Source organism: Oryctolagus cuniculus, chromosome 2 (genome assembly GCF_051225735.1).
Source record: "Oryctolagus cuniculus isolate XC-2025 breed Fujian yellow rabbit chromosome 2, ASM5122573v1, whole genome shotgun sequence".
NCBI lineage: Eukaryota > Metazoa > Chordata > Mammalia > Lagomorpha > Leporidae > Oryctolagus > Oryctolagus cuniculus.
The window spans coordinates 170,900,581-171,389,103 of NC_142868.1; the positions used below are offsets into that span (position 1 = coordinate 170,900,581).

The 488,523-nt window shown below is 41.8% G+C and overlaps 4 protein-coding genes and 2 pseudogenes across 19 annotated transcripts; 4 read left to right on the top strand and 2 right to left on the bottom strand.

Moving 5' to 3' along the window:
- Positions 1–343: 343 nt before the first annotated feature.
- On the bottom strand, positions 344–17,610 carry GPATCH11 (G-patch domain containing 11). Of its 3 annotated transcripts, XM_089327754.1 has the most exons (10): positions 17,467–17,608; positions 14,703–14,819; positions 13,202–13,273; positions 10,745–10,971; positions 8,063–8,104; positions 5,686–5,806; positions 5,477–5,567; positions 2,796–2,912; positions 1,868–1,949; positions 344–443 (listed from the first exon to the last, which is right to left on the bottom strand). In XM_089327754.1, exons 3-10 carry the CDS (start codon positions 13,258–13,260, stop codon positions 388–390), a joined length of 795 nt encoding a protein of 264 aa, XP_089183880.1. In that variant the 5' UTR covers positions 13,261–13,273; positions 14,703–14,819; positions 17,467–17,608; the 3' UTR covers positions 344–387. The 3 variants fall into 3 exon arrangements, with proteins under 3 accessions (XP_089183880.1, XP_002709967.3, XP_089183881.1); XM_002709921.6 differs by lacking the exon at positions 14,703–14,819 and having other exon boundaries at positions 17,467–17,610; XM_089327755.1 differs by lacking the exons at positions 10,745–10,971; positions 14,703–14,819 and having other exon boundaries at positions 17,467–17,543.
- On the top strand, positions 17,517–137,019 carry HEATR5B (HEAT repeat containing 5B). 9 transcript variants are annotated; one of them, XR_016230478.1, is made up of 36 exons: positions 17,517–17,812; positions 18,523–18,670; positions 31,912–32,123; positions 34,131–34,239; positions 35,696–35,845; positions 40,489–40,660; positions 44,713–44,870; positions 46,473–46,722; positions 50,978–51,133; positions 51,703–51,953; positions 53,630–53,741; positions 54,901–55,053; positions 56,096–56,195; positions 56,552–56,661; positions 57,430–57,593; positions 58,332–58,507; positions 60,463–60,568; positions 62,081–62,271; positions 67,362–67,521; positions 68,487–68,676; positions 70,543–70,712; positions 79,837–79,981; positions 81,910–82,149; positions 83,604–83,855; positions 90,947–91,128; positions 95,471–95,539; positions 100,468–100,647; positions 110,547–110,784; positions 113,363–113,617; positions 115,263–115,359; positions 120,141–120,285; positions 121,640–121,906; positions 124,138–124,362; positions 129,808–129,959; positions 131,166–131,379; positions 136,118–137,019. XR_016230478.1 is itself a non-coding variant. In XM_051842984.3 (36 exons), exons 1-36 carry the CDS (start codon positions 17,517–17,519, stop codon positions 136,420–136,422), a joined length of 6,531 nt encoding a protein of 2,176 aa, XP_051698944.3. In that variant the 3' UTR covers positions 136,423–137,019. The 9 variants fall into 9 exon arrangements, 6 of the variants coding, with proteins under 6 accessions (XP_051698944.3, XP_089183876.1, XP_002709968.3 ...); XM_051842984.3 differs by having other exon boundaries at positions 115,232–115,359; XM_089327750.1 differs by having other exon boundaries at positions 17,610–17,747; positions 18,486–18,670; positions 115,232–115,359.
- Positions 137,020–152,677: 15,658 nt separating this feature from the next.
- STRN (striatin) lies at positions 152,678–286,028 on the top strand. 3 transcript variants are annotated; one of them, XM_070069253.2, is made up of 19 exons: positions 152,777–153,010; positions 206,974–207,077; positions 216,831–216,904; positions 225,367–225,445; positions 232,809–232,976; positions 236,243–236,378; positions 242,307–242,442; positions 253,716–253,826; positions 255,892–255,978; positions 256,434–256,577; positions 258,561–258,697; positions 263,133–263,308; positions 265,793–265,840; positions 266,567–266,688; positions 272,555–272,722; positions 275,649–275,789; positions 281,283–281,390; positions 282,512–282,598; positions 282,689–286,028. In XM_070069253.2, the coding sequence occupies exons 1-19, from the start codon at positions 152,777–152,779 to the stop codon at positions 282,856–282,858; spliced, it is 2,430 nt and encodes an 809-aa protein (XP_069925354.1). In that variant the 3' UTR covers positions 282,859–286,028. The 3 variants fall into 3 exon arrangements, with proteins under 3 accessions (XP_051698951.1, XP_089183882.1, XP_069925354.1); XM_051842991.3 differs by lacking the exon at positions 255,892–255,978 and having other exon boundaries at positions 152,678–153,010; XM_089327756.1 differs by lacking the exons at positions 255,892–255,978; positions 275,649–275,789; positions 281,283–281,390; positions 282,512–282,598; positions 282,689–286,028 and adding an exon at positions 273,874–273,953 and having other exon boundaries at positions 152,702–153,010.
- On the top strand, positions 276,029–276,552 carry LOC108176393 (SNRPN upstream reading frame protein pseudogene; annotated as a pseudogene).
- Positions 286,029–309,297: 23,269 nt separating the features above from the next.
- VIT (vitrin) lies at positions 309,298–428,287 on the bottom strand. 4 transcript variants are annotated; one of them, XM_008254543.5, is made up of 16 exons: positions 428,010–428,287; positions 410,471–410,540; positions 396,131–396,196; positions 379,553–379,709; positions 375,036–375,169; positions 368,714–368,791; positions 359,895–360,047; positions 354,655–354,711; positions 353,470–353,535; positions 349,308–349,352; positions 347,794–347,856; positions 343,617–343,764; positions 326,936–327,039; positions 323,339–323,565; positions 320,153–320,666; positions 309,298–309,911 (listed from the first exon to the last, which is right to left on the bottom strand). In XM_008254543.5, the coding sequence occupies exons 2-16, from the start codon at positions 410,520–410,522 to the stop codon at positions 309,733–309,735; spliced, it is 2,043 nt and encodes a 680-aa protein (XP_008252765.3). In that variant the 5' UTR covers positions 410,523–410,540; positions 428,010–428,287; the 3' UTR covers positions 309,298–309,732. The 4 variants fall into 4 exon arrangements, with proteins under 4 accessions (XP_008252765.3, XP_008252764.3, XP_008252766.3 ...); XM_008254542.5 differs by having other exon boundaries at positions 359,895–360,086; positions 428,010–428,280; XM_008254544.5 differs by lacking the exon at positions 368,714–368,791 and having other exon boundaries at positions 359,895–360,086.
- LOC108176371 (uncharacterized) lies at positions 328,690–342,981 on the top strand (annotated as a pseudogene).
- Positions 428,288–488,523: the final 60,236 nt, after the last annotated feature.

Sequence of the window (488,523 nt, forward strand, 5' to 3'; positions counted from 1 at the left end):
GACTCTGCCCCAGAAGGCAGAGGTCTGCACTTCTCTCCCATCACAGAGAAATATTAGGGAATATGACTGGAGGAAAAACGTCAACTTTGTTCTGTAGTTTAGCTTTTTCACTGACTGAGCTGATACTCTGACCTCTTTCTGACTCCCATGTCTTCCCAGTGGACAGGGGAATAAGACAGTTACCTGTTGGGATCCTTTAACCCCCACAAATATCACAATAATAGCATACACTGTAATTGTCCATGTCTGTGATATAGTACTGCATTATTTTTTTCAAGTTAATAAAACCATTCTATTCCAAGCACAAAGTACAAAAAGAACAAAGCATTATATAAAGATCCTCTTTCATTACCAATATAAAAAATTTCCACTTTATTGAGAATAATCTTAGTCATGATCTGCAGAAGTTGGTCCCGGGCAATTTGAAGACAGGTCTTCTTTGTCTGTAATTTATGTGAGGGAAATAAAAGATCAATGCAACTTTTATAGCAAAAAAGTCTGGAAAACTGTTTTAGTATAACATTTATTTGTGACTGGATGTATTTCCTATTTATTCTGCTAAACAAATCAGTTAAAGATAAAAGCAGCAATAAAGAAAAATTCCACACTGTCAAGTACAAAATCCTTAAATACAAGATAGTAAAGGCAGGTTGTGCAAATGTGTTAGAAGGAGATGCATATGGCTCAATGAGACATTGGCAAGTTTTAAGTAATTTCTTTCTTCATAAAGAAAAAAAAATTGGAGTGGATTTCAATGTATCTGTCTTTAATGGTTCAGGAACAATATTCTATATGTAAGTACATAAAAACTAGTTATATGGGGGCTGGTGCTGTGGCACAGTGGGTAAAGCTGCCACCTGCAGTGCTGGCATCACATACGGGTGCCGGTTCGAGTCCTAGCTGTTCCACTTCTGATTTAACTCTTTGCTATAGCCTGAGAAAGCAGTAGAACATGGCCCAAGTGTTTGGGCCCCTGCACCCATGTGGGAGACCTGGAAGAATCTCCTGGCTCCTGGCTTCGGATTGGCTCAGCTCCAGCCATTGCAGCCATTTGGTGAGTGAACTATCAGATGGAAGATCTCTCTTTCTCTCTTTTTCTCTCTCTCTCTCTCTCTCACTGCCTTTGCCTCTCTGTAACTCTGCCTTTCAAATAAATAAATAAATCTTTTTTAAAAAAGTTCTAAAACTTAATATAAGTATCTTTCAAATATCTGTAGCATAACAAAGAATCCTTAAAAAAGGCATGAGAAAATTCATGTTTTCTCAAGTTCTTGAGAATGAACTCATTCATTTTTCTTTCATTTTCAAGTTATTCTAAAATTATTTCTTTTGAAACAAAAACCAAAAATTTCCTTCTACACAGTCGTTTCTAAAAGGTTAAAAAGAATTTTAGTAAGGCCTCAATTATTTCTATGTCCACTACTGCTTTTCTTTATTTCTTTATTTATTGACCTGAAAGGCAGAGTGACAGAGAGAGACCCAGAAAGAGATCTACCTGCTGGTTCACCTGCCAAATGCCTCTAACCATTGGGGCTGGCCAGGCTGAAGCCTGGTTTCCATTATGGTCTTCCACATGGGTGGCACAGACACAAAACTTGCGCCATCATTTGCTGTGTCCCAGGCACATTAGCTGAAGCTGGATTGGAAGCAAAGGCGGGACTTGCTCCCAGACACTTTGTTATAGGATATAGCCAGCTACTATGCTATAAATCCCACCCCATCCACTGTTTCTTTAAAACATTCGTCACACATTGCCACCTGAGTAAAAAAGAAATTTCCATGTGTATTTGTGTGTGTGTGTGTGTGAAATCTGACTTCTGAAAAATCAAAGAGCATTCGTATTCAGTATTTATTAAAAACATCTTACCTTCATAGGCTGTTCCACACCAAATACAATACAGATGTTGTTCTCTTAAGTAACTAGTCAGTATCTGTAATTTTTCTAGTACCTAAATATAAAACACAAGTATATTAGTAGTTTACATTGAATAGAACCTTGATTTGCTGGCCCTTAGGTTATGCTAAATTAGCCCAATGCCTTAAATCTTCTGCTAAAGTCTCCAACAGTAAGGTCAGAACATGTCTCAGTTTACGAGCCACCCTGAGGTTTTCACGGGTCTAATAGATACAACAAGCACTATTTGTTAACACTGAGAAAAGTTTTGGGCTGGCTCTGTTATAATTAGTACTCTTAAAAGACCCTTCTACTTTCAAGGTCTGCCTCCCTTAGATGAAATGAAGGTTAACACTGCCTCCTTCTGGCATAAAAGTTCTCATCAGTGGGTTCCTAGGTTAAGTGGAACACAGGCGTTTGAAACTGTGAATGTTTTCTGCAAATTTCTTATACACAAATAACCACAGGAGTGTTATCTTCTTTTCTTGAATAATCTCCATTCCCTTTTGATCGACTTTTTTGGTGAAAGAAGTACATGTTAGAACCTCTTCCAGAAGTTTAAAAGGAAACAAGGTCTTAATGAAAATAATTTACATTTGCAGCCAATCCATCATCAAAGCTACAGCTGAGGTGAGAGAGTAATCTGAAACTAGAAGGGAAAATGACACGAAGATTTGGTTTGGGGCAAATACAATAATCCTGCAGTGCAGCAATTCTCAATCAGTTATTTTTCCCTCAGGGGAAATTTAGGACTAAATGGGATCTGGTAGGTTGAGGCCTAGGATGCCACTAAACAAGTCTAACACACAAAACACCCTCCACAACAGAGTTCTCCAGCTCTAAGTGTTAGTAGTGCTAAGCCTGAGACACCTGCTACAAAGGAAATGGTGCCACAACATACACTTAAATCTTCACTCTTGTATTCATCTTCATCCTCTTCTTTTTCATCCTCTTCCTCTTCTTCAGTCTCCTCTTCTGGCCTCAACCAGTACCATGCCTCCCTGGGAACTTGAATATTCTGAAAATGCAGAATTGTTCTCATTAAACATAGCTAAGCATGAGCCCTCCCCCAAGTACATTCATGTTAACATGTATTTACTGAGAGCTGCTGTAACAGGGACGCTCATAACACGAGCTATGGGGATACAAAGTCCAATTAGAATATTGTCTCCAAGCTGCTGCTGACGGTCTAGCAGGAAAGACACATGATGGGTATAAAACAATACATGTGGCTGGCGCCGCGGCTCACTAGGCTAATCCTCCGCCTTGTGGCGTTGTCATACCGGGTTCTAGTCCTGGTCGGGGCGCCGGATTCTGTCCCGGTTGCCCCTCTTCCAGGCCAGCTCTCTGCTGTGGCAAGGGAGTGCAGTGGAGGATGGCCCAAGTGCTTGGGCCCTGCACCCCATGGGAGACCAGGATAAGCACCTGGCTCCTGCCTTCAGATCAGCGCGGTGTGCCGGCTGTGTCGGCCATTGGAGGGTGAACCAACGGCAAAAGGAAGACCTTTCTCTCTGTCTCTCTCTCTCTCACTCTGCCTGTCAAAACAAAACAAAACAAAACAAAACAAAAAAACAATACATGTAAGCTATCAAATCAAAGTGCTGCAAAAACACGTTCAAAATAAAGAACTATGGAAATACAGAAAAGTGAGATTGCTTCCAGCAGTCTATACGTGAGGGAAATTTCACATTTTTTTTTTTTTAATTTTTTTTTTTTTGACAGGCAGAGTGGACAGTGAGAGAGAGAGACAGAGAGAAAGGTCTTCCTTTGCCGTTGGTTCACCCTCCAATGGCCGCCGCGGCCGGCGCGCTGCGGCCGGCGCACCGCGCTGATCCGATGGCAGGAGCCAGGAGCCAGGTGCTTTTCCTGGTCTCCCATGGGGTGCAGGGCCCAAGCACCTGGGCCATCCTCCACTGCACTCCCGGGCCACAGCAGAGGGCTGGCCTGGAAGAGGGGCAACCGGGACAGAATCCGGCGCCCCGACCGGGACTAGAACCCGGTGTGCCGGCGCCGCTAGGCGGAGGATTAGCCCAGTGAGCCGCGGCGCCGGCCGGAAATTTCACATTTTTAAGACTTTAAATGAAGTTATTTTATTTTGATGGTATTTTGACCCCAAGATAAATTTTTACCCCAAGATAATAAAAGCAAAGATACATTATTAAAATCCAAATATGAATAATGCAACTGTTTTCCTTGATTTTACCAGTTAGAAACATACAAATTCTGAATATGGACTGAAAACAGGCTATTCTGGTTAGTTAAATATTCTGAAGAACAGAATTTTCACACATTCCAGTTTTATTTATTTATTTTCAACTACTTGAAAGGCAGAGAGAGAGAGAGAGAGGCAGACAGAGATCTTCCATTCTCCCATTTGCTGGTTCACTCCCCAAATGCCCCGAAGAGCCAGGACCGGGCCAGGCCAAAGGTAGGAGCCAGGACTCCATCTGAGTATCCCATATGAGTGACAGGAGCACAGGCACTTGAGCCAGAATCCACCGCTTCGAGAATACATTAGCTGGAAGCTAGATCAGACTCAAACCAGTACTCCATTGTGGGATGTGGGCTAAGAGGTGGCTTAACCCTCTGTGCTACAATGCCCACCCCTACTTTCTTTTTATTTTATTTTATTTTATTTTATTTTATTTTATTTGACAGGTAGAGTTAGACAGTGAGAGAGAGACAGAGAGAAAGGTCTTCCTTCCATTGGTTCACCCCTCAAATGGCCGCTACGGCTGGAGCTACACCGGTCCAAAGCCAGGAGCCGGGTTTTTAGTCCTGGTCTCCCATGCGGGTGCAGGGCCCAAGCACTTGGGCCATCCTCCACTGCACTCCCGGGCCACAGCAGAGAGCTGGACTGGAAGAGGAGCAGCCGGGACTAGAACCTGGCGCCCATATGGGATGCCTGTGCTGCAGGCAGAGGATTAGCCAAGTGAGCCACTGCGCTGGACCCTCTTTTTTTTTTTTTTTTTTTTTAAGATTTATTTATTTGTACAAAAGGCAGAAGGACACACAGAAAAGGAGGCAGAGAGATCTTTTACCTGTTGGTTCACCCCACCAAATGCCTGCAACAGTCATGCCAGGCAGAAGTCATGAGCCAGGAACTCCATCCAGGTCTCCCATGTGAGTGGCAGGAGCCCAAGTACTTGGGTCACCAGCTGTTGTATCCCAACTGCATTAGCTGGAAGTTGGATTGGAAGCATGGAGTAGCTGGGACTTGAACCAGGTACTCTGACATAGGACTGAGTTGTTCCAAGCAGCAGCTTAATCTGCTGTACCACAGTGCCCACTCTGGCATTTCAGTTCTGAGTAATCGATAGCCAAGTAAGCAGACGGCAACTAATGAAAAATACCATTTAACCCTTACTGGATAATGCAGACAACTCAGGTTCCTGCAGTATATAAATCATTATTGCATCCATTATTACAGGTTAACAGTATGCAACAAATGAAAGCTGTAGTAGGTAAAAGGTTAGATAAACCATACTTAGAGTTCTTTCTGTTTTGTTTTTCTTTTTTAAATAAAATATGTGGCAGATCACATTGGGTACCAAAACATGCACCAGGAAGTAAAAGGCTTACCTTCTGGGAATCCAATTGTTGGCAGGCTCGCTGGCTTCTTCTCAGATCTCCTTCTAGCTTCATCTCATCTTGCTTATTTTTAAGTCGCATTCTAATTGGAAGACAACATTTTATATTGACTATTTAACCATTTTGCATGTCCAAGTACCAGAAAACATCCCACTGTAAAGAGGAGATGAAAAGCAAACCAGCTCAATACAAAGTGTTACCGGAACTGTTCTGCAGCTTTCTCTTCAGCTTGGTTCTTCACGTGGACCTTTCTTCTGTAGCTTTCTAGTTTTTCCTCTGCTTTCCGTTTTAATAGTGCCTCGTGACCAAGGCCACCTTTCCCTGTTGACACAAAAAATTCTAATGAACATACTGACTTTGTACTTTAAAACATAACATTTTTTTTTTTTTTTTTGACAGGCAGAGTGGACAGTGAGAGAGAGAGACAGAGAGAAAGGTCTTCCTTTTGCCATTGGTTCACCCTCCAATGACCGACACAGCCGGCGCACCGCGCTGATCCTATGGCAGGAGCCAGGAGCCAGGTGCTTTTCCTGGTCTCCCATGGGGTGCAGGGCCCAAGCACCTGGGCCATCCTCCACTGCACTCCCTGGCCACAGCAGAGGCCTGCCTGGAAGAGGGGCAACCGGGACAGAATCCGGCGCCCCGACCAGGACTAGAACCCGGTGTGCTGGCGCCGCTAGGCGGAGGATTAGCCTAGTGAGCCGTGGCGCCGGCCAAAACATAACATTTTAAATATTTACAATTGCCAGGAGGAAAAAACTAGATTTTTTTAAAAGCCCAAACACACAATGTGATTTTTATAAAGACAGTTAGTTTTATCTTGTAAGACAGTAATATTATACATAATATTCTATTAAAGTAGGAAAACTATCAACTGTCATACTTCCATGAATACCTAATGAATAAAATAAACCTTTTCTCTTGAATTGATCCAAAGTATTATGCAAAACATTTAATGGATAGATCTGCCTCAGAGCACTTTTAGGACATTTCAATGTACAAAAATAGCATTGTGGGGCTGGCATTGTGGCACTGCAGGTAAAGCTACCACCTGTGAGACCAGCATCCCATATGGGCACCGGTTCATGTCCTAGCAGCTTGACTTCTATTCTGGCTTCCTGATAATAGCCTGGGAAATGCAGCAGAAGATGGCCCAAATGTCTGGGCCCCTACCACCCATGTGAGAGCCTTGGATGAAGCTTCTGGCTTTGGCGTGGCCCAGCTTTGGCCATTGTGCACATCTCATGGAATAAACCAGGAGATGGAAGATCTCTCTCTCTCTCTCTCATTCTCTCTCTCTCTCTCTCTCTCTTTGTAACTCTCACTTTTAAATACGTAAATAAATATTTTTTAAAAAATAGCATTGTGCTTTCACGGTTACACCAATTTTCACCCATATTTTTATAAGTTAGAAGTTTAAAAAACATTTCAGTGAGGGTTTCCTGTGATTAGAACTTTTAAGTTATGCAAGTAATAAGTGATTAACATACAAGATCTATAAAGAGCTCAAGAAACTCAACAACAAAACAAACAATATAGTTAAGAAATGGGCAAAAGGCCATGAACAGGCAGTTTTCAGAGGATGACATTCAAATGCCCAACAGACACATGAAAGAATACTCAGGATCACTAGCCATCAGGGAAATGCAAATAAAAATCACAATGAGGTTTCACCTCACCCCAGTTAGAATGGGTGTCATCCAAAAATCAAAAAACAATAAATGCTGGTCAGGATGTGGGGAAAAGATACCCTAATACACTGTTAGTGGGAATGTAAACTAATACTTCCATGATGGAAGACACTATGGAGATTCCTCAGAAATCTGAAAATAAATCTACCATATGACCTAGCCATCCCATTCCTGGGAATTTATCAAATGAAATGAAATCATCCTATGAAAGAGTTATCTGTTCCCCTATGTTCACTGCAGCTGAATTCACAATAGCTAAGGTAAAGAATCAACCCAGAATGTTCATCAACTGATGACTAGATACAGAAAATATGATATATATACATTATGGAATACTACTCAGCCATAAAAGAGAATGAAATCCTGTCTTTTGCAACAAAAGTAATGCAACTGGAAACCATTATGCTAGTGAAATAAGCCAGTCTTGAAAAGATGAATATAAAAATTTTCTCTGATGTGTAGTAGTTAATATAAAATATAAAAAAATGTATAGGAATGAAATGGACATCTGATGATTTGATTGTTTATTTTAGCCCTTGTTTATCATCCCGTGGAACATGGTCTTTCTACTTTTTAACTTGTTGAATATTACGGTTAGTGGTGAAGTAAGCCTGTGATTATAAGGTGGTTAAAATCACATCTTTACAAAAATTAATGACAAGAAGGAAGGGAAGGAAGGGGATTAAGGAAGGGAGAGGTGGAGGGAGGGAAGTACAGTTATCTTAGAACCATACCTATGAGATACATGAAATCTGTTCTTTTTATATTAATAAAAATAAAAAGAACTTTAACAGTGCCTTCATAAAAGCATTTGTTAAGCAAATAGTCATAGTAGATCTAAGTAAGTTATTATTACTGATAAAAATGCACAAAAATAATTACATACCTGTTTTGACATTGAGAGGAATAGGTTCAACAATACCATCTCCTAAAACAGAGAACAAAATACAGACTACTTTAGAAATTCTTCCCTACATTACAGGTCAGTATAGCATAGAATTTTCCAATGTGTTTTTGTTTTTGTTTTATTGTTTTTTTGTTTTTGTTTTTGTTTGACAGGCAGAGTTAGACAGTGAGAGAGAGAGACAGAGAGAAAGGTCTTCCTTCTGCTGGTTCACCCCCAAAATGGCCGCTATAGCCAGCCACTGCGCTGATTTGAAGCCAGGAGCCAGGTGCTTCCTCCTGGTCTCCCATGCAAATGCAGGGCCCAAGCACTTGGGCCATCCTCCACTGCCTTCCGGGGCCACAGCAGAGAGCTGGACTGGAAGAGGAGCAACCAGGACAGAACTGGCACCCCAACCGGGACTAGAACCCGGAGTACCGGTGCCGCAGGCGGAGGATTAGCCTTGTGAGCCTGCGGCGCCAGCCCTTTCCAATGTTTTTATCAGAGGGCTTCAAATAGTTCATGGAAGGGCAGGAGTTTGGTAGTATGGTTAAGATGCTGCATGGGTTGCTTGCATCCCATATTGGAGTGACTAGTTTGGGTCCTGACTTACTAAGCTGCCCATCCAGTTTCCTGCTAAAGTGCACTCTGGGAGGTAGCAGGTACTCAAGTACTTGGGGCCCTGACACTCACAGGGGAGATCAGAATGAGTTCTATGCTCCAGAGTTTGTCCCAACGCAGCCCTAGCTATTACAAGCATTTGGGGAATGAACCAGCTGATGGGAGATCTTTATGTCTTTTCTCTTTTACCTTTCAAATATATAAAAATAAATATACTTTTTAAAAATTGTGGAAAAATATGCATGAACTTTTTGAAGCCCTCGACTCTTCTGTACATAGCTCCCCTCAGAATGATATTCAAAACTGCAATCTATTAAGAGGAATTCAAAAAATTCATGGAAGACATAGATTATGAAAAAGCTATGCATAGATTTGAATTGTTTTGCATCAAACTAAATATCTTTTTTTTTTTAAAGATTTTATTTATTTATTTGAGAGTCAGAGTTACAGAGAGGGAGAGACAGAGAGAAAGGTCTTCTATCCTCTGGTTCATTCACCAAATGGCTGGAGCTAGGCCAATCTGAAGCTAGAAGCTAGGAGTCTCCTTCAGGTCTCCCATGTGGGTGCAGGGGTCCAAGCACTTGGGCATCTTCCACTGCTTTCCCAGGCCATAAGCAGAGAGCTCGATCAGAAGAGAAGCAGCCAGGACAGGAACCCACATGGAATGCCGGCGCTGCAGGCGGGGGCTTAGCCTACTATGCCACAGCACCGGCCCATAAATTTATCTTTTAATTCTACTTTCCACGAAATTTTTTTAAAGAATCATATTTTTTTTATTTGAAAGAGTTACAGAGAGAGGTAGAGCCAGAGAGAGGTGTCTTCCATTCTTCTGGTTCACTCCCCTAATGACCACAATGGCCAGAGCTGAGCCAATCTGAAGCCAGGAGCCAGGAGCCTCCTCCAAGTCCCCCATGTGGGTGCAGGGGCTGGGTCATCTTCTACTGATTTTCCTGGGCCACAGCAGAGAGCTGGATCGGAAGAGGAGCAGCTGGGACTTGAACCAGCGCCCATATGGGATGCCGGTGCTGCAGCCCGGGGTTATAACCCACTGCACCACAGCACCAGCCCCTCCATGAACTTTTAAAATTATCCTTGTATATATATAAAACAGATTACCTGTCCTAATTTTGAATTCCTCATCCATCAATAAGGCTAACTCACAGCTTCCTATGTTACCCTAAAAAATGGCAACAGCAGGAGTGGGCATTTAGCCTAGAAGATCAGAGGCCTATCTCCCACATCTGAGTGCCTGGGTTTGATTCCTGGTTCTAGCTCCTGACTTTAGCTTCCTACCAATGCAGACCCTCTGAGGCAGCAGGTAATGGCTGAGGAACTGGATTCCAGGTACCCACACAGGAAAGCTGGATTGTATTAATGACTCCTGGCTCAGGTCCTGGTCCAGCCCCAGCCATTTTGGGTATTTGGGGAAGCAAACCAGTGGTTAAGCACTTTCTGTCTGCCTCTGCCTCTAATATAGAAAAACAAGAAAAAAATGTTAAGAAGAGACGACACTAGTGGTGTAAGTCCAAGAGAATGAAAGTCCCAAAAGAAGGCAAAGTCTTGCTATGTGAAGACCAAACTAATTAGAAAAAAGGAGAGAAGAAAACAGTTTGCAGAAGCTACTAAACATCTGCAGCCCCTGCATTTGTTAGGCAGTTTCACTTCCTAAAAAGGGAGGTGGGACTGAGCTTCTCTAACTGCATGGTCACTCAGACAGTGACCCGCCGTCGCCCTCAACATTGTTCTGCTGTCCTCTGACCTCTGCTCTTCTCAACCCATCACTTGGCACCATTCTGTATGGCTTCCACTGTAAGCCACATCCACTCCCCTTAGAGCCTTGAAAGCCAGGCTGGACTGTAAGTAGCTCTTGAAGGCACCTGTAGTTTTTAAAATAGATACGGGAAGATGAAAATTCTCTGTAAGCCTTGTTAGTACATGAGAGATTAAGAAGCTTAAGTTTTCATTTGTACAGATGGAGAAAGACTCCAAGTATCTGCTCTGGCGTTCATCAGTAGCTGACAATTGAGCGGTTAGGAAACCTCTCTATTTCTGAACATGACTTACCACTTTTGCCAAGAGCCTGACCACTTTTATACCCCATCTTTTGGAGCAAGGCAAACCCTTTGTTTTCACAGCCTAGTGCATTCTTCAACCCAGTGTCACGTCTTTCTTGTTCTTCTTGTTTTATACTCTTCTGCCTATTTTTCAAATTAGCTTCCTGTTGTTTTTCTTCTTTTCGACGAGCTTCTCGGATTTGTCTTAGCATTGGCAATCCTGGTCTGATATCTTCTCTGAACAAGAAGGGAGGGGGGAGTTTATTTTAGACAAGTATATCACATTTTCTCATAACATTGCTACATATTCACTTGACAGGAGTTAATACCTCAGTATTTCAGCACTACTCTTTTTTTTTTAACTTTTATTTAATAAATATAAATTTCCAAAGTACAACTTTTGGATTATAGCAGCTTTTTCCCCCCATAACCTCACTCCCACACGCAACCATCCCATCTCCCACTCCCTCTCCCATTGCATTTGCATTAAGATTCATTTTCAATTATCTTTATATACAGAAGATCAATTTAGTATAAATTAAGTAAAGATTTCAACAGTTTGCACCCACACAGAACACAAAGTATAAAGTACTATTTGAGTACTAGTTATACTGTTAATTCACATAGCACAACACATTAAGGACAGAGATCTTACGTGAGGAGTAAGTGCACAGTGACTCCTTTTATTGATTTAACAATTGACACTCTATTGATTTAACAATTGACACTCTTATTTATGGCATCAGTAATCACCCGAGGCTGTTGTCATGAGCTGCCAAGGCTATGGAAGCATTTGGAGTTCGCTGACTCTGATCTTATTTAGACAAGGTCATAGTCAAAGTGGAAGTTCTCTCCTCCCTTCAGAGAAAGGTACCTCCTTCCCTCCTTCTTTGATGGCTCCGTTCTTTCCACTGGGATCTCACTCACAGAGATCTTTCATTTAGGTTTTTTTTTTTTGGCAGAGTGTCTTGGCTTCCCATGCCTGAAATACTCTTATGGGCTCTTCAGCCAGATCCAAATGCCTTAAGGCCTGATTCTGAGGCCAGAGTGCTGTTTAGGACATCTGCTATTCTATGAGTCTGCTGTGTATCCTGCTTCCCATGTTGGATTGTTCTCTCTTTTATAATTCTATCAGTTAGTATTGGCAGACACTAGTCTTGTTTATGTGATCCCTTTGACTCTTTTTTTTTTTTGGACAGGCAGAGTTAGACAGTGAGAGAGAGAGGCAGAGAGAAAGGTCTTCCTTCCATTGGTTCACCCTCCAATGACCGCTACTGCTGGTGCGCTGTGCTAATCCGAAGCCAGGAGCTAGGCGCTTCCTCCTGGTCTCCCATGTGGGTGCAGGGCCCAAGCACTTGGGCCATCCTCCATTGCCTTCCCAGGCCACAGCAGAGAGCTGGAATGGAAGAGGAGCAATTGGGACAGAATCCAGCGCCCCAACCGGGACTAGAACCTGGAGTGCTGGCGCCGCAGGTGGAGGATTAACCAACTGAGCCACAGCGCTGGCCAGATCCCTTTGACTCTTAATTCTATCATTATGACCAATTATGAACTGAAACAGATCACTTTGACTAGTGAGATGGCATTGGTACATGCCACCTTGATGGGATTGAATTGGAATCCCCTGGCACATTTCTAACCCTACTATTAGGGGTAAGTCTGATTGAGCATGCAGTACTACTCTTAATGACCATCTTTGTTATCATGGATAACATCATCAGTGGTCTCTGAGAATGGTTATTTTATTAGAAACAATGAAATCTGGTGCCAGATTGTAGGAAACTAAAGCAAGTATACAGTTAAAAAAATTAGAAGTAGCATGTTTAGACTAATTTTGGCATGAGGGTGGCAATAATAAAGAACAAAGCTCAACAGTAGCTAGATGAGAAAATATGATTAAATAGAGAAAAAAGGAGTACGTTTTCTTGGAAGAGAGCAGTAAGAAAGAACCAAAAGCTGAAGGAAAATGGATATCATTAAAAGGAGAAAGGTGCTCCTAGTATCTTTTCATGGATACATAATCCTTCCACAGAGCAGCAAGAACAATATTTAAAATCAATGTCATTGCTTATGGAGAAAGTGTTTGGTCCAGCAGTTGTGTCACTGCTTGGGATACCCACATCTCATATCATAGTGCCTGACTGGAGTTCCAGCTCCACTGATTTTCATTCAGCTTCCTGCTAATATGTACCCTGGGAGGCAGCAGGGGATAGCTCGAGTACTTGGGTCCCTGCCAGCCACCCGAGGGGGCCAGGTGGAGTTTGGCTTCTGGCTTCAGCCTGGCCCAGCCTTGGCTGTTATGGGCATTTAGGGAGTGGAACAGCAGATGGAAGATCTCTGTCTGTTTCATTCTCTTTCTCTGTCTGCCTTTCAAATACATAAATAAAAATTATTAAAATCAATGTCATTGCTTAATATTCTACCTGGCTAGAATATATCATCACATTCAATGTATACATTTACTTACTGGACATTAATGAAGGAATCTGACATATAGTCCTCTTCTTCTGCCATGTTCAACTTCATATGACAACAGTATCTACAAATCAAATAGAGTAAGTAACAATCAGTATTTTTTTTTTAGTTTACCAAAATGCATCACTTTATGCATCTCTAGCCATGAGCTTTATCCAGAGCTCAGTTATGTATTCAAGTACTTCGGACATCTCTCTCTTGGAGTTCTCATATTCAATAATCCAAACTGCTCCTTATCTTCCTCTCAGAATTTTCTTTTATCCCCTGTATTTCCATATTAATGTTACCTCTATCTCCCCCTTCCACACCTCTTACAAATTTTATCAATTCTTCCTCCATAATTTTCCTCCCAGACTTTTTTTCCCTATAGTTGTGATCACTGCTTTAATTTAGGTACTTTTTTCCCCCCTCACCTGAAATATTACAACAGCCACCTAAATGGTCTCACTACCTTTAGCCTCTCCTTTTCTGATCCATACTTTATATCCCCTCTAGTGTTTTTGTTTTTAAAATACAAGTCAGGACAGGCTGCTTCCCTGTATCAAAAATTTTCAATAAACTTGACCATGTAGGCAGGGAAGGAGTAGTCAATGCAATGCATGAGGTGTCATCTTTCACAGTCTGACTTGGACTCTCCCTTATGACTCATTATTCAAGCTACATGAGATTTTCATCGCCCACTGAACATACTGCAGACATTTCTTCCCTCTTAGGCCAAAGTTACCCTCATTCATAAACACTGCCCTGACCACTCGAGGCTCTCTCTACAGCACTTCATGTTCAAAATGTTCATCTGTAACTTGATATACTTTGTACTTCACTTACTTACATGAAAATATTTTGGGTGATGGTTTCTACCTAATGTAGTTAAAATCACGTAACTATGAGCCCACTAAGGGTTAAAATACTTAACTAGAAGTTATTCCCAAACTTTAATATGTATACAAATTGTCCTGGGATATTTTAAAACGCAGAATCTGGTTTTGGTACCAGTACCAGAGGGTCTGCATTCTAACTGGTTTCCAGGCAATGTTAATGCTGCCAGTCTAGTTGCCAGATATGAAATGTAGTCATTTACTGCAGTGAACATAGGTGCTTTTTCCTGCCCACCATTCTCCTCTTGGAAACCTAGTCCTTTTTGCCTTCCACATGGTACTGTGGATGGTGGCAATGTCAGTAATCCATAGTGCCTTGGGCACAAACATGGCCAGTTATAGTTTCCTATGTCTCAGCAACTGGGGAGAGGACTCAAAGCCAATTAATATCTCTTCTTACATGATATGAACGAATGGGTGGTGAAGGAAATAAGCTCTTTTCACTGGGGTTTCTGAACAGGGAATGTGTGAAACTGGGCTGTAGAAAGCCATCTTTTTTGCCACATGAAGATAATCTGTCTGTACAATGAAGCTAGACAGAGAAAATGGACAAAAGTAGATTTAAAAGCAAAGAGTCACTAATCCTAGTTCCATTATTTCTTTGATGTTGTAGCCTACCATTCTTCCTAGCTCCTGGCTTTGGATCAGCGTAGCTCCGGCCGTAGCGGCCATTTGGGAGGTGAACCAACAGAAGGAAGACCTTTCTCTCTGTCTCTCTCTCTCTCACTGCTAACTCTGTCAAATTAAAAAAATAGATAAATATTTAAAAACTTTTATTGACATAATTATAACTACTTAGGGAGCATACCATCAATTCATAATAAATGTTTAGCTATGATGAGGACAAGAAAGGTCTTTAACAGCTGTGATTTTGTAATAATAAAAGAATGCTTTTTCCTATATAAATGTCTTATTTCTTCAATTTATTTTCATTATTTGAAAGGTAGAGAAAGAGAGAGGAGAGACAGAGAGAGGTCTTCTATATACTGGTTCTCTCCAAATGGCTACAACAGCCAGGGCTGAGCCGGGTTGAAGCCAGGAGCCAGGAACTGCATCCAGGTCTCCCACATGGGTGGCAGGGAACCAAACATTTGGGCCATCTACCGCTGTCCTCCCAGACACATTAGTAGGGGGCTGGATCAGAAGTGAAGCAGCTGGGATGTGAACTGGCGCCCATATGGGATAGTGACATCGTAGGTGGCAGCTTATCCCATCACACCACTATGGCCCCAAGACAAACACTCTTATACCCTCTAAAATGGCTTCTAGGTTTTTAACATCCTTGTATATAGTCTCCTCTCCCACTAAACAGGATTGACCTGTATAACCAATAAGATGTGGAAATGAAGGGCTATGCCTTTTTGGTCATAATAGCTCTTAGTTAGATCACTCTGACGCTGAAAGTAGTTAGATGACTCACTTGAAGTAATTCACTATCATGGTCTGCGGATGTCTAGGAAGCTAATGGAGAAGTCTGCGTGGGAGGAACTGAGCCTTCCTGTCAACTACCAGCACAAACTTGGGAGCCCCAGGAGTGGGCGACTTTGGAGTTGGATCCTCTAGCCCCTGGGAAGCCTTCAGATGACTCAGCCTGGCCTGCTATCTTCACTACAACTTTTTTTTTTTTAAAGATTTATTTTTATTTATTCGAAAGATTTATAGAGAGAGGTCGAGACAGAGAGAGAGGTCTTCCCCAGATAGCTGCAATGGCCAGAACTGCGCAGATCTGAAGCCAGGAGCCAGGAGCCTCCTCCGGGTCTCCCACGTGGGTGCCGGGGCCCAAGCACTTGGGCCATCCTCCACTGCTTTCTCAGGCCACAGCAGAGAGCGGGATCGGAAGAGGAGCAACCAGGACTCGAACTGGTGCCTACATGGGATGCCGGCGCTTCAGGCCAGGGCGTTAACCCGCTGCACCACAGCGCCAGCCCCCACTACAACTTCTTAAGAGAGTCCAAGCTAAGCTAAGCTGCTAACAAATTCCTGACTCACAAAAACTGTGAGAATACATGATTATAGTTAACTGAGATGTCTAAATTTTGGGATAATTTGTCATAAGGCAAAATAAACTGTCATTCTCATGAGGTGACAGCAACTTGTCAGCTACCTGGGGCTTTCTGTTCCCTACCCAGTCATACCCCTCCTGCCATTCTAGGAGTAGACATTATTCTGTCTTTTATGGCAGTAACTTCTGGCCTTTTTAGTTTTGTTTTTCATGTCTGCATCCTTAAACCTTAATTTGTCTATCTTATTACAAATTAAAAATGTGTCCAATTGCATCATTTGTGGTAATTTACCCACTATCTCTAAACCTGATTCTTTATAACAGTGTTTTTTTACAATAATAGCTTAGCATTTAACTAGGATAGCACACATCTTCGCAAAATCATCCCTGACAACACATTAAGACAGGAACAGTTAGTCCCAATTTCCAGTTGGAGAAATTAAGGCTGATATAGCTATATGACTTGCTCAAGAGTACAAAGGATCCAGGTTTCAGTGGTCTTGTCACTGCAAATAGGATTAGATTATAAGGGTCTCCAAAGTGCTAGGCAGATCTGAATGGGGGCTATGGTTCTTTGTAAAGCTCCCTTTCTGTTGGTAATGATGCACGGTAGCATCATCCATTCCCATGAAACATAGAAGCTTCACAAGGCCATGGTCGGCTTGGCCAGAGTGACTACAGTGGAAGTGGTCAGGCTCTGGGTACATATTTTTGTAAAGATTTATTTATTTGAAAGGCAGAGTGGCAGAGAGAAAGGGAGGCATAAAGAGAGGTCTTCCAGCCGCTGGTCTTCCACCCAAGCTGCAACGGCTTGGGCCCTCTTCAGCGGCTTTGCCAGCCTCATTAGCAGGGAGCCGGATCAGAAGTGGAGCAGCCGGGAGGGGAACGCGCTCCGGGGGCACGCCGGTGTGGCAACCCCTCAGGGTATATCTGAAGGTAGGTTTGGATTGGAGGTGGTGTGTGAAATAATGACGGCAAGATTATGCCAGGCTTCCGGCTTGAATACCTGGAAGAATGGAGTTAACATGTTTTGAGTGGGAAAGCTCCAGGAGGTTTGTTTCTGTTTTTTGTTAATTTTTCGGCAGAGAGAGAGGAAGGAGATGGCCACAAAACTGCGTTTTCGTACAGATGAGGAGTCCCACTGCCCATCCCAGGGGAGCCACGAACTGAGTAGTTGGATGTATAGTAGGGAGGGAACAAGAAACGCATCAGGTCCCAACTCTTCCCTCGGAACCTGCCGATCCGGCCCTCCTCCGTTCCCCCGGACTACGAGCGTCCCCCAGACACCACCACCTAAGGGTGAGAATGTGGCTGACAGTGCAGTCGCAGCTGGCGCACAATGCCCCTTATCATTCTAACCCGCAGCCCCAAACCCCTTACCTGGTGCGCTCTTCCTGTCTTTGACCGGCGCCGGAGAGCGCGCCCCGCGCATGCGCCCACCAACCTGCGCAAGCTGGCCGAACCTGCGCTCTAGGCCGATTGGAAACTTGCCGGCGGGGCTAGGAGGACGTGGCGACTGCGCTTGCGCAAGCCCAGCTTTCCGCGCACGCGCTGTCCCCTTGTTTCCTGCTGGCAGGCGTGCGGGAGGCGGGGCATCCGGGTCCCTTGGCGGCTGCCTCTGCCTTCGGAGCTCAGCTGATCGGCTTCTGCCGCACAAGGAGGTGAGGTCGTCCCCATCCACAGCTAAAGCATGCACATTAAGTTGCACACCCCGCGTTGGCCCCTGGTACGCTTTCAGAGGGGGTGAGGCGGAAACTCGAGTTCCTAATGAACCTTTCCCCTTTCCCGGCCCGGCGCGCTATTCCGAGCCTCCGCCTCCTGGGGTTGACAGCTCCAGGAACCCTGCGACGAGGGGTTGGCCGCCCGAGGAGGACTGCGGCGGCGCCGTGCATTTCCCGGAGTCCCGCAGAGTAGCCCGGTGACCCCAGACCCCGTGCGCGAGGCCTCTGCCTGCTGCAGGGAGCGGCCGCCGGCTGTTGTCATTGACGCCGCTGCCGCGCGAACCCGCGGGGAGAGACGTGGGGAGCTTCGTGCTGGGGCGTCTAGGCGCCCTCCTGGTCCGGGTGGCAGCACCCCGAGCTGTGGGCAGGGGAGCGCAGAGGACGCGTGGTGGGGCCGCCGCGGGGGCCGACCCTGGTGCTTCCGTTTTCCAAGTGGGCTAATGGCATATGTTTTGCGAGGACAGTGCCTTTTCTGCAATATTTATTGTGATTTTCCCCTTGCCCCGTAATTCATTCTTCCTCACCAAGCCCAGTTATCTTGTGTTTTTTTTTGTCTCGTACCATTATCCCTTCCAAACCTCAGATTTTGCCTCGAAGAAGTTAGGCTTTTTCCCCTCAAATGAAATGGGAAGCAAAACGATGCTTTTCACCTCTTAAGCGTGACTTTTCACATTACAGGGCCCTTACAGTGTGTTTTCCAATCTGTTAATTTAAGGTGTGAATTAACAGCGTCACTAATGGAGTTAGCACACAGTTTATTGCTAAATGAAGAAGCCTTGGCTCAAATCACCGAAGCCAAGAGACCAGTTTTTATCTTTGAGTGGTTGCGGTTCCTTGATAAAGTCCTGGTTGCTGCCAATAAGGTATGGTATTGCTTTCTTTCCAGTTGAATCAACATACAGAAATCATGTGTTCATGATTTAAAAAACAAATGTTTTGGAAAGGTTGTGGGTACCTTGTGCAACTGGAGAATATTACACGAATGGAATCTCTAATCTAACCTTTTTCTGTTCTGTGGCAAAACCCAGAGATCACTTAGATTCAGCTCATTATCTACTTCTTGTCTTTTCCTGGCCTCTGAGTGTGACCAGTGTCACTTTAAATTCATCATCGTCCACTTCAAGTGATTTGCTTTGTAGCAATCTATATTTTCACTTAACTCTGAGGAGTTAATAGTATGCTTTATTTGTTTTCTTGCTGTATAATCTCTTCTATTCAGGTTGGTCTTTTATTGTCTATATGTTTTCTTTTGCACTTAAAACTAGATAACTTTTCTCAGATGTCGGATGACCTTTGACTGCATGAAACTGGTGATTAAAATTTATTCAGGAGACAGAGAGCAAGCTAACTCTCATGTGCTGGCTCACTCCCCCAAATGCCTCTAACAGTTGGGACGGTGCCAGGCTGAAGCCGGGAGCCGGGAACTCAATCCAGGTCTCCCACGTGGGTGGCAGGGAACCAACTACTTGAACTGCCTCTTGCCTCCTTCCAGGACCTGCATTGGCAGCCAAGCTGGGTGTCGAATCCAGAGACTCCAGTGTGGAATCTGGGCATCTTTACCTTTGTCTGCTCAAATTCAAGGGTGGATAGTGAAAAACTTCCTGGGCAGGTGAACTTTGTTAACTGAATATCATTGTAGGCTAGTCCAGTTCCTGACTTTACTCTGAAGTTCCTCTAGGCTGGCCATTTCCCCAAAGAGACTTTTCTGATGTAGTATCTGAAGGGTGTATGGCTAGCTGCCTAGGCCCTAGGAATTGAGGGAAAAGACTAAGAATGTCATCACTCAGTATGTGAATTTTCATTTAATCCTTCTGTTTCCAGTGCAGTTTTCCCAGCCCACAGCTGTGCTTCGGTTCCCCCAGTGTAGAAATACAATATTTTATTCTTTCCAGAGAATGAACCTCCAGTTTTCCAGAATGTAGGATAGAAGAGTCATGGGGTGGGGAGGGGTGTTTCACACAGTGTTTAGGATGTTGCTTGTGATACCTGCATTCTGAATTGGAGTACCTGGGTTCAAGTTCCTGCTCTGCTCATTTCTAACTTCCTGCTGATGAGTACCTTGGGAGACAGCAAGTAATGGTTTAACTAATTGGATCCTGGTTGGTTATGTGGAAGACCTAACTTCAATTCCCAGCTCCCAGCTTCAGTCTGGCCCAGCCCTGGCTACAGCAGCCTTTTGGGGGAGTGAATTAGCAGTTGGGATATCTCTGCTCTTTGCCCTTCAAATAAATATTTTTAAAAAGTATTACAGTTTCAGGGCCTGCATTATAGTGTAGCGGGTAAAGCTGCCACCTGCAGTGCCAGCATCTCATATGGGCGCCAGTTTGAGTCCCGGCTGCTCCACTTCCAATCCAGCTCTCTGCTATGGCCTAGGAAAGCAGTAGAGGATGGCCCAAGTCCTTGGGCCCCTGCATCCATGTAGGAGACCTGGAAGAAGCTCCTGGTTCCTGGCTTCAGATAAGCCCAGCTCTGGCCATTGCAACCATTTGGGGAATGAATCAGCAGATGGAAGACCTCTCTCTCTTTCTCTCTGCCTTTCAAATAAATAAATCTGTAAAAAAAAAAAAAAGTATTACAGTTTATTTTTTTAATTAATTATTTGAAAGGCAGAATTAGAGAGAGGCAGAAGCAGAGAGGTATATACTCAGTAGTGGGATAACTGGATCATATGGTAGTTCTATCTTTAGGTTTTTGAGGAACCTCCATATGATTTTCCACAGTATCTGTCCTAATTTACATTTTCACCAACTGTGTGTAAGAGTAGCCTTTTCTCCGCGCCTTCACCTACATTTGTTATCGTTAGTCTTTCCAATAATAGGTGATTTCTCATTGTTATTTTGATTTGCATTTCCCTCAATATCAGTGATGTTGACTTTTTTTTTTTTCTTATATATGTTGACCATTTGTATGTCTTCCTCTGAGAAATGTCTTTTAAGATATTTTTAGAGGGGAGTGTAATTTCACTTTTAGGCATGTAGATATCCAATTTCCCCAACACTGTTTATTGAAAAGACTCCTTTTTTTCCAGTGTAAGTTCCTTGCACCTTTGTGGAAAATCAGTTGACTATAGATGTATAGATTTACTTTTAGGGTCTCTATTCTGTTCCATTGGTCCAGGCATCTGTTTTTATGATATTACCATGCTGTTTTAACTACTATGGCTTTGTAATATATTTTAAAGTCAGGTCATATAACATCTCCTGCTTCGTTTCTTTTTGTTCAAGATTGCTTTCACTATTCAGGGTTTTTTTGTGATTCCAGGCAAATTTAATAGCTTCTTTTTCTAGTTTTGTGAAAAATATCAGTGATATTTAATAGGGATTGAGATGGATCTGTAAGCAGCTCTGGGTAGTAGAGACTTTTTAAAGATACTGATTCTTCCAATCCATCAGTATGAGGTGTCTTTTCATTTCTTTGTGTCCTCTTCAATTTCTTTCATAAATGATGTATAGTTTTCATTGTAGAGATGTTCCACTTCTTTGATTAAATTTATTCCTAATTTTTTTTTTTGGCTGTCGGATATAGGATTACTTTGTTGATTTATTTTTCAGATAATTCACTATTAGTTTATAACATTGCTACAGATTTTGTACATTGATTTTGTATCCTGCAACTTTGCTGAATTTGTTCTTTAGTATTAATAGTTTTTTGGTGGAGCCTTTGGGGCTTTCAATATATGAGATAGTGGCATCTTTAGACAGTGACATTTCTGTTTTTTTCCTTTCCCTTTCGGATGCTATTTATTTCTTTCTCTTGCCTAATTGCTCTGGCTAGGACTTCCAGTACTGTGTGAAATAAAAGTAGTGAAAGTGAGCATTCTGGGGCCAGCACTGTGGCGTAGTAGATAAAGCCTCTGTCTATAACACTGACATCCCATAGGGGCACCAGTTTGAGTCCCAGCTGCTACACTTCCAGTCCAGCTCCTTGCTAATGGCCAGGGAAGACCAGTGAAAGATGGCCCAAGTGTTTGGTCCCTGCCACTCACTTGAGAGACTTGGATGAAGCTCCTGGCTCTGGCTTCCTGGCTTTGGACTGGCCCAGCACTGGCTGTTTTGACCATCTGGGAAGTGAACCAGCAGATGGAAGATCTCTCTGTCTCTCCCTCTCTGTCTCTAATTCTGATTTTCAAAATAAATAATTTTTTTTCTTTTTAAAGTGAACATCCTTGTCTTGTTCCAAGACAAAGAGAAAAGCCTTCAGCTTTTCCCCCATTCAATATGATGTTAGTTGTTGGCTTGTTATAAATGGCTTTTAATATTCTGAGCTATATTCTTCTGCACTTCTTTTTTTTTTTAGATTTTTATCATGAAGGATGTTGAGTTTTATCAAATGCTTTTTCTGCATTTATTGAGATGATCATATGCGTTTTGTTCTTCATTCTGTTGATGTGGTGTATTGTATTTGCATATATTAAACCATCCTTGCACCCCTGGGATGAATTCCAGTCAATCCTGGTAAATAATTTTTTAAATACGCTGTTGGATTTGGTTTGCTAGTGTTTTGTGGAAGATTTTAGCATCTGTACTCATCAAGAATATTGACCTGTAAGCTTTGTATTTTTGTTATGTCTGTTTCTGGTTTTGGTAGTTTTGAAAAATTCCTTCCTCTTCTATTTTTTGAAAAGTTTGAGGAGGATTGATGTTAATTCTTTATATGTTTGGTGGAATTCAGTAGTGAAACCATCTTGTCCTGGTTTTTCTTTTTATTACTGATTGAGTCTCAGTACTAGGGAATCATTATTGATCTGTTTAGGTACTCCCATTCTTCATGTCCTGGGAAGATACACGTGTCCAAGAACTTGTCCATTTCTTCTAGATTGTCAAGTTTGTTACCATATAATTATTCATAGAAATCTTTAACAGTCTTTCACATGTCTGTGTTGTTAATCATAATGCTTCTCTTTTGGCTGGCGCCATGGCTCACTTGGCTAATCCTCCGCCTGCGGCGCCAGCACTCCGGGGTTCTAGTCCTGGTTGCTCCTCTTCCAGTCCAGCTCTCTGCTGTGGCCCGGGAGTATAGTGGAGGATGGCCCAAGTGCTTGGGTCCCTGCACCCGCATGGGAGACTGGAAGGAAGCACCTGGCTCCTGGCAGCGCCAGCCATAGCTGCCATTAGGGGAGTGAACCACTGGAAGGAAGACCTTTTTCTCTGTCTCTCACTGTCTATAACTCTCTCTCTCTGTCTCTCTCTCTCACTGTCTAACTCTGCCTGTCAAAAAAAAAATCATAATGCTTCTCTTTTAATCCTTAATTTTATGGATTTGAACCTTCTCTTTTTTTCTTAGTAATCTAGCTAAAGGTTTGTCAATTTCGTTTAACTTTTCAAAGAACCAGCTCTTTATTTCATTGACTTCTTTTTTTTTTTTCAGTTTCTATATCATTTATTTGTGCTCTGATTTTTGTAGTTTCTTTTCTTTTACTAATTTTGATTTTGATTTATTCTTGTTTTCCTGGTTCCTTGAAGTATGCTGGTAAGTTGTTTGAGGTCTTTTTGCTTTGTTGAGGTAGATGTGGTTGCTATAAACTTCTGTCTTAGTACTGTTTTTGCTGTATTTCATAGGTTTTGGTATGTTGTTTTATTTTCATTCATTTCAAGAATTTTTTAAAAGGTTTATTTATTTATTTGAAAGGCAGAGCTACAGAGAGAAAGAGCACGATCTTCCATCTGCTCGTTCTCTCCCCAAATGGCTGCAACTGCCTGAGCTGGGTCAGTCTGAGTCAGGAGCTTCTTTTAGGTCTCCCATGTGGGTGCAGGGACCCAAGTACTTGGGCCATCCTTGGTTGCTTTTCCAGGTCTATTTAGGAGGGAGCTGGATTGGAAATGGAGCAGCTGGGACTCGAACTGGTGCCCTTATGGGATGCTGGTATTGCAGGTGGTGGCTTTACCCACTACACCACAACGCAGACCCCCATTTCAAAAATTTTTTAAGTTGTCTCCTTAGTTTCTTCCTTGATTCATTGGTTGTTCAGAAGTAAGTTTTCTCATTTCTATGTATTTATGTAGTTTCCATAGTTTTTCTTGTTAATGCTTTCTAGTTTTATTTCATTATTGGTCATAAAAGACGCTCAATATGATTTTTTTTGGTGACTTGTTTTGTGACCTAGCATGTGATCTTTCCTGGAGAATGCTCTGTGTGCTATTGAGAAAAATGTGTATTCTGCAGCTGCTAGACGGACTTTTCTCTCGATGTATGTTAAGTCCAGTTGATCTAAGGTACAGCTTAACTGTGTTGTTTTCTTGTTGATTTTCTGTCTGGATGATCTGTCCATTTCTGAAGGTGGGGTGTTAAAGTCTTCTACTCTTATTGTATGGTTATCTGTCTCTCCTTTAGGTCTGTTTATATTTGCTTTATGTATTTGGGTACTCCAATATTTACAGTTATTTCCTCTTCCTGGGTTGAATACTTCATCATTATATGATGAGCTCCTTCTCTTTTTACTGCTTTTGATTTAAAATAGATTTTGTGTGATAGGAGCATGACTACTCTTGCCTTCTTTTGGGTTCCATTTGCATGGAATATCTTTTTCCATCCTTTCACTTTCAGTCTATGCAAGTCCTAAGAGGTAAAATAAGTCTCTTTGTTTTAACCATTTAGTCACTGTGTGTTTTTAATTGGAAAGTTTAATCCATTTACATTTAAGTTATTTTTTGATAGGTAAGGTCTTACTATTGCTGTTTTGGTACTTGTTTTCTGTTTTATCAGAGTTCTTTTTTCTTCCTCCCTTATAAACGGCCTTTGTGATTAAATGATTTTGTTTAGTAATGCTTTGATTCCTTGCTTGTTATTTTTTGTAAGTCTATCATAGATTTTTGCTTTGTAATTTCCAGGAGACTTACAGAGAACCTCTTGTAGTTATAATAAGCTATTTTGAAATTATAGCAAGTTAGCTTAAAAATACAAAAAACAGAAATTTTCTGAGATAGAGATAAGAAGTACTAAAACTACTCTATATGTGTACTTTTCCCCACATTTGAATTTTTATGTCCATTTTATCTCTTTCTGTGTTGCCTGCATATTAACATTTTAATGTAGTTATTATCATTTTTACTTGTTTTTCACTCTTCACACTAAATATATGAATGGTTTACCTACATATTAAAATATTAGAATGTTCTGAATTTATACAGTTAATCAGTGAGTTTTCTCTCTTCTGATATTTTTTTCTTACTCATGAACTTCTCTTTCTTTGAAGAACTTGTGTTAGCATTTCTTGTAAGACAGGTTTGGTGATGATAAATTCTCTCAGATTTTGTTTGTCTGGGAGTGACTTTTCCCTTATATCTGAAGGGTGGTTTCGCTGGGTGTGAATTTTGGGCTGGGATTTTTTTTTTCTCCATCAGTACTTTATTTATTTTTTTTTTTTTTGACAGGCAGAGTGGACAGTGAGAGAGAGAGACAGAGAGAAAGGTCTTCCTTTGCCGTTGGTTCACCCTCCAATGGCTGCCGCGGCCGGCGCGCTGCGGCCGGCACACCGCGCTGATCCGATGGCAGGAGCCAGGAGCCAGGTGCTTTTCCTGGTCTCCCATGGGGTGCAGGGCCCAAGCACCTGGGCCATCCTCCACTGCACTCCCTGGCCACAGCAGAGGGCTGGCCTGGAAGAGGGGCAACCGGGACAGAATCCAGCGCCCCAACCGGGACTAGAACCCGGTGTGCCGGCGCCGCTAGGCAGAGGATTAGCCTAGTGAGCCGCGGCGCCGGCCTCCATCAGTACTTTAAAAGTCTTATTCCATTCCCTCCCGACCTGTAAGGTTCCTGTTGAAAAGTCTGCAGTCAGATGAACCGGGACCTTTTTGTGTGTTCTTTGCTTCTTTTCTTTTGCAGCTTTGAGAATTCTTTGGATTATGTCTTGGTGTAGACTTGGTTGTATCAAATCTGACTAATTATCTTTTACTAGATAGTTTTAACTTTCTGTAGATTTGGGATGTTTTCTGGTATCAACTTTTTGGATATGCTTTCTACCCCTTTTGAAATTCTCATGTCCCTCTTAGGTCCCAATAACTTGGATATTTACTGTTTTTATTCCATCCACAGATTTTTTTTTTAAAAGACTTATTTATTTATTTGAAAGAGTTACACAGAGAGAGAGGGAGAGGGGGAGAGAGAGAGATCGATCTTCCATCCGCTGGTTCGCTCCCCAGTTGGCTGCAACGCTGGGGCTGTGCTGATCCGAAGCCAGTAGCTTCTTCCAGGTCTCCCAGGCAGGTGCAGGGGCCCAAGGATTTGGGCCATCTTCTGCTGCTTTCCCCGGCCATAGCAAAGGGCTGGATTGGAAGTGGAGCAGCTGGGACTTGAACCAGCATACATATGGGATGCTGGCACTGGAGGCGGCAGCTTTATTTGCTATGCCACAATGCCAGCCCCCATCCACAGATTCTTACAAGCTTCATTCTCCTTGATTCTTGTTTTTCTTCCACCTGTATATTTATGACCTGTCTTTGAGTTCATTGATTCATTTTGATCTGTACTGCCTTTTTTGCCTTCCACTGCTTTTAATTTCACTTCGTATACTTTTCAGTTTTTTTAATTACTTCCATTTCTCGTCAAGTTAAAGTATTAAATCTTTTCTTTGTGTTCTTTTGAAGTTTGTTGAGTTTCCTTGAAATAGTTTTTTAATTTTCATACCAACCTTTGCAAGTGTCTATTCCTAGATGATTGGTTTCTGCCATCTATTTCTGTTTGTTGGGTGAAATCATGGTTCACTTGAATTTTTTTTTTAAGATTTATTTTATTTTTATTTGATTGCTAGAGTGACAGAGAGAGAGAGAGCCAGAGAGAGATCTTCCATCTGCTGGTCATTCTCCAGATGCCCACAATGGCCGGGACTGAGCCAGGCTGAAGCTAGGAACCAGGAACTTCTTCCCGGTCTCCCTCACGTGTGCAGTGGCCTCAGCACTTGGATCATCCTGTGCTGCTTTCCCAGGCACAGTAGCAGGGAGCTAGATCAGAAGTGGAGCAGCTGGGACTTGAATTGGCACCAATATGGGATACTAGGATGCAGGTGGTGGCTTCACCTGCTGTGCCACAATGCCGGCCCCTCCCTCAAAGTTCTTGATACTTGGTGGTGTACAGCATTGAGCACAGAAGGATTACTTAGAGTAATTTGGCTTCATTTGTGGCTGTGCTTCTGGAAATTCTAAGTAGCCTTTTAGTTTTTTCTGAGCATTTGGACACATGCTATGTCAGCAGTAGGTGACATCTTAAGTCAAGGTTTTCCACATATCTGCTGTTGGTATGCTTTCATTGTTTCAGTCCTGTATTACTTCCCAAGTTCAGATTTGTCTGAAACTGTAGTTTGTGTGTTATTCAGAATGAACTGGGAGATGTCTATAAACTTCTTCCTGGGGCTTGAGTAGGCCTAGATGACTGGTCCCTGTGGCCTCAAATACCAGGTTACTGGGTCAAACCTGGAGCCTACAGCCTGCTGAGATCAGTGAAGCCCAAGGGTAGGACTGAAGCCCACCCTAGTGTGGTCTGTCTGCTGTTGAGTTAGACTAGCTGCCTGATGATGCTCCTATCAAATACTGGAGATGTCTGAAGGGATGTAAGAGTGATCAGCTGATGCCACAGAACTCCACTGTGCACTGAAGCAAGTCAAAGGCTCTATCTGCAAACACTGGCCTAGGGACAGAGACCATTCAGATCTGCTCAATTTTTTTTTTTTTAACCTTTCTCACACTGAGCCCCAGTATAGTCCCAAAGTTTCATGGTGTCTGTCAAAGGCAGGTGGAGAAGTGCTAGAAGCAGCCCCTCAGCTAGCCAGGCAGGCACTGTTTGAGTCACATGTGGGTCTTGTGGGCATGAGGTGCTATGCAATCTTGGGGGATACATGCCAGGGCCATATGAGGCTGGTGGTGGTACACACCAAAATATATCTTTCCCACCAAGTTTCAGGTCTCTGTCTGATGCTGGGGCAAGTCAAGAGACTTTCCACAGGCACTGACCTAGGGACAAAGACCATTAGGATCTGTTCAGTGTTGAATTTTACTGCCGTGGCACTGAGTCCCAATATAGTCCTTTGGTCCTTGCTGTCCATCTAAGCTGCAGGAAGGGTGATAAAGGCAGCCCCTTAGCCACCTATCCTGGCACTATCCTGATCACAGGCATTGGAGCCTACAAAGTCCCTGGGAGTACAAACTAGGCCCATCTGAGCCTGGCAGTGACACAGGCCAAAACAGGTCTGTCCCACCAGAGTACACGTGTCTGCCTGATGCCTGGGAAAGTCTAGACATTCTGTCTGCAAGCATTGGCCTGAAGGTAGAGGTCACCGGGCTTTATCCGGTACTAGGACTCAGGATAGCAGGTCTGTTCTGAGCTCCAAGGCAAAGTCTTAAGCCCTATCTCCTACCCTATTCTACACAGCTAGAGTCTTACTCCACTTTTTGCTGGAGGTTGGGTAGGAGTGATAGAGACAGTCCCCTGGCCATCCAGCTATGGAACATCCAAATACTCAATCTGCAGGAGTGAGCCTGGGGGCAAGGGACATGGAACCCTGTCTCATGCTGAATCTTATTGCTGTGGGCCTGGTGATGGGATTGGAGTCTAAGGACTGAACTTGATTCCCCCTTCTTTTCCCATCTCACTCCGAGATGAGTATCTCTCTTCAGGCTGTTTTCCCTGGAACTTGGAGAGAGGTGACATAGATAGCTCTTTCATTCCTGCTTTCTTCAATGGAAACTTTTTTTTTTTTAAACAGGCACTGCAGCCTCTCACTTGGCTTCTGTGGCTCTGGTGTTGGTGACCTCATGAATGAATATGTAGCCACGTTGATGTCTCTTTGGGGAGGTGGGCATGGGCTGCTGTCTTGCTTTACCACTTTTACTTTATTTCACAACACTTTTACTTTGTTGTGAAATTGATAAATACAAGAGTATATAAAACATATCTAAATTAGAAGTATAGTAATGTGAATGTCTACCCTCCCAAATTTAGAAAGTTTGCACATTTTCTGTGACGTTCCACCTATTTGTGGCTTCCCAAGAGACCATTTGCTCGTAGTTATCCTCCTACTTCACCAGCTACTCCTTCTCATTCTTTTTTGTCGGCTCTTTCTCAGCCCTGGGCGTGTTTTTAATCTGTACTTAGCCCTTCAGTGATACACTTGATCTTAGGAATTTTACCTCCACTACAATCTAACAATGACTCCCAGGTCTCCATCTGCTTACTCTACCTCTTTCTTTTCTAAACAGCATCTCAAAGTTAACATCTTCAGACCAAATTCTTGATTTCCTCTCCCAGACATTCCTTTTCCCCAGTGTTCTCCATCACAGGAAATAACCTTTTTTTTTTCCTTTTGTAAAGATTTATTTGTTTGCAAGTCAGAGTTATATGGAGAAAGGAAGAGACGGGGCGGTGAAGGGGAGAGAGCGACAGCGTACTAGAGATAGGTATTTTCCATCTACTGATTCACTCCCCAAAGTGCCACAGTGGCTGGGGCTGGGCCAGGCTGAAGCCAGGAGTCAGAAGCTTCTGGATCCCACGTGTGTGCAGGGGCCCAAGCACTTGGCCATCCTCCAGTGGTATCCCACACACAATAGCAGGGACCTGGATTGGAAGTGGAGCAGCTGGGTCTCCACATATGGGATGGTAGCACTGACATATGGCAGATTTACTTGTTAGGCCACAGTGCCAGCCCCCAGAAAATAATCTTTTCATCCTTCTCATTGCTCAGGCCAAAAACCTTCCAGTCATTCTTGACCTTTTTTTTTTCCCTCAAACCTCTCATCGTAATTATGGTTTTTCACATGAATTTATCTAGATTTCATTTCCTTCTTATCATCTGCATTGTTAACACCATTCAATCCCATCTGCATTCTTGCGGCAGCTTCCTGATTGCTCACCATGCTTCCGTCCATGCACTGTATAGCAGTATTAGCTCAGCGCTTAGAGCGGGCATGTTACAAAAGTTAGATCACGGCTTTCCTCTCCTTCAAATTCCTATTTAGAATAAAATACAAAATTCTTACAGTGGCATATATGAGGCTGCATGATTAGTCCCTTCTACTGTTATAACTTCAGCTTCTACTGCTTTCTTACTGCACTCTTGTCTAATTGGCCTTCTTTCTGTCCTCAAGTATGCTAAGCATATTTCAACTTCAAGGTCTTTGTTCTCTGCCTGGAATGTTTTTCCATATTTCACTCCTTCATAAGTTAACTCTTCACTTTTTTTTTTAAGATTTATTAATTTATTTGAAAGGCAGGGTTACAAAGTGGCAGGGGCAGAGAGAGAGGTCTTCCATCTACTGATTCACTCCCCAGATGTCTGCAATGGCTGGAGCCAGGAGCCTCCTCTGGATCTCCCACGCGGGTGCAGGAGCCAAGGACTTGGGCCATCTTCTAGATTTTCCAGGCCATAGCAGGGAGCTGGATTGGAAGTGGAGCAGCGTAGACTCCACCTGGCACCCATGTGGGATGCCAGCACTGCAGGCGGTGGCTTTACCTGCTAAACCACAGCACCAGCCAGACTCTTCACTTTTTTCAAAGGGTGTTTTCAAATTTAAATTTGTTTAAAATTGTTTGAGAGAGGAGAAGGAAGGAAGGAAAGGCTTCCCTTCTGCTAGTTCATCCCCCTAAATGCCTGCCATGGTACAGGACTGAGCTGGGTTGAAGACAGCAGCAGAGAATACAATCTAGTCTCCTATGTAGGTGGCAGGAACCCAGTTACTGAGCCATCACCACTGCCCTCCATGGTCCACATTAGCAAGCAGGTGGAATCAGCAGCCAGAGGCAGGTTTCAGACCCGGGCCTTCCGATATGGGATGCAGGTGTCCTAATGGGCAGCCTAACTGCTATGCCAAATGCCTACTCCTAGAGAATCGTTTTCCAACTAATGCATGTAAAACAATAAGCACTCATGTTATTCATTTATTTATGTGATAAACTCTGTCTTCCTCCTTAGAATGTAGTCTTCATGAGGGCAGTGACTTTGCTTATTTTGATCGCTATTGGCAGTGTGTTGCCTAGAATAGTGTATAGCATCCAATAAGTGCACAATGGGTATTTGTGGAAGGAATGAATAAATTATAGGTATTGATTATGGGTAGGTCTGGATTTTGTTAAATGTTAGCTGGGATTCTTCACTGTTTCTGTTGGTTTCTTTTACTGACCTGTAACTTTACAGAGTATTTACCTGCTTTAAACAGGGGAAACATATCTCTTTTTTTTTAATTTAAGATTTATTTTTATTTATTTGAAAGGCAGAGTTATGGGGGGGGGTAGATTTTCCATTCGTTGGTTCATTCCCCAGGTGGCAAAACAACCAAGGCTCTGCCAGGCAGAAGCCAGGAGCCTGGAGATTCTTCTAGGTCTCCCACGTGGGTTCAGGGCCCCAAGCACTTAGGCCGTCTTCACTACTTTCCTAGGCACATTAGCAGGGAGCTGGACTGGAAGTGGAGCAGCCGGGTGTCAAACCAGCACCAATATGGAATGCTGGACTCACATGTGGTGGATTAACCTGCTGTGCCACAATGCCAACCCCAGTCTGGGTTTTTTAATGGATAAATTGTCCATATACCCAATATTTTGTATCTTTTGAATATTGATTTATTTTCTAGTAAATCAGCCTGGAGATGTTTTGGATCAGAGTACTTCACTTTTAAAAACTTTTTATTTATTTATTTGAAAGGCAGAGAGAGAGAGAGAGAAAGCTTCTATCTGCTAGTTCACTCTCCAAGTGAACTGCAGTAGCCAGATGTGGGCCAGCATCCGAGTAACTTGGGCCATTTTTTTTGCTGCCTTTCCAGGCACATTAGCAGGGAGCTGCATCTAGAGTAGCTAGAACTCAAACCAGCACCCTAATATGAGGGGCTGGTGTTGGCAAGCAGCTGCTTAACCTGCTGTGCCACCACTCCAGCTCCTGGAGTAGTCACTTACCTCGGAGGCTAACTTTTTTAGCATTGGAGAAGCATAAAGGAGAATTTAGGAAAGATTGGTTCATTTCTTACTGAGTTTTGCCTTATCTTAAAAATTCTCATTTATAGTTTATACTTAGTGTAATACAGATTTAAATAATTATAGAGTGACTGTATTGTTAAGTATTTTTAATATTGATTAAAAGGCAACGAAAGTATATTTAAGAAAAAACCAATGATTTTTTTTTTTTTAACAGACTGATGTAAAGGAAAAACAGAAAAAACTCGTTGAACAGTTAACTGGATTAATAAGTAGTTCACCTGGACCACCGACACGAAAATTGTTAGCTAAAAATCTTGCAGCCTTGTATAGCATTGGGGATACTTTTACAGTTTTTCAAACACTTGATAAATGTAATGATATTATCAGAAATAAAGATGACACTGCAGCCTACCTACCAACAAAATTGTAAGTACTTACTCTGACAGGGACCCTTGAAGTTGTTTTGTACCTCCAAAGTAATCTAGTAAGGGACTGCTGACCACAAAGACTTCCAGGTGGATGGAACCTGTGTAATGTTACTGCTAATAAAAACTCTGAGTATACCTGCAGAAGGGGCTCTCCTTCTCATCTCCTTTGCCAGTGATGCTTTGAACATCCTACAGGGAATTGATATGGTTTCAGTAATGTGCACATGGGTCTTTGGGTAAATTTGGAGGGAGATAATATTCTAGTCTGGGACAGAAAAAGTGTTTCTAGGTAATGGAATTTAGGCAGCATAGGCAAAAATTATGGCCCACAGGCCAAATCTAGCATGCTGCCTGTTTTGTAAATAAAGTTTTATTAGAATACAGCATGCCTATTCATTTCGGTACTAGTTGCTTTCAGGACATAGTTGATTTCACACTATAATGATAGAGTTGAGCAGCTGAGATGCAGCCCATATTGCCTGCAAATTTCTTGACCCTTACATTAAGGGTTTCACCCAACTCTTTCAGTTGTATTTGTGATTTGGGTCAAAGAGATGTTTTTGGCATAAGTGCTGAGAGTAACAGCTATTGGACTGTCCTATGTATGAGTCAATAGGAAAATCACTAGTTATAGCACATAAGAGTGCTATGGGAGGGAAAATAACACCTGAATAAATTTAGTTTTGATGTGGGGTTAGAGCAGTGTCAGAGAAAGCTTCTCAAAGAAGCATTAGCCAAAAAAAAAAAAAAAAAAAAAAATCAACTATCAAAGATACTTGGAAATTAGTTAGTTAGTAAGGGGTTAAGATAGAAGGAAAAAAGGTAGATATGATAGGCTGGGGATCAGTAAACTTTCTGGAAAGGGCCAGCTGGTATTTTCATCTTCGTAGCAACTACTCACCTCTGCCATAGACAGTATGTAAATTAGTAAGTTTGGTTGTGTTCCAGTAAAATTTTATTTCCAAAGACAGGTGGCAGGCTAGATGGTGGGCCATATTTGGTCACTGGCTGTAGTTTGCCAGGAAATTTTCTAGGTAAAGAAAACTTCTTCATATTTTTGAAAAAATATTTATTTATTTGAGAGAGAGGTACAAACCTTGCAAGAGAAAGACAGAGATCTTCCATCTGCTAGTTCACTCCCCAAATGGCAGCAACAGCTGAGCTGATCCAAAGCCAGGAGCCAGGAGCTTCTTCCGGGTCTTCCACATGGGTGTAGGGGTCCAAGAACTTGGGCCATCTTCTGCTTTCCCAGGCCATAGCAGAGAGCTGGATCTAAAGAGGAGCAGCTGGGACTGGCATGCATATAGAATGCTGGTGCTGCAAATGGCAGCTTTATATGCAAAGCCACAGCGCCAGCTATGGATTTTGTGTTTGACATAGATGTGCATCTCAGAAGTTTTAGAGGACAGTGGAGGGTACTCATGCTTTCTAGTTTATTTTTGAGTTTGAAGCTGTGTTAGTACTTTGATGATATAGTTCTCCATTGCTTGGCAAATGCACATATAATTTTGTAGTTCTGTATAAATATTTGTTTCATATTACTGATTGTTCATGCGTATTTCCAGTGGATTCATGGTTCTGTTTAGGAATTTTCTGATACATTCTGGAATGTAGCCTCAGTCATTTTTAACTTTGTTATCAACGTGTAGAACATTTTAGAAAGCATGGAATTTAGAGTCAGAGGGACTTAGACGGCCTGATTTTGCTACTTATTACATGTTTGATTCTGAGCCACATTTACTTCACCTCTCTCAGTCAAGAAATAACTTGTCAGATCACATTGCTACTAGGTGGCAGATTTTAGTTTTAGTTTTTTAGGCACAGGTGTGCCAGCATCTAAAACATATAGTCATAACCAAAGTGTCTAGCTCCACTTGCCTCCAAGATAAACCCACAGCTATTCACTCACGGTTGACATGAGTGATGGTGGGGTGCTTATTTGCCCCTGAAAATGAGAATACAGTGAAATTGTATTACTAACCTGAACAATAACCATTTCCTACAGGGCTGCAGTGGCTTGTGTTGGAGCATTTTATGAAAAAATGGGGAGAATGTTAGGCAGTGCATTTCCAGAAACAGTTAATAATCTTCTGAAATCTTTGAAAAGTGCAGAGGTAAGTTTTATAACATATATTATTTGAATGTTTTGCTTGTGGCTAGAGTTAGACCAGTTAAAAATATGTTTGTTTGTTTTTTTTCCTGTTACTGTAGTACTCACATTGTTTAGGAAGGTAGACTTTTCAAATTATTACCTATCCCTTCTTTTAATACATGTTGCCTTCTGTTTCGGGGAAAGGGAAAAGAATTTATTTCCCTGATAAGGAATAGGTTTACTTACTAGTTTTTATTTAACTGTATGGATAATTTTGGATTGGCATTTTTCTTTTTGTGCCATAGCTAATATGTTTCCTCTGACCGCTATAATAAATTACTGTTGACTGGGTGGTTTTAAATAACAGGCACTCACTGGCTTGTAGTTTATGAATATCAATCAAGTGTCAGCAGGGCCATGCTACCTCTGAAGGCTCTAGAGAAGAATCTTTCCTTCCTAGCTTCCAGCAGTTGCTGGGAACCCTCAGCCTTGCTTGGCTTGTAGATGCATCTCTCCAATATCGGCCCCTTTTGCCACATGTCCTTCTCCTTGTGTATTTATGTGCTGTCTGGATTCTTCTGTTATGAGGATCCCAGTCACTGGGTTAAGGTCCATCATTATTTTACTTCATCCGTAAAGACCCTATTTCCTAATAAAGTTACACAGTTTACAACTTGGACTTATCCTTTTGGGGGACATAACTCAATCCATAACAGCTATACTAAAGTAAAAATAGCTGTTTTGTCATGTTAGTTCAGTGTAACCTTCATAAATTCCTGGTCACTTGGGATTAACAAAACATAAATAAATCCTAGATTCTCACGGTCTAATTCCTGTGTCCAGGAAAGCTAAATATTTATTGGATAATATTTCTGGGAACTATTTATTCATTCATTAAATAAGAATTGATTATATATTGCTTATCAGGGATTAGGCATACAAAGATGCATGAGACATAATTTGTGACCTTGAAAAGCTACAATTTAGCTATGCATGAATACTATCAGAAATAAGGGTAAGAAACATATATATAGGAACAAAGTATAGAAATAAGAGTTTGAGTCACTTAGATGAGGGTTGCTTTATCTCTATGATGAGTATTTTAAATGGTTTGGTTTGTTCCTGTTTTGGATGTCTTATTTCTTAATCACTTCTTACTTAATCTTTTGTGTTCGAAGAGTTTGGACCCCAGAGAATGACATTGAAGCTTTTGAATCTTTCTGTTCTTATTGTATTCATATGTTATGGAACACTGGAATATGTTTACTTAATTTCAGAAATTTACTGTTTAATTGGAGTTAATTATCTTTACCTTTCAGGGATTTTCTAGAATAATTAATTTTAACTTTATTGTACTGTTTACAATTTGGAGGTAACATCAATAGGCCCAGAATTTTTCTGTCTTGGTACATTCTTGTTCATATGTGGAATTTGTTTTTTAATGTAATTTTAAAGTTTTGCTTTATGTACACATCTAGTCTCAAGGAAGAAGTGAAATCTTAATGAGTCTGCAAAAAGTTCTAAATGGACTTGGTGGCGCCGCAGCTTCCTCTCATCGTGATATTTACAAAAATGCCAGGTCCCTCTTGACTGATAGGTCAATGGCTGTTCGATGTGCAGTGGCTAAGGTTAGTACTCACCCAGTTTACAGTGCTGCTCCTTATCCTTCCTGCTCATAAATAGTCAATGTATTTTTTCTTTGACAGTTTTAGATTATGGTTGCATGTTTTTGTTACCATGGGTTAGCTTTGTTTTCTGTAATTGTATATAAGTGGAATCATGTGATATGAATGTGTGTTCTGGCTTCTGTTTCTCATTGAGATTCATCTGTACTATGATATGTCAGTAGTTCATTCCTTTTATTAGTGAATGGTATTTCATTGTGTGGATAAACCACATTTATTTGTTCCCTTACTGAACATTTGTGTTGTACCCAGTTTTGCCTATCACACACACAAAAAAAGCTGCTTTGAACATCAATGTCCAAAGTTTTGCATTTAAATATGCTTCATTTCACTTGGGTAAATACCTAGATATGGAATGACTGGATTATGGGGTAGATTTATATCTTTACCAACAATTTTTACTTAGATCTTTGTATTTTAGTTATTATAGTAGATACATACAGTTATCTTATTCTGACTTTAATTTCCATTTCTCTAATGTCTAGCAATTATACTATATACTAGTAATATTTTTGCACAATGATGTTATATCCACCAGCCTTGCTAAATTGACTTTTTAATTCTAGCTACTTTCCTAGAAGCATTAGCAGGGAGCTGGATCAAAAGTGGAGCAGCTGACATTTAGAACTAACCTTCTGATGTGGGATGCTGATATGGATTGTGAGTGGTAGCTTAATCTGATGCACAACAACATTGGCCCCAGAAGCTTGTCTGATCTTTAGAAAAAGTTCTACCAATTTCTTTTGGCAGCTTCCATTTTATATTCTATGTAGACAATCATTTTGCCTATATAAAAAGACAATTTTACTTTCCCAATCTTGGTGCATTTTATTTCTTCTTCTTTTTTTGCTTAACTTAATTGTACTAGCTAGTCCTCAGTACAGTGTTGCATAGAAAACTTGAGAGCAAACATCTTTGTCTTGTTCTATATTCCAAGAGGGAAAATGTCCATTCCCTCATCATTAAATATGATGTTAACTGTAGGTGTTTTGTAGATTCCCTTTATCATCAGGTTGAGCCTGCTAAGAGTTTTTGTTGGAAATGTGTTCAATTTTATCACATGCCTTTTGTTTCAAATGTGATTTCTTGTGTTGTTGCTGTTTTCTACTTAAACTTTTTATTTTAAGACAATTGGAGGTTCACAAACAATTGTAAGAAATGGTATGTAAATCTATAAGTTCTTATCATTTCCTCCAGTGATAATACCTTGTAAAAGGATAGTAGAGAGTAGTAGACAGGATATTGATATTGACATAATCTGCAGATCTTGTTCCAATTTCCCCAGTTTTACATGTAAATCTGTTAAATCTTTCTCAGCATCTTTTGAGCTGATCATATGATTTTTCCTTTTTAGTTTGCTAATGTGATGAATTATATTTTTATGTTATATATATTTTTTAATATTCACCAATCCTGCATTACCCTACTAGGTCATGATGTATTATTCTTTTTATATTATATATATTATTATAATAGAACTGCCAATTTTTGTGTCTGTGTTCATGAAGAATATCAGTATATAGTTTTATTCTCTGTATCTTTGTTAGGTTTATTTTTTTTCTAAAGATTTATTTATTCATTTGAAAGAGTTACACACAGAGAGAGGGAGAGGCAGAGAGAGAGAGATCTTCCATCTGCTGGTTCACTTCCCAGATGACCGCAACGGCCAGAGCTGCGCCAGTCCGGAGCCAGGAGCTTCTTCCAGGTCTCCCACATGGATGCAAAGGCCCAAGAACTTGGGCCATCTTTTACTGCTTTCCCAGGCCACAGCAGAGAGCTGGATTGGAAGAGGAGCAGCCGAGACTCAAACCAGTGCTCATATGAGATGCCAGCATTGCAGGTGGCGGCTTTACCTGCTACACCACAGCACCAGCCCCCGTTTGTTAGGTTTCATTATCAGTATGACACTAACCTAGTAGGATGAATTGGAAAGCTCTTCAAGTTTTTGGATTTTTTTTTTTTTGAGAGCATTGGTATTATTCCTTACTTAAATATTTGGTTGAATTCACCAGTGCAACCATCTGGACCTAAAGTTTTCTTTGAGGGAAGATTTTTGAACTATAAAATTGATTTGTGTTTTTATTTAGTATTTTTTTAAAAAGATTTATTTGCTTATTTGAAAGTCGGAGTTATGCAGAAAGAGAAGAAGAGGCAGAGAGAGAGAAAGAGAGAGAGAGAGAGAGAGGTTTTCCATCGCTGGTTCACTCTGCAGATGGCCACAACAGCTGGAGCTGGGATGATCCGAAGCCAAGAGCCAGAAGTTTCTGCCAAGTCTCCCACGTGGATACAGGGGCCCAAAAACTTGGGCCATCTTCTACTGCTTTCCCAGGCCATAGCAGAGAGCTGGATTGGGAGTGGGGCAGCTAGGACTCGAACTGGTGCCCATGTGGGATGGTGGAACTGCAGGCGGCAGCTTTACCTGCTATGCTACAGTGCTGGCTCCATATTTAGTGTTTTTAAACATGCTTTTTTACTTCGTGAAAGGCAGAGAGAGGGGCTGGCGCTGTGGTGTAGTGGGTAAAGCTGCTGCCTACAATGCCAGCATCCCATATGGGCACCAGTTTGAGTCCTGGCTGCTCCACTTCTGATTCATCTCTCTGCTGTGACCTGGGAAAGCAGTAGAAGATGGCCCAAGTCCTTGGCTCCGGCACCCATGTGGGAGTCCCGGAGGAAACTCCTGGCTCCTGGCTTTGGATTGGGGCAGCTCCTGCTGTTGCGGCCATCTGGAGAGTGAACTAGCATATGGAAGACCTCTCTATCTCTCTGCCTCTGCCTCTCTGTAACCTGCCTTTCAAATAAATAAATGTCTTTATATATATATATATAAAAAAAGGCAAAGAGATAGCTTCTATCTGATGATTCATTTCCCAAATACCTGCAACCTCTAAGAATAGGCCAATCTGAAGCGGAAGCCTAAAACTCAGTCTGTGTTTCCTATGAGGGTGGCAGTGACCCAACTACTGGACCCATCCCTCTTCCCTCCCATGGTATGCATTAGCAGGAAGTTGGAATCAGAAGCAGAGTTGAGACATGATTGCTGGCATTCTGATATGGGATGTATGTATTCTAACTGGCATCCTAACCACTATGTTAAATGTCTGCCCCCCAAATAAAAAATATTTTAGAGGCTGGCGCTGCGGCTCAGTAGGCTAATCCTCTGCCTTGCGGCGCCGGCACACCGGGTTCTAGTCCCGGTCAGGGCGCCGGATTCTGTCCCAGTTGCCCCTCTTCCAGGCCAGCTCTCTGCTGTGGCCAGGGAGTACAGTGGAGGATGGCCCAAGTGCTTGGGCCCTGCAACCCGTGGGAGACCAGGATAAGTACCTGGCTCCTGCCATCGGATCAGCGCGGTGCGCCGGCCGCAGTGCGCGGGCTGCGGCGGCCATTGGAGGGTGAACCAACGGCAAAGGAAGACCTTTCTCTCTGTCTCTCTCACTGTCCACTCTGCCTGTCAAAAAAAATTTTTTTTAGAAAGATTTATTTATTTATTTGAAAGGCAGAGTTAGAGGGAGAGACAGAGAGAGATCTTCCATCTACTGGTTTACTCCCCAAATGGCCACAATGACTAGGGCTGGACTAGTCTGAAGCAAGGAGCCAGAAGGCTCATTCAGGTCTCCCACATGGGTGCAGGGGCCCGAGTACTTGAGCCATCCTCTGCTGCTTTCACTGGAGCATTAGCAGGGACTTGGATCAGAAGTAGAGCAGTCATGATAAAAACTGGCACCCAGATGGAATGCCAGTGTCATGGGTGGGGCCTTAATTCACTACAAAACAATTCTGGCACCCAAAATCAAATTTTCAAATGCAAGAGGTCTTCAGAAGATTCATGGATATTGTGTATTATGAAAAGCTATGCGTTAATTTTAATTTTTTACACCAAAATAATTAAATATAATTCCAGTTTTAGAACTTTTGGGGAGTATCTTTGTAGATTTTGGGCTATTCAGTTTTTCTGTTTCTTCTTGAGCAAGTAGTTTATTTCATCTAAATTCATATTTATTAGCATAAGTTGCTTATATATTCTTTTTATTCTTTTAATATTCATTGAATATATTATGATTTGAATGCCCTTATTCTTGATTTTGATAGTATTGCCTCTATTTTTCCTGATCAGTTTGACTGGAGAGTTATCAAATTTATTGGGCTTCTCAAAGAAGCAGCTTTTGGTTTCATTTCTAGTCATTGCTCTGGTTCATTGATTTCCTTTATCTTTATTCTTTCTTGTTCCTGTTTTGTGTGTAGTTTGCCCCCTTTCCTCTAGTTTCTTCAAGTGGAGGCTAAGGTTATTGATTTGAGACCGTCATCTTCTCTGATACAGGATTTAGTGTTTCACAGTTTCCTTAAGTACTGGAAGTCCCCTCAGTGCAATAAACTGAGGCAGTCGTGGGCTTCAGCTTGTTTTTTTTTCCCATTTCTTAAAGATATAACCATCCTTCATTGCCTGATGTCACTTGTCTTGAAAACTGTTTTTCATACATTTTGTCCCGAATTTTGCCTATTTCAGGAAAGAAGGCAAATCTTGTTCTTAATCTATCTCTGGAAGAAGTTTTAGGTGTAATTTACTTTTTGGTTTTCATTTTTAATTCCAGTGTCTGCTGGAACTACAGAATGAAGCTGTATTCATGTGGACTGCTGAACTGGAAAACATAGCCACTCTTTGCTTCAAGGCTTTGGAAAACTCAAATTATGGAGTACGAGTGGCAGTGTCAAAACTCTTAGGAACAGTCATGGCTACAGCATTGATGCCAAAACAGGCCACAGGTACTGTTGTTTGCCAACCCCTGTTTTAGATTATCACAGATATTTGAAGATTTATGGAATGCTACTTTCTAAATTAGTTACTACATATAGGCAAGTTACTTTAAAGGATTTAAATTGTTAGGTATCTTTGTCTATTTTTTAAATAAAATGAAAGAATTCAAATGAAATTTTCCTTGATAGATTCAAGACTTTTTTTTGTGAAAATAAAGGTATAAAATAATATCTAGCAATTATGCTGGGTATGTAAGCAAGCAAGATTTATAAGATGGTTTTTGTAATATTCAAAACATTGGAATCTGGCACCTCATGTGCACATTTCTTACTTTCAGTCTCTGATGAGAATGTTCCCATTTCAGTATTAATTTTAGATTTTTCTTGACCATTACTGTAAGCATAATCAAAGGCAGAATTGATCTATCTTTCTTTTGCCTGCCTGCCTGCCTTCCTTTGTCTCTCTCTCTCTCTCTCTCATTTATTTTATTTATTTGAAAGGCAGAGTTACAGAGAGAGAAAAAGAGACAGAGCAAGGTCTTCCAACCACTGGTTCAATGTCCAAATGGCCTTAACAGTCCGAGCTGCGCCAGTCCGAAACCAGGAACCAGGATCTTCTCTCAGGTCTCCCCTGTGGGTATAGGGGCCCAAGGACTTGGGCTGTCCTTTGCTGCTTTCCAAAACATATTAGCAGGGAACTGGATCAGAAGTGAAGCAGCCAAGACTTGAACCCATGCCCATATGGGATGCTGGCACTGCAGGCGGCAGCTTAATGCACTTTGCCACAACGTGCCCCCAGCATTAGTTTTTCAAGTGACTTCTGCTTTGCTTAAGAGTTTTATAGAGATGTCTCAGGGATGGTTGTGAGTAGATGCTGAATAAACCCAGCTTCTCTTTAGTTTACAGGTCTATCCCACCTTTATATAGTAGAAAGACAATCAGTTGTATTAGTGAGTTTTGTGTTACCACAACGAAATACCTGAGGCAGAATATTTAACAAATACTATGAGCTATTTAGATAAAGAGTTTTGGAAGCTGGAGTATGAATGACAGGGCACTGGCCTCAGCTCATCTCTGATGAGGGCCCCCTCAACTATGTTACTTAATGGCTGATGGCAGTGGTGGCTATGTGTGAGGAAACAAGGGATCATATCTAATACAGGAAGCCAGAGAGACTCAGAGGTCAGGCTGAGGCTTTTGTAGCAACTCATTCTTGCGAGAACTCACTCTAGGAGACCTGCATTCCCCTCCAAGGGCAGTACCCGCTATAACCCAAGGATCTCCTATTAGGCCCCACTGTTGTATTTTTGTTGTTGTTGTTTTGTTTCGTTTTTGTTTTAATATTTATTTATTTGAAAGCATTACAAAGAGACAGGGTGAGAGATCCTCCATCTGCTGGTTCACCCTCCAGATGGTTGCATTAGCCAGGGCTGGGCCAGGCTGAAGCCAGGATCCAGGAGCTTCATCTGGGTCTCCTATGTGAGTGGCAGGGCCCAGGCAATTGGGCCATCTTCCACTGCTTTTCCCAGGCCTTCAGACAGGGAACTGGATCAAAAGTGGAGCACCCCAGACACGAACTGGCATCTACATAGGATGCCAGCATCATAGGTGGCAGCTTTACCTGCAACGCCACAACACCGGCCCTGAGGCCCCACTTAGTAAAGGTTCCACACCATCTTCCACTGCCACACTGGGGAACAAGTTCCCAAAAAACCACATCCAAACAGTAGTAGATGTTATAGGGTCAGTTTCTTTTAATGATAAATAAAACTTTTATGACCATTATTTAATTAGATAGATTTTTAAAAAAAGATTTATTTATTTATTTGAAAAGCAGAGTGACAGAGAGAGACTGAGAGACAGAGAGACTGATCTTCCCACAACAGTGAGGGCTGGGCAAGGTCGAAACCAGGAGCCTGGAACAACATCCAGGTCTCCTCTGTGGGTGGTGGAGGCATCTTCCCCTGCTTTTCCAGGCCCATTAGCAGGGAGTTGTATGGGAAACGGAGCAGCTGGGACTTTATCTGGTGCTCTGCTATAGGATACTGGCATTTCAGGCAGCAGCTTAACCTGCTGTGCCACAACATCAGCCCCAGATAGTTGATCTTTAATAATAACTATTTAATTGACGATGATGATATAATGTTTTCTGAGTACTGTGTTCCAATCATCAAATTAAGCATGTTAAATAATCTTCACAAAAGCCTTCTGAGGGCCGGCGCCGCGGCTCACTAGGCTAATCCTCCGCCTAGCGGCACCGGCACACCGGGTTCTAGTCCCGGTTGGGGCGCCGGATTCTGTCCCGGTTGCCCCTCTTCCAGGCCAGCTCTCTGCTGTGGCCAGGGAGTGCAGTGGAGGATGGCCCAGGTGCTTGGGCCCTGCACCCCATGGGAGACCAGGAAAAGCACCTGGATCCTGGCTCCTGCCATCGGATCAGCGCGGTGCACCGGCCGCAGCGCGCCGGCCGCGGCGGCCATTGGAGGGTGAACCAACGGCAAAGGAAGACCTTTCTCTCTCTCTCTCTCTCTCTCTCACTGTCCACTCTGCCTGTCAAAAAAAAAAAAAAAAAAAGCCTTATGAATTACAAGTATTGTTTTTTCCATTTTATAGATGAGGAAGTCGAAGCTTAGAAAGATTGTGTAATTTGTGTTTTAAAAGGTGTTCTAGGGATGGACATTTGGCCAAGCAGTTAAGACGTGTGTCCCAAATTGGAGTGCCTGGGTTTTTTTTTTTGAAGCCCAGCCTTGACTTCTGACTCCAGATACTGCTAATGCAGACCCCAGGAGGCAGCTGTGATGCCTCAGCTGATTGGGGTCCTACCACCCGTGTGGGAGACCTAGATTGAGTTCCCATCGCCTGGCTCTGGCCCCAGCTGGGAACTGTTGTGGGCTTTTGGGAGTGAACCAGGAGATGGAAACTTTTCTGTCTCAAAGAGAAAAAGGTTTAAAGAAAAGTGTTCTGTTGAGTGTCAGAACTGAAATTCAAACATAGAATTCCCATAGAATTCTTGGGACTATGGTGGGTAATCTCTTATCTGAAATGCTTGGAACCAGAAGTGTTTCATAGGGGTCAGCCATGTGGCCTGGCCAGTAAAGCCCTGTGACGCCAGCGTTCCATATGGAGTCCAGGTGGTAGCATCCTGGCTTGCTCCATGGTAGAAGATAGTGCAAGTGTTTGGACTCCTGCCACCCATGTGGGAGACCACAGTGGCCTGACTCAGCCAACCTTTCTATGTGCAAGGATTTTATAAAATGCAAAGTTCTGTATCAGGGATGGTGAATTAATCCATCTGTAATTGCTAATAGAAAGCACTGTGTTGAGGGCTGGCATTGTGGAGCAGTGGGTTAAGTAAGCCACTGTGTGTAACTCCTAGCATCCTGTATCGGAGCACCAGTTTGAGTCCCAGTTGCTCTCCTTCCAATTCAGCTCCCTGCTAATGTGCCTTGGAGGGCAGTGGAAGATGGCTCAAGTGCTTGAGGCACTGCCACTCTGTGAGAGACCCGGATGAAGTTCCAGGCTTCTGGCTTTGGCCTGGCTCAGCCCTGGCCATTTGCAGCCGTTTGGAGAGTGAACCAGCAGATGGAAAACCTTTCTGTCTTTCCCTCTTTTTGTCACTCTGCCTTTCAAATACATGAAATCTTTTTCAAAAAGGAAGAAAGCACTATATTAAGAAAATTTCTTTGCATCCACCTCAGCTGGGAATGAGAGCTGTGATCAATTAGCAGTAACTGCTATGTGTGTACTTTATCCTTGTTGTGTTACGCTTAGTATATGTATCCTCATTAGACATTTGGGTATAGATTTATTGAATTGCTTTGATTTTCTAGCTCATTCCATTTTTCTTAGCATTTTTTTTTGTCTAAAGAGTAAATTCAGGTTTTAACAAGTACATTGTAAATTTTAGGATTATAAGAAAACTAAATGATGATATCCCCATTGTAGTAAATTTTTTCCCTAAAAATAATTGCTTGAATTTTAGAGACATCAGAAATTTGATTTAAGTAGTAAAAAAACTAATTCAGAAATATATTTGCTTATAAATTTACTTTTCTTCTTGAAAGTGATGCGTCAAAATGTGAAGCGAGCGACATTTGATGAAGTCTTAGAGCTCATGGCCACAGGATTTCTCCGTGGAGGATCAGGTTTCTTAAAGAGTGGTGGAGAAATGTTAAAAGTTGGAGGATCTGTTAATCGTGAAGTGAGAGTTGGAGTTACACAGGTTTGTGTTATTGATGTATAATACAATTGTTTTCATATCTCCTTGTGAAAGTTTACAGAAGACTAAGTAACAGTACATACAGATTTTTCATGTTGTCTGGCTTCTTTTAAAACTCTTCTTTTACCAAGTAGATAAATAACATCCAGATTCCAAATGATATGCTTATTGTAACTACATGGTGGATACTTTATGATATGTAAATAAACATATATCTACTCTATTTATATAAACATTAAACTTTTTTTTGCCCAAATTCTCCTAGGATGAAAATAATTTGGTTTTAAAATAGAACTGTACTCAGGTAGCTTGAAACGTTTAACCTCTTGTTTTTTTTAAGATTTATTTATTTGAAAGGTGGAGTTAGAAGAAGAAACAGAGAGAGAGAGAGAGATCTTCCATCTGCTGGTTCACTCCCCTAATGACCACAATGGCCGAGGCTAGGCCAGGCTGAAGCCAGGAGCACAGAAATTCCTGTAGGTCTCCTCCATGGGTGCAGGGGCCCAAGCACTTAGGCCATCCTCTCCTGCTTTCCCAGGTGTATTAGCAGGGAGCTAGATAGGATACAGAGCAACCAGGACTCGAACCAGCACCCATATAGGATGCGGTTACTATAGGCAGCAGCTCAACCTGCTATGCACAACACCAGCCCCAAGGTAGTTGATCTTTTTTTTTTTTTTTTTTAAGATTTATTTATTTTATTTGAGAGGTAAGAGTTACAGAGAGAGGGAGAAATGGACAGAAAGGTCTTCCACCTACTGATTCACTCCCCAAATGGCTACAAAGGCTGGAGCTGGGCTAATCTGAAGCCAGGAGCTGCTTCTGGGTCTCCCACATGGGTGTAGGAGCCCAAGCATTTGGGCCATTATTCACTGCTTTCTCAGGCCATAGCAGATAGCTAGGTCAGAAGAAGAGCAGCTGGGACCCGAATCAGTTCCCATGTGGGATACTTGGCCTACTATACCACAGCATTGTTCTCCAGTGACCCTATAGCTAAACATATTGGTTATTGCCCTGACTGGATTTACTATAATAATTAGTTCCCAATGAATTAAGCAATTAATTGTGACTTAGAATTATGATTTCAAAGTAATAATTAGCACCAAATATTTATGGTTAATGATCTAATAATAATTAACTCCTAATAAGATGTTGTAGTTCTTCCTGATCATAGTGAAAATCACAACTGTACCTCCTCCCTGAAACACATTCAGTGTGGAAGTAAACCACTTCTACCATGCAGAGGAAGTCATAGGAAAGTGTTTTGTAGCTGTAGTCAGTGTTTGTTTTGTTTGTTAAGGTTTTCTTATTTCTGTAATGTGTTACATTGATCACTGGGTGAATTCAGCTTGCCTTCCCTCCCTTCCCATTCTCTGTGTTCTTCATGAAGCCATTATCCTAAGACCTCTTTTTAGTCGAAGATACTTTACCAGTAATTCCTGTGCTAGTAGTATTTAAAAAAAAAAAAAAACAAAACAGAAAACAAAACTCAAGTTTTCTCTATTTTAATTTCAAACATAATTTATTTTTTTTATAGTTGCTTTATCTGTAATTTCTGTTCGTGTACATAAATTTATCTGAAATTGTATGCTAATCTGTTTCTAGGCATATGTTGTTTTTGTAACAACACTGGGTGGTCAGTGGTTGGAGCGTAGCTTTGCTACATTTTTGTCCCACGTTCTCGATCTGGTTTCCCATCCTCGAGCAACACAAACACATGTTGAGGCTGTGTACTCTAGACGATGTGTCTCCTTTATCCTAAGAGCTACTGTGGGAAGTTTGCTGGGTGAGAAAGCCCAGATTGCAGCTGCCAAGGAAATATGCCAAGCTATAGGAAAACAAATGAAAGCAGTGGGTAAGAAATGATGTCATAAAAGTGTGTTGCTAATGACCTCAGTTATCCATTTCTCTATTTACTCAGATCTGGCTAGTTTATATCTTCCTGGACTGCATTTCCATGGTCATTTTTGTTGAATACTTTTATTTACTATTAAAACAATGTACAATGACAATGAGATAGGTCAAGATTTGGTTAGCACATTTCTAAGATTACATTTTCTGTTTATTCTTAGTCCCCATACTGATTTTACAACCCTTTTGCTATGCAGCAGTGTACCTTCCTGTCTTCAAGGAATAGTCAGTTGTCATTTTTTCTGCTTTGTGTATATTGTTTTATAAACATATTGCTGTTGTTTTTTTCTCCCCTAATAAGCTTAATATGAATATTTATGAGGAATAATTGCAGGTGGCTATTAGCCACCTGTAGGATATATTTTGAAGCCTCAGTAATTCATAATTACAAGACATCCTTTTTTTTTCCCACTTGGAAACTTCTGTTTTCTTTATTAATGCCTAGAAAAGTCACAACTAATTTATTACCTTAACATGTCCTAATAAAGTAAACACAAGTATAAACAAAACCAAATAAAGCAAACAAATTGAAGGCCATATATCATTATATAATGATTATTGTAACATGATCATTGTCAATTTCAATACTCATATGGAATTATCATACAAAATATTGCTTATTTTGTCATGCAATTGAACAGTGATCTTGAAAATATATAATATAGGCATCTTACAATTTTCTCACATAAAATAAAAAGCAAAATTGAATTTTCAAATCAAGTTAAGTCTTTAAAACCATAAACATATATACACAAAGTGTATGAATTATTTTGTATGAAAATCTACTGGATATATGCCCCTCTCTTATTCCATTTACAAATCAATTCAATATAAAGACATCCTTTTTTAAAAAGATTTATTTATTTTATTCGAAAGAGTGACAGAGCCCGAGATTATATCTGCTGGTTCACTTTCCAAAGGCTAGGGCTGATCCATGCTGAAGCTAGGAGCCAGAAATTCCATCCTGGTCTCCCAAATGGGTGGGCATCATCCACTGCTTTCCCAGGCAATTAACAGGGAGCTAGATCAGAAATGAAGCAACTGGGACTCAAACCAGTGCTCCTATATGGGATACAGGCATCTCAGGTAAAGTTTATCTTTTTTTTTTTTTTTTTTTTCCAAATTTATTTGAGAGGTGGAGTTACAGACAGAGGGAGAGACAGAGCAGTCTTCCATCCGCTGGTTTACTCTCCAAATGGCTGCAATGGCTGGAGCTGGGCTGATCTGAAGCCAGGAGTCAGGCACTTCTTCTGGGTGCAGGGACTTAAGCACTTGGGCTCTGTTGCCTCCTAAGTACATTTGCAGACAGCTGAATTGGTAGTGGAGCAGCTAGGACTCAACCACATCCATATGGGATGCTGGCGCTGCAGACAATGGCTTAACCTGCTGCACCACAGCACCTGCCCCAGAAAATCATTTTTAAATGCATAAGGCTAATGGAAAATTGTGAACTAAAGAATGTTTAAGTTAATGAGATATATCTATTTGGTAATGCTAAAATATTAATCTCTTCCAGATTCATAGCTTGAAAAAGATTTATACATGGATTTGTTGAAAAATTGTTGGAATGCCAGGAACACTGTGCCAAATAGTGGGAGTGAAATAGTAAGCCAGATCCAGGTAACCTGTGTTGAGAGAGTTTAGACTTTAATAGTGAAAAGGGGCCAGCTTTGTGGCATCATGGATTAAGGGGTGCCAGCATCCAGTGTGAGTTATGGCTCATGTCCCGGCTATTCTTCCTGCTCAGCTCTCTGCTAATGTGCCTGGGTAAGCAGTAGATGATGACCCCAGTGTTTGAGCCCCTGCACCCATGTGGGAGACCTGAAGAAGCTCCTGGCTTCAGCTTAGGCCAGCTCCAATCCAGCTATGCAGCCATTTGGGGAGTGAAGCAGCAAATGGAAGATCTCTGTCTCTGTCTCTCCCTCTTTCTCTGTAACTCTGCCTTTTAAACAAATAAATCATTTTTTTTAAAGATTTATTTATTTATTTGAAAGAGTTAATAGTGAGACAGGGAGAGACAGAGAGAGAGGAGAGATCTTCCATCCACTGGTTCACTCCCCAAATGGCTGCAATGATCAGGTCTAGGCCAAGCCAAAACCCGGTGCTAGGAGCTTCTTCCAGGTCTCCCAAGTAGGTGCAGGGGCTCGAGCATTGGCCCATGTTCCGCTGCTTTCCCAGGCTTATTCGCAGGGAGCTGGATTGAAAGTGGACCAACTGGGACTTGAACCGGTGCCCATATGGGATGCTGGCACTGCAGACTATGGCTTAACCTATTGTGTCCCAGGGCTAGCCCCCCTGCATTATGTATTTCTATAGTTTATTCAAAATGAACGCAAAAAGTAAGAAAGTTTTACTGTCATTTAAAGGTTAATAATGTTATGGTCATGGATTAGCTGCTTGATTTTATAAAATCGTAACAGCAGAATTAAATGCAGTGATATATTTTGAGACTTTATGGACCAGAGTATCTTTCCAGGTAGTTATTTGACGAGAGATCTCTAGTTTGTTCATATTAAATATATTTTAATTCTAACAGTTCAGACGTCTGTATCCTACATTGGAAGGCTTGGATTCTATTCCTGGCTCCAGACTACAGCATCCTACCAGTGCAGGTCTTGGAAGACAGCAGGGATGACTCATCTTAGTAATTAGGTTCTTGCCATGCACATGGAAGACCTGGATTGAGTTCCTGGCTCCCAGCTTCAGCCACGGTCCAACCCCCAACCTTTGAGGTCATGTGGGGAATGAACCAGTGAATAGGAGCTCACTCCCTTGCTCATTCTCTCTGTCTCTTTCACTCAAGAAAAAAAAAGGGGGATGGGAAAGATCAATGCTAATAATTTGAGGGACATTCCAGTAAGAAGTTCTAAAGCCAGTTTCCTATTGATTCACTTTTTGGTCAGTAATTTGACAATGATGCCTCTAGTATATTGGAGTGCTTGAGATAGTAATAGTAGAGCCAACCCCGCTGCTCACTAGGCTAATCCTTCGCCTAGCGGCACCGGCACACCGGGTTCTAGTCCCGGTTGGGGCGCTGGATTCTGTCCCGGTTGCCCCTCTTCCAGGCCAGCTCTCTGCTGTGGCCAGGGAGTGCAGTGGAGGATGGCCCAGGTGCTTGGGCCCTGCACCCCATGGGAGACCAGGAAAAGCACCTGGCTCCTGGCTCCTGCCATCGGATCAGCGCGGTGCGCCGGCCGCAGCGCGCCGGCCGCGGCGGCCATTGGAGGGTGAACCAACGGCAAAGGAAGACCTTTCTCTCTCTCTCTCTCTCTCTCACTGTCCACTCTGCCTGTCAAAAAAAAAAAAAAAAAAAAAAAAAAAAGAGATAGTAATAGTAGTAAAGCACAGTAGGGGCCAGCGCTGTGGCATAGTGGGCTAAGCCTCTGCCTGCAGCACCAGCATCCCATGTGGGTACTGGTTTGTGTCATGTCCCGGCTACTGCTCTTCCGATCCAGCTCTCTGCTATGGCCTGGGAAAGCCATGGAAGATGGCCCAAGTGCTTGATTAGGCCCGTGTACTCTCATGGCTCCTAGCTCCTGGCTCCTAGCTTTGGGTCAGCCAGCTCTGCCGAGTGAACCAGCGGATGGAAGACCTCTCTCTCTGTCTCTGACTCTATCTTTAACTTTACCTCTCAAATAAATAAGCAAAATCTTTTTTAAAAAATAAAGCAACAGTAGTATTTGCTAAAATTTATTGGATGTGTACTGGGGGCAGCATTGTGTTAGATTCTTTATGTATGCACTGCTTTCTTAATCAGTTATAGTACCCCTTGAGAAAGGCATGTGTAAGCCCTTTAACTGATGAGAAAGTTAAGATAGAAAAGTTGAATGTTTTGCCTAGTCTTACATAGCTAATATGACATGTGGAATTGGGATTTGAACCCAAGTCTTCTTTGTCCAGAATCTGTGCTTTCATAAGATAGCATGGATTGCTGCTGCTTATTAAAATTCAGTTGTATTCCTAGAAGCAGTCAAATATATATCATTGTGTATATTTTTTTATATTGCCATTAGGTCATTAAACAGTATTTGTAAGTCAATCCAGTGTTTACTTATACAAGGTTCTTGCTGAGAAATAACTGCTTAGGATTTTTAGCATTCAAGGATCAACTGGTATGACTGAAAAGAAATTGTATAGACTAAGAAAATTGTATTACAACTCAGTTCACCCATATCAAATATGTGATTTTGTGTTTACAGAAGCAGTAGTGAATGATACTAGTGGTGAAAACAAATCTGGTGCTGCAGACATTGCAGCAAGCCAGCATGTGATGGTCTGTGCCCTCCAGGAGCTCGGGAGCCTAGTGCAGAGCCTCAATGCCACTGCCTCCCCTCTTATTCAGGAAGCCTCTATAGGTATGGCATTCAGTTACTTGCTGGAATGTTTTTTCATTGTTTTTCAGAGTGATAAGTGTGATTGGTATTTAACTCTGGATTAAGTTTCTTATTATTTTAGTTAGCAATTTAGATCATTGGGTTGTATTTAATTTTCACTAGGGAATATTGAGCTAAATAGTGAAATAAAGTTGGGAGAGAAATCAAAAACAGTCATGATAGTTGTTTATAATTATTGACAAAATTTGTTGAAGACCTTAATTTTACATCAGCATTTTTGCTTTGTTGGATATAATTGTACTGTATTTTAGAAGCTGTTCTTTTAAAGCACTCTACTATTAATGACTAATGCAAGAATTTCAAAAATTCATGCAAACTAAGTATGATGAAAAAAACTATTCATGGATTTCAAAACTTTTTGCACCAGAATAAACTATTAATATCTTTGTCCATGTGTTCTTGGCAAAGGTATGAAACTACCTGTGTGAAATTGTGGTCATCATGATTTTAATTGTTTTATACACAACCCTTGGGTTTCTGAAGCTGTTTGACTTTTTTTCAGAGTCAATTTTTGAGTATTTCTTTTCTAGGACTTTTGGAGATCGTAACTTCAGTGCTTCTTCATCCAAGTATGGCTGCTCGACTTGCCGCTGCATGGTGTTTGCGCTGTGTGGCTGTGGCATTACCTTTCCAGTTGACACCATTTCTAGACAGATGTGCAGAGCGACTCAACAACTTGAAGACTTCGCCAGAAGCTGTTAGTGGATACAGCTTTGCAATGGCTGCTCTATTAGGTGGTGTTCACCAGTGTCCTTTGGGCATTCCTCATGCTAAAGGAAAGGTATGAGGGAGATCCAAGATTTGTGAATGTTATCCTGTGGACTTTGGTCATTATTGGAACACTGCTGTGTTTAATATTGAAATGAATGATTAAATCACAATAGTTTTTCTTTGGTAATATTAAGTATAGTTTTCTGTGAGCATTTTTAATTAAGTTTGATATTTAATTCTGATACAGGAATAATACTTCTTGTCTGGGTGTGGTATCATTTTATAATTTGTTTTAGCTGAAAAAACCTCATTATAATTACAGTTGTATACTGCATAATGACCTTTGGCCATCATTGCACTGCATGTATGACAGTATATACCAGATAGTCTTAGTTTGTAGTAAACTCTACTATTTAGGTTTGTGAAGTCATACTCTGTGATATTTGCAAAATAACAGAATCCTCTAAGAAGGCATTTCTCTGTATAAACCATCATTAAGCAATGCATGACTGATCTTAAAAAATTCGTTTTTCTTTCAACTTTTAGAAATAAAAAATCACATGGTTGTATTGAGAATATGCTATTGCCATATTTAGCATTTTGGTAATAAAATAGGCTTTCTGTTATGTGCTATACTTACGGTTTCTTCTTGGGAATCTTAAGTGTTTATGTAAATATTATTTGAAACTTTATATAGGCAGATTTGGGATAGCTTTTTAAATTCTTATTTTTTTCTGGAATGTTAGACCTGGGTCCATTCATTCTTCTGAGTCCCAAAGCTATGACACTAGTCCAGGTTTCCATTTTCCTTTGTCTTGATTGCTTTCTCATAAATTACCTTTCTTAAAGTCTTTTTCTCCTGTCTCTCTCGTTTGTATTTCACAGTTGTTCAGAGAACTTTAGGGGATGTCTAGTACTCAGAGAATAAAATATAATCTCCTCTGTTTGGTATACTGGTCTCATAATTTGCTTTTACTCTTTCTCCTTATTCTCAGGTTCTACTCAAATTCATCATCTTGCTTTCTTCTTGTGCCTTGTTTTCAGTCTATAGCAATACTAACCATTTGGCACTACAATTTTTATCTCCCTCTTTTATTCACTTGTACCAAACTTCAGGTTTTAAGGGTTTTTTTGGTTTTGTTTTTAGAGGCCCAATTTCAAAGTCTGTTTCTTTTGTGAAGTTTTTTGAAAACCACTCAGTGTATAAAAGCCTTTCCTTTTGCTGATAACTACTACATCTGTGCTGCTATTTTATCATTTAATCATGTGCTGTTTTCTACTTCTCATTTTCTTATGTCTCTTCTCTCTGGACTGTAAGCTTTGTATGATTAGTTGAACAGTAGGTACATATGGGAGTTTACTAAATCTTTGAACATAGGATAGTAGTCCCATAATAATAGTGTTTATTAAATGGTTACATACATGAGCTAGCATTGTTCTGAGTACTGCATTAACCCTTGACAGAGTGGAAATTGGTGATCCTGTTTTATCATTGAGGGCTTTAAGGCAGGGTGGTTAAGTTGTCCCCAGTTAGAAAGTTAGCAAATGGAAGAGTTGGTATGTGAATACAGGCAGATTCTTGAGCTGGGGTCTTGTCAGAGTCATCAGGGAAATCAAGGCTGAATAGATCTTAAGGTTACCTCTCTGCAAACTTGTTAAAAGGAACACCTACAAAGGACAACTTTTAAAATAAAGTATACTAGTTGGCTGTTCAAATTAAAATCTAATTTGAAACTTCTCTTGCAGATGGTTGTTAGCATTGCTGAAGATCTTCTGAGAACTGCTGCCCAAAATAGCAGGCTGTCTTTGCAACGCACCCAAGCTGGATGGCTTTTACTTGGAGCACTTATGACTTTAGGTATAATTATATTTGAATGGGATTTTTGTCTTATTCTGTAACTGTCAGTAGATTCTCAAGCAAATTTAATTTACAGTATTAAATTTTACATTTTAGACTTTAAATGAAGTTGTAAAATGATTAAGCTGTTTTTCTTCACCATTTGGTGGTAAATTTCTCTTTTTGGTAATTTGCTTAAGTACATTTAATGAGAATGTTGTTAAAATTTTTGCCATTACCATCAGAATAACTATTGTCTATCTGATTAGCTTAGTGTTACTCTGAACAGATGAGAATGTGGGAAGTCAAATTCCATCCTCAAAGTGAAGACAGCTGTGTGATTTTAGTAGCATGATAAAATCATGCTCAAACAATATCGCTGGTACTGCATTTGTGGGGACCACCCTTAATTTGCTTTACTTTCATAAGTGATATGACAAATCTGAGATACAGGCAAAGGTTAGTGTAGTGCAGAAACACATAGTATCGTTATGATGAGGTGTGTCCGCTTTTTAGTTTCTGTGTTTAGATGCTACTATGAGAAGTGTGTGTGTGCGTGTGTGTATGTGTGTATGTACCACAAAACTACTCACCATATTAAGCTTCTGTCTATTGAATGGGTGACTTGGTTTTCTTTTCTAAAGGAAATGAAAAATGATAACTCTTTTCTAGAAATTTATGTTAAGTATGTTGTTAAATGAATTCCTTGGCAATGTAAATATAGGTTCCTAGTTTTGAATATAGTGCTGTTACATAACATGGAATTAATCATATAAATTGTCCCTCAAATGGTGGTGTATACATACATGTATGTGAATGGGAGTGGGTGTATATGTTTATGAACATGTATATTTATAGTAAGGACTTCATGTGATTTGTCCCGGATATTTTCACTATTGAGAGTATGTATGATCTGCCATTCTGAATATAGTGAAGATTTTTTTAATTGCCTTTTATGTTTGGATGCTAAAAATATTAATGCCTTTATAATACCTTTTGTGCTTTAATAGAATACAAATTTTATTCACTGGATAAAAACATTTTGAAAATAATGTTAACTTTGGAGGAGTGAAGTGACAATGTCAAAGCTTGTTTGGGACCCATTTACCTTCATTTGTAATGTATAATATAATTACATCTGTATATATACATTGTTCTGTATTCTCATTTTCTTGGTTAGGACCATCAGTTGTTCGTTACCATCTGCCCAAGATGCTGTTATTGTGGCGAAATGTTTTCCCTCGTTCTTTAAAGGAATTGGAGGCTGAGAAGGCCCGAGGAGATTCCTTTACCTGGCAGGTAACTTTGGAAGGTCGTGCTGGAGCTTTATGTGGTAAGAACCAAAAGGGTTGTACTTACAAAATATTATTGTATTTTCAGAATGTTTGTAAAGTAAAAAAAAAATCAGTTTCATTGTGTTTTACTCATTTAATTAATAAATTTGTAGACTTTGAGATTTAGAAACGTTATATAACTGTAGTGTGCTGATTTTTGTAATAGAAATGAAGCTGGGACTCTGAGAAAGAGTTGGTGATAAAACAGTAGCTAGAACTGCGGGCCTCTTGTTCTCAGTTGTTACAGTTTACACCTTTCAAAGAAGCACTGAGCCACCACATTAAAAAACTGTGCATATTTATAGGAAAAAGAAGCTCAGGATTGTCAAGGTTATGGAGTTTACCATTAGTCTGTCCTTAATGGACAAAACAACTATTTTTTTATACATCATTATCAAGGCTGCAAGCATTGACACATTTTTCAGACATCAGTGTTAACAAAAATGATGGATACAGTTGTTTTTGTCTGGGAGTCAGCAGCTTACAAGAAAGACTTAAGTATTGTTTAATTTAGGAAAGTGGAATCACATTGGGTGTCCCTGTTCTTGTTTTATGTCAGAGTAATAATGCTGCTTTTTTCAAGAGGGAAAGAGATGTATGTTTAACCCTAACAGTGGCAGGGCAAGGGGTCAGTTTTGTTTCTGTACGTTAAGAGGTGTTTTAGTCTTCGCTCTCTTGCTAAAATAATGAGTGAAGGTGCTGCTTCTCACTGGACCACTTTGTTCACTTCTTAGTCTTAAAACTGCTTTCTTTGTGGTCATCTGAGTTCCTGTGGAGTTACAGTCTTCTCAGTTCCCACTCAGAGAAACCTCCTTAACAAATATCTTCTTTTCCTTCTTTTTCTGCTGTCCACCTCCCTCCTGGTCTTTTCTGGGCATTTTTCTCTGTAGTTCTTGCTGGGTTAGTTTTTGATACGACGTGGTTTCAGAACCTTGTATTTTATAGTAATTGAGAACTACAAATGCCTTTATGTAATTTTATAACTTTATTCCTTGCTCACAAAAGCTGCTCTAAATCTGTCCTTCAAACATTTTTGTCCAGCTATGAGAAGTTTTGTTGCACATTGTCCTGAACTCCTAACTGAAGATGTGATTAGAAAATTAATGACCCCAATTGAATGTGCCATGACTATGATGTCACAGTAAGTGAACAATTAAGACAAGTTAACATCCTATTTTTTGTATAGAAATAAATATTTATTTATATATTTCTCGGCTATATTTTGTACTTCGTTCTGGAATTGTGGGGGAAACATAAAACTTTATTTTTGTAAGATGACCTTAAAAATTGCAGTAGTAATATGGGTGAAATGCAACTGTATTTTGAAGTGTTCTGCTTCTAACTGTAATAATCCCTTAACAAACTAAAACAAAGGTGTAATATTTATCAATGTTCTTTGGCAGAACATTAATACATTGCTGAAAAATACATTGCTAAAAGTTTGTAAGTCATACTTATTCTAGTAAGCTGATACCAACTATGCTTTTGATATTTTAGCATTCCATCTGTAATTAAAGCTCATGGTGCTCATCTGAAAGCCAGTGCTGCAATGGTCCGTTTAAGACTTTATGACATCTTGGCTTTGTTACCTCCAAAAACTTACGAAGGTAAATAAAAATTTCAGTGTCTAACAAAAGTTCCTCGTGATGCTTTGTCATAGAGTTCTGATCAAGACGTTCCCACTGACTAGCACAGGAAGGTGACCATTCATAGAAGGAAGTTGACACTACTTCTGTGTTTTAGCCCTCTACATATGTTAGCTGCTGTGACTCTAACCCAACTTAAGAGGGTACTTACTGTTTTTGTAGATGAAGAGCCATGGGCAGAGAGGTAAAGCAACTTGCTGGTCTTAGAGCTAGTAAATAGCAGAGCTTAAGTTCAAACCCAGTGGGTTTATCTTAAAAATCTGTGCTTTAAAAGTGCTTCATAGATATTGTAATGCAGCCAATAATTTAGGTAAATAAAGGGTTAATAATAATGTACTTTGCAGATATCAAACATTATATAAAGTATTAATGTTAAACCAACTGTTGATTTGTTTCCAATACAGCCATGTTCAAGAATTTTGGTATGTTCCGGTATAGTATTTGCACATTATTGGGCGATGATTAATAAATAATCATGTCATTATAATGCACCTTTCCTCTGTTAGAGTTTTTTGGTTACTTTAAATAATTTGCGACAAAAGAACTACCATAATAATGAAAAAGAAAGTACCATTACTGTATATTAAAAATATTTTAATATAGATTTTTAAAAAGGAACATGGATTTAATTATTTTATTATTATTAAACATGTTGCCACTCTTTGTGGAAAGTTATTATAATTTTTGTAAAAATTATTTTGTAATCTGATTTAGACTTCTGTTTCATAGGATCTTTCAATGCACTTCTTAGAGAACTGGTAGCAGAATTCACTTTGACTGACAACTCCGCCAACACAACCACTTCCCTTCTCAGATCCCTCTGCCATTATGATGATAGTGTTCTTCTTGGCTCCTGGCTTCAAGAAACTGATCATAAGTCAATTGAAGACCAGGTAATACACCATGCAGGGAAATGAAATACCAGCTTAATCTGAAATAGTGGTCCTATTACATATTGTTACTTAAAAAGAAAATAGTATAGACTGAGGTTTAATATAGACTGAGATTTAATTTTCTTCTAGCTGTCTTGGACACTGAAAGATAGCATCTTGGTGGTGGATAAAGAGTCAAAAAGGAAAAAAAAGCAATAGTTAGAATTTAGCCAGTTGTCTTTACTCAATAGTCTTTAAATTTACATGCTCCAGGGTGACTGGCAAAAATCAGTTCTAAATGGCTTGGAGGTTACTGATGTTCTTTTTACTGTGTTGTAACAGTTGTGACAGGTGGGAGAGGAATAAGAGTTAGTAGGAAGAAGATTTAGAACCTCTTGCCAACTGAATACATTATTTCTAACTTTTAAAAAAGAATGAATGAAGCTCTCTTAAAAAATTTTTGTGGCTTTAGTGATTGCAAATATTATTTTGCTCAAAGTTTTGTGGATTTAGTGATTGCGAATATTGTCTTGCTCACACATTAAAGGGCATAGCATAATGATGTTTTAAAATGCATGAGACTTCACATTTCGTAAGGAGTTACTGGTGACTTTTTAAATAGCCAAATTATATTTTTGTGTGTTTTGCAATTTTCAGATCCAATCATTCTTTTTTTGTTCCCCTGCTGTATTCTTTATATACAGTTATTATTAAGTGAATTTCTAATGGTAGAGTAATTTTTATGTCACTGTCTTGTAGCTGCAACCAAACAGTGCCTCTGGAAGCGGGGCTCTGGAGCACGATCCCTCCTCCATTTACTTACGAATTCCTGCTGGGGAAGCTGTGCCTGGTCCTCTGCCTCTGGGAGTCTCAGTCATTGATGCCTCAGTGGCTCTTTTTGGTGTCGTGTTTCCTCATGTCTCTTATAAACACCGGTTAGTATAAAGTCAATCAGGTAATTTTAGTTAATTACGTTCAAACAATAGATTTTTTTTCCATCCCAGTTAACTCCATAATATAATTACTACTTTAACCATATTCACAGCGTCAGCCCTATTTATTTATTTTTAAAGATTTATTTAATCAAAGAGTTACAGAAAGAAAGAGCAAGAGAGAGAAATATACTGGTTCACTCCCCAAATGGCCACAACAGCTGAAATTAGGCTAATCTGAAGCCAGGAGCCAGGAGCTTCTTCTGGGTCTCCCACGTGAGTGCAAGGGCCCAAGTACTTGGGCCATCCTCCCCTGCTTTCCCAGGTGTATTAGCAGGAAGCTGGATCAGAAATGGAGCAGCTGGGACATGAACCAGCACCCATATGGGATGTCAGTACGATAGGCAGCGGCTTTACTTTCTATGCCACATCACCAGCCCCTATTTATTTTTCTTTTAAGATTTACTTATTTATTTGAAGTGGGGAGAGAGTGCTGAGAAAGCCAGGAGCTGGGAACCCCATCCTAGTCTCCCACATGGGTGGCAGGGGCCCAAGTATTCAGGCCATCTTCCGCTGCCTTCCCAGGCACATTAGCAGGGAGCGGGTCAGAAGCAGAGTAGCCAGGACTCAAACTCTGATATGAAATGCAGGTGTCTCTGGTGCTGCTGTGCCATATTGCCCATCCATGTGCTTGTTTTAGCAATGTAAATAAGGCCCTGCTTCCTCAAGCATAGAAGATGTGAATCTATGATGAACGAAAGCAAGTTAGAAGCCGTCAGCTTTTAGCTGCAAGTACTCTGGCTGAAATTCACGCTGATGGCTAGATTGTTTTTTCCTTTGAGATTTTGAAAAATAATTTGACCTGAGACTGATGGCCCTTTATAAATTGGACTTAAATCCTTTTCAGTGACCTCAAAGAGATTTTGATTTCCTCCTTTAGATCATAATTATGCTGGTATGGTTCTACATCCAACTTTCAAGGATTCCTTTGCTCCATCACACTTTTTTTTTTTTAGATTTTATTTTATCTATTTGAGAAGTAGAGTTACAGACAGTGAGAGGGAGAGACAGAGAGAAAGGTCTTCCATCCATTGGTTCACTCCCCAAATGGCCGCAATGGCCAGAGCTGCGCTGATGCGAAGCCAGAAGCCAAGTGCTTCTTCCTGGTCTCCCATGCAGGTGCAAGGGCCCAAGGACTTGGGCCATCTTCTACTGCTTTCCCAGGCCACAGAAGAGAGCTGGATTGGAACAGGAGCAGCCGGGACTAGAACCAGCACCCACATGGGATGCCGGTGCCACAGGCGGAGGATTAACTTATTGCACCACGGCACCAGCCCCTCCATCACACTCCTTTTTGGAAGAATGATGTCACTCTCTTTTATCAGAAATCTCAAATGGCCTTTTTTTTTTTTGTAAACCGTCTCATTTAAATTTTGAAATAATATAAAAAAATTCACTGTGGTTTTTTACATTTAAGAAGACCAAAACTAAACCCTTTTTAAAACATCTTGAGGCCTTCCAAACACAGGTTATGAAGTACTGTTTTGTAAGATCAAGGATAAAAAATTATGTCACATTTTAAAATTTCTAACCGAAAGCCTTCCACAGATAAACATAATTAATGATTGTTATTCGTTTTAAGAAACCAGCAGGACTTCTATGCCAAGCACTGTGTTGGATGCTGATGCTAATGTTGAAGAAGATCACTTCAGTTATAACCTTATTTCATGAATTGAGACTTAATAGTTAGTGTTTTGTTCCATTTAATAACATGTGTCCATATATATTAATTTAGGAGAAGGAGATCTGGTTGGAACAAGCTATAGGAATGAAATAGAAAAAAGACAGCATGGGGCATTACTTTCCAAACACTTCATTTGCACTCTTCTTATCTGTGTTTATTGACCCATATTTGAATAAGGAGTATCATTTATGTGATCTTTGTTCTAATACAATAGATTACAAATGTTGGATCACTTTGCTGAATGTGTGAAACAAGCCAAAGGTGTCCGCCAGCAGGCCGTACAGCTTAATATATTTACTGCTGTTCTGAGTGCACTGAAGGTATTTACTTTTAAAACATAATAACCATTCTGTAATAAAATGTTGATGCATTTAATAAACCATTCATATTGAGATTATTATGAAGTTTATATATATATGACTTGATAACTATGTGTTTTATATTAGGTTAATAAAATTGCTAGAAACTTTGTATTAGACTCATCATAATTTACTGAGTGTTTTATATACTAGCAATGTTACACTTCATGTTTCACTTTCAACCTCAGATTTTATAAGTGCCAGTAAGTATGTTAAGGATTTTTAAAGATGTCTGAATGATGAAATCTGATACTCTGCAGAAAGTTAAAAATAAAATTTAAGTTCGATTTTATGGTTTAAACCATAAATCCTGAGAGGCTGCATTACAAAGTTGAAAGAATGTTCCATTCACAGATTGTGTTCTGGTTTAGCTACTTGCTGGCTGTGTGTTTAGGTAGTGTAACTCCTTCTACCTGTTTTGAAGTACGGTTTCCATCTGGCATGAAGTGGAATAGCAGATATTTTGCTGTCTCACAGAGTTCATGCATCCTACTATGCAGCCTCTCGTAATGTGCTTTAGAACTTTTATGTTCCTCAGCACTGAGCTCTGTGAGGTGTTTTTAAAACAAGGTGGTAGCAGATGCAAGTGGTTGAATGAGCATGTCTTGAAATCATGGTTTGGGAACCTCAGGAAAAAGGAATATAGGCATTGTTTACAGAAATACAGGTTTGTACTGTTTATATAATCATTAGTGTATGCCCCATTTAGAGGTCATCAAGCAGGACTAACATCTGAGTTTCTAAAGGAAGAGTGAGGCGGTCACGGTCTCCCTCAGTGGCTGGGAGAAGAGTGAGCCATCTGTAACTTTGCTGCACAGACTGCACTTTTCTTCATGGATATGCTGTTTCTTCTGTTGTAGTGCACATTTTTTATAAAGCACCATGACTTGGATTTTTGGTGTCAAGTAAAAAAATTAAGTTCCAGGACAGTAAGTATAGCTAGAACAGAGATGTTAACATTTAGTGTGATGAACAAACTATATCCACATTCACTTGCTGATTATTTTTACTTCATTTTGTCTTTAAATATATATTGATTATATCTTCTTGGGAATTTTTTATAAATGATTCAAAATTTCATGCTCATGAGGCCTTTTTTACCCTCAAAGTTAGACTGATAAAATCCAACTGGTAGAGTGGTTGATTTAATAGCACAATATCCCTTATATGTAAAAGCAGCCTGTAAGTATTTGTCTTTGTATAGAAATGCTCCCAGGCCTTGTTGATTTTAGAGCTAATCAGACTTTGACTATATTAGATATCATGTTCTGAAATCATATTTAAGATTAAAGTGATTACTATCATTTTAATAGATGCTGGTTTTAGATATGATATATGCATGTGGAAATTGACTAAAGAAACAAATGTGTGAATATATATGTATGCTTACAATATTACAGAATATTTTTTCTTTTATTTAACATGGATTATGAGTTATCATAATCAGCATTATTTGTTTTTTAATAAATGTAGGGTTTAGCAGAAAATAAAAGTACTCTGGGACCTGAGGAAGTTCGTAAATCTGCCCTGACACTGGTTATGGGTGCTCTCGACAACCCCAACCCCATCTTACGATGCGCTGCAGGGGAAGCTCTTGGAAGAATGGCTCAGGTGGTTGGAGAAGCAACATTTATTGCTAGAATGGCCCAGTATAGCTTTGACAAGTAAGTGTGCCTCCTTACTAACCAGTAAGTTTCTTTTAAGTTAATAATTACTAACTGTTTTGATTGGCTCAGCTCTGGCCATTGTGGCCATTTCGGGTGTGAACCAGCAGATGGAAGACCTCTCTTTCTGTCTCTACCTCTCTCTGCAACTCTGTCAAATAAATAAAGATAAATCTTTAAAAAAATTAACTGTTGGCCAACGCCGTGGCTCACTAGGCTAGTCCTCCGCCTGCAGTGCTGGCACCCTGGGTTCTAGTCCCAGTCAGGGCACCAGTCCTGTCCCGGTTGCTCCTCTTCCAATCCAGCTCTCTGCTGTGGCCCGGGAGTGCAATGGAGGATGGCCCAAGTGCTTGGGCCCTGCACCCCATGCATGGGAGACCAGGAGAAGCACCTGGCTCTTGGCTTTGGATCGGCGCAGCGCGCTGGCCATGGTAGCCATTTCGGGGGTGAACCAACGGAAGGAAGACCTTTCTCTCTCACTGTCTAACTCTGCATGTCCAAAAAAAAAAATTTTACTGTTTTCCACATGGTATAGCATGTGAAATGTTGTGGGGTATTTTTTGTAATGATCTCAATTTTTAGTTTGATAATTGATTAGACTGTAATCAAGAAAAGTTGTAAAATGCCAAACAGTTTCAACCTGGGAGGGTTTCTAATCCAGCTCTTGAATGTTATATGGAATCAGCAAGAATGTTAATAAGTACCTCTCAGTTTTGTGTATCCATGTAAGAGATGCTCTGGTCATTTTCTCTTCTCCCTGCCTTCTCCTATCCCCAGGTATTATTTCCGTTGTTTATCTAGGTTTTGGAACAAGCCATTATAAATTCTCATAATTATTTGGCAGCATTTGTTTTTCCTTTTTTAAAAAAGATTTTATTTATTCATTTAAAAGAGTTACAGAGAGGAGGAGAGAGAGTTTTCATCTGTTGATTCATTCCCCAAATGGCCACAGTGGCCAGGGCAATGTTGGGCCAAAGCCAGGAGCTTCATTTGGGTCTCCCACGTGGGTGGCAGGAACCCAAGTATTTGGGCCATCTTCCACTGCTTTCCCAGGTGCCTTAGCAGGGAGCTGGATCAGAAGTGGAATCAGCCAGGATTTGAACTGGAGCCCATATGGGATGCCAGTGTTGCAGGCGATGGCTTAACCAACTATGCCACAACTGCAGCCCTGTCATAGCTTTTTTTTTTTTTTTTTTAAGTACCAATATGATGTAACAGTATTAAAGAAAAAGATTGGGGCCCGCATTACGGCACAGTGGGTTAAGCTGCCTCGTGTGACACTGGTGTCCCATATGGTGCCAGTTCAAGTCTCGGCTGCTTTACTTCCAATCTAGCTCCCTTCTGGAAAAGCAGCAGAAGATGGCCCATGTGCTGGGTCCCTGCCACTCACATAGGAGACCTGGGAGAAGCTCCTGGCTCTTGGCTTTAGCCTGGGCCAGCTTTGGTCATTGAGGCTTTCTGGGGAGTGAAGCAGCAGACAGCAAATCTCTCTCTCTCCCTCTCTTTCTGTAACTCTGACTTTCAAATACATAAATAATCTTTAATAAAAAGTACAGTCTTAAAAAAAAAACCTTACATCAATGTAGCATTATGGGGGCCAGTGCTGTGGCGCAGCAGGTTAATGCCCTGGCCTGAAGCACCGGCATCCCATGTGGGCGCCAGTTCAGTGGGCATCGGTTTAAGACCTGGCTGCTCCAATTCCGATCCAGCTCTCTGCTATGGCCTCAGAAAGCAGTGAAAGATGGCCCAAGTCTTTGGACCCCTGCACCCATGTGGGAGACCCGGAAGAAGCTCCTGGCTCCTGGCTTCCGATCGGCGCAGCTCCAGCTGTTGCAACCACTTGGGGAGTGAACCATCAGATAGAAGATGTTTCTCTCTGCCTGTCCTCTCTCTGTGTAACTCTGACTTTCAAATAAATAAATAAATCTTTAAAAAATGTAGCATTAAGACAAATTAAGATAAGAATCATTCTTTTTTTATGTGTAGTCATATTTAACTTATTTTTAAATTTTTAATTAAATTGTAGTATAAATACAGAATATGTTAGAAACTCATATTCCAATTGCAATGAGTTATCACAGAGTGAACAAAAGAATCATTCTTATAAATCATTCTAAATTAATAAAGAATAGCTTCAATTGCTTAAGACCCAGTTCTGATAAAAATAAAAATCTATGCTGGTTGAATTTATTTCCATTCAAGTTGAAAATCACTTTGAGATCTCTGGGAAATATATTTTTTATATTCTAAATTATTTACTTTATTGAATATGTGATTTATCACTGAGAAAACTGACCATGCTTTTTTGATCAGTAAACTGTCACTTTTTGAGAAATAATGTGAAGGTGTCTTCCTAATCTGTATCATGCTTTAGAATTCACAGATTGCATTCATTCTTCTTTCTTTCTTTTTAAGATTTACTTATTTATTTGAAAGAGTTACTGAGAGAGAGGGAGAGAGACAGAGATATTCCACCTCTGGTTCACACCTCCAAATGACTGCAATGGCTTGGGCTGGGCCAGTCCAAAACCAGGAGCCTGGAACTCCACATGGGTTGCGAGGGCCAGGTACCTGGGTCATCTTCCACTGCTTTCCCAGGCACTTACTTTCCTCCAGGAAGGAGGGAGCTGGATCAGAAGTAGAATAGCCGAGATTAACCAGTAATCATAAGGGATGCCAGCATTGCACGCAGCAGCTTAACCGATTTGTGCCACAATATTTGCTCCTTAACCAGATTTTTAACACTCTGAAAAAGTCTATACATGTATTTATCCAAATTAACCTAGATACTGGGACCGGCACTGTGGCTCACTTGGTTAATCCTCTGCCTGCAGCACCGGCATCCCATATGGGCGCCGGGTTCTAGTACCGGTTGCTCCTCTTCTAGTCCAGCTCTCTGCTGTGGCCCAGGAGGGCAGTGGAAGATGGCCCAAGTGCTTGGGCCCTGTACCCGATGGGAGACCAGGAGGAAGCACCTGGCTCCTTGCTTTGGATCAGTGCAGTGCCAGCTGTAGTGGCCATTTGTGGGTTGAACCAATGGAAGGAAAACCTTTCTCTCTTTCTGTCTTTCTCTCTCTCTCTCACTGTCTATAACCCTACCTGTAAAAAAAAAATACTAGATACTTAAAATTTTCATGTTTAAGTCTACTTAGTCTTGCCTTCTAGAAATGGCCTTTGAATATAATGGCATGTGTTAATGCCTGACACAAATGACATGATTTAATAAAAAAAGATTTATTTTATTTATTTGGAACACAGAGTTACAGGGGGAGAGAAAGAGAGAGATCTTCCATCTGCTGGTGCACTCCCTAGATGGCCATAACAACCAGGGTGAGTCCAGGCCGAAGCCAGGAGTCTGGAACTCTGGTCTCCCTTGTGGGTGGCAGGGGCCCAAGTAGTTGGGCCATCTTCTGTTTTTCCAGCTCATTAGCAGAAAGATGGATTGGAAGTGGAGCAGCTAGGACTTGAATTGGTGCTCTTATCGGATGCCAGCACCATAGACAGAAGTTCAACCTGCTGTGTCACAACATAGGCCCCATCATGTGATTTTTTTTTTTTAACCTATGCTTCAGTTTGTCTACCTATATAATGGACATTTTCATTAGTCCCACATAGCAATAGTTTTGAGAAACGAGAGAAGAATGATATGGCCAACATTGTGGTGCCTGCCATTCATGGTGGAATAATAAGAAATAGATAACACTGTCTATCTAAACATCTGGAAAACTAGATATATAGATGAAGCAATGGTTTTAAGGCATTAGACATCAGCCAGTTCAGGACTGTGATCCCTGAGAAATGGGGAACATGCAAGGGAAGCCATACTGTTGTTCTGTATTATTGCTTGGAGGATGATTCCAGTCCAAAGTGAAAGAATAGTAAACCCAGCTCAACCTAACATTGAGCAAGAATTTGGAATCTCAAAAGACCAAGGTAGCTAAAATGTGTAAAGAGGAAAACCAGAGAGGAACTGTACAGGGAGAAAGCTATGAGCAGAGGGGTCATGTAAAGTATTTGAATCCGCACAGGAGTAGATGAAAACTGCCCAGGACCAGGGGAAGAACCATCAGAAAGGAGTGGGTGAAACAATCCCCAGGGTTCACACAGAGTCGAGAATGGGTATGTCCATATTCAGAATGGGGAGACCTGAGCAGGAATCCTCAGAAGGATGTGGCCTTATTAGTGGGAGCTACCCTCCAAAAGCGTAAAAGCAAGTCTTAAAAGAATCAAACCCTTTCTCTCTCTGTAATGTCGCAGGTAAAATATTTAAAATTATGTTTGTAATTTAATGTTATATTCCTATTGGACATCTCTGTTCTATGTATATGTGATAGTTACATAATCTATACAGTTACCAAAATATCAAATTATATACTTTAATGGACACTTAAAATTGAATTATACATAAAATTTATTCATTTTACATATAAATACATCTCAATTGAGCTTATTTTTAAAAGTAGTATGAGAATACTTAATAAAGTTAATAGAAAATGGAATTAAGTTTATTTGGTGCAAAAAATTCTGAAATATAGGCATTTTTTTCATAATACACATTTTCAATGAACCTTTTGATGTGCTCTGATATGTAACATTTCCTTTTATATGTTTCTAAATTCTTTAAAAACATATTTCATGAAGAAAAAGAATTGGCTCATTTTAAAGAGTTTCAAAACAATTATAGTGAATTCTTAAGTGAAAAAGTATTTTATGAAATTCTGTGTATGCAGATAGTTTTAAAGTATATTTTCTAAACCAATTAAAATGCTATTATTTTATTTTAAAAACAATTATGAAAGTTTCAAATGGCTCTTGGCTTTTCAATGAGTAATATTAAAAATGGGCAAGTTGTCATTTTTCTCTCAAAGTAGCTTTTATTTAATGACTAGATACTTTAAATTTCTTTTATCTAATGACTAATTACTTTAAATTCTAGCTCTAACTTTTGCTAGGGAGTGAAGAAAGATGTAATCACGATTCTAATCTTCCCTGGTTTCCAGAATAAATCCCTTCTATTTTGTGACATATAAGCTTGTAATCACCATAGGAAAATAGAGAAATCAGTCCCTTAAGCATAATGATCTTTTCAGGTTGAAATCAGCTCGAGATGTTGTATCTAGGACTGGCCATTCATTGGCTCTTGGATGTCTGCATCGTTATGTTGGGGGCATAGGCTCGGGACAGCATCTGAAGACCAGTGTCAGCATTTTACTGGCTCTAGCACAAGATGGAACATCCCCTGAAGTCCAGGTATGCTATTACTGATCTCTAAAGTGATGAGAGTTTAAAATGATATTTTTAGGGAAACCATTTGTTCTATAAAATAAAATGAGAACTCTCATAAATTGTTAGGAAAAATATATGAAGGTCTTTGTCATTTTGTTTGATGAACCTTATTTTTAATAATATATAACAAGATTTTGTTATCCAACCTGTTCTTATAGTCTATCTTAGTCTGGGAATTTAACCCATTCACATACATTACTTCAAATATATTTTCTTTTTATTATTTATTTTCATTGAACCTGTTTTCCCGTTTTGTTTTGTTTTGTTTTGTTTTGTTTTGTATTACATCTGCCTTTCTCCCTCTAAAACCCTAACTGAGGTCCTGGGACATTGGCTGAATCTTTAGTTTTTGAAATTTTGTTTTTGCTACTTCTTCTTAAATGTTTTATACATAAATAAATATAACCGGCTGGCGCCGTGGCTCAATAGGCTAATCCTCCACCTGCGGTGCCGGCACACCGGGTTCTAGTCCCAGTCGGGGTGCCGGATTCTGTCCCGGTTGCCCTTCTTCCAGGCCAGCTCTGCTATGGCCCGGGAGTGCAGTGGAGGATGGCCCAAGTGCTTGGGCCCTGCACCCGCATGGGAGACCAGGAGAAGCACCTGGCTCCTGGCTTTGGTACGCCGGCCGTGGTGGCCATTGAGGGATGAACCAATGGCAAAGGAAGACCTTTCTCTGTCTCTCTCTCTCTCACTGTCCACTCTGCCTGTCAAAAAAAGATAAATAAATAAATAAATAAATAAATAAATAAATAAATATAATCACAGTAAGGGACAAAGGTGTATGAAAATATCCTATTTTCTTGATTTACAAACTCACACTGATTTGCAAAAAAATTGTCAAGGCTATATGCCTGGAACAATTCAGTATACCCAATTCAGTACACTGTGATCATTTCTTTCAACTAAAATTCAGTTATATTTTATTCTAGACTTGGTCTCTTCACTCACTTGCTTTGATAGTGGATTCTAGTGGCCCAATGTATCGTGGATATGTGGAACCAACGTTATCTCTAGTGCTTACCTTGCTGTTAACAGTTCCTCCTTCACATACAGAAGTTCATCAGTGTTTGGGTAGATGCTTGGGTGCTATCATAACTACTGTTGGCCCTGAACTACAAGGTAAGTAAATTTTATCTTAAATAATCTAGGCAAATAATTACTATCTTCTAGTTTCTAGTGTCACCATTATACTGCTTAAAGAAATTTTGTAGTAATAATAATAGTTACTGTGAATTGAACACTTGTGATTTACTGAAGACCTGGAACTCAGCATTTCACATGTGCTATCTTAATCCCTACACAAACTATGACCTGTATTTTTCCAAGTCTTGAACAAAGAAATAATTTCTCAATAAAATTTTACTTGAAAACAAGTATGATGGAGTTCCTTTGGCCTGGAGTGCATCCACTATTACTCATAGACTTTTGCTTCACTTTTTAACTCTAAGAATTAGGAACATAGGATGAAAACCACTTGCATTAGGTAACTAATATAGAAGATAGTAACTTGCTGAACTTGCTCACTCTGTGGACACAGTTATGATCCTAAAGCCTATGTTCTTAACACTCGATTCTGTTGAACTATTTCTACTAATGGTTACAATAAACATTTAAGTCAGCAGATTATTGTGAATGTTCCTGAAGATACAAACCACTTTCAGTTCTCTAGTTCTCCCTCTATCATATGTTAAATGCTTTCAATGGATCAAGCTTTTATATTCTTTACCTCATTTAATTCTGACAGCAATTCATAGGTAGATGTTATGTCCATTTTATAGATGAAACACTGGGCATAGGAGAGGTTTAAGACTGTTCCCAAGGTTATATATGTTTGTTTGCTGTTAGTGAGTGGTTGGAGTCAAAAGGTGAAGCCCAGTTCTGTTACTATGCCTGCATTCTTAACCCCTCTGCTTTGTGCCTCCATTTGGAAATTGTATCATAACAAAAAAGTTAAAAAAGAAAAGATCTTAAGAATGCCAGTAATTGAAAAATACGTGATTTAAGTGGGTTTCTTCCTTGAACCCAGTTTGCACTTTGGGAAAGACATAGGAAAATATGGCTTTGATTAAGCAGACTTGTTTACCAACTGTTTTCTGAAGTGATGATGATAAAGCAATGCATATAGAAGTAGAACATAATGCTTTTCAATTGGCCACCGCTGCGGCTCACTAGGCTAATCCTCCACCTGCAGCGCCGGCACACCAGGTTCTAGTCCCGGTCGGGGCACCGGATTCTGTCCTGGTTGCTCCTCTTCCAGGCCAGCTCTCTGCTGTGGCCAGGGAGTGCAGTGGAGGATGGCCCAAGTGCTTGGGCCTTATACCCGCATGGGAGACCAGGGGAAGCACCTGGCTCCTGGCTTCTGATCAGCGTGGTGCGCTGGCCGCAGCGCGCCAGCCGTGGTGGCCATTGGAGGGTGAACCAACGGCAAAGGAAGACCTTTCTCTCTGTCTCTCTCTCTCACTGTCCACTCTGCCTGTCAAAAAAAAAAAAAAAACATAATGATTATGTGACAGGGATTTCCTTATTTGTTCATTATTTATATATTTTATAGTAACAAAGTATTTTAAGTGACATGTTTGACAAATTATTATTGACAGTATGTAATATTGTAATCTATTTTCCTTACTTGTCTCTAAAAAAATTGTCATTAATCTTATTAGGAAAAAAGGATTTGAAGTTACTGTATAATAGAAGTGATAATATTGGTTGAAAGAAAGAACAGAAATCTTCTGCTGTTTTAAATAAAACAATGATGGTTTTGAAAGACAGTATTATTCATGAGGAAATACAGAATAAGTATCTAAATAAGTTGCATTATTGTCATCCAAATGCAGTCATGTTGGGAATCATTTCCATGGATTTTGCAAATTGTGTTTTTCAAACAGTAATAACTAGAAGGAAGGGTGATTTAGAAGATATTTATTGTCTAGGAATCTTTTTAATGATCTAAGATACCTTATTTTGCATCTTTTATTTGTGTACAAGGGAATGGAGCAACGATTTCTACAATTCGTTCCTCTTGTTTGGTGGGATGTGCAATAACCCAGGACCACTCAGATTCTCTGGTGCAGGCAGCTGCCATTTCTTGCCTGCAGCAGCTTCACATGTTTGCACCACGACACGTCAACCTATCTAGTCTCGTTCCTAGCCTTTGTGTAAGTATAGAGCTGTTTGATGCATTGATTTTTTTTGTGAATCTCCCAAATTTCTTTCCTGAAAGACCAAACTGGACCAAAACAAATAAATTACCTGGATTGTGAATTAGGATTTCAGCTTTAGTAGTCAGTTTATGACTATTCACTTTATTCACTCTTTTTCACTTTTATCTTTTATAAAAAAAGTTTTAGTGTCTTTATTTTTATGTACTTTTATATTTTTAAATGACATGTAATTGAACATATTTATGAAGTACCATGTGATGTTTTGATACAGGTTTACATTTTAATGTTCAAATCATGATAAGAATATCTGTTTCCTCTATCGTTTATCATTTCTTTGTGATAGGAACATTCAAAAATTCTTTCTTCTAGCTCTTTAAAATAATGAATTATTTTGAAAAGCACACTATACAGAGAGAGAAAGGGAACTCCCATCGGCTGGTTCACTCCTCGAGAAAGAGACAGAGACAGAGACTGACAGACGAGAGAGCTCCCATCTGCTGGTTCACTCCCCAGATCCCTGCAGTGGCTGCCAGTCAGGAAGTTAATCCAGGTGTCCCGTGTGGATGGCCTGGATCCAACTGCTTGAGCCATAACTGCTGCCTCCTAGGATCTGCATTAGCAGGAACCTAAATTCAGGAGCAGAGCTGAGTATCAAATCTAGACAACTCAATATAGCAGATTGGCATTTTAACCACTAGACCAAATGCTCACCCACTTTTCTAGTTTTTTTGAAATAAGCTGTACATTACTGTTATCTGTAGGCACTCTACTGTTTAATAGAACACCAGAACTTATTTTTCTCTCAGTAACAGTACCCATTGGCAACCAACTTTACCCCCAACCCTAGCTAAAAAATATTTTGATGAACTGTTGTCTTTCCCACTCAAGAGTTTTATTTCCTAAAACTTCTAAAGATCTGTTGTCATTACAGTCTTTAATTGTTGTCATTAATTTATTCATTTATCAGACACTGATAGCCAGTTATACATCAGGTATCATTCATTGTAATAGATATATTAGATGAACCAACATTAAGCTTCCATCATATTAAAGTTTGCAGTTTATAAGAAAAGTAGTCAATAATATTTCTTTACAAAGAAATCTTCTTACTAGAAAATACTGCAGGGAGCTGGCACTGTGGAGTAGTGGCTAAAGGTGCCACCTGCTGTGCCGGCATCTCATATGGGTGCTAGTTTGAGTCCCGGCCGTTCCACTTCCAGTCCAGCTCTCTGCTATAGCCTGGGAAAGCAGTAGAAGGTGGCCCAAGTTCTTGGGCTCCTGTACCCACGTGGGAGACTCAGACAAATCTCCTGGCTCTGAATGGGCTCAGCTCCAGCTGTTGTGGCCATCTGGGAGATGAACCAGTGGATGGAAGGCCTGCCCTTCCCTCCCTCCCTCTTCTCCCTTTCTTCCTTTCTCCCTCCTTCCCTCTCTCTCTCCCCCTTTCTCTCTGTCTCTCTCTCTCTCTCTCTCTGCCTCTGGCTCTGCTTCTGCTTCCGCCTCTGCCTCTCTGTACCTCTGCCTTTCAAATAAATAAATAAATCTTTTTTAAAAATAGTATAGGAGAGCGTAAGATATAAGGGAGCCTATCATAATCCAGGCATTCAGAAAAGATTTTCCTTAAAAAGTATTTAAGGTATGATTTGCAGGATAAATGGCAGTTAGTTTGCAGAAGGGCATAATATTACAGCAGATACATTTATTTTTAATCAGAGGGAGAAACAAGTGAAAGGCCCCCAAATGGGAAGGAATGTGATACACTTAAAAATCAACTAATTGTGTTTTTAAAATATTTTTTAAGATTTATTTTAGGTCGGCGCCGCGGCTCACTAGGCTAATCCTCCGCCTTGCGGCGCCGGCACACTGGGTTCTAGTCCCGGTCAGGGCGCCGGATTCTGTCCCGGTTGTCCCTCTTCCAGGCCAGCTCTCTGCTGTGGCCAGGGAGTACAGTGGAGGATGGCCCAAGTCCTTGGGCCCTGCACCCCATGGGAGACCAGGAGAAGCACCTGGCTCCTGCCATTGGATCAGCGCGGTGCGCCGGCCGCAGCGCGCTGGCTGCGGCAGCCATTGGAGGGTGAATCAACGGCAAAGGAAGACCTTTCTCTCTGTCTCTCTCGCTGTCCACTCTGCCTGTCAAAAAATTAAAATTAAAAAAAAAAAGATTTATTTTATTTATTTGAAAGAGTTAGAGAGAGAGAGATCTTCCATCCTCTGGTTCATTTCCCCAATGGTTGCAATGGGCGTAGCTGTGCTGATTCGAAGCCAGGAGCTAGGAGCTTCCTCTGGGTCTCCCACGCAGGTGCAGGGACCCAAGGACTTGGGCCGTCTTCTACTGCTTTCCCAGGCCATAGCAGAGAGCTGGATCAGAAGTGGAGCAGCCGAGACTCGAACTGGCACCCATATGGGATGCTGGCGCTTCAGGCCAGGGCTTTAACCCTCTGCTCCACAGCACCAGCCCCTAATTTGAGTGTTTAAGGCAAGAGAAAAGAGAGCAGTAATGGAAGAGAGGAGTACAAGATAAGGCTGGACAGATAACCAGGTGAAAGATCATGCAAAATTTTTAGATTTATTCAAACTTTGAACTTAATTCTACAGGCAGTGGGATAGCCAATAGAAGGTATTCCACAGCAGAGTAACGTGATGAAATTTGTTTTTCATTCTTGGTGTGTGATGGAGAATGAACTATACAGGGTAAGAATTATGATGTTCTAGGAGGAATATAATGATTTGCTCTGAGTTGGTTGCTGTGGGAATTGGGGGAAATAAGTGAATTTGACTGATATTTAGGAGGAAAGATTAATTGTTGATTAATTCACTCTTGGGGAAAGAGGAGACAGAGTGACCCTAGATTTCTGACTTAAGTGATCATTTCCTGATACTGGAAATATAGATGGAGGAGAAGGTTGGGAAAACTGGATATCATTACCTCTGTTTTAGGCATGTGGATATTTAATTACATGGGCCTGGAGTTCAGAAAAGATAGAACTGTTTAGAGTTAAATTTGTGAGGCATAAACAAACATTTAGACAGTAAATGAAGACTTTGGAGTAGATGAGATCAACAGGAAGAGAATGCTGAACCCATCATAAGAAATTTAGAAAAGAAAAAAACATGAAGAAGCAGTCAGGGACGTAAAAGGAAGAATAAGAGATGTCATTGTTCACAGAAGCCAAATAGAATAGAGGAGTGATGATCAGTTGATTCAAATATTGTCAAGATCAAGTGAGATGGGAGGTATGTGACCCTTGACCTTTGTCATGTGATATCCTCAGCAAGAGTTCATCAGATAGAGTTGTGCAAGTGGAACCCCAAGGATATTGTGTCAATGATGAAATATGAACAGAAACTCCTTTCCAGAAGTTTGACTGTAAAGGACAGCACAGGGGACAGTAGTGCAAGGGGTGACAGATTAGCACAGCCTTTTTCCTCTGAGAGAATGAGACATGAGCAGGTTTAAATATTAAGGGGATGGAGCCAGGAGAGCAGATATGTTAAAGATGTGGAGCAGAGAGGGAGTAATTAAGAATTTAGGGTTTCTAGCGGGATAGAATTCCCAGGACATAAGAAAGGAGAAATTGCTTCCAGTGCAATATGAAGAGAGGAGAGGATCAGTGTAGATATGGGTGGATTTAGAGATTTGGTGGCTGGACGTTAAGGGAATTGTTAGTTATTGGGTAATTTGTTCTTAAAAGGGAAAGTCAAGTTCTGTGATCTGAATTTGAGGACAGTGGGATATGGAGATTGAGCTGCCTGCAGAAATACCATCGTCTGTGGTAGTACAAGAGGTACAGGAGAGGTTGTTGATCCTCTTGGGCACCGTTGTGTGATTTATGATGGGATTAGTTTGCCTGGTTTTGAGTTTTCTACAACACCCATTGGCAGTCAGTAAAGAGACTTTGATACATTCAGAGTTGGACTTAGGCCAAGCAGATTCAGTGACAACAGAATGACAGAACTAAGGTTGTTAATAAGACAAGGCTGAAATGATAGACTGTGGAATTTTGGGTAGTGGTGAAGAAATTGATACTTAGGGAGAAGACCCCCTGGAGGTAACCATGGGAAGATATTATTGAACTGAAGGTAGATTATCCAGGATGAAGTAAAGGAACTGAATTAATTAGATATTATATCTGCTGCAGTACGTTTTGCTTTATGCAACAAGATTTACAAATATTTTACCACAGACTTAAGAGAACTAAATCCCAGACCATCAAGGAATTTTAGTGAGCTATAGAGCAAAATCCAAATGTATAAGAAATGTTTACAAATGGTTGTCTTGTTGCCACATTGCCAAAGCCTCTCAGGCCTTCTGCTTACCAGATCTTTGGACACCCTGAAAAACAGTCTATACATGGGTTCATCCAAATTAGTAAAATAAATTCAGATATATTAAGTGTTAATACCTAACACAAATGACATTTTTTTTCAGTAGATTATTGAGAGGTAAGTTTTACCATGGTAATCTTTTTAAATGATACAAAACATTAAAATTTGTGTGACAATAGATAGAACTGTTCAAAATGTATTTTTTTAAAAATATCCACTACTTTGAATTTATGAAATTTGTGTCCTGGCAGGCAGTTGCTTTTCCTGTCATGTCACCACAGTTACTCTTCTGTCCTGACAGAAGTACTTCTGCACATAGGCATTTATATCATCTGGGATAATTTTAGGAGTTGGCAGTAAGACATACTGACAGTAAATGTTATCTTTGTGATTAAAAAAAAATGCTTCTCTCTTTTCCTGCCAAAATTTTTTTGGTACCACGCCATTCCAAATAAATACAAGGTTGCACAGAACGCTACTATATATGGCCAGGGAACATACAGTTGTCAATGCTACTGGTTTCCCATTGACATAAATGACAGCAAATAGACTTTATCATTATAATTACAAACTTTTTTATTATTTCATTCATAGCTTAGGCTAAAAATGTAATATATGTGTGTGTTTACATATATACATGTGTACACACAAGTATATATATATATGAAATATGTACATATAAAGTTATATATTGTTTATTTTTGTTTTTATTGGCCAACATAATTAAACAAAAAGCCCTAGACAGAAAAGCATCACAAAGCATTTGCCTTTGAAATCCTCCTGAACGAGAGGCAGGATTGTCTAACATTTTTGTCCTAAAAATACAGTAGTTGCAGTGAACTTTTTGACAGAGATTCCATAATTGAGCCTGTGTCAACACTTGCATTTGTGTCGTTACAAATTCCTGTCTTAAAGCATCCTACAAAATTGTTGCCAAAAAATTCTACCCCCAATCATTTATACGTTGGTGAAACCATGTGCCATAAGGAAATGGTGGAGTTGATTTGTGAAGGAAGGAAGAACACTGAAGAGTACCTCTGCAGATGAACTGAAGTTGTGGACATTTCTGTTAGCAATCTGGAATCACTCTTGGAGGAAGTAGTGGCGATGTTATTTTCCTTCAGCGCACGGCTTGATAAAACAGATTGTCTTCAGTTTCATCATGTATTCAATCTAATACCATCAAAGAATTCCTGATTACAAGCGTAGTACCTAGATTCCTAATCCCTTTTCCTTCTAGAAGGCAGACTTTGCCAAAGATGACTTCATTCACTTAAAGAGAAGGAAATAAAATACCTTGGCAAAGCAAGCCCTGGGTGTTCTGATGCCATTTGCTGCTAAGTATCTGTATGAATTAGTCATCTTTAGCTCTTACTGGCATCAAATGAAAAGACAACTTGAACTGGATTTCAAGATATTTATACACTGACATCAGAATATTCTGTTCTTTCAAACTTGTTAAAGTAAAAAAATGATTTATGTATGTATTTATTTATTTGAGAGGCCGAGTTAGAGACAAAGGGAAAGACAGAGGGAGATCTTCCCTCTACTGATTAACTCCCCAAATGGCTGCAATGGCTGGAGCTGGGACAATCTGAAGCCAGGAGCCAGAGCTTCTTCCAGGTGTCCCACACCAGTGCAGGGGCCCAAGGGCTTGAGCCATTTTCAGGCTGTAGCAGAGAGCTGGAATGGAAGTGGAGAATCTAGGACTTGAACTGGCATCCATATGGGATGCTGGCACTGCAGGTGGCAGCTTTACCTGCTACACCACAGTGCTGGCCCCAGAAGAGATTCTTTTTTGTTTGTTTGTTTTTTAAATTTTTTTAGATTTATTTATTTATTTGAAGGTCAGAGTTACACAGAGAGAGAAGGAAAGGCAGAGAGAGAGAGGTCTTCCATCCGCTGGTTCACTCCCCAGATGGCCACAATGACGAGCTGCGCTGATCGAAAATCAGGAACCAGGAGCCGGGAGCTTCTTTTGGGTCTCCCACATGGGTGCAGGGGCCCAAAGACTTGGGCCATCTTCTGCTGCTTTCTCAGGCCATAGCAGAGAGCGGGATCGGAAGTGGAGCAACCGGGTCTTGAACTGGTGCCCATATGGGATGCCAGTGCTTCAGGCCAGGGCATTAACCTGCTGTGCCACAACGCCAGCCCCAAGATTATATTTATAATGAGCTAAAGGTCACAAGTATGGATTCACCAAACTATTAAAAATGAAAAAATTTTAAATATCATTAACATTAGTACCAAAAATAATCAAGTATCTATCCAACCAAAGATTTCTAGCAATTTGTTCTAAAAACTATGAAATATTGCTCAAACATTTGATCCCTTTGACTCTTAGACCTATCATTATGATCTATTGTGACCTGAAATTGATCACTTGGACTAGTGAGATGGCATTGGTACATGCCACCTTGATGGGATTGTATTGGAATCCCCTGGCACATTTCTAACTCAACCACTTGGGGCAAGTCAGCTTGAGCATGTCCCAAATTGTACATCTCCTCCCTCTCTTATTCCCACTCTTATATTTAACAGGGATCACTTTTCAGTTAACTTTAAACACCTAAGAATAATTGTGTGTTAATTACAGAGTTCAACCAATAGTATTAAGTAGAACAAAAAAATACTAAAAGGGATACAGTATTAAATTGTACATCAACAGTGATGACAAGGACTGATCAAGTCACTGTTTCTCATAGTGTCCATTTCACTTCACCAGGCTTCCTTTTTGATGCTTGGTTAGTTGTCACAGATCAGGGAGAACATGATATTTGTCCCTCTGGGACTGGCTTATTTCACTCAACATGTTTTCCAGATTCCTCCATCTTGTTGTAAATGACCGGATTTCATTGTTTTTTTTTTACTGCTGTATAGTATTCTATAGAATATATGTCCCATAATTTCCTTATCCAGTCTACTGTTGATGGGCATTTGGGTTGATTCCAGGTCTTAGCTATTGTGAATTGAACTGCAGTAAACATTAAGGTGCAGACAGCTTTTTTGTTGGCCAATTTAATTTCCTTTGGGTAAATTCCAGCTGCTCTCTCCTAATCCAGCTCTCTGCTGTGTCCTGGGAAAGCAGTAGGAAATGGCCCAAGTGCTTAGTCTCACCCATGTGGGAGACCGGGAAGAAGCACCTGGCTCCTGGCTTCAGATGGGCCAGCTCTGGCCGTTGTGGCCATTTGGGGAGTGAACCAACGGAAGGAAGACCTTTATGTCTGTCTCTCCCTCTATCTGTAACTCTGCCTCTCAAATAAATAAATAAAATCTTTTAAAAATTAAAACAAGAAAGGAAAGAGGCGGAGAGTGGGAATGTGGGTGGAAGAGAGGGGCAGGTGCGAAGTATCACTGTGCTCCTAAATAATTTTATATGAAATACACGAAATTTGTACACCTTATACCATTAAAACTCACATGTAAAAAAGGAAAGAAAAGTGTACCACAGATTCACTGAAATTAAGCTTTTGAAAACAATTTAGAAACTTTCATTTCTTTCACTTTGGCTCAGCCAGTCAGCGTTTGTTCAATGTGTTTTCTTAGTTACACTTCTCTGTATTTGTTACTAAATAAAATGTCCATGTGTTCTGCTTCACTTATATTTTATCATTTCATTCTTACAGTTGTGTAAGGCAGAGTGGACACTGTATAGATAAAAAGAAACTCCAAGAGACTCAGTGACTTGTTCTTCCCATTTGATGTGACCTGCTTAAACTTTTTAATTATATGGTATTTTAAAGTACCAAATGTCTTCACTTTCAGGAAGAGAAGTCAGTAACACATTTTGTTGATAAAAATACCAGATTTTTCTCCCCTTATTTATTTATATACTTAATGTAAATTTCATGGGCTGATAGGAAATGTGGGAATCCCAAATGACAGCTTAACCCCTGCACCACAATGCCGACCCCAGTATATTGATTCTTTTAGGAACTATTGAGATGAAAAAAAAAAATACTATACCCCAAAGCCTCATTTTGCAATTATTTTCTGTTTATGTTGCTTGATTTTATTTTTTCTTTTTAATAAATACTTCCCTTAGGCCAGCGCCGCGGCTCAATAGGCTAATCCTCTGCCTGTGGTGCCAGCACACCGGGTTCTAGTCCCGGTTGGGGCACTGGATTCTGTCCCGGTTGCCCCTCTTCCAGGCCAGCTCTCTGCTGTGGCCAGGGAGTGCAGTGGAGGATGGCCCAAGTGCTTGAGCCCTGCACCCCATGGGAGACCAGGAGAAGTACCTGGCTCCTGGCTTCGGATCAGTGCGGTGCGCCAGCCGCAGCGCACCAGCTGCGACGGCCATTGGAGGGGAACCAACAGCAAAGGAAGACCTTTCTCTCTCTGTGTCTCTCTCTTTCTCTCACTATCCACTCTGCCTGTCAAAAAATAAAAAATAAATAAATACTTCCCTTTGCTTTCTATTTGTGTGCTCTGCTCTCTAATTTTTCATACATTACATTTGATTTCTATGTTCTGGAAAGATTTCAATGGCAAAGTTTATAGCACCATGTGTAAAATAGAATATTCAAAAGATCTTTTTGTATTTCCATCTGAGTATACTGTATAAGTTTTGATTTATAGCTGAGACAGTAATTTTGGCTACTAACACTTTTTTTGTATACTTACTGGCAAGCATGTTTTCCCAAAAGGTCATTATTTGACTATATCTTAAACAAGTAAAGTTGTTAAATGAAGAGTCTCTTCAGGAGTAAGATGTAAATATATATTCATTAGGCAAGTAAAAGTAAAGGATTACAACTTTTTAAAACATGCTTAAAATTGTTACGCTTTACAGGTTCACTTATGTAGTTCCCATTTGTTACTTCGACGAGCAGCTGTGGCGTGTCTCCGGCAACTTGCGCAGAGAGAAGCAGCTGAAGTATGTGAATATGCCATGAGCCTCGCAAAAAATGCCGGGGATAAAGAGAGCAGTGGTGCTAGTAAGTACCCTTATTGGTCAATACTTTTTGTTTTAATACTTTCATGTTTTGAATGAATATTATTTAATAAATAGCATTTTATGTGTGTTGAAGTGTGGCCACATTTCGTATTCTTTAAATAAAACCATTATCATTTTTAAAATTCCAGTGTAACTTTCTTGGTTATTTTACATTTTTACTATTTTAAAAGTTTCAGAGTTTAAAATGAATAGCATTAAGTACCAGAATACTTCTGTCAACCATGGAGGATTTCTAGGGTGAATTATTTTGGGAAAACTGAAAGCTTCGAGGCTTGCTTTTTAATTTTATTTATTTATTTGAAAGGCAGCGAGAGACAGAAACAAAGATTTTCCATCGTTGGTTCACTTCTCAAATGCCTGCAACATCTGGGCCTGGACCAAGCTAAAGCCAAGATCCCAAAACTGGGGGCTGACGCTGTGGCGTAGCAGGTTAAAGCCCTGGCCTGCAGCACTAGCATCCTATATGGGCACTGGTTCTAGTCCTGGCTGCTCCACTTCCAATCCAGCTCCCTGCTATTGCCTGAAAAGCAGTGCAAAATGGCCCAGGTCCTTGGGCCCTTGCACCCACGTGGGAGACCTGGAGGAGGCTCCTGGCTCCGGGCTTCAGATCGGCCCAGTTTCGGCTTTTGCAGCCTATTGGGGGAATGAACCAGCGGATGGAAGACCTCTCTCTCTGTCTCTACCTCTCTCTGTAACTCTGTCTTTCAAATAAATAAAATAAATCTTTAACAAAAAAAAAAGATCCCAAAACTCAATCTGGGTTTCCTACATGAGTAGTACTTGAGCCATCACTTGCTTCCTTCCAGGATATGCATTAGCAGCAAGCTGGAATCAGAAATGGAAAGGACTCAAACCTAGTCACTCTAATGTGGAATGTCATTGTCCCAAGCGGTATCTTTTTTTTTTTTTTTTAAGATTTTATTTATTTATTTGAGAGGTAGAGTTATAGACAGTGAGAGGGAGAAACAGAGAGAAAGGTCTTCCAACCATTGGTTCACCCCCCAAATGGCCGCATGTCTGGAGCTGCACCAATCCGAAGGCAGGAGCCAGGTGCTTCTCCTGGTCTCCCATGGGGTGCAGGGCCCAAGCACTTGGGCCATCCTCCACTGCACTCCCTGGCCACAGCAGAGAGCTGGCCTGGAAGAGGGGCAACCGGGACAGAATCCGGCGCCCCGACCAGGACTAGAACCCGGTGTGCCAGCGCCGCAAGGCGGAGGATTAGTCTAGTGAGCCACAGCGCCGGCCAAATACAGCAATTTTTAAAGTCCATTAAATATATTTAGAAGTACGTCTCTTTCTCATCTTTTTTTTTTTTTTTTTGTGAAGATTTATTTTTTATTTTCTTGAAAGAGTTAAAGAGAGAGGAGGAGAGACAGAGAGTGAGATCTCCATCTGCTGGTCACTCCCCAAATGGCTGCAATGGCCAGGCCTGAGCCAGACCACAGCCAGGAGCCTGGAGCTTCCTGCAGGTCTCCCACATGGATACAAGGACCCAAGGACTTGGGCCATCCTCTGCTGCTCTCCCAAGTGCATTAGCAGGGAGCTGAATCATAAGTGTAGCAGCCAGTCCTCAAACTGGTGCTGATATGGGATGCTGGCATCGCAGGCAGAGGCTTAATCTGCTACCCAACAGTGTTGGCACCTTCCATACTTTTTCTTATTAGAAATATTGTGCATCTCCTGGAGATTTGTTTGCAATATCTCAGAAAAATTAGTATTAAAAAATGAAAGTTGTACACTTGTAAATTAAATTCTAATCCTAAAGATAATAGTTAAATAGTATATGTAGTTAGTTGATTTTGTTGTTACTGTGAATTTGCATGTAATACTTGGTCTTTAATAAAATTGTTACATAAAACATAACAGCAAAATCCCATTCAAGTTTATTTTACAAAAATTACTTTTCAGATGTCAATCCTTTTTCACCTGGGGTTAGTTCTCGGAGTGATATCCATTGCCGGCACCAAGGTGTGAATATAACAGAAACTGGTCTTGAGGGACTGCTTTTTGGAATGCTAGACCGGGAGACAGATCGAAAATTATGTTCTGATATTCATGACACTTTGGGACATATGCTTTCATCACTAGCAGTCGAAAAACTTTCTCATTGGCTAATGCTTTGTAAGGATGTCCTGGCAGCTTCTAGTGGTATGTATTTAATGTATGTTTTTAAAATCATGAAAATTGTTTTCCTCTGATACGGATACAGATGTACAATCAGACGTCACTTAACAGCAAGAATATTTTCTAAGAAATGTGTCATTGGGAATTTTTGACATTATGCAAACCTATAATGTACTCAGACAAAGCTAGGTCGTGTAACGAACTACACACCAAAGCTAAAGGATGTATGTGTGTGTGTGTTTACAGTGTAGCCCATTTTTCGTAGAGTCATGATGAACAAAACAACACAAAATCAAATAAAGCACAAGAGAAAATGGTGTGATGAAAAGCACTGAGCGTGAGATGTTTGCAGTTCTTTTTCTTTTTTTTTTTTTTTTTTTTGATAGGCAGAGTGGACAGTGAGAGAGAGAGACAGAGAGAAAGGTCTTCCTTTGCCGTTGGTTCACCCTCCAATGGCCGCCGCGGCTGGCACACCGTGCCTATCTGAAGGCAGGAGCCAGGTGCTTCTCCTGGTCTCCCATGGGGTGCAGGGCCCAAGCACTTGGGCCATCCTCCACTGTACTCCCTGGCCATAGCAGAGAGCTGGCCTGGAAGAGGGGCAACCGGGACAGAATCTGGTGCCCTGACCGGGACTAGAACCCGGTGTGCCGGCGCCGCAAGGCGGAGGATTAGCCTACTGAGCCGCAGCGCCAGCCGTTTGCAGTTCTTGCCAGCATAAATGGCAGACTGTTTTATAGTAAACTTTTTTTGTAAGTAGTATTACACACTAAAATAATGACAAATACACAGCATAGTAACTATATAAACTAGTAATATAGTTTTTATCATTATCAAATAGCATGTATTTTATGTAATTGTATTTGCTATACTTTTATATGTCTGACAGCATAGTAGGTTTGATTACACCAGCATCACTGCAAAGACAAAAGTAACGCATTGTGCTAGGACATTTTTATGGCTATCACCTCACTAGGCAGCAGGAATTTTTTAGCTCCATTGTAATCTAATGGCATCACAGTTGTACATGTGGCCCATAGTTGACTGAAATGTCAATGCAGCCTAACTATGGACAAATATACATCCATATAAATGTGAGTGTACATATAAACTACTAATTTTTTATAAATGTTGATGGTTAAATCATATTATAAACAGTAACTCATCTGTATTATTTAGAATATGTATTGTAAACTTTTTTGGAAAATAAAACAGAATTTTCATATGTAAAAATCCTAAGTAATTCCATAGTACACCATAGCATGTAAAACTATCATAATATGTGAGTGCATTTTACATAAATAGTAATTTATATTACCCTTCCTGGTTTTTGATTGTTAAAATAAAAGCTTGTCAGTTCTACTGTTTTCCAGAGAATAAGAATTTAGTGCTTTTGAAAAATTTGAAATCTTATAACTTTTTTTCTAAAGCATCATTTTTGCCTTATGTGAGGTTATAATATTTGTTATTTTTTTTAATAGATATGAGTACCGCAACTCCATTAAGTAGTGGAAAAGATGAAGAATCTGAAAAAAAAGATGAGATGGACGATGATACCATGTTTACCACCCTAGGTGAAGAAGATAAATCAAAGCCCTTTGTGGCACCGCGCTGGGCCACTCGGGTGTTTGCTGCTGATTGCCTGTGTCGAATCATCAATTTGTGTGAGAATGCAGACCAGGCTCACTTTGATCTAGCCATGGCGCGTTCTGCTAAACTACGAAACCCTACAAGTAAATTTAAATCAGTACTTCTTTTCCCCAAGTATTTTTATAGACTTGAGATATTCTACTATTAAGTAGCCTGCTTTAGTCTGTGCCTTTCATTTATTGTAAGTTTCCTTGCCTTCTGCCTTAGTTTTCCATCCCCTCTCCCTACTGTCTTCTAGTCCTTATTTGGAACATAAGTTGAAGAAAGTAGTCCAAAGCCATGGGTATATAACTTCCCCTAAGCGTGACAGTGGCAGTAACTTCTCAGCGCGTTGTCCTAGTTTTGGAACTTCAGTATAAGAGATCATAAATTTTCAAGGTGCATAAATAAAATGAGCTTTGTGGTCCCCAGCCATGGAGAATGTCAGATTTCATGAGTGCCATGGTAGATTTTCAAACTCTCAGATTTTAGAAATGCCACTGGGTATTTTTGAAAAGCTAGAAATTATTTGTTATTTGTTCTTTATCTTTCGTAAGTTTTTTCTAGCACGTATTTCCCTGGTTCAGATATCATAGGGAATTTGCAAAGAGACCATCAAGCCCAATGTCATCTTAGTAGGGTTGAGGAGGCCCTGAGGAGCTAAGAGAGGTAGACAAGTGCATTGGCTCCCCATCCTGTACTTTGTTGTCTTTCCCTTGCCTTGCCATCTGTTAAATATCTGAAGGCAAGTGTGTGAATGAACATTACTGAAGTCTATCAACTAAACATGCCTGTTAAGTTATGTTACTGTGTCTGGAAGCAGCAGAGCTCACAACTAGATTTAAAAACAAAATTAAAACAGGAGTATACCATGTATAAAATGTGACTCTAAATATAGAATTCAGCAAAGCACACCAGTTCTTTTTACATGTCATTTTTACATGTCTTTTTACATGTCATTACTATTATTTTTAAAGGATTTATTTATTTTGCTTGAGAGTCAGAGTTACACAGAGAGATGGAGAGGCAGAGAGAGAGGTCTTCATCTGCTGGTTTACTCCCCAGTTGGCCGCAGGAGCAGGAGCTTCTTCCAGGTCTCTCACACGAGTGCAGGGGCCCAAGGACTTGGGCCATCTCTTACTGCTTTCTCAGGCTACAGCAGAGAGCTGGATGGGAAGTGGAGCAGCCGGATTTCAAACTGGTGCCCATATGAGATGCTGGCAAGGCAGGCAGAGGCTTTACCTGCTATGCCACTGCTCTGGCCCAACATGTCATTATTTAACAAATATTTACAGAATCCTATTTTGGAAATACAAAGAAGGTAAAAACCATGGTTCTAGCCTGGAAGGATGTTGCGTCTAGAAGACAGAAAAAAGACTTATTTGTCCAATAATTATGATTTGCCTCAGTAGTAGTATAATAGAACACTTTGGGAATATTTTGAAGATAGTATTCATTTCCTGAAGAGACAGGAAAGACTTCCCAGAAGATATTATTTTGAAGCTGGGTTTTTTTTGTTTGCTTGCTTTTTGTTAAAGATTCAGTTTTTCATTTGAAAGGCAGGGTTACAGAGAGGGAGAGACAGAGAGATCTTCCATCTGCTGGTTCACTCCAGAAGTGGCCGCAACAGCCAGGGCTGGGCCAGGCCGAAGCCAGGAGCCTCATCTTGGTCTTTGACTTGGGTGCAGGGTCCTAAGCACTTGGGCCATCCTCCTCTGCTTTCCCAGGTGCATTAGCAGGGAGCTGGGGCTGGCCCCGCGGCTCACTAGGCTAATCCTCCGCCTGCGGTGCTGGCATACCGGGCTCTAGTCCTGGTTGGGGTGCCGGATTCTGTCCCGGTTGCTCCTCTTCCAGTCCAGCTCTCTGCTGTGGCCTGGGAGTGCAGTGGAGGATGGCCCAGGTCCTTGGGCCCTGCACCCGCAAAGGAGGCCAGGAGGGGGCAGCTGGCTCCTGGCTCCTGGCTTTGGATCAGCGCAGTGCACCGGCTGCAACACACCGGCTGTAGCGGCCACTTGGGGGGTGAACCAATGGAAAAAGGAAGACCTTTCTCTCTGCCAGTGTAAAAACAAACAAACAAACAGAAAACAGGAAGTTGGATTGGAAGTAGAGCAGCTGGGACTCAAACCTGCACAGACATGTTAGTTTTCTGTTGCTGTTGTAACAAATGACTGCAAAATTTGGTTCAAAACAATACAGTTAAAATGGATAAAACTGGAGGACATTATGTTGAATAAAATAAGCCAAACACAGGAAGACAAATACCGCATATTTTCCCTTAGACATGGGAGCTAATATTTTAAAAAAGGAAGAAATAAATGCCTGTGTATATCAGTATTGCTGCAAATATAGTTTTGTAAAACTTTGTTCTATACTTTTTTCAAACCAGTGGTTAAGAATGTTATCTGTGATTACTTTAAAATTTAATGTATATGGGTAAATGATCATTTTTCCATTCAGTTATTGTTAGGATCTTTTTGCTTTTTAAAACAAAATATTTATTTATTTGAAAGAGTTACACAGAGAGAGAGGAGAGGCAGAGAGAGAGGTCTTCTATCTGATGGTTCACTCCCCAATTGGCCCCAACGGCCGGAGCTGTGCTGATCCGGAGCCAGGAGCCAGAGCTTCTTCTGGGTCTCCCGTGTGGGTGCAGGGGCCCAAGGACTTGGGCCATCTTCTACTGCTTTCCCAGGCCATAGCAGAGAGCTGGATCGGAAGTGGAGCAGAAGGGACTAGAAATGGCGCCCACATGGGATGCCGGTGCTTCAGGCCAGGGCATTAACCCACTGCGCCACAGTGCCGGCCCCTCGAGTTTATTATCTTAGAACTCCGTAGGTCTAAAGTCCAACATGAGTGTCAGTGGGCTAAAAGCAAGGCCCAACAGGTCTGTCTTCCTTTCCAGACACTGTGGGGAAATCTGTTTCCTTTTGTTTCCCAGCTTTAGCCCATTGTCTACATTCTTGTACTCATGGCTTTGTCTGTTTTCAAAGCCAGCAGTATTGAATCACTCTGTGATGTCTGTTTAGACTTAAAACCTCTCTTCTTGACTACAGCCTGGAATGGTGCTCTGATTTTTTAGCAATTATTTGTTTGTCAATATGTAATACTTGCACATTTTTATGGGGTACAGTGCAGTATTTCAACACTTACACACAGTGTAAACTGATCAAACCAGGCAATTAAAATTTCCAATTCCTTATCTTTAAGTTAAGCTCCTCTCCTCTGTCCAGTTCAGTATACTATATACAGGGAGAGAATCTAATACATGATTGTGAACAATAGCTGTTCCACTGAGCTATGGAACACTAGAACTTGTTACTTTTATCTGATTCTGTTTGATAGCCATTATCTAATCTCCCTCTATACCCCTTCACACTACCCTGCCCATACTTTAGTAATCTCATTTTTTTTTTTAAGATTTATTTGCTTTTTGAAAGGCAGAGTTTACAGAGAGGAGTTGAGGGGAGTCAGAGAGAGGTCTTCCATCCTCTGGTTCACTCCCCAAATGGCTACAATGGCAGGAACTGGGCCAGGCTGAAGCCAGGAGCCAGGAGTTTCTTCTAGGTCTTCCACGTGGGTACTAGGGGCTCAAGCATTTGGGCCACCTTCCACCGCTTTCCCAGGCCCATTAGCACAGAGCTAGATTGGAAGTGGAGCAATGTGTCTCAGGCAGCGGTGTTACCCACTACACTACAACGCCAACCCCCTAGTAATCACTATTCTCAGTTCTTGAAAAATTGCTCAGTGTCACTAGTCATCAGGGAAATGTAAATCAGAATCATATTGGGATAACATCTCATTAAAGTTTTAATGACCATTATCAAAAAGACAAAGTAACAAATACTGGCAAGGATGTAGAGAAAAGGGAATCCTTACATACTTGTTGGATGGGAATGCAAATTAGTTATAACCACTATGGAAATTCTTCAAAAAAATTAAAAATAGAGCTACTGTATGACAGTTATCCTACTTCTGGGTAAATTTGTAAAGGAAATCTGCACATGAAAGTGGTCCCTTGGGGTCGGTGCTGTGGCCCCATGAAGCCTCTGCCTGCAGTGCTGGCATCCCATATGAGCGCTGGTTCGAGTCCCAGCTGCTCCACTTCTGATCCAGCTTGCTGCTATGGCCTGGGAAAGCCGTGGAAGATGGCCCAAGTGATTGGGCCCCTGCACCAGGGCGGGAGACATGGAAGAAGCTCCTGGTTCCTGGCTTCGGCCTGGCCCAGCTCTGGCCATTGCAGCTATTTGGGGAGTGAACCATCAGATGGAAGACCTTTCTCTCTCTCTCTCTCTCTTCCTCTCTCTCTCTACCTCTTTCTCTGCCTCCGCCTCTCTGTAAATCTGCCTTTCAAATAAATCAATCTAAAAAAAAAAAGAAAGTGATACCTCCACTCCCATGTTTATTGAAGCAATATTCACAATAGCCCCATCAATAGATGAATGGATAAAGAGAATGTCTTACACTGTATAATATTATTCAGCCAATAAAAAAGAACAAGAGTCCTGACATGTGCAGCACAATAGATAGAACAAAGGGTCAGTCTGTTAGGTGAAATGGCCAGACAAGAAAGACAAATACCACGTGCTCTTTCCCCTGTGTGGATGCTGAAAAAAATTAGTTGATCTGAACAGGACACAAGTTATTAGATTGGGCTCATCTAGGTAATTCAGAATGATCTCATTTCATAACTCATAACTTGTATTACCTTAATACAAAAACTAAAATAAAGGATATTCAGAGGTTAGCTGTATTTTGAATCTTGAGAATCTTTTTTCCTGGTTGTGTTTTTTCATAGCTTTATTTGTAAATCCTTGAAAAAGAAGAATGTTCTGTGTATTTGGAATTTGCTAACAGTGTGCTGTGTGAGTGAGGGTTTGCCCATGTTCTCTATCTTTGCTTCCTGAGCACTTTATATCTCTTGGTGGATGGTACCCTGCTATAATAGTTCCTCACCCAGAGGCCAGGGTTTGGCATGTTCTAGTCTTTGTAACTGAAACAGGATCCTTTCCAGTGTCACTGCCTACTGTTCTGATTCTAAACAGTCGTGGAAAAGTATACAAAAATTTTATTTCAACCTAATCTCCCTACCTCCCTAGCTAATGTGCTTTAGTCGTAGGGAATGACTACTTCCAGAATAAATAATTTTTGTACTAGTTCCTTCAACCTCCTTTTGGGAGTTTCTATGCAGTCTCTCTTCTCACTCTCAACTCTGGAAGTTCATCTCCTTGGATTTTAAGAGGAAGACTGTTGAAAGTAGAGATATGAAGAGAAGGAATTCAGATTGTTGGGGAAAGCAGCATTCCAAGGACAGTTGCTTAGGTTTGGGCTTGGTAGGTTGATGTAGTCTTAGACTTTGTGAATTAGGTAACTGAAAATCCAAGAGGAGTAATAGGTCTTTTAATTTATTTTTAGGTTGGTATAATATGACTAGACTCATTTTAACCCAACTTCTAAGCCTTGGAAATTTCTCCCCAAATCCTGGTCTATATTGTACCTTGATTTTTCTTATGGGTTGTATTTTTTTTAAAAAGATTTATTTATTTATTTGAAAGAGTTACACAGAGAGAGGAGAGGCAGGGGAGGGGGTGGGATCTTCCATCCACTGGTTCACTCCCCAATTGGCCTCAGTGGCTAGAGCTGTGCTTATCCAAAGCCAGGAGCCAGGAGCTTCTTCCAGGTCTCCCACACGGGTGGAGGGGCCCAAGGACTTGGGCCATCTTCTACTGCTTTCCCAGGCCACAGCAGAGAGCTGGATTGGAAGTAGAGCAGCTGGGGCTTGAACTGGCGTCCATATGGGATGCCAGCACTGCAGGCAGTGGCTTTATCCACTACACCACAATGCCGGCCCCCTTATGTGTGGTTTTGCCTCCCTTAGATGAGAAAGCTCTAGCCAAACGCTTTCCCCTCTCAGGCTGAAGATTTGAAAGTGGTATTTTAGGTAGGAACATGAGCAAATGTGAAGATACTCATATTATAACCTTGAGGACAACAGTGACAACAATAGAAACCTATTTAAGTTGAAGCTGATTGGAGATCAGATGGAGCCACAGAATTGCTACTGTATCAAAAGACTTTGAGAATCCTGCAGCTTCCTGAAGAACTTTAGAGTACTTGAAGTTGATAAATTCTTTTGATAATTTCTGTTGGTGTCTTTTTAAGTTCACTACTGTTTAGTGTCTAATCTATTTAATATAGTATGTTTTTCATTTCAGACATTTTATCTCTCTAAACACCCCTTTTGTGTTTTTCCCTCCCTTCATTTCATTTCTGTCTTGATCATGCTCTTGCATTTCTTTCCCTTGTTAAGTATAGAAAACATATTTATAGTAGCTTTTTAAAGTCCTTATCTGCTAATATGCTTTCATTTCTGGACCTTTTTCTATTTATTGATTTTCCTTCTCTCTCTCACTCTCTCTTTCAACATATTCCCCTACTTTGCATCCTTTATAACTTTTTATTAAATGACAGATACTGCTACTTTTGTGGTGTTAATGCTGGATTTTGCTATGTTCCCTTAAATAGTGTTGGATTTTGTTCTGGGATTTAGGTGAATTACTTGGTATCCTTTGAATTCTTTCAAGGTTTGCTTTCACATTTTGTTAGAAAAGATCTAGAGCAACCCACATGGCTTTCCCACATTTTGTTCTTATTAAAATCTTTTTCATCTTATTTTATGGATTTAAGTTTCCTGACTACAAATCTGAGTTTTTTAAAGTTAGGGATTGGCAGACTGCAGCCTGCAGTCCAAATCCAACCCACAGCCTGTTTTTGTAAATAAGGTTTTATTTGAGCACAACACACACATATTGTATACATATTGTATGTGGTTGATTTTGTAGTGTAACAGCAGAATTTAGTAGTTGCACTAGAGACCACATAGCTTACAAAGCCAAAAATGTTTACTGTCTGGTCCTTTGCAGAAAAAGTCTGCCAATGTTTTTAAAAGTTTTAAAAGAAGTACATACTTGTTTGGGGAAAGTTCTGTTTCAGGGGTCTTTTTGCATCCTTGAATCATCAATATTAATGTTTATTTCTGTTTTTTAAAGAGTGATATAAAAATTCTCTTGAAAGAATATTATTATTTTTAAAATATTGTTATTTTAAAACATCATAAGTGCTTTTTCAGAAATTATTTCATATATTTATGTTATTTATTTTTGGAGAAGTTTTCCTTTATACACTCTATTTTTATTTTTAGATGACCTTTTGGTACTTCATCTCTCTGACCTGATTCGCATGGCATTTATGGCTGCAACTGATCATAGTAACCAACTACGAATGGCTGGGCTCCAGGCACTTGAAGACATTATCAAGAAATTTGCATCTGTCCCTGAGCCAGAATTTCCAGGTCATGTGATTCTGGAGCAGTATCAAGCTAATGTGAGATTTTTTTCTATTTATTTAGAAACTTACATCAATCTTTTGAGTAACCTGTGAAGGAGTGAAGACTCCCTGGAGAAATGTATTGGGAGTGCAGTTAGTTTTTGCATGTAGAATGCATACTTTTGCTTCCATTGTCTCTAACATGGTTTCAGTCAACCCACAATGAAAGAAAAAATATGTTAAAACTGTTGTCACTCTTTTCAAGTTGTGATAGCATATTAGTGATAAAACTAGAATAGAAACTCCTGACTTCCCAGTCTTGCATTGAATATTTAGCCATGCCATGTACAAGATAAAAGGAACATTTTTCAAAGGATGTTGTGGATTTGCTGCCATTATTTATATGTCAAGCCTTGATAAGCATTTTTAGAAATAAAAAAAAAGCAATTGCTCTTTCTATACTGAAGGATAAATTAACCCTTTTTAAAAATATTTATTTGTTTGTTTATTTGAAAGAGTTAAAGAAAAGGAGAGGCAGAGGCAGAGAGAGAGATCTTCCATCCACTGGTTCACTCCCCAGTTGGCCACATTGGTCAGGACTGGGCCAGGCCAAAGCCAGGAGCTAGGAGCTTCTTCCAGATCACCCATGTGGGTACAGGGCCCAAGCACTTGGGCCATCTTCCACTACTTTCCCAGGCCATAGCAGTGAGCTGGATCAAAAATGGAGCTGCTGCAGGTGACGACTTTACCAGCTAAGCCACAACACTGGCCCCAGGATAAATTAACTCTTAATGACAGCAGTTTTGGGCCAACATTTTGCCGTAGTTGATTAAGCCATGGCTTGTGATGCCGGCATCCCATATGAGTGCTAGGTTCAAATACTGGCTGCTCCACTTCTGATCCAGCTTTCTGTTAATGTGCCTGGAAAAGCAGTAGAAGATGGCTCAAGTACTTGGGCTCCTGTACCCACATGGGAGGACCTGTACAGAGATCCAGCCTCTTGGCTTCTGCCTGTCCCAATTCATACTGTTGTAGACACTTGGGCAATGAACCAGCAGGTGAAAGATCTCTCTCTCTCTCTCTCTCTCTCTCTGCCTTTCAAATAAACAGATAAATATTTTTAAAAATAGCTGTTAAAACTAATACTGAAGGAATTAGAAACTTTTAATAGAATTTTTATTGCATTCCAAACAGACATACTTGTTTTTCTTCAGATTTATACCCTTAATTATGTCCTTCAAATGAAACACAATAAACTAATCCTAGCAACAGGGGCTATGTTTGGGTAAAAAATTATATTAGCAAGGAAAAAATAAATGGTTTTTATTGTAATTATGCCAAAATCTTTTTTTTTTTTTTTTTTTTTTTTTTTGACAGGCAGAGTGGACAGTGAGAGAGAGAGACAGAGAGAAAGGTCTTCCTTTGCCGTTGGTTCACCCTCCAATGGCCGCCGCGGCCGGCGCGCTGCGGCCGGCGCACCGCGCTGATCCGATGGCAGGAGCCAGGAGCCAGGTGCTTTTCCTGGTCTCCCATGGGGTGCAGGGCCCAAGCACCTGGGCCATCCTCCACTGCACTCCCTGGCCACAGCAGAGGGCTGGCCTGGAAGAGGGGCAACCGGGACAGAATCCGGCGCCCCGACCGGGACTAGAACCCGGTGTGCCGGCGCCGCTAGGCGGAGGATTAGCCTATTGAGCCGCGGCGCCGGCCTATGCCAAAATCTTGACTCCAGGTCACCATACATCATCTAAAAATTGTTCTTAAATGTACACAAAATTTAAAACATGAAAAATGTATAATTCTTTTTTCTTCATAAGTACAGATGAGGAAGTTACAGCTTCTAGTCCAACTGGCTCTAGAAAACCTGGAAGTAGTTATTTACTCCCACATACCAAGTCTATTAGAATAAGAATCTTTTTTTTTAAGATTTTATTTATTTATTTGAGAGGTAGAGTTACAGACAGTGAGAGGGAGAGACAGAGATAAAGATCTTACACCCATTGGTTCATTCCCCAAATGGCTGCAATGGCCAGAGCTGAGCCGATCCGAAGCCAGGAGCCAGGTGCTTCTTCCAGGTCTCCCATGTGGGTGCAGGGGCCCAAGGACTTGGGCAAGCTTCTACTGCTTTCCCAGGCCACAGCAGAGAGCTGGATTGGGAAAGGAGCAGCTGGGTCTTGAACAGGCGCCCATATGGGATGCTGGTGCCACAGGTGGAGGAGTAACCCACTGCACCACAGCACCAGCTCCAGAATAAGGATCTTTTAAAAAACTTTTATTTAGAAATAACTTCAGATTTACAGAGAAGTAGAAAGAATAGCACAAAAAGTCTTTCTCTTTATTAATATTTTTAAAGGATTTATTTATTTATTTTATTTGAAAGATAGAGTGAGAGAGGTCTTCCATCCACTAGTTCACCTCCCAGATGGCCGCAATGGCCAGAGCTGAGCTGATCCAAAGCCAGGAGCCAGGAGCTTCTTCCAGGTCTCCCACGCATGTGGGAGATGGACTTCTACTGCTTTCCCAGGCCATAACAGAGAACTGGATTGGAAGAAGAGCAGCTGGGACATGAACAGGCACACATTTGGGATGCCAGTACTGCAGGTGGCGGCTTTATCTGCTATGCCACAGTGCCAGCCCCCCCTTTATTGATATTTGACAGTTACTAATTTTGCCTCATTTGCTTTAACTATGATATTCTCCCTCCCAACCCTATCTCTTTCCCTCTTCCCTCCCCCCCTCTCAGCACACATAAACATTTTTCCTAAGCCATTTAAAAGTAAATTATTTAAAGCGTATACTTTTATCCTTGAACATTTCATTCTACAAACCTTGTCTTACATGGTCAGAGAACATTTCCTGACTTTAGGAAATTCAACATTGAGATTACTATTTTATATAATTTATCATATTCCACTTGTGTCAGTTGACCCTATAGCTTCTTCTATGGTATTTTTTGTCCTCCAAGACAGGATTCTATACCAGTTTACATATTACAGTTAGTTATTGTGTATCTTTATCACAGAGATCCATTTGCCAGCTACTGTTGTTATGCCTTTTATTCAGCTCATACATATTAAATCTACTAATCTGAGATTCTGTGACTGATTGCTTTATTTAAAATCAAAGCTCATATTCCTTTGCCTCCTTATTGATACATCATCAAACCCTATATTAATAATTTTGAGTAGTCTTATTTATTTATTATTTTTTATTTTTTATTTCTTTGAACATCAGAGTTACAGAGAGAGAGAGAGAGGTCTTCCTTCTGCTTATTCACTCCCCATCTCCCCAGTTCACCACAATGGCCAGAGCTGAGCCAATCCGAAGCCAGGAGTCAGGAGCTTCCTCTGGGTCTCCCACGTGGGTGCAGGGGCCCAAGGACTTGGGCCAACTTCTGCTTTCCCAGGCCACAGTAGGGAGCTGGATCAGAAGTGGAGCAACTGGGACTTGAACTGGTGCCCATATGGGATACCAAGGACTGCAGGCAGCACCTTTACCTGCAACATCATAGGCTGGCCTAAATATAAATATTGAGTACTGTTTTAAAGCATCTCTTGTTGAGTCCAAATCATCTTGAAGGTCTTTAAGTGACAATGTGAATTTTTAGTACTATTCAGTTTTTTAAAGAAATTGATCCAGTTATTTGAGATTTACCCATGACAAAAGTATAGTTAGAAATATGTTTAGAAAAATGCAAACAAAAAAATACAGAATAGCAGTTTTTTTCTTTTCTCTGATAATGTGTGACTTTGTCACAGAATCCTGCTTATTATTAATTTAAAAAACAAAGGAATAATTGACAAGATTGTCTATTTGAGGCTGGCGCCGCGGCTCACTAGGCTAATCCTCCACCTTGCAGCGCCGGCACACCGGGTTCTAGTCCCGGTCGGGCCACCAGATTCTGTCCCGGTTGCCCCTCTTCCAGGCCAGCTCTCTGCTATGGCCCAGGAGTGCAGTGGAGGATGGCCCAAGTGCTTGGGCCCTGCACCCCATGGGAGACCAGGATAAGTACCTGGCTCCTGGCTTCGGATCAGCGCGGTGTGCCGGCCGTAGCGCGCCAGCCGTGGCGGCCATTGGAGGGTGAACCAACGGCAAAGGAAGACCTTTCTCTCTGTCTCTCTCTCTCTCACTATCCACTCTGCCTGTCAAAAAAAAAAAAAAAATTTTGTCTATTTGATATAGCACTCATAGAGATTTGATAATGATAACCTGCCAGAAAGCAAAGGAAAGGTTGTTTGGGTTTAGTTTATTCTAACTGTAGAGAGATAAGGGAGATAAAAAGGAAAGGAATGAAGATGTGTTTGGTGCTTTTTCATCTCTAAAGTTACAAGAAGCTTCTTTTTTTTTTTTTTTTTTTTTACTACTTATCTCTAAAAATAAAATGCTTTATTCATTTTTCTAGGTGGGAGCTGCCCTGAGACCAGCCTTTTCACAAGATACACCATCTGATATAATAGCAAAAGCTTGCCAGGTAAGAGGACAAACAGGGCTCACTATAATTATCTTCTATAAATTTGTAGATATCTTTGAATTTCTGTACCAGGAAAAAACAGAAAGCAATATTTAATTTTATCTTGGAAATACAACAGTGTGAGTTTCCTAATTTATTTTATGGGAGATGTTTTTTAAAGATCTATTTATTTATTTGAAAGGTGGATTTACAGAGAAGCAGAGGTGCAGACAGAGAAGTCTTCCATCCACTGGTTAACTCCCCAAATGGCTGCAATGGCCAGAGCTGTGCCCATCCGAAGCCAGGAGCCAGGAACTCCTTCCAGGTCTCCCATGCAGGAGCAGGGGCCCAAGGACTTGAGCCATCTTCTACTGTTTTCCCAGACTATGGCAGAGAGCTGGATTGGAAGTGGAGCATCTGGGACTTGAACCAGCACCCAAATGGGATGCCGGCACTGCATGTGACGGCTTTACCCACTATGCCATGGTGCTGGCCCCCAGAGGCTATTCTTACATTATTGTATCTTTAGTGAGTCACAAAACCGCCACAAACACATGTGTTCCTATACTTTTCATTTAAATTCCTCTTTTTTGTATACCTCATCCTGAAAACGGATTCATGCATTAAGCTCTGCCCTCTCCAAAAATCAGATTCTTTTTTTTTTTTAAGTTTTATTTTATTTATTTGAAAGAGTTACAGAGAGAGGTAGAGACAGACAGAGAGATCTTCTATCCGCTGGTTCACTCCCCAGATGGCCGCAATGGCCAGAGCTGAGCTGATCTGAAGTCAGGAGCCAGGAGCCTCTTCTAGGTCTCCCATGTGGTTGCAGGGGACCAAGGACTTGGGCCATCTTCTGCTGCTTCCCCAGGCCATAGCCGAGAGCTGGATCAGAAGAGGAGCAGCCTGGACTAGAACCAGCTTCCATATGGGATGCCAGCTCTTCAGGCTAGAGCTTTAATCCGCTGTGCCACAGCACTGGCCCCAAAAATCAGATTCTTTATCTGCTTACCTAATAATAGAGGAGAAGCAGCTGTTTCCCACTTTCTGCAGTACAAGGCTGTGGCCCATCATTTTGCGGAGAAAATTCTGCTGTCTTCAGTGATAGGTTTGAAATTCTGCTTTCTTTGTGGATGTATAGTTTTGCTTCCTCTTTCCGTTATTATTTTTTTTAATTTATTTATTTATTTATTTTGACAGGCAGAGTGGACAGTGAGAGAGAGAGAGAGAAAGGTCTTCCTTTGCCGTTGGTTCACCCTCCAATGGCCGCCATGGCCGGCACACCGCGCTGATCCGATGGCAGGAGCCAGGTGCTTCTCCTGGTCTCCCATGGGGTGCAAGGCCCAAGCACTTGGGCCATCCTCCACTGCACTCCCTGGCCACAGCAGAGAGCTGGCCTGGAAGAGGGGCAACCGGGACAGAATCTGGTGCCCCGACCGGGACTAGAACCTGGTGTGCCGGCGCCGCAAGGCGGAGGATTAGCCTAGTGAGCCGCGGCGCCGGCTCCTCTTTCCATTTTTAAGATGTTTCTATGAAGCCTTCTGCCTTAATTAACAGTGGCCTTCAGAGAAAATTAACTCTTTCTACTGAGAGAGAAGAGGAAATATTATTTATTTATAAGAGATAGATCTCTGGACCACATAACAAAGCTTGGGATTAAAGTAGGTTATTTGGTTTGGGAAACTGACATACAAACATCAGAAATCACAGTTATGTTTATTTTATTTTTTTAAAGATTTATTTATTTGAAAGTCAGAGTTACCCAGAGAGAGAAGGAGAGGCAGAGAGAGAGAGAGAGAGAGAGTCTTCCATCCACTGGTTCACTCCCCAACTGACCTTAATGGCCAGAGCTGCACTGATCCAAAGGCAGCAGCCAGGAGCTTCCTCTGCATGGGCCTCCCATGCAGGTGCAGCGGCCCAAGGACTGAAACCATCTTCTGCTGCTTTCCCAGGCCATGGCAGAGGGCTGGATCAGAGGTGGGACAGCCGGGATTCAAACCCGCACCCATATGGGATGCTGCATCGCAGGCAGCAGCTTTACCTGCTAAGCCACAGTGCTGGCCACAACCATTTTTATTTTGATCTCAATACATCCTTAATTGATAACAATACTTTTTAAAATTCCCTTATTAATTTTTTAAAATTTAGTTTTGACTTCTTTGAGAATAGATTTTGGGAGAATAAAATCATTTACATAAATGTTTGTTCTCCACTTTTAAAAAGTATTAAATACGTGAACACATGTTCTGTCTCCGTGATTCAAAAGCCAAATGCTCTTAAAACTAAAAAACTGTCTTCATGATTTATTTGGTAGCAGAACCTGAACTGACTTGTGTTCATTTGGCTCTGACATGAAGCTGAGGGAGGCTATCCATATTGATTAATGTCTCTTAGCATGATTCATAATCTGTTCCACTCCAGAAATACCTGTAGTAATTATGAGGTGCTGTCACACATATTGCCAGGTATATTCTTTAATGAGATTCAGGTACCTTATTATCTGTTAGCCAAAGTTTGTGTGTTGTGACACATATCTAAGCCCAGGGATTTCAGATAAGAGTGTGGAAACTTGTAACTGTTGTTGAGAAAGGTGACTGTATCAGACCCTCCTTCCTTCCTGAAATTCTTCCCTTGGCTCCATTACCACTATACTTGCTTGCTCTCTTGTTTTTTGGGGGTGTTCCTTTCAATTGCTTTCTTTTTTTATACTTGTTTCACTGGCCCCTTAAGTATAAATATTTTCCCTGTGGTATGGCTTTAAGGCTGTTTGGGGGAAAATTGTCCTGGAACAAAGTTTACTTAGTAATGTGACTTTAGTATCACCTTTGTGCAGAAATTTCCAGGTTTATTTGGACACCCTTGACTTTGTTCCTGAAATCCAGACTCAAGTTTACTGAGGGCTGCTGAATATCTTTCCACAAGTCCCTTAAGTGGCACTTGGACTTCAGCATGTAAAAATGTTTGGAATCAAAATCATACTAACTTCTCTACTAAGCTTCCCTATTTTTCTATATTATCTCTCTTTAGCAGTGGCAGCACTTTCATTCATCCAAGTTCAGATACTTTGACAATACAGATTGGGCAATCTTTGGTTCCTCACTTGTTTTCTTTTTTTCTTTTTTTTTTTTTTTTTTTAAAGATTTGTTTGTTTATTTGAAAGGCAGAGTTTTATAGAGAGGGAGAAAGAGAGAGATCTTCCATCTGCTGATTCACTCTCCATACAGCCACAATGGCTAGAGCTGGGCGGATCTGAAGCCAGGAGTCAGGAGCTTCTTCTGGTCTCCCACATGGGTGCAGAGTCCCAAGGACTTGGGCCATCTTCCACTACCTTCCCAGATGATAGCAGGGAGCTGGATCAGAAGTGGAGCAGCTAGGATTCGAACTGGCCCCCATAGTGGGTGCCAGCATAGCAGGTGGCAGCTTTACCCTTTATGCCACAATGCTGGCCCTTCCTTACTTGTTTTGCATCTCTCTGGCTCAGCCCCCTAAAAGTGTCTAATTGATTTCCAAATCTTTTTAACTTCTACCTCCAGACTCATTCCTCTTCTTTTTCATTACATTTCGTTTGATTCAAATCACTGCTATACATTCCAAGTATTGTAATAGGACTTAGTGAATGTACTGCTTACTACCTATACACACTACTTCCTCTGCATAAGCACTGGCACAGTCTTCCTGAAGTACAGTTCTAATAATATCATCTCCCAGCTCAGAAGCCGTAGGAACTCATGACTACCTATAGAATGAAATCTGAATTCAGTTCACATGGAATTTACCTATTACCATAATCTGATCCCAATTAGCGTTCCTAATTACATCTCTTCCTCATGTAGCTCCTCTATGTCTATACACACACGCCTTCTTGATACCTAAACACCCCCATTTCTCCTGCTAGAATTAATCTCTTCCTTCTCTGTTTTTAAGTGAAATATCACAGTCATAAAATGTCCCATATGTTCACTCAATCTGTGTTTTCTTACTTCAAAGTAGAGAATAAGTTTTCCCCTTTTACATATTTTTTAAAAATCTTCCATAGCAGCCAGGATAACCTTTTGCCTACAATAAGCAGAAATTTTATTGAAGAATTATTCAAGATTGTACTACTTCGGGTGGAAAATGATTGCTGTTAAATTTTAATTAAATTAGACAATGGCAACCTGATAAGTAAATACTCTCTGATTTATAAGAATTCTATAAAATCTATTCTTGCTGTTATTTTTTTTTTTTTTTTTTTTTTGGCCAGGCAGTGTTAGACAGTGAGAGAGAGACAGAGAGAGAGTTATAGACAGTAAGAGAGAGACAGAGAGAAAAGTCTTCCTTCTGTTGGTTCACTCCCCTAATGGCCGCTACAGCCAGCGCTGCACTGATCCAAAGCCCAGAGCGGGTACTTCCTCCTGCTCTCCCATGAGGGTGCAGGGACCCAAGCACTTGAGCCATCCTCCACTGCACTCCTGGGCCACAGCAGAGAGCTGGACTGGAAGAGGAGCAACCGGGACTAGTACCTGGCGCCCCAACCGGGACTAAAATCTGGGGTGCCGGTGCCGCGGGTGGAGGATTAACCAAGTGAGCCATGACGCAGTCTTGCCTTAATTTATTATAAAAAATAATTTTAAAGCATGGTGTTGTAGTTTCTGTTTTGTTGAACTGAAGAATTATTCAAGATTGTACTACTTTGGATGTAAAATAAGTGCTATAAAATTTTAATTAAATTAGACAATGGCAACCTGATAAGTAAATACTTACTGTTTTATTTGTAAGAGTACTATAAAATCTATTCTTGCTGTTAATTTGTTATAAATAATAATTTTAAAACATAGTATTGTGTAGTTTCTGTTTTTTCTTTTGTTTTGTGTTTTTCCTCCAAGAAAGAAAAATCATAATTATTCCATTTTCTTAGATACAGTATTAAGCTTTTTTTGTGTCCACAAAAGTTTTTATATTTTTTTGGTTAGGTGTGTAGTGCATGGATTGGAAGTGGAGTGGTCAGTGACCTCAATGATCTCCGTCGAGTACACAATCTTCTTGTTTCTTCTCTGGACAAAGTTCAGGCTGGAAAAGGATCTTCAAGCCAACTATACCGGGAGAGTGCCACAACCATGGAAAAACTTGCTGTTCTCAAAGCATGGGCAGAGGTAACCATGGTCTGTTGTTTTGAACCATTTCTCCATTGCAATAAAAGGATTCCCAACTCCCATTGGTTGAAAAAACCAACTCTTGTCATGGAATGCTTTTTGAATATCTGTTAATTAGTTTTTTTGAAAATTCATAGTGAGAAAGGGCTTTCCTTACTTAATGTGGGCAAGGTAGACAAGGAAAACCCAAAAATATTCTTACCTGATTAAATTTCAGAAGACTTACCTACTTGGTATCAAAACTGCAGGAGTTTTGTTTTTGTAATCATTGGCTTTATTTTTTTGACTCCCACAACCCCCTTTTAAAAAATATGTAACTATATTGTTTTAAATTCACTTTTCTAAATTCCTCCTCCGTTTGCTTTAGAATTCTTATCATCTGCCCTCCCATATTTCACGTAACTCATTCCTTCCTGCACCAGCCCTGCCCAGTCTCACTTCCCTTTTTCCATGGCATCAGCATCCTATGACCACCAGATAGGCAGTTGCTGGAGGGATGTGTTGGGGTTCTTTTCTTTCACATAAGAAAAAAATGGAAAAATGTAGATCTCAGTAAGATAGCAGAGGAATTAGTTTTCTCTCTGGTTTTTAGATTATAGGTTAAGCTGTAGAGTATCCCTATAGTTCCCTTTATTTTATTCTACTGCCATTTTGGGCTTGGACAAGTAAAATAGCATTTTCTCTTGCATTCATACAGTATTTTTACTGATTAAATTTTAGATGGAAAATATTACACGACTATTTTGTTATTTCACTTTGAAGTTAATACAAATTCTTTGTTAATCTTTAAGTATCTAAATTTTTAACTGGAATTTTCTCCTACTTTCCGTGTCTGAGGAAATTACATTGTGTCTGATTTAGTGCTTTTATAAAAAAAAAAAAAAAAAAAACCCTCAAGATTGTCCTTAATTCTCCAACACATTTATTCGTTTCTCCAAATATAAAGATTATCATATACTTTATAAATCATTAGATCATTTGTCTGTTGGCTCTTTGCTCACTTATATAATGTGTTTGATTCATTTACTAGAAAATTTGGCACAGTTAAGTATATGAAACATTAAATGTTGAATCAGAGGCCCTAGAACAAGTTCTGTTTCTACAGTTCACCATCTGTGTGCTTAGTCAAGTGATCTGATCTCTGTGAACCCCAGTTTTCTTATTACTGGATGGAAATAATTTCTACTTCTAAGACTACATACACATGTACATACATACACACATACACAGAAGGGTCAGGCATTGTGTCTGTCACTAAATGGAAGATCATTGCTTTTAAAATTTAGATCACAACTAAATCCATGTGTATGTTTTTATTTGGAATCCTTTTCTTATTTGGGGGGTAATTATGTACTATTTAGTGACTGCACCTCAAGCGTAGCTTTTAATGTTGCTTAGGAATTCTTCTCCCTGCTTAGCTTCCTTTCTCCCAACATTCTCAAATGCCCAGCACATCCTACTTTTATTTACTCAAGATCTATCGATGCTTCTACTTTGTCACTTAGAAAATTGAGGCTATAAGTTTTCCAGCTCCTCAGATGGTTACCTTTAAATCCTTCAATTTGTATGAATCAGTAACTGTCCTTTTACCTATCTGGTATTGGATGAATTATTTAACTGCCTGTTAAAAGCCTCTTTTCTCTAAAAGTAAGGATGACTGGATTTTATTGTGAATTAAATGAGATAGATCAATGTAAAGGACTTTGTACAGTACCTATCACATTTTACATGCACAGTGAATGTCACTTGCTGTTATTCATGTTGTTATTTCAAAAATCTCAACTATGAGTCTTCTCATTCCATTTTGTGATCCACTCAACAAAATGTTATTAAGCATCAGCTCTGTGCTAGGTTGGCAGTTGAGAACTCAGTGGTGAACAAGATAGATGTACTATTTTCTGAGCAAGACGAACTAGTCAACAAGTAGATGTAACAAAATGTAAGGAGTGGTATCATAGGAGAAATGGAGTGTTATGAAGCCCAGGACAGAGGCACTTGAAATAGAAGACTCAGGGTAGGCTTCCTGGGGAAAGTGACAATTAAACCAAAACTTGGAGGATGAGGAAGAGACTGGTTAAAGTTAAGTGCTGTTGGTTTCCCCCATCCTGGCTCTTCAGTGTCTTCTCTGTGCCCATATTCTCCTGTCTCAGCATCCTTTCTCTTCACATCTGTATTTATTGAAGTTGTTCCATTATCTTCATTACCTCAACTATTGAATCATTCATGTTTCAGTTGCCTACAGTCGGTTACTCTCACCACTCCATTGAGATTACTTTGATTAAAGTTACTAATTACATAATTATTCAAATCAATGGAGACTTTCTAATCCCTGTCTTACTTGGCTTCTCTACAGCATTGGCTATTGTGTCCTATAGAAACTCTTTGCTTTTTGTGACTTCTATGATACTAATCTCTTTCGGTTTTCCTCTTTCCTTTTCATTCTTTTTTTTTTTTTTTTTTTTTTTTAGGATTTATTTATTTACTTGAAAGAGTTACACAGAAAGAGGAGAGGCAGAGAGAGAGAGGCCTTCCATCCGATGTTTCACTCCCCAGTTGGCCGCAATTGCCCAAGCTGCACCGATCCGAAGTCAGGAGCCAGGAGCTTCTTCTGGGTCTCCCACATGGATGCAGGGGTCCAAGGACTTGGGCCATCTTCTACTGCTTTCCCAGGCCATAGCAGAGAGCTGGATTGGAAGAGGAGCAGCCGGGACTCAAACCGGTGCCCATATGGGATGCTGGTGCTTAAGGCCAGGGCATTAACCCACTGAGCCACAGCGGAGGCCCCTTTTTTCATTTTTCATTCTCAGTGTCATTTGCTAGCTTCTGTTTAAATGGCCTCCTCTTTAAATGTTGGTATTTTTCTTGTCTCTCCCCCCTTTTTTTTTTAGTTCTCATACTTTATGGAGAGCCTCGTCCACACCCATAGCTTATAGCTTTTACTTGTACATTGAAAGATTTAAAATCTATTTGCACCTGTATCTCTGTCCCAAACTTAAATCCCATAGTTTTTGTCGCTTCCCTGCCCGCAAAGGAATGACGTTGCTCGCAGCTTATCGGTCTTCAGTAGACTTTATTTAAACAGGATAGAAAAAGAAACCCTTGAGCAAGGGGAGCTCCGAAAGAAAGGGGAAGCTCCCGTTACTATTTCACGAACGGCTTATATAGTATATCATCGCAGAAGCATGTAATGCAAGCTTAGTCCATGCTACAGTCCATGCGGCGGCGCTCCAGTTGGGTGCCTGATCACGCACAGTCCATGCACTCCTTGTCCAACCATAAAGGTGATCACGTGTCTTCATCCAATCAAGCTCCTGGTCACGTAGCAGGCGGCTCGGACGCCAGCAGAAAGCTTATCGTTGCTCCACCTGGTGTTTTCTCAACTCGTGGTCAGTGGGAAAAGAAGTATGGGAAGCCCCAAGGCCATAGTTGTTGACTCAGCCCTGGGGTTATGGAAAGGTCCCGATATCGCAGCTCAACAGAAACCATAAACATCCACACAGCAGTAACTATTGCAAACGGTCAGCAAGCTAAGCCTTGGCATGTGGGCCCATGGCCGGCTCATGGGTCCCCACAGTTTTAGTTGTTAGAATATCCATTTAGGGGGACTATGCTGTGGCTTAGCATGTAAAGCTGCCGCCTGCAGTACCAGCATCCCATATGGGCACCAGTTCAAGTCCTAGCTGCTCTGCTTCCAATCCAGCTCTCTGCTATGACCTGGGAAAGCAGTAGAAGTTTGCCCCAGTCATTGCTCTCCTGTACCCATGAGGGAGACCCAGAAGAAGCTCCTGGTTTCAGATCGGCACAGCTCCGGCCGTTGTGGCCATCTGGGGAGTGAACCAGTGGATGGAAGACCTCTCTCTCTCTCTCTCCCTCTGCCTCTGCCTCTACCTCTCTGTAACCTTCCTTTCAAATAAGTAAATAAATGTTTAAAAAAAAAAAAAGAAGAATTTCCATTTGGATGAACTGTAGATTCAGCATATCTAAATAAGTCTGTTTTCTCTTTCCTCCGACAAATGGTTTTACCCCATCTTTAGATCAAAACCAGAATTTGAGTCCGGACTCCTTTGTTTAACCTCATCACCTTATATATGATAAGTAATTACTGTTTCTTTTACTTAATGATTATCTTCAAAGATAACTTTTTATCTGATGATAGAAATATCTGTCCCTTTCTTTTTTTTAAGATTTATTTATTTATTTATTTGAAAGAGAGAGAGAGAGAATCTTCCATCTGCTGGTTCATTCCCCAGAATGGCCGCAACAGCCAGAGCTGGGCCAATCTGAAGCCAGGAGTCAGAAGCTTCTTCCAGGTCTCTCATGTGGGTGCAGGGGCCTAGGAACTTAGATCATCTTCTGCTGCTTTTCCAGGCACATTAGCAGGGAGCTGAATTGGAAGTGGAGCAGCTGGCACTCCAACTAACCCCCATACAGAATGCTGGCACCACGGGTGGCAGCTTTATGCTCTGTGCCATAGTGCCAGCCCCAATGTCTGTGCTTTCTATACAAGTTCAGAATATAGAGAAAAGGTATAAAAATGAAAATTAAGCTCATCTGTAGTATTATCACCTAAAGATAGTCACTGGTAAAATTTTCATATATATCACTGTGCTCTGTATATGTCTATATACTGTACATATGTGTGTGTGTGTGTGTGTACACCTATGTATCTATAGTTTCAAAATAAGAATGGAGTTCTATTCGACATGGCAACTTCTTTTTAAGCTAGGTAATAGCTCCTGTATACCTTTTCCATCTCTATAAATACTTTCTCTCTCTCCTCACTGCCTTAGTTTGAGTCGTCATTACCTCTTATCTAGACTATGCAGTTTCATCCTCCAGCCAACAGTTTCTCAGAATAGTCCTTCTAAAATGCAGACTTTTGGCAAACAGTATGAATTGACAATTCACAAAATGAAAACCAACCTACAAATAAACAGTTGGGAGAAAGAGAAATATAAAAATAGTCCCCAGCTAAATTAACCTAATTTTTAAAACGACGGTGTTAGTAAAACCTTTTCAATGGTAGTATGTCTTTAAACACTTTTTAAAACTTTACACATTGGGCCGGCGCCGTGGCTCAATAGACTAATCCTCCGCCTTTCAGCGCCAGCACACCAGTTCTAGTCCCGGTCGGGGCGCCGGATTCTCTCCCAGTTGCCCCTCTTCCAGGCCAGCTCTCTGCTATGGCCCGGGAAGGCAGTGGAGGATGGCCCAAGTGCTTGGGCCCTACACCCCATGGGAGACCAGGAGAAGCACCTGGCTCCTGCCTTCGGATCTGTGCGGACCAACGGCAAAGGAAGACCTTTCTCTCTGTCTCTCTCTTTCTCTCTCACTGTCCACTCTGCCTGTCCAAAAAAAAAAAAAAACAAAAACAAAAACTTTACACATTGGTTGACCGTTTTATCCTAAGGAATATTAAAGGATGTGCAGCAAGATTCTGCCACAAGGATGTTTATTGAGGTATTGTTTATATTTTTCTAAAGAAGTAGAGATAGCCTAAATATAGTTCTTGATCATGAAAGATGGTGGTATTAAGGGAATAGAAAATTTCATTATAAGTGAAACATACATATGCAATATTTAAAAGTCTGCATATGCATATAGAAAATATCTAGAATCTTCACAGTGGTTTGTCTGAGTAGTAGGATTGGGTGCAGTTTTTCTGTTCTTTGTTTTGCTTATGCTTCTGGTTTTTCTTATATCCAATAAGGAAACTAAGCCTAAAAATTTTGTATAAAAACTAGTCTAAAAATATGTTCCATTTATTGCAGGTAATGATACAAAATATAGAAACCTTTTATAAAACATCTGGCAGTGGCTAGTCAGAGCCATACAAATATTTATAATAACTGACCCTGTAATTCTATTTCTGGGCCATTATTGTAGGAGAAAATGTCTAAAACAGGGAAAAGATAAGCTTACGAAAATTTTTTTTGCTACATTAATATGTGAATAAGTGAATACCTTTTGTTTTTGAAAAATGTATCTTATCTAAGATTTCCCAAGTTAAATAAAGAAGTAAATGTAAGATTTTAACTGTAGGGAAATTATTAGATAAATTGTGGGTCATTCACTGCAGCCATTAGAATAATGGTTATGAAATATATTTACATGGGAAAACTTCATGATATTTCAGTCAATAAAACCAATACAAAATTCTCTGTACAGCATCAAAGACAGAATTTGAAAACCTAGAAACTGCAATTATTAGTCATTTTTAAGCTTTTATTTTCAGAAATTTATATAGCACAGTTATTCAGATAAAAGAGGTGGAGAAAATGTATATGTGTGACCTTAAAATCTTGTAGTTGGGGCAGACATTTAGCCTACTGATTAAGTTGCCTGCTTCCCACATTAGACTATTTATGTTTAATTCCCAGCTCTGGCTCCTGATTCTAGCCTCCTACAAAGCGTACCCTAGGAAACAGCTGTGATGGCTCAACTAATTGAGTTCCTGCTACTCTCATGGGAGACCGCGATTATACTCCTGTCCCCCAGGTTAGGCCCAGCACTGCCATGTGCCCTGACCATCAATGGCATTTGGGGAATGAACTAGCAGATGAGAGTTTGCTGTCTTTCTGTTTGGCTTTGTCTTTGTCTTTGTATCTCTCTCTCTCTCTCTCTCTCTCTCTCTCTTTTCTTTCTCTTTCTCTTTCTCTTTCTCTTTCTCTTTCTCTTTCTCTTTCTCTTTCTTTCTCACTCAAATAAATAAATAAAAATTTTAAAGAGGAAATCCTGCAGTGATACTTCCCCTTTCCCCCATTGTCTGCAGAATAAAAGTATCAGCTACTTCCAGCTTATATCCTATGTTTGAGCTATCCCCAAAACTTGCCGTTTGTTCAATGTGCCAGTTCCTGTTTTTATGATCTTGCTCTTGCTGTCCCCTCTGATAACATTCCTCCTTTCCATCTTTGACTGTGAGCAAGTGAATTCTTTTTTTTTTTTTTTAAGATTTATTTTATTTACTTGAAAAGCCCAGTTAACAGAGAGAGGCAGAGAGAGAGAGAGAGCTTCCTTTCATTGGTTAAATATTCAAATGGCTACAATAGCTAATGTGGGCCAGACCTAAGCCAGGAGCCAGGAGCCACCTCCTGGTCTTCCATGTGGGTGCACGAGCCCAAGTATACTTATACTATCTTCCACTCCTTTCCCAGGCTCATTAGCAGGGAGCTGGATCATAAGTGGAACAGCTGGCTCAAACTGGCACTGGATTCCAGTGCTGCAGGCGATGGTTTTATCTGCTATGCCACAGCACCAGCCCCAAGCAGGCTAACTCCGTCTTACCTATTTCTAGCTCTCAAGGTTGAGACCTGTCTGTCCTTGGTGTTCCCTTTGATTCATTCCTTTTTTGTTGTTTTTTTTTTGTTGTTGTTTTTATTTTTGTTTTGGACAGGCAGAGTGGACAGTGAGAGAGGGAGACAGAGAGAAAGGTCTTCCTTTTGCCGTTGGTTCACTCCCCAATGGCCACCACTGCCGGCGCACCGCGCTGATCCGAAGGCAGGAGCCAGGAACTTATCCTGGTCTCCCATGCGGGTGCAGGGCCCAAGCACTTGGGCCATCCTCCACTGCACTCTTGGGCCACAGCAGAGAGCTGGCCTGGAAGAGAGGCAACCGGGACAGAATCCGGCGCCCCGACAGGGACTAGAACCTGGTGTGCCGGCGCCGCAGGTGGAGGACTAGCCTATTGAGCCGCGGCACCGGCCTTGATTCATTCCTTCACTATACAAACTTTGGGGTGCTTGTTAGGTGCCTGACACTACATTGGCATTAATGAAGTGGAGTAAGGAAGATAAATTATTAGAAATAATTTTTTAAAATTCCGTTTCTTAGCACTTCCCTGCTCCACTGTATTTACATTAGTCTGTGAGTTTCATGGAAAGAAAAAATCATGTATTATTTGTGTTTTTGGCTCCAGAGCTTTGCTTAATAACAGAAGTAAGGCAAAAAGTGCCTAGTAAGGAGCTGAGGAGTGAATGGCTTAATATAGTGCTTATTGAGGCATTTTCTTAAAATATCAGTGTAATAACAAGTTTAGAAGGAAAGACAGCTTATTTTGTTTTTAAGAGTTATTTATTTGAGAGGTAGAGTTAGAGAGAGAGGGAGAGACAGAGAGAAAGATCTAATATCTGCTGGTTCACTCCCCAAATGGCCTCAGTGCCGGAGCTGGGCTGATCTGAAGCCAGGAGCCAGGAGCTTCTTCCCGATCTCGCATGCAGTGACTAGATTAGACTAGAGACTTGGGTCATTGTCTGCTTTCCCAAGCCATAGTAGAGAGCTGGATCAGAACAGGAGCAGCTGGGACTTGAACCAGTACCCAAATGGAATACTGATGCTTTACACACTATGCCACAGCGCTGGTCCAATACAAGCTTATTACCACTAGAAAATATGTATGTGGCATATTTATAACTTCAGAACCATAGTCCCTACTTTAGAATATAGTCACTTACAGTATACTTTCTCTGTGCTGTGTGCTCAGTGTAGGGGTAGAGGGAAGACGGGGTCGCTCCCGTCAGGAAGTCTACAGTGTACCTGTACAGATGCGTAGCTTCCTCTGAAGATGCAATGGGAACAACACTGTGCAGGGAAAGCAGTTTCTCAAGATTTTTATCTTTGTTGATTTTCTTTCTTTTCTTTTCTTTTCTTTTCTTTTCTTTTCTTTTCTTTTCTTTTCTTTTCTTTCTTTTTCTTTCTTTCTTTCTTTCTTTTCTTTCTTTCTTTTCTTTTCTTTTCTTTTCTTTTCTTTTCTTTTCTTTTTTCTTTTCTTTTCTTTTCTTTTCTTTTCTTTTCTTTTCTTTTCTTTTCTTTTCTTTTCTTTTCTTTTCTTTTCTTTTCTTTCTTATTATTTTATTTATTTGAAAGAGAGTTACAGAGAGAGGTAGCACCAGAGAGAGAGGGGTCTTCTATTCTGTTGGTTCACTCCCCAAATGACCGCAATGGCCAGAGCTGAGCTGATCCAAAGCCAGGAGCCAGGAGCTTCTTCTGGGTCTCCTCCGCGGGTGCAGGGGCCCAAGGACTTGGGCCATCTTCTACTGCTTTCCCAGGCCATAGCAGAGAGCTGGATTGGAAGAGGAGCAGCCGGGACTCAAACTGGTGCCCATATGGGATGCCAGCGCTGCAGGCTGGGGCTTTAACCCGGCCACAGTGCCGGCCCCAATTTTATTTCTTTTTTTATTTAGTTTTTACATTAGTATGTATTTCAACTTTGTACATGCAAGTTGCCAAAGCCTAAATGTGTATACAAAAACAGAGGAAAACGAACAAATATAACTCAGTAAAGAAGAATGTTTAAAATCGTGTTTTAGGAAAGTCTTTTTGGTTCACAAACTAGAGAGGAAAAGATAGAGATCATGTGTGTGACTCAAAAATTGTATTCTTGGCTCATCTCTCTGTTGTAAACACTAGATTGCCAAATATCATTTAAGGGCTTTGTAAGAAGGGGTTTGGAATGATATTTATAGAAATCCTTTCTCTGGCCACCTCCCTCCTCTCATCTCAACCTTTTTTTTTTCTTTGAATGCTGTCTGATTGTGTCTAGTAAGTCCAGAAAAGTGAGGGCAGTAAACAGGAAGTTATACCCTGTGGCAAAAATAAAAATCAAAAGAGGGGCTTTGTGAAGCAGAATGAGGGAAGCCAGCAAAGTCTCCGATAAGTTTTACTCAAGGAATATGCTGTGAGAGGAATAGTCACAAGTCAGATTGATTAAAAAAGAGTGTAGCCTCCAAAGCAAGTGAAAATACTCTCTTGTAGTTATCAGCAAATCATTAAATTGTATGTTTTCTAACATCTCCACTCAGTTACCTTTGATGATTCAGTTGTTTGATTATAAAGAATTAAAATGTCTAATTTTCTATCTAATGTAATGTCTTGTTATTTTCACTTCCCAAATATCTCATTAGGTATATGTGGTTGCTATGAATATTAAAAAGGAAGCCGAGTCCAAACCAAAAAGAACAATTAAAAATACTGATGATGATGAGGATGACTATGGGACGATAGATGAACTCCCACCAGATAGTTTAATAACACTGGTACAACCTGAACTGCCAACACTGAGCCGCCTGTGGTTGGCAGCATTGAAAGACTATGCACTTTTAACTTTGCCAGCTGAATTTGCTAGTCAGCTCCCCCCAGATGGTAAGTAGTATACTCAGAGTTTTACTTTTTTACTTATTTATTTAAAGATTTATTTATTTATTTGAAAGGTAGAATGAGAGAGCTCTTTCATCCTCTGGGGCACTCCCCCAAAAGGCCACAATGACCGGGACTGGGCCTGCTCCGAAGCCAAAAGCTAAGAGCTTTGCCCACATGGATGGCAGAGGCCTGGGTACTTGGCTTATCTTCTGTTGCTTTCCCAGGCACATTAGCAGGGAACTGGATCAGAAATGGAGTAGCAGGGACTTGAACGGGCACTCATAGGTGCTGGCATCACAGGCGCTGGCTTAATTCACTACACCACAACGCTGGTTTTGTTTTATGGAGTCCAAAGTGGCAATTAAACAAAATGGACTTAGTGGAGACTAACAGCAGTAGTAATAATATAACATCTTATGGAGTCAACTCATAGAAGGTTAAGCTTCCGTTTAGAGTGTCAGAATCCCATATGGGCACCAGTTCAAGTCCCAGCTGCTCCACTTCTGATCCAACTCCCTGCTAATGAGCCTGGGAAAGCAGTGGAAAATTGCTCAAGTGGTTGGGCCCCTGCACCCATGTGGGAGACCCAGAAGAAGCTCCTGGCTGCTGATTTTGGGCTGGCCCAGTCCCGGCTGTTGTGGCCATTTGGGGAGTGAACCAGCAGAGAAAAGATCTCTCTCTCCTCCTCGCTGTATCTCTGCCTTTCAAATAAATAAATATTAAATACATATATATATATATATATAATATCCTAAATTTCTGTGGACTTCAACATGAGATTAGAGCATGTTTTCCATGTTGGATTTTGGATTCATGATCATATAGCATAAAACTTTTTTGTTAGCTAAAGCAAAAATGTTTACACTGTTATAGTAATAGCTGTATAACCTAGGATGCTTAAAATGACAGGATAACAAGTCATTATTCATAAGCATTGTCTTGGTCTGTTTTGTGTTGCTATAACAAAATACCTGAGGCTGGGTATTAAATGAAAGAGGTGTAGGCCGGCGCCGCGGCTCACTAGGCTAATCCTCCGCCTAGCGGCGCCGGCACACCGGGTTCTAGTCCCGGTCGGGGCGCCGGATTCTGTCCCGGTTGCCCCTCTTCCAGACCAGCTCTCTGCTGCGGCCAGGGAGTGCAGTGGAGGATGGCCCAAGTACTTGGGCCCTGCACCCGCATGGGAGACCAGGACAAGCACCTGGCTCCTGCCTTCGGATCAGCGCGGTGCGCCGGCCGCAGCGGCCATTGGAGTGTGAACCAACGGCAAAAGGAAGACCTTTCTCTCTGTCTCTCTCTCTCACTGTCCACTCTGCCTGTCAAAAAAAAAAAAGAAAGAGGTGTATTTTGTCACGTAGTTTTGGAGGCCCAGGAGCATGGAACTAGCACTGACTTCTAGTGAAGACCTCGTGGCTGATAGTATCACATGGCACAATCTTGTGTAATAGAGATTATCAGAGATGAGATAGGATGCAAGAGAGCGAGCCAAGAAAGTCTAATTCACTTCGTAACAACCAGTTCTCAGGAGAACTAACTCAGTTCCATGAAACTTGGTCCACTCCTAAGAGATAGCATTAATTCATTTATCGGGTTGGAATCCTCATGACCTAGTTTTTCTTTTTGTTTTTTTAAGATTTTTATTTATTTATTTAACAGGTAGAGTTTCAGACAGTGAAAGGGAGAGACAGAGAGAGAAGTCTGCCATTCACTGGTTCACTCCCCAAATGGCCACAATGGCCAGAGCTGGGCTGATCCAAAGCCAGGAGCCAGGAGCTTCTTCCAGGTCTCCCATGTGGGTGCAGGGGCCCAAGCACTTGGCTGCGCCACTGTGTCGGCCCCTCATGACCTAATTCTTTCCACTAAGCCCCACCTTTTAAAGGTTCTACCATGTTGACAGTGCCACACTGAGAACCAGACTTCTACTGCATGAACCTTTGGGAGACACTTCCAAACCATAACAACCATGATGAAGTTTACAGCTGTTGTAGTCATTGTATGCATGTCCCTAGTCTGCCCATGAATTGTGTTCCTAAAGTCTTATGCAAATTGTTTATACTCTAGTTAGTTTTCCTATTAAAATCAATGTAGGAATCATTAATGTTTTTCATATTTAGTAAAGGTATTATCACATCCTACTCAAAAAATCCACTCGTCTTCCCATATATTAATGATAATGATAATAGAGTGCCCCATTTTTTTCCCCTTCTTTCAACCATCATGACAGCAAGAAGAGATATGAAAGTCCTGTATATTGGTCAAACGGGAGGGGGAGGAGATGCAGAAGAGAAAAAAGAAAATGTAGAAAGAGAAGGAGATGATAGGGGCTTTAGGAGTCACTGGTGACAAAGGGTAGGAAAGGGTAAGGAAATCTCGCAGCAGCAGCAGAAGGCTGGAAACATAGCATTAGTAAGGACGAGAAAGGCTGCTGCCGGGAAGTGGTTAGTGTTAGTGGCCTTGTAAAGAGGAGCAGCTTTATGGCCAGATTGTTCATTTTGTATGTAACAGACGTTTTTGTTAATTCTTCTTAAGTGAGTGAATATTTATAATGAAAACTAATGTTTTTAATTGATTGGTCATTTCATAGGTGGAGCATTTTACACTCCTGAGACTATTGATACAGCCAGACTTCACTATAGGAATTCCTGGGCCCCAATTCTCCATGCGGTAGCACTTTGGTTAAATAGCACAGGGTTTACATGTTCAGAGTCCACAGAAGCAGCAACAATATCTGGATTGCAAAAACGTTCTACATCTGCCAGTTTAAACCAGGCATCAGGAACAACGGCTTGTGCTAAATCTTTGCCAGAAATCAACAAGGACAGAATGCATCTGATTTTAGGTGGGTGTGTCATGTTCGTGTGTTTCAAGATGTCTCACTTCTGAAAATTCATCTTTCATTTTAATGTTATAGCAAAGTCTGGTTTAGCATAACTCAGAGAAGAAATAGTAAAATGACAGTTCATTTTATAAACTATTAACAATATTATCTAAATTAAATTATTAAGAAATTACTCTGAAAATTTTAGCTGTTTATTTACTAACAGAGCAATACTGAATGATATTCAAGGAAAAATTTTAATATATTTTTTATTTAACAGCAGGTTTTCTTTTTACTTGGCACTTAATAGATTGTGCCACAAAGAAATCTAAATGCATCCTAGTTTATAATTGCTTTTGTATTAGTCTTGTCTTTTGTTACTATGTACCTGAGGCTGGGTACTTATAAAGAAATGAGGTTTATTTAACTCACAGTTTTGGAGACTGAGAGGCAAAACAGCATGGTGCTGGTTCTGCTGAGGACCCCTGGGCCACAGCACCTCATGGTGGATAGCTCTACCAAGGCAGGAGCACGTGTGAAAGGGAGAGATCATCTGGTGAGACAGGGAGCCAGAGCCAGGGGAAGGGATCAGTGTTGCAGACTTCCACTAAGCTGCAACCCCGATGGTCTCACCACCTCCCGTCTGCCACACTGAGAACCAAGCCTCCCACACACAAACTCTTGTGGAACAAACCATATGTAAGCCTTCGTACATTAACAGATGTTCTTTTAGGGGCTGGCACTGTGGTGCAGTAGGTTAAGCCTCCGCCTGTGGCACCAGCATATAGGTGCTGGTTCGTGTCCTGGCTGCTCCTCTTTCTATCCAGCTCTCTGCTTATGGCTTGGGAAGGCAGTACAAGAAGGCTCAAGTACTTGGGCCCCTTCATCCCCATATGGTAGACCTGGAAAAAGGTCCTAGCTCCTGGCTTTGGATTGGCTCAGCTCCAGTGGTTTCAGCCATTTGGCATGTGAACCAGCAGATGGAAGACCTTTCTGTCTCTATCCACCTCTTTCTGTAACTCTATCTCAAATAAATAATTAAAATATTTTTTTAAAAAGTAGGTGTTCATTTAACATCTAAGGATTTGTCCATTCTAATGAAGCTATAGAGATTTTGTGTTTTCTGAGGGTTAGAAGGAATACACATGATAAGTCATAATTATAGAATTCATCTGTAGATCTTATAAAGTATGAAAATTTTCAGAGCAATGATGCTACCCTTGTTAAAATTAAGAGCTGTTTCTCCCTTCATACCCATTTTGGCTCTATACCTTGCTGTGTAGAAAACTGTGTATACAAACTTGTTTTGTAACCATTTAATGAATTTTTGTAGTGTTCATCAATTTATTCTTAATATATTATTTTTAAAGTCCTAGAAATAAAATACTGAATATCTTCATATCAGCCTGATAGCGTGAGAATGCCTTCCTTCTCACAACCTAATTTGAATGTTAATCCAATTGCACAGCTACAACTTTATGCTGAGTTTGGCTGCTTAGGTGGGAAAACATTTTGAACTCTAGTGCATTAATAAATCTATGTTAAAGTAATCTGTAAAAAAATCAGAGAAGTGAGTCAAAGCAGCATAGAATATTTTGTATTGAAAACCCCATGTTTTTATTTTGTACATTTTAGGTGTGAGTATACAGTTTCTTTGTTCCCCTAGACCTGAAGAGCCTGTTGAGCATGTTACAGCATGTCTACAAGCCTTGCATACTTTGCTAGATTCTCCTTATGCCCGAATCCATATTGCGGAAGATCAGGTACAGTATATTTCTGTAGTAGATAACTAATTGTATGTTTTGTTTTAATCATATTTACCTTAATATCAGTTCCTATGTGAAATAATTTTATTATTTTATATTTTTTTATCATAAAGATTTATTAATGTATTTTGAAAGGCATAGTTACAGAGAGGCAGAGAGAGAGGTCTTCCATCTGCTGATTCACTCCCCAAATGACTTCAATGGCCAAAGCTGGGCCAAACCGAAGCTAGGAGCTTCTTCCGGGTCTCCCATGTGGGTGCAGGAGCCCAAGGACTGGAGCCATCTGCTGCTGCTTTCGCAGGCCACCAGCAGAGAGCTGGATTGAAGTGGAGCAGCTGGGACTTGAACCAGTGGGATGCCAGCACTACAGGCGGTGCCAGTTCCTATATGTATATTATTTTATACATGATATGCTGTAATATTTTAATTTATTAATGACAGTATACTCTATAATTATTCAAGATTGTGGTTCTGCTGAACCTTGGAAGATCAGACACAACTAGAGAATGTCATTATACCTTTGATTTTGTTCGTTGACAGTCATGTAAAACTTAGGGGGTATCTTTAGTTCCAGTTAGTGATCTACTGATAAAAGCTAAAGTAGCTTACAAGGCCATTAAATAAATTATGCCAATTTTAAATGTTTGATAAAGTTTTAAAAAGATATTTATTTATTTGAAAGAGCAACAAACAGGAAGAGAGACAGAGAGAGTAGAGCAAAAGAGAGAGAAAAATCTTCCATTCATTGGTTCCTTCCTCAAATGGCCGCAATAGCCAGGTCTGGGCCGGGCCGAAGTCAGGAGCCAGGAACTAAATCCTGGTCTCCCGCATGAATGGTAGGGACCCAAGTACTTGGGTCATCATTAACCTGCTTTCCCAGTTGCTGGCCAGAAGCAGAGCAGCTGTGACTCAAACTGGTGCTCTGATACAGAATGCTGGCATCACAAAGGCTGCTTAACCTGCTGCAACAATGTGGGCCCAAATGATTTGACAGCATTTTTGTTTTAATTATTTATTTTATTTGAAAGAGTTACATAGAGAATGAGAGATAGCAAGAGAGAAAGAGAGATCTTCTATCTGCTGATTCACTGCCATAATGGCCACAGTGGCAGAGGCTTGGAGCCTGGAGTCTGGAACTCCATCTTGGTCTCCCACGCGGGTGCAGGAGCCCAAACACTTGGCCATCTTCTACTGCTTTTCCAGGCACATTAGTAGACAGCTGGATCAGAAGTGGAGCAGCCAGTGCTCAAACCAACATTTACATGAGATGCTGGCATCACTTAACGCTCTGTGCCGCAATGCCAGCCCAAAGTTTGGTAAAATTTCATCTCACATTTAATGAATGTTTTTTTACATTGTCTCAAACACTCAAGTAAGGTTTTATGAATTACTTTTTCTAATTTCATTATGGAATATTTAGTTGATTTTATTTGTATTACAGAACAAAGCTACTTCTACATTTGTTATTTTTTAATTAGGAATTTTTAAATTTTCAAAGTAAGAACCATCTCTCTCTCTTTTTTTTTTTTTTTAAAGATTTAGCTTTTTATTTATTTGAAGGCAAAGTTAGAGAGAAAGAAAGAGAGAAGGAATCTTCAATCCACTGATTCACTCCATAAATAACCATAACTGCCAGGGCGTGCCAGGCCAAAGCCAGGAGGCTGGAACTCCATCCAGGTTTTCCATATGGGTAGCAAGGTCCCAGATTCTTGGGCCATCTTCCACCGCTTTCCTGGCACATTAGTGGGGAACTGATTTGGAAGTGGAATAGCCGGGTTTTGAACCAGCACCCATATGGGATGCCAGCATCACAGGCAGCTGTTTAACCCACTGTGCCACAGTGCTGGCCCCAGAACCATCTCTTTATTTTATTTTATTTTTTTAAAGATTGATTTAAAGCAGAGTTACAGAGAGGCAGAGGCATAGCGAGAGGTCTTCCCTCTGCTTGATTCACTCCCCAGATGGCTGCAATGGCCAGAGCAGCACCGATCCGAAGCCAGGAGCCAGGAGCTTCTTCCGGGTCTCCCATGTGAGTGCAGGGGCCAAGGACTTGGGCCATCTTCTACTGCTTTCCCAGGCTATAGCAGAGACCTGGATGGGAAGTAGAGCAGCCGGGACTTGAACCATATGGGATGCCGGCACTGCAGGCGGCAGCTTTACCTGATTCGCCGCAGTGCTGACCCCAGCCATCTCTTTAGATGTGGCTGCTATCGCATGGTATCAGTTGGGGTAATTTTCCGTAAATTTTCCATAAATAAAACACAAGCAGATAAAATGCAAAGTTAATATCATTTTAGTGCATCAAAATTAGTTTTGCACCTTATGTTAACCAAAACCAACACAGGAACAGGTGTTTGTTGTAGTAGTTAGATGCCACCCGGTACACCCACATTTCATTTCAGAGTACCTGAGTTGGATTCCTGACTCTGCTATTGCACACTCTGAGAGGCAACAGGGATGACTCAAGTACTTGCCATCATGTGAGAGACCTGGATTTAATTCCAGCCCTTCTTGTCCCTGGCCTGGCACAGAGCTGGCTGTTTTGGGTATTTGGGGAGTGAATCAATTGGATGGAAGATATCCCTCTCTCTCTTTCTCGGCCTCTCAATAAAATGAAAATAAAAAAAGAAATAATTTTTAAAAATATCAAGTTTTTTTATAAACAAAAATGTATTCTTAATATAAGAATCACTCACTGGTTAACTCTTTTTGTACTGCAGCCTTGTAGCCTGAAGCTTATATTTTAGCTAGAAACTCATATTTTACTTCAAGAATCTTCCAGATTGTTTTCAAATAAATAAGCCTTTATTAAGCTGTGAAAGAAAATGGCCTAGTATATTTAAAATCAGTTATTTTGGTTTTGATCCATATGGCTAGCTGCTTTTTTGATTTAGTAATATTTATTCAAATATTGCTTTAAAATAGAAAAAAATAGATTTTTTTGAATGCCCTGATTTTGGCATTGTCAGAGTGCACTGACTGGTATTGTATTCATTCATTCACCCAACTGCATTTGCTGTGTGTCTGTCTGCCTGTGACACAATCTGAAACTATAGAAGCCAGAAACAGTGTTACAGTACCTGGATTAGGAGATAAGTAAAGAATGAGAAGTGCTGTGTGGTCAGAACACAATGAGATTGGAGAGTAGGGACACCAACGTTATGATGGGGACATAAAGGATGGCTTCTCGGAAGAATCAAATCTTGCAGAGGCAGTGTTGAAGCAGAACAGAAGGCCCACATTTACCTCCCAGAAGGAGCACTCAATACCAAGACTAGCTTGGAGGATGAGAGAACATGATAAGTTCAAGGGAGCTGCAGTCATTTACCATGGCTGATGTGAATGGAGCATCTAGAGATGAAGTGGGGCTGAGGGTAAAGATTTCTTCATGCCACGTAAAGAAATTCGAAGTCTGTTCTTTAAATGATGGAGATCATTAAAATGTTTAAATAGAGGAATGGCCTAATTAGCTCTGTATTTCAACGGGTCATTCTGTTAACCTTGTAGAAAGATTGGTTTGAATGAGATGAGAAGGGAGGCTATTTATAAGGCTCTTTTCATAGTTCCTTAAGAATTACAAATGAACTAGCCTCGGAGAACCAAACAAAGGAAAAAGAGAGTCAAGAATGGAACCTTAGAGATTAATAGCAGTTACGGGTTGAAGTAGGACAATAATATCAAAAGAAGCAAGGCAGAAAATAAGGAAAGCGTCCAGCAGATACTGTAAGTTACCTCCTGCAGAGGATTTTCCTAGGTAGGTGGGAGCCGCATTTTAGGAAATAAAGCTAGGATGAGAGAGTGGAGGAAGTAAGAGCATCTTAGGAAGGATAGCGGCGAGCAAGACTGGTGGAAGAGGGCATGACGATTCAGAGAGCTTGGCAGGGTGTGTGGACATTAAATAAGAAAGTCTGACTTTTTCTCCTTATACTAAGGAGAGTAGCCTAATAGACGTGATAAGATAAGATTCAGGATCTTGAAGAATCCCTGGAAAGCCAAATAGGATGGGATAGGGAGTACCTGCAGAAAGATTAATCAGCCTTAGCTGAGGCTGGACACTTACTTAAGGTAAGAGGTAAAGCTGGCTTTGACTGCAGTTAAGTTTTTTCCCCTCTTTGAAATCTGAGGCAGATTCATTGGGTGGATTTTAATGTGGAAGATTGTGACTTAGAGGTTTGAAGTCTGTGGTAAGAGTTTGTGATAGGTACTAAGGTGAATGGTAGAGGGACTTAACAGAAATTCTTCATTTGGAAATTATAAATTTTAGTGGCACAAAATTCTAACAGTACTGTTTAGCCCAAGTGTTTCCTTCCAATAGGAGAATGATCATATTTGAATATAAAACTTATTTAAATAAGTAATAGTTGGTTTTGCTTGAAAATCTCTTGGAATAAAATATGATCATTTCTCAAGATTGTCATAATATTCTTGTTAGATAGTCCCATGTATTAGTTTTTACCACCAAATTTCTGTTTTTTTTTTCTTTTTTAAAGATTTATTTATTTATTTGAAAGTCAGAATTACACAGGAGAAGAAGAGACAGAAAGACAATTTTTCCATCCACTGGTTCACTCCCCAAATGGCCACAGTGGCCGGAGCTGGATCTCAAGTGGAGCAGCTGGTACTTGAACCAGTGCCCATATGGGATGCCTGCATCTCAGGCAGCAGCAGCTTTACCTGCTGTGCCACGATGAGGGCCCCACCACCATATTTCTTTATTTTTACATGTGTGTTTATCCTTTGAACTGAAAATTAATTATATTTGTGTTACTGTATGATAGCTGATTGGTGTGGAGTTGCTGAGTGTTCTGCACCGCCTCCTGTTGACCTGGAATCCATCATCTGTTCAGCTCTTGGTTACTGGAGTTGTACAACAAATAGTAAGAGCTGCCCAGGATTATTTGCAAGAAAAAAGAAACACTCTAAGTAAGCATTGGAAATTACACTAACTTAAAATAAATCTTATTTGCACTCTAATTTTTTCTTTTTTTTGTTTTTTTGGATGAACAAATGTGATTTATTTGCACAATGAAATGGTTTTCAGCCATGTAAAGAATTTTTTTTTTTAGTAAATGTTGGCTTCTAAATGGGTTTGTCAGCTTATCTTTTTTTTTTAACTTTTATTTAATAAATATAAATTTCCAAAGTACAACTTTTGGATTACAGTGGCCTTTCCCCCCCATAACTTCCCTCCTACCTGCAACCCTCCCATCTCCTGCTCCCTCTCCCATTCCATTCACATCAAGATTCATTTTCAATTCTCTTTATATACAGAAGAAGATCAATTTAGTATATATTAAGTAAAGATTTCAACAGTTTGCACCCACACTGAAACACAAAGTGTAAAGTACTGTTTGAGTACTAGTTATAGCATTAATTCACATTGAACAACACACTAAGGACAGAGATCCTACATGGGGAGTAAGTGCGCAGTGACTCCCGTTGTTGATTTGACAATTGACACTCTTGTTTAGGGAGTCAGGATTCACCCTAGGCTCTTGTCATGAGTTGCCAAGGCTATGGAAGCATTTTGAGTTCGCCAACTCTGATCTTATTTAGACAAGGTCATAGTCAAAGTGGAGGTTCTCTCCTCCCTTCAGAGAAAGGTACCCCCTTCTTTGATGGCCCGTTCTTTCCACTGAGATCTTGCTCGCAGAGATCTTTCATTTAGGCCTTTTTTTTTTTTTTTTTTTGCCAGAGTGTCTTGGCTACACTCTACTTTTTTCAATAGTAATGACATTAAGTTTTTAATAATGAAAAATAAAATCATATGAGGAGACTTCAAAACATTTATGGACAAATGGAATTAAATGATGTTTATTTTGGTACTAAGATGTTTTGAAATATATACATGGTTGTTTCATAATAGGCATTTTCCATGAACTTTTGAAGTTATTTCCTACACTGAGATGATTGGAAATTGATTTTGCTTTTGTTAGAATGTACCAAATGAAATTGCCAGAGTACCAAATCAACTGTTTTCCATCTTCAAACATGCCAATTTCATATGATTCAACCTAGCATATATGTTTTTCCTATTATTAAATGTTTACCTAATGATGATTTTCCAAATAAAAAATAAATTATTTTTAAGGAGTAGTCAGTACAAAATTCTAGTAAGACAGATAATTATACTAATAAAAATATGTGGCATCAGTTAGACATTTACTTGTAAATAATTTTGAAATAATTTATTAAATATACTTTATTGTGTTGTTTTACATAGTGTGTGCTATTTATTTTTTTGCTGGGAATTTCACCAAATTCTCTCTTATCTAAGATGAAGATGATATGGAAAAAGAGTCCTGTGCTATATTAGGAGAAGGAGGTGACAGCGGTGGTCTTGTTCCTGGAAAATCTCTTGTGTTTGCAACTATGGAGCTGTTGATGTTCATTTTAGTACGTCATATGCCACACCTCAGTACCAAGATGTCGGACTCTCCCAGTCACGTAGCCGTTAAAACGCGACTCTCGGAAGAAAGCGCTCGTTTGGTTGCAGCCACAGTTACCATACTCTCTGATTTACCATCCCTTTGTTCACCTGCTGGTACAGTATTTAGAAATATTACAGTAGACAAAGATAAGCTTGCCTGTGATTTTAAGCATGGTTGTGATTTATTTTTCTCTTCAATCTCAAGTGTGAAATGAGAAGTTGGTCTTCCTTAAGGGTTTGTTTACCTTTAGGAGCCTATAAAGAGTAAAGATTCAGAAAAATCAGGAATCTGAAGTCCTCTTTTCAGATAAGTTTCAAACAAAAGAGAACTGCAGATTGGAGAAAGACATTGACTGTCAGCAGGTGGCTGTAAAGTGGAATTACCAACCTCTTTATTCCTAATCTTGTGCCACTCTTGAGCATCACTGAAAAACTGAATGTCAAAGCAGAGTGACAGCCGATTCTTATGAGTAACTAAGAAAATTATGTGTAATTCTTAAAGATAATAGCTCTCTGCAGGGGCTGAAAAGTTATTGTAAGGAAAAATACTCTTTTCTCATATCTTACCTGGAAGGTAAAATCAGCATCAATTATTATATAGGCAAATTTCAGCTCAACACAATGAATACCCTTCTAACTCTTAGAGGTACCCTATGTATGGGAAAATTATAAATTTTTCATTATTAAAGTTTTGCAGGCAGAGGCTACAATGACTGCATCTGAGATTAGGGAAGGGATTCTCTCATTGATTTTGATAACCTAAAAGGTGGGTTTTTAGATTTATTTGTTTGACAGAATTACACAGAGAAAAGGAGAGATACATAATGCTGACCCGTAAAAGTTTTTTCAGCTACGAATTTTAGGGTCCTTTCATTTCTTCTTTGGCTACCCCAAAAGTCTTTTTTTCTAAAGATTTATTTTATTTATTTGAAAGGCCTAGTACAGAGAGAAAGGGAGGGAGAGAAAGAAATCTTCCATCCTGGGGCCAGTGCTGTGGCGTAGCAGATAAAGCCACCACCTGCAGGGCTGGCATCCCATATGGGCGCTGATTCGAGTCCTGGCTGCTCCACTTCCGATCCAGCTCTCTGCTATGGCCTGGGAAAGCAGTGAAAGATGGCCCAAGTCCTTGGGCCCCTGCACCCGTGTGGGAGACCCGGAAGAAGCACCTGGCTCCTGGCTTCAGATCGGCACAGCTCCAGTTATTGTGGCCAATTGGGGAGTGAACCAGCGGATGGAAGACCTCTCTCTCTCTGCCAAAAATTTCTCTCACTGTGTAACTCTGAATTTTAAATAAATAAATAAATCTTAAAAAAAAAAAAGAAAAAGAAATCTATCCTCTGGTTCAATTCCGAAATGGCTGCCATGGCTGGGGCTGGGCCAGGCTGAAACCAGGAGCTACATCTGGATCTCCCACATGAGTACAGAGGACCAAGGACTTAACCCATCCTCTACTGCTTTCCCAGGCATATTAACTGGGAGCTGAATTAGAAGTGGAGCAGCTGGGACATGAACTGGCACCCACATGGAATGACAATATTGCCGCTGGGGGCCTTTTATTCCCCCCCCCCCCAGTAGTCTTTTCATTTACCTGGCTTACTAGTCTGACTTTAGTCACTGAGGGTTGATTGCATGTTTTAGAATTGCTGTAAAAGCCCTCAAGTTAATCAGATGATTCTTAAAGTATATTGCAGTGGCTGCTTCTATTTTTCTATCTTCCTTTCTGATTTTCTTTATTAAGGGCATGCAGTATTAAATAAATGAAATAATGGAGGTAATACAAACAAGGCTGGTGTAAAAAGAAAATATTAACTGTGTCTTCTTTAAAATAGTATGACTCTTTCTTTCTTGTTTGTTTTTAAAGATTTTATCTATCTATTTTAGAGGTAGAGTTACAGAGAGAGAGAGAGCTCTTCTGTCTGCTGGTTCACTCCCTTAATGACTGCAGTGGCCAGAGCTGAGCTGATCTGAAGTCAGGAGCCAGAAGCTTCTTCTGGGTCCACCATACAGGTGCAGGGACCCAGGCACTTAGGCCATCCTCCACTGCTTTCCCAGGCCACAGACAGAGAGCTGAATGGGAAAAGGAGCAACTGGGACACAAACTGGCACCCACATGGGTTGCCAGCGCCACAGGTGGAGGCCCAGCCTACTGTGCCACAGCACTGGCAATATAACATGAATCTTTCATATTTTCCTTTTCAAACACTGAATTATAGTAGTAGTAATGCAGTAAATTTTATATGAAAACAAGGAAAAGTAATACTAAGCCACAAAATATAAACAATGGAAAAAATTACAATATTGGAACTGCAATAGTTACGAGGTAATCTGATTTGTTTTTGTTTCAGGATGTATGACAATCCTGCCCACAGTTCTGTTTTTAATTGCAAGAATATTGAAAGACACAGCGATAAAGTCTGCAGATAATCAGGTTCCTCCACCAGTCAGTGCAGCTCTTCAGGGAATTAAAAGTATTGTGACACTTTCATTGGCCAAGACTGAGGAAACCCAAAAACAATGGACAGCTCTGATTCGTAGCACTCTTGCATGCATCCTGGAATATTCTCAACCAGGTAATCTAATGGAGTTGTAAAATTTAATCTTTTAGGATATCTATTGGCTAATTATTTGAATAAGCTTGTCAGAAAATAGCTATGTTACACTGAATCATCTTAAATGTTTTAGTCACGTCTCTCAGATATGAACTTTAATATCCCTTTCTACATTGTTAACTAAACGCACTTTTCTTAGAATTTAGGTACAAATAAAAAGACCCAGAATTGACAAGCTCTGATATATTTATGTTTACTTCAAGTTGTTTCAATAAAAGATAAAGAAAAGAGAGTAAAGTGAAGTACTTGTCCCTAGCCTCACGTTTCACCAACTGGAACCACAATCTGGGTATTGATATATTTCTTTCTAGGAATATCTAAATATCTAGACACTATTAATAGTTATCACCTATGTTAATAAGTACACATATATTTTAATATGTTTATGCATTATATAGAGAGTGTAATAAGTAACTAGGAGCAATATATAGTATTTAGATTTATTAATATGGACATATATAAGGCTTTCTTTTAACTCATATAGTTTTCTAGCACATGTATTGTCAACAATTATTCATTGTCCTATTAATGGATATTTTTGCTATTTATCATTTATCCAATTAGAAACATTGCTTCAGAGAGCATTCTTTTTTTTTTAAGGTGTATTTATTTATTTGAAAGACAGAGGTAGAGAGAGATTCCATTCCTTCCTCTGGTTCACTCCCCAAATGGCCACAATGGCTGGGCCAGACTGAAGCTAGGAGCCAGGAGCTTCATCTGGATCTCCCACATATGTGGCAGAGACCCAACTACTTGGGCCATCTTCTGCTGCTTTCTCAGACACATTATCAGGAAGCTGGATTGGAAGTAGAACAGCAAGGACTTGAACTGGCACACTTATGGAATGCTGGCGTTGCAAGTGATGGCTTAACCCACTACACCACAGTGCCAGCTGCAGAGAGCTGTTTTGTAAATTCATCATGTACACTTGCTATGAGACATTTTCTAGGACATACACCTAGAAGTGAATATGAAGGTGTTTTCAATTTTTATTTTATCAAACATTGCCAAATGGCTTTCCAACATAGCTATGTGAATTTATACTCCATCGACAGCATATGATAATCTCTATTTCCACACATCCTCAGTAATACCTGATATTGTCAGACTTTTAAATTTTGCTATCATACTATTTTTTTAAAAAATTAAGCTCTTTTTAAAAGATTTATTTTATTTATTTGAAGGACAAAGTTATAGAGAGAGGTAGACAGAAGTCTTCCATCCACTGATTCACTCCCCAGATAGCTGCAATGGCTGGAACAGAATCAATCCGAAGCCAGGAATTAGGAGCTTCTTCTGGGTCTCCCACGTGGATGCAGGAGCCCAAGGAGTTGGGCCATTTTTCGCTGCTTTCCCAAGTGCATTATCAGGGAGCTGGATCAGAAATGGAGCAGCCGGAATTCAAATTGGTGCCCATATGGGATGCCGGTGCTACAGTCCAAGGCTTTAACCCGCTGTGCCACGGCGCTGGCCCCATGATACTATAATTTGCAGTGCTCATTTTCCTGGTGAATTTAAGCATTTTTCATGTTTATTATTAGGGGAAATACTTAACACATGTTTCTTCGGTGTTTGGCTTTTTCTCCTGTTTGCTGTCTGTTGTAAAAAAAAAAATAGAAAAGAACTAAAAACAGACAACAATAATCTGGCTCTCATTATTGCTAATCTTATCATTATTAATTTTCCTGATCTCTTTGAGAATATATTGAAGTCTTCATGACTCTTTACTCTTTTTTTTTTTTTTGACAGGCAGAGTGGACAGTGAGAGAGAGAGAAACAGAGAGAAAGGTCTTCCTTTGCCGTTGGTTCACCCTCCAATGGCCGCCACGGCCGGCGCGCTGCAGCCGGCGCACCGCGCTGATCCGATGGCAGGAGCCAGGAGCCAGGTGCTTTTCCTGGTCTCCCATGGGGTGCAGGGCCCAAGCACCTGGGCCATCCTCCACTGCACTCCCTGGCCACAGCAGAGAGCTGGCCTGGAAGAGGGGCAACCGGGACAGAATCCGGCGCCCAAACCGGGACTAGAACCCGGTGTGCCGGCGCCGCTAGGCGGAGGATTAGCCTAGTGAGCCGCGGCGCCGACCGACTCTTTACTCTTAAATACTTCATGGATATCCTAAGAACATGACATTCTTTTACATAACCACAGAATTATCAAATTTATGCAATTTAGCTTGGATACAGTGCTTTTATTGTTCATATGCAAGTTTCTCCAGTTGTCCTAATGAACTTCATAGAACATTTTTTTCTTTAGTCATTTTGTTGCTTTAGTGTCCTTTTTTGACAATGAAGATTATTTATTTAAAATTCTTTTTTAAATTTTTTTAAAGAATTATTTTATTTATTTGAAAGACGGAGAGAAGTAGAGCCAGAGAGAGAGAGAGGTCTTCCATTCCGCTGGTTCACTCCCCAAATGACTGCAACAGCCAGAGCTGAGCTGATCCAAAGCCAGGAGCCAGGAGCTTATTCTAGGTCTCCCATGTGGGTGCAGGGGCCCAAGGACTTGGGCCATCTTCCACTGCATTCCCAAACCATAGCAGAGAGCTAAATCAGAAGAAGAGCAGCTGGGATTCGAACCAGCACCCATATGGGATGCCGGCGCTGCAGGCTGGGGCTTACCTGCTGTGCCACAGTGCTGGGCCCTTCAAATTCTTAATTTATTTGAGCAGAAGAGAGAGAAAGAGCATGGCTATCTGCTGGTCCACACCCTAAATGCTCACAACAGCTGAGATTGGGCTGACTAGAATCTGGGAGCCAGGAACCCAATCCATTTTTTCCATATGGGTGGCAGGAACCCAATTGCTTAAGCCCTCACAACTGTCTCCCAAGATTTGCTTTAGCAGAAAGTTTAACTTAGGAGCCAGAGCCAGACATTGAATGAAGGCGCTCTGATAGGAGACATCAGCCTCTTAACTAGTAGGATAAATGCCAACCCATTTGGTCTCCTTTAATCTGGGACAGTTTCTCAGCCTTTATCTTTCATGACATCGGTGTTTTTTTTTTTTTAAGAGTACAGGCCATATATTTTATAGAATGTTCTTCACCTTAGATTAGATTCAGCTTATGCATTTTTGACCAGAACACTGTAAAAGTTACATTCTTTCCCAGTGCATTATGTAAGGAGACATATAATGTTGCTTTGTCCAATTAATGGGAACCTTAATTTTAATTACTTTTTTAAGATGGTTTTTACCATGTTTTTCCATATAAAGTTGCCATTTCTTCCTTTTATGATTAATAAGTTATGTGTGGGGAGATAATCTGAGAGTATCTCAGCTGTCTATTCCCCAGCCAACTTTTACATAGTATTTCTAGCATCCATTTTGCCTGAATTATGTATTACTATGATAGCTTCAAATTATTAATTTTCTAATCTGTAATTTATTCCTTTTAAACTTATTAGCTAGCATTCTACTAAAAGGAGAAGCCTTCTTTTCACTTTCCCTTTACTGTTGTAATATTTACTATCAGCAGTAGAGACTGATGATGGTTTTTTTACTTAAGTTGGTCCATTACTATTATTTCAATATGTCCTCATTAATAGCAAACATCTTGTGTTTTCTCTGTTTTTATTCTAGAATTATTATTTTTTTTTTTTTATTTTTTGACAGGCAGAGTGGATAGTGAGAGAGAGAGAGACAGAGAGAAAGGTCTTCCTTTGTCGTTGGTTCACCCTCCAACGGCCGCCACGGCCAGTGCGCTGTGGCCGGCACACTGCGCTGATCTGATGGCAGGAGCCAGGTACTTATCCTGGTCTCCCATGGGGTGCAGGGCCCAAGCACTTGGGCCATCCTCCACTGCACTCCCGGGCCACAGCAGAGAGCTGGCCTGGAAGAGGGGCAACCGGGACAGAATCCGGCGCCCCGACCGGGACTAGAACCTGGTGTGCCGGCGCCGCAAGGCGGAGGATTAGCCTATTGAGCCGCGGCACTGGCCTTATTCTAGAATTAGTTACTTCTCCAAAAACTCTTAGTTCCTTGTAGTAGCGAATCATATTTAGGTGCTTCATCTTAAAATCACAATTTTAAAATGATATGATAATTTTCTGACTGAAGATTGCTTGAGATATCACAAACTCGGAATAAGAGATTGTTCTCGTTCTACCTAGAGTAGTATTTCCACTATGTAGTTGTCAGATGTTTTGCATTTATGACTCAGGTTATTATAAATTACTTAAATCCGTCAGATTTTACATCTCTTTATTTCCTTAACTTTTTTTCTTTATGTTAATGGACTTCTAGACTGTTTCTTAGAACTTTTTATTTTAGGAAAACTTAATATATCAACCATGTTCATAATCCTAATAAAGTATTGATTATTATTGGGTGTCTAGAGTTGTCAGATTAACCCAAACTATTACATAAAATGCTGATAAGTTTAATTGTTGAAGCAATGAGAATCACAAAATACTTTGGGGCTCTTATATGTTTGATAGTATTGTTCTTTAGAATAAATGTCCATATTTCCTGTATTCCTAATTACATACTGTATTTCTTTTAAGTTAATGCTGTATCCATTCTTGAATAAATTATTGTAATAGCAATGTTATTTTTCCTGTTTGTTTTAGAGATTTATTTATTTATTTAAAAAGTAGAGTTTAGTTTTTGCTTTTTTAAAAATTTTTTTATTTGAAGGCAAAGTTAGAGAGAAGCATAGAGAGAGAGAGATCTTCCATTTGCTGGTTTTCTCCCTAAATCACTGCAATAGGCAGGACTGAGCCAGGAGCCTGGAATTCTATCCAGGTCTTCCATATGGATGGCAGGAGCCCAAGTGCTTGGGCCATCTTCCACTGTTTTCCAGGCACATTAGCAAGGAGCTAGATGAGAAGTAGAGCAGACCCGGGCTTGAACCCATGCTCATATGCGATGCTGGTGTTGCTGGCCCCAATAAATTCTTTAAAATTGTTAGAACACTGTCTTCAAGATATTGTACAAAATTTTTTTCTTTAATGATTGTGTGAGATTTATAGTTTTTCATATTTATTAAATGGAAAGATATCACTAAGAAAGTCTACCTTGGATTTTTAAGTTACTTAGAATATCTTATAATAATTTACCTTTGTTGCAAGGAGAATGAAAATTTTTGATCCACCTGCACTCCACAGAAGTTAAATGACTTTTATTGTAATGTTATGTTTCCATGTGATCTTTTATATTTTAATTTTTTTCCATATTATTGTTCTTATTAGGATTTTTTCCTGGAATTTTTTTTCCAGTAATATTGTATCTTTTAGAATACTAAGGAGGACTTCTGGTAAAACATTCCCTGTTTCTCTTCATACAGTTATTTGTGAACTGTATTAGATTGTACACACATTGCTATAAACGTTGAAGAGAGAGAGTTGTTTTTCAAGATTAAAATTCCAAAATGCTTTAGAAACAACACACTGCTTTCATTTTTCCTTTTCAGAAGATTCAATGCCTCCACCTGATGAAGTAAGCATGCTAACAGCCATTGCACTCTTCCTGTGGTCTGCTAGTAGTGAAATAATAGGAGTCCAGTCATTACAGAATGGCTGTATGAACAGATTTAAAAATGCATTAAATTCATGTGACCCATGGGTAAGTTATACTTAACACAGATATTCTATTTTATTAAGAAAATTTCAGATTAATTCATTAAAATACGTGATGTAATGAAAGCTCAAGTATTTGTGGTATGGCTTTTAAATGGAAAAGCTGGAAAAGGTCCATGAGGTTAAACACTAGGAGAGACAGTATGTTTATTCACATATGCAGAAATTCTCCAGCACTCGAGTATTTAATTAGCCTGAGGTCACATTGCTAAAGACTTTACATGAGTCTGTGATTATGTTTTCCAGTGTTTATTTAAGTGACATCAAGGGCATTAATAGATATATTAGTTTGTGTTTTAATGTACCTCTTGGAAACTAGTTTGTCTAGAAAATAAGTTTTGTTGCTTCACAGTGTCAGTGTCTAAACTGATGATTCTTAGACCTTCTGTACAAGAGTAAGAAAAGCAGTTTATAAATATTTCTGAACTCTACCACTATTTTCCTGAATCAGTCTCCAGATTTGTGCCTCAAGGATGTCTATTTCTATACTATTTCCTGGATATATCTGATGTCCAGCAAGGTTTGGCAACTTGTATTCTACCAAAGCACTGAAGCAATTTTTAATCTGTCATTTGTTCCATATATTGATGGACCTTCCTTCCTTTAAAAAAATTGTTATGAAGTCTTTCTCTAATAACCAGATATACTTTTCTTTCTAGACTAAGTTGGTACAAGCAGTCATTTCCAGGAAATCAAATCAAATGGGTTCAAAGTATCTAAGCAGTGTACTTTTGTAGTTTTATTTCAGATCATTCAAATAATTAGCCTTCCTTCCTAAATACAAGGGGGACTCGGAAAGTTCGGGAGACATGTACATTCTCTTTTTATTCTATTTTTTTCACTAACTTTTTGAAGCCTAATTTTGGGAGGGACAATTATACATTAAAAGAAAAATTTAAAACAGAAATTGAAATTCCTGGTTCCTGTTTTCTTCCACATTGTAGAAATATATAAATTATGTAAGTGTGGTGATTTGGTAATTTACCCAAAGTGTTTTTCTTATTAGTTTCTTTACAATTTTATTTACTTAGCTTATTGAAAGTTCTATTTTTCTACATTTCTTTAAGGCAAAAATGGCATTCTATTTTCATCCTGCTGTATCACTTCTTTTCAATGTCTATTAAGATGCAATGTGATTTAGAGTAAGTAAGAACTATCACATGTTAATTGATAAAATGATCTTCTTATACAGGTTCAAGCCAAATGTTACCAGCTGCTCCTCTCCGTCTTCCAACATTCCAATCGTGCCCTTTCTACTCCCTATATCCATTCATTAGCTCCAATAGTGGTGGAAAAGCTGAAAGCTGTTGAAAGAAACAGACCAGCCAGTAACACAGAACTTTTAGCTGTTCAAGAAGGAATAAAAGTTCTTGAAACATTGGTTGCTCTTGGTGAAGAACAGAACAGTAAGTATTTTCTTATAAAAGGCCACTAAGTCCAAAAATGAAGATCTGTATTACATATCTTTTTGATATTAGACACAGGCTTTTATAACATAAACATTACTAAAGAGCACTTAATATCTGAAAACATAATGTACTTGCTTATGTTACTAACATAATGTATGAGTTGATTTATATTTATTTTTTTATGAGCACGAAGTAAGTGAATTACTGATGGCATTTCAACACTGTGTCCTTTTAAGAACTAGGAAACATATGGATATTTAATAAAGGTTAAAAATCATGTTCTAGTATTTATAATAGAGGTACAAAAGCTTTATAACAAATATAGCCAGAGTAGTATTAATATCAAACATTATTAAAATACCTCATTTAATACTTTAAATTATTAATTTTTATAACATGAAAAACTATACATATCCATCTACTAACCAGACTTATGTAGCTTCATATGTACTTTATTTCCTTAATGCTTAAGTCTTGATTTCATCATAATTAAATATTTGCCTTTACATATATTATTATAATTATAGTAAGACTATACTTTTTTCCACTTCTTTTTTTAAATATTTTAAGCATTCTTTTTTTTTTTTTTTGAGAAACTTGATTAACTTTAAAGAAGAACCCAAGAATGATACATCTTTTGCGAGCACTTAGACATAGTATAACTTATGAGACATAAGAATATCCTTCACTTAATACACTAAAACGAAGTAAATCTTTGAGAACAAGTTTTACTATTAACTCTCATAATAAAACTCTGAGTACAGAGGTTCTACATGGGAAGTTAGTGCACAGTGACTCCTGTTGTTAATTTAACATTTAACACTCTTTGTATGACTTCAGTGATCACCTGAAGCCCCTGACAATGAGCTGCCAAGGCTATGGAAGCCTTTTGAGTCCACAAATTCTGTCAGTAGTTAGACAAGGCCATAAGCAAAGTGAAAGTTCTCTACTCCCTTCAGAGAAAAGTACATCCTTCTTTGATGACTACTTCTTTCCACTGGGGTCTTTTCACATAGTAAGACTATACTTTTTACACTAGTATTTTATGATTGTTACATTTTTTCAAGTTTTAAGGATCTTAAATAAATGAGATGAACATACTGGTACATACTATCTGTGCATTCATTTTTAAAAATTTCTTTCAGATAAATTTCTAAAAGTGAAATTTTAGAATGAAGGAAATGTACATTTTTAGGACCTTTACTGTGTGTTGCCAAATTGCCTTCCAGATAAAAATTGTATCAATTTTTTATATGCTCTTTCTTCTTCTCTTGAAAAAATTAGGATAAGTAAAAGAGGCATTTGAAAAGCTATTATAATGGCTCTCCTAAAATTATAATGCAGAACTATGATAATGGAAGAATGCAGGGATGAATGTGACAGAAAATTTATTTAATGATTAACTGTTTAAAGAGAAGAAAAAAAGGTCAATATTACTTTGTTACATGGAAGTGATATCAAAACTGGGAAAATCATGAAGAAATGACTGTTATTAGAAGTTAATGAAATTGGGCCGGCGCCGCGGCTCAGTAGGCTAATCCTCCGCCTTGCAGCGCCGGCACTCCGGGTTCTAGTCCCGGTCGGGGCACCGGATTCTGTCCCGGTTGCCCCTCTTCCAGGCCAGCTCTCTGCTGTGGCCCGGGAGTGCAGTGGAGGATGGCCCAAGTCCTTGGGCCCTGCACCCCACGGGAGACCAGGAGAAGCACCTGGCTCCTGTCATCAGATCAGTGCAGTGCGCCAGCTGCAGCGCGCCGGCCATGGCGGCCATTGGAGGGTGAACCAACAGCAAAAGGAAGACCTTTCTCTCTCTCTCTCTCTCTCACTGTCCACTCTGCCTTAAAAAAAAAAAAGTTAATGAAATTACTAATATTAATGAAAACTAAAATTACTAATAATATACGGATTATTTGAGTCTAAATTTTATGTCATTGGCTGTATTTGACAACTCAACATAATTTTACTTTACTTTTTTTTTTTTTTTTTTTTTTTTTTTGACAGGCAGAGTTAGACAATGAGAGAGAGAGAGGCAGAGAGAAAGGTCTTCCTTCCGTTGGTTCACCCCCACAAATGGCTGCTACGGCCAGCGCGCTGCGCCGATCCGAAGCCAGAAGCCAGGTGCTTCCTCCTGGTTTCCCATGCAGGTGCAGGGCCCAAGAATTTGAGTCATCCTCCACTGCCTTCCCAGGCCACAGCAGAGAGCTGGACTAGAAGAGGAGCAACCAGGACAGAATCCGGCGCCCCAACCGGGACTAGAACCCGGGGTGCCCGTGCTGCAGGCAGAGGATTAGCCAAGTGAGCCGCGGCACCGGCCTTATTTTACTATTTTATTAAAATATATTACATATTTTATTTATAATTTTATTTTAGTAAGATGAAACTAAGTCTTTCTCATTTTATAAGTCTAGCACTGAGCTTATTACCATTTAGTATTTTTTTATAGAAAGCTTTTATTTAATAAATATAAATTTCTTTTATATATATATATATTTTGACAGACAGAATGGACAGTGAGAGAGAGAGAGAGAGAGAAAGGTCTTCCTTTGCCTTTGGTTCACTCTCCAATGGCCGCTGCGGCCGGCGTGCTGAGGCTGACGCACTGCGCTGATCTGAAGCCAGGAGCCAGGTGCTTCTGGTCTCCCATGGGGTGCAGGGCCCAAGCACTTGGGCCATCCTCCACTGCCTTCCCTGGCCACAGCAGAGAGCTGGCCTGGAAGAGGGGCATTTCCATTTCAGGCATGGAAAGCCAAGACACTGTGGCAAAAACTGACCTAAATGAAAGATCTCTGCGAGCAAGATCCCAGTGGAAAGAACGGACCATCAAAGGAGGAGGTACCTTTCTCTGAAGGGAGGAGAGAACTTCCACTTTGATTATGGCCTTGTCTATATAATGTCAGAGTTTGTGGACTCAAAAGGCTTCCATAGCCTTGGCAGCTCATGACAAGAGCCTTGGGTGATCACTGCCATCATAAAAAAGAGTCAGTTGTTAAATCAATAACAAGAGTCACTGCACACTTGCTCCCCATGTAGGACCTCTGTCCTTAATGTGTTGTACTATGAGAATTACCGGTAAAACTAGTCTTCAAACAGTACTTTATACTTTGTGTGTATGTGTGGGTGCAAACTGTTGAAATCTTTACTTACTTTAGAGTTGATCTTCTGTACATAAAGATAATTAAAAATGAATCTTAAGAATGGGATGGGAGAGGTAGTAGGAGATAAGATGGTTTGGGGATATAAGGACGGGTGCGGGGTAAGAACCACTATAACAGTTGTACTTTTTTTTTTTTTTTGACAGGCAGAGTGGACAGTGAGAGAGAGAGAGAGAGAGAAAGGTCTTCCTTTTGCTGTTGGTTCACCCTCCAGTGGCTGGCGCACCGTGCTGATCCAAAGCCAGGAGCCAGGTGCTTCTTCTGGTCTCCCGTGGGGTGCAGGGCCCAAGCACCTGGGCCATCCTCCACTGCACTCCCGGGCCACAGCAGAGAGCTGGCCTGGAAGAGGGGCAACTGGGACAGAATCCGGCGCCCCAACCAGGACTAGAACCCGGTGTGCCGGCGCCACTAGGTGGAGGATTAGCCTATTAAGCCACGGTGCCTGCCAAAAGTTGTACTTTTGAAATTTATATTTATTAAATTGGCCGGTGCCGCAACTCAATATGCTAATCCTCCACCTTGCGGCGCCGGCACACCGGGTTCTAGTCCTGGTCGGGGCACCAGATTCTGTCCCGGTTGCCCTCTTCCAGGCCAGCTCTCTGCTGTGGCCCGGGAGTGCAGTGGAGGATGGCCCAAGTGCCTGGGCCCTGCACCCCATGGGAGACCAGGAGAAGCATGTGGCTCCTGCCATCGGATCAGCGCGGTGCGCCGGCCTTGGCGGCCATTGGAGGGTGAACCAATGGCAAAAGGAAGACCTTTCTCTCTCTCTCTCTCTCTCTCTCACTGTCCACTCTGCCTGTAAAAAAAAAAAAAAAAAAAAAAGGAAGATGTCTGTCTGTCTGTCTGTCTCTCTCTCTCTGTAACTGCCTTTTAAGTAAATAAATAAATCTTGGAAAAAAAAAATAAAGAGCAATATCACCTTTAATTAAAATATAAAAATGTATATACCAGAGTGGAGTTGTTGATTTAGAAAGAAAAAGAGATTAGCAAAGTAGATTAAGCCTCCAAATAAATTCATTTGAAAGGGCTTAGAATTTGTGTCATCAGACATGAGTTCTTGTTGCTTAACCCTAAGGTTTATATATTTCCATATATCTGAGGAATTTCCCCTCACTTACTTGGAGTTTGGGAGGCGATCAAATAGTATAACATCTGTATTACATTTCCACCTAAGAAAGAAAGCAACAAGTAATTTCAAATATTGGCAAACAAATGGTTTTCTGCTTCCTGTCCCCTCTTCCAACATCTTGATTCTAACCTTAAACACTTGATAATCTTACTCAAAATACATTGGACCAAATGGTAATTTTAAAACATTTTCTTCCTTTTTAACTTTCTAGCCAGCAATGTTTTATAAAGCAAATGAAAAGTAAAGTTCAGAAACTTAACCTGCCTGCTCTCCAACCCTACCATGTGGCTTGGGCATTAAGTAAATATTTAACATTAATTATGAGTTATCATTGAGGTCTGAAATAGGTTGCATGTTATTTACTTTTAATTTACTCTGCAGTAGTAATTGCCTAGGTTTTAGATTAAAGTTTATCGGAATCCTCAGACTCATCATCCTTTCTCTCTGTGTTTTACAGGAGTCCAGTTACTTGCTCTCTTAGTTCCCACTTTAATCTCTTACCTGCTGGATGAAAATTCTTTCGCCTCAGCAAATGCAGCTTCCAAAGATCTTCATGAGTTTGCACTCCAGAATTTAATGCATATCGGACCTCTGTATCCTCATGCTTTCAAGACAGTAATGGGGGCTGCTCCGGAATTGAAAGTACGTCTAGAAACTGCTGTTCGAGCAAGCCAGGCTAGCAAAGCCAAAGCAGCTGCCAGGCAGCCGGCCCCTGCCATACATTCTGCACCGACTATTAAGCTGAAAACGAGCTTTTTTTAAACTTGCTCTTCCATTCATGTTTATTTATATTGTGAGCTAGCACCTAAGTAGTGTTAGCCACTGTATCATTTCAGGCTGTGGGTTCTGTTTTATTTGTATATTGGTGTTATAGTGCTTCCGAATAGGTTAAGTGAAATAATGCTCACCCCACATACTGATTTTTAAGGAATGAATTTTTATCATGTAGTGAATATGTTTTCATTTTTATTCTAATAATGTTTCTCTTTTATTAATTTATTTTTTAAACCCTGAGCCATGGTCTTTTAAATTCTAAAAACATAATTCTATCATGTTGTTGGGCAGCCTGTAGATATTGTTAGGGAATATAAGTCAAGCTTCAGCATCTGTCACGAAAAAAATTCAGCTGAAAAACAAGTAGGTTTTAAATTTTGAAATAAATTGCAAGATATGGGAAGTATCTGTTTTGTGGTGTATATACTATGAATAAAATCACATTTTGTAAGCATTTCCCCAACTGTCCTTATCTTTCTGATGGATGTTTTTACTTTCATATTAAATTACTAAATTATGCTTGTGTATATTTTAGTTGTTAACAAAATTCTCATTTATAGGTCCATTAAAATGTTTCAAATGTTATATAATGTTCGGCGTTTTTTTTTTTTTAATAGCCTCAGTTATATTTTGTAATTACACAGCCTCAAGTCTGACTATGATGGTTAATTTTGTTCATCAAATATTTATTGAATGCCTACCGTGTATAAAGCATCAAGCTCAATGCTGCAGGGGATACAAAAATGAATTAGTCATAATTGTAGTTATCCCATTCTCTCATGTAATGCTTATATACCACAGCAAATAGGTAATAGAAAAAGGAATGTTTACCACAGCATTTAGCAAATTTTAAACACCAAATTTTACCAGACTGTAACATAGACTGTATCATTAACAACAGATTATTTTTCTGATCATTCAAACTTGTGTAACTGTCACCTGCAACCTGTTTATTTACTCAACATACCTGTGCCAATTAGTAGCTAAAATATTGTGTTTATTCCTTAGTGTTTTAGATACCTCAAATAGAGGCTTTCTCTTACCTATTTTCTCAATAACATTTATTTCTACAGGATCTTTCATTTGCGACTTGGGTTTCTAGAGTTACTGGGGTTTTTGTTTTCATTTTATTTTATTTTTTTATTTTTTATTGTTTTAAGATCTATTTGTTTATTTGAAAGGCAAAGTTACAGAAAGAGAGAGCGAGATCTTCAATCTGCTGGTTTACTCCCCAAATGGCCACAGCAGCTGAAGCTGGGCCTGTTTGAAGCCAGGATCCAGGAGCTTCTTCTGGGCATCCCACATGGGTTTAGGATGGCCCAAGTTCTTGGTCCATCTTCCACTGCTTGCCCAGGAGCATTAGCAGGGAGTTGGATCAGAAGTGGAGCAGCTGGGACTCAAAACTGGCACCCATGGGGATGCTGGCACTGCAGGTGGTTTTACCCATCATGCCTCAGTGTCAGCCCCTGTTTTCATTTTCAGTAATGACTTTGTTAAGATCCAATTCACATACTATGCAGGTCACCCATTTATAGTGTACAATTCAATAATATATTCACAGAGAAGTGAACTATGAGCGTCTCAATCTTGCACGTGTTCATTATCCCAAAAAGAAACTCCATTCCCTTCAGCTATCATTATACAATCTGTATTTCCACCTCCCACCCTTTGTGTAGGCTGCTGCTAATCTTTTTATCTCTGTAGCTTTTCTTATCACTGCCATTTTGTATAAATGAGATCATATAATATGTAGCCCTTTGTAACTAGCTATTATTATTACTTTTTTTTAACTTTTATTTAATAAATATAAATTTCCAAAGTACAGCTTATGGATTACAGCGGCTTTCCTCCCCGATAACTTCCCTCCCACCCACAACCTTCCCATCTCCCGCTCCCTCTCCCATTCCATTCACATCAAGATTCATTTTCAATTCCCTTTATATACAGAAGATCAATTTAGCATATATTAAGTAAAGATTTCAACAGTTTGCACCCACACAGAAACACAAAGTGCTGTTCTTGGTACCTCCAAGGCTTTCCCCATCATTTCCCTCTTCACTGAATATTGTATCAGACGTTAGCAAAGGTTCTCCTTTCCTCCTCTCCCTCTCTCTTCCCCTCTCAGTACGTCCTTAATACTTTCTTTGAATCCTTCTAATCTATCGACAACTTCTAGTTTCTGAGTGTATCCAAAAAGGAAGTGTCGCTCCCCCTCTTCGTGGAGGAACGACACTAAACCCTGCCTAGGCTTCATATCCGAGTCACGGCACCATTATGTCGCTCCCCCTCTTCGTGGAGGAACGACACAGGACCCTGCGCTGTTCTTTCGTCTGCTCGGCCCTCCCCGGGTTTGCTGCTGGTTCTTCCTGGGTTGGCTACTATCCCTTCCACCTCCGTGGAAGGGCAGTTCCCCCTGGCCACATTCCCCACTTCCGCAGGGGAGCGGCACACCGCCGGCCGGCTCTCTGGGGGCTGCACAGGTGTTCCCCTTAGATGTTCCCCTTAGATGTTCCTGGTGCATGCCGTCTCTCTCCTCCTTTATAGTCCTCCTCCGCCAATCCCAACTTGGCTGCCCACACGCCGAGTACGCTGTTCTCCTCCAATCAGGAGCAGGTCCTGCTGTTTATTGGTTGAACTGGAGGCAGCTGGGTAGAAGCTGTTTTCTTCTCTCCCAGCGCCATATTGTGGGAGAGCAGATGCAGAGAATAAGTCTTAATTCCAGTAACTCAGTCTAGTCCGGTTGCTCCCCACAGGAAGATGTTTGAAATTTTGTATATGTTTGTTTAACTTCCCAACCCATGAGATTTTCTCAAACTAATCATATTTACTTGGTTATAAACATTCAATATCATGAAGGTAAAAGGAAAAGCACCATTATAGCCAGTAGATTATTTTTTGAAGCATTATCTAAGTAGTTTTAATACTATAAAAAATAAAAGTATCTTCTGTTTGCTTTCCAAGTGCTCTTTAAATAATCAATATGATACATTTGAGCTAACAATTTAGTCAGAGAAAAGTCAACTCTGAACTCAGGTGTCCTTGCTCTAAATAGGTTCTACAAACAACAGATAGTACTTAAGACGGCCTCACTCTTTGGAACTTTATTTCCTCATCTATAAAATGAGAAAAATTTAGGAGATATTCTCTCTCTAGTTGTTCACACATCTATAAAGTACATACATCTATAGTTATCCTGCTTATTTTTATCATGTGTGAATCTTTGGTCCTTTAATATTGGCATATAATATTACTTAGCCTAATAAGTTGTTTGTAAATGTATGTAGAATTGCTATCAGAGTGGCAGTATAAAATACAGACCACAGAAGATAAAATACTGTAAATTGTTGAATAAGAGCTGACATTCTCTTGTGTGCCAGGAACTGTGCTAGACACTTTATAACCATTATTTCTTTTTATTCAAACAACACCAAATGATAGATATAATTAGCCCAATTGTCAATTTTTTGTATGCAGTACAGTGCCTCACATTTGCTTCATTCTTAATTGGAATTTTTAGGTTGATGTCAGAAAAGAAAGATTGTTTTTTGAAAGGCAGAGTTACAGAGAAGCAGAGGCAGAGAGAGAGAGGTCTTCCATCTACTGGTTTACTCCCCAAATGGCCACAATAGCCGGAGCTGTGCCAATCCAAAGCCAGGAGCCAGGAGCTTCTTCCAGGTCTCACATGCGGGTGCAGGGGCCCAAGGACTTGGGCCATCTTCTGCTGCTTTCCCAGGCCACACTGCAGAGCTGGATTGGAAGTGCAGCAGCCAGCACTTGTACCGGCACCCATGTGGGATGCCAGCCCTTCAGGCAACTGCTTTACCCACTATGCCACAGCACCAGCGGCCCATGGATGCCTTATTTTCAATAATTATGAATTCTAGTTATATTTAGATGTTTACAAAATTATTACTTGTGAACTTAACAGACTTAAGCAAGAATTTCACATTATGATTATAATTTAGAAAAGTTATCCTCAACTAAGTGTTTGGTGCTATCACTAAACAAATATGTGAAAATCAAGAATGTACGAATAAGCAACTCAAACTTTTCCTTTAAGGGATTTTTTTCACAGCCTTTGTCCCAGGTCCGCAATTCTTTTTGTCTTTGGAACTCATGTGAGTTTCTATTTCAGGCGTTGCTTTTCATTTATACATATGCTTCTCTATTCCCTTTTTCTCCTATACTTTCAATTCTAATCAAATAATCTTTGGAAATTTAAGTGGAATCCATGGACTTGTAAAAGTTAATAATTGATCCTACTTTAAATATCTTTATTTTTTAAAGATTATTTATTTATTTGAAAGGCAGAGTTAACAGTGAGGCAGAGGAAGAGAGAGAAATAGAGGTCTTTCATCTGCTGGTTCGCTCCACAAATGGTGGCAATAGCTACCACTGGGCCAATTCAAAGCCAGGAGCTTCTTCTGGGTCTCTCTTGGGTGCACCAGAGTAAACACTTGAGCCATCTTCTACAGCTTTCCCAGTAGTAGTGGAGCAGCCTGGACTCAAACCAGTGCCCATAAGGGATGCAGGCACTGTAGGCGGTGGCTTTACCTGCTACGCCACCGTGCCGGCCCCTTTAAATCTCTTCTTTGCAATTTATTTCCAACAAGAGGAAAATACTTCTTTTTATTTGTCAAGCAATAGAAAAAAAGCTTTTAATCTCTGAGTGTACAAGTAGAGTCAGAGGGAAAAGGAAAGTCATTTTTGTACCTTGTCATGAGTTAATGGATTTTAATAATAAAATCTGCATTCATTAATATGTTGGGAAAATTATAATTCAACACTCAGACTAAATTAATGTGGATATTTTAGTCCCTTTTCCCATAGTTGTGATCATTCTACACAGAGGATGTTGTATCCTGCTTTCCTCCATTTATTTTGTAAACATTTTCCCATTCTGTTACTCAAATCGGGATGTGAGATACCTTTAGTAATGGTCATTTTCTTTCTTTCTTTCTTTTTTATATATTTATGTAATTTGAAAGAGTTACAGAGAGAAGGAAAGACAGAACTCTTCCCTCTGCTGCTTCACTACCCAAATGGCTACAAAAGCCAGCACTGGGACAGGCCTAATCCAGGAGACAAGAGCTTTTTCCCATTCTCCCACATGGATAGCAGGGACCCAAACACTTGGGTCATCCATCCTCCACTGCTCTTCATAGGCCATTAGCAAGGAGCTCTATTAGAAGTGGAACAACTGGGACTCGAACTTGTACCCATATGGGATGGCAACACTGTAGGTAGTGGTTTTTCCTGCTATGCCACAATGCTGTCCCCTAATAACTACCATTTTTAAAATATCCACTTAATAGTGATTGTATGATTATTAACTTGGCTATTACCCTATACTTGAGTACTATTTCCAATTTTTACATTTTGATAAATAACATTGCATTTGAATTTTTAAAATGAAACTTCGGGGGCCAGCGCTGTGGTAGTGGGTTAAGCTGCTGACTGTGTCACCAGCATCCTACATGGGTGCAGGTTTGAGTCCCAGCTGCTCCATTTCCAGTTCAGCTCCCTGCTAATGTGCCTGGGAAAGCAACACAAGATGGTCCAAGTGCTTGGGCCCCTGCACGACGTGGGAGACCCAGAAGAGGCTCCTGGCTCCTAGCTTCAGATTGACCCAGCTCAGGCTGTTGCAGCTGCTTGGGGAGTGAACCAGCAGATGGAGGATCTCTCTCTCTCTCTCTCTCTCTCTCTCTCTCTCTCTCTCTCTAACTCTGCCTTTCAAATAAATAAATAAATCTTACAAAAAATGAAACTGTAGATTATTACCTTGAAATAGTTTTCCTAAAGAGGTTTTAAAAAATACAACAGGTCTGAGTTTTGTTACAGTTTGCTGAATCTTAGCAAGTGATTCTTTTTGGAGTGAACAGAATCAAAAATGAAACCAGCTCATTGTTTCCCAAATTCCAAGAAAATGGCTAGGAGAGCTCTTAAAATTCCACAGTTTGATATACCTAAACATATTTTTAAGTGTCATTGAGTTGATTATAAAGTCCATTAAGAAGCTAGCTTCTTATTGCTCAATATAAATGCTTAATGCAATGTAGACTTTTTAAAGGGAAAGTACACTCTTTAAAACAGGAAAATTATGGTCCTGCTATATACACTGTGACCCCAATGTGTGTACATGTCGAAGAGGGATCGGAGGCTCAGATTTGGGTACATCATATCAAGGGCAAGGACAACTGATAGGCATCCAAGCCCAGTGAGCCAGAGGATCAGCATTCTTTAGGTGGGAAGAGCAGACAGGACACCTGCACCAACAGGTCAACATTTAAAGTAAGTGGTTGGCAAATGAACATGAAAGGAAGCCTTATAAGAAAGTTGTTGAAATAAATAAAAGAGCAGCCTTGTGATTCCGCATTCCTTGACACTGGACATGTAGAAGGAGAACTTGAATTCCTGCTTGTCAAAAATTTTTGTAATATGATTCTCTAATGCTGTATATTTTTTAAAATATTTATTTTCTTCTACTTGAAAGAGTGACAGAGAGAGGTCGGCGCCGTGGCTCACTAGGCTAATCCTCTGCTTGTGGCGCTGGCACACCGGGTTCTAGTCCAGGTTGGGGCACCAGATTCTGTCCCGGTTGCCCCTCTTCCAGTCCAGCTCCCTGCTGTGTCCCGGGAGTGCAGTGGAGGATGACCCAAGTGCTTGGGCCCTGCACCTGCATGGGAGACCAGGAGGAAGCACCTGGCTCCTGGCTTCAGATCGGCACAGTGCGCTAGCCGTAGCGGCCATTTTGGGGGTGAACCAAAGGAAGGAAGACCTTTCTCTCTGTCTCTCTCTCTCTCACTGTCTAATTCTGCCTGTCAAAAAAAAAAAAAAAAGTAAAGAAAAAATACATTAAAGGTTTATGGAAAATTAAATAAAAATCAAGTCAATTTTGTTGCACAAAATGTTGAAATCCATGCATAGTTTTTTTATATAATGTACATTGTTCATGGCATTTTAAAGACCTCTCATTATATGTCAGGCATTGACAATATAATAGTGAACAGTCAAGCAAAGAATCTGCCATGTTAGGCTTACATTCTACTTAGAGACAGACATAATAAGGTGATCACAGATTGTGACAACTAGGAAGGAATGGTATGATGTATGATGTGACTGAGAATAGGAGGAGCTGTCTGGAGCCTTTGCTTCTCTGATCTTCTGATTTGCTTATGTAACTACCTACTCATTGAGTATGTCAGTCCTCAGACTCAATTAATTTAAAATAAACTCTTCACCTTCTTATCTAAACATGCTTTTTAACCCATAATCTCCCCCATCAGCATGCCAATTATTTTATCCTCTTCCTTAAGCCATTAACATTGGTTGGTATCATCCCTGACAATTCTCACTTTCTCTCTCACTGTATTTAGTTCATCACCAAGTCTGCTCAATATCTTATCACATTCTTCCATGTGTCTTTTTTGCAATTGTTACTACCTCAGCCCAAGTCATCATGTTCATTTGCAGGAGAGATGGTCCTTGATGTCCAATGGTTCAACTTAGAAATCTTGGGACTTTCCAAGGGTGCAAAAGCAATAAGCATTTAGTAAAAACTACTCCAAATTTTGGATTTTGATCTTTTCCTCAGACTGACAATACGTGGTCCAATCCTTCTCTGCGGTGCTGAGCAGTGGCTATGGCTGCTAGTCATACCCAGAAATCAGGAGGGGAGACAGCTGACAGCCTACTGTGTACTGTGTTGCCATGTGGGGTGTTTGGTAGGTTAGGTGTATTAAATGCACTTTGAAATCACAGCATTTCCAGTTTAATATGCGTATTGGAATGTAGCTCCATTGTCAACAGAGGAGCATGTGCCTAGCAAAGTGGTTAAGAGTGTAAGATTGGCCGGCGCCGCGGCTCAATAGGCTAATCCTCCGCCTAGCGGCGCCGGCATACCGGGTTCTAGTCCCGGTCGGGGCGCCGGATTCTGTCCCGGTTGCCCCTCTTCCAGGCCAGCCCTCTGCTGTGGCCAGGGAGTGCAGTGGAGGATGGCCCAGGTGCTTGGGCCCTGCACCCCATGGGAGACCAGGAAAAGCACCTGGCTCCTGGCTCCTGCCATCGGATCAGCGCGGTGCGCCGGCCGCAGCGCGCCGGCCGCGGCAGCCATTGGAGGGTGAACCAACGGCAAAGGAAGACCTTTCTCTCTGTCTCTCTCTCTCACTGTCCACTCTGCCTGTCAGAAAAAAAAAAAAAAAAAAAAAAGAGTGTAAGACGATAGGGTCAGACTGCCTAGGTTAAAATTTGGTTCTGTCATTTACAACCTGTGTAACCTTGGGCAAGTCACTTTTCCTCTTTTACGTCAGTTTCTGCATCTGCAAGATGAGGCTAACAATATCTATCTCATAGAGTAGCTCTGGATGAAATGAGCAAATGCTGGCAAAGGGCCCTGAAATAATGCCTGGCCCTTAGAAAAGATTTTAGAAATGTTTGCTAAAAATATATATTTGCCTTCAGGAAATGAAAGGAGCCCCTGTTGAAAACTTCTCAGATGGTTGCCTTAACATCAGAGCGATTTCTTGATGTGATTCCGAAAGCCCTGCATAATCCGACCCTGCCTCCCTCACCCCCTCACTATTTCATGCCAGTGCCTATAGTATTGTCCTTGTCTGTCAAATGAAGATAAGGTTAGTCTGTATAACATAGGGGCATTACAACAATTTAATTAATACATGCAAAATGCACTACTTTCTTGATTAAAGGCTCAAGAATTATCAGTTATAAAATAATAATTATTACTTTAGTTTTGCTCTTTATGTGCCACCCATGTTGGACTTCTTTCAACAAATCAAATACACTCTTTTTTTTTTTTTAAGTTTTATTTATTTTAAGGAGATAGAGAGTTCTGGTTTGGTCCCCAAACGGCTTTTACAGTCATGGCTCATCCAGGCTGAAGCCACTAGCCCAGGGCCTCATCTGAGTCTCTCATATGGGTGACAGAGGCCCAAGTATGTTGGCCATCCTCCACACCCTTCCCAGGCACATTGGCAGAGAGCTGTATCAGAAGCAGAGCAGCCGGGACTCGCACTGACACTCTGATGTGGGACACTGATGTTGCAAGGAGCAGCTTAACCTGCTGTGCCACAACACCCCTGTTGCTCTTTATGTTTTAATCTGATTACCTTCTAATAAAAATATTGTGGCGTTAGTTCAGTTATTGCCCTATGTCATATCATACCATATCATTTCGCCCTTCCCTTTTTGCTATAATGAATTTGTGTGTATGAGCTGTGTAAACTTGAATGCAATCAGCTTATTGTTAGATAATATGAATTCATGTGAATGTGTATGTGAGCCTCATTCGAACCAGTCCTGCCCTCCTACCCTTGTTGCTTCATGTCCTGCCACTGAGGGGAAATCTGGGAAAGGAGATAACATAGATAATGGTAGAATTTTCCATCCCAGAGAACAACTGCATGGACTATAATTAACACACAGTGAACATGAGTAGCATATTGAGGGCTTGCAGAGTAGAGGGAGAGAAATGTAGTACATGCAAAACAGGTTCAATCCTGTTGTAAGGAATAGGAGAAAAAGCATATATTTTCAAAGATTAAAAATGTACTGAACATCTTTAACTTCATTCATTTTTTTCCTGGCACAATGCCTAGATTTTTCCACTCTTAAGTCTGTGAAAAACAAAAAATATATATACCTCTCTGTAATTCTTTTGAGGGCCAACTAAATTGATGGCTTAAGAATACCAGGTGGGAATTTGGGGAGGAGGTGCTGTTCTGAGCAACTCAAACCTAAATGAAGATTGGGTATCTAATGCTGGGAAAGTGACTACACCTAGAAACAAATGTGTCTCAGTTGCACAGTTGGCAGGAATAGCTAGCTTATAAAAATGTTCTTACAGGGGCTGGCACTGTGGCTCAGTGGGTTAACGCCCATGCCTGAAGCGCCAGCATCCCATGGGCTCTGGTTCTAGTCCCGGCTGCTCCTCTTCCCATCCAGCTCTCTGCTACGGCCTGGGAAGGCAACAGAAGATGGTCCAAGTCCTTGGGCCCCTGCTCCCAGGTAGAAGACCCAGAGGAAGTTCCTGGCTCCTGGCTTTGGATCAACACAGCTCCGGCCGTTGCGGCCATCTGGGGAGTGAGCCATCGGATGGAAGACCTCTCTCTCTCTGCCTGTCCTCTCTCTGTGTAACTCTGACTTTCAAATAAATAAATAAATCTTTAAGAAAAATGTTCTTACATACACACGGTTATTTTTATACTCTGAAGATTACATTAATTATTTGAATTTCAGTTCCTAGCTTAGAAAATGGGGACATCTTAGTTGTGAAAAGGAAACAACAATTTGGTGAGTAGAGCTTTCATTCATTAGAGATTTCAAAACAGAAAAAGAGTAGAGGCAGCGGGTGTCGTGGTGCAGGGGATTAAGCTGCCAACTGGGATACCCTCATCCCATATAGGAGCGCCTGTTTGAATCCCGGCTACTCAGCTTCTGTTTCAGTTTCCTGTTCATACACCTGGAAGGATGATGACCTAAGTCCTTGGGTCCCTGCCACCCATGTGGAAGACCCAAGACCTAGGTTGTGTTCTGGGCTTCTGGGTTTGGCTTGGTCCAGTACCAGCTGTTGCAGGCATTTGGGGAGTAAACCAGCAGATGGAATATCTCTTTCTCTCTCTCTGTCTCTTTCTCTCTATCTACATTCCCAATAAATACATAAATAAATATTTAATTAAAAAGATGACACATTAAAAAATAGAAAAATGGTAAAAAGTGAAGGATGAAAAAACAGATACAGTGAAAGGAAAAGAACATGTTCAAAAAGCAGTTTAGCAAGGCAGGGCATTGGGTGTAGCAAGTAAAAAGCTGGGTGGATACTAATACCCCCTATTCCCAGGAGCGCCTAGGTTTGAGTCCTGGCTCTGCTTGCTATCCAGCTGCTGCCCTGGGGAGGCAGGTGCTTCCTCCTGGTCTCCCATGTGAGTGCAGCGGCCCAAGCACTTGGGCCATCCTCCACCACCTTCCCAGGCCATTGCAGAGAGCTGGGCTGGAAAAGGAGCAGCTGGGACTAGAACTGGTGCCCAAGTGGGATGCTGCTTCAGGCCAGAGTGTTAACCCGCCACAGCGCCGGCCACCACTATTGAGATTTCTTAAAGGAATCATAGTTTTAGATTTGCAGTATTTATTTTCCTAATGGTCAATCACTACAAAATTAATTTTAAAATTAAATTTTATATAAATTTATTAAATTTAAATACATAAAAAAGTAAAATTTAAGAGCTTTTTAAGATATATTTTCTTTTTTTAATAAAAATTTTTAAAAAGATTTATTTATTTATTTGAAAATCAGAATTACACAGAGAGAGGAGAGGCGGGGGAGGGGGGTGTCTTCCATCCAATGGTTCACTCCCCAGTTGGCAGCAAAGGCCAGAGCTGTGCTGATCTGAAGCCAGGAGTCAGGAGCTTCTTCCAGGTCTCCCATGTGGGAGCAGGGGCCCAAGGACTTGGGCCATCTTCTATTGTTTTCCATAGCAGAGAGCTGGATTGGAAATGGAACAGCTGGGATTCGAACCGGTGCCCATATGGGATGCCAGCACTAAAGGCAGTGCTTTACCTGCTGTGCCACAGCACTGGCTCCTTTAATAAAATTTTTTTTGAGGGGCTGGTGTTATGATGTAGTGGTTTAGGTTGCCATTTGCAATGCTGGAATCCCTATGGGTGCCAGTTTGAGTCCTAGCTGCTCCATTTCTGAACCAGCTCCCTGTTAATGTGCCTAGGCAGTAAGGTAGGCTGGAGCTGAAGGAAGGTACACACAGCCACTGGCTGGGTGTAGCAGGGCTGACATGGAGGAGAGGTGAGGAAGCCAAGGGAGCGGGCAGGTGGCATGCGAGGTGGACAGTTACTGCAAAATCTTCTCTCCATCCTTGGGCAGGCCTCTCTCCAGACAAGTAGTCCTTTCTTCATTTTCTGGCCAGAATTCTGAAAGAGCCATCCAGTTCAATTTGAAGCCTTTTCTTCGATCAGTTAAAGAGTTGGAGATGCAAAAACCAGTCATTTTGGAAAAGTAACCACTGCTCTTAAGGAAAAATACAAAGAGTGAACAGATGAAAAAAAATTTTTTTGACAGGCAGAGTGGACAGTGAGAGAGAGAGACAGAGAGAAAGGTCTTCCTTTGCCATTGGTTCACCCTCCAATGGCTGCCGCGGCCGGTGTGCTGCGGCCTGCGCACCGCGCTGATCCTATGGCAGGAGCCAGGTACTTCTCCTGGTCTCCCATGGGGTGCAGGGCCCAAGCACCTGGGCCATCCTCCACTGCACTCCCTGGCCACAGCAGAGAGCTGGCCTGGAAGGACAGAATCCGGCGCCCCGACCGGGACTAGAACCCGGTGTGCTGGAGCCGCGAGGCGGAGGATTAGCCTAATGAGCTTCAGTGCTGGCTTTTTTTTTGAATTCTTTTTATTATAGAGCTATAATCCTCACCCTACAAAGCACACGTGTATGAATTACAAAATAACAAATGCTCCTATTTCCTAAATAACCTTTGAACATTTCACAATTTACACCTTAGCACTTGCTGTCCTGATACATAAATCAATATTTCAACAGTGGCTTTATGTTCTTAGAAAGGAAACCCTATTTTATGTCACGTAAGTCGTCTTAATTATGAAATTAAAAGGCCAGGAAATCAGTGACAACTTGAGGTCTGAGACTTAATGGTTAGGCTTTGGGGTTTTTGTTTGCTTGTTTGTTTTTTTTAAAATTATACTATACTATACTATTTAAAAATTCTTATTAGGGGATGAGAAATGAAAAAAATATTGTAGTGTATTTATTTGTTAATCTTATGAACTCTATTGTAATAACAGGTATCATTATTTAGTATACATTATATCCTGAGCACTACGCTAAGGGGTTTTACTTTCTTCTCGCATATAATCTCACAATAATTACATAAGGTAAATATTCTTCCCATATTAAATATGAAGGAATTGGGGCCAGCACTGTGGCCTCGTAGGTTAAGCCTCCGCCTGCAGCACTGGCATCTGATATGGGTACCGATTCGTGTCCCGGCTGCTCCTGTGTCCATCCAGCTCTCTGCTGATGGCCTGGGAAAGCAGTGGAGGTTGGCTCAAGTACTTGTGCCCCTGCCCCCAAAGAAGTCTTTGGCTCCTGGCTTCGGATGGGCCAAGTTCCAGCCGTGGTGGCATTTTGGGGATGAACCAGCAGATGCAAGACCTTTTTCTCTCTCTCTGTATCTTCTTCTCTCTCTGTAACTCTGCCTTTCAAATAAATAAATAAAATCCTTTTAAAAAATGTAGCAATTGAGATTTAAGAAATCATATTTTTCCAAGATTTCCATATATGGGAAATTATACTATGTGGAATAAAATTTAGGTTTGACTTGTCCCTTCCAATTATTTTTTCAGAAACTTTTTTTTTTTTTAATTTTCAGAAGACATTTGCTATAGAGATTAAAGTACATTGAGAGGAGACTTCTGGGGTGCCTGCCACATTCTGTTTCATGATTCAAGTGAGGGTTACATGAAGTGTTGGCTTTGTAAAAGTTCACTGAAGTGTTATTCACCATTTGTGAGCTTTTCTGAATATAAAGTGTTTAAAGTAATTCATGCTGAATACAGAAAGAGGAGAAAACAGACAAGCACAACTTGAAAAAAATCATCAGTAAGCTTGCAACTCAAAAACAAATTCTGAAGCTGATTCAACACAGGAGGAAATTATGGGCTTCATGGTTCTTATTCTCTTTAGCAATTTAAGGCAAAAGAATGGCAAAGGAAAGTTAGAAGTAATATTTTTTGTTAAATTACAAAAGAAATTTTATTACACATGAACACTTTTGGAAAAGGTGAAAAGTATATGCATTGCTTCATACTTCTTTCTTACCATAACCCATCTTAATATTTTGGTGTACAGAATGGCTTCATGGCACATATCCTCAACACTATTTTGAGTGTAAATAAGTCTTTGAACAGCAAAAAGGTATTGCGGGTTATAATAATGACCTATGGGCCGGCGCTGCGGCTCACTAGACTAATCCTCTGCCTTGTGGCGCCGGCACACCGGGTTCTAGTCCCAGTCGGGGCGCTGGATTCTGTCCCGGTTGCCCCTCTTCCAGGCCAGCTCTCTGCTTGGCCAGGGAGTGCAGTGGAGGATGGCCCAAGTGCTTGGGCCTTGCACCCCATGGGAGACCAGGAGAAGTACCTGGTTCCCAGCTTCGGATCAGCGCGGTGCGCCAGCCACAGCGCGCCCGCTGTGGCGGCCATTGGAGGGTGAACCAAGGGCAAAAGGAAGACCTTTCTCTCTGTCTCTCTCTCTCTTTCACTGTCCACTCTGCCTGTCAAAAAAAAAAAAATGACCTATGAATTTAAGAGGTGCTTTTGTATATGTGTGATTGAGTTCATATTATCTATCAATTTGTTTTATAGTCTGCTAATGAATTAAAGGAATTGTCAGACAAGTGTTCTATCAGAAAAAATACTGCTGTTAACATTCAGACTTCTAAGATTACATAAATCCCTCAGATGAAAAAAGATGTCATTGGGGCATTATTATCTTGTTGGTACTCTGGTGGGTTTAGAACTAAGAAATCAACCTGCTCATGAAGATTTCACTGAACTAACTGCCAGGAAATCTGAGTGCCAGTTTTGGCTCGTCCTCTCACTCAAGGACTCATTGTGAAGTTTAAATTTCTTTGGACTTTAGTTTTTGAACCATAAATGAGATGATTGGACTATAATCTCAAAGGATACTTGCAGCCAAAATAATTTATGACAGGGAATTTAGCCATGTCTGCATCAACCTTTATGATAATAAAGAATGAATTCAGAGAGCGGAAACGGTCAGTAGCTAGAAGTGAGCTTGCCATCTTTATTTGCAACCAGAGCAGATACAATGTGTTTCCTGTCCTTTCTAGGAGTGGCCATGGAAGGGGGGAGGGGAGAGAGGACAAGGACAGGATGTCCTTCCCTAACATGTCACTCAGCAATCTACATCTTTACATTTTTTTCACGGCCACGAGGCCTGATATAGCCTGTAAGTTTATTCCACACAACAGAAGGATTACAAATAACTTGTTCGGGTAACAATATTAAGTGTCTCGTTTCCTTTTCCCTTGTTATGGATTGTTTCCAAGCGCCTTCCTTTCTTCCATGTTATAATGTGAGTTTAAAGTGACATAAAATCAGGGACATCAGAGAAGGAAAACATTTACAGATGTCACTCCAAAGGGAAGGACATGGGTGTGCCTTTGGTAGGATGATCCTGTTGCCAGTTAGCAGGTGAAACGTAGTAAAAAAAAAAAAAAACAAAACCCACCCTGACAACCGGATAAGTGAACATGAAGAGGTGCGTGGGTAAGACAGCTCTGGAGAGAGGGAGGGAAAAAAACCAAAAAACTTGTTCTTTTAGGTAGTGTAGCTTTAAGGCTCGGTGAGACTTGATTAAATATATGCCAGTCTCTCTTAGATGACAGGAACTGTGTCATCTATCTTTATATCCCCAGTGCGGGAGAGAACCGACAATCGAAATCCCTCTTCCATCGAACTGAGTTAAAAACTTATCCTTACTGGGGATAAGATAGGAAGTCACTGGCAACAACTTTTTACAGGATTGACGGCGGCGGAGCAGCTTCTCAGAGGTGGAAAACGCAGCCGAGAGCTGCCGCGCGCAGAGCCCAGGGAGCGGGGAAGGGGATCAGAGCTCGTCACTTGGGAAAACTCAGGCAACAGGTCTGCAGCCCTCGAGTGAAAAAGCCAGGGGCGGCGGCGACGCGCACCCCCCAGGTCTGGCGGGTCCGAAACCGCCAAGTCCGAGTCCAGGGCACCGGACCCGCGGCCGGCCGGCTTCTTCAAAGACGGCCAGGAAGCCCTCAAGATGTACGGCCCGGGTCTGTCTCCTGGCGTGATAACAACTTCCGCGTGTGTGTGTGTGTGTGTGTGTGCGCGCGCGCGCGCCGCGGGGAGCGCCGCTCGAAGACGAGGACGACTTCCGCGTGCCAGCACGAACGGAGCGTCGCCGGCCCGCGCCAGGTCGCCAGCGCCAGAGGAAACCCGCGCTTCCGCGGGCCGGGGGCGGGGCCGCCGCCACGCCCGAGCCGAGGCGAAGCCCCACAGGCCGCCGGGACCGCGCGCGCGCCCGCGCCCCGCCCCGGGACTACATTTCCCAGCAAGCCCCGGGCCGCCCGCGCGCCGCAGTTGACCCATTTCCCGGCCCGTCACGGGCTCGGCCGGCCCCCGCGCCCAGGCGGCTGCTCCCTGCTGACTGGGGTGTGGGCGGGGAGCGGCGGAGGGAGGAGGAGGCACTGCTGGCCGCCGCCGTTGCCTCCGCTGCTGGGCGCCTGGGCAGCTCCCCGGGTTTCTGCGGCCGCCATGGACGAGCAGGCGGGTCCCGGCGTCTTTTTCGGCAACAACCACCCGGGCGCCGGCGGTGCCAAGGGGCTCGGGCCTCTGGCAGAGGCTGCCGCGGCCGGCGACGGGGCGGCTGCGGCGGGGGCGGCTCGAGCCCAGTACAGCCTCCCGGGGATCCTGCACTTCCTGCAGCACGAGTGGGCCCGCTTCGAGGTGGAGAGAGCCCAGTGGGAGGTGGAGCGGGCGGAGCTGCAGGTAAAGACCCTCCCGGCCTGGCCCTCTTCATCCCGCCTCTTCGCTCCCTTCCGCCCCGCCCCGGACCGTCGCCCCCTCCCCCAGTCCTCTCCCGTCCCTTCCCCCTTTGCTCCCGCCCATCCCACCCGGAGCCTCGTCCCCTCGCTCCCTTCACCTTTGCCTGTCGCTGTCCCCACTTCTTTCCCCGCGGTTCTCCCGCTCCTGATGTGTTGTTTACCCTCCCCGCTCCTTCTCGTCGGCTGCTTCCCACTCTTAACTCCCAGTCTCGTTTCAACTCTCTTGCCGCCCCGCACCTGAGGGCTTCCCGTGCAGTGTCCTGAAGGAGCTGACAGTAGTTTTGGGAGACGCTGAGCAAGTCATCGTCTGGGCTAGTGTGTCCCATCCGAGGTCTCTGCAAAAGGGACTGGCCGTTGGCGCCTCTCTCTGCAAGGAAGGCGACAGAAGTTGTGTCAGTGAGGCCTTGACTTTGGGCTAGAAGCTGACTTTGGGCAAAAGTGTTGTTAGAAATATCAGCCGCCTTGTCTACACGTGTATGTTTCTTCTCCCCCTGCCCCCCGCCCCCCGGCCCCGTATTGCAGATTCCTGGATTTTGAATGAGGGACTGAGATGATCAGCGAGCTGATGGTCCAGAGATGGTTCTTGTTGGAAAGCTGCAACTTCTCGAGGGTTTATTTCATGTTTAGTATTTTGTGAGATTGGGTTGTAGTTTGGAAGGAACTGAAGGGGCTTCACTGATAGGAACATTGCCTTGCATAATCTGCGAGATAAAGTAGGAGTCTATCCAGGGAGGAGCTATTGTGGGCTCTCGGGAGAATGAAAGCGAGGCTGATACTTTACAGGGCATGCTGAGTTGTAAGTAGGTTTTCAGTGGCTGTTCTTAAAACTTGCAAGGCAGCCGCCAGTTTCAGGAGGAATTGGGAAGACCATGAGGGGTTGTGTCTGTCTCTTACAAGATGATCCTGTACCCTTAGGAGATTTGAGTATGGTCTTGGTTTTTGAAACACTTGAAGGTAGAATGCTGTCCATTGTGTCACTTTTTTTTTTTTTTTTTTGGTAACATGTATTTCTTTGGTCCTGAAAAAGAAAAAGGAGGGGAGAAATCTGTCCAACACCATCGTGTGCTGGGATAGGCTACTTCGCTGGAGTGGCACTGGCTGTGCAAAGAGCCAACAGGGTTCCATTGGGTTGGGTTCTAGTGAGGGCTGTGTTTGCTGCCAGTTCTGTGACCTTGGGGAAATCTTTTAACCTCTCTGGGCTTCAGTTTCACCCCTTGTTTATTCAACACGTGTTAATTGAGAACCAGCTATATGTCTGGAGGCTCTGAGATGAACGAAACTCAGGAAGCTTCTGCCCTCACGGAGTTTCTGTTTAGTTGGAAGGCAACTGATCAGCAAATGAAACCATATAATATAATGGCCTATTGTGGGAACTGCTGAGAGGAGAAATCCATCAGGGTACAAGAATAGAGTGGTGGAGAATGCTGCTTTAGGTCGGCGCTTTAGGTGAGGCCTCTGGGAGGTGAGAGATGAGTGGTTGAATGAAGTCAGGAATGACACATAGTTTCTGTAATTCCTTGTCAGTCTATATGTCTATGGTTATGTGTTTATATGTTTTGGCTGTGTTTTCATCCCTACTGGCATGTTGCTTTAAAAGCTGGTCTGTTGGTATTTGTAAGTTTTCTCATGGTTATGGCCATGTCTCTGTGGTACCCAACACATTCGAATGTTTATGCATTTACCTTTTTCGCTGTGTATTCTATAAATGAGCTTGTGGATTTCAGGCTTCAAAGAAGTATTAAAGACTAGGTGTGACTTTCTTTAAAACAAACATTTTTCATTTTTTTTTTTTTGAGAGACACAGAGACAAATCTTCCATCTGCTGGTTCACTCTCCAAGTGCCTACAATAGCCAGGGCTGGACCAGACTGAAGCCAGTATCCCAGAACTCAATCCCAGTCTTCAGCATGAGTGGCAGGCACCCAAGTACTTGAGCCAAGTACTCACAAGGTGTGTATTAGCAGGAAGTTGAATTTGAAGCAGGGGAAATGGTGTCCCAAGTAGTGACTTAACTGCATTGTGCTGCACGCCCACCCCAAAGTTAAGATTTATCTATTTATTTGAAAGTCAGAGTTACAGAGAGAAGGGGAAAGACAGAAAAAGTGATCTTCCATCCGTTGGTTCACTCCTCAGATACCTGCTGCACCCAGGGCTGGGCCAGGCCAAAGCCAAGAGCTTCATCTGGGTCTCCCATGTGGGTGGCAGGGGCCCAAACATTTGGGCCATCTTTTGCTACTTCTCCCAGTCTATTTGCAAGGAGCTGGATTGGAAGTGGAGCAACCGGGACAAGAATCAGCGCCCATATGGGATGCTGATGTCATAGGTGGTGTCTTTACCTGTCACGCCATAAAGGTGACCCCTAAAGTTTGACTTTTAATGTTACCCAGTTGTAGGAAATTATTTTTGTATGTAGATCCTTAGATTTCAGTTCCTTTTCCAATGTAGGGAATGTAAGTTACACTAATTTGAACAAAAACAAAGGAGAGAACAATGCTAACCTTCCTCTCTGTAGAAGTTTGGGGTCTTCTAACCCACCTTGTCTTCTGCTCACTCACTCCATTCATATTTAAGCTTTTCACTTTATCTGTAACTGTAGTCAGTCTTCAGTTTTTTGCCCACACATGTTACATTTAATGTAAGTTTCTCATTGGTGCACTACTTTATTTGCTTATTTATTTGAGCTAGAGATTCCTCACCACCTGGCTCATTTCTCAGATGCCTGAGGGCTGGGTGAGGGCTGAAACCTGGAATCAGGAACTCCTGTGTGGGTGTTAGGAACCCAGTACTTGAGTCTTTACTATTGCCTTCTAGGGTCTGCATGAGCAGGAAGCTGAGACCAAGAGCTGGAGCCAGGAATTGAACCCAGGCCCTCTGATGTGAGACATGTTTATCTTAACTGGCATTTTAACTGCTAGGCTAAATGCCATCCCTTGAACACTACCTTTTTTTTTTTTTTTTTTTTTTTTTTTTTACAGGCAGAGTGGACAGTGAGAGAGAGACAGAGAGAAAGGTCTTCCTTTGCTGTTGGTTCACCCTCCAATGGCGCACCGCGCTGATCCGTAGCCAGGAGCCAGGTACTTCTCCTGGTCTCCCATGGGGTGCAGGGCCCAAGTACTTGGGCCATCCTCCACTGCACTCCCTGGCCACAGCAGAGAGCTGGCCTGGAAGAGGGGCAACCAGGACAGAATCCGGCGCCCCGACCGGGACTAGAACCTGGTGTGCCGGCGCCGCAAGGTGGAGGATTAGCCTATTGAGCCGCGGCGCCGGCCCCCTGAACACTACTTTTTTAAAATAGTATCTTTCGATTTGTTCTCAAATTAGGCTTACCCAGAGAAGTTTAAAAAATGAGTTGTATATTATCTGAATAGAGTAAGTGTTATGTATTTTGGGGAAACAGGTTTTATGATAATCTGTGATCTTTGTCCCCCTTAGTGTAATTGAAAAAAATTATTCATTTCTTTAACATTGGATTGTTAAATTTGAACGTTTCTCTTCATGTCCTTGAAAACAGTAGGAAGTAAGAGTTGAGTAAATTGTGGTGAAATATGGATCAGTTGATGCTCTTTTTAATTTTTATATCTCTACTCAAGTCATTAAAACCAAAGTCAACAAAATGCCTTCAAGATTAAGTCTAACTCGTCCCTTCAGGAACCTGTCAATCCTGCTCCTTCCTAGTTGCCAGTCAGAGTTGTGAAAGGCAGTTCCAGCTCTCACAGTAGTCTGCCTTGGCCACTTTCCTCCTCCTTCAGATCTTGGGGCAAGGAAACAGCCACATTGTACCAAAAACTTCCTTGTCATTTACTATGGTACTTGAAAAAGTTTGTTGAAAATAGAATGAAATTAATTTTATTTTGTGCAAAATAATTTTGAAACGATATATATAAGGGATTTTAGAAAATGCACACTATGAAAAAATGCATGGATTTAAAAAAATTTTTGCACCAAAATAAGCTTTTTTAAAATCCCATTTCCCTTTCACTTTCTGAAGTACTCTTGTGATTTTTGGATACCCATCTAATTAATGGACTCTCTTTGTACTTTTGATAATGCTTGCCTGTCTACCCCTGTCCCCCACCTCAGATCCAGATGAGAATAGGCAATTCATAGGAAAGAAAAAGTAAGATTAGGATTATTATCGTGTTTTACATTTGTGAAAGGGATTGAAAATATTTTCTGGATGTGAGACATGTTCTAGATGACCTAAAAGAAACATGCAGTCTAGTTAGTATGATAGAACGTCCTCATGTGGAAGAATCAGAATATTTGCCATGGGAAAGAGTTAATTTTCTTAGAAAAGCATGAGAGAGAAGAGCTAGGAGTGAATGTGGAGGACAGCAGGAACTTTGTGAGGTCATGAGAACTGAAGGCTTAATGTTTGAAAATGAGTGACTTAGGGAATAGTATGTAAGTAAAAAATTGAAAGCGATCGGTCCTAGATTTTGGTGGTGTATTTGTGGAGTGAAGAAGGGTCTGATACTTACCTGGAAATGCTAGAGTTGTGTGAATAAGGGCGATAAGATCGAGTAGCTCAGGGCATGTGGTGAGGAGGCCATATACTGGCGTGTTCAGGAATTTGGGTTTTGGCATTAGTAGTTTGTGTTTTCATTCAGCAAATATTTTTCAAGTACACACCTCATGCCAGGTTTTGTTCTAGGCACTGGGGATAAAACAGTGGGGGAGAAACAGATTTTAACCTTGTGAGGTTTAAATTGGGGGGGCAGATAGACAAAGATAACTGAATAGGTAAAGTGTTGGAAGATAGTAAATGCTCTGATAGAGTAAGGGGGAATGACATGCTGGAGAGAGTGGAATGGGGAAGAAAGGCTTCACTTATAGGTGCCCTTTGAGCTCAGACCTGAAAAGGTGATATTTGAGGAAGGGAAAGAGCATTCTTGACAGGGAGCGGCTGGAGGAAGGAAGCTTACTTCCACAGTTTGAGGAAGAGCAGGGGTCAAATGTTACTGGAGTGGAGGAAGAGAGTGGAAGAAATGATGTCAGAGAAATACTGAGTCTTGTCCATTGTGAGGACTTTGGATTTTAGCCAGCAAGGCAGGTAGTCATTGGAATATTTTGACAGAGGAGTCATATCATTTTGATCTTTTTAAGATTTTTATTTACTTGAAAGGCAGAGTGATAGAGAAGGGAAAAGAGAGAAGAGAGATTTTCCATCAAATGGTTTACTTCCCAGATGCCCACGAAAACTAGGACAGGGCAAGGTTGAAGCCAGAAGCCAGTAATTCCATCTGGGTCTCCCATGCAGGATCCCAAGTGCTTGGGCCATCATCTGCTGCCTCCCAGATGCATTGGTAGGAAGCAGAATAACCAGGACAAGAATTGGCACTCCAGTATGGGATCCTGAGTGTCCCACGTGTTGGCTTAACCTGCTGTGGCACAGTGTCCTCCCTGGTATCATTTTGAAAGGGAGCCTTTAAAAGGATTCATAGTGGACTTGGAGGGAAGACAAGGGTTGAAAAAGAAGAGTAGTTAGGAGACTGTTTTAATTAATTCAGAATGGGGATGAACTAGAGAGGTAGCCATGAGATATGTGAACATATATTTTAATATTCAAAATGTAATGAATTCTGAATCCAGTTTTGAGGTATAATCAGCAAAGTGTGTTAAGAGTTAGTGAGATTTCATAAGATGGCTTATGAATATTTATTTGAAAAGCAGAGCAACAGGGAGAAGGAAAGGGAGAGAGAGAGAGAGAGAGAAAGAAAGAAAGGAAGGTATCTTCCATCTGTAGGTTTACTCCCCAAGTGGCCACAACAGCCAAATCTGGGCCAGACCAAAGGCAGGAGTCCAAAACTCCGTCCTGGTCTTTTATGTGCGTGTCAGGTACCCAAGTACTTGGGCCATAATCTGCTGCCTCTCAGGGCACTGGAATGAAGCTGATTCGGAAGTGGAGGCAGGACTCAATCCCAGGCACTCAGATACAGCATGTGGGCATCCCAAGCTACAACTTAACCTGCTGCTTCGCAATGCCCTCCTTAACTGCAGCCTTTAAATTTGCAGCAGGTGAATCCCATTGTGGTATGATTTTGTGAGCAGGTTCATGTTTTCATTGTGTGCATATCCTTGATACTTTCATAATGTTTAATTATATTTTGGAAAGTTTATATCCTATTATTTGTCATTAATTCTGTGTTTTTCAGTGTTAGCTGTTGTATTAGAATAATCTGAGAGAACCTTTAAAAATGCCCATTCTCTAGCTTTTTCCAAATAATTTAAATCAGAATCTTGGGTATTAGGATCCCTAACATTAGTGTTTTTTGAGCTTTCCAGTAGTTCTAATATGCAACAAGGTTTGCGAACCAGTGTTATAATTGATATATGTATTATGTGTATATGTGTGTGTATTTATACATAAATACATGTACACAGTTATATGTAGACATATACACAGTGTATATAAACAAAGCTTGATGATTTCAACACTTGTGGTATTCCATATATGGATAGCATTTGGAATATAATTTGTGTTATGCTTCCATTGTTCTTTCTAATGGTTGCTAGCATTTTATTTTTAGATAGTAGACTATTAATGATTTGCGTCACCTTCTGAGAGATATAATAATAATCTTTGCACTGGAATGAACTTTGGAAATAATCAGCTTCAACCTTCTTTTATAGGTAAAGTGGTTAAATGATCAAGAATGAAACAGATTCTGTACAAACTCCTTAAGTCTTCAGATATCATTACACCTTTCTTTATCATTACACCTTTCTTTTAAAGCCTTTCCAGATATATTATCTCGTTTGATCCTTGCAATTTCCTAAGTTAATCAGACTTACTTTTAATAAAAAGAAAAATGTTAGCCATACTGATACTTACCATTTTTCTTAAAGAGTTGAGAAGGCATAGCAAGTGAGTGAGAGACTGATTTATTCTCCAAGTGGCCACAACAGCCAGTTCTGGGCCAAGTCAATTTCAGGATCCTTGAACTCCATCCGGATCTCTTATGTGGGTAGCAGCACCCTAAGTACTTGGGCCATGTCCTGGTGCCTTCCGAAGCATATTAGCGAAGAGCTGGATGGGAAGGAGAGCAGTGAGGACTTGAACCACGACTCTGATAAGGGATGCTGACATCAAGGCAGGGTTGCAAGCAGCAGCTGAACTCCGGCCCCTCGTTTTTCTTTTTTTAAAATGATAGTTACAGGCATTTTACAGTGTTTTGCTGTTTCCTAGCTTGCTTAAGATTCATACTCGGCCGGCGCCGCGGCTCACTAGGCTAGTCCTCCGCCTTGTGTTGTCGGCACACCGGGTTCTAGTCCCGGTCGGGGCGCCAGATTCTGTCCCGGTTGCCCCTCTTCCAGGCCAGCTCTCTGCTGTGGCCCGGGAGTGCAGTGGAGGATGGCCCAAGTGCTTGGGAGACCAGGAGAAGCACCTGGCTCCTGCCATCGGATCAGCGCGGTGCGCCGGCTGCAGCACGCTGCCTGCGGTGGCCATTGGAGAGTGAACCAACGGCAAAAGGAAGACCTTTCTCTCTGTCTCTCCCTCTCACTGTCCACTCTGCCTGTCAAAAAAAAAAAAAAAAAAAAAGGAAAAAAAAAGGATTCATACTTAAAATCTTCTCTGTCTTTAGTATTTTGTCGTTTCACTATGATGTGTCAGTATAGGTTTGTTTTGTTTAGAACTTTGTTAGGTTCCTTGAATCTGTGGATTGGCATCTCGTTTGTTCTGCAAAATTCTCAGTTATTACCTCTTTAAATTTATTTTCTGTTACATTTTTGGGGTCTCTGTTACACGTATCTTAGGCCCTTTTTCATTTTTTGCTCTACATTTTCTTTTCTTTCTTTCTTTTTTTATTTTTTTAAGATTTATTTGTTTGAAAGGTAGAGTTAACAGACAGAGGTAGAGAGAGTGAGAGAGAGGTCTTCTGTCTGCTGATTCACTCACCAAATGGCCCAAACAACCAGAGCTGGGCGAGGCTGAAGCCAGGAGCCAGGAGCCAGGAGCTTCTTCTGGGTCTTCCACATGGGTTCAGGGGCCCAAGGACTTGGACCATCTTCTGCTTTCCAGACTCATTAGTAGAGAGCTGGATTGGAAGTGGAGCAGCTGGGACTTGAACTGTTGCCCATATGGGATGCTGGTGCTGCAGGCTGGGGATTTAACCCACTGCCCCACAGTGCTGCCCCCCACCCCTTTAAGATTTATTTATTTGAGGGGCCAGCGCTGTGGAGCAGCAGGTAAAGCCGCCACCTGCAGTGCTGGCTGTTCCACTTCCGATGCAGATCTCTGCTCTGTCCTGAGAATGCAGTAGAAGATGGCCCAAGTCCTTGGGTCCCTGCACACACATGGGAGACTTAGAAGCTCCTGGCTTTAGATTGGCCCAGTTCCAGCTGTTATGGCCATTTGGGGAGTGAACCAATGGATAGAAGACCTCTCTCTGCCTCTGCCACTCTGTAACTCTGCTTTTCAAAAAAAAAAAAATAAATCTTTAAAAAAATATTTATTTGTTTGAGAGGCAGCGTTATAGAAAGGGAGAGACAGAGAGATCTTTCACCTGCTTGTTCACTCCCCAAATGGCTGTGGTGGACCAGGATGGACCAGGTTAAAACCAGGAACCAGTAGCTTTATACAGGTCTCCCACATGGATGTCAGGGGCTCATGTACTTGGACCCTCTTCTGCTGCTTTCCCAGGCACATTAGCAGGAAGCTGGCTTGGAGGTAGATTGGCTGTGGCTTGAACTGTGCTCAAATGGATGTCAGGAGTTGTGGGCAGTGGCTTAACCTGCTGTATTACAACTCAGGCCCCTTTTGCTCTATATTTTCTGTCTGTACCTTATTCTGAATAATTTATTCTGGTTTAACTTCCAGTACATTAGTTTTCTTTTCTTTTCTTTTTTTTTTTTTTAAAGATTTATTTTACTTATTTGAAAGGCACAGTATGAGAGACACACACACAGAGATAACTTCTTTTGCTGGTTGACTCCCCAAATGGCTGCAATGGTTAGGGCTGGGCCACACTGAATCCAGGAGCCAGGAGCTTCTTCTGGGTCTCCCACATGGGTTCCGGGGCCCAAGGACTTGGGCCATCTTCCACTGCTTTCCCAGGCACATTAGTAGGGAGCTGGATCAGAAGTGGAGTAGCTGGGACATGAATAGGATGCCAGTGTTGCAGGTGATAGCTTTATCCTCTGTGCTGCTATGTGGCCTCAAGTAAATTTAATTTTCTTCTCTTCAGTTGAATATATCTGTTAAAGACATCCAGTGAATTTTTAGTTTTGCTTATTGTTGAAGTTCATGTTGGTTCTTTTTCAAATTTACTGGTCTTTTTTTTTTTTTTTTGACAGGCAGAGTGGACAGTGAGAGAGAGAGACAGAGAGAAAGGTCTTCCTTTGCTGTTGGTTCACCCTCCAATGGTCGCCGCGGCTGGTGCGCTGCGGCCTGCGCACCGTGCTGATCCGATGGCAGGAGCCAGGTACTTCTCCTGGTCTCCCATGGGGTGCAGGGCCCAAGCACTTGGGCCATCCTCCACTGCACTCCCGGGCCACAGCAGAGAGCTGGCCTGGAAGAGGGGCAACCGGGACAGAATCCGGCGCCCCGACCGGGACTAGAACCCGGTGTGCCGGCGCCGCAAGGCGGAGGATTAGCCTAGTGAGCTGCGGCGCCGGCCTTTTTTTTTTTTTTTTAACATAAGTATTGTCCTGTTCTCCATAGATGTTTTTCAGAGTCATCTGTTTTTTTCGTTTGTTTTAACTTTGATTTTATTTAAGATTGAATTTATTTAATTATTTATTATTTATTTTTTTTGACAGGCAGAGTGGACAGTGAGAGAGAGAGACAGGGAGAAGGGTCTTCCTTTACTGTTGGTTCACCCTCCAATGGCTGCTTCGGCTGGTGCACTGCGCTAATCTGAAGCCAGGAGCCAGGTGCCTTTCCTGGTCTCCCATGCACGTGCAGGGCTCAAGCACTTGGGCCATCCTCCACTGCACTCCCAGGCCACAGCAGAGAGCTGGACTAGAAGAGGGGCAACCGGGACAGAATCCAGCACCCCGACTGGGACTAGAACCTGGTGTGCTGGCGCCGCAGGCGGAGGATTAGCCTATTGAGCCGCAGCACCAGCCAAGATTGAATTTATTTAAGATTGATTTTATTTATCTGAAAGATGGAGTTACAGATAGAATTGGAACCAGCCATCTGCTGGTTCACTCCCCAAATGGCCGCAACGGCACGAGCTGTACTGATCTGAATCCAGGAGCTTCTTCCGGGTCTCCCACATGGGTGTAGGGGCCCAAGCACTTAGGCCATCTTCTGTTGCTTTCCCAGGCCATAGCAGAGAGCTGGAACTCAAATCGGTGCCCATGTGGGATGCTGGCACTGCAGGCCAGGGCTTTAACCCACTGTACCACAGCGCCATCCCTCCCCCCCTTTTTTTTTCAAAAATGTATTATAACTAGTTTCCAATTATCTTCATTTAAAGAAAGCATCTTTTTAAAATATGTATTTATTTTAAAGAGTTAGAAGGAGAGAGAGAGAAATCTTCCATCTGTTGGTTCGCTCTACAAATGTCTGCAATGGTCAAGACCGGGTTGTCCCTAGCCATGAGTCAGGAGCTCCATCCAGGTCTCCCATGTGGGTGCAGGAGCTCAGGTACTTGGACCATGTTCCAACGCTTTCCTAGGTGCATTAGCAGGGAGCTGGATCAGAAGTGGAGCTGCTGGAACTCGAACCAGTGTCCATATGGGATGCTTGTGTCAGAGGACACAGCTTAACCTTCTGCTACACTGCAGCACTGGCTCCAAAGGTCATCTTCTGTTAATTAAAACTAGTACGTAGGGGCCGGCGCTGTGGTGTAATGGGCTAAGCATCCACCTGTGGCACCAGCATCCCATGTAGGTGGCGGTTCAAGTCGTGGCTGCTCCACTTCCAATCTAGCTCTCTGCTCTGGCCTAGGTAAGCAGAAGATGGTCCAAGTCCTTGGGCCCCTGTACCTGCGTGGGAGACCTGGAAGAGGCTCCTGGCTTCTGGCTTGGGATCAGGGCAGCTCTGGCCATTGTGGCCATTTGGGGAGTGAACCAGTGGATGGAAGACTTTTCTCTCTACCTCTCCTTCTCTCTGTCCGTAACTCTACCTCTCAAATAAATGAAAAAAAAAAAAAAACTTAAGAAAAAATTCTAAAAAAATAAAAAAACCTAGTAAGTAGTTATAGTTGGTGTCTTTGTATTTCATGTATGTGAGGTCTTAGCTGTGTCTTAGATTCACTCATCCATTGGCTACAACAGCCAAGGCTGGGCCAGGTGGAAACTAGGAGCCCAGAACTCCATCTTGGTCTCCCACATTGGTGGCAGGGGCCCAGGTACTTGGGCCATATTCTGCTACTTTCCCTTGTGCCTTAGCAGGGAGCTGGATTGGAAGCAGAGAGGCTGAGGCTGGTACCATTGCTCCCAGATGGGATGCCAGTGTTGCAGGTGGCAGCTTAGCTCATTACACTCAGTGCCTATTTATTTTAAATCCACTTTTCTTTGAATTACAACAGTAGAGTGAGAACTAGAATTTTTCTTCAAAATCTTGGTAACCTCAGAAGAATGTAGGGGCTGGCGCTATGGTGTAGTGGGTAAAGCCGCTGCCTGCAGTGCTGGCTTCCCATGTGGGTACCAGCTGGAGTCTTGGCTGTTCCTCTTCTTATTTGGCTCTCTGCTATGGCCTCGGAAAGCAATGGAAATCCTTGGGCCCCTGCACCCACATGGAAGACCTGGTGGAAGCTCCAGGCTCCTGGCTTCTGTTGGCCTAGCTCTGGCTGTTGTGGCCATCTGGGGAGTGAACCAGGGGATGGGAGACCTCTCTCTCTCTCTCTCTCTCTCTGCCTCTGTGTGATTCTGCCTTTCAAATAAATAAACAAATCTTAAAAAAAAAAAATGTAAACCAAAGAGAACTGATTACTATTGAGTCTTTGAGAAGTATTTGCAAGCCCAAATAATTTGGACAGATTTCCCTTGACAGATTTCCTGTTATCTGCATGATTTCAGGTGTACTTTTTGCTTTGTGAATGTTGTTAGTGGTATTCTGATTTCAGTCTCTTCTGAGATGCTCACGTGGTCTATCATGTGTAGGGGTTAAAAAAAAAAATGCCTTTGGGGCCGGCGCTGTGGCTCACTTGGCTAATCCTCCGCCTGCAGCGCCGGCATCCCATATGGGCGCTGGGTTCTAGTCCTGGTTGCTCCTCTTCCAGTCCAGCTCACTGCTGTGGCCTGGGAGGGCAGAGGAGGATGGCCCAAGTCCTTGGGTGCCTGCACCCACGTGGGAGACCAGGAAGAAGCACCTGGTTCCGTATCGGTGCAGCGCCAGCTGTAGCGGCCATTTGGGGGGTGAACCAATGGAAGGAAGACCTTTCTCTCTCTCTCTCTCTCTCTCTGACTCTCTCTCACTGTCTGTCAAAAAAAAAAAAAAAAAAAAAAGAAATGCCTTTGGAGTCTTTGGAGTTTCTTGCATGGTTCAATTTGACAAGCAATCAGTCTGTTGACTGTCTTAATCTGGCAGTGGAATGTGTTGGCCTTAGACTCAGATAGCTATGTAACTTCTGATTTATGATATTTCTGTGTCTAATTTTGATTTGTAAAATATTTGCTATATTATACCTACCAAATAGTGTGGTGTAAAGTTTGACAAAGGTAATTATGTAGAATGCAAGATGCATAATACATCCCTAGCTATTAAGTGGTTGCTCTTGTTGAGATTTCTGTGTAGTGGCTATTTGGGGGGGGGGGGTGAACCAACAGAAGGAAGACCTTTCTCTCTTTCTCTCTCTCTCTCTCTCTCTCTCTCTCTCTCTCTAACTCTGCCTGTCAAAAAAAGAAAAAAAAAAGGCAGAATAACAGAGAGGGGGAAATTTGTAGACAGAGACAGATAAATCTTCCATCTGTGGGTTTACTCCCTAAATGGCTGCAGTGGCCAGGGTGAGGAGCCTGGAACTTCATCTGGGCCTCACAACAAGGTGGCAGGGGCCCAAGCAGTTGGGCCATCCTTCACTGCTTTCCCATGCATATTAGCAAGAAGCTGTATTAGAAGTGGAGCAACTGGAACTCACTGGTGCTCACGTGTGATGCCACTGTCACAGTCCCACTACACCACAATGCCAGCCCCCAATATACACAATGCTTTAGATTGCATTATATCTTTAAATTGCATTTCAGGAGCCAAAATTGATTGAATTAGAGGACAGGCTAGAAATGGCAGTAGTAGATAATGATAGTTTGCAACCATCAATAACTTGAGGGGTGTGTGTGTGTGTGTGTGTGTGTGTGTATGTAAATAAAATCCAGGAAACAAACTTGAGGCAACAGAGAAGTTGGAGAAGAGGGTCGGAAAGGGGATGAGACAGAAGAGAGAAACAGAGGTATAAGGAGAAGCAGAGGCAGATGGGGCAGAAGCTATACACATTAACTTATTCTTTTTTTTAATTTATTTTTTAAGAATAAAATTTTATAAGTACAACTTTAGGAATATAGTTATTCTTCCCACCATACCTGCCCTCCTACTCCCACTCCCACTCACACTCTCTTTGCTCTTCTCTTCCCTCAACAATTCCAAGTCCCATTCTTCATCAAGATTAAGTAAAGATTTCAACAATTTGCACACACACACACACACACACAAACCTGTTTGAACATTTACTTATTCTTAACTCCTAAAGGATATAGACAATACTTCAGAAAGGTCATCGAAAATGGAATTAAATGATCAGTTTATTTGGAAGGAAAAAATTTTGTTAAACACTTTGAAGAGTTTCTTGAATCCTTAACAGTATCATTGTTTCACTGACTTACTCTACTTGAAGAAAATTAGAAATAAATGATAAGAAGAATTTAAATTGTGACAGCTATTCAGAGCATACTTTATCATCTAAGAATTACAATTCACTAAGCTCTTTTGGGTCAGAAACAGCTACTTAGAGTAAGGGACCAATAACAGGATAGCATATGGTATAGAGAACCATGCCCTGGCCTTGGTTCCAGAACTTCTAGACCCTATACAAAGTCTTCACCAACTCAAAGTAACCAAAGACACATCATTTCATCTCTCTGGCACTCTCAGATTGAAACAAGGATGAGATTACTTAAATTCTAAGGTCCTTCGAAAGGTAAAATACCCTTAGTCTGATGAAGTAGATGGAAAATTGAGAACAGACACAGTGGAGCATTAGTAACTTTATTTTTGTATAGGGAATTATGAAATGGAATTTTTATCTTTTTTAACAAATTGTAAATTTGAAGCTTTTTCACTTGCTCTAGGAGTAGCTTTATTAAGTTCAGTATATATATTTTAAGTTTATTTCTCATATATCAAGTTTTATGTAGTGCTTTGGTTATTAGGTTGTTCTTAGCATGTTTTATGAATAATATATCCACTGTATATTTCTTATGTGGAGAGTTACTTGAGGAAATGAAATAATTTTCTTTGGCAGACATAATGCTGTTTAACCTTTGTTATGAATGTGCCTATCTGAACAAGATTATGGACTGTTAGAAAATATTGATATGTAAGAAGGAAAATTTATTGTAGATTGCTGGAAGCATTATAGCAGAAGTCAAAAGGAATAGGTGTTTTATTTTGAGAATTGAGTGGGAGGAGAAATAAGGGAGTGTGGGAGCCATGGTATTAAGGTGAACTTTGGGAATTACTGAATAAGGTTAGGATGAACAGGTATTTTGGGTGTGGTAAATGGTTCCTGAACTGCACTAAGAGATCCAAGGAAAGGACCAGCGGGAATGTTTCAGTACTGAACATAGTGTCTCCATTAGCACTCATTTACATGTGACAGAAATTGGATCCAATACTGGAGTATCTGCTTAGGAGAAATAAACAAGATATGGAATTCCACAAGGGTGATACCAATTTCACCTGATGGAAAATTACATCGCAGTCTGGCACTTGCTCTCAACATTTTTTGTTTATACTTCCTACATGAGAAGGTTAAGCAGTGAGCAAAGGAACTTAAATTATGGGCATAACCAAAACCTGCTCCTAAGGAATGTGGTTTCCAATAAAGCTGAAAGGAGGGATGGGTGGGGCCTAGGGAACTGGGTCAGCGTGTTACTGAGCTTGAAAGAGTAGAGCTGGTTGGGGAAGGAAGACATTCATGGTGCCAGTAATCTAACCCAACACTTTATCTGCTGTTTCCTCTTTCCTCTCTTCTTTACCTTCCCAAAATAGTAATAGTTCCATTTATTGAGCACTTAACCATGTGTGCTGTACATGTATAATATAATCTTTGTAAAAACTCAGTATGGTAGGTACTAATCCCTAATTCATGGGTGAGGCATTTGAGGAGAAAGGACAAACAATTTGTTAAAGGAAAAGTTTGAGTGATAAGTCTGAGCATGGTGAATAGTAGGAAAATATTGACATTTTTAATTTTCTCTTGTACTTCCGGGTCAGTGCACAGGGATAGACTGCTTTCCACCGCCTTGTCTGCCTGATCCATTTGTAATCAGCTTTCAAGATTCAGTTTACTTTTTCTGGGAAACCTGACTGACCTGCAGACCCAAAGAAGCTTCATGGTCCGGTACAGCTTGTGTATAGAAGACAGAAGTGGTGCTGTCTGGCACCATTCAGACTGGTAGTTGCTCAGTTAACTAGAAAGCATGGTTTAAATGATACCTTGAGTAATGTATTTAAGTTAAAAATACGGAAATACAGTCATTTGTCAGTGTAAGACCAAGCCTACCCATCCTTCACTTTTTTTTTATTATTTTTATTTTTGACAGGCAGAGTGGACAGTGAGAGGGAGAGACAGAGAGAAAGGTCTTCCTTTTGCCGTTGGTTCACCCTCCAATGGCTGCCGCGGTCAGTGCGCTGCGGCCGGCGCATTGCACTGATCCGAAGGCAGGAGCCAGGTGCTTCTCCTGGTCTCCCATGGGGTGCAGGGCCCAAGCACTTGGGCCATCCTCCACTGCACTCCCGGGCCATAGCAGAGAGCTGGCCTGGAAGAGGGGCAACCGGGACAGAATCCGGCGCCCCGACCGGGACTAGAACCCGGTGTGCCGGCGCCGCAAGGCAGAGGATTAGCCTAGTGAGCCGCGGCGCTGGCCCATCCTTCACTTTTTTTTTTAAGGATGCTTATTAGAATTCTGAATTGCAGTTCTTAATTAAGTTGCAATTATAATGTATTGTTTATGATTTCTGGTTTTGGTTTTTCTTGAGTAAAGCAAACTAAATCCAGAATCTTAGATTTTATGACCTTTCCCCCAGTCTTTTACAGTTTCACCCACATATAATTTGACAGAAATATTTTTAGTTTTATTGTCTTTCAAAAGCATTCTTTGTTTTGTATGTATATTTTATTGGCTTATGTAATATTCAGTTGAGTTATCTAATTAAAGTAACACATGCAACTGGCACAAACAGGTTTGGGATGAAACCTAGTTGACTCCTGGTGAGCTTACACAACTCTACTGTGGAAACTGAAATGTATAGATTCACAGCCTACTAGCTGTGCATATTTACCATGCAGTGGGCTTTGGACAGAATTTTACAAAGGGACTAGAGACTCTGAGTTAATCCATAGGGTTGGTTAAAATGGGATTAGTAGTGAAAACTTACGTATCTTTCTCAAGCTACCTATGCCATACTTTGTGTATTTGTACCCTCACTATACTGAGTCACTTCAGGGTGTTTTAATTTCTCTAAGGTCCAGTAGAGTTACTAGAATTTAGTAATTGCTTAATAAAGGGTTATTCAATGAATGAATCATATATTAGTTTACATTGTTACTGTGTATGTATTGAAAAATATGTGTCTGTATATGTATATTCTGTCTCCAAGCAAGATTATGTCCTTAAGGACAAGTTCTGTTTCTCACACATCTTTGACATTTATGTTTGTCATAAATGTAATGAATGTATAATATATGTTGGTGTTAGTAGAGCAGTGTGTCATTTGCTGCTAGCTGGTTCCACCAAATGTCTTCCACTGGAAGAGCCTTTTGGAGCAACTAGTGTCTGCATTCTATTGTGCAGAGCATTGCCTGGACCCTGCCAAGACGTATGTATTTATTTGAGAGACGAGAGAGAAAGAGATAGTGTGTGATCAAGTGCTCATGAGTGCTCTTGGCCACTGGTTCACTCCCCCAAATGCTTGCATCAGCCAAAGCTTGGCTGGGATGGAAGCCAGGAGCCACAAACTCAAACTCAATCCAGGTCTCCCCCAGGGGTGGCAGGAACTCAATAACTGGAGCCATCACCCCTGTCTGCCAGGGTCTGTATTAGCAGGGAGCTGGAATCAGGAGCTGGAGGTGGGGATTGAACTCAGGTAGTCCCATACGAGATGCAGGCATCTTAACCACTAGGTCAAATGCCTACTCTTTGCCAGATCCTTTTGGCAGAGCTTATTTCAGGGATGCCACTGACTTCACAATTGCTACTTGATGCTAGCTGCAACGAATGGCTCTTGGGTGTTGGTAGTTCTGAATATAAGGTTGTTTCCCCGACCCTTCTTGTGTGTTAAACATTGACTGCCAGAAAATGTCTTTGGTATTATGTCCTAAAATGTCTTTATCATCAGTAGAATCTTGTAACCTTTCCTTCTTTTCTAATACCTGTGCCTTCCAGTTTTATGCACGTTTCTTATCCTTCCTAAAGATACCTGATTTAGTATTTTTTTTCCTTGAAGATAAATCCTTTTTTTAAAAAAATTAATTTATTTGAAAGGCAGAGCTACAGAAAGGAGGGGGGGGGGAGAGAGAGAGAGAGAGAGAGATCAAGATCTTCTGTCTGCTGGTTCATTTCCCAAATGGCTGCAAAGACTGGGGCTGGGCCAGGCTGAAGCCAGGAGCCAACAGCTTCTTGCTGGTCTCCTGCATGGGTGCAGGGGCCCAAGCACTTGGGCCATCCTCAGCCGCTTTCCCAGGCGTTTAGCAGAGAGTTGGATTGGAAGTACAGCGGCTGGGACTTGAACTGGTGCCCATATTGGATGCTGTTACTGCAGGTGGCAGCTTAGCCTTAACCTTCTGTACCACAGCACCAGACCCAAAGATAAATTTTGGTTTAAATAAAATTTGTAGTTAAATTTACTACATTCTACTTTTCAATTTTGTTTATATTTCGTCACCAACATGTCATGAAATTAAAGGTTTTTTGAATTCTACTTTAAATACAGAAATAATGTAGTTATCTAAAACTTAGAATAAAAAACTCTGATGTTCTTATCTGTGAGCCTGTATCTTTTTGTTAAAAAATTGAGGTTTAGCTTTCTAGATCCTTATAACTAGCAAGTAAGTGAATAAGTACAATCAGGTTAAAATATGGAAATACCAAAGTTACCAAAGCTTCATAGAAAATATGTCATCATGGAATTTAAAAATTTATATGCTTTTACTCAAGACTTCTGGTTGGGGTTTTAGACACTTAATGAATATCTATATCTAGTATTCTCTAAGGCATTGGGAATACAGTGAAGTGGTAGATACAGTCCTGGGTCACATGGAGTTTATAATCAAGCAGTAATTCATAACTTTGGACAGACCCAAATCTATTATGGTGATAGTAATAGTCACTTTTGCCATGTCATTTTAGAGTCCCCTTTTTAATAAACCAGCCAAGGGGCAGGCACCGTGGCGCAGTGGGTTAATCCTCTGCCTGTGGTGCCAGCATCCCATATGGGTGCCAGTTCGAGTCCCGGCCACTCCACTTCCAATCCAGCTCTCTGCTATGGCTTGGGAAAACAGTTGAAGATGGCCCAAATCCTTGGGCCCCTGCACCCCACGTGGGAGACCGGGAGCAAGCTCCTGGCTCCTGGCTTCAGATTGGTGCAGCTCCAGCTGTTTCAGCCATTTGGGGAGTGAACTAACAGAAGGAAGACCCCTCTCTCTGTCTCTCCCTCTCACTGTAACTCTACCTCTCAAATAAATCTTAAAAAAAACAAAAACAAAAACAAAAATAAAAACAAAAAAACCCAAAAACAGCCAAGCCAGGAGTGGGTGTTTAAGCCTACTGGCTGAGACTCCTGAATCCCACATTGGAGTACCTGGGTTCAAGTCTCAGCTTCTGATTCTAGCTTCCTGCCATTACAGACCCTAGGAGGCAGCTGTGACGGTTCCAGTAATTGGGTTCCTGTCTCCCATGTGAGAAACCTGGATTGCATTGTAGGCGTCAGCCCCAGTCCAGTCCTGCCTGTTGCAGTCCTGATGGTTGGGGAGTGAACCAGCAGATGGTTCACTCTGTATTAGCAGGGAGCTAATAAAGCTCTCCCAACCTTTCTATCTGCCTGGCTGTCCTCTGTTTCTGTGCTTCTCAAATAAATAAAAAAATTAAAAACAAGCCAGTAACAGGAAACCTTTTTCTCAGCTCTCTTATCCTTTACTGCTGTCATCCTATCCCTCATTCTCCTTCATTTCACTCTGAATTTCTTAGAACAGACTATATTTACTACCTTCAGTTGTATTTTACTAGTCTCATGTTTCTCTTTGTTTCTTTGTTCTCTTTTCTCTCTTGGGTTGCACATTTTTCCATCTCTTATGATTTTGTTACCACTTCGTACTTCTTTTAGTTGTTACCCTTTGACTTAAGTCTTGCCACTCTTACTAATTCCTTTTCTTTAGATAATTTGTAAAATGACGTCTCTGTTTATTCCTGGTACTTTTCTTCATTTAGAATTCTTCATGTCCAGTTCTTGCTAATGTCTTCACCTGCATTGCTTGCTATCACTAGAAACTTAATCATCCTACCTAAAATTCTTCTCCCAAACCACATTGATCTTCTTCCTCCTACCTAGTCGTAACTGGGTGACTAAAATAGGAACCATCCTAACTCTTTACTTTTGGTTTCTCCCATGGCCAGAGTAGTCTACAGTATTGACTTCCATGCTTCTAAAAATAATGATTTGTATTTATTTATCTTTTTGCCTATTATAGGTTTCAAAATCTCTCCTTGGTCAGACTTTTTATAAATCAAAATCAGTACTATTTATAAAACAAAATAGTATAATTTTGCTTTGTACATAAATAATACCTACTTTTTTGGTCATTGCTCAAAAATTTCATCATTTTGTGACTTTCATTTATCTCTTTGTAGTTTGCATTACTCTTTGAAGTTCAAATATTATTTATTCAAATTTTGCTCGTATCATTTTCAGCGTTAAAAGACTTTTGGCTACTCAGCTTTTAGTGATCGTTCCTTTTTTAGTATTTGTTTTTAATTTGGTATTTAGATTATACTGCCTTGTTTGTTATTTGCTTGTTTGTTATTTGCTTCTTATATATATGTTCAGTTAATTTAACAAGTATGTATTGAGCATCTGCTACATCCAAGTGACTGTTCTAGTCATTGGGGATATAGCAGTCAACAACATATATAATTTTTGACCTCTTGGAGTTCTGTTGGCTTCATCTGTACCTCTTCTCTTTTTTTAATGTTTATCATTTTCAACTAATTGATAGAGTGACAGAGAGAAATAGAACTTCCATTTGCTGGTTCATTCCCAAATGTGCACACCAGCTAGGGCTGGCCAAGGCAGAAGCTAGGATCTAGGAGCTCCATCTGGGTCTTCCACATGGATTACAGGAGCCAAACACTTGAACCATTATCTGCTGCTTCCCAGAATGCACTAGTAGGAAGGTAGATGGAAAACAGAGTAGCTATAACACAAACCAGTACTCTGATATAGGTTGTGAACGTCCCAAGCAGTGGCTTAACCTACTATGCCTTAATGCCTGTGCCCCTCTATAACTTTGTAAAACCCAGTTATTTATAGCACCTATCCTAGTTATAAATAATGATAATGTTAAAATTGAGTACAAATTGCAAGAAGGATGCCCTGGCTAATAATATAGGCAAAAAACAGAAAACAAAAAGACAACACTTTGCTCTTTCCCAAAATACACTAGAGATTTTATTTATTTACTTGAAAGTCAGAGTTACACAGAGATAAAGAAAGGAAAAGAGAGAGAGAGAGAGGTCTGCCATCCACTGGTTTATGCTCCAGATGGCTGCAATGGGTAGAGCTGTGCTGATCCAAAGCCAGGAGCCAGGAGCTTCTTCTGGGTCTCCCACATTGGTGCAGGAGCCAAAGGACTTGGACCATCTTCTACTGCTTTCCCAGGCCATAGCAGAGAGCTGGATTGGAAGTAGAACAGCCGGGACATGAACTGGTGCCCATTTGGAATGCTGGTACTGCAGGTGGCGGCTTTACCCGCTACGCCACAGCGCCGGCCGCCACTAATAACTCGATATGTTTGTTTTAAAGGATGAGGAAATCTTGGAAAGTGGCTGTTTTTGTCTTTGATTTAATACTTGTTTTTTAAAAATTTATTTATTTATTTGAAAGGCAGAGTTATAAAGAGGCAGAGGCAGAGAGAGAGAGAGAGAGAGAGAGAGAGAGGTCTTCCATCTACCGGTTCACGCCCCAGATGGCTGCAATGGGTGGAGCTATGCCAATCTGAAGCCAGAAGCCAGGAGCTTCTTCCAGGTCTCCCACATGGGTGCAGGGACCCAAGGAGTTGGGCCATCTTCTGCTTTCCCAGGCCATGGCAGAGAGCTGGATCAGAAGTAGAGCATCCAGAACCTGAACCAGTGCCCATATGGGATACTGGCACTGTAGGTGGTGGCATTACCCACTACCCCACAGCACCAGCCCCAATAATTAATTTTATTTTATTTTTACTTTTTTTTAAAGATTTATTTATTCATTTGAAAGAGTTACACAGAGAGAGGAGAGGCAGAGAGAGAGAGAGAGGCAGACAGACAGACAGACAGGTAGGTCTTCCATCTACTGGTTCACTCCCAATTGGCCGCAGTGGCCAGAGTTGTGCTGATCCAAAGCCAGGGGACAGGAACTTCTTCCTTGTCTCTTACGTAGGTGCAGGGCCCCAAGGACTTAGGCCATCTTCCACTGCTTTCCCAGGCCATAGCAGAGAGAGCTGGATGGGCAATGGAGCAGATGGGACTCAAACCAACACCCATTGGGATGCTGGCACTGCAGGCAGCAGCTTTACCCACTACGCCACAGCACTGGTCCCGCCAGTAATTAATTTTAGTTTATTTTATATTAAAGATTTTATGTTATTTATTTGAAAGTTAGAGTTATACACAGAGAGAGAGAGAGGCAGAGAGAGAAAGAGAGGTCTTGTATCAGCTGGTTCACTCCCCAATTTGCCTCAACATCTGGAGCTGCTTCGATCCAAAGCCAGGAAGCAGGAGCTTCTTCCCTGTTTCCCATGCAGGTACAGGGGCCCAAGCATTTGGGCCATCTTCTACTGCTTTCCCAGGCCATAGCAGAGAGCTGGATCAGAAGTGGAGCAGCCGGGACTAGAACCAGTGCCCATATGGGATGCTGGCACTGCAGGCGGTGTTGTTACCTGCTAAGCCACAGCACCAGGCCCGCCAATAATTAATTTTAAAAAGTAGTTATACTGCTTTGGAAGACATTAATTCAGCTGTATGCTGTTAGTCTTTCATGAATAGGACATTTAAAAGCAGAATGCAAACAATTAAATAGAAATCTTTTAAAAAATACTCATTGTCTCAAAATAAGTACTTATTTAGCTCTGCTCTCCATGAATCATCTTTAGTTTCAGATAATCATAAATGTCAAACTCTTGGATTTTATAGTCAAGGGAACTGAGGCTGCTCAGAAAGGTTATATAACTTTAATAAGATTTCACAGATTACTGAGTGAACCAGTAATAATCTCCTAACTCCCACAATAGTACTTTTTCTTTTTTTTTTTTTAAAGATTTATTTATTTATTTGAAAGTCAGAGTTACACAGAGAGAGGAGAGGCAGACAGAGAGAGAGAGAGCGAGAGAGAGAGGTCTTCCATCCTCTGGTTCACTCCCTAGGTGGCTGCAACAGCTGGAGCTGTGCCAATCAGAAGCCAGCAGCCAGGAGCTTCTTCCGGGTCTCCCACGTAGGTGCAGGGGCCCAAGGACTTGAGCCATCTTCTGCTTTCCTGGGCCATAGCAGAGAGCTGGACAGGAAGTGGAGCAGCTGGGTCTCAAACCAGCGCCCATGTGGGATGCTGGCACTTCAGGCCAGGGCGTTAACCTGCTGCGCCATAGCGCTGGCCCCAGTAGTACTTTTTCTTAAAAGAACATTGAAGTTTTATGTAACACAGTTTAATAATTGATGTGTATAGTGATAATCCTGGATTACCAAGAAAAATTATGTTCACTGGCCTTTTTTGTAATAAGGCTAGGAATATGTAGTTACTTAGGGCTTAAATTATTTAATTTATCTCAGATTTTTTTATGTATGTCTAATATGTACTTTTCTAGTTTCACTACTTTATGTTCTCTTTTTCAGACTGAGTAAAAATTGCTTTGATATTTTCATTTAATTTTGTATGCTAGTTTTTGACAAGAAATAAATAATTGAAAATCAGCAATATATTAATTAACCTTTTGTTACTTCCACTAAAATACCTGGAGAGTAGGTACTTGGCTAGCAGTTAAGACTCTGATTATGATATCTGCATTTCACATTGGAGTATGAGTCTGTTCCCCAACTTGGGCTTCTGATTCTGTCTCCCTGCTAATGCGAACCTTGGGAGGCAGTGGTGATGGTTCAAGTAGTTGGGTTCCTGCCGCCTACTTCAGAGTCCTGAATTGAGTTCCTGGCTCCTGACTTTGGTCCCAGTTAGGTATTAAAGCAGTGGATGGAAGCTCTCTCTAAATGTCTCTCTCTGTTTCTTTGCCTCTCAAATAAGTTTTAAAAAATTAAATAATATGCCTGAGAGGAGCTAATTTATGAAGGAAGAAGGTTTATTGCAGCCCACAGTCCAAGATTGGGTGTCTTCACTAGTCTGGTGTCTCATGAGTGCAGTGGATGACAGAATACATGCAGGAGGAAAACGTGGAGAGCCAGGAAGCAGGAGACTGTTGGCTGAATTTGGCTCATATAGCTAGCCCTCTCATGAGAACTACCTTTTGAGGGCTAGTAACCAGTGACCTAAAGACCTCCTCCTGGGCCTGCTCTGAGGCACTATCATTGGATCAAGCCTCCACCCTTAGTCTATCAACTATTAACATTAATCCATTTTGGGGTTTAAGCTTTTACATGAGTTAGGGAGCCAAATCATGTTTAAACTGTAATAGGTAGTTAGTAGTAAAATTTGTTTAATAAAACTTGTTTTCTGTAGTTAAAGAATCTAATTTTTTTTTCCTTAAGTTTTTTTTTTTTCTTTTTATTTAATTGAAAGGCAGAGTTACAGAGAGAAGGGGAGAGACAGAGAAAGAGAGATCTTCTACCTGCTGGTTCACTCCCCTAATGGATGGCTGTAACAGCTAGGTCTGGGCCAGACTGAAACCAGGAGCCAGGAACTTCTTCCAGGTCTCCCATGTGGGTGCAGAGGCCCAAGTACTTGGACCATCCCCTGCTGCTTCCCCAGGCACACCAGCAGGGAGCTGGATCTGAAGTGAAGCTGCCGGGTCTTGAACTGGCTCTCATATAGAATGTTGGCGCTGCAGGTGGTGGCATTACCTGCTATGCCACAATGCCAGCCCCTTAAAAATGGTTTTTTGAGTTTGCTGTAATGTGAATTAAGAGAAAGATTTGGAGCATGAATCACAGATTAGAAACCATTAAGTTTTTTTTTTTTAAAAACAAAAAGTTTCGACTTAGAGCTAAATTTAGATTTTATTTTTATAAACTATCTAAATTTTGCACTTAACAGAAATGATTTATCTAACATTTAAAATAAGAATTGGTATATATAGAAACATGCAAGATGCACAGAAATATACAAAGTAGAAAATACCCCTTCCTCTCTCCTGTCCTTCTCACACCTTATTGTTTACAAATAAGTTACACTAAAAATTTTGTGTGTATTTTCCAGATTTTATGTATATATACACATGTAAAAACACACAATTGGGATTTTTGTTGAACTTTATGTTGATAATATTTTTACATTTCAGATCTCTCAACCAAGTTTTATTACCTTAAGTAAAGGTGTCTGGTGTTTAAATACTTAAAATTATTTTTAATTTATAGGTCTTTTTGCTAGTATATGATCTTTTCCATTACATTTTTTTAAGATTTATTTTTATTTATTTGGAAGACAGAGTTAGAGAGAAAGGTAGAGACAGAGAGGTCTTCCATCTGCTGGTTCACTTCCCAGATGGTTGCAATGGCCAGAGCTGTGCTGATCTGAAGTCAGGAGCCAGGAGCTTCCCCTGGGTCTCCCACGTGGGTGCAGGGGCCCAAGGACTTGGACCATCCTCTACTGCTTTCCCAGGCCATAGCAGAGAGTTGGATCGGAAATGGAGCAGCCAGGACTAGAACCGCACCCATATGGGATGCTGGCGCTTCAGGCCGGAGCTTTAATCTGCTGCGCCACAGCGCCGGCCCCTCCATTACATTTCTGACTGATGATTTCTAAAACATGGGAAAGCTGTGCAAATTCTTTTGGTCACCTTGGCAAATAATTTATTCTCTCTCACATTTGGATATTTTAGGTAGAAAAAAATAAACTTCAACAATTTTAAAAGTCATTCCTCTCTTCTAGGATTTGGTGTCAGTCTTGGACTGTGGCTTATAATGATAGTACTTTAGGTTCTTTTTTTTTAATTAAAACTTTCTATGAAGGAACTGTAACTGTTCACTATAGTATTTCTATAATTACTATATAGCATGCTAAAGTTTGCTTCTAGTTTTTAAAGAAGCATAACAGAAAGAGATACTGAATGTTGTTAATTTAGTTTAGTTTTTTGTGAATGGTGTGATAACCTGTTGATTTTTTTCTCTTTTAATCTGTTAATAAAAAAAAGCATGATCCTGCAGTATTTTTCTTTTGATATACTACTGTACTTGATCTGTTAATATCTTATTTAGGACTCTTGCATCTGTGTTCTTTTTTTTAAACTTTTATTTAATAAATATAAATTTCAAAGTACAACTTTTGGATTTTAGCAGCTTTTTACCCCCCATAACTTCCATCCTACCCACAACCATCCCATCTCCCATTCCATCTCCGATCCTATTCTTCATCAAGATTCATTTTCAATTATCTTTATATACAGAAGATCAATTTAGTATATACTAAGTAAAGATTTCAACAGTTTGTGCCCACACAGAAACACAAAATATAAAGTACTGTTTGAGTACTAGTTTTACCATTAATTCATATAGTACAACACATTAAGGGCAGTGATCCTACATGGGAAGTAAGTGCACAGTGACTCCTGTTGTTGATTTAACAATTGACACTCTTGTTTATGGAGTCAGTAATCACCCAAGGCTCTTGTCATGAGCTGCCAAGGCTATGGAAGCCTCTTGAGTTCATCAGCTCTGATCTTATTTAGACAAGGTCATAGTCAAAGTGGAAGTTCTCTCCTTCTCCCTTCAGAGAAAGGTACCTCCTTCTTTGATGGCCCGTTCTTTCCACTGGGATCTCACTCACAGAGATCTTTCATTTAGCACCCCCCCCACCCCCCCAGTGTCTTGGCTTCCCACGCCTGAAATACTCTCATGGGCTCTTCAGCCAGATCTGAATGCCTTAAGAGCTGATTCTGAAGTCAGAGTGCTGTTTAGGGCATTTGCCATTCTATGAGTCTGCTGTGTATCCTGCTTCCCATGTTGGATTGTTCTCTCTTTTTTAATTCTATCAGTTAGTATTAGCAGAAACTAGTCTTGTTTATGTGATCCCTTTGACACTTAATCCTATCATTATGATCAGTTTTGAACTGAAACTGTTCACTTTGATTAATGAGATGGCATTGGTACATGCCACCTTGATGGGATTGAATTGGAATCCCCTGGCACGTTTCTAACTCTGCCATTAGGAGTAAGTCCAGTTGAGCATGTGCTGAACTGTACATCTCCTCCCTCTCTTATTCCCACTCTTATATTCAACAGGGATCACTTTTCAGTTAAATTTAAACCCCTAAGAATAATTGTATGTTAATTAAAGAGTTCAACCAATGGTATTAAGTAGAACAAAAAAAAAAAATACTAAAAGAAATAGAATAGTAAGTTGTTCCTCAAAATCAGGACAAGGACCATCAAGTCATTGTTTCTCATAGTGTCCATTTCACTTCAACAGGTTTCCTTTTAGGTGGTCAGTTAATTGTCACCGATCAAGGAGAACATATGATATTTGTCCCTTTGGGACTGGCTTATTTCACTCAGCATGATGTTTTCCAGATTCCTCCATTTTGTTGCAAATGACCGGATTTCTTTCTTTTTTCTTTTTTTTCTTTTTTTTTACTGCTGTATAGTATTCTACATATCCCATGAATTCTTTATCCAGTCTTCTGTTGATGGGCATTTAAGTTGATTCCATGCCTTAGCTATTGTGAATTGAGCTGCAATAAACATTGAGGTGCAGACAACTCTTTTATTTGCCAATTTAATTTCCTCTGGGTAAATTCCAGTGAGTGGGATGGCTGGGTTGTATGGTAGGGTTATATTCTGGTTTCTGAGCAATCTCGAGACTGACTTCCATAGTGGCTTTACCAGTTTGCATTCCCACCAACAGTGGGTTAGTGTCCCTTTCCCCCCACATCCTTGCCAGCATTATTTTTGGCAATCTTGAACTCACATGCAGTGTTGAGTGTTCATACTGTCAGTTCAGTGACACATGATCATTGCTGGTCTGCACACAATATCTCAATTATTATTTTTCTCTCCATTCCTTTCACATTCCTCTTCTTTTTTTTAATGCATCTTTGTAAAGTATTACTGCATTTTCTGCACATTACTTATTTATAAAGATCAAGTTGTATCACTTTCTCTCTCTCTCTTTTTTTTTTAAGATTTTATTTATTTATTTGAGAGGTAGTTAAGAGACAGTGAGAGGGAGTGAGAGAGAGAGGTCTTCCATCTACTGGTTCACTCCCCAAATGGCCACAACGGCTAGAGCTGGGCCCATCTGAAGCCAGGAGCCAGGAGCTTCTTCTGGGTCTCCCATGTGGGTTCAAGGGCCCAAGGACTTGGGCCATCTTCTACTGCTTTCCCAGGCCATAGCAGAGAGCTGCATTGGAAGAGGAGCAGCTGGGACTAGAACCAGCACCCATATGGGATGCAGGCACTGCAGGCAGAGGTTTAACCTACTGCACCACAGTGCCGACCTCACTTTCTCTTTTAAAAAAACTTTTTCATTTACTTGCTTGTTTGAAAGGCACACACACACACACACACACACACAGGCAGAGAGAGCTACTGGTTCACTCCCCAGAGAAGATGGGGCTGAGGCCAAAGGTAGGAGCTGAAAACTCAATTCAGGTCTCCTTTGTGTATGGAAGGAACCCAGTTTCTGGAGCTATCATCTGCTGCCTCTTCAGGTGTGCGTTAGCAGAAAATTAAGTCAGAAGCGGAACCAGGCACTCTGATAGGGGTGTGTTAACTGTGAGGCCAAATGTCCAACTCCAGTTTGTTGTTGTTGTTTTAATAGATCTAGTTGTGATGTTGTGTGTTCATTAAGTCCATTATTTTGAGTTGTTTGAGCATTTCACATATTTTTTTTTAAAGATTTATTTTATTTGTTTGAAAGACAAAGTTACAGAGAGGTAGAGACAGAGAGAGAGGTCTTCCATCCAATGGTTCACTCCCCAGATGGCCACAATGGCTGGAGCTGTACTGATCCGAAGCCAGGAGCCAGGAGCTTCTTCTGGGTCTCCCAAGTGGGTGCAGGGGCCCAAAGACTTGGGGCATCTTCCACTGCTTTCCCAGGCCACAGCAGAGGGCTGGATGGGAAGTGGAACAGCTGGGACTCGAACCGGTGCCCATATGGGATGCCGGCACTGCAGGCGGCAGCCTTATCCGCTATACCACAGCGCCGGGCCCCGAGCATTTCACATATTAATAAGTAGTAGAGTTGCTGGTTTGTTGGGTATATGTAAACTTAAGTACTGCAGTTTGCTGTCTAGAATGATGCCTACATTCTTGTTAAGAGTATGTGATCTGCTGTGTCTGTTAACAGTTGGTATTATCTTACTTTTATTTTACTTCTTGCTACTGTGGTAAATGTAATGTTATGTTTCTGGGTGGGGATGCCATCTTCTTGGAGTGAGGTGAGAAGAACCTACAGCAGGCCTGCGTTCTGGTTATATTGTTTGAGAGAGAACTTTGTGGTTCCCATTGACTTTGAGCGCTAATGGGGGTGGGGTGAGGTGAGTTTGGGGGCAGGTATCTGGCAGCCAGCTGAGAGGAAGTGCCATCTTAATAAGGCAGAGGGAGGCTGCTGCAGCAGTGCACTGCTGGCAGATTTTGTTGGGTAGTTTGCAGTTCCCACTGACTCAGTTCTGTCTGGAGGGTTGGTGGGAACAAGGTGCCCACTGAATTCTACAAAGAGGGGCACATTGCTCCCTTCCTTTTCATGCCACCAAGATGCCAAACTCAGCTTGCTAAGGCACAGCACTCACTGACCTCTCCTGGGCTGGTGGCTGGCTCTGGGAACAAAGTGGCTCTCCCTGGACAAAGAGACTCACAGGGCAGAGTGTGACTGTGGGAGCCCTGCACCCTGTGACTGGGAATTCTGTGACTATGCAGTAGTGTGTGGGGTGCATCTGCGTCTGGGCAATCAGTGGGTCTGGCTCCAGAAGCTCAGAATTCCCGGCGTGCCGAGGGGGATCATCGTGGAGGGCTCTGTGCTCATACATTGATCCTTTGTGTGGGTTGTGGACCTGAGTGGGTGAGGTGCGCAGGCACTGTGGGCTTTCCCTGGGCAGTTGGTTCACCTTGGCCAAGTGCGGCTGGGGCTATGAACACACCAGCTGGCAGGATCATACTGTCCCCACTGCTGACAATAGAGATCATCTATTACATCAAACTTGGGTGTCACTCTGACCTCTTGCCTACCCTTGACTACTGGCCAGAGCTCCCTGGCCCCACCCAGGACACACCTCTGGATATCTTCTGAAGGAGCAGGCATTCCACTAGGCCACAAAGGCCCATTTCAAAGAACAAAGAAAGCCCCGAGAGGAGAAAATTAGCAAGTATTTCTAGAGATACTTAAACAGAAATGTAGAGATACAAGAAGTATGAACAGAGAGGACAAAGGGAGAACAGCATACTTCAGTATTAGAATGTGAACAGGAAGATATTGATGAAATGGCTGAAAAGGAATTCAGAAAATCATAAGATTATTTAAAAAAAAAAAAACAGAAATACATGAGTTAAAGAAATCCATATGTGACATGGATGAGGAATTCTGCCAGGAGATAGAGATAGCAACAAAAACTCAAACTGTAGTATTAGGAATGATGAGAATTCAATGTGCCAAATACAAAATACAGTGGAAAGCCTTAACAACAGATGTGGTGAGGCTGAAGAAAGAATATTCGAGCTAGAAGATTTGCAATTATCTTTGTCAGACCAAAAAAAAAAAAAAAAGATTTTGAAAAACCAAGAATAGTGTTCAAGATTTTTGGGATGCTAACAACCAAATATACGTGTCTTAGGAGTTCTTGAAGGTATGGAAACAGAATGGCTTAGAAGATTTATTCAGTGAAATAATAGGATATTTCCCTAATTTGGAAAAAGATGCTTTTGTCCAATTACAGGAAGCACATAGAACCCCTAATAGACATGATCACAATCAGTCTTTACCATAACACATTAGAATCAAAATTTCATCTTAAAATGTGTAAAAGAGTGACTCCAGATTACCTCCAAAGGATCTTTATTAGATTGACAGCTGATTTCTCATTGTAGCAACCCAATCGGCTAGTAGAGAATGGAGAGACGTAGTTAAAATTCTAAATGAAAAAACTGTCAATCCAGGGCCGGTGCTGTGGCGTAGCAGGTTAATGCCCTGGCATGAAGCGCCGGCATCCCATATGGCTGCTAGTTGTCGCTCCCCCTCTTCGTGGAGGAACGACACAGGACCCTGCGCTGTTCTTTCGTCTGCTCGGCCCTCCCCGGGTTTGCTGCTGGTTCTTCCCGGGTTGGCTACTATCCCTTCCACCTCCATGGAAGGGCGGTTCCCCCTGGCCACTTTCCCCACTTCCGCAGGGGAGCGGCACACCGCCGGCCGGCTCTCTCGGGGGCTGCACAGGTGTTCCTTCAGCTAGATGTTCCCCTTAGATGTTCCTGGTGCATGCCGTTTCTCTCCTCCTTTATAGTCCTCCTCCGCCAATCCCAACTCGGCTGCCCACACGCCGAGTACGCTGCTCTCCTCCAATCAGGAGCAAGTCCTACAGTTTATTGGCTGAACTGGAGGCAGCTGTGCAGAAGCTGTTTACTTCTCTCCCAGCGCCATATTGTGGGAGAGCAGATGCATAGAATAAGTCTTAATTCCAGTAACTCAGTCCAGTCCGGGCTGCTCCCCACAGCTAGTTCTAGTCCCATCTGCTCCTCTTCCGATCCAGCTCTCTGCTATGGCCTGGGATAGTAGTTGAAGATGGCCGAAGTCCTTGGGCTCCTGGGTGGGAGACCTGGATGAGGCTCCTGGCTCCTGGCTTTGGATCGGTGCAGCTCTGGCCATTGTGGCCATCTGGGGAGTGAGCCAGTGGATGGAAGACCTCTCTCTCTGTCTCTACCTCTCTCTCTAACTCTGTCTTTCAAATAAATAAAAATAATATCTTTTTTTTAAACTGTCAATCCAGAATACTGCACCTAGCAAAACTCCCATTTATAAATGAAGGCGAAATGAAGACCTTCCAAAACAAACAAATTCAAAGAATTCATTACCACAAATTCTTAAGGATGTGTTACACACAGAAACAAGGAAAGAAATCAAAGAATGTGAGAATAGAAAACCTAGTAAAAGCAAAAGAAATCCAAAACAAACAATAGGAATGTTTATGGGAAGCAAATCATTACTTATTAGTAATAACCATGAATTTAAATAAACTAAATTCTCTGTAATTAAAAAATAGAGGCTGGCTGAATGATTTAAAAACAAGACCCATCCATATGCTGCCTACAAGTAACACACCTCACCAACAAATGCACACAACCTGAAAGTGAAAGGATGGAAAAAGATATTGCATGCAAACAGAATTAAAAAGTAAGCAGGACTAGCCATCCTAATATCAGACAAAATAGACTTTAACACAAAAAAAGAGACAAAGGCATTATGTACTGATTAAGTGATCAACAGGAAGATGTGACCATAGTAAATGTATGTGCACCCAGGGCTAGGGCACTCAACCATTTTAAACAAATGTCAGTGGATCTAAAGGGAGACATGGGCTCCAATTCAGTAATAAAGGGTACTTCAACACCTTACTTTCATCAGTGAACAGATCAAGTAGACAAAAAAGTAACAACAAAACCACAGCTAATCTACATTGTTCACCTAATGGATCTAATTGATATATATTGAACATTTCATCCCACAGCTACAGAATGCACTTTTTTTTTTTTCATCAGTGCTTGGAACATTCTCTGGCATACACCATATGCTAGACCATAGAACATATCTCAGCAAATTAAAAAAATATTGAAGTCATACTATATATTTCTATAATAAACTGTGTCCATAGATTTTTTTTTTTTTTTAGGGTTTATTTATTTATTTGAAGGCAGAGTCAGAGGGAGAAACAGAAAGAGATCTTCTATCTGTTGTTCACTCCCCAGATGGTTGCAGTGGCCAGAGGTAGGCCCAGCCAAAGCTGGGAGCCAGGAGTTTTTTCTGGGTCTTCCACTTGGGGACAAAAGCCAAGACTCTTGGGGCATCCTCTGCTACTTTTCCCAGTCCATTAGCAGGGAACTGGATCAGAAGTTGAGCAGCCAGAACACAAGCTGGGGCCCATGTGGAATTCTGGCGTTGCAGGTGGCAGCCTTTCCCATATACCACCGTGCCCACCCTGTACCTGGAAATTAACAACTGAAGAAACTCTAGAAAATATACAGAACAACATACTCCTGAATGAACAGTGGGTCATGGAAGAAATCAAAAGGAAAATTAAAAAATTGTAGAAATAAATGAAGGTGATAACACAACGTATCAAGTCTGTTTTCTGGCTATTAGGCATTAACAAAAGACATAACTGTATCTGCTTTGTTTTTGGAAAATGTTATGTATTTGTATGTATGAAATGGAGAATATCAAATAACCTGAAAACCTGTTTGGCACTTCAGCTATGTGTTTCCTTCTGCCCTATATACCTTAGTGGTAAATTCATTGTAAAGCTTTTCTATATTCCTCCCCTATAAATTCTTTTCATTATATCCCTGTTACCCTTTTGTATATTTATATGTGAGCCAAAGACAATGTAATTTTTTAAAAAGATTTATTTATTTATTATTTGAAAGAGTTATACAGAGAGAGAGAGAGAGGTTTTCCTGGTTCATTCCCTAATTGGCCGCAACAGCAGAAGCTGTGCTGATCTGAAGCTAGGAGCCAGGAGCTTCTTCTAGGTCTCCCACGTGGATGTAGGGGCCCAAAGACTTGTGCCATCTTCTACTGCTTTCCCAGGCCACAGCAGAGAGCTGGATCAGAAATGGAGCAGCGGAAACTCAAACCAGTGCCCATTTGGGATGCTGGCACTGCAGCTGGCAGCTTTATTCGCTATGCCACAGCGCCGGCCCCAAGACAATGTAATTTTAGCTTTAGGATCTATATAACATTCAGAATAATACAACATGGTAAAAGATTGATACAAGTTAGCTTTTATTAATTTTATTTGTTTTCAGGTATGTATTAGTTGTAGTCCCTGCACTTCTTTTTAGTAGGTATGTACCCAGAACAGATGTTCTTTTTGTCCATATTTCTGTCTTGTCCTGTGGGAAAGTTTAGAAGGGAATTTAGCTGTTTGCGTTGGTTACCTTTGGAGAATGAGATGAAGATAAAGGAGTAAATTGTTCAGTTTTGCTTTATATGTTTATATATGTATATTTAGGTAATTTTTGGGTATTTGTTTTCATTTTATACTGTGTTTTTAGGGAATAATAAAAATATAATTTACTAAACTACCGCTTTTTGATTATCTGGATAATTTTTTGTAAGGCAATAATGAATGTATGGCAAAATATTATTAATAATTATCATCAAAGAAATATGTATTTAAAAAATTCATGGTGGTACATTGTGTTGAAGAGATATATTAGAACTTTACGGCTAGTGCCACGGCTCACTAGGCTAATCCTCCACCTGCGGCACAGGCAATTAGGGTTCTAGTCCCTGTTGGGGCACTGGTTCTGTCCCGGTTGCTCCTCTTCCAGTCAAGCTCTCTGCTGTGGCCCGGGAAGACAATGGAGGATGGACCAAGTGCTTGGGCCCTGCACCTACATGGGAGACCAGGAGGAAGCACGTGGTTCCTGGCTTCGGATCAGTGCGGTGCAGTGCACCGGCAACAGCAGCCATTTGGGGGATGAACCAACGGAAGGAAGACCTTTTTGTCTCTCTCTCTCTGTCTAACTCTGCCTGTCCAAAAAAAAAAAAAAAGAACTTTACTCTTATACATTGTTGGTGCTATTGTTGTTTGGTCAGTATCTATCAGGAGATGTGACATAGTTATATTTTGACCTGTTAATCTCACATATGGTAGTGCATCCTATGGAAGTAAAAAGAAATTTGCATTTAAAGAATATATGCAATGGAGAACATTGTTGGCAAATTATTTCCTGGTAGTGAAGAATTACAATGTAAAAGGTCCTGCTGTAGGAAAAATGTTAGGAATGCTTTAAGCTGCGTGTAAACTCTCTTAAAAATGACATATAGAGATGATATAAAATGGGTAGTCTAGGGATGGGGCAGTGGCTGAGGGAAAAACCTAGAAAAAAATACGTTTATTTTCTGTCTTTTTCATCTGCCATGCTTCATCTCTAGTGTGTTACTTGCTGGCTTTCTCTTGTTACACTGTGATCATTAGATTGCTATGGCTAAGGTCTCAAGAAAACAGTGGAAAACAGTGAAAAGATTTTTAGAATGACTCTTCTTTTGTTAGTGAGTGATAAGCTTTCCCCATAGTGCCTTCTCATCCCCAGCAGATCTCCATATGTATCTTATTAGTCACATAGCCACACTAGAATCTAAGAAAGCTTTCCAGACTGTGTAGTTGGAAGCTGTGAGACAGAAAGGTCTTAGGAATATCTATGTTGAATAGCAGTCCACAACATCTTCAACAATGGTTAAGGAAGTTATGGTAAATCTATTTGAAGATTTATAATACAATCAATGAAAATGATGGTATAAAAACTCTTAACAACAGAGAATGTGTGCATGTGAAAAAATAAGTTGTAAAATTTTGTATCATGATTCTGTTCTTTTAGATAAATGAATTGAAAGGGAAATTAGAAGGAAATAAATGATAAAATAGAAGCCTAAATATAGTTGTCTTTGAACAGCTTTGCAAATAACCTCTGGAGGTAGGCATGGACAAGGGCTGCTGGTGTTCTCTTGGGTTGTGTTCTCAAAGGAAAATTACCTGATCTTAGGTATGTGTTTAGCTTTATATAGCCCCTGTTTTCATAAGCGATTGAACTGATTTACATTGCCACCAATAATAAAGAAAATCTGTAATTTTGTCTCCAGTTTTTTTAATTTACTTTTTTTTAAAACAAAAAAAATCAATTTCGTGCTTACAGACAAGTTCCAAGAAGAGTGTGGAAACTTCATTCAGCCTCACCAGTTGTTAATATTAAAAAGATTATTTGTGAGCCGGCGCCGTGGCTCAATAGGCTAATCCTCCACCTTGCGGCGCCGGCACACCGGGTTCTAGTCCCGGTTGGGGCGCCGGATTCTGTCCCGGTTGCCCCTCTTCCAGGCCAGCTCTCTGCTATGGCCAGGGAGTGCAGTGGAGGATGGCCCAGGTGCTTGGGCCCTGCACCCCGTGGGAGACCAGGAAAAAGCACCTGGATCCTGGCTCCTGCCATCGGATCAGCGCGGCTGCAGCGGCGGCCATTGGAGGGTGAACCAACGGCAAAAGGAAGACCTTTCTCTCTCTGTCTCTCTCTCTCACTGTCCACTCTGCCTGTCAAAAATTAAAAAAAAAAAAAAAAAAAAGATTATTTGTGTTTTTTATTACTAGTTAGGCTCTGTATTTTTCCATGTGATAGCTATTTTCCATATGTTCTCATAGCTCTATACATGTCATGTTTCCAAGCACAATGTGATTATTTATTTTTTTTAAAGATTTATTTATTTGAGAGGTGGAGTTACAGACAGAGAAGAGGAGAGGCAGGGAGAAAGGTCTTCCATCTGCTGGTTCACTCCCCAAATGGCTGCAGTGGCTGGAGCTGGACTGATCTGAAGCCAGGAGCCAGGAACTTCTTTCCAGTCTCTCATGCAGGTGCAGGTGCCCAAGCACTTGAGCTATCCTCCTGTGATTTCCTAGGCATACCACCAGGGCGCTAAATTGGAAGTGGAGCAGGCAGGACTCGAACTGGTACCCATATAGGATGCTGACATTGCAGGTAGCGGCTTAAGCCACTATACTACAATTCCGGCCCCTCAAAAGAAGTCCTTTTAAAAATATTTTTAATTAGTTTATAAGCTCCATGAGAAATTGGACCAGGTCTAGGTGGGGATTTGACTCCAATGCTTAGTACAGTTCTGATATGTGGTAGACACTCAGTAAAGCAATGAGTGGATTTTATTGCAGTATATTGTTTGGAACATATGAGTTCAAATTATTTCTTTTCAAGATGCTTCCTTGTTTTGTCCTAGCAAGTATTAAATTGTGATCTTTCTCTAGTACTTAATTATCACTAGATTCCTCCAGGTTTAGATCCTCACACCAACCATTTGTAACTCTAGCTGCCATTTCTGTTACCTTTTGTATTTCAAATTCACATTCTTATACAGTACTTCCTTTGTCATTTTTTTAAAAGATTTTTTTCATTTGAAAGAGTGATGGGGCTGGTGCTATGGTGCAGTGGGTTAAAAGCCTTGGCCTGTAGCGCCGGCATCCCATATGGGCACTGGTTCGAGTCCCAGCTGCTCCACTTCCAATCCGGCTCCCTTCTAGTGCACTTGGGAAAGCAGTAGAAAATGGCCCAAGTGCTTGGGCCCTTGTACCCACGTGGGAAACCCAAAAGAAACTCAGGTTCCTGGCTTCAGATCAGCTCAGCTCTGGCTGTTGTGGCCATTTGGGGAGTGAACTAACGGATGGAAGGTTAATTCCTCTCTCTGTATCTCTGTAACTTGTCTTTCAAATAAGTAAATCTTAAAAAAAAAAAAAAACAAAAAACAAAAAACAAAAAAAAAACAAAAAAAAAGCTGGGGCTTTTCCAGGACAAAGCCAGGAACCAGGAACTCTGTCTGGGTCTCCCACGTGGGTAGCAGGGGCCCAAGTATGTGGACCATCTTCTGCTTTCCCAGATTCATTAGCAGAAAACTAGAATGAAAGTGAAGCCAGGAGCCAGGAGCTTTTTCCAGGTCTCCTATGTGGGTGCAGGGCCCAAGGACTTGGGCCATCTTTTCCTGCTTTCCCAGGACATAGCAGAGAGTTGGATTGGAAGTGGAGCAGCTAGTCCTTGAACCAGCGCCCATATGGGATGCCGACACTGCAGGCAATGGCTTTACCCACTACCCCACAGTGCTGGCCCCCAAACATTTTTATAGCTATTAATATTCAAGCATTTTTCCCTAACTATACAAGGGAATTGGTGACAGGGCCTGTGTGGATCATCTTTAGGGCTTTATTTTCCAATGCAATTCTGACTTAATTTTAAGTAAGACATAAACAAGCACTTTGGATATGAAAATCTGCCTTTTGTATGCCTTATATAGTTTAATCTTTGCAATAACATAAGTTTGGAGGTTTCACCTCAGTTTTACTAATGAGGAAATGAAAGTAAGGTTAACTGATTTGTCACTATTAAGTGACAAAATGAGCTTTTTTTTCCCTTCTCCCTTTCCCTTTTTAAAAGAATTGCATTTAAGGATTACAGATTTCATGTATTTGATACATGAAGATTTAGAAACAGTAATACTTCTCATCCTCCTTTTCCTAATCCCTCTAAATTTTTACAGTGATCTACTTCGAATTTACTTTATATTCATAATATCAGCTCTACACTAAGTAAAGCGTTTCTCAAATTGTAAGAAGAAAAAGCCATTCAAACCTGTAAACAATCATCAAAGCTCAAAATGTCAATTTTACTCCTATACATTACATTTTTGGTACTCTATTAGTTACCACAGATCAGGAAAAACATATAGTATTTGTCTTTGGCACTGGCTTATTTCAGTAAGTATAATGGTTTCTAGTGGCAGCCATTTTGTTGCAAAAGACAGGATTTCATTCTTTTTTATGGCTGAGTAGTATTCCATAGTATATACATTCACCAGAATTTTTTTATCCGGTCATCAGTTGTTGGACATCTGGGTTGATTCATATCTTAGCTATTGTGAATTGAGCTGCAATAAACATGGGGGTGCAGATATCTCTTTCATATGCTGATTTCATTTTGGTTGGGTAAATTCCCAGGAGTGAGATTGCTGGGTTATACGGTATATGTTTTAGCTTTCTGAGGTCTCTCCATACTGTCTTCTACAATGGCTGGACTAGTTTACATTCCCACCAACTGTGGATGAGGGTACCTTTTCACCCACATCCTCTCCAGCATTTATTGTTTATTGATTTCTGTCTGAGGGCCATTCTAACTGGGGTGAGGTGAAACTTCATTGTAGTTGTGATTTGCATTTTCCTGATGGCTAGTGATCCTGAGCAGTTTTTCATGTATCTGTTGGCTATTTAAGCTTCCTCTTTTGAAAAATACCTGTTCAATTCCTTTGCACATTTCTTAACTGGATTGTTTTGTTGAGTTTCTTGAGCTCTTTATAGATTCTGGATATCAATCATTTAGCAGTTTCATAGTTTGCAAGTATATTATCCCATACTATCAGTTGTCACTTCACTTTGCTGAGTGTTTCTTTTTTTTTTTAAATTTTAATGTTAGTATTTTTTTTGACAGGCAGATGGGCAGTGAGAGAGAGAGAGACAGAGAGAAAGGTCTTCGTTTTTCCGTTGCTTCATCCCTCATTGGCCGCTGTGGCCAGCGCACTGCGCTGATCCAAAGCCAGGAGCCAGGGATTCTCCTGGTCTCCCATGCGGGTGCAGGGCCCAAGGACCTAGGCCATCCTCCACTGCACCCCCCGGGCCACAGCAGAGAGCCGGACTGGAAGAGGGGCAACTGGGACAGAATCCGGCGCCCCGACTGGGACTAGAACCCGGTGTGCCAGCGCCGCAGGCAGAGGATTAGCTTATTGAGCCGCGATGCCAGTCTATTTAAAAAAAAAATTTTTTTTTTTGACAGGCAGAGTTAGAGAGAGAGAGAGAGACAGAGAGAAAGGTCTTCCTTCCATTGGTTCACCCTCCAAATGGCCACTACGGCCAGTGCGCTGAGCCTATCCGAAGCCAGGAGCCAGGTGCTTCCTCCTGGTCTTCCATGTGGGTGCAGGGCCCAAGGACCTGGGCCATCCTCCACTGCCTTCCTGGGCCATAGCAGAGAGCTGAACTGGAAGAGGAGCAACTGGGATAGAATCTGGCGCCCTGACTGGGACTAGAACCCAGGGTGCCGGCGCCGCAGGCAGAGGATTAGCCTATTGAGCCGTTGAGTGTTTCTTTTGCAGTGCAGAAGCTTTTCAGCTAGGTGTAATAAAAATGAGCTTTACAGTGCCAAAATATTGTAGTTTGTCTAATACCATTTTCAAATCTATTTAATTTATATCTCATATTGCTGCTATGAACTGAGTTACACAGTGCTAATAAAATAGATACATGTGCTTTGCAAGCCACAGTGGAAAGCTGGTTATTATTATCTCCAACATTTCTGGGGTAAGGTGAAGAGTGGTAATAATTTTTGTTGCCTTTTTTTTTTTTAAAAAAAGATATATGTATTTGAGAGGTAGAGTTATGGATAGAGAGAGGGAGAGAGAGAGAGGGGTCTTCCATCAGCTGGTTTACTCTCTACATGGTTGCAATGGCCAGAGCTGGGCTAATCTGGGGCCAGGAGCTTCTTCTGGGTTTCCACGTGGATATGGGGGCCCAAGCACTTAGGCCATCATCCACTGCTTTCCCAGGCCATTAACAAGGAGTGGGATCAGTACTTAAACTAGTGCCACATGGGATGCTGGCACTGCAGGCGGAGACTTAACCTAGTACGCCACAATGCTAGTCCCAAGAGTGGTAATGTATTATGGATTTGGTCTGCAAAAGCAACAGGAGGTCCCTGAGTGGCTTCTGGTTAAGAATGACACATAAATTACCTCAATACAATATTTGTTTCATAATAATAATAATAATTTAGAAATGTAGATACACTTAAGAAAGAAAGATGTATATTGTTGGTTTTTATATGTATATATATATTTATTTTAAAGATTTATTTATTTATTATTTGAAAGATTACAGAGAGACTGAGGCAGAGAAAAGAGAGGTATTTCATCCACTGGTTCACTCCCACAAAGGCCTCAGGGCTGAGGCTGGGCTGATCCGCAGCCAGGAGCCAGGAACTTCTTCCCAGTCTCCCACGTGAGTGCAGCTAGTGCTGGGGCCCAAGGACTTGGGCCAGGTACTACTGCTTTTCCAGGCCATAGCAGAGAGCTGGATCAGATGTGGAGCAGGCGGGATTCAAACTGGTACTCAAATGGGATGCCGGCACTGCAGGCCTCTGCTTTATATGCTATGCCACAGCGCCAGCAACTGTTGGCTATTTTTAAAAATTGAGCATTTTTCCAATATTTCTTTTAAGAACAAATATAACAAATTTAATAAATGTGCCAAGATGTCTGGAATTAGAATAGTGGGTATTCTGTGCCTTCAGGGTTCGTGGCCTTCAGACTACCTACCCCGTGCTTCCTGGCCTACATGCTCCTCCATGTGGCTGGCTCCTGGTGCTCATTATGAATCCAGATTTCCCTCTCTCTTTTAGATAGAACCCTCGCTCTCCTATGCATTTCTCTCATTAAATAAAAGCTTAAAACTTAAAAAAAAATTAGTGGGCATTTAGTGAATCTAATGCCTTTGATAAGACATAAAGGATGACTATATGAAAAATCATAAAATTGTCACTGAGTCCATAAAGGTGATAGTTAAAAGGGATGCATTAATTGTATATTCCAAAACATTAAAACTGAATATTAATACAAAATTTTAATAACTTTGACATTTTAGAATGTTGGAAAAAAGATTATAGACCACTCTTATTTATGAAAATCAAGAGGGGCCGGCGCTGTGGCTCACTTGGTTAATCCTCCGCCTGTGGCACTGACATCCCATATGGATGCGCCGTGTTCTAGTCCCAGTTGCTCCTCTTCCAGTCCAGCTCTCTGCTGTGGCCCGGGAGGGCAGTGGAGGATGGCCCAAGTGCTTGGGCCCTGCACCCCCATGGAAGACCAGGAAGAAGCACCTGGCTCCTGGCTTTGGAGTGGTGCTGCGCCGGCCTTAGCGGCCATTTGGGGAGTGAACCAGCGGAGGGAAAACCTTTCTCTCTGTCTCTCTCTCCCACTGTATGTAACTCTGCCTGTCAGAAAAGAAAAAAAAAAAAATCAAGTACCAATAGACCACTCTTTATATATATATATATATATATATATATATATTCATTTGTAAGGCAGAGGTACAGAGGTACAGAGGCAGAACCACAGAGAGAGAGAGAGAGAGAGAGCGAGCGAGCGAGAGTGAGCTTCATCCACTGGTTCATTCCCCCAAATGGCCACAACGGCTGGAAATGGGCTGATCTAAAGCCAGGAGCCAGGATCTTCCTCCAAGTCTCCTACATGGGTGCAGGGGCCCAAAGACTTGGGCCATCTTCTACCGCTTTCCCAGGCCATAGCAGAGAGCTGGATTGGAAGTGGAGCAGCTGGGACTGGAACCGGCGTTCATATGGGAAACCGGCTTTGCCCGCTATACCATGGTGACGGCTGCTAGACCACTCTTACTTATGAAAATCAAGTAGCTAATGTATACTAAGCTGATCTTCTGTATATTAGATAATCGAAAATGAATCTTGATGTGAATGGAAGGGGAGAGGGAGTGGGAAAGGGGAGGGTTGTGGGTGGGAGGGACGGTATGGGGGGGAAGCCATAGTAATCCATTATTCGTACTTTGGAAACGTATATTCATTAAATAAAAGTTAAAAAAAAAAAAAAAAAAAGAAAATCAAGTAGCAAATAGCAGATGAGTTCAATGCCACTTATCCAGTGAGTAGCAAATCCTGGATTCAAACCAGGTCTCTACCTGTACCCTTGAAAACATTTTAGATTTTTGATTATACCAAGTATATTTCTTTGAGTGATAGCTATTTTTCTGTCCTCTGAAAAGTTGATATTTTACAATACCTTAAAATTCAAAATATTCATTCTTGGTTTGCTGAAATACTTACTACCATGTGCTTGACCTTCAGATGCATGATCACATCTGGTTTGTTTTTCACTGGCTTAGTTGGGTTGGTGTGTGTGTGCATTTTACTTTTCCTTGTAGTACCATTTACTGGCAATGAGATCTATTTAAATATTACACTTTTCCTTCTTGTCAAGTGTTAAGAGTTAAGATTTTGTAACCACTCTGGTCACAGTCTCTCATTTCTTTTTGGTACTGTTTAAGGTATTTGTTTTCAAGTGAATATGATGTCTTTTATAGAGCAAGTCCTCCCCACCCCCATTTTCTTTAAAATATAACTTTCTTTTTAATTCATTTGACAGACAGAAATAGGAGAGAGAGATTTTTTTAAAAGATATATTTATTTGATGGGGCCGGCACTGTGGTGCAGTGGGTTAAAGCCACGGCCTGCAGTGCCGGCATCCCATATGGGCACCGGTTCAGGTCCTGCCTGCTCCACTTCCGATCCTGCTCTCTTCTATGGCCTGGGAAAGCAATAGAAGATGGCCTAAGTGCTTGGGCCCCTGCACCTATGTGGGAGATCTAGAGGAGACTCCAAGCTCCTGGTTTTGAATTGGCTCAGCTTTGGCCATTGCAGCCATTTGGGAGTGAACCAGTGAAAGACTTCTCAGACTTCTCTCGCTCGCTCTGTAACTCTGTCTTTCAGATAAATAAATCTTTAAAAAGAAATTATTTGCTTCATATTTTCTGCTTCTGTCATTTGATTTTGTCCAAATGTTTAATATTTATAATTTCATATATTAATATCAAAACTTTTTTTTGACAGGCAGAGTGGACAGTGAGAGAGAGAGACAGAGAGAAAGGTCTTCCTTTGCCGTTGGTTCACCCTCCAATGGCCGCCGCGGCCGGCGCACCGCGCTGATCCTATGGCAGGAGCCAGGTACTTCTCCTGGTCTCCCATGGAGTGCAGGGCCCAAGTACTTGGGCCATCCTCCACTGTACTCCCTGGCCACAACAGAGAACTGGCCTGGAAGAGGGGCAACCGGGACAGAATCCGGTGCCCCGACCGGGACTAGAACCTGGTATGCCGGCGCCGCAAGGCGGAGGATTAGCCTAGTGAGCCACGGTGCCGGCCTAATATCAAAACTTTTTACTTATTTTAGTAGGAGGTGTAATTCACATTTTATAACCACCCATATGGTAAATGGTAGAATTGAGAATCTTTTTAAAAAAGATTTATTTACTTGAATGGAAGTTAGAGAGAGAGAGAGAGAGAGAGAGAGAGAGAGAGAGAGAGAAATCGATCTACCATCTACTGGTTCACTCCCCATATGCCTGCAAGGGGCTGGTGCAAACTGAAGCCAGAAGCCTGGAACCTTATCCATGTCTCCCACTTGGGGGCGGGTGCCCAAGTACGTGAGCCATCCTCTGCTGCTTTCACAGGCGTATCAGAGGGAGTTAGATTCGAAGTCTAACAGCCCAATCAGCTCCCATTTGTGGTGCCAGCATTGACAGTGGTGGCTTAACCTGGTGTGCCATAATGCTAACCCCTAGAACTAAGAATTTAAAATGTTTTAAAGTGTACATTAAGTCTATGGGGGTGCAAACTGTTGAAATCTTTACTTAATGTACACTAAACTGATCTTCTGTTAAAAAAAAAAAAAAAAGAAAAGAAAAGAAACTATCAATTCCCAACTTGACTCTCACTGGGATTAAACATGACAATAGGTCTGATCTGATTTCATCATCATTTAAAAAAAATCATCTATTATTTTTCACTTTATGTTTCTGTGTGGGAACAAACTGTTGAAATCCTTACTTAAGGTATACTAAGCTGATCTTCTGTATACTAAGATAATCGAAAATGAATCTTGATGTGAATGGAAGGGGAGAGGGAGTGGGAAAGGGGAGGGTGGTGGGTGGGAGGGACGGTATGGGGGGGAAAGCCATTGTAACCCATGAGACGTACTTTGGAAATTTATATTCATTAAATAAAAGATAAAAAAAAAATAAAATGTTTTAAAAACTGTGAAGAATAGAAACTTTCTTACTTAGGGTAATTAATTTTTATTTTTTTCATTTTGTATTTTTGCTTTACTTTTCTCTATTTGCTATAACTGAAATTTTATCTTTGTACTCAAATAACATTAAATAGCTACACTATTGCAAGATACAATACTTAGAAACAAAATTTATTCTGTTTAAGTAACAAATATAGTAGAACTTAAGAATCCTGTTTTTGTATCATCAATACAAGTTAAATGGTAAATACTTACTAAAAACTTAACAAATGCTTGTGGAGTAATAGAATGCTTCTTCCCGTGGAGACTTATAATCTGGATCGAATTGAGGTAAACTATAAGCACTTGAAAAATTAAATGAAAACAAGAAAATAATTATGTATTAGTCACAGTTAGATTAATTATAAGTTAAGTGTTTAGCAGAGTGCCTGGTATGTAGTAAATTCTCCAAAGTGCTAATTTTCTTGCCTTTTGATTGAGCATTAGTGTAAGTCCCATAAAGTACCATAAAGTGGAAAAGTAATTGAGATTTTCTTTTTGTTTCTTTTAAATAGAACATAAGTGGTCTTGGATTTCCAAGGAGGGATTACTGTGAGCTGACTAGGCACAGACTTGGACCTTGGTAAAATCTGAAAATGAAAGGGAATTTGAGGAAGTAATAGGGAGAAAGGAAGAGCATAAGCCAACACATGAGCTTGGGAAAATTCAGCCTTATCGGAAGATTGCGTTAGGAGGGAAATAGGGTGTGTATGTGTGTACCTGTTGTGGAAACAGAACTAGAAGGAAGTTGGGAACAGGTTGTGGATAGCCTTACTCCACTGGGGAGATTGGGCTTTATCTAGAACCTTATGATTTATAGGCTCATAATTTATACATAGAGAATGAATGCTTTAAATATAAAATTGTGTTGTCTCTTCAATATTTCTTTAGAAACTATATGCCTATCAAAAGATAGATTTATTGGTTTAAAACATGTTTAGAACTCCTTTGGAGTTCTCTAACCATAAACAAAATCATATGTTATAGAAGACTTGCCATTTACAGGGATACTTTTTGAGAACTTTACGAATTCTTAAATTTAAAAATTCAGATGTCTTTATGAAAGATCCTTTTCTCTGTATTTTATTTCCATTGAGGAGTGTCGCTCCCCCATTCGCGGAGGAACGACACAGGACCCTGCGCTGTTCTTTCGTCTGCTCGGCCCTTCCCGGGTTAGCTGCTGGTCCTTCCCGGGTTGGCTGCCGTCCCCTCCACCTCCGTGGAGGGGCGGCTCCCCCTGCCACTTTCTCCGCTTCTGCGGAGGAGCGGCACACCGCCGGCTGGCTCTCTCGGGGGCTGCTCAGGTGTTCCTTCAGATGTTCCTGGTGCATGTTGTCTCTCTCCTCCTTTATAGTCCTCTTCCACCAATCCCAACTCTGCTACCCACACGCCGAGCACACTGCTCTCCTCCAATCAGGAGCAGGATCAGCTCCTGCAGCTCATCAGTCAAATTGGCGAGAGGCAGCTGCGTAGAAGTTTACTCCTCCCCAGCGCCATATTGTGGGAGAGCAGATGCATAGAATAAGTCTTAATTCCAGTAACTTAGTCTAGTCTCAGTTGCTCCCCACAAGGAGTTGTATGTTTCTTATATATTCTACTGTTCTGTAAGTCAGTGTTGTTTTCAGCTTTAATGGAGACTTCATTTCACTTGATGAATCATTTTTGCTCAGATTGGAACATTTGTTGGATCAATTTAATGATTTTTTTAAATATAGAACATTTGGTAGACTTGTTCACATTTATAGCTATAAGCTATTACCAGATTTGATATTCTGTTCTTCTTTTGGTTTTCCTAGTCTTTATTTTATCTTTCTTCGAAAACCATTACTAGCAGTTTGGCTTTCTTTGATAGTGGTGGGGGAAGTCATTTTTTATGAAGAAACAGTTTTTTTTTTTAAAGATTTTATTTATTTGAGAGGTAGAGTTAAAGGCAGAGAGGGGGAGAGATCTTCCATCCACTGGTTCACTCCCTAGATGGCTGCAATAGCCAGAGCTGTGCCGATCCAAAGCCAGGAGCCAGGATCTTTTTCTGGGTCTTCCACGTAGGTGCAGGGGCCCAAAGACTTGGGCTATCTTCTGCTGCTTTCCCAGGCCACAGCAGAGAGTTGGAGCAGCCAGGACTTGAACTGGCGCCCATATGGGATGCTGGCACTGTAGGCAGCAGCTTTATTCACTAGCCCACAGCTCTTTCCCCTAGGCCATTTTCTGCTGTTTACCCAGGCAATGAGAGCAGAGCGAGCTGAATTGTAAGAGGAGCATTTGGGACACGAACCGGCTCATAGGGGATGCCTGCACTACACCGCAGGCAGAAGCTTAGCCTACAAGCCATAGCATGGTCCCCTAAAGTAATTTTTTTAGTTACTGCTTTTGAACTTGAGACACAAATTCTTGGTATTAGGTTGAGCTCATTCCTTTAGCCTCTGAAATGGAGTTTAGGTTTTCCTTAGTGCCTTAACAAAGTGTTTTCTGGGTGGCTTTCAAAACTGTGGTAACCTTATTAAGTCTATGACTACCATAGTCTGTTACACTGTACATCTACAGAGATTCCTTCCTTGATTGATACCTTTTCTCTCATTCCTCTCTTCTGTGTATGTATGTGTATACATGTATATGTGATCTTCTCCATTAACTTTCTAGCCCTTTGAGGAAACATCAGTAATATTTGCACAGCTTTGAAAGATAGGAGGATGTTCTATGTGGGGATCTGAGGGAACGTTCATGAGATCACAGGAAACCTATGATTTGTGATCATTTATATACTGCCATGGATGATAATGTATGAGTAAGTCATTTAGTGCTTTAAACCAGCAGTTGGACAGTTGAGGGTTTCCTATATAGGACAATTTGTAATCATACATTTAGGAATGGAGGGGTTACTCTGTGAAAGGATACATCACTGACTTTTATAGCATTTCAGAAGTAGTGTTTCGTCTTAGAGTTGCTTGTATTTTTTGGAAAAGAATTATAGGTAATTGAATAAAAATGGTACAGAAATTTTGCTTATAAGGAAAATTTCAGGAGATTCACTAGTTTGTTAAATACCAGTTTAAAATAACAGTTTTTAAGGTAAATAGGCATTTTGCTGTATTCTACTTGTTTTTATCCATTCTCTTGCCTATAACTGTTTCTTGTTACATTGAAATATCATATGCTATTGGTATATTAAGCAATGAATGTTTCATCTTCATAATGAGCTCTGTTTTGTTTTGTCATTACTTTAGTCCCAGTGCCAGTGAATGTGCCTGGTACAAAGTAGGTATTCACTTAATGTTACTAAGTGATGAATGTGAATATCTGTGTCATATGAATCCTTATTCATTAGTCTACACTGTCTTGTCTTTGTAGTTTTTTGTGGGCATGTTTGTGCTGGTTTTGTACCCAAAGCAGATTAGAAGCACACTATGAGTAGGGATTTGGTTTTATTTGTCTATAATCTATATAGTCTTTATATATATATATATATACACACACAGGCAGAATGGACACTGAGAGAGAGAGACAGAGAGAAAGGTCTTCCTTTGCCGTTGGTTCACCCTCCAATGGCTGCTGCGGCAGGCGCACCACGCTGATCCAATGGCAGGAGCCAGGTGCTTCTCCTGGTCTCCCATGGGGTGCAGGACCCAAGTACTTGGGCCATCCTCCACTGCCTTCCTGGGCCACAGCAGAGAGCCGGACTAGAAGAGGGGCAACCGGGACAGAATCCGGTGCCTCGACTGGGACTAGAACCCGGTGTGCCGGTGCCACAGGCAGAGGATTAGCCTATTGAGCCCCGGCGCCAGCCTATATAGTCTTTTGTATAGTCTATATATACATAGTCTATAGTCTGTTTTAGAGTAGTTTGAACCATGGTGGACAGTAGGTATTTTCCAAATGTGATTGAACTGGAAAATTTCTCTATCAGAAGACTGCTAAAACCACAGTCATAAATAAAGAATTTGGAAAAGAATCAAAATGCTAGTATGTACTTATGTGTCAACTTGAGGGCCTTTGTAAGACTCCATGCTTCTGTGCAGTAAATAGCTGGGTTCTGGGAGAGTTTCTGCTCCTGGCTCCTTAGTGGTCTGTTTGCTTTATATTTGGCCTTCTGTGTCACAGGTGGTGTAAGTCAGTGGTTCTCCAAATCTGATCCCAGATCAGCAGCAGTTAACATCAACTGAGTACTTGCTAGAATTGCAAGTTCTTGGGCCCTGGTCCAGTCCTGCTAAATCAGAAACAGAGATACAAAGCAAATTTTTGAAGCCTCATTGTATGATATTTCTTTGCTTAAGTGACTTTTACTTTTCAAATATTTCTCTTACTGTTTGTGAGTTTGTTTTCAGGTTCAAAGATTAGAACCTTAAATCAGTCAAGTTTGCTAGTCCTTCAGATTTTTTTAAAAATTTATTTGAAAGGCAGAGTTACAGAGAGGGAGGGAGGGAGGGAGAGAGAAAGAGAGAAAGAGAGAAAGAGAGAGAGAGAGAGAAATGTTCTGTCTGCTGGTTCACTCCCCAAATGGTTGCAACTGCCAGGGCTAGGCCAGCACCCAGGAGCTTCTTTGGGTCTCCCACGTGGGTGCAGGGGTGGAAACACTTTGGCCATCTACTACTTTCCCAGGCACAAGGGAGCTGGATCAGGAAGAGGAGCAGCTCCTAGTAAAGCATTTGAAATTTTCTTTGAGGAAGGCAGAAGTTAAGATACCACTTGGAGTGCCTGCCCATATGCCATATTTGAGTGTGTGAATCTAAGTCTTTACTTGGATATTCCATTTTCCTGCTAATGGGCACACCGGGAGGCAGCATTTGATGGCTCTTGCCCAACAAAGCCAGAGACCCAAATTGAGTTCCAGCCTCTTGATTTGAATTTGGCCCAGTCCTGACTGTTGTGAGCATTGGGGAGTGAACCACTGGTTGGGAGATCCCTGTTTCATCTCAGTCTCTGATGGAAGATTTCTTTTGCTGTCTCTCCTTCTCTCTCTATTGGTTTGCATTTCAAATAAATAAACAAATCTAAAAAATTTAATAAATTTTTTAATTAAATTTTTCTTGTAAAGCTTATTCCAGTCATCATTTTGGTTATTGCGAATGAGATTTTCTTTTATTATATACTTTAAAAAATTGGTTTTTATAGAGTCCCATGGGTTTTGGTTTAATTTTGTTTGTACCTGTTTTACTAAAATGCCCCTTTTATAAATAATTTATAGGCTATTTTATGCATTTTCCTATTATCTCCTTGTGTCATTTGCAGATTTTGCGAATAATAATGTTTCCTCATCTATTTTTATATTCATTTCTTAATTTCACTGGTCTTCATGTACAAAACAATGTTAATGTTTGTGATAAAAATAGATATTCTTGTTTTGCCTCTTTGTTATAGTATATCTAGTTTCCTTATTAATATATGATGCTGGCTTTAGAGTTGAGATTGTTTGTATCTTATATTAAGGAGGTTAATACAGTGTTTGTTTCAAAATAAAAAAAATAAAAATAAAACTGGAAAACCTAATTCTTAAACCAGCAGAAAAGTTCCTGGAACATTACAATGAAATTGTTTTTCATTTTTCTTTTTTAAAAAAGATTTATTTGTTTATTTGAAAGTCAGAGAGAGATTGATCTATCCACTGGTTACTCCCCAAATAGCTTTAACAGCCTGTGCTAGGCCAATCTGAAGCCAGGAGCCACAAGCTTTTCACAGGTCTCCTACGTGGGTGCGAGGCCAAAGTCCTTAGGGCCATCCACTGCTGCTTTCCCAGCCACATTTACAGGGATCTGGATTAGAAGTAGAGCAACCAGGATTTGGACTGGTGCCCATATAGGATACTGGTGCTGCAGGCAGCAGTTTTACCTGCAGTGCCACAGCACCAGCCACAAAATTGTTTTTTGGCAACCCAATTTCTCATCATCAAATACTTTAATGTTTCCTTTTTAAATTTTTTTTTTATTTGAAAGGCAGGGTTACATGGAGAGAGAGAATAAGAGACACAGAGAGAAAGATCTTATATCCATTGGTTCACTCACCAAATGGCCGCAACAACCAAAGCCAGGAGCCAGGAGATTCTTCTGGGTCTCCCACATGGGTGCAGGGGCCCAATTACTTGGGACGTCTTCTGCTGCTTTCCCAGGCACATTAGCAGGGTAGTTGGATGGAAAGTGGAACAGCCAGAACTTGAACCAGTGCCCCTATTGGATGCTGTCATCCTATGGGTGCTGGCATTGCAGGTGGTGGCCTAACCCCCTGCACCACAACGCTAGCACTTTTAGTGTTTACTACTACTACTACTACTTCTTCTTCTTCTTCTTTTTTTTTTTTTTTGACAGAGTTAGACAGTGAGAGAGAGACAGAGAGAAAGGTCTTCCTTCCGTTGATTTACCCCTCAAATGGCCACTATGGCTGGCATGCTGCGCCAATCTGAAACCAGAAGCCAGGTGCTTCCTCCTGGTCTCCCATGCAGGTGCAGGGCCCAAGGACTTGGGCCATCCTCCACTGCCTTCCTGGACCACAGCAGAGAGCTGGACTGGAAGAGGAGCAACCAGGACAGAACCAGCGCCCCAAATGGGACTAGAACCTGGGGTGCCGGCGCCGTAGGTGGAGGATTAGTCTAGTGAGCCGCGGCACTGGCCTAGTGTTTACTTCTTAAAGCAAGTTCTGTCCTGTGTGACCACAGATAGTCATCAAAATCAGAAAACTAATGCTGATGAATTACTACTGTTTAATTTTCACATCCCCTTCTTATTTTGCCAGTTGTCCTAATAGTGTCTTCTTATAGCCAGATATAGTTTGGATTTGTGCATTGCATTTGGGTGGTTTTCAAGTCTCTTTAGACTGGAACAGATTTTTCTTTACTTTCATGAATACTTTTGAAGATTACAGGAAAGTTAATATCAAATATCTCTCAAGTTGAATTTATCTGAAGTTTCCTTATGATTGATTTCAGGTTATGCTTATTAGGCAGCAGTATCACACAGATAATCTGTGATCACAAAGGAATATCATAGATAGCCCCATTACTCATTTTTATATGCCTTTCCCAGTCATCCCTATCATCTTTGTAATCATTTTCTTTAACAGTTGATCTTCTCATTTTAGTAAATATTAATCCATTATGTAAATTGATGGGAGGATAGGGCAGTGTTTAGTGGATTGGAGATTGAGTCACAATAAAGAATTCAGGGTATTATAGATATTATATTTGAGGTTTCAGATTCATCTGAACAATGATGGAAGCAAAAATAAAAAACTAGCCAAAGCATGTAGAGAGGACAGAACTCATCATTGAAATTATTATTTAATTATGTGATCATGTCATTGATTAAATTATTTATTGTATTAAAGCTGGAATTCCAGCCTAAAGCATTGTTTGGTCAAACAAGTTGTACTGTTATTTCCTTTAAACAAGAATTTTCTTTCCTTTTTGTTTCTTTTTTTTCAATTTGAAGGACAGTGGTAGAGAGAACAAGAGGGCTTCCATATGTTGATTCACCCCCAAAATACTCATAACAGCTGAGCAGGAGCTAGGAGCCAAGAATTCGGTTTAGGCTCCCAACATAGGTGGCAGGGAACTGATTACTTGTGTGCCATTATTACTGCCTCCCATGGTTGCATTAACAAGAAGCTGCATTCAGGAGCCAGAATTGGATGATGAACTTAAGTAATACAGTGTGAGATGCAGGTACCTCAAGCAGCACCTTAACCCCTAGGCTAAACACCTACCCCAAGATTTTCATTTTTATTGGTTTTAAATGCATGACTCATTACTGTTTTGCTTAAGTAGAATACTTATAGCATTGCAGAATATATAATTTCAAAAGGTTTTATGGTCATTGAATTATAAATAGATGTTATGGATATTTGATGCCTGTTTCTGTGTACACAAATTATTTTGAGACTACACAGTTATTTCAAGAAGATAAACATAGTCCTCTTTTGTTTGTAACAGATTTTTTTGTCTGAAAATTTTTATCATTTTTTAAGCTTATCCTGAACTTAATTTTTTAAATTTTGTTTATTTTTTAGGGAATACAAATTTCATAAGTACAACATTAGGAATATAGTTATTCTTCCCACCATACCTGCCCTCCCATGCACACTCCCACCCCTACTCCTCTTCCCTCTCCTCTTCCCAGTCCCATTCTCTATTAAGGTTCATTTTCAGTTAACTTTGTACACAGAAGACCAGCTCTATACTAAGTAAAGATTTCAACAATATGCACAAACACACGCACAAACTGTTTGAGAACTAGTTTTACAGTTCACTCTCATAACACAATGCATTGAGGACAGAGGTCCTACATGGGGGGTAAGTACACAGTGACTCCTGTTGTTGATTTAACAATTAACACTCTTCTGTTTGATGTCAGTGACCACCTGAGGCTCTTGACATGAGCTACCTAGGCTATGGAAGCCTTTTGAGTTCACAAACTCTATCAGTATTTAGACAACTCCATAAGTAAAGTAGAAGTTCTCTCTTCCCTTTAGAGAAAAGTATATCCTTCCTTGATGGCCACTTCTTTCTACTGGGTTCTCACTCACAGAGATCCTTCATGTAGAACATTTTTTTGCCAGTGTCTTAGCTTTCCATGCCTGAAATGCTCTCATGGGCTTTTCAGCCAGACCAGGAAGCCTTAAGGGCTGATTCTGAGGTCAGAATGTGTAACATAAATTTTAAGAGCTCATTGACATGAAACAAAAAGTATAGTATTTAGTTCTTGAAGTTTATAATGTGATGTTTGCCTCACATTAGAGTACCTAGGTTTGGCTCCTGGCTCATACTCCTGACTCCCAACTTCCTGCTAATGCAGACCCTAGGAGGCTGTGGTGATTGCTTAAGTAATTGAGTTCCTGCCATTCACGTGGGAGAACTGGCTCCCAGCTTCACCCCAGCTCAGTCCTAATCATTGAGAGCATTTGGAGAGTGAACCAGCAGATGGAGTGGTGTGCCTGCTTTCTTGTTCTGGCCTGCTCCCGCTCCCGCTCCCGCTCCCGCTCCCGCTCCCGCTCCCGCTCCTGCTCCCTTCCCCTCTCTCCTCCCCCCTCCCTCTCTTCTTCCATTTCCCCCCACTCCCCATGCCTCCTCTATCTCTCTTACTCTCAAATAAGTAGATCTTTTAAAAGTTTGGCAAAGTAGGTTTTATATTCATTGTGATACTGAATAAGTAATAAATCTCATTCAAACTCAGATTAAGTTTAGTGGGTCACTCAACCTTAGTTGGACAATCCCCATGATTTCTTGGGGATATGGTAAGATTATCCTTAACTGTTAATTTCTTGTTTACAAAATAATATTGTTAACTGTCTTCGTGGATTAATATATTAGAAATGGGCAGAGTGACATGCAGAATACTGAAATTGAGAAGCTATCCTTTGAGGGTCCTTAAATAGAGGTTCTCTCTTTTAGAAGTACAACTTTTAAGGAGCTAATGTGTGTATTATAGTTTGAATTTCTTAATGAAAAATATTTAAATTCTAAATCTGTTCTTGATTATTTGAAACTACAGCTCTTTAGCAGCTCTTGTGTTTTACTGAAAATAAAAGTTGTGTATAATTTATTTCATAGTCAAGTGTAGAGTTTTAGTAATTCTTTGGGGGGGGGCAAGAATGGGCCGAAAACCATTGTCTGATTTTCCTTTCTCCCACTTTTACTTTCTTTTCTCCTGCGTATTACATCACCTAAAAGGGGGTAGTAAAAGAATGGGAATTAAGAAGAGGGAGCTGTTTATCGCGTGGTCTAATCTGAGTTTTGTCTTTTTCTCCTCTACTTAGGCCCAGATTGCCTTTCTTCAGGGAGAAAGGAAAGGCCAAGAAAATTTGAAAAAGGATCTTGTGAGGAGGATCAAAATGCTGGAGTATGCACTGAAACAGGAAAGGTAATGTAGCGAAATGTAGGAGAGCATTCTTTTAAAGGTCAGATCTTAAAGTTAATCTCAAATTCCAATACTTTTTTCTCCTGAGTTCAGAAGTATATGTAGCAGTTTTATGAATGGTTGTTTTTATTAATTTTATTATGAATAATGTAGTAACAGTGATCTATAAACTGACTTACATGATTTTTAAAATTTTAGCAAATTTTCTCTCTATCCTATCTTTCCTTAAGAAACAAGTACTTCCTGAACTATTGATATCCATTTCTTTTTGGAATTGAAATAGTTTTTGAATTGTAAAAGAAACTTCTGTAATGCTTACTCCCTTTTTCTGTCGTTTATTATTATTCAGTTTGATATATTTTCTTAAATAAAAAGTTACTTTGGCACATTGTGATAAAAATCTTCTTATAGTCTTTCTAAAGAGGTATTTTGTTTGTTTGCTATCAGCTTATTCCTATCTGTCCAGAAGATAATCTTCCCTTTGTATTTGGCAGTGTCTAAGATACTCAAGTAGGTAAATTTGGGTCCCAGATAAAGGAAAAGAAGTCATGGATGTGAGTTCTGGAAGTTATTTGAATTAAGAGATATTCATTGTGTTTTTTATCAGCAGTTTGAGGCAGTTCATTGTTTACCCGAGTATCTGTGTTGCCACCCTTCTGCTTTTTGCTGATCACTTTTTGTCCTTTTTTGAGAAACTGTTAAATGGGCTGTTTGTTAAACTGCCAGAAAATAGTATTTAGCAGATGCTATTTATGAATATCATAGTAGATAAAACTTTGTTAGAACTTGTTTTCGCCTTCATTTAGGATTTTTTTGTTGTTGTGGTTCTTTTTTTATGAGACAGAGAGAGGTGGGGGCAAAGTGAGGAAGTGAGTGTGCACGTGGGCTCCCTGGTTGCTGGACATTGTCCAAATGCCCGCCATGATGGGCTGGACTAACCCAAAGCTGTGAGCTCAGAACTCAATCCATGTCTCCCGTGTGGGTGGCAGGAACTCAGTTACCATCACTGCTATATCCCAGAGCCATCACCAGTGTCTTCCTGACATTGGAGTCTGGAGGCAGAGCCAAGAACTGAACTCAGGTACTCTGATGTGGGATTTAAACTCCTCCTTTTTTTTTTTTTTTTTTTTTAATATTTGTTTATTTGAAACACAGAGTTAGAGAGACAGAGACAAAGAGATATTCCATCTGCTAGTTCACTCCCCAAATGGCTGTAATGGCTGGAGCTTGGCCATTCTGAGGCCAGGAGCAAGGTACTTCTTCAGGGTGTCCCACATAGGTGCAGAGGCCCAAGCACATGGGCCATCTTCTGCTGCTTTCTCAGGCACATAAACAGAGAGCTGGGTTGGAAGTGGAGTGGCTAGGACTCAAATCGGTGCCCATATGGGATGCCAGCACCACAAGCAGTGGCTTTACCCACTATGCCATAGAACTGGCCCTGGGATTTTAGACTCTTATCTGGTATTTTAACCACTACACTAAGTGCCTGCCCCTACCTGAAATCTTTAGATGGCATAAGAAATTGAAAACAGATTAATCTCTTCGTGAAAAACAGGTGTTTTTTTCAGACCTCAAGAGTTTGATTAAAAGCTGTGTTGGGGAGATGGAAAGAAAAGCTTAAAAGTACATAATCTAGTGATATTTGACATTTTAAATTGCCTCTCTATAAGCTTAATCAAAGACAGAGAGCAATAGCATAATGGCAACTGTTTATTGAAGTGCTACTGTGTACCAGGCTTTGAGCCTTGAAGACTGAGTAATTTGCACAGAAAATCAGAAATGGTTGAGCTGAGATTCAGAGCCCTCCGAGTTTTCTGGTTTCTGAAGCCTGTGCTCTTGACTCAGTACATTTTGCTATCTTGTACATAGTAAAATTCTAATACACAAGTACTGAAGTAACCAGGGGTGTGTGTGTGTGCATGTGTATCCAGACTTGTTAACCACAAAAGTATAGTGCAATGTGATACTGCTGTGGTAGAAATCTATTTAGGGTGCACTGGGGTCACAACAAAGAGTGGTTATTACCATCTGGATGATGGAAATACAAAGGAGGGTATAGTTAAAGGAACAGCATCATAAAAATAAGGTGTAGGCCAGTCAGGCACGGTGCAGGAAGTAGAGAGGACCTGCTTGCTTGACATGGAACAAAGCAATTTAGTGTGTTTTGAAATTTGTAATTGTTGTGTATGGAGAGTAGGATGTTGTGATTTGATGACGCATAAAGGTAGGGGAGGGCAAAAGTCAGGTTATAGAGAGTCCACATAATGAGGAACATGGCAAGTCTTCAAAAACATTTTATCCAAAATGATCTCAAGTTGCAAGAACTCCTCCGTACCTTTTACCCAGATTCACCAGTTGACTCATTTTGCTGTATTTGCTTTGTCATGCTCACTCTATGCATATTGTTTTTTTCCTAGATCATTTGCTATTTAGTTTGCCCCTAAATAACTCAGTGTCCATTTTCTAAGAGCAAAGACATTCCTTTATTTAATCATAACACATTATCAAATTAAGGAAACAATATCAATATAATTCTGTTATTTAGTCAATATTAAAATGTTCCAATAAAGATCTCCATAGCATTTTTCTTTTCTAATTAGAAAGCCAATCTAGGATCCAGTCTGGGAATACGTATTACATTTAGTTGTTACGTAATTGAAGGATTTTATGTATAAAATAGTGTGAAATATGTTTTAGAAAAAATTACCTTGACCTCATTGTGACAGATGTGCTAGAAAGATCTCTTAATACAGGCAGGAAGATTATAATACTCGAAGATGAGAAATGGTAGCATAATAGCATAATAGCTGCTGAAATTGGGAGGTGTCAGTTATAAAGCCTTTTAAGTAGAAATAATCCATAAAATTTGGAGATGATATAAAAATTTGGAGATCGGGGGCTGACACTGTGGCATAGCACATAAAGCTGCTGCCTGCAGTACTGGCACCCCATATGGGTGCCAGTTGAAGTCCCGGCTGGTCCACTGCTGATCCAGCTCTTTGCTATGGTTTGGGAAAGCAGTAGAAGATGGCCCAAGTCCTTGAGTCTCTGCACCGACGTGGGATAACTGGAAGAAGCTCCTGGCTCCTGGCTTCACATCGGCGCGGCTCCAGCCATTGCAGCCAATTGGAGAGTGAACCAGTGGATGGAAGATATCTCTCTCTCTCTTTTTCTCTCTCTCTGCCTCTCCTCTCTCTGTGTAACTCTGAGTTTCAAATAAATAAATAAATCTGTGCCAATCTGAAGCCAGAAGCCAGGAGCTTCTTCCGGGTCTCCCAAGTGGGTGCAGGGGCCCAAGAACATGGGCAATCTTCTACTGCTTTCCCAGGCCATAGCAGAGAGCTGGATTGGAAGAGGAGCAGCTGGGACTAGAACTGGCGCCCATATGGGATTCCGACGCTTCAGGCTAGGGCCCCAAAGATAAAGTGTTAAAGAGCAGATATGGAGGGGTGACTTCTGACTAGAGATATGCACATACTTGGGAATCATGAGTATTGTTGTGGCTAAAGTGAAAGCAGTAATTGGGAGAACGAGCCTTACAGAAAGAGCAGAGAGAGCTAGCAGGGGCACTGGAAATAGAAAATTTGAAGAGAAGATAGTAGAGAAAAGCCAACTAAAGAATAAGAGAAGGAAGAAGTAGAGTGCGGTATTTTGGAAGCAAGCTAAAGGAGGGATTTTAACAATTGCAAATGCCGAAACAGACTCCAAGTAAGTTGTGTTCTGAAAATAGTCATTCAGATTTACTGGTTGGGAGCTTATTGGTATCCTTGCCAAGCAGCATCAGTGAGATAGGAGAGACATACGCCAGAAACCAGGAGTTTGAGAGTTCAGAAGGGTAACATGGTAGCAGATATATAGTGGCTTATTTTGTTCAAGAAGTTTGACTTTGATGAACAGAAGAGATATAGGACTGGCTGAATCTAACGAAGAATGTTTTCTTCTTTTCCTTAATTAATGTGATACTCCTGGAAAACAGTGCTCTATTTTCTAGCTTTTGAAGGGTAATGAATGATTTGGAGGTATTCCTGATGTAAAGGCAGTAGTTAAATTCAGGCATCAAAATCATTTGTAGTGTGGAGCTCTGTAACATTTCAATTCTAATTTTTCTAATGCCTTAAATGCCAGTAAATTTTTTTTTTTTTTTGACAGGCAGAGTGGACAGTGAGAGAGACAGAGAGAAAGGACTTCCTTTTTCCGTTGGTTCACCCCTCAATGGCCACTGCGGCCCGCGCACTGCGCTGATCCGAAGCCAGGAGCCAGGTGCCTCTCCTGGTCTCCCATGCGGGTGTAGGGCCCAAGGACTAGGGCCATCCTCCACTGCCTTCCCAGGCCACAGCAGAGAGCTGGATTGGAAAAGGAGCAACCAGGACAGAATCTGGCACCCTGACAGGGACTAGAACCCTGGGTGCTGGCGCTGCAGGTGGAGGATTGAGCCGCGGCGCTGGCCAAATGCCAGTAATTGAAAAAATTATTGAGGATAATTTGAAAAACAGATGTGGACAAACTAGTACCCTTTTTCCCCTCCCAGCCTTAAACAGTTAATATTTTTAGTCTTGCTTTTTTTCTTGATCTGTTTTAGAACATATTTGCCACATCTTGTCATTTCAGCTGTAAATAAGGATCATGGTTTTGCATTGCAGTGTTATAGATTTTCTGTGTAGTTCCACCTTTTTTTTTTTTTTTTAAACAGGCAGAGTTAGAGACTGAGAGAAAGGTCTTCCTTTCCATTGGTTCACCCCCCAAATAGCCGCCACAGCCGGTGCGCTGCGCCCATCTGAAGCCAGGAGCCAGGTGCTTCCTCCTGGTCTGCCATGCGGGTGCAGGGCCCAAGCACTTGGGCCATCCTGCACTGCCTTCCCGGGCCACAGCAGAGAGCTGGACTGGAAGAGGAGTAACCGGGACAGAATCCAGTGCCCCAACCAGGACTAGAACCCGGGGTGCCAGCACCACAGGTGGAGGATTAGCCAAGTGAGCCGCAGTGCCGGCCCCACTTTTTTTTTTTAAAAAACAAGATTTATTTATTTATTTTAAAGGCACAGTTACAGACAGAAAGAGAGAGAAAGATAAATGTCCCATCTGTTGGTTCATTCCCTAAATGGCCACAATGGCCAGAACTGAGCCCATCTGGAGCCAGTAGCTTCTTCTGTATCTCTCATGTAGGTGCAGAGGCCCAAGCACTTGGACTATCTTCCACTGCTTTCCCAGGCTCATTAGCAGGGAGCTGGATTGGAAGTGGGACTTGAACCTTCACCCATGTCGGTTGCTGGTGCTGCAGGTGTTGGCTTTGCCCACTATACCATAGTGCTGGGCCCCTACATAGTTCCACTTTAAGATCCCAAATTAACTAAAACTGAGTCATTAATATTTTAGAGATATTGGGCCGGCGCCACGGCTCACTAGGCTAATCCTCCGCCTAGCGGCGCCGGCACACCGGGTTCTAGTCCTGGTTGGGGCGCCGGATTCTGTCCCAGTTGCCCCTCTTCCAGGCCAGCTCTCTGCTGTGGCCAGGGAGTGCAGTGGAGGATGGCCCAGGTGCTTGGGCCCTGCACCCCATGGGAGACCAGGAAAAGCACCTGGCTCCTGGCTCCTGCCATCGGATCAGCGCGGTGTGCCGGCCGCAGCGCACCGGCCGCAGCGCGCCGACCGCGGCGGCCATTGGAGGGTGAACCAACGGCAAAGGAAGACCTTTCTCTCTGTCTCTCTCTCTCACTGTCCACTCTGCCTGTCAAAAAAAAAATAAAATAAAAAATAAAATAAGATAAAAAAAATTTTTAGAGATATTACTTACTTAGCTGTGGATTTATCACAGCATTCCTTAAAGTGTTAGCAAATTTGCAAAATTAGCACATTTATAACACCTTTTCACGAATACATAGTGTGTCATCTGAAGTTTATTCAGGAACTTCTATACTAAGGAACCTCAAATACTATGTAAAACATAATTCTAAGCATCTCATTTTCCCTATTTCTTTCCATTCACTGAAACTTTTGTTTGATCTTCATTACTGTATTCTTCTTGCCTCCAGTATTTCTTTTTCTTTCTTTTTTTTTTATGATTTATTTTATTTATTTGAAAGGCAGAGTTAGAGAGAGGGAAAGACAGAGATCTTCTATCTGCATTCCCCAGATGGCTACAATGGCCAGAGGTGGGCCATTCTGAAGCCAGGAACCAGGGACTCTGTTGGGATCTCCCATGTGGGTTGCAGGGGTCCAAGCATTTGGGCCATCCTCCACTGCTTTCATGGGCACATTAGCAGGGAGCTGTGCCAGAAGTGGAGCAGCAAGGACTCAAACGGGTGCCCGTGTGGGATGCTGACGTTGTAGGTGGTGGCTTTACCTGCTATGCCATAACATCAGCCCCAGCCTTCAGTATTTCTATATTCCAATTCATCTTCCACATCAATAGGATTCATTTTTAAAATCACAAGTATGATAATCAGGTAATATCACTACTAAAGATATCTGACTAGTTTCAGAGTTCTTCTTAGTAAAATTTTGCAGCCAGGTCTCTTTTTTAGTTCCTTCTCTAAACTCCATTCCTTTTGGGTATTAAATGTTTGATTTTGGACACTGTTTTTGCTTCTCATTTTATGATACTCCTTCTGTCAGAAATGTGCTCTGCATCATTTCTTTGATACCTTCTTTTTGATAACTTTCTTTGACATCATCTTAGACATACTTAGATATTCTCTCATCTGCACTCTTAGAACACCTGCTAAAACGCTTGCAGTTGTTACCACAGTCATGCTATAGCTATTTATTTACATTTTGGTCTTTTAGGCATCCCCTTGTCTCCACTCTCACCTGACTGCAAGCTACAGATTATTCATGGTACCTGGCACATGATAGAAATTCTGTAATGTGTCATTAAAATTCATCAGATTATCAGGTCATATTTGAGTTGTGATTGGGATGCTGTGTTATTTTCCTAGCACATGTAAATTTAAAATGTTATCTCAAAAATAAAAAAGAAAGAGGGAGGGAGGAAGGAAAATCATGTTCTTAGACTTGTGTATCTACAAATCATATTGAATCTGTTAAAAATTAAAAATAGACTGAAATGAAGCTAGTATGAAACTTTTAGTACATTATAATTATTAAGTACTCTTTATGCTATTTTATCTAGTCAAGACCAGTTGGGGGACCTAGCTGTGTATCACATGAGAGTGGTTAGATATGAGATCTACTTATTTATCCTATAGTCAGAGTTAGACAGAAAAAGAATAGTAAACAAGAAAGATTGGTAACACAGTAATCTAAGGGTTAAAACAGTGGGGAACAATTAGTGCCATAGTATTTTTAGCACATTGGCAGCAAAAGGAATATTATTAAACTAAAAAGGAGGTTCTCTGAGTGAAATATTTTTCAGTGAATGTAACAATTCCATAAGGAGACCTTGATACAAGAGACCATAACTTGTGATAAACACAACAGATCTTTATGTTTTATTGTTATCTAGGTTTTTTTTAGTAAGTGTTAGTTCATGATGTGTTATTTCTGTTACATTTATTTATTTAGATTTTACTCAAGTTAGACAAGTTTCATGTATTTCACATATACAGATTTAGGAACATAGTGATACTTCCTCCCTACCCTGAATCCCACCCAAGCTCCGATTCTTCTTGCTTCTCTCTCTCACATTCCCACTCTTAATTTTTACAAAGATCTATTTATTTTTGTAGAATATTTTTTACTGTTTTTTGGAAAATATGTTGCAGTTTTCCCCAAGACCACTAGAATGCACTATAATGCAGTGTTTTGTGTTCAAAAATATTTTTTTGTTGATATATGTATATATATATACATTATATATACATACATACATTATATATAGAATGTATGTGTGTGTGTATATATATATATATACATATATATACTCTTTCCTACAGTTTATTGCCGTTTTTATTTAAAAAGCTTTAGCGTAGTCTGTCATCAGGCTGGTTACATTACAATGTTATTTTGACTTCTAGGAAGTATTCTTAATTTGGCTTATGGTAGATAAAAGAACTTGTATGTTTTGGGAAAATTTGAATATTGACAATTACATTAAGAACCTTGTTTACTTTATGGTAACTCTAAGTCAAATTGATGTCTATAAATCTTATCCTCTAATAATCAAAATTATTACAAATCTAGTAAGTTAGGAAACATTTAGTCTTGAAATGATGAAAGCTTTGTGATTAAGATGTACATTGGTTACAGTGTGAAAGATACTCTAGATGATTTGGGCTAAAAAATAAATATGTATGTACAGTTAGTTAACCAAATAACAGCAAAATAGTTTTTCTTTTGCCTCAGTTCACTGATTTTCTTTCCAAGGAGGTGTTACTGATGAATGTCTATGTATCAGATATCCTTTAGAAATGTTTTTTGCATATGCACACACACACATTTAATTTAAACTTCTGTGTGAGCATTTTGAACATAGTATTTTGAACCTTACTCTTTTGCTTAAGCTTACAGATCAATACATATTAGCAGACAAATATTGTTTTATATATATATATATACACACAGGTGTGAAACCTACTATAAAAATACTCATGTACTTACCATGCATCTTAAGGAATAGGCCATCAGCTGCTAATAATTTTCATAAGATTTCCCTGTATATAAAAATGAAAAATCTTTCATCACTTAAAAACAAAACTTTGTTTTCTTTTGTTGTAATTAAAAAATGACTATTATTCAAAGTAATCATGAAGAATTCCAATACTTTACATATTTGAACAAATAATTTTCATTTTCTTTATAATTTTCTTGAACTATAAAAAACTTAATGATAGAGTGTTCTATTTATTTTTTTTGTAAAGAAAAAAAGATTTCAGATTTCGCTGTTACTCTTTCCTTCCTTCCTTATTACTTTATTCCTTGGTGTTTTGAGTTACTGTTGCTTTTGTTACTATCCCAATTTTAACACACTGAATATTGATTACAAATGGTCTCAATATTTGGGGAGGGTGGCAAACAAAGTATAAAAGTATACAGATATGCCAGGCACGTATGGCCATTTTTAATTAGTCTTCCAGAAATATCTACCTTTTCTGGATTATTTTTCAGGTCTCAGATTATTTAATGGTGAAATATGATTAATTAGAAGTAATAGCATTCTATTGACTTTAGAAAAGAAGATAGACAGTATTCCCATTCATAGTTCTTCCATAGTAAACAACAAAGGATACCTATTCATTCCTACTGGAATATCTTATTCAACTTGGAAGATTTGGACTGGATTTCCCTTTCTCCCTTGGATTGTTCACTGTAATGCATACTCAGCAAATTGTAATTACCTGGCAAGACATAATATTATAGATGAATTTTCTTTGTAAAATGCTTGATTTTGAGAAAGGTTAGTTTATTTTTTACAAGTTTATTTTGCAGTCCAAACTTTTTTTTTTTTTTTTTTTTGACAAAGTTGGACAGTGAGAGAGAGAGAGAGAGACAGAGAGAAAGGTCTTCCTTTTCCATTGGTTCACCCCCGAAATGGCCGCTACGGCTGGCCATTTGTAATTGCAAGATTTCTGATTCCCAGTGTTCTTTCTTTCTTTTATTATAATGACACTTGATGGTGTAGTAACAACAAAAGGCAAGTGTTTTTGTATTATGACTTTGACTCTATGGAAAGCTATGAGCCTTTGAAAGTTCTAAAAGTGGCTTGTCAGGACTTCTGCATACTGATGACTACTCCTATTATGTATCATGAAGTTCATTTAAATATGTTTTAAGATGGTTTGTATTTTCTCATTTCTTTGTTAGAGCCAAATACCACAAGTTGAAATATGGGACAGAATTGAATCAGGGAGATATGAAGCCACCAAGCTATGATTCTGGTAAGCTATTTTAAAGGAAGTTTAAGTGAAAAAGAAGTTGATATCCAATATTTTGTAGTAAGAGCATTTATAACTGTAAGTTAATGTCTAATTATTTGTGTGTTGTATTTTCTGTTCTATTTATCTTTTGGCAGTAATCATTAGTATCATTTAGATAATTTTCTGCCACCTTCCTTCCTTTACCCTCTTCCCCGTTCTTTTAGTTTCTCATTTCCTGCTTGTGTTCTACACTTACTGGAAGGATTGGAATTCATGAGTAACATGTGTCAACTTATTCTTGTCTTGCTGGATCTGCCCAGCATTAATGGAAATTTTGAGATGTGCAGTAGAAAGTATATCATGCCCTTGAAATTCTGAAAGAGTAGGAACTGTAGAGGTGAGAGATTTCTCCTAAAGCACAGGAGAATTCCTAATTTGGATTTTCTTACAGGAGATTCTACACCCAGCATATGTTTTAACAGCTAAAACATTTTTTATGGTATTTCTTCTTTTTTCCTTCTCCTACTTTCCTCTTCACATTACCAGATAGTACTTGTAAACAATCAGGAATAATTAAGAAATATAGATACAATTTACTTACTAGTAGGTGTTAGGGACAAGTAAGAAAAATTATTCAAAAGTTGTCACTGTTTCACTGTTTTGTGTATACATGTAAATATTTCAAATTAAATTTCTTGGTCAAGTATCAGAAGAAATTAATGACCATTTATATCAATTACTGAAATATCTGCCTGCGTAAGGGACTCTATGTATCTATATTAACATTAATTGTTAAAATACGGCCGGCGCCGCAGCTCACTAGGCTAATCCTCTGCCTAGCGGCGCCGGCACACCGGGTTCTAGTCCCGGTCGGGGCGCCGGATTCTGTCCCGGTTGCCCCTCTTCCAGGCCAGCCCTCTGCTGTGGCCAGGGAGTGCAGTGGAGGATGGCCCAGGTGCTTGGGTCCTGCACCCCATGGGAGACCAGGAAAAGCACCTTGCTCCTGGCTCCTGCCATCAGATCAGCGCAGTGCGCTGGCCGCAGCGCGCTGGCTGCGGCGGCCATTGGAGGGTGAACCAACGGCAAAGGAAGACCTTTCTCTCTGTCTCTCTCTCTCACTGTCCACTCTGCCTGTCAAAAAAAAAACAAAAAAACATTAATTGTTAAAATAGTTAATAAAGATAACATTCTCATTTATGTGTGTGAAATTGATTTTTTTTTTTAAAGATTTAAAGGCAGAAATAAGGAGAGAAGAGAGAGAAAAAGAGAGAAGGAGAGAGATCTTCCATTTGCTGGTTCACTCCCCAAATGGCCTGAATAGCCAGGGCTGTGCCAGGCTGAAGCCAGGAGCCAGGAGCTTCTTCCAGGTCTCCCACATGGGTGACAGGGCCCAAGCACTTGGGCCGTCTTCCACTGGTTTCCCAGGCACATTAGCTGGGAGCTAGATCAGAAGTGGATCAGCTGGGACTTGAATCAGCACCCTTATGGGATTCTGGCACTGTAGGCAGAGGCTTATTAACCTTCTATGCCACAGTGCTAGCTCTATTGTGTTTGAAATTTAAGCTCTGAGAAGTAGAGAAACTTGTCCAAGGTTGTACAACTATTAAGTGATGATATATTTAGCTGAATCCAGGTCTGTCTGACTCTAAAATTCGTATTTCCATTTTACCATGCTGCATTCGTATTTGACAATGTATGAAAGAACTTTCCAAAATGAGTTCTAGATGTGCTGCCAATTTTATAGTTAATTCATTGTGGTACTGTATCAATATGTTGGTATAGCTAAATATTAAATCCTTGATATTTAGAGAAATATTAATTCCATGAATGGTATAATTTTTCCCTTTTTCTTTTTCTTTTTTTTTTTTTTAATATATATATATAGAAAGATCTTCCATCCTGTTGTTCACTCCCAAATGGCTGCAACAGCTGGAGCTAAGCAAGGCCAAAGGAACTTCTTCCAGGTCTTCCATATGGGTGCAGGGGCCCAAGGACTTAGGCCGTCTTCTGCTGCTTTCTCAGGCCACAGTAGAGAGCTGGATCAAAAGTGGAGCACCCAGGACTGGTGCTCATATAGGATGCTCATATAGGATGCTCATATAGGATGCTCATTCAGTGACTTAACCTGCTGCTACATTGCACTGGCCAACCACACTTTTTCTTAAGAGTGATGATGGGGCTGGTGCTGTGGCTTAGTAGGGGTAAAGCTGCCGCCTGCAGTGCTGGCATTTCATTTGGGTGCTGGTTCTCATCCTGACTGCTCCACTTCTGATCCAGCTCTTCTGTGGCCTACAAAAGTAATAGGAGATGGCCCAAGTCCTTGGGCCCCTGCACCTGGGTGGAAGACCCAGAAGAAGCTCTTGGCTCCTGGCTTCAGATTGGTTCAGCTCCGACTGTTGCAGCCATTTGGGGAGTGGGACAGCAGATGGAAGACCTCTCTTTCTCTGACCCTGCCTCTCTGTAATAACTCTGCCTTTCAAATAAATAAATAAATCTTTTTTTTTTTTTTTTTTTTGAAAAAGGAGTGATAAGAAGGAATTTGAAGGATCCTAATTAGGGTAATTAGGGCTGTTTGATCAGATTATCTCTTTGATCACACTGGCTATTGTATGGAAGATGGATTAGAGAACAGCAAAATCAGAGATGAGCAAACTGGCTAGAGAACAGTTATAGTCACCTGAGTAAATCGGAGGTTACTTTGACAAGGGTAGTAACAATAGACTTGAAGGATGTGTTCAGGAAATAGTTGGGAAGTAAAATCTCCAGGAACTTGTTCTTGATTAGATGAAGGGGATGAAACAGGGCAAGTCAAAGATGATTCTTGGATAGACTAGAAGTAGGAAAGTGGTGGGTTTACCTTTTGGATTTGTTGCTCAGGCAACCAAGTAAAGATAGCTGGTACTGCTGGGTGTATGGGTATACAGCTCAAGATAGAGGTCTGGTTAGATATGTGGATTTCAGTCGTATCAGCATATATTTTTGGTGGCACTCAAAGCCATTGAAGTAGAAGAAAACACTGAGGAATCTTATGTAGAGTGATAAGAGACCCTAAAATGGAACCCTGAGGAATGAAAGCATTTAAAATACTAGTAAAAGAATAGAAAACTGTTAAAGACTGCCTTAATGAGGAAAATTATAAGATGAGAATTTTAGAAGGAGTTAGTGTTCAGCACTCTTGATTAACTCTCAGATGGGTAGAGTGTCTGTAGAATTTAATGGCACACAGGTCACTGAAAACTTTATTGCCAGCAGTTTTAGGAGAAAGGTGAGGGCAGAAATGAAGAATGAATGGAAAACAAAGACTGAGTGAGTGCAGTGAACTTTCAGGAAGCCCAGGTAGTCAAAATGAAGAGTGATTACAGGGCAGTAGCTGAAAGGACACATGGGTCTATGAAAGAGAGAGAGAAAGACACACCGAGAGAGGCATGTTTCTTAGAGGAGTAATAAAAGGGAAAAAGTAGCAGGACCAGTGTTGTGGTGCAATGGGTTAAGCCTCCTGTGATGCTGCCATCCCATGTCAGAGCAACAGTTCAAGTCCCAGCTGCTCTGCTTCTGGTCCAGCTCCCTGCTACTATGCCTGGGAAGGCAGCAGAAGATGTCGCTAAGTGCTTGGGTCCCTGCCACCCATGTGGGAAACTCACATGGAGTTCCTGGCTCCTGGTTTCAGCTTGAGCCAAATCCCATTGTGGCCATTTGGGGATTGTGAACCAAGATGGGGAAGATCTCTGTCTCTCTCTCTAATTGTCTTTCAGATACATACATAAATCTTTTTAAAAGAAAGGAGAAAGTAGAGATGCTCAAAATAGGAATATATCTAAAGAAAGGATATGAATTGGATTCTGAACACAGCTAGAGACATACTGGAAAAAGAATATGTCTTTTATTATTGCCAAGAGCGAGTTTTAGTTAGGTGGTGTGTTTTTAAGCGAATTGTCCATATGATAGCTTTATATGTGCCACAGGATTCTCTGCTATGAGTGGGTCAGACATCTAAGACAATAGAGGAACTTTAAAATAGTGAGGGTGAACTGGAGGAATAGCAGGATCAAGAAAAGATAAGAATCTTGTTGGGGTGTGTGATTATGAGTTTATATAGAGGCACTGGTAACAAATTTGGTAGCCCAGGTAGAATCAAAGGGAATGTAGATAGATAATAGTTGAATTCATTGAATTCATAGGGAGACAAAGGTATAAGAAAATTGAGGATATTGGCAAAAGAATGCTATGCATGGACTACAATTAGAGAAAGAAGGAAGTGAAGATGAAAGGAAGCTAAAGTTGAAAAGGATATCAGCTGTGGGCTAGAACGGATCGGCCAGCTTCTTATGTAAAGGGCCAAAGTGTGAATACTTCTGACTTTGTAGGTTATGTGTTCTCTGTCATAGCTACTTAGCTCTGGCTTTGTAACAGGAAATTGTAACAGAAAGCATTTATAGACAATACGTAATTGAGTGAGTGTGTCTGTGTTCAGTGAAACTTTATAAAAATTGGTAATGGATTTGACCTGCAGGCAGAGGAGTAAGTGAATTGGAAGTAATTGAGCCTGAAGGATGTATGTTTGGAGAATGAGTATGCATCAATGATGATTCTTCATAATGACAAGATCTTGTGAAAGTTCAAGAAGGTGGTAGTTGTGCAGAGGCAGAAGTGGATAACCTATGTGAATATTCATTCAAGATGAAGTAGGGTATTCAAGGGATTTGTAGATAACAGTGATAAGGACAAAGATGAAGAGGCAGTAGAAAGTGGTGTATCCAAATAGTATTTTTTGCAAAAAATTATTATTTCCTTCTGATCCCCCCCATTTTCTTTCACTTTCAAATCTTTTATTTCTACTTTAGAAGAATGTTATCTCAGGTTGTGTTGAAAAAATATATTTGTCCTTGATATTTTAGTTTTTCCTGTTTTAGTATTATAAGCCAGATAGTTATTGAAAATAACTTGAATATGTTATTCAGTGTGATTATTGATATGGTTAGATTTAACTCTACTACTTCTGATTTTTATTTTCTATTTGGTAAATCAGTTCTTTGTTCCTTGTTTCTTTTTTTAACCTTGTAAATTGATTTTTATGACTCCATTTTGCCTCTTTAGCAGTAAGTGTTATTTTAGTGATTTTTTTTTTTTTGGTTAAAGGGTACATTTCTAACTTATTACAGCTTATCTTCAAGTAATAACAATACTGTTTCATGTGTAGTATGAGAACTTTATAACAATATGTTTCCATTTCTCCTCTACTTGCTTTTGTACTATTGTATATAAAATATATTGTCATATATCTTTACTTTCAATGTATGCTATAAACTACATCCTATGTTTTTATTTTTGTTTCAGCAGTTAATTCTCTTTCAAAGAAACTTAAAAACATGAAAAAATATTTCCAGTACTCATTATTCAATTGTGTAAATTCATATTTCCATCTGGTATTGTTTTCCTTCTGCCTTAAAGACATTTAAAAAAATATTTTGTGATATGGACTGCTGGAATGAATCCTTTCAGCTTTCATAATGTCTGAGAAAGTTTTGCTACTGATGAAATAAGTACCTGCTGTCATCCTTTGTCATCCTTTTTCTTTCTTTCTCTGTATATAATATGATCTTTTTCTATGGCTGCTTTTAAGGTTTTTTTTTGTCTTGGTTCTAAGTAATTTTATTATGATATACCTTGGTATAATGTTGTCTTCTTCCCTCTCAGTGTTTCATATGATTGTGATTTGTTGAGTTTCTTGGATATATGGATATGTAGTTGACTTGAAATTTGGAAACTTTCAGCCATTATTTTTTCCGATATTATATTTGTTCCATCTGCTTTTTCTGTGATTTAGAACTTACCAGGGCAGAAGCTGGGATGATCATAAGGCTCACTTGTTTGCTTTCTCTCAAGAATCACTGTTCCTTGTTGACTGATGTCCAGTGTCTTGAAAATCCTAGTTTTATCTCTTTTATACTTACTTCAAGTAGGGGGATGAATCTAGTTTCTGTTACTCCAACTTGACTGGAAGTGGCAGTCAAATAATTTTATTATTATAAATACTTATTATTATTATTATTCACTTCAGAATCCTTACTTTCATATAATATCACTTTTTAACCTTGATATGACAAGAAGAAATCTGATAGTTGGTGACTGTTTACTGTTCATGGATAGAACTGTGAGCTTGTGAGCTTCACCTGGCTAACGAAGTAAAAGAGTAATTTTAGCTTAAAAGTTTAGAAGTATATTCATATTTAATTTGTCTTATCTTAGTTTCTTTTAAGGTATAATTTGCATACATTAAAATTTACCACTTTAAGTGTTCACAAACACATACAATGTGTGGCTACTTCTTTCTAGTCAAGCCCTCCCTTCCCACTCTAATATCTTGGCAGCTAGTAATCTATTTTACATTTTTATAGTTTGCCGTTTTTAGAAAGTCATATGGATGCCAGAATCTTACAGAATGTGGCCTTTTGAGTCCAGCTTATCATCCGTGTTGGTATATATCAGTAGTTCATTCCTTATTCTTGCTGAGTAATACTCCATTGAATTGATGCACCACACTTTTGTAACATCAGTGGCAGCTGAAGTAGGTAGAAGTAGTTGAGCATGGCATAGAAAGGATTTGAGCCTATACTGATGAGAGATTAAGTAGCCTTAAAACTTCTTAAAATGCTAGTGTAAATTTTCTTACTTGGCATGTGCAGATTATTAATGACAATGGACTATATTGGAATATATGGTGTTATACAGAGTTACTGAATTTATGTAATAAGATGTATATTTTTTCTTTGGTATTACAGCATTGTTTTTGCCTTTTTTTTTTAATTTATTTGACAGGTAGAGTTTTAGACAGTGAGAGAGAGAGAGACAGAAGAAAGGTCTTCTTCTGTTGGTTCACTCCCCAAATGGCCACAGCTGGTGCTGCACCAATCCGAAGCCAGGAGCCAGGTGCTTCTTCCTGGTCTCCCATGTAGGTGCAGGGGCCCAAGCACTTGGGCCATCTTCCACTGCCTTCCTGGGCCACAGCAGAAAGCTGGACTGGAAGAGGAGCAGCCGGGACTAGAACCCGGTGTCCATATGGGATGCTGGTGCTGCAGGTGGGGGATTAACCAAGTGAGCCACGGTTAATTTCCCTCTTTTTTTTTTTTTTTTTACTGCCAGTCTACTATTATTTCTTGGTATATCACAAGATTTACCTAGTTATTTCAGAGTCATATAGGGGGAAGAACCAAACATAAAAAATCTAATTCTTATTTTTATTCACATGTACCTACAATTTTTTTTAAGGTTCATTTTTTTTGAAAGGCGGAGAGAGAGAGAGAGACAGAGAGAGAAAATCTTCCATCTGCTGGCTCACTTGCCAGATGGCTACAACATCTCAGCTGGGCCAGGCTGATGCCAGGAGCCTCGTTCAGGTCTCCCACGTGGGTGCAGGGGCTCAAGTACTTGGGCCATCTTCTGCCTTCCCAAGTACATTAATAGGGAGCTTGATCAGAAGTGGAGCAGCAGGGACTTGAACCTGTGTGCATATGGGATGCCAGCATTACAGAAAGAGGTTTAACCTATGCCACAGTACTGACCCCATCTCCAATTTCCTGTCATTATATTGATAGCATGTGGAGGAAAATGCTGGGATTCTAGAGTGAAACAGACAGAAAGTTAACTTCTAAAACTCAGTTTTCTTTTTTATATAATGGGGTTAAACAGCTGTCTTTGGAGGTTGTAAGAAGCAAGGATATAATGTATACATATTTTTAACACAGTGACTGAAACTCAATAAGCATGTAGTGAATGATTCATTTCAAACATAAACAAAAGCAAATTTTCATTTCATAAGTACAGTTCTAAGATGAGCAGTTTCTTATAGTTTGGTCAAAGACTGATAAAGTATGAATTCTTTGTTTTGTTAAAAAACAGTTGGGAATTTTTTCAGTTTGAACTTACTATGGAGAAAACTTTTTATTTCAGCAGTTTGAAAAAATTTAGCTTCTACCTAATGAAGAATTTAGCTTTAAAAGGTGTAAGAGATTTCCATTCAAGAATAGTCATTAAAAGAATATTTCAGATTTTTATTTAATAGCTAGTGGAAGAGACAGATTTGGATTGAGATTATTTCATGTATATCTACTTTTTACCAAACTGGTTATTTTGCCATCAGACCTGGGCATTTTGTTCTAGTTCTGATATGATACTTCATACTTTTATTTGGCTCTTACTGTGTGACTTATTGTATAGGTCTTTGCCCTGGAGGAATTTCTAGGTTACTTAAATAGTAGAGAAAATGCTATTATTTTAGTTCTACTCCAAGGGAATCCATTAGCAATAATTAATTTATATTTGAGTTTTGTTATAGAAATGAGAGTTGTAAAAACAATTTGCATTGTTCTAAAACAGACCTTACAATTGCAGTTTTACATATTTAATCTTTTAGATGTTTATTTGACTTTTTAAATGAATTGGGATGCCCTAAAGAAGTCAATTTTTTTATAATTTAATTTTTCTAGATGAAGGTAATGAAACAGAGGTGCAACCACAACAAAACAGCCAGTTAATGTGGAAACAAGGTCGGCAACTACTCAGACAGTAAGTATCCCAAGGTTAAATTATCCATGGTTAAAAGTGAAAAGCATATTTTCTTTGTTTATCCCCCAGAAACCTTTTATTTAACGTATACAAACTTCATGCATTTCATAAATACAACGTTAAGAATGTAGTGATTTTTCCCACTGTATCCACCCTCCCACTTGCTCACCCGTCGTTCTTCTTCCTCCTTCTCCTAATCCCATTCTTATTTTTTGCTAAAAACTATTTTCAGTTAACTTTATACACAGAAGATTAACTATACTAAGTAAAGAGTTCAACAAATAGTATGAGAAAAAATTGTTTCTCAACAAACGGCGCACTGTTCATTCAGGAGCGTGTTGTTTAGTCTCCATGTATTTACATATGTTCTAGAGATTCTTGAGCTGTTGATTTCCAGTTTAATTCCATTGTGGTCAGAGGAGATGCATGATATGATTTCAGTTTTTTTTTAATTTGTTGAGACTTGCTTTATGGCCTAGCCTGTGGTCTATCCTAGAGAAAGTCCATGCATTGGTGAGAAGAATGTGTTTTCTGCAACTGTAGGATAAAAACTTCTGTAGATAACCATTAGGTTCATTTGGTTATAGTATTGATTAACTGTTGTTTCCTTGCTGATTTTCTGTCTGGTTGATCCGTCCATTGATGAAAGTGGGGTATTGAAGTCCCCCCATTACTATTTTGTGGGGTCTATGTCTCCCTTTATATCCATTAGCATTTCTTTTTAATAGCCAGGTGACCTGTAATTAGGTGCATATACATTTATAATAGTCACATCTTCCTGTTGAACTGATCCCTTAATCATTAAATAGTGCCCTTCTTTATCTCTTTTAACAGTTTTTGTGTTAATGTCTATTTTGTTTGATAGTAGGATGGCTACCCCAGCTCTTTTTTTGGTTTCTGTTAGCATGGAATATCTTTTCCCTCCCTTTCACTTTCAGTCTGCATGTATCTTTGTTGGTGAGATGAGTTTCTTGTAGGAAACAAATAGATGGGTTTTACTTTTTAATCCATTCAGCCAATCTGTATCTTTTAACTGGAGAATTAAGGCCATTTACATTCAAGGTGACTATTCATGAGTAATGACTTGACCCTGCTGTTTTTCTATAAGTATTCTTGTTATTTACTTCGGATTTCCTTTGTACTTTTTTCATAGTGATGACCATGTTTCTGTGGTTCTGTGTGTAGCACATCCTTAAGTCTCTTTTGTAATGCTGGACAAGTGGTGATAAATTCTTTCAATTTCTGTTTGTTATGGAAGGTCTTTATTGCACTTTCATTCTTAAATGTGAGCTTTGCAGCATACAGTATTCTGGATTGACAGTTTTTCTCTTAAGACTTGGAATATATCTCACCATTCTGTCCTAGCATGTAGGGTTTCTGACGAGAAGTCCACTGTGAGTCTCATTGGAGATCATCTGAAAGTAATCTGGAATTTCTCTCGTGCACATTTTAGAATATTTTCTTTATGTTTTTCTGTGGAGAGTTTGATTACAATGTGTCAGGTGAGAATCTTTTCTGGTCCGTGTATTAGGATTTGTATGTGCTTCCTGTACTTGGATGTCCCTTAGTTTTCTGTAATTATTTCATTAAAAATATGTAATCTATTCTCTCTTTCCACGCTTTCAGGAACTCCTAAGACCCATGTATTGGGTCGTTTAATAGCATCCCATAAATTTCCAACACTGTCTCATAATTTTCTAGTTTCTTCTCTTTTTTTGGTCTAAAATTTCCAAAGATTTGTCTTTTAACTCAGATATTCTTTCTTCTGCCTTATGAGTCTGTTGTTAAGCCTTTCCACCACATTTTTATTTGTTCTATTGACTTTTTCATTTCCAATATTTCTTTTTTATTTCTCTTTAAAATCTCAATTGCATGGGAGAACTTTTCGTTCATGTCATGTATGGATTTCGTTAGTTCTTGGATTTACTTCTGATTACTCTGAATTCCATTTTTGGCATTTCTTCAGTCTCTTCATTTTCACATTCTAGTATTGAAGTGTTGTTGTGTTCTTTGGAGGCATCATGTTGTCTTCCTTATTCTTGTTTCTTGAATTGCAGTGTTTATTTTTAGGCATTTGTGGAGATACTTTTTGTGTTTTTTTTTGTTTGTTTCCCTTATGATGGCTTTTATCTTTAAACTGTGCCTCTGTGGATTAGTGGAGTGTCTCTTTTGGTGAATATGCAGAGGGGTGTGCTGAGTGTGGCCAAGAAGCTCTGTTCAGTATTCCAGGGTGAGGAAGTGTCCAAGGTGACTCCCAAATTGGGGATGGCAAATCTCTTTCTATCTTTTTTATTTTTAATAAGAGGGGAGGTTTAATCTACTCTGTTGGCAGTCTCATGCTTACCCTCTCTGCTCCAAGGAGATCAAGGCCTGGTGGCTAGCTGCAGTGGGTATAATATGCGTTTGTGTTGCCATAGCAACCACACAAAGGATCCATGCAGTTCTCACTGTGAGCATGGATCCCACAGCAGTGACCTTCACTAGGGAATCAGGGAGCCCCAAACTTGTGGAGCTGCCCACAGTGACTGCCCAAAAACCCAGCCACATCCTATGTCTTCACATGCAACTACAGTGTTTTCACAGTCCCAGCACACAGGCCTCCAACAGTCATGAGCACCTAGCCTCCTGTCACTTCTCCCTAGGCGTCTCCTCTTGGCTGGTTGCTGGGCATGCAGACACAAGCTGGCACAGCTGTTGCATATGTTCAAAATGGCATCCACCCCTTCTTGGCTAGTTACAGGATGCTGATGCTGGGTGGCTGGGGAGAGGGAAACATGCCCCTCCCCCTTTTTGCTACTAGATTGGCAAGTATACTGGAGCTCCAAGCTGGATTCAGGTCAGGCTCTTCTTGCAGCCTTATTGCTGGTGGTTTGGGCTACTGCATTCTGGTCTCACATCACTCTCTAAAGCTGGTGCTAAGACTCTTGGCTGTTGGGGTTCTGAGTTGTGTGTGTCCACACACTCTGCGTAGATCTACATTGTCCCTCTAATTTGTGTCTAGTTTCCTCTGCCATTTTCTCCCTAACTCTTCCCTGAGATTACACTCTGTCCACGGTGTTTTAACTGTCTTCCCGTAGACAAGAGCAGTAAGCTCCCTCCCTATCCTTTTTTTTTTTTAGAAAGCTTTTATTTAATAATTACAAATTTCATAGGTACAGCTTTAGCAAAATAGCAGTTCTTGCCCCAAGCCATTCTTCATTAAGATTCATTTTTAATTATCTTCATATACAGAAGATCAACTCTATACTAAGTAAATCTTTCAACAGTTTGCACCCACACAGACATACAAAGTATAAAGTACTGTTTGAAGACTAGTTTTATCGTTAATTCTTATAGTACAGGTCATTAAGACAGAGGTCCTACATGGGGAGCAAGTGTGCAGTGACTGCTGTTGTTGATTTAACAGTTGACACTCTTATAAATTTAGGACGTCAGTGATCACTCGAGGCTCTTGTCATGAGCTGCCAAGGCTATGGAAGCCTCTTGAATTCACCAACTCTGATCTTCTTTAGACAGGGCCATAAGCAAAGTGGAAGTTCTCTCGTCCCTTCAGAGAAAAGTACATCCTTCTTTGATGACCCCTTCTTTCCACTGGGATCTCACTGACAGAGATCCTTCATGTAGATCACTTTTTGCCACAGTGTCTTGGCTTTCCATGCCTGAAATGCTCTCATGGGCTTTTCAGCCAGATCCGAATGCCTTAAGGGCTGATTCTGAGGCCAGAGTGCTGTTTAGGGTGTTTGTCATTCTATGAGTCTACTATGCGGCCTGCTTCTCATGTTGGATCATTCTCTCCTTTTTAATTCTATCTATTGTTACTACCAGACACTTGGTCTTATTTATGTGATCCCTTTGACACTTATTCCTATCTATATCATTAGTTACACACTTAAAATGATCACTTTAACATGTGCTCCCTTCCTCTTCTGCCATCTTGATTTCTCCTAGCTCTGAAAAGTATATGTTCATGAGATTATTTTGTGTTGTTACTAGAATAATTTTATCTCATTATCATACTGCTATGAAAAAGTTTATTACCTTCATATTAAACACGTCTTTTCTCTGGTGGTGTTCATATCATTAAAAGATTATATATATTGGCTGGCGCTGCGGCTCACTAGGCTAATCCTCTGTCTGTGGCACTGGCACCCTGGGTTCTAATCCCAGTTGGGGTACCGGATTCTGTCCCGGTTGCTCCTCTTCCAGTCTTGCTCTCTGCTTGGCCTGGGAAGGCAGTGGAAGATGGCCCAAGTGCTTGGGCCCCTGCACCCGCATGGGAGACCAGGAGGAGGCACCTAGCTCCTGGCTTCGGATCGGCGCAGCGCAGCAATTTGGGGGGTGAACCAACGGAAGGAAGACCTTTGTATCTGTCTCTCTCTCTCACTGTCTACAACTCTCTCTGTCTCTCTCTTTCACTGTCTAACTCTGCCTGGCCAAAAAAAAAAAAAAAGGTTCTACATATTTAAATTATTCTTTTCACTACATATTTTGTGGAAGAATCTACATTTGTTTTAGGATTGTTTAGTCAGTGCTTATATATAATTTTTTATGTTTTTACACTTTTAATTTTAAATGGATTAAAGAACTTTTTTTAATTCCCCATTTTTCTGAAAATGATTTTATTTATTTAAAAGACAGAGTTACAGACAGAAAGAGGTCTTCCATCCTTGGTTCACTCCCCAAATGGCTGCAATGGCTGGATCTGAGTCGATCTGAAGTCAGGAACCAGGAGCTTCTTCCAGGTCTTCCATATGGGTGCAGGGGCCCAAGCAATTGGTCCATCCTCCACTTTTTTCCCAGGAGAATTAGCAGGGAGCTGGATAGGAACGGGAGCAGCCAAAACTCAACTGGCTCCCATATGGGATACCAGTGCTGCAGACTGGAACTTTAACCTACTGTGCCACAGCACTGGTCCCTTAATTACCCAGTTTTGCAAATATTCTATAACATATACTTTTTCTGCTAACATGTATATCTTTGTCCAAAGAGGAAAAAAAGCTGGGTTGAGGTTCTGTTATCAAGTAGTTGTACAGACCCACTTACTAGCTCAGTGCCTGGTTCTTGCATACTGTCTTTGAAACTGGTATTCAGATTTATGGCTCAGTAAAATAAAACTTACTATGTAATTTGGTTTTTTGGAGTCATTTACATGTAGTTTAAACCTGTGGTTTCTAAGTTGAATAATGCTATTCATTTCTATTTATCATGGAAAGAGAATATTAAAGCGTCTCCTTATATCTGGTTTTTTTTTTTTTTTTTTTTTTTTTGGTCTCGATAAAGTAGAAAAAAAAGAGACTACTAACCTGAAATAAGTGGATTTTCACTAATATTTTCATTTGGTCTTAAATATGACTTAGGGCATTTCCCTTTTTTATATAGATAAGTGTTTTTAAAATACTGGTCTTTTTGTTATGAGAAGTGGTTTCAGAGGAGCTGTTTGGGAGATATTTTGGAAACTTAAAAATCCACAGCCTACCAGTTAAAGAAAAAGTGACATTTTTATAGTGTATGATAAAGTAACCATTTAGTAAATGATCTATGGCAAGAGCATTTTTCTTAAAAAATTATTTTCATTTTATTTGAGACAGAGATAGAAAGATTTTCTCTGTGCTGATTCACTCCCCAAATGCCCACAGTAGCCTAGGGTGTATCAAACAGAAAGCCATCAGTCTAAGACTCTGGCTGGATCCTTAGTGAATAGCAGGAACTCAAGTACTTGAGCCATCATCTGCTGCTTTCCATGGTTTATACTAGCAAGAAGCTGGATCAGAAGCAGAGTTGCTGGGTCTCAAACCGTGTATTGGGATATGGGATGTGGGTGTCCCAGTCAGTAACTTAAATCACTGTGTTTAACCCTGCCCCATATGAGCAGTTTTGAAATAAGTATTTGCAATGAGATTTTTGTTGCCAAAATGAGTTATATATCAAATATTATTTTTCAAAAATAGAAAATTATAGCCCTTTTGTAGTAGTTTCTAAGAATGTTTGATTAAATTCAGAAAAATAAAAAATGTGTTCTAAATTTCATTAAAGACCATTCTATAAATATTGCATGGGTTTGAAAAACAAACTTCTTGATTTGATAAGATGCACTTATTCCATTTGATCACATGTCTTTGTGAAGTATTTCACTTTCAGTAACTGTTAAAATCAAATCTTGGGATTGGTGTTGTGGTGTAGCAGGTTAAGCTGTCACCTGCAATGCTGACATCTCATGTGAGCACTGGTTATAGTCCTGGCTGCTCACTTCTGATCCAGCTTCCTGCTAATGCACCTGGGAAAGTAGCAGAAGATGGCCCAAGTGCCAGGGTCTCTGCAACCCACATTGGAGAACTAGATCGAGTTTTAGGCTTCTGGGTTTGGCCTGGCCCAGCCCTGGCTATTGCAGGGGGAATGAGCAGCAGAAGAAATATCTGTTTCTCTTTGTAACTCAGCATTTCAAATAAATTAATAAGTCTTTTTAAAAAGTAAAATCTTGAGACAAACAAACTGGTTGTCTTGTAAACCTTTGTTTCCTTTTTTCATCTGGTAGAGTCCATTTCTCCTTTCATGTTAATGCCTCACGTTTTGTCTCCTGTTTATGAACAGCCTTTGCCTTTTTCATTATTTTACTACTGCCAGTTTTGGTCTTTTTGGGTAAATGTTGGTGTTGGTAGGTAGGAAGTGCTTTCTACCTGCTAGATTCAGGATTAGGCATGTCTGTTTTAGGAGAAAGAAAAGTGAAGTTTAGGGCAATTAAAATTGCACAGCAAGTAAGTGACAGAATTGATTATAGACCCAGATCTAACTCTCAGTATAAAGTGTGTGCACTTTTTTTGTTTTGTTGCTTCTCTGTAACTCATACATATACATGTACACACATACACCACGTAGCTCAATTTGATTGCAGTCTATTTTTAGAATTTTCTCTGGCTTGAAGATTGCCTTCTATAGAAATGACTCTACACCAGAAACATTCCTGTGTATCTCAAACAATTGATCCATGACACTTTACATTAGAAATGTAAACAAACTAGTGGAATCACTATAATAAAATTCTAATTTGGTAGAATTTGGGAGTGAGCTTACTGCAGGCCTGCAAAAAGAAAAGAATGTGCTCTGGGATATATTAAAGAACAGCATCGTCTTATGATGAATGAATGGTGTATTGTATAGTTCTTTGATTTTTCTCAGTGACTGTAGAGGCTGGTACTGCAAGAGACAGCTCCATCTGCAGCTGGAAGATTATTTAGTAACAAGCCTTACTAGCATAGTACTGTACTGTTAAGTCTTATGCAGGCAAGAATTTGAAGAAATTCTTTTATTTACACATTAAATTATGGAATTCCAATGTGACTGAATTATAAGGATCCTCTTCACACAGGTATCTACAGGAAGTGGGCTACACAGATACTATTCTAGATGTGAAATCTAAACGAGTGCGAGCTTTGTTGGGCTTTTCAAGTGATGTCACTGACAGGGAAGATGACAAAAATCAGGATTCAGTTATAAATGGTACAGAGGCTGAAGTTAAAGAGACAGCGATGATTGGGTAAGTATTTTGTCTGAAAAATGTTTTAGTTATAATTTTAGTTCTTATGAAATATTTCTGCTTTTATGTGTGTTACTTGGACTTTTAGATAGTGAAATAGAAATAATTAAGACAAGTTTAATAAAAATATTAAAATTTCATTTGGTTTGAGGGCAACATGGGGATTAGAGTTAACATTTATGATTATGTTAAGTCATGAAAATTTGGAGCGTTATTTTTTGCTTGGAATTTATTTAATGTAGATTTGAATATCTGAAGCTCAGGCATCTACTGTTAGGATCTTATTTTAAAATTTTGTATGAATTTATAGGAAAGAAATTTCATTTACATACTTAATTCTTTAGAAGTTAACCTTTTCTTAACAAGTTTGGTTTATATAATAATGCTGTAGCTCAGCTTTGCTTTCAAGTTAAAATACCTCATTTAAATATATATTCTTTAATTGACACAGTAAGTGTGAAAAATTGAATAGCTGCTTAAAATATGTTGCTTTTCATTTTGAATCATATACAATTATACATAATTCTACTGAAAATGAACATGACAGTTCAATAAAGATATTATTTATTAGAAAAAGTTTGTCATGCTTTTTAATAGAATAAAAAGTCAGATTCTGTGAAAGACTAAGTGTGAGATTACATTATTTTAATACTTATTTAGGCTGGAAGAATGGTTTTAGTTGTACTCTAAATTTCTAGTGAGTACACAGTTCCTGTTATTTGAACATAAACTAGAATCATATGATTAAGTAAAGATTCAAAGTGGAACTTTTATTAACAAAGGTCATTGGAATATTCTTAAATATTTATTTGATTATGAATGCATTAGTTTGTATTCGTAAGTGGGAAGTAGACATACAGACTTAAACTTAAGTCATTAAGTTAGATTTTAAATATTTTTAGGGACTGTAATGCATACTTAAAAAAACCTTTAGTGAAGACTTTCAGGAAAGATCTGTATGTTTTGGTGTTGACCTGTGTTAAGAAAGATGTTACTCTGAATCTTAACAGAGTTCTGTAGGAATGAGCAATAGAAATGGGAAAAGTGAAAAATATGGTTGACAACAGATTTGAAATTTAAGATTTATTTCTTTTGGAAATTTTATTCATAGTTGTGGTTAAGTTTCTTTAGGGAAGTACCTTTGTATCTAAAACATTTTTTTGGCGAGGGAGCTTGAAAATGTTTTATTCCTCTCTTCCTTCCCAACTCAGTTTGCTTCCTAAAGAGAAATCAATTGTACAGAAGGCCTCAGTTATAAATGTTCAGTTCCTCTGCTCTTAGAAATCCACCTGATTTTGACCCCAGCTGGGGGTGTCCCTGTGAAGGAAGCATGGGGAGGAGAGACCCCCCGCCCCAGTGTGAGATTTGCAGTGTGTTGGGGGCACAGTGGAACCAACAGATTACCTGGAATGTCCTGGAGGTCTTGGTGGGGAAGCCCCAGTGCAGCAGAGACTGGGGGTTGAACTGCATATGTCGTTACACAGCCCTATGACTTCCAGCCTGAGCTCAATTTTGCAGGTGAAGAGAGAGGGGAGCAGTGGACATTGCAGAGGGCACCCAGGCAGCTGAGGGGGTGGCTGGAAGGCTCAGAGGAGGGCAAGGGAACTGGACAACGATTGTGACTCCTGGAAGCTCTAAAACACTTTCTAATGTGGAGATACCATTTTGTTCTGACCATTAGTAAAACTGTTCACCAGGTGAATTTTGAAGGAACTCAACACAAGTATTAAATATTGGAAAATTCGTTTCTAAAAAATAAATGGTTTCTTTATCAACAGGATCAAGTCTTATAGTAATATGAATTTGAGTAATGTATTGTTTTTAATAACTGCATATTTTCTCTTTTTCATCTCTTCAGCTATTCAGCAGAAATAAAAGACTGCAGCAGAGGAAAATGATATAGTTACTAGTTCTTTTTTTTTTTTTTTTAAGATTTGTTTTATTTATTTGAAAGAGTTACAGAGAGAGGTAGAGACAGAGAGAGAGCTCTCTTTCATCTGCTGATTCACTCCCCAAATGGCTGCAACAGCTAGAGCTGGGCCGATCCAATGTGAGGAGGTAGGAGTTTCTTCAGGCTTCCCATGTGGGTGCAGAGGCCCAATTATTGGGCCATCGGCCGTCGCCGTGGCTCAGTAGGCTAATCCTCCGCCTTGCGGTGCCGGCACACCGGGTTCTGGTCCCGGTCGGGGCGCTGGATTCTGTCCCGGTTGCCCCTCTTCCAGGCCAGCTCTCTGCTGTGGCCAGGGAGTGCAGTGGAGGATGGCCCAAGTGCTTGGGTCCTGCACCCCATGGAAGACCAGGATAAGTACCTGGCTCCTGGTTTCGGATCAGCACGGTGCGCCAGCCGCAGCGTGCTGGCCGCTGTGGCCATTGGAGAGTGAACCAACGGCAAAAGGAAGACCTTTCTCTCTGTCTCTGTCACTGTCCACTCTGCCTGTCCAAAAAAAAAAAAAAAAAAAAAAAATGGATAAAAGGATTGGGCCATCCTCCACTGCTTTCCCAGGCGCATTAGTAGGGATCTGGATCGGAAATGGAGCAGCCGAGACTCGAACTGGCACCCATATGTGATGCTGGCGCTGCTGGCCAGGGCTTCTGCACCACAGCGCCAGCCCTACTAGTTATTTTTTTACTGTGGAAATTTGTGTATGAGATCAAAGGAAGAGACAGAGATAATAGGAAAAAAAATTTTTTTGAATTTTATTTGAAAAGCAAAGAGTTAGGAACAGAGATTTTCCACTCACTGGTTTGCTCTCCAACTGCCTGCAACAGCCAAAGCTGGATCAGACCAAGGCCACCCGAGTCTCCCACATAGTTGGAAGGGACACTAATACTTGTGCCATCATCACCTGCTGCCTCCCAGGCTGTGTATTAGCAGGAAGATGGAATTGGAAGCAGAACTGGGACTGGAGCCCTGGCATTCCCATGTGGAATGTGGACATCTCAAGTGCTGTCTTTAACTGCTTTATCAAATGCACCTACCCTGAAAAAGTGATTTAAAAAAAAAAAAAAAGGAACACGTTAGAGTTGTAAGAACCAAAGAAATATGGAATCAGTAATGCAAGTACTTTTCTAAAAGAGAAGCCACTTCCTATGTTGCTTTCTCAGTTAATCCACAGAAATGTAATAGTTAAGAATCAATGTAGGTAATAATAGGATTTGGGGCTTATAATTACAGCATAAACAGAAGTTAGTGCAACACATCATAAACTAATTTTTATGTTGAGGTTAAAAAATGTAACTGAGCTTATGTATCTATTTTAAACCAGAAAATCCGAATTAACGGATTCTGCCTCTGTACTGGATAATTTCAAATTCCTTGAAAATGCAGCTGCAGATTTCAGTGATGAAGATGAAGATGATGACATGGATGGAAGAGAGAAAAGTATCATTGATACTTCGACGGTGAGTGAGATAACTTAGATAACATAAATACTTTTAAGAACTTTAAGAATCCATGTCCTTCAGTCAAAATCCTTAACTTTTTTTTCCTCCATAAATTTTTTGAAATTTAAGGGTATATTTTGATTTCAAATTTAAGAATATTTTTATAATAGTAACTTTCCCCTAAAAGTCTTTACTTTTCTTGTTAATTCCTTAAATGTGACAGCTTTTCTGTAGGGCCGGTGAATGTGATAAATGTGTGCTGTAACATTGTAGTGTTATTGGTTGCTAAAAGACATTTGAACTCAGGCATACCTTGGGGCCTGATGGTAACTAGGGTCCACTTTAATCAGTGCAGTTGTTGTCACTCTTGGGAGGTTTTCTTTGGTTATTCTATAGACTTTCAAAATTCTTCCATTAGATATCTTCAGAATTGTTTAGGATTCTTCTGTAGTTTTGTCCAGAGCTTTAGAAGTTTATTGAGAGCTTTAAAAGTTTATTGCCTTTCTTGTGACACTTTCCTGAAATAAGAGATGTCTAAATTGCTGCTCCTTCCTTCTCTTTTTTTGTCTATTTTCTTTCTCCTTCCCTTTCTCCTCTTTTCTTTCTACCCCCTTTTCTTTATGGCAGCTTTTCTCCTTCCTCTTTGTCCTTTTTTTGTCTTCCACCTCTTCCTTCTTTTTAAATTGAGGATGAGGGCATACTTTGCTTTGTTTAGGAAAATATTTGCATTTCCTCTTTCACATTTATATAATAGAATAAGTCAAATAATATAAAGCAGACTGGATCTAGAGTTTAAGTCCCAGTTCTGCCACTAATTATGCTTCTTGCTTTTTAGTTTGTAAAATGAGAATTATAATAAGTACACATCCTATCCCTGGAGGATTTTGTGAGGAACAACAACAAAATTACATGTGAAAATGATGTGTTTAACTATACGGTGCTTTATAAGTGTAACTTCTCTGTTTTTTATATATCTTCCTTCAGGGCTTCATCAGAGACTCTCAAATTATTAGGCCAGGTTATTGCTTCCAGAGTATTCAGTACTTTGCTGATATGACCCTGCTGTGAATATGTTCTGAACTTCAGATGTAACCCCAGATTTTTCTTGTCCAAACTATTAACAGTTGTGTATATCTTGATTTAATTATAGTAAAGAAAAAGCCTAAACTTCTGTGACAGTTTTTCTCCATCTAATTATCTGGAAATTGTGTTGTTCTTTGTGATTTCTGTGATATGATTGCATTGAGAAATTATTTTTACTGATGGAATACTTTATTAATAGCTCAGTGGGAAATAATAATTCCATGATAGTGTAAATTTTTTGTTAGTGATTACATCAGTTTAAATATTTTAATAATCTGTAATCTGATTATTAAACTACTATATTATGATCTTCTTAGAAATTCTTAAATGTAAGCTAACCATTTGATTTCTTAATTTGTAACCATTTGGTTTCTTTTTAAGTAATCAAACTCATAAATATACTGTCTTCCAGTTAGTGCAGATCATAGCAATCCCGTGACCAAGCAGTGAAGGAACATCTTATGTAAACTGATGTAACTCCATTCAGGCGCTATACTCAAAATATTCTTGTAGTTTTACAGGCAAAAAGATTTCAAAACAAATACCTGGTTTTGTTATAACAGTGTTGCTGATTTTTGCATTATAATACATTAACATTCACAGCTGCAATCTGATAGCTACTTGCCAAAAGGATTTTAAAAGTCTATTTAGTAGTGAATAAGCGTTACTTCGGAAATTTATTACATTCTGTAGAGAAAATGGCTGAAATTATTAATTATCCTATTAAAATGTTAATAGAACAAATAAGTTTTCAAAATGTTATTTTATTTCTTTAATCAAAGTAGTTTAATGGATTTAACTAAGAAAATACAGAAACATAAACTCTTCGTACCTGCAGGTTGTATTTAGAATATTTTATTGCAGAGTCTCCATAGCCCATCTCCTCTCTTTTCTTTCTCTTTGCTCTCTTTGGAGTGTGATTGTTCCTTGGGTAATGTACTGGATTATGTTTCTTCTAGGCAGCTTTCCCATCCTCAGGATCAACCTCTTCACCATATTTTTCTTTACCATCACGATTACCAGCATTTTCACCATCAAAAGTTACATATTGTAAATATCTTGAAATCATGCAAGAAAGGAAAAAGTGATTAGTTTCAAAGTGAAGGATAAATTTTGCAACAAAATTTAAGTAATTGAATTGAAAATTATTAGCTGTTCTTTTAGTCAAGTTTAAAGAATACCATCCCCTTTAGTGTTCTGCTTCTTCTAGTGGTTTTCAGAATAGCATGTCTGTATTTCATATCTGTTCAACACCCTGTGCAACCCATAACTTTTTTGTTTTTGTCATCATTTTTACAAAATACATTTATTTATCTGAATGGTAGAGATGTGGCGGGGGGGAGAGAGAGAGAGAGAGGGAGAGAAAGAGAGAAGGTGACAGATATAGATAATCTTCCATCTGCTGGTTCATTCCTTAAATGACCACAGCAGCAGGGTCTGGACCAGGCCTAGACAAGGAGCCTAGACAAGGTACTCCATCTTGGTCCTCCCACATGGGTGGCAGGGGCCAAGTACTTGGGCCATCTTCCACTGCCTTCCCAGGCCTGTTACCAGGATACTTGATTGGAGTGGAACAACTGGGACTAAGCTGGCACTCCAATACCGGAGTTTTGCATGGGATACTGGCATTTCAAGTGATGACTTAACCATGCTGGCCCCATGTCACTTCTTAAATTGATTTGGAAGCACAGGGCAGAAGTGGCGTAGAACCTTCTGTGTAAGGAGAGAAAATAATAAATATTTATTACTACGGATCCCACCTCTTCCCATTTACTAATCATATCTCCATTGGAAACAACAGATCATTTTAAAAAAAAGATTTATATATTTATTTTGAAAGGCTTACAGAGAAAGGGAGAAACAGTGAGCTCTTCCATCCCCTGGTTCACTCCTTAGATGGCTCATTGGCCAGCACTGAGCCAGGCCGATGCCAGGAGCCATGAGTTTCATCTCGGTCTCTCATGTGGGTGGCAGCGGCCCAAACACTTGGGTCATCTCCTGCTGCTTTTCCCAGGTCACAGTGAACTGGATCAGAAGTGGAGCAGCTGGGACATGAATTGGCACCTATCTGGGATGCTGGTGTCACAGGCCACAGCTTTACCCACTAGGCCACAATGCCAGCCCCACCACCAGAGATCATTTTCCCCCTTACATTTAAGCATAAGAAACACAGAAGTTTTATTTTAATTGTTTTAAAACAGAATACTTGATAGTGATCTGCAGTGACAGGGATAAACTTACCATCTTTCTCCATTTTTTGTAAGGTGTACTGAGGAAATTTTTTTTTTTTTTACATTTTATTTATTTGAGAGGTAGTGTTACAGAGAGAGGGAGAGACAGAAAGAAAGGTCTTCCATCTGCTGGTTCACTCCCCAGATGTCTGCAATGGCCAGAGCCAGGCCGATCTGAAGCCAGGAGCCTGGAGCTTTGTCCAGGTCTCTCATGTGGGTGCAGGGGCCCAAGGTCCTATACCATCTGCCACAGCTTTCCCAGGCCATGGCAGAAAATTGCTGCTCCACTTTCGATCCATGAACCAGTGTCCATGTGGGATGCTGGTGCTGCAGGCAGAAGCTTAGCCTGCAACACCACAGCACCAACTTGGAAATAAGTCTTAGAAACAGAATTTCCCGCAAGTTGCTTTTATGACTGAAAACCATATTTAGTAATAACTAATGCTGAAAATGTATTCAGGCTTTTACTTTGAGATTCCAGATTCTTATTGATTTACCCTGCCATTTTGTCAGGCATTAAAACAAGTACTCTCTACCTACCAGGTGCTGGTGGTGGCCCCTCTGAATTACAGCCAGTATCCTGTGAGGGTCAGAGAAGGCGTGTAGTCAGTCCTCTAGGCTAGCCGAAAGTAGAATGGAGAGTAGATTTGTATATGGAATGTGAGGATCAGGGCGTCCTGTTGGTAACTTTTCAGAGACAGTTTTTATGCCTTAGTCCAGACTATCTAGGGAAAATCAGAATAGATATAAGCTTATGGTTTGTCAGTACACTAAAGAATGCATGTTCAGCATCAATTTCCTATTCAAAATCTGCCATACTAATCTCTTTTGTTTGTTTAATAGATCTAGTAGATGTTAGTTTGGAAACTACCATAAGCATAGAAATATGTCTTGATTTTAGGGAAATATTCCTAAAAGTTAAACTATTTTGGGGCCAGAGTTGTACAGTGGGTTAAGCGATCACCTATAATGATGGCATCCCCTATGAGCAGTGATTCAAGTCTTGGCTGCTTCACTTCCAATCCAGCTCACTGCTGATGCGCCAGGGAAAGCAGACCATGAGCCAAGTATTTGGGCCTCTGCCATCCACGTTGCAGACCCAGGTGTAGTTCCTGGCTCCTGGTTTCAGCCTGGCCCAATTCTGGCTGTTGTGACCATTTGGGGAGTAAACCATAGATGAAGACCTCTTTCTCCGTCTTTCCCTCTCTCTCTCTCTCTCTCTCTCTGGCACTTTGTCTTTCAAATAAATAAGCAAATCGTAAAACAAAAAGTTAAACTGTCCTAACGCCATTACATGATCTATGGTTTCTTCTGTTCAGTTCTTGTACATATACAGGACAGTTAAGGTAGGTAGTTTTCATTTGTGATGCCAACTTGGTTTCGATGGTAATGGCTTCTGTTGGTAGTGGTTCTGTTGGGAGTGTCGTGTTGAGAAGGATTTCGGAGACTGTGGCTTATTATCTTTAGTGAGAAGTGCTGTCTTCGAGAAGTGTTAGCAATTATGGACATGGAAACAGGACCATACAAATCAGGTGTTTCTTATCTGCCTCATTGAAATATATGTTAAACCTTTATAATTTTAAACCACTCAGAAAAGACCAGGGATAACATTTAGTCAGATTATGTTATTTCTTTTTTGTATAAAGTGAAGAAACTGAGATCTGGAGTCATATAGAGTCATTTTGTCAAAAAACAAAACAAAACCACACAACTGCAAGCTAGTGATCGTAATTTATCTGTGCTCATAGTGATGGAGATATCCAAACAGGATAATTCATAAAGATCATAGGTGTGTAGACCTCAGAAATCATCTCTGCACTCAGTAAACTTAAATTCTAACTCTATTTAACTGCATTTATGATTCTGTAGGTACTCTTAAATATATAAAAATGAGTCCTAGCAACCCCTACCAAATTTAATATCTAAGTCATCTCACTCTGGAAAAATCAATATTTTAGAGAGAAAAAAAGAATATATGGAGAATTGTTGGAGAAATGTGATGCAAGGTTAGCACAGTAAAAATAATAATGGAATCTAACAGAGCACCAGTACTTCTTAAGTCTTAAGCAAGTGTTTCTGAATTTGTAGTTTTTGTAATTTTAGGTTTTGTGAGCAAGTGATAGAGGTATAAAAATCATGGTTATAGTCTTAAAAACTGCTGAAGTGTTTTATAAAATGTCTCTCCTGTTTTGGCTAGATTAAAATATCTGCAAACTGTAGATTGCATCCAAGAAATCTAAGATTTAGTTTTGGTTCTCACAGTATGCTAGAAACATTTTTCAAGTATCTGTAACTTAAATGCATATCTTATTTTCCTAATGATTTCAGTATGCTTCCATTAGATTGTCTAAAAAATGGGAACATTTAAATTATTTAAAATAATGAAAACACTGTTTAAACATTCATACCATTGAGCAAATTTTAAATCACTGGTTTAAATTGTATAATGTACATCTTTTAAAAATGATATTTGCAGTTTTCATTCAGTCAGGTTATTCAGAAAGATACTTTTTTTTTAAATAAAAAATTGACTTTTCTCAACAGTAAAGGGATGCTGTCTCCTTTTATTTAATTTTATTTAAATCAAATTCATAACATTTTCATATTTTAATGTAGCATGTTTTTTCATTAGATTGTTAGGAAAAAAACATTGCCTGATAGCAGTGAAGACCGAGATACAAAAGAAGCTCTAAAGGAGTTTGATTTCTTGGTTGCATCAGAAGAAGGAGACAATGAATCAAGAAGCACAGGTGATGGAACAGACTGGGGTAAGGAAGCATACTGGATCTAGTCATAAGTGTTAAGTAAATCAAAGAAATGAATGCTTTATCAGGTAGGTGACATCTTCAAGAACTGTAATGTGGAAATATTGAACAACCTATGGACTTTTTACTGCTGTCACCTATTATCCAGAGTATGTATATGTGTGTTAAGAAAGATTGAATAATTAGTAACCTTTTCATTTTTATATACATCCAATATAATATGAAAATAATTTGGGGCCTGTGCCATGGCTCACTTGGTTAATCCTCCGCCTGAGGCACCAGCATCACATATGGGCACTGGGTTCTAGTCCCAGTTGCTCCTCTTCCAGTCCAGCTCTCTGCTGTGGCCCAGAAAGGCAGTGGAGGATGGCCCAAGTGCTTGGGCCCCTGCCAGGAGGAAGCACCTGGCCTCCTGGCTTTGGATCAGCACAGCGCCGGCCATGGTGGCCATTTGGGGAGTGAACCAACGGAAGGAAGACCTTTCTGTCTGTCTGTCTCTCACTGTCTATAAGTCTACTTGTTAAAATAAATAAATTTAAAAAAATAATTTTAATTAAAATACAGAATATTCTGTTTTCTGCTGTAATATTTACTAGACAGTACACCTTGAAAATCTTGATTTTGAGGAAATTGAGGGACTATGGTAGAGAATTTTGGAGGTGTCATCTCTGGCATCTTCTGTGCAAAGTGTGAATTAAAAATTGTAGTTACTCACTTTAGTTTAGGTTTCAATAATTCAAATAAGCCTTAGAATTTATTTTTCTTATTTTTTTCCTCAAATTGTTTTAAATGAATCTAGTATTTTAAGCACCTAATAAAAGTTAAACACAAGTGTTTTTGGAGAAAACCTCTGTAGCATAGATCATTCTAATTTAGGATTGCTTAGATCAATATCAGTTGGTGGGATTGTGATAAATTCTTCAGAAATGATCAGTTCTATCAGAGGGGTATGTGTGTGTATGTGTGATGTGTATGCATGTGTATAATTAATGAATGAGAGAGAATGAGAATGAAAGTTTTCTTTTGAAGTTAAAGAATTCTAGAACTCAAGTAGCTTATGAAATAGATACCTTAGAAATAGATAAGGAGGAAATGTACAGTTAGGCACACATTCCCATTGACTTATCCCTAAGGGTAAAGCTAAAAACTTGCCATGGGACTTCAAATCCCATTAAGCTGGGTGGTACTAATGCCATCTTACATGTTAAAGTGATCATTTTAAGTGTGTAACTAATGATATAGATAGGAATAAGTGTCAAAGGGATCACATAAATAAGACCAAGTGTCTGGTAGTAACAATAGATAGAATTAAAAAGGAGAGAATGATCCAACATGAGAAGCAGGCCGCATAGCAGACTCATAGAATGACAAACACCCTAAACAGCACTCTGGCCTCAGAATCAGCCCTTAAGGCATTCGGATCTGGCTGAAAAGCCCATGAGAGCATTTCAGGCATGGAAAGCCAAGACACTGTGGCAAAAAGTGATCTACATGAAGGATCTCTGTCAGTGAGATCCCAGTGGAAAGAAGGGGTCATCAAAGAAGGATGTACTTTTCTCTGAAGGGACGCGAGAACTTCCACTTTGCTTATGGCCCTGTCTAAAGAAGATCAGAGTTGGTGAATTCAAGAGGCTTCCATAGCCTTGGCAGCTCATGACAAGAGCCTCGAGTGATCACTGACGTCCTAAATTTATAAGAGTGTCAACTGTTAAATCAACAACAGCAGTCACTGCACACTTGCTCCCCATGTAGGACCTCTGTCTTAATGACCTGTAGTATAAGAATTAACGATAAAACTAGTCTTCAAACAGTACTTTATACTTTGTATGTCTGTGTGGGTGCAAACTGTTGAAAGATTTACTTAGTATAGAGTTGATCTTCTGTATATGAAGATAATTAAAAATAAATCTTTATGAAGAATACGATAGGAGATGGAGTAGAAGGTGGGATGGGAGTGGGGGTTGGAGGGTGGGAGAGTGGGTATGAGGAGAAGAACTGCTATTTTGCTAAAGCTGTACCTATGAAATTTGATTTTATTAAATAAAAGCTTTCTTTAAAAATAGATCATGTTAGGGAGTCAATACCTATACTCATTTTTCCTTGAGCCTTTTCTTTGGGGCAGTTTAAAACATATTAAGCTTTAATTGAGTATTTTTTTCACTAAAAAAAATGGATAAGGTTATTTTCTCATGTTTGTAGTTTGCTGTCCTTTGGATAGAAGACCCAGTCATCTTCTGCTGCTGATGAAATGTAACTCCCTACTTATTTCATCTTTGCTTTTGAAATTGTGGTGCCAGCATTGTGGCATAGTGGGTTCAGCTGACACCTTCCATGCTGACATCCCATATTGGATGCTGCTGCAGTTCTGAAGTATTTCCCCCATGCTGGGAAAATCAGCAAAATACCGCCCAAGTATTGGGCCCATGCTACCCATGTGAGAGACCTGGTATAAGCTCCTGGCTTTGGCTTGGCCCAGCCCTGGCTTTGGCAGCCATTTGGGAGTGAACCACCAGATGGAAGACAATCTATCTGACTCTCTGTGGCTCTACCTTTCAAATAAATAAATAAATCCTTGAAATTGTGATTTTACTATGGCTTATATGTTTTGTATAAAACAAGATTACACAGATTCCTCATGAAGGGTTTAGGAAACTAGTTTTCTAAACAACTATATATTGTGTTGGGAAAAGGTAGGGACAAGATGCTTCTTTCTTTTTGGCAATTCTGCCACATTAACTATTGATCTTCTGCCTTTAATGGACAGATCTAAAAATCAGCTTACATTAACACCTTGTAGAGAGGGCTAGCAATTTCTTTGCCCCTTTAAGGTAAAAGAAATGGATGTTGATTCTTTTTTTTTTAATTTAAAGAACACAGTATATTTTACTGTAGTGTCTACACATCTAGGGGAGATTATTAAATAGCTCATGACAGTGGGAATTACGTGGTAATTTACTAAACGTTTTGAAAAGCAGTTTTCTTATATTCAACATATTTTAAAATTGCATTCTTTAGCTTTCACTGAAAAATGATTGCTGCATTTTTTTTTGCCACTGAGAAGTGAGAGTTGTCAAATACAGAGGAAATGAGATTATATGCTGTAATTTGGAAATGTGACTGTTCAAGGACTGTCCTTTGGCATAGGGGAATGTGAGAGACAAATGTAAATGGTTAAATTATTTCCAGTATCTAATTTGAAATCATAGGAGTCTTTGGTTTTACATCTGTAGAAAGTTTCTGTAGTTTCTGAGAGCTATCAGTGAGATCATAGAATATATTGCTTTGCTAATTGGTTTATTATAAAACATTTACTTATTTCCACATAGATTCATGACACTGTAGATGTGGTTGTATAGAAAACTTAAATATTATGTTAAAATACAATGTTAGTTATATAATGTTAGTAAAATAAATATATTATCTAATATTAAATATAATATTAGATAAATAATAAATTACTTAAATATGAGAAAATAAGTAAAGTATTAATGGAAGAGAATTAGAATTGTAACATTAGAATTTCTAATTTCTACTAACTTTAAATAATATTGATCTTTTACCAGCCTGTAAGAATTTTAACAAAACAGAATTTCACTGAGTAATATTATAGATGAGTTTTATTTTTAAAAAGTTACTGTTAGAAGTAGTTAGAGATGATATTTTTTTTCATTATGGATTTTTTTTTGTCCACTTTTGTTTACGCTGCTACTTTAAATATAGATTGTGGTATACTTTTTTTTTTTTTTTTTTTTTTTTTTTTTTTTTTTTTTTTTTTTTTTGACAGGCAGAGTGGACAGTGAGAGAGAGAGACAGAGAGAAAGGTCTTCCTTTGCCGTTGGTTCACCCTCCAATGGCCGCCGCGGCCGGCGCGCTGCGGCCGGCGCACCGCGCTGATGCGATGCGATGGCAGGAGCCAGGAGCCAGGTGCTTTTCCTGGTCTCCCATGGGGTGCAGGGCCCAAGCACCTGGGCCATCCTCCACTGCACTCCCTGGCCACAGCAGAGAGCTGGCCTGGAAGAGGGGCAACCAGGACAGAATCCGGCGCCCCAACCGGGACTAGAACCCGGTGTGCCGGCGCCGCTAGGCGGAGGATTAGCCTAGTGAGCCGCGGCGCCGGCCAGATTGTGGTATACTTTTAAGTACTAAAAGTAGTATTGAATGAGAATTAAGTTAAAATGTAAATTCAATTTTTCTTGGTTTAAAGTACATTCTAACAATTAGATGTATATATAATAGGTATATAGTGATCACCATTTCTTGACTCAGTTAAATATTTAGCCATTTTGATTATTTACATAATGATATAAATACTATCTATATTTACATTTTTATAAAGACATTTCAGGTGAGACCTATGATTTGTGTTGCTTCACCTATTGAAACTGGAGAACATTTGATTTAATAGTAACAGTGGTGTTTACTTATATATTAATTTACTGAACCTTTTGAAAGGCAGTTTTGTATTTAACATATTTTAAAATTAAACAGCATTTAATATTCTTTAGCTTTTAGCTGAGAAATGTTTGCTACATTTTTCTGCCACTGAGAAACTAAAATTCTCAATACAGAGATTATATGCTGTGATTTGGTAATGTAATTTACTCCTAACGATCTGATATTTGGAAAATTATCTATTGAATAAACATAATGTTGCCAGTCATCTTGATACTATTTGAAGTTTTTCTTTATAAAAACACCTGCTAGTTATTTTTTAAAAGATGAACAGGTGCTTTTTTACTTGAAATAGGTGTCCTTTAAATAATTACAGAAATATTTCAGAAAGTTCATGGAACATAGAATCAAAGATGTTTGTTTCAAAAGACAATCTTGAAAACTATGCATAGTTTTTTCATAACATGTATTTTTCATGAACTTTCTGAAGAACCCTGTTATGCATGGATTTAAAATTTTTTTACACCAAAATAAACTTTTAATTCCATTTTACACAAAATTTTAAAGTATTGTCATATTTTAACCATATAAATGGAAGTAGCAGCAATCATGGTATAAAACTGTATTGTAGACTTATTTAGTATTTATATATGGACATATACCACATTTTGAACTTTTCAACTACCTTTATTCAAGCAGCTACTTTAAATATATATTTGAATGTATTCAAGAAATGGAAGAACATAGACCTTGAGACTAGAACTCAGGGTATTCTGTCCAAGTGTTTCTTAGTATATTTTTATTATTTAAAGAACTTTATTGGGGGCTGGCGCTGTGTTGCAGTGGGTTAAAGCCCTGGCCTGAAGCGCTGGCATCCCATATGGATACCAGTTCTAGTCCCAGCTGCTCCACTTCTATCCAGCTCTCTGCTAAGGCTTGGGAAAGCAGCAGAAGATGGCCCAAGTGCTTGGGCCCCTGCACCCATGTGGGAGACGCGGAAGAAGCTCCTGGTTCCTGGCTTCAGATTGGCTCAGCTCTGGCCACTGCGGCCATCTGGGGAGTGCACGAGTGGATGGAAGACTTCTCTGTCTCTACCTCTCTCTGTAACTCTGTCTTTCAAATAAATAAAATAAATCTTTTAAAAAAATAACTTTTTTTTTTACAACTTTTAAAGTTATGAACTTTAGAAATATAAATTTTTTTAAAGATTTATTTTTTATTTGAAAGGCAGAGTTATAGAGAGGCAGAGACAGAGGCAGAGAGAAAGAGAAAGGCTTCAATCTACAGGTGCACTCCCCAAATGGCCACAACAGCTGGAGCTGTGCCAATCTGAAGCCAGGAGCCAGGAGCTTCTTTGGTTTCTTCCACATGGGAGCAGGGGCCCAAGTCCTTGGGACATCTTTTACTGCTTTCCCAGGCTATAGCAGAGAGCTGGATTGGAAGTGGAACAGCCAGGACTCGAACTGTTGCCCCTATGGGATGCCAGCACTGCAGGCGGCAGCTTTTACCCACTATGCCACATTGCCGGCCCCTAGAAATGTATAAATTTACCCTCATTTTTTTTGTTATTTCTCTCTGAAGGAAATAGAAAAGGATTATAATGCCAAAAGGAAAGTATAATATATATATTTTTGCTTTCTCTCATTGTTACTAAAAGTTTTGTTCATATTTTTCCTCTTTCATACTTGCTTGATTGTAATATAGTGACCAAATAACCAGGTCTCTTTGAATAAGTTCAGGGAATCGATTGCCTAATATTTCAAAAGAAAAAAAAACACAAAACCATTTTTTTCCCTCCACTTAAAATATTCTACAATGAAAATGATCTGTGATTACTTCAAGGCAAGATTCTTTTTCTAAACATTGTGAAGTTTCTCTTTTTTTTTTTTTTTTTTTTTTTTGACAGGCAGAGTGGACAGTGAGAGAGACAGACAGAGAGAAAGGTCTTCCTTTGCCGTTGGTTCACCCTCCAATGGCCGCCGCGGCCGGCGCGCTGCGGCCGGCGCACCGCGCTGATCCGATGGCAGGAGCCAGGAGCCAGGTGCTTTTCCTGGTCTCCCATGGGGTGCAGGGCCCAAGCACTTGGGCCATCCTCCACTGCACTCCCTGACCCAGCAGAGAGCTGGCCTGGAAGAGGGGCAACCGGGACAGAATCTGGTGCCCCGACCGGGACTAGAACCCGGTGTGCCGGCGCCGCTAGGCGGAGGATTAGCCTAGTGAGCCGCGGCGCTGGCCCGTGAAGTTTCTCTTAAGTTCTGCTTTGCATTCAAGGTAGACTTTAGCTACCTCATTTGTTAGAAACCATTATGGTGGTAGGGGCATTTGTTGAATCTTTTCATGACTTTTCCTGTTGGGCATTTAAGTGAGTTACTAGTGTTTTCTTTTGCTTTTATTAAAATGTCCCATGAGAGGAAGGAACTGATTATACTTCTGAGCCCAGCTGACTTCTTAGTACCCTGAGCTCACTGGAAGGTATTTACAAACATATGCCCATAGTCATAAAGAAGTAATTTTCTGGTACAGTGGTGACATTGACAATAATAACTTCACAACCATAGCACACAGTAGATTTTCCATTTGCTTTTACTTTTCATTAAGTTATATAATTTCTCTTCAAGATCTTACCTTCAGGAACTCTGTCCTGGCACCAGTGCTTCTTTCCCTTATTATGGCAAATACTTGAATAATTACTTAAGGTAATTACTTAGTCACTGAAAAGTACAGTAGCTGTCTAGTGACTGACTTTTAAGAGAACAAAGTTTGGAAATCAAAAGGAAGTTAACATGAAACAGATCTCTCCTTATTCCCTACTAAGCTTATATATTCAGCTATTTTAGACACCAGTTCCACTAATACAGCTAGGTAACTGTGCTATGCTAAAGTCTTAAGAAATCACACATCTGCAGAGATAGTTGACCCTTTTCATTGCCAGTCTTATTGCAGGGGTACTTAGGGTTGGTTTTTCTCCAAAGATAGCTATGTTGATACTTGTGTGAATTTCTTTAATTAATGTGTTTCATAGCCCAGTGTGTTGTATGACATAGGTATACTTTTTTTTTTTTTTTGACAGGCAGAGTGGACAGTGAGAGAGAGAGAGACAGAGAGAAAGGTCTTCCTTTGCCGTAGGTTCATCCTCCAATTGCCGCCGCGGCCGGCGCGCTGCGGCCGGCGCACCGCGCCTATCTGAAGGCAGGAGCCAGGTGCTTCTCCTGGTCTCCCATGGGGTGCAGGGCCCAAGTACTTGGGCCATCCTCCACTGCACTCCCTGGCCGCAGCAAAGAGCTGGCCTGGAAGAGGGGCAACTGGGACAGAATCCGGTGCCCCGACCGGGACTAGACCCCGGTGTGCCAGCACCGCAAGGTAGAGGATTAGCCTACTGAGCCGCGGCGCCGGCCAATATGTATACTTTTTAACCTACCCTGCTCTGTGAGGCAGCTACTAAGAACCTAAGTTACTGTTTCCACAGATGTGAGTATGCTAGATCATTGTTTTATTGAGTTGAGTGAATGGCATCTTTCCATTTTCGGGAGATTTCTTTACTGGTAGTCTGAAGTTTTATAACTTCAGTTCAAAGCATTACACTTTAAGTAAATTAACAAAGCTAGATTGCAAATCTTGTTTAATTAAATGGTCATTTAAACCATTGAAAGTGCTCCCTCCATCTTTCTCCTACTGCAGTCCCTCAAAAAAGATTTTATGGCTAGTAAATGATTTTTATCATGTCTTCCGTGATCTTCCATTGCCTTTTTTTTTTTTTTTAAGAGTTATTTACTTGTTTGAAAGGCACAAAGAGAGCCACAAAGAGAGGGAGGGAGAGAGAGAAATAGAGAATATTCCATCCGCTGGTTCATTCCCCAAAAGGCAGCAATGGCCTGTGTTGGACCAGGCTGAACCCAGGAGCTGGGAGCTTCTTCTGGGTCTCCCATGTTGCTGACAGGGGCCCAAGTACTTTGGCCATCTTCTGCTTTCCCAAGTGCATTAGCAGGGGGCTGGATAGGAAGTAGAGCAGCTGGGACTTGAGCCATTGCTCATATGGGATGCCGGTGTTGCAGGTGGCATAACCGGCTGCATCAGAACACTGTTCCTCCCCACCCCCAATTGCTGCTGTTATTGAGTCTAGTAAGATTATGGTAAGACTAGATTTTTTACTTCAAGGGTCCAAAAGACATGTAGTTTTAATTAAGATTTTAAAACCTAATACCAATTATCATTTTTCAGTTGCTAAGTCTTTGGGAAAAAGAAATACTAGTTCTGGTATTTATAGATTATAGTTAGCTGTATAAAAACGTCATCCTGTCTCTTCTTTTGATCCAGCTTCCTATAAATATGCCTGGGAAGGCAGCAGCAGATGGCCTGAGTATTTGGATCCCTGCCATCTACACAGGAGGTCTGGGTGGACTTCCTGCCTTTTTTTTTTTTTTTTTGGCAGGTAGAGTTATAGACAGTGAGAGAGAGACAGAGAGAAAGGTCTTCCTTCCATTGGTTTACTCCTCAAATGGCTGCCGCGGCTGGCGCTGCACCAATCTGAAGCCAGGAGCCAGGTGCTTCTTCCTGGTCTCCCATGTGGGTGCAGGGGCCCAAATACTTGGGCCATCCTCCACTGCCCTCCTGGGCCACAGCAGAGAGCTGGACTGGAAGAGGAGCAACTGAGACTAGAACCCGGTGCCCATATGGGATGCCGGTGCTGCAGGCAGAGGATTAACCAAATGAGCCATGGCACCGGCCCCCTTCCTGCTTCTTGTCTTTAGCTTGGCCCAGATGTGGCTGCTACAGCCATGGGGCAAGTGAACCGGCAAATGGAAGATCTGTCTCCCCTCCCACTCCCCATGCTCTGCCTTTCAAATAAATAAATAAATCTTTTTAAAAATGTTGAGTCGTGGGACCAGCACTGTGGTGTAGCAGGCTAAGCCTCCATCCACACTGCTGTCATCCTATATGGGTGCCAGTTCAATTCCTGGCTGATCCTCTTCCTATCCAGCTCTCTGCTATGGCCTGGGAAAGCAGTGGAAGATGACCCAAGTGCTTGGGCCCTGCTCCTGGGTGGAAGACCTGGAAGAAGCTCTTGACTCCTGGCTTCAGTTCAGCCCGGATCTGGCTGTTGGGGCTGTTTGGGGAGTGCACCTGTGGATGGAAGACCTTTCTCTTTCTCTCTCTCTCTGTAGCTCTGCCTCTCAAATAAATAAATAAATCTTTAAAAAGAAAAATAAAAATGTTGAATCTTATATAAAATATTTATTTGAGAGAGAGAAAGAGACAAAAATTCTATCTACTAGTTCACTCCCCCATATTCCCGCAGTGACTAAGGCTGGGCCAGGCCAATGCCAGGAGCTACTAACTCATTCAAAGCCTCTCATGTGTTTGGACCCCAGTACTTGAGCATCACCTTCTGCCTCCTGAGGTTCACATTAGCAGGAAGCTGGAATTGGAAGTAGAGCTGGGACTCAATCCCAAGCACTCCAATATGAAATACAAATGGCCCAGCTGATAGGCTTAATATCTTGAGCTTAAATTTTTTTTTATGTAGTGTTAGATTTACAGGCCCAGTAGATTTTTTTTAATTGTTAAAAATAGCTTTCTGTTTATTTGGTTCATTTCAGTTTATTCCTGTCATTCATTCAACAAATATGGATTTAGTGCTTTCTATGGGCCAGATCTTATAAGTGATGATTCTTACTCTTAAGGTGTTTGCAATCTGCTTTGAGAATGTAAGCAATAAGCAATAAACATATAAAATAATACAGTATATCAGAAGGTGATAAATGCTGTAGAAGATAAAACAGCATAAGGGCGATGGAGCAGGGATGAGTTGGGGTGGAGATGGCAATTTACAGTTTAAAATCGGGTGGCTTGCTAAACACCATTGAGAGTAACAAAGTTGATGAGATAGCTGACAATATGGTATTCAAGAAGATGTGTTCAAGAAAAGGAAAGGAAGGGCAAATACCCTAACGTAACCACAGCCACGGCACACTTGAGGAATTCAAGGAAAGAGAGTGGCTGGAGCAACCGGGACTAGAACCGGCACCCATATGGGATGCCGGCTCCACAGATGGAGGATTAACTGAGTGTGTCACGGCGCTGGCCCCAATTGATAAGTTTTGCAAAATGCTATTTAAGTCTGTGAAATCAAAATGATCATTTTGTTAGACATGTGCCAAAATATAAAATTCTTTAAAATAATTGGAAAATATGCTGTGCAATCTCTTAATCGTTTTTAAAGATTTATTTACTTGAAAGGCAGAGTTAGAGAGAGAGAGAGTGTTAGAGAGAGATCTTCCATCGCTGGTTCACTCTCCAAATGGCCGCAACAGCTGGAAGTCAGGAGCCAGGAGCTCCTTTCCAGTCTCCCACGTGGGTGCAGGGGCCCAGGGACTTGGGCCAGCCTCCTCTGCTTTCTCAGGTGCATTATCAGGGAGCTGGATGGGAAGTGGAGCAGCCTGGACTGGCTTCCGTATGGGATACCAGCACTGCAGGTGGCAACTTAACCCACTGTACCACAGCACTTTCCCTCCACCCCTGCAATCTCTTAATCCTATTTAATTGCATAAATTAATACTTTTGTGATTCAGTTCTTATAGATTTCAGAAAATAGAATGAAAATGATTGTAAAGTGTTTGGGCTTAATTTACTAAAAGGCACTAAAACTTTTCAGGTTTTTTTTTTTCCTTGTCTCTTTCAAGAGAACGGTGTTGTTATTACCTTCGAATTTGAATTGATTTTTTTTAGTTATTATATGTGACATATCTAATAAATATGCATTGACTATAGTTTTTAACTAATGAGATTACAAAAAAATTGGTTGTTAATGTCTTTCAGATGTATTGACTTAAATGCATTCAGTATTTTATTGAAAAACGCTGTTTCATTTGTTTCACTATGTTTAGAAAAGGAAGACCAGTGTCTAATGCCTGAAGCTTGGAATGTGGACCAGGGAGTAATTACCAAACTCAAGGAACAATACAAAAAGGAGAGAAAGGGGAAGAAAGGGGTGAAGAGTAAGTGGAAAACATTGCATCTTTAAATTAGAAATCTTGTCTCATTTTTATCTCCATTTTTTTCTCCAATGTTTTCCTAAAACCACTTACTCTTTTTCATTTCTGTTCCTGACCTCATTCCTTTGTACCTCTCTCAGGGGTTGAAATTAAGTGGTTAGCTGTTTCATTATAAGCTTTAAAAAAAAAAACAGAATTCATTTATGACTGTGAAACCATAACATATACAAATAGCAAATGTAGAGCCTTATGAGAGTGTTGGGCCATGTGTTAAAACATAGTGGTGATTTTTAAAAAATATATATGCTTAATTACAATAAAAACTATTACAACAAAAACTATTTTCATTTAGCCTGACTCTGGCAATTCATAAAATTATTTCTTAGAATTATAGATTTTGGAGACAAAAAGAAAGTTAATTTCTACCCCTGAATATTCTGTGTATTCACAACACACGGTTCATTTGCTCTCAGCACTATATGCAATACAGGGCACAAAGTCAATTACATAGCCTTTAAAAGTATTTTCTAATTTAAAAATTTGATCAGTTTCATTTATAGCAATATTAACCAGTTACCTTTTTTCTTTACAATGAAATGTGCTGACACATCAAAAACAGAAGGTAAAATGGAATTTCTAGCACTGTGAATCATATAACTTTTTCAGTATGCAAATTAACATTTAGCATAGATCTAATTAAATGTGTAAAACTGAAATGGGAAAGTTTTGAAAGCATCCCTGGAAACATTCTTAAATGTCTTTGTTAAGAGAGCCAGGTTAAACTACCTCCTTGTGGTTCTACCCTCATTGATGATACGAACATAAATATCCCTTTTATGGCATTAGGAACTTCATCCTTCTAGATATTAAAGTATCATAAAGCTAGATTAAAATCTAACCTAGTGAGAAATGTTTATTTATTTAAAAGTTGCAGAAGATTGAAAGAGTATGTTTTTTTCTTTTTCTTGACAGTGATACTAAAGTTTATTAAAAACTGGTCATTCCTGTTAGGGAACTCTTTTAAAACCTGCTAGTTGCTTAAAAACTTTTATATCTTTATTTAAAATATGTTAGAATTGAAAAATGTTTAACTTGATTCAATAAAATGTGTCCATTATTGATGTTAGCATCATATTAAAACTATCACATCATAAAAGATGTCATTGGTTATCAATTTAGATTAAATCAGAATGAGAAAGATTAATATTAAAAAGAGCATTTGGTACCTTTTATCCAATCTGATAAAACAACTTAATCTTCGCAAATATAGTGTGACATGATTTGTTCTGGATTTTTGGAGTTTGGACAATATCGGTTAGACTAAAATTTTGAGAGAAATTTGGATATTAAATGAGAAGCATTTTCCAGATTAGCTTACTACTCATGTGTATCTCTTTAGGTCATTGTACTACAAAAATTAATGTCTTTTGAATGTAAAAGTGTACTGATAGAAAAGGGTAGCCAGGACTTGTGTAGAATCCATCAACTCTTACATTGATTATTTGGTGTTTATCAAATATCAAGGTATTGCTGTAGTTGGAATTTAGCACATGAGGTGTAAAACTGCACCATTTGACTGGAACAGTATTCTTGCCAGTGGAAGCAGTTGGATTTTTCTGAATCTGGGGATTATGGTCCATTTTCAGGCCTATAGTATATAGTTTTTATAGTATAGTACACTGAAGTTAGACTGTAGACTGACGTTGGCCACATTTATCATCTTAAGTTCACATTATATTGATAAAAGATACCAGTTGAGAACAACTGAAGGCTTATAAAAATAAAACTAAAGCAAAGCTTTGAATAGATACATGAAGCATTAGTTTACAAACTACTATATAAATTTTTAAATTGAATTATTAATCACTAGGAAAGTTCGAGTCTTTTTAATATAATCAAGTTGAAATATTTCCAGTCAAATTGTGTCCTCTAGTCATACTGTCTTGAAATACATTTGTAGGTATTAGTTAAAATTGCTTTAAAATAGTTATATTCTTTGGTGGTATAGGAGAAAAACCATAATGGACTATGGGTAAGATTTTCCCATTCTTAATTAAACTTATAACAGGAAAAACTACCGAAGATCTGTTTCAGCCTCTATGCTATATAAAACAGTCAAAACAGGGATGTGGGAGAATGAAGAATCAAAGCTCAGGTAAGTAACTGACAGGGCCTAAGACTTCACCTCAGGATGATAGCTTCAAGATGGAAGGCACTGAATGCGTCTTAATTTAAATAGGGATGTCATTGTTTAATTTAGTACTCTGTAGGTTCATAATCTGTGGTATCTGTCATCATTTAACGTGATAGACAATGGTTGGATTATAAACTAATATTACTTGTAATGATCCAGATGGACATGATATACATGTTTATGCAAATGTGATATTGCATTCACTTATAAAAATACATGTAAAATGCAATTGTTTTCAGGAATAGTACATTTTTAAAATAATTTGAAAACTTTGAAAATAATTAATCCAGTAGAATATTTTTAAAGATGAATGTCAACGGATGTGAAATAAGATTTATGGTACCTTTTTGATGCAGTGGAATAATTCTGTTTCCTCTTTTTTATTTTCCTCTCCCCCTACCTTTTTTTTTTGATAGGGCCCAATAGGTCAAAACTACAAGATATGCTTGCTAATTTGAGAGATGTTGATGAACTTCCTTCATTGCAGCCATCTGTCGGTTCACCTTCCAGACCCAGTAGTTCCAGACTTCCTGAACATGAAATTAATAGGGCAGATGAAGGCAAGTATTTCAGATATTTTGGGCCACAGAAAGCACTTGATGAATCTCTCTCAGTTAAGATGTTAGAAAGGACTCTTACCTTTGAGAGAATTTTATTCTGCAAATAGTTGATCTATATGGAATTCCTTAAATGCAAGCTTTGTTGCATTTAAGGGAGTTTGATTTCAACTTCAGTCTTTAAGATAAGGGAAAATTAGTGTTATTACTTGGAGACTCAAAAATATTTAAGCAGCTTATCACTGATAAATGGAAATGGGGAAAAGTCACCTGAAGGTCTAATCACATCTTCTACTTTCTGCTTTTTCTCATTCCCTTTCAGTCCTGACCCACATGCATATAGTTTTACATAGGTTAGTCTTCATGTAGAGTAATTCTTTCTTACTTTATTTGCTTAATATAAGATCATACCAATAACTTTATTATTATAATTTTAAGATTATTTATTTAGAGTTAATATGAGATCAGTATTTAGGTTGTGCCCAGTTTTTTACAGTATAATCTTATGCTTATATATTTCTTTTAGATACAAGTTCTATTATAAATGTATAAAATGCTTATATGTGAAAATTGATTTCAGAGTATACATTTCTATTAGCTGATAATCCAGGATCACATAAACATAATTTTTGTTAATAAAAATTTTTCAAATTTTATTTTAAAAATTTCCTTGATCTTAAATACTATAATTTCTTACAATTTATATGTCCATTCAAATGAATATTTATGGAACAAAACAGCCTGAGAAAAAGCCACAGAATAAAAATTGTATTTTTCTTTTTTTTTTGAATTCAGGTGCATTGTTAAAGAGACATAAAGTGAAAAGATTGCGAATTTTCATGTTTGAATAGTTTTTCAGTGCAATTTTTGGCCCATGAGTAATTTAGCATAGTTGTAATTTATTACTCGTGTAAAGAATCATTGTGTCATACTCTAGATGTGCAATTTATTTGAGGTAGATTCATGTCTTTTGAATTACAAATTTGAAATCGTGGTCCTCAGTAGATCTGTTCACTAGTAGATTTGTTCCACTGACATTATGGAAACAAGACTTACTCAGTTTCATTTACTTGAAGATTAGGTCTTAGATATGGAGGAAAATAGTTTTTCTCTTATTCTCAAAAAGAGTTTTTATCAGAGATTCCATCCTGTATCATACATAAATTAGAATTCTTGTAAGAGAGGCAGAATACTGTTTACTACGTGATTTGGGCCATCCTCCACTGCTTTCCCAGGCCATAGCAGACAGCTGGATGGGAAGTGGAGCAGCTGGAACTTGAACCGGTGCCCATGTGGCATGCTGGCACTGTAGGCAGAGGCTTTACCTGCTATGCCACAGCACCAGCCCCTGTATATTTTCTATATTGTGAAAAGGGAAGAACAGTTGATTATTAGATTTGTTTTATGTTTTACTCTTTTTTTTGTTTATTTTTTATTTTTTATTTTTTGACAGGCAGAGTGGACAGTGAGAGAGAGAGACAGGGAGAAAGGTCTTCCTTTGCCGTTGGTTCACCCTCCAATGGCCGCCGCGGCCGGTGTGCTGCGGCCGGCGCACCGCGCTGATCTGATGGCAGGAGCCAGGTACTTCTCCTGGTCTCCCATGGGGTGCAGGGCCCAAGCACTTGGGCCATCCTCCACTGCACTCCCTGGCCACAGCAGAGAGCTGGCCTGGAAGAGGGGCAACTGGGACAGAATCCGGCACCCCGACCGGGACTAGAACCTGGTGTGCCGGTGCCACAAGGTGGAGGATTAGCCTAGTGAGCCACGGCGCCGGCCTGTTTTACTCTTCTAATTAGTTAATCCCTTCAGCTGTGGTTAAGGTATGGATAAAGCAATAAATTCCTCAGGGTTTTCTGCTCACTGAATTTTATTGTGTTTAAAAGCACTTTACAATAATTAAATGTATACATACCCTTTCAAGAAAATTGATAGAAGCAAATTAGACTAATTATTGGCTCTTCAGAGGTATGTTATGTTTCCTTTCAGTGGAAGCATTAACATTTCCTCCTTCTTCTGGGAAGTCATTCATCATGGGAGCTGATGAAGCCCTTGAAAGTGAACTGGGACTTGGAGAATTAGCAGGCCTTACAGTGGCCAATGAAGCAGATTCACTAACTTATGATGTAAGTATTTTTTAAAATGTTTTCATAAGTATATAGCTTGTTCAGTTTTAATTGTAAATATTGAGCATCGTATTTTTGCTTTTGTTGTTTTCTGCTTAAGTCAAGTATCATTTCTGTTGTTGGTCCTTTAATGGTCTGATTCTTTTCTCTGATTTTATTTATGACTTTATTGTCAGACGAAGTTTGATTTTTTGTTTAAACTTCTTGAAGCTCTTAGATCTTCATGGCTTTACGTATTTTCATTAGTTTAGTAAAGTTCTCAGCCATGCAATGACTGCTTTTTATTCTCTTCCTTCTGGAACTTTTATTTAGTAGATCTCCTTTCCATAACCTCAGTTCGTTATTCTCCTTTATCTTTCTGTGACCTGTCTTTGAGATCACTAATTTTCTTTTCAGTTGAATGCAACCTATAGGTAAACCTGCCTATTGAGATTTTTTGCTTCTAGAATTCTTTTTGTTCAAAAATTTCTTCCAAAACTTTTAGTCTTGCAGTCTTTAAAAAAATGTAAGATTTATTTATTTATATGAAAGGCAGAGTCACAAAAACAGAGATGGAGAGAGAGGTCTTCTGTCTGCTGGTTCACTCCCCAAGTGGCCGCTAGGACCAGGACTAGGCCATGTTGAAGCCAGGATCCTTGACCTCCATCCAGGTCTCCTGTGTGGGTGACAGGGACCCAAGCACTTGGGCCATCTTCCACTGCTCTCCCAGGCACATTAGCAGGAAGCTGGATTGGAAGTGGAGCATCTGGGACTCAAATCAGCACTAGTATATGGGATGCCAGCCTTGCAGGTGGTGGCTTAACTGCCCATAATTCTGGTTTCCCATCTTTTGTCTTTATATATATATAATATATATATGTAAAATATATATATTATTTTTTTCTTTATTTGAAGACAGAGTTACAGAGAGGTATACACACAGAGAGAGAGAGAGAGAGGTCTTCATTCGTTCGCTGGTTCACTCCCCAATTGGCTGCAATAGCCAGAGCTGAGCTGATCCAAAGCCAGGAACCAGGAGCTTCTTCCAGGTGTCCCACATAGGTACAGGGGCTCAGGTGCTTGGGCCATCTTCCACACTTTCCCAGGCCATAGAAGAGAGCTGGATTAGAAGTGAAGCAGCTGGGGCTTGAACTGGCCCCTAAATGGGATGCTGGCAATGCAGGCTGGGGCTTTACCCGCTTTACCACAGCACAAGCCCCTTTTGTCTTTTTGAACGTAGTGAAAGCGTGATTGCTTTAAAGTTGGAGACTCTGTAGTTGTATTACCATTATGTCTTGTTTTCTGTTTACACTGTCTTAGCTCCTGTGTGCAGTTACTTTTTATGTCTGAATAACTTTATTTGGAAAGTTGTTTGTAGAAATAACTTCAGACTCAGGGTGATAGCTTCCATTAGAGAATATATGTTCATTTGTTTTTCTCAGAGGTCTGTAACCACTACAAACCTGAAATTAGTTTCTTCCATTTTCAGTTTTTGAGATGGTCTAAACCTGACCTTTAGTCCGCAAGGCCTTCTCTGGGATGCAACCCTATAAAGCCATAAGCAAAGCAAAGTAGTGCACCACGCCTAATTTTCTTGGTAGGTCCTCTGCATCAGTTTTTATCTCTGTGGCAACAGAAAACCATGAAAAATATTGCTTGGTTTCTCAACCATCCTTCTGGAATCAGTAAATACCCTCTGGGAAAAAATAGCCACAAACATTGTGCTCACCTCTGTAGGCCTGTGTTCTCCCTTGGATCTTAGCTTTCTTAGTTTATCTTCACTATTTTTCACTATTTTGTTGATTCTTCACATTTTATATTTAGTTCTGCTTTTCCACTTCTCCATAATCAGAGGTGCTGCCAGTTATCTAGTTCATCATGACTAGAAGCAGAAGTTCGCATTAGATACTTCATTCTTTCTATAACAACCCTACAAAGAATTTGTCCAGTATTTAATGAAACTTACTCCTCTCTAGAGAAAGTTCATTCTTTTTTCATAGAAAATGTGGTATTGTGTCACCCTGTTTTCAAAAGTAGTTCTTGGTTTTATTAAATGTATTAGTAATTTTTTGCTGTGTAACAGATTATGCCAAAGCTTAACAACTTAAAATGACAAACATTGTATAGTTTCTTTGAGTCAGGAATTCAGGAAGCAGCTTAGCTGTGCAGTTCTGGCTCAAGGACTTTCATGTAGTCAGGATGTTGTCAGGGACTGAAGTCTTACCTGAAGACTAGGCTTGGGGAGGATATACTTCATTGCTCCTCGTGGATAGTGGAAGTCCTGGGTTCTTTGCTAGGTATTGTCTGGAAAACTAGTTCTTCACCACATGGACCTCACCATGGCAGATGGCTTCCTCTGCGGTGAGTGTATGGGGAAAGAGGAAGGGGCTGGCGCTGTGGCGCAGCGGGTTAACACCCTGGCCTGAAGCACCGGCATCCCATATGGACGCCGGTTCTAGTCCCAGCTGCTCCTGTTCTGATCCAATTCTCTGCTATGGCCTGGGAAAGCAGTAGAAGATGGCCCAAGTCCTTGGGCCCCTGCACCCACGTGGGAGACCTGGAAGAAACTCCTGGCTCCTGGCTTCGGATCGGCACAGCTCCGGCCGTTGCAGCCATCTGGTGAGCAAACCAGCAGAGGGAAGATCTCTCTCTGTCTCTACCTCTCTCTGTAACTCTGTCTTTCAAATAAATAAAATAAATATTAAAAAAAAAAAAAGAGGAAGAGAGGGACATCCAAGATATGTGGCTTTATAACTTAATCTTGTAAGTAGCTTGAGTCACTTCTGTATGCTCTTAGTTACACAGATCAACACTGTAATGTGTGAGGGAACTATACAAGGTATAAGTACAGGGAGGTAGGGCTGACTGGAAACCATTTTGGTGGCTACCTTCTACATTAAGAGATTCACAAAGATTCAGCTGTTTTACAAGAGCAAACATAATTCAACCCAAGATGATTTTTTCCAGGATAACCAGCCTCAACAGTTAGAGTAGTCTTTGCATGATATGTTTTGTGTTCTCTTATCACCATATTTGTGACATTTTCTATCTAGTTCTTTTCTGAGCACTGCCTTACTGAGTATGCCCTCTAGAACCAGACTGCTTTGGTTTGTATGTAGGCTTCTTTATTTAGTAGCAGGGTTCTTTGGGCAAGTCACTCAAATTCTCCATTCCTGATGTGTTAAGTCTGTAAAGTAGAGATGACATTAATTCCTAAATCAAAAAATTATTATGAGGGTTAAACAATTTACTAATGCATGTAAAGTATTTTAAATAATGTTTAAAATAATGGATAATATTCAAAATAGCAACTGTTGTTAGTTTTGCTGCTTTTTTGTCATTGTAAGTATGGTAATATTTCTCCTATATGTCAACAATTCTTGTCCCAATCTTGTTTAAACCTAGTGTGATTGTTAGTCTTAGAGTATGAAGAGGTCATATGTGGTGCTAGTGTAAAGTCAATTACCAGCTACTCTTCAGCTTTCTTGTTAGTTGGAATGAAAAATAATGCAGTTTTTTCAATTGTTGAGATAAAGTTAACATAGAGAAAAAAACCCCACATTGTTTGTTTTACCGATGAACAATAGTTTTTGTGATATTGGATTATGTTTTCCATTTTTAACATTCTCTGTTTCTACTTTGTAAACCTTGTTCCTAATTTGATGAAGAAAATTGGCTCCTGTTACAAAGTATTGAAAACTCAGAAGTATGATCATATTCTAAAATGTTGTTTAAAGACAACTTAGTTATTTAATTCTTATGAAAATTATACTTTCTATCCTACATTATAATTTGAATTACTTGGCTTTTAAATTCATGTGGTGGCTGGCGACACGGATCACTAGGCTAATTCTCCGCCTGCAGCACTGGCATTCCAGGTAGTAGTCCCGGTTGGGGCACCGGTTCCGTCCCGGTTGCTCTTCTTCCAGTCCAGCTTGCTCTTCTTCCAGTCCAGCTCTCTGCTGTGGCCCGGGAAGGCAGTGGAGGATGGCCCAAGTGCTTGGGCCCTGCACCTGCATGGGAGACCAGGAGGAAGCACCTGACTGCTGGCTTCGGATTGGCGTGGTGCACTGGCCGTAGGGCCATTTTGGGGGTGAACCAACGGAAGGAAGACCTTTCTCTCTCTCTCTCTTTCTCTCATTGTCTAATTCTGCCTGTTAAAAAAGAAAATTTTAAAAATTCATATGGTGATGATCTATTTCATATATGACTCTATCCACTTTTTATATTGAATTATATTTTCTTGTTATAACTTTCATATTTCTTCAAAGAAAACTGTTGACATCTTGCTAATTTTACCTATTGATCTGGTTATTTACATTTAAAAATTATTGTTTTGAAAATCATGACATGTGATGATTTAATGGCAAATCAGTAAGAAGTAATGTTATAACAGATTTTTTTTGCCTTATCTTGAACTAAATGTTTAAGTATCTTTGTTTTGTTTCTTTAATAGATAGCAAACAATAAAGATGCATTGAGGAAGACATGGAACCCTAAGTTTACATTAAGAAGTCACTTTGATGGCATCCGAGCCCTTGCTTTCCACCCTGTCGAGCCTATTTTGATAACAGCATCAGAGGATCATACTTTAAAAATGTGGAATTTGCAGAAAACAGCTCCAGCCAAAAAGTAAGGATATTCTACTCTGAGTATTTTTTAAAAGGTTTATTTATTTAAAAGACGAGTGACAGAGAGAGAGAGTAAGAGACAGAGAGAAAGATTTATCTTCCATCCATCCAGGGATGGGCCATGCTGAAGCCAGGAGCCAAGAACTTTATTCGAGTCTCCCACATGGGTGGGAGGAACTCAGGTTCTTGAACCATTATTGCTGCTTCCTAGGCACATTAGCAGGGATCCCGCTGGTTTGGAAGTGGAGTAGCCAGGACTTGAACCGGCATTCCAGTATGGGATGCAGGCATTGCAAGTGGTGACTTAACCCACTTCATCACCATAGCACCTGCCCTTATTTGAATATATTTTAATTAAACTTTTAAGCACAAAAAATATATATTTTTTAAAAGATTTTATTTATTTATTTGAGAGGTAGAGTTACAGACAGTGAGAAGGAGAGACAGAGAAAGGTCTTCCATCTGCTGGTTCACTCCCCAGATGGCCACAACAGCCAGAGCTGGGCTCATCTGAAGCCAGGACCCAGGAGCTTCTTCCAGGTCTCCCACGTGGATGTAGGGGCCCCTTTCACTGGACTACCTTTCACTGCTTTCCCAGGCTATAGCAGAGAGCTAGATTGTTAAGAAGAGCATCTGGGACTAGAACCAGTGCCCATATGGGATGCCGGCACTGCAGGCAGAGGACTAACCTACTGTGTCCCATGTATTGTATTCTTTGCTGTAGTGTTCCAAGAATCTCTTCCAGTTCAGGCTACTTGAACACATCATGCAGCTTAGAGTATTTTTTTCCATTGTGCAATCTAATATTAGATTGGAAAACTGATGCTTAGGAAAGAATGATATTAACCAATTGTATCCACAGGGTTTGTGAATGATGATTACAGTCTTCATAATATAAAGTATTTTAAATGACTCATATTTGGGGAATCTCTTATCTATAGTGAAGGTTTATTCTATTTTTTCTAAAAAGGCATAGCATGTTTAAAATCATCAAAGTTTTTCACTTTCCTCCCCCATTGTTTACTAGGTTTGGACTTAGACAAGGTAGAGTAGAGAAAAGCTGATTGGGAGGTCTAGGGCACTTCTCTTAGGTCTAGTCTTTTGACCTAAACCCTGCAGGTACTTTTCACACCCAGCACTATGTCTGGATTGAAAGGTACTCTTGGGGCCTTTGTTTTGTGGCATAGTGGGTAAAGCCACTGCCTGTGATGCTGGCATCCCACATGGCGCCTGTTCATGTTCCAGCTGCTGTACTTATCATCCAGCTCCCTGCTATTGGCCAGTGCACTCCTCCTACTCATATGAGAGACCTGGAAGAAATTCCTGCCTCCTGGCTTTGGCCTGGCTTAGCTGTGATCATTGCAACAATCTGGGGAGTGAACCAGCTGATAGAAGATTGATTCTCTCTGTCTCTCTCTCCTCCGCACCTCTCTCACTCTCCGTACCCCTTTTCCTCTCCCTCCTCCTCCTCCTCTTACCCTGTGTAACTCTGACTTTGAAATAAATAAACAGATGGCCAGCGCTGCGGCTCACTAGGCTAATCCTCCGCCTTGCGGCGCCGGCACACTGGGTTCTAGTCCCGGTCGGGGCTCTGGATTCTGTCCCGGTTGCCCCTCTTCCAGTCCAGCTCTCTGCTGTGGCCAGGGAGTGCAGTGGAGGATGGCCCAAGTGCTTGGGCCCTGCACCCCATGGGAGACCAGGATAAGCACCTGGCTCCTGCCATCAGATCGGCGCGGTGCGCCAGCTGCGGCGGCCATTGGAGTGTGAACCAACGGCAAAGGAAGACCTTTCTCTCTGTCTCTCTCTCACTGTCCACTCTGCCTGTCAAATAAATAAATAAATAAACAAACAAACAAACAGGAACAAAAAGGGGCACTGTTTTTTCTGTCCCTTTAACTGTTAGTGCTTGCCTCAGATCATTGATTTCCTATCTAAGTGTGGGCAGACATGACTTAGTAGAAAGCCTTTTAACAGCCCCCAAGCTGATTTCCATCCCACTTAGGATAATTATTGGAGCTTCTCTCCTTCTGTGGGTCACATGGTCCAGAATCAGTGTGTGCCAGCATTGGCCTTCTGCTGTGTCAAGCACTTCTATTATTACAAGAATACAACTGAACATCAGATAGAGAAGATTACAGAAATTTTACTACTGGTAGAGGAAGAAATCTGTTGTATAGTTTGAAAGAGATAAGAAATGTATCCCTTCAAAACCCTCATTGTTTCTCCTGAGTGAAGCTATTTCTCAACTCAGATTTTGACAGTCTAAAATCACAGTAGCAAAATACTACTATTAAACAAGTAGTTTTGATTCTTGATGCCATGGAAATATGATTGAAATTGGGTAAGCTTATTTTTGTAACCTGTGGTTGAGAATGGTGTATTACAACTGTATTTGTATTTCTAAAGGCAGTTTTGTCATGTTTCTGTCATATTGTTTACTACCAAAACTTCAATTGGTAAAAGTTGTCTTCTATCTCTGATTTAGGAGTACTTCTCTGGATGTAGAGCCTATCTATACATTTAGGGCTCATAAGTAAGTATGTGATTTTTCTTTATTTTAAACCAACATTGTCAAAGAGCTTGTAGGATATTTTACTTTTGTTTACTTACTTTTTTTTGTATTTAGTAGTTTTTGTAAATGTGAAAGAAGCTGACAGATAATACTAAAAGCAAGTTTATCACAAAAATAGGGATCCCTGCTGAAATTGGTTTTTATTTGCATGTTTAAGTGATATATGTATATATTAAAGTGATTGGATTTAAATATTAGATATCCTAGTAATTTTTTTTTCCTTAAAGATAACCTGATTCAAGTATCGAAAGTTTTTTTTTCTTTATTGTGATCACACATTGCATGCTTATCCTATTTCTATTTAAGGTTAAGGTGTCTTTTCATTTGATGAAGTACAGAGATTGGCATACTGTTTGTATAAAGGGTCAGATGGTAAATATTTTTTAATCTTTGCAGGTTATATATACTTGCTTTTGTATATTGATTTTATTTGTTTTACAATCCTTTAAAAATGTAAAAGACATTGTTCACATGAGGACTATATAGAAGCAAGCCTACTGGTTGGATTTGGCCTGTAGTCTGTAGCTTGCCAACTGCTGTTTTAGCAGAGAAAGAAAAACAAGTAATGCTTTATAGTATTTTTATTCACTGTAAAAAAAAAAAAGTAACCACTTGAGTAATTAAACCTTCTTATTTTTAATGTTAAGAATATTATCAGGTTGATGTTTAAATTTTTTAATCTCTCAGAGGTCCAGTTCTTTGTGTGGTAATGAGCAGCAATGGTGAGCAGTGTTACAGTGGTGGTTCTGATGGACTAATACAAGGCTGGAATACCACTAATCCCAACATTGACCCCTATGACTCTTACGGTATGTGATGGCCCGAAGGTCTGAAAGAGTAAATGTTTTCTTTTTATATGTTTTTTCATGATAGGTACAGGTTAAACATCCCTTATCCTAAATGCTTGGAACCAGAAGTGTTTCAGATGTTGGATTTTTTTTTTTAAAGATATGTTTGTTTATTTGAAAGGCAGAGTTACAGAGAGGCAGAGGCAGAAGCAGAGGGGGAGAGAGAGGGAGAGGAAAGTCTTCATTCCATTGCCATAGGCCATAGCAGAGAGCTGGATCAGAAGTGGAGCAGCTGGAACCAGCGCACACATGATATGCCAGCACTGCAGGTAGCAGCTTTATGCGCTTTACCTGCTACATCACAGCACCGGCCCTCAATTTTTTTTAATTTTGTGATATTTGCATAGGCATAATGAGATATCCTGTAGAGTGGGACCCAAATCCAAATCCAAATTCATTTATGTTTAATGTACATACTTTATACATAGCCCAAAGGCAGTTTAATACAATATTTTAGTGTGCCTGGCTTTTCACTGTGACCTGTAACATGAGACCAGTTGTAGAACTTTTCACGTGTGGAGTTCTATCTGTGCTCAAAGAGTTTTCAGATATTGAAGCACTTTGGATTTCATATTTGGATTAGACATGTCCAACATGTGAAAGAATTCAAATAGATATTTCTGAAGACTAATATGTAAAAAGAGAATCACATCTCTTTTTTTTGCTTAAAAAATGGATGACTATATTTAGTTATCAATTTGATACGCTATGTCAAAAGAAAAAAGGCTACACTTCTAGAGAAAACAGTTCCCACTCGTCAGAGTCTTATTGATTAGAAATGCTGTCTTGATTGACAATTATTTTCCTTTTAGGTTTTTCTACAGTACTTGATACTTTATTATTAATCTGTAATCACGTTTCATCACTGCTCTTAACAAATGACTTTGAAGGAAAGATAAGTGTTGGCATCCTCTCCTTAATCAGTTGTTGGAGGAAAATGTAGAGGCTAGTAACTTAAATTTTCTGATGCCCCTTTTTTTGTGTGTGTAGTGGGGGAGATACAAGAACTTTATTGAAAGAAGAGTGCCGTGAAATTTGTTGAAAGTTTGAGAGCGGGAACTTAGACACTTCCCCTCAGGTGCAGGGCCAAGTGCAGAGTGGACTCTTTCTGAATGTTGTAGTCAGACAGGGTACGATCATCTACCAGCCACTTTCAACAAAGATCAACCTCTGCTGGTCAGAGGGGATGCCTTCCTTGTCTTGGATCTTTGCCTGGATTTTGTCAGTGGTGTTACTGGGCTCAACCTCGAGGGTTAATACGTTAAGATGTGTCATTTGGTCTTAAGAAAGGTATCCTAAACCATAAATCCATATCTTACTAGAATTTCCCTGGTTTTCTCAAATTGTAGAATGGTTTAAAAGTATCATATTTGTGTAACAGTATATTTCAATTTCAGTATCACTGTGGACTGAATTTGATACCAAACCTTACTAAAGATAAGGAATTCAATAAAAATTTCTTCCAATATTTATTTATTTGAAAGAGTAACAGAGAGGGAGGGAAAGAGAGAGAGATACCTTGTATCTGCTGATTCACTCCCCAGCTGCCCTAAATAGTCAGATCTGGGCTAGGCTGAAGCCAGGAGCTCAGAACTCCATGTGAGTGGCAGAAACCCAGGAATTGGAACCATTATCTGCCATCTCCCAGGCACATTAGCAGGGAGATTCTGGATTGAAAGCAGAGCAACTGGAACTAGGAGTGGCATTCCAATATGAAATATAGGCATTGCAATGGATGACTTAACCCCCTGTGCTACAATACTCTCCCCACTAATATTTATTTGGTAATCATTAAACACATACTGTGAAAACTTACACACCCTCAACTCTCCCCATAACAAATTATCTGTTTTGTGCTTTCTTTCTCTGTGTCTCATTCTGCCCCAGTCCCACCCTTCCTTTTTTGTTGCTGACCTTATTCTTTCAGTTTCTTTAGGGGCTATACTTGAATCTGTCTCTCTTTGGAACTGCACTCCAATCTCTTACTCTTGCTCTTGTACTGATTCTCATCTTAATTAAACTTTACCCTCTTTGCTCTCTTTTTTTCCTATTTTTTTCAACTTTTATTTAATAAATATAAATTTCAAAAGTACAACTTTTGGATTATAGCAGCTTTTCCCCCCATAACCTCCCTCCCACCCACAACCATCCCATCTCTCCCATTCCATCTCCCATCCCATTCTTCATCAAGATTCATTTTCAATTATCTTTATATACAGAAGATCAACTTAGTATATACTAAGTAAAGATTTCAACAGACTGCACCCACACAGACATACAAAGTATAGAGTACTGTTTGAGTACTAGTTATATCATTAATTCGCATAGTACAACACATTAAGGACAGAGGTCCTACATGGGGAGCAGGTGCACAGTGACTCCCGTTGTTGATTTAACAATTGACACTCTTGTTTATGGAGTCAGTAATCACCCAAGGCTCTTGTCATGAGCTGCCAAGGCTATGGAAGCCACTTGAATTCACAAACTCTGATTGTATTTAGACAGGGCCATAAGCAAAGTGGAAGTTCTCTCCTCCCTTCAGAGAAAGGTACCTCCTTCTTTGATGGCTCGTTCTTTCCAATGGGATCTCCCTTACAGAGATCTTTTATTTAGTGTTTTTTTTTTTTTTTTTTTGGTTTTTTTTTTTTTTTTTTTTTTTTTTTTTTTGCCAGAGTTTCTTGGTTTTCCATGCCTGCGAAACTCTCATGGGCTTTTTAGCCAGATCTGAATGCCTTAAGGGCTGATTCTGAAGCTAGAGTGCTGTTTAGGGTGTTTGTCATTCTATGAGTCTGCTGTGTATCCTGCTTCCCATGTAGGATCATTCTCTCCTTTTTTAATTCTATCAATTATTATTTGCAGACATTGGTCTTATTTATGTAATCCCTTTGACACTTAATCCTATCTTTTTGATCAATTATGAACTTAAACTGATCACTTTAACAAGTGAGATGGCATTGGTACATGCCACCTTGATTTGATTGAATTGGAATCCCCTGGCACGTTTCTAGCTCTACTGTTAGGGGTAAGTCCGAGTGAGCATGTGTCGACTGTACATCTTCTCTCTTATTCCTACTCTTATATTTAACAGGAATCACTTTTCAGTTAATTTTAAATGCCTAAGAATAATTGTATGTTAATTAAAGGGTTCAACCAATGGTATTAAGTAGAACAACAAAATACTAAAAGGAATAAAATAGTAAGTTGTTCCTTGACAGTCAGGACAAGGGCTGATCAAGACATTGTTTCTCATAGTGTCCATTTCACTTCAACAGGTTTCCTTTTAGGTGCTCAGTTAGTTGTCACCGATCAGGGAGAACATATATTTGTCCCAAAGGGACTGTCTTTGCTCTCTTAAAGCAAAAATTTCCTCAAATTTAGGTATCTCCCATTCTTGGCAAGAAGACTTTTCTTGACCCCATTTTCCTTTTTGTCTTCTATTTAGTCTCTTTCTTTTCCTTATCATTTATGTTTTTCTTGATGATATTGTCTAGAAAACATAATGACTAGTTACTAATTCCATGTCCTTTCCCTGTGTATCATCTCCATGCATTGTGGCTTCTGGCTACATTACATAAATACAAGATTGCCAATGATCAGCTAATTACCTGGTCTGAAAGTATATTGTAATCCTTATTTACTAAATGTATGGGCTGTTTCAGGAACTTTCACAACTTTTTTTTTTTTTTTTTTTTTAAGATTTATTTGAAAGAATCAAAGAGAAGGAGGGAAAGAGAGTTGGGAGGGGAGGGGGAATGAGAGAGGGAGAGGAAAGCTCTTCCTTCCACTGGTTCACTCCACAAATGGCTTTAACAGCCAGGGATGGGCTATGCTGAAGCCAGGAGCCAGGAATTTTATTTGGGTGTCCCACATGTGTGGCAATAGCCCGAACACTTACACCATCTTCTGCTGCTTTCTCAGGCACATTAGCAGGAACCTCGAACAGCCATGACTCAAGCTGTTGCTCATTTGAAATGCTGGCATTGCAGATGATGACTTAACTCACTCTGCTCCAACACCAGTCTCCACCCTCCTTTTTCAAGTTTGTCCTATTGCCTTTTTTTTTTTTTTGACACTATAACAGTTTCTGTTCCCTATCCTTCATGAATTCTCTTTATTTCTCTTACCTTAAGTATCTGCATTTCCCAAGGCTAAGATCTGACTCATTCTTTGTAGTGTTCAAATGTTCCTTGGGAGATTGAATCTACTTCTGTCGCTTTTATGTGCTGTTGGCTTATAAGTGTATTCAGAAAGTAAGCTTCAGACTGCTTACAGGAAGTTTCAGATCGGCTGTCTTCATTCTCTATAAATCCCAACATGTCCTGTGTTTCTTCTGTTTATTCCAGAATTACCTGAAGTAGAAACCTGAGAATTACCTGATTTTTTTTTTTCCTCTGACATGCTATCCACAGCTCCTTAATTACCTTGGTGTTTTTTTTTTTTTTTTTTTTTAATCTGATTCCCTAAATATTTCTTGAATTTTCTCCCTCTGCTCTGGTCTTTTACACTTGATCTTTGCCAAAAGGCCGAGAAGTGATTGCTCTGGTCTTTTACCACTGTCCTATATTATGTCTTTTTCATCACTCTTCCAATGTGCTAAACCAGTCCCCTTGCCTTTATCTGGATTCTGTCCAGGTTATCGTCTGTATTACAGCTGTGTTTTCCTTAGACACTTCACTGCTCCCTTTTTGTTTCCTGTTGCTTTCAGGATAGCTCCAGTTTCCTTAATGTATCACAGAGATTCCACCATGAACTAACTCTCCTCATCTCATACATTTCCTGCTTCAGCCGCCACATGACAGTAATACTGAATTTCTTAGAAATCTCCTTGCATAGCATATTATTTTTCCTTTAGTGTTTTGTAGGTGCTGCCCCCTTGCCAGGCACACCCTTCTGTTTTCTGACTTGCTGCATCTTTATACTATAATGTCATGCTCTCCAAGAGGTTTCTACTCACACCAGTTACTCTCCATGGTAGCTGGTATCTGTCACTTGTGTGTACTCCCAATATTCTTTGAGGACGGGGCAGTGTTGTGTCCTCATCACTGAGTGGTGCTAGCATTAATGATAGTGTTTGATATACAGTGTATTTTCAATAAATATTTTGTGGTGTCAGAGAGAAGGTAGAAGACATTTCCAGACTTAATGTCTGTAACTCATCTTGAAAATGCCAGTTTTTAGAATCCTTGTGAGGATTAATAATGAAATATTCCAAATTAACTTTTTCATGAGATTGTGCAACTCGCCCTCCTCACCTCCCTCCTCCTCTTCCCCCCACATACATCATCCATATATCAGTTATTGTTGTTTGAAAATTTGGGGAATCCTGTAAGTCTCAGAGCTGTCCATTCTTATGTCATGCTCCTAGGAATAATTGCCATATTCGTTGTACAGCAGGGTAAACGGCCTGCAAGACGTGAGGCCAGAGTGCTACAGGTGTTTGGGGTGGGGGCAAAGACCTTTTCACTTCCTCAGAGAGTGAGTTGTGGTTGCTCCAAGGTGATTTAGTTCGAATACTATGTATTAACATTCTTTTAAAAATTCAGACAAGTGGAAGAACACAAGGAAAGCGAAAGGCAATGCCTGTCTTGTTTAAGGAGAAATAGATGTGCAATTTAGTTTAAAAATTTAAACTCTACATTTGTGTATTTCCAAGCTCCCCCTCCCTTTATTTATTACTGCAGAAGTGTAGAATAATAATAAACTAGAAAACATTCTCTACTATTGTCAAATGCTTTTGTTTATACATTTTAGTTTCTGTGGAATCTAAGTGCCTTTTTAATTTGGGTTTTCTCCTCTTGACTTTGCAATGTTTTGCTGTTTCGTGTAGATCCTTCTGTTTTAAGAGGACCTCTGCTCGGCCACACGGATGCAGTCTGGGGTTTGGCTTACAGTGCAGCACACCAGCGTTTGTTGTCCTGCTCAGCAGATGGCACTCTGCGTTTATGGAATACAGCTGAGGCTGCTCCAGCACTGAGTGTATTTAATGATAACAAAGGTACATACTTTTAAAAATTATTGTATTAAATCTTTATAAACATCTTTTACTGAAAACAAACGAACAAATAAAAAATGGTTCTATAAACTCTTATTCTTAATTATTCTCTAAATTCTTCACCTCTCCAAAGTTCCTTTGTGTCCTTTCCAATCAATCCCTTCTCCCCATTACCAACTAGAGGTCCTCACTGTTGTGGTTTCTTTTTCTATTTCTTTTTTTTTTTTTCTATTTATTTTATTTATTTATTTTTGACAGGCAGAGTGGACAGTGAGAGAGAGAGAGACAGAGAGAAAGGTCTTCTTTTTGCCATTGGTTCACCCTCCAATGGCCACCGCGGCTGGCGCGCTGTGGCTGGTGCACCGCGCTGTCCGATGGCAGGAGCCAGCTGCTTCTCCTGGTCTCCCATGGGGTTCAGGGCCCAAGCACTTGGGCCATCCTCCACTGCACTCCCTGGCCACAGCAGAGAGCTGGCCTGGAAGAGGGGCAACCGGGACAGAATCCGGCGCCCTGACCGGGACTAGAACCCTGTGTGCCGGTGCCGCAGCCGGAGAATTAGCCTATTGAGCCGCGGCACCGGATTGTTGTGGTTTCTTTCATCATAGGTTAGTATTGTCTATTCTCTGTAAGTGAAATAGGTATTAAAATTTCACATAAGTGAAATAATACCATATAAACTTTTTTTTTTTCTTTTTTTGGACAGGCAGAGTTGGACAGTGAGTGAGAGAGTTACAGACAGTGAGAGAGAGACAGAGAGAAAGGTCTTCCTTCCATTGGTTCACTCCCCTAATGGCTGCTACGGCTGGTGTTGCACCAATCCGAAGCCAGGAGCTGGGTACTTCCTCCCGGTCTCCCATGTGGGTGCAGGGGCCCAGGCACTCGGGCCATCCTCCACTGCCCTCCCAGGCCACAGCAGAGAGCTGGATTGGAAGAGGAGCAACCGGGACTAGAACCAGGGTGCGGGCATCGCAGGCGGAGGATTAGCCAAGTGAGCCACAGCGCTGGCCCATATATACTCTTTCATATCAGGCTTTTTACTGACTATAATGTTTCTATAATTCATCTATGTTATATCGGTTTATTTGCCTTTATTGCTTAATAGTCTGACTAAACTATAATTTTGTCTGTTCATTTACTTCTTGATGGACATTCAGGTTGTTTCCAGGTTTTGGCTATTATGAACACAGCTGCTATGAACATTGATATATTTTCATTATAGGTGGGTAGACACCTAGAAGTAGAACTGCTAGGCTTCAGGGTGGGTGCTTACTCTACTGTATGTGAAATTGGCAAAAATTTTCCCCAAGGTGGTTGTGGCATTTTATACCACTTATAGCAATGTCTGAGAGTTCTTGCTCTATATCCATACCAGCATTTGGTGTTGTCAGTCTGTTTTAACATTAGCCATACTGTTGGGCATGTAGTAGTATTTCATTTTAGTGGTTGTTTGCATTTCCTTGATGACTAATTATGTTGAATACTTTTGCTTATTGACTATTTGTATATCTTCTGTAATATAAACATTTTTGAGTTGTTGGTTTGCTTCAGATTTTGAGCCAAATGAAAAAATCAGATTATGATATTCATTTTATACATAATTACCCTATTTGATGTTTATAAATAAGGTGAAAGTAAAAATACCTTCTTTGTTCTTGACCTATTATGCTTGTCTCTGTGCTTTGATGAATTGCCTGCATTTGAGATCTGCATGACTAACAATAAATAACAACATGAATTTACTTTTTAAATTTGATGAATTAAAATTCCTAATAAGAGATGTTATACAGGGAGCTAGTGCTGTAACATAGCAAGTGGCATTCCATATAGGCACTGATTTGAGTTCTGGCTGCCCCAGTCTGATCAAGCTCTCTGCTATGGCCTGGAAAAGCAGCGGAAGATGGCTCAAGTACTTGGGCCCCTGCACCCACATGGGAGACCTGGAAGAAGCTCCTCACTCTTGGCTTCTTTTTTTTTTTTTTTTTTAATTTTTTTTTATTTTTTGACAGGCAGAGTGGACAGTGAGAGAGAGAGACAGAGAGAAAGGTCTTCCTTTGCCGTTGGTTCACCCTCTAGTGGGCGCCGCGGCCGCAAGGCGGAGGATTAGCCTACTGAGCCGCGGCACCGGCCACTCCTGGCTTCTGTTCTGCCCATCTCCAGCCATCGTGACCATCTGGGGAGTGACTCGGTGGATGGAAGATCTCGCTTTCTCTCTCTCTGTCTCTCTGCCCTTCAAATAAATAAATAAAAATCTTTTTAAAAATGTTATATAAATGAAGAATTACTACAATCCAAGCTCAGGTTAAAGTAGAAACAGCAAAACTTGCAATCCATACACATTTTCATTTGCTTTCTTTTTTTTTAAGATTTATTTATTTATTCATTTGAAAGTCAGAATTACACAGAGAAAGAGAGAGATTTCCTTCGTATCCACGGGTTCACTCTCCAAATGGCCACAACCCAGGATCCAGGAACTTTTTCTAGGTCTCCCACGTGGATGCAGGGGCTCAGTATTTGGACCATCTTCCACTGCTTTCCCAGGCACCTTAACAGGAAGCTGGATTGGAAGTATAACAACTGGATCTTGAAGCTGCACCATATGGGAAGGCAGCATTGCAGGCGGTGGTTTTACCTGCTGTGCCACAATGCCAGTTCCTTCGTTTGCTTTCTAGTTAAAAATTTGCATTCCTTGAATGTATTATTTGCATTATAAGTAGGAAATCTGCTGAACAGGTAAGGATAATAAATAATCTAGAGCTAAAAGTTACAAAATAAATAATCTTTGTTGATTGGTTATGAACTAATTCTTAATCTAATGACAAACTTTATTTCTTAAAGAAACCTTTCCATAATTTGTTTTGCTAGATATTAAGCACATTTTTAAGGAGACCCTTTAATTGCCATTCTTTTGTTTATTTTCCGTCTCTTTTAGAATTGGGAATCCCTGCTTCTGTGGATCTAGTAAGCAGTGACCCAAGCCTTATGGTAGCATCATTCAGCAAAGGATATACCAGCATATTTAACATGGAAACACAACAACGCATTCTTACTTTAGAATCCAATCCAGATACAAGTATGTATACTACTTTTAAATAGACTTTGCTTGGATCAGTTTTTAACTTAAAATTATAACTAGTAGTGTCAACTATGAAAACGACTTGTGATTATTAAGTTCTCTGCATCTTGTATCTCAGAACAGAGTTGCTTAGAAGGACATAATGATTTACAATTGATTTTTCAAGAGTTCAGGTTAAGTTTCTAGAAATACTATTTAGGATAGCATTTGAACTATTCCAAAGATAAGTCAAGCTTATGTTATACCAAAGGACTAATTTTCAATTCTGTTGGAAGAAAGCAGTATTTGTTCTGAATAAAAAATTAAATAGGCAGAACTCAGTAGCTGCCAGAAACGTCTGATGCTTTGGCCCTAGGAGCAGTTAGTGGAGCAAGCAAGGGATCGCTTACACCTGCGTGGACTACAGAACAGCACGTGCCAGAAGGGAAGTACAAGTCAAACGTAGGAAGATGGCTTCATTGAGCAATCAAGAGTGTCAGTTGTATGGACGTTCTCAGCGGCAGTAAATACCTGCAGAGGATTTCCAGGAGGAACTGAGGCAGGCATTCTTAGCTGAGACACCAAGAGGTGGTTAGAGGAAGTATTAGAACATCAAGGTAGCTGATTTCCAAGCAAAAACAAGACAGTGCAATTTGTATTTTCCTGTCTATCTCTTTTATAACCAAACAGGCCAAAGTTCTATTTATGCTATTTTCCCAAACAATCCTTACCGTGTATCAGGAAGAAACAAAAAGAACACAGAGGATAACAGATTAGAAAAGGAAAAGGAAGAAAGTCCAAATAAAATGGATGACATTTTTAAGAGAGAGCCATGCGGCGCCGGCACACGGGGTTGTGGTCCCGGTCGGGGTGCCGGATTCTGTCCCGGTTGCCCCTCTTCCAGGCCAGCTCTCTGCTGTGGCTAGGGAGTGCAGTGGAGGATGGCCCAAGTGCCTGGGCTCTGCACCCCATGGGAAACCAGGATAAGTACCTGGCTCCTGCCTTCGGATCAGCGCGGTGCACTGGGCGCAGCGCGGTGGCCACTGGAGGGTGAACCAACGGCAAAGAAAGACCTTTCTCTCTGTCTCTCTCTCTCACTGTCCACTCTGCCTGTCAAAAAAAAAAATTATCTATAAATTTAAAAACATTTTTTGTTTCTTTTTTTTTTAAGATTTTATTTATTTATTTGAGAGGTAGAGTTACAGACAGAAGAAGAGACAGAGAGAAAGGTCTTCCCTCCGTTGGTTCACTCCCCAAATGGTCGCAACAGCCAGTGCAGTGCCGATCCGAAGCCAGGAGCCTTTTTCCTGGTCTCCCATGTGAGTGCAGGGGCCCAAGGACCTGGGCCATCCTCCACTGCTTTCCCAGGCCACAGCAGAGAGCTGGATTGGAAGAGGAGCAGCCAAGAGTAGAACCAGCACCCATATGGGATGCTGGCACCACAGGCGGAGGATTAACCTACTGCGCCATGGCGCCGGCCGCACGTTTTTCATTTCTTAAAATTTAATTTTTTAAATAATCTTAATTTTCTGTTGTATAATTTATATAACTCAATATTGATTAGAATGTAGATCATGTTGTATTAGTGATTTGATACAGCAAATCAGGAAACAAATGTTTTCTCAGATTATGAAAAAGATACTACAGATTTTTTTGTTTTTGTTCTTTTCCAACCATTGCTCTCTTTGGTTATAATTCAGTCAGTTTAGATTGTATTCAGTAAAGAAAACCACATACACATACAGAGCTGTGTTTAATGGTGTGTGGATATGTGTGCATATCTTTGTGTTAACAAACCTGTCCATGCATATGTGTAAGGAATGGGTATTCCTGCATCTGATGATCTGTCCCTTGCTCTCTCTTAAAAATGTCATCCATTTTATTTGGACTTTCTTCCTTTTCCTTTTCTAATCTGTTATCCTCTGTGTTCTTTTTGTTTCTTCCTGATACACGGTAAGGATTGTTTGGGAAAATAGCATAAATAGAACTTTGGCCTGTTTGGTTATAAAAGAGATAGACAGGAAAATACAAATTGAGACTATAGAATTTAAGAAAGAGTTTTTTTTTCTAAGAAATACAATTTTGAGGCCGGCGCTGCAGCTCACTAGGCTAATCCTCCGCCTTGCGGCGCTGGCACACCGGGTTCTAGTCCCAGTCTAGGCGCCGGATTCTGTCCCAGTTGCCCCTCTTCCAGGCCAGCTCTCTGCTGTGGCCAGGGAGTACAGTGGAGGATGGCCCAAGTGCTTGGGCCCTGCACCCCATGGGAGACCAGGAGAAGTACCTGGCTCCTGCCATCAGATCAGCGTGGTGCGCTGGCTGCAGCCCGCCAGCCGCAGCGGCCATTGGAGGGTGAACCAATGGCAAAAAGAAGACTTTTCTCTCTGTCTCTCTCTCTCTCAGTGTCCACTCTGCCTGTCAAAAAAAAAAAAAAAAAATTTGAGGGCCCATGTTATGGCATAGTGGTGGGTAAAGCCACTGCCTGCGACGCTAGCATCCCATATGGATGCTGGTTCAAGTCCTGACTGCTCCACTTCGAATCCAGCTCTCTGCTAATGGCCTGGGAAAGCAGCAAAAGATGGCCCAAGTGTTTGAACACCTGCACCCACATGGGAGACCTAGATGAAGCTCCTGGCTCTTGGCTTCTGTCTGGCTCAGCTCTAGCCATTGTGGACACTTGGGGAATGAACCAGTGGATGGAAGAACTATCCCTCTCTCTGTCTCTCTCTCTCAATCTCTCAATCTCTCTCTTTCTCTCCTTCTCCCTTGTCTCCCCTCCCCCATTTCTCCCTCTCTCTTTTATAACTCTGTCTTTCAAATAAATAAATAAATCTTAAATATAGTTTTGAACTCTCAGTAAATTTAAAATCACATTTAAAAGCACAGTAGTAAAATTAAAAAGCAGTATGAAATAAAGAAGAATGTGAGCATTTCTAGAAATTACCATCGGAAAATATGACCAATTCTTTTAATTTCCTGAGTGGCAAATGTTTATTTTAATGATTACTACAAGTAGTGAATGCATCAGGTCTTGTGGATAAAATGTATAAGTTGAAACCACTCAAGGGATGTGACCATAAAGTAATATTCTGCCAGGTAATGGAAGCATTTCAGAAGACTGCCAAGAATGTTTTTAACCAAGACAACATTTCTGAAATAAGTGATAATTATTTTAAATTATGATAAATATATCCTGATATTCCTGGATTTACAAGTTATATTACTTTTTTTTTTAAATAAGATGTATGGATTTATTTGAAAGGCAGAGTTACAGAGAGGCAGAGAGAGAAAGAGAGAGAGAGGTCTTCCATCCACTGATTCACTCCCCTGATGGCTGCAACAACTGGAGCTGCGCTGATCCGAAGCCAAGAGACAGGAGCTTCTTTTGGTCTCCCATGCGGGTGCAGGGGTCCAAGGACTTGGGCCATCTTCTACTGCTTTCCCAGGTCATAGCAGAGAGTTGAATCGGAAGTGGAGCAGCTGGGACTCGAACCGGTGCCCATATGGGATGCCAGTACTTCAAGCAGCAGCTTCACCCACTGTGCCACAGTGCTGGTCCCTTGTATTACTTTTAAAGTTATAAAAAGCAAACACATTAATCCTTTACTCCATTCTGCTATGGACTATCCCATTGCTATTTGTGTTTGATTATGTTGTTATATTCTGGAATTTAGTATTCGTTTTAAAAATGATTTATTTTTATTTCTTTGAAAGCAGAGAGAGAGTGAGAGACTGGGACCATCCAAGATGATCCATCCACTGGTTCACTCTCTGAAGGGCTAGGCCAGGCTGAAGTCAGAATCTAGGAAATGTGTCAGATTCTCGCACATGGGTAGCGGGAACTCATCATCCCTACTTTCCACACACAGTAACAGGAAGCTGGATCAGAAGCCAAGATCTGGAGCCCTCATTCCAATATGGGATGTGAGCATCCTAACTGGACCTTAACCCACCAGGACAAAATGCCGGCCTCAAGATTTTTTTGAAGAATTTGGGCCATTCTTGTGTAGCAGGTTAAGCTGCTGCTTGCGGTGCCAGCATTTCTGATCCAGCTCCCTGTTGGTGCGCCTGGGAAAGCAGTGGCAGATGACCCAAGAACTTGAGCCCCTGCCACCTAGTGGGAGATCTGGATGGAGTTCCTGGGTCCTGGCTTTGGCCTGGCCCAGCTTCAGCTGTTGAGGCTATTTAATGAGAGAACCAGTGGATGGAAGGTCTCCTCTGGCTCTCCCTTTCCTCTTTCAAATAAGTAAATAAATATTAGAAGAATTTTAAATTGAAGTTCAAACCAAACATGCTTCAAGGTGAAAGTGAATTTCATATAGAATTGGAAATAATGAAAGATGTTTGTTGTTAGAATAAATTGTTTCTTCTTTTTGATATCAATAGTTATTTTACTATGATAAGTCAATGGTAGTTGAAGTAGATTTTGAATACCTGTGAACCCAGTGTAAAGATTAACATTTCTAAGTCACAGGCTAACTGTGGTATTTAGAGGATTGTTTCAGATTGTTACAATAGCTGTTATGGCTTCAACTCATTTTAGTATTCTTTGCATTTTGCCAACTTTATCTGATTTACCGTCAAATGGAAAAACTTCCTTAAAAGTATTGGAGTGGATTTTTGGCACAGCAATTACTGCTTGGTACACCCACATCTCATGTGGGAGTCCTGGTTCCATTTCTGATTCCAGCATCCTGCTAATATGTAGCTTGTTGACTCCTAGTTGGCTTCCTGCCTCCTGTTTTGGACACCCAGATTGAGTTCATGGCTCCTGGCCTCATCTTGGCCCAGCCCTAGTTGTTGCCAGCATTTGGAGAGTGAGCTAACACATTGAGATGCCTCTGTGACACACTCTCTCTATCTATAGATATATCTATCTATCTATATGTATGTATCTATCTATAGATAGATCTATCTGTATGTATCTATCTATGTATATAGATAGATAGATACATATAGATAGATAGATATAAATAGATGTCTCTCTCTCTCTCTCTCTCTCTCTCTCTCTCTCTCTCTGCCTTTCAGGTTATCAGCCAGTGATGGCTGTTGTTATGAAGAGGATTAAGAACCTCTCCTTGTTATGTTAATTTAAAGATGATAACACTGTAGTAAAGAACTTTCTAGGTAAAAAGAGTTGAACTTTAAATTTGAAGATTATCTACATGTAAGTGATAGTGAAACTTAACAAAAAAAATACAGAATATTGTAAAATGATAAGTATCAGGGACTCTGCTAAACCTTAGGTGGCAGCCATAGATAGTAGTCATAGATAGTAAATGGTAGAAAAAGAAATTCTGATTCTTCACTACCTCCAAATTTATCAATGTAGTGTACTTCAAGCAATTCTCATTTCCTGAAATTGAAATTGTGGAAACAGTTGCAGAATAAATGAACTAAAGACAAATTAAAATCATCTCACTTACTTTTTTAGTCCCTTAGATGAATTTCAGTTTTCCTTTATGTGAAAAAAAAATAGCCATAACTAATTTGTGTTGCTCTTTTTCTTCTTAGCAATCAACTCTTCCTGCCAAATAAATAGAGTCATCAGTCATCCCACTCTGCCAATCAGCATCACTGCTCATGAAGATAGGCACATCAAATTCTATGATAACAATACAGGTACGAATTTATTTATTTAGTGGTTTTTGTTCAAGCAAAAGAAGAAAGAAACCCTACAAAAAAGTTGAGTACTTTTGGTGTCTGTTTTAGTGGCATGATAATCAAAGAATAGATACCAGACACAGGCAGTTCCTTGTCTCAGTTTCTCATCATGCCACCCAAATCTGCTAAGACTAGTTTTCATTCTAAACGATATTTGGATCCTTTTTGTTTAATAGTGAGTAGATGCTATATTTAGGTCCTGGAGCCAATGTTATCACTAGGAGCACAATGAAAAATTCATTCAAATGCAGATTAAAGTGATCTGTTGCTATGATTTATTGCAATATGTTGGGGGAAAATAGAAACATTGGAAGTAAAGGGTATGATCATTATACATGGTAATAAATTATTGTATAGTATTATTCAGTATTGAGTTATTCAGTTAAAAACTAGCCATATTCTGTGTTGCAGATGGAAAACTTACAGGTCATTTGGTTTTCTTTTCCATGGACTAATCTTCTCTGTGTTATAATACTGACTGCTTGGTCCTGATTGATTTGAATTGGAGCATGAGGGGCTTTCACAATTTTTGTTGGGTTACATTTCACCAGTCTAAAAGGAATTCATGAAGAGCTGTGCAGAGGAAAGCATCTTTGTGTTTGCAGCCATATTTATCTGAGTTACCTGTTATTGTCTTTGTTAATATGTTAACTTGTGCTGGCTTTGCTTAACTGCTATGGATAAGTAATTTCATATTTTACATCCTTTTTGTATGTTGTGTACATTATAATTGTGGCCATGTTTCCTTTCTGTTGCTTTGTCTCATTCTTTTTTCTCTGTGAATTTAAGCTCTCTATTCCTACCACCCATATAATTTGCCTGTAGCTAAAGGTTGCAAAGTAGGTGATTAATAGTTTCTAAATCCTCATTAGTGGGAATGACTTAAGAAGATGTTTGTGTAGAAATTAGTAACTTCCATAAGCTGCTTTTGTTCTTCATTATGGTGACTGAAGGTAGGAGACAGGCACATGTTTTAGTTGATGGGAAAAACTGTTGATACAGTAAGTAAACAGGGTAGCTAATGTATATTCAAATGAGGAAAATCATCAATAAATAGGAACAATCTTCTTTTTCCAAAGGTAAACTGATTCACTCGATGGTAGCACACCTAGAAGCTGTTACAAGTTTAGCAGTTGATCCTAATGGCCTGTACTTGATGTCTGGCAGTAAGTACATCAACTATGGATTGTTTATTTGTTCTTATCATCTTTATATAAGTGTAATTTTCCTTTTCAATTTCTTTTCATTTGGTATAGGTCATGACTGTTCAATACGTTTATGGAATCTAGAAAGTAAGACGTGTATTCAAGAGTTCACAGCTCATCGGAAAAAATTTGAAGAATCGATTCATGATGTAGCTTTCCACCCATCCAAATGCTATATAGCCAGTGCTGGAGCTGATGCGCTGGCTAAAGTCTTTGTATGACACAAAGCATCGTTTTCATCATCTAGTTCTTTATAAATAATCAACTGCACAAAAGAGATACAGAAGACCAGGGCAAGAATCAACTCGTCCTGCCCTTTTGTTCTGCTGAAGGAGCACAGAGAACATTTGTTAAAGTATAGTTTTGCAATTCGTATACAGTTTTCTAAAACTAAAGTTTGTTCAGGTTGCTGCAAGCTCAGCTGAATCTGTGAACCTGAAAACTGTTTCAAATTGTCCCCTAAATAGACCCTTTTAATTCTGAGGTGGTTCTAATTCGCTAGGTAGGTCCTTAGCGTACACAGGTTTAGCTTGTCCCTATTGATACAGCGTGCTGTAATGGATAATTAAAAAGCTTGATGGCTGGGAATGAGTAGAGAAAGAGCAGAAACTTAGACCTAGTTCTCCTCTGACAACTCTTATTAAACATGTTAGGTAGTCAAAACAGTAATCTTTATCTGCTGTACTAACTAGCCCCTTTGTGTATGATGACCAGGCAGTGTTAAAATTAGTTTAATTTAGCTCTTTCAGCTATTTACATAAAGCACCTGGCAAAGCATTTTATCTATTAGAGAAAAAAAAATGCAATAATATGTTACATATACTCAGAAATGCTAAACAACTATTTAGTTTGCAAGCAGATTTCTTTATTATATTACAGTTTGAAAATAGATTTGGCATCATTCTAAAGTTTAGCTGTCAGGCACACTCACCATTATAAAGAATAGTCAATAGAATCTGCTTTTACTAACGGACTTAACTTATTCAGGTTTGAGATCTGTTTATTTTTAAGGGCAAACAGGGCATATCTCTATAATAATTTCTATTTTAAAATTTGTTTTATTCATATAAAATATTCATATTTATAGTACAGAGTGATTATTTCTTATCAGTAAAATCTTACTTTCAATGACTGAAAGGTGTTATTTACTAGCACCCATTTATCAGCACCCACATAACCATGGTTCGTTCTTTATCTCTCATATTCATGTTATCCGACATCTACCAAAAGTAATTCATCATTATTAAGTTCTAATAGTCCAAAGAAAATGGTTAACCTCAGGCAGCTGCTGTTGCAGAAGTACTAAACAAAGCAAATGTTTTGTATCCAAGAAGCCCTCTATTAACATATCCAAGAAGAATCTCCTGAGAATTTAGACGGAAGCATTCCATGCCTAATATTGGCTAATATATTCTGCCTTTCCCTCTCCCTATCTTTCCATTGTTTAATTAGAATATGTGTTTTAATAGGCAGTGATCAGGTTTCTTTGATCATACCTTACCTGTGACTACGTGTGGTTAGCTTTTGGGATTCCCATGACCCCACTACCTGGAACGAGTCCCTAATCATATAGACCTTTTCTTAACAGCTGTCATGCCTCTCTTCATACACTTTCTCTTGGTTGTCCCAAATGACAGCAATGAATCTGGAAATTAGAAATAAATTATTAATGTCCAACTTTTCACTAAAATTTATAATAGGTTCTCAGACTTTAAAAAATGTATACCCTTAAGTATTTAAATCTGTTGAAATAGTTCCCATATTCCTGTCCTCATGTAGTCCATTGTCATGGCAATGACACTTATGTACATTTCCTCCTTGAAGAAATATTCTGGTGGTAATGTGGATAATAATTGACAATATTTCTTTAATATTTCTGCTTGTCTGCCTCTAGAATTCTGCAGTATAAGGGCAAATTTCCTTTAAAAACCTGTACTCTATTTGTCTGATTATTGTACAGATATGCTGTAGTATTTTAACAGCTGCTTTTTAATTTAATCTTTGTGCTTTGGTTAACAAGTGGGCTTAAGAAACTCCTTTGTGTAATCAGATGAATTGACCTAGACATGAGCTAAGAGGTGAATGTATATATTTCCATGCAGGTAGAATATTCCACATTGTGTTTAGTAAATTGTTTTTGGTTCTTCACAGAGAGAACAGGTTGTTGCTAACCAGCATTGTAGAAGAATACTGGAAATTTCTAGTCAGGTACCCCTACTTGGTATATTTATAATGGACCACCCACAAAGCTATTATTCTCCCAGTTACTGCTTTAATTACCTTCCAAGGTCTTTAGTGCCTACTTTACTTATGTCACTGAAATTCTGAAAACCCAATATACTCTTCCACTGTTCATCTTATGCCTCATGGTTGAAAATTTTCTGTTAGTGAGTAGAAAATAACCATGAATACATAAACTGTGCAGATGATGGAACTGTTGAAAGTTCCTTAGAAAGCCAGTGGTATCCCATTGGAGACTGTACACAGAAAGACTCTTTTCCACTAGCACTGTATGATCTCAGCCTAGAAATGAGCCAAAGCAGTCTTCCAACCATATGGTTGCATTTACAAATATCTGACTTCTCCCCAGCCTATTAGAAGTTCACAAAATGAACAAATTCAAGATTTAAACAGTCATTGAAATACTTTCATAATACTTGATTTGTAAATATTTTGGATAAAGTGTTTTGAAATAGTATGAAAATCAGCAGGAGGTGTGGGTCCCTGCCTTATTTTCATATGCTGTGGATATGTCTCTGGGAGCTTGCAGCACCCTTCTCAACTGTCATAAGGAACTCATTTGCTACTCAAACCATAGACAGATATTTAACATATGTGATGTAATGACCTTCAGTATTTTTCTATTGAACAAATTTAGCAATTTTTTGCCATTAAACAGATAATTAGTTATGCAAAGTTATTAGCTTTTATAATCATTTTAGTTATGACTAAAAGGGGGAATTGAGCTGCATCACTGATAATGAACTTTGTGAGAAATTTTTTGTTTATCTGACTTTCATTCCTTCAGTATTCTTGCTATAAATTTCTTTTGGAGATAATGATGGAGATTTATTTGAAAATGTCTAAAATGTATGTATATTTTATAAATATATATTATATATATTATAGGAATATATATAATATATATAGACTATATATATATATATATATAAAAAACCATAGGTGCATTTTACTGTTTTGTATTTTCATTTTTGGAGGTAGTATACGCAGTGGATAATGATGAGTATGATGAGTGTTGTGCTGTTTGCTTTTACAGTATAATATATAGTTCTCAATGTTTAAATTACTGTATATACTATATCCATTATAGGCTAGCATGCTTGTTTTAAGGACTGTCATTCTAGTTTATTAAAATCTGAATGTAAGAAAACCTGGCTATTCAAATGTGAATTGAAAAATATTCCATTCTCAGTACTGAACTATTTCCATTGAACATTCAGGCTTTTTAACAAAATAGATATCATCAAGAAGGCAATAGCTAGAAAATGAGAGGTGCCTTTATTTAAAAAAAAAAAAAAAAAGCAAATGCAGCCTTACAGTGAAGATGAAGATTGAGTTTGTGCGTGGAGGTGGGAGGGAAAAGGAAAAAGAGTGAGAGGCAGAGATAGGGGAGTGTGTGTGGTGTCTGTGTGTGTGTACATGCACGCATGTGTGCCAATCTGTGAAGGTCCTGGTTTGTGACCCTCAGTGTCTTTTTAATGTATCTGTTCAACCTCTAGGACTTCAGGGGACATTTCATGCGCTGTCTTTGTGCTCTTCTGAGCACCATATATACCTTCCAAGAATTCTGAATGTGAATTCCTAGAAATTTCAGTAGAGAAAAAAATAGCTACTCTTTAAAGTCAAGTTCAGGTAAAAAGAGAAATTATTGGTTTACTAAAATTATGGGATTTCGTTAGTGTTGGCTAAGTGAATGTAATTTTTTTTGAAGTCTCACTTTTTTAGTACTTCATATATTCCCCCTTACATAAGAGTATGTCATGAAAATCTTATGTGATGATAAGGGTTCAACTAATAAAAAGTTATTTTTAAACACCTGAACTAGTAATTCCACCTAAGAATAGTCTTAAAGTATTTAAATGGCATCTCTCATATCTACCTCTTTGTCATTGCTGCCATTTTTACTAAAGCATATCTTCCTGACTACTGAAGTGATGGTCAGATGCAATTGAAGAATCGATGTTGGTGCTTTCCTTAGGCCTTGTCCTTTAAGTCTATTGCATTAAGAGATCACAAGCCAGACTGAGAGACTTAGTATTCACTATAGTATTCTTTTGAAAGAATTGCTTAAAATTAACCATCAGTGTTGTTAGTTAATCTCTGGTTGGTTTATGTCTGTGTGATGTTTTTCAACCAAGAGCCAAATTATATTGAATACATATGGAAAAAGAGTTCTAAGTATAGTTTTATTTAGCTTACTTTATTCTTTAAAATCTATTTCAAGATTCTTAAGTACATAATTTTATTTACTCAGAAGTTGCCCTTATTACTATGTTACTTGTTATTTATATAACTGCAGTACTTCTTAAGTGTTTGACACTGGGATTCAGGTTATACAAAAGTAGTAGCTGACAAAAATGTCTATTTTGTGAAATGTACCAATTCCTAAAGTCCATTTTAGGGGAAGTTCCATAAAACGAATATATCTATATTTAAAAACAAAGGATAGACATTTTGATAAATAAATTATTTTACTTTTGCCATGTCCCTCCTCCAGCTGGGTCTCCATGTCTGTGTAAGGGATGCCATGTTGACAAAATATTTAGTAGATTCTTCATATTGTTTGCTCTTTTAATCCAAAAAGTGCAAGTGTTATTAGGTCAAATAGCGATCCCTAGATCCCACTCATTTATTCTAGCAGTATTCCTGAAGTGGTGCTTAGGGATCAGAATCTTCTGGATCTTGGCTATCAAGCTTTGGATTTAATTTAATTGGGACCACATGCTCGTCATCCCTCTGATGCAGATTAGAAAATTCATTTTAATCTAGATAAACTCTAATGTCTGCCTGTGTTTTTAACAGGCTGTGAACCAGTGAGTGCCTTGTTAATGTAGAATGGTCCCTCCCCCTTATATGTTAGCTCTATCTGAAAATGTCTCAGAGAATGGTATTTTAACTGGCTTATAGAGAACTGTAAATTTGGTATTGTCAGCAACCAGAAAGTCTTTGGTTTACTACATACCTCCCTACCTGTTTCTCCTCATTGTTTGGCTGAGGCTTGCCTGTTGTGAGAAGAGAAATACAACCTTCCTTCTTCATACCTTTTATCCAGTCCAGATTAAGAGATGTCCCTTGTCCCCATTCCAACTCTATGATCTAATACTTGTTTTTAGGAGGAACCACTTCTTTATAATACTGAAATCTACTGCTTATTTTATATCTTCTCAACTTGAGTTTACTAGAGCTGATCTCAGGCATCATCAGTTCCGATTCCTAACCAACCCTTTCTCTCCACACTCAACCCCTAGCTGGTGAGCCCTGGGCCAGATTGTTTTATCTTCAGGTATTTTAAATTTTAGTTTTAATAACGATTGATGTAAATTAATCCAAGTGCTAATTTTTGTGGTGCAAGAAGTTTCTTTTGTAAATTCAGGGTATGGATAAGCTAATTAAGATATCCATTTTTGGTGGCTCTAAGTGTATTCTTTGTTTTTAAATAAAGTGTACAAATATAGATAATGTGCTATAGATGTCTCATGAATTGGAATATTTGTCAGATTTGGAATCTAGTTGTGGCTTTGCAGTGAATTCAGATAAAACACTTGAGTGCCATCTGATTTGGGGCTGGACGGTTGTAGAGGGGTGCAGGGAAATTAAAGGGAATTAAGCAAAGTAGATATGAGTCCAGAATAGTGAAACACTTATCATTAATTGATTGTGAAGGAGGTGGAGAAGTTTATCATTTTAGAGAATTTGAGCCTTTGGAAAGCTAGTAAAAATTTAAAACCCATAAAATTCAGTCAATCAGTGATACTCCCAGGGACACATGTGTGTATGTTAACAAATAAGTTTCATGTTTTTCACGTGAGTTCAATTAAATAATTATTAAACATTACAGCAATATCTATAAACTTAGCGTGTTTTTATTTTTCTTTGCTTGGCTATTTAAAAGACAATCATAAGCCTTCCACACCTCTCCCTGACCCTTTGCTTCAACATTATTGAAGCTTTTGCCTGCATAGAACTCAGAATTTCTTTGTTCCCATCTTGAACTACAATACAATATTGAATCTAAAATACATCTTCTGATGTCCTAGATACTATGTACTATTCTTTGCAGTACTGTGTGGTGGTCTACAGTGAGTGTTGTATCCTTCAGAAGGCATACACACTTTTCTGTAGTGTTAGAAACATCTCTTTTGTCTCTTTTACCGAGAATTGAGACATGGTTTGCTAGAGTATTTTTGGAGTAATCTAACTTAGGCAGTCAAGAAGACTCTAATAGTTATTTATGGGTTGATGAGTCCTCCGGTCTCAGCCTAGCTTCAAAGTTGTATTCTGACCTACATTGGGTTTCTGGGGTTTTGAGGGGTCTCAGCATTATCCTGGCATACCCTGTAGTACAAACAATGTAACCACAAAGCATCCTTTCACTTGTAACTTCTCAGTTGGAATGGCCAGGACACTCCAGTTCTATAAAGCAGCTCCAGTGTGTAACTCTGCAGCTCTGAAAATTGGGATTCATTTTTCCTGGAACAGAATTTTTAGCTTGTTATATTTTATATACTTAAAAAACTAAACAGAATCCAAAATTCACCGTGTTTGGGGAAACAAGTTACTCCTTCAAGAAGGAAAAGTAGCCTCCATCTCTCCTTCAGAGGACTTGAAAGGTGACCACTTTTGATTTCAGTAAGTGAGTGGTTCTAATTCCGACTTGTTTGTCATTGGTCCCTGTTAACTACATTTAAGTTGTTGTTACTGTTTTAAGATTGATTTATTTGATTGCTTCTCAGCTTTTTGGCTAAGATCAAGTGTGAAAATTGATTTATTTGAAAGGCAAAATAACAGAAGGAGAGACAGGGACATCTTCGAGCCACTGGTCCACTCCTCAAATGGCTGCAATGGCCAGGGTTGGGCCAGGTGAAGCTACAAGCTCCAAATCAAACCAGCACCCATATGGGATGGCAGCATCTCAGGCACTGGCTTAAGACATTGTGCCATAACTCTGGCCCCTAAATTAAAGATTTTTAGGAAAGACATCAGAAGTATCCTAGAGCCTACTGGCAAAGTGTCAGTATAGTTTTATTACATATTAGGCAGCTAAGTCTGGTTATATTGTATTATCTGCATATGTCAGAATGAAGACTAGGCATGTAAGAAATATTCTAAAGTGGCCATGAGTGATAATCTCATTAAGAAAAAAGTCATTTTTACAGGATAAGTTCTCCCTAGAATGTTTTTGATTATCATTTTAAAATCTTTTTGTATAACCTATGTATTTCAAAGTATCTTGTTAGTAATTTCACTCTGTATATTTTAGAAGAAAATAACTTATGGGTCTCACAATATCTTTTGACATTTGTGACTAACACTAACTTGTGACTAACTTGCCCTACCCCCCGCTACACACACACACACACACACACACAGAGCTACCCAAGCCAGTACTGAACTGTATGTAGAAATACATGTGTAGTAAATATGTCAGCAGTTTACTGACTGGAAAATCTGTATTTCTGTGCACAGCTCTCAGGGAAAGTAGGAGGCTTATGCATTTGATACATGCTACAATGGAACATTAAGCTGTAGCATGTGGGAGTGTACTGCATGAGTAGAGCTAATAGTGATGTCCTCTCAGAACTTAAGGTTAGGTTCTGCCAGTCACTCTTCATACAGATTTTCAAAGTGCGTGAGTTTATCTAAAACAACATTTAATAATCTAAATTCATTTAAATGAAAACTTTGTTTTTCAGTGAAATATTATCTGTTCCATTTTCTTGTATATCTCGTCAGAAGGAATCTGACCTTTCACTCAACTATAAAACATTCTGGCTTTCTTTTTATTGCTTTTCGGTCAGTCTTTTAAACAAGCAAGACAATAAGCTCATTTATTGATTTAGGTATTTAAGAATATACTGACTGATTTTAAAAAAATATTAATTATTTTTTGTTTATTTGAGAGACAAAGAGATAGAGAAGCTGTTTTATTCCCTACCCCCATTCACCTCTCTGAATGCCCATAGTGGCTGCGACTGGGCAGGACTTGAGCTAGGAACTGTAATGCAGTTTGGGTCTCCTATGCAGGACTACAAGTACTTGAGCCATCACAACTTCCTCCTAGGGTCTGCATTGGCAGCAAGCTGGAGATAGGAGCTGATTGCCGAACCAGGCACTTACATGTGAGTCATGAGTTTTAACCAGTAGGCTAACTACATGCTCCCCAATTTACAAAACAGTAATAATTATAAACAGATTGTTTTCCTCTTTAGAAATGTCATTGCTTTCTGGATTTTGCTTCTGAATTGGGAGGTTGTATAGATGCATGCAATTTTGTGCCCTCAGTATATATAATTGATATATAACTTGCCTCTGCTGATAAATACACAAAAGCTTAATTTTATATGATTTTAATAAATTGTTTTGGGAATACAAAGATTGACGAGGAATATAGCAAGATATTTCCATAAGTTCATAGAAAAATGGAATTAAAAGCTAAGCATAGGGGCTGGCACTGTGGCATAGTGGGTAAAGCCGGCACCTGCAGTGCCGGCATCCCATATGGGCACTGGTTCAAGTCTCAGCTGCTCCTCTTTCAATCTAGCTCTCTGCTATTGCCTGAGAAAGCAGTAGAAGATGGCCCAAGTGTTTGGATCCCTGCATCTGGGTGGGAGACCTGGAAGAATCTCCTGGCTCCTAGCTTCGGACTGGCTCAGCTCCAGCCTTTGCAGCCATTTGGAAAGTGGACCAGCAGATGGAAGACCTCTCTCTCTCTCTCTCTCTCTCTCTGCCTCTGCCTCTGCCTCTGCCTCTGCCTCTGCCTCTCTGTATCTGCCTTTCAAATAAATAAATAAATCTTTTTTAAAAAAAGATAAGCATATTTTGGTACAACAAATTCTGCAATCCCTGTATATAAGGAGTTCACAAAAAGGTCATGAAAGTGTGTATTAAGAAAACACTGCATGAATTTCGAAAGTTTCTTGCACTGAAATAAACTTACCTTTAATTTCATTTTTCAATGAATGTTTTGAAGTACCCTCCTATGATAAGTTTATTTTATATATTATCCTTCAAAATCTTGGGGATTTCTTTTTGAGATGTTGGGAGTAAGTAGTGATAAATTATCTTTGAATATCTTGATTCTCCCATATTTTCTACCCAGATTTGCACATTAAGTACTGCTCATTTATCACCTAAAAAAAGTTAAATGATTATTTGCTTCAGTCTCTATATGCTCTTTTAAAAAAAAATTATGTATTTATTTGAAAGAGTTACACAGAGAGAGAAAGAGAGGTCTTCCATCCACTGGTTCACTCCCCAACTGGCTGCAATGGCCAGAGCTGTGCCAATCCAAAGCCAGGAGCCAGAAGCTTCCTCTGCGTCTGCGTCTCCCACGGGGGTGCAGGGGCCCAAGGATTTGGACCATCTTCTACTGCTTTCCCAGGCTGTGGCAGAGAGCTGGATGGCAAGTGGAGCAGCCGGGACTAGAACTGGCGCCCATATGCGATGCCGGCACTGCAGGTAGAGCTTCACCCAGTGTGCCACAGCACTGGCCCCTTTATATGCTCTTTGAGGCACAGAACATGTTGGTTTTTCTTGTACCCCCCATAGCCCTTCGCCTGGTGCCTTATCTTAAAGAAAGAACTCAAATTTTATTTATTGGTTGAGTATTAGAGTTCTTTTCAAAACCCATCCAAATAAAGTCCAAAAGAAAATAAAGCAAAAACCCTTCCAGTCTCTAGGTAATGCTCAGATGCATCTAGATCTGAGAATCTGATCCAAAGATTGAGGTCTGCTCCCTGATTGGGGAGGAATTTGGACCATACCTCACAGGAGGCAGCTGAATGCCCCTGGCAACACTCTCTGTGTTGCACACTTCCAGTCTGCCTGCATTGGAACTCATCGAAATGTGGGGGAGACAGAAGTGTGTAAACTCAGTTGTCCCCTCTTTCTCTGTTCCTTTTTTCCCACCTCAGTTCCCCAACCCACTGAGCTCTAATCCCTTGAGAGGAGCTTATCCTGCAGCCTGGAACATTAACCCTCCTTGACTATCCTGAGCCAGGCCAGGTCCACATCCACTCTTCTTCCTTGCATCCCGCAGGAGGTGCTGATGTTAATGACTGACATGTTCTCCAGTGGAAGCTCTCTCTGGGTAGCTTTCTTTGGAAATAAAGATGGGGCCACTCTGCAAATCCTTCAGGATGTTTTCAGGGTTGTTTTTTGTCTTAAATATTTTGTGATAATTTTCCAAATGTTTTTGAACTCTCCTGGAATGTCTCATTTTTTTTTCTTTTTTGACAGCAGAGTGGACAGTGAGAGAGAGAGAGACAGAGAGAAAGGTCTTCCTTTGCCGTTGGTTCACCCTCCAGTGGCCACCAGAGCTGGCGCGCTGCGGCTGGCGCATCGCGCTGATCTGAAGCCAGGAGCCAGGTGCTTCTCCTGGTCTCCCATGCAGGTGCAGGGCCCAAGCACTTGGACCATCCTCCACTGCACTCCCAGACTATAGCAGCAGAGAGCTGGCCTGGAAGAGGGGCAGCCGGGACAGAATCCGGCACCCCGACCAGGACTAGAACCCAGTGTGCTGGCGCCGCAGGTGGAGGATTAGCCTATTGAGCCGCGGCGCTGGCCTCATTTTGTTTTTTGTTTTCTAACTTCACACCAGTGGGGCCCTGGTTGTTCAAGGACTTCAGGTACACAGCTTAATTGCTTCAGGAGCAAAATAGTCAAGTTAGAGCCCACTGTTTATACTTTAAAATCCAGGGGCCGGTGCTGTGGTGTAGCGGGCGAAACTGCCACCTGCAATGCTGGCATCCCATATGGGTGCCAATTCAAGACCCGGCTGCTCCACTTCAAATCCAGCTCTGCTATGGCATGGGAAAGCAGTAGAAGATGGCTGAAGTCCTTAGGCCCCTACATCCACATGAGAGACCCTGAGGAAGCTCCTGACTCCTGGCTTTGGATCAGCACAGCTGTGGCCATTGCAGCCAATTAGGGAGTGAACCAGTGGATGGAAGACCTCTCTCTCTCTGCCTCTCCTTTTCTCTTGGTAACTCTGGCTTTTAAATAAATAAATAAATCTTAAAAAAAAAAAATCCAAAGACTTTAAATCAAAGAATCACTAGTACAGCAGTGAATTATGGGAGTTTGAAATAGTCAGTTGAATTAGTGTCAGTGTTAAACCTATATACTATGTAAGAAGACATTTCAACACAGAGGAAAGATCAGGAATTTGGCCTGGTCATGAACACTTACAGGCTAGGAGACTTATAGCTATGCCACCTCTTATGAGCCAGTTTCTCATCTATAAAATAAATTTGCCTCAATGAATGATTCAAGGTAATGAATGTAAAACACATGGTTACATATCAGGCAATGATAAGCATCTAATAAATAGTATTACTCCCTGAATCCACACTTCTTACAGTTCTTTTATTCCTGTTAGCATCTAGAATATCAGCCTTTTAGGAGGAAATTATTTATTTATTTGAAAGGCAGAGTGACAGAAAAGATTATCCATTTACTGGTTCACTCACCAAATGGCCACAACATCTAATTATGGGCAGGCTGAAGCCAAGAACCATTAAAATGAACATCAGGAACAGCCATCAAGAATACTGCTTTCCTCGGTATTCAAGTGCCTGCTGTGTGGCAGATGGTTCTAGCTGCTGGCATAAGCAGTGAACAAAAAGACCTTCACTTATTGCAGCTCACATTCCAGTTAGAGGAAACAATCAATATAATCTGGAACATTACTGATAAGTGATGAGAAAAAATAATAATGGAAGGGAGTGGGATGATTTGATGTTTCTCAGATGAAAAGAATGAGACCATTGGAAAGAATAATACAATTTAAATAGAATTAACACAAAAGAGTAATCATAAAGATGCATAATGGCAAAACTATCTCCCACAATATCCCATCACTGCTGTCCCCCTAATGTGTTTCTAATTGCTCATACATACAAATATGTATGGACAGTTATTAAAAATATGTCATTTTTTGTACTGGTCTGTAACTTAATGTGTATTGTAAGCACCTTACAAATCTATACATACATAGATCTCTTTTAAGTTTCATATTACACACACATACACAACCTTATATAAGTGAAATGAGATGTTGGTGGACCAGTTTGCTCTAAAATAAATGGTGTCGTATCTATCCTCTACATCTCACTTTTCTTTTTCAACATGTAGGATGGAAATCCTAAGTCTGTAGCTCTCATCCCATTCTTTTTAATGCCTGTGTAATACTCAATAGGGATGACATACTATGGTTTGTTAAATCCTTCTGATATTGATGAGTTTTCTTTGTTACCAGATTTTTACTATCACAATAAATGCTCCTATGTGTACAAGTGTTTGTGACTATATGATGATCTTACTTCTATGGGATAGATACCTGGAGGGTTGCTGGATTGAGGGGTATGTATATTTTAATCTTTAATAAATTTAACAGATTTGTGTCAAAAGCTGGAACAATTTATATTTCTACCAGTAAATGTATGAAACACGTGAGAGCATCCATCTCCTGTTCACTCCACAGATGGCTGTAACATTCAGTTCTGGGCCAGACTGAAGCGAACCACAAGCCAGGAACTTCATCCAAGTCTCCACCTGAGTTGACAGAGTCCCAAGTACTGGGTCATCCTCCTCTGCCTGCCCAGGCACATTAGCGGGAAACTGAATGGGAAGCTGGATCACGAGCAGGAATGTGAACCAGCATTCCAGTATGGATGCTGGGGTTGCACACAGTGACCTCCCTCCCTGTACCACAATGCTTGCCCCTACCTATTAGTTTCTATTACAACATAAGAAATTAGCACAAATTTAGCAGTTTAAAACAGTGCTTATTTTTTATCCCACAGTTTTATAAGCCAGAGTTCCAATAATACTCAGTTGGGCCCTCTGCTTGAGGTCCTTAAGGCTACAGTGAAGATGACTGCCAGGATGGACTCTTAAAGCTCTGGAGAAGAATTCCCTTGTGAGCTCCTTGAGCCTTTAGGATGAAGATCCACATTTCCTTGCTGACTGTCAGTCTGAGCTCTAGAGGTTGGTCTCTGGTCTTTGCATGTGGTCACATCCATCTTCCAAGGTAGTAAGAGTGCATCAAATCCTTCTCATAGGTTGACTCTCCTTGGCCTTCTACTAACCAGAGAAAACTGCTTTTAAAGGGCTTTTGTGATTAGGTGAGGCACAACCAGATAAGCTCTGTATGTTAAGGTCAACTGATCAGTGTCCGTACATCTGCAAATCCCTCTGCCCTGTAATGTGACATCACGGGAGTATTACAAGGGTGAAGATCATGGGGAGCATCTGGGCATTCTGCCTACTACAAGTATTCATAGTTAGATCTTTACATTTTTTACTTTTATCCTTAGTTTTGTCTATTATGTTTTTCCCTTTATTTGACCAGTTTGTAAAAGCTTTTTAAATATATACTAAAGCTTTCTTTTCTTGGTTGCAAACATTTTTCTCCAACTCTTGCAAGTTGTTTATTAATCACATTAATAAGGGCTTTTCCCAGGTAAAAGCCATTTGGATTTCATTCTTAAGTGAATTACATATTTGTTTCTTTTATTCACACTTTAAATATTTATTTTTATTTTTCATTAACATTTTGCCCATATTCCCACCACTTTACAACAATTTGTAAGTATTCTTTTTATATTATATATATAATTCCTTCTTGTTATTACTTGCAGGTGTTTTCTCCAAATCTAATGTTCTGTTAACCATGTTAACATTTCCACTCAGTATACACTAGTATATATTCAAGTATAGCTGTGTTATTTTATGAAATACTGATGTTTATAATTATAAAATTTTAAAATTATTCTGTATTGATTTAGAAGATCTCTGCCTCTGGGTGGCCTATAATGGCTTCTGTATTTTTTGATTTTTTTTGTTTTGTTTTTTCCATTGAAATCTCCTCCACTTAGAATTTTTAAAATATATATAGACTGCAAACTGCATATCCATCGTTATTTTCTTCCAAGTGAGTTGTCAATCTAGTACCCTTTATTATATAAATGATCTTTTTCCAAAGGACTGAAACACCAAGTATAACATATATTAAATTTTCACATGTAATTTTTCTCAATATGCTATTCTGTTTCATTTGCAGTTCTCTTTTCATATGGCAGTATCATATGGATTTAATTGCAGTGACTTTATAATATTTTTGTATACAGTGGCTTTTTTTTCCTACCCCATCCCCATACTGTTTTTTTTACTGTCTTTCTTGGCTAGCCTCAGGCTTTTGAAGTTTGTGTTTATTTAATTCAATTTTATTCAATTAGGGCTTGAAATTGCATTAAATTATGTATTAATTTGGGGGCGTTTAATGTGTGATATTGTTTTCCCATCTAAGAACACCGTATCACTTTCTGTTCATTTGGATGTTATTCATGTCTTCAGTAAAATTTGAGTGTTCTTGTTATCTAAGTGCTGTTGTCTTTTTAAATTGAATATATTCCTACTTGTTTAGCTTTGTGAGCCTCATTGTGAATGAACTTTTTTCCCATTTGTGAATGAGCTTTTTTCTTTTTTTCCCCATTTCCATCTTTTTGAATGTTACTTACTTTGACAGGCAGAGAAGCAGACAGAAAGAGGAAGCTTCTATCCATTGGTTCATTCCACAGATGCCTGTAAGGGCAGGGCTGGACCATGGCTGGAGCTGGGACTCAGGAATTCATGTGGGTGACAGGAACCTAATTACCAGAGCCATCACTGGTGCCTCCCAAGATCTTCATTAGCCAGAAGTTGGAGTCAGGAGCCAGAGCCAGGAATCAAACCCAGGTATTCCAGTATGGGAGGTGGGCATCATTGACCACTAGGCCAAACACCTACTCCTCCTATTTCAGTATCTAAAGATTATTACAGGTAAAGAAAGCATATTGTTTCTGTATACTTGTCATATACTGCAAATTTATTGAATTTACTTACGAGATCTTTTTGTTCTAGTAGTTTTTTTTTTTTTTTTAACTAGAGTCCTTTGGAATTTTTAGAAGAGACATTCACAAATATTTTTTAAAAGATTTATTTATTATTTGACAGAGTTACAGAGAGAGGTAGAGACAGAGAGAGAGGTTTTCCATCCTCTGGTTCACTCCCCAGATGGCCACAATGGCCGGAGCTGCGCTGATTTGAAGCCAGAGCCAGGAGCTTCTTCCGGTCCCACACAGGTGCAGGGGCCCAAGGACTTGGGCCATCTTCTACTGCTATACCAGGCCATAGGAGAGAGCTGGATCGGAAGAGGAGCAGCCGGGACTAGAACTGGCGCCCATATGGGATGCCAGCGCTTCAGGCCAGGGTGTTAACCCGCTGAGCCACAGTGCCGGCCCCCACAAATATAATTTTTTAAAAGATTTATTTATTTATTTGAGAGAGTTACAGACAGGGAGAGACAGAGAAAGGTCTTCCATATGTTGGTTCACTCCCCAGATGGTCACAAAGGCCAGAGCTACACTGATCTGGAGCCAGGAGCTTCTTTCAGGTCTTTCCCATGAGTGCGAGGTCCCAAGCACTTGGACCATCTTCCACTGCTTTTGTACACATTAGCAGAGAGCTAGATCAGAAGAGGAGCAGCCGGGACGTGAACTGGCGCCCATATAGAATGCTGGCACCACAGGTGAGGCTAAGCCTAGTATTCCACCATGCCAGCCCCCACAAATATAATCTTTCCTTGTCTTTTCCTGTGTTTGATGGGTTATTTTCTGAAATCTTAACTGGCTGAAAATGCCAATATATTGTTAAGTAATAATGGTGGTAGTGACATTCTTTCTTGTTACTTGACTTTAGTTAGAATGGTTTTGGGAGTCCATTATTTAGAATATTTGCTTTGAAGCATTTAATAAATAATCATTATCTTACTTAAATAGGTACTTTTCTGTTTTGCTGAGAGAATTTATTAGAAATAGTGGCTGAATTTTATCAAATCATTTCTCAGCACTTTTAATATGATCATGTGTTAGTCTCCCTTAGGTGGCTGACTTGATGTTTTAAAACACCATGCCTCCTTGGAATAATGCCTACCTGCTTACAGTGTGTTATTTTTTCTTATAAATCTGTTGCAGTTGTTAATCATTTATTTAGAATGTACTCATATTCAAAAGTGACATTTATCTATAGTTTTTTGATGATGTAAAAGTTACAGTTTGGCAAGGATACATGAGTAACCACAGGACTCATTCACTGCTGGTGAGAATATAAATTGATTCAAATACATTGGAAAAATGTTTAGCAGAATCTGCTAAAGCTGAAAACACTCATAAACATGGGACCTAGTAATTCAACTCCTAGGTATACACTCAGTAAAATGCTTAGTTATGTTCCCTGAAAGATGTGTTTTATAGCAACACTATTAGCAATAACATCAAACCATAAACTGCCCAAATGTCCACCAAATGTAGTAGAATGAGTACATTTTTGTATATTCAACATGAGATACACAGCAGTAAGAATGAACAATTTATAACTACTTACAGTGTATGAATGAATCTCACAAGCGTATTGTGCATAAAGAGGCAAGTACAAGAGAGTTCCATATGCTTTTATTTATGTAAAGTACAAAATGGGTAAAATCTGTTCTAAGTTAGGAAAGCAGTGATCCTTGGTGCCAGGTAGGGGAGGAGGTTGTGTCTAAAAGGGAGAGCGCAGATGGCTTCCAGAGTGCTGGTTATGTTTGTGTCTTTGGGTGCCTGTATGCATCCTATTGATTAGGTTGTAGAAATTCATCTAACATCTATGTGTGGTTTTCCGTATGTATATTACATTTCAATGAAAAGCTTTTGGAAAGTTGTACTTATTTCATGAAATGAGTTGTTGGGGAGCTTTTTGTCTTGTGCTGCAGTACAGAACTGTTTAAAAGATCACTTAAATGATCTGTTAAAGATTAAATGGAATTTGGCTAAGAAGTCCTTTGATCCTGACACTCTCTCTGTGAAAGGTAGGATCTTTACTCACCTTCCCAATATGGTTGAAAATATCCACTTCTTAGATTAGTGTTGACAATTTAAAATATTTAAGTAATTGAATATTTAATTTCCTTTCATTTTTAAGATTTTTCTCTGTTGGATTATATGTTTGTGCTTCTTGTATTTTTTTCTTTGTGTGCTGTCGTAATGTTATTTTTTTTACCCAAGGATTAGCTATATGTGTGTTTATTTATCTTTGGGGGATTAAAAACCTTTTTTTTTTTTAAATTAAGATTATTACTTGTGTCTAATTTTAATCTTCTGTGATAAGAAAATGTGTCCTGTAAAATCTTACTTTTTGAAAGGTAAGGTAAGGCTTTATTTGAGACTGAGTATATTATTGATTTTTAAAAATGTTTTATGGGCCAACTTTATTTGTTTTTCCATATGAGGGATTTAAAATTCTATAAATATCAATGAAATAGTTGATTTTGTTTTTCAGTTCATCTATATCTTTTACTCATTTTTTTGGTAACTGTTCAGTTATAAAAGAACTCTATTGAGGGGCTGGTGCTGTGGCGTAGTGGGTAAAGCCGCTGCCTGCAGTGCCGCCATCCCTTATGGGTGCTGGTTTGAGTCCTGGCTGCTCCACTTCCAATCCAGCTCTCTGCTATGGCTTGGGAAAGCAGTAGAAGATGGCCCAAACCCTTTGGTCCCTGCACCCACATGGGAGACCTAGAAGAAGCTCCTGGCTCCTGGCTCCTGGCTTCGGATCGGCCCAACTCTGGCCATTGCGGCCATTTGGGGAGTGAACCAGTGGTTGGAAGATCTCTCTCTCTCTGTGTCTCTGCCTCTGCCTCTCTGTAACTCTGCCTTTCAAATAAATAAATATTTAAAACAAAACAAGCAAACAAAAACTCTTGAAATATTCTGCAGTATTTTTATCAAGCTTTCCTTACAGAGCTAATAGTTCTTGCTTTATATGTTTATCTACTATGTTGTTGGGCACATATAGGTTGATGACTCTCATAACCTTATTATTTTATCTGTATTTTTATACTTATAAATTTATAATATTCATCATATGATATATAATTCATAGTCCAACCCTATTGTCAACCATTCTTTATCCCTTTAAATGTGTTGCCCATAAGCTGCGTGTATCTACTTTTGATTTTTTAATTGTCTGACAGTTTCCTTCAAGGTCCTAGTCAGTATGCTCTCTGATTTTGTTTTCTTATTCTGTTGATTATTTGTTTTACTTCATAGTTTCCTCTCTCTCTCTTTCTTTCTTTCTTTCTTTTTTTGCTAATTTGATCAAGTTGTTATTCATTGCCTCTCTATTATTCAGTTTATAGATTTGAGCCTCTATAACTTCACTTTATTTTCTCATGACTTTTGAGTTTATTGGTTTCCTATGTTTTCTTTTAGGAAAAGCAAACCTTAAACAGTTGTTTTGGCTTTTTTGGAAAAAATGTTGGCATATAATTTTATTGTATTTATGTAAATAATTTTTCTAAGACAGAGTTGGCTTTGAACCTGACATTTTAACAGATGTGTGACTCTGACACAAGGTAACCTCTCTGAGTCTGTCTTTTTCCTTTATAAAATAGTGCCTGGTAGTCTCATTGAAGGACTTAATTGGAATAGTCAGTGTGAAGGCAGCCAAGATAGTGCCAGGAACTTGAAAACATCTAGGAAGGGCCAGTTTCTTAATTTCCTTTTCCCCGGCCTAGCTCCTTACAAACCTGGACCAGTTGTTAACAGTGCCTAGCCCGCAGCGAGAAACTTCACTGTGGAGAATTCTGGACCTGGTAACCAAAAGCAACATATTACTAAGTTTTAGGAACATTCATAACCTGACTGTTTCCAGGTAGTTTATTTAGAAACCTCCTTAGAAAAGGACTGAAAGTAAAACTAATTTACTCCATCCCTAAGATTTTCCAGAAAATAAAGAGATTCATTTAAGAGGATTTATAGGCAATGCCATATTCAGGAAGAAAAACTAAGAAAGCTCCCTTTTCATTCTCCAAATGGGCTCCTTCAACAAGCTTCCTTGCACTCAGACCATTGAGAGGGGCAAATACTGACTAAGGACTGACTCTGCCCCATCCCTCTGCAGTGACAGACTTGGAGAGCTGATTTTAGCATCTCTTTAGGGATCCTCAGATTCTTTCTTAGTATGGTTCTTCAAGTAGTCACCACTATTTGATCTGCCAAGGCAAAACCTATAAGCCATCCAGCCCAGGGATTTTTAGGGTGCCACTCAGTGTGGGGAAGGCAGTGTCATCATAGATAAGAGAGAATTCTTTGGTGTTCTGTCCTTGGTAAGAAAAAGCCCCCTAATCACTAGGGCAGGTCTTTCACAGAATGGGGGACGCGGTAGGAGTTGGCATTGTTGTGGATTTACATTATCAGAGGCATTCCAGAGCTTCCTGGAAGGCACTCTGATGTGGAGAGCCACCTGAGGAACCAGCTGCTGTCCGTTGGTCCTGCAGTGCCCGTGAAAGAGTGACCACTGCCACGGCTAAGCTGGCCGGCCACTCTGCCCTAGGTTTGGCAGGTAAGGACACAATGGACCCACATGGATCCAGATGGTTTATTACTTAAAAGTTAGCCAAAGTAAGGTCAGCCTAGTGTCAGTTTCTAGTGTCAGTTTACAGGACAACCCCAAAACCAAAAGGGGCCACATGACAGGCATCATGGCTGGGGCGGGGACCAATTCTAGGAGCAGTGGGTTCATTTTATAGCCTGCAGCTGTAGTATTGAGTCCCAGATTGCAGTGAGAAGAGGGTGCTTTGTGAAAGCCTCCTACAATGTGGAAAGGTGGATGAAAGTGGTCTTGGGATAACCTCTCAAACTGCCTGCTTTGCTATATTCCTGGGAGATCAGGGCTTCCCAGGAAGACTTGGGTCAGATGGCAGTTGAGCCATGCAAGGTTGCCAGGGAGCCAAGGCAGAGCCACTTTCCTGTAGCTGGAAGAAGCTGGATACAGGAAAGGTTTTTACTGTGGAGTCTGGATTGGAGGGTGCCTGGCAGTCCTGAACTGGCTGTGCCCAGGGAAATGATCCTGAGATTCAATTAAGAGTTTGGTCCAGGAAAATTTCTCAGAGCAACTTATTTCTAAAGCATTTAGTTTTAGGAAATGTTCACCGTTGCTTGAAATTCAAAACAATTCATCAATCAGATACCCTTTCTTTAAGAATGTAAAAGGATTTCCCATTTTAGGACTCATACTCTTCCTTTTCACGCCTCAGCTGTCCGGAGTATGCACTGTCTGTTCCAGTTACTGTGTGTGGAACGGTCTCTAATACCTATTGGCGAAAGGACTGCTGGGATCTGAGCCTGCGAGCAACCCCCATGTGATGATCAAGGAAATCCGAAAAGGGACCTGGGAGACAAACAGCAACTGACTACTTCCAAGGAACTCCACAGCCTTCCGAGGTTTGGGGTTCCATGTTCCAGGGCGGAAAATTGAAATAGAACCGAAATATAGGCACACGATGTGTGGAGCTGAAAAGATGATAGTCGGGGGAAAAGGGAAACAGAGCTGTGGGTTAAATGGCTGCTGACTCACAGGTGAAAAGACAGCTGAAGCAGAGAGGGCGTGGGCCTGTTCTGCAGTAGAGAGAACCCTGCATCTGGGGTCAGGAGACTCAGGCTCGTGGCCCAGCTCGCTCTCTCCTACCTGGTGTGCAACTTCAGGCGTTGTGTGTCTATTCAGTTACGTAGTTCAGACCTTGTATGTGTGTTCAGTACCATAGTGAGTACAAAGTGCTGATTGATTTTATAGCACATTGGGATTTCAAAATTGATGTCAGTGACTGGGTTTTCCTTGAAGAGTCTCCAGCCCGTTGGTGAAAAGTTTTACAAACAGTAATGACTCAGTGGTAGTGGTTTGTCCTCACTGGTATTTTGCTGGATCAGGTATTTTGAGGGTTCTCAGAGGGATGCCCAGTTCTGGAGAACAAGCCTGCAGACCCAGAACATTCTGGCTGCTGCCTGAGGCAGGGATAGAGATCACTGGCTTAGTGAGGCAGGTAGGGAACGCATTGGCCTAGACAAGCTGTGTGGCAAACATTAGCAGTATCCCAACTATCTCTTGACAAGAAACAGGCCCTTACTGTCAATAATTAAGCAAGCAGAACCCATCTACTTACCCTGGACACATAAGCAAAAACGGTTTTCCCAGCTTAAGTGGCCCTCTTTACACTGACCTACCTTTACCTCATTATAATAGTAAAAACCCACCCCTGGGAAGAGAGTTAAGATGCAGTGAAACATACAGTGTCTGTTAGAGCATGTTGTCTCAACTGCACCTGCACAAAGACCCATCCGAACATGGTGTGGAGAACACCCCCATCAGTTGGAAAAACCTGATGAATAGCCAGCCAGGCACTGCAGAAGCTGCAATCCCAGCCTGCCCACACCTAGTCTTGAGGTGTGGACTTTTCCTCTGTCTAGAAATCCTTTCTTCCCACTAGCCTTTGTGTTCTGCCCTTAGATTCTTTCCTGCTTTGGTGACAACCACCTGGACCCCATAGCGCCTCTGCTGGGTCCTCCAGCCATGTACCACTCCGGAGGCTGCCAAGGTTTCCTCAGGCCTTTGCTTCCAGAAGTCCCTGCGGACAGTCCAGGATAGAACGGCGGCACCAGCACAAAGCCCCCTCTAAAGGTGGAAACAGGCGTGTGGGTGTTCTAGGCCTTGCATTTAGGACATCCAGCTGGAAAGGTCCTCTGCAGTTTCCATTCTGCCATTGTCCCCCATTCAGTAACGCTGTCTTCTTAGGGAAAACAAACTACACTGCTACTTTGCCCTTTAGAAAACATCTGCTCATTTATTTTTCTTGGTGCATGTTAGACAGTTGTTACCACAGTGGTTTGCAACCATCTAGCTTGTCCCTGTTCTCTCTGGCTTTAAAACACTGCACAACCTCCTACTGAGGTTGCAAAGAAACTCCCTTTCACTGTGATTTCAAGGTGAATTTGTGGGGTGTGAAGGTAATTGAAACAATTCAATACCATGATATCAGGACCCAGGCTTACAGATGTCTTGGGGATGTCAGACCAACAACAATGAAGTGGGTCTCAGGTCTTGTCTTTGGTCTTTTCACCATTTCTATGGTTTCTGGAGCCTCTGGGCTTCTGTGCCCTGAGCAGTCATGTAAAGGCTCTTTGTTGCGAATCCAGATTCCAGTTTTCCATTAACCTGCATACACACTCTGCTCACCTCAACCAACTGGGGGCTGGAGGAGTCACAGAAAGGAGCTATTCAGCAGAAATTGTATTTTTTATAGCCAAGTCCCGGCTGCCAAGCCAAGTATAGTATTTGCTTACTTGGGCAAGCGTACTGCCTACAGGCCCCATTTGTGTAAAAGGGATGGCTAGGATAAAGTTCAGTTCAGTATTTTTCAGTTAAAAGATGCTAAAAGCAAAAAAGCAGCAAACCCTGCCTTGAAATTGTGGTCTTTCAACTTCGTTTTTCATGGGGATGGTTATTTAAATAGGACGTTTCTCCTCAGGCCTTCATACTAGAAACATGAGTAGAGCCCAGAAGCATCTTCTCTGTCTCTCTGATAGCCTGAACAGCTTTCCTGCAGCTAACAGGTAACAAGTACCATCATGCAGTCACTGAGGCCAAGAGAAGTTTGAAGGGAACCTTACAGATACAGTTGTCGGCTATCTTGAGTAAAGCTAAGCAAAACAAGGGAAGGCTACAGAGACGGAAGACCTTCTTTCAGCTTGGATTTGCTTTTCCAAGCTTGAGACCTTGTAGACATGCCTTCAAGGCAACCTGACTCTCCAAGGAACTTCCAAAATTGCTAATTTTGTAGGTGATCAGAAAGAGCAATGTGACAGCTCGTGCCTTCCCAGCCATTTCAGCATGGAGTGCTGGGTGGCCCTGCGTACCATGGGGTCAGTCCCTAAGGAGTGGGAAATTTTTCTCTGCTCCTTTTCTCCAGAGCTGTTCACCAGTTTCTAGATGAAGATTACTCTGGGGGAGGGTGGAATGAGAGGGTTGTTTCTGTTCCTCATCCCATTTCTAGGGTTATGCTCTGTCTCCTTGGAGTACATGATTTACTCCAGTTTCCTTCCAGAATTCTACTACAAATTGAGTTCCTTGACCACATGGCTTAGTCCCCACTTTTCTCATAGTATAATTTCCTGACACCCTTGCCTCGTGTTCCAATCTGTAAGAATGTCTGTGCATTGCACTGTCCTGTTCTCCTGGTCTTTGCTCCTGTCCTCTCTACTGGAACTCATTTTCCATTTTCCTTCACCTGGTAGCAATGGGCTCGTTACAGAAAACCTATCCCAGGAAGCCTCCCTGCATGTGCCCATCACCTCTCAGATCAGTCAGATGTTATGTTTATTCATCTCTCCTCCACAAAAACTTGATTTCTGTGGTTCTAGAAAAAGCAGTGACTTTAACTACAGTGAGGAACCCCAGAAGGATGTTAGAAAGAAAGAAGGGTGCAGTGTGATGGAATTAGATGCTCTCTTTCTCTTGTCAGCCTTTCCTGCTTCTCTATTCCTGAAAGTGTCTTTGCCTCTCATTCTATCAGTGCCATTGTATTAGGCATGCCACTATCTGATGACTTCAAACTTTGCATTGTTTGGATTGCATGTCCTTGATGACGTATGCAGGGTGTGTCCTCCAATGAGAAGGGTCCATGGAGGTGTGCTTTTGTATCCGGAGAACCCAAATCGCTCTGAGCAAGTCAGGAAAGACTCTGAAGAGGAGGCAGCATTTTGACTGAGACCTGAAGGGTGTATTCAGAAATTTACAAAGAACGTGCATTATAGATAAAATAACCCCTTTAAGTGAAGGCAGGATCACTCACCTGAGGATCAGTGGGCGTGTTGGGGAAAAGTAGAGTTTATGCTGGACATTTAACAGACTGTTCACGTTGGACATTTAGTAGACCCTGAGAATACACTGCATTGAGTTATATGTATATATTCTTTTTAAATTGTTTATTTGAGAGGCAAAGAGCGCCCGTCTGCTGGATCCCTTTCCTGATGCCCACAATGGCTAGGGTTGGACCACAGCTAAAGCCAGGAGCTGGGAACTTAATCTAGGTTTCTCCTGCAAGTGGCAGGAACTGGATCACTTAAGCCATCACTACTGCTTTCCAGGATCTGCACTGTCATGAAGCTAAAGTCAGGAGCTGGAGCTGGGAATCAAAACCAAGTACTCTTGGTTAATCCTCCGCCTGCGGCGCCAGCATCCCATATGGGTGCCGGGTTCTAGTCTCGGTTGCTCCTCTTCCAGTCCAGCTCTCTGCTGTGGCCCGGGAAGGCAGTGGAGGATGGCCCAAGTGCTTGGGCCCTGCACCCGCATGGGAGACCAGGAGAAAGCACCTGGCTCCTGGCTTTGGATCAGTGCAGCACACCGGCCATAGCGGCCATTTGGGGGGTGAACGAACAGAAGGAAGACCTTTCTCTCTGTCTCTTTCACTGTCTAACTCTATTTGTCTAAAAAACAAAACAAACAAAACTAACCAAGTACTCTGATGTAGGATGCAGGTGTCTTAAATTCTTAATGTCCACCTCTGTATGAATATTTTTAATTGTCAAGCTTACTGGAGAACTCCCTGTGAAGCCATTTTGGTTATTTTGCATGTCATTATTATAAGAAACAAAGCAGTTAAGTACAAGCCCCCAGGTCAGATTATGGGTCCTGATTTTCGGTTGGTATAAGGAAGTTTACACCAACCCTATGACCTTGAGCGAGTTATGTGATATCTCTGTGCTTCAGTTGGGTGATCAATAAAATGAGAATAAAAATATACCCCTCTCAGCAAATGGTGTGGGTGAGCAAGTAAATATATGGAAAGCCTTTAGCTTAGCAGATGAAAAACACTCTTAGGCATGATGACAATTTCATTTCTCAAGAGATTCTTTGTGATCACCAGTCATTCACTTTGTGCACAATCCCATGATAGTCATTATAGGATTTTAATTATTCACTTATTTGTGGTTTTCCCCCTGGATGGAATTTCTCAAAGGCATTAGTTGAAAAAATATCTCTCTCCAAAGTAATTGAACTCATGTTTTGAAGCATTTTTCTAACTATATTTACATGCTGGTAATCTAAGGGGAAGATTTCTCTTAGGATTTTGAATGTGAATAACATCATTTGGAAACTTCTCTTCTAGGCTAGAAAATCTCTGGACACAGGAGCATTTTTCTGTGAACCAGTGCTGGTCCCAGGATTGCTGTTGGCAATCCTGCTTTAGGGAAGTTTTGTCCTGTTAGAAGGGATTTAAAGAACCCAGAAAAATTATAAATATATGAAACCTGCAAATCTGGCCTGACATTTTTAGCAGAGTTTTGTTGCAAAACTTGAAGCCTTAGCAAAGAAACGTCTACTCATGGGCCTTCACTCCTGAGAAGCAGGGATTTAGGTCAAATGGAATGTAGACATCATATGCTCTGGAGAAGTTAGCTCAGTGCCCCTTGTCAGTTTGTGTTGGTTGACTTTGAGGAAGAATAGGCATGGAGAACATTTTTCTGTTGAGACCACAGAAAGGAAAATAGAGTTGCTTTAGGATATTGGCTCCAGAGTCTGTAGAACCCAGAGGACAGAACTGGTTGGAGTTGGGAGAAAGAAAGGGACTCCCAGCTCAACAAGAAATGGTCAAATGAGCCAACAGATGGGAAGACAGAACTGAATTCTCTTCTGTCCCCTATCTGCACAGGTATCTTCTGGCCTGGTTTCCTCTTCATAATTTTAGGGTCTGACGTAGTTTGTAAGGTTTTGTTTCTGCTGTTAGGATTTTAGTTCTACCTCATCAGTATTGGATGCAGTTTAGGCTGCACAAAGCAGTGGTTACGTCCAAGACTTTTCAAGTCATCCATCATCCCAAGACCTTGATTTCTACACTGCTCTGTGCAAACCCTGCTTCCACCCAACTCCATTTGCACTCCTCTCTTCCCTCTGGGACTTGAGAGCTCCTTTATCATCTGCAAACTCTCAGAAGCCCCAGCCCCTTCTCCTTCATGCCCCACCTAACTGAAACCTGTTTGTCTCTTGCCCCATGTATTTGAGGCCTGGAATGGGGACAGGTCTGCTTGTTGCTCCTTTGCCTCTTCCAAAGTATCCCCTTCCTTCTGCCTTCAAAATCTTCATCTCCCTTGAAGGTCTAGCCTCAGAGTATATTCAGCCTCCAAGCCAGTCACTGCTGTCTTCTGCCAACTTGCTAGTTACTTGCTCTCATTCCAGTGTCCAGGCCCCAATGTCATTGAGTCAGATTTCAGGGACATTGGGACAGGGCCTGGGGACCAGCATTTTAGTCTCCCAAGTGATTCTAATGAGCAGTCCTAACACATCATTTTTAAGCAAGATTAACTCACTCCTTGGGGTCCAACTGCTGCTAAAGCAGTGTGTTGCAGGAATTCAGTGACTGAAATCATAGTGGGAGAGAGGCCAATCAGGAGAAGCCATGCCATAGCCACAGTTCCCCTGCACCCCTATGGGAATGTTGTCACCATGGGTCAGAGCAGAGGGTGGCCCTGGCACAAACCTTGTGAACGTGACACATGACACAGGCAGAAAGATTGCATGGAATCCTTGTCAACATTTAATTAAGCAACTCCTACATTGTCATGGCAAAAATAAAATGTGTTGAGATTTACAGACTTCTAATGAAAAATAAAAAACTCACAAAGTCTCTATTTAAGCCTGTCATAGGTGCTGTGCTCTATTCTGCTCTATTCTGTACATGTATTTTGAAAACAACTGTCAAAATATGCAATCCCCAATACCCTTAAAATGTTGCACTATATTGGCTTATTCTACAAATTGATGATCATCTTTGTAACTCCAAGTTTGGAAGCATGAAAAACCATGATGGCAAAGAATAGTAACAATGCATCTGTTCCCCCAGGGCCTACCCAAGCCTCACCGCCCTGTGTGTGCCCCCAAAGCCATGGGGGCTGTCCCAAGAGTCAGTCGGTCAAGCAGCAGTTGCTGGTGCTTTGCCTGCTCTGAATTCAGTTCCGAGGCTGTGAGTTGAACTCTGTACAAATGTTCTGGATGATCCTGGGGACGAATTTGTAGAGGTTGTCAAACTCATCCACAAAGAAGGAGTGGTCCTTGGCAGGATAAGTGGCAATGACTTCCAGCTCATCCTGTGCCGCCCATGCCACACCAATTGCATAGGTGATCACTCCTGTGAGGACAAAGATTGGATGAAGCAAATATCCCCAAGAAGAGGTACTGCTAATGAATTCTTGCCTCCCTGTTACTATGCTGGCACACCAAATCGAAAATCAGAAAAAGTCAAGCACAACAAAATAATCTCTCCCCACCCCAGTCCTCTAGGTTTCTAGAATTAAGACTAAATATAGGGGCTGATGCTGTGGCAAAGTGGGTAAAGCCGCCACTTGGGGCACCAGCATCCCATATGGGCACTGGTTCATATCGTGGCTGCTCCACTTCTTATCCAGCTCCCTGCTAATGGCCTGGGAAAGCAGCAGAAGATGGCCCAAGTGCTTGGGTCCCTATACCCACAAGGGAGATCAAGAAGAAGCTCCTGACTCCTGGTTTTGGATTGGCCTGGCTCTTGCTGTTGCAACCATTTGGGGAGTCAACCAGCAGAGGGAAGACCTCTCTGTCTCACCTTCTTTCTGTAGCTCTACCTCTCAAGTAAGTAAATAAAATTAAAATTTTTTTAAAAAATTTAAAAAGACTAAATATAGTCATTTCTTCATTCAATAAATAAATACTTTAGAGCATTTGTGCCAATAATATCAAAATTAAGGTAGTTGCTGTCTCAGGAATTTAAGGGGAGAAAAAAATGCAGGTAAAATGGAGGAAAAAATGGCAAGAGTTTCAGGCACAGGAGGAGCACAAGAGGAGATATTTTGGAATAAGTGAAACTTTTGGTGTCCTGCAGATCATACCACCACATAACGTATGCCTGTTCTACTTGTGTTCAGAGCCAAACAATCTGAGAGAGTCTTAAATGCATCAAAAGATCAAAGTCCAATGATAACTTTAGGTTTGAGGGTGACTTTGCAAGCCATGGAATCCAATCTCCTTCCCAGTGCAGGAACCCTGGCTCAAGTCTCAGAGAGAACCCCAGCATCTGCTGCATCAACCCCAAGGAGAAAGAGTTTTAAGATCAGGAAGAGGGGCCGACTCTGTGGCATAGTGGGTAAAGCTGCCGCCTGCAGTGCCCACGTCCCATATGGGTGCCTGTTCGAATCCTGGCTGCTCCATTTCCAGTCCAGCTTTCTGCTATGGCCTGGGAAAGCAATAGAAGATGGCCCAAGTGCTTGGACTCCTGCACCCGTGTGGGAAACACAGAGGAAGCTCCTGGCTCCTGACTCCTGGCTTCAGATTCGCCCAGCTCTGGAAGTTGTGGCCATTTGGGGAGTAAACCAGCACAAGTCAGTGTCCCTCTCCCTCTCCCCCTTCCCCTCTCCCTCTCCCCCTTTCCCTCTCACAGAAATCTTTTATTTAAGGAATAAAAACTTCATGCATTTCATAAATACAGCTTTAGGAACATAATAATTCTTCCCACTGTACTTGCCCTCCCACCCACACTGCTACCCCCTCTTCCTCCTTCCACTCCTATTCCCATTCTTATTTTTTTTACTAAGATCTATTTTCAATTAACTTTATAACAAATACAATTAACTCTATACTATGTAAGAAGTTCAACAAATAGTGTGAAAAAAACTTCCTCAACAGTCGAGACAAGGGCTGTTCAAAATCATTGCGTTTCAAAGTGTCAATTATACTTCTATAGATTACTTTCTAGGTGCTCTATTAGTTGTATCAGATCAAAGAGAATGTATGGTATTTGTCCTTTTGGGACTAGCTTATTTCACTAAGTATGATGTTTTCCAGTTTCATCCATTTTCTTGCAAAAGACAAGATTTCATTTTTTTATTACCACTGTGTAGAATTCCATGATGTGCATATCCCATAATTTCTTTATCCAGCCTTCAGTTGACAAGATTGATTCCATATCTTAGTTGTTGTGAATTGAGTTGGAATAAACATGAGGTTACAGATAACTCTTTCATATACTGATTTCATTTCCCTTGGGTAAATTCCCAGGAGTGGGATGGCTGGGTCATATGGTAGGTCTACTCAGATTTCTGAGTTATCTCCATACTGTCTTCCCCTGTGCCTGTACTAGTTTACATTCCCACCAACAGTGTATTATGGTACCTTTTCCCTCACATCCTCGCCAGCATTTGTCTATTTCTGTATGAAAGGCATACTAATTTGGGTGAAGTGAAATCTTATTGTGGTTTTCATTTGCATTTCCCTGACAGCTAGCGATCCTGAGCACTTTTTCATGTGTCTGTTGGCCATTTGGATTTCCTCTTTTGAAAAATGCCTGTTTAAGTCCTTTGCCCATTTCCTAATTGTGTTATTTGTTTTGTTGTTGTGGAGTTTCTTTCTTTCTTTCTTTCTTTCTTTTTTTTTTTTTTTTTTTTGGCCAGGCAGAGTTAGACAGTGAGAGAGAGAGTTATAGACAGTGAGAGAGAGACAGAGAGAAAGGTCTTCCTTCCGTTGGTTCACTCCCCCAGTGGTCACCACGGCCAGCGCTGTGCCAATCTGAAGCCAGGAGCCAGGTACTTCCTCCCGGTCTCCCATGTGGGTACAGGGACCCAAGCACCCAGGCCATCCTCCACTGCCCTCCCGGGCCACAGCAGAGAGCTGGACTGGAAGAGGAGCAACCAGGACTAGTACCTGGCGCCCCAACAGGGACTAGAACCCAGGGTACCAGCGCCACAGGCAGAGGATTAGCTAAGTGAGCCACAGCACTGGCCATGTTGTGGAGTTTCTTGATCTCTTTATATATTCTTGTTATTCCTTTTTCAGTTGCATACTTTGCAAATAATTTCTCCATTCTGTCAGTTGCCTCTTCACTTTGCTGAGCATTTCTTTTGCAGTGCAGAAGCTTCTCAATTTGATGTAATCCCATTTGTCAATTTTAGCTTTGATTGCCTGTGTCTCTGGGGTCTTTTCCAAGAATTCTTTGCCTATGCCAATGTCTTACAGGGTTTCCTCAATGTTCTCTAATAATTTGATGGTATCAGGTTATAGATTTAGGTATTTAATCCATTTTGAGTGGATTCTTTGTGCAAGGTGTAAGATAGGAGTCTTGCTTCATACTTCTGTATGTGAAGATCCAGTTTTCCCAGCACCATTTGTTGAAGAGACTGTCCTTCTTCAGAGAGAGATTTTAGCTCCTTTGTCAGAGATAAGTTGGTTGTAGATGCATGGGTTGATTTCCTGCATTTCTATTCTGTTCCATTGATCTATCCATCTGTTTTTGTGCCAGTATCAGTCTGTTTTGATTATAATTGCCCTGTAGTATATCTTTAAATCTGATATTGTGACTCCTCTGGCTTTGTTTTTGTTGTATAAGATTGTTTTAGCTATTGGGGTCTCTTGTGTTTCCATATGAATTTCAGTATTATTTTTTCTTGATATGAGAAGAATGTCTTTGGTACTTTGATTGGTATTGCATTGAATCTGAAAATAACTTTTGGTAGTATGGACATTTTGATGATATTGATTCTTCAAATACTTGAAAATGGAAATTTTTCCATTTTGTGTCTTCCTCTATTTCCTTCTTTAATGTTTTGTAATTCTCATTGTAGAGGTCTTTGACCTCCTTGGTTAAATTTATTCCAAGGTATTTGATTTTTTTTTTCTTCATAGCTATTGTGAATGGATTGATCTTAGAAGTTCTTCATCAGCTGTGGCATTGCCTGTGTATACAAAGGCTATTGATTTTTGTGTGTTGATTTTATATCCTACCACTTTACCAAACTCTTCTATGGGTTCCAATAGTCTCTTAGTGGAGTCTTTTGGATCCCCTAAATATAGAATCATGTCATCTGAAAATAGGGATAGTTTGACTCCTTCCCAATTTATATCCCTTGGATTTCTTTTTTCTTTTCTAATTGCTCTGGCTAAAACTTCCTGAACTATGTTGAATAGCAATGGTGAGAGTGGGCATCCTTGTCTGGTTCTAGATCTCAGTGGGAGTGCTTCCAACTTTTCCCCATTCAACAGGACACTGGCCATGGGTTTGTTATAAATTGCCTTGATTGTGTTGAGGAATGCTCTTTTCATACCCAATTTGCTTAAAGTTTTCATCATGAAAGGGTGTTGTATTTTATCAAATGCTTTCTCTTGCATCTATTGAGATAATCATATGGTTTTTGTTCTTCAGTTTGTTAATGTGATGTGTCACATGGATGATTTGTGAATGTTGAATCATCCCTGCATACCTGGGATAATTCCCACTTGGTCTGTGTGAATGAGCTTTCTGATGTGTTGTTGGATTCAATTCGCTAGTATGTTATGGAGGATTTTTGTATTTATGTGAAATTGGTTTGTAGTTCTCTTTCTCTATTGTATCTTTTTTTTTTGGATTGAGGAATCAGGATGATGCTGGATTCATAGAAGGAGTTGTTTTGAATAGCTTGAGAAGAATTAGAGTAAGTTCTTCTTTAAATGTCTGGTAGAATTCAGCCGTGAAACCTTCAGTCCTGGGTTTTTCTTTGCTGGGAGGGTCTTTATTACTGATTCAATTTCTGTCTTGGTTATGGGTCTGTTTAGGTTTTCTGCGTCTTCATTGCTCAATATTGGTAGGTTGCATGTGTCTAGGAATCTGTCCATTTCTCCTAGGTTTCTCAGTTTTTTGGCATATAGCTCTTAGTAATTTCTGATGATTCTTTTTATTTCTGTGGTGTCTATTGTTAATATTTCCTTTTTATCACTAATATTATTGACTTGGATTTTCTCCATCTTTTTTTTTTGATTAGTTGGGCCAATGATATATCTATTTTTTTTTCAAAAAACCAGCTGTCTATTTCACTGATCTCTTTTATATTTTTTGTTTCAATTTTGTTGATTTATTCTCTAATTTTAATTATTTCTTTTCTCCTACTAGTTTTGGGTTTGGTTTGCTATTGTTTTTCTAGGTCCTTGAGAGGAATTGATAGCTCATGTATTTGGTGCCTTTCTAATTTCTTGCTGTTGGCACCAATTGCTATATAAACTTTCCTCTTAACACTGCTTTTGCTGTATCCCATAGTTTTGATAGTCGTATTGTTACCTTCATTCACTTCCAGAAATTTTTTGATTTCTCTTTTTTGATTTCTTCAGTGACCCACTGTTTATTCAGGACCATGTTGTTCAGTCTCCATGTGTTTACGTATGTTCTAGAGATTCTTGGGTTGTTGATTTCCAACTTCATTTCATTGTGATCAGAGAAGATGCATGGTATGTTTTTTTTTTAATTTTCTGAGACTTGCTTTATGACCTAACATGTAGTCTACCCTAGAGAAAGTTCTATACACTGGGGAGAGGGATGTGTATTCTGTAACTGTAGGATGAAAAGTTCTGTTGGTATCCGTTAGATCCATTTGGTACATAGTGTCAGTTAACTCTGTTGTTTCTTTCCTGATTTTCTGTCTGGTTGATCTGTCCATTGCTGAAAGTGGAGTATTAAAGTCCTCCATTATTACTGTATTAGAGTCTATGTCTCCCTTTAGATCCATTAACATTTATTTTAAATAGCCAGGTGCCCTGTAATGAAATGCATATACATTTATTATAGTCACACCTTCCTGTTGAATTGATCCCTTAATCATTGCATAGTTCTTTTCTTTGTCTCTTTTAACACTTTTTATGTTAAAGTCTGTTTTGTTTGATATTAGGATGGCTACCCCAGCTCTTTTTTGGTTCCTATTAGTATGGAATATCTTTTGCCATCCTTTCACTTTCAGTCTGTATATTTCTTCTTGGTCAGATATATTTCTTACAGGCAGCAAATAGATGGGTCTTGTTTTTTAATCCATTCAGCCAGTCTGTACCTTTTAACTGGAGAGTTGGGGCCATTTACATTCAAGATATCTGTTAATAGTTAAGACTTGGCCTTGTCATTTTTCCATAAATATTCCTATTATTTACTTTGGGTTTTCTTTGTACTTTTACTGGGAGATTTTCTGCCTTCGCCTTTTCTTATAGTGATGACCATATTTCTGTGTTTCTGTGTATAGCATATCCTTGAGCATCTTTTGTAAATCTGGATGAGTGGTGACAGATCCTTCAATTTCTGTTTTTCCATGGAAAATCTTTATTTCACCTTCATTCATAAATGAGAGCTTTGCAGCATATAGTATTCTGGATTGACAATTTTTTTCTCTTAAGACTTGGAATATATCTCACCATTCTCTCTTAGCTTGTAGGGTTTCTGATGACAAGTCCACAGTGAGTCTAATTAGAGATCCTCTGAAAGTAATCTGGTGTTTTTCTCATGCACATTTTAGAATATTTTCTTTCTACTTTACTGTCAATTTCACAGCCAGACTCAGGTATCTCCCCTTGGCTGGTTGCTGGGTGCATGGACACGAGCTGGCGCAGCTGTTACGTATGTTCAAAATAGCGTCTGCCCGCTCTTGACTAGTTACAGAGCATGGGTGCTGGTGGTCGGGGAGAAAGAAATGTGCCCCCCCCCTTTTATTCCCTTTAGGTTTGCTGGTACTCTGTTCCCCATAGGGCTCCAAGCCAGACTTGCACAGGCTCTTCCCGCAGCTTTATCACCAATGACTTGGGCTGCTGTAGTCTGATTTCCCCTCACTCTCCAAAGATGGTGCTGAGGCTCTCAGTTGCTGGGGTCCAAGCTGTGCATGTTCACACCCTCCATGTAGGTCCAGTGTCCCTCTAATTTGTATGGAGTATCTTCTGCCATTTTCTCCATAACTCTTCCCTGAAATTGTACTCTCCATTTTCTTTTTAACTATCTTTCCCTAGATTAGAGCAGTGAGCTCCCTTACCATTCTACCATCTTGAAAAACTCCCTCCCTCTTTCTCTCTCTCTCTCTCTCCATCTGCCTCTATGTAACTCTGCCTTTCAAATAAGTAAATATTAAAAAAAAAAAAAATCAGGAACAGCTGTCGCTCCCCCTCTTCGCGGAGGAACGACACAGGACCCTGCGCTGTTCTTTTGTCTTCTCGGCCCTTCCCGGGTTTGCTGCTGGTTCTTCCCAGGTTGGCTGCCATCCCTCCACCTCCATGGAGGGGCGGGCCCCCCTGCCACTTTCCCCACTTCCGCGGGGGAGCGGCACACCGCCAGCCCGCTCTCTCGGGGGCTGCTCAGGTGTTCCTTCAGATAGATGTTCCCCTTAGATGTTCCTGGTGCATGTTGTCTCTCTCCTCCTTTATAGTCCTCTTCCACCAATCCCAACTCTGCTACCCACATGCCGAGTACGCTGCTCTCCTCCAATCAGGAGCAGGATCAGCTCCTGCAGGTTATTGGTCGAATTGGAGGCACCTGTGTAGAAGTTGTTTACTCCTCTCCCAGCGCCATATTGTGGGAGAGCAGATACATAGGATAAATCTTAATTCTAGTAACTTAGTCTAGTCCGAGTTGCTCCCCACAAACAGCTAACCAATAGTGTTGAATGTTGCTAGGAAGTCATATAATATGAAAATAAAAAAGTGCTCCTTAGGTTTAGAAAAAACAAAACCAAGATTTTTACAGCTCGATGAGAACAATTTCAGGGCAGGAGATGCCAAAGAATCTAAATGAATTGCCACTGAGTTCAGAATGGAAAAGAAGTGATGTGAGTAGTCCATGTAGCCAGTGCTGCATGTGTCTGTGAAGGGCAGAACATGCAGAACAGGTGGCCAAAGAGAAGTTCCCAGTTTTCAGCAGAGGAGGGACTTGAGCATGTCTAGATGCAAACAGAAAGGGTGTAGTGAGATTGCAGGTGCTGGGTTGAGATGCCCCAGACAGGAGACGACAGACCTCAGGGATGAAGCACCGATACTTAGTGGGCAGACGGGAAGACTATTCCCATACCACCTCAAAGCTGGCTCAGGTGGATGAGCAAGATGGCATTGAAATGGAGGGCAGGGCCTGGGTGTGGCCTTCCACTGACCTGCCTCCCCCCCGGCCCCTACAGTGGCCCTTCTCTCTCCAGTGGCTTCTAGATGCCCTGTCCTGCTGCTGATGGGTGAACCACCCACACCTCTCATAGCTCTGGCCTAAGCTTCTCAACTGTGGTCCATTAAGCTGCACATGCACTGCCAGTTGCTTTTCTCACCTCTGCAGTTTCTTATCTCTAAATATTGTCTCAATTGGGAGGAAGCAGCAGTGAGCTTTAAAATTCTGCTAAGCGGCAGCCAGGACAGCTTTGCTGCAGAGCTGGGCTGAGGCCAATGAGGGCTTTTTTCTGCTTAAAGATGGACAGACTGCCTCCCAGTGAAAAACCACATAACAATATTAGAAACTTCATTTTCCAGATCCTTCAGTCCACCCTTGGTGCAGAGAATTTGCTTCTGGCAATTCTGACAGGTCACCCAGCCTGCACTGGATACTCCCAGACACACATTGCTCAGGACTTCTCCAGTTGAATCCTATGCTGAATGGGAATCTGCCTCCATGTGATTTTCCCCAGAGTAGGATACCCTGAGCCCTCCCAGGGCACTGCCATCAGCCTTTACTTCTCCCGAGGAGTAGGCCAAGGAGACCCTCTACGGAAGACTCACAGGAGGGACATCTAGAAAAGCATGTGATGGTGGGGCTGGACTGAGCAGGATCGGGTGTTTGGAGAAAGCAGAAGAGCCCATCCAATTCTACTCACCCTCCCTGGGACTTTGAGGAGGTTGTTTCTGAGCCTATGTCATCATCTTCTGATGTGAGCCTAAGGGGCCTTGTAACTGCAGGTGCCAACCATCCCAGCATTATGGGGATGCCTGGTGGGCTCTGCCGAGGGAAATTCACCAACTGGGAAGACTTTGCCTAAACCCAGTGTCTAGCTACTTTGGTTTCCCGAAACCAACTCTGTTGATTCATGAAGGTTTGTTTTAGGAAAGGTTTTTCTTTCTTTCTTTCTTTCTTTCTTTCTTTCTTTCTTTCTTTTTTTTTTTTTTTTTTTTTTTTTTTTTTGACAGGCAGAGTGGACAGTGAGAGAGAGAGACAGAGAGAAAGGTCTTCCTTTGCTGCTGGTTCACCCTCCAATGGCCGCCATGGCCGGTGCGCTGCAGCTGGCGCACTGCGCTGATCCGAAGGCAGGAACCAGGTGCTTTTCCTGGTCTCCCATGGGGTGCAGGGCCCAAGCACTTGGGCCATCCTCCACTGCCTTCCCGGGCCACAGCAGAGAGCTGGCCTGGAAGAGGGGCAACCGGGACAGAATCTGGTGCCCCGACCGGGACTAGAACCCAGTGTGCTGGCGCCGCAAGGAGGAGGATTAGCCTAGTGAGCCGCGGCACCGGCCTGTTTTAGGAAAGTTTTAAGCAGCTTTCAAGAATACAGAAAACCCTTCAAAATAACCCAAGTTAAATGTAGGCACAGAAGGAAAAAACAGCCAAGCATGGCACTGAGTTCTGTAGGGCAGCGCATGTCCATCGGACTCACTGACCACTCGGTTTACTTTCATTAATATTATGAGTGTTATTCTTGTCACCTGGGACTTTCTCCAGGTTGTTTATATTTTCATGACAATTTGTGGCACTTTTAAATCACTGTGTGATTATATATGGGTTCCGCAATAATAACTGTGACTGATTTTCCAAAAGTTCACAAAAATATTTGCTCCATGTTCCTATTTTTAAATTCTTCTGTTGCCCTCTTAGAAACTTTTATAAGGAAGTATAATTTTACATATTTTGAATCAAAATTTCTTTGAAATCTCCCCAATTCCCCTCCATAGCTGGTTAACAATTGCTTACAAAAGCAGAAGTTTTCTTTGAAATGTTAATTTTCTTTAAAAGGACTAACAAAATTCGGTGGTCTAGATGCCTACCCAATTCAGCATCTTTAATAGAAATGAAGATTTGGTGTTTTAAATAGGGATAGCTAAAGAATCAAATGTCCTTTTAATGTATCACACCTTCTTAGGGAAAGCCTCAAGTATAAATATATTAAGGAAAGAAGGGTTAATATTCCCAGCCATCCACAGGCCTTGAGGTATGTATTCATTAAAGAGAGAGGTCCCATTGCTTGTTCACACTCCTGGGAGCTTCCAAGTGGAAGCCAAGATTGAGGAACTCCATCTGCACCTCCTGCATGGGTAGCAGGTTCCCAGAAACTTGAGCCATCATCTGCTGCTTTGCAGGGTGCACATTAGCAGGAAGCTGGAGTCAGAAGTAGAGCTGGGACATGAATCAGGTCACACACCCACCCCAGACCTTGGGGTTTTGAAGACATTCAAAACATTCAAAACTGGCTGCCTCCTCCTTGTTCTCTCCTCACTGCTGAGAGAGGCCTGCATGTTTACTGTAAATACTCCCCCAATTTTTTTCCCAATGGTGTTTATGAAGGTGTAGACAAAACCAATTCATAAAAAGCACCTTCTTCATTCCACTGGCCCCTCTGAGCCCCGGAGAGGGGCCCCAACCCCAGGCCGATGGGCAAGGCTGTCTTACCCTTGTGATGGGCAGCCATAGCTGGTATCCGGACATCGTCGTAGGACCGCCCATCGGTGATGAGGATCATCAGCTTCCTCTTGTTGGGCTTGGACTTCTTGAAGAGCTGTTCCAGGGCATAGTTGATGGCAGCCCCCGTGCTGGTGCCGCCACTCCAGTAGCCCACCCTCTTGATGGCATTGAGGATGTCAGGCTTGGTGTTGTATTTGTCAAACCCAAATTCCAGCCGCTGCTCGTAGGTGTACTGCACAGCCCCGATGCGTGTGTCTGTCTCTGAAATCTCAAACTCTTTGCTGAGGTTGGCCACAAACTGAAGAACTGTGCGGAAATTGCCTGTCCCCACGCTGCTGGAGCCATCAATGACGAAGCCAAGGTCGGCTGAGTTGAAGCACGTCTTGCTGCAGGCCAGCCGGTCAGTGTCGCAGACCCGCTTCACCAGGGGCTGCACCGTCTTGTGGAGGCCAAACCAGCTCTGCACGTTGAATGAGTAGAAGCCATTTGTTCTGCACACAGCCTGACAGACAAAGAGGAGGGACACTTGTCAGGTCACGATCAAATCCTCCCATCTGTCACCGTCACCCTTGATCCCCAGAGCAGGTGAAGCATATAGACTCTTGTTTTCTGTACTTTCTTCACTCCAGTTCACTCAGCCAGGCTCTCACTGAGGCAAAGACACCTCAAGTGCTCTGTCTGCTTACTCCTCCTCGGTCAGATGGGGCTCTGCTTTAGTGGAAAACTGCTCCCTAGCACAGTCACAGGGAGACAAAACTCACTGGTTCTGTCCTGTGTTGATGTCTCCCCACTCAGCTTCTCGCATGGAAGCTGAGTGGCCACATGCCTCAAAGGGTCATACTGGGTGCTCTCAGAGTCCCTCATCAGTCTCCTCCCTAACCTTACAAGGTGGAATTATAACCCCCTGCCATGAAGGCATAAACGGGACCAGCTGTGAATGGACGCCCAGAGTCCCTGACACTGAAACACAAGTCTGTCCCCCAACCATGCTTCAAAGCCCATGCTATGTCCTCCAGATAACCCTGCCTCCAGATACATGAATATTTATTTATCCCCAAGTTTGTTCCAGAAAAAGCTCAAAGCAGTAGCAAATGAACATTGGGAAAACTGGTTGGTTTTCCCCTGGAAGTGATGGGGCTAGTGTCCCCAAGCTGTGGCATTTCTTTCTAGCCCTTGCCCCTCAGGGGTCACAGAGAGACCTTATGACTACTGATGAATTTGTAATTAAAACATGATTTTAAAAACAGATCAGGCTTAAAATTTTCCTAAGAAATATTTTTTGTTGATTTGTAGAAACCTAAATGCTGTTCTCAGAACTTTCCATGGACTGAGTAGTGTGGGTGCTGAGTACTGAGGCCAATGGATAGATAGCAAGGGATTCCCACCAGGCAGTCTGAGAAAAGTCATGGAGAAGACAGCTACGGTGTTGGACGTGGATAAGAGACCAGTTGGCTGGCACACGGGGCCTGTGTGTGAGCCATAGCAGAAGGGCTGGGAAGGAGGGTTGGGACCACAATCTAGAGTGCCTAAAGAGCAGTGGGGAATAGTGAAGCATTTGGAACAAGGACTCCATAGGATAGAGGGACTCTTTATTGGACTCCATTGTGAAATCTCAACTAAAGTGTGTGGAGGGGGGACTTAGAAAGTAGGCTGTTGGTTTAGATGTAGCTTGTCTCCCAGTGTTCTTTTGTTGGAGCCTTGGTCCTCAGTATGGCAGTGCTAAGAGGTGGTGGAAGCTTTAAGTAGGGCTTAGTGTAAGCTGATCTGGTCTTTGGGGCACTGCCCTTGGAAGGTACTAATGCTGGTCTCACAGAGTGAGTTAGTCCTGCAGCTATGGATGTTAGAAGAGCGGCTCCTGCCCTGTGATGCCATTCTCTACCAGGCCCTCATCAGAGCTGAGCAGATGCGCTGGGACCTCCAAGACTGTAAGACAAATGAACCTATTTCCTTTCTATATAACCAAGCCTCAGATATTTTGTTATAGTAACAGAAAATGGATCAATGTAGAGACAAACCACATATAGAGTACCAGCCTGAACTGGGGAGGCAGCACTGGGCATGAGAAAGAATGGAAAGATTAGAGATGCGATGTGGGAGCTGACAAGGAATTCAGGGAATCACACTCTGGGATGGGTGTGAGACCATTCATGTAAAGTCCAGTGGAGGAAACAATTTGGTTGGGAAAGATGAACTTGGCTTGTTGCATGTAGGAGTTAAGGTGCTGACAGGACATCAGGTGAGAAAAGTCAGTGAGAAAGAGATGGCTGCAGAGCTCAAGAGATGAAGGCTGAAGCTGTGGCACTGGGAGGGATTCTGGGGAGACAAAGCCTCATGAGAGAAGATCAAGTCCTGAGGGAGTTTGCATTTAGGGGACAAGATGGGGAAAAAACAGGGATTGAAGGAAGGAAGGAAGAGTTCCATGGCATCCCAGAAGTCAAGGAGAAGAGGATTGCAAGGAGCCCTAAGTGGTCGGCAGTCAGGTGGTGGAGGAGGTCGAGCCCTTTTGACTCTGAATGCATAGAAGCGAGGCTGGAAGGGCATCAGAGAAACCTGCTCAAGGCTCACTTGCTTTCTAAAGCTGGAGCCTTTGCTTTGGAGGAAGGTTTATGTTGGATTCCCATTATATAAAACATTCAAAAGCTGCATGGCACAGATCCCCATTGGTTCTGCCTCTAATCTGCAAGGAGTCTCTACTGAACCCAAGTGTGGCATCTGAAAAATGTTCTTACTGAGCTGGTTGTAACCCCTTTTTTCTTATGTTTATCAGACTTATTAATTTTGTAGGATGTGTTTATGTGAGTGTATGTGTTTATGTGTGTGTGAGAGACAGTGTATGTATGTGTGAATGTGCTCTGTGTGTGTGTGAAGGCTCATTGGGCAGCCTGATCGATGACCCCTGAGGCCACTGCAGGAGAAAGTGGGAGCCTCCACATGGAACCTTGGGGAATTCCTCCTCCTCTCTGCTCCCAGGCTTTGGCCTTGGGTCAGGTGTGGGGTTTGTTTTGACTGTGTAATTCCAAATTCCAGTCTTACCAGTTCCTCATTGGAGGCTCAGCTGGTTAGAAGGGAGCTTCACATGCATTATGAGGAATAAGAGAATGACCTTGACGCAATTGTACTTCTCAGAGTGTAGGGTATCTTTATGCTGGAGTGGGTCTCTGGAGAGTCACATACCTTGTTGGCAAAGTTGGGCTCCACCACGTACTGCTTCTCATTTTCAACAGCACCTTCAATGGTGATGAAGAAGATATTGATTCCTGACTCTCTTGCAAGTCTGGAAGCTTCCTCCACTTTGTCTGTGGGCCAGCCATCCACTAGCACCACAGCCACATTGGGGGCACCACCCCTGTTTCCATTGACTTTGGAAAAGAAGTTCTTGGTCACAAAGGAGATGGCTCGGCCTGGACAACAAAGAAAAGTCATGCTTGGAGTGACCACGCCAATTACAAATACAAGAATAGTTCACAGAAGTGCACGGAGGTCCAGAAATGCATGGATTGCCTCCCCAGCTTGTTTTTTCAAAAGCCACTTTATTTTTACCGTATAATTCAGTGGCGTTAGGCACGTTTCATAATGGTATGCAGTTACCATCATCATCACTGTTTATTTCCCTCCCCATTTTCATTTTTGGCTTTTAGGTTCTAACTGTCTCTTTTTTTTTTTTTTTTTTTTTTTTTGCTTTTTAATTTCTTTTTCCCCCCAAAGAAACCTTTTATTTAAGGAATACAGACTTCGTGCATTTCATAAATATAACTTTAGGAATATAGTGGTTCTTCCCAACATACCTGCCCTCCCACCCCTCCTCCTCCTTCCTCTCCCATTCCCAGTCCCATTATCCACAAAGATCTATTTTCATTAACTTTATACACAGAAGACCATCTCTACACTAAGTAAAGAGTTCCAACAATTTGTACAGTAAAAACAAACAAACAAAAAACCAAAACAACAAAAAGCTGTTCTTTAACAGTCAAGACAAGGGCTCTTCAAAGTCATTGCATCTTGGGGTTAATCTCACTTCTTTCCGATTGTCTCTTACTTTGAAAAAGTTTTAGGGGCCAGCAAGTAGGTGAGAAAAACTTTGAAGACATCAAAAGAGCCACTTCTGTGCCTGGGCTAAGTCCCTACACTGGCCCTATGTTGTTTCGAAGAACATGGAGTGGGAGGAGCTGATGTGCAGTGACAGTAGCCTCATCTTGGCCTTCTGCCAAGTGCCCATAGGAGCCAATGAGCCCAGTGCCATAGGAGCAGTTGGGTGTGGAGGGCAGTCTTGTGTGGTCAGTGGTGCCTGTTCTCAAGTGCCAGGCCAGGGGCACCGATCTGGCTGGCCAGCCAAGAGCTACACCCACTAGGAACTGAAAAACTGTTCTATAGCCCCGACCACACCACCTACTAGCTATGAGGTCCTGGGTAGACTCTAGATATTGGGACCAAAATTTCCACGGCAACAGTCTGCTTTAGGTATTATACAACCTCCTGATGTGCCTTTCCCAAATGCAGATTTCACACTGTGCAGTAACCTCAGGAAAATTTCAGAGTCAACTGAAATGACCAACTGTCCCAGTTTGCTAAAACTGTCCTAGTTTTAGCATTGAAAGGCCCAACTTCTCCTGGGTAAACTGGGATGACTATGGGCCTGGAGTCAGCCTGCCTGCATATACAGGCTCTTACCCTGGGCTCTGTGGGCCCTCGGACACTGAGCAGAACTGCCCTGAAGGTATAAATATATTTTGTGCATTTAAGCAAGTATCTGGGTAGAAGGACTATAGCTGTCAGCAGATTCTCAAAGAAGTCCTCTATCTCAATAAAAGTTAAGCACCTTCTTTAAACTGTAGGATTAACAGTACACTCAGTGGTTTCCTGGTTTTGGCTTGCATCCTAGTTCTACTGGCTGGTAGACTGTTACTTGTCACCTGAAAGATTCAAATGGTTATATATGGAGTTGCTAGAGAAATGTCTTGGAGAAACCATGTGTACTGGCTGCACAGAACCCTGCTGCTGAGAACTGTTTTCATAGCCAGAGGATACTTTTCTCTCAAGGCCAAAAGCACCCAACATCTGGAGGCCATGGTAAATTTTGGCTCAACACACATCCCATCTACCTCCCTGTCAGTCTAGAAAGCAGAGGCTGGAGGTCTGACAACTACCTCGTCCAGATTCCCTTGCAGGTAAGGTTCTAGTTTTCTTTTAATTCCTTGAATTGCTACACTCACATGACGTTTAGAAGGTAAAAGTGAGGCAGAGGTGATATTTTGCTTGTGCTATTTCTGCCGACAGGTATCTGTAGAGTTTTTGACTTCTCTGGGGCACTTGTATGTAGCAACAGAGGTGCTTATGTTTGGTTGCCAGCTTTGATGGTCCCGTGGGTGACAGGGCACAGAGCATCCATTTTGTGGGTGTGAATGGGTCAGATAGGGCATGATTTTGGAGCTGGCAGCTGTAGCAGAAGGCTTTCTTGCTGAAGCAGGTTCCTGAAGAGGTTGCACTGGCACAATTCAAGTGCGATTTCCTGATCTTGGAAGAGGTAGCAGCTCCCTTGGAGGTCTTAATGCTGCAAGAAGCCTAGAGTTTGCTTCTTCAGCCTTTTCAGTAATTCTCCAAACTATTTAATACCCCAAAACAAATTCCTTTCTGTTTTCACCAATTGAATGGATTCTGTTCTCTGAACCCAAATCGTAAACAGTAGAAAGGCAGAGTTCAAACATGCCACCCATAGAAAAAGGTATGCTAATTGGATTAAAGGCACAACTCTAATCTCATCAAAGAAATATGCCTTCTGAGGTTTTTGTCCATTGGAATGTAGGCATTCAGTAAAAAACGAAATCAGATACAACTGTATCAAGTTTGTGATGAGGGTAATATTGATTTGGGGGCACATAGTAGTGATTTGGCTAGTGTGCATTTAGCATTGTTCAGCGGTAAACAGCTCTGCATTTGTCAGATACTAACATTCTGATCACTATGGAGCTGTACATTGAGATGGAAAGGGAACTGACTGACCAAATTCAACTGTAACTCTGAGGATGCTTCCTCAAAGACATTTCTATCCCTTGCCTTTGCTCCATGTCAAGCAACTGTGCTCACATCTCCATTTCTTTGGACTTTGATGATAGGAACAGGTTCCCTGAGAAGTGGACAATCAGCTTCCCTACCCCAAATCCCCAAAGCCAGTCAAACGCTTATACTTCCCTTATACAAAGAGCCCTTGGCATGGGCTCTTTGGCAGTCTTTGACCTTGGTTAGTGTGAAACTGTGCCCAGTCACCTCTGGGTGAACTGTTGAAAAAGAGTTTCTGCCCCTACTGAGGACTAGACTTTGGACTTCAGGTGACTGTCCCAAAAGCTCATACAGCACAGGTGACTAATGTTGAAACAGAGAATGCATCTTTGCACAGTCATCATCACTACAACAGTAGCTGAGAGGAGCAAGACTCTCAAGGACAACTAAGGGGCCTCTTGAGTGGAATTGCTCACAAAACTTAGTATTAAATAGCTTGCAACTTATGGGGCAACCTACAAACACAACAGCCATCCTGCTTGTCCTGAAGGAAGCTGTCACCCCAGGGGGCCAGGTACTAGGCCTCTGTGTGTCCTCGTGACTCTTGTCCATGAATCCATGACAATTCATTGGGAACGATCTAGCTGTTATATGAGACATTTATGGACAATCTATTATTATGTTTTCCTCTTTTGATATAGAATGCTAGATGACAACAACATAGATAGAGCAAGAGCATGGTAGCAAGATAGAATGATCTGAATGTGGACCACTTACCTGCATTGGAAAGCCCTCCTCTCTGGGTTATTTTCTCTATGGCTGCCTTCAGATCCCGGGAATTCATATGAGTCTTGAGGCTAAACTGGGTAGCAGGGTTGTCTCTGAAGAGTCAGAACAAGCAATAACAATTAGCTGGAAAGTGAGTACCTTTGCAAGAAAGCAGAAATCATAGTTGATTCTTTTATAAATGAACAGAATGGCAGCTGGAATGGGGTTTGTGAGGTGTCCCATTGGGCACAGAACTAACGGGAAGAGAGGAGGGCTGGGCTCCTCCTCAGTGCGCGTGGAGGAAAGCTGGCTATTTCAGGACTCAGAGGTGTGTGTTCTACTTTGGAAGGTGCCGTGTCCTGGCTGTGTGATGGTGAAACGACACCTAACTTCTCCTTAACCTCTCTCGCATTCAGTTTCCTCATCTAGATGAAACCATCATAGCATCCTATTGCCAAGGAACAGGACTGGGGTCAGGTGGCTTTTTGTAAAAGTACAGATCCCACCTATTGAATGCTCAGTGTCCCTAGGCTGCCCCAGACCCTCCTCTCCAGGAAGAAAATGTCAGGAGTCAGCGACTTCCTGGGTGACCCTGGCACTGGCATTGCTGTGAAGAGTGGTGCCAAGGGGAAGCCTCTCCCTTTCTAACGTGTGCTCCCTGTGACTGAGGGGGACCACTCCAACCTCAGCCAGCAGGCCAGCCTCTGTTTGGCTAAAGGCTGGAAAAGACCAACTGGAGAGGAGTTGGGTGAATTCAGTGGGAAAACAGAAGGAGAATCCCCTGGAGATGAGTCTCCACAGGTTAGCCATGAGAAGAAGCTTGGGGACTGCTGAGCAGGGGATGCAAAATAACTTTCATGACCAGGTGGAGGAGTGCAGGGGTCCCTTGGCTCTGTTGGGTGGCATATGTGCACCCACACCCAGGAGCAGATGGAGATGCACGCTGAGCTCACGTCGCCTGAAGCACGTCCCTCAGCTCCAGGCAGGGCCTCTGGAGTGTGGGACCTGTGCAGCCACAAGGGGCCCCAGTCTCCACAAGGACCTACACCAAGAATGGCCTGTGCCAGATTTAATGCTGTCTTGAAGGTCCTAATCATTGAAAAAAGATTTTTAATTACTTATTTGAAAGGCAGGGAGGGGAGGGAGGGAGAGAGGGAGAGAGAGAGAGAGAGAGGTGCCATATGCTGGTTCACTCCTCAAATGGACCAGGCTAAAGCCAGGAGCCCAGAACCCAGTCTAGGTCTCCTACATGAGTGGAAGGGACCCACATACGGGAGCCATCACCTGCTGCCTCTCAGGGTGCACTTTGCAGGAGCTGGAATCAGAAGCAGAGTTGAGAGTTGAACCAGGCACTCTGATACGGGATGTGGGTGTCTCAAGCAGTGTCTTAACCACTCTGCCAAATGCCCGCCCCTTTTAATCATATCTCCCATCAAGTACTAACCAGGCCCCACCCTGCTTAGCTTCTGAGATCAGATGAGATCGGGCATGTTCAGGGTGGTATGGCCATAGACTTAATCATTTCTGAACAAGGACATTGTGTGGCTAGTCTAGACTGCAAGTTACTAAGCCCTTCAGACAGGGAAAGGAGTCCTTTAAAAGCAGTCAGAGTAGATCCAGGAAGAAGTAGCTTTGGGCAGTTTCAGGTGGGAACTCTAGGGGGGCCAACAGCAGAAGGGTCCTTCCTGAGCCCCTGGGGCCTGGGACTGGCAGTGCAACCACCAGTCACCAGAACCTGCAAGAGAGGAGATATCCTGCCTACCTCCTCCTTTTCCAACTTTCCTATCTCAAGGTGATCTATTGTGCCCAGAAGGTGTGCTAACCTAATGGCAGTGCTGTAAAACTGGGAGTGCCAGTCACCTTCAGAGAAGACAAAGGAAATTTAAAATACATTCAACTGATGGGAGGCATTGGGGCAAGACCCGGGCAGATGAAATTTCACCTGATCAAAGACCAAGTTCCATGGTTACAATTAAACAACAGCAAGCAGCTTCCTTTCCAACTTGGGCCCTACAAGAGGACTCCTGCAAAGAAGGGTGGTGAGAAGAAGAACGGTCGTTTTGCCATCAACGAAATGGTGACCCGAGAATCCACCATCGACATTCACAAGTGCATCCATGCAGTGGGATTCAAGAAGTGTGCCCCTTGGGCACGCACAGATGTCCAGAAGTTTGCCATGAAAGAGATGGGCACCCCAGATGTGTGCACTGATACCAGGCTCAGGAAAGCTGTCTGGGCCAATGGAATAAAGAATGTCCTGTACCGCTTCCACATGAGATTGTCCAGAAAAACGTAATGAGGATGCAGGTTGGCCAAATAAACTCTCCACTTTGGTCACTTGTGTACATGCCATCACTTTCAAAAGTCTGCAGTCAATGTGGATGAGAACTGATGAAAGTTGTAAAACTGCCTTTGTGTTCTGCTTTTCCTTTTCTAGCTACAGCATGGTGTGTGTGTGTCCTAAAGCAGCACCTGATCGTTTGGAAAACTTCCTAAACAAGGATGCCTGTGTTCCCCTCCCCAGCCCCTGGGCTTGATTATTTGGACAGCGAGCGTCTAGCAGGTTGGAGATGGAAAGAAGGATGCTGATGCTTTCACTTGCATGGTTCAGTTAATTTTTTTTTTTTTTGGACAGGCAGAGTGGACAGTGAGAGAGAGAGAGAGAGAGACAGAGAGAAAGGTCTTCCTTTCCGTTGGTTCACTCCCAAAATGGTTGCTATGGCTGGTGAGCTACGGCCGGCACGCTGTGCTGATCTGAAGCCAGGAGCCAGGTGCTTCCTCCTGGTCTCCCATGGGGTGCAGGGCCCAAGCACTTGGGCCATCCTCCACTGCACTCCCTGGCCACAGCAGAGAGCTGGCCTGGAAGAGGGGCAACTGGGACAAAATCCGGTGCCCCAACCAGGACTAGAACCCTGGGGTGCCGGCGCCGCAGGCGGAGGATTAGCCTAGTGAGCCACGGCACCGGCCAGTTCAGTTAATTCTAAGATAAACTTTTTTTTCCAGAAAACATAGGTTTCAATTGCCCTTGGTCTCTTTCCACATTTTAATTAACAACTGTGTGATGGATAGGACCTTAGATTTAATGAAATAAAGAGCAGTGTAATCTTAAAAAAAAAAAAAAAAAAAACACCAAGAGCAAGCAAAAAACAACACAGCAATCCCAAGTTTGGGGCTATCTGGACATTTGAGCGTGATCTTACAATGTAAAGTGCCTTGATCTGGGCTACTGTCAAAAATCGGAGAGAGGAGCCACACAGGGAGCATGGTGGCTTGCACGGTTCTTTCCCTTTGTCTTGAGAGCTTGTGGGTTTATAGATTTTTTTAATGATTTATTTATTTATTTATTTGAAAGGCAGTGTGACAGAGGGAGAGAGAGAGTGCGAGTGAGAGATCTTCCATGTGCTGGTTTACCCCCACTCTCCCTCCAAATGGCCACAGCCACCAGGGCTGAGCCAGGCCAAAGTCAAAAGCCAGGAACTCCATCTGGGTGTTCTAAATGGGTAGCAGGGGCCCCAGTACTGCTGCTTTCCCAAGCACATTAGCAGGGAGCTAGAATGGAAGCAGAGCAGCCAGGACTCAAACCGGCGTTCTGATATGGGATGCTGGCGTTGCAAGCACGGCTTTAACCTGTTGCACCCCAACAGCAGCCCCTGAGCTTATATTCTTACAGAACAATTGCAGTAAATGCGGAATTAGCCTCACAGTCATCCAGGTTCAAACCCTGCACTCCGTCTCAACCCATGTGATTCCAGCCTGCCAGTGCCGCATCTGTCAGGTCTTGGCATTCTCTGTATATCCTCACACACTTCCATTCCCTCCTCTGTGTTTCCATGGTGACAGCCTCCCCCACCAATTCAGGCCCCCTTTTTTCTGTCTGACTGTTATAAGATTCTCTGTGGTAACCTGTGCAGTGCCAGTTTTATGTTTATTGGATAGAGGACGCTTCCTTACGCTCAGTCTCGGTTCTGGCTGTAAAATTCCTCTACTCACAAATCATTGGAAGCTCTCATTGTTGAACTTCATATTCTGGCTCTCAAAGCCTCCATCGTTTAACTCTAACCCCTCGTGTTAATACTGGTCTCTCTGTTTCTCCCTGTCTGTCTCCCTGCCTTTTTCAGGGCATCCTATATTGCAGTCAGAGTGAACTGCTTGCTGTTTCTCAGGCTGCTAGCTCCGTGCCTTGCCCTCCTTCCCCCTCCTCTGCAAAGCCCTAACTGTGCACCACTCCAGGCTCCAGATACCTGTTTTCTTCACCCCAGCCTCAGAGGACAATCTCTGTGCCTGACTCAGCTTTCTCTAAGCACAGCATCTTGCACCGTCTTTCTTCACTCTATTTACTATGATCCCTGTTTCTAAATGTTGGTGTTCCCCAGGGTGCTGTCTCCATTGTGCGTCTCTTCTGAAGTCATATATGTCTTCTGAAGATCTTGTCATCTCCTGGAGTTCAGCAACCATCATGTACCAACAGCTGTCCTGCGGACTCTGGTGGGTCCTCTCTCTTGATGTGTATCAAATAGCTTACATAGCTCTGAGGGCAACTCAGGTTACATATTTCCAAACTGAAGTCATTTATCCTCCAAGTCTGCTTTACCTAGTCACCCATCCCTGCTTTAGTATTTCTTCTTCCCACTCATCCAGTGGGGGGGGGGGTAGGAAGAGAGTGAGCGAGTGAGAGAGAGAGTGAGCGAGAGAGCACTCCCATACACTGGTTCACTCCCCAAATGCCTGCAATGGCTGGAGCTGAGCTGGACCAGAGCAGGAAGCCAGGAACTCAATCTAGGTCTCTCATGTGGGCAGCAGGGAGCCAACTACTTGAGCCACTCCTGCTGTATCCCAGGTCTGCATTAGTGGGAAACTGGAATAGGGAGCTGAGACTTGAACCCAGGCACTCCAGTATGGGATCTGGGCACCCCAACAACTAGGCAGCATGCATTCTTGACTCACTAAATACCACGTTGTATTAGACTTATTTTTAAAGTATCTCTTCTCTCATCTATTACATCCCCAAGTTCAGACCTTCTTTTCCGATTGACTGCCATGCTTTCCTGCTCTGTTTTCTTGCCCCAGGGTGGCCTCCGCACAGGCTGTTGCATCTGATTTGTGCTAAGTGCATCACAGAGGCAGATTGAAGCAGGAAGCTAAGCTGCTTTATCTCAGGGATTTACTTTTGGAATTTTATGTTGTTTTCCTTAAGAAGGTCCCCAAACTGCCAAAGTTAAACTGTCCAAAGTCTAGCTCTTCCCCTAGTGATCAAGTTTTATGAACTTTCTCAGAGCCTAAAAAAATAGGTTGAAACAATAAAAAAAAAAAAACTACAGAATTAACAGTTGCAAAGTTTATATTGACAACCTGTGGTGAGCATTTGCTGCAGTGGTTAGGATGCTCCTGGCTCTGCTTCTGATCCAATTTCCTCCTAATGCACACCCTGGGAAGCAGTAGGTGATGACGGGTCAAGTGCTTGGGTCCCTGCCACCCGCATAGGAGACTTGGACTAGATTCCTTGCTCTTGGCTTCTACCTGGCCCAGCCCTGGCAGTTGCAGGCATTTAGGGAGTAAACCAGCAGATGGAAGATCTCTGTCTCTAAGCCTTTGAAGTTATAAATAAGAAAATAAGCAAAATTTTTTTAAAAATATAATTGTCTATGAGACATAAAACCTTAGCCACTTTATTGGTTGTAATTTTTTTTAAAGATTTATTTATTTTTTTGAAAGGCAGAGTTACAGAGAGCCAGAGGCAGAGAGAGAGAGAGGTCTTCCATCTGCTGGTTCACTCCCCAAATGGCTGCAATGGCTGGAGCTACACTGATCCGAAGCCAGAAGCCAGGAGCTTCTTCCAGGTCTCCCATGTGGGTTCAAGGGCCCAAGAATGTGGGCCATCATGTACTGCTTTCCCAGGCCATAGCAGAGAGCTGGATCAGAAGTGGAGCAGACGGGTCTCGAACCAGCGCCTATATGGGATGACAGCACTGCAGCAACGGCTTTACCCACTATGCCACAGTGCCAGCCCCGTAAATTTTTTTAACTTGCAAAAATTTCATTACATTTGGAAATGATTTATGAACTAAATTTTCTCACTTTGCAAGATTTCCTATGACAAGAAGTCAAAAGATAAATGTTGCAGACAATTTAACATCAAAAACATAAAATTCCCTTTCAAAAGACTTCACAGAAAAAAAGTGGTTTCTTTTTTCTTTCTTTCTTTTTTTTTTTTTTTTTTTTTTTTGGACAGGCAGAGTGGACAGTGAGAGAGAGAAAGGTCTTCCTTTGCCGTTGGTTCACCCTCCAATGGCCGCCATGGCCGGCGCACTGCGGCCAGCGCACCACACTGATCCGAAGGCAGGAGCCAGATGCTTATCCTGGTCTCCCATGGGGTGCAGGGCCCAAGTACTTGGGCCATCCTCTACTGCACTCCCTGGCCACAGCAGAGAGCTGTCCTGGAAGAGGGGCAACCGGGACAGAATCTGGCGCCCCGACCGGGACTAGAACCCGGTGTGCCGGCGCCACAAGGCGGAGGATTAGCCTAATGAGCCGCAGCGCCGGCCAAAAAAGTGTATTTAATATGGAATCTGCTTATGCAGCTATTGTCACTATTCTTTTTTTTAATAGTTATTTTATGTATTTGAAAGGCAGAGTAACAGAGAGCAAGCGAGCGAGTGAGCGAGCTTTCCTCCACTGGCTCGCTTCCCAAATGGCTGCAATGGCTGGGGATGGGCCAGGCCAAAGCTGGGAGCCTGGGACTCTATCTTGATCTCCCACATGGGTGCAGGGGCCCAAGCACTTGCACCATTTTCTGCTGCTTTCCCAGGCCATAGCAGAGAGCTGGATTGGAAGTGGAGCAGCTGGAAATCAAACTGGCACTCTGATAGTGGACTCCTGGGTCACAAGCAGCTGGCCTCGTTACAATGTTCTTAATATTGATCATTGTGGTGGCTTTCTTAGTGTTGACCATTTTGTGGAGCGACTGATGATCACCTATCTCTTTCTCATGCTGCATATACACTTGAGTCTTGTTATTCTTGGCAGTTATGTTCTATAAAGCCACCAGGAACACTAAGTTAGAAAACAGTGAGTCACTACTTAGTGGAAATACATGCTTTGCCTCCCATGAGCCCCGGGTCACAACATTTTCCTCAACAAATCAATGGCTAACTTTGTTTTATGCATGTTTTTATTTGAAGACACTAAATTTAAGCTTCTTACAAGTATGTAGTATTTCTTTATAATAAAACATTAGCTGAGAAAGGTTTAACATTTTCCTCACCTAGGGCAGCATGCCTATAAATGTCTTTGGCTTTTAGCCTCACAGTGATGCTGTATGCTAGTTTTTTGTTTGTGTTTTTTTAATCAGCTGCCCATGAATTTTTACTTTAGTCTCTTTTTCATAGCCTCACCACATACTGTAGATGTTATTGGAGCACTTTTTGGAGCAGATGCACCTACAGACAGCAAATTTTCCCTCTCTTTTCTGAAGTACCAGATTATCAATTCATTAACATTGAACTCACGGCCACCAGCACTATAACTCCTGCCTGAGCAAAGGTCATCTAACATGTGTATTATCTCTGTAAGAAAACAACATGCCTTCTTGAACTTAGGAACAGTAGACAGCCTTTCAGCACTAAATTTGAAGGCCAAATCACCCATGCAAAGCACAAAAATGAGACTGTGAAAGGACACTTGGAAAGAGTGAAACAAGAGGGCACAATGTTACTTTGATTATTGTTGGACACAGGTGCACTGGATGATTCAACATTTTTCCCACCTGTGAACACGTCTGAACATGGCTGTGCAAGTAGCTTGAGTCACACATTGGTTGTTGCAAATAAATCTGACCTGCAGCCAGCAAGTGCATTTGCAGATACAGAATCCACAGTCCATGAGAACTCACTAGAACCTACTTGAGAACAACATTGTCTCCTACCCTCCCATCCCTATGTTTAGCACGCAGTGGGCCATGGGTAACTCTGGAATAAACAAACAGAAGAAAGCAAGTCAAACGTCTCTCTCTTGTTGGATCATCTCCTGTGAAGTTGAACGCTGCCTCTGAGCTCCACGCCCATCAGCCTGTGGCTCTATCACATCACAGATGTAGAGGAATTCCTCTTTAGAGGAGCACAGATGAGCTCTTCACGTACCTCATCAACAAGTGCCTTTACATTTTATTCATTTAAAAAATAATGCTTCCCTTATGAGATTGTGAGGCCCCGGAGAACAGAACCTCGATCACATTTATTTATATTTGCTTATTTTAATGGATTGAAAGGGTGGATCAAAAGACCTCTGAAATCTTCCACTGCTAACGTTATGATTGGGGCAAAGGTGTGGAGCTCACCCAGCAAGGATCTTACAGGCAAAAGTTATCAAATCACTTTAGATGACTTGTTTTTCTATCTCCTGCAAATGGCATAATGCTTAGGCCATGGCGAGCATTCAATAAATCTTTGTTAGGGAGGTGTTGGGCCTCGTAGCCCAGGTGTCTGCATTCCACATCACAGTGTCTGGACGTAAACTCTCCTCTCCTTCTCCTGATTCCAGCTTCCCACCAAGGCAAATCCTGGGAGGGTACAGTGATGCCTCAGATCAGCTTGGTCCCTGCCACCCCTGTGGGAGCAGACTTGGATTAAGTTCCTGGCATTTGGCTTTGTCCTGGCCCAGCCCTGGCCAGTGTGAGCATTTGGGGGAGTGATCCAGCAAATGAGAGCTCTCTATCCCTTTCTCTCTCTCTCTCCCTCTCTGCTTCTTTCTTATTCTGTCTGACTGGCAGGTCTCAGGACCAGAGCGCCTGGGTAATGTGTCCTTTCTCAGACTATATAGAAGTCGGTGACCTGCCACGCAAGCCACGTGGCTTTCCAGGCATGCAGGCTTTTAAGAGGTATGTCACTATTTTTTTAAATATAAGAAAGTTTTAATCTGTAATTTTATTACAAGTTCTCATTAAAAACATCTTTTTCTCAGCAATATCAAATAGTTCCTTTGAAAATAAAGAAGATAAACAGAGCTTTATAACTTAAGGAGAACATACAAAATGATTCTATGTTTGGAAGAAGAGCTGAGAGTAATGAGGAGAAATTGCAGGGAGCCAGACATTGGCTGTGCGTGGAAAGGGATGATCTCTGTAATAGGAAACAGCTAGTGGGCAAGGAGTTACGCAACAAGAACACCTGGCGCGGGACAGGCACAGGTATAGCCTGGGCAGTCTTGGGCAATGGGGTCTGCGAAAGCAGGTGGATCATTAGTGTCTCCAGGGCTCGCTGGTGATGAAACTCACATGGGGCACTTGTGTGCACTGCACACCACTCCCTGCAAGAAGCTCAGCGAGGCCTGGGAATTTTTTTTAAGTGAAGGAGCCATCTGATCCTTATTTTCAGTGAAGTTTGGGACGCGCTGAACTTTGCAGGACCTCTGAGGCCCTTTCAGTCCTTAAGCTCTCATTCTGTTAAAGTTCCAGGGTCCACTGGGACCCTAGGCCACTTTAAGGCACATGGAATGAGCCACCACACTGAATTTTTATGCCACTAGAGAAACATTAACTAATCATAATCCTTCCCACAAGAGCCCTTCCAATAGCGTGTTGTGTGTGTGTGTGTGTGTGTTTTTTTAAACTGGACTCTGAGATGCAGCATGCCCATGAGATCAGGACTGTGTTCCAGGGGGATGTGCTGGTGGCTGCAATTTGGGTGGCAGACCTGTCCCCAGAGCGCAGGCCCTGGCTCAGTTTGAAAACGATTTTTGCCTTCATGTCCTATGGCTGTGTGCTCTGCTAGAGCAGCTCTGGCCAGTGTGCTGGGGGACTGTGAACAGGAAGCCCCGGGCACTGGCCTTTCTCTTCTTTCCCAGCACCAGAGAAGTGGGGGCAATGTCTGATCACACATTTCATCGTTTCAGAGGAATGTTGTTTGGAATGAGTAACAGCCTTTCAATCCGTCCACCGAAAACGTCAAAACTTAACCTGCCTTAGCCTCTTCCTGCTGGAGGAAGTGTGGACATGCAGTCTGCTGACCCGAGAGTCCCTGCTGAACCCCCTGGCCTGCCAGCTGCTCAGCTGTCCTGCATCACAGGGCTTCCCCCGTGGGTACTGGGGAAGTGGAACGTCTCGGGGACAGAGCTTCCCGGGCCCAGCTGTGCACCTGACCACCTGGGGATCTTGGTCATGTGCAGATTCTAGTGCTGCAGGACCAGAGTGAGGTCTGAGGGTCTCGCATTTCTAATGACCTCCCAGATGCCACTGCGGCTTATGCTTTGAGTGGCAATGTCTTAGACTGGGGTGCTCTAAGAATCAAGAAAATCTGCAGCGAGGCTGCCAATGCTAGGAGAAAAAAATAAGTCAGGAGAAAGATCAAGAAAAGAAGAGGCTGGGTCTCCCACAGCCTGCTGGACTGGCTACCCGGGGACAGATGAGAAGGGACAGGGTCGTGGGATTCCCCAGACAGGCCTGGGAGAGTCTCTGAGCCTTTTCTCTCTGGTTTTGCAGCAGTCACCTGGAGAGCTCTGAAGACTACAGCCACCTGGCCTTCATTCACATGGAGACCCTGATCCCACTGAGCGGAGGTTTGGTCTGGGTGTTGGGCTTTTTAAACACTCCCCAGCTGGCTCTCATGTGTATCAGGGCAGCCATCTGCTTCTCGCGGGAGATTCCTCCGGGAGTCCTGGGACGAGCCCGGTGAATGTGCAACAGAGTTCAAGGGGAATGGTTGCGGAGGCCAAGTGCATCGTTTTGTGTGTACCTCCAGGAGAACGGCATGGCCAGCGAGCGACAGAAAATGCTTGTGATTCTTGTGCAAACCGTATTCACACCTGAGCTTGAGACTCTGTGTTCCTGAGGATTGGGCCTTGGGAATTTGCCTGCCTGGCTCTCAGAGGAGAGACTTGGGGTCCTCGCAGGGGCTGATGGGCAGGTGGCAGGCAGCTGTCCACGTATCCTGTCAGTTCCCGACAAGGCACTGCCACTGAGAGGCTGAGAGGAACTGTGAGGTAGAACTGGGAGACCCGCATCCCTGACAGGTACAGTCGCTCTGCGCCGGCACAGCCCAGCCGTGTCGCCCCTCTCCGAGAGTGGGCAGTTCTGGGCTTACTGAAGGTACCGCCTGTGGGGCCCGTCCCCTCGCCTGATTCTGGTTTAATAGGTCTGGGTGTAATTAGGCACTAGCACCTCTGGGAACTTCAGGGAACACAGATGTGAAGCCAGTTCTCCTGCTCTGGGGCCCTACAGTGGGTGCCGTGGTTCCCATCTGCTGGGCCATGTCCATAAGCATAGTGGCTTCAGTCACACGCATTTAGTTGTACTAGCTCACAGCTCAGGAGGTCTCCATGGGCAGAAACCAAGGCATCAGCAGGGCCAAGTTGCTTTCAGAAGGCCCTGGAGGGCACTCTCTTTTATCCACTAGTGATCGAGGTTGTCTGCGTTCCTTGTTCATGGCTGCTTCCTCCACCGTCACAGCCGGCAATGTCGCATCCCTCTGACCATCCTTTCATAGTCATCTCTCTGATTGCCAGCCACTGGGGACGGTTCTCCAGTTGAAAAGTAATCATAATTATTTGAAAGACAGAGACAAAGACAGAGACAGAGATCTTCAGTCCACGGGTTCACTGCCCAAATGGTCACAACAGCCAGAGCTGGGCAAGGCTGAAGACAGGAGCCCAAAACTTATTCCAGGTGGCACATGGTGGCAGGATTCAAGTATTTTGATCTATCACTTGTTGCCTCCAAGGGCACATATTAGCGGGAAGCAGCAGAAGTGAAGCCAGGATTGAACCCAGGAAATGGGCACCCCACCTGGCAGCCACTGTGCCAAATGCCCAGCCCAGGTTTTCAGTTTTAAGCACTCATGATTGGAGTGGGATGCCCAGATACTCTGGGATAAACTCCCTGTTGTAGAGTCCTTAATTGTAACCACATTCGTGAAGTCCCTGTGCCTGTGAGGCGAAATATTCACAGGGCTCGGGGCAGCTTTAGGGAGCCCCTTGCTTCTTCCCTTCACTGACCTACGGGAGGCTCTGGGTAGCCCTCGAGCTTTATCGGGCAGGATGCGGTGTTAAGCTCAGGGCACGACTGCTCTGCTCATCTCCATCTAGACTGAGTGGGCTAAGACGTGAGAAGCTGAAGGAGACGCTGCCCAGGGGCGAGGCCTCCTAGAGAGAGGGCCGCTGTCATTGGCCCATGAGCAAAGAACAGTCCATTTCATATTGCAATAAAGAAAAACCCACCTCTCCCTGTATTCCAAAACTCTTTGGCAATTTTGATATGCTAGGGTTGATGATGACGTTCAAGAGAACATGCGCAGCTTTGTTCCATTTAGCCCGAGACTGAGGCCTAATGCAGAGGCACACCTAAGGCTGGAGGGCACTGGGCACCTGGGGATCCAGGCTGCGGCTTCCGGGCAAGCTGGTTGGCCGCATTCATCCTGTTTGCTGGAGCTCACCTACGAGCTGCCCCATCTGGTTAGTCTTTCATTTAGCCTTTTCATGTCCCTGCCGGTAGTAAGGACAATCGTGAGCCTGTTGGTTGTCTAATTTTAATTTAGAATGCATGTGCAAGACGGGCTTGATCCCTGGCCCTTTGTTCAAGCAAGTGTCTTAATCTTCAGTCTGGAAATTGTCAATTATCAGAAGCTGTCCTGACAGATGAGCAAATTCTTTGCTTTGGAGTCAATTTTGTTTGACATTTCAGGGATTAACCCAAGATTAACATTTGCCTTCTCCCCTGGTTATGCATTTTGCTGTGTGTTCTTGGGGAAGTCCCTCGGCCTCTCTGAGTCTATCACACGCTGCCTCTTGTTGGAGGTGTGTAATGATTGTGCTAGGAACAGGTTGAAGCTGCTGGGTTCTGAGCCCCTGCAGGTGAGGGGCATGGAGATGGAGCAGTGTGCAAGCACAGCTGTTCAGACTTCGCCTGGGCTCCAGCCAGCAGCAGGAACTCAGCTGGGGCAAGGCGCACTTATGGAGGAGCAGGGGGCACGGCCTGGCAGAGGGTGTTGGTCTCCTGAGAGGAGAATGGAACAGACGAGCAAGAAATGAAGCCATTTGTGCAGAGAAGGGGGGCGTGGACGACCCTCCCCTTACAGAAAGCGCCCCTCACCTGGGCTCTCTCGAGTGCTGCTTCTGTTCCTTGTACCCAGACGGCCTCTGAGTAGGAAACAGGATGCACTGCGTTTCTAAAGCAAGCGGATCTTTATACCACTTGCATTCTTGTTTCTTATCCCCCTTTTGCCTTTGGGCAAAAATTTGCTCTAAAATTCTTTAAAATTCTAAACTTAAAAATCTGAATCCCAGTCCAGCTCTCCAAGGAAAACCAAGGGAGGGAATCTCCCAGGGGGACATTGTGGAGCCATGGTGGCAATGGAGGTGAGAAGCCGGAGTGGAGGGGAAGTTCTGAGCTGGGGGGCCCTCTCCCGGGCCAGGTCCTTCTCAGTGGAAGCCCCTCCCCGGACTGCTCGCTCTGATGGGGCTCACTTCCTCTTTCTAACATGAAGAGGTAGAGCCAGGTGCTTGCTAAGGCCTCAGGGCCCCGCAATTCCAAGAGGGCAGAAATGGTTCCCAGTGGGAGCAGAGAGACCGTGAGGATGGGTGAGAACTCAAAACGCCACGAGAGGAGCCGGAGTCCCAACCGGCCAGGCGTTTCTTTTTACAGAAACAGGGGCTTCGGCTCAGCATGTACCTCTTGCTGACCCTTTCCTGCCCTTCTCCCATCCGTGTGCACAAAAACCACTCGAGGCCCAGCAACCAATCGAGAGCAATCCCAGCCTCCTCGCCCCCTTCGTGGGCCGCGCTCCCATTTCTCTTGTTTCCCACACCCCGCAGATGAATGGAGAACCTCCGTGCAAGCCGTCACCTCATCACTGATCATCCCACCTCCTCGGAACCTGGAGGCTGGAAGGGAGGGAGGGGCAGCTCGTGGAGCGAGTGTGTTAACGACACTCGCTTGCTGCATGCCTTCAGAATACAGAACCGGCCGCTGAATTACAGGCCGCCAAGGCTGGCAGAGCCCTCATAAATCATCCGCTGACCCCTTGCTTCCCAGGTAGCAGCACCCACAGGGAGAGGTTAAGTGACTCGGTTAAGGTCACACAGCAGGGCTGAGACCGGCATTCAGATCGCCTGTCAGGGTTCATTGTGCTTTCCCGTCAGCCCTGTGGCCCGAGCAGGGTGAAGATGATGGATTAGCTTATGTGAGCATAAAGCAGAGGAAACCGCACTCATTTCTCTTAAGGGCTCCACATTAACAAGGGCCTTGGATGGATAAAAGGCAGATAGCAAGGTATTTTTATTTTGAAAGTGATGGGAAAACATGGAGGTAAATTCTTTCTTGCAAATGGTGATCACATCAGGAAAGTGGGAGAAGACAACATGTTTAAGGGTGTTCAGTCTGTTTTGTGTTGCTGCAAGAATACCACAGTATGGGTCATGTATTTAAAAAAAAAAAGTCTAGTCCCTGCAGCTCTGGAGGCTGGGAAGCCCACGATCGAGGGCTGCATCTGGCAAAGGCCTTTGTGCTGAGTCATCTCGTGGCAGAAGGTAGAAGGGCAAGTGAGCGAGAGCAAGAAGGGGGTGAAACCTGCTTGCAAAACAAACCCACTCTTCCGAGCCTATTGGCCTGACAACAAGACGTTGACCCATTCATGGGCCCTGAGCTCCTCACCCAATTACCCCGTATTGGGCCCCGCCTCCCAACATGGTAACATTGGTGACTAAGTTTCCAACACATGAACTTTGGGGGACACAGTCAAAGCATTGGCAGCCAGGAGGGAGGCTGAACTGTTTTGCCTTCCCTGCCATGTTTGCTCTTTAATCCAGGTTATCCTCAGCGTGTAACACTATTCTCGCTTTTCTTTTAACATTTATCACCTTATTTTCATACTGTACTACAAACAGTGGTGGACACCAGCTTAAAAAACAGAACTTTTGGGGCCAGCTAGCATCATGGTGTAGCAGGTTAAGCCTCTACCTGCAACATTGCCATCCCATATGGACACTGGTTCGAGTCCTGGCTGCTCCTTATCTGATCCAGCTCCCTGCTGATGCACCTGGGAAAGCAGCAGATGATGGTCCAAGTGCTTGGGCCTCTGCACCCATGTGGGAGACCTGGAAGAAGCTCCTGGTCCAGCCCTAACCGTTGGGGCCATTTGGGGAGTGAACTAGCAGATAGAAGATATCTCTCTGCCTTTCAGATAAATAAATCTTTAAACAAATGAACAAAAGCAGCATTTTTAATGCAAGATAACACACCAAGGTTTGAATCCCCCAATAAAACTGACTGGGAACATCTTGCACTAAAATACTGATTTCCTCCCTAGGAAAGACTGCTGTCCACTTGCTATCTTTAAAAAGGAACACAAGAATGAAAATGGATTGACATTTTGAAAACAAAAAGACAGTAAGCAAAAACTGATTTCAGGTCAAAAATCTTCAGTAGCTAATTTGACATTGAGAGGTGGCATTTGAGTAAATATTTTCGTATAATTGACTCTGACTATACAATATGTGCCAGTTAACTTATCTTCCCTTGCAGGCTTAGAGCGTAGTACAAATGTATTATTGGAATTTAATTCTAAAGATAAAAATGTCATAGGTTCTTAGGAAAATAAAGCATTTCTGTTTCTCTTGGCAACTCAAATATTCTAGAGTCATCATATAACAACCTACATTAAAATGCGGTCTAGGGGAGCCCTTAGGGAACCTTTGAGGGGGCTGGAGACCCCTGAGGTGTAGTCAGTTATGAGTTTTTATTTTTTAGGAGAGGCAATAAACCTGTGACTGCAGCTTCTGAGCGAAAGGCACCAAGGCTGACGTCACTTCCTGCTTCTACGGCCTAGACTACAGGCTGTGGGGAGGGAGGGCACCATGAGGTGTCTAGTTGTTCTCTGTGCCAGGTGTGATCATCCCACCCTCATGGGTTCTTGGTCAAAATCTATTTGGGATGTGTGCAAACATCAAGCAGGTTCACACATGCTTGCTCTTCTGATTATCTGTCAATATCTGTGTATCTGTTTTAGGAAGAAACCTATTCATATCGGAAACAAGCTCGCCTTATTATCCTGAATGAGAGAATGAAAGGTTGAGATTGGATGCTAACATGAGCCCTTAGTTTCTACCCTAAGCAAAACAGCTGAGCAGATTGGAGACAGTCACTTGGGTGCTCAGCTGACTCGTGTCTCCCGACACATTCTTCACCCCTTGTCTGGTGAACTTTTCCAGTACGGGTGCAGAGATCAAAGATGATGAGGAGGAAAGAGAAAGTACAACCCAAGGCATTGTGCTCTCCAGGTGTCTTACCTATAGGGGGATCAGTTGTAGCCTAGGGTACAACCCCTCAAGAAAATGTTCTAATAATCAAGAGAATCCAATCTTTTTGACCTCCAGATGGAGAAATTGATGATGAGAGAGGTGAAGGCCTAGCCCAGTTTGTTAGGAGCTGAGCTGAGACTTGCAGCCAGCTCTTCTGATTCCCAGTCAGATAAATCTTTTCAGTCTAGCATGTTCACAAGAGTTTGTTAACTTGACCTTCCCTTCAGGAAGTCTGTCTGTTAAGCAGCATCTGAATTGCTCCAAGCTTTTTAAAATTATTTATTTATTTACATTTCTATTAGGGAAGAGAGTGAATTTGTGCTCTAGGACATGTTGGTATTATTGATGGCATACAATTCAGTGTGTGGCACCACTTGGCTTCTGGATTGAGGACATTAGCTGCACTTACCCGTACTGAACAACACCCATCAGTGGACCTGCAGGGCCAATGTCAAGCGCTTGGGCGACGTCGGTGAGGAACTGCTTCTGGATTCGGAATCGACGCCTGCCGATGCTGGAGCTCCCATCAATTAAGAACGACAAGTCAATCCTGCAGTCTGAGGAATGGAAAAATGCCTTTGTTATTATTATTATCTCCACTGCATTCATTGGGGGCACTCTCTCCTTTTTTTGTACCAGAGTCTCCTGGGAGTCTAGTGAAAAGACAATGAAAAAGAGGTAGCAAGATTTAGGGTCCATTCATTATTTATGTCCTGATACTTTCCCTGCGCTCCATTGTCCCAGGCACTTGAGCCAGCACTTGTTTCCAGAACTGTCTTAGAACCCTAAATATCATCTGCGTGACGGACTTCGGAAATAGCCATGCCCTTGGCAAGCCTGAGAAGACCCTCACCAGGGCTTCCCTCCGGTAGTGGGGGGAATCCACCAAGCTGAGTCTCAGGAGCTGATGACCCTTTATTCTCATTCTAACTTCTTAGAACCACATAGTGGGTCCTTTTGAGTGAAAGAACCTACAAGACTAGTGGAGAGGAGAGGGCAGACATTGTGGCATAAGAAATTGATGCCAGGCTTTTCCTTCACTACCCTGGCAACCAGAGAGACTATGCTCCTGCACAAGTAACCACAGGCTGCCACACTTGTCTGTAGCTATCTTCCGTTATTTTACTTGTGATAAAGACCAGTGCAGTTGTTCTGGCCTAGGATCTTGACCTCTGGAAATACCTGAAGGTTATGATGTAGGTAGTCAGGATGGTAGGGCTGTGAGTCATTTTCAAATGCTATCAGGAAAGAGTGAAAAGTCTCCCAAGCTAACTGAAATTAGTATTTGATTTGCTCTCAATGGAAATAGTGGCTGGCGCCGCGGCTCACTAGGCTAATCCTCCGCCTTGCAGCACCAGCACACCGGGTTCTAGTCCCGGTCAGGGTGCTGGATTCTGTCCCGGTTGCCCCTCTTCCAGTCCACCTCTCTGCTGTGGCCCGGGAGTGCAGTGGAGGATGGCCCAAGTCCTTGGGCCCTGCACCCCTTGGGAGACCGGCCATTGGAGGGTGAACCAACGGCAAAGGAAGACCTTTCTCTCTGTCTCTCTCTCTCTCACTGTCCACTCTGCCTGTCAAAAAAAAAAAAAAAAAAAAGGAAATAGTATCATCTCAGTTTGTTACAATTGATTATTCAGTGCTGACCAAGGAGTTCTTATTGGGAGCTGTGTAAGCCTTTGATTAATAAAAGACGAATTATAAATTGCAATTTGAGAGATGAAAATGTTTGAAAATAGAGTCCTATGAAGAGAGAAGAGGTAGGACTGTGTGGCTGGAGAACCCAAGAGGACTCGGCCAGGAGAAGCTGCCCAGACAAGCCCATGTCTCCTTCAGCTGCAGTTGCTGGTGTTTATACACAGCACTGCCCTGGAGGCCAATGCCCTCTCATCGCCAGGAGAAGCCTCATACACAGGGAGGGTTGTTGTCATATTTGAAAAAATGAAAGCAGTAAATGGATGTGAGTGATGAGAAATATTTACTGATGAGTGTCTGAGAACTGTCAGATGGAGGAGAACAGTCGTAGCTGAGATGTGCCTCGTTATCTTCCCGTGGCTCATGGCAACTGAACCAACGCACATGACAAGGGCCTCTCAGGGTCTGGCCGACTCTGCTCCACCTGAAACCAAGGCACTGGTTTGGGCCTTGGCCCAGCACTGGGCCTCTGAACTCAGACCTCCCACTTACCTGATGTTCAGGGCCTACCAAGTTTTCCTAAACGGCTTCCCTGTCCTGTGTTTCCCTGAAGCATAAACCTCGAGGTGAAGATTGAAAGAGGCAAATAAGACCCAAAAGTAGATTTTAAGGATGCCACTGTAACGTGGGATAACGCAGAAAAGAAACAGAACTGTGTACGGTTTGCCCTGTGATTCCCCAAACAGAGCCCACGCATTTCGTTCTGGCCTTGTGATGTGAGCCAGTGCCAGCAGGTGGCAGTAGTGTTCTTCAGGGCCCGCTGCCCACCATCACTCAGAGTTGGCTAGAAATGCGGACTCTTAGGCTCCACCCTAGCCTCTAGGGTCAGACCTACCTTTTAACAAGATCTCCAGGTGGTTTTGTGCATAATAAAGTTTGATGGTAAAGCAAATTACTGAAGAGGGATTTTCCTTCCACATGTCAGCAGATTAGTTCAATATGCCTTTCAAAACAAAAAACTGTTCTCTTGAATAACTGTTTAGTAGAGGAAGGCGGTGGGAGTTTTATTTATTAGTTCAGTTATTTACATATATTAGAGATCGGACTGCTGGTTCACTCCCCGATACTCGCAATGGCTGGGGCTGAAACTCAGTCTGGGTCTCCCATGTGGACAGCAGGAACTTGATCACCTGAGTCAGCATGGCGCCACCCCCCCCCTCCCCCCCGGGAATACATTAGCGGGAAACTGGAGTCAGGAACTGGAGCTGGTACTGAATCCAGGTATTCTGATGTGTAGGTGTCTCAGACAGCGTCTTGACTGCCAGGCTGAATGTACGCCCCATTGATTCCTTGTTCTATAGATGAACATGTAAAGTACGCAGATTTCTGTAGCCTCTGTTCTGTTCCTCATGGTTTTCTTCCTTATTTCTTGCCTCTTGAACCGTGTTCAGGATTGACACATTCATTCCATAGCTGTGTTTTAGGCAGGCAAGGTGTTCGTTTGCTTAGTTCTCTTCACTCACTGCCCTGATGGCTGATCTCAGGATCATCTTTGTTTCCCCCATTTCAGAACATTTTAACAGCAATGAGTCTGGCTCAGGGCACGTGCTGAGACCTGGTGGCTTTCTCGTAGAGTTGGAAACATGTGGATCTGTAGATGACATCAGATAGAACTAGCTTTTGAAATGTTCAGCATGAATGGTTTGCTATGGTGACAGGGGTGGGGGACAAGGATGAAAAGGTAAGATGTTGTGTCCACGGGAATCATTCCCAATTTGAATTATTTTTAATGCAATTTTATAAATTCATGTTTGGGTTATCCAGTATCTCAGGCCAGAGTTTCTTAATTCTGGATACAAATTATGTAGCTTTAATCAATAAAGGTGCCTGGAGATCACCGTAGTAGAGGACAGTCGTTTCCAGAGTTAGCGTGCCAAGGACTCACTTCAGCTGGGTCTCACTGGAGAATTGGTAGGGTCTGGGGCAGAGGCTCCCACAGGATGCTGCTGCTGCTGCTGGTCTCCAGACGCACTCGGAGTAGCGAGGTCTAGGGACTGACCCGGTGTGTGTGAGACAGGAAGGGGGCACTTGTAATGATAAAAATGTCTTTAGGGGCTTCTCATTCGCAGCACCGTTGAGACGTAGAGCCCAGTAGTGGCTGACTGGCAGTAACATTCTAGAAGCTTTCCCCCGAGAGCTCGCAGGGTTTCTTCTTTTCTCTGGTCCCACATTTCTGGTATCCTCAAGTGGCTTCTTCTTCACTTAATTGGCTCTTCAGCTTCAGCCTTGTTTCTTCCCACTTTACTTTCTTTCTCTACGTCACACATTCTGTTTTCATAGCCTAAGTTTGAACCGTGTCTCATCATCCCCCAACTCTGTATTTCTGATTGGGATGTTCCTCTGAACGTGAGATCTGGTAGACACTTGTCTGCTTGGCCGAATGTCTCACTGAAGATGACAGGCACACATGATTTTCCTACTGCCTGCTCCATCCCAGCACCCCTCACTGCAGTACAGTTTACCTAGTTATCAAATCCTGACTGCCCCCTTTCTGATACCTCCACCACAACCCAATAGATTTTTATTTCTCTACATCTCTTGAATCTGCCCATTTCTCTATTTCCACTTCCAACTCTAAGCTCTGGCCACCATCACCTTCCCTGAGCCACTGTCCCTGCCAACTGGCCTGTCTCTTTTATCCACCCTTGTCTCCCCATTGCATCCCCATTCTTCACTCTGTTGCCATAGGGATGTTTAAAATAGCTGATCCTCTCCCCTTCAGTCACACAGTTTAAATCCTTCAAAAACTTTCCTCTCCCCTTAGAACAAAGTGACAGAAGAGCGGAGATAAATAGATCCATGGTAGGAGAGAGGTGGCTTTGGGTGGGAGTGAGTGGGCAGAGAAAGTAGATCAGATGTCAAAACTACCATGAGTTTCTAGTTGTCAATTAACTTACTTGGATCTCCCTGGGATACCGGCTCCAATGATTGTGTGCTTAATTCTTCTTTTGGAACAAATCCTGGAAAGAGCAGTAAAACTTTTGGTGACTTACAGGCACAGGAAGCATCTGGCCTTACCCCAGGGAAGGGGACATGATGAATATTCACACCCAGCTCAGGAGCTTGGTTTATAGCTAACTCTGCTCTTTTGTACACCACCCCCATCCTGAGAAAAATAAGAATAAATTAAGAAATACTGACAGCCTACCAAAGACAGTATTCTGCTGGCTGTTCAGAATACTCAAGATCTGCTTCTATTAACTCATTCTATCTGAATCTCAATTCCCTTATCTGAAACATTTTGCTGGCCTAAAGGTTCCTCTGTAAAATTCTGAAAATCTTGAGGGCAGGAAGTGTGTTCTCTCGTTATATAAACCTTCCCTGTGCCCGGCACCTGCAGGTCCTCCGCCTCCTCTGTTCCTTGACAGCAAGTCAAGGAACAGAGATGAACGACAGGAGGAGCGCAACCTGAGGGGGGCTGGATGCTAACCGGAGGAGAGCCACTTAGATAAAAGTAGCTCAGATAAGAGGGTCTAAACCGCCACCTCTCCCTTCAGTAGTTGTTCAGACTGTAGGTAAAAATGCAAAAATGTTTAGAGCCTCGAGTGGCTGTGTGTCAGATAAATTTCAGCCGTGTGTGCCCACACATGTGGGTCTTTACGTCCAATTCCAGGAGGTGCCAAGTTCATAAATACACCTTGCTAGGAAATCATGACAATAAATGAAAATCCTTTTAGGCTTGGGAGTCCCATAGGATTCGCAGGCACGGCCAACCAGCAGCACCGGAAGTGAGTGCTGGAACTCCCGGGAGCCTCGGGCGGTGGAGGAAGGCGCTGGGATCTCCACTTGCTCTTAGCGGCAGTGAGCCCTCTCCTGACTTGTTATTTTTCCAGTTTGCAAAGCGCATGATTTCATCTTCCCCTTAAAGGTCAGCTCGCTCATCCTACTTCCTCACGTCCTTTCAAACTTCACTTTGGGTGTCTAACAACGTTTCTCAGCCAGGAGCGGCGCAGGAAACGCCCAGTGCTGAGCCCGAGACGCAGGGGGAGAGGTGAAGGCGAGTACCCCTGCTGATGGCATCTCCCCTCACGCCAGGAGCACCACCCATTCACCTGACGGGGATCCCTGAATACCGTTTTGCAAAGAAAGAAGGGGAAATAAAGGAAGTCGAAGCGTGTTGCCAGACGGAGTGGGGGTCTAAATCCATCTTTGGGGTGGGAAGCAAACTCCCATCTAGCTTTTTTGTCTTCACGTTTCTTTTCTCGTTTGCTACCCAAGGTTACCTCCTACCTCAGGTTTCCTTGGGAAAGTTTCAGTGCCCTTCTCAGGGTCATCCCGACACCATCGGAAAGGCTGTTGTGGTGAACTTGGCTTCTTGTGCCATCAGCTGGAGTTCTAGACTCCTCTGCTAGTTTTGGGATCTTCTGCATCTTGATCTAGTTATGGCTGAGAGGTTGGTCAGTGTAATTACCTGCATCTAAAAGGGCTGATCCGGGTTTCCACAGCTCCATTTCTCCTTTCAAAATAAAAAAGAAACAAACTTGTTGCTTAATCCGACCAGCAGAAACTCTCAAGTAAACGTCTAGGATGCTAAGATTTCCCAACTGTGGCAGGAAGTTCAGTAGAGGAACAGGCAACCAGAATCTTGGATGGAGCAACCTGAAATCTGTGATTTTTCCCTTCTAAAACAATTAAAGCCAAAGGCATAAATCTTTTTGCCCATTTCTTTCTTTTACTATGCAGTAAGTCTCAGGGAATAATAGGAATCCTAAGATTGCAAAGGATCTACAAACTCATCTAATACAAAGCAATACCTCCCGGTCTGGTTCTACAACATCCCCACTGAGTAAAGGGCTGGTCGGTGCTTGAATATCTCCCGAGATGGGGAACTCACGACAGATCTGGCCGAAGTTGTCTGTGTGTGTTCATTCCTTCTTGGATTGTTGAGACTGAGAAAGCTTTGATTTTATCAGTCTGAAATCTTTGACCTAAGGCTTTATTCATCCATCCATCCTCCACACACATCCATATTATAGACCCAATATGTGCTTAATATCATTCTAGGCACTCGTTGGTTTGAATTCTCTTCCTTGAAGCTGCAGAGAACAAATCTGGCCCCTTCGGGGTGAAGACAATCCATTTGCTTCCCAAGTTTTTGCTTCTCACCGTGTGCTTCCAGCAGAGTAAAGCAAAGCGGCGAGGCATTCTAAATGCGGGAAGACGCCTACCATCCTTTACCACAAAGTGGTGCTGCTACAGTAGAACGGGTACTGGGGCAGGGGAGATCCTGACCCAACGGTCCTCGAGCTGTTCTGGGGAGTTACAGCTCAGAGGCAGCACAGACATTTTAGGAAACCTCTTGAGACGCTGTTTCCCTTTCTTCATCTCTCCCTGCCAGCTCAGAAGTCCGAGCGCATGATCAAGCAACTGTTGCGTTTCTTAAAGGCTATCAGCTTTGCTGCTGTCTGGATTATTCACACACTCGAAAGAAGTGATATTTTTCTAGATGTGATTAAGACACCAGGCAATTTTGAAAGGTAACGTGCACTCCTGCATATTCTGATTTAATGGTGAATTTAATCTTGCTCAGCCATTAACTAGGTGTGTGACATTGAGCAAGTCATGCACCCTTGATGAACCTTCATTTCTCTGGAAATAGCATCAGTAGATTGGGTGACATGGTCTCCACATTTTAAAAAAAATATGATTTATATTGAGCGTTTGCTACTTTAGCCTTATTACTTTATCGCCATCTACTGATGAATATACGCACTGTTCCTTCTTTCCTTAAAAAACCATATTGTTGACTTCTTCAGTTTTTGTCCGCACCTGTCAATGGCAGGAAAGTTAGAGCTGAGCGCTCTGCCCCTTTGGTAGAACACCAGCAGTCAGGGGTTTCCAAGCCTCTCAGTCCTCCCCTGGAGTCCTGTCCTTCTGTTACTGCCACTTTCATTTTGTTTGGGACAAGCTTGAGCCAAATTACATTCATCCAAAAGCCAAGGGCTGGAAAATATTTGGACAGCTGAGACATGGTGATTTTTGGACTTGGTAGTAATGGGAAGTAAGTTTGTGTGGATATTTGGATTCTGGCATCAAGGGGGAGCAGGGTAGGGTAGGGTAGAGTACAAAGTCAGAAAGTCCATCTGGGGTCTACCAAACGCTAGCTGGCGGCTTGGCGCTACCTTCTCTTTAGTTCACTCAGGTTTTCTCTTTGTGAAGGGGGAGGCCTTAAAGACTTGTCCTGCGCTGCCTCAAATGGAGAACAGTCTCGATGGAGGTAAGTGTATATAAAATCACGCTCTAAAAGACGGGATTATTTTTGTGACAATCTTTGAGCGTTTCACGGATGTAGTCAGGCCTAAGAGAAGTATTGATTCTAAACAATTTCTCTGTTAAAAATGTAGACACCATGAGCATGTATTGAGAGCTGGCTTAGTATCAGGCACATGTGTTAAGTCACAATAACCCTCTGAGTTGTATTAGCTGCAACCCATTGTACAGGTGAGGAAACTGCTATGCAGGAGGAGCCTACAGGAGGAATGATGGTCACGTTGGCATCTCAGGGCACTTGGTTAGGGCCCTGGTGAACTAGGCCCGGCACAGCCACCTGTAGTCCGCATCACTGTGGCTAAGTTTTCACAAGGGCCTGGCACCGTTCCTGCTGCTAAGACTCTGGTGACGGTTTTGTGCCAGGCACAGCTCCTTCTGTTCCTTCGTGCATCTGGAAGGCACACACATGCGGGCCCGGGTAACACGTGGCCCTTGGTGTTCTTGAGTTTTGGGGACAGAAGTCCAGGTGGCTTTTCAGCTACTTGGTTTTTCCCAGGTGGCTCTGCAGGGGTGCAGTTTTAGGAGGAAGTGGCAGTCTGAGGGGCAGCAGGGGGTTCTTGGCCTCCTTTCCTCGGCCTGGCTGCATGCCCCCAGGGCTGGACGTTTCCCTGGGAAAACCTCTCCTTCCTGTACCTCGGTGGGAAGCACGAAGAGAGCAGAGCTCTGCAGCTGTGCTGAAGGCGTCGCCGTGCCTGCCGTCCATCACCTGGGGACTTGCAGAGGAGGCAGGGCAGCCTGCGGTCCTGGGCATCCAGCAGGACGTGAAGTCCAGTTCCAGGCATTTGAAAAGCTCTCAGTCTTGAAAGACTCTCGAAGAGTCTCGGCCTCTTTATATTCTTTAAAAATTATTGAGGATCCTAAGAACTTTGGTTTGTGTGGGTTGTCGCTATTAACTTTTATCACTTAAAAATTAAAACTGCACTTTACAACAGAATATTAATTTGCAACACATTTAATCATTAATTCATAAAAAAGTAGACCTATTGTATTTTAACATAATTTGTGGCTTTTTATTGAAAATAAGCATTTTCTAAAACAATTCGCTGAGGAGAGTGATAACTTTCTTCAGTGTCTGTCATAATGAAGACAGCTAGACTGTGGTATTAGCTGCTACAGTAGATCTGTGGTGATGTGTTGTTTTTGTGGAAGTATATGAAGAAAATCTACCCGGATACAGATGAAGTCACAAGGAGGAAATCCCAGACTTCCTGGAAACCTGGTCTCTGGACCACATTCTGAGAACCATTGGTTTAGACAAATTTGGATCAATAGGCTAAGGATCCGGGTAGTTATGTCTAACAACGCCATCCACTGGAGGAAGATGCTAGGCAACTCTCTCTCATGTGAAGTTATTCAAGATAGAGTAAAAACCTCTATTGGGTACCCCATAAGGGATTCATTTTTTGGTGGGTGGGTAATTAGACTGATACATTTTATACAGTTCTTTCCAATTCCATTAACCGATGATCTTACAGTTGAGTAACTGGGCCTCTTGCCTGACCTGAATGACTGTGTGTGACATCAGAATTGGATGAAGAATCTCTAAGAGCCCCAGATGTTCTGCCCTGCCTTCACTTAGAGTGAAGGAGCCATGATGGGGTTTTGAGGCTGGCCTATGTCTGAGCAGCTTAGGGCAAGAGGGTCTTCCAAGCACACCCTCCCACACTCTGAGAGCTCATGGGAGGGTCCAAGGTGCTGAGAACACTTTCAGGGATGATGGTGAGGAAGAGAGGGGCAGAGAAATGGGTAGGGTTTGAGATTAGATGGGAGCTGGGCACATCTATGTGGATCAGTAAGACAGAGTGCAAATATGGGGAACATGAAGGCGAATGAAGAAGCAGCAGCAACGCTCAGAGTTAAAGAACTGGAGGGAGGTAAGGGTAGAACACAGGGAATGACGGGATATACATTTGGCAGAGAGGTCAGGCAGTGAAAAATAGAGATTGGGTAAAATGCCTCATTGCTAGTCCTCTCCCCACACCATGTCTGATTCACGTGGCGTACTTGGATATGTGGTACCGTGGATGTATCCAGAGGCCATAAGAGTTGCACAGGCTGCTTGTGGGGGAAACCTTGAGGGGCATCTGAGGTGACAGACTTTTCTCTTTGACACTCCTAGAGCCAACAGAGCAAAGAGGTGTTTTCTCAGAGTTAAAATATAATCGTGTGTCCTCGAACTCTGGTGACGCAGAATTGAGCTGCAGAGGCCAAGCGTGAGTGTGAGGGAAGATCCACACGCACAAGCGCGCAGTACTGCAGAGCAGAGCCCTAAGGTGCAGGGGTGGTGAGGGGCGGGCACTTACCCAGGCTGACATCTGCTCCCACAGGCTTCTGGAAGGCAGCCCCCGCAGAATCCGGCCTTTGGATACCTGAAGGGGTTACACAGGGTCAGCCGATGTATACACAGCCAGCACCCTTCTCAGATTTCCCCCTGATGAAAAAATGACCCTAGTTCACATTTCCCTTGGAAGTCGGCTGAGGTTTTGGTGCTTGACTCTACTTTTGGGAGTTTCAGAGGAGGCAGAAATCCTGGGGGAGGGGACAAGCAGAGAGTGCCCCCATGTCTCCTGAACAATCCCACGGGCCTGCTGAGGCCCAAGATGGCCTTGGAGTCCTTGTCCTGCCCAAAATTCTGATTCCTACAATCTTTTGTCCAGGATTGCAGCATGTATGTTGGCAAAGGTGCAAATGTCAAGTTCATGAAAGCTGCTTGCCGTGACTCAGGGACCTTGGGGTCCCTGATCTGATCCTATAATCCCTAGCAATCTTTTAACATGTAGAGGGCAGACACGTGTCCGCTAGTAGGAGGAAGACCTGAACACCTCTCTTTTGTGGGTCCCTGCCTTGGATCCTGCCTCTGTGGCCTCAAAGGGGATGAGATAGCGCCGTTAATCCTGACAGCTCAAGGGCCAGGCCCTGATCAGACGTTTGTGGAAAGCATCTAACTTCCTCAGCTGTTGCCCTAATCACTGCAAGCCTCAACAGTGTTGGAAAGCGCAGCATTTGCTGTGTCCCCAGTTCTTGACCAAACCGTGAAGGAAACACAGAGGTGAAGAAAGGTGGACCAGAGGTGCCACCCCGCAGAGGCATGTGAGAATGTGCATGTCCTAGAAGTGCCAAAGCAAAGTCACCGCTGCCCTTCCCAGGAATTGATAAAAATTTCCCTCTCTTTTACCCTGGTTCCTCAAGCGTAAACCCCGGAGGGTACCCCTTTCAGTCTGTAAAGGGCCTGGTTACTGAATCCTTAGGACTTTCTGTTGCCGCCTCCACGAAATCCCCTCAAGGGAATGGAGATTGGGTAAAAGGTGTTGCTTATTCAATGGACTTTCCCTACAAGTCGGGGCCCTGAGCTGTGTCTTCCGTTGCCCTCACTGGTTTAATGCTCTCTGTCCAAGTGTAAATCAAATGGTAGCAATTTGGAAAATATGAATCCCATGGAAACAAGTTTGAGTTTCCTCAGGGGCTGGCGAGGGAGTTTAGGTTCTTACCTGGGTTGGCACCGGGGCTGTTTTGGCCGCTTGCGTAGCTGGTGGTGGACCAGAGATCTGTAATCACATTTGACTGATCAGAGCATGAGTTTAAATGTAACTCATTCTTTCCATGATCCAACCAAGCATGACATTACCAAGGTCAGATCCAAGGTAAGGCCTGTCCTTGGGCAGTCTGAACCTGCCCTGGAAGAGGCGTTGCAATGGGCTGTGGTGGGGAGGATTTAACAATGCACTGAGTGAGTCCAGATAATAATACCCCTGTATTTCGCAATTGTCAAAGTATCTTTCACAAGAATGCCACATTTCTGTTCACTTCATTATCACAATAATTCTCCTCAGCTGTGCCACTGGTAGGAAGGTTAAAGTAACCCCTCAATAGAAATGTCACTTAACATTTAGCAGTTTGCTTAAACTGCATTCACATGGTATAGATGCAAATAACATCAGCTTTTAGGAACCTCTGGAGGTGCACACTGGGTTATCCCTAATTACTCTCTGAAAGAGTTGAGCACTTCAACATTCATTATGTATTGGGCAATTTCTTTGAAGCAGTTTCACAAAGGAGGAGGGCGGAATTCAAATGCAAAGAAGGCCCTGTAAAAGCCAGCCCAGGGCAAGACCCAAGTGTCCTGGACAGGAGATAAGAGGTCGTGGAAGGAGACCAGTTTCTCTTCGAACTGGGTCCATTCGCTTGTGACTCCTTTTGTCTTTCCTCCAATTATTTGAGACAACCTTAATGCAGTTTTATTTTCTAACTATGAAATAACACAAGCTCATCATAAAAAAGTCCATGTACTAGGTGTAGTAGGAAATTGTTTTTTATCCTGTATCTAGCAGTTACTGGTACACGATTTTGGAAGGTAAAGATGCATTCCTTTTCTATGCACGTGTTCTCAAACACAACACACAATTACACAAATGAGGTTGGCACCCGTGCTGTTTTGTAGCCTGCTTCTTGGAACTATCTGCCATAGGCTAGTTTTCTTATGTGGGTGAAGTGCATGGAGTCGTCAACAAGATTTTAATAGCTGTGTAGCAAATTCTTTAACTATTCTTCTAATGATGGGTAATTAAATCATCTCCATTTATTTTTCTATTATGCATAACATCTGTATCCGTGCTCCTTTTCACTCTTGGTTGATAATTACCTTAGGGGGCATTCCCATAGGTGTTGCATCTCCACATTCTTATCCAAACTGTGTATTAGTAATTTCCAACATGAATTGGTGCAAAATGGCATCTTGTTGTTTAATTTGCACTTAGTTAATTCTCAGTGAATTTGAATGTTTCTTTTTTGATATGCATATGTATTGGCCACTTGGGAGTCTTCTACTGTGGCTTGCCTGATTATGACCTTCCCTCATTTTTCTTTTCTTTGAGTGCTTACCTTTTTCTTAATATTTGCAAGACTGAATTTTATGAAAAATATTTTCCAGACACCTTAAGGAAAATAAACTTTCACGGGTGAGAAAAATGCTGTTGAGAAGTGAAATCGCACATGACATTGTACTTGCAGCAGTGGATGCTGGTCTCTCTTCCTGGCCCCAGTTCCACGGCTTCCTCGCCCTTAGCTTCCCTTGGTCAGAGGGAGAAGTAAAAGATGAATGAGCACAGGCATCGTCATACCTTCCCACTAGGCGGCGTTCTTCCATCTCTTGTCTACCCAGGCTTATGGGCACATTTAATGATAGGTAGCCGAGGCAACCATGGCACTTCTTGCAATGAACTTGATAGGAAAACAATGCTGGGTGCAGCCACTCCTTCTGCTATGCCCAAGATAGAGCCAGCTCATCCCAGATCTAGGCCTGGGGGGATTTTACATTTTTCCAGAATTCTTTCCTGGGGATCTGGCTCTTTAGGCTCCTCCTCGGGGCCTGGGGTGCAGCTCTGTGGCTGCCTGACTTATGGGGGTGCCAGCATCACCCTGGCCTTGGCCTTGGCCTCTTCTAGAAGGAGCAGCCTTGCTCCTGCCTCTGTGAGAAGTCTCCATTGCCCTTGTTCTTAGGTCCCTTACTTCTATCCTTGACTCATTCTTTTCTGTCTTGTGTGGTTTGCCATTCATGGATCGGTTAAAGGCCCCTAGTGTGTCCAGTCTACCTCCCTCGGAGTCCTTCCCTCTGCATCCGCTCCTCTTCCTGGCTGGAGAGGGCCCCTGTTGTCTTTCTGCTACCAATCTCTTTTGGGGTGTCTCCAAGTTCCTGTGTCCTGTGTGAGAAGCAGCTCTTCACTCACTGTAGGACAAAGATGACTCATTGATCTCAAACACGGAGAGCTCCTGCTGGGTGTCCCAGGCCAAGGTGACCTGCAGGGCTCCTGGTGGGAGGTATTTGCTGACGGAGCCCTTGATCCTAGAACAGTGCCTGACACATAGTAGGCATTCAGTACATATTTGTTGAATGAATAAGCGAACAGATTTTGCTTGACTGTCCTGTCCACAACTGCTTTTAGAATCTTACGACTGCCATCAAATATGTAACACAGAGACCTCGTAATAATTGCAATCATAGCAACTCACTTGTCCATCAGCAGTACGAGGAAACGTCTCATAATTGGCAGAATGTTTTCAGCTCACTTGAAGAAAAAAAGGAGCTATCTGAGTGCTAACTATTATTTCATTTAGTTGGGCTACAATATTAGAGGAAATATCTGTATTCAGCTGTTAAGGTAGGCAGTCATGAAAGTAGAAGCAGCAGAGTAGGGGCAGTTGGGGGAAATAGCAAGTTCTGTTCATGGGGTTTCTTTGTTCATTGGGGTTTCTTTCAGGGAAGGAAAATGTTCCGAAATCCATTGTGGTGATGGCCACACAAGGCTATGGATATACAAAAACCCATTGAATTGTATGTTTTCGTGGACAAATTGTTTAGTTATATGAAAAATATCTCAACTGTCTCAAAAACATCAAAACTGTCCTCAAAAGAAGATGTAAGTATTTCAGCATCAATCTTCACTTCTTTTCATGCCTACAGAAAATCCTCTGTGTAGGCAACACAATTTGGCTCTTTCCTCGGCAGGGTGTGTTTCACAGAGCGCTTGTGTTGCGGATCTGTCTAGCACTCTCTGGTCAGCTTGCAGGCGGGTGCTGGACAAGGATGAAGAAGCAACACTGATGGACCAGGAGGCTGTGGCTCAAAGCCCCTACACCCAAGCCAGGAATAATGAAGCTTTGCCAGCTTGGAAGCCACTACTTCAAGTTTCTTGAGGTTTTCCACAGCACGGTCCAACTTGCAATAGGATTTCCAAGCTCCCAGTGTAGCCAAATAAATATGCCACATATTTAATTGTAAGTGTTATGTAAGGATTGACGTGCCGTAAGACACCAGGAGCAAACGGCGCCTCCGATACTCAAACCTCTTCAAAGGAATCAAGGGGCCTAAAGTCAGAAGGCTGAGACTGACAATGGGACCACTGTCCGCCTTTGCCACGGGTGTCCTTCCTCGCTGTTTCTCTGTCGCCATCAGGTCTTGTGTGCCTCTGTTAACATCAGCCTGCATTGAACATGACCAGGGTGCTGGGGAAGTGTTTGATGTATTTCAACTTCCAGAGATGATTTCTATAATGTTCTTGTTTTGGAATTTTCTATTGTGGATTTCCAAGAGTCATCCATAAAATGGAATAATAATCATCACCCTATTTCACAGAGTTGTTGGGAAGATTTAAAAAACAAAATGGTGCATGCAGTGGGCCTGGTCCACGTGGTCATGCACCGTGTGCGCTCTGTTACTGGTTACTAATCGCAGGAGAAGCGGGCAGGCTGGCACTCTGCGACCTTGCCACTGCAAGGTTAAGATGCACTCCCCTGGCCTTGAGCATTGGTTGATGGCAGAGAAGTGCAAGGGGAGCCAAGTTGCTGGAGTTCAGCTCTGTTCCTTCTCAGCTGTGTGACCTGGGGATGGTTTCCTCACCAATACAACAGAGTATATATATATATATATATATTTTTTTTTTTTTTGACAGGCAGAGTGGACAGTGAGAGAGACAGAGAGAAGGGTCTTCCTTTTGCTGTTGGTTCACCCTCCAATGGCTGCCACGGCTGGCGCCCTGCAGCCGGCGCACCGCGCTGATCCGATGGCAGGAGCCAGGAGCCAGGTGCTTTTCCTGGTCTCCCATGGGGTGCAGGGCCCAAGCACTTGGGCCATCCTCCACTGCCTTCCTGGGCCACAACAGAGAGCTGGCCTGGAAGAGGGGCAACTGGGACAGAATCCGGTGCCCCGACCGGGACTAGAACCCGGTGTGCCAGCGCCGCTAGGTGGAGGATTAGCCTAGTGAGCCGCGGCGCCGGCAAACAACAGAATATTCAGACTAGAAGTAATGGATCTACTTCACCCACTTCTTGTGAAGGATCCACTGGGCTAATATTTTTAAGGTGCTTAGAAAGGCACTGAGTACATTGAAATGCCATCTAGTAAATCAAAAGACAATAGAAAGGTAGCCGGACTCCCCAGGGAAAGGTGGAAAGGCCAAGCTACATGGCAGCAATGATTGGAAGTCGGAGGTGAGGCCAAAGAGAACAAGCCCTGAAAACTTCCCCAGGACAAAGTGGCACCAGGTGGGAAACTTTCAGTACAAAATTGCTGGGACAATTATGGTGCCCCAGCTGCAGAATTTCCTGCCCCCCTTGCCAGAAAAATCTTTGAAATGAGATAGGCGCTTATTAGCCCAGAAGGGTGTCGATTGAAGCCTAGGTAGAAACCTGAGAGTGGGTTATTTGATGTGCTCTGGAGGCCCTGTTTGTTATGGTGCCAAGATTAATTCCATAAACTGGCTTTGATAAAACCTAAAACAGGATTTAAAGAAGTGGCTAAAAGTGATTAGACAAAAAAAATCAGAAAAGGAACCAAAATTTTAGCCCTCTGAATTTTCCTAAAGGAATTCTTTTGGTTTGGTTTGTTTCTAATATTTGAAGACTTCCAGGTACCTACAATTTGTCACTTAAAACAACAAGGGAATGCAAAGCCCAGCGGTGTTTACAGAGGAACCCACTGTCCTTTCCACCAGCCTTTTGGAACAGTGGGTGTTCTGCAATGGGAAAGTTACACATAGCATCCCACCTTCGATGCATGGGATCTATACCATTCCTTGGATCTAGAGGACGACGACACGCCCCGGCCCTGGTCCCAGAAATTCCCACTCACTCTGCAGTGGAGATGGGCACAACATGTAGGCGTTCAGACAGAGTGGTGACTCTAAACCCTCATCTGTATGCTTCTAGCACTCAGTAATGCGTTCCACCTACTGACCCGTCTCCCCGCTTCCGTGGCCCACCGGCCGTGGTCTCGGGCTGCTGGTGGCAGAGGCCTCAGATGGAGATGGCTTTGGCAAGGTGCTGTGGCTGTCCTCAGCTGCAGTGACTGCCAGGCCCTGTATGAGGGTGACTGGCTGTATGGTTGTCCCTGGAAGAAACGGCAAATAATAGGCTTTTGTAGTCTCACCTGTAAGAAAATAGAATTACATCAGGGCTTGCAGGCTCTTATGAGGCCAGAAAGCATAAATGTTTCCTGAACACGAGCTCTGGGCAAAGACCCATGCTGCTGCCAGGGAGGTGAAATTCAGATAAACAGCCCACAATTCCTGCCTAAAGGAATGTACAATCTCAGAGCAATTAATCAATAAACACAGCAAGATTAAATAATATTTAAATGACAATTCAGAAATTACAACTACACAAGACAGGGCATGATTAATTGCCAAATTAATTTGTCCTGCACCACAAGAAATGGTTTGTGACACGTTTTAATTTTTTTCTGTTTCAACTGGCAGCGGCCTGCAGAGGGAGACACTTTCAAAGTATCCAACGTGACTTTTTCTCAGAGAATGCATTCTAGATGGTCTGGTTTAGCATGGCTGGTGGCCAGTCATCTAACTCCTCTGGGTCCCAGTTTCCCAGTTTGTAGACAGGACTAAGTATGGTAAGAGTAATTTAGATTTTACTTTAAAAAAATTAATCTGAAAGGCATCAGGAGGGAGAGAGGGAGAGGGAGTGGGAGCCGGGATAGGGAGAGAATCTTCCGTCTGCTGGTTCACTCCCCAGATGGCTGCAACTCCCCAAGGGCTGGCCTAGCGCTGGCTGAAGCCAGGCGCCTGGAACTCGGCCCGGGGTCTCCCACATGGGTGACAGGGGCTCAAGTGCTTGTATTAGGTAGGAAGTGAGAAATTAGCCTCTGTGTGTGTGGGTGGCAGGGGGTGGGGTCTCAGGAAGGAAAGGTTTCTTCAGAGAGGAGTGTAACAGCCTCAGAAGCTCACCTTGGAAGCAGCCCAGTATTTGACCCCACCAAATCCTGCCCAGACCTCGATAACTTTACAGGTGGTCCCAGCCTTCACCCCAAGGAAAGCTCTCCAGGAAAATCCTCTCGTCTCAGCACCCAATTGGTTACCCAGCCTTCAAGGCCGGCATTACTCTCTGGCTGTGAAACCACCTTCCTGGGCCCCCTACCTTTTATAAGGGTGCTGTTGATTGCATTTTGGGCCTGCTCAGATAATCCAGTCCCATCTCCCCCGTGCAGGTCCAATGTCTGTAGGTTCCGGAGGTTAGGAGTGGGTGTCTTTGGGAAGGGAAGGTAGTGTTTAGCCCTACCCTTCACCCCCATGGCGTCCCTCTGCTTAGGGTTCGTGCATTTCTGGTTCCCAGGACAGCAGCCCTAGGGGGTAGCATCTGAGACGAGAAGGTAGCTCTCACTTCCTCTGACATCTGTAGCACCCTGAGAAACAGCGCCAGGACCATAGTCCTGGAGCAGCTATGCAGACCAACTTGTGGTGTGGAGTTCAGAGCCACAGCCCAGCACTGGTACCTGCTCATTTCCCCACCCCAACACTCTCACCTCCTGCATTGACTTAGGGCAGGTCAGTGAACAGGGACCCTGGAATCGGGTTGGAATCCAGCCATTCGGGCTGCCCTTGCAGGCATTAGCTGGTCAAGGCAGGAGACCGATCTCTCATTCACTCTGCTGCTTGCTAAAAGTTTGTTCCCCTTAAATCTGCCTGCACACCGTGCCAGAGCACTAAAGAACTGGCAGTGAGCTCGGGTCTTTGCATCATCTTCCCCAGGCAATACCAAATCTGCCTGATTTATGACATTTCCATTACTTTGACGGGATTGGGCTTTTCTAACAAATCCTAGTGCAGTTCCTGAATGCTCCACAGTATTCATCTGATTCACTCTCTGGGAAATGCTAAGAGGCATTGCTGCCTCTCTTGGGAGATGGAGGCCCAGGTTTGACCTTCCTCATCTAGGGAAAAGCCATTTAACAGAATCGCTTGTACGCTTTAGGAAACAGGGCGTAATTATTAATTTGGAGAGAAATATATAAACATACTGATAGTACATTTTATTTTAAAAATTGCTAATTAAACCACAGTGTATTTTAAAAATAAAATTTACACTTGCAAGCAGTGAACATAGAAAAAAATCTTGCCTAACTATACCTCTTTCAATAAAGTGACAAACTTAAAAACATTGGGAAACGTAAATTATTGTTTTTCTCACAGCATTGTCTAATTGCAAGGCTTATGACTACCCCAGTTGCCTTTGGTGATATTGATTTGCTAGAGGAGAGGTTAAATATCTTGAGGGCAGTCTTTGTGTTAAGTGCTTAGAACACAGATGCTTTCCCACGCGGCCTAAATTCAACCAATATAGCCTTCTCTCTGGGCTTCTCTGGGCTTCCGTGACCTCTTGTTTGTCCCTGCTCTCCTTCAAGGGTTAGAAGTGCCTTGGAGAGGGGGCAGAGGGGACCAGTCTACCTACTCCAGCTGCTCCCAGTTCTTTCCTGAATATAATGCTCTTGATGTGATCCAAGGTGAATTCTTCATGGAACCTAGTTCTTTGTGAAGTTGAAGTTCATTTTGCAGCCACCTCTGGCTGGACTGGTCCAGGGAGGGGATTTAGCACACAGCCAAGGGAAGGAGGAGTTTCCTGTTGCTCTTGCTCAGTAGCCACTAATAAAGATAACACTTTCCCTTCTCTCCATGTGCCGCCTGGAATATGCCTGCCTGCCCAGGTGGTTTTTTTTTTTGTTTTTTTTTTTTTTTGTTTTTTTTTTTTTTTTGATCCGTTTCTACAAATCAGCCCTTACCTGTGTTGAGTTAGCTCTCAGCAGCTGAGACCCCCACTTGCCCCGTGACAGCCTTCTGCTCAGTGGCTGCTCAGTGCCTGGGGGAACAGCATCGAAGTGGCCAGCTGGGTCTGTCTCAGCGGGCGCCCAGGCTGCAGATCAAGGTGCTTCTGTTTTTCCAGTGGGAAAATTTTCGGAAAGAAGGTTGTTCTGCGTTTGGGGGTCCTCCTAACCTGATTTACCTGTTAACTCACATTCTTAGACTAGGACGAATTCTGTACCTACAAGCCGAGGCCTAGAGAATTGGCTGTCTTTGCTTCTCTCTCTCTCTCTCCTGCTTCCCTCAATTTCTATGGAAACTTATCACTTCAGGAAGAGTAGCAGCAAGGGGGCCACTCTTTGATGGTCTCACTGGCATCTCTCATTTAAATTGGTGAACCCTTACTCCGTAAGTGAGACTGTGACTTTTTTTTTTTTTTAAGATGTACTTATTTGAAAGGCAGAGTTACAGAGAGATAGAGATAGAGATAGAGAGAGAAAGAGAGATCTTTCACTTCCCAAATGGATGCAACAGCCAATGCTGGGCCAGGTCAAAACCAGGAGCCGGGAACTTCATCTGGATCTCCCACATGGGTGGCAGGGGCCCAAGTACATGGGCCATCTTCCGCTGCTTTTCCAAGGTGCATTAGCAGGGAGCTAGATTGGAAGTAGACAGCTGGGACAGGAACTGGCACCCATATGGGATGCTGGCATTGCAGGTGGCAGCTTTATGCTATGCCACAACACTGGACCCTGGCCTGTGACTTTAAAGAGAACAGTTCCTCTGTCTTGAAGTTGGGCAACACACCAAGTATCTCCTTTATGTCAATTATAGTCAGCTCAGGCTCCCACACACGGGAGGTGTTCAATAAATGGTGAATGAGTTTTTTGGGCTGTGACAACCACGGGTGATCCAGTACTAAGGAGCTGATAGTAACACCTGCTGACACTGTCATCAAAGGTTGAGATGGTTTGGTAAAAGCGACAAAAGACATCAGCAAGTTATGAATTTAAGTAGCAGTGGATGTGAGAAAAGTGCCCCCGCCCATGCACACTCCTGGATGTCAGTGGCTCAGGCATATGACACAAGTCCTTTTTGGGGGTAAATGTTGTTATATTGGGCCATGGAGCTTAGGATAGAGAAGTTCTCGCAATGATCTGTGTTGTGGAAGTCCCTGGAAGGGAACTGACCTTGTAATGTAAATCTCATTTGGTAGTGGTTTCTCTTCCCCAAACCCCTCTCCCCGTCTCACCTCAACCTCAGCTGCTTAGGTAAGAAAATCAGAGTTTGAGTTTTGTATGGGCCAATAGAACAGTGCCCCCGGGCACGTTTCTAAACTTCTCTAAGGGGCAGCTTTCTTATCTGCAAGAGGGGAAGACCTTGGCTCTGTGCCTCAGGGTGCTTGTAGCACAGGTGTCTGGCACCAATGAGAGATTGCCATGGTTATAGATTGTGTGGGAGTCTTCCTGTTACACAGACTCAGGCCAAAAGCTGACATCGGAAAGATCCCAAGGGCCCCCTTTCTAGATGAGAAGGAATGCCACTTAACTTGCCACACTGGGGCCATTCCTGCAGAACCAGCACAACTATCCAAAACAAAACAAAACAAAAAACCCCTCCTTGCCCAAGGCTGGTTGGTGTGCAGAAGGAATGGAAGAAGATGGGGTGGATTGCCAGCCCTCTTTGGGGGAGCTCAGTGTTGAGGGCAGGAGGACATTCCTTCTGCTCCCTTGTGCTTTGTTCTTCCTAAGTGAAGAGAAGTTGCTCATCAAGACCGCAGGGGCCGGCAAGAGGGGGAAATAGGCGTCTCATTGCCACTGGCCTTTCTGTGTCGCAGAGTCCACGGATGTCCCCTCTTGCCCTGCAGGAGCAGAGTTTGGGGAGGGGGAAATTCTGGTAGCAGGGGATGCTTGCTATGTGGACGGTTGCTTGTTTTCTTTTGTCATTTGAAAGGCAGAGAGGAAGAGAAAGAAAGAGACAGCAAAGAGAGAGATTGAGATCTTCCATCCTTTGGCTCACTCCCCAAATGGCTGCAATGGCTGGGGCTGGGCCATGGTGAAGCCAGGAGCCAGGAACTCCATCTGGGTCTCTCCCACGTGTAGCAGTGGTCAAGCACTTGGGCCATCTTCCACCGCCTTCCTAGGTGCTTTAGCAAGGAGCTGTATCAGAAGCGGAGCAGCCAAGACTAACCAGCGCTCCAATATGGGATTCCAGCATTTCAAGTGGCAGCTTATACTGATGCACCAGTCCCTTTTTCACTTTTTTAGGTAGAAGGTGACTTGCTTGTGCACACTGTCCCTGTCCTGTGGCTGTCTGAAGGGAGAGGGGCAACTGGAATGACTCAAGCCTGTAGGCTTTGTCGCTCCCCGTCTTCGTGGAGGAACGACACAGGATCCTGCGTTGTTCTTTTGTCTGCTCGGCCCTCCCCGGGTTTGCTGCTGGTTCTTCCCGGGTTGGCTACTATCCCTTCCACCTCCGTGGAAGGGCGGTTCCCCCTGGCCACTTTCCCCACTTCCGCAGGGGAGCGGCACACCGCCGGCCGGCTCTCTCGGGGGCTGCACAGGTGTTCCCCTTAGATGTTCCCCTTAGATGTTCCTGGTGCATGTTGTCTCTCTCCTCCTTTATAGTCCTCCTCCGCCAATCCTAACTCGGCTGCCCACACGCCGAGTACGCTGCTCTCCTCCAATCAGGAGTAGGTCCTACAGTTTATTGGCTGAACTGGAGGCAGCTGTGTAGAAGCTGCTTTCTCCTCTCCCAGTGCCATATTGTGGGAGAGCAGATGCATAGAATAAGTCTTAATTCCAGTAACTTAGTCTAGTCCGAGTTGCTCCCCACAGGCTTAGGATAGGATGAGGTGAGATGCAAGAGGAGATGCCCTCACCCCATCTCAGTTCTCAGACCCCACGGAGGGCCACAGAGAACTCCAGATGTTCCCATGGCTCTGTGGGAAGGGGCTGCTAGACCCAGGGTGGGGACACAGATTTCTGCCCAACAAGAAGCATCTAGGATGAAAGCCAAAGACCATCGCCTTAGTCAAGATGGCCACACGGGAAAGCACCCGGAAATCACCATCCTAGCAGAGGCTGCTGGGCCGGAGGAACGCACAGCTAATGAGGACAGATGACGCCCCAGGGACGGTGCAGGAAGCACCACCACACCGCCGGCTTGTGGTGGCGGAGGCGAATAGCTATGTCCTTGCAATTAGTATTGCTTTAAAAGGCTTTTTTTTATTAAAAATTTTTAACTGGTAAAGAAAACTATACCTATTTATGGGGTACTATGTGATGTCTTGCTACGTGTATACATTATGTGATGTCCCATCAGGGTAGATGGATCTCCTCAAATATTTATCATTTCTCTATGTTGAAAACATTCAAAATTCTTCTAGATTTTTTTTCAATACACAGTACATTATTGTGATCTGCAGCCACACCTCTTGTGCAGTAGAACACCAGAACTTTTTTCTCCCAACTCCACTCGTTGCTACTCATTAATCAGCTTCTCCCCGTCCCTCTCTTACTCCGTCCTCCCCACTACCTCTCTAGCCTCTAGCAACCACCATTCTCCTCTCTCACAACTTCTCTAAGATCAACTTTCTAAGATTCTACATGTGAGATCATCCAGGACTTATTTTTCTGTACCTGGCTTATTTCACTTAGCGTAATGACTCCTAGCTCCATCCATGTTATTGCAAATTACAGGAATTCATCCTTTTATGGCTGAATAGTATCCCTCTGTGTCTATGTTACACATTTTGTTTTTCCATTCATCTGTTGATATATATTGGGTTGTTTCCATTCCTTGGTTACTGTGAATAGTGTTGCAATTAACATGGGACTGTAGATGTCTCTTTGGCAAACTGACTTCACTTCCTTTGGAGATAAACCCAGAAGTGGGATTTCTGCATCATACAGTAATTCTATTTTTAATGTTTTTAGGAACCTCCATACTGTTTTCCATAATGTCTTATTAATTCACAGTCCCATTGAGAAATTCAAGGGTTCCTCCAGCCCTTGTTGTCTTTTGTCTTTTTGATAATAACCAATCTAACTGGAGTGAGTTGATATTTTATTGTTGCTTTGATTTGCATTTCCCTGGTGATCAGTGATGTTGAACATTTTTTATGTACCCATTGCTCATTCATATGTCTTTCTTTGAAAAATGTCTATTTAAGTCTGTTGTGCATTTTGAATTTTTTTTTTTTTTTTTGCCGTTAAGTAATTTGAGTTCCTTATATGTTCTGGTAATCTGTTGTTTTATGTATAGCTTGAAAATATTTTCTCCTGTTCTGTAGGTTGTCTCTTCACTCTGTTGATTGCTTCCTTTGCTGATGGAAGCTCTTTAATTTATGACATCCCATTTGTCTATTTTTGCTTTTGTTTTCTGTGCATTTGGGGAGTCTGAGCCAAAAATTCTTGTCCATTCCAATGTCCTTGTCTATTTCCTCCATTATCTTCAATTAGCTTCATAGTTTTTGGTGTTACATTTAGGTCTTTTTTTTAAAAAAAAGGTACATTTTTAAAAGGCAATATTTAGGTTTTTTAAATCTATTTTGAGCTCATTTGTGCAGATAGAGAAGGTAGGAGGAGGGGTCTACTTTCATTCTTCTGCATGTGGATAACTAATTTTCCCAACACCATTTATTGAAGAGACTGTCCTTTTACCAATATGTATTTTTAGTAGCTTTGTCAAAGACCAGCTGACTGTAGATTTTTTTGTTTCTAGCACTTGTGTTCTGTTCCATTGTTATGTGTATCTATTTTTTTTGCCAATATCATGCTATTTTAATTAACATAGCTTTGTAGTATTTTTAAACTTGGGTAATGTAATGCCTTCTACTTTCTTCTTTTTCCTCAAGATCCCTTTGGCTATTCAGGGTTTATATTCTTGCAATTAAGCAAACAGGTCTGGATCAAGTGATTGATTATAAAGTCAATAAAGATATAGTTAGGATAGTAACAAGAAGCGTTCCCTATTTGTAGGCCAAGGCTCCTAAATATAGGACTCTATATGAGCCAATATTAGCATAACAAAAGTGAGGATAAAAATTTAGAGGGCGTTTCTGGAACTAAGCTGTCTAGGTCGGATTCTTGGTTCTATTACTTTCTCACTGCTTGGCGAGATACTTAATTTATCTGTACTGCATTTACTTCAACCCGTAAATTAGGCGTAAGAATAGAATATTCCAAGAGTAGTCTGGGATGATTAAAGGCAATGAACAACAGGTAAAGCACTTGAAACAGTGCCTGACTCACAGCAAACGCTCAATAAATGCTAGCTTCTATTGCTTTCTTACACTACATCCATCTTAAGTACATGAATAGTTTCTGGAAGCAAATGCAAAAGCCCATTACAAAGCTTCTCTTTGTGTGGAAAATCCACACACCCCAAAGACACAATAATGCATAGCACAATTATTGATTTAACCCAGCATCCTGCAAAAAGGTATTTTCTTGGCCCGAAAGCTACCTGTACACCATTTTGTGGCTCACATGGAAGCTGGGTCGGCGTAATCCTATAAACTGTGCATTTTGGGCCTGGGTGATTAGGATTAGCTTCTTGCTGTTATCACGTAAGCCACATCATTTCCTTTGCTTCCTTGCTTTCATACCTAAGTAGTTACAACCCTTTGCCTGCCAGTTGCCAGGGAACATTTCCAGAAAGAGTGTCATAGCATCTAAAGTAACAATACAGGAAAATTCAAGGCAACAGGCATTCAGAATGAAAATGACACAAACGGGAAACAATCTTAGAATTGTGAAGACAAAAAACAAAGCCTTCACTCCCGAGCCCCAGCCGCCTGGTGCCTTTGGTCTCCGTGCCTGTGTTGTTGGCCTCTGTTAAAACAGCACAGGAGTCAGCGGAGCTCGGCTGGCTCTGACGCTAATTTCCACATCATCTCCTAAAACACAACATTGCATGTTTGCGAACTCAGAAGGTTTAGATTAAATCACACGTGAACACTTGCCTGCTTTGACAGCTGGGCTTTTGGATGATAAATATGTAAGAGCCGATGGGAAGGTTACACCCTTTTGGGGTTTACTTTCTGGAAAAAAAAAAAAAAAGAGATTTATTTCTGTCGCTAAAGGTTTTAGATGGTTCTGTACTGATAAGTTGACTCTCTTCCAATTTATCTCTCTGAGGTTCTATAAAATCAGTCAGTTCCCCTCGCACTGAGTTGTTGATTACAATAAGAAAGTCCAGTGGCATTTCATTTTCCTGTTTGGTCCCTGCTTTATTAATATTAGAATGGAATCAATACAGTCTCCGTGATTCAGAGTTACTGAACGCTACTAACCCTTCTTTTGCCTGTGAGTGTGTGACATGTAAGCTAAGGCTTTCACACACGTGGCTTTGAATGATTGTAGCCGTGGGTGAACATAGCAACGTTATAGTTGCTCTCCTTTTAGATAACAGAGTGCTCTGGTCTCCGGCAGGGATGTGTGGACTTGGATGGCTCTCTCCCACGTTCACAAGGCCCCGTGGGAGTAGAGAAGTCTGAAAGCAGGTGAATACAGCTCAGCCTTGGAAGGAACCATTTGTTGTCCATCTAGAGACAGACGCTTCAGATGCCAGGCAAGGAGGAGGAAAATGACTATCAGGGAAACAGCGGAGGCATAAACAGGCAAGTGATCAGATTGTCAGGCTTGTGTAAGCAGGCACCTAGCCTCATAGGGCAGAAAATGGCCTGAGGAGGCCACTGCCACGCGGTGATGCCTGAAATTGTACTGTAGGAGCTTTGTTCCGCAGTTAAACTGAAAGCAATCAGTAGTAAGCACCCGAAAGGCAAGTGATTTTTCTGACTTGGTAACTGTTGAATGGCCAGGGCTGGCTCCGTGGCTCACTTGGCTAATCCTCCGCCTGCGGTGCCGGCATCCCATATGGGTGCGGGGTTCTAGTCCCAGTTGCTCCTCTTCCAGTGCAGCTCTCTGCTGTGGCCTGGGAGGGCAGTGGAGGATGGCCCAAGTGCTTGGGCCCTGCACCCACATGGGAGACCAGGAGGAAGCACCTGGCTCCTGGCTTCGGATCGGCACAGCACTGGCCATAGCAGCCATTTGGGGGGGGGGGTAGAAGGAAGACCTTTCTCTCTGTCTCTCTCTCTCACTATCTAACTCTGCCTGTCAAATAAAAAAAAATTAAAAAAAAAAAAGAATTCCCAGGGCCATAAGCAGTGTCTGGGATGTAGAAGGTGCTCAAGAAATATGTATTCAGAGAAGATATCTCTTAATGCCTGGGTCTCTGTTAAAATTCACACACCTCTGGAGGGTGCATCACTTATTATCTGATATGGTTGGCTCTCTGTGTCTGTGGGTTCTGCATCTCTGAATTCAACTAACTGCAGATGGAAAATATTTGGAAAAAATTGCACCTGTACTGAACATACACAGCTGTTATTGTCATTGCTTCCCGAAACAACACAGCATTGCCATTATTTACCTAGCACTTACACAGTAGTAGGCATTTCAAGTCATGTAGAGATGGTATGTGAGAGGATACGTGCAGGTCTTAGGCAGCCACAGCGCCAGTCCGTACAAGGGACTTGAGCATGAATGGATTTTGGTGACTGTAGGGGTCCTGAAACCAAGCCCTTCCAGATACCAAAGGAGGACTGAGTTCTCATAGTGATGAGAACATCTCAGTTCTCACCCAGAGGCAACAGGGCAATAGGACAGCCCCTGTGGTGGAGACAGTGAGGAGCAATGCGTGGTGACCCTAGAGGGTGGGACAGAATCGAGTGTGCAGTTTTGCACGACACCCTGTTAGCACAAGGGAGTGTAGGGCTGTGGCACCGACAGAACAGCAGGGTCCCAGGAAGGGCCTGGAAGGAGGAGGAAGAAAATCTCCGTTTCTGTTTCTATTGGACAGTGGGTGAGCTGCTGCAGTCTCCACCACTCTCATTTTTCCATTTCAAAGGTGTGCATGATGCTGTGGCCCTGCTCATCACGCTAAGTTGTAGGGTTCTAATGAGAAAGAAGTTGAAATGTTTAGGAAGCAGTGCGTATCTCCCTAGGGCTGTGAAAATTTATCCTGTATTACCTACAAACGCCACTCAGAGGAGGGACGAGGGAAAATACCTGGGCTCAAATTTGTGTGACTTCCCCTCATTAAGATCACCTGGGGAACAGAAGTTGGCATTTCCAAGTCTCCCGCCCTTGTCCAGGCCTGCTCTTAGGATAGACAATGTCCCAGGCTCTTTCAGACCCCATGAGAGCCCTGCAGCTGTGGGCTGCAATTTATCAGCAGGAAGTGACGTAGAGATCTCCTCCCCCTCTATTTATCAGACTCCTCATGTCTACAACCCTACGGTTCTTTCTGTTGCTATTCAGAAGGAAAAGGAGCGTGCACTCAGTTTTCTGAGAAGTGCATCAGACAACAAACAGAGTATTAGGGGGTCCCTCGCTGACCTCTTGAATTTGTGGATTGTCCAAAGACCATGCTGGCCAAAGGTGCACGTAGTCCTCCCCACTGCCATCCCCTGCCCTGCAACCTGCCACAGTGAATTAATGAAAGAAGCACAGTGGTCTGTAAAAATTAGAGAAGAAAGCCCAGAGAAAGGTCATGGAGGAAAGGGCCAGTGCTGTGGTGCAGCGCCAGCATCCCATATGGGCGCCGGTTCTAGTTCCAGCTGCTCCTCTTCCAATCCAGCTCTCTGCTGTGGCCTGGGAAATCAGTAGAAGATGGCCCAAGTCCTTGGGCCCCTGTACCCACATGGGAGACTCGGAAGAAGTTCCTGGCTCCTGGCTTCGGATCAGCTCAGCTCCGGCCCTTGCGGACAATTGGGTAGTGAACCAATGGATGGAAGACCTCTCTCTCTCTCTCTGCAACTCTGTCTTTCAAATAAATAAAATAAAAATTTAGAAAAAAGTTTGCTTACATACAAATTCAAAATGAGGTAAAGAATGGATGAACAGAAGGCTGGGGTCAGCCATCCAACAGAAAAAATAAAAATAAAAGAAAGGTCGTGGAGGCAACCGAGGCTTCAGAGGGGGCTCTGACACGATCAGTTAAGCACGCTGGTCGTGAGCTCGCTCCTTGACCCTGGTCAGTTGATGTTCGTGTACTCTCCTAACTCTTCCATCTGAAGAAGGCTTCCTACCTTGTTTATTACCATTGAACAATGTGTTTTTGGTTAAATTGTCATTACCTGGAATGAAGGGAGATGGAAGTTCAGATTGATTTTCACTTAAAAAACCCCAAACTGGAGTATAGTAGGTTAAGCCTCCACCTGCAGCTCTAGTTCGAGTCCTAGCTGCTCCACTTGCCATTCAGCTCTCTGCTTATAGCCTGGGAAAGCAGTGGAAAATGGCCCAGGTGCTTAGGCTCCTGCACCCATGTGAAAGACCCTGAAGAAACTTCTGGTTTCAGATCAGCCCAGCTCTGTCCATTGTGGCCATTTGGGGAGTAAACCAGCAGATGGAAGATCTCTCTTTCTCTCTCTGTCTTTCCATATCTGTGTCTGTAACTCTGCCTCTCAAGCAAGTAAATAAGTCTTAAAACCCTCCAAAATTCTACTTTCATGCAATTAAATTGATTTTTAAATCTCTGTTGGAATTCTTGGATTATAGTTTGAGTACTTAAGGTTGAAGTGCTCTTATTTTAGCCAGGAGCTACTTGGTAAACGCCTGTGAGATGATTATGTTTCTTTGTCTCTCAACATATTTGTATTCTAGGCATTAGCATTTTCATATGGTTCCTGCTCTGAATCATTTGTTACAAGGCAAAGACCCATAGTACTGTGACTAATACCCTTCCACTGTCTAACAAGGAAACCAGTCTAATTTGAACCATAGGTGTGTGTAATTTGGCAGACAAAAGGAAACAGGGATTACTTGAGTTGAGAAGAGTCCTGAAAGGTCTGTAACCTAGTCACAACTCTAACCTCTAAAGGATGGTGTAGGTGTGCAGTATGGGATGCCTCACAGCACCAGGAAGTCATCTGGATGACAAGGTGCACCATATCATGAGACATTTCTCTCTCCCCTTCCTCAACTGGCTTTTTTTTTTTTTTTTTGGAAGTGGATCTTTCTCAGATAGTCCCATGGCACCCAGTCTTGTTGGGAGGCCAGAAAGCTTTGTTGGCATCTGGTGTAAGAGTCTATGGAACCTACTTAGAAAAAATGGGAGGTTTAGATCTAAAGTAACATAAGTATAAGGTAAGCACAGAATGTTGTGTTATGCTTAAATGCTTCTGTAGACCCATCAAAAGCCTGAAAGGCTTCCACTGGTCAATCTTGGGAAATCTGAACACCAAAAAGAATAATGATTATAATGGATACTTATATTGTATTCTGAAAAACAATCTCTCAGTCCAGAGCATTCTTAAAAATAGTAGGTAGAGAGGGGGAAGAGAAAATTCTTCTTAAGAATACTAGCTAGTAAATGTGGAAGGAATGGCAGAAATAGAAATATTATAATTTTGTGATTGCAGTCAAACCTTTGTATCCATGGGGTCTACATTTGTGAATTCAACCATCACGGGTAGGAAATACTTGAGGAGAAAATGGCATCTGTACTGAACAGGTACAAGCTTTGTTTTACTTGTTCTTATCCCCTAAACAACACAGTATAACAACTATTTACAAAGCAGTCACCTTGTATTAGGCATTATAATTTGATTTAAAGTATAAAGGATATATGCACAGGTTCTATGCAAATACTATACTATTTTATATAAGGGATTTGAGTATCCATAGATTTTAGTATCTGCAGTGGGTCCTGGAGCCAATTCCCCATGTATTCTGAAGGATAACTGTGCTAATGTGATACTTGCTACAGCAAGGAGCAGCAATGGATGTTAATACCATTGGATGAAATTTGTTGGTGGGACAAGCTTCACCTGATACAAAGATACCTGGTATTATTATCACATGAAATATAAAATTACATATAAGGTGTCTTTGCCATGGAGAGATATGGTAAATTATCCAAGTAAAACAGTATCACTAACGATTGGACAAACTGACATGTGTGTGCCTCTTATATGGCCATTGCAGTATGACACAGTGGCTATGCTACGATACTACATATCCATGCCAAAATATTTGACCTGAATACAAGGAGTTAGATGTGTTTGTAGTCAAACAACTGGCCAGTACTTTATACCACCAAAAAGTACTACGGTAGGAGATGGTTCTAAGCTAAAAGATAGTAAACAGACATGATAACTAAATACAATGCATAATTTTCTTTTGATTGTGTGTGGATCCAAAGAAAGAAAGAAAAGGAAAGGAAAAAGGAAAGAAAGGGAAGGAAGGGAGAAAAGAAAGAGGAAGTAAAGGAAAATGAGAGGAAAGAAAGAAATATAAAGACTACCTGGGGCTCTTCATATTAATAATAAAAAATACTCCCTTGGGATAATTGGATATGATTGAAAAAGACCTGTTTGTGAGATGAAATTCTTATATTAATGTTAACTCTGTCGTTGTGGCATTGGTATTGTTATTTAGGAAATGCTTTAGTTCTTACACCATGTGTGCTGAAGTATTTAGGGATAAAGTGACATGATTACTGCTGCTTGTTTTTCACATGGTGCCCAACAAAGTATAGATAGATAATAGACAGAACAAGCTGGCAGAATATTAACAATTGGTGAATATGGGTATGCACTGTTCTATTCTTTTGATTTTTTTTGTAAATTAAAAAATTTTTAAAGTAAAAGGTTGAGTTTCAAAAATTCATAAAAATTCATAAAAGTAGGGGGATGGATCATGGTGGAACAAAGATGGTTCTCTTTTCACGGGGAAATCACAATAGTCATTAGTTCAGTGACATTATCTCTTTGAAAGAGAGAGGAGAAGTGAAAATTATTATCTACAAAAATCCTGTGACAATAGATAGGGAGAACTAGTTGAAGAGTGAAAGAATTAAATTAAAATGTAAAGATCTAAAATAAAACCGTAGTTCAGTTCTCTAAGAATTTATACTCCTATCTATTCATCTAAAAGGAATCATTTTCCAGATAGAAGGCACATTTGGCCTAACTAAAGGACTAGTTCTAAATCCTAAATTATTAAAAGTGATTCACCTAGTTAAAATTTTGATTGTAGTTAAAGATAGCAGTAGGGAATTTAAAATGAACAATTGAAAACTTTTAATATTTCCAGATTTGACTTCATTGTGATTGATCATGTAATCATAACTCACTGTTTCATGATCCTAATTATCTGTAGAACTAATGCTTCCAGTTTTTATGGGATGAGCTGGGCACACACAAAACTAACCACACATGATGGAGGAGCACCTTTCTTACCACAGGGTCTTCCCAAGCGTTTCCCAGTGCGTGGCCATACCTAAGATGATGAAAGACTCTCTCCATCGTGGCAGGGATAGCGACTGGACACCATTGGAATAACTCCCTTTATAACCAGATTGTCCAGCAACTTTGCGAACTAGTATTTTCCCTCCTGAATTATCGAGCACACCACTGTGAAGAAAAAATAATATTTTTTGAAGGAAGAACAGAAATATTGTTTGGCAATGTCATCAGGCTATGAAACCAGCCTCTAGCTTTATTTAGACAGGGGAAGGGAGCAAGAATCAGAAAAGGTTGACCTTGATTGGTAGCCCAACCCCCAAGACGATGCCTCTGCTGCACTTGGCCTGGCAACAGACCTCTCAAGTCACGTGTCCTTCCCTTTCTTCTAACAGGACCACGTTGCTCTGTCACTCAGTAATTTTGCTTTACCACTCTGCCTCAAACTGCTTTTCCCTGGCTTCCTCCTTCCCACCGGTTCTTTTGAGTACAACCTCTTTCCTTTTTCCTCTTTCCATTTTCCAGTTTGGTTCTGTGACATCACAGAATGAATCCAGTTCATTCACAGGCTGGTATGAAATTATGAAAAGTAACTTATTCTTTTCTGGGGGTAGAGGAAGAAAGTGCACAGCTAAATTAAATGCATTGAAAGGAGTCCCCCAGAAGGCTGGAAATTGTTGTGTTAATTTCTGGCTTTTTCCAGGTTTTAGGTCCTGATGTGATCAGGAGTGATAGATCTGTCTTTCCTTCTATGTTAGACCGGGGCTCCCATCTGACTCCCAAACAGCACTTTCTTATTCCTTGTCCCAGAGCCTAGTGTGGCTCCCTTGAGGAGTTGTAATTTATGGCACAGGGATAAAAAAGTGTGTTTGATTTGTTTCCATCACTGCCCCTCCTCCCCTCCAGAAATGAAGTTTGCTGTTTCCTGCCGCCCCACCTTCTGATGAGTCAGCAGCTTTCAACACTCAACTCCCCAGTGGCCCAGAAGGAAAGAAAATCCCACTACTTGACATGTAGAACGCTTCATTGCCTTGGAGTCCTTCTCACATGTGGGATCTCACTGATCCTCCCTGCAAACCTGAGCTGCAAGGCAGAGAGAAGGCTGTGGCCATTCCACACACGCAGGCTGCGAGAATCCTAGTGGCTCACTCAAAAGTTTGCAACTAGAAAATTGCAAAAGGGATTTGAACCCAGGTCTAACTGAACCAGGTCTAACCGGTTCATCCCTCTCGGTCATGGTTACTTGTCAGAGCTCAGAGCACAGGCACTTCTCAATCCAGTGAAGGCAACTCCTCCCCACTCCCTGCAGTCGTTACTGACCTCCCTTGCTTCTCCCCTGGCAGCACACAGACTTTCCACTGACATGCTCTGGTTGGACTGCTCTTTCCCTCTGGAAAACCTGGTTCTGGGTCTGCCTGCCTAGGGCCATGGAACTTTCCCAGTGGAGCTGTTTCCAACACGTCTCCCCACAGAAGAGTGGGAGCTCTCTAGGAAACATGGATGTCTCCAGTGCAGGGAGAGTCCACCCGGGTGGAGAGAGTCTGAAAGAAGCTGACACTCCACTTGTGAGGCAGACTGGGGCTTAGAGCCCTGGAGATTTCAAGAATTTACACAAATGTGGCCACATTTCTCTCCTCACTCAGACACAGGCCATTCCTATATACCCATATTCCCTGGAAGGTGAAAGCCAGAACCACTTCTTCCCATTCCTCGGATGCCCTGCCTTGTGCTGAGCGTGGCCTGGGCATCCGACTCCTGCCTGCCCCCAGTGCCAGGGGCTGGGAGGCACAGGGTCCGAGAGAAGGGACCTGGTGCTGATGGCTGCTGCTCTGAGGGGCATCTGGTCAGCCACCAGCAGGAAGAGTGCTCTGTCCAGAGAAGGCCTCTCCATCGCTCCAGCTCAGGCAAACCTCTGCTCTCCCCCAGGATTTGAAATACGGGGGTTAGGATCAGACTGAGCCAAAACCAGATGCCTCAGATATGTTCATTATCCCTTTGGCTGCAAGCAATCAAGGGAATTGCTTGTAATAAGACATCTGAGCATGATACAGTATATGAATAATAAATCCTTTAATCCAAATTAATCCGAATTTATAAAGCAAAGTAAGCTCTCTCTGGCCTCCCAGTTCGGGCTCTGGGGGACTCTGGCAGGACAATGACTGTTGGTCCCCCAATGCACTTTCTGCTCATGTTCTCTTAAATTCTGTCTTCTCAAAACAGGCTCTGTTTGTGAAAAGCAAAGCTGATGGCATCCAAAATTCCTTTCTGTTTTCCCCCAAGACGTCTAATCCTCCTCTTCCCAGATAGAGATACTTCTTGCAAAATAGTTTCTCTGCTCTTTCAGTTACTAGCCCAGGAAACCACAATGCCACTCAGTTGCTTGATGAAGCTACCAGTCTTGCTTTTTGAAACATTGCAGATCTTCCCCTCTGCCCTTCCACCTTCATCTGCATTCTCCGCTCTCCAGCCCAGCTGCTGTGTTCCCAGAGTCCTCAGCCTGCCCGTGCCCTCCTTATCTTCTCCCCGGGGGGTGGGGGTGTGTGTGCCCATCATAAAGCCTTTCCCAGCTCTGACATCTATAATCTGAGCTGGAAACCAGGGCCATGGGTTTTAATCCTCAATATGTAATCAACCAGCAATTCAATTTACTTCCTCCTCCAACAAATGGGGACGCTAACAGCAGCCTTTTAGAATTGAGATGGTGCTAGAAGAGAAAATCATAGTGTAATGGGTCAGTGCCATTAAACAATATTTTTTTCATTTTGTTAGAGGGAATGAGAGAGAAAGCTTCCATCTGCTGCTCAAATGCCTGCAACAGCCAGGGACTGGGTCAGGCCAAAGCCAGTAGCTTGGCACTCAATCTGGGTGCCCCATTGTGGGTGGCAGGGATGCAGGTATTTGAACCATCACCCGCTGCCTCTCAGAGAATGGATTAGCAGGGATCTGGAGTTGGGAGGGAGCTGGGAATCAAACCCAGGCTTTCCAGTACGGGCTTCAGACAAGCCAACTAGCATCTTCACCACTGCACCAGATGTCTGCCTTGATTACTTGTTGTTTTGGATTACAGTCGGTGAGATCAGATTTACTCTTGTGGTTCTGATCCTCCTAGGAAACACGGAAGGCAGTGGTTAGGAGAACAGGTGCTGCAGTCAGCTGGACTTGGCTTTGAGTCCCTGCTCCAATACTATGTAATACTGTGGCTATAGAGAAGCTATTCAACCTTGTTTCGTTTTAGAGATATGCATAATGGGGCTGGCTTTGTAGCACAACAGGTTAAGTAACTGCTTGTGACACCAGCATCCTATATTGGCCCATTGGTTTGAGTCCCAGCTGCTCTACTTCTGATCAGTTTACTGCTAATGCAATGGGACGGCAGTTAAAGATGACCCAAGTGCTTGGGCCCTTACTAAGTGGGAAACCAGCATGAAGTTCTAGCTATTTGGGAAGTCAACCAACACATGGAAGATCTCTCTCTCTCTCTCTCTGTCTCTTTCCCTTTTGCTCTGTTAGTCTGCCTTTCAAATAAATAAAACTTTTAAAAGATATGTGCAGCCGGTGCCACGGCTCAATAGGCTAATCCTCTGCCTGAGGCGCCAGCACACCGGGTTCTAGTCCCGGTCAGGGTGCCAGATTCTGTCCCGGTTGCCCCTCTTCCAGGCCAGCTCTCTGCTGTGGCCAGGGAGTGCAGTGGAGGATGGCCCAAGTGCTTGGGCCCTGCACCCCATGGGAGACCAGGAGAAGTACCTGGCTCCTGGCTTTGGATCAGTGCGGTGCACCGGCTGCAGCGCGCCGGCCGCGGCGGCCATTGGAGGGTGAACCAACGGCAAAGGAAGACCTTTCTCTCTCTCTCTCTCACTGTCCACTCTGCCTGTCAAAAAAAAAAAAAAAAAAAGTGCATAACAGTTGTAAATACAGCATGGGGGAATTGTGAGGATTCAATACAATAACCACACAACAGAAGCCAAGAGCTTTGCACATGCAGTCGCCTTACTACCAAAGCTATTAAGTAGACATGCAGTTCTCAATGTTTTTACTACAAACATAAACAAACTAGGCCTGAGGCTTCTGAGAAGGTCACTTTTACCTCTGCTCATGTAGGCAGTGACTAAGTCCAAAGCATGTCATACCTGCTGCCCTCCTTCCTGGATCCCAGACTAGCTGCTGGCCAAGCCGTGCCACCTGTCACCCTCCTCACCTTCCCTTTGTCTCCAGGCCATCACCATAGCTGTGAGATAGGTTCCTTTCTCTGAACTTCAGGGGCTCCCTTGGTTACACCTCTACTCATTCAGCTTTGCATCATTAAGAACTGTGGTTTCCTGGTTGTGAACATGAAGAATAAAATCCTTTCCCCTCCCTGTGAAAATGTAACAGAAGTCTCTCATTCTTTCTTACTCCCAGCTTCTGGGTCACCCCTACGGGGTAGGGTTATCAAATACAATGCAGCCTGCTTAGTTAAATTTGTACAATTTTGCTTGCTAAATACAGAGACCCTGCACAGAGTGCTCCCTGCCAGCACCCTGATTGCTAGTTTTTAAGCAGCTCCGAGCTACCCACCTGTGCACTGCTGCACCGCACACGCTGGAGTAGGATGCATAGATGTCCGTGCCATAAACGTGGTATTTGGGGTCCTGGCAGCCTGCTGGGCATTTCACAATGAACTCGGGATTGATTATCTTTCCAGCTTTGACATCACAGTTGATCTGAGGCACAGCTGGGAATATAAGATGAGGTCAAAATTACACCTTGCTATATCAGCTTAGATATGAGGTGACTCCATTAGGTCACGACTGTCCATTTACTTAATCTCTAAAAGTCAGAGCTCAGGCTGACCCCACATCTTGTCCATATAATGAAAGCAAAGCTATAATTACGACATTCCTCAGATCAAGTGAACAACAGTGGCCAGCCATTGCATTTAACCTGCTGAGGGCAAAAACAAAAGGCTAATTCCTGTGCTTATGTAGACAATTAATTAAAGAAGAGAATTCTGGGAAATGAACTACCACCAGGGACCAGACATGGAATCTTGAGTCAGTGGCAGGAGAGTACTGGCTTTTGAGATGCTCTGCAGCCAGCCCAGGAAAAGAGAAAACTCTCAACCAGCCAAAGGAGGAAGGGAAATTAGTCCAGGAAGGGCAGACAAGGGGATCCTGGGCCTTGGATCTGAGGGACTGGAACAGGTTGGCCTGCTGGCCTGAGGCTCCATGTTGGAGCCTGGTGGGAGTGTGTGGATGGATAGGGCCAGGGCCAAAAGGCAGGATGGGGGATGTGGGATGCAATGGGAAGACTTTGGATGCAGGGACATATGGTGAATGTGACCTTTGGTTTGGTCCTACAGATTCCTCTGGATCCAGATCTGGGGTCACCCCAGGAAGTGATCTTTGCTCACCTGGCCCACAGTTGGTGGAAAGCTAAGCAGGCAGGGGCAGTACATTCACAGTGCCCTCCCTATCTTTGGGCCTCATCCCTGCTACCCAGGCTGGTGGTCTCCAGCGGGGAGGTTTGCCTGGGCATGAGGTGGAGCAGATGCCCTGGTGACAGAAACGGGGCAGAGCTGTTGCATCCTTGCAAAGCCCTTCCCTCAAAAACTTCTGAGTGAGGAGGTCACATAGGTCTCCTGGTGCCCTTGAAGCTGGCAGTGTGTTCACTGCTGGGTCCCTCTTCTGTAAAGGACTCTCAAATGTGAGCAGTCCAAAGAGTAAGGAGGGAGGCAGGTATTTGGCACAGGGGTTCACACACCTCTTGGAACACCAGTATCCCATATTGGAGTGCTTGGGTTTGAGTTCTGGGTCTGCTGCTGATTTCAGCTTCCTATTAATGCATACTTTGAGAGGCAGCAGGTGATGGTTCCAGTACTTGGTCCTTGCCACCCATGTGGGAGACCGGAATTGATTTTCTGGCTCTGGTCATTGCATTTGGGAAGTGAATCAGTGGGTGGAAGCTGTCTGTCTCTACCTTTCAAATAAACAAAATACATAAAAAAGCTAAGAAAAAAAGTGAATGGGCTCAGGAGGCATCTGGAAACCACCCAAAGGGGGGAGATGGCTGGCAGAAATGGGTCACTTGGCCATGAGGCAAAAGATAGCTTAATTCGTAAGTAGAGCAGTTGTGTGCTATGATCTAGAGGGCTGAGCTAGCACTTAAAGGATAGACTTTCTATAGAAGCAAATTTTGCCAAGTACTTTCTAGGAACTGAAGTTGCCCTTGAAGAAATGGGCTGCCTTGTAAAGCAGTGAATGGCTGTTAGTGGAAGTGGACATGAGAGGAGATTTCTACATTGGGTGGGAGGTAGAAATAAAACCCCACCCTGTGCTAAGAGTCTGTGATTACATGCCTGGATCCAGGAGCTCTGCCAGCCCACCCACCCTCTAACTCAGTTACTGAGATGGCCTCAGAGTTGTTAATAACTTCCAGCTGTATCCAGAAAGCGCATTCTTTCCTTAACCCTTAGGTACCTGCATGAGCAGAGCTTAATTTCATTCAGTAAGGAGAGGGACGTGAAGTTAGGACTCCTGCTCTTTTCTTAAACACCCTTCCCGACCCTCTTTGTCACTCAGGGCTGGGCCAGCCTGGAGCTCCTCCTGCTAACGACCGGGCTGAGTCTGAGCGCAATTTGTGGTCTACACTAAGAAGTGGAGCACCATGCTTAAAATAGCTTTGGGTCTCCCCACCAAAGGTTGCCTCCTCACCAAGGTTATTATTATTATTTTATCATCCATTCTTATAAACTCTGATGCTCAAGGCTGTGCTTACTATTGCCAATCTCATTACTTTTTTTTTTTTTTAAGACTTTTCTTGGCTGACGATTCCAAAATAGTGTCTCAAGTGAGTTAATTGAGCCGTGGGTATAACTGAATGTGTTGAACTCTCTTACCTTTCCCCAGATTCCTTCTCTACTTCCAATGCATCTCCTCCCTTAAAAAAAGATTTCTTCTTCATGGTTTTTAGATTTTCAAAACGGGAGGTGACAAGTTGTAGGAACCGGGATCACATTTTGATGTGACCTTGGCACTGTGAAATTTTAGATCTCCTGGCAGCCCAGCAGAATGTTTGGGGTTGAGTGAAAGAAGCTATGTTTGGAAGCTTATTGTATGAATACGACAAAACAATCAAACTTATTGAAAGACTACAGGGTGCACCAGGGCATACAGTAGGGTTTTCTGTGAGATAGTTGGTTTAAAAGACAAGAGAAAATGTCATATGGGAACATTTTGTTTCTTGCTAATCAACGCTCCCCTGCCCCCTTCATTAATGAATATTTGTTTTGTGGGTTTTTGTTTTTGTTGTCTTTTTTTTTAAATAAAGGGCTGGGAAATATTTCAAATAAGATCTACTTTTTCTGTACCCCCACTGGATTGGCACAATTGATGGATTAAGTCGTTAATTTGTCCCATGGGTGTATGTGGTGTGTGTGTGTATGTGTGTGTGTGTGAAATGAACCACATATGCTCATGTGTTTTGGGAAAAACAAGGAGCAATGGAAAAGTGTGGCTAAAGATCAAATATTTTTGAGATTTTTATAGAAAATTAAACTGGAGAGAAGGAACTAATTAACTTTTGCAAAGCAGTGGCCCAAATCACTGGAAAATGCAATGTCTACAACCGGACAGCAAAAACCCATTTGCATCTTTCTGGCAACTCTTTTACTCTTTTTTTTTTTTAAAGATTTATTTATTTATTTGAAAGTCAGAATTACATAGAGAGAGGAGAGGCAGAGAGAGAGGTCTTCCAACCACTGGCTCACTCTCCAATTGGCTGCAACGGCCAGAGCTGCGCCAATCCCAAGCCAGGAGCCAGGAGCTTCCTCCGGGTCTCCCACGTAGGTGTGGGGGCCCAAGGACTTGAGCCATCCTCTACTGCTTTCCCAGAGCATAGCAGAGAGCATGATCGGAAGAGGAGCAGCCGGGACTAGAACCGGTGCCCATATGGGATTCTGGCGCTTCAGGCCAGGGCTTTAACCCACTGCACCACAGCACTTGGCCCGCAACTATTCTTTTTTTATTTTTTATTTAGTAAATATAAATTTCCAAAGTACAGTTTATGGATTACAATGGCTCCCCCCCCATAATTTCCCTCCCACTCGCACCCCTCCCATCTCCCACTCCCTCTCCCATTCCATTCACATCAAGATTCATTGTCAATTATCTTTATATACAGAAGATCGATTTAGTATATATTAAGTGAAGATTTCATCAGTTTGCACCCACACAGAAACACAAAGTGTAAAATACTGTTTCAGTACTAGTTATAGCATTACTTCACATTGGACAACACATTAAGGACAGATCCCACATGAGAAGTAAGTACACAGTGACTCCTGTTGTTGACTATTCAATTTGACACTCTTGTTTATGGCGTCAGTAATCTCCCTAGGCTCTAGTCATGGGTTTCCAAGGCTATGGAAGCCTTTTGAGTTCGCTGACTTCGATCTTATTCCGACAGGGTCATAGTCAAAGGGGAAGTTCTCTCCTCCCTTCAGAGAAAGGTACCTCCTTCTTTGATGGCCCCATTCTTTCCACTGGGATCTCACTCGCAGAGATCTTTCATTTAGGTCTTCTTCTCCTTTTTTTTTTTTCCCCCAGAGTGTCTTGGCTTTCCATGCCTAAAATACTCTCATGGGCTCTTCAGCCAGATTCGAATGCCTTAAGGGCTGATTCTGAGGCCAGAGTGCTATTTAGGACATCTGCCATTCTATGAGTCTGCTGTGTATCCCACTTCCCATGATGGATCATTCTCTCCCTTTTTGATTCTATCAGTTAATATTAGCAGACATTAGTCTTGTTTGTGTGATCCCTTTGACTCTTAGACCTGTCAGTGTGATCAATTGTGAACTGAAATTGTTCACTTGGACTAGTGAAATGGTATTGGTACATGCTACCTTGATGGGATTGTATTGGAATCCCCTGGCACGTTTCTAACTCCACCATTTGGGGCAAGTCTGATTGAGCATGTCCCAAATTGTACATCTCCTCCCTCTCTTATTCCCACTCTTATATTTAACAGGGATCACTTTTCAGTTTAAATTTATACACCTAAGAATAATTGTGTGTTAATTACAGAGTTCAACCAATAGTACTAGAACAAAAAAAAATACTAAAATGGATAAAGTATTACATTGTACATCAACAGTCAGGACAAGAGCTGATCAAGTCACTGTTTCTCATAGTGTCCATTTTCCTTCAACAGGTTTCCCTTTTGGTGCTCAGTTAGTTGTCGCCGATCAGGGAGAACATATGATATTTGTCCCTTTGGGACTGGCTTAATTCACTCAGCATGATGTTTTCCAGATTCCTCCATCTTGTTGCAAATGACCAGATTTCATTGTTTTTGACTGCTGTATAGTATTCTATAGAGTACATGTCCCATAATTTCTTTATCCAGTCTACTGTTGATGGGCATTTGGGTTGATTTCAGGTCTTAGCTATTGTGAATTGAGCTGCAATAAACATTAATGTGCAGACAGCTTTTTTGTTTGCCAATTTAATTTTCCTTTGGGTAAAGCAACTCTTCACTAAGTATCTGGAAACCATGGCTTATTCTTCCCAGTATTCACCCAGGTATGTGTGAAGTAGCCTCTTTTCCTGTAGCTGGCAAAGAATCTTCCACAGATCCACTTACAGCCCAAATGAAATGAGTTATCTTTTCATTCTCCCCCCTTTTTTTCTTTTAAAGATTTATTTATTTATTTGAAAGTCAGAGTTACACAGAGAGAGAGGGAGGTCCTCTATCCGCTGTTTCACTACCCAAATGGCCTCAATGGCCAGAGTTGCGGCGATCTGAAGCCAGGAGCCAGGAGTTTCTCCCGGGTCTCCCACACAGATGCATGGGCCCGAGGACTTGGGTCATCTTCCACTGCTTTCCCAGGCCATAGCACAGAGCTGGATCAGAAGTGGAACAGCTGGGACTCAAACCAGAACCCATATGGGATGCTGGCACTACAGGAGGAAGCTTTGCCTACTTTGCCACAGCACTGGCCCCTCCCCTGAGTGTTGTTGAATATTTAATGCTTACTGCTTAGATTTTCCTTTTTTCATTCTTTTGTTGTTTAGATTCGTTTTCGTATCTCCCTCTTTCCCTTCTTCTCTGGAAATTAGACATTCTCAAGAGGATAAACCAAAATTAAGGCAGCTCAGGACACATCTTGGATCTGAAGGAAGTAGGCAGACACTGGGCAAATGCCCAAGTAGGGAGTTAGAGAATGCTGTGTCTCACAAATAAGTGAGAATTTATTTGTAAATCCTCAGAAGTTTACTCTCAGAAGGCCTTTGTGAAAATAAGACCAATGTCTTGTTCATTCCTTCCTAAGTGTATGGTGAGGGTGGCAGTGAGGGAAATGCCGTGTTCACATCATGGGGATCTGGGAGCCCAGGTCTGCCCCGGTGGGCCCTTCGTGCAGAACAGGCAGCGGCCTCTGCTCTGCTTCTGCCTTTGTGCCCGCACCTGCTCCCTGTGTGATTCCTTAGGGTTACTTGCCTTCTCTTGGTTATTTTATGTCAGAGGTCACGTTAGCAAAGTCTCAGACTCTGCCAAGATTCTTCCCAGAGGCCCTGGGAACCAGCCACAGGGTAAAGAGAGCCACCTGCAAACCAGACGTAGGAACCATGGCATTGACCGTCAGCACTGGTCACTGCTATATGGCTGTCACAGGGTTCCTGGGCAAACGGTCTTGTCTCAGAATGGAAAGCTGGGATTGTCCGGGCTACTATTTTCATACAAAGTTAGAATCTTAGAGGCAGAGTTGCAAATGTTTCAAAAAAGGGTTTGGTTCTCCTGGCTGGGCTGATAGCCCTAACTATTGGGAGAGATGTCACATATGATAAGCCAATTATATGTCTGCCAAATCAAGCTGTGTAGTCCTAATTTTACCATTCATCTTTTCAGTGATCCCAGGCAAGCCACAGTGATTCTGGAAATCAAGTTTCCTTATCAATTAGATTGGGCCTTTGTAAAGTTAGCCATGAGGTTGTTAAAAATTATTATAATACGGCTGGCGCCATGGCTCACTAGGCTAATCCTCTGCCTGTGGCGCTGGCACACCAGGTTCTAGTCCTGGTCGGGGCGCCGGATTCTGTCCCGGTTGCCCCTCTTCCAGGCCAGCTCTCTGCTGTGGCCTGGGAGTGTAGTGGAGGATGGCCCAAGTGCTTGGGCCCTGCACCCCATGGGAGACCAGGAGAAGCACCTGGCTCCTGCCTTCGGATCAGCGCTGTGTACCGGCCACAGCGTGCTGGCCTCAGCGGCCATTGGAGGGTGAACCAACGGCAAAGGCAGACCTTTCTCTCTGTCTCTCTCTCTCACTGTCCACTCTGCCTGTCAAAAAAAAAAAATTATAATACAAAAGCAATGGAAAGTTTGATATTAACTTGATTTTATTGGACTGTGCTATTCAATGAGAGTAAATCTTAAATTTAAGAGAATTGTGCAAAAAATAGTTTAACAAAATACAAATGACCATTTATTTGAATATGAATGTGCCCTCCTTGATCCTTGAAGTTCCATGAAGAGGTCATCTTAACTCTTGCTTTGTAGTGACTTCTTTTTAGTGACAAATCATTCATTTTTTTTTTTGTTTAAATAGTTTTTGATCTCATTGAGTTCTTGTTAAATCAATAGTTTTTTGTTGGTTTTATGGAAAATTCCAGAAATTCTTAAGGCCTTTTCATAATCCTGCATAAGCAGAACTTCTGGGCTTGTCAGTTCACTTCCCTGATACTTCTAAATACGTATAGTCTTATGCGTTTGTCTTATACAATTTCTCATACCTGGAAACAGTTTCATCTGTCTAATTGACTACTACTTTTTCAAGGTCCAGTTCCATATGCATTCATCTATTAGAATATAAACTCCAAAAGGTCGGGGATGTTTGTCTGTTTTGTTCACTGCTGTTTAATAGAATGTGTGGTGAATGAGTGAAAGGATGGATTAAACCCATCCACCAGAAACTCCTGCTACTTTTATTTCTCAATCTGCCATTTCACTCTACCTCTACCTTGGTCTGAGTCACAGATGTTTCCCATCTGATGTCAACAGGGAGCCTTCTGTCTTTCCTTCTTCCTTCCATGCTCGCCGTGCCCTGCACCTCTGTGGCTCCAATCCTTTCTCCACTGAGAAGCTAGTGTGATATTTCAACAAATGGTATCAGATTTCATGATTCTTCTACTCAATACTGCTTATTGATATCTTAGTGCTCTTGGAATAAAAAGTCCAGGCTCCTTAAGAGGGTCTGTAAGGTCATAAAGCATCTGTCTTCCTCACTTTCACGACTGTTTCATGGATATTGAGAAGCTGCCAGCCAGCAACGGCCTGGGAGAAGCACCTTCTAGGCAAAAGGAAGAGCCAGGGCAAAAACTTGGATGTGAAAGTGGGCTTGGCAGTTTGAAGAACGTAAAGGAGGCCAGTGAGTGAAGGGAAGAGAGGTACTAATGAGATCTGTGGGGCTAACAGGGATCACATCATGGAGGGACCAGAATGTAGAGTTCCCTCTGACCAGTACATGAACAGGTGTTTTCCCTGGAACCCTTTGCAGGCCTGTAACTATTATTCAGAAGAAATGTCTTGACAAGCCCCAAGTTTCCAAGGGCCTGTGTGTGTGAGGCAAGCTGAAGTCTCTGTGGAATGGGCTTATGTTATGGGAGAGAGGGGGTGAGAATGGAGTGAGATGCTGGTGGGAGATCCTGCATCCCATGAGGTGTCTCCCTCTGTTGATGTGGAGAATTGATAGTAAAGGGTCCAAAATATGACAAAATGTCAGGTGCCAGGGAATTTCTTGTGGGACCCAGTATAGGAACTGAGCCACAAGGCATGTCAGGACAGGAGGGCCAAGACAACTTAGGAGTGGCCAGATAGATAAAGTCATGGGAAAGGAAATCTCAGATCCTCCGGAAGTCACTGGGAGGGATCCAGACATTTGAATAGTTGTAGAGTTGGGTTTTGCCCATATTTAATCTGATGTCTTAGGAACACTGGGGACAGACTGACACTGGGATAATATCCTCTAGACTATGGAATCATCACTTTGGTCACTGGTGAGGCTGGATTTGAACCCCAGTATGTCTGAAATCAGTGCTGTACCATACTTATATCTGAGCCAAACCTTGCCATGAAAATGTGAAGGCTTGGGAATAAAAGAAATCTCTGCCTTGATGGTAAAAGATTTCTTAAGAATCTATCTAAGCAACAGTTGGGGGAAAACAGGGCATGCAATGGAAATAGTTGCCTAAAGACCAATCTAGTAAAAGTTACTTGTCTCAACTGAGAACTCCAAGCTCAATGTTAAGCACTTCAGAAAGTGTAAAATATTGGTCCTTCTGATCTAAGTTTTAGCAAGAGTTGAGAGAATACCTTCATCCACACTCCATGGCAGGACAGTAATGAGGTAGTAACTGGATGACAGAGAGTAACCCACCTCTGACAACACAGCTTTTCAGCAGCCACAGAAGTTTGTGTCTCTAAAACTAACCTATTTTATTTTACATGGGTCCCTAATGTGCATCTTTGACTTGATCCTTAAAACTCTAAAAAACATATCGTCCCCATTTTCCAGAGAAGTAAGTTGACTTGCTCAAACTCAAGAGCCAAGTGAGTGGTGGAGCCACAACTTGAATTTAGGCCTTCCGGCTATAAATCTGAAGTGTTGCCAGCTCCGCCTCCTAGTTGGTTGCATAATGGAAGAGAATGAGTTAAAGTGCTGCTTCTCTAATCTTACAGGGCTTTTCTGAACTGGAAGATCACTGCTATCATTGGAATATGATTTGTCCCCTGAACTCGTGTGGGAGTTTAAACCCCAAAGCCATAAGTTAATGGTATTAAGAGGGTAGAAATGTAATCTGACTCTGGGGTTTAGAGGTGGGGTCTTTGGGAAGCGATTAAATTAGGTTAGGTCATTAGGGTGGAGCCCCCATGATTGAATGCTGGTGGCTTTTATAAGGGGAGGGAAAGAGACCACACAGACACAGAAACACATGTGCACTCCTGCTGTGAGGTGATGCAGTTCAGGAGAGCCTTTGCCAAAGTCTGTGTCATGCTGTTGGACTTTGACTCTCTAGAACCGTGAGCTAAAATAAGCCTCTTTTTCTTTCATTTTTTAAAGTAAGGTTAGTTTGCTTCAGGTATTTTGTTATAGTTATGAAAAGCTGAACAAAGCATTTGCTGACAACCAATGGTAGGTAAATGCAGAATATGTCAGAAGTATGTGTGTGTGTGTGTCTGAGAGAGAGAGAGAAGGAGAGAGAGAGAATGCATCTGTGCATTTATCTCAAATACACACAAGGCAACTCTTCTAGTGTAATAATTTCCCCTGTTTTTTTCCTTTTACTTCTGAATATTGCCCCAATAGAGTTAACTCAACTGAAAATCTTCAACACGGAGCCAGTGTGCCTTCCTTCTCATCTGTCTGTCAGAAGGAGGGCTAGAGAGTTAATCCTCTTCCTTTCTCATGATCTGAGAAAGGGCACACACACCAATCTGTATGGAGGAAGCACTGGTGTTGGTCCCAGGTGTTTAAGAAGGGAGCAAACACTGGAGATTACTTACAAGTTGCAACACGCGAACCTTCCCAAGAAGCTGTGTGCATGTTATAGCAAATCCCACAACTACAGAGCTGTGTTTTTCTTCATCAGTATCCAAGGCATTAACTAACCAAGTCCCAGAACTATGACCTCCTCATGCCCAAGGCAGTGCGTCCAGGAATCATCCATCCTTTCAAGGTTGATTGCAAAAATTTTTCCATGAGTAATAATTATTAAGGTTAAGTTATTGGAGAGAAATGCGGGAAGTAAAGGTTGTACATTTCACCCCAAGGTAAGTCTATTTCAACAAAGTCCAATGTAATGGAAATATTTCAGAATGTAGCTTCATTGCCTATGGAAAATGTCTCCTCATTTATTTTGCTGATTGTTGTCTTCATCATATACATTTCCTGTTAAAACTCCCAGGAGTCCTCATCCCCCAATAAATGGTGAGGGGAAAAAAACATTTTCTGACCGGCATAGCCTGGTGGGTCCTAACCCACTTCCAGCTGCATTAACAGTTACTCTGCAACACTTAACTGGACCATGCCACCCGCTGTTTCTGACCTCATTCTCCACTTGTTCCCTGAGATCCTGGACTCAGGCCACCTAGAAAACCCTCCCACCTACCTCTGCCTGTAAAATTCAACTTATTTTTCGTGTATTGTCGTGAAGCTAGTGTGAATCCTGTGATAGACTCCTTATGTTTCCTCATGTAGTATTTATCACATTTTGCTTACAATGGTTTTTCTTGTTGCTCATTTGTCTGTCTATCCATCCAGCAAGTATCCAATGAGCACTAATTATATATTCACAATGCTTTTGGACTTGCTGGGAAAACATTGTTTAAAAAACTGTAAAACAATATGTAGTTGCTGCTTGATGGAGGTAGTGCAGTGCACATAGGAGAAATCTAACCTAATTTTGTGTGTTTTGGGAGAAGGAGTTGGGTGTAGAAAAGTTTCTTTCTGTCCTGTTTATTTTGTCTGAAACTATATGGGTTACTTACTGAAGTCCTAGACTTTTGGGGGGCAGGTAGCCAGTAACATGTTGTGTGGAGCCAACCATCACGGCTCTCATGTGTGTGATGCTAATCTCACCTGATGCCGTTTTGGACAAAGACTTCTGGGGCTCTTCTGGAACTTCTTTATGGTAGAAGAGCCATTGATGAGATTTTACAACTTGAAACTTTGCACAACTTTCCAACTAGCAAGACCTTCTCCAGGCAGAGATTGTGTTAGTCTTTGGTGAACATGATGTATGTGGAAACACATGATATGTTTATTGCAGAGTGGACTGATAGTCTCTGTTGAGGAGTAGGTCTTTTTGAATGTGTAACTTAAGCATCAATGAAGTTAATCCTTAAAATTCACCGAGTACTGTGATTACCTATGGAGAAGCACATGACGAACTTGAGTCCTTCATTCGTTATTTGTAGCCTTGAGCGATCAAGAAAAATGCAGCCACATTTTGGCAATTTGTTAGAAACTCTTGAGTAGTAGGTTTGTGCTGACTAAACACTGATGTGCCTCTGGGGAAGGTTAGAGCTGTGGCTCCAAAGATATCAAGAAAATGAAATAAAGTGATAAGACCCTCCTTAGCACAGAAAGGTCAATTTCTTTGTGGGCGATATAGCAGATGAATTGGTTGTTTTTAACGCGTGTTTATTCCCCTCCTTCTTTGAGAGGATTCAGATCTTTCAGGTCAAAGGTTGATGGAGAGAAAATGATTTTCCAAGTCTGGAGCGGGTGGGTAGTTCCCCTGACAGCTGCCTTGGGGAGCGTCACCTTGCAGCAGCAGGCTGCTGTGACCCACGGGGGGCGGCGTCTTTGGTATGGGCTTCCCCACTCTGCCAAGGTCTCATCATCCAGGAAAGAGTGCGATGCCCACCTCTCATGAACTCACAGATTTGGACACTGAGCCTCTCAGAGGGCCTCCTGAATTTTCTATATCCCATAAGCCTTCTGGGGAGGGGGAAGCCCCAATAATTGTGGAATTTGAATTCCACCCCTACCCCAGGAAATTGGCAGATGAAACTTCATTTGGTTTGGAAAATAATATCATACTTATGGTAGAATAAAATTATTCAGTTGCATTTTGAATAAACTACAACTGTACACATGAAAGCAAAATGGCAGTGTGGAATGAACTATATGGGGAGTAGAGCAGTGAGAATCTGCCAACTGTTTTCAACTTTGCTTTCCGCCTTTGTAAAACCTCCATACATGGGGCCGGCGCTGTGGCGTGGCAGGTAAAGCTGCTGTCTGCAGTGCTGGCATCCCACATAGGCACTGCTTTGAGTCCTGGCTGCTTCTCTTCCAATCCAGCTCTCTGGTATGGTCTGGGAAAGCAGTAGAAGATGACCCAAGTTCTTGGGTGCCTGCGCCCATGTGGAAGACCCAGAAGAAACTCTTGGCTTCTGGCTTTGGATAGGCCCAGCTCCAGCCATGGTGGCCATTTGGGGAGTGAGTGAACCAGTGGATGGAAGACTTTCTCTCTCTCTCTGCAACTCTGCCTTTCAAATAAATAAATAAATAAATACACCCAAAAATCAAAAGCTCTCCATGCTGGCAGGCATTGTGGTGTGGTAAGAACATCCCATGTTGGAGTCCTGTTCCAGTTCCAGCTACTCTGCTTCTGAGCAGCTTCCTGCTAAGGCAGTAGCAGGTGAATCAAGTGCTTGAGTTCCTACTGGTCTCCCATGGGGTGCAGGGCCCAAGCACTTGGGCCATCCTCCACTGCGCTCCCGGGCCACAACAGAGAGCTGGACTGGAAGAGGGGCAACCGGGACAGGATCCGGCGCCCCAACCGGGACTAGAACCTGGGGTGCTGGTGCAGCAGGCGGAGGATTAGCCTAGTGAGCTGTGGCGCCGGCTTGAGATTTCTTTAGATCCTTGCTTTCTTAAGTTTACTTTCTGGTTGAAACTGCTCAGTGTACGATAGGTTCCAACTCTAAGGGTGCAATGACCAGGCGCTCTGTTCAGTGAAGAGGAGTGGCCCATTGCTTCCCCACTGTGGAGTGCGTTCTTGCAAATCTCAGGCTGATAGAAAGCCGGCCTTTTGACTTCGCAGTGCAAAGTCCAGGACCTTGTGATCCTTGGACTTGTAAAGAGTGACTTCTAGAATGAGCTTAGGGGTCTGCAGGTGTAGAGAGACAGCCACAGGTGCATCATTTATCTCTCAGAACTGGTAATGGTTCTGTCTTCCACTTTGCTGGATAAATTTGCGTGAACTTCTGTTGCAGGTGTTGTTGCTGTCACTGTCACGCTACTTATACAGGTATAGGAACCTGGGATGCTTCTAACAAACGGTGTCCTCCGTCTTCTCTCATATGTTGGTGCTTTTTTGTGCTATAACCATTTTACTCTTCTCTCAGAACAGTACTTCTGTCATAAGAATATACTCCTGTCAGCCCAAGGTTGATGTAGTTAGATTCTCCCAGGCATTTTGGGTCAGGGCTGAGAGACACGGTCTTGGGTGGGTGGTGGGGATGCGGTGGGGGTGTTTCCTACCATCTTTGTATACAGGTGCCGTCCCAGGGGCTTCCAGTGATGCTTCCCACCTTGGATCCTGCAAGCTACTCTGTGTCCTGCCCAAATCCCCTTTTTTATTTAAGAAAATTGGCTTTGGGCCGGCGCCGCGGCTCACTAGGCTAATTCTCTGCCTGTGACGCCGGCACCCCGGGTTCTAGTCCCGGTCAGGGCGCCGGATTCTGTCCCTGTTGCTCCTCTTCCAGTCCAGCTCTCTTCTGTAGCCCAGGAAGGCAGTTCAAGATGGCCCAAGTGCTTGGGCCCTGCACCCCATGGGAGACCAGGAGAAGCACCCAGCTCCTGCCTTCGGATCGGCACAGTGCGCCGGCTGTAGCAGCCATTTGGGGGGTGAACCAACGGCAAAAGGAAGACCTTTCTCTCTCTCTCTCTCTCACTGTCTAACTCTGCCTGTCAAAAAAATAATAAAAATAGAATTGGCTTTTTTTTTTTTTTTTGACAGGTAGAGTTATAGACAGTGAGAGAGACAGAGAGAAAGGTCTTCCTTCCATTGGTTCACTCCCCAAATGGCTGCCATAGTCGGCGCGCTGTGCCAGATCCGAAGCCAGGAGCAGGGTGCTTCCTCCTGGTCTCCCATGGGGTGCAGGGCCCAAGCACTTGGGCCATCCTCCACTGCACTCCCTGGCCACAGCAGAGAGCTGGCCTGGAAGAGGGGCAACCAGGACAGAATCCAGCACCCCGACCGGGACTAGAACCCGGTATGCCGGCGCCGCAAGGCGGAGGATTAGCCTAGTGAGCCACAGTGCTGGCCTGGCTTTGGGTTTTTGCTAACAGCAAGCAAAATAACTTGTACTGAGATATTTCCCATTGCCCTCATGCTAAATTCTGAATTCTTGAACTTGGTGGTAGTGTCTTCTCTCTCTCTCCTCTTTCTTCCTCAACACATTCGTCTCCTGCCCTGTATTTCAGCCTTATTGCACTACTTCTTAGTTCTTTCTACTCTCGAGGCCTTGTGCGTGATGTGTCCTTCCTGCCTGTGGACACTTCTCCTTCCATCATGGCTCGGCCGGTCCCTGTTTGGCCTGCAGGGATCCATGGTGTCATTTCCTCCGGAAGCCCTTGAAGAGACACGGCTTCTTTTCCTCACTCTTGGCCTATCTCTGGCTCCCCTTGTCCTAACACGTACGCCAACGCTGTAACTGCCTGTTGGCTTGTCTTGCTCCCCCCGCCCCTAGATTGTGAGCTCTGTAAGGGAAAATTGCGACTGGATTACTATTGTATCTCCGAGTCCAACACAGTGCCTGCGTACTCGCGGGCATCCGGTAAAGTTTGTCAAGTGAATGACGTGCCTGTGTTGCCATCATTCACCTTCCCCAGCGGACTGGCAATATGGAATAGAAAAAAAGAAGATTCTCTTGTCCTCCAAGTGCAGATGATGATTAGGGAACACTCCTAAGGTCAAGAATCAGGTATGTATGCCTTCATTGTCTCTTTGTTCCTTAGTTAATGATTGTGCCAGAGTTTCTAATTACAGAAAAGACCTCCTGCCTTTATTGATTTGAATGTGCTGCGTCACGAGGGAGGGTTTGAGAGTAAGGCTGGAAGGTAGCATATCGGAAATTTAATCCATCAGAGATCTCAGAGAGGTTTGCCCTTGGGTCATTTAGCACAGACGTTCCTAGTCGCTGAAAACTGTTGTCATGGTAATCATGGACCGTTCATGATTTCTGTACAGAGTTAATGAAGATACTGGAAACAGCCCAAGGGAATTCCTACTTGGGCGTGCATTTGTCTCCATATTAACCCAATCATTGTTTTGAACACACATCTGCCCCAGGGCTGATTCTTTTGGCTCTAGTTCCTGACAGGAATAAATAAACAACTGATTCCTTTTTAGTGTTCCAGCCTAGGAGGCTGTGGATGGCTGCCCTTTTGGTCTCATTTCAACAGGAAATCCCACATGGAAGGTTTAAAGCAGCAGACGAATAAAGGGCGGTTGTGTAAAGCAAATCTCTTTCTTTTATTTCAAATTATTCATGTTGCTGATTTCAAGGCCTCTCGACTTAATACCTATAAAGAAGTTTCAACTGTGGAGCACAGGACGTTGTTTGTATCTAAATCCTTTCTTTTATGGTCCTTTATAAACATACCTTAACTTAAGCCTCCATCAAGCCTACAGATCTGCATCTAGATCTCCCCTTGTGCTCACGATATTTGAGAGTGAGATTTTCCATCTGTGTCCCGTCTTGCTATTTACTTCCCCATATCCATTCTTTGTTGCTAATGGAATTCTTTTCTTTTGTGCAGCATGTGGATGGGTGAAATGAAGACATTTCCACTCTCCTGTACTGTTGGTTAAGTAGAAGTGGTCTATTTAACTGTCTGGGTATATCTTTAGAGGGAGGGACTATGTGCCCTTGCTCATCACTTCCTGCTGACTAAACTGTGGTTGTGATGGATGGGGCCAGGGCAGCCATTTTGGACAATGAGTTGGGAGCCATATTGAGAATGGCTGAATTATAAGACAGAAGTTTGGGTCCTGCAAGATTGTGAATCTCCCATAAAAGCCCTGACTGACTCTGTTTATAGTGGAGAAAAAGAGACTTCTATGTTATATAATGGACAATTATTTTGGATTTTCTGTATGTAATCTTAACTAGTGTATTACCCAAAAGTGAAACTTATTTTTTCTCTTTCTACTGATGGGTGTGAAATCTCCTAAGCATCTGTGTGAAATTTATCTTCTGATCTCAGTGAATTCTAGAACGTGAGGCAGGTTTACTGGACATTTGTATGACAGAATTGTGGGGTATATGAATTGAGACAAAATTTCGATGGCAGGGGAATATCTGGTCCAGCCTAGCTCAGGGGCACAGTGTTGCTTGCTCTTTGTAGTCAAACTTCCCTGGTGCTGTGGAACCACCACCTTTACCATATACTCAGGATGCTCTCAAAGGCTTTTTGGAATAAAGGGGTGTAATGAGGAAGTCTCATCACTGGAGTGCAAACACTTGAGATAAAGACAAAAACACAACAAGACAAAGCAAATATCTACCTTCTGAATTATCCGAAACAAGTACAACAACCCTCCACGTGGAAGACACAACCTGATACCAGTGAGGAATGAAAATTTTACTTACTGAACTTGGGCCTTTTAATCTTCTTTGCCATTTCTTTATTTGAATGTATTCCAGTCACCAGTAAAACTACATGAAGAAAATAAAAAATCCAATCAATTTATTTCACCTTTTCTCTCTTTTATCCCTTATATTTACTTTGAGTATCCATAAAATATTCTTACTGGTGGCATTAATTTTCCCTATGTATTAAGATTGAGGAGGTCATATATATGTAGTCTGTATAACTCTTTGTAGCCGCTGCTGAGAGCTGCTTTCCAAAATATCTCTTGAATACTTTTCCTTTAAATTTTTTAAAATTTTGTTTATTTGAGAGAGAGGGGGAGACAGAGAGAGAAAGAGCTATCCCATTTATTGGCTCACTCCAAAAGTGGCAATGGCTGGTGCTGGGCTGGGCTGAAGCCAGGAGTCAGGAATTCCATCCGGGTCTCCCACATGAGAGGCAGGGCCCAAAGTACTTGGGCCATCTTCTGCCCATTTCTCAGGGGGTTAGCAGGGAGCTGGACTGGAAGCAGAGTGGCCAGACTAGTGTTCCCATATGGGACGTCAACCTTACACGTGGTAGCTTGACCTGGTGTATCACAACGTTGGCTCCATGCTGTCCTGCAAGGTGAGCCTGGAGAAGGCCACTGATTTTCCTGGCCCTAGGAGAGGCACCCAGTACCTCCTTGTGTCCTGTCCTCTTTTCCACAGTTGGTTTGCACATGGCCACTTTCCCACAGGGAACTGTAGGGATTGTGTGTGTGTGTGTGTGTGTGTGTGTGTGGATGGAGGGATATGTGGAAAGCCTCAGATGAGAGGCTGCCCAGGGAAGGAAGACACAAAGGGAGGAGTGGGGAGCCCCGTCACAGGAGTGACCTGAGCATCTCCTTGGTGGTCTACTTGAGTGGTTCTGGTTCTGTGCCCAGTTGAGACCAAGTGCAGGTGGATGGGCTTCCTCCTCAGACACAAGAGCAGAGCCTCAAACAGTACTTGGGCATAGCTGGTTTTCAGGAGGTGTGTTTCCAAGTGAAGAATGGGGAAGTCTTCATCTTTTTAATTTCAAGTCATATTACCAGTTCCTCTTCAAGTGCATAAGATGAAGTTGAGCCTTGTGTTTTTAAAAAGTAATGCTGGCTATTTTTCTTCTTATTACAAAAGTAATACATGTTCTCTTCTTATTACAAAAATAATACATGTTCTCTTATTACAAAAGTAATATTACAAAAGTAGTGTATCACAAAAAATAATACAAGTAGAAAATATAAAGGCCACACAAAACAGTGCAAGAAATATTGATGAACACAAGAGTAGAATACTTTCTAGACTTTTTCTACATGTGTATATGTGTTCACATGGATCCTTTTTTAAAAAGAAATTTTTATTTATTTGAAAGGCACAGTGCAAAAGAGAGAAAGAGAGAGAGAAAGAGGGAAAGAGAGAAAGATCTTCCATCTGCTAGCTCACTCCCCAAATAGCCACAATAGTCAGGCCTGGGCCAGGCTGAAGCTAGGAGCCTGGAACTCCATTTGGGTCTCCCACGTAGATGGCAGCGACTCAAGTCCTAGTGCCATTTTGTGCTGCCTCCCAAGGGCATCAACAGGAAGGTAGACGGGAAAGCACAGAGTATCTACAACTCAAGCCATACACGCTGGTACAGGATGTGGACATCCCAAGCTCTGACTTAACCCCTGTACCACAATGCTTATGCACACAGAGGCTTTGAGCCAGACATTTGATCATGTTCATACTGTTGACAATGTTTTCTCACTTCTATTTTACTTAAGTGTATATTCCAACACTTTTTCTTGTCATTAAATGTTCTTTTCACCATAGTTTTAACTGCCTTCAAAGCATTACATTCTCTGGATGCATTTTAGCCAGTCCTCCACTTACTATAAATAGCTTCAACTTTGCACAGATCTATTATTATTTCTTTTTTTATAAAAGATTTATTTATTTTTTATTTGAAAGGAAGAGTTACAGAGAGAGAAAAAGAGAAAGACAGACAGAGAGACAAATCAATCTCTCATCTGCTGGTTCACTCCCCAAATTGCCATAACAATTGGCAGCCAGGAGCCAGGAGCTTCTTCTGGGTCTCCCACATGGGTGCAGGGGCCCAAGAACTTGGGCCATTTTCTGCTGGTTTCCCAGGTGCATTAGCAGGGAGCTGGATGGGAAGTGGAGCAGCCAGGACTTGAACTGGTGCCCATGTGGGATGCCAGCATCACAGGCTGGCGTCACAGTGCGGGCCCCCATTATTGTTTCTTTAAAATAAATTTCCAAATGGAATTTCTTGTCTAATATTTGCACCTATTTAGAATTTTGATACATCTTTGAAAATGTTTATAGCAATTTTTTATTTGCCATGTATGAAAATGCTGACTACTGTATAACTGTGCTAAGTCCACCAGTAGACAGAAAAGCAGTTTTTCCTTTTAAAATGTTAGTCAGTCCTTTCTTCTGCCCTCCCCCCCAGGTGTTCTTCCACTTCACCCGCCCAAAGGTGGCACTGCTTTCCCTTCAATCAGCCAGTTTTGTGAGAAACTCACTATTTGGGTGCAGTCGGGACTCTGAACATTGAGCATGGGGAAAGAGCGCATTCAACATGGGCTTTGGGGGCCAGCATGTTTCCCGGAGGTAAAGTCAGTGCCTGTGCATCCCATGTGAGCGCAGTGTCAAGTCCCAGCTGCTCTAGTGTGGTCCATCTCCCTGCTAATGCACCTGCGAAAGCAGCAGATGAAGGCCCAAGTGCTTGGGTCCTTGCACACTTGCAGAAGACCTGGACAGAATTCCAGGCTCCTGGCTCCTGCCCAGACCAACCCTGGCCTTTGTGGCTATTTGGGAAGTGAACCAGTGGATGGAAGATCGGTTTCTCTCTCTTCTCTTCCCTCCCTCTCTCTGTAATCTTGCCTTCCAAATAAATAAATCTTAAAGGAATGCATGCTAAAAAAAAAATAGGCTTTTGACTTCCAAGTTAATGTGTTTGTTTTTCAAGAGGCCATAAGTACTCAATTCAGTATAGACTTAAGAGTTCTTGAATGGGAACCTTTTTTGAAGGAAAAGAGTCAGTGCCATCAAGTATTTAAGAAAACTTTTTAAGAGATTTATTTTTTCTTTTTTAAAATTTAAAATTACAATTTACTTCTTCAGGAAATGTAAAAGTGACAAGATAGTGTATAATAAAAAATGTAGTATTACAACATCTGGACCTCGCATGGATACAGGGACCCAAGCACTCAGGCCATCATCTGCTGCTTTCCCAGGTGCATTAGCAGGAAGCTGAATCAGAAGCAGAGCAGCTGGGGCTTGAACTACACTCATATGGGATGCACAGGCTGTGACTTAACCTGCAGTGTCACAACACTGGCCCCCAAAAGTCTATTTCAAATGCTCTATTTCCACATGCTCAATGTTCAAGATATGCATTAAAATTATATAGCATGTTAATTAAAAATTTAGAGAAATGATTTATGAAATGTCTAGTAGTGTCCAAGATTTTAACAGACTAAGAAAATGTTTTCTTTTCTAGCTGCTATAGACTGAATGTTTGTGTCCCCCAAATCCATATGTTGAAATCCTAACACCCAAGGTGGTGTAGGAGCTGGGGCCTTTGGCAGATGTCTGTGTTCTGAGGGCAGAGCTTTCGTGAATGGAGTTAGTGCTTTACTTAAAGAGACCCCAGATAGCTGCTGTCTTCTGTCATGTAAGGACACGGTGAGAAGACGGCTGTCCGTGAACCAGGAATAGGCCTTCACCAGACACTGAATCTGCCAGCCCTTTGATCTTGGACGCCCCAGGTCCCAGAACTGTGAGAAATACACCTTTGTTAATTATAGGCCTCCCAGTCTATGGCAGTTTGTGACAGCTGCCCAAAGATCCAGACCCTGGCTAATCTGTGCCAGTGATGCGGCCACTCAGTTTTCCCCAGTCTTGACTCCTAGCCTTAGCTGAGGCCTGGGCAGTTGACATACCACGTCCTACAAGAAGAGAAACACAAAAGGGAACTGAGTGAGACCCAAAGTCCAGCCAAGTAGAATGAAGGCAGACATTTTTTAGGTGTTGTTTACTTCTGGGGTTTGGGTGGGTATGAGCGTCTTGGAGGTCTAATTTTTATAGTAGTCTCTGTGTCATTTAACTTAGTACAAAGACCGCATTTTCGTTTTATATGCAAAAATAAATATAATCCTAGAATATTTTTTAGAACAATTGCCAAATAAATATATATATATAAAAGACGTGAATAGAGGGAGTAAGTGAAATAATAAATTTTGTAGTGAAATGTTGGGGGGAAAATCAGATACCGCCCTTCTGGACCTGGGTGTCTGTGGCCAGTGGTTTGTGAGTCCTATCATTAGGACTATAAATATTGCAGTGAGACCACCCCGTCACTGGTGTTTGCTTGCCCAGGACCCTCCAGGCTGAAAGCATGCAGACTTGGATGCAGTTTTACTGCAGTGGTTAATAAGGTCGTCATTTTCGGTGGCACACACAGGCTGTCCCCTCAGCTTGGGTGCTTGTTCATTAAAATGCCCCAGAAACCGCTCCTCAGGGGCAGGGCTGGTCAGCAAGGTCTGCAGATGTGCCCTGGAGCAAGGCTGCAGCCCTCAACAGCAACATCGCTCTTGCAACACTGCAAATGGCGAATTGCATGAACTTGAGTGAGAAAAAAAATCAGTCTTATGTTTATTTTCCTAGGAAGTGTGACAGAGCACTGGGATGGATGGCTTGATGCTCACTGCAAAGTATGAATCAAGGACAGGTCTGAAAGCCGGTCCCTCCCATAAGAGAAGTGAATTATCTAGGCCATTAGTATCTAGAAGCTTTGGTGACGTTAGTGTAGGATCCCAAGTTTTAAGGCCATAGTTTATCAACTCTGCACAATGCTTCACTCAGTCTTTTAAAATCCATGGTTCCAGTTTTGAATAACAAGATCTATTCTTTCTTCTGCAGTGTTTATAATTTCAAAGCAAATTAAATATTAAGATTAGTTTTCAAATAAAAAGTTTTTCCCATTTCATTCTCTCTCTTCATTAGTGTGACAATCATTTAAGATATCTGAGATGTAATTAGTTTCAAAATCTAATTAAAAATTGATCAGACTCATAATTTACAGGTAGGAAAAATGCAAATGGATAAACTTGAAATGTTCAAACTCATTAATGATAAAAATGCATCTAAAGCAAAATGAGAGACATTTCTCAGGATCATGTCAGTGAGTGTGGAACACAAGATTGCACTTAATCCTGGCAGGGATTTGGGATTACTGTATTTCTGCGCACTGTAGATGAATTCAAAGCAGGTGGAGCTGTTCTAGACAACAACTTGGTATAATGTTTTGAGAGCCTTAGCAACATGTATATCCTTCAACCAAAAAAAAAATATACCTATAGGAATATATCCCATTATAAGAAGACATATGGAAGAAGATTTATGTAAAAAATGCTCATTACAGCATTTCTAATGGCAATCTGGAAATAATGAAATATTATAAATATCCCAATAAGAGAGGAAACTTAAGCATCTATTACAAATGATATGTAGAAGATTTTAAAATTACCTGTGCTTAGCTCTAACCTAAAGAATTATTCTAACAAAGTTAAAATATATGCAAAGAGAAATAACCAAACAATATGCCAATATGTTATGCCAATGGTAGAATTATGATTTTTCTTTTGTATATTTTCCCTACTTACGTATTTCTTACATATAAAATATATATTTTTATAGCTATTTTTTTAGTATAGGTGGAAAAAACAATATAATTATTTTTAACTTGGTCATACTGAAATCCTATAGACATAATAATGAAAATATTTTATAAAATTATTGGTATGATTAATCTGTGTTCATGTTTTCCACTCAGTCATGAATTATAATCAGAATCCATCTACTTTCAATAAAAGACTTGAGCACCTAATCAATGATAGAATCAGTAAGTACTGACCAGTTTTTATGTGCCTAGAACTTTTATAGAAATGTCTCAATCCAGTCCATAAACTTCTTGTGAGATCTTATTATAGCTCCTCAATATAACAGCACAGGTAGTGTCCACAGTCCCTTCCTGAAAACTGATCTAAAAAGCAGAACATTCTAAAATAGTCCAAATTTTCCCAATGCTTCAGTTTGGGATTATATACTCATGGAAACATTTAACATCAAATAAATCAGAGCTTCAAAGCAAATATAGGACAGTTTATTCTCAACCACGGTATAAATCATCAAGTGAGGCTTCAAATCATAAAGTATTAAAAATGGGGAGAGCATCAGAGGTCTGCTTTGTGCTGTCATGACAGAAGACCAGAGATTGATTTCTTTTTTTAAGATTTATTTATTTATTTGGAGGTCAGAGTTACAGAGAGAGAGAGAGAGAAAGAGAGAGAGAGAGAGGTCTTCCATCTGCTGGTTCACCCTCCAATTGGCTGCAATGGCAGGAGCTGTGCCAATCTGAAGCCAGGAGCCAGGAGCCTCCTCCAGGTCTCCCATGCGAGTGCAGGGGCCCAAAGACTTGTGCCATCTTCTACTGCTTTCCCAGGCTACAGCAGAGAGCTGGATTGGAAGAGGAGCAGCCGGGTCTCGAACAAGCGCCCATATGGGATGCCGGCACTGCAGGCCAGGGCATTAACCCACTGTGCCACAGCGCTGGCCCCCACAGAGACTGATTTCTTACAGCTCTGGAGACTGAGAGGTAAGGATGAGGGTGAGGGCCTTCTTGCTGCATCATCCCATGGCAGAAGGTAGGAGGGCAAGAGAACACGTGTGAGCTGAGGGAAGGGGGCTGACCTCCATTTGGTCAGGACCCACTGATGCCATAACTAATCCTCCACCAGGATGATGGTCTTCATCCACTCATCTCTGAGAGAGTCCACTGCTCAGTTCTGTTCTCCCAGGGATTCAGTTTCCAACATAGGAACTTTGGGGGGACACATTCTAATCACAGCAGAGATGTTCCCTTTATTTTGTAGAAAGGAAACCAATGTCAAGGTTAACACCTTGGCTAACGCTGCAGTTATTTAGGGACAGAAGTTGGAATCAGAATGCTGGTTTGCCAGCTATGGTCTTAGCCTCTCTGTTTACTCCATCCCCTTCCTGGTGCACATTGATTACACATGGACTTCAGTGACGGTGGCAGCAGGAACCTCTACCCTATCAGATGTTTAAACAAGTCTAAAACAAACTTGTGCGAGCTCTTGTATAGCTGAATTAAATACTTATTGATGTTGATTTGGAGAGCTTTGAGGGGGATTATTGGATGGCTCTGGTACCTTAAAAATCCAGCAAAGTGGGGCAGGCACTGTGGTGTAGTGGGTAAAACTACCACTTGCAGTGCTGGCATCCCATAAGGGTGCCAGTTTGAGTCCTAGTTGTTCCACTTCCAATCCAGCTCTCTGCTATGGCCTGGGAAAGCAGTAGAAGATGGCCCAAGTCCTTGGGCCCCTGCACCTGCTTGGGAGACCTGGAGGAAGCTCCTGGCTCCTGGCTTCAGATCAGCTCAACTCTAGCCATTGTGGTATTTGGGGAGTAACCAGCAAAGACTTTTCTCTCTCTCTTTCTCTCCCACTGGCTCTGCCTCTCTGTAACTCTAATTTTCAAGTAAATAAATAAATCTTAAAAAAAAAGACAACAAAAGTCTCTAAAAAAATCCAGCAAAGCTACATACAATAATTTATTTAGCCATATTTATTTAGTGCCTGAGAGATGTGCTGAGCAGGGGAGATTCAGCAGTGAACAAGACACAGCCCCTCAATGAGGTTACAGTTTTGGGGGTACAAGACAATGATGAGGCAAACACGATGCTGCTATGATGAGAATAGATGCAGGGCACCCAGGGAGTTTAGAGTTGGCCTGGTCAAGTGGGTCACAGAGCAAAGTCTCCTGGAGGACCAGCAGGGTTTGTGAGGATGTGACAGTTTGCAAGTGAGCGAAAGGGCATTCCAGGAAAGGTAGCAACATGTTCAAAGGATGGGGATGAGAAACGATGTGGCCATCAGGGAGAAGAGAAGTTCATTGCCAGGTTACATCCCATGGTGAGAGGTGAGGGCAGGGTAGGACAGCAGGGGCCTTACCAGGAACATCTCACAAGCAAGGCATCAGAGGAAACTATTGGCTCCACTGAAAGGTAAAACACTGGGGAGTTTTAAGTCCAGAGAGCAGTGATCAGACAGGGGCTTTGGAGAATACAGTGGAGAGAAGTTAGAACACCAAGGAGTTAGGGCAGGGCTGCTGCCGCGCTACCGGAGGAGATGTCATAGGGTCCTTCATGAATCAGCTCTCGGTGGAGAAGCATGCCCGGGAGGCAGACCTCTGAGGACTTGGCAAATTTCAACAGGAAGGGCCTTTATGGTTTTCATTATTAGAGCAACCTCCTATTTTTCCTCATCTTTATTAAGGTATAATTAACAAATAGAAGTTACGGGGTACAACCTGATGTTTTGATATAGGTATACATTGTGAAATGATTGCTTCCAGTTAATTAACATATCTGTTACTTCATACACTTTTTGGGGTGAGAATTTTGCAGATCTGCTCTTAGCAGAGTACTATAAACAACGGTCACCACACTCTGCATTAGGTTCCAAGAGCGTGATCCTTTTCTAACTGACCAAGACCTTCCCCTTTCCCTCAGAGCCCAGGCCCTGGCAACCAGTACTCTACTCTCTGCTTCTGAGTTTGACTTTTTATTAAAAAAAAAAAAAAGATTTTATTTACTTGAAAGAGAGAGAAAAGAGACAAAGGGAGAAGGAGGTCTTCCATCTGCTGGCTCTCTTCCCAAATGGTCACAATGGCCAGGGCTGGGTCAAGCTAAAGTCTGGTTCTCCATCTGGGTCTGCCACTTGGGTGGCAGGGACCCAAGTTCTTGGGACATCTTCTGCTACCTTCCTAAGTGCATTAACAGGGATTGGAAACTGAGCATCTGGGACTTGAACTGATGCTCCCATGTGAGATGCCGGCATCCCAGGCAGTGGCTTAACCAGCTGTGCCACAATGCTGGCCAACTTTTACACTTCTGTGTATAAATGGGATCCTACAGTATTTGTCTGTCTGTGTTTGGCTGATTTCCTGTCACAAATGGCAAGACTGCCTCCTTTTCTAGGCAGAATAATATTCCATTGTATGTATGTCTCACATTTTCTTTATCCATGCATTTGTTGATGAACACTTAGAGTCAGTTGGCACCTTGGCTATTGTGAACAGAGCTGAAAGGAACATGGGAGTGCTGGTATCTCCCTGACAAACTGGCTTCATTTCCTTTGGATACATACTGGATTGTATTTTTATTTTTGTAGGTAACTTCATGCTGTTTTCCACACTGATTGTACTAATTTACATTCTCATCAAGAAGGATTTGCGAAGGTTCCCTTTTGTCCACATCTTCGCCAACACTTGTCTTTTGTCTTTTTGATAAAAACCATTTTAACATCTGTGAGGTGATAGCTTATTGTGGTTTTAATTTACATTTCTTTGATGGTTTGTGATGCTGTTTTTTTATACATCTGCTGACCATTTCTTTGTCTTTTTTTGAGAAATGTCTGTTCAAGTTCTTTGTCCATTTTTAAAACAAGATTGTTTCCTTGATACTAAGTTGCATTTTTGATATTAAATCCTTATAAGATGTACGGCTTGCAAATATTTTTTATCATTCCATATTTCTATCATTCCTTTGCTGGCAGAAGCATTTGGTCTGATGCAATCCCATGTTTCTTTTTGATTTTGTCACCTGTACTGTCAGGGAAATGTCTAAAAAGTCATCGCCCAGACCAGTGTCCCTAAGTTTCCTCCCTGTGTTCCCTTTCAGTAATTTCAGTTTCAGGTCTCACAGTTAAGTCTTTAATCCCACTGAGTTGGTTTTTGTTTATGGTATAAGGGTCCAATTTTCTTCTTCTGGATACAGCTGTCTCATTTTTTCCATCACCGTTTATCAAAGAGGCTGCCTGTTCCCTATTGTGTGTTCTTGGCATCTTTGTTAATGATCAATTGACCATAAATACGTGGATTGATTTCTGGGTGCTCTATTTGGTTCCTTTGGTTTATATATCTGTTTTTATGCCAGGGCAATGCTGTTTTGATTACCATAGCTTTGAAGTGTATTGAGAAACCAAGTATGGCAATGTTTCCAGTTTTGATCTTCTTGTTCAAAATTGTTAGGACATTAGGTTTCAAACAAGTTTTAGTGTTTTTTTTTTTCCTGATTTCTGTAGAGAATGTTATTGGAATGTTGATGGTAATTGTGTTAAATCTATAGACTGATTTGAAAGATTATGGACATTTTAGTATGAATTCTCCAAATAATTGAATATAAATTATCTTTTTATTTTTTCTTCAGTATCTTTCATCCAGTATTTTATAGTTTTCAGTGTACAGATTTTTCACCTCCATGGTTAACTGATTCCTAAGTATTGGGTTTTGACAACTGTTACAAATGGAATTGTTTGCTTATTTCCTCTTGAGATAGTTCATTGTTAATGAATAAAAATGTTACTGATTTTTGATGGCTGATTTTTTAACCTGTAACTTTACCTAATTTATTCATTAGCTCTAATAGTTTCTGAGTGGAATCTTTACAACTTTCTCTATATAACATAATGTCATCTGCAAACAGATAATTTTACATCATCCCTGTCCAATTTGTATGTCTTCTATTTTGTTTTTAAATTTTTTAAAAAGTTTTTGTGAGAGAGAGAGAAAGAGCTTTCATCTGCTGATTCACTCCTGGATTGGCCACACAGCCAAGGTTGGGCCAGTGCTGAAGCTGGGAGTTGGGAACGCAGTCCAGGTTTCTCACATGGTGGCAGGAACGCATTCATTGCCACATCACTGCCTCCCAGGGTCTGCGTGAGCAGGATGCTGGAATCAGGAACCAGGGGTGGGACTTGAGCCCAGGCACTCTGATAACGGGATTCAAACATCTTAACTGCTTGCCTCTGCCTTTTATTTCTTTTTCTTCCCTAATTGCTCTGCCCAGGACTTCTAGATCTATGTTGAATAAAAGTAGTGAGTGGGCATCTTTGTCTCTTGTTGACCTTAGAAAAAAAGCTTTTAGTTTTTCACTCTTAAATAAGATACTAGGTACGGGCTTGTCACATATGGCTTCTGTTGTTCTGAGGTTTAGGAATCTCCTTTTTCAATTTTAATTTCTTGCTATTTACATGAGGAACCTTGAGGGAAAAAGAGTTCCACGGAAGGGCAGACTGAGAAAGGCATGAGGCAAAGAACAATCCTGTCTCCTGATTGGTTCTGTGATGCGGGGGAATGTGACAGAATGCGGAAGGGCCTCATTTGTTTGTTTTACTGAATTCTTCTATTCCTGAACCCTTGCCTCCCTCACCCATTCCTATGTTAGAAACCTACTATCTAGAGGTATGAGGTAGGAGGTAGCCTTCATTTTTTTTTTTTTTAAGATTTACATATTTATTTATTTGAAGGGCAGAGTTACAGAGAGGCAGAGGCAGAGAGAGAGGTCTTCCATCCGCTGGTTCACTCCCCAGTTGGCTGCAACAGCCAGAGCAGGGCTGGTCCAAAGCCAAGAGCCAGAAGCTTTTTCCAGGTCTCCCTTGTAAGTGCAGGGGCCCAAGACTTGGGCCATCTTCCACTGCTTTCCCAGGCCGTAGCAGAGAGCTGGATCCGAAGTGGCGCAGCCGCAACTTGAACCAGTGCCTGTATGGGATGCTAGTGCTGCAGGCCGGGGCTTTAACCTGCTCTGCAACAGTACCATCCCCTAGGAGGTAGCCTCTTGAAAGAGCATGGTGCAATCAAAGGACCTTGTGCTGCTTACGCGAATGTTTTCTTGTCTACTAACACAAGCCAGGCCTGCGGAGCAACGGCAGAGGCAGAGGTAGGGTGGTTGGCCTTGAGGACAACAGTGATGGTGAAGAGAAAGTCCTGGCCCTGGGTACCCAGAAATTCCTCCGGGTTTCTCATGACCATCTGACAGGGGCCAGGGTGAGGGCCCCTGGGGAGAGGAGAGTTCTAGGTGAGGGTGGCCCTCCCGAGAGAGGCATGGGTTAAAGCTGTTTTCCAGGGGCCTGGGCAACTGTTAGCTCAGTCACATGGTTTACAGGAAGAAGAAACAGGAGGCCCTGGGCGGGGGAGTGATTAACCAGCATTAGCCAGCAGAAGGCGGAGTCAGGGTGTAACCCTTCACCTCCTTCTGACTCATAGTCCAGTGCTAAGAGCGCCCTTGTCTTCCCGCTGTGTGGCGTCTTTCTCTTCCAGTCCTGGATTCTGCCATGAAGCCTCCCTCTGAACAGACTTGAACATTTCCACTCTATCCAGGGGCACTGTGTTCTGTCCTGCCCCCTCCAGGTTCACATGTTGAAATCGGAGCCCCCAGTACCTCAGAGAGCGACTTTATTTGGAAACAGGCTCCCTGCAGCTGGAATTGGTTAGGTTATCATGGTGTCATACTGGAGGAGGGTAGGCCCCTCATCCGGTGTCACTGATGTCATCATGAAAAGGGAAGATGTGGAGATACACGTGCCCCAGGGAGGCAGCTGGGTGAAGAGGAAGGCGGAGATGAGAGGGAAGTCTGTCCATGCCAACAACCTGCAAAGATTGCCAGCGAACCACCCCTCGCTGGGGAACAGCAGGAAAAAGATTCCTCCTTCCCAGCCCCCGGAAGCACCCGACCCTGCAGACACTTGGATTTTGCTCTTCTAGTCTGCAGCCCTGCGAGAGAACAGTTTCGTTGTTAAGGTGTGTGGTTATAGCAGCCGTGGTGCACCAATGCAGACTCCTTGAAAGGCCTTGGGCCCTCCTGTGGGAACAGTTTCCACAGTGACCTACAGGGTCACTTTATCTGACAAGGCCACAGCATAGTGGGGCCAAGCTCAGTGGAAGGATACCCTAGGGCTTAGTCCTAACCCGCCAGCACTTTCCCTATTCTAGTAGACCGGCTGCTCCTTGGATGACTTGCCCAGAACTGCATTCTCTGGTCATCACAGATAGGTTTGAAGGTTTCAGCTCTAAAACTACAAGATACGAGATGGTACAGAGAGGAGCCAGTGTCGTGGTGTGGTGGGAACGAGAACTGGTTCAAGTCCCAGATGCTCTGCTCCGATACAACTATTGCTAATGTGCTTGGGAAAATAGCTGAGAATGGCCCAAGTACTTGGGTCCCTGCCACTCACGTTGCAGACCCGGATGGAGCTCCTGGCCCTGTCTTTTGCCTGACTCAGTCCCAGCTGTTGCTACCATTTGGGGAGTGAACCAGCAGGTAGAAGCTCTGTTTCTCTCTGTTTCTATCATTATGCCTTTCAAATAAATAAAAAAGGGACAGGGCCGGCTCCGCAGCTCAATAGGCTAATCCTCCACCTAGCGGCGCCGGCACACCGGGTTCTAGTCCCGGTTGGGGCGCCGGATTCTGTCCTGGTTGCCCCTCTTCCAGTCCAGCTCTCTGCTGTGGCCAGGGAGTGCAGTGGAGGATGGCCCAAGTGCTTGGGCCCTGCACCCCATGGGAGACCAGGATAAGTACCTGGCCCCTGCCTTTGGATCAGCGCGGGTCGCGGGTCGCAGCGCACCAGCCGTGGCAGCCATTGGAGGGTGAACCAACGGCAAAGGAAGACCTTTCTCTCTGTCTCTCTCTCACTATCCACTCTGCCTGTCAAAACATAAAAAATAAAAAAAAAAAAATGAAAAAGGGACAAGTAAAGCCATGTCAGTGATAGATTTGATTTTGAAATTAAAAAAATAAAGGGGCCGGTGCTGTGGGGCAGCGGGTTAATGCCCTGGCCTGAAGCACCAGCATCCCATATGGGCACCGGTTCTACTCCTGGCTGCTCCACTTCCTATCCAGCTCTCTGCTATGGCCTGGGAAAGCAGTAGAAGATGGCCCAAGTCCTTGGGCTGCTGCACCCACGTGGGAGACCTGGAAGAAGCTCCTGGCTTCAGATTGGCGCAGCTCCGGCCATTGCGGCCATCTGGGGAGTGAACCATCGAATGGAAGATCTCTCTCTCTGCCTCTCCTCTCTCTGTGTAACTCTGACTTTCAAATAAATAAATCTTTAAAAAAAAAGAAATTAAAAAATAAGATCTGTAAAACTCTGCAAATATGCTCTCTGAAATATTTTTTGGTTGCCAAGAATGCACATACAAAGTTGTATATGTAAATGTGCTTGTGTGTAATAAATAATATGGAAACATATGGGTAATGCCTGTATTTGTTTTATGTAGAAATACATCCGCATGTATCCTGAATGTGATCTATACTTAACATTTTCACTTAAGCTTCTCTCTAAAATGTTTATCATAAAACGATCCACTGTGATGTTTATATGCTGTCTTGCTTTAAAACTTTTCTTGGCTGGCTTCTTTGAGCCTTAGGAAAATGTTCAAAGAGTGTCCAGATACACATATAAAAGTACTTACCAAGGAACATTTCAATAACAGATGCCTTCATAGTGAGAACAACCATCCCCATAAAGCTCACAATGGCACCCTAGAGAGAAGGAAACATCACATCATCATGTTTCAGCCCAGAGTTCTGAATCGGGCGTGCAGAGCGCGTGGGGATGGGCCGTGGCTTTTCATTGCCCTCCAGAGCCAGGGCTCCAAGCTGAGGCTTTCCACATGGAGCTCACGGGGCTGGCCGTGGCCGGTTACACCAACGCCCCGAGAATCTACTCTCAATTGGAAAATCCTTTCTAGCCACTGGCCTCGATTCTTCAGAGATTTGATCTTAGAACCAAAGGGGAAATAACTCCCCAGTTTTGAGATTATGTCTCTCCGTCCTCAAATCAGGATGAAAGCCACATTTATGGTGTTGAGGGAACATTTTTACATTACAAATAAATATTTCATTGTTCAATAAACATTTGGTATATTCCTATCTAAGGCTACATTTTGTTAGGAAGAAGGTGATAAAAATCGAGTTAAAGAAGAGTTGTCGCTCTTAAGTCTTACAGTTTAACTGAAGTGGGAAAATACACATGGATGCAAAAGCCCCCACCCCTGAAAGCATAAGAAGTTGAGGGTGGGAAGAGTAATTTGGAGAGCAGTAGTTCTCAGACCTCAGTGCATGTTAGTATTACCCAGAGGGTTAAAAAAATCCTGATGCCTGGGCCTGGTGCTGTGGCGCAGTGGGTTAACGCCCTGGCCTGAAGTGCCGGCATCCCATATGGGCAACAGTTCAAGTCCCGGCTGCTCCACTTCCCATCCAGCTCTCTGCTGTGACCTGGGAGAGCAGTAGAAGATGGCCCAAGTCCTTGGGCCCCTGCACTCACGTGGGAGACCCGGAGGAAGCTCCTGGCTCCTGCCTTTGGATTGGCGCAGCTCAGGCCATTGTGGCCAACTGGGGAGTGAACCATCGGATGGAGGACTTCTCTCTCTTTCTCTGCCTCTCCTCTCTCTGTGTAACTCTGACTTTCAAATAAACAAATGGGTACATCTTAAAAGGAAAAATAAAAATCCTGATGCCCAGGCTGCCGCCAGACCCAGGGACTCTGAGTTCTTGGGGTGGGATCTAGGACTAGGCATTCAGTTTGACAGCCCCTCAGATAATTCCCAAGTGCAGCCAAATCTGAGAAGCAGCACTTTGGAGCAGAGCTTCTGGAATCTTAATGTATATATATTAATCACCAGGGAATCTTGTTAGAAAGACAATTTCTGGCCCAGTAGGTCTTGGTGGTGTGAGATTTGGCAAAGGGCCAGAAATTTTAGAGGACAAAACCCACCTATGCCCGTCACAGGAATAAGGGCGAGCCTCCCAGAGGTGACAGCACTCGGGCCAATCATGAAGCATGAACAGGCTGCACGGAGGGCTCCAAGTGAGGAAACCACCTCCGCAGAAGTGGGGCGGTGGGCGGCAGGCTAGATAGACCACGCTGTTGATCGACGCGTGAGGGCTTTCCCCTCTTCTCTCAAGGCTATGAAGAGACCCTGCTATCCTTTGTTGAATGTATTCTGTGAACTCCCTGTTGTCTTGAAAGTTCACAACAAGTAAGCATGGCAAGGTTTATGATTCCTATTGAACAGGCAAGGAAACAAAGACTTCAGTGAAATGACCTTGGTACAGGCAGTGAGTAGCGGTAGAATGAGCAAAGGAATGGACAGGAAGGATCTGACCTGGGCACAGGCCCTGATGGAGAATGCTCTAGAGGACTCAAAGACTTAAAATTGCTTTCCTTGTATTATCCCATGAGTTAGCAATTTAAACAGTGTCAATGGTGACAAAGCTCCTCGCCTCTGGGCCGATGGCTCCCACTATTACATCTTCTGCCTTCCAGTGGCACTGTTGTGTGGTCTGCAGTTGGCGTTCCTAATCCCACCCTCTGGTGTGCCCGGTGGTGGGCTGCTAACCCATTCGCTGAAGGGAAAAAGCTCTGGTGTAAGTCCTCCCTACCATGGCTGAGGTTGGACGCCAGCTAGGTGGTGTCACTGAGTGGAGATGTGGGAAGAGCTGAGCACAGTCTGGTATAAGCAAGGCCCCATGTAAGGTTATATCAAGTCTTTGCATAGGTGCTAGGTAGATTCATTAATAAAAAAAGCAGTTATTAGATTATGGTAGTGATAGTAATACAAGTACCTGATGCCATCAGTGTAAATAGAACTGCTTAGTGTGTGAAGGGTTTATTACAAACGGATCAGAGACAAGAGTAATCTCAAATAAAACTGATCATTTTGCTAACTTCAGCAACAATTGCAATGCGTTAAGTTTTCCAGTTAAGATAACGGGCCACTGTTTAAGTAAAAGGCTCCTAACTTCAAAATAGAAATGAAATCACATGTACAATCTATTTGGCAACTTGATGTGGAAATAGTGTGATTACAAGTTTATTATTATCATTAAATTTAGAAACTCCAGAGCAATTTACATGTCTTTAGACCTAAATATTGAACTTTCCAATGGGATAAGTGTAGGATACTATGGTGCCCTACTGCTTCTACCTAATCAGCCCTATAGCTATTACCATTCAGGTTTTTTTTTAAAAGATTTATTTATTTATTTGAGAGGTAGATTTATAGACAGAGAGAGGGATAGACAGGTCTTCCGTCTGTTGGTTCACTCCCCAAATGGCTGCAATGGCTGGTACTGCGTGGATCCGAAGCCAGGAGCTTTTTCCGGGTCTGCCACGTGGGTGCGGGGGCCCAAGGACTTGGGGCCATATTCTACTGCTTTCCCAGGCCATAGCAGAGAGCTGGACTGGAAGAGGAGCAAATGGTACTAGAACCCGGCGCCCATATGGGATGCTGGTGCTGCAGGTGGAGGATTAACCCAGTGTGCCACGGCGCCAGCCCCAAGAGCCAAAGTCTTTATAAGACCCTACGTAATTTGTCTGTCATTGTCCTTTCAGACCTCGTTTCTCACTATTCTCCCCTTTACTTGCTAACTTCCAGCCACACCAGCCTCTTGGCTGTTTTCAGAACATTCATCTCAACTCAGTCTCAGCATTTAGTGTGCATTCCTCTGCCTGAAAACCCAGGTAGACATGTGACTTGCTCCTCATTTTTCTCCAATTTTTGCGTAAATGATATCATCTCAGGTTGGACATGGTGCGCAGTAGGTAAGATGCCGTTTGGGAGTGCCTGCCTCTGTTTCCGATAAGCTCCCCGCTAATGTGCACCCTGGGAGGCAGCAGATGGTGGCTCAATGTGTCCCTGTCCTGACATGGGAGACCCAGATTGAGTTTGACTGTTGGCTTCAGCCTGGCCCAGTCCTGGCTGTTGTGGGCATTTGGGGAATGATATAGCAGATGGAAGGTCTCTCTCTGTCTCTCTGTGTCTTTCTGCCTTTCAATGAAATAAAAAATAAATACGATCATTTAAAAAAGTTACCTTATCTTGAAACGTTTCCTAACACCCCAATCTAAAATCGCCATCCCATCCCCCTGCTACAACAGATATATCCTATTCTTTCCCTACTGTTGTTTTTTGTTGTCTCTTCACTCTGACATACTCTGTTTTATTTGTTAATTGTTTGCGTTCCCCACTAGAATGCAAGCACCATGAGGGCAGGGATTTTTATTGGATTTTTTAGGTGCTCAGTAAATAAGTATTGGATCAATGTGTGAGTGTGGAGGGCTCTCCCTTTTCCTAGGAAATTAAAACAGGGAAAACAATTTTTTTTTTTTTTTTTTGACAGGCAGAGTGGACAGTGAGAGAGAGACAGAGAGAGAAAGGTCTTCCTTTTGCCGTTGGTTCACCCTCCAATGGCTGCCGCTGCAGCCGGCGCACCGCGCTGATCGATGGCAGGAGCCAGGATCCAGGTGCTTTTCCTGGTCTCCCATGGGGTGCAGGGCCCAAGCACCTGGGCCATCCTCCACTGCACTCCCTGGCCATAGCAGAGAGCTGGCCTGGAAGAGGGGCAACCGGGACAGAATCCGGTGCCCCGACCGGGACTAGAACCCGGTGTGCCGGCGCCGCAAGGTGGAGGATTAGCCTATTGAGCCACGGCGCCGGCTGGGAAAACAATTTTTTGACCACACTAAACACTACTGAATGTTATACACTTCAAATGTTGTATTTTATGGCATGCAAATTGTATCTCACAAAAAACCTAATAAAGCATTATTGATGAACAGCAAACACATGCAAAGGGAAGCTGAAAAGCAGGGAGGAATGCTCTCAGCCCTGGCTGACAACTTTGAAGGAACCATGGACAAGACATTTGAGTCCTGGGATGGGTGGATCAAAACCAACCAGACTCCATGCGAAGCCCTGATCCTGGTGAGGAGATTTCACCCACGTGATAAGACAGCAGCAATGGAAGTGAGCAGAATCAGAGGCTCTGAGGCTCCTGTCTCCCCTCTGACCATTTCTGTTTCATAATAAGCAAGTGAACTTGCCTCATTTACATTCTGATGTCTGAGCTGGTATCAATATTGTTTTCAAGCTTTCCCGGAGACTTAATTGTGTAGCCAGGGTTGGGACCCTCTGCTGTTGCAGCTTCTGTGATGGCAAAAAGAGTGATAGGCAGATAGATCGGGGCTTGCGGCCTAGAAGGGGTTTGAATTAATTTAACCAGCAGGTTGGAAAGCGATGAGTGGAGAGGAAAGGACAGGACACGGGGATGAGGAGCTTCAGGAACTGGGAGTTGCTCAGCCAGGCAGGGAGAGGAAGCAGGCTGTTAGAGAGGAAGGCAGGGGCCATGTTGGCCTTGACTGTCTTGACTAAAGAAAATGGAATCGATCCTCTAGGCAATAGGGAGACATGGAAGACTTGAGTTATTTTTGCATTCATCATTTTTAACAAGCCCCCTTGAGGCTTAGTTGAGCCACTCGCTCTGCCCTGGTAGATGTGTAGGATTTAGGTAATGTTGGTGTTTGTCTGATTTGTGGGGTAGCATGGTGTAGCACCCAACCATACTCTGTCCATGAGGTGGTAGGACATCTGAAATCATTCAGCAGCTATGTGAGGCTTGGGCTCTGTCTCCAACGTGCCAGAAATCCCATAAGGAGAGTTATCTCTGAAAGACTGCCACTATTGCAACCTTACTTCCCCACCTCTGCCTGCTTAGTAAGCCTCAGCCACCTGTCAGTGAGTAAGGTTGATCTGGTGAAGATTCAGAGAGAAGGCTGGCGCTGGCAAGGTCCTTTACAACGTGGGGCAGTCTCATCTGTCTGTAACCCTTCATACAGATCGTATTCTGCTAGGCCAGGTCCTGACACCCTGATATCAGTGGTCACCTTGTAGTCACTGTTACCCCCCAGGAGTCTGAAAGAGAAAAGAGAGCCACAGAGGAGAGTCGTTTTTCTTTCTTCCAGGATTTTTCTTCTTTGCCCAGTTCTTTTCATTTCCATCTTTCATTGTAATGAAATGCCAAAAAAAATGTGCGTGCCAAAAAGGTAAGAAAGGCAGGGGAGGTGTTGCCTTATTTTGTTGACTCCTGGGGATGTACAAGGCTAGGTGTGCTCTGAGTCAGGCTACACAGACTGGACCTCGTCAGCTGCCTACCCAGAGCATTGTTCTCACCCTTGCTCCTTCCTGGAAAAACTCCAACATAGCAGCCAGGGGACTTAGGGGAGGCTGCTCCACCTCCAGCTCCCCCGGCGGGTCCTGATGCTGAGACAAGGATGGTTAGCGCCACACCCTTGGTGGCCATCGCTGCAGGGCCCTCTGCGGGGACCATCACCAGCTCTTCATTCAGATGGGCTGTGTTCTGAGTCGTGACGGACAGACACCAAGGAAAGATTTCAATCCTGAGTCATTCAGGGCAAGATCATCTCTCTTCTTGGAAACAGACAAGGGAAAAAATGTTCCAGGACTGCTGGTGGCCATCTTGTACACAGGCTCAGGGGCACACTATTTCAGGAGGAGGGCAGCCACGCGAATCACAGATCACCTTGTGTCTGGAGGTTGGGCCCACCTCTGGATGGTCTGTATGTGAAGTAAGAAATGGCCCTTTCAATAGGCTTACAGCCAAAAATCATTCCTCACTGCTACCTAACTCCCAGTGCCTGGCCATACAAAGAAGACTGTAACAATAGAGGTTTATCTCAGTGTCAGCAGTCCCCTCTTGGACCACTTGAGTGCACCTTGAGGAGGTAAGGTAGATAGTATAATTCCTAGAATTCAGAGTAGTGAAGTGACTTGTCCAAGGTCACACAGCTGGCATCTCTCCATCTTGTGCTTTTTCTATGACACCCAATTCCTTGCAGGACTAATACTGTACATTGCAAACTCTTCCATGATTATCAGGTCATATTCATATGAAACAAAAATTCCACTCTTCATTTATGTAGTGCTTTTCATGTCTTGAAGCTTGGTTACCTCTGTAACTTCAATCTCACAAGATCCCTGAGGTTAGCAGAGGGAACACGTGCTGAAGTTTAAGTGATTCACACAGACCACAGCCTGTTGTCTGGCAAGAAAAGACACCCCAGGCCCATGCAGATCTCCTGGGATTTTAGTACTGGGGCTCTGATGGTCTTAACAACTGCAAGTGCCAAGCTACAGGCCACACAGAACCCCAAATCCGATGTGTAAGACAAAGGCAGAGAGATAGAGAAAAAGACAAAGTGTACGGCCCTGGATGAAGCAGGGAGGCACACGCCTTCACTTCTGGCCACTTCCCAGGTCCCATTTCCAGTCTGAAGCAGATCCAGCTGGCTTGAGCCTCCTGTGCATGACAGAGATGTTGCTGGGCCCTTTCCCTTGAGCCAGCTTGAGATGGTTTCTGTTCCGTGCAGCTTTGATTAAAGCCCTTTCCATGTTTGTTGTTTCAGTTTGGTCCTGCTTCTCTGAAATGATGAGTAGTAAAGTGAAAACACTTACAATGAAAAGGACGCATGTGGTTGTCTTTTGGTGGCATCAAAGCAGGGGGTCCCTAGAGAGGCTGACTCCATCCCTGGGAAGAAGCATGGCAAGGAATCCTGGGAGCTTTGGCAGCCTCCAAGAAGGCCTGCGATACTGTGGGAATGACAGATGGCAGTGGGTGACCTTGAAGCTGCTAGGATGTCACTGTGCAGCCACTCCACATGTTGATGACAGAAGTTCACAACCAGGGGACATTTGACAATGCTTAGAGACCTTTGGGTTATCACAGCTTGGGCAGAGGATGGGGGACGTGGATAGTCCTGGCATCTACCCACTAGTGGCCAAACATCTTGCCAAACATCCTGGAGTACCCAGGACAGCCCCCACAAGAAAGAATTGGCCAGCTTGACTTGTCAGTGGTGCCAGTGCTGACAACTCTGATTGATGAGAATGTTGTTTCCCAGTGTATTTATGAGAACATTATGCTCACTGATGTTCAGTCCAGAAGCTTCCTGTACGTATCCTATGGATTTTTTGATTGGCCAGGATGTAGACCATTCAGGGGCTTATTCCTTTCTTTAGGATCACGTTTGATCACTACATATGGTCATATGTAAAATCCAAATGTAAAGATGTCCACTCATGGGCGATTGGGTGGATGGAAGAGTTCAGCTGTGTATCCAATGACCGATATTTGCCAATGCCATTAGGTTCCTGGATCCATGTGGCACAGTCTACATGCCAGAAAACCAGAAAGGGAAAGCCTTTTTTGGTGCGTGTGCTTCAAACCATCATTTTGTACCTCGTTAAGAACCTGACATATGGCAATGCTTACCACATCCACAAAGACTTCCACCAATAGTGATTTCTCATGAGATTGCAAACAGTAATTACATTTCTGAAGTGGTAGTTTAGGTCTCCTATTGCCAGTGGGAAAAAATACTAGTTTGCAGCATGCCCCCAAATCAGTACTGGAGAACTCCCTCCAAGAGTTATTTATCTTGTGTAATGGAAGGGGGCACAAATAGCAGTAAACCTGGGGGAGGGGACGAAGACCTTGAAAAAGGTGAGATGGGCCAGGCAGGGGTGCTCCTCTTAGTTCCAATGGAAGCAGTGTGGGGTTTGAAAGAGTCTTGGGGAACTTGGAAGATGGACTTCTTCACCTCCTGTATCTGATGCCGCAAATCAGCCCTGCCTCCTCCCAAGCCTTCCCCTTGGCCTTTGAGGTTTGTGGTTGCAAGGGGGTTGACTACTGTGCCTGTGGAGCTGGGCGTTTCGTTCCATCCACCTGGGATCCCTGGCGTCTCCTGGCCCCAGCACACCGGGCCTGGGGGTCTGCCTTTGGTCCTGAGTCTGGCCTCACTTTCCAGCTGAGAGGGGAAGGAAGCTGAGGGTATGTCTGTAAGATCTCTGCCTCCCCATCGGCCTCCCAGTAAAGAGTGGGTTCATCTCAGATGACAGGCTTCCAGCTGTCCCCAAGCTGCAGGCATGGCCTATGGGTCAATCCCAGCAACCAGAGGCTTGGGAAAAATGGAGGGTGTGGAGGAGGGCAGTGACCGCAGCGGAGGAATTGAGGGCTGCGGACGATTAAATCCCGGAAATCGCCGGAGCCCAGCAGAAACGGTCATTTAGAAGAAGGAAACCAAATGCTCCAAAGAGAGCCACCCAGGCCCGTGTTCCAGCCCCACCTGGGAGCATGCGCAGTGCTGCAGCAGCTTCAGACGCTCTTTCGCGTCTCTCCTGACCATTCTGGCCCAGCTGCAGGGTGACCTGCTACACAAGATGGGATCGGCCCCTTTGCCCTTCTCCCTGGAACGTTTTAACAGTGTAGAGTCCAGCCCACTAAAAACCGCAAGGGCAGTCATTGGTCCAGTGGTTACGGTCGGCAGTTGGGGTACCCGTATCTCATATCAGAGTGCCAGGGTTCCATATCTGCCACTCATTCCCAATTCCAGCTTCCTGCTAATGCAGACCCTGGGAGGCAGCAGTGACAGCCCAAGTGATTGGGTTCCTGCCACCCACGATGGAGACCTGGATTGAGTTCCTGGTTCCTGGATCCCAGTCCTGGCCATTGCAGGCATTTGGGGAGGAATTTGTCTCTGTCAATCTGTCTCTGTCTCTCTCTCTCAAATGAATATATAAAATATACCTACCATTTATTGAACTTACTGTATACTTTACACTGCATGTATGTGACCTTATCTGATTAATCCGTGCTCATCTTATCAGGTAAGCAGTGCTATTTCTCAGTGTAGACAGTGGAGGCTTAGCGATTGTTGGTAAGCTGCCTAAGGTTAGAGAACAAATATGTAGCAGAATCCAATATCTGTCCCGATCTCAAACACTAACCCCACTAAGTGCCTCATTTCCCCACTCCACGGCATAGTTTCGTCTTCCTTTTTACCTTGACGCTTCTATCCTAGGCTTTTTGAAGTAAGTACTTGATTGACAATAGTTAGATAACCGCTATAAAATACACACACTGGGGAACAAATCTGTCTTGGTTATAAGGTCAAGAGATTCTTCAAGAGTCATATTTGGGCCTGAATGCACCCAGCATTCTCTCCCTCACAAATGTTATTTAGGGTAAAATGATGTACCAGGCGTACTTTTAAGTTTAACCAGGCGTGACACACCCATCTAAATAAACACTGGAGTGGATTGTAATTGACTCTGTTAAATGGAATGTTAAAACGGGATGATCCTTTGTGTTAGATTGAACTGAGGCCTCAAGACAACAGTGTGAGTCACTTTCCCATTGCCAAGTGGTCTCTTCTTGCTATTGCCTGAAGTGGGGAGACCACCTGCTCCCCTTCTGCATCTAGGGAGGAGGAGGGAAAATGCTAACAACTCTTTTTTTTTCTTTTTTTTTTTTTGACAGTCAGAGTGGACAGTGAGAGAGAGACAGAGAGAAAGGTCTTCCTTTGCCGTTGGTTCACCCTCCAATGGCCGCTGCGGTCGGCGCGCTGCAGCCAGCGCACCGCGCTGATCCGATGGCAGGAGCCAGGTACTTATCCTGGTCTCCCATGGGGTGCAGGGCCCAAGCACCTGGGCCATCCTCCACTGCACTCCCTGGCCACAGCAGAGAGCTGGCCTGGAAGAGGGGCAACCGGGACAGAATCCGGCGCTCCGACTGGGACTAGAACCCGGTGTGCCGGTGCCACAAGGCGGAGGATTAGCCTAGTGAGCCGCGGCGCCGGCCAGCTAACAACTCTTTCTAAAGAACTCCTTGCTCTCTAATCTCTAGCTGCTTCTCTCGTCCTTGACCACCTCGTGAACAGTCTGGAAGGAGGTAGTTGCCCAGGGATTCTTGTTCTTTGTTACCCCCTTTGGAAGCCAACTTGGATGCCCAGTAACCCTTTATGAAGTGACGGAGAGGTTGTGTGCCGTGAGCTTGGGGCACAGGGGACACGTGATTGCGTGAGGTCCTACAAGAGGGGAGGATTCTGAGGCAAGCAAGCCTGCATGTGTGGGGGGGTCTGCCTGGGGTGCGTTAGCTCCTGTCTGAGTCAGGTGCACGGACACTGAGCAGGCCAGCACAAAGCTGCTGGACACAGGCGACCACTCGCTGTGGTGGGAGCAGGAACTGTAAACCCTCTGCCAGGGCACACTTATTTCATGACACCCAGAGAACTACAGGTGAGGAGTCCCAGGTGACGGGCAGGGCATCTCCACAGAGTCCAGGCAAGCGCCCTGTGGGAATGAGAAGCAACCAACGAGCCGGACCCCAGCTCCCAGCAGTGCTAATCTTGCCAGGCTCTCTGTCCTACTATTCCTCCTTGTACCCATGTTACTCTGGGCATCAGGAGATGACTCTCAGCAGCCCAGGGGAGGAGAGATAAAGATTCAAGGCAGAGAAAGAGGGGGGATTCAGCCGTGGCCTGTTCCCCACTGCAGATAGCCTGCCTGGAAGCGGGCAGTGAATGCAAAGTCTGACCTGGTGTTACATACGTGCTAACCACTGACCTGAGACTGTTTGGGGGAATGTAATATGTTCATGGTCTTTTAAAAGTTCTGATCATGGCCTGGAATACTAAGGCACCTATGCAGGTGTCACTCAGTGTGGAGGCAGTGGGCAGGAGGGAGCGTCTGGGGGCTTGCAGGGAGTTTGGAGGGGCTCCTCTGTGGCTGCTTCTCCAAAGTGCAACCTTGACCCCCCACCTTCCCTCCTCATTCAGCCTGCTCCTAACACCCAGCCTCCCTACTCAGCCCCACTCCGGGCTGTGCCCAGGTTCTGTCCTCTGCTAGAATGCTTTGCCCCCGGGGACTCCCACAGGTCACTCCCTGGCTACCTCAACCCCTCTGTCTGTCCAGCATTTCTTTAGCTAACCATGCCAGGCCAACGACCCCCACAGCTCCCTGCACCCCCATTCTTCCTTCTTATGATTTTCATAGCCCATCCCCAAACCAGACCTTGTGTGTGTGTGTGTGTGTGTGTGTGTTGATTGTGTGCCCCGGATTGGCTGCTCTAGTGAAAGGGGAGTGATTCTGTTCACTCTTCTTCCCAAGCACATGGAATTGTGAATGGCACACAGAGGGTGGCCCAATAAATATTTGTGCTCGCTGTCATTGAATGTTATTGTCTCTGCCTCCCACAATTCCTTTCACCTTCTGGAGTAGGGAGTTGCTTACTGTATTGTACAAGTAAAGCGAATCTGGACAAGCTGACTTGTGCCTTTATGTCCAGAACGTGTTTTCTCTGTCTGGGATACAAAGAGACCCAGAGGAGGGGATTCACTTAGCGTTAAGATGCCAGTGGCCTGATCCCTTGGAAACACCACATAGGGTCCCCTGAAGGAATAGATTTTTTTTTTTTCTTTTTGAATCTGAGAAGAAAGAATGCAGAAACAGAGCTCCTTCTCACTGTAGCCTGAAGGGCAATTTTTATGAATTTTTACCACATGTCCACACAGAACTTGAGCCTTTCTCCAACTCAGGGAAGGAATTTGAAACATTTTTACTAGAGTTTTGTCAGTGCAGGGACCCTCACCAGGGAAGTGATTTTCTGAAGTCCTCTGAGTCTAAAGAAGTGTGACTCTTCCTGTGAAAAGCTGCTGACCTCGCCCTGCCGAGAAGAGGGAGACTGCTCCTGGGAGGCCTCCTGATGCTCTTCCTCCCGACCCCGCAGACCTGGAGCGTTTACTAAATCAGGAGGTTAGCAAGAATGACAGAAGTGCCACACTCCCCCTTCTCAACAAACCTTCGCCTGTGCGTTTCCTGCGTCCGTCTTCACTACTAAGGCGTCTCTACTTGCAAGGAGTATACTGAGGTTTCACAAAGTTTATGGAAAAAGTGAAACTCAAAGACAAGATCATTTCAGGGCAAAACACTTGGACTCTGTGCAGAGTTTTTTCATAATACACACTTTCCATGAACTTTTTGAAGACTCCTTGTTTTAGTCACTTGTCTTGATTTGAAAACTATGTTTTCAAGGATGGTAAAGATTAATTCGGTGCAGTGATGGACAAACCAGGACTGGAGGTAATTGTTGCCCAGGAGGTTAAGAGTGTGAACTTAGAGCTAGACTGCCTAGATTGGAAGCTGAGCTTCATCTCTTAATAACTATGTGACTTCAGACAAGTTACTCAGCCTCTCAGCATCTCAGATTTTTCATCTGTGTGAGTGGAGATAGAACTATCCCACCTCATTTGTTTGCTGTTAGGATCAGAGTGGCGGTCAGTCATTCTAACAGCTATACCATAACCACCACTGTCATCACCACCACCTGGCAAAGTTCTGCTCACTCAGACATGAATTTAGGTCTCAGAGATAGAGCATCCAGTTGAATCCCTCAATAAGTTATTGTCCAGGGTTAACCGTGGCTTGATTCTTGGACTTCTGGGAGTAGGACCCTACTAGAGTCTGAATGTTGTATCCTCTCCCAAAGTAGGTTCTGTGCTGAAATTCTGGCCCCTAAGGCCTGTGAAGAGAAGACAGGGTCCTGAGGGTAAAGCATTCGTAAGAGAGGCCTCGGAGAGGTCCCTCAGCGCTTCCACCATGTAAGGACACTGTGAGAACACATCGCCTGTGGACCAGAAAGCCAGCCCTTACTGGATATGGAGTCTGCCGGCACCTTGATCTTGGACTTCAAGCCTCCAGAACTGTCTGCAGGCTACAGCTATTTTATAAGAGCTGCCTGAAGACTGAGACAGAACCACATGGGTGTGTGCTGCCGTCCCACTAGTCTCCTAGGGGCCCGGAGCAATGGACTGAATGTGTCACCCACAGAGGCATAGGTTGAAATCCTAACCCTCAAGGTGATGGTGGTAGCAGAGGGCACCTTTGGGAAGTCGTGAGGGTGGAGGCCTCGTAGGTGAGATGACTACCCTTACAAAAGGGACCCCAGAGAGAGCTCTCATTCTCTCTCTGCCATGTCAGAAGATGGCTCTTCATGGCCCTCATCAGACACTTGATCTTGGACTTGCCAGCCTCCGCAATCAAGAGAAGCACATTTTGGTTGTGTGAGCTCGCTGGTCTATGGAACCCTGCAATAGCAGCCTGAACTGCCCGGGGAGCCTCGGAAGGAGCAAGTCTGTACTTTTTCTCTCTGCTCAGAGATTCGTCAGAACTTTCAGCCCATTCTCGTGAAAATCTGCCAGATAGTTGTACAGTTTGGCCAATCAAATGGTCAAGGAATGACGTCTAACAACCTTAAAAAGAATTGTACAAACAGCTAGTGAAAAAACGTGCACTAGGAACAGGCCTACGCAATTTTTAAAAATGATAACCAGAATGAAATACAAACACAGGCCGGCGCCGCGGCTCACTAGGCTAATCCTCCGCCTAGCGGCGCCGGCACACCGGGTTCTAGTCCCGGTCGGAGCGCCGGATTCTGTCCCGGTTGCCCCTCTTCCAGGGCAGCCCTCTGCTGTGGCCAGGGAGTGCAGTGGAGGATGGCCCAGGTGCTTGGGCCCTGCACCCCATGGGAGACCAGGAAAAGCACCTGGCTCCTGGCTCCTGCCATCGGATCAGCGCGGTGCGCCGGCCGCAGCGGCGGCCATTGGAGGGTGAACCAACGGCAAAGGAAGACCTTTCTCTCTGTCTCTCTCTCACTGTCCACTCTGCCTGTCAAAAAAAAAAAAAAAAAAGAAATACAAACACAAAGATGTCTCCAAATTGAATCTACAGCAGACTGATAATTCTTTGTGGCAAGACTGGCTTATAGATTTGACTCAGGGAAGGATTTTGGTCTCCACTATTGCAGTCGGCTTGTGTCCCTCAGGGTATAAGCACTGGAATGCGGCATGGATGTGAGGCCAGTCACGGCTTCTGCTGCGTGGGGGATTTGCCCTTTGCAGGTGGCCACGTGATGGATAGTGTTTATAGGTGGCCCCGCTCGGAACCTCGTGCTGTGCCTGCACTGTGCGCGTCTCGGGCAGCAAAGGCGTTTGAGAGTCACTCAGGATTCCTTTAAGCTCTCCTGTCTACTTAGCAGAAGCCTCCTGGCTGATTAAAAACAAATTCTAAATCCAGTGTCCACAATTGTTTGTTTTATAGATGATGTAACTAACCATAGGGAGATGCCATAAACAAAACAAATAGTCTTTGTTGTGCACACGGGACTGCCTCTCTGCCCTTCACTTTCTGGTCTGCGGCCAGGAATGCACCTAGGTGACCCCAGACTGATGGAATTGTTTGCTTGCGTGTCTTCTGTTAAACTAAAATTTTAACAACCATGACTTTAAAAAGGTCACTTGTGATGCCTCACCTAAGTTGTCCTGGTCGCTTGGCTCTGTCTGGTCTTCTGCAGGTGCGGGGGCTGCTCGCTGCCACTCTCTGACTTTCTCTTCCTGGAAGAACTTCGTCTCCTTCTCAGCCTCTCTCTCTTGCCCTGCTCCAGCATGCTCAGAGAGCTAGGAAGTTCACTGTTTTTTGCAACCCACAGGGAGACATATTTTAAGGCAGCAAGAAGGGGACCCTTGGAGTTTCTCAAATTATAACCATCACAGAAATTGTCTTTCTTGTTTATCATGTGCTGATAGACAGATTAGCTCAGATCTGTTGATGAAGAGATAACAAATAGTCTCTAAAAATTGCATTACCATCAGGTAATTACACAAATCTATTTGCCTATCGTATCCAATGAATGAATGTTTAAAGATGATTACAAACAACTGGTTTCCCAGCAGTTCTTGTTTCTTTATTCCGGTCACAAAATAAGGCAAAGATTTGTTAACATTTGGGCATTGGAGGTGTTCCCAGCCTCGATCAAAGCTCTTGGCCACAGCTCTCTGAGTGGACCCCTTTTACAGATGAGAAAACTGTAAGTTGCCAAAGTGAATACATGTAAGACGTGGCAGACCCTCCTGCTTAACAACTCCCACAAGACCCTTGGTGTGATCTTGACCCCACGTGGCAGGCCTTCAGTGCAGGTAGCCGACATTCTCTCACACGACGTGATTTGGACAGTCACAGAATCACCCTGGAGAACTGAAGGGAGTCTGTCACACAACCTGGGCTGTGTTGTCCCTCAGTACACTGTGGAGACTTTTAAAGTTATGTTTCTATTTGTCTCATGGAGGATGCAATGATGTTAAATTTCATTTCAGTGCATGTTGAAGTTTTAGCTAGGGAAACCTAAATAGCTCAAATGCACCATAGGTTCTGCAACCCTGCTGTGATACTTCTGCATTTTGTAACCCACAGAAGTTTCAGCCGTGTCATTGTCTGGCCATTGCAATGGTCCCAGTGTGAGATTGGGAGGGAAACTTAGAGATGATGTTTAACTTCTGCATGTCTTACATGAAGACATGGGGACACAGAGATGTGCAGTAACACCCCCAAGGTCACACAGCTAAACATCCCTCTACTGACATATCCGTGAGTTCTACCAGCACCCACTGCTGCTGGTCCCTGGGTCACACTTCCCAGTGAAAGCAGAGGGAAGTGGCCCATGTGGGCCCCTGTAATGCAGACATTCTAGGGGGCCATGAAGCATTTATTATAAAGCCAGTGACTCCTCGCAATATGATCGTGTTGCAAATATGTGCTGAGTAAAAGGATACCTTTCTATAGAGGTTTTCATCTTTCAAACCTTTTTTGAGCCTCATGACCACCCTGGAAGCACAGGCATTGCTATTTCTGTTTTTCAAAGGTGGAAGCAAAAGGTAAACAATGTTCCACACCTTTCCCAAGGTCACACAGCATGAGGGAGGCCGAGTGGTGCTTGTAGTTTAGGACTCCTGGCTCGACACACTGCACAGCCCGATTCTACTGTCCTGTATCTCACTCGGCTCACAGAAGAACAGATGGGACACACCAGCCCTTTTTTTTTTTTTTTTTTCCTGTTCTCATGATGCTAGTCCTACACCATTCTTCAACCTGGTGTGTTTTCTCCAAAAGAAACTATCCTTCCTGTAATCAGTAACTTGATGGAAATGATTAGATCTTCAAAACGATATTCACAGATACTATTTCGGGACTGATATTACTTCCAGTGTTCCTAAGGCATTTCCTCTTCAGTGCTGAAGCATATGCTATATTTAAATGTAGGCTGGGAAACCGGCATATTGCAATTAAAGATGCAGTCCTTGTGGTCTTGTAATTCTTTGTCTAAAACCCTTTTATGAAAGAGGGTATTTTAATTCAATAAATGAGAGACAGTTACACACACACACACACACACACTGAGAGGTGGGGGGGGAGAGGGAGGGAGAAAGAGAGAGAGAGGGAGGGAGAAGAGGGGGGAGGGATCTCAAGCAGCGTTTGATCCCTCGCTGCAGGGTGTGTTCATCTTTCAAGCGACCAAGGAAAAAAACAACCTCAGAATTTTACCACCAAAACTTCCAAATTTATTGCAACACAACGTAATGGCTAAATGCTATTTTCTTAGCACACACATTTTTGAACAACCATCCTGGCCAAGTATGCCTGGTTTATTTTCACAATAAACCCAAAGAAAAATCTTGAATTCCACTCTCAGTTTGGGGATAGCAAAGCTGCCGTGGGTTTTCCGGAGCAAACTGTCATGTCTAATTATCCTGTCTTACCCTCTCTGCGAAACCTGTGCTCCAGGCATTGACTTCACGTTTATACCGGTCTGACACAAATCATGCTTAGAAGGGATTTCTGATCCTGTCCCCTTTTGCAAAGTTGAGCTACAATGGTAGACTTAATGCAAGCCCCTTCTTGGGCTTATCAGTGAGAGAGAGAAGCATTCTGCCTCAGAAAACACTTCTAGTGTAAACAAGACACAGGATTGCACAATTAACCACATTCCACTGCCATCAGTCTGATAAAGAGAAGTCAGGGTCGTGCTAAATAGTCTCTCTTTTAGTTCAGCCCTAGTGCCATTTCTCACACTGTATTCAGACTCTGCTCTGAGACGCTGCTATCCTGCGACGGTATTCCATTCAGGACACAAAGTTTCTCAAAAGCCAAGAAAATACAGAGACTCCAAGTCACTTTAAATTTCTACACAAATGTCATACTTTTCAACTAGTTCTAACCATAAGGACATTGGTTTACAAAAGCAGTACAAATCTTGTTCTAATAGGAATATTTTAGGGTGATTTATAATTAATAAACACATCAATTATCCGTCACAAGGATGCCAACTCTCCCATTCCACCTCTCTTGAAGCTGAAATTTGCACAGACTGATGGCTGGGTGAAGGCACGGACTGTAGTTTCTCAATGACAAATACATTTTAACGTTTTTATAATAAGGAGTGGAAAGCAATGCTCAGCATAACATAGTAATTCATCAAACATACCTTGTTTGAAGAAAGCAGTGATTTTTTCAAAAATTTCCCACCACACAGAATGGATGTCCTTTTTTCCTTAAGCTGCTCTGCATCTCAAATCCCATCCAAATTATTCTAAAAAGAAACAGGAAGAGGGCCAAGCACCTTTTCTTCTCAGAGGAGCTAATCAAACGTTCCCATCAACCTCTCCGCACTTTGAAAAGCACATTTTACACCACACACACACACACACACACACACACACGCTGCGTCTCACACTGGTTTCACTGCTGAATTAGGCGGTCCTCTTTCAAATTTCCACTCCCACTTGCTTTTTTTGGGGCAAGGATTTCTAAATATTCTTTTCTGACCCAAAGCATACATTTTCAGCAAGCAAATTCTCCAATGAGATACTATAAAATGTAAAAGAGGAGTACTTAGATAAAAGGGAAAGTTAAAAAATGCGCATTAAAAACTGCATAAACAGGTCAATTAAATTTTTTCTTTCTTTTTCGGTCACTGGTGAACGGGTGGATTAAAATGCATAGAGAAAGAAAACTACAAAACCACCAAGCTTAGTCTGCTGGATTCTCACTTTTGGATCGAAAACACTTTTCCTATGTGTTAATGTTATTTCTTTGTTTTGTTTTGCTTTGGTCCTTTCTGCGTTTTGGCAAGTTTCATGAGATGACTGAAGGATATGCTAATAATAGGACACAAGATTCATAATAGCAGGAAGCCAAACCTGACTCATGTGTCAAAAAACTGCTGATGGCTATCTCGTATCATTAGTGAAATCTGTCCATTTTAGGTATTTATATATTAGTGTCATCAGGTAAATCGAAAGGATTCAAACTCACAATCTGCATCCATACTCACAACATTGAAAAAGAAAACCGGACTGCGAAGGAGTCTGGCTGGCAGCGCTGGGATGCCCGGTGACTATCCGTGGGCAGAGCATCTCTCCCGGGCAGCAGGAGGTAGCAAAGAGCCATTCCTCCTCCTGCTGGGGAGTGTGCACTCCCGCAGCTGCACAGCAGAGCCTTCCTGAGGTGCAAACAGCTCTCCCGTCCGCCTCGGGGGTCCTGGGATTGCTCCTTGTTTCCCGATACTCTTTGAATGCTGTTGCCATTTTTTTTTATCCTTTCTGGTACGAATCATTTTTCAATCCCATCTCTTCCTCCATTAAATCCTGACAAAGGATTTGACATTGGTGGTGAGGACACTGCTGCCTTGTGGATGTTGTGTTGTCCCATTCTTTATGGCAGATTCAAATAAAATAGCAGCCCGAGAATAATTAATAATTATTAGTGTTAATAATAATGCCAGTTGCTGTTCATCAGACACCTTTTCTGGGGATGGTGATAAACCCTTCACATATGTCACTGCATTTAATACTTAGAAGGAGTTACTATAATCTGTATTCTACAATAAGATAAAGAAAAGAAAAAAAAATGAGGGCCAGAGAGATGAAGTAACTTTCCCAAGATCATCAAGCCAAAAAAGTAAGATCTGGAATTCCAATTCAAGATTGCCTGGCTCCAGAGCAAAGGTGACATATCAAAACTTGAAGTCTTTTGCTAATTTGTTTTCTTATGGTACATAGGCAAAATCAAGTGTTAATGTATTGAAAAGTATATGAAGAGGTGCTCAGAGGATGCAAATCAGGATGATGAGAATTTTGGAATTAGTATCGGTGGCACAGCGTCATGAGTGTAATTAATGCTACTGAATTGCATACTTCAAAATGGTAAAGTGGCAAACTTTGCTACATTTTTTTTATTTAAAAAATATTGACATTTACATAGGGGTGGGGGGAGGTGAGGAAGGGATGTGAGAATGTTTCCACTCAATGATTAAAAATATTTAGGCATTTTTAATTGTGATGAAACTATATGACTGGGTGAGTGTTTAGCCTAGTTAAGATGTCAGTTTGTCTGTCTGTCACAATTAAAAATGCCTCAAATGCCTGAAATACCTGGGGTTGGGCCAGGCTGAAGCTGGGAGCTAGGAATTCAATCCAGGTCTCCCATGAGAGTGATGGTGATATAATGACCTGAAGCATCACTGTTACTTCCCAGGGTGTGCATTAGCAGAAAGCCAGAGTCAGGAGCTGCAGCTGGGAATGGAATCCTGGCATTCCGATGTAGGACGTCGGCATCTTGAGAGAAAAACTGACATCTTAACTAGGCTACACACCCACCCCAGTTCTATAATCTCATCACATTAAAAAAAAAGTAAGAAACAAAGAGCAATTCCCTTAAAATACAAGCATTGACGTATCATTTTATTTTCATCTTATTGGCAGGACCTGGATAAAGCTCATGTTGTGGCCACAGGTGCTGCTGTTGCTTGTGTGGACAAATGTGGTTATTCTAGAGAGAAATCCGGAATACTTGGTTGAATTGGATGTGTGCCTCAGAGCCCATCAAAGTCTTTCTGGGGTACATGCTTCAGCAAGTTTCTCTTTTTTTTTTTCTTTTTTCTTTCTTTCTTTCTTTATGAGAGAGAGAGACAGAAAGATCTTCCTTCCATTGGTTCACCCCCCAAATGGCTGCCACAGCCGTAGAACCTGGCGCCCATGTGGGATGCCAGCAACGCAGGCGGAGGATTAACCAAGTGAGCCATGGCGCTGACCCCCGTCAGTGAGTTTCTCATGCAAAGCCATGAGATGCCAATTCCTGGAGAACACATGAATTAGGTATGGGAGACGCACAGTAGGAAATTCCGTGCAGCAGAATTGGGGTCGGCCTTGCTGTTCCCGAGGTCTTTTCTCAGCAGCTACCTGACTCTCACACTCTCCTCTTTAAGCCTTTGCTCAGACGTCACTCAGGAGTGAGCCCTGTCCTGGCTGTCCTATTTAAAATAGTAACTTGCCCTGCACATGTTCTCTTCCTCTTCTGGTTTCTTTCTTTCTTTCTTTCTTTCTTTTTTTTTTTTTCTCCACAGTATTTATTAACCTGTAGTGATATTTCCTATTTTTTTTTTTTTTACTGAGCACACCCCACTAGAATATAATTTCTAGGCCAGCAGGAATTTGTTTCTGTTTTGTTCACTGATGCATTCTTAGCCCTTGAGACCAACACATACTGGGCATACTCTAAGTATTAACTAAGTGCATGTTTGAAAATACATTAGAATGGCTGCCTGTGGGGAAAGGCATGGAGAACTGGGATGAAATGGGACAAAGACATTAAAGCAGAAAGGCCTGCAGCCTTGTGTGGCCCGGTGGTGATGGTGTGGGAAGGGAGTCAACTTCTACACTGAAACGTCTGGTGGCAGCAAGGCCACCTATAAAATCCACCAAGTAGGCTGCCTCTGGGGAATCTTCTCAACTTTTTGAAGTAAAACAAGATAAAAAATTTCTAGTGAGTGGCTTCGAGCTTGCTGCTTGGCATAAATCAACCTAGATTATTTCTAGTTGAGAACAAAAATTATGATGTTCAGTGTGTCCTGCTATTACTGTGTGAGATTCTGTTTTGCTTATAAATCACCTTGGGTTCCTTGATAGCATCGGTTCTTTTCTAAATAACTGTTCGTCATTGCATACTTTTAGTATCCTAGTCTTACACAGTTATCCAGTACAAAAACTCAAATCTCTTTTAGAATATTCTCTATTAAAAGTTTTTATTATTGTCATAAACTTTGAACTTGATGGCTCTTTAAAATACTGCCTCACTTCTTCTTTTCTACTCTAGAGAGAGAGTGCAGGCGGATCAATGCATTCCTCATATCACAAATCCATTCTTTTATGTGACTTTTAAAAATGTAGGATGGCGATTTAGGAGTCTACATAATGAGGTAGCCTTTTCAGAGACGCCTGATGCTTTTACGGTGTGTAGGTATAAAACACAAGAGTTACACCTTTCATAACACAGGCTTGCTCAAACGACGGAGGCTACATCATGTTTGATGCTTCATCAATTTTTCATAGAAATATGATTTGCCTTGAACTCCTCTACAGCAGTTTTGAGACTCTGTTCTCCCTGTGCTTTCATGGCCGCTCACTGCAATAACCAGGAGTCTTTTCAGTTTCCTGGACACGGCTGAATGTTACTGCTAAGTACACATGTTTTGTGCACTTTGAATGTGAATGGAGGATTTTCCAATATGATTAGGTTTTGTTAAATTTACAGCATCACTATATATCTAAAGCAAAGAAGTTATCCAAGAAAAAAACCTATCTTTATGAAAACTAAAGAAGTCAAATGGGGGCCTGGACAACTTACAGAGATGAAAATACAGGTGGTCCAAATAGATTTTGCTGAGCAATATGAAAGAGCTTCTAATTCTGCAAAGGGGGTCACAAGAATGCATCAGAGGGGAGAACTGGATAGGAATTGTTGATCATGTGGCCCAAGGTAAACCCAGTGGAGAAAACGAGAAGAATTCATTTTCCTTACGCTATCAGAAACAAAGGATGTTAGAAAGATCACTGCTCCCAAATGCTTCCCTAAAACAAATGAGCTGGAACCCCAGTATCAAGCATTAGACAGCATCCACAATATTCTAGGCCAAACTGGAAATAAAATAAAGCAGATAAATCACTGTGATTGCAGCAGCATAAAAGAGATTAGGAGACGCACAAGTTGATACTGGGAACTGGAGGCGATCCTGTGGATCCTGGCATTACAGAGGGCAGCTGATCTGGCAGATTAGCGAAATACAGAAGGACCTTATACAAAACCAGGGCTCAAGTGGTGGGCAGGAGATTATGGGCCTTATATCTCTCTATTATGCTAAGTAAGCACATGGAGTCTGAAATAAAAGATTGGTTCACAGAACACTGGTCAGCTGGGCTCTGCTGATCTAAGCTGTGCTGTGCTGGGCAGGGCAGCTCTGCACCTCGCCACAGGACCGTGGGTCGGCTGGGCAACCTGGGTTCTACATGCGTTGAGTTGGGTGTCTGCACTGCACGGACTGCAGCTGTCCGTGAGATCTGCTCATGGCAAGACAAGGTTGCAAGAGGGCAATAGGAAATATGTGCAGGCTCTTAAAGCCTGGTCTTATATTTAGCACACTGTCATTTCATGCCCTTTCCATTGGCCGAAGTAAGCTCCATGACAAAACGCAAAGTCAAAGGGCAGGGAACAAGGCCATCCATAAAGAGGTTATGGCAAGGACACGGATAAGGAGAGGAGGGAGGATTTGGGACCAATAATTCATTTGACCATACCATGCCTTTACTGTCAACCTTTGTACGTATATTTTTAAATTTTCTTTTAAATGACATTCAACTGGACTTTTAAAAAATTCTAGTTTATTAATCTCTGCATTTTATTAGGTCATTTTAATATATTTATAAGTACTGATATAGTTGATTTTATTAAGTATCTTATTTGTATTTCTTATTTACTTCCTTTATTCTCTTGTTTTCTTTATCCTCTTATTTTCTTCTGTTAGAGTAATGAAGTTTGCCATGCTGCCCTTTTCTTTACTCCCATTTTTGTTTTTGGAATCTACAGGTTGTGTTTCCAAATCTTTATTGTTACCTTTTAAATTTTAATATACATATAAAGCTGTAATTTTCTAAAAATTATTTTTACTTTTTAAAAAAAGACAACTCTATTTCTTTCCTTTTTAAAAAGACTTATTTATTTACTTGAGAGGCAGAGTTAAGAGAGAGGGAGAGAAAGAGAGAGACGTCTTCTATCTGCTGGTTCACTTCCCAAAGGGTCGCAAAGGCTGGAGCTGAGCTGATCCAAAGCCAGGAGCCAGGAGCTTCTTCCAGGTCTCCCATGCAGGTGCAGGGGCCCAAGCACGTGGGCCATCTTCTGCTTTCCTCAGCCATCAGCAGGGAGCTGGATTGGAAGTGGAGTAGCTGGGACTCGAATTGATGCCCAAATGGAATGCTGGTGTCATAGGCGGATGCTTAATCTACTACACACAGCACTGGCCCCATGCTTCTCTTAAATCTAATAAGAATCTCAGGCAACTTTATTTCCCCCTCATCTGTCATTAGCATTACCTTTAACAAAATTACAAAATTAGATCACTACTGTTCTCTCTTAAAAAGATTTTTACACCTAAGTCTCTGGCATATTTTGTCAGTATCTATATTTACCATTGTCTTTCTTTCCATAAATTCTGTCAGAATTTAGATTTCTTGGTGATAGAAAAACACTCAAGAAAATAAGAATTGATGGGTATTTTAATGTAATAAAGTGTGTTTGTGTAACTCTGCTCTATAATCTGCTTTCTTACTTGATGGGGAGATTCTAAAAGCATTTCTGTTAAGATCAGGAACTTAGCAAGGATACCCACTATATCTGCTATTATTTGGCATTATGCTAAAAATATTAGCCAATGCAATTCAACAGGAGACATCTATCAAAGGAGAAAGAATTAATAAAAATGGAGCAGCACTCTGTTTACAGCTGTAGAAGGAGAAAAGGTTTTGTGTGTATGTTTGCATGTGCACAAGGATCTCTTAGCTCTGTTTGCTGAGAAGGCTCAGAAGCAATGCAGCCCCACTACCAACATTCACACAGAGGACTGATAGCCCAGGTCTGAATATTCTTCAATGAATGGAACCAGAACTCATTGGAATATAGCTGATTCTGGCTGTGCACCTGGGAAAGTACAGATATGCCTGGAAGATTTTGAGGCCAGTAAGAAAATGCTCAAAAAATGATGGTAACATATCAGAAGGACCGATGAGCCAACTTGAAGGGGCTGTTCATAGATGCATCTTGTAAAATTGAAATATAAAGTAAATAATGTTATCAATAAAAGACAATAAAATAATTTATGGGTATACACTGACATAGAATCAAACCAATAAACAAATGGAGAGGAGCAAAAGCTGTTTCTTCTAAAAGAACTTCAACTAATAAATGAAGAAAAATGATGGAAGTAGAAAATTATTGTTTAGTGAACAACATACTAGTGTGTACAAAGATGATGATGCACAGGCTATTTATGTAGTCTGAAAGTATCTCCCAAGAAAGTAGGTGTTGGCTAAATAGGGAAAACTATATCTTTACAAGTGGAAACACTGGGAAGAGAGCACTTAACCCAGTTTACGTCATGAGTGATTGGACAAACTGACATCATATGCCCCCAAGAGGGTGTCCTGAGAACACAGCATCACTTTTGTGGTATTCCTGCCAGAAATGCGTGATTGATTTTAATTGTGAGGAAATATCAGACAAACCGAAAAAGAGAGACAATCTATAAATGAACTCGCTGATGCTTTTCAGTAGTGCCAAAGTCAATGAAAACAAAGACTAGTTACCGATGAAAGGAGATTACCAAGATACCACAAGTAAATACAGTGTTATCTTAGACTTGATCCTGGAGCAGAAAATGGACATTAACAGGAAAATTGGTGACATTTAAGGAAAGTCTACAGATTACAAAATGGTGGTGTATCAGCATTAGCTTTCTGTTTTGGAAATTGTACTGTCATTATGTGAAATGTTGCCATTTGGAGAAGCTGGGGGAGGAGTATACAGAAATTAGTGGTAGCACTTTTATAGTTTTGCAAATCTGAAGTTATTTCAGGATAAAAAGACAAACTTTAAAAAATGACAAAAGATGGGGGTGAACGGAAAGCTGGATCTGGAATAGGAAGCAAGTTTTAGCAGAAATGACGTTGGGTTTAGATCTGTTTTCATGTCTTTTGGGTCTTCAGCTTTAAGCAAGTCACTGGAACACTCAATTTCTTCATTTGTAAAATGAGAAAAATAATTTGCCTGACAATTGGGACATCAATGAGATAAAGTCAATAAATACCATATAGTTCATAAATTGCTAGCAATTGTTTATTCTTTTTAAAGATTTATTTATTTGAAAGAGTTAACACTGAAAGAGGAAGAGATACACACACACACACACACACACACACACAGATACCGTCTATCTGCTGGTTTACTTGCCAAAAGGCTGCAAAGGCTGGGCTGGGCCGGGCCAGGCAGAAGCCAGGAGCCAGGAGCTTCTTATCAGTCTCCCACGTGGGTGCAGGAGGCCAAGCACTTAGGACATCTTCCGCTGCTTTCCCAGGTGCATTAGCAGGGAGATGGACCGGAAGTGGAGTAGCTGGGTCTCAAACTGGCGCCCATAAGGGATGCCGCATCATAGGCAGCGGCTTTACCTGCTATGCCACAATGCTGGCTCTGCAAATTGTTTGTTATTAATGTAAAGATTATATGCCTTGTTTTGGATAAGATCAGAGTATGAAGTATTCAGATCTTTTTCTGAATACTTATTGCTACTCTGGAGAAGTACATAACAAATTTTAAAATTTTCCTGAGTACCCAATTCTGGTTTGTGAATCTATGTGGACAAAAAGCAAACAAATGCCTGGCCTTGGTGGGAAGCAATAGAATGCGATACAACTGGAGGTAAATCAGACTCCCTGCACATGCATAAGCGAAGGGCTTGGAGTGCCTTTCAAATGGTCCAAAGAGAGGTCTGTGTCTCTTTACAGGAGGGATCCCAAGAATGCCCATGACGTCTGGGTCACACAGATCAACACGCTTGTCATCGTGTGTTAGCTGTAATGCAGGAAAAATGACAAACTACCATTTGGGTAGGTGTGTCTTGGTGACAGCTGCAGCTGGACAGAGGGGGCTGGAGTGGTGGTGGTGGTGGTGGTGGTGGTGGTGGTGTGGGAGGAAGGACTCCGAGCCCCCAACAGCAGGACAATGACTATAACGAGCTTGACAGGACAAAGTCTGAAAGGGGATGTGAATAAAATAGCATAAAAACCATGGAAGAAATCGAAAAGAGCAGCATTTGCATTACAAATAGAAAATGGGTGAAAAAAGAAATCCTGAGTATATTATAAAATAGTTAAAGGGCAAATTGCAAAATGGGAGAACATATTTGCAATGAATGTGACAGGGTTCATATTCTAAAAACATGTAAATTCTTAACATCAATAAGAAAGTCTCAAAAGAACCACCAGATAGAAAACATAGGCCCATGACATAAACAATGCACACACACACACATGCACCCTATAAACAGACAATAAACCTGCAGAAACAGTCATTTAACCTTTCTGGACATTTAAGAAAGAAAATTCAAGTAGTCCTGGAGGCAAGCATTTAGCCGGGTGGTTAAATGTGGTTAAGATACCCACATCCACGTTGGAGTGTCTGGGTTGATACCCAGTTGTGGCTCCTGGCTCCTGGCTCCAGCTTCCTGCATAACACAGGTTCTGGGAGTCGGTGGTGATGACTCAAGTAGTCAGCTTTCTGCCCCCAGTGCAGAGCGCCTGCCTTGCAAGCCTGGGCCTGGCACCCCATTCCAGCTGTAGCCCTTGAGGGCATTTGGGGGAATGAACCACTGGATGCTGGTACTCCTTCTCATTGTCTGCCTCTCAAACACATGACTGAAAGATGAGAATAGTAACTACTGTGAAGATAAGTAAGTAAAATGATTTTGAAACACCCTTTTTAGTCTGCTGGTTTGACACAGATATTTTTCTAAAGAAAATATTCAATACCAGTAAGGGGGAGAACTGGAAGTCTCAGGAACTACCCACTGCAAGCAATTGAAGTTGCTACAGTCTTTTCAGAAAGCAGTTTGGCAAGCTATAATATAATATATGTTATATATATATTATATATATAATGTATATATATTATATAGAAGATGAAAAAAAAAAAAAACCTTTGTAGTCTTTGACCCAGTAATTTCCCTCCTAGGGAACTGTATTAGTCCTTTTTTGTGCTGCTATGAATGGATACCACAGCCTGGGTAATCTATTTTAAAAAAAGAAATTTATTTCTCAGTTCTGGAGGCTGGGAAGTTCAAGATCAAGCTGTGGGCATCTGAGGGCCTTCTTGCTGCGTTATCTCGTGGTGGGAGGTGAGAGAGAGTAAAAGAGAGCAAGAGAGCAAGAGATTGAATTTGCAGCCTCGAGTCCTTTTAGAATTCACAAGGGTTGAACCCTTAAGGGCCTAATCACCTCTCACCATTGTTGCACTGGAAATTAAGTTGCTAATGTGTGTTACTGGGGGGTTACATTCAGGCCATAACCCTGTCCTCAATGGGAAACCACAAATGCATGATGTTGTTTGTAGGCACAACAAGGGCAGAGCTGAGGCTACAACCCTGAGCTGTCTGTTCCCCAGCCAAGAGCTAGCCCCAGCAGTACCAAGCATGGCTCTCTCCCACAGCCAGGGGAGGGGGAAGGCTTTTTCCAGTATGTTTGTCATGGTTCGGCACCTTCAGGGGTTAGCACCACCCAGAGTCCTCCCTGGTACATTCCTGAAGGTGCTGAGTGGTGCCCCTGAGCCCAGGTTGTTCTTGGCACTGTGGCAGAGAGGAAAGCACATGGAACCCAATAGGGACAGGAACCCAAGTTCTTTTTTTTTTTTTTTTTTTAAGATTTATTTATTTTTTACTTGAGACTCAGAGTTACACAGAGAGAGGAGAGGCAGAGAGAGAGAGAGTCTTCCATCCATTGGTTCACTCACCAGTTGGCTGCAACGACCGGAACTGCGCCGATCTGAAGCCAGGAGCCAGAAGCTTCTTCCGGGTCTCCCATGCAGGTGCAAGGGCCCGAGGACTTGGGCCATCTTCTACTGCTATCCCAGGCCATAGCAGAGAGCTGGATAGGAAGTGGAGCTGTCGGGACTAGAACCGGCGCCCATATGGGATGCTGGTGCTTCAGGCTAGGGCGTTAACCCGCTACGCCACAGTGCCGGCCCCAAGTTATTCTTCATACCGTTTCAGCAGCTTTGTCCTGCTGTGACTCGGATCTTGGCAGGTAATGATTATGATAGCTGCAGTCTCAATCATACATACGGAGCATTTACTCTCTACCAGGCACGGTTCTAAACCATTTTGACCAAATGAATTCCTTTAACTCTCATGCAAGCCCAGTGAGGAGCAATCATTTTAGACCTGGGGAAACAGAGGCAGAGTGACAGCCACAGACGGTGAAGTCTGTCTCTCTGCTGCCTTGCTCCAGGCCACCGTGAGAATCAGGACAGATAAAATATGCAAAAGCAATTTCAAAGCTTTTTAAAATCTTTGGCAACATTTGCTTTTCCTCCACAATTCCAAATTGAGGGAGTCTTACAAAGAAATCCTAATTGGATAAGTAAATGAACACTGAAAAATCTCTTCCTTTCTTTTTAATTTTCAAACCATAAGACAGTTAATAGAGATGCCTCACTTACTGAGGCAAATGGGTGAAGGTTTTGTGCAGGCGAGCTTGTGTCTTTTCTACTTTCCAAGTGCAAATTTTAATGCAGACCCGAGAGCCAGTTTTTCAACAGAGCATGGTTCTGGAGCCTGATCTTAGGTTGACGAAGCTTAATTTGATTTGCTAGTAAGAAAAATGTTTTGCTTTCACGTGTTTGGTGATGTATTAATGCATAAAAAGAATGATTAGCATAAGAGATTAATTACAAAGCACTTGAACTAAATGAACTCTAATTATGATGAAAGTTGAGCATAACCACTTCATTAGTAGATCAGTGACGATGAGAACGCACAGTGAATAGGGAATGAAGTTCCCAGCTGTATGACAGGTGAGCAAGGCAGGGACACACTGCCTTTCACAAAAGCCCCAACATCCGGGGCCAATGTGCAGCTGCTGGGCACAGTCACCATGCAGTGGTGAACTTATGTTGGGTCCATGATGGGCCCACATTGAACACAGAATTCCCTGATTTAGCAAATTGGGTTTAGATGCTCCCAAGTATTTGAAAACACAGTGTTAGTCATGCACCTGCACTTGGTGGGTTCTGCAGGTTTTATGTCCCTTTTTGCCCTCTGACAGCTTCTTTTTACTCTCCTTCTGCTATCTGTTCCTTAAGTACTGACTTTCCCTAGGGACCAGCCCCAGCCCCCTTCTCACCCCTCCTGCCCTTACTACTTTGTTTTACTCATTTCCGTTGTTTCAAGTACAAAGTATCCAGGTCTTCAAAAAGTTCATGGAAAGTGCATTTATGAAAAAACAATGCATGGGCATCAAAATAAACGTATCTTTTTAAAATAATTTAAGATTTGTTTGAAAGGAATAGCAGCAGAGAGAGGGACACACACATGTACTTACACACACACACACACACACACACACACAGATGGAGAGAGTTCGCTCAATCTTCTATCCGCTGGTTCACGCTCCAAATGCCTGAAATAGCCAGGGCTGGGCCAGGTCAAACCTTGGAGCCAAGATCTGCATCCCTGTTTCCCATATGGGTGACAGAGGCCCAAGCAGTTGATTATCTTCTGCTGCCTTCCCAGGCATATCAGCAGGAAGCTGGGTTGGAAATGGAGCAACTAGAACTCCAACCAACATTCCCTCATGGAATGTCGGCATCACAAGTGACAGTTTAACGAACTGTGCCACAATGCAGCCCCCTGAACTTCTCTCCCCCCGCCCCCTCTCAGATGAGGGCAGAATGAGAAGGTGCCCATCTGCCAGTCAGGAAGAAGACTCTCACCAGGAATAGAACCTGCCAGCACCTTGATCTTAGATTTCCCACTCTCTGGCCAGAATCATGAGAAATAAATTCCTGATATTTAAACCACCCAACCCATGGTATGGAGCTGACCAATACAACTAAGCAAAGCTTCTCAAGCCAAAATGGCTGACCTCTGAATTCCCCATCCTAATTTGTGATAGCTTCTTCCACTCAGATGTGCTGGTCAGAATCAGAGCATTGTTAACTCTCCTGGTCTAGACTCACCATTTCTTCTCTTAAATATATACATATTTTTGGGGGGCTGGCACCATGATGTAATAGGCTAAGCCTCTGCCTGTGGTGCTGCCATCCCATATGGGCACTGGTTTGTGTCCGGCTGCTCCACTTCTGATCTCTTCTTATGGCTTGGGAAAGCAGTCAAAGATGGCCCAAATCCTTGGGCTACTGTACCCAATTGGGAGACCCAGTAGAAGCTCCTTGTTCATGGCTTCGGATAGGCCCAGCTCCAGACTTTGTGGCCATTTGGGGAGTGAACTTCAACGGATGGAAGATCTCTGTATGTCTGTAACTCTGCCTCTCAAATACATAAAAAAAAATCTATAAATCTATATATATAAAAATATATGTATTGATCTATAATTCACACACCATAAAATTCACCCTTTTAATGTGTGTAATCCCATGACTTGGTATAGCCACAGAGTTCTGTGTCTATCCCCACAATTCACTTTAGAACATTTTGATCACACTGTAAAGAAGCCCCATACTCCTTTATCCATTCTTTCAATCTCTTCTGCCTTCTCTCTCAGTTTTCCATAGGACCTGGAGGGCAATTCCAGGGCACGTATCACTTGCTACAATGATTTGTGAAGCTCTTCAGTACAGGAGCTGTTTTGCTCCACTTTATTCTCAGGGCCTCATACAGAGACTGGAATATAGGCAGACTTGATAACTGTTGAATAGATAAATGACTAGAGATATAAAGAAGTATAACATTTATATTATATTAAATATAAAATATTATAGTTATATAAAATATAAAATATTATATTAGTATAATGCTAACTCCTGTTAGTAGCTCATAAAATAATAAATGAGTTGAAAATATTTGTCTGATCATGTGTATAAAAACTAGGGTTACTGAATATCAGATTGTTCTGGGATTAAAAAAAACCATCAACAAAGTTAATATTTAAAAGAACAGGTATTTTATTGCCTGTGAGTGCTTAGTTGATTTACCCCAAATTCGTTATATAACTGCTGACTCACTATTATTACTATTAGTAATAGCTTAAGAATCTCAGTAAATAACTGGCTCATAGAAAGTACCTTCAGCCAACTCAGCGAATTTTGAAATTCTTGTGTGTGATCAATAGTTGTAGATTTCAAACAGTGCTCTTTTGCCACACAGTAAATCTATGATGCCAAAACAGAAGTCTCCTTAGGAAGCAGGTGGTTGACTCGCTAAATTGATCAGTGGCTGTATCTTGTTCTGATATTGAAGTTAATCCCATAGCTTGTATTTGATATTTTTGAGGATTTAAAAGAAGATTTCAGTTCTGTAGGATTCATGCTGTCTTTAAATTATAACAAGAGTAGGAGAATGCCCTTTTAGAATTCTCAATGGATTATGGGATTTTAGAAGTTAATTGGTTTAGGGCTGGCGCCATGGCTCACTTGGTTAATCCTCAGCCTGCAGCACCAGCATCCCATGTAGGCGCTGGGTTCTAGTCCCAGTTGCCCCTCTTCCAAGCCAGCTCTCTACTGTGGCCCAGGAAGGCAGTGGAGGATGGCCCAAGTGCTTGGGTCCTGCACCCGCATGGGAGACCAGGAGGAAGCACCTGGCTCCTGGCTTTGGATCAGTGCAGTGCGCCGGCCGTGGCGGCCATTTGGGGGGTGAACCAATGGAAAAAGGAAGACCTTTCTCTCTGTCTCTCTCTCTCACTGTCTAACTTTGCCTGTTAAAAAAAAAGTTAATTGGTTTGGCCTATAGTTTCAAACATGTGGTATTCAAGGCAGATCCTTGCTGAAGTGAAATGGGAGCCTCGAACCTCAGAATTCATTGACGTTCAAAACTACCCAAATACTTTTTTTTTCCTGTCCTTGTTCCTTTCTCCTTTTCTCCTTGGAAAACTGCTTGACTTAGCTAGCTGTATACTTAGATTTAAACTGTGATGAATAATGCACCCGTGAATTCCTCTCAAACCCCTTCTCCAGCGTAGTTCTTGGCTCTCCCAAATGTTTTCTTGAGCAAACCTGCAGAAGCTGAAGGCTCCTAGGCAGTAAGAAAAAGAATGCGCTTCTGTTAACAAAACAAAACGAAACACTTTTTTTTTTTACTGTCCTAGCCGAGGAGCAAGACTTCATGAATATTATTAAGAGAATCATTGCCTGAAAATATACCATTTGGCAAGTCCTATTCCTTTAGCATACAAGAAGTAGCAATGACAGTCAATGGTGAAAAATCTAGTCTTCCACGTGCTCTACCCTATGCAAAGAATTTTTAAGGCAAGAGTTTCAGTGATGGCATAGAAACCTCATGCTCACATATAAAAGTATGTTTGATTAAATCCTTTTCTTCACTGAGCTCTCAATGCATTGTCCAATTTTATTACCTAGATAATACTAAGATTTACTTTTTTTTTTTTTTTTTTTTTTTTTTTGTGCTCTTGGTTTCCTGTGTTCACCTTTTTTCCCCAACTGGATGTTAAGAACACTTAGAGCAGGATTTGGAATTGAATTTCTTGTTTTCTACTAGTTTGACAAATACACTTAGTATTAGACTAGACATTGAAACTTGTATAGGACTAACGCTCTTATTGACAAAAAATTACAAAGTCTTTTTTTAAAAATATTTATTTATTCATTTGAAAGAGCCAGAGAGAGAGAGAAAGAGACAGATAGTGGTCTTCTACCTGCTGGTTCATTCTCCAAATGGCCACAACAGCCAGGGCTTGGCCAGGCTGAAACCATTAGCCAGGAGCTTTGTTTGGATCGCCCAGCTTTATCTGGGCCCAAGGACTTGGACTGTTTTCTGCTGCTTTCCCAGGCGCATTAGCAGGGAGCAGGATTGGAAAAGGAGCAGCTTGGTCTTGAACCGGTTCCCATACAGGTGGAGGCTTAACCTGCTATGCTACAACTTTTTTTGTGGATATTGGAAAATTGATTCTAAAGTCTATGCAGAAAGCCTAAGTACCCAGAATAGCCAATGTAATATTGAAAGAGAAGAACGGGGGCTGGTGCCATGGCGCAGTAGGTTAATCCTCTGCCTGTGGCACCAGCATCCCTTATGGGCATCAGTTCTAGTCCCAGCTGCTCCTCTTCCAACCCAGCTCTCTGCTATGGCCTGGCAAAGCAGCAGAAGATGACCCAAGCGCTTGGGCCCCTGCACACATTTGGGAGACCTGGAAGAAGCACCTGGCTCCTGACTTTGGATCAGCACAGCTCCAGCCATTGCGGCCATCTGGGGAGTGAACCAATGGAAGGAAGACCTTTCTCTCTGTCTCTCTCTCTCACTGTCTGTAACTCTACCTCTCAAATAAATAAATAAATAAATAAATCTAAAAAAAAATAACAAAGTTAGAGAATTGACAAACTGACTTCTAGACCAATTATAAAGCTACAGGAATCAGACAGTGGTGGTATAGACAAAAGAATAAGCAAATAGGTCAATAGAACAGAATAATGAGCCCAGAAATAGACCCAGGTACATATGCGCAAGGAGTGTGCATGTGTGACTACATCCTCTGGTCTCTCTCCCCATGTTACCACCAGTATTTGGTCATGGGGGTTCTGCCTCCATCACCTCATCCAACTCTGGTCACGTCTCTAAGGCTTTACCTCTAAACACCACAGTCAGATTAAGTTTCCCCCTTCTTGGTCCTTTACAATGGGGATTAAACTCCAATGTGAGTTTCCACAGGTACAAACCATATTCAAACCATAGCATGGAAGGTCACATGGCAGCTGCCTTTCATAGAAAGGGAGGTTCTAGTTGGGAAAGTGTAGAAGGTGGGGCATGTTTTCTCCTGGGGTCATGCCTGATCCTTTGTTTCACTCACCCAACAGTTGTGGAAATCTGCTATGAGCCAGATACCCTTCCAGGTGCTGAGAATACCACAGCCAACTGGAAGACCAATATTTCCTTCTTTATTGTTTATGTTTAGTAGGAGGTTCATACAAGAACCAAACAAACCAATACTGTGGATCTTGAGGGGGAGGAACTGAGAAACCACTTTCTGAAGGTGGTGTGGACAGTGGCAGGGACAATGGGGCATGGAGGAAGAGGGCTAATTTAGTCTTAAGACTTAAATGACAGGAAGGAATTAACTATAATAAAGGCCCTAAGGCAACACAGCAAAGAGAGGCGTTTGCAAGTAGAAATCCAGAAAATTTCAGAGATCCATTCTCAAGGTCATTCTTGAACTTAAGTTCACCATTATCTGCAAAAACATCAACTTCTTTCCTACTATGTGATTGCTTTTCTTATCCTTCTATCTTACCTGTTCTAACTTTAAAAAATACTAAGACCTAATGCCTCTGCTCCACCATTTAAAAAGATTACCACTGGGGCTGGCATTGTGGCGCAGGCAATAAAGCTGCCACCTGCGATGCTGGCATCCCATATGGGCACAGGTTTGAGTCCTGGCTGCTCCACTCCCAATCCTCTCGGGAATATTTTCTTTCTTTCTTTCTTTTTTAATTTGGGAGATAGAGTTAGACAGTGAGATAGAGAGACAGAGAGAAAGGTCTTCCCTCCGTTGGTTCACCCCCCCAAATGGCCGCTACAGCCGGAACTACGCCAATCTGAAGCCAGGAGCCAGGTGCTTCCTCCTGGTCTCCCATGTGGGTGCAGGGCCAAAGCACTTAGGCCATCCTCCACTGCCTTCCCAGGCCACAGCAGAGAGCTGGACTGGAAGAGGAGCAACTGGGACTAGACACTGGCGCCCACATGGATGCCAATGCCACAGGTGGAGGATTAGCCAAATGAGCCATGGCACCGACCCCAGGAATATTTTCTTTTCAGAACAAAATCTACAAAAATGTGCATTCATTGCTTCACCCCTCCTTTCCATTTCAGAAATCATATCTGCTCCTCTTGTACCATCTACTCACTGACTCAGATACTTTGCTCTTGGGGTTATATCTTCTTTGTCTTGCAACATCAATCTCTCCTTCTCTTCTAAGCATTCTCATCAGTAGACTTACATACTCTAGAATCTTCCACCTTAAAAACCAGACTCCAGAAGCCATGACTCAAGGTTGTCATAGCACTAGTGCCTCAAATGTTTGCACCCCCTCAGGAAAGTCTTGGAAAGTGTCCAAATGCAGTGTGTCCACTTATCCTCTCCTACACCCCTTGTGGGCATCAGTTCTCACCGCATCTTTGAAACAGCTTCTGCCAAGGTCACCTGTGACCTCTGCAAGACCAAGTGTAATGGCCACTCTTCCGTCCACCTCTACCTTGTCCTCTCAGCTTTTGTGGCATGCCTGCCTGCTTCCTCTTTCTTATAACACTTTCTCCTTGTGATGACCATGGTGGTACCCTCTCTGCTGCTATCATAACTCATTGAAGACTCTTCCTCCACTTCTTTTTCTGGCATTTCCTCCTTTGCATCCCCTCCATATGTCGGTATCCTTTGGGGCTCATTCCTGGGCCTCTTTCTTCTTTATTTGACTTTCTTCCTTGGTGACTCCATTGATTCCTGTGGTTTTCCCTCACCTGATTGCCAGTAACTTCTGCATGTGAGGCTCCGTAACCCCAATCAGACTACAAGACTCTGGTCCCAGTGCCCCTGGGGGTTGGGCTGTGGTCTCTTCCCTCCACCACAACAATGGATATCATGCCTATTTGGCAAATTAGGATCTTTCTTGAGACATTACTATAGAAACACAGTTTTAAAAAAACATTGATTGAAAAGATTATTAGTTATCATTAAAGGTCTTTTACATTAAATTATTTTATGATTATAGCTAAGGTCATTTCCTACCACACATAGCCAGATACATTGCCGTTTGTTTTGGTTTCAAGCTTCCTGGCTCTAAACTTGAAAGTGAACTCAAGTCAACTGGAGTGCAGATTCTTCGTGTGTGGCCTGCCCTCTCTCTTCCCCTAATTTTGTAGTTGGAAACACCTTAAAAGGAAAAATAGTTCCCCTTTGGGCAAAGTGAAGCAAAAAATGTAAACTGCTTCCATGCTATCTTGAATAAATGGATGTTTCTCGTCATTATGTTTCATGGGTAAGATAGGTTCTTGAGTGAAAAGAGGGGAAGAAACAGAAAAAGAGCAAAGCATGTGCATGAAACCATAAACACAGAAGAGAGGGCTGGAAGGGAGTTTGCTGGTCTATTTAGTTCTCATACCAGCTACATTTTGAGCAGCTCTAAGATACGACAGTAAGAATAAGAAAATGCACTTTCTGCATCAGGCTCCCTGGCCTCTGCAGATTCAGCTGGTTGTTTATTCTCCAGCTCTTTGGGCCACTGGCTCAGCCCCTAACTCAGTCGTCCCGTCTGGAGGAGACATGTGGCTTATTTCTTGAGCAAAGCCTCCCTTTGCTCCCACAGCACGTTTTGCACTCTGCCCTTCCTTGGGGTACACTGCCACTTTAGGGGATTCCTTCCAACCACCTCCCAGATCTGCCCAAGTACCCAGGTAACACTATGAAAATCCCTGCAGAAGGGCCTCAATATACACACTATAAGCAGATTGTATAAGTCATGATGGAATTGCTACATGGTTTGGGAGGGTTAGGAAAGGAGAGTGCTGTGGAAATTAATATTGGAGGCAGGAGGAATGATGAATATTTTGAAACTCTGCCTTTTATGCCAGTTCTTTCTGGAAAATTTCTCCAGGAAGCCTATTTCCCGATTGCAAAGTGGGTTTGGGGGTGAGGAAGTGAAAGAGAGGATGTTTCTTAAGTAAGATGATATAATTTGCATTTCACTGTCTCTGAAACAACTGGTCACAGTAGTTAACATTTACCATTCAAATTTGTCATTGCACAGCCAGAGTGCATGGTAAGTCATAACCTTTGAGTATGTGCAAAGGTTTAGAAATACATCATTAAAGGATTAAAAACCCTCTACTCCAAGCTCTCAAATGCTTTTGCAAAGAGGCAGGCATAAATGAAGAAAGAAGTTGTTACACAACACAAGTCTAAGGGGCATGGTGCTAAAATCCTCAGAGAGCAGCTAGTCCAACAGAGCTGCACAGTTGGAAAATAAGATCAAGAATGGATAAATGAACGCAGAAGAAAGCAATTTTAAAAATGAGGTGGGGGGGAGACAAGGTGCATCTGATCCTTTAGAGGAAAGTATCAAACTATCTTTGAATCCCTGAGAGATTTGCATATGTGTAAGAATGGTTATTGACGGGACATGGAGTCTTACAAGGACAGGAAGGTAACTTGGAGTTCAGATCCTTTTCCTTTCCCTCATTCTTTTTTTTTTTTTTTACAGCTTTATTGAGTTATAGTTTATATTTTATAAAGTTAACTTATTTAAAGTGTACAGTGTTTTTGAGTGTATTTACAGAATTGTGCAACCATCACTATACCCTAATTTTAGGACACTTAAGAAACCTCACTACCAGCTAACAGCCCCTCCCCATTATCTCCTCCCTGCCCCTGGTGACCTCTGACCTCTGTCTCCATGGATCTGCCTATTCTGGGCATTTCATATAAATGGAATCATAAAATCTGTGGACTTTTGTGACTGGATCCTTTCACTAGGGAAAATGCTTACAAGGGTTATTCATGTGTTAGAATGGACCAGGATTTCATTCCTCTTGTAGAAAAATAATACTCAAATTTGCAGCTACACCATATTGTGAGTATGCCATGTCATTAACTGATGGGCATTGGTTTCCACTTTGGGGCTGTTAAGAATAATGCTGCTGTGAACATTTGTGTATAGATTTCTGTGTGGACATATGTTTTCATATTTCTTGGGTAGATACTCAAGGATTCTTAGGTCATGTGGCAACTCTATGTTCCACATTTTGAGGAACTGCCAAACTGTTTTCCAAGATGACAGCATGGTTTACTTTCTGTTAACAATATGGGAGAATTCTTATTTCTCTGCATCCTTACCATCACTTGTTATTGTCCATCTTTTTCATTTTAGCCATTCCTGGTGGGTACAAGGTGCTGTCTCACCATGGTTTTGAATCCATTTCCCTAGTGAATAATAAAGTTGAGTATCTTTTTATGTTTTTTTTTAAGTTTTATTTTATTTATTTGAAAAATAGAGTTACAGAGAGAGAGGCAGAGACAGAGAGAGGTCTTCTATCTGGTGGTTCACTCCCTAAATGGCTGCATAGGACGGAGCTGAGCCTATCCAAAGCCAGGAACCAGGGGCGACTTTTAGGTCTCCCACATGGGTACAGGGGTCCAAGGGCTTGGGCCTTCTTCCACTGCTTTCCTAGGGCATCAGCAGTGAGCTGGATCAGAAGTGGAGCAGCTGGGGCTCTAATTGGCTCCCATATGGGATGCTGGTGCTGCAGGCTGGGGCTTTAACCTGCTGCGCCACAGTGCCAGCCCCTTATGTTCTTATTAGTTGTTTTTTCTGTCTCTCTTCCCATCAAACTTTCATTTGTTATCTTCCAATTTTCCATCCTTTCCTGTCTCTGGAAATTGAACACAAAAGTAGGCGGGACCTTCACTGAGAGGTCCTTTTCTGTGCTAAAGTTGAAACTTCAGTAAAACTCATTAATATTGATTCCCTACTACTAAAATGACTAGCTTTGGTTGAATTTTAAGACAACAGATCTTTATTAAGTGCCTTGTTCAAAACAGTGGAATATTATGGATTTATAGACTATCATGCTTAAAGTTTAATGAAGAATAAAATTGCATCTATCAATAGTATTTAAAAAGGAAGAAATAGGTAAATATCGTAAGAAATGTATGAATGAGTACCATCCATGGCTGAAATGAACACCTTGAAAATATGCATACCCTTTGACTTATCAACCCACTACCAGAAATCCAACTCAAGGAAATAATTATACATTTCCACAAAACTGTAGCCCAACGCTGTTTACCCAAGTTATTTCTATAGTTGTGAAAAATCACACAGTTCAATGGGTAGAGAAATACATTATTATATAGTCATATAATAATTACACATTCTTTTAAAATATTGTGGCTTAGAAATAGCATTCATGTGTTGAAATTGATCTCTATAGTGAAGTATTAAGAAAATGGAAAGTTAGCCCAACTCTGATATTCAGGGGTGGGGCTTTGTAAAGGTACTAGGATTAAATAAGGTCATTAGGGTGGAGCACTCATTGTTGAGCCCTTGTGTTCAATAAAAAAGAGGGACAGAAACTGGACAGACGCACATTGACATGTGTGCTCCCTGTCTCTTGCTGTGTGGTGCTGCTCCGTGCTACCTCTGGACCCTTCCAGCAAGGAGGCCATCACCAGATGTGGTCCTTTGACCTTGCACTTCCAGAACCATGAGCAAAAATAAACCTTTTTTCTTTATAAAGTAGCTTGCCTCAGGTATTTTGTAATAGAGTGAAGGGCTGATTAAGTACAAAAATGATGATAAGATTATTTGTTATGTAATATGTAGAAAGTTTGAGCAGACTCGAGGGGCCAGAAAAAAGAGGGAAATGAAAACCACAGTGGCAGTGAGGTGAGCGGGCACAGCAGCTGGCCTGGTGCCAAAGTTGGGCAGACTCTGTTGGTTTTAAGACATGAGGACAGGGGGCCAGCACTGTGGTATAGAGGGTAAAGCCACCACCTGCAGTGCCGGCATCCCATATGGGTGCTAGTTCAAGTCCCATCCAGCTCTCTGCTATGGCCTGGGAAAGCAGTAGAAGATGGCCCAAGTCCTTGGGCCCCTGAACCTGCATGGGAGACCTGGCAGAAGCTCCTGGCTCCTGGCTTTGGATCAGCACAGCTCTGGCCTTTGCAGCCAACTGGTGAGTGAACCAGTGGAGGGAGGACCTCTCTCTTTCTGTCTCTCCTCTCTGTGTGTAACTCTGACCTTCAAATAAATAAATAAATCTTAAAAAAAAAAAAAAAGATGCAAGGACAGGAGGAAAGAAAGGGTCCAAGGGTCCACTGAAGATAAGTGAATCCTGGCATGTAGCCAGACTCCTGGCAGGACTCTGCCCTGGAGGAGGCCGGATGAGGAAAAATTCCATTCAGCCGCGGAAGTGACACAGAGCTCTCTGTGTCTTGGGTTTGTCTCTGAGCAGAAAAGACAATTTGTAATCAGGGAGCTGTATGTAGCTCATGTAGGTTTGGCACCCCAGTTACACCATCTGAATTCAAGAGGACCCCACAGAGGGAAATGAGCACAATTTTTTTCCTGCTACCTATAGGCTCCAGGAGAAGGTCCTGGAAGAGACTGCCCCGGGGGAACAAGCCCACCCTGCTTGTTCAGGTTTCCTGAAGCTGAGCCTGGAATCCACAATTCAAGGGCCGTTTCTTCTATTTCATAGATTTTTTTTCCTGTAAGATTCTTCATTTTTCAAAACTCTAAAAAGAAAGTCCAAATTCATTCTTGTCACTTTCATCTTTCAATGATCTTTTTTGTTTCTGGCAGTCTGGAAATCCTATGAACGCTGTATGTCAGTGAGGATTGTTTTTGAGTGTAACTAAGGGACTTTGAATTTGCTGAATCATCACAGGTTGGAATCATCCTTCGGATCAGGAAGCAGGTTTGTGTGGTTACTGTTTTGTGTGATGATTTCTTTGCTGTGTTTTGTTCATCGTTGGCATTTTGAGACTTAGGTAGTACCCCGGTATTTGTAGTTGTGGGCACCACTACTCCTACTTTTGAAAGTTTCTGCTCTAGGATTCTGATGACTTGTAGTTTTTCCCATTTTAATGGAAAACCAACTATTTTTATGAAGATGAAGATTTGTTTACTGCTTTAGAAACTCATCCTGGCTTTGTTCTTTCATATGATTTTACTTCTTTTTTTTTTTTTTTTTTTTGACAGGCAGAGTGGACAGTGAGAGAGAGAGAGACAGAGAGAGAAAGGTCTTCCTTTTGCCGTTGGTTCACCCTCCAATGGCCGCTATGGCCGGCGCACCGCGCTGATCTGAAGGCAGGAGCCAGGTGCTTCTCCTGGTCTCCCATGGGGTGCAGGACCCAAGTACTTGGGCCATCCTCCACTGCACTCCTGGGCCACAGCAGAGAGCCGGACTGGAAAAGGGGCAACCAGGACAGAATCCGGCACCCTGACCGGGACTAGAACCTGGTGTGCTGGTGCCGCTAGGCGGAGGATTAGCCTATTGAGCCATGGCGCCGGCCTGATTTTACTTCTAAGTTTTGGTTTTAGCTTGGCGATTGAGGGGAGTGGGAAGCAGAAAAGCCTTGTCTTGTAAGAAAGTGGTTCGTGTCCCAGCGATGATTCACCTGAAAGAGAAAAGACCCATGAAAGTCCCAAAGCCTGTCCCCTAAGTATTGGGCTAACCAGGGAAGAGGGGAGGTAAACAAGGGAGGAATTCCACTCTAATGCAGAAGCAAATGTTAGTGAGAACCATGTAACAACCAGATGGACAACACTGTGGAGCAGGTGCTTTGTCAGTAGGGTTTCAAGGGTCAGGCACAGCCTCCAATGTATATTCCCAGAATATACATTCCATAATAGGAAGATGAAAAATAATTGTGAGTTATCACAGACACAATTCTCTTAAAATTTATTGATTTAATCATGAGATGAAGCTTGGAAATGGGATGTCATTTTATATTCATTTGTAGGCCCTTCTGTTAGTAGAAGAAATTTTTTCTGCTATGTCTCTAACATTCCTTTTATAATTTAAATGTCCTTACCCTTGGAGCATCACATTTGGCAAAATACAGCAATACATGGAAGAAGTAGCTTTTATTTTCTCTTTACCCTTTGGAGTAGTCATTAAAGCATACAAGCTAGGGCATACAAAGGGTATTTTGTTTCTAAGAAATGTAAATTCATCTATAATACATGTAATAATGCATTCATAGATATGACTGGATTTTTGCTTTAGTCAACCAAAAAAAATTAGTTACCATTTCTAAACTAGAGAAAATTCACTTAGAGAAAACATAAGAGCACAAAATGAAATAGGAATTAAAATAGCGAAGCCCTGATTAGATGTCAGTTGTCCCGTAGTTCCACAATGGGGCACTATTGAGTTTTGCAAGTTGCCCTTTCCAAGGACAGAAAGGGAACCTGGATACAAATGATTACCCAAAGGGCAAAGTTTTGTTTTCTTCTAAATGAATTATGTAATGTATATATTTTAAATGAATATAACATTTCTCCCTAAAGAACTGTGTATGTATTGTATTATTTTACTTCCAAAGTGTCAGAATCTCCTATTGAATGTTATCAGTTGAACCTGAAAACTTTGGGGATGTGAGCAAACATAGAGACAATTTTGAAATATGCAAGTGGTAGGGTGGTTATCATGGAGCAGTGGGTTAATCTGCTGCTTGAGACCCTGATCCTCTATGGGAGTACTTGGGATTGAGTCCAGACTCCTCTTCTGGTCCATTTTCCTGTTACACACCTCAGAGGCAGCAGGCCCAAGTACTCGGGTTCCTGCCAACTATGTGGGAGTCCCCGGATAGAGTTCTTGATTCCTGGATTCATCCTGGCTTAGCCTTGGCTACTGTGGACAGTTGGGGGATAAACCAGAGGGAAAAAGATTGATCTCCTTCTCTGTCTCTGTCACTGTACTTTTCAAATGAATAAATAAACTTTAAAAATTAAAAAAAAAATAAAATGTGCAAGTGGTATATTGGATGAGAAATTCTATTCTAGGCTTTGTACTGGTGAACATGGAAAGAACTATTGAGTCATTACATTATTTTAAAATAATATAGAGGCTCTTAAGTCCCATCAACTTGAAATCCTTTGAAATATAATGCTTTGTACCAAAGTTGGGTTGGGATGAGATGAGATGAGATGAGATGAGATGATATTCAGATAATTCAGTGAGGATAGTAAACTGGTTTTTCAGCATTGTGTATGTAGACCAGATGGTTAATTTATTCATTTTACTCTATTTTAAAACTATTCTTTTGTTATTATCAAGGAATTTATAAATGTGTATCAGCATGTGTTTTTCTTATGTCTCTTTTTAGATGAAATCACTTTTTTATATCACTTTTTTATAAGAGAATAATTTTGGGAAGAAATGGGAAAAATGAATGTGCTATACAAAATATATTTTCATTTCCATGTATTGCTTCAGAGAAGGGAGATGTGTAGTCTGGTGGCAATGTGCTTCATCCATGTCACAGGAGTGGGGAGTGGCAGGGATGAGGAGCTACATAAGATCTGTGAAATCATTTCATCTGGCAGGACTTGAAATTCAATAAATCTATAGCAGGCTAATTTTTCAGTTCACAATTTTGTATGGCCTGTGAATGATGTTAAAAATATCGCAGGGACCCTTAGCAGGAAAAGGTTCACTGCTCTGCTTGGTAAAATCACTCATCTGGTGATGAACCCATGGTAGAAATATGCGGCCCATTCAGGGAGGAAGAAAGGAAAAGTGAAAGCTCACTATCCTGTGAGACAGTGTCAACATGTCACAAGTCCCCATGATACTAAAAAATCACAATCAGTAGATCCTCATTAGCGTCTTCCATGACAATGGATGGTCCAGTGCTAAAAAGGTAAGGACAAGGTATGACCCACGTGCTCAGTGGGATTGTCAGTGAGGCAGCATTACATGCAAGTTTCCATTCTGGTCAGTCTGAGCATCGCATGGATTTGTTAGAGCATATTGGGAAGTTCACAAGATCACCGAGAGAGCCAGAGAGCCAGGAACACGTCCCACCTCCACGGCTCCAGAAGCAGCTCTAAATGAGGGCTGCCATAGCCCATAGCATGATCCCGACCTATCTGTAGCTCAGACTGAAGACACTCAGGCCTGCGGAGCAGAGCTATGCCACTCCTTGCTTCAGAGACAAACATGTCTACCATCTTGCTTGTCGTATGTTGAAGAAAACCGATGCCTCCAGTTGTCTCCTCATGAACTGAAATTTGGCATGATTGTATCAGATTGGTGCAACCCAGGTGTCTGCTTCCACACCTCAGGTCTGGCTGGGACATTTGGGTTTGACCTTCATCTTGGGGAGGAGGGCCTTACAATGTGAGGGTTTTCCAAAAACGTGGAAAAAGGAGCTTCTGAAGATACAGAACAAATGAGAATGTAACAGAAGTCCCGTAACAGTCCATGCATGCAACTGAAGGGAAAGCTATTTAAATTAAACAAAAAATAAGTAAGCTGTCTTTAAGGAATATTAAGTCATTCAAAAGCTGATGAAGAATTTTAAGCCAATTGCTAAAATTTTAGAGATTGTCATTTCTACTGAGGACCCAGTAGTAGCTTGTGTTTACCAGTCACTACGCTGAAGCCTTTATATGGCTACATCATCTTAACATCCTCACCCCGACCTAATGACATAGTTCTTACCATTCTGCAGACTCCAAAGATTTGGACGACTTCCACCAAGGTGATACAGCTGAACCAGAACCAAGTCTTCTGGCCTCATGTGCATAATCCAATAGACCATGAGACCAAACTTTTTTTTTTTTTTTTTTGACAGGTAGAGCTACAGACAATGTGAGAGAGAGACAGAGAGAAAGGTCTCCCTCCATTGGTTCACTCCCCAGAGACCAAACTTTTTTTAATAATATGATCACACCACTTTAAAGTGTTCTTATACTGAGATTGTTTGGATGAAAGTATAGTGCTATGATGCTATTGTTTGTATTCACACACAAATGTTTTTTAAGCATGAAGATGTTGAAGGCCTGTTGCTCATGTTTCTGGTAGGACAGTTCTCACATGCTTCTATCCAGTCTCTGCTCCCTTTCCTGTCTCACTAGTCGGCTTGGCATACATTTGGTGAGAAGAAACTAAGCTACATTTGCTGTATTCTGCCTTCTGGTTATTGAAATTCTGTTCTTATTTTAGGGCCAAAATGAGTCTCAGTTGCCCCCAAAGCCTCAGCCGAGCCTCCTAGTCCTGATTGTAAGAAAATGTGGCATTAAGAGCCCCAAGAGGACTCAGAAAATGCTCAGTCCAGAAGGAAGGTTATTTGGCATTGACTTACCTGCATCTGATGGAGGAAAACACTTTAGCCTCCAGGACAACCTCTTCAAGTAGAAAGTTCATGAAGGTCCTTCTCCAATGGCCTTGAAAAATGTCTGTTTTTATTTTATTTCAGATATGCCAATCCCTGAATGCCATCATAGCTACTGACCAATCTGTCTGCCTTCTGGAATGTTCTGGAAAACAGGACAGTGCCTTAGTCATGCTCCTAACCCCAGTGAAGAAGTGCTGGCTGCCACATTTGTATTTCTGGGTCCAAAAAGCTTGTGATTCCAGTCTCTCCATCATTGTTCCGTTCCGTTCTCACCTGAGCATAATGGAACTGTTCCTTAAACACTATCGCATGCGATACCCACGTGTGCTAATTTAAAGGGCAGAAAGAGAGCCGAAGTTATGTCTTTCAGGGATTTAAAAGCTGAAACGCTAGCACTTTTAAAGGATTAAGGCCACTCTTTAATAATCCAAACTAAATTTTTTTTCCGGGATTAATATCAAGCTCATCTGTCTGTTGTTTTTATGCCACATTTTGCTCTCTTTGAAGTAAAGGCTGCATGTCTGTCTGCTGCCCTAGACGTGCCTTCCGTCACCTGTGCTCTGTAACGCTTACCTGCAGTGGCTTTGCGGAGACACTGACAGGTCTCTTCTGCACCCGGGTCATTTGAGCCTGCGATCAACTCACTCCACACATTTTCCCTCCTCTGTGCCTGTTGAGGACTGTGTTTCCTGTTTTGACACACACACACACACACACACACTTCCACATCTTGAAGAACAGGAACAACAGAGTCCTCCAAGAGTTCGTGTGGAGTCACACTGAGTCCTTTGTTTGTGTTCTCTCCCTTTCATCCGCTTCTCTTTCGCTGCCTCACGTCTGTCCGTCAGTGCTTTGGGAATTAGGGGATCTGATGGCCAGATTTCAGTTTTGAGATGCATGCATTACTTTGAAGCCACACGCTTTGAGACTGTCTAAGCATGGAATCCGCCTCCTCTTTTCTCTGATTTGCTTGAAATTCTTTGGGGTTTGCGACTTACTGTTCTGATCATAAAAGTTCATTGGAAAAGATTTTGAAGATACAGCATACCGAGAACAAAATAATATCATTTGTGTTTACCTTAGGGAGATTCCATTTCACATTTTAGCAGGTTGTGTGGTGGGGTGAAAGCTTACCTTGCAGTGCTTGACCTTTCCTGGCACCTCTCCCAGAGGGAATGGACACCCCAGTCACCCAATAGGAGGCAACAAGCATAAGAAGTCCTAGTTAACAGTTCTGTTTTAATCTGCCTATTTATAATGCAGCAGGATGACATTTTGGAGTAGTAATTAATTTTTTTTTAAGATATATTTGTCTGAAAGTCAGAGTTACACAGAGAGAGGAGAGGCAGAGAGAGGTCTTCCATCTGCTGCTTCACTCTCCCAATTGGCCGCAACAGCCGGAGCTGCGCCAATCTGAAGCCAGGAGCCAGGAGCATCCTCTGGGCCTCCCACGTGGGTGCAGGGGCCCAAGGACCCGGACCATCCCCCACTGCCCTCCACAGCAGAGAGCTGGATCAGAGGTAGAGCAGCTGGGTCTCAAACCAGAGCCCATATGGGATGCCGGCACTGCAGGCAGCAGCTTAACCTGCTATGCCAATGTGCCTGCTCCAGGAATTGATTTTTTTTTTTCTTGCAGTTCCTTTTAGCCCTGTAGCCTTCTCCCAGATGGGACAGGAGAAGCAGGCCTCCTTTGCTTCAAGGGACCTGGTCATAAGGGAACCAGACAATAAAAACTGCGAATTCTTGATTTTTAACTCAAAAGCTAGAGTTGAGATGTGAGATTGAGGGACTGGAGAAAAATTATGCAGTTAGCTCAACTCTCCCTAGTAGCTTTTCTCCATTCCATCAAAAATATGAGTAAATATGACACACGTTACATTAGGAAAATAGTAAAAGAAAGATCCCAATTATGACAGCAACAATAAGAAATATTATCAAGAAATAAACTTCAAAACATGAATATAGAACCAGCACACAGAAAATTAGTATGGTAATAATTATGCAAGATTAGAAAAGAAGATAGGAATAAAGATAGAGACATATCTAGTTTTGGGGTGATGGGAAGATTTAAGATGATACAGACAGGGTTGGCACTGTGGCACAGCAGGTTAAGCCGCTGTCTGCAGTGCCCACATTCCCTGTGGGCGCTGGTTCAAGTCTCAGCTGTTCCACTTCTGATCCAGCTCCTTGCTAATGTGCCTGGGAAAGCAGTAGAAGGTGGCCCAAGTCTTTGGGCCTGTGCACCCCTGTGGGAGACCCAGATAAAGCTCCTGGCTCCTGGCTTTGGCTTGGCCCAACCCTGGCCATTGTGGCCATCGGGGAATGAACCAGTGTATGGAAGATCTCTCTCTCTCTCTCTCTCTCTCTCTCTCTCCTTTTTCTGTAATTCTGACTTTCAAATAAAATAAATGAATCTTAAAAACAAGAAGCGATGTAGATGCTAATTCTCAATAAATGAAGTTGTAAAGTCTATGTAATCCTAATCAAAATCCCACCAGGAACATTTGTTGAACTTGATAATACAACCCCCAGAGATCAAACGGGAGAATAAACATACAGAAATACTTGGGAAAATTTGAGTTGGGAGGTACAGAGAATTTTCTGTGTCACAAGCCAAAGTGTTTTCAAGCTTTGCAAAACAGGTGTGGGAATAAAACCCAAATCAACAAAAACAGAATAGAGATCTGAAATAGACTCTAAGACATATGAAGTTTTGTTTCCCTGGGTTTACTGCAATAACTTCTCTATTTTTAAATTTGTGGTCTTCCTTTCTCTTTTTGTTAACCCACTCCTTCTTTCTCCCCCGAAACATCCAGAGACATTTCTCAAGAACATGGTATGGTTATAGACGCATAAACGTTGGGCTTAAAAGCTTTCAGCGGTTTTCCATGCACTTGGAGTTAAATCCATATTCCTACCAGGAATGGCCAGCCCGCCGCTCCCGCTAACACCGTGTCACAACATGCTGCTGGGTGCTCACCCAGTTTCTGCCAGACGGGACAGTTCTTGCTGCACTCAGAGAGCCAGGTTCTCTTCCCCATTCAGCCATTGAAGTAGCTGCCCATTCCACATGGGGCATATGTCCCCGGCTCTTTGGGAGGCTGGTTCAACCTCACTCTGAACTCCAGTTCAGTGGGTCTTCTTTCAAGAAACACCTGCAGCCACCATTATTTCCTTTGTAGCACACTTCAAGCTGTGACTGTTTACTTGCCTGTTAATGTCCTTCCTCCATACTCCATACTCCACCTGTGGCAGACACTCTCCCAGCACCTAGCACACGCCTTGGCCCAGCAGGCATTCAGTAGATATTTGTGGAATGAGAGAAGGAATGCATACATAAATAAATGAAAACTGTAGCTTTCAAATCAGTGGGGAGGAGGCTGATTATTGAAGAAATGTTTTTGGGCAACAGGAGAGGTCTATGGAAAAACAACCACACAAATTATTAATTCCTTATTTAAGGTTGATCAGAATTTTAATTTAAACTTTCAAACCATAAAAAATTTTCTTTCCAGTCCATAGCTCTATTGAGGTATAATTGACAAATAAAAAATTGTATGTGTTTCAATGTATTTGATTTGATATATGTATTCATTGTATAATGACTATCATAATCAAATTAATTAGCATGTGATCATCACAAATTAGTATTTTTGTGTGTTTATGTGAAAATTTCAGATTCGCTTTCTTACCGAATTTCAACTAAGTGAAATAGTATTTTTAAAAAATTATTTTTGCCTGCTTGAGAGGCAGAGTGACAGAGACAAAGAGAGAGAAAAAGATGTCCTGGCCGGCGCCGCGGCTCACTAGGCTAATCCTCCGCCTTACGGCGCCGGTGTATCGGGTTCTAGTCCCGGTCAGGGTGCCGGATTCTGTCCCGGTTGCCCCTCTTCCAGGCCAGCCCTCTGCTGTGGCCAGGGAGTGCAGTGGAGGATGGCCCGAGTACTTGGGCCCTGTACCCCATGGGAGACCAGGATAAGTACCTGGCTCCTGCCATCGGATCAGCACGGTGCGCCGGCTGCAGCGGCCATTGGAGGGTGAACCAATGGCAAAGGAAGACCTTTCTCTCTGCCTCTCTCTCTCACTGTCCACTCTGCCTGTCAAAAAAAAAAAAAAAAGAAAGAAAGAAAGAAAGAAAGATGTCCCATCCACTGACTCACTCACAACATGCCTACAATAGCCAAGGAAGGACCAGGATGAAGCTGGGAGCCTGGAACTGCATCAGAGTCTCCCATGTGGTGACAGGGCCAGAGCACTTAGGCTGCTTCCCAGGGTGCATTAACAAGAAGCTGGATCAGAACTGTATCCTATGGGTTTTGATATGTTGTGTTCTCTTTTTCATTTATTTGAAGAAAGATTTTGTTTTTAATCTATTTTTTAAAAAAGATTTATTTATTTGAGAGGCAGAGTTATAGAGAAAGGGAGAGACAGAGAGAGAGAGAGGTCTTCTATCTGCTGATTTATTCCCCAAATGGCTGCAATGGCCAAAGCTGGGCTGATCTGAAGCCAAGAGCCAGGAGTTTTTTCCAGGTCTCCCACTTGGGTGCAGAACCCCAAGCACTTGGACCATGTTCACTGTTCCCCAGGCCATTAGCAGGGAATTGGATTAGAAGTGAAGCAGTTGGTACTTGAACCAGAGCCCATATAGGATGCCAGTGCTGCAGTGTTGCAGGTGGAGGCTTAACTTACTATGCCACAGCACCAGCTCCTTTAATTTCTTCAATGGCCTACTGGTCGATCAGAAGCATATTGTTAATTTCCAAATATTTGTAAATGTTGATTTCTAGTAGTATTCTTGTGCAATCTGAGATGATAAATGGTATGATTTCAATATTTTTTAATTTACTTAAAATTGATTTGTGACCTAATAAATGGTCTATCCTAAAAAATGTTCCATGGGCTGATGAGAAAAATGTGTATTCTGTAGCTGTTGGGTGAAATGTTCTGTAAATATCTGTAAGGTCCATTTGCTCAATAGTACGGCTCAATTCTGATATACCTTACTGATTTTCTGTCTGAATGATCTGTTGATGATGACAGTGGGGGTGTTATTGTATTGGAGTCTATATCTTTTGTAAGTTCTAATAGTGTTGTATATATCTGGGTTGTCTTGTGTTGACTGCATACATATCATGATTGTTATATCTTCTTGCTGAATTGATCCTTTTATCAATATATGATTCCTTCTTTGTCTCATTTTACAGCTTTTGACTTAAAGTCTGTTTTATCTGATGTGAGTATAGCTGTTCCTGTTCATTTTTGATTTCCATTTCCTAGTACATCTTTTTCCAGCCCTTTGCTTGCAGCCTCTGTGTATTCTTATTTGTGAAGTGAGTTTCTGATAGGAAGCACATAGCTGGGTCTTGGTATTTTACCCGTTCAGCCAACCTAAATCTATTGGCTGGGTAACTTAATCCATTTACATTCAAGGTTAGTATTGATAGATAAAAGCTAGCACCTGTTATTTTGTTGATTGGTTACTGATGGTACCTGCTCTGTTAGTGAATTTGTTAGTGTCCTGTGTTTTCATGGTGAATTTCATGAATTTGTAATAATGCTGATCTAGTAGTGATTAGTGTTTTATTTCTTGTCACTCCTAAAGTATAGCTTCACTGAATATAATATTCTTGTTTGGAAGTTTTTTTCTTTTAAGGCCTTGAATATATCATCCCACTCTCTTCTGACCTGTAGGATTTCTGTAGAGGAATCTGTTAGTCTAATTGGTTTTCTTTTACTGCTTTTCTCTTACTGTCTTTAGGATTCTCTCCTTGTCCTTAACTTTTGACAATTTAACTACAATATGCCTTGGAGAAGATCTTTTTTGGTTGAGTCTGCTCAAGGTCCTTTGAGCTTCCTGTACCTGGATGTCAATGTCTCTTTTAAGATTAGGGAAGTTTTTGGGCTGGTGCCAGGGCTCACTTGGTTAATCCTCCGCCTGTGGTGCTGGCATCCCAGATGGGCGCCGGGTTCTAGTCCTGGTTGCTCCACTTCCTATCCAGCTCTCTGCTGTGGCCTGGGAAGGCAGTGGAGGATGGCCCAGGTGCTTGGGCCCTGCACCCGCGTGGGAGACCAGGAGGAAGCACCTGGCTCCTGGCTTTGGATTGGTGTAGTTCCGGCTGTAGCGTCCATTTGGGGGTGGGTGGGTATACCAACGGAAGGAAGACCTTTCTCTCTGTCTCTCTCTCTCTCACTGTCTGTAATTCTTCCTGTCAAATAAATAAATAAAATCTTTAAAAAAGATTAGAGAAGTTTTCAACTATTATTTCATTAAGTAGGTTCTCAATGATCTTTTTCTTCTCATCTTTTTCAGGAATCCCTATAATACAAATACTTGTTTGCTTAAACGTATCCTTATTTCATGTATGGTTTCTTAATTCTTTTCCATTTTGTCCTTATTTTTGTCTGACTGGTTTATTTCACAACTCTTGTCCTCCAGATCAGAAATTCTTTCCTCCACTTAGCCTATTCTGCTAATGAAGCTCTCTATTGTATTTTTAATTTCATTGATCAAGTTAAGCAGCTCAAGGTTGGTTGAGTGACTATGCTACCTTCCATCTCCCTGTCAATGGGTAGAAGGAGGGCAAAGAGCAACCCAATGTATTTCATCTATGGTTACCAGTGGCCAGTCAGTCACACGGATGTTGTGTACACCTTTCGTGCTCAGTTTCCACTTACTGGCTATGGTCATGTGTGTCTGCAAGGGGGAGTGAGAAATGCTTTCAGCTGGACAGTCCTATTCCCATAATGAATTCAGAAGGTCCATTATCAAGAGGTAAGGAAGCTGATTACTGATGGACATCCTGTGTTCCTGTCACAGAGTCATTTGGCCCCAGTGACACTGGGCTTAGCCTTCTCACTCATGCTTTGCCTTATATTAGCCTTAAAAATTAATTTTATCTAGATTTTTTTTCCCTTTTTGAAACTCAAGCTTCAAAGTTGACAGGGAGATTTATGCTTTTCTTGTATCATTTCCCCAAGACTTTGCGAACATTTATCCATTCTGTTAGAAAGCCATGGCCCTTTTAATTAACTAATTCAGAAAGCCACACCATGTGTTTCAGCATCATTTAGGTTCCATGGATTATTAATTTTCACAAACACTGCTTCCCTCTCCCAAAGACATATTCATCAACGTGATCTTGTAGAGGAGGGGTTGAACTTTTCCTTAAAGGACAGATTGTAAATATTTCATCTTTGTAGGTCATGTATGGTCTCTGTTTCATATTTTTGCTTCGTTTGCAAACCTTTGAAATGTAAAAATCATTGTTAGTTTTCAGATTATCCAAATAGGCTGCTGCACTGGGTTTAGTGCACATACCAGAGTTTGCTGACCCCTGTTATAGGTCATTGAGGGGTTAATGTGTGTCTATATATTTCTCTTAAGCCATGGAGAAGTGGAAGTTACAGTAGACTGCACCAGATGTTATATATCAAAGAACTACAAGAAGCATCTTGCTATATCTGAACAATAACTACAACTCTCTGACCCTCAGATAGATACATTTGCTGCTGCACACCAAGTGAAAGAAAAAATATGACTTAATTGATATCTTAAAGCTTTATGCTCTGTTTATATCATGTCACCAGGATGAAAGTTGAAGTTCATTATGCATTTATCAGTGTATTTTAAGATATTATGAATATCAACCTATTTATATATGTATTTGGTAGAAAATGTTGGTGATACCACGATAACTCAGGCAATAAGTAGCTTAGAAATGATTTTCTAGAGGCCAGGTTAAGCCACCACCTGCAGTGCTGGCATCTGATGTGAATACCAGTTTGAGTCTAGATGGTCCACATCTGATCCAGCTCCCTGCTAATGCACCCGGGAAAGCAGCAGAAGACAGCCCAAGTACTTAACCCCTTCTGCCCATATGGGATACCTGGATGGAGTTCTGTGCTCCTGGCTTCAGCCTGGTCCAGTCCTGGCCATTGTGGCCATTTAGGGGATGAACCAGCAGATGGAAGATCTCTGTATCTCCCTCTATCTCTATAATTCTGTCTTTCAAATAAATACATTTTAAAAAATAAATGACTATCTAACTCCCAAATTTAAAATGCCTACATATTATATTAATCCTGAATACTCATTCATTCATTCATCAGTAAGTAGTTACTGAACACCTACCTTATACCTGGCACTGTAGTAGACTCTGGGATTACAACAGTTAACAAACCAGAGTGCCTACTCTCCAGTAGGGGGCGCTCATATTCTAGAAGAGAGAGATGGGCACTAAGCAAATAAGCATGCAGGGAGCTGATGAGTAAGATGAAGAAAGTGAAACAGGATAAGGAAACAGAAATTGCTTGAGGGAGCTATAGAAAAGAGGCAGGAAGTTGTCTAAAAAGAGGTGAGTTTTAATTTGAGTCAAGAATGCAGTCAGAGAATAAGCAATGCATATGGATATCTAGGGGGTATCTAGGGAGTTGGAGCAAAAACCTTCAGTGGGGGAGTGTTCTGGATCAGAAAGGGGCCAACCGGCTGGCACGGAGAGAAGCTAATGAAGACAGATAATGCAGGGCCTTGATCAATCATTGTAAGGACTTTCTGTTTCATTTTGAGAGAAATTGATGATTGTATAGGGTCTCAAGCAGAGAAGGGTTATGATCTGATTTAGGGTTTAAAGGGACCATCCTAGTTACTGTGTAGAGAAGAGACTGAGGGCAGAGGTAGTATCAGGGATCCTGAGGTTGGAGGTTATAATTATTCAGCCGAGAGATGACAGTGTTTGGATTGGGTGTTAGTAGGAAATACAACTGTTTCATGTAGCTCAGCACACAAAAGGTGAGCCTGTCTTTAATTGTATGTAATTTCTAGTCTTGGAGGGAGCTAGTACCACCTAATTATCTACCCCAGAATAGATGCTATTAGCCAAGACCTCTTACAATGGAAAACACAGGCTAATTAAACTAGGATTTATTATATGGCTTACTTTTCTATCTCAAAATCTTGACATGGCCATGTTATTATTACTAAAAAAGAGTCCTGGCTATAAACTAGGAATGACTTCACGAGGCAGTGTTTCCTTTAATATTGAAGAGCTGATGGAACTCTATTTAGAGCTGAGCTATGTAGAACACTAATCTTTCAGTGATGGCTTGATTTTCAGCCCTCTGTTTACATCATTGGACTGCTTTGTTGCAATAGGAATGAACACAAACAAATGTAACTCTATGCCTAACAATGCAAGGCAACAACTGCATATAAACAAAGCCAAGCTCATAGTGGAACTTCAACTAATTGTTGGGAATGACAACTGAGTGATAAATTTTAGCTTTAAAAAATGAACACATCAAATGCTCAGGATACCACAGTAAATTAGGTGACTGTGGATAACCCTCCACATTAGCTCACTTTTCTGATTTACTGCCAGGGAGGGTCTCGGGTAAGCTTCTTATTTCCTCTCTACCTTCCATTTCTCTGCTGTGTTTTGAAGTTTACTTCATTACTAAGTTTGGATTTTTTTTCCCTCTCTAACATCTCCCAAACTCACTTACTATTTGATTTTTGGGAATTAGCTTCTCGGGGGGGGGGGTGGGGGGGGGAAGAGTGTTTTATCTAGGCAAATGAATGGGTCTTCCCGCAAAGAGCAATCGTTCTTTCTTTAACTGTCTTTCAGTTATAACAAATATAAAGGAGAATGCATAGATATAAATATACTACACAGGTTAATGAATTTTATACACGTATGTATCATGCAACTACTGCCCAGACCAAGATACAACATATTTACAACATCCCAAACAACCCTTTATGCACCCTGCTAGTCCATACCCCACTGATGGAAATCATTTGGACGTCTATCTCGAGTTTTGTCTGTTTTCAAACATCAAATGAAATCACATAGTGTGTGTGTTCTTTTATCTGGCTTCTTTTGCTCAACATTATGTATATTAAACTCATCCAAGTTGTGACATATAGCACAAGTTCAGTTTTTCCCACTGTGTTTATTATTTCATTATGTACGTATGCCACAATTTATTCATTGTACTATGGGTGGACTTTGGTGGTCACCAGCTTTGATGAGTAGCGATGCAATGAATGTTCTTATTCATGTCTTTTGGTGACCCTAACTGCTAATTTATGTTGAATGTACACACAGAGGTTGATTAGAGAGCCTATGTATACTGACTAGTTTTTATATCAAACAATAGTGCTTGGTACTATTGGACAAAGAATACATTAGCATCAGAAAGACAATAATGTTTGATGATTGATTTGATAGAATGTTTAATTGAATTACTTGGAATTATTTGCTGGTTATTATTCAGCTCTATATAAAGTCAGTGGAGGAATCACAAAGAAATATAATCTCATGTCTGTTAAGATGGCCATTAATTAAAAAAATCAGAAAATAACATATGTTAGTGAGGATGTGGAGAAACTGGAATCATTATGCACTGTTGATGGGAATGTAAAAAGTACAGCAGTTATGGAAAACAGTATGCACGTTTCTCAGAAAATGAAAAATAGAATTACCTCATGATCCAGCAGTCCCATTTCTGGGTATACACCCATGAAAACTGAAAACAGGGACTTGAAGAGTTTGCACAGCTATGTTCATTGTAGTGTTATTCACAATATCCAAGAGGTGGAAGCAACCTAAATGTCCATCAACAGAAGAGTGGATAAATAAAATGTGTTCTATACAAACAGTGGAATATTATTCATCCTTTAAAAAGAAGGATATTACAAAATGGATGAGCCTTGAAAACATTATAGTAAATGAAAAAGCCAATTAGACAAAAAAGACAAATCTGCATGATTCCATTTATATGAATTATATAAAGTAGTCAAACTCTTGGTAACATAAAATGGAATGCTGGTTACCAGGAAAGGCAGGAGGGGAAAAAGAGCTGTTTAATAGAGTTTCAGATTTACAAGATGAAAAAGCTATAGAGATCTTTTGCACAAAAATATACTTTGTACTACACACTTAAAAATGATTAAGGTAGTTTAAAAAGAGAGATGGGGGTTGGCACTGTGGCACATCCCATACAGGCACCTGTTTGAGTCCCAGCTGCTCTACTTCCTATCTAGCTCCCTGCTAGTGCGCCTGGGAAAGCAGCAGAAGATAGTCCAAGTGTTTGGGCCCTGAGACTTGGATGCAGCTCCTAGCTCCTGGTTTCAGTCTGGCCCAACCCTGGTGGTTGTGGCCAATTGGGGAATGAACCCATGGGTGAAAGATTCTCTCTCTCTCTCTCTTTTCCCCTCTCCCTCTCTCTCTTCCTCTCTCTCTGTAACTCTGATTTTAAATAAATATATCTTTAAAAAGAGAGATGTTATTTTAAGGAAAATCAGGAAAACACCCCGTAGCTAATGAAAAACATTTCTTCTTATTTCAAGCAAATAGGTCTTTTAAAAATGAGGTGCAGCCTGGTGTCTACCAGACATACACGTTTCAGAAACTTTTGTGGAACATAAGTATCCTTGCTCTTACAAGTTTCTCTGCTCCCTTGTCACTGCACAAATGGTTTGGGAGGAAATGAGAACTTCGAAATTGAATAAACTTCACAGGAAAAAGAAGGCACTGACAATCATCACTACAGAAAGAATTTGCAAGTGCAAGACAGTTATTTTCTAGCTCTAATTACATAAAGCTATTTTTGTACTTGTGTTGTTTGCACGAAACAAAAAGCACCTGAAGTTATAGTGACTCATAAATAACCTTGGGGAAGCGCTCAGTCCCTGACCTAGCAAGTTGCAGATGGCCATAGATGTTCTTGAGTGTAAAGGCCTGTTGACAACAGCTGTGCGGTGCTAAAGGCCTGTCCCTACAGAACAAGCGTCACCTCCCAGAGCAACAACTGCCTGTAGTTCTTGGTGTGGGCAAGAGACCTTTATGAGAAAAGCTGCGGCTTTAGTGGGGCATCATACCTTTCCCAAAATGGTCATGAATTTAGGTAAGCCAGAGAACGTCATAGGCACGCAGTCTGTTGATGAATGGCTGGCTTTCCAGCCAAGAATATTATTGGCTCTGAGTTGTCCTAACTTCAGCTTCCTGACTTGACTTTACCTGAAAATAGAATGAGTTACTCGGATGCTCAGGGTCACTGTTTATTGTTGTGGGATTTGCAAATTAGTTTTTACCTCTACTAAGGCAGGAGGCTTTGGGTTAGCCTAGGGCAGTCTTTGACCTTGGGCCACATGCTGCTTGCCCAGACCTTGCCATAGGACCCAAGGTCTGATTTCAGAATAAAGGATTGGAAAGCTGCCTCCATTCTGCTATTTCTTAAATAGAACCGGATAATAACACTAAAATAAGGAGCATTATTTTTCTCACTAATACTCTACTTTTCAATAACGCAGATAATCTCAATTGTAATATTATATATTTTCCATTTAGAATGAAAAAATAAACAATTTTTTCCTGTGTTTCATTTTTTTTTCTTTTCCTTTTTTCCTGCTTTCTTTTCTTCCTTGTCCCCTTCCTTCATTGCTTCTTTCTTTATTCCAGTTAAACCAGTTGAGAATAGAGGCCACGTTTGACCTCAGGAGTTAGACTATACCGATTTGGCTCTCACTAGCTGTGTAAGCAGGAAATCTCTCAGCCCCTCATTGCACCTGTTTCTTCTCTTACATGATAAAGACACAAATAGTATATCCCTTAGAGTTCCTATGATGATCACATGAGATATTTTATGGTTGGACTATAGTAAGCATCCAAGAAATGTTAACCACTATATATTATGAATATGCTGTGACCATACAACTTAAGGAGCATCAAGAACAATAATTGGAGTAAGGACCAAAGGAAAAATCTCATAAGACAAAATTTCTATAGATGATGACAAAACTATTGAGGGAGGTCTTAAAACATCTTGAGTTTTACACATGAAAAAAGTGAGAAGTCTAAGTGTATCATTTTAATCAATGGAACAAAATAAGATCATTGCATTAAATGAACAGAAATTAGTTCAAGGTATAAACCATAACACAGGGAGTTTTCTAATCATAAGCAAGACCTGTATTGGTAAGGTTGGCTTAAGAGATGATGTTTCTTTGATTTGTATGGGAAATGAGATAAATTTTGAGCTTAAAGTCCACCTGGCCCAGCTCAATCATTTTGCAGGTGAGGAGAAGAGGGTTCTGGAGGATTAAATCACTTGCCAAAGTTACACATCTGGTGGTACAGCTTGACCACAACCCTGAGTCTCCAGGCTGGAGCCCAGGGCTCATCGTACCAAGGCACACAGCTTTTGAAATGTGATGAGATCAAAAAGCCCAGAGAACTTTCTTGCTGGAATGAGAATAACTTTGCATTCAGATCGGGGATCATTTTTCACTCCTGGAATTCAAAGCATCTGAAAACAGACATCATTATTCCTGTTTTACAAATGGAAAAATCCAAACAGAGATGGGGCATAGGCTGACTGGCTTGTACACGCATTGTACCCATGCAAGCTAAAATGTTGACCTGCTGCAGCTGCCTGTCCCGACTCACACGCACCTTCTGGTTTTGCTTCTAGACTCCCGGGTCATTGTTTCTTCCTTATCAAATATGAAAAGCACAAAGGACAAATGTTTCCTTCCTCCTTTCCTTCCTCCCTCCCTCCAATTCTCCCTCCCTCCCTTCCTTCTTTTTGTTCACAGGGGAATCCAAACACTTCTTAAATACTGCCTAGTATATATTTGTCTACCAATGAATATTTCTTGAATGAATGAACCAAATAACTGGTGTTTCAGGTTTCTCCATCTAGTCACTTAGATTGGCAGAAGAATTTTGGGCCACGTGTCTAGGCTCCGGTTGTGAGATCTTTGCTGTATGTTGGCCATTTCCATGTTCTGCAACCTTGAGTAAAAGCAGAGGCCTTGGACCACAAATTGTGTTCTTGTTGAATACATTCCTTGCTCCACTGAAGACTGATAGGAAAGAGAGTAAGACTGCACTCACCATATTCCAGAGCTGTAAAAGGGAATCCTCCAGACCCTGCCCATTGCAGGGACATTGTTGATACCTTACTAATGAAGTCAGTGAAGTAGCCTCTGGGAAAAGGAATAGAACCAACACCTCCCCCACCCCCAGCAAATCCAAGTAGGATCTCCCTCCAGTGAACTCATCCAACCACCATTGCCAAAGTTAGTTTGTCCTTAAGTTTTGGCGTGTGAGGTTTCTTTTCGCCTAAGGCTGTTCCTGAGGTTCTTGTGAAGCATCCCTTGCTGCTATCTACCAACCGGTTACTCACTGCTGCCACAAAGAGTTTTAACCTTTTGCATTGTTTCCTTAGGCAAAATCCGTTTATTCACCCTGGTGAAGCATCCCCCTAGTCCACACCCTGTGTGAGTAACAGAAAACCCTCCATAAAGACTACATTATGCAGAGCACTATAGCTCCTGACTCCCAAATGCTGTCTACAGGATCTTCTGGGATTCCCCAGGGGAGCCAGAGGACTCACACCCATTTGACTGCTGCAGCCCTCTTCTCAGATGGTGTACTTGCCCTCCCCGGCTCCTGAGACCCAGGCCTTCTAAGATTTCACACCACTCTGGAAGTCGTGCCAAAGACATGCTGACTGTGAACATCTCCTCTGACATATGCCACAGGGAGGTGATCAAGTTACTGGATGACCTGGTTATTGGCAAATGCACTGTTTATGAGGAAAGCCCCTCATAGTGGACATCGTGTTTTAATTTCTCGCCCAACAGGAGCAACAGCGTCATCATCAGCTACAGCTGAGATGGGCTGATTGACATGTGTAAATTAAACATCTGCGGGCTGAGGTGGACCACATCAGTCACACCCAGCTGTGATTACATGCTGCTACTGGAGGTCTGGAGGAAAAAGCCATCCAATAATCTTCAGTACTGGCAAGTACTTTCCATGCGGTGGGGACCTTCTCAATGTCTTCTGCTTCAACCTTGCTTGTTCCTATCTTTATACAGTTGTGTTGTCAACTATCAGATGTGGGATTTAGAAGGAAAAATGATGATAGCTAAATTGAAATGAATAACCATCAGCAAATGAATAACTGTCAACAAGCTACTCTTTGCACATACCTGGCCAGGACTTCAGATGGCCATACTCTGTTGTCACACCTACAAGGCAAGGCCCTCAAGTCCCTTCTTGTCAAACCCTTAATTATGACTCCTAGAAAACATCATTAAAAGGTGGGATGAGTCTTCTATAATCTGTTTTAGGCCCTAAATATCCTCAAAGACAATTGAAGTAGGTGCAGGCAGTTGCTATAATACCTGCTGGTTGAGGAAAAAAAAAGTTTTTGTTTTCAGTACTGAGGCAGTATCTATGAAGGACATGGTCATTATCGGGGAAGGAAGTAGATGTGGCTTTTGTGCCATTAGTGAGGTTCCTCCAGTTCTGTCGCTGCTTCCCTGGTATAACATTTCATCTTACACCTTTTCCTACACAGGGTGGGGATCTGAAGTGTGTGGCTCATCAGTGGGGTTTTAATATAGACAGAAGACAAATAGTACTTGCTCTTCTTTTGCCTGACCTCCCTAAAGAGCCAAAACTTGAGATTCTTCTACAGGTCACCAGGCTGTGGACTTAACATCGGAAGTCTCACGAAATGTTTTCCAAATAGCTTGTTATCAGAGGAAATGTCAGCTGAGTCAGGAGCATTGTTCCTCTATGGACTTGAGTGTTGAGACATTTAATTAGGGTGAATAGTTGAAGCAGGACAAAGATGGTTTTTCCTTGGGGACCCATGTGCTCAGTTAAAAGGCCAAAACAGAAATGCTCACGCAATGACTTTCTTCCTAAAAATTCAGAACACTTCAAAAATCTCCATTAATTGTATTCTTACCATAACTCTGAAGGTTAAGAATTTTATGATGCAAATATGTTTTTAGGGCAGTTATATGTATGCCAACAAATCCTTTTATAGCAATCTATGGTCATTACAAAAACTGAAAATCTATTGCATATCATCACCAAATATTTTCAAGGGCTTCGCATGCAAAACTCATGCTTTGAGAGGAAGATATTTAGGGATATTTGAATACATAAAAATGATCATCCAAATAAGTCTTCTTACAGCCTATAATTTTCTTTTTTTAATGATTTGTTTTACTTATTTGAAAGGCAGAAATTCAGAGAGAGCGAAGAAGAAAGAGAGACATCTTCCATCCATTGGTTCACTCCCCAAATGGCCGCAATGGCCAGGGTTGCGCAGGCTGAAGCCAGGAGCCAGGAGCTTCTTGTCAGTCTCCAATTTGGGTGCAGGGGCCCAAGTATTTGAGCCATCTTCTGCTGCTTTCCCAGGTGCATTAGTAGAGAGCTGAGTGGGAAATGGAGCAGCTGGGACTTGAACTAGCACTCACGTGGGATGCTGGCACTGCAGGTAAAGGCTTAGTCTTCTATGCCATAGCGTTGGCCCCACAACCTATAATTTTCAATTTCAATATTTAAGCACTGGCAATTTCTAGTTGCTTTGTTTTGTATAGAGAAATTTGATTTTGCAGTCTTTTGTTATAGCAAGTTTGCATCTTTTCCTCATGAGTGCTGTATGAGGCACATGTTACTTGTGGTGGGTTGATATGTATAATTCATATCTTCATTGCGCATTGGAGTCTTTAACATTGTAAAGCAGCATGATCTGGTCAAACTTTCTGCTATGATAGAAGTGTCCTCCACACTGTTTCAGTTAATTTAATTGCATGCAATTTAAAAAACTCAGTTCCTCAGTCACATTAACCACACTTCCAATACTCAATAGCCACTTGTAACTATGACTACTGAATTAGACAGCATGATTATATAGTATTTTCCTTTCTTAAAAGAAGATTTATTTATTTATTTGAAAGTCAGAGTTACACAGAGAGAAGGAGAAGCAGAGAGAGAGTGGGGAGGAGGGAGGGAGGGAGGGAGGAGGGGTCTTCCATCCACTGGTTCATTCCCCGATTAGCCGCAACTGCCGGAATTGTGCTGATCCAAAGCCAGGAGCCAGGAGCTTTTTCCAGGTCTCCCATGTGGGTGCAGGGGCCCAGGGACTTGGGCCATCCTCCACTGCTTTCCCGGCCATAGCAGAGAGCTGGACCAGAAGTGGAGCAGCCAGGACTTAAACTGGTGTCCATATGGGTTACTAGCACTGTAGGCAGCAGCTTTACCCACTATGCCACAGCACAGACCCAAGGACTTAGGCCATCTTCTACTGCTTTCCCAGGCCATAGCAGAGAGCTGGATTGGAAGTGGAGCAGCCAGGACTTGGAACCAGCACTCATATGGGATGCCAGCACCGCAGGCGGTGGCTTTACCTCCTACACCACAGCACCGGCCCCTTTAATATTTTCTTTATCTTGCTTAGTACTTTTTACTTGAATTCTACCTTGTCTGAAATAAAACTCTTGACCTCTACTTTCCTTTTATTTAATTTTTAGTATAACTTTGCCTAACCTTTTATTTTTAACCTTTCTGAATCACTTCGTTTTAGGAAAGTCTCTTGTATAGGGTGTAGAATTGAATTCTGCTTTTATATTAACTAGTTAAGCCCATATATGCTTATTAATATAACCTCTATGTTTTATCTCATTTTTTTATTTTTCACACCTATAAATATTAGTAGCCTTTTCTCTTGTGAGAAAATATCTAGTGATTTCATACTCTGAGCAAAATTAAAGTAGCTTGCATCTTTCGTCTCTCATTTCTCCTCCACTTTCCAATTTTAGTGAATATTATCTTTCATAGTGTTTATCATTGTACTCTCAGACTTCTATATTCAGTTTGTCAGCATGAAATGATATGCTCTGCCTCCCTCCTCTGCTCATGATGTAATTAATGTTCTTATCCTACTTATCCCCATTCTCTCCCTTGTTTTTCCCTCCAACATTTTATTATGAAAATTTCCAAACCTAGAGCAAAGCTGAGAGAAAGAAGTTTACAGTGAACACCTGTATGTCCACCACCTAGACACTATCATTTATATGTTACTGTGCCTGCTTCATCAGTAAGGATTTATTTTATTTGAGAATTAGAGTTACAGACAGTGAGAGGGAGAGACAGAGAAAAAGGTCTTCCTTCCATTGGTTCACTCCCCAGATAGCTGCAATGGCCAGAGCTGCAAAGCCAGGAGCCAGGAGATTTTTCCTGGTCTCCCACAAGTGGGTGCAGGGGCCCAAGGACTTGAGTCATCTTCTACTGCCTTCCCAGGCCATAGCAGAGAGCTGGACTGGAAGTGGAGCAGCTGGGACTAGAACTGGTGCCCATATGGGATGCCGGTGCCACAGGTGGAGGATTAACCTACTGCACCACGGCACCGGCCCCTATACAAGTGTTTTTATGAACTATGTTCTTATTCTCTTTGATAAGTCACTGGGGTAGAATTACTACCAGGTCATAGGGGAGGTATAAGTTTTGTTTATAAGAAACTTTGAGACTATTTCTCAAATTAGTTGTTCCACTTTATTTCAACACCAACAATGTATAAGAGTGTCCATATCTCCATATCCTTGCTATTGTTTAGTATTTTCCATATTTTAAGATTTTAGCCATTCTGCTGGATATATTACAGTACCCCATTGTGGTTTTAGTTTTCATTTGCCTGGTAACAAATGATGTGGAGTACTCTGCATTTGTTTATTGGGCACTCATATATCTTACTTTATGAAGTATATATTATAATTTTCTTTAAAATTAAGTTATTAAATGTATTGAGTTTTAAATTTGTGTTTATTCTGATATGCTTGATTCCAGCCATTTGCCAGATATATATTTGGTGAACATTTTATTTTAGTCTGTGGTTTGTTTATTTGTTTTCTTACAGCAAGTTTCGATAAGGAGAACTTTTAGTTTGATATTAATTTGCCATTTAAAAATTTTATAGTTATTGCTTCCTGTGACCTAAGAAAGTTTAGCCTACTCCCAAGTCATAAAGACATGTTCTTTGTTTACCTCCCAATACTTAGTTGTGTTAGCTTTTATAGTTTGGTCTATGAAATATTTTCTACCATAATTTGCTAGATATGTTAGTTCTACAATAGTAGAACATAAGCAGCATTTGAATGTTCTTTTACACTCATTTCCAAATGTATTTTAGTCCTAAATTTAAATATGCTGTGTTCCCACCAATTTTTTGGGCCAGTTGTTTTCCCACTCAAAGAAGGTTATTCTCTGAAAAGCCCCAAAGGAGGGGATATGGTACAATATTCTCTGATATGCAGGATCAGTGCTGCTTTTTTAACCCTGATATTTGAGATTAATTAATGCTTGGGATTAATAAAACACTCTTGCTCATTCTTTCTTGCATTGACTAACACATTTAATAATAATTATCTTTATTACTCATTATTTCTCCAAAGAGATTTCCAATGGAAGGACATTTATTTTAGACTATTTTCCAAAGACATACTCATAACCAGTTCTTGCTAACATTACCTCCAGGTTCAGGAGAAGGGGACCACTTCTTGTGGATTCCTTTGCCTTGTGGATTCCTTTGGTTCTTGAGTTTAAGTACAGACTTCTCAATATTATTTCTGTAAACTTTGAATTTGTGTGTACCTGCAAAAGTACATAATAAATGTAAGTCACCATGCAAATATATGCAATAATGACCACTATTCATTACTTCTATTGTAGTGAGAGAAATATTTTTAAGACAGCAGCAAGAGATTCTCCTGAAACAAAGCTCGAATTCTAAGGCTAGAAATATGTGGAAAAATGTAGTCAGCGAACACACCCAAACTTAGACAACTTAATTTATAATATAAACTTGTTATCCGGATGTGAATTGAATACCAATTACTGACTCTTAGAAAAACTTTGAGCAATTGAAAATTGGGTAAGAAAGTTTAATTCATTGGCCATGCATTTTGTTTCAAATAAAATCTTTCTGTACTTGATCCTCTCATTACATAGCACGTCTGTATCAAAGTAGTGAGGAATCCATTATCTCAAAGTACATTAAAGATTTTAAAAATCCCCCAGGAATAAGCAAGCGCAGATTCTAGCAGCTGGTCTAACTGGGTTAATGTGAGATAATCCACGGAATTCAATATGCTTCCCTGTGTAATATGAACATCACACCATGGCTTTCAAACACGCATCACCCTGATACAAAAATAAAATTATGTAATAAACAGAGGGAAGTAAAAAAAAGAAATATGTAACTTCAAATATGTTGGAATTCTTTAATAGCAACAAAGATAAAAATGCAGCTACTTGCATATAAAATATTGAATTCCTGTAATACCACATTGGCAGCTCGTACCCAAAGAACTGGATCAGGGATGTTTATACCATTCCTACGAGAACAAGGCCCAGGGTTCTGATGAGGACAGTTAGTTCACTGAGGTAACAGACAACTACATGGATTTTTTGATTTCCAAGGAACTTTAAATTTTAAATTAGGAATTGATAAAATTACAGGGTATATGTTCTTGTACATGTCATACGTATTTCTAAAATACAAAAAAAATTGAATTGCATATAAAATAGAAAGTAAAGTTATTCTCCCAGTCTTGCTTCTGCCTTGTTACTGATGTCATGCTACAGAGAAATCATTAATATTCATAATAATAGTGTTTTAAAATTTGTATAAATGCAACACATAAATTCTATATTATAAATTATATACTTTATGAGTATGCTACTTTGGGGAAAATAGAATCTGTAATTTTATCTTTTTTTAATCCAATAGTACGTTTTGGACATGTCTCCATGTCCATCTAGATGTACCTTCTTTTTTTATGTGGGTTTTTGGCATATCATGTGTATGTGTAGTATTTGTGTGCCTTCACTAACTTAATGAATCTTCTGCTGATGCAGAGATAATCAAATTGTTCCCAGTTTTTTATATTATAAATTTCAATATAATAATATCCTTAAGTTACCCACTGTGAGAATTTATTATATGAGGAATCTTCAAAAACTCATGATAAATGTATATTATGAGAGAACTATGCATGGATTTCAAAAAATTTTTTATACCAAGATAACCTTATTTTTAACTCCATTCCATGAGCTTTTTGAAGTATCTTCATATATTTTTAGGGATAAAATTTTGATATAAAAATGACCATTTTCAATTTTGATACCTAATGCTAAGTTGTGCTTATGAGTTATACACCTCAGAACTTTTCTTGGTATGGAAGATCACCACTAATATACAGTGCTGATGCCATATTAAAGTTAATGTCTATCTTTGTTATGAAAGATATAATAGGATTGATGAGAAAATCCAATATATTGAACAACTGCTGTAGGGCATGCAGAGGTAATATAATGGATGTTCCTCTCTTTTTTATAAAATTGGAATAAGAGGACTTGCCTCATAGAGCTGTCTTGATGATAAAATGTAATAGGTAATTGTTGTAAAACTCCTAGACTAGTGTCTGGTACATAATTGGTGCTCAGTAAATTATTATTGCTTTTTTTTTTAAAAAAAGATTTATTTATTTATTTGAAAGTCAGAGTTACACAGAGAGAAAAAGAGAGGGGGAGAGAGAGAGATATCTTCCACTTGCTGGTTCACTCCCCAAATGGCTGCAATGATTGGAGCTGGGCCAAGTGGAAGCCAGGAATCAGGAACTTCTTCCGGGTCTCCCACATGGGTGCAGGGGCCCAAGCACGTGGGCCATCCTCTGCTGCTTTCTCAGGCACATTAGCAGGGAGCTGGATCAGAAGTGCAGCAGTTGGTCTTTTTTTTTTTTTTTTTTTTTTAAGGGAAAGGGTTTATTGGGGAACACCCTACAGACCAGAGTGAAGGGGCGGCGAAGGAAAAAGAGAGAAAGAGAATATAAGAGAAAAACAGAGAGGAGAGGAGCTAGCAAGGAGAGAAGATAGAGCAGAGAAGTGGAGAGAGGAGAGCAGAGCCAAGAGACCAGAGGAGGAGGCTAGAGAGAGGAACCGAGAGAGAAGAGTCAAGAGAGCATGTGTTCAGGAACAGGCCCTTTTAAAACTTTGCCTGAGGGCAGGCAGGGTAGTAGGAGCAGAGAATCCCATTAGGATGGGGGTGGAACCTGGCTCAGGTGGCTGGGCCATGCAGCCACCTGGCTAAAACGCAGCAGTTGGTTCTTGAACTGGTGCCCATATGAGATGCCAGCGTAATAGGTGTCAGCTTTATCCACTAGGCCACAATGCCATCTCCTATTACTGGTATTTCTAAAAAGAGAATTTTTTTCTCATAAAAGATCTCTCTTTTATCTTCCATGATCACATTTTAAATAACTTTGTTGGCTTTGCTTCCATCAAATATGAGCCTACTGGTGGCTGGACTTTAAGATTTTTAAAAGCTTAGAGATATTTAGTGTGAACAACAGCAGGTTTGGAAGTCTTTAAATATGAGTGACCAAGCTTTGTGCTACTAGGCAGTGGCAGCTAGGGGTTCCTAGTCAGACCAGACGCTGGGGCCAGGAGCATCTGCCCACAGGCCAAGGGTCAGAGCCAGCACAGGATCAGTTGGCAGGAAGTAAAAGCAGCCAGGAGTCAACAACCAAGATGACTCACAGGTAACAGGACACCCAAAGGTCAGGAGCCTGGCTCCACAACCACAGGAAGGCTCCAGTCCAGAGAAGGCTCAGGCCAAGCCACGCTCTGAAATTTTGAAACTCACAGTAGCTAGCCAGGGGCCTGGGGGCCCTGAAGGTTATTTCAATGTCAAGAAGGCTTGGTCTTTGCTGTTTCTGGGCGCATGTTTCAGAAGCCAACTGCAGGAGGGCGTATCTGATTCTCAGTACAAGCAGGTGAACGGGAAACAGAAAACGGGGTCAGATATAGGAAGAAAGAAGAAGCAAACTTCCTGTGATCGTCGCAGCACCCTGGGGTGGAACCTTCCGCTAGCAAAGCGTTAGCGTTACTCGGGCCTGCATCGGCCAGCCTCATCTCTGCTCTCCTCCCTTGGGTACAGAATGGGGCTGTGCTCCTACCTTTGGGTTTCTAAAATAATTAAGTATCTAAAATTGTGACAGGGCGGGCATTTGGATCAGTGGTTAAAATGCTGCTTGGGATGCCTGCATCCCATATTGTAGTGCCTGGGTTTAAATTCCAGCTCTGCTTCCAATTCCAGCTTCCTGCTAATGTGCAACCTCATAGGCAGCAGGGATGGCACAAAGTACTTGGGTCTCCGACACCTCTGTGGGAGATGTGAACTGAAATCCTGGGTCCTGGGCCGGCGCTGCGGCTCAATAGGCTAATCCTCCGCCTGCGGCGCCGGCACCCCGGGTTCTAGTCCCGGTCGGGGCGCTGGATTCTGTCCCGGTTGCCCCTCTTCCAGGTCAGCTCTCTGCTGTGGCCCGGGAGTGCAGTGGAGGATGGCCCAAGTGCTTGGGCCCTGCACCCACATGGGAGACTAGGAGAAGCACCTGGCTCCCGGCTTCGGATCAGCGCGTGCAACAGCTACAGTGGCCATTGGGGAGTGAACCAACAGAAAAGGAAGACCTTTCTCTCTGTCTCTCTCTCTCACTGTCCACTCTGCCTGTCAAAAAAAAAAAAAAAAAAAAAAGAAATCCTGGGTCCTGGATTTGCTCTGGCCCAGTCCTGGATATTACTCTTAGGGAGTCAACAATGGGTGGGAGGGCTCTCTCACTTTCTTCATCTTCTTCTCTCTCTTCCTTTCTCTCTAGCTCTCTCTTTTCTCCCTCTCTTCCTCTCTTCCAAATTTTGAAGTTGAAAAAAATGAACTGTTGATTTGCTAAGATTTAAGTATTGTGGCTTAGAATTTCCATTGAATGTTGTGGCTGTCTCTTACTCTGACTTCTGTTTCTCACTGGAAGAGGCAGCAGGTGATACTGCAGGGAGACACAGCTGTGTGCTGTGAGGAGGTCAGTGGGGCCGGGGACATGGCAGCTACTTTAGAAGCATGGCTCTGGTACTGGGAACCATGAGATGTTTGTGGAAATGGAAAGAACTGTTTTGGGCCCAAACACTTGAACGCAGTACCATGAAGCAGGAGGGAGAGAAGGAAGAAAGGAGTGCACGTATAAAAAGCGGGTTACCAAGCTGGCACAGCTTGGTCACAAGCACAGTGGATTGCCTGGTCTTGCTGAATGTCTTCAATGACATGGCATGAAGCTACTACAACTGCCTTCTGGAGGTGTCAGCGAGAAGAATTACCTTCTGGCTTCCATTTCCAATTGACCAAAGTTTGCTTCACAGGGCATCATTCTCCCATCCTTCCAGATTGCATGCTTGGTCCCTCCCTCTGCTGCTGGGGAGGCTGGATCCAAGGTAGCAACTACAAGCCACAGTCCCAGGGGGAAGCCAGCGAGCAGGTGTGAGTCAGTGGCAATGCCCTGCTCTTGCATCCTCGATGGCCCATTGTTTACCCCCACACCTGCAGCATCCCACTTCCCAGGAGCAAGAGGGAAGTCTAGTTCAGACCCTGGCTGGTCTTACCCTCTGCTGTTCTAAGAGACCACAGTTTTGCCTGATGCCACAGCCACAGGAACAGCACAAGCCACTGCTCAGGGTCACATTGGCCGGGATGCAAAGCCTCTGTCTGGTTCTGAGGTAGTTCATCAGTCAGATAATCTCTATGTGTTTCTGGTTATGTGATAATAGCAAACACCTTTGAACACTTACCACCCAAAGCACTTTCTAAATTACCTCATCTGTGAATCTCATTGAATACGTATAGTTTTATGTTCTATTTTTTAGATCTAATATTCTAGAGGGAAGGTTTCCTTATCTCATCTAAAAATTTTCAAAACCACCTTTCCCTGCCAACAATGTATTCTGTAATGTGGATGCATACATAGTAATTTATGTCACATTCCCATTTCATCAAACACATGAGTTATGTCTAACAGTTCTCATAAGTCATTCAATGTGTGTAACTCATATTTGGCGAGCCTATGTTGTTAAAGTAAACAACTCTCCGCTCCTGGTGGTTTAAAATAACAGAGATTTATTTTTCACTTAGGTATGGAATTAGCAAGGAACCTCTGCCCGTCATAGTCACATTGGGACCAAGTGTAGCAGAACAGCCAGGATCTCCAATGTCATTAGTCACTGTGCCAGAAGGAAAGGAGCTCTGGAGAGATTCCCATCTGCAATTGAAAGCATCCTGTAAGTGACACATGCCACCCCTGGTCTAGTTGCAAGACGCCACCCGGCCACAAGGGGGTCAGGCAGGAAAGAGGACCAGGCACAGCACACTGGAAGGGTCTGTGAGTGTGACATTGCAACTTTCTTATACATACATCCTTTCAGTTTTTAGCAATTTCCTTCCTTAAACAATTTTACAGGAAGATTGTTATAATCTACAGTATAAACATATTAGTGACACACATGCTGCAATTGTGTATTTTGGCACTCAGACCCATACTTACCCTTTTGTACTCTGCACGGGGGTGGGGGGGATGGGGGGTGGGGGGGTGGTGGTGGCTGAGAGCCTGAAAACTACATTTCCCAGACCCCTTTGCCTGCTGTGCTAATAGGAAGAGGAAGGGTTAAGTCATTCTGTTTTTTTTAATTTAGGTTACACAAGTTTCATATATTTCATATTTACAGATTTAAGAACAAAGTGGGGCTTCCTCTCCCTCCCGCCCACATTCCAACCCTCCCTCACCTTGGATTCCCATTCTTAATTTTTTTTTTTTTTTTGACAGGCAGAGTGGATAGTGAGAGAGAGAGACAGAGAGAAAGGTCCTCCGCTGATCCAAAGCCAGGAGCCAGATGCTTCTCCTGGTCTCCCATGCGGGTGCAGGGCCCAAGCACTTGGGCCATCCTCCACTGCACTCCCGGGCCACAGCAGAGAGCTGGCCTGGAAGAGGGGCAACCGGGACAGAATCCAACTGGGACTAGAACCCGGGGTGCCGGCGCCGCAAGGCGGAGGATTAGCCTAGTGAGCCGCAGTGCTGGCCCCCATTCTTAATTTTTACAGTGATCTATTTTCAGTTTACTTAGTGATCTTATAGTTAGCTCTACTCTAAGTAGAGGGGTTCAGCAAATAGTGTGAAGAGAAAGGAAAAAAAAGTGAGGCAAAACAAAACCAAAGATTGTTCCTCATGGAAGAGCCAAGGGCTATAAACAATCATCCATTCTCCAAATGACTATTTCACTCGAGTATATTACATTTTAGGTGTTCTTTATCTGCTTTTGGCTTCACCAGCAACCACGGGAGACAACTGCTGGTGATTGTAGCTCCTGCAGGAGCAAGGTCAGAAATATCAAAAGGAGCATGGCCTCCTGGCTTTCTGCTCAGGGCCCATGGTGGTACTGCTGTGGTGTGAATGTGTCCCCCAAAATTCATGTGTTGGAAACTTAGTCCCCAATGCAGCAGTGTTGGGAGGTGGGGCCTAATAAGTGGCAATTGAGGTCACAAATGGATTCATGTTGTTATTGAAAGATTGGGTTAGTTATCTCAGGAATGGCTATTGTTAAGTCAGTCCTCCTCTTGAATTCTCTCTCTCTTCTCTCTTTCCTCTCTCCCTTCTCCCCTCTCCCTCTCCCTCTCCCTCCCTCTCTCTCTCTCTCTCTCTCTCTTTCTCTTTCTCTTTCTCTTTCTCTTTCTCTCTCTCTCTCTCTCTCTCTCCCTTTCTCACCCTCTCTTTGCCCTTCCACTATGGTGTGATGCAGCCAGAAGCCCCTCAGCTGGTGCAGCCCCTGGATCTTGGACCACTCTCCAGAACCATAACAATATAGTGTTTTCTTTGTAAGTTACCCACTCTGTGATATTCTGTTACAGAAACACAAGTGGACTGAGGTAACAACCATCCCCTTTTTTGTTTCTGCAGCCCAAGAGGGTAGAATTAGCGTCCTGCAATTACCAACCTCTAGGTAGTATTATCTTCTCACTTTAGTTCTTCCAGCTCGTCTAACAATGTGCTAACCAATCCTGTATTAAGTCTTCTCTGTCTGAAATGCCTGATTGGATGTCTACTGACACAGTGTACATTGCCAATTTGCCCTCTGGAAGAATTGTAACATTTAGAGCCAGTCCCCAAAGTATTTGAAAATACTTATTTCCTTTAGCCTTCGCAATAAAGAATATATTTGATATTATCATTTAAAATTACCTTCTAATTTGATAGGCACTATATGTCTCACTGTTTTCATTTATATTGAACTTTTAATCTCTTAGCCGTCTATTCCATCATGAATTGATTATTCATGATTTTCACCTATTATAGAGCTATCTCTATTTTGCACTGATTTTTGAAAGATCTTTATATATTAAGGACTTTTTCGTCTTTTGTCTTTTATTTATGTTTCTAATATAATCCTAGTTTATCATTTCATTTTAATTCTGTTTATGAAATTTTATATCATAATTTTTAAAACTTTTAAAACTTATATGAAGGGAACAAATTTCATGTATTTCACACATATAGTTTTAAGAGCATAATGATAATTCTCACTCTTCTCTCCCTGCTTCTTATCTAATTTTTCTTTTAATTTTTACAATGACATACTTTCTGTTGTTTTTCTAGAAGTATTTATTCATTTTATTTGAAAGTCAGAGTTACAGAGAGAGAGAGAGAGAGAGAGCGTCATCCTCTGGTTCACTCCTTAGCTAGCACAACAGCCGGTGCTGGGCCACACTGAAACCAGGAGCCAGGAACTTCATCCAGGTGTCACACATGGGTAGCTGGGCAGGACTTGAGCCACCTTCCCCTGCTTTTCCCAGGCCATTAGCAGGGAACTTGATTAGAAGTAGAACAACAGGGGCCTACACTGTGACACAACAGGTTAATGCCCTGGCCTGACACACTGGCATCCCATATGGGTGCTGGTTTGAGACCCAGTTGCTCCACTTCCTGTCCAGCTCTCTGCTATGGCCTGGGAAAGCAGTAGAAGATGGCCCAAGTCCTTGGGTCCCTGCACACACATGGGAGACCCAGAAGAAGCTCCTGGCTCCTGGCTTTGGATCGGCTCAGCTCCGGCCATTGCGGCCAATTGGGGAGTGAACCAGTGGGTGGAAGACTTCTCTCTCTCTCTCTCTCTCTCTCTCTTTCTGCCTCTCCTCTCTCTGTGTAACTCTGACTTTCAAGTAAAATAAATAAATCTTAAAAAAGAAGTAGAACAGCCAATACTTGAACAGGCACCCATGTGGGATGCCAATGATACAGCCAGCTGTTTTACCTGTTATGCCCCTGACATAATTTCACTTTATTTGATAATCACAAGCTTAACCCCCCACTAAATAAAGAATTCAACAAGTAGTAAGTAGAAAAGCCACTGTTCCTTAAGAGTAGAGACAAGTGCTATATACAATAATTAAATCTCAAAATGTTAATTTTGATGCAGGAATTCATTTTTGAGGATCCTTGGGAGACCCTCTCAGCTTAAATATGCTAATCAAGGAAAATGTACAGTCCTTAAAGTTCTATTCTTCTGATAGATTTATTTCTTCAAATTTCAGAAATACACAGTATACACTATAGCCAATTATTAATTGATAATGTAAAATGGGACCCATGAGAGAGAATATGCAAATTTATATGTATTTATATACATGCTTATTACACATATATACATGAATATATGTATGTTTATATACAAGCAAGTAGGGTCTTATTAAACTTGTGTATTATGTAACCTAAAAGGAGTGCTACTCTTACACTGTTAGAAACAGTATTAAGATATTGTTAGCTGGCATAGCACATAAATCTTTGAATTCTAGTGATTTAACAATAAAAAGTTTATTTCTCACTAACTGGAATACTAAATTAGGTTTCTTTAAAACTGTAAATCAGGGAACCTTCTCCTTCCACCTCGTGTCTAGGCCACATTCAACAGTCATTTGCAAGGTCACTGTGTTCAGCTGCATTAAACCAACAGAGGGGGAAGAAATGGAGGCTCCTATGTAGGAGGTGTGGGAGGGTTCCATGGCTTGTGTTTAGAAGGGAAGTATATCACATCTTTCCACATTCCACTGGTTAGAACGCACTCACATGACCACAATGAACTGCAAAGGAGCCTGGGAAATGTAGTCCAGCTGCATGGTCAGGAAGAAGAGGACTCTGGTTCAGAGATGGGCTGGAAGTTTTAGCCATAAGTATCTTCCTTGTTCAGCTTTAATGCAATCTCCTCCCAAAATGCATGTTGTACACCCTGAAATATTCTAGCCTTTCACAGTTTAACTAAAACTTTAAAAGCTGTATATGCAGGTATTTTTAAGTACTTACAAATAGTAAGGTGTCGGGTCATGCCTAATTTCACTCACCTCCCTAGCAGAGGCCATTGAGCGAGGGGCAGTTACATGGTTTGTGGAGCCCGAAGCTTATCTAATTTGGGGATCTTTTTATGAAAAGCAACACAAAATTAGTTATGGTAGCAAATATTTTAAATGAGAACAAATTTATGAAAATAATATGTTGTTTAAAGGTGACAAATATCATGAGCATTATGACATCCAGAAAAACAAAATAATTCTAAGCAATTATGTTTCAATCACATCTGTGCTGTACTCAGAAGAATGAATTTCATTTTTTTTCTACCAAAATAAACTTATCTTTAATTCCATTTCCATGAACTGTTTAAACTACTTTTGTGGTTTCCCCTACATTTTGGCTGCTACTTTTGAATTGTCTTTTCATAGGACTGCAACTTTCACAGACAATAGAAAGGACCATTCAGTCTTTCCTCTACGTAGTTTATCAAAATATTTGTAAAACTTTTTGATAATCTAGAAAGATTTCTGGTTCATGGCTTTGTAAACAGTATTGTCAAGTAAAGTGGAAAAACTTCAGATTTGGAGAACTTCTTTCAAGTTTCTTAGGTGAGTGCTAATATTTCCAGGCAATGCAAAAATGCTTGTGCAGTCACCCGTCTTCAACATTCTGCAGCCTGGCGGCACTCTCTCACGGCTTTGCTGGAACTTGTTTATAGACATTGCATTTTCTCCCCAGAGTCTGGAAAACCCTGTGCAAGTGAGGGTCCCTGAAGCTTAAGCTTCCTTCATGTCACGGTAAACCACCTGCATGCCAGATCCCACATGCAGGCTCAACCTTTCCTCCTTTTCTAGGACCAGTTGAGATCTGGCGAGGTCCAATATTTACCGAAAGACTGTCTTAAACTGAACGCCTTTCCTGCTTGCCCCTATCTGAGTGTTGTCTGCTCCTGGAGCTCTCAGCCTATAGGTTTGCACATGGTGAAGGCACACAGCCTGCTGATACTGATGTGTCATAGAGGCCATTGCTGGTTTCTGAATATTTTATTTGGTTAAAGATCTGGATGTAGCCTCGACATCTGTAGCAGGACATGCCTGCTAGCCCCAGGCTGCTCCACACCTCGCGGCAGTACTAGCTGCAGGCCCTCTGTTCCCCCGAAATGTGCCCATCCTAACGGAGTTAGTTGGTGAGGCCTTTCCCAACCTGATCCATCGACACTACACTAAGAGGAAGGGATGGCAGTAGACTTAGGTGGATAACAGATGCCTTGTTCATACTTTAGGATCAGACATGGGTTAGCCAGGCAAGACTACTTGGATGGGAGACTTTAAAGTGTCTTGGTGAACGATGATGAAAATACTGAAGTAATTGGGAAAAGGCTGTTATCAAAACATGAATGGCTTGAGCCCAACTCTTCATGAACAAGAAATGCAGGGTGAAGAAAGTCATTTGGGAGCAGATGGGCACAATGAAACAATGGAGAAATAGATGAGACAGTGCCAGATGATGAAAAGTGTTGTGGATGAAGAAAGAGACAAACGGAATAGAAAAATGTAAAGAACAGTGAATAAAGTAAGGTGTACTTAGAGGGGGTTGGGTAATGAAAATCACTGGAAGGCTGCAGTTGGGCTGGATGAGTGAATGCACACATTTAAACATCATGCAACAGCATCTAGTGGGGTATCTCTCCCACCACTTATTTTAAGGTAGGTATTTTCAGATTGATAATGTGATTACCAAGCATGAGAAAGAGCTTTCTGTGGTTCAAAGAACTACAGAAGCTAATGAACAATTTCAAGGGTATAAGTGAAAATACTATTATTTTACAAAGCTAATCACAAGTAAATTTACATTTTCAAAAATAATTTGATGCATGTATACTCATCATCACTTGCAAATAAAATAATTCGCTGATCTTTATTATTTTGATACTTTTGTAAAATGTAGATTCTGTAATTCCTTGTAGTAGATCTTCTATTATTAATTTTGGGGCTGGTGCTGTGGTGCAATGGGTTAAACCATTGTCTGCAGTGCCAGCATCCCATATGGGCTCTATTTCGAGTCCTGGCTGTCCTGTTTCTGATCTGGTTTCCTGCTAATGTGCTTGGGAAAGCAGGGGAGGATGGCCCAATGCTTGGGCACCTGCACTCATGTGGGAGACCTGGAGGAAGCTCCTGGCCCTTGACTTGGGCCTGGCCTAACCCTGGCTGTTGAGACCATTTGGGGCGTGAGCCAGCAGATGGAAGAGATCTCTCTCTCTCCCCCCAACCCTCCACAACTCCTCTGTAACTCTGCCTACTAAATAAATAAATCTTTTTTTTTTTTTTTTTTTTTTTATTTTTGACAGGCAGAGTGGACAGTGAGAGAGAGAGAGACAGAGAGAAAGGTCTTCCTTTGCCGTTGGTTCACCCTCCAATGGCCGCCGCTGCAGCCGGCGCACCGCGCTGATCCGATGGCAGGAGCCAGGATCCAGGTGCTTTTCCTGGTCTCCCATGGGGTGCAGGGCCCAAGCACCTGGGCCATCCTCCACTGCACTCCCTGGCCATAGCAGAGAGCTGGCCTGGAAGAGGGGCAACCGGGACAGAATCCGGCGCCCCGACCGGGACTAGAACCCGGTGTGCCGGCGCCGCAAGGTGGAGGATTAGCCTATTGAGCCACGGCGCCGGCTTAAATAAATAAATCTTTAAAAATGAATTTAATTTAAAAGAAGTAAATGTTTTTTTATTAGACTCACAAGATGAATCTTAGCTTCCAGGGTCATTTAACATTTATTATTAAAAACATAAAAATCAATGCCTGCTTCATGGAGTATTAAAAGCACAGTCTTTAGCTTGTGTCACTGTTAGCCTATGAGAGACCATTTTAATATCAGTTTTAGATACAGAACAAACTTAGAAACAAAATGATCTTCAAAACAATTCATAGACACAAATTCTGCTTTATAAATCATTCATAGGTAGGACACCACCCGGAATAACAAAGGCTTTTAATAGACTCTTTTTTTTTTTCCAATACAAGAGCCTGTCCTTTGCAAAAATTCCTGGGAGAATTGGAGAGATATTTTCAGTTCTCTGCACCAGTTCTCTGGTGTTAATTACAGAAGAAATGGTCTCTGTTGCTTCTTAAATTTTTGCTGTTTCTATCCCATTAGTGGAAAGCTTATGGAACAAAGGAGTGAAATCTTATCAAAGTCCTCTGACCTATTATTATTTTTTCCTTCCTATCAACAGTTTCCATGAATGTGTAACACGCGTATCCCTATTTAGAGGGCTGGGAAGTTGAAATTTTCAACAAAGCAAACTTGAAAAACAAAGAAGAGGAAATGAGTAATTAAATTTTTTGACAAAAAAATGATGATATATTAGCAGATATTCAGAGAAGATGAGATCCTTAATTGCTTGTGCTGACCCAAGTCGAAGCATCTCACAAAGGTACCTTTGTCCCCTTGACCTTCTGGTGGGGAAGCAAATGGAAACATGTCACCGTCACCTTCTGAAGTGTACTTTCTCCTGGACCTTCTCTCTTCCTTAGCACTGGTATCTTTGGTCCTCTGTGATTTCAGTAATGAGTACATTCCTTCACTCTTCCGTGATGGGACCACAGAGCTGGTGAATGTCCCCCTTGATCTCTGACCTACGTGAGCAATTGTATTTGCATCCAGATTGCAGTCTGGGACTTTAGAGGACTTTTCATTAGCATGATCCCATCTGCACACCCACCCTCTGATACCTATTTCTTCTTGGTATTTATCTTCATTTTGTGGTTTAAATGTAGATTAATTACTGCTCTAGGTGCCAGGTGATCTGAGTCAAGGTTGAGTTTGATTGTAGTGGGATAGCAAACTCTTTAAGCATTTATGTTCGCAAAAATTGGTATTTATCAGGATACTGTTATTGGTTTTGAAAGAAATTAGGAGGGTCCTGTGTATCAGCAAGGCAGAATGTGGGAATCATTTAAGAGAGAGGGACTAGAGGGGTTGCTGTGGTCTGTGCAAGGTGCTTAGAGTGAAAATTCTTGGGTATCACAGAACT

Excerpts from the sequence above, each read along its gene's own strand:
- GPATCH11 (XM_002709921.6), bottom strand. The coding sequence starts at position 13,260 with ATGAAGTTGAACATGGCAGAAGAAGAGGACTATATGTCAGATTCCTTC. Across the intron at positions 8,105-10,744 it reads TCAGGCTCTTGGCAAAAGTG|GAGATGGTATTGTTGAACCT; the intron begins GTAAGTCATGTT and ends TCTCTGTTTTAG. Across the intron at positions 5,568-5,685 it reads AAAGCTGCAGAACAGTTCCG|AATGCGACTTAAAAATAAGC; the intron begins GTAACACTTTGT and ends TCTTCCAATTAG.
- HEATR5B (XM_051842984.3), top strand. The coding sequence starts at position 17,517 with ATGCGCCCACCAACCTGCGCAAGCTGGCCGAACCTGCGCTCTAGGCCG. Across the intron at positions 17,813-18,522 it reads ACACCCCGCGTTGGCCCCTG|GTGTGAATTAACAGCGTCAC; the intron begins GTACGCTTTCAG and ends TGTTAATTTAAG. Across the intron at positions 32,124-34,130 it reads GCCTACCTACCAACAAAATT|GGCTGCAGTGGCTTGTGTTG; the intron begins GTAAGTACTTAC and ends CATTTCCTACAG.
- STRN (XM_070069253.2), top strand. The coding sequence starts at position 152,777 with ATGGACGAGCAGGCGGGTCCCGGCGTCTTTTTCGGCAACAACCACCCG. Across the intron at positions 265,841-266,566 it reads TATACATTTAGGGCTCATAA|AGGTCCAGTTCTTTGTGTGG; the intron begins GTAAGTATGTGA and ends TTAATCTCTCAG. Across the intron at positions 275,790-281,282 it reads AGAATCCAATCCAGATACAA|CAATCAACTCTTCCTGCCAA; the intron begins GTATGTATACTA and ends TTTTCTTCTTAG.
- VIT (XM_008254542.5), bottom strand. The coding sequence starts at position 410,522 with ATGGGGATGGTTGTTCTCACTATGAAGGCATCTGTTATTGAAATGTTC. Across the intron at positions 368,792-375,035 it reads AGAGTCTTTCATCATCTTAG|AAAGTAAACCCCAAAAGGGT; the intron begins GTATGGCCACGC and ends TTTTTTTTCCAG. Across the intron at positions 353,536-354,654 it reads CAGCCCCGGTGCCAACCCAG|GTATCCAAAGGCCGGATTCT; the intron begins GTAAGAACCTAA and ends TAACCCCTTCAG.